The following is a 576716-nucleotide window of genomic DNA, read 5'->3' as shown; positions in this document are numbered from 1 at the left end:
ACAATGTGTATTCTACTTTTGTTGGGTAGACTGGTCTAAAAATCTTGACTAGTTCAATTTGGTTGATGGTATTGTTTAAGTTTTCTCTCTTTTTAATGATATTCTATCTAATATTTCTATCAATTATCAGAATGGTTGTCTTGAAGTCTCCAGTATAATGATAAATTTATCTCTCTATTTTGTTCTTATCTGTTTTGATTCATATTTTTGTGATGTCTTTTTGGAAAATTGACCACTTTATCATTATGAAATGATTCTATTTTTCCTAGTAATATTCTTCATTCTGAGATATTCTCCTATTTTAACAAAGCTCATCCAGCTTACTTTTCATTAGTTTTAGTATGGTGTATCTTCTTTTATTTAAGATATTTTTGTGAATTACAGTTGTAAATAATCAGTTTTGATATTAGTTCTTGTTATTTTTTTTCAGAGTGTAAACCTGTGTATATAATTCTCTTTGCCGATCTTTTATTGTAATCATGTTCTCTTTTGTTTTCTCCTTTATATTCTTTTTCCCTTAGCATTAAAATTCTTCAAATATATTAACATTCTTTTACTTCCTAAGTGACATTACTTAAGTATAATTCCAATAATATTAATTGCATCCACTTTAAGCATAAATTTTCTAATGTACTGACAAATATATACCTCCATGTAACCATAGCCAGTCAAGAAATAAACATTTCTATCACGAGAAAATGTCTCCTCATGCCATTTTATAGCCAATAACCCCACTCCCACTCCTGCCCCCAGGCAATAATTGACCTGTTTTCTGTCACCACACATTAGATTTGCCTGCTCAGGGATTTTGTATAAGTGGAATTATACAAAATGTTCTATCTTGTGTGCCTGGCTCTTTTTACTAAGCAAAATGATTTTGAGAATCATCCATGTTGCAGTACATATCAGTAATTGGTTTTTAGGCTAGGTAATATTTGATTGCATTAAATATGGTACAATTTCTTTATATGCTATTTTTTCGATGAACATTTAGCTTTGTTTCCAGTTTTGGATTTTGAGACTAAAGATGCCATAGGCATCTATACACAAATATTTGTGGGATACATGTTTTTGTTTCTGTTTAAACAATTAGAATAGAATTGGTGGCTTTGTTCTAAGTATGTGTAACAACATTCCCAGGGTGTTTTCCAAAGATTTTTACCATTTTACATCCCCTTCCATAATATAAGGCAGTTAGTTCTAAATGTTCCACAACCTTATCAACACATATGTCATCAGGCTTTCAATTTGAAACATTCTGATATGTTTTGATAACTATTTTAATTTGTACTTTTTTGATGAAAAATTATGCTGAACATATTTTATGTGTTTTCACTTCCTTCTTAGGTGTGGAAAGTGTGAGTTGCAATAATTTTGTCCTTTATTTTGGAGAGGTTTTCCTGACATGCCTCTAGACGCTAGATTCCTAAAAACTTCAGGCCCTTGAAACATTATAGGTTTTATCTCTAACTTCTGGAGCATATGTGTTATATCAAGGCCTCCAATATACTTGCCACATCTTGCTCATCTGGTTTAATTAACTTGATGTCATCAAAATAGTGGACCAACCTTATCTTGTGTGAAACATCCAGATGGTCCAGCCCCCTTCTGAGTTTATTAAGGAAAAACAATTAGCATGGCCTTACAGCATGATGTCAAATGTATTTTCTTGTTTGTCCCACATAAATGTGAACTGCTTTTGATCAAATCTCTTGAAAGGGGTGAAAAAAATTTTTGACCTTGCCATGGCTACATGCCTGAGACTGAGTTAATCTGTTCTCACAAAGATACTATATTTGGCACAGCAGCTACAACTGAGGCTACTACTTGTTTGAGTTTGTGGTAGTCAACTGTTAATCTGCCAGGATCTATCTTCTTTTGTAGGTGTTAGATTATGAATTAAATGGGAATATGATGGGGACTAGCCTCTTGTATTCTTTAGATAATTAAAGATGTAAATAATCTCTGCTATTTCCTCCAGAGTTGATATAGCTTTGTACCTTGGCCAGGGGGAGGGACAGTTTCAGGTGCTTCCTCTTGGTTTACCACACTATAACAGCTCTTAAAGATTAACAAACCGTTGAGGGGTTCTGTCACCTACCAAGTTTATTCATTGAATTATACATTTGAAGACCAGGAAAATGACCACCATTTGAGTTCACAGACCCAGTGCCTTTACTGAGAGTCAGGCCAGGGTCAAGACTCCAATTATTACTTACACACCATTCACCCCCCACTCTAATGGTGGTAGGAGAGGGTCATACAGGTGCTTCAAGTCCAGGTATTATCAACTTAGTTCTTTTGTACCTCAGTTCTTGACTCCTATTGTATAATTATCTGTGTAAATGGTCATAAGTCCTTTTGCAGAAGGCCTAGAATTATTACTATATACCTTGTTGTGGTATGGTAGAGCCATTTCTCAGTGAGACTCTGCCTTTTCTTCAAACAGTGGTTTCTGAGTCACAGAGCCATATCAGGTTAAGAAACTGAGAACTGTCTTATGAATTTCTATTGGAATGGCTGCCCTCAGAATCCTGATCATCCAATACCCTTCCTGATTATCTATCTATTTTGTTCTTAAGAATGGCATGTCCTATTTTAATCATATCCATATCCATGTATTCTTCAAATAAGCTACCCCCTCTCTTCTTCCTCACTTAATGTTATTTTGTCCCCCATTATAGTAACTGTATCCTAAGGAGAGAGAACAGAAAGCTACAAGTAGTTTGGGGCCAAGAGACCTTGTAGCTCTCATATATGTATATGTTTATAGGAGAAAACAAAAAATTATACTATTTAAGCAACTATATTTTGGGTCTCTGTTACTCAGCTAATCCTATTTCTAACTATTACACTCACTTGTGATTGTATTCCAGAATTTTTTAGTTATGAAGCATTATGTTTCTGAGGAATATTGTATCCTATGGAATTCCTGGGACAAAGGTAGTAGGATGGATTGTGAGAGGAAACTAATGTTGAGAATTCAAGTATCAAAAGAAGGCAGATATTTAGGTTCTAGATATTTGAAAAGGGCTATTATATTTGGTAGAGAAAGGGGATAGAATCACCACATGAAGGCAAGATATGGAATTCAGGTATGTCCATAACTGTATCTTTTCTGAATAGTTTATACTTCCTTTTTCCCTCTAGGAACAGACAACATTTTTATTTTCCTTTACAGCATAATTCCCTTTAGATGTTCCAAAAAAAATCCTGCTTTGTTTTCAGGGACTAAAGGACATAGAAGTGGTCTTTCTAAACATCACTGTTCTGCTGAGAAAAGCTTGGCAATTCAAGGTGGTACATCTTGACATGTAAAACAACAACCTTCAATTAGTAAGCAGAGATCCCATATGTTAGAGCAATATAGAGATTAGTTGAGATATGGATATATTTAAAAACAGACTCTTTGGGACACCTAGGGGGCTCAGTAGATTAAGTGTCCAACTTCAGATCAGGTCATGATCTCACAGTTCACGAGTTCGAGCTCCATGTAGGGCTCTGTGCTGACAGCTCAAAGCCTGGAGCCTACTTCAGATTCTGTGTCTCCCTCGCTCTCTGCCCTTCCCCCACTTGCTCATGTGCACTCTCGCTCTCCCAAAAATAAATAAACATTAAAAAAAAATTAATTAAAAAATAAAAACAGGCTTTTTATCCAAATATACTAGCAGTGATCCTTAATTCATGCTGAACATCAGAATCACCCGGGCTTGGGAGGGGGGGTAGGTAGGAGGTATATAAAAATACTGATATCAAAGCTCCATCGCAGGCCAATTAAGTCAGAATGTTTAGGGGTGGAGACAAGGTCTAGGCCTTTTTGTTTTGTTTTTAAACACCCAAGGAGTTTAAAATTATAAGTATATAATTATATACTGATTATAATCTGCAGTATTTAAGGAAGCTAACGCTTAATGGGTGTTTTGGAGGTATCACATGGGCAGTTATTTAAGTTCTATGGTCTAAGCAAAATAACCACAACTTGAAAATATATCCCTTGAAACAGCTCAGCTATTTGACTACCATATTTAATATAAACTTTGTAATCATTTTATTTATCTAAAGAATAAAATATTTTTTATCTAAAAATGCCCCTAAGTTTTTTCCATGTAAATAATAAAATATAAGAATAGTAAACATGAAAATAACCAAGAACATAAAAGGAATTAAAGTTGTGATAATTTGAAATTGCCTCTAAATTTTATTTTAGGCCTTAACCTGCAGCAACTAGAGTCAGCCTCGGCAGATTTTGTGATAGAATATCTCATTTCAAACACAAATGGTCTACTCATTCAGTTTCGAATGGGTTATGTTTTTACTCCCAATGTCATTTTTGCTTTGGCTAGTCTCATTTCAATGTCTGGCTTGAAGACAAAGTCTTTTGTTGTTTGGTTTTCTTCCATCAGCTCGCACTTAAGACAATTACAGCACAGCTGGGCAAATGCTGGCTTGCAAGTGCCTTTCTGTTTCAAAATTCCATTGTGAAGAAGCAGCCCAGAGAATCAACAGTAAAATTAATTACAATTGAAGAGAGCAATCTACATTGTATTCAAGCACTATTTTCAAACCTTGACATAAATAAGACATTCATGGTTAATTGTTTATTATTATTAGGTATATTTGAACATTTTTCCTAGAATAGAACTCTGGACCTGTTATTCTAAGCTAAATCCCTTCAGTCCTGGGTCTAATTAAATCTTGGATCAAGGAGAATTAAATGTCAACAAAATCACACTAGAAATGGTGCGCATGTGTGGTGTGTGTGTGTAAGTGGGTGTATGTGTGTTTAATCATATTGATTGCATGGGCCTTCTGGTTGGTGTTACAGATGATTGTTGCAAGTGAGAAATTTGGTAATACCTTTGCCAGTGCATGTAAAGAAATAGTATTCACAGAGGCAAGAAAGTACTTGGTAGTGGGATATGATGCAAGCTCCTTTTATTTGTGATGTGAAGTCTAGAACTGATCATTCCTGCTATGTAATGAATTGGACTCCACAGTGAATAGCAGGGCCACATAGGTATTGATAATATATGCTAAGTACAGGCTGACTTCTTAATTCATGACAAGGACTTCTGACTTATGGCTTCCAAAGCACTGACTAGAAGTACTCATAACGTCACCACCATCTGCAGTGAGGAAGTGAGTGCTAGGTAGGTAAGCAGGTGGGACAAAAGTAACAGAGAAAGATGAGAGTAAAGGACTTCCTGTGACTTATTCACAGAGGACTATTCTTATGATATACTTGGTTTTTGGTATATTACTGAATAGGGTTGTTTCGCAAAGTAAGACTCTTCAAAACAAAAGTGAGGGTGGTGAATGGTGAATTTTTGACCTGCATTGGAGAGAAAGAACTAGGAATGTTAAGGTCATCTAAGATGCTGTTTATTTTTTTACATTTATTTATTTTGAGAAAGAGACCAATCTCGATCAGGGCAGGGGAGAGAGAGAGGGAGACAGAATCCTAAGCAGGCTGTGCTGTCATTGCCGACACGGGACTCCATCTCACGAACTATGAGATGGTGACCTGAACGGAAATCAAGAGTCAGAGGCTCAATCAACTAAACCACTGAGATGCTGTTTAAATTCTGATTTCAACTTTTATGTGTAGCTGGAGGTCAGCTGTCTTTCAGGAACAATGAGTCAAGGGACAAAAATGCACCCATGTCTGTTAATATCTTACTTTATGGATATGTGTGAAACTTGTCAGTAATATGGATAACTTAAAACATTTGTTTTAAAATCATTTTCTACTGGTTCATCTTAAAATGTCTCCAACAGGCAACTTCTGAATAGGGTAATAAAAATGAAAACTGAAAAATTATATATATATATATATATATATATATATATATAAATTCATAGTTAACCGGTGATACAGTAACAAAAAAATACAAGAAATTTCAAATATGATTTTATAACAAATTAAAAAAAATTTTTTAACGTTTATTTATTTTTGAGACATAGAGAGACAGAGCATGAACGGGGGAGGGGCAGAGAGAGAGGGAGACACAGAATCGGAAGCAGGCTCCAGGCTCTGAGCCATCAGCCCAGAGCCCCACGCGGGGCTCGAACTCACGGACTCACGGACCATGAGATCGTGACCTGAGCTGAAGTCGGACGCTTAACCGACTGAGCCACCCAGGCGCCCCGATTTTATAACAAATTTGAAAATTTCATTAGCATGGAAGCCTTTCTGAAAATAAAAGTGAACTTAATTTATAAAAAAATAAAAAAAATATAATCAGGCAATAATTTCACTAAAAATACAGAAGTAGCTGGCAGAGAACTCTCATGAGTTTGTATCACCACTTCTACTCACTTATGATCAACTGAGCCTGTAATCTCTAACTTCTGTCCTATTATTAAGAATGTGCTTTCCACACTACTCACTGTGGTACCCTCTACTTGTGCCCAACACTGGGTTATTTGACTCCTACTCTTTGCTTTAGCAATTTCCCCTCTTTCTGCTACAATATGAATTTTTTTCTTACCCACTATCTCTTGAAACTGCTTCAACTCAAGATTTACCCTCACTTTTCCATACACCCTTGTCAGCAAGCTCAACAAAGCCCTCCATGTTGCTAGATTCATCATTCAGTTCTCCACTCTTGTATGACTCAGCAGCATTTAACACAACCGGTCACTCTCTCACTTAAAACATGTTCTTTCGGCTTCAAGCCTATTTTTCTCTCTGACCACTATCCCTCAGTCTTTTTGTGGCTCGTGTCTTTTTTCCCCTTGATTGCCAAATGTTTAAGGTTCTCAAGACTCAGTCCTTAGACCTCTTCTTTCATCTGAAATCTAACATATCCAAAACTCAGTTCCTGATATTCTCCCCAAACCTACTACACAGTCTTCTCCATCTCACTGAATTGCTACTCTTCTTAGAGACCTTGTGGTCATCCTTGAATCCTCTTCTTCTCTTACCTTGCATTTAATCCGTTGCCCCTACCTTCAAACTGTGCCTGAAATCCAATCATATGTTATCACTCTATTGCTAGCACTCCTGGTCTAAGCTATAATCTCTTTGAATTTAAGTTTTCAGTAGTTTATCTTGCTTCCACTCTTGTCTACCTACCATGCAATGTCTCAGAGAGGTCAATATCATCTTGTTAAATTAAAGTGACTAAAGTCAAGTCACTTCACTTTTCTGCTCAAAACTCCCAATGTTAACTCATCTCTCTCAGAGTAAAATATAATATCATCCCTATGACCTCAGGCTTCTAAATGAATAATACTCCCCGTTATTTGACTTTATCCCCTTCTATTACATCTGAGTACCTCTAATTAGAATGATCTCTGATTAGAATGATCTTCTCAGGATATTCTCATGCTCATTTCCTCAACCTCATTAGGGCTTTACTCAAATGTTATCTTTAAGGAAGCCTTCCCTAGTTATCCTGCCTAAATTAGAATCTCCTGTCACTTTTTAACTTAGTATCCTCTATTTTATTTTTATTTTTAGCAGCTACCACTACATAACACATATTTTCTTGCTGTTCTTATCTATTGTCTATTTACTTCAGCTCCATGAAGGTAAGGATTTTTATTTTTTTATTATTTTTTTTTTTTAATTTTTTTTTTTTTTCAACGTTTATTTATTTTTGGGACAGAGAGAGACACAGCATGAACGGGGGAGGGGCAGAGAGAGAGGGAGACACAGAATCGGAAACAGGCTCCAGGCTCTGAGCCATCAGCCCAGAGCCCGACGCGGGGCTCGAACTCACGGACCGCAAGATCGTGACCTGGCTGAAGTCGGACGCTTAACCGACTGCGCCACCCAGGCGCCCCGGTAAGGATTTTTATATACTGAATGCAACGGTGCCCAGACAACCAGTACATATATTTTTAAATAAGTGTCCATGCAGTGCTTTGAAAAACTTATCACCAACCCTAATCCATTGCAAAAGTCATTGGGCATACACCATATTATAGATGAGTTCTATCAGGTAAATTTAATCATGAAAAGATTAAAGCTACCATAATTAATGTCATCAATTAGTCTTTATACCAAAATCTGCTCGGCACAGAAAATAAAAGTACAAACTAAACTCATATATGAATATAAATTAAATACTTCTATGGTAGGCAGAATAATGGCTCCCACTAAAGGTTTCCACATCCTGATCCCCAGAATCTGTGACAATATTATCTCACATGGGAAAAGGAATTTTACAGATGTCATTAAGGACCTTGAAATGGGGAGATCATTATACATTTTCCAGGTTGGCCCAATCTAATAGCATGGGTACTTAAAAGTGGAAACCTTTCCAAAAAATGCAGGCTTTTCCAACTCACAATCATAAAGATGAAATGTTGCTGGATTTGAAGGTAGAGGAAGGTACCATAATCACTTGTAATAGCTATGTATCAGCTATATGGGTTTTAAAGTCTTTGGTCAAATAACTGTGGTTAATTTATTGCCTTCTAAGGAAATGCATGCATGTACATACATATAGTAAATAGTTGGCATACATAAAGGCTATATTCCTTATTAAAGCCCCAAATCTATGAAGACTATTTAAAAATTATATTACTTCCTCCACAACATGAAGCTTAAGTGAAAATATCAACTGATCCTTTTAGTCAATTAAGTATTCTATAAATATAGAACAAAATTCATTTAGAAATCTCATACAAATATCCAATTCTTTTCAAGTTTCAATAGCTTTTTTTTCCACCAGACTCAAAAACTGTGTGTTGTTTGAATTGAAAGATAATTTTACAAATATCATTCCCTTTCCCTCTATTCCTCTCTCTTTTGTTTGCATACAAAAGTTACGGCATATTTGCCATCTCTACATCAGAGCAACAGCAAAGCTAATATTCTTTTTATTTTTCCAAAACTTCTCTTATCTAAATTAAAGCTATCTATTTTTTTTCCCTCAAGATTTCTTCACTTTTAAGCGCAGAAAAGGTGATTGGTTTTCTTTGGGGGTACAATTTCACATAAAACCACAAGATTTTATTGTTACATATATTACTGTATACAGAACAAGTAGAATAAAATGAAGCCATGCTGAGCTGCAGATTCTAGACAGTGAGCCAGGATTGCTCACCAACACTCATTCTCACAAGCCAGCCCTCAGTGGATCAGATTAAGATTGTCTCAGGACTTTGACAAGCTATCACATATCATGGAAGTTCAGCATATATCTGCAGCATCTAATCAAAGCCTATTCAAAGCATCTACTCTATAATAAGGAGGAACAGAACTAACAGGGATGACTGAAAGACAAACACTCTACAGTTCAATTTAATAGTTGGTGGCCACCCTCTTTCCAGGCAAAGAGAAGAAAAGAAAGGTTCTACATAATATACCAACTTTGGAATCACCCTGACTCCTTTATTTTCATGCTTGTTCTCTAGTATCACAGTTTATATGATTTAAAAAAAATTAATATTTATTTTTGAGATAGAGAGAGACAGAGTGTGAGCAGGGGAGGGACACAGAGAGAGAGGGAGACACAGAATCCAAAGCAGACTCCAGGCTCTGAGCTGTCAGCACAGTGCCCAACATGGGGTTTGAACTCATGAACTGTGAGATCATGACCTGAATTGAAGTTGGAAGCTTAACGGACTGAGCCACCCAGGCACCACACAGTTTATATGATTTAAATTGTTTTTTTTCTGTAATGGTAGTTTTCACATAGCTTTTCAGAGTTAGGTTTGCAAAATACATACAAGTTTAAAAAAGTGAATCAAACAGAATTAATTGCTGATGAAATTTCCAAGTTATTATTCAGAAAGGATCAGGGAAAACAAGTCTTGATTAAAGTTCTTTTGTTTTCCTCAATATAGAAATATATTTCCTTCTTTCTCCTGACCCATTTCTAAGTATAGCATTTTAAAATTTCCTGTCTCAACATTACCCTAATCAGCCCACTGAAAACTACTCTCATAGACCTCCCAGAGTGCATCTGATTGTCAAGGTGAAACCAGAATCAGATTCCTTATCTTTAATTAATAAATAAATTCCCTCCTTCTGAAGAGGAGGGCCAGAAGAATTCTTGACATCTAGTCTACCAATCATATATGTAAGAAAACAAGGAAGGCTGGTAGGTCAGCAGCTGAATTTTGCAAACAAAGCAAAGCTAAAATGCATTCTTTTCCTTTCTCATTAAGCAAACAAAAAAGACTGGATTAAATCAGTCTAGGATTACTGAATATAAATAAGAGAAGAAACACTAGGAAAATGAAGATGCACGTGTAATCTAGAGCACTAATTTAGATATTTTTTCCTTAGTAACAGTTAAGAGAAATAAACTTTTGAAGATCTTTCTAATTGGAGCTGACTATAGAGTTTTCCAGTTTCTTTTTTTCCTTTTCTGTTTTTTTCTAAAAGTTTTGGACTAGGTCATTATTGCTTCTAAAGCAGAGTTCAAATCTCTAAATGTAGGCATCCCATTAACTGAGGCTGTTTCATGCAAAAAAATAAATAAATAAATAAAAAGAGTTCAGACGTAGCTTATGAGTCATTTCCTTTTTTCATCGAACACTCCTCTAGATCCTGAAGCGAAAAGGACACCCTGTGTTAATTGCTAGCAGAGCTTCTCTCTGTTCCTGTCTTGGTCTTTTTTCTCAGCATGGCCTTCCCTTCACTCCTTTCTTTCTGTTCCTTACCTCTCCAAACAGTTACCTGATTGCAACCACACTTGATTTAAGAAAAACGGAAAAAAACGTTAAAACCTTCAGGTCTAATCCTGTACAGAAGACACAACTTAACAAGAAGAAAGATGAAAGGAAATCAGAAAGGGCTAGAAAAAGAAAAGTAAAGCACAACACAGGAGCAGGCCGGGACTCTGACACAGAAAGGGAAGGCAATTCACATGAACTTTAAAAAAAAACCTCATACTTTCAAAAATAAATTTTCCTTTGAAAAAAAATTCTATAAAAAAGTTTGTCTATTTCTTTTATCTTGTAGTTCTTCAGTGAATCTGAAATATTCCCTCAAGTAAGAGGTGAAAAAAAAATGAACATTTCATCCCATATGAGGAGTTAAATTGAGAAATGTAATTCTTCATAACAAACAATCCAAGCTACACTATGACTGAAAATTATTTTCTTACTAAATCTCACTAGGAAGTCAGGAGTGCATTTGTGGTTTAATTGCACGTTTTAAGATTTTTAAACAATGTCAGACAGTAAAATTGTATATAGTATGTTGACTTTGGTGAAATTTTATATCATTAAACAATTTATTTAGATAAAGGCTTTTATATTTTCACAAAGGCAAAGCACTTGGAAACTGACATAAAGATACTGAAGTCAGTTTGTCTAATCAAAAGTAATTCTGTATGCAAGGTCATTTCTGATTTGGCCATTTGTTGTATTAGTGTTTTCCATGTCCCGCCCCCCTGGCTTCCAGCACAACCTTCCATTCTCTTTCTACCAGGTTGACTTACTTGTCTTAGTGCTAATAGGATGATTTGATCCCTTCCATTGTTACCGTGTTCCTTCATTATTCGTTCTCTCCTGAGTTACTGTATTAGTATACTTTTATTATGCTCACATTCTCCTCTATCCAGCTGAACAGAATTAAGAGCGGATGTCTGCTCAATAAATGATAGTTTGATGAGAAAGACATAAGAACTAAATTTACAATACAATAGAAATGGGAGTAGGGGCGCCTGGGTGGCGCAGTCGGTTAAGCGTCCGACTTCAGCCAGGTCACGATCTCGCGGTCCGTGAGTCCGTGAGTTCGAGCCCCGCGTCAGGCTCTGGGCTGATGGCTCAGAGCCTGGAGCCTGTTTCCGATTCTGTGTCTCCCTCTCTCTCTGCCCCTCCCCCGTTCATGCTCTGTCTTTCTCTGTCCCAAAAATAAATAAAAAACGTTGAAAAAAAATTTTTTTTTTAAAAAGAAATGGGAGTAAAATACCATCAGATTGGAAGAACAAGAAACAAATTATTCCTCAGTTGCTGGCTCATGGGAATAAGGTAAGACTCAAAGGAAGCAATGTTTGGATGGGTCCTGAAGATGAGGAATGGTATATTACACACAGCCTGTAACAAGGCTGAGACATGAACTAGGTACCAGCGAAAGAACATAGAACACAACCTTCACAGACTTCATCATTTTGCTGTTTTTCTTTATGCCACCCTGGAAGACCTATGGACTATATACTTGTCTCCAAATGTGGAACCTTGTAATGTGGTTCAGAGGCCATATAACTTTCAAATAGCTTAACCTAGTGCCTCTCAGGAAAATATATGAAAAAAAATGTTAAAAATTTATTTAACTCATGAATTCTATGAGAGTTTCAGTAAAATGGCAATATAACTGATTCAAGAAGAGTAGCTGAAAAGTTAGCCTATTTCTAGGATGATAGGGTCAGTGGGTAGGTTACATAATTGGTTACTACTATTAAAAAAAATTTACGTGAGGACATTTGAAAATCTAATTGGCTTTATTATTAAAACTATTCATAAATCCAACAGCATCCCATCTAACAAATAGAGGGGAGGTCCAAGAAGCTGTACAAGATCTAAGGTTTTTAAAGCAGAAAAGCTGTGAAAAGGGAATTTATTAAAAAGGAATTCATTGCTTTAGGCAAGGTCATCCTCCTAGGTGGAATAGAAAGGATCTGTTAGGTGCTTAACTCCCAGTGTTGATATGAAATTCCAGTTTGTTGGATAAAGTTTACATTGGGGGGGGGGCATTGAGAACTGCCATTAAATTAGATATTAAACCTTGGTTTAATGACATCATTTTGGGCCTGTGGTTTTCTATCTAACATTACTCACCAGGGCTTTGAAACACAATATCTAAGATTTATGTGTTCCCTATAACTTGCAACATGTCTGAAAGGTAAATGGTGAATCAAACTAAGTAAATTCCTTTATTTAAACAATGTTCAGTCCTCTTCCCCTTAGTACAGCACTGAAAAAAAAAAATATATCACCTACATGTTGCCTTATTTTCCAGTAAGTTTTGGATGAGTTTTCAGACACTGTACATATAATTCTGATTTACAGCCATTGTTGGAAAGATCTGAACTTGGAGTTTCTATGCCTATTAAAAGCCAATACTCCCTATTTCTCATCCTGTTATGTAATATACATGGCATCAGGAATGGCATGTGGAGGGGGGTTGATGCTGAGATTGGAGCAACGGAGGCAGTAAAATCGGGGGCTCCAGGACAGTGGCAGAGGTGAGAAAGAACTGCACCTTTTGTGAAAGGTACATCAATAGCTAATCTCACTCCTGACCATTTGTTTTACACAAAATGACAACATATTTTTTATGAACAAATCTTAGGATATTATTTTATTTTTCTTTTACATTTATTTTTGAGAGACACAGAGACAGAGCACAAGTGGGGAGGGGCAGAGAGAGAAGGAGACAGAATCCAAAGCAGGCTCCAGGCTCTGAGCTCTCAGCACAGAGCCCATCACGGGGCTCGAACTCACAAACCACGAGATCATGACCTGAGCCGAAGTTGGATGCTTAACCAATTGAGCCACCCACGTGCCCCGTTAAAGTATTATTTTAAATGGACTTAAAGTATTATCATTATATTCATCATCATTAATATTCATTAATGGAATTAATGAATTATCTAGAATGTCAAGCTTAAATAACCTCTTTTTCTTGAATTACTAAATTATTATATAAATGTATTTGATTTACTGATGTGATTGATTAGTATAATAAATTGTATGTATCCATCATGGCCACATATACATATGCCTGATATGGATATGGTATATATGACAAATTTGACCAAATGGTTATGGGAGTTAAAAAGTGACACAAAGGTCACGTACTTAGCAGTGTGAACCATGGGTATTTTAAATTGCTTGTAGAAAATAATCAAACAATTATTTCAAAGTTCCCAAGGTGACCTTGAATCCTTTGCATCTCTTTCCAAAAGTAACATCAGCAATTTGTAGGAAGCAATATCTATTTGAGATATTAAATAAGAAAAAAATGGGATTTAACCAAGTACGCCTCTCCAAATAGGAAATACTTCTTATGGCAAAGGTCAGGTTGAAGGGTAATATAAATTCAAATGTGAACTAATAATCAGAATCTTGAAAATAACTTGGAAGGCACCCAGAGTGAACTCTGAAATATGTTTATTAAGAAAACTGGGCAACTGATGACTATATCTTTTTAACTAATGTAAAGTACAGATTTCTGAAAATCATAGCAATGACTTATATTACAAAAATGTAATTATATGTTAAAGGAATAGGGAACAGTTTTAATATAATGATACAGTACATGAATATAGAATGTAACTGAATATATACTGACTCCATAAGCATTTGTGACATGGTGCTATATGTTAAATAAGACCACCAAAATGCTTTTCTTTCTTCACACCCTCTACCAGTCCAATCATTGCAGCTTTCCAACAAGAACATCATTAACAACAGCATTTCATCAAATTGAAAAATCAGATGTTTTTCAACCTATTTGCAGTAAAAATTATATTATAGAATGATATAGGGATCACTGAGAAAGGTTAGCTTTCTTGGTGTTTTAAGATACATTGTCTGCCCTCTTCCCCATCTTCCTCAATCAATAGAATAAGATACTCAATATGTATTATCTGATGATTTGAGTAAATCTATGGAAAAATTACAGAACTTGCCTTCACTCCCCATCCAGGGATTTTTTTTTTAAGCTTGACATTTTCCAAACTGCCCTTTGTTAACCATGAAAAGGCCATAGTACATTTTGCCTAGAAAGAAGATTATGGAGTCATCCTCCTAGCCCCAAAATGGGTATGTATAGGAACAACCAAATGGACCCTGTGGTTCTGCAAGAGGGAGTACGTGGTTGTTTGAGAAAGGAACCTTTGCTTTGTCTTGATATTTACTTAGCTCATCTCAAATACTGTACCTATGAAGGTGATGAGGTAAGGGGGAGAACGGGCAGGAAATGAAGGGAAATGAGTCTACTCATTTGGATCCTTTTGGACTGGTGAAGTAAAATGGGGTGCTGTCCAAGAAAACCACATGTGCCCTCTATGCTAGAATCACCAGTCAACTGTTATTTGTACGAATGAAGTAAAACTGTAGACAAGTCCCCTACTCCATGGCATCCAGTACCAGGGGTGGATAAAAGGTTTATATGAACAGTGGTTGAGAAAAAGGGGAAAACCAAATAATAAGTAGCTTCACAACTCTCCCTTTCTTTAGGCCATCACTGTTGAAAGCGGAAGCACTGTTAAGGTGTGAAATAGCAACAAAATAAAGGAAAGTACACATTAGGAGAAAAATTTCTGTGATTGAGATTATAAATTCGACAGCAACTCTAATTTTACTGAATGTATTAAAGCACACCATTGCTAGACTGAATTTACAGAAAAAGGACAGAATAATCCATTTTCGAAATGAGACAGCCTAAGCCGTAGTTAGGCTGAAGATGTAGAGGAAAAAAAAAGAATACTTTCATAAGACCAAGACAAACCTCATGATTTCATGCAAATATATATCTGACTCACATTCATTAAGTATTACTATCTTTAAGGTTAGTAAGGATAATCACTTCACTGTTCCTGGATTGCCACAAGCCATATGGTAGGTAAATACAAAAGGGAAAACAAAAGCACAAAGGGCATATACTCAATCTGTTACTTCCAGCAATATTAAGGATAACTTTGCATTGCCACTTATGACTAGGTTGATTGTCGTGTAATTAATAGTTGGTACCAAAAAGTGTTCAGCTTTTGCTTTTGCCCAATTGTGAACTCTGCCTTAAAATAAAACTGGAAGACAATAAAATAATATAAACAATTTATTTGTACATGTATTGGTGTGGTTAAGTGTTGGAAGTTTCTTCTATCATCATGGTTTATTCATTTTATGTAATTGAAAAATTACCTCCAGGGTATCATGTATTTCATTTTTATTCAATGATAAACTGCAGCAGGTGGGAGCAGCAGCTGCTTTACTAAGTAGGGAAAATTTTGTGTGGTTTTTTTTTTAGATGATTTTTTTTCTTCCTTTTTATCCTATAAGAAGTGTTAATCTTCTTCTTCAGGTATGTCTAAAACTTAACTTTGAGTGGAAGTAGAAGCAATCATAATAATAATTCAAATTTTACAAATGCAGTTGAGGAAATGTATTTGTTTTGACTAGATTTTTCAGTATACAATCCCCTACCCCATATTTCAAAACCTCTTAGTGTTTGCTAACAAATTACTGATTAAGGAAAAGGAATAAATATGAAATTAAAGGATTTTGTTTATCTTCATGCTAAAATACATATGCATATGTTTATACATATTATATTGGAAAACAGAAAATATGCTGCATCAAGATCCTGTCTTAATGTTTTCTACTCCTAGACTTTTAGAAATAACTCACTGCTTCAAAATAACTGTTAATATCACTTACCCTCATCCACTTGCCTTTAGTCTTGATGAGTTGATAATATAGAGGTTTTGATGGCGTGACATTTTTGTGATTAAAGTCATCATTTGTTACTGATGATAGATTTATTTATATCTGGCTCTTCCCTCTCTTGATAATATCATTTACTGAATCCTTTTCATTCAGATCCTGATTGATTCTCATACTGCTCCTTCCTATAAATTCTAAGTAGCACTATTGTAGTGCAAAGTCTTTCTTTCTCACCTGATTTACCATAATAGAATTCTACTGATCTCCTTAGCTATAGTCCAGCCAAACTAAAATACTGAAAAAATTATCTTACCTAAACTCACCTGACTTGCTGGATTAGGCAATGGACTCTATAACTCTAAATCTTAATGCCTGATGTCAATATCAGCTGAGTTGAATACTGACCACGAATCAATTGTGTTTATTCTCAAACTTGCTTATGCCATTTTTACCTATAAGTAAGAAATTAGGAGATATAGTAGATATACTTTGTTTTTGAGAAGAGCAATCAATGGTGGAAAACACCTACTTCTGAGAGCCAATCCTCAATCTAATCCAAATTCATACTGTGTGTTAGTTTCCAAAATCTTCAAAGTGTTAATATATTTTAATATGACCTCTGACTGGATGGGCCTAAAATAACTGGCAAAAGCAAGTTATTTTATTTATATAAAAGCAAAATAAATTCTCTCTGGATAAACCCATCATAATCCTAGGTCACAAAGAATTTCCCCAAATAATTTTACAATAAAATTGAGTAGCTAGTAGATAAAATCTTTTAGCCCCAAGAAAACTATTCACCATGAGTGAGAAGTAGCTACCTCGCCCCCAGGGGGACAGAATCAAGACCTCCAGAGATACAGACAAGCAATTTTAAAACCCATGCTTATTGTTTCAAGAAATTAAATACAAACTTGAAAATATGAGCAGAAAATAAGAACCTCTAAAATTTTATACAGAAGATTTCCAACTTAACCAAATGAAAATTCTAAATGTGAAATATAATGATAAATTAAAAACCCAATGAGGTGCAGAGCTGCACAGTAAAATGCATAAACACACATGCGTGCACACACGCACACACATATTAGTGAACTGGATTTTCAGTTTTTATAGATCAAAAGTTGTAGGAGAGGAAAGAAGAAGACCAGGGTATACATTACTTAGTTACTTATAAAATTAGCTCCTTTATAAAGCTGGAACCTATCACAAATTACCCTGATCCTCACCCAAGAACAGAAATGAAAATTGCCTGTCTTAAAGTTTGGTGTTGAATAAAGTTTGTGTAAGAGGTCCAATCATGACATTTCATAATAACAGGCTAATCCTACATGAATCTGTAGCCCTAATTCATAACAAACAGTCGTTTGTATACAAATATTTCTCTCTCCCCAACCAAACAGGAAATCTGTGCACCAAAATAGATTTTCCATGCATCCCTAATATATACCATTCTTATTACTATCAGATAAACACACATAGATGAATGACTAAGCAACACTAACAACAGTCCTAGAATAAATAGTGTTTATTGGGAGGAAACTCGGTGACAAAGGAGCAGGTGCATGCCTTCTTACTGCCTTTTGCATAATGTGGCAGTATACAGTGATTCAGCTAGGCTGAGTGCCAGAACCTTATAATTTACAATATGAGGAACTTATCATTTCCTTTCCTTCGCTGGAGAGAAATCCTCTTATGACAATTCAACACATTGGCCACCAATACTGTTCTACCAGTGCTTCATCATGGCTGGGCCAACAATCCTTTCTTTGGCTTGATCAGAGTCTTCAGTCAAGCTTTGTGATTGTGGCTACATGGCACAGCTTCAGACTGGTACCTAGCACTGATCAATATTTTATCAAGCTGAATGCTTACATATTTATTTGTATGGTTTTTATAGAGTGTTTTCAATTCATCAGAGATTCTTCACCATACGAGGACATCTTCCTATCTTTGGGAAGACATTCTATAAGACATTAATATTGGGCAAGTTAGCACTAACCCTTCCTATTCATATAATTTTGTGGAAGATGAACTTGCGCACAGAATGTGTCACCCACTGTTTCCAATTCACTTAAAACCTCTACAATGTTAAGTCAGTCCACTTCATTAAAACTTCTAAACCTTTCAATCTACCCAACTAGAAACCAAAGACAATGGTTTCCAATGATGGAATCCTGATGTATTTGTGTATAGAGAATCATAGGAGAGAGAAAAAGAGAGATGTATTACAGAAGATGTTCTGGAATTTCTATATGCTTTATACATGATGTAATCTGTTAAAAATCTTGTTCTACTCACAGAGGAAGCATATGAGAGAATTATCTTCCTTCAAGTGTGTGACAGAAAAAAGATGCAGGCTTTTACCTACACCATCCTATGACACTTTTGTCTGGACTATTTATTTTGGTACTTAACTTTTAACATCTTGAGCAGTTTCAATATATTTCTTGTTTTGAATCAGCTCAATTATATTATCTGAAGATAGATTACCTTTATGTTCTCCCAAGAAACTAGCAAATTGCTTGGATCTTAATACATTTTTATTAGGAACTCAGTGAGTTTCAAAGTACTACCTGTGACTTAAAAAGACGGGATACTATTTTTTATGAATAACCTATCCTTTCAGCGAATGTTGCTCACCAATAGTTAGTATTACAATATATTGGCTGATTTTATCAAGTTAAGATAGCTTTTTAAAAAAAAAATCAAATTAAGATAGCTCAAGTTAGGATTTGCTGTTCAAAATAGAGGAATAAATGATTTTACTTATCTAAAGGTAGACTAAAACCCAGTTATCAATCTATATCTATCAAATAATCAACTGATTGACCCTAGGTAATTGATATAACTTCTGAGTCACAACTTCCTCATTTAGAGTGATTGTAAAGACCTAGTTCAGGTACTCTATATACTGTAAAATTATGTGAATATGTCCTATTGGTAGTACAGCAATACTAATACTGTTTTATACTTGAAGGATATAGTGTTTCCCTGGCACCATTAATTAACTCCAAGAGACATATATATCTGCCATTAATACTGGATTTACAAACAATAGAGGAAAATGCTAAATAAATAATAGAAGGGAAAATAAAGCAGCGGATATTAAATGTTGGTTTTGTGTCACATAATATTTCATAGTGTTTGCATATTTACTCTTTTTCAATAAGTTGTAACAATGGAACTCTGAATTGTACATTTATATAAATAAATCAAATAACTCTATTAAATAAGTCCCTGTGTTCATAATGGTCTGCAGAGATCTAATTGGATTTCAATTTGTGAAAGAAAACTTGATTGTCAAAATACATCAAACAAATGTAATTTGAGTCTATACTTAGAAACGATCACAAAAATAATCCTTTAAATTCATACACGTTGCGATTTAAAGTTTGTTTATAAATACTATACTTTAAACTATGATATTTACAGAAATCATGTGAGGTAGGGCTGAAATTAGCATGGCAGTTTTTATAAAATTTAAATATCTTGGCCAAAATCACACAGACAGTAATGTTGGACACAGAAGAACCAAGGTGTTCTTAATCTAAATTGGGTAATCTTTCTATATTTTTCATGCTGCCAAGCCAAGTGAGATGAATATCATGCTCTTCTTTTTTTCTCGTGAATGTGTCAGAAACCTCACTCATGAGAATAATTAATTACCATTAATTTATCATTAATTTTAAATTTAGAATTCCTTTAAAATATTATTAAAATTGTTAATAAAACCAAACTGATTAAACATAATGGCATAGGTGAACTAACTGAATTTTTCTAAGTGTTAAGAATCCTATAGCTTAGGGGCGCCTGGGTGGCGCAGTCGGTTAAGCGTCCGACTTCAGCCAGGTCACGATCTCGCGGTCCGTGAGTTCGAGCCCCGCGTCAGGCTCTGGGCTGATGGCTCAGAGCCTGGAGCCTGTTTCCGATTCTGTGTCTCCCTCTCTCTCTGCCCCTCCCCCGTTCATGCTCTGTCTCTCTCTGTCCCCAAAATAAATAAACGTTGAAAAAAAAAAATTAAAAAAAAAAAAAAAAGAATCCTATAGCTTAAGTAAAGCAACTCAGTGATAGGTAGATGGATGAGATCTTTTTTTTTTTTTCTTTTTTAAAATTTTTTTAACGTTTATTTATTTTTGAGAGAGAGAGAGAGAGAGAGAGAGACAGACAGAGTGTGAACAAGGTAGGGGCAGAGAGAGAGGGAGACACAGAATCTGAGCAGGCTCCAGGCTTTGAGCTTTCAGCACAGAGCCCAATGTGGGGATCAAACTCAGGTACTATGAGATCATGACCTGAGCTAAAGTCAGATGCTTAACCAACTGAATCACCCAGGCGCCCCTGGATGAGTTCTGTTATAATTTGACTGTCTTGAGTGAGGACAAAAAAAAAAAAAAAAAAAAAAAAAAAGAACCAGACCTGGCATAATTATTGTCCTGTTCCAAAAGTAATGATTTAAAATAAAATAAAAAACTAATTTTAATTTAGAAAAAATAGTTCAACCAAACATTCTTTGTGGTCTTTTTGAAAATAAGAAATAGAATTAAACTGACAGTTATCTTTTATATCTTCTGTTCCTTGAAGGGTAAAACAAAACAAACAAACAAAAAAACAAACATAGAAGAATCTACACCTTTAGTGTTTATTTTGTGTTTGATGATAAAGAGTTCCTGATACACAGAAAATTATCTCTTGTGGGCTGCTAGTTTTAACAAGAATTATACTCCGAGGGTCAAATTGTACCACATTTGGAGATTCTTTGTTGTTCCTGATCCAATCTGCTCTCTACAAAACCTCCTAAGTTTAATAGAGGGATACAGACCTAGAAAGAAAGATAGAACCTAGAGAATTTGTTGTTTTAACTCAGCTGCCGGTTAAAACTTACAATATTGCAACTCAGTTTAAATGTTTACTAGCATCCTCAAATAACTCAGAAAGAACATTTAACAAAATAAAAGCATTTTCCAAAGACTTATTCTATCGATCCCAAAAGATAGGTGTAAGCAGAAATGGAAAAAAAGACAGCTCAGCCCTAAAATGCAGGGAGAACATGGGAGCAAGTTTACCCTGAACATGTAAGGCCAAGACCTTTATAAACCTGGAGTTTTAATAGTAAACCCCAATTTCAGTGCAGTTCCCTTAAGAACCTAACATACAAGGAGAAGACAAAGAACAGATATATCTGAAGAGCCTACTACATATCAGACTGTGTTAGGTTTATTTTATATTCAAACTATCAAGTGTCCATTAATAGCCCCAATACAAGAAGCTATCGTTCTTTTTCATATGGAAATGCTGAAAATTAAAAGACTTTTAACGCTTGCCCAGGATGATAGATGCAGCAGGTTACAGGACTCAGAAGTGCACGTTTAAACTGAGGCTTCAAAATAGGTAGGAGTCTCTGTATTCATTCCAGGATTAAAGCAGAGACTCAATCCTCTCTGAGAAAAGTAGCATGCATGTTAGAGTTTTTCACTTCATCAAAGGTTATATTGATGTTAACTGGAGCTACTGGACTTCTACCAGAAATTCTGGGGAAACACATGACTGAAAATTTCGAGGATGAAGAGTAGTAATATTCTGGAAGGTTCTAGCCATACCTCATCTTTTGCTACAAATTATTTCCAACTTTTGAGTTCAGATTGGTCCAGGTATTCAAGCAGTACAGTAATTATGTCATTCTTTTCTTTTACTTTCAATGAAAAGCTTCTTAAACCTTGGAGACATGAACACCCCTGGTTCAAATATATTATCCTTTAGTCTTTACATGATTTTGAGTATTATGTCTAGCATCTTAATACACTGTTAGGATTATATCCTCTTCCCTAGATTCCACTTTCATTTTCTGCAATGAATTTATATTACACTATTATATTGCCAAGTCATTTTAGAGGTTACCTATCCCTAACACGAAAGTATTTTGGCAGCTTGTCTATTGCAAAACACTACGTTTTATTGAATAATTGGAAGTCAGCTTTTCATTTCTTTGGTTTGATTCTCAATGTATTGCCTACTTTCAAAAAAACATAATTACATACATTTCTCTATCAGATTCTTAGTTGCTTCATTTTCTTCTGCATCCTAATGTTAGGTATTTATTCAACTCTTCTCTAAGCATCATATAATTGTGAAATGGAATTGCCAGCCCCTAATGTTATCAGCAAAATCCATTAGGTAATTTCTGTAGCTTGAATTGCCCCTATCTCATTAAAGCAGCCTACTGTCCCCAGTGATTCTTTTCTAGCTTAGATAATATTGTTTAAAAATATAAGCAATTATACACAGAATACTCATTTAAAATTTTGTTGTGCCTACAATTGTGCCAAACATTGACATTTTCGAACTATGGCAGGATAAATTCAGTTCAATTCAATTTAACACACATTTATGGGATGGCAGATATATGTCAAAGCACTAGCCTAGGTTCTGGGGACATAAAGATAAATAGTACCCAGTGCTTACTATCTGGGAACTCGCAATATAAAAGGAAACAAAACACAAAAACTGACCCTGACACAATATGATAAACCCTATAAGACAGGTATAGAGGAAATTTATGAACACACAAAAGATGAGCCAATTAAGTTGACCTTGAGGGGGTAGTGGGTGAGAGTGCTTTTATTGAGAGCATAGAGGTGGTTATTATATTTGGCTTCCAAGGATAAATGGTTGCTCTTCATGTTTTAAAAACTGTGAAGGCCATTCTAAGCAGATGGAAGAACATACGCAAGGAAATGGAAGTATAAATGTGCATGGGCTTTTCACAGGTGCTTGGATCAGTTGACCAACAGGAGAAGCTAGAAGGAAATGTTGGGTCAACTGTTTGGCAAGATGGATGTCACACTGAAGAGTTGGACAATTATTTTAAAGGTGATTGTGTTTAAAAAATTACTACAAACTAGTAGGTAAATGTAACATTTGTATATTATCTCACAAGTCAGAAACCTAGGCATGGTTTAGCTGGATCCTCTACTTGGAGTATCAACAGACCCCAATCAGCTTAATTAGTTACGCATCCGACTGTTGATTTCGGCTCAGGTCATGATCTCACAGTTTGTGGGTTCAAGCCCTGTGTCAGCTCCAAATTGACAGTACAGAGCCTGTTTCAGATTCTTTTCCCATCCCCCACTGCTCTCTCTCTTTCTCTCTCAGTAAATAAATAAATAAGTAAATAAATAAACAAACAAACTTTTTTTTTAAAAAGGGTGTATTAAAAAAAACAATGTATTAGCCAGTGTTAGGTTCTTATCTGGAGATTTGACTAGGGAAGCCAATGCTTCCCCATTTAGATGGTTATTGGCAACATTCAGTACTTTGACTGTTCCAAATGCACAATTTGAGAGAGAGAGAGAGAGAGAGAGAGAGAGAGAAAGAAAGCAGCCTGACTAGAACAAATGAGCTAGCAAGATGGAGTTTTATATAACATAAAAGTGATATCCCATCACTTCTGCCATATTAAAATTGTAAACAGTAGGAGGTGGTGATCGGTGACACCGTAAAATTTGTCCACAAGGAGATAGTTTTTAAGTGGTGATGATAATACATATGTATAACAAAGAAACAGGTATGCCAGGGTGAATAGTGGTTTCAAGGTGGAAAGGGATGGAAATACATAAATTTACCTTTTAAAATTTCTCTAAAATAATTTTCCTTTCAGAGATTAGTTTGTGTTATTTTCCTACCAAAGAAAAATGAAGATCATAAAGCTTCTTGGGATTTACTAAAAACATTCTCCCCTTAGGAAAGAAGAAAAGGACAGCACCTTGTAATACTAAAAGGTAGCTCTCCTTAGAAGAGGGAGGGCCAGGATAGGGGGCCCTCTGTTTCGATTAATGGGATATAATTAGATTCTTTTATGTTTCAAACACATTTTTTAATGTTGATTTATTTTTGAGAGACAGAGAGACAGGGAGAGAGACAGAGTGTGAGCTGGGGCAGAGGAGGGACAGAGAGAGGGAGACACAGAACTCAAAGAGGCTGACAGTACAGAGCCCAACGTGGGGTTTGAACTCACAGCCCCTGAGATCATGACCTGAGCTGACGTCGAATGCTTAACCGTCTGAGCCACCCAGGAGCTCCAGATTCTTTTATGTTTCAAAACTTTAAAATAGATTCTCTGGAAAGAAGCAAAGGAAGATGATGACAAGTAGTCTTTGAGGGAACCAGCACCAAACCTATTCTGACCTGGCAGCCCTTACTTAGCCTACAGTGTTCAGTTCACTAACTGAACAAAACACGATTGTAAAAGGGCATTATTCCTGGCTAGGGAGGAAACAGGGTGATGGGACAGTTGGTGGGAATCCTTGTTTTGTTTTGTTTTAAGCATGGCTTCTGGTCATTTCTAACCACCACTTGGTTCTACCCCATGCTTACTTTGTGGGAGGTGAAATACATTCTCTTTAAGCAACAAAAGATGACTCACTCCAGCAACACCCATGTTACTGGTAAGTTCTGATGTACTTTTTCAGCCTTGGCTTTACAACTACAATAACCTTGGGATTATATATATTCCAGTTCTTACTCGTAGATGATCTGAATCAAATGCTCTGATATATGCAAGAATTGGAAAAATTTTAATGCTCTTTAGGTGTTTCCAATGTATAGCCAAGGTTGAGAACCAATATGCCAGGAAACTCAGAATATATGGTAGGATGGTGCTAGAGGTTAGTCTAAACTTGCTGATGTTAGGGAAATGGGTGGGGAGAATGAACTTCTAATTTCTGAGGAAATCAGTCTGGGGTACTGGTCTACTCTAATTGGAGCAGGTAAGAACACACACACAGGGATACACTTTGTATTGCTATTTTATGAATGAGCAGTTATGTGCTGATAAATATTTAACAACCAGATTTCAGGGGAAAAATAGAGTTCTAATTTATAGATTTGATTATATTCATGATGCAAATGGTCCTAACTATTTTTTAACATCTATCAAATTTATCACTGAATGCAAAGTTGGAAAGAGATGAATGGTAAGTAGCACATCCCTGCATAGTGTTTCTACAATACAGATAAAATAAACAATAACTTCAAGAGCATAGAAAAGAGTAAAATATATTTTTAAAAAGCAAGGAGTTTTGAGTATTTATTTTCATTGTTTCATAAAACTTAATTGTAAGTTTCTATTATTCGCTTTTGAATAATGACTGCCTTTAACAACTGACTCAAATAATCCTTTAAAATGTAAAACGGGCCATTACAACATTTTATGAATGTGGTTCAGCAAAAGGCGACTTACCTGCAAGCAGGACTAATATTCAAAATACGTAACACCTATGTCTGCATGGGCACCACCTCATCAGAATTGTTACTAAGCCAGTATGCCATGGCTCTGCCTGAAAGGCTTTAAGGGTGTATCTAGAGGACGGATGCTATTTATCTTCACCTTTGTGTCCCTTAAGGTCCCTAGCACACTGACATTGACATAATGTCATAACAACATAGAATGTCATAAAGACATAAATGACATAAAGATATTGAACATAATGACTGAATAAATAAGTGATTGAATAAATTATGTATTAAAGGGCCTGACTCCATAGTAGTTCCTTTACTAAGGATTCATGTTATAACAAACCCCCTCCCTCCTTTTGTAGAAAGAGTTTGTGATTGGCTGAGGATCTTTATAGAGGAAAGTAAACAGTATTTCATTTATTCCTTTTCTTACTGATCTTCTTTGCCATATGTCGAGGTTCTACATTGAAGTAGATACCTACTCCCCCTTCTGTGCTCTAAGTAAATTGAAGTCCCTGCTATCCTCAGACATGTCTGGCTATCTCATGCTCCATCAGACTTGTTTACTTCTTCTCAGTACTCACTTTTCTCAACTTTTCCCTTGGATCATCTGTTTCCCTTTCCAGATTCAGGAAACTTTTTTCTATTCTTCTCTGCAGCTTCTAGGATATTTGTTACATTCTCCTCTGTGCTCCCACTATGATTGATACATAATGCAAACATAATATCTAATACTTTCTATGGTTTAATTGTTTATATATCTGTATTTGTTGACTTCTCTCTATCCTTGGGGAGAATGTTGCCCCTTGAAGGCATCATTTCTTCTGAAATCTTCTTGATGTCTCCTGTCTACCTTGAGATTTTCTACTGGGTATTACACATGTGTGACCATCCCTCCCCCTTTCCAGAGCTTAGGTTCTTTGAAAGCAGAGCTAGGATATCATCTATCACTATTCCTAAAAGAAAAGATATTGGGGACTTTGAAGACAGACTTCTGGGATTAGAATTTGGGCTTTACACTAACTATGTGTGTGATTTGAAACTAATTACTTCCTTCTGCCTCATCTTACTTATCTGAAAAACAAAAGTGTTAAAAAGTATACCAATTGCCCAGATTGTTCAGAGTACAGAATGAGTGAACTCATAAAAATAAATAAATAAACAAACAAACAATAAATAAATAAATAAGAGATTTAGAAGAATGCTTAGAACATAGTGAGCACAAAATGAATATTAGCTATTATTATTCTTACAGTAAACACTCAATAATTGCTGAATGAATGAAGAATAAAACATATAATAACAAACCAACAACACTTAACTCCATTACACCATACTTAGTATTATACTACCTTATTCCAGCAAAGATAAATAAATTGATTTACCATTTTAACACTATGCAATAACTGAAATTAATTTTCTTTTTTCTGTTACTCAAAGATTGTCTCTTTCTTTCTGAACTACCTTCAGGGTTTTTTTTTATTTATTTAATTGTTAATTAATATCTTTCTAAACCAGAGAGTGCTTAAAAAATTCATGCTGAAGGTAGGACCTTTACTTCTGTCAGACCATTTGCTTTCTAAGATGACTTTCACCCCATGCATCCCGAGATGGTAAGTCATTAGTTTTGATGTAGCCTGATACCAAAAAGAACATGCCATTTTCCTTTAAAGAGATAAGTTAAAATGCAAAAGGTAATAAGAAGCAAAAAGCAAGTATCCATTTTTAACTCTTTACCTAAGCAGAATTTTTATTTCTGATGACATATGAAACAGATCATTTAACCAGAAACTGGGAGTATAGGAGCTATGAAATCCCAGAATATAGTATCTTAGGATACTTAGGAGAACAAAATATGTGGATTTATTTGCCTTCTGAAAATATGCTTAGGATATTGAACCAAGACTAAATGGGTTCTTAACTTGAATTTACCATTATGGACATGTTTAATTCATCATTTAAAAAATCTTATCTGGGCATCTTTACTATTGATCCTTTTTTCTTTTTGTCTCTTAGTTACAAAACTTTCCTAAGAAACTCTTGATTTTTAGTTGCATAGATTTATTTTTTTAATGGGGGGGGGGCTATTTATTTTCCTTTGAAGCCATACAGATACTTGCACTGATAAACTGGAAGAGATTGCTCTTGGGCAGTTGTAATTTGCCTATAACTTATCAGTAAGTAAGTAAGTAAGTAAGTAAATAAATAAATAAAATCACTTCAAGAAATCCCATTAAATCCAAGGAATCAATTTTAATGTTTGTAATTAATCTTTCCTAATATCAAAATCACCACAAGAAAAAAATGTGAAATGAAGCAAATTATTGAAGATGAAAATCAAATATCTTCTCATAATAAAACAATGTAGATCTTAGAAGTCAAGAATTCAGAAGTGTCCTTCCTCATTTAAACTGTTTCTCTCCTACAGTATTAAACCAGAGCCAGTCTTTCTGATCTTTCATGTAAAAATTCTTTAGACTATATTACAACAGTTTCAAATTCCTTGAAACTCTTACTTTTAGAAACATATTATTCAGAAATATTTTATTTTGGTTCAGGTTGAACAAGGAATGATACAAGGAATTTTTCAGATAATCAATAGAAAACACACTGGATGAAGTATACACATTAGAAGTCTACATTTTTGTCATCAAACCTACTTTATATATTGTTTTACTTTTCTCTTAGCCAAATAACTGCTTTTGATAATAACTAATATATAAAAATGATAGGAAAACACAGAAGATAATAGTATATTCCTAGAGTGAACTTAGGAATTTTTTTTTCCAAATGCCAAATTTTCTCCTACTTGCTTTTGAGCCCAGGCTAAAGATACACAAAATTCTTGCTTCACCCTTAATATTCAGAAAGGGAAAATAGTGCAATTATTCTGATTTTTTTTGTATGCCATTTTCTTACATTCTCTCCTAGATGCTTTATTCTTGTCTTACTTCCAAACAATTTAGGCACAAATACTACCTCTGTACATGCTACAAATATTGAGGATTTGTCAGTAAAATGTAGTATCTCTGAGGGAGTCTATCTATCTGACACTACTTTCTCCTAGGACCTTACATCTATATTTCTGATTTTTGCAATATTTTATATCACTTCCCCTCTCCCATCACTAGTATTCTGGAAAGGCAATAAGCAGCAAAATTATTATTCACATTTAAAAGAGAGAAAATTGAGGCTGGAAAGACTTGTCCAAGGTCACAGAGGGAGACACTCCCTGGGGAGACACTGGAGAGTTATAGCAAATACTTTCTATAGAATATTTGCTTTTATAACATACTGCATCATATGAGGTAAATGCACTTTCTTTGAATGTGGAAAGCAAAGAGACTTGTTAGAAAACATGCAATTTCACAAGTAAGCCAGGAATATGTTTTGCCCAAAGAGACACCTGGAATTAATTGTTGCTCTCTTAAGAGATCAATGGGACTCATGTAGGGATTGCAATGTGTGGCACAGTCACTGAGGCGGAAGACTTTCATGTTGGCAAAGCAGTGCCTCCCAGATAGATCTTTTAATTGCTTAAACATTAGGAGCAAGCTGTCACCTTGTGGATGAAAGCTTTAGTTGATATCTTGATACTTGGCATTCCTACCTCCAGTGGACTTAAAATAAAGGTTTGAAAATATGAGGAAAATTTAGCTCTTAGCTAAACTCCTTAGATTGAAGCCTTCTTATCTAAAAAGTAACTCTAACTAGGAGTTATTTCTTCCCTACTCCCTCCCTCCCTTCCTTCCTTCCTTTTTTTTCTGCCAACAGATAATTTTTACAAATTATTAACAAAAGTTTCATGAACACTTATTAAGAGCAATTTTAGTTACTGTTTAAACATACATTGAAACTCCAGTGCTATGATCTATTATTAGTATCCATGAGAAAGAAAAATAAACCTCAGATCCTTCCCTTGACAAGGCTATAAGCTAGTGTGAGATGGAAGATGTATACAACTGACCACACCACAATATAAATATGATAAGTTGTAGTATAGAAGGGAAAAAACTAATTATCTTTGGAGTTCAGAGAGAAAGAGATGGACTTCATTAAGGATGGGAAAGTGAGGCAAGACTCAAAGAATTAATATCAGAGAACAGGTGACCTCTATCTTGTCTTCTCTCCTGTTTGATCAGAATTTATATCATACTGCACTGCTATCTTTTGGGAGTTTCCTAAAACAATATAATACTTATTGAATAACCAGGCCAGATGAAAGTCATCTGTCAACATTACTCCAGCTTCCATGTTACCTCATTCTGCCATTTGAAGGCTTTTCTTCACAGAAATGAAATGCTTCAAATTCAAATCCTCAAAAAACTGCCTCAGTTCAATTTTGGAATCTTAATGTGATGCTTCTACATGGATCATAACAGGTTTCTCTTTCCCCTGCCTTCCCTACATGAAATAGAATAAGAAAATTAATTATGCCACTTGACAACAACCACATTTGATAAGTGTGATTGTTGGGCAGGAGTCTTGTGGGGAGGGCACAACAAACTAAAGTATTTTGGCAAAGATGAGACTCTACCACAATCATTGCCAGAGCTGTCTCATTATATACCTCCTTGGAGGAGAGAATACAAGATATCCTTGAAGCCTAGTGATGTTGCAACCCTGACTGTACCTATTCTATTTGAGGTGACAAGTATAAATTATGGAAAATGAGATGGCATGTTAGCTATTTGATGGTGTTTGACTTAGGGCCACAATACAACTGTAAAGAACAAGTTAGCCACATTCAATGATGGATTTGAATTTCATATTGACATTTTGTAGAAGGATATAAGGCATCTCAGCTAATTTCACGCTTACTTGAGTAGAAATATATGAAAGTCTAGTTAGTTCACATATTTTAAGATAAGTTGAAGCCACTAGTCTTTAAACATATCTTGATAATTGGGGGAAAAATCACTCTGAAGAATTCTTGAATGTGTATTTTATAAATCAATGCTTATGTGTTAACCATTGATAAATGTATGCCACACACAGATTGTAGACACCTATTTCTATAAACTGACTTCTGTTTATTCTTAATTTTTCTGTTTAGAATGTTATACTCTTCAGCCTTTTTTTCATCATTCATGAATGAATATAACATCTCTTTATCCACCCATTTGTTTATCTAATAAATATTCATTGAGAACTAGTATGTATCACGCAGATCTAGGCACTTGGCAATATGGCTGGGAATAAGACATAAAAGATCCTGGTGTTTTAGGAAGAGGAGGGCCTGTGTGCGGCTCCTGCCCTTTCCGACCCATCTGGGCATATGCTTCGGGTTTCCAGTCTGAATTGGCGGTGAGAGCAGAGCCTGAGGAACTCGAGGTGCCTGAGGCTTGTGGGGCATTACTGGAGATGGACAGCTGGATTCCTTATTATGACTACCCTGTGGTTTTCCTGCCTGCCTACAAGTATCCCCAAGCATGGATTCCTCCTCATGAGAGGGTGCATCACTCAGGACCCAGTTTCTGCCTGGAACTGTCACACTGAAGAAGCCCACTGGAACTCAGTTGGCATTTAATATCCAAGGAGGAAAGGCCTCACAACTAGGGATCTTTATCTCCAAGGTGATTCCTGACTCTGATGCACATCAAGCAAGACTTCAGGAGGGGGACCAAATTGTAGCTGTGAATTATGTGGATTTCCAAGACATTGAGCACAATGTTGAGATCCTGAAAACAGCGCATGAAATCGGTAACCATACAATTATCATCACTGAAAAGAGAGGACTGTGCACCAGAGAATTGCAGCCCATAGCCCTCCACATGGAATCTTCTAGGACAAGCTAATTAGGCCTCAGGGAAGTCTCTGGAGAAACTCTATTCCTGGCCCCACCCTGGCAGAGTGGAGTGGGGAGGATGGGGACATAGTAAGGCCCTGCACCAAGCCAGCTAGCCAACTGCATTACCCAAACTGAACTGTACTTTTTGTTTCCTAGTTTTCTAGGTGATCTTCATTCCCTGAAAGAGGAAGAATGATGATATCTAGGTATAGCCTATGGAGAACCCTGCTAGAAAAGGTAACTGACATTTATTGAATACCCTGTGCTAGACAATTATGCATATGTCATATCATTTTCACTCGAGTATAGAGATTAATAGAGAAAAGAATTTGGGGGGCCATCTCATCTACCTGGACATCTCATCTCATCCTTGTACACCAGTCTCATACACTCTGGCAACAACCTGGGACTGTTCCTCCCTCTTCCTCCTATCCTTTTCTCCAAAAAGTAAAAGGCAATGCTGAGAGAAAAAAAAGACATAAAAGATCTTTGCTTTCATAAACTATATATTATTTTATACTCAAATACACACACACACACACACAAGTGAAAAATGGATAACCCAGTAGCAGTAAGTGTTATGAATGAGATAAAACAGGAAACTAATAGAAATGATCTCACATAAACCACACATTTGAGGATCTCATGAAGAAAGGACTCACTAAAGAGATAACTTGGGTTTGATATGTGCAGTGTAAGAGGAAACTTTGTTCTGTGAAGAGCTGGAAAGAACTGCTGGAAAGTGTTCAAGTTAAAAATAGTAGCAAACATTAAACTTTGAAGGCAGAAATGAGCTTGTCTATTCAAGAAATTCCCTGAAAAACAGTATGGCTGAAATATAACAAGGGGGGAAACTGGGCAGAAATCACATCAGCTAGAAATTGGTAGGGCAAGGTAAGAAGTCTGAATTTTTCTCCTGGCAATGGGAAGCCATCAGAGATCATGTACTTTATGTCTTCAAAAAGATCCTTCTGGCTCTTATGTAGAGCCAAAGGGTTACAAGTGTACAATCAGAAGGAACAGACCTGTCAGGAAGGTCAAAAAGATCCAAGATGATCAATTCCAATGATAACAGAAGTGGATACATGAAGTATAAATTTTGCCCATAGGCAAATTTTGTTGTTGGGTAGGATGTGTCAGATCATGAGTAATAGGAAGGAATCATGATGACTCTGAGGTTTTTGCCTGAACAAGTAGTTGAATGGAGGTATAATTTACTGAAGTTGACAAAGGCTGGGTAGGATTAGGTTACAGAACCAAAAATGAAGAGTTCTAGGTCAGATATATTTTTGATATATCGATTAGCCATTCAAATGGCAATTTCAAGTACGTAGCTGAATACCTGGAGTCTGGAACTCACAGAAATTATCTAGAAGTATATTTAAAGTTGTGAGACCATAGGAAAGATCAAATGCCCATGGAAAATACAGATTTTTAGAAGATAAGCAGAATAAACCCTGGGGCAGGTTAACATCTCAGAGGATTGTGATGAGATATTAATAAGAGATAATGTTCACAAAAGTATCTACTACATGATATATGCTTAATAATTTTGATTTATCTTTATAGATTCTTTGTACATGATAGACCCAGTGAAAAATAAGAATAAAATAAAATACGTATAAGAAATAAGAAAGGAATTCATCTGTACTGGCAGTAAATATCTGTTACATATGAACTTAAATAGTCATATTCACTAATACAAATTTATCAGGGTAATGTCATAATCCCATTTTATGTATCAGTAAAATGAGATCTATAGATTTTTCCTACTTGCCAGTAACTGACAGAATTAAATTGACACTCCAAATTTTAAAGTTCACACCTTTGGAATCCCAGGCTCCAAATCATTTAGGATCTTATAGCCCACTTGAGATGTCAGCATGTACAAAAAGTTAGATTTTAAGATGGTACATTATTAACTACATTAGGAATGAGGTAGTGTATTCTACAAGGAGTTAGGCTTTATAGCAAGGCACACATAGATTTGATAATAGGTTTACTTTTTAATAGCTTCATGATATTAGGCAAATCATGCACTCTTTCTGAATCTCAGATGTTTTCTTCTTATGTGTAAAATAATATGTACTTGGTGAAGTTGTTTGGAGGAGATGAAAAATAGGTGTGAGTGCCTTGCAAACAACACATATGCAATAAATATTAGTTTGCTTCCCTTATCCTGCAATCAAGAGCCATAGTTCTAATTAAATCCGTTAGCTATCTGTGTGCAGTGGGTAGGGGCAATTAAATTCAATAATGTTTAATATGATCTTATTTTTCCAAAATGGGTTGGACAGATTTAATAGCTGGCTTTGCATAAAGTGAAAAATTAGAATTTCAGGTGAATAACTATGTTTTAGTCTATTTGAATAATGATTCTTTTCAGAACACAGACCTGGTATCCTTCTTTTTCTTTTTTGAAATGAATTAGAAGGGATACACTTTCAATGCTAAATAACCTAAAAGCTTTTAAGCTTCATTCAAATTATCTTCAGTCATTTTTAATATTGATTAACCAAAAATGTCCTTTAAGAAATATTATGCAAAATAGATATTTGCTTTTCAATTATATTGTTTATTATAATGATTAAAATCAAATATAAATTATTAAAATTAATATTTAATTATTTAATATTAAATAAAATTAATAATTAACGTTGGTATCAAATATTAAAATATTATATATGCCTGTTGACTGAATGTATGTATATATTACATTTTGCATAAAATTAACCAGACACTAAATCTGTGTTTGATCAATAGCAGATTGATTTATTAAATGAAACTATACAATGGAAGAATATTAAGTTAAAGGGTACTGTTTTAGTTTATTAATTCATTTGTCCTTAGTTAGCTTTGCTTTTTTTAATATAATAACTAGTTACTTCCTAGTGTAACTCATATTGAAGTATAATTATAAAATTTTTAAATTGAATTTTATATGTAATTGGATCATTTTAAAATACTAAGGCCCACATTGCTTTTACAGGTCCATTTTGAATAGGTTGGAAGAAGAGTTATAACTAACAAAAGAAGTGCAAGGTACTGTGCTATATCACAGAGATAGGAATAAACCATGTCCAAGAAATTAAGTCTCAACCTGCTGATAGGATATAAGTGAAAATTATTCCCACATTTTCTCTCTGGATGTGTAGTAGATAGTTCCATGAAGGCATACCCAATGTGGTAAAGTAACTAAAGAAAGCCAACTCTTACTGAGGTTGTGGGCACTCTCCCCATAAGTGAAAAATGTTGCCTTATCTACTCAGAGAAGGAGCAGGAGGCGCCTGGATGGCTCAGTCAGTGGGTCATGACTGAAGTCATGATCTCGTGGTTTGTGGGTTCCAGCCCCATGTTGGGCTCTGTGTTGACAGCTCAGAGCGCCGAGCCCGCTTTGGATTCTATGTTTCCCTCTCTCTCTGTCCCGCCCCCACTCGCGCCAGCTCTCTCTCTCTCTCTCTCCTTCTCTCTCTCTCAAAAATAAATAATATTCAAAAAATTAGAAATAAAAAACAAGGGTGTGGCCTGTTGGTAATTAAATGTAGACAGGCTATAGAGTTACTCAGATGGTTGGGGGAGGCGGTAGCAAGCCATCTGCCACGGTATATTATACATGGCTCATCTTCGTTTTGTTTTTTTTTTTTCCTTTCTATCTAAATAAAACTATAAAATCCAGTTTTGATCCTGCAGAAAAACAAAGAAACTACACACCATATTTCAAATTTTTCTCATGTACTACAAAAGTTCATGTTCTATCATATTTCTGAGAGTTTGTTTCTCTTCCTTCTGAGATTCTGAGATTCTGTTATATAATGTGCACCTCTGATTGTTTGGGGTATGTTGTGGAAGGACGGAGAAGGAGGTTATATATTAGAAAGGGGGATACTTGTATTCTTTCCATTCTGCCTCCATCTACTTTTGAGCAGGGCAACAGAGGAAAAAAAATGTTGAATCTCATGGTTACTGTTTATAATAGTTAAAGGCAGGAGAAGAAGCATAGTTCGAGTAGATGACCCAGCAAGGAGAAAGAAAAGCCCCTATGTGGCCCCTCTTTTTATGCTGGGGCTCTATTTCTTTCATCAGAGATTTTACTGCAAATCAATAACCACAACCACAACAAAACACTGTGTACAGTTTTTTTTACAGTTAGTGATATTATTTAGAATTACATGTGTATGTCTAAATAATATTAGTATGTAACACATACCATGTATACAAACATTATGTGTATATATTATATACAATCTGTATTTCACATATAAATATGTAGTAAAGCAAGTAAATGAAAAATAAGCTTTTATTTTATTTTTTGAATTATTACTACTACTATTATTATTATTATCATTATTATTATCACAGCCTATCAGTAAAAAAATGAATTAGTAGAATTTAGGAGTAGAGAGCATTTGAAGGAGTCCTTAATCCCTTCAGCCTTTATAGTTCTTTTTAGGTTTATATCATCTTAGACGAACTATCAAATCCTCAGTAGATAATCAATTACTATTTTGGTGGCTAATTTGATTGATATGACTATGTGAAAAAATTGAAAATAGGATTTTTTTTCCTAAAATGAGGGGAGTAATCAGAGACGCTTCATATTACTTGAACCTAAAAATCATTCTAGCAGATCTATAAAACTACATATTGTTGTTATATTTTGTCTTTTGACCATTTATCCAGATCTTATCTTCAAAAACAACCAGTTTCTTCTGTTAACTCCAAGAAAAGAGCTTTTGATAATAAAACTCACTTGGCAAATCACTCACAACAGGTGTGTGCACTCTCTATCTTTCCCTTTTAATTATTCAGCCATTCCTGGCATGGTCGACTGTTCCTTTGGGCAAAATTAACAATATTGCTTCCTACCTGCAAAGGCATAGTCCTCTGTCACTCATTCATTTATTTCTGAGTTAGCACAGATTAAAAGTGTATTTTGTAAGAAAAACTCAATTATGGAAATTCATGGTAGATCTGTTATCAAGTAAATATGAAGCAAATATATAATAAAACTATTTAAGGGGTACCTGGGTGGCTCAGTTGGTTAAACACACAACTCTTCAGCTCAAGTCATGATCTCGTGGTTCATGAGCTTGAGCCCTGCATTGGGTTCTGTGCTGACAGTGCAGAGCCTGCTTGGGATTCTCTCTTTCCTCTCTCTGCCTCTCCCTCTCATTCTCAGAATAAATAAACTTAAAATAAAACAAAAATATTTAAGAATATTGTTGATGACATAAACATATCTAAAATCTTGCAGAAAACAGGATTTCTTTTATTAGAACTAAAAATATTTTGAAATATTTTCATGTTTGGTGGCTCAGGGGCGCCTGGGTGGCTCAGTCAGTTAAGCAGCCGACTTTGGCTCAGGTCATGATCTCGCGGTCCGTGAGTTCGAGCCCCGCGTCGGGCTCTGTGCTGACCGCTCAGAGCCTGGAGCCTGTTTCAGATTCTGTGTCTCCCTCTCTCTGACCCTCCCCTGTTCATGCTCTGTCTCTCCCTGTCTCAAAAATGAATAAAATGTTAAAAAAATTAAAAAAAATATTTTCATGTTAGCTGAATTCTTTACCAAAAAATTTAAATAAGACATAGAATTATTATTCTGTTGAATGAGTACTTATGAAATCTGTCTACACAATGCATTTGGCTTCTAAAATGATATATTTTATTTTAAATTTTAATGTTTATTTATTTGAGAGAGAGAGAGACAGAGCATGAATGGGGGAGGGGCAGAGAGAGAGAGAGAGGAGACATAGAATCCAAAGGAGGCTCCAGGATCTGAGCTGTCAACACAGAGCCTGACATGGGGCTCAAACTCAAAAACCGTAAGATCATGACCTGAGACGAAGTCAGTTGCTTAACCAACTGAGCCACCCAGGCACCCCCTGAAATGATATATTTTAGTATATATTATGCTGTATCCCAGTATTGTCTTTTCATTCAACTCTCTTATTTCAGTCTAGGAAGTTTGGATATTGAAAGGAGATCATTTGCATATTTTTCCTTAGAATCTTTTCCAAATGTTAACAATTCTGAAAAGTTTAAATGAATTTTTTGTCTTGATTTAGGAATATTGTTTTAAAATATCAAAATATTTTTATCAAATGTAGAGATAGAAGAGAAAAATCCTGCTGCTATTCTTATTAACTATTACTTCTAGAACCCAACAGGACCCAATTAGCATATTCAGCTTATCCAGTCAAGAACCGTTTAAGGAGAAAGAGAGTTATATACTGACCACCTGTAGTAAATTATCAGGATATCTTGAGCATAGGAAAATCTCATGTATTTAGATAAATCCAAAATTAAATTAAACACACATTTGAGAGATAACAACTTAAGGCTTATGTATTTTATTTTTGAGAGAGAGAGAGACCAGGGAAGGGGCAGAGAGAGGGCAGGCAGAGAGAATCTCAAGCAGGCTCCACGCTGTCAGCACACAGTCCAACACAAGACTCCATCCCAGGAACCTCGAGATCATGACCCCAGCGAAAATCAAGAGTGGGAGTTTCAACCAAGGGAGCCACCCAGATGCCACTAAAGGATAACAACTTAAAGCAGAGAGGTATTCAAGAAACTTAGCTGTACCCCATTGAGTCTAGAAAGTTATTTGTTTGTTTATTTAGCTGCTGCTGCTTCAACATGCTTACAATGCACCAAAAAACCACAACTTAACGCCACACATCTGCAGGAGAGAGCAGTCTTGCCTGTACATACTGCAGTGAGGTAGAGATTTCACATACAACTTCACAATACACACAGAGTAGCTGGGCTATGCAATGCCAGTCAGGTTAGCAGGAAGGAGAAAGTAGTTACGACACTGAGTCGGAACAGTACAGATTCCCAAAGAGTAGAATCAGGGAAGGAAGGAGAGAAGGGAGGGGGGGAGAGAGAGGGAAAGAAAAGAAAAGAAAAGAAAAGAAAAGAAAAGAAAAGAAAAGAAGGAAGGAAGGAAGGAGGGAGGGAGGGAGGGAGGAAGGAAGGGAGAGAAGGAAAGGGAAAGAGAAAGAAGGAAAAAGAAAGAAGCATAAATGCCAAGTATTCAAATTGCAGTAGCATTTCAGTGACTGAAACCGTAGCTTACGGCATTTTCTCAAATGAAAGAAATAAGGGAAGGGTACGTGTCTCCTCCAAGAGCAAGGGCTACTGTGAGCTTTCATCCACCTCACCAAAAAGCAGCCCTTTTTAGTTCAGTTACAAAATAAAAACGTGAAATACACATAAACCCAATTTTAAACTAAAAGTTAAGTCTCCAAAGGAATATTGGGAAGAGCACAGGCTTTTTTCCCCCACTAAGAAAACTAGACTGGAATTAGGCAACTCTCATAGACTATATGTGTGACAATCTGGGATCATTATTTAATATTTTTGCCCTCAGTTTCTTTATGTATAGAATGGGGATAATAATAGTTTTACCTCACAGTATTTTAATATATCAAATATAGTAATACATGTAAAAGAACACATACATATTATTATGTCTTGATTCTCTTTTTATCTCTAGTTGCATGTTGTAATGCAAATTAGGCTCTTCCCTGAAAATATTATAGACCATAATCTTTTCAAGTGAATATGAGCTCTCTTCTTTCTGCTCAGTGGCAGGGAAGACAGGTTGGTGGTGGCTTGCTCGCAAATAATTGTGACCGATAATTCTTATGTCTTCCCCAAATCTCTTCATTTGAATTCTAATTGTCATTTCTATTCTTGTCTTTTTCAGGTAAATTACTTTTTAAAATGCCAAGGCCTTCAGATTTGAGTCCAATCTTTCACCTACTACCACTTAGGTAACAACCATCAAAGTAATAAACATTCTAACAATTTGTACAGTGATTTAGCATTTATAAACCATTTTCACATGCATTGTTTTATTATATCCCCAGAAAACTCTTGTTATAAAGGCCTGCACCAATATATCCTTTAGGGCTGAAGACATAAATGGACTTTGGAAGATTATCCAAACAGTATAGCCAGAATGCAGTCCAGGTCTTCCTAATCTCAGAACTCTTTTGCTATTTCACATTGCCTTTCTGCAACAAAACTTTCCATGTTGATATCTGTTCATTTACTTGATCTCACATTTTATTTTTTATGCCTCTATATGCTTCATAGACACATTTTTTCCCGTTAGAATTTTTTAAAACTATACAGTTTTTCTATTGGAGTGCACACCATTTTCAGACATATTATAAAAACTCTGGGGGCTATAGGAATCTGGAAAAAACTGATTCTGAGATACTAACATGATTCCTTTAAGGGGACAGGGCCCTCTCTCTGCTGAGAATCAGAGCTTTTGACTTTATACCCTGCAACCTGGCACTCAACTCCTGAACTACCTATTTTCTCTCCCAGTTCATGAAGCAGCCAAGTTCGCTTTTCCTGAGACCTTCAAGTATTACTACCCTCCCCTCACAATATATCTGGCACACATACACTTGAATAAGAGGCTCCCCTCCTGGACACACAGATTGTCCTCTTTCTTCAGATTCCTGGGCCAATTTTCCTGTATTTGATCCATTCTAGTGGTATCCATTTGGCTTTTCTCAAACTTATTTGTGAGTCTTAAACCCCCAATCCTCTCCTGTAATGAAACTCTTTCTTTCCAACCAAATAAAAAATATTTCTAACTGAATATACTCTGTCCTCAACTTTCTTGAACTGTTACCTCACTCCACTGACCACTTCCTCTTTTTAAAATTGTATTTAAGGGCCACCTGGGTGGCTCAGTCAGTTAAGCCTCTGATTCTTGGTTTCAGCTCAGGTTATGATCTCCTGATTTCATGAGTTCAACCCCTGCACTGGGCTCTGGGCTAGCAGTGTGGACCCTGTTTGGAATTCTCTCTCTCTCTCTTTCTCTCTCTCTCTCTCTCTCTGCCCCTCCCCTACTCACACTGTCTCTGTCTCTCTCAAAATAAATAAACTTAAAAAAATTATTTAAGATTCCATTTCCTATTGGGGTACCTGGGTGGCTCAGTGTGTTGAGCCTCTGACTTTGGTGCAGGTAATGGTTTCACGGTTCACAAGTTCGAGCCCCATGTTGGGCTAGATGCTGCCAGCCTGTCAGTGCAGAGTCTGCTTTGAATCCTCTGTCCCTTCTCCTCCCCGACTTGGGCTCTCCCAAAAGTAAATAAAAAATGTTCCAGCTCTTGTTTTGTTACTGGTTTTGCCATTCTCAACATCCCTTCTTAATTTTTTAATGTTTATTTATTTTTGAGAATCATATAATATTTGTTCTTTTGTGAGTAATTCTTATTTAAATTTTTTAATGTTTATTTTTGAGACAGAGACAGAGCGCCAGCAGGGGAGGGGCAGAGAGAGAGACACAGAATCCAAAGCAGGCTCCAGGCTCTGAGCTGTCAGCACAGAGCCCCACTCGGGGCTTGAACCCACGAGCTGTGAGATCATGACCTGAGTCAAAGTCTGACACTCAACCGACTGAGCCACCCAGGTGTCCCTCTCAACATCCTTTCTTGCCTTCAATGTATTCTTCTTCCTCTGCCTTCAAAATCTGTGCATGGCCAGCCCACCCTGTTTCACAAACAAGCAATTTGTGTGAAATGAACTGCAGATCATCTTCACTTAGATGACCCACCAGCAACTATCAATATGTCCGAAACGGAGCACATCCTATTCAAAATTGAACTCCCCCATTTTCACCACACAAACTGCTTCTCTGTCCTACAACACACTTTTTTTCCCCCAATAGCAGCATTATTCTTCTGGAATTCTAAATAAAAAAAGCTAGTTTTGATGCTTTTCTCTCTCTTTTCAATTGGTAGTCCTACCAAACTGCAGTTAAAGAGACTGGCATAGCTTTGGACTGATGGACTTTGATGACCGTGGATCCTGAGCTACTGTGTGGCTGGGAGCTCTACTGGAGCAAAACCATGAAAGAACTGGAAAGAAACTAGAAATTATGTACCATGAAAACAAAGTTTCTTCAGAACCAAGCATTTCGTTTTCATGTCCCCATCACTGTCCAGGCTTTTATCAATTCATGCCTAGCTTTTTAATGTTTTTAACTGAAAGGTAAATAACTAATGCAGAAAAAATGCTATTACTTGATAAGGTATTTTAATATGAATTCTTTTATTTGGACATTGCACCAGAAGAAGGTCCTATTGTTATCATAACCCATTTTTTCACAGAAAAGACTGTTGAGACTTGGAGTAAATTTCTCATGATACACTAAAATACTGAAATTCAAAATTTTGTCTTGTGCCTACTCTACTATGTCAGATCTCAGCTTTTATATATAAATTCATTCAATCCACATTTCCTCTGGCAGATGAGGAAATTTATTTCCCTCATGGTAAAAATATTTTGACCATGGAATAGCAATGATAATGTAGTATTTATCTCATAAAATTAAACCTCAGCTTTGAAGACCCTCCAAAGACTAACACTGTTTCAGTTATGTAATTTTATTTCTTGTTTCTCCCCTAGGTACCCTTGCTCCTTCCAGGCCAGTCTTTCCATCATCCTCCATATTCAAGACAAAATCTCCTATTTCCAAACCTTCATTTGTATATTTCTTCTTCCTCAAATGTCCTATGTCCTTTCCTTCCTCCTTCAATCATCATAATTTAAAATGTACTTCAAATTTCACCTTCTCTATGAAATCATTTCTATATGAATATGTTCTTCTGTAACTATGGCTTTCTGCATGTGCATATGTGTGTAACCATGCTCTAAAATGGAGAAGCCAGGCACATATTCAGATTTTTAGCCCTGATTTTTGTAGAAAGCTCTGCAAAGACATAGACATTGAATTCTACACATAATATATCACTTTAAGAAGAGAATAAACTTTTATCAAGTGGGGATGATCTCAGAAAATGCATATATATTGTGAATGTGACATTGCCCACTGTGATTGTTTCCTTTTAGGCAATTCTTGGTTTTTATAATTTTTTATGTTTAACATCTTATCTCTCCAGCTATATTTTTAGCTCTTTGAAGGGACTATCATGTGCAACTTTGATTCCCTATAATGCTGAGATCACAGTTGAGCTAATAATACACTTGAGGCTAAAAACAATGCAGAAGGGTAGCAGATCATAAATTCCAAAGGATAAATGCCACCACATCCTGTATCGACCTTCTATGTTTCATTGCTAACCTGTTCTAGAAAAGAGGTCAGTTAAACCAGCAGTCCAGAAAAATATGAAAATATTTGCACTTAATAAAATCACACACTAAACTTTACATTTCATTCTCCAATATATTTGTGTATTTGTTACCAAGTTATCACATGCCCATCTGTTTCTTTCATCAAAGAACTTTATGTGGATCATATTATCCCTTTTTTGATAATTTTTATAAGTTAAAGGAAAAGAGATAAATTGAAGCAGATTCTCACTGGTTACTTAACAGGCCAACCCCTCACTGTATCTATGAACATTCATCTATGATTCTCCTAGGAAATTTCCTGGGATCAGACAGATGAAGCAGAGCCATCTGTCAACTTGGAAAAGATCCCACACCAGACAGACAGGTAACACTTTGCTCTACCCTGATTGAGCCATTTATGGCAAAGGAAACGTAATCTGACTTAGCAACTCGGGCTAGGTATTTAGAGGATCACGCAAAGAAGACTCTGACACACATAAAGACGTGTTGGCTTTTAAAAATATTTTACACCATAATATAGAAAAATATCAGTTAGGAAAGAGATAAGAGATATCCAATGACTTTAAACAGAGTAGAACTTTTGTGGGAAAGCCAAGGCAAAAATAGACCAACTAACCAAATACCTGCTCTCCTTTTAGATTACCTGGGCATAAAACATTTAAAAAAGATTCATTGCTAAATGTGAGAAACGATCAGAACAAGTAGTTACACAGAAGAGAAAGACAAAAATATGGATCATAGTAATAAATATAATTCTAAAATTCTGAACATTTCTGTTTTATTTATAAATACGACCATAAAATACTACAGAAAAAAATTCCCATAAAACATATTGATTTGAGATTGTAAGGGAAGGGAATGAAGATGATTATTTATTATATGATACCTTTCTTATTAAAAGGAAATAAATGAATTTTATTATTTTCAGAGTCATTCAATGAAATATAATTGGCATTGTTGGGGAGGATGAAATATGAGGCAGCTTAACTCATGGACTTATTCCTAGAGATTCAGGAAGGTGGAAACACAGCATAAAGGCTACTTATTCTTACTATAAAACTTATATCTAAAAAAAAAATAAAACTCCTCAATGGTTTCATTTTATTCAACATCCTGTTAGCTTTAAGCAAAATTCTCATTTGTAGAATGTAAGAAATGGTAATCACTTTAGAAACCATCAAATCCAATCCTCTGATTTTATGAAGAATTAGAGACAGAAATTTTACTTGAGGTATATTAAATACTAAACCCTAGCAATTTTAGCTTACATATCCTAACCACAGATGATAGAAGGATGATGTTAACCTAAGTCTTATGAATACCAGTGCAGAGTTCTTGTCACTCTATCACGTGGTCTTTCTCATCATAACACCACAAGAAAGAGAAAAACACATCTGGGAGCTAGCCTGGCACTGATGACTAGGGCTTGGTTTTCTTCCGTTGAACATAAACACTTTCATAGAACATCAACATCAGACAAGGTTACTCCGTGATACTGATCAATTAAGACAAAAACAAAATCATTTCATAATCATGCCTGAACACAGATAATATAATCACTGTCTACGCCACAAAAAACACCAACATCCTAATCCTGACTAATAGGAGTGACTGCTGCTTCCTTACTAATTATATCGTTAGCCTTAATTTATTCCTCCTGGCTTAAAGATAATATTTATTAGATACTTATCATAAAATTGCCTCAACTTCCCGAAAATATCTAATCTAGAGTAAACTTCACTTCCCAAATCTTCTGCAAGTCACCTAATGCAAGTTCAAATCGTACAAGTCCTTTCTAGTAGTCTCTTAGTGAGACACTTTCCCATTGTGTTTTCTCCCTTCTTTTAAGAAGAAAAGTAATTTGGGGCGCCTGGGTGGTGCAGTGGGTTAAGCGTCCGACTTCAGCCAGGTCACGATCTCGCGGTCCTTGAGTTCGAGCCCCGCGTCGGGCTCTGGGCTGATGGCTCAGAGCCTGGAGCCTGTTTCCGATTCTGTGTCTCCCTCTCTCTGCCCCTCCCCCATTCATGCTCTGTCTCTCTCTGTCCCAAAAATAAATAAACGTTGAAAAAAAAATTAAAAAAAAAAAAAGAAGAAGAAAAGTAATTTGCTCAAATACAGGTGTGTTCCCAATGGAGGGGACAAGGATAGTAAAGAACAAGCAAAAACAGTAACAACAAAAACCCCAAAACATTTATTAAAACAACATAATGATGATGTATTTTGGAATATATCTTAAAGATGGTTCCATTATTGTTAAAATTGCACATGTTAAACAATTTTGCTTATATAAAATCATCAATGCTAGCATCAGAGTCAAATATTCTTACATTTAATGAAACCAGCAAAGACTACTTGCATACAAGCACCCTCTTGTCTATCCAAATTATTAAATGTTATTATCTGACTTTCACATTGATTCTTTTATTAGAGAAAAAGAAATTAATTCTTGCACTTCCACTTAGGTAAGATCAAATAGCAGGAACTGAAGTACTGCCTTCATTTGCAACAACAGCGGAGGGGAGGGAAGGCAAACTACATAAATCAATGGCTCTCAGAATGTTAAACATCACTCAACAAAGGAGGGGATCCCTAAGAGATGGAGACATGATCTCTATGATTGCCCCAGCTTTCTGCCTGGAGAAAGATTATATGCCACAGAATTGGGAGGGGAAGACCTACCAGAGCCCCATGGTCATCTTGAGTTGAATAGACAGAAGTGGGCTTCCCAAGAAGCCATGGTGGACAGGATTTATATGACAAAATCCTGTACAGGAGAGAGCTGTGCAGAGAGAGAAGCCTAGAGATGCAGAGGGCCTCCCTCCAGAATTCAGTTCAATACTGAGTATCACAGAGGCCAGAAGAACAATTGTGAGTCTAGATAATACTTGTTCCCAAGAGATAGAGTGGAAACTTTATAAGTCAGGAGGCATCTATTAGGGTAGTAATTGGCATAATTTTTCTTAAAGAACCAGTCTCTGTGGGTCACATATTCTATATTATAACTACTCCTTTTTGCCATTGTAGCACAAAAACAGCTAGAGAAAACAGATAAATGAATAGACATGATTGTGTTTAAAACTTTATTTACAAAAACAGACCCTATCACTCAAGCTGTAGTTTGCCAATCCTGAATTAGAATACTAAGAGGTGTGTCTTGCCTCAGTTTTGGGAAAATTGAAATGACTAAATGCTGCTCTGGTTACAGCCACAAAGCATAAAATCAACACCTGAAATAATCAAACTGATTCCAATGAGCAACACTACGTTCCAGAATAAAGCTCAAGAATATTTTTAGAAATATAAAAATACTCTGCACACAAAAAACTTCACAATGTCTTTCATTATATCTAAAATTGTCAGGTATGCAAAGAAGCAGGGAAATATGGCCCATTAAAAGGAAAAACTTAGTTAATTGAAACTAACTCAGAATTGAGACAGATGATAAAATTTGGGGAAAAAAATGAACAGAATACTGATGAACTGTGGGACAACTTGGGTAGCAAACTATATATGTAATTAAAGTCCCTGAAGGAGAGGAAAAAGAGACAGAAGATACATCTACAAATATAATAACTAAAAATTTTCCAACTTTGTTAAAAACTATACACCCAGAAATTCCCCCCAAAACACAATGAAACTCAACAACAACAACAAAAACATGAAGAAAACTATACACAGGCATATAGGAATCAAACAGCTTTGAACTGATTGTAAAGAGAAAAAAAAATGTACAAGCAGCCAGAAGGGGAAGGCAGATTACACACAGAAGCACTAAATAAGAATGGCACCAGATCTCTTCTCAAACGAATACAACTTACAAGAGAGTAACATCATCTAAATACCGAAAGAAACAACATTCTTCTCCCAAAATATAAAAACGACCAATTTTTAACATAGAATTTGTTACCCACCAAAACAAAATCTGTCAAAAAATAAAGTAAAAAAAAAGGGTTTTTAAGATATTCAAATGCTGAAAGAATTCATCATTGGCAGGCATACACTATAAGAAATTATAAATATAGTCCTTTAAGTAGAAAGAAAATTATTGCATATGGGGACCTGGGTCTAAATCAAAACATGAAGACTATTAAAACTAGTTATTTTATGGGTCTATATAAAGACATAATTATTTATATCCCCTTAAGCATGATCAATTGTTTAAGGACAAAAACAAAAACAATGTGTTTGGGGTTTATCATACGCGTAGAAGCAGAATGTATGACAGCAGTAAAAAGCTGGTGGAGAGAAGTAGAAGCCTACTGTGAAAGGTGCTCACATTATACATGCAATGTCATATCTTCTGAAGGTAGACTTTGATGTGTTAAAGATGTAAACCATAAACTCTAGAGCAATCAACAGTAGTGAGGATGCAGAAAACCTGGATTGCTTATACAATGTTAGTGGGAAGGGAAATGGTACAGCTACTCTAAAACTGTTTGGCAGTATCTTCAAAAAAACTAAACAGAAACTTCCGGTTTCTGATTCCTCACAAGAGGAGCTTGACAGTCACCACTCCATACTAACAAGTAAAAAGCTGAACACACTGAAAAATTAATAAGTCTTCCTGCGTCTATAAAGAGAAGAGATGACGCAGAGCAAACTGCTGTCCCCAAGATCAAAGAGCCAGACAGGAGAACACAGGGAGGCGCGGCTTACCGGAGAAGAGACTGGCAAGGGGGAACCGCCACAGGAACCAGTGCCAGGGTAGAGAAACCTAAACCGTAATTGATGAATTTTTGGAGGCTCAATTAGGACAAATCTGACAGTTAGAAAATCCAAAAGGATGGAGTCATAGGCAGTCCTCACAATACTGTAAGAATTACCAGGAGCTTGACCACAGTATATATAAAAGAAAAAACCCTCATACTTCTGACAGAGGGGAAAAAAAAACAGCAACATTTTCAAAATATGTCAGCACACACTTCTTAATAAGCCCTGCATGCGGAAAAACTAGTTAAACAAAGCCTCACCTGCTAGGGTATTATCATGACCTGCACAAAGGGAAAAAGACAATTCCTGGCCACCCTAGGCACCTGACCCATTTAGGAGGGGGACAAAAGAACCAAGAAACTCTCTGAGGTTTAAATTCCAGAGGCATAAGCTCCCTAAAAAACTGAAACATAATCATGGGATAATAGAATGCTTTCTCTCCCTGAACACTCACCATATCACTAAAGGCCTTATTTACAGCAGTTGCTTTTGCCTAGTACATCATGCTATCAAAAAAAAAAAAAAAAAAGTGTAAGATGAAATCAAAGCAAGAAGGAAAGGAGAAAAAAGAGAAAGAGAAGGTGGGGGGAGAGGGGCAGGGCAAGAATCTGAACCAGATAAGAAAAGAATTTTGGAATTATCAAACTAGGAGTTTAAAACAATTATGATTAATATGCTAAGGGCTCTGATGGATAAATTAGATATCATGAAAGAACAGATGGGCAATGTAAGCAGAGAGATGAAAAACCTAGGAAAGAATCAAAAACAAATGGTAGAGAATATAAAAAACTATAGTAGAAATGAAGAATGCTTTGGGCACCTGGTGGCTCAGTCATTAAGCATCTGACTTCAGTTCAGGTCATCATCTCAGGGTTCATGAGCTTGAGTCCCACACTGAGTGAGCTCCAGCCCTGTTTCAGGTGAGCACGAGCCCCACTTTGGGCAAAAACATGAGCCCTGCTTTGGGTGAGACCTGCTTCTCTCTCCTTCTCTCCCTCTCTCCCTCCTTCTCTCTCTCTCTCTCTCTCTCTCTCTCTCTCTCTCCCCCTGTTAGTCACTCACTTGCACCCTCTCTCTTGAAAAGAAGAGAAAAGAAAAGAAAAGAAAAAAAGAAAAGAAAAGAAAAGAGAAAAGAAGAAAAGAAAAGAGGAATGCTTTGGATGGCCTTATTAGTAGACTGAACACAGCTGAGAAAAGAATCTATATGCTTGAGGATATATCAATAGAAATTTCAAAAGCTGAAAAGCAAAGAGAACAAAAACTGAAGAAAAATAAGAACAGAGTATCAAAGGACCATGAGACAACTACAAAAAGTGTAACATATATATAATAGGAATATCAAAAAAAGAAACAAAGGAATAGATGAAATATTTGAAGCATCAGTGACTGAGAATTTTCTCAAATTAATGTCAGACACAAACTACAGTCCAAGAAGCTCAGAGGCTCTTAACAAAATAAATGCCAAAAAAAAAAAAAAAAAAAAAAAAAAAAAAAAAAAAAAAAAAAAAAAAAAAAAAAAAATCTCCAACTAAGTATATCTTCAAAGTACAGAAAATCAAAGATAAAAAAAAAAAATCTTGAAAGAAGACAGTATAAAAAACTTCACCTTACCTATAAAGGAACAAAAAATTTATATCCAACTTTTCCTCAGAAATCATGCAAGAAAGAAGAGAGTGAGAGTGAAATACTTAGTGTTAAGTGAGAAAAAAATCTAAGAACCCAGAATTCTCTGTCCTGAAAAATTATTATTCAAAGTGGAAGAGAACTAAAGACCTTCTCAGACAAACAAAAATTAAGAGAATTTATTGTGGGCCGCCTGGGTGGCTCAGTCGGTTAAGTGTACAACTTCGGCCCAGGTCATGATCTCACGGTTCGTGAGTTCAAGCCCCGCGTCAGGCTCTGCTGACAGCTCAGAGCCTGGAGCCTGCTTTGGATTCTGTATCTCCCTCCCTAGCTCACACTTGTTTTCTCTCTCTGTCAAAAATAAATAGACTTAAAAAAAAAGAGAGAATTTGTTGCCACTAGATTTGCCTTGCAAGAAAGGTTAGTTTCTCAGAAAGAAGGAAAAGAATATAGGTAAGAAAGTCAGATAAAACTTAAGAGAGGAAGACAACTGAAGAAGGAATAAGTAAAATAAAGTAAAAATCTTTATTTTTTTTACTTTTAATGGATCAAAAAATGACAGCAACAATATATTTGATTATTCACATGCCTATGTATGCTTATGTATAAGTGAAATAAATGACAGCAATGATACAAGGAACAAAAGGGCTGAATTAGAAATACTTTGTTAATAAAGGTGCTCATACTACCCATGAAGTGGCACAGTGCTTGATAGTGGACTTGGATTAGTTGTAAATGAATATTGCAAACTCTAGGGCAACCACTAAGAAAAATGAAAAAACAAAGTACAAGTGAAAATGCTAAGAGAAGAGAGAAAATGGAATCACAAGAAAAGTTCAGTTAAAACCACCAAAGGGAGAAAAAGACTGAAAGACAAAAATATAGACAATGAATAGAAAACAGTAACAAACATGGAAGGTATTGATCCTATGAAATCAATAATCATTTTAAATCCTACTAACCTAAATGCGCCAATTAAAGGAAGAGATTATCAAAAATAAAACCCAATTAAATAGTGTCTATAAGAAATTCCCTTTAAATATAAAGACACATATAGATTACAAGGAAAAAGATGGAGAAAAATATACAATACTAACACTAATTTTAAAAATCAGGAGTGACTATTAATTTCAGAACACAATTCAAAGCAAGGAAACTTATCAGAGATAAAGAAGGGCATTACATAATGATAAAAGAGTCAGCTCTACAAGAAGACATAATTTTTTAAAATATGTACACAAAAAAACAGGGTGTCAAACTATGTGAGTCAAAAGCTGACAGAACTACAAGGAAGAATAGATGAATCAACAAACATAGTCAGAGACTTCAACACTCCTCTATCAGAAATAGATTCAGCAGGCAGAAAGTCACTAAGAACACAGTTTAACTGAACAATATCATCAATCAATTGGATATATTGGACATCCATAGACAACTTCATTCAGTAACAGCAAAGTACACATCCTTCTCAAGCTCACATGTAACATTGCCCCAGAAAAATCACATTCTGGGTCATAAAATACACCTGAACAAGTTTAAAAAATAGATATTATGCAATGTCTGCTCTTAGACCATATGGAAAGTTCACTTGAAAATTCCAAAATATGTGGAGATTAAATAACATACTTCTAAATAATATATAGGTCAAATAAGAAATATCATGGGAGATTAAATATTTTGAACTAAATAAAAATAAAAACACAATTTATCAAAATTTGTAGGATGTAGTGAAAGCAGTTCTTAGAGGGAAATTTATAGCATTGAGCACATATTTTAAAAAGATCTGAAATCAATAATCTAAGCCTCTACCTAAGGAAACTAGAAAGAGGAAAACAAATCCCAAATAACCAGAAGAAAAGAAGTAATAAGAATTAATGCATAAATCAAAGAAATTCAAAACAGGAAATCCATGGTGAAAATCAATAAAACTAACTCTAGCCAGGCTAACAAGAGAAAGGTGAAGAGAAGGAGGAGGATGAGGAGGGGAAGGGGGAAAGGGAGGGGGAAAAAGGGGGGAGGAGGAGGAGGAGGAGGAAGAGAAAGAAAATAATAAAGAGGGAGAGAGGACACACAAATTACTAACATCAGAAATGAAGGAAAGAGAAATCACGGTAGATCATATTGATATTAAAAAGATAATAAAATAATCTTATGAATAATTCTATACCCACAAATTTGGTAATCTAGTTGGAATGGACCAACTCCTCGAATGATACAATTTTCCAAAATGTACAGAAGAAAAGACATTCTGAATAGGCCTATGTCTATTAAAGAAATTCAGCCCATAATTAATAATCTTCTAAAACAAGAAGCATCAAATCCAGAAGAGTTCACTGGTGAATTCTACCAAATATTTAAGAAAGAAATTATACCTGTTTTCTATAATTTTTTTTTTATTTTTTTTTAACATTTATTTATTTTTGAGACAGAAAGAGACAGAGCATGAACAGGGGAGGGTCAGAGAGAGAGGGAGACACAGAATCTGAAACAGACTCCAGGCTCTGAGCGGTCAGCACAGAGCCTGACGCGGGGCTCAAACTAACGGACCGCGAGATCATGACCTGAGCCGAAGTCGGCCGCTCAACCAACTGAGCCACCCAGGCGCCCCTATAATCTTTTACAGAGAATAGAAGCAAGGAAATTTTTTCTAACTCATTCTATAAGGACAGGATTACCCAAATATCAAAACAAGACAAAGCCATTATAAAAGAAGGAAACTCTGACCAATATCTCTTATGAACATAGATGCAAAAATTTTCAGCAAAATAGTAGCAAATCAGATTAGTTTTTAAAAAGTATGAAACAAATTATACACCAAGACCAAGTGGGATTTATCCCCGGTATGCAAGCCTGATTCAATACTCAAAAATCAATTAAAATAATCCATTACAACAGGCTAAAAAGGAAAAAAAAACACTTGATCACATTAACAGATGCAGAAAAAGCAGTACTTTCAATACGGTACTGAAAATACTAGCTAATATAATAAGAAAAGAAAAGGAAACAAGAAGTATATGGATTGAGAAGGAAAAATAGAACTGTCTTTGTTCACAGATGACATAACCATCTATGCAGAAAATCCTAAAAATTGACCAACAAAACTTCTAATAAGGAATTATGTCAAAGGTGTAGAATTCAAAGTTGGTACACAAAAGTTAATTGTTTCCCTATATACCAACAATGAACAAGTAAAATTTGAAATTAAAACCACAACACCATTTATGCTAGCGCCCCCCCCAATGAAATACTTATGTATAAATCTAATGCAGTAATAATTTTACAAATTATGTAAAAGACTTATTTGACAAGAACCATAAAACTCTGATGAGTGAAATCAAATAATTAAAAAAATGAAGAGATATTCCATGTTCATGAATCAGAAGACTCAATATTGTCAAGATGTCAGTTCTTCCCAATTTGATCTGTAGTTTCAATGAAATCACAGTTAAAGTTTCAGCAAATTATTTATTTTATTGGTATTGACAAACTGGTTCTAAAATTTATGTGGATAGGCATGAGACCCAAAATACCCAAAAAAATATTGAAAGAGGAGAACACAAATTTGTAAGACTGGAACTACTTGACTTCAAGACTAAATATATGACTACAGGGATCAAGACAATGTAGAATGGGGAAAAGAATAGATAAGAAGATCAATAGAACAGAATAGAGAGTCCAAAAGTAGATTCCCATAAATACAGTCAACTGATCTTTGACCAAGAACCAAAGGCAATATAATGAAGCAAAGACAGTCTTTTCAACAAATGGTGCTAAAACATCTGAACATCCACTTACAAAATAATGAATCTAGACACAGACCTTATATCCTTCACAAAAATTACCTTGAATTGGATTATAGACCTAAATTTAAAATGCATAACTTTAAAACTACTAGAAAATAACATAGGAGAAAATCTAGATGACCTTACGTGTAGTGACACTTTCTTAGATACAACACCAAAGACATCATCCATGAAAGAAATAATTGATAAGCTAGACTTCATCATGAGAATGAGAAAACAAAACATAGGCTGGAAGAAATTGTTTGCAAAGACTGCATGTGATATAAATGAGCTATCCAAAATAAACAAAGGACATTTAAAACTCAACAATAAGAAAACAAACAACCTAATTTAAAAAACTCAGTAAACTTGGGGCACCTGGGTGGCTCAGTCAGCTAAGTATCCAGCTTCAGCTCAGGTCATAATCTTGTGGTTCATGAGTTTGAGCCCCACATGGGGCTCTGTGCTGACAGCTAGGAACCTGGAGCCTGCTTTGGATTCTCTGTCTCCCTCTGTCTCTGCCCCTCCCCCTCTCACACTGTGTCTCTCTCTCAAAAACAAATAAACATTAGATTTTTTAAAAAAATATATAACCAAAAAATCTCAGTAATCTTTGCTTTATTTCAAAAATTAAAAAGTTGATTTCTAAATTTAAATGGAAATTCATAGGATCTAGAATAGCCAGAACAAACATAAAAACAAAAGGAGAAATGTGGGAAGACTTACACTACCTGACTTTAGGTCTTATTATAAAGTTGCTGTAAGCATTAAATGTGATATTGGTGTAAATACTGACAGGTATATTAGTAGAAATAATAAGGTCCAGAAATAGATATGCACCTTTATGGTCAACTGGCTTTAAGAGGCCAAGGCCTAGTAAATTATTGAAGAGATAATAATCTATATAAAACCTCTAGCACTGTGTTTGTCACCTAAACGGAAGCTGCTATTGGTATTGTAATTCTATAATAATTAGTTTCTTTATGGTATTTAACAGTATAGTCTTGTGGTCCGGAGCTAGGAACCTGTATTTAAATCCTGGATCCACTTCTTACTAGTTATATGACCTGGTTAATAACCTTAACTTCTCCTAGCCTCAGTCTTCTCATCTGCTAAATGAGAGTAATTGTAGTAGTAAATATTTCACACCATTGTGTTTAAGATTAAATAAGTTTACACATACAAAGTGCTTAGGGAAAAAATCCTGGGTCATAGTAAGCATTCAGTAAATATCAGATATTATTATTAGTATGTCTTGTTCCATAGAAATCATGCCTGACGCCACAAATTTATATGTTGGCTGAAGGAGAGAACACATTCATAAATGATTGGGAAAAATACATACATATAAAATAAAATTTAGTTATATTTTAAAAGCTTTATAATAGAATTCATTACTTTTTAACAATAAAATCTTTGTGAGCATTGACAATAGCAATAACATTAAAAAAAATAAATTTTGAATTCAAAGTGAGTACAAAACATGAAATGCCTTTCAGATTCTTTTTATCCCTACACAGATAGACCTAAATGTACTAATTAAAGTGCATCTTGATTTTTTCATATAACTAAGCTATTCACAATTCATCTATAACCCAGAGTAATTGAAACAGAATATTTACATAAATGAAATTGTGCCTCTCAACTTTACAAGCCGCCAATTAATTAATGCTAGAGGCAAGATTACTGCTCTCGCTGATCTGAAGAACCGAACATTATTTATGCCTATTTAAAAATCATGTTATGAGCAAGAGGTGAAGTAGACATATAGTATTGTCTATCAATTATAGCAAACATGGAATTAGGACACAATTGTTTTATATTAAAGTAAAGCACTTTATTTTCAGTTAAGACATAGCTAGTGGCTTTGATTTATGTTTAAAGATAATATTAATGATCTTAAATCACAAAATATACAATTATATTCCTTGGGTAAATGTGAGAATATGCGTGTTCATTTTTCTTCTTAATTTCTACATTTTGTAAGTGGTATCATTAATTTGCATTCATTTTTCGTTCATCTATTATTTCCATCTTACTAGGTAATATTTCTTTTCCTGGTTTCCTTTTGGCATATATTTTCAACCTTTTAAAACCTTTCTTTTCAACACTCTACATAATACTATGATTTATCTCCTTATGAGTAAGAAAGACAAATTTCTTCTTTGAACAATGGCTTCCCAGGAATGTACGAAGTCCCACACGTACCATCTCATCTGTCACTAATAAAGATCTTGGAGCCAATAGGCATTGAATAATAATAGAATACCAAAAAGAATGCTCAAATACAAAATTAGGGGAGACACTTCCACTTTTCCACTGGGGATCCTGAGAAGGAGAAAACTTGAAGAAATTCCCTTCACCTCGCATAATATAGAGCAGAGATGGATGTTCAGATGCCAAGGGTCTGAACCAGGCCTGAAAGACAGCCCGGCCTAGCATTTCCTGCCTCTGAGAAGATCATAAAATACAAGTGAATGAGAAAAAGAATGAGAGTGTTCTGTGACTTTGACAAGGGGACAAGGCAGCAGAAGGCACTTGAACCATAAGGCAGAGACCAGGGAGGAGGACAGAACAAGAAGGCCATTGTGAAGGATGACAATGCAATGGCCCAGACAGATTTATATCCACTGTAGTGAATGCCAATATGGAACAATTGTGAGACTACCCTTTTATTTAACTCACTTGAAACTATAATGCCACATAAGTCCCCTCCTCCCCCATTCCCACTTCACCACAACTATTGCTCAGTTAAATCCTATGGAGAAAGAAGGGATGTTAGAGTGATTACAATATTTCATCGACTTAGCTTAAAACAGAAATCGCCATTATCCTTGTATTTATTAAGTTGTTTTCTGCCATCATTTGAAATATCAGCTCAAAATAGAGTTTAATGAGTTAGATGAAACAATTATTTGTATACCTAAGTTTATGGTCAGAAAACCGAAACTTACTATATGGTTTTTATAATACAGAGCCATGTTTGAACCTCAATTCCATTAATAATCGGATGGCTTTAGGACTCCTGTGTCATTCAGGGCTCTATTCAGTGTCATCTTCTCAGAGAGTCTCTCCTTTATTTGTCTATAATGATAGTTTTCCTGCCACTATGCATTTTTTTTCTTCACAGCATTTACTACTACACAGTGCTATAAATTTGTTTGTGTATTGTTGGTCTCCCCAAAGAAATAAACTCCAAATTGACATGGACTTTGTGTTGTTCACTGTGGTATTTATAGAGCAATTCCCTTGTACAGAAAAGACGTTCAAAATATGTAAAATCAAAATACATAGTGAATAGTATAGTAGAGGGTATTAGGTACTAAGTAAATGTGATTATTTGCTTCTCTTGTTCCCCTTATTCTTGTATCCCAGTTATTCCTCAGAAGATTGTGTGTATGTCTCAACAATCCTGAAGTAAAGAGTTTACTAAATTATGATATCTGGAAGGAGAAGCAGAATTGTTTGATAATAAAGTCATAGAAGTGAAGAAAAAACTCAGAGATGACCTAAGAAATAATATTTCCCTATTTTATAATTTTACCCACACTTGGTCTTGCACACAAGTCTATCTATTTGATGTTTTTTTTCATTTATTAATATACCATGTGTTTTAGAAAATGGAAAAAAGGAAAAAAAAAGTCTCAAATAATTTTCAGGGCCAATTCACAGTGGAATTTATTTTTAAACCTCACGGGAAGATGTATATGTTAATTATAATTTTTCAATAAAGCCCATCATCATCACTGGTCCACACAGGTCCTTCTGTTGTTTCGTCTATCTATCGATTCCCATTTATCTTTATCTGCATTCTGCTTTCCCATTACACACTTTCTTTTTTTTTTTTTTTTAATTTTTTTTTTCAACGTTTATTTATTTTTGGACAGAGAGAGACAGAGCATGAACGGGGGGAGGGGCAGAGAGAGAGGGAGACACAGAATCGGAAACAGGCTCCAGGCTCTGAGCCATCAGCCCAGAGCCTGACGCGGGGCTCGAACTCACGGACCGCGAGATCGTGACCTGGCTGAAGTCGGACGCTTAACCAACTGCGCCACCCAGGCGCCCCAGCCATTACACACTTTCAACCTTTACAATAATTGTAAAGTGTTTCACATATATTGTTTCTAAAATATATGTATTGCTGTCTTAAATAGATGCTTTTTAATTAAGTTGTATGATGTTTTGTTATACGTATAAATCTCTCTTCCCTTTTTCATTCAGTTACATATTATTAAGATCCAGCCATGTTGCCATGTGCACGTCACTTCCAAATACTGCATACTACTCCATTCATCTGTTTTGTGACTGCCACATCTTGCTTATCTATTTTCTGTAAATAATTATTTACATTATTAGAACAAATGACAGAGCAGAAAGTGTTCTATTTAAATACTTAGTGTACCTTTAATGAAATACATCTTTAAGAAAGTATAAGGGGGGCCTGAGTGGCTCAGTCGGATGAGTATCTGACTTTGGCTTGGGTCATGATCTTGCATTTCGTGAGTTTGAGCCCCGCATCAGGCTCTGTGCCGACAGCTCAGAGCCTGGAGCCTGCTTCAGATTCTGTGTCTCCCTCTCCCTACCCCTTCCTTGATCATGCTCTCTCTCTCTTTCTCTTTCTCTCTCTCTCTCTCTACCCCTCTCAAAAATAAATAAACATTAAAAAATAATTTAAAAAAAAAGAAAGTATGAAACAATCATGTTTATTGTTAAGTTCTGTCTTTTGCTGAATTTGTTTTAAGATACTTTCAATCACTTCAGATACCTGGTTTTCTGTCTTAAGTACGAAAGGTGAATAATCTGTTTTTCATATGGACAGGAAAAATTCTTATATTCATATGTCTATGTGTACATGCACTCAAAAGGACAAAAGGATCCAGAGAGGCTTTCTCCTGCTGTGAAGGACAAAAACTCAAGATGGTGTACTTTGACACAAAGTGCATTGCTTTGCCAATCTCTAAAATGTCACTTCGTGGACAGCCTGCTGGGCTCAGCTCTGAGCCATGGTGCCAAGACTGCTAATATAAAAGAATAAAGGTTAATGAAGGCATTGGGTTATTTATTATCTGGAATAAAATAGCCTCGGTTTTATCTGGATGGTTTGTTCAAGGCATAAGGTCTTGCCTTTGATTTTTAACACTGTATTATTCTTTTCTGCAGGCTGTGAATCTTAATGCTTTTGCTAGGATACAATCTTATCATGTTTATTAGATATGCAATTATATTACAAAAATAAATGGAGACATCAGAGATGTTGAAATATGATGGCTACCATACATGAAAAATAAAATAAATCCTTCAGAGAACTCACTTTGCAATTCAGTAAGTGAGAATCTTAAACATCAAACACATCTTTTGTTGCTCATGAACAATTTACTTAAAGAAAATAAATCTAAAGCTCTGTGGCATTATAACATACAAGGAAACTGACCTTTTATAAGTGGTATATCATGCTTCAGTTGCATACGCTAAGTTTAGACACTGCAATTTCATTAAAAAGGAAACAAACTCTGTCATAAAACTTATCTTTCTGTCAACTGACAGAATGTAAAATCAAGAAGTATGCCATGCTCCATAGCCAGGACCTCATCGTAAAGATTTCAAGTCATCTAAGAGTGAATACACACACTACTCAGCCCTCAACTGGTAATTTCAGAATATCAAATGCGTAAGATAAACAAAATGGTTTACTCCTGTGGTTTGGTTTTGTCTGTGCCCTCATTTAAAATACACACTTTATAACGGCATCTTTGCTGTGACAAAGCTTGTAGCTGTCTATAATCATCTCTAAAAACTTAGATTTGTTCTCAAATGAGTACTAAATATGAAGTCATCTTTAAAATGACTGCTAGTCATTCCTACATTTCCTACTCCATCCTAACATAGAAGAATAAACAAATCTTTGTGAAAAAAACTAACTTGTTTTCCATTTTTGTTACGTTTTATCTGTTCGAAGCAGTGTTCTGGCTTCCTAGATTGATTAATATTGTAATGAGACTCATAAGCTATGCCACCATTTCTTCCTGAGTAAAACAGGAAGTATTTCATTATCTTCTAAAAATAACTAGAGTTACTGACACTACTCATTCAACAAATATTTCTTGGGTGGCTAATATATGCCAGTCACTATTCTAATATTGGTGATATATTCATTAAGAAAATTCTTCTAGAGCTTTTGTTTTAACCCATATTAGGAAAATATCAAAGATAATTAAGAAAATATTTTATTAAACTGCATAGACAATCTATAGAACATTATATATTTATATATAAGGTAAAACTCAAAGATCAGAAATACTTATTTTTAACTTTTAGGTAAATAAACTCAAAGTTTAAGTAAGATAAACCCAAAGTTTATAATCTTTGGTGAAGATAAATGTTTCTTATTTTATTGGAAAATATCAGAAAATATAGTCATCATTAGATCTGTTTAAAATATTCTAGTTCAGGGGTACCTGGGTGGCCCAGTCTGCTAAGCATCCAACTCTTGATTTGGGCTCAGGTTGTGATCTCCTTGTTTGTGAGATCAAGCCCAGCATAGGGGTCTGTGCTAAGCATGGAACCTGCTTGGGATTCTCTCTCTCTCTCCCTCCCTCCCTCCCTCCCTCCCTTGCTTGTGTTCTCTCTCTCTCTCTCTCTTTCTCTTTCTCTCTCTCAAAATAAATAAATAAGCTTTAAAAAATAAATAAACATTCTGGTTCTATTTCTGAGTAGAACTATAGTTTCCAATCTCCTTAAAATTATGAGTAACCATCTGATTTTCTTGAGCTAATGAAACGTGAATAGAAGTAACTCATGAAAGTTTAAGTAATTCACTGTATTCACTATTACTCTGCAGTACCTGAGGTGGTGGCTTCCCCTCCAATAAGTTCCAGAATGAGGACTACCTGGAAGAAATCTTCCACCTGACCCATTATACATATATATCTTGAGTGAGATTTTAAAAATGTGTGCTTAATTTTAACTTACTTTAGTGAGCTATAGCTAGCATACAGCAAAATGCACCCTTTCAGGTCTACATTTCATGAGCTCTGATGAAAGTTACCATGATTGCAAATGAGATATAGAACATTTCTATTACTCCAGACAATGGACTAATAAAATAAATCCGAATCACAAAACTATATTGTATTTTTTTCTAAAGAAAAATTTTCCTTTATAATTAATACCTGTTTCTACAAAACTCAGAAAACAAGCCTCTTAAAAATTATTGGCATAAAAGTAAACTGATACAAAATATCTAGAGCAGACTTTGGAACTGTGCATCAAAATGCTTACACTTCTATAACCTTTATATAATTTTAAGTGACCAGTATTTTTAAATATGTAATTATGTAACATAACATATCAAACTCAGATACAACCATAGGAATTTAATAATCGTCTTGCATCCTTATGATGAAAGCATCTAATAACATGAGAAAAAAAAATCCAAATAATTTTTATGTGGGGAAAAATTATAAAATACTATGTGCAGAGGTGCCTGGGTGGCTCAGTGGGTTAAGTGTCCGACTTCTGCTCAGGTCATGATCTCACGGTTTGTGAGTTCGAGCCCCGCATCAGTCTCTGTGCTGACAGCTCAGAGCCTGGACCCTGCATCGGATTCTGTGTCTCCCTGTCTCTCTGCCCCTCCCCTGCTCATGCTCTCTCTCAAAAATAAACATTAAAAAAAGTTAAAAAAAATAATATTTTAAAAAACATACTATGTGTGGTAGGAGCCTATTTTGCAAAATGTATACATACATAGGACTTTGTCTACCAAATTCTTATAATAGTTGGCTTATAAGAAAGGATTCAAAGAGTACTTTACGGTATTTGAAATACCACTAGCACTCAAGTATATGTCCAGACCAGCCAGGTTGGGGATCAGAGAATAATGACATTTGCTCATCCTAATATGTATAATGTACTGAAAACATAATTCTGACTTTTCCACATCTAGTTTTGTGACCCTGTGACCCCAAATACCCCAATAATAACTTCTCTAAGCTTTCATTGACTGATTTCATTTTTAAAATGTTAAGTAGTTATAATAATAGTACTAGTAGTAGTGAAGATTATCTCATGAGGTTAAATGAAATAAAATAGCATGGTTTCTTGCATATTTTAGATGCTGAATAAACACTGGGATAAGACAGACTTTTCCACACACAGTATTGATTGGGTTGACAATTTTGACTGGTTGATGATCTCCCAAGAGAAAGATATATTTCTCTCACAAAGAAAATATGAAATAGATGATCTAACCATACAGAGTGTGGTATTTCAGTACTAGGTTATAAGGAACAGTTAGGCAGAGAAGAAAATAGGACTCTCTATCAGACTAGGCCTTTACCATCTGCCCAGAAAAATAATATCAACCTAGACAACACGATTTTAATTTAAACTGCAGTTCAACTTTACATTTTGTTCTCTTTTATTTTGTTAACATTTGGGATGGTGATGATCCCACATACAGAACTTTCTGTCTCCAAAACACACAAAATGACTAATCCAGATGCTGTTGCTGGTTACAGAATGTGTGTGATGAGTTATGGAATACACTACAGAATTTCATCTACAAGTGCCAGAAAAATCAGCACTGCATACAGAGGTGCCCGTCACAATGTTAAATTAGTCTCATTATATGCATCTAGATGTGCAATTATTTGCCTATTTTAACAATAATGTATATGCTGCATTAGCTTCTCTATTAAGGTGAGGAAAGTACAACACACAGTAAGTACATTCCTAAAAAAAAAAAAAAAGAAAAAGAAAAAAAGGGAATAACATACTGTCATTTTTCATACCACAGGCTAGAACTACAAACCAAAAAAACTACAAACCATTTTCATACCACAGGCTAGAACTACAAAACCACCTCAGAATTCTATGAAAGCCTAGAAGAAATCATCACAGAACCATATGATAAAATTTGTTCTAATCATAGCAGTAGTGTCTGGTTCACTCATTCTTATATCAAATATTTATTAAGCACTTTTGTGCCATGTTATAGACTCCAAGAATACTGTAGAGAATTTTGTAGATTATTTCTGTTCTCATGGAGCTTAAACAGTCTTTTGGGCATAGGAGTGTTGGCAAAGGACACTAGTGATATGAAATAAGCAAAGAAAATTTCAAATACTATACTCTAAGGATAATTAAAGGAAATTAAAATTGTATGCATTCTGCATGTCTTGTGAGCAGAGGTACTGACTGTCTTTGTTTCATACCACATCTTTAAAAATATATGCATAGCAAACTACGTATACCCAGGCCTCAGAGGGGCTTAGAAGGAAAACTGAGAAAGGCTTGGGTCCAAATACCCCAATATGCAGGGGCTCGTGGGCCATGAAAGAAAACTGGAGGGTAGCTAGCAGATGGTCTCAAATCTACGAGCCAGGTCTAGCTATGCCTGAATCTAAAATTATTAGGGGCACCTGGATGGCTCAGTCGGTTAAGCATCTGACTCAGCTCAGGTCATGATCTCACAGTTTGTGAGTTAAAGCCCTGCGTCAGGCTCTGTGATGACAGCTCAGAGCCTGGAGCCTGCTTCAGATTCTGTCTCTCCCTCTCTCTGCCCCTTACCCACTCATGCTCTGTCTCTCTCCATCTCTCAAAAATAAACAAACATTAAAATTTTTTAAATAAAATTATTACCAAACTGGTAAAAATTAACTGTTTTTATGCAATAAATAGTGCATTGTATTATGAAGAAGGAGGAGGAGGAGGAGGAGGAGGAGGAGGAGGAGGAGGAGGAAGGAGGAGATAGAATTCCAGAGTAAATGGCAGGGTTGTTTTCCATTCAGTAAAATACACATTATGCCACCCTGTGGAGCAAAGATCAGTAAGATTTGGCATTCATTATAAAGTTGTGCATCCCTAAACCTTGAGATTACTCTGGAACAACTAGCCACATGTGCAAGCGTCACTTGGATTTCTTTTTATGGAGACTTGGGAGTCGTTACTCAGGGAATCAGTACAAGTGCTGATACCCTGGTAAGTGATATTTCTGAGAGTAATCAAATCCTTGTACTCTAAATCAAGAATCTCTTACCTTCTGCCAGTATTCATAAAAGTGCAGCAGACTAACCTGTACAACCATAAGTCAGGTAAAGTCTCAGAGCCTTCACCATTCTTGATGAGGCCCTGATGAGTTTGTGTGTACTGAGGAAAGAGGAATAGAGGCAATTTCTGAGAATGATGAGTGAAGGAAGTAAAGACTAAAGAAAATTCAATGAGAAAGGCAGGTTCTAGATTTGTAGATCCTTGTAGACCATGTCTAGGATTTGGTTCTATTTGCGGAAAGAGAATAAACTGGAAGGTTTAATCAAGAAAGTGACGTGATCCTATTTATATATCATATGCTTATTAAATGTATAGACAAAAAAATACTAGACTGTGAGTCAGATTTAGACTTCCATTTTAGCTCTGCAACATAGTTATTTTTTCTTGATTAAATTGTAATTTTTCTCAGCTTCCATTTTCTCCAATGTAAAACAAAATCAGTGCATCAAAACAATGTGATATACCTCATATCTGTTAGAATATCTACTACTATCAAAAACAAAAAACAAAACAGAAAGCAACAAGTGTTGGCAAGAATATGGAGAAAAGGGAACACTTGTGCACTATCGATGGGAATATGAAATCATGCAGCCACTATGGGAAACAGAATGGTGTTTCCTCAAAAAATTAAAAATAAAATTACCATATGATCCAGCATTTCTACTTATGGATGTAAACCTAAAGAAAAAAATTGAAAACAGAGTCTCAAAATGTAATTTGTACATTGGAATTCACAGGAGCAATTTTTCACAATAGCCAAAAGGTAGCCCAAGTGTTCATCAAAGGATGAATGGATACACAAAATGTGATATGTACAAACAATGGAATATTATTCAACCTTAAAAAAGGATGAGAATTCTGACACATGTTACAACATGAATGAATATTGGTGAGATTAGGCCAAGTGAAATAAAGCAAATTACAAAAAGACAAATGATGTGCCCAAAAGACCTCGGGGCACCTGAGTGCCTCAGTTGGTTAAGTGTCTGACTCTTGGTTTCGACTCAGGTCATGATCTCACGGTTACTGAGTTCAAGCCCTGCGTCTTGCTCTTTGCTAACAGCTCAGAGCCTGGAGCCAGTTTCAGATTCTCTCTCTCTCTCTCTCTGCCCGCCCCTCCACTCGTGCTCTGTCTCTCTGTCTCTCTCTCTCAAAAATAAATAAACATTAAAAGGACAAGTTTATTGAGATGTACTTGAGATGCAATAAACTGTACATATTGAAATGTACAATTTGATAAATACACATATATATATACAAATTAAATTTACTATTATTGAGACAGTAAAAATAATCATTACTTCCCAAAGTTTCCTCATTTGTGACGCCTTTCCCTCTCTCCCCACCCCCACATATGTAGCAATACTGACCTTTCTTTCATTAGGTTGCATTTTCTAGAATTTTATATGAACGAAATTATACAACATACTTTTTTTTTTTTTTTTTTTTTTTTGCTGGGCCACTTTCACTCAACATAATTATTTTGAAATTCATCCATGTTGTTGTAATTATCAAAAGTTCATTTTTTAAAATTTCTGTATAGTATTTAATTATGTAGATATATCTCAGTTTGTTTCTTCCCAGTTTTAGGCTTCTACAAATACAATTATGATATTCATATATATATATATATATATATATATATATATATATATACACACCTTTGTATGGATACATGCTATAATTTCTCTGAGTATGTACCTAGGATTGGGATGACTGAGTTGTATAGTAGAGTGTGTATTTTTTTTAAAAAAATGCCAAATGCATTTCCAAAGTGGTGCAGTATTTTACATTCTCACTTACAGTGTGTGAGGGTTCCACTTGCTCAATTTTCTTGTCAACACTTTGAATGGTCAGACTTTAAATTGTAGCCATTTTAATAAGTTTGTAGTGGTATTTTGTGATGCTTTCAACTTGCATTTCTGAAAAAACTAAGATGTTTAACATTTTTTCCATGCCCTTATTTGCAATAGTATATTTTCTTTGGTGTAGTGTATGTTCAAATATTTTGTTTATTTTATTTTATTTGTATTTTATTATTGAGGTTTATTTATTATTTTATTTTATTTTATTTTATTTTATTATTATTGAGATCTGAATGTTGTGTATTTATTTTGCCATAATGTAGCAAGGTAAGACTTCGACTGATAAAAATTCAGAGCAAGTAAGGACACTGCATTTGTGATACTACGATAGCTGACTTCTTGTAGGAAGATGTACAAGAGGAGTTATGGCTACAGTTGCTCCTATGCTGTTGATACTTCTAACTAAAATTCAGAGCTCAGCTCAGTTTGTAACATTCCCGAGGACTGCGTGAGCTGAAATATTTAAAATCATTCCTTAAACTGTGAGAAATAAGCTACTATTTGTCACAGACCAAGTCAGAAATTGGGATGCTCAAACAGGTAGGGTTTTTGGGTTTTGGTGAAATCATATTTTTCATCAGAGATCCTGTTGGTCCAATTAACAAAGTCAACAAAAGGAATGTGAACCTGAATGACAGGATGCTTAGACTATTCCAAAGGGCCACAGCACAGGCAGTCTTACCTGACCCTTATTGTCTGAAGGCTCAGGCGGTACTACATATGTTGGAAAATAAAATATACACAGGCTAGATTTTTTGGCAGAAATCAAAGAAATTTTCTCAACAGAAACCTCCCAGGTTTTAGTCTAGAAATGTGCCTAATACAACTACTCAGTATAGTCCATTGAAAGTCAATGACTAACTTCTTATGGGGAATTGGTTGAAACTGCCCCCCACCATAGAAGGGTGTCTATCAGATGACTTCAAGGACAGGAGTATCGATTATGCTTATAAAATGTCAGAGTAGAATAGAAAAGGAAAGCCCAAAAAGTTTGCTCATAAGATAAAAGTTTAATATTCAAAATCATGCTGCAGGAAGGGTGGGAGATTCATGGGGAACATAGAGCATATACGACCAGATGGCTTCACTGACCTTAGGGACTACCACAGAGCCCTCCGGGGTACCACCTCCACTACTGTGTCGCTCAAACCTTATAATTTTCTCCTACCTAAAGCAAAGCAGTTTAATCTGGTTCACTAAAATAAATGGCCAATAATCTTAGGAAAAGATGTTTAGTTATAAGTAAATAGGAAAGTGCTAATTTAACAACAAAACATTTTAATAAGAAAATATCAAGTGAAAGAGAATATTTGTAGAAAAAGAATTCTTGTACATTGCTGCTAACAGTGTAGAATTTTTAAAGTACTTTGGAAAAGACTCTTGCATTATCTAACAACTATAGAATTTACATACTTTAAAATCCAGCACTTTGCGGGGCACCTGGGTGGCTCAGTCGGTTGAGAGTCTGACTTTGGCTCAGGTCATGATCTCATGGTCCATAAGTTAGAGCCCCACGCTGGGCTCTGTGCTGACAGTTCAGAGCCTGGAGCCTGCTCCCTCTCTCTGTCCCTTCCCCACTTGCACTCTGTCTCTCTTCTCAAAAATAAACAAACACTGCATGAAAGAAGAAAAGGAAGCACCTCCCTAAGAGCTCCCCATATTTGCAAAGCATCAAAAAAAATCACCTCTGATAAATGCTAAGATAACAACAGTATGCTTTTTAAAAATCTTCTCAGCCCCTCCACTAAACAAACAGACAAAGATGGAGCAACTAGCATAGCAGAGCAGAAAGCTAAAAATAAAGTTTTCAACAAGACTAGGTGGACCTGCATCTATGACTCCGGGTATGTGAGGATATTGGGGCAAGCCAGCTCAATAGCAGCTGTGTGGGAGCAAATGGAGAAAAGAGAAGAGGGTTTTAGCAGTCCTAAGAACTGGGAACCCAGCCAAGAAGTACTCCCCACTGCAAACAAGATCACTCCCCATGGAGTGAAGAACTGGTCAGTGGATCTGAGAACAACAGTCAGCCTTGGTAGGTGAGTTCACAGGATCTCTGGGAAGGACTGAGCATAAAGTGTGACGTTGGACTTTGCAGCTATTGAAATATTCAGTGAAAATACTGGCCCACGCTGAGATAAAACAACTGGGAGTAAGACACAAATTAATTAAGAAATAGATCAAATTGGAATGAAAGGAAGGAAAGGTTCTGATGCCATTTATGGAAAGAATGAGAGAATGCATGTGACAAATTCTAGAGAAATGACTATGACTAATTTTTCAATTCTCAGTTGTAAACCAATGGAAGCAGACTATAAGTGGGAAGTTAGCATATTAGCTACTTTTTCAGTGGCTTTGGGGCCAGTACATATGGAAAGTGGGGAGAGAGAGGGAAGAATTGAGGACTGAGCACAATAGTGGTCACACCCCCAGTGAAAGCACAACCATAGCCTCGGTTGACCACAAGGGGAGCTCTTGAGCCAGAACAGCCTTTTGGAACTCCTCTGAGCTAATCTTTAAAAATGCTGAGAGCTGAAGGTTTCTTCATACCAGGACCACTAGCAGTTGTAACAACATTTCATTGCTGGGCATCTGGGCTGCACATCACACCCCCAAAGGCAGCTTGGGAACTGTAAAACTAGAAACACCTTCCTGACTAAAACTTCTGAAAATATAAAACTCAACACACTTAGGAAGAACAGAATTGGATTGCATTCAAACCCATAGTAATATACTGTAGGAATAAAAGAGAATAATAAGAAACTACCAAAAATTGAGACACACAAGAAAAACGTGCCAAAATGCAGAGCAAACCTGTAAATGAATATTTTTGTAAGAATAAACAAAGATTATGGAAAAAATAGAATCTATGGTGGAATAAAATGAATCAAAACTGGACAGAAATGAGAGGACAGAAATGAGAGAATGAAATAGAAATAAAAGATCCCAGGATATAACTGGAAAAAAGTAATAATTAGAAAAAAAGACTAAATTAGAAAGAACCAAGAATAAACAGACATGATAAGACATACTATTGTTGAAATAGATACGGCCAAAGAAAAAACAGAAGAAATTAGACACTAAAAGAAGATACAAAAAAATCTTTATTATTTCTTTCATCTTATTTATTTTAGAGAGAGAACGAAAACATGAGCAGGCAAGTGGGCAGAGAGAGTGTGGGAGGGAGAGAGACAGAGAGACAGAGACAGAGAGAGAGAGAGAGACAGAGACAGAGAGAGAATCTTTATAAGGCTCCATGCTTAACACAGTGACATGGGGCTTGATCCCACAACTCTGGGATCATGGCCTGAGCCAAAATCAAGAGTCAGACATTCAACCGACTGAGTGACCCAGGAGGCTGGAAGATACAAAGATTCATAAATACTAACGATATAATTGGAAAATCACTATTATACAATATTTAAAACATAATGAAACTAGATGAGTTATCAAAATGTGGTCTGATAATCCCTGGTCATGAGACCTTTTCAGTGGCTCCATGACTTTCTCTGTTTTCCAACTGCATGTCTGTTTGAAGCCAGACTTTCTTCATATACTTCAACGAAAACAACATATTGCAACATATTGAATACAGAAACAAACATGAAAATTTAGTTATATTCTAAGAGACAGTAAAAAGTTTTACAAGAATGTCAAATGATACTACTTTTCTCACTTCCTTTGTTTTAAAAAATAGTTATTTTTTATAGAAATCTGTTTTTTTTGTTAGCAGATGTAACTAATAAAACTGAAGAAGTAAGTTTATATGGGAACATGGAACACAACATATTTAGGAAAATTTTCTTGTCAAGCAAGAAAGTATTATTCATAAAATTTCTGAAATTCTCATTCATAAAAAAACTATAATTTTTAAAGAATTGGCAAAATAAATAACATGTTCTCTGACCACAATACAATGTAACTGGACAACCATAATAAATGACAACTAGAAAAATGATGATGTTTTCCAAATAAGAAATAAATTTAACCTTAAATCAAAGAAGAAACAACAGTAGTGATTAGAAAAATATTTCACACTGAATGATAATGAAAATATTTTGTATAGTAACCTGAAAACACAGTTGAAACAGGAATAGAAGGAAGTTTATAGACTTAAAAGTATGTACTATGCAATATTGGAGGCTGGAAAGTTGAAGAGCCAAATAACTATCCCAAGAAGTTGGAAATAGAACAACAAAGATAAACAGCCAAATATGAAGAGGCATAGAATATAGATAAAAGCTGATAATAATAAATCGAAAACCTATAGTAGAGGTGCCAAATAGATTGAAATGTTAATTCTTTGAAAAGACCAACAGCAAATAATAGAAATCAAGCAAATAATTTTAAGAAGGGAGAGGGGTGGCCTAAGGGATACATAGCCCATAACAGAGATGAAAAAGTACATGTCAAAAAAAAAAAGAAAAAGAAAAAGAAAAGAAAAAGTATGTAAAAGTATGCTGTCATTAAGAATAATAAGTGTTAAAGATGTAATAAATGGTTATGAAAAATTATAATTTTTAAAATTTAGATGAAATGCATAACTTTTTAGAAAAACATAGTATTAAAAAATGTATACAGGAATAAACTCCTAAAAATAGCCTTTGACAATTAAAGAAATTAAATTCTTCATTTAAAATCTTCCTGTACAGAAAATTCCAGGTCAACATGACCTCACTGGCAAATTCTAACAAAGAAATAGAGAAATAATGCCAATTTTACACAAAATTTTGGTATACCAGAAAATGATATTACATTTTCAAACTCAATGTGACTAATATAACCTCAATACACTTGACAAGGGCAGTACAGGAAAGAAAACTTATAACCCAATCTCATTAACGAAACTAGATGTAAAAATTCTAAACAAAATATGAGGAAACAAAATCCAGCACCGCATAGCAAACTTAATATCTCAGACCAAGATGAATTTATTTCATGCAAGATTAAGTTAGCATTAGAATATCAATTATTTTAGTTTGATACCTTAATAGATGTAGAAGAAAGAAAACAAATTATATGATCAATATGATGATGAGAAATAGTGTTTGATATTAGCAATCTAGAAAAAGATAGGAACTTCCTTAATCTGATTAAGAATATCAAAAATTTACAACAAATATTATACTAAACGGTAAAATACTGAAAATGTACTCTGACGGGCACCAGATAATGATATTTCTGCTTCCATTTCTATTTAACAGTTTACTAGATGCACTAGTTAGTTCACAAAGCCTAGACAAACAAATAATACATTTAAGGACTGGAAAGAAAGAAACAAAATCCTAACTTTTCGTAGATGAGATGATTATGTATGTAGAAAATGCAAAGGAATCTACCCTTAGGTTATTATAATGAATGAATTAGCAAATTTGCCTGATACAGGATAATATAGACAACCAATATATAATATCAACAGAAATGTTTCAACAGAAATGTTTCAATAGAAAACATTTTTAATGATACTATCTATAATAGCATAAAATAGTAAATATCTTGGAATGAATCCAACAAAAGATGCACATGACTTCTCAACAGAAAATCAGAATTTTTTATGGAAGTAAAATAAAAAACCTAAATATATCAGGTTTATGGCTTAGATGATTAAATATTTTAAAGATATCAGTTCCTTCTAAACTGACCTAAAGATTGTGCAATCCAAATCTAAAACCCCTGGAGAGTCTGTGTGCATGTGTGTGTACTTGCATGTGTGTGTGTGTGTGTGTGTGCATTTGCATGTATTTGCAGCTTGTCAAACTGACTCTTATATTTCTATGGTGACACAAATGATCAAGAACAGGCAAGACATCCCTGGAGAAAAACAAAACTGAAATATTTGTTCTACCGAATAATAGGATCACACTAAAGCTAGAGTAATTAACACAATTATCATGTTGGTGTAAAAATGTACAAATATCTTTATCAAAGTGCCTAGAAACGGACTGACTCATGGATAGTGGAGTCATTGCAGAGTTGTCTCTCTCAAGTAATAATGTTGTAGTAGTAGCAATAACAAAAGTTTTAAATGATACTAAATAATATACATGTACTATCTACTTCAATCCTTACAAAATCTCTGCTAAAATTGCTCCCATTTTATTGTGGGGGTAAACATGAACAGGTCAATTAATTTTTTCACAAATGGAATGAAAATGGTGGAGTCAAAATGTACACTAGATAGTCAGGTCTAAATCTCACATTGATAGCTTCCTGTGCCAGCCATTGTGCTATGTACACTTATGCATATTATATTATTTACTTCCTGTGCCAGCCATTGTGCTATGTACACTTATGCATATTATATTATTTACTCATAATAACCCTGGATAGAAGTCTTTAAGTATAAAACACCTTGAGCTCCTGATGAAGCAGAAGAGTTCTTTGTCTTTATGTTTATATATAAAAAAGTAAATGACAATTATACCATTGGTGACATTTTATTGAGAAACAATTTTCCAGAATTGTGATACACTAAATTATTTGAATAAATTTATAAAGAGAACATACTTCATAATTTACTGTTTATTTATTTTTTAAGTTTACTTACTTATTTTTGAGAGAGAGAGAGAGAGAGAATACAAGGGGCAGAGAGAGAGAGAGGGAAAGAGAATCCAAAGCAGGCCTCACTGTCAGCACAGAGCCCCATGCAGGGCTCAAACTCATCAACTATGCGATCATGACCTGAGCCAATGTCAGACTCTTAACTGACTGAGCTGACTGTGCCCCTATTGTTTATTTTTATTACCTAACCTAGTAATTTCACAATAATGATTAAGACTATAAATAAATTTTGATTCATATTTATTGTATCCACTACAACTTCTGTTGTGAGTTTTCCTTGGCTACTATTTCTCTCGTCTATTTTTTCCCGGATAAAATTTTCCTGATCTGAATTTTTCTAAAAAACAAATGAATTTTTCAATAAATTTTCATTACAACCTGCATTTTAAGTTCCTGTGTTGTTTTGGGCTTATTTGTTCCATGAAATCTAATTTTATTCAGAACAACTTTTTCAGGTATCTGTTATATCAATAAGATGTATTTCTTCATTTAGCTTTCATCCATAATAAATTATATGTCGGACTTAGTCAAAATGTTGAGTTAAAACAGTTGGATCATAACATCCTGCTTTATAACTGTATCTATTTCACTTTATATAGATAGTGAAATTGATGCTCACACAGAAATTGCCATGACATATATTTGAATACAGGTCTAAAACAAGGTTTATGTTTTTCTCCTATATGCTAATGTCTCTGACACTATCACAAATTTAATCCTGAAACTGGAGATAACTTTGTCTTGCCTTTCTCACAGCTTATTATTTGAATAAAATGAGATCATGTATGTAAATTGTTTATAATCTCTAGACAGTGTACAAATATAGATATTATCAATACTTGTAATTATTAACATTTATTCTATTTTAATGTGTTAGATTGTTAAATCTAAATTTGTTAGATTTGACCTGCTTCTCCACAGTTGAAGATGTTTCCATTTTATATTTGTATTTCATTTTTTGACTATTCTCCCTTGATATATCTTATGACAGAGTTCTTTTATGCCTATTTCAGATGTTATGCAATGTTGCAAATTATAGGTGGTAACTTAGGAATCCTCTCATACTCTTGGACAATGATAAGGATTTTCTCATCTCAGAAGTCCTTATTCTAAGTGTACATTTAACTCTGTGTGAGTTATGAATACACAGGGACAGTATGTCTGTCAGTAGGGAAAACTCAATCTTTCTGTGTTCCTCCTCTACTCTCATCCTCCTACCATACTCGCATTACCGACTAGGTGGGTGGGGTTCTTCCCACACCAAGCAATTCTTGGTGATACTAGCTGGGCATCCTCTAACATAACTCAATTCTGACACTACCTACCTAGAGATAGTGTCAAGTCTCACTGGTCTAAGGCTCAGTCTTTTTTAGACTACCCTTCACTTCAGATGACAATCACAGGTAGTAGGTCCCAGGTTACCCAAAAATTTTTGTCAGACTTAGCTCCAAATTAGAGGCTTCCAAGACCTCTTCCCCTTTAGATTGAATTATTTGTAGAAGAGCTCACAGAACTCAGGGAAACACTTACTTGTGTTTATTAGTTTATTACATAATAACGGATATGATAAAGGATACAGTTGAACAGCTAGATAAAGAGATACATAGGGGAATCTGGGAGGGTCTCAAGCACTGGAGCTTCTGTCCCTGTGCAGTTAGAGTACCTCACCCTCCTGGTACATGAAGTATTCACCAACCTGGAAGCTCTCCAAACCCCATGCTTTTGGGATTTGTATGGAGATTTCATCATGTAGGCATGTAGCCCCTGTCCTCTGTCTAGAGAATGAGAAGTAGAACTGAAAATTCCAGGCTTCTAATCATGGCTTGGTTTTCCTGGTGACCTGCTCTCATACAGGAACCATCCAGGAGCCCACCCAGAGTCACCTCATTAGAACAAAGAATACTGCTATCACTCAGGCAATTCCAAGGGATTCAGGAACCAGGGTCAAAGACCAAATATTAGAACAAAATATGTTCCTAGCGCTCTTATGGACTTAGAAAGCTATGAGGGTTTTAGAAGCCCCATGCCAGGAATAGGGGGGCTATTATTATATTATATATTAATATACATTTATAATATAAATTATACTTTATAATATATAAATATATAATATAAATATTAAAATTTTATATAATATAAATATTTATAATATATAATGTAATATAAATATAAATTATATATTATATTATATATTAACATATATTCAAAAAAATTTTAATGTTTATTTATTTTTGAGAGAGACAGGGACAGAATGCGAATGGGTTAGGGGCAGAGATATTGGGAGACACAGAATCAGAAGCAGGCTCCAGGCTCTGAGCTGTCAGCACAGAGCCCGACACAGGGCTTGAACTCACGAGCCGCGAGATCGTGACCTGAGCCGAAGTTGGACACTCAACCTACTGAGCCACCCAGGCACCCTTATATTAACATATATTATATATTATTATTATACAGAGAGATAGATATTCTATTATCTCACACACTGCTAGATAATTTTTATCATTATCTTTATCTTCTTTTTCCTCTAAAATGCATTTAATGTGGTTTAGAAAAGAAAGCCAGACTTTAACCAAAACTATGTAAGGAAGAGTAGACTCATATTCTGAACATTGTTAATGGGAACTGGATGGACCCTCATGCTGTAAACTGGACAAAATGTATAATGATGGAGCCAATGGTTTCCCAAAGCATCCTACCTAGAAGCACATGCCAGGAAGGTTTATCAGTAAAGGAATGGAATGTCGAGAATAGGAAGGCTGCCACTGAGTTAAGGAACCAGAGTTCAGAGGTCAGGAAGGTTGAGACAGCTAGAAGCCCCAAATTAAAGCAAAGGCAAATAAGACACTGAGAAGAAAAAAATGAATATAACCTAACCAGACAGTATCAAGCGGTCAAATATATGGGTGTTTGGATTTCCTGAAAATGAGGACAAAAACTTTTGGAAAAATAATGACTAAATTTTTTTCCAACACTGATGAAAATTGTGAACTAGGGATCTAAGAAATTTGTAAAACCACAAGCAGGATACGTAAAAAGAAAACTAAACCAAAGCATATCATAATCAAACTGTTGAATAACAGTTATAAAAATATCATAAAAGCATCCACACAACAAAGACAAATTATGGGTATAAGAACAAAGATAAAGAATGACTCCTGGCTTCTCATCAGAATCTTTGCAAGCCAGGAGAAAATTCTATATCTAGCAAAAATGACCTTCACTAATGAAGGTAAATTAAAACTTATTCAGACAAACTAAAAAAGATTTATTATCATCAGACCTCTATTAGAAGATATGTTTAAACCACTTTAGGCTGAAGGAAAATAATACCAGCTAGAAACTTTGATTTGCACAAGTGAGTAAACTTCCCATAATATCTTAATATCTGAGCAAGAAGAAAAAAGCAATATTAGATAGCTGAGAAAGGCAAACTATTTCCTAGCATCAAAGTCTAAGGAAAAAGAGTCTTTGAATGAGAGATAAAGAACATTGAAACTGATATTCTTGATAATGTATATTTCAAATGCAAAGTTGATTTTTATGTGGCCGTTTTATCTTCTAAAAATGTCAAGTATATAGTCTTAAAGTATAGTTAACATGTAAATATCTTCATATCATCATTTCCACCTTCTTTTCCAGAATCCTCTCTTTTTATAAAAGCACCAAGTGACCCTGAAATCTGAATTCCCTAAACCTAGCAAGCTTGCTTATATTTGTTGAAATCTTTCTTATACCATTACTGACTTCAGCCCAAAATACTTGTTTTCCCCTTTTCCCTTGATGCATTACTTCTCTTCTATCTTCTCTAACTCACACAGACTCAGTCATTATATTCACTGTAGCTCTAAATCGTATTGTTAATATCTCTGTTGGAGTCATATGAATATACAAATATATAACATATCTGTCCTACATTTCTTGAAAGTGGTACTACATTACTACATTCTTTCTTCATCCTCAGTGCCCAGTAGAGTGCCAACACAGATATTTGTTAAATGAATGATTCTGTGAATATATTTCTGAATGTCTTTTACAGGTCCTTTGATATGGATACCTTTATACTAATGCCTGGATCAAAATTAATTTTTTTAATTTTAATACACCATACCTTATCATTATACAAAGAATAAATTTACATAGTAAAATTTTTATCTCTAGGTATTCTATTCCTTATAGTCAGGCTTCACACACATGGCAAATTGAGAAAGCTCAATATTTTTAAAGAGATTACAGATATTTTAAAGGCAATAAATGTTTTATTTTTGTTATATTTCCTTTGGAAAATAAATAACTTTGATCTAAATTTTCTAGATAATAACATGTTTTTGCTTTAGTCTTCTATTTGTATTTTTTAACATGGCAAAATATGTAAGAAGACTTAAGTTTACCACATTGAATTATTTAATAATACCACCACAAATAATTTAGTTTATTATTATGATGAGGCAATTGATTGCATAGATTAATCAGTTCAGGATTTCTGAGTTACAGAGTAGCTTCTTCCTTTAATGGCTTAAAAATCTAGAAATTCAGAGCAGAACAGATTTCATGTTTTACCTAGAATAAACTTTTCATTTCAAAGATCAAGAATGGTAGGCACAGAAAAACTGACATCTCACATTCTGTGGTTACTAAGAGGAGGGGCCATCTCTGCAATTGGTTCATTTGCAACTCAAGTCAATTCCAGTCTTTAGCAAGAGAAAAGAACTCAGTATGGAAATCCTCTCTATTCCATTCAAAACATTTGTGAAAGAGTATGATGTGTTTCTCTAAGGCTTAGTAAGTTTGTCCACCTTGGATGCACATTTGTTACTGGTGGGGGCATACAAAGTATCAATGCTTGAGCCCCAGTCCCCAGAAAATCTTTATTAATTGGCCTCTGAAGGCACCCACCCATGTACTAGCACTACAAGGTGTAGTTCAGGTTGAGAGATAAGGCAATATTCAGTTTTATTTTTCCAAGTCAGCAATATTTTCTTAAACTGTTATTAATATGCTTCTGAGTAGCCATTTTTAGTTGATAGACACTATAATGAGCTGTTAATAAAAAGAAATATTTCAATATTTCAGAATTCATATATTAAAAATTATCACAATGTTTCAGTTAATCAGTCATGGTAGTCTAGGACCGGGTATATGGCTAAAACTACCTAAAACATTTACTGTGTATTATATCATTATTTTCTGTTAATATTCCTGGTACCATGTATTCTTAGAAGCATGAAACAGAGCACATCTATATTATACTACATATTGTTATAACAGTGTTTTGGTATGGTGACTTTCAGCTAAAATCTATATTAATATGTGTTTCATTTAACTCAGCAGGCCAGCCATGACAATGTATTTTCAAATATTAAGTTGAAATATAGTTCACATTTAAAAAAAATAAATGTTTAAACTAAATATAATATTTCCAAAATGCTATTAAATAAAACTAGAATTTTTATTTTTCATGTAATTTTTATGCTCTCTTTTATTAAGTTTATAGAAAAATTAGAATGTTACATGAGTATTTCTCTTTCCAATAGTGATTTGAAATACCATCTTAAATGAAATTCCAGCAGTAAATCATTTATGTTATCAGCCTATGTTAGTCTGAAATTATGAACTATAATTGAATGATCCAATAACACTAAAAAGATTAATTCAAGTTTTAAAACTTAGATTTTTTTTGGCACATATATCTTTTCTTAACAGAATATATAATCAAACTAAGACTAGTAATAACACCTCTACCTCACTCACAAATATGGGAAATCTTGATGGTGTATACTAATCTCTAAGATAAACATAGGGTTCCTTCCTCATTCCAACTTTAAGAAATGTTTTGTCAGTGGAAAGATGGGGTTCTCGTGGCCACAGAGATGGCTGCCATTAAAGAAAATGAGCTTTCAGCAGGTTGAGGAAAAGAAAAAATCCTGAGGGCATGTTGTCTTGGAAATAATATTATGATGATCAGTTCCTTCTCGGACATTTAAAGATTAGTTGACAAAAGTTCTTGAAGGGTTCAATATCCTTTTGTATTGGCCTAATTGCAATTTGGGAATGATGGCAATGTTAGTGACAGTGGCCTCGTATAAAAGCACATGCAGGCCTGAGACAGGGGAAAAAAAAAAACAAAAACAAAAATAAAAACAAACAAAAACACCTGATTGGTCTTTAGTTTCACTTCAAAATATTGCTCTTTCCAAAATGTTCTGCTTGGAAATGGCCATGTGACTTTTCTCATGGTTTTCAGACAAAAGGAAATATCATGTAAAGATAAATGCTAAAAACCAGACAATCTTTCTTCCTCAAAAGAGATTTAATTCAATGTAAGTTGACTGGTTATCACAAGTGTCCCCTGTAGTGTGGGATGTTGATACTGGGGGAGGTTATGTGCAGGGGCAGGGAGTATTACGGACACTCTCTTACTTTACATTCAATTTTGCTCTAAACCTAATAGTTTACTTCCAAACAGAAGAAGAAGGAAGACAGAGCCATATATATAATCAGTGTTCTGTCCCAGAAGTCATGAAGAGAGACTGCAGTTTGAGTAGCCCTTTATCTGGTAATCTCAGTTAGTTGATAAGAAACAAAACTAAAATAGTGATTCTCAGTTTTCACTGTGCTTCAGAATCACCTGGGAAAGTTTTGAAAATACATATGCTAGGATCTTAAAGCAATGAATCAAATGCAGTTGTTCAGGGATACGGAGAAGACACCGGTATTTTTTAAAGCTCCCTAGGTTACTCTCTACAAAGTCATTCTGTAATAATTTTAGCCATAAGGTCTAAACACACTTACACTCAATTTTGTATCATAAGGAATAGTCCTGATGGCCTATAAATTATTGTGGTCTTTTCTCCACCACACCAAAGTCCAAAAAATGCCCATCAGTGAATGTCTCACCTAATGGAAAGATGAATAATCCCAAAGGAGTTTTTATTGAATTGATTCACAGATAGTACAAAAGAAAATAAGAAAACTAATGTTAGAAAAAGAACATTCAAAAGTGAATTATTGCCAAAAGTGATGAAAATTCTGAGCTTCTATATGATTCAATTTTTAGAAAACTCAATGAAGGAACTTAGTGAAGTTGTAGCAAGATTTGATTATAGAATCAAATAAATAATAACCATCACCCTTACCTGTACAATTATGCCACTCAAATCCTTTTTCTTTAAATCCCAAACTTCCTTGATTTCCAATATCTTTCTAATTTCAAGATAATTCCTGTTGATTTCAGTATTCTGCTGACCCTTTTACTGTATTTCTAATAAGCTAATGGTCAATGTTGTGATTTAAATTTGGGACAGCCATTCTCAGATGTGCTATTCAACAATAGTGTTTTGAACATTTTGAGTTTTCTCAAGTGAGAACAATTCCAAATTAATGACCCTTTCTTCCTCAAATTGAAAACAACTTTAAATGATATTATAATGTTCACATAACACTGTAACTGCAAAAACACTCACCAACTCTAATCACATACAAAAATTCGTTTTTAACTGAAGCCAATTTAAATATCTTGAAGAGATTCTTCATCTATCAAGCCAATAATAAATAATCTATTTGAAGAACTGCTCAATTCCCAATTGCATGTAGGGCATTGGTGTTGACATTTCTGAGGGAAAATTAGTATCTGAAAGACAATTAATCAAAAAATAGACAAACCTAGACAGGAGAGGCAAAGATAATTAAACATCCTATCACCTTGACCCACTAACACTCCTCAAACCAATACCAGATGGATCTTTTCTAGAAGCAATAAAAAAGTATTCAGTTTTCTATGGCTATTTCACATGCCTCAAGGCAAAATCCTCAGGTCACAGCTATTGACTGGACCTTCTCAGTTCTTGTGTTTTTATATGTGCATGCCTATTCCCTCTTTTTATCCATTTTCTTAGATAAAATATAAATGTAGATTAATTCAAAATTGATGTATAAGTGACCTTTTGGAAAATAAAATAAGTATCTATAGTCATTATACAATACACTAATAAACTTCTCATTCTTGATTTAATATTAATTATGGTAGTTATTTGAATGTGTTTAACAGTCCCATAAAGATATTTCTCTTATTAGCATTTTGGATGTTTGTTAGTTGTTTGTTTGTTTGTTTGTTTTAGACAGAGAGAGAGAAAGCGAGGAGGGTGTAGGGGGAGCGAGAACGAATCTCAAGCAGGCTCCATGCCTAGTGCAGAGCCTGACACAGGGCACAATCTTGCAACCCTGTGATCATGACCTGAGCTGAAATTTAAGAGTCAGATGCTTAACCTACCGAGCAACCCAGGTGCCCCAAGATATTTCTTTTTTATTGAAGGAATCCCCTTCCTTTGTGTTCAATATACATGGATGGGTAAAATCAATTATTTTATTTTGCTAGAAATTACGAATAGTTTTTTCAGTGAAGCCTGAAAATGATAGACAGATTTTTTTCTTTGTGCAGACATGATATAAAGGAGTGACATTTTGAAAGACACGATGATAAATAAACCGTAAAGTTGACAGCATAGTAGCAACATAACACTAAGATACCCTTTTATTCTTGCTTTATTCTCTTTTTAAATATGTTATAAACTTATATAAACTATTATTGGACAAAATTTGGTTGTATTTTAAATGACCTCTTATTTAAACATATGTGTAATCAACGAACTATTGTAAAATAGTAATAATTTTATTATTGGATGGTAGACAGAAAATCCCATTAATATTCATTGTTATAAGGGCCATATATTTTGATGATTACTTCAGTTAATAACACCTGACATTTTTATCACACCTTACACTATTTAGATGATTCTATGTATCAAATTCCATTTTCTCTTAAGATGTCCGACTCTACCCCAACTTCCTGGAGTCTTCTAATTTCTATTGTCATTGCTACCATTTTGGTTTAATCCCAGAAGTATGTCATCCCTTAATTTACCAACATAGATAGAGAGGGAATAAAAAAACAAGAAAATACTCTTCCCTTATTGAATTAGCTGAATAAAGACTGAAAACTTGCAAAGAATTTTACTTAAAAAATGAGGGAATATTTTAGGAAATTGTGCTCCCATCAAACACACAAAATTCATTTCCAGGTGTTTACTTCCACACCTTTCCATGCCCCCCATGACTTTATTAATAGAAGCTGCAAGAGCAAACTCAGTAATTTTATCAAATGAGACAGATGGTTGCTATATATTGTACTTCTTAGGTTTAGCAAAGTCATCTTTATTCTCTAGGCATAGATTTATTCAACTAATGGAATGCCCAAATATTAACTTAAAAAAAAAAAAGTGAGTGGTGGGAGCAGGTGGAGGAGCTAAGATGGTGGGGTAGGAGGAGGACTCTAGACTTGGCTCTTCCCTGGAGAACAGTTAGACAAATGTCAAATCATTCTGAACACTCAAGAAATCGATCTGAGGACTGACAGAATAAAGTGCACAACTAGAGGGAGAGAAAAGACCACATTGTGGAAGGTAAGAGGTTCAGAGATGTGATTTGGGGGGAGGAAAGGACCCCTAGTGCTGCAGAAGGGAGGGAACCCTGATCACAGAGAGAGGAGACAGAGAGGCAGAGAGAGACAGAGAGACAGAAGTGCACAGGGGATGGCAAAAGAAAAACACTTCACTAAAGCCACTGACTGGCAAACAAGAGGGGCTGATAATCATGAGTTTTTATAACCAGCAGAGCTTAAAGACTGGAGTTTTAGAGGTCCACAGTGTGGCTGATGTGGATCCCTAAGGGCCCTTACAGTGCATCTGTGGAGAAAAAGAGCACATAGCCAGGTAGCAGATGCTAGATCTGAGGATCCTCTGGGATGCATGAGGAGAGACATTTCCCCTTTCTTGGAGTGCAAGTGGAAGATGTGGCATTGCCTCTCAGGGGACAAAAGAGCCAGTAGGTGCCTTTGTGATCCCCTGCCCCTCAGCAAAGGCAGAGACACCTGCTGAGGGTGGCTAATGTGGGACACTGGCTTTTTGCTGTGCTTTACACCAAACATCAAGCTCCTGTGCATTGGTGCAACTGCTGTTCTGGGACAAACCTGTGCTAGCCCCGGCATGGCAAGACCCTCTCCCAGAGGACCGGTACAGGTCTGAGACATACCAGGTCCCTAAAATTTGGAGTTTTAAAGCTCAGCTGGCCTGACTGCGACAGAATACAGGTGCACTGCAGGCAGACAGACAGCATGGACACAGACTGGGTGGAAATAGGGATCTGAAGGATGCCTGGGACACATGAGGGGAGATTGTTTGCTCTTCTGTGAGGGCTTCCTGGGTAGCAGTGGGCCTGAACTCTCCTCTCTAGGGATGAGGGAGGCGGCTGGCACTATTTCTCTCCCTCGCCCCCCAGTATAAACTAATTTCAGGAAGCAGCATGGCACCAACAGTGGTGGCCTAAACCACTTACACCAAGCCATGCTCCCCTGCTCTTTGCAGGTGCTGTTTTACTAGGACAAGGGTGCCTGAGAACCACAGCAGCGGGCTCTCCCCCGGAGACCAGCACAACATGCAACCCCCCACATGCAACAAGTCTACTGGCCATAGAGTGCTGCAAAGCTTCGGCTCTAGGGGAACCAGCATCAGGTCTCTTTTAAAAAGAAGACCAGAGGACACCTACTTAAACTCACCACATTCTGGCCAAGATCCAAAATACTAAAACTGAAACAGGAAGACACAGAAAATCTGAACAGACCCATAACCAGCAAAGAATTTGAATTAATAATTTCCCAACAAACAAAAGTCCAGGATCAGATGGCATCTCAGGGGAATTCTACAAGACATTTAAAGGAAAGTTAATACCTATGTTTCTCAACCTGTTCCAAAAAACGGAAACGGAAAGAAAACTTCCAAACTCATTCTATGAGGCCAGCATTACCTTGATTGCAATCCAGACAAAGACCCCACTAAAAAAGGAGAAGTACAGGCCGATATCCCTGATGAACATGGATGCAAAACTTCTCAACAAGATACTAGCAAATCAAATCCATCAGAACATTAAAAAAAATTATTCACCACAATCAAATGGAATTTATTCCTGGGCTGCAGGGTTGTTTAAATATTTGCAAATCAATCAACATGATACACCACATTAACCAAAAAAGGGTAAGAATCATATGATCCTGTCAATAGATGCAGAGAAAGCATCTGACAAAATATAGCACCCATCCTTGATAGAAATCCTCAATGAAGTAGAGATAGAGGGAACATACCTCAACATCATACAGGCCGTATACAAAAGACCCACAGCTAATATCCTCCTCAATGGGGAAAATGGAGAGCTTTTCCTCTATGGTCAGGAAAAAGACAGGGTGTCTACTCTCACCATTGTTGTTTAACAAAAAGTAGTATGAAAAGTCCTAGGCTCAACAATCAGAAAACAAGAAGAAATAAAAGGCCATCCAACTTGGCAAGGTAGAGGTCAAACTTTCACTATTTGCAGACATGATACTCTATGTAGAAAACTCAAAAGACTCCACCTAAAAAAATGGTAGAACTGATACAAAAAGTCAGTAACGTTGCAGGATATAAAATCAACATACAGAAATCTGTTGCATTTCTGTACACCAATAATGAAACAGGAGAAAGGGAAATCTAAGAATCAGTCTCCTTTACAATTGCATTAAAAGATACCTAGAAATACACCTGACCAAAGAAGTAAAAGACTTTACTCTGAAAACTATAGAATACTTATGAAAGAAATTGCAGAGGACACAAAGAAATGGAAAATTATTTCATGCTCATGGATTGGAAGAGCAAACATGTTAAAATGTCTATACTACCCAAAGCAATCTACACATTTAATGCAATCCTTATGAAAATACCATCAGTATTTTTCACAGAGCTGGAACAAACAATCCTAAAAGTTTTATGGAAACACAAAGGACCTCAAATAGTCAAGCAATCTTGAAAAAGAAAAGCAAAGCTGGAGGCATCACAATTCCAGACTTCAAGCTACATTACAAAGCTATAGTCATCAAGACAGTATGGTACTACCAAAAAACAGACACATGGAACAGAATAAAGAAACCAGAAATGGGCCCATAAACATGGTCAATTACTCTTCAATGGAGCAGAGAAGAATATCCAATTGGAAAAAGACAATCTCTTCAACAAATGGTGTTGGGAAAACTGGACATTCAAAAGAAGGAAACTGAACCACTTTCTTACGCCATACACAAAAATAAATTCAAAATGGATGGAAGACCTAAATGTGAAACAGGAAACCATCAAAATCCTAGAGGACAACACAGGCATTAGCTTCTTTGACATTGACCATAGCAACTCCTTACTAGACACACCTCCAAAGCCACAGGAAACAAAAGCAAAATTGAACTACTGGGACTTCATCAAAATAAAAAGCTTCTGTACAGTGAAGGAAACAATCAACAAAATTAAAAGGCAGCCTACAGAATGGGAGAAGATATTTGCAAATAACATCTGATAAAGGTCTAGTATCCAAAACATATGAAGAACTTATCAAACTCAACAACTAAATAACAAATAATCCAGTTAAGATATGGAAAAAAGACATAAAAGACATTTTTCTAAAGCAAACATCCAGATGGATAACAGACACATGAAAAGATGCTCAACCTCACTCATTACCAGGAAACTACAGCTCAAAACTATAATGAAATATAACCTCGTACCTGTCAGAATGGCTAAAATTAACAACAGAGTAAACAACAGATGCTGGCAAGGATGGGGAGAAAGGGTAACCCTCACACTGTTAGCAAGAATGCAAACTGGTGCAGCTACTGTGGAAAACAGGATAGAGGTTTCTCAAAAAATTAAAAATAGAACTACCTTATGACCCAGCAATTGTACTACTAGGTATTTACCCGAATGATACAAAAACACTGATTCAAAGAGGTACATGCATCCCAATGCTTATAGCAGCATTGTCAACAATAGGAAAATTATGGAAAGAGCCCAAATGTCCACTAATGAATAAAGAGGTGGTATATATATATATACACAATGGAATATTGCCCAGCTATGGAAAGAATGAAATCTTGCCTTTTGCAATCATGTGAAGAGGGCTAGAGAGTGTAATGCTAAGAGAAATAAGTCAGAGAAAGACAAATACCATATGATTTCACTCATATGTGGAATTTAAGAAATGAAACAGATGAACATAGGGTGAAAAAAGGAGAGGCAAACCATAAAACAGACTCTTAACTGCAGAGAACAAACTGAGGGTTGATGCAGGGAGGTAGGTAGGGGATGAGCTGAATGGATGATGTGTATTAAGGAGGGCACCTGTGATGAGCACTGGGTGTTATGTGTAAGTGATGAATGTCTAAATTCTACTCTTGAAACTAATATTATAAACTGGAATTTAAATAACTTGAAACAAAAAAGAAACTAAAAAAAGTGAGTTAAAACGGAAAATTAAATTTCAAATTAAAATTACAAAATTAACATGGAGTAGTTAAGTTTTACTCGTGGAAGTGAATTGAATTCATATTTGTTGAAGATAATTCCTTTTTTTCATGGAAAACCTTCTTAATGGTCTTTTGGTTTTCCACTCATTATTCCAGAGGTAAAAATATGACACAACTTGAAAGGGAAAGTTTCAGGCTCTGAAAAAGTCTTGTATTATAATTTAGGTATACGTTTTTAAAGAGGTAAGTACAGCCTTTGTTGCTGCTTTGGGGAAAATGTTTCTCAATCCCATATATACTTAGAAATGGGAGTGCCTCAAATTGCTGTATGTTTTTGCAAAGAAATCTATGTTTTCCATGAGTTGGATTACCAGAAGATAGACTCGGAGAAAGAGTTTAGTGCTTAGGAGATTTACTGCGGAGTGCCTTTGGAATCAACACTTGCAGCACGAGGAGAAAAAAGAGGATTGTGAAGAGCAAGAAATCAAGTTGTGACAATAGCTTCAGCTTAACCATGGTGAAATCGGGAGCTAGAATAGCTCTTCAGAGTCATCCCAAGTTGGTCTCAATGGCCACTCCTAATTTAAGAAGTCACTGAATGTGGAATGTCCTGGGAAGGGAAGTGATTTTAGGCAAAGTGGCTTTCTTCATCTAAATCTAATCCCTGTAGGAGCTGACAGCTAAAGGGTATCTACCAATCTCAGAGGCTGGGGCAATACGTCCATACTGAGGAAATATCTAGGTGGCATATCAGAGTTTTTGCTGTCTTTAACCTCTTGCAAAACTCAATTCACCTCTGTATATACATCCTGATGGACCTCTCCTTTTGAGGGAAACTTAGCAGAAGAAGGTCAGTGAGACAAAAAACCACCTCTGCCACTGCCAATGGTTGCTTATTGTCTCCCCCTCTCCATTGCCCATTCTACAGTCCTATTAATATTATCTAGTACCTCTACTAGTCTCAGGGCTTACCTGGTGGCATAATTCTGTGGCTCTGAGCCCCTGGTCACCATGGCTTTCTCAGGTTAGGGCTGCTGGCAATCATCCATTTACAATTAAATTTGAGCAAGGAGATCCCCACAGGCATCTGAGTGCATTACCCTGTAATAAACATATTTCTTCTTGCCCCCATTATGTAGCATATGTAGCAGAAGCCATGGACCTTATTTTATTTCCACTAATTGGTTCAATAGAGATATACTCATTATATTAAAAATAAAACCAATGTTATCTAAGCACATACATTTGAACTAAACCATCTTAAGTATGAATTCTGTTTTCATTATTTGCTATTTAGGACTCTGGGCAAGTTACTTAAATTCTCATGCCTTAGTATCATCTCTGTAATGTACTGATAATAATATCTACCCTGAGGTTTTGTGGAAGGATTAGAGATAATATAAAATGTCTTGCAAAATACATTGACACAGAGCAGTGCACAAGAAATAGTAACCATTCTCACAAAAGTTAATTTTTCTATAGGGCTTTTGTTTGTATGCCTGATAGATAAGAAAAATAGGAATGGAGAGAGAGAGTTAAAAACTGCAATTACATTCACAATCTTTATAAAGAAACACTAGTTATGTAATGATGTCATTGGAGCAGTTCAGACAGATCTGTATGATTATTGCTGTTTACCTATTTATTCTGCTTGCCAATTCCTATGTGCCTACAGGAGAGTTCTCTAAAGACTTGCATTTAGTTATATTGCAGACAGATTGGTATGTGGAAACATTTGAGGAGTAGCTTAGAAGTTTCCCCTTTAGGGGCGCCTAGGTGGCTCAGTCGGTTAAGCCTCCGACTTCAGCTCAGGTCATGATCTCACGGTCCGTGAGTTCGAGCCCCGCATCGGGCTCTGGGCTGATGGCTCGGAGCCTGGAGCCTGCTTCCGATTCTGTATCTCCCTCTCTCTCTGCCCTTCCCCCGTTCATGCTCTGTCTCTCTCTGTCTCAAAAATAAATAAACGTTAAAAAAAAAAAAAAAGAAGTTTCTCCTTTAGGTTGACCCAAATTACTATTAAGTGGAATTAATTTCTATGTTCCATGGTTCATCTCACTTTTGTAAAAACCAAATAGTTTTTTAAGATATTAAAGCCTTTTATTTACTATAAACACTAAACTGATAAATTATAAATAGGTAAGTATAGATATAGATATAGATACAGATACAGATATTTTCACCCCTATAAATGGTGTGATAGATTGTAGTAATGGACTTAATTCTTCACTCCTCCCTGGATCAACTTCATTTGTCAAGTAACTTTGCAGTGGCTTTCACTTTAAGTGGGGCTTCTTTCCCACCCCTGAACTCTTGGGTTGGCCATATAGTTTGCTCTGTCAATAAAATTTCAGGAGCCAGGACACAAAAAGAGGCTTGTAAAATGCCTCCATTTCATGTATTTCTGCTGTCACCATGAGAAGGACGTGCCCCAATGGTGCCTGGTCCCAGGAGAATGAGAGGCCCGTGGAACTAAGTCAAATGTAGCCAAGCCAATCTAAATTAGCTGACCATTAGCTGTCCCAGTAGGTGTGAGTGAACTAAGCTGAAACCAAGAGAATTGCCAAATGGACCCTAGCCTAGATCAGCTGATCCTCAGATGACCTGATTGCTTATAAAAAATATAAGTGGCTGCTGTTTTAAGCCACTGAATTTTGGGTGATTTGTTACACAGCAAATTTTCCTGAAATTGGTTTATTTTCCAGAAAAAGGAAATTTCTTTCTGTTTTCCTCAGATGTGTCATCCATCCATAAAATATTGGTTTAAAATCTTACATTAGAAGCTCTAAGCATGATGCAAATCTGTGCATAGCAAGAATCAGAAAAACTCATTTTAATTCAGGGGGAAATTTGTTAAAATTAGGACAGTGTAAATCAAGTTATGCAGTAGATGAAACTTAGGCGGTTAGTTAAAAATTATATTAAATTCATTTTTAAAGTTTATTTATTTATTTGTGGTGGGGGGGTAGGGACAGAGAGAGAGAGAGAGAAAGATAGAGAGAGAGAATCCCAAGCAGGCTACATACCAACAGGATGGAGCCCAATGCAGGGCTTGAACCCATGAACTGTGAGATCATGACCTGAGCCAAAACCAAAAATCAGACACTTAACTGACTAAGCCACCCAGGAGCTCCCGAAAGTATATTAAATGTAAAAAGCACATTGCAGCTATAATTACAGAATGTACTCAGTGAGTTTCAAGTCTACTTCAGCTATTTCAGCCTTATTGAGGATGTGGCAGGAATTAGGAAGAATTTCATTCTTTTTATGTTTTATATTCTTAATTTCATAAACTTATGATACCCCTAATATAGTTTCTTGCATCATTTCACAATTTTACATAAAAATTCTTTTGCTAAGCAGTAAGAGGAAAATAACCCCCCAAATCTTGAGGAATTTATGATCTCATTCTAAGTTTTCATCAGGAAACTTTAATAGTCAATTCATGAAAATATGAAACTGTAATATACATGAAAGGGAAAGTTTAATTTCTATTTTTCCAATGGATTAATTATATTAAGGTTTGCTCTTGAGTAATGAAATTAGATGTTGTACATAGCCCTTAAGGACGACAAACAGGACAATCATTTGAGAATAATACTAGTGGTGTCACTACAAGTGAACAAGGTGGCTGGGCAGTCATATCTGGGACCAGAGCGGAAAATTAAGCTTAAAGGAAAACCTTAGTCCATTATCAAAGAGGCAATGACATTGGGAAAATAAAACTGAGAGTCAAACAGGAGAGAAGCAAACAGCTACTGTTTAGAGTTAGGAATTGGAAAACAGGAAAAGCAATCAAGAAAAAGGAGCAAGAAATGTCAAGGTCCATGACCATGGACATTTGGTCACCGCCCTGGAGCATCTAAGAGGCAGAAGAGGCAACGGACTCTTGGCATCTTGTACACAGATGACACACAACAAATAGTGGAGATGGTATGCATGAACAACTAGCACTAAATAAGGAGACCATGGGTCAAAATATTATGGATTGTTAAATAATTCAAAAGACTTATCTCTAAGAAAAAAAGGAAAAGCAGTCAAATTTGTGAAGCATCAAGCAAAAAGGTTATGTATTTATTGTAAAATGGAGATTTGGAGACTGGTAAAAATGTTTAGAAGAGAAAAAGCTTAATATTCTTTTTCTTATACAATTGCTCTATCCTGCATGGTTTTGGTTATTAATACAGCATACACATCAGGAGCTGAAGAGATTTATACACACCCCAGAGGAATTGTATAAGTTGTTCTCTGTTTCTCCAATACACTTGCAAACCCTGAAGCAGCTTAATGCACTGCATGTTAATGGGCTTTTGGATATTCTTCAGGAAGTTATCAGAAAAGGGTTGGCAATGAGCTCCAATTACTGAAATCTGAGAGTCTCCAGTGGAAAGCATAACAATATAGACTTTGGAAAGCTGAGGAATCTCTAAAGACCAAGAGAAACTTGATAGTCCAACACAAGGAAAATAATAACAATATGTTTTGTGATTTACTTTCTTTGTATTATGCTTTTGGAGGTCAGATATTTCAGAGGGGACTTTTCAAAGTTGAAAATTGAAAATCAGGTAGTTTTTTTAAAAAAAAGTAGACAAGACCTTGCATTGTTATAAAAATAGAAAGTGTTAAATAGGTAAGATAATTTATGCCAAAATATAGCATGATTAAACTACTGTTGAATATCAAAATTAAATGAGTTAAAACATGGCAAATATTAGGATAAATGGTAGAAATTAATTTAGTGTATAATTTACATATAAGTCAGATTTTAACTCACTTTTAATTTGTGGCTTTTTACTCTTCCTATTATATTTAAGGAGATGAAAAACTATAATAGAATGTCTGTCATTTTATCTGTTATCTAAAATCTGAAGATGATTCCTTTTGAAGGAATTTCATGTTTTATGAGGCTCAGTAGAAAGCAAGTTCCTGATTCCCACTGTTAAAGCCAAAGAATTTAGGTGTTTCTCTTGCCCCATATGAGATAGGAAAAAGACCTAGGTGAAAATTTTCCTGCTCCCTAGAATTTCAAATCTAGTAGCAGTGAAAACACAGCGAGAGTTAAGCAAATATTCACATATAGGGTAGCATGAATCTAACTACGAGGTCAGTGACAAAAATTCAGCAATGGTGGCATTGCTGTCAGTTGTCTTTCTACCCAAGCTATTCTCATGCTAGACTCTGTGTCTGCTGTCTGGTGTCACTTGTCTGCCTATGTTCTGAGGGAGGCTCTTTTCACCGATTTTCCATAGACTCTTTGAGATACTCAATATTCCCGCCATTTCTAAGTCTTTGTTCAATACGTCCTCTCAATGAGGTCTACCTAATATTTGAATCTGCTCCATCCCTCCCCACACACCCTGACACTTGTGCTTTAATCCACTCTTACCATGTACTATTTTTAGAGCAGTTACTAAACTCCAATATGAAATATAACATTTATAATTCTTATACTTTATTGTTTCCACCTTTGGAATTTAGTTGCAGGAGGGAAGAGACATTTGTGTCGTTTACTTTTGAATCCTAATACCTAAAACAGGGCCTAGAACACAGTAAGATCCATTAAGTATTTGTAGCATGGAACCATGAATGAATGAATGAGTGAATGCTCATTCCTTTTTAGGACCCTTGCACTAACTATTCCTTTGTCTGGAATGTTTTTTTTTTTTCTCATTACCACATAGTAGCTTCTTCTAGACATTCAGGCTTCAAAACCTCAAAGAAGCCTTTCCTAACAACACAATCTGAAAGTACTACCAGTCATTTGTCTTCCCATCTCCCTATTTTCATAGTTTTCATCACTATATAGTATTTTCTTATTTATCTATTTGTTTATTATATATCCTTTGCCCCATCCCACACAGAGTTATTCATCTCTCTCTTATTCTGTGAATCCCTAGGACCTAGGACAGTGACTGTCATACGTGAGGCACATATTTATTACATGAAAAATATCACAAAGCCAGCACATCAAATGAAAAGAATTACACAAATTATACATTAAAGGCAGAATCCAATGCAAACCTCTAATATGCCAAAGCCCCCTTAATAGATATTCTGCCAATTTAGTAACCAAAGAATTCTAAACAAGAGGAAAATATACAATATTACTATTTTTAGTAGGCTGCAACTATAACAGCTTCTCTAACTTAATCATTACATAGCTTTTACACATGGCTTAAACCCATAGAGCATTGAAAATCTTCAACTATATTACTCTTCCATTGCAGACTGGCTGGTACTGTGGGTACAGAAAAGCTAATGCCAGATCTAAGTTAGGAGTATGCCTGGTGAGTTTGAATAACAGAGAATATTTCAGTGTAGATAGATTGCATTGACTGAGAATGAGAATAGAAATATATGGGGCAACTTCTGTTAACAGAAATGTTGCATATGATATTTTGTAGAAATAGATTTTGTGCTAGTTGGATAAATCTGAAGAAAAAAAGTGGTAGACTGCATGAAGTCATATGAAAGCAATTGGGTAGTATGAAAGAGGAAGTATGAGGAATAAGGATAGAAACAGTATTATGTTTATCTTCTATAGACTCTGATTGACAAAATATTATTTTGAGATCTACTCATGGACTTTCACTTTATCTAAGGCTATCATCAGGTTGAAATACAGTTATACTTGAAGAAGGGCCAGGCTTGGGGCAGCTGGGTGGCTCAGTCGGTTAAGTAACTGACTCTTGATTTCAGCTCAGGTCATGATCTATAGTTCGTGAGTTCAAGCCCTGCACTGGGCTCTGTGCTGACAGTGTGGAGCCTGCCTTGGATTCGGTTTCCTTCTCTCTCTGCCCCTCCCTTGCCTGGTATCTGATTCTTTCTCAAAATAATTAAAAATAAATTTTAAAAAAAGGTCCAGGCTTGACCAATTTATTTTAAGTTATTACAACATTATGTGATAGTTGAAGCCATCCTGCAGTGTGATTTTCTTTTTTATAGAGTCTTCATTTGACTATAATTTCCCCTTTAAATGTAATCTTTATGAGAGCATTGCCCTATTCACCACCATGTGGCCATAACCTAGAACACTGTCTCAATGAGTATCTGTTAAATCAATCACTGTTTCCCTTTTAACTTGTTTGGTTTTGAATTGTACCCTTTACTTTAGTAAGTGTTCAGGGTCTCATGGCTTTCATTTGATATATTCATCTGGCCAATGAATTTCTCTATCCTGATTTTCCTATCTTTGGGATTTCTTCATATCCATCATTTTCAACACATTTTCTTACTATGCATATATATATATATAATCTTAAGTAAGTTTTGATTCAATATTAGGTAGAACTAAGTAAATCAAAATGATTCATTCATCCATGTACTTATTGAGCAGAACACTATATTTATGGCTTTTACTAAATGTGCTGGCTTCAATTCTCAGGGTATTAAATATTTGATGAATTCCAAGACACAGAAAGGATCCCCAAAAAGCTGCTTCTCCAATAAAGAATAGACAGAGTAATGCAGTAAATATCATTATTTGAAATATTTTAAAAATAGTTGCAATAATTCAAAATTTTCATAGTCAGTCTCCATTTAATATCATTGAGGGAACTGACTATACACAGAGTCTAAAAATGAATACTGGTTGTTATATAAGTAATAACAGCTTAACATGTATACATGTATATTTTATGTCTATGTATGTATTATACATTTATATCTGTGTGTGTATTCTAAAAATGAGGTACATGTATAGAGTTTGCCTAAGTATGGCAGAAATGTCTTGAAAAGGAGTGGGTGACAGTTGCAGCATGGTAGAACTGTCACAGTGATTTTACAAACATGGGTCACTGACCAATTGTTAGATTAATTACATATGATCGACTAAGGTGACTTTAAAGAGATTCTTAGGTTCTACCAACAAATATTCTGATTTGACAGGTTTAGGGTGAGGTACATAAATCTCTGTTTTTCTTAAATTATTTTCTTAAAGTTCCCCAGGTATTGTGGTAAGCACTCTGATTTGTGAAACATAGAGAAGTGTTACTAGAGATGAGCAGAACCAAGCTAGACCTCAATGGTTTGCCACATTCCAGATAGACCCCCCCCCCACCTTGACAGTCCAGGGAATTACTCTTGTTGGGTGCAAAATAACCAGGACCTAAAAGAGAGGGTCCTGTTATATAGATACCATCAGAATGCCAATATATTGTCAATGAGAAGTATAAATATCATGTGTATGTGAATACTTATCATAGCAAGGTATATGAGAAGCCAATCAACATCTGAAAGTTTGGGGCAAATATGAAATCAGGAAAATAGAGAGTTAGGTAAATTGAATTTTAATCTTAGAAGACTCACATTCATGGTAGTTCTGTTAATAGGATGGGAAATATTCAAAGTCTATTTGCTAATGCCTCCCTCTCTCTGAGAAGGGTTTATTTGGGCATTTACAGCATTTGTTTTATAATTCTTTCTTCGTTCTTTGCAGTCTTATATTGTGAGCCAACCTTTCGGATGACAGAGACTACATGTTTTTTAATAAATTCTCTTAGAATACATTCAAGGTACAAGAGCCTAGGAGCTAGTGTGTTTCTTTTATGTGAATTAAATTATGTAAGTTCTAGTCCATTATGTCTTGAATTCATAATTTAATTTTTAGGAAGTCTGGTTTTTCTAAGTCTTCTATACGAACTTAAAAATAGTGCCCAAATAATGACAAAAAGTCCTGTAGACACATGAAGTTTTTTCTACATTCTATCAAATATATGTGTCTATATATAAATATACTAATTTTTATATACTAATTTTTATCTTTTTTTATATAGACAAAGATTCAAGGAATTGTAAGGCAGGTGAACTTAAGCAAAAAAGATTCTGCACTAAGAATAGGAGGAACTGATTAGTGCACATAATCATGTGTAAATATATGAACATTATAGAAAGATAAATGAGCCCAAATTTCAATAGATGAGTTAGCTGCAAAACTATTTTCCCATCTCTGGGAGATAAATGACAATTAAAATGAGATGGCAATGAGTAATAATGAAGGATATATGAACTTAAAAAGCATTGCTAGTAGGGGGGCCCTGGGTGGCTCAGTCGGTTGAGCATCCAATTTCAGCCAGGTCATGATCTCACAGCTTGTGAGTTTGAGCCCCGCATTGGGCTCTGTGCTGACAGCTCAGAGCCTGGAGCCTGCTTCGGATTCTGTGTCTCCCTCTCTCTCTGCCCCTCCCCCACTCACATTCTGTCTGTCTGTCTCTCTCTCAAAAATAAAATTAAAAAAAAAAAAAAAAGCAGTGCTAGTAAAGAATGCACAGGTGTGAAAGGGGTAAAAATCAGGGACCTGTTCTGTAGAAAGGCCATAATTACCATTGGTCTATAAGTGTTAGACTTATACTGATTATAGGTTCCCTGAAGATACAAAGGCACTAAGATGTGACTATAGTAAAAGCATTTCTGGCTAAGTTGTTTCTCCCTTATTATAAGTAATCAAATGTTGGATGATTAAGTATCATTCTCACCAGATTTGATTAGTGCTATGATTTAGGGCTTTGTGATAACAAAATTCTCAGATCAAAGTAAATGGGCATGATTTAATTTAGAAATTCAACAAAGCATATATTTCATTCATAAAATGTTTACAATCCTGGACATGTCACTATACATCTTTGTCCTTTATTTTCAGTATTTCTAACTCTTTATATTCACTCATTCAGAGGATGAAGTGTATAATCCAATTCATTATGAGTTTGGATTACCAAAGATGGATTTTCTGTCAATGAAATATAAGATCCTTCATGTAGTGCGATTTCTTTTTTCCTCTTGACCTATTGACACCAATAATGGAGACTATGGACTTTCCCCTAATGTCTGTCCCCCCTTCTTTCTTATGAGAATAGAGCACCCCATGTGTTAGTTGAGAACATAGTCACTGAGCTCCACAGTATGGCCACAGGATCCTAACAGAAATATGTGTCACTTTCTAGTCATCTACTTAAACATGCCTGTCCTAGGTATCCTCTACCTGTCTTCTTGCTGGCTGAGAAGTGGTGACAACTCGAACAACTTTGGAAGCCTGTGTTAACCATGAAAGATCTGCTCCATCCTTCCTGGCCCCCTTGCCATTCTGCCATGCATTCCTTGACTATTACATGAGAGATAAATAAATATCAATCTTCTTGATGATACTATATTAATTAAGTGACTAAAACATAGAGACTTCAAATAACCTTTCCACTCTCATGTCCTCATTACATTAGCCACAAATAAGATCACATTTTTTTTTATTTTACTATATTTGTTTTAATTACCTCCAAGAGTCAGTTGCCCAAAATAGCAATAATCCAAGATCTCTGTAGGGTCTGCCTCCATTCCTTGAAATACATTATACTTTATGGGAATTATGCAGCCCAAAGGGGGCATTGAACTTTCAAATACCAAACCAACAGAAATTTACCATGTTTGATGTTGGGCCACCTTATGTATTTAAATTTACAGGTCACTAGAATTCATATATTTGAGGAAAAGATAGTCATTTCCCCCTTCTTGGTAGAAGTATAAATTGTGATATTTAACATTAAAAAATTAAAAATATATAAATTCTTTTCCCAGAAATTCTGATCTTAGAAATGCAGTATACAAATATTCATTTATCCCTGACCATAGAGTAAAAATTATCACTTTTTCCCCAGTGAGGATAATATTAGCTGTGGCTTTCTCATTTAAAGCTTTTATTATCTTAAGGTATGTTTCCTCTAAATTTACTTTGTTGAGGGTTTCTATCAAGAATAGATGCTGTACCCATTTAGCACTAAGGAATCTACTCCTGAAATCACTGTTGCACTATATGCTAACTAATTTGGATGTAAATTTTTAAAAATAAAAAATAAAATTTAAAAAAAGAATGGATGCTGTACCTTGTCAAATGCATTTTCTGCATCTATTGAGAGGATCATGTGGTTCTTATCCTTTCTTTTATTGATGTGGTGTATCAGGTTTATTGATTTGTGAATATTGAACTACGTTTGTAACCCAGGAATAAATCCCACTTGATTGTGGTGAGTGATTTTTCTAATGCATTGTTGGATTCAGTTTGCTAGTGTTTTATTGAGAATTTTTGCATCCATGTTCATCAGGGATATTGGCCTATAATTCTCTTTTCTGGTGGAGTCATTATCTGGATTTGGGATCAGGGTTAATGCTGGCCTCATAGAATGAATTTGAAAGTTTTCTTCCTTTTCTATTTTTCGGAATAGTTTGAGAAGAATAGGTATTAATTCTTCCTTAAATGTTTGTTAGAATTCACCTGTGAAGGCATCTGTCCCTGGACTTTTGTTTGTTGGGATTTTTTCGATTACTGATTCAATTTCTTTGCTGGTTATCTGTTCAAGTTTCTATTTCTTCCTGTTTCAGTGTTGATAATTTATATGTTTGTAGAAATTTATACATTTCTTCCAGGCTGTCCAATTTGTTGGCATATAGTTTTTCCATAGTATTCTCATATAATTGTTTCTATTTCTGTGGCACAGGTTGTTATTTCTCCTCTCTCCTTTGTAATTTTATTTATTGGGGTCCTTTCTCTTTTCTTTTTGGTAGGTCTGGCTAGAGATTTATCAATTTTGTTAATTTCTTCAAAGAACGAGTTCCTGGTGTCACTGATCTGTTCTTTGTTTGTTTGTTTCTATATCATTTATTTCTGCCCTAATCTTTATTTTTTCCATTCTTCTGTTGGCGTTAGGGTTCTTTTATTGTTCTCTTTCTAGATCCCTTATTTGTTTTTAATGTTTATTTACTTTTGAGAGAGAGAGCATGTGCATGAGCAGAGAAGGGTCAGAGAGAGAAGGGGACAGAGGATCTGAAGCAGGCTCTGCACTGACAGCAGATAGCCTGATGCGGGGCTCGAACTCATGAACTGTGAGATCATGACCTGAGCTGAAGTTGAACACTTAACTGACTGAGCCACTCAGGCACCCCTCTAGCTCTGTTAGATGTAAGGTTAATTTGGTTATTTGAGATTTTTTGTTCGTTTGTTTCTTGATATAGGGCTTTATTGCTATATACTTCCCTCTTAGGACTGCTTTTGCTATATACCAAAAGTTTTGGACCTCTGTGTTTCCATTTTCATTTGTCTCCATGTAATTTATTTAAATATCTTCTTTGACTTCTTGGTTGACCCATTCATTGTTTAGTAGCATTTGTTTAGCCTCTACTTATGTGTTCTTTTAAATTTTTTTCTTATGGTTTATTTCTAGCTTCATAACATTGCGGTCAGAAAAGATACATCACAGTTATTTAATATGGTAGTCCTAGCCTCAGTAATCAGACAACAAAAAGAACCAAAAGGCAGTCAAATTGGCAAGGAAGAAGTAAAACTTTCATTATTTGCAGATGACCAGAAACTCTACATAGAAAACCAAAAAGATGTACCAAAAAACTGCCAGGACTGATGAACGAATTCAGTAAGGTCATAGGATACAAAATCAATGTACAGAAATCTCTTGCATTTATATACACCAATAATGAAGCAGCAGAAAGAAAAATCAAGGAATCAATCCCACTTACAATTTCACCAAAAACAGTAAGATACCTAGGAATAAACCTAACCAAAGAGGTGAAAGACTTGTACTTTGAAAACTAAAACACTGATGAAAGAAATTGAATGTGACACATACAAAAAATGGAAAAATATTCTATTCTCATGCATTGGAAGAAGAACTATTGTTAAAATATCTACTGTACCCAAAATTACTTACAAATTTAATGTGATCCCTGTTGATATATTTTTCATCAACATTTTTCACAGAGCTGGAACAAACAATCCTAAAATTTGTATGCAATCACAAAAGATCCCAAATAGCCAAAGCAACCTTGAAAAAGAAAAACAAATCTGGAGATATCACAATTCCAGATTTCAAGCTATATTACAAAGCCGTAGTCATCAAGACATTATGGTACTGGCACAAAAATATACATATAGATCAATATAACAGAATAGAAAACTCAGAAATAAACCGACAACTATATCATCAATTAATCTTCAATGAAGAAGGGAAGAATATCCAACAGAAAAAATACAGTCTCTTCAACAAATGGTATGGGGAAATTGGACAGCAATGTACAAAAGAGTGAAACTGGACCACTTTCCTACATCATACATAAAAACAAATTCAAAATGGGTTAAAGACCTAAATGTGACACTTGAAACTATAAAAATCCTAGAGGAGAACACAGGCATTAGCCTCTTTGACATTGGCCTCAGAAACTTCTTTCTAGACATATCTCTGGAGGCCAGGGAGACAAAAGCAAAATAAACTATTTGGACTACATCAAAATAAAAAGCTTCTGCATAATGAAGGAACAATAAATAAAAGTAAAAGACTACCTTTGGAATGGGAGAAGATATTTGCAAGTGACATATCTGATAAAGGACTAGTATTCAAAATATATAAAAAATGTATAAAACTGAACACCCCAAGAAATGAATAATCCAATTAAAAAATGGGCAGAAAACACATAGACATTTCTCCAAAGAAGACATACAGATGGCCAACAGACCCATGAAAAGATGCTCAATGTCACTCATCATCAGGGAAATACAAATACAATGAGATATCTCTTCACACCTGTCAGAATGACTAAAAAACAATCCAAGAAAGAACAGGTGCTGGCAAGGATGTGGAGAAAGAGGAATCTTCCTGGACTGTTAGTGGGAATGCAAACTGGTGCAGCCACTCTGGAACTGTATAGTGTTTCCTCAAAAACTTAAAAATAGAAATATCCTATGATCCAGGAATTGCACTATTAGGTATTTACCCACAGAGAACAAAAGTACTAATTCATGCACTCCGATGTTTATAGCAGCATTATCTATTAAAGACAAACTAGGGAGGACGAGCCAAGATGGAGGAACAGCATGGAAGTTTTTTGTGTGTTTCGCATCCATGAAATACAGCTAGACCAACACTAAACCATCCTGTACACCTAGAAAACTGACAGGAGGATTAACACAACATTCTGCACAACCTGAACTACAGAATTCAGCAGGTAAGCGGAGCAGAGAAGTGAAATTGGGGAGCAAGAGGTGCAGGAAGGGAGGTGCTTTTGCAAGCAGAGGGAGGATGGAGACGAGGTGGGGGGGGGGGGAGAATACAGGAAAAACACCCCTCCCCAAAAGCAGCTGGAGAGAAAGTGGAAAATTGGAAACAGCTACAGGGACTAAACTAAAAAGGGAAAAAGGAGAGGGTTTAAATCCCATTAAGACTGTAAACAAGGGGAGTGCAGTCTGCAACTCCACAGCTCCATACCTGGCATTGCTCTGGTGGGAAGGGCGAATCCCCAGGAACAGAGTGGGGTCCGGGAGGTTCTCGGCCACACAGGGAAAAGCAGTTCCACTGCTTAGTAGAGACTGTTGAAGTGACTTGGTCCCAGCAGACCCGAGAAATCGGCCATATTCACTGGTGCTGGAGCAAGGTCGTTAAGGGTGAAGCCTGGTGCCGGATGTGTGTTGTGATCTTCCATAATCCCTGAAGCGCTGCTGCTACACTATTTTGCGAAATTTTTCTGGGGCGGGCTGGCACCTGGCCACAGTCTCGGGGCACCAGCAGCAGCAATGACCAACAAGCATTCCTGGGTGCAAACGGCATTCGGCCATTGCTCAGTGAGACCCTCCCGCAGAGGGGCAGGATGGGTCAAAGCCACAGTCCTTCAGAAGTAAGGGTCTGGGGAAATAGCCAAGACTGAGACAAAACTCGGGAGAGAGGTACTGCCTGGGGCTTGGTCACGGAGAGTGAAAAAGCAGAGAGTGGACAAAAGCTGAAGAGAGAGGACAGGTGCGCGATTGCTGATCCGGGAGAACAGACTGGGTTGCTGGGTGGCGCATTTTCACCACTCTCGCGCATGCGCATACGCACCTACTAGCACCACAACACTCCACCTCAGTAGGCTAGCAGCGCTGTCTAGTGGAAAGCGGAGCCGTTACACTGAGCCCCACTCAACGGTGCCAACCTTGCTCGTCAAGAACACAAGTCTCACCACCGGCTTAGTTTATGGACTATAAAGCGCTACATAGACTGACTTCTAGGTGTAAACGAAGTTATTTCAGACCTACTTCAATCTATAAGCAGGTCTATTCAATTTTCTTTCTTTTTTCTCTTTTTCACTTCTTTTCCTTGAATACAGAGAGAAAAATTCATTTTTTTTTAAATTTTTTTTTTCAACGTTTATTTATTTTTGGGACAGAGCGAGACAGAGCATGAACGGGGGAGGGGCAGAGAGAGAGGGAGACACAGAATCGGAAACAGGCTCCAGGCTCTGAGCCATCAGCCCAGAGCCCGACGCAGGGCTCGAACTCACGGACGGTGAGATCGTGACCTGGCTGAAGTCGGACGCTTAACCGACTATGCCACCCAGGCGCCCCATGAGAAAAATTCATTTTTTTTTTCAATTTTTATTAAAAATATTTTTCTTTAATTTTTATTACTATATTTTTTACTTTTGTGTAATTTTTTTCAAATTCTATTTTACTTCCATCATTTTATTTTAGTCTACTTCGGTGTATTCACCTTTTCAAATTTTCAAAAAATCGCCTTTTTTCTTTTTTCTTTTTCCTTTTTTTCTCTTTTTGTTTCTTTTCTTTTTCTTGAATGCAGAAAAAGAAAAATTCATTTTTACCTTCAATTTCTATTAAAAATATTTTTCTTTAATTTTTCACTATATTTTTTGCTTTTATGTAAAATTTTTCAAATTCTATTATACTTCCATCATTTTATTTTAGACTACTACAGTGTATTCACCTTTTCAAATTTTCAAACGATTTCCTTTTTTCCTTTTTGCTTTTTCCTATTTTCTCTTTTTTTCTTTTTCGTTTCTTTTCTTTTTCTTAATGTAGAAAAAAAAAATTCATTGTTATTGTTAATTTTAATAAAAATATTTTTCTTTAATTTTTTCTACTATATTCTTTACTTCTGTGTATATTTTTTCAAATTCTATTTTACCTCCATTTTCTCATTTTAGTTTACTGCAGTGTATTCATTCTTTCAAATTCTCAAACGATTTCCTTTTTTTTCTTTCCCCCTCTCCCATTTTTTTCTCTAATCTGTCAAACCACATTCAACACCCAGAAAAAAACACACCTAGGATGCAGCATCATTTATTCAATTTGTGTGTGTGTGTGTTTAATTTTTAAATTTTAATATTTTTTTAATTTTAATTTTTTAATTTTAATTTTTCTACCTCATTAATTCCTTTTCTCCCTTAAAAATGACAAAATGAAGGAATTCACCCCAACAGAAAGAGCATGAAGAAACAACAGCCAGGGATTTGACCAACACAGATACAAGCAAGATGTCTGAACCAGAATTCAGAATCACGATAATACGAATACTAGCTGGAGTAGAAAATAGATTAGAATCCCTTTCTGCAGAGATAAAAGAAGTAAAAAAGAGTCAGAATGAAATAAAAATGCTATAACTGAGCTGCAATCATGGATGGATGCCGCTGCGGCAAGGATGGATGAGGCAGAACAGAGAATCAGCGATATAGAGGACAAACTTATAGAGAATAATGAAGCAGAAAAAAAAGAGGGAGCTTAAGGCAAAAAAGCATGATTTAAGAATTAGAGACATCAGTGACTCATTAAAAAGGAACAACATCAGAATCATAGGGGTCCCAAAAGAGGAAGAGACAGAAATAGGGGTGGAGGGTTATGTGAGCAAATCATAGTGGAAAACTTTCCTAATGTGGGGAAAGACACAGATATCAAAATCCAGGAAGCACAGAGGACCCCCAGTAGATTCAACAAAAACCGATCATCAACAAGGCATATCATAGTCAAATTCACAAAGTACTCAGGCAAGGAGAGAATCATGAAGCAGCAAGGGAAAAAAGTCCCTAACCTACAAGGGAAGACAGATCAGATTTACAACAGACCTATCCACAGAAACTTGGCAGGCCAGAAAGGAGTGGGAGCATATATTCAGTGTGCTGAATCAGAAAAATATGCAGCCAAGAATTCTTCATACAGCAAGGCTGTCATTCAAAATAGACGCAGAGATTAAAAGTTCCCCAGACAAACAAAAATTAAAGGAGTTCGTGACCACTAAACTTGCCCTAAAGAAATTTTAAGGGGGACGCTCTGAGGGGAGAAAAGATGAAAAAAATATATATACATAGAAATGAATAAATAATAAATACCAAAAGCAACAAATATTAGAAAGGTCCAGAGAACACTACCAGAAACTCCAACTCTACAAGCATCATAATGGCAATAAATTCATACTTTCAGTACTCCCTCTAAATGTCAATGGACTCAATGCTCCAATCAAAAGACATAGGGTAACAGAATGGATATGAAAACAAGATCCATCTATATGCTGTTTATAAGAGACCCACTTAAGACCTAAAGACACCTTCAGACTGAAAATAAGGGGATGGAGAACCATCTATCATGCTAATGGTCAACAAAAGAAAGCTGTAGTAGGCATACTTATATCAGACAATCCAGACTTTAAAAAAAGACTCTAACAAGAGATGAAGAAGGGCATTATATCATAATCAAAGGATCTATCCACCAAGAAGACCTAACAATTGTCAAAATTTGTGCGCCAAATGTGAAATTACCCAAATATATAAATCAATTAATCACAAACATAAAGACACTCATTGAAAGTAATACCATAATAGTAGCAGACTTCAACACCACACTCACAGCAATGGACAGATCATCTTATCAAAAAATCAACAAGGAAACAATGGCTTTGAATGACACACTGGACCAGAAGGACTTATATATAATTAGAACATTTCATCCTAAAGCAGCATATACATTCTTCTCCAGTGCACATGGAACGTTCTCCAAAATAGACCATATACTGGGACACAAATCCACCCTCAGCAAGTACAAAAAGATCGAGATCATACCATGCATATTTTCATACCACAACACTGTGAAACTCAAAATCAACCACAAGAAAAAAATTTGTAAGGGTAACAAAAACTTGGAGACTTAAGAACTTCCTACTATAGAATGAATGAGCTAACCAAGCAGTTAAAGAGGAAATTAAAAACTATATGGAAGTCAATGAAAATGATATCACCACAACCCAAAACCTCTGGGATGCAGGAAAGGCAGTCATAAGAGGAAAGTATATAGCAATCCAGTTCTTCCTAAAGAAGAAAGAAAGATCTCAGATACACAACCTAACCTTACACCTTAAGGAGTTGGAAAAAGAACAGCAAATAAAACCCAAAACCAGAAGAAGACAGGAAATAATAAAGATTAGAGCAGAAATTAATGTTATTGAAACCAAAAAAATAGTAGAACAGATCAATGAAACCAGAAGCTGCTTCTTTGAAAGAATTAACAAAATTGATAAACCACTAGCCAGTCTTATCAAAAAGAAAAAGGAAAGGATCCAAATAAATAAAATAAAGAATGAAAGAGTAGAGATCACAACCAACACAGCAGAAATAAGAACAATAAAAAGAGATATTTTGAGCAATTATATGCCAATAAAATCGGCAGTCTGGAAGAAATGGACACATTCCTAGAAACATATACACTACCAAAACTGAAACAGAAAGAAATGGAAAATTTGAAAAGACCCATAACCAGTAAGGAAATCAAATTAGTAATCAAAAACCTGCCAAAAAACAAGAATCCAGGGCCAGATGGCTTTCCAGGGGAATTCTACCAAACATTTAAGGAAGAGTTAACATCTATTCTCTTGAAGCTGTTCCAAAAAATAGAAATAGAAGGAAAACTACTAAACTCTTTCTATGAAGCCAGCATTACCTTGATTCCAAAACCAGAAAGAGACCCCACTAAAATGAAAACTAAAGACCAATTTCCCTGATGAACATGGATGCAAAATTCCTCAACAAGATATTAGCCAACCGGCTCCAACAATACAATAAAAAAAATTATCCACCACGACCAAGAGGGATTTATACCTGGGATACAGGGCTGGTTCAATATCCACAACACAATTAACATAATTCATCACATCAATAAAAGAAAGGACAAGAACCATATGATCCTCTCAATAGATGCAGAGAAAGCATTTGACAAAATACACCACCCTTCTTGATAAAAACCCTCAAGAAAGTAGGGATAGAAGGAGCATACCTCGAGATCATAAAAGCCATATATGAATGACCCAACGCTAATATCATCCTCAATGGAGAAAAATTGAGAGCTTTCCCCTTAAGGTCAGGAACAAGACAGGGATGTCCACTCTCACCACTGTTATTCAACATAGTATGGAAATCTTAGCCTCTGCAATCAGACAACACAAAGAAATAAAAGGCATCCAAATCAGCCAGGAGGAGGTCAAACTTTCACTCTTTGCAGATGACTTGATACTCTATATGGAAAACCCAAAGGATTCCACCAAAAAACTGCTAGAAGTGATTCATGAATTCAGCAAAGTTGCAGGATATAAAATCAACGCACAGAAATTGGTTGCATTCCTATACACCAACAATGAAGTGACAGAAAGAGAAATCAAGGAAGCAATCCCATTTACAGTTGCACCAAAAACCATAAAATACCTCCCAAAGAGGTGAAAAATCTATATGCTGAAATTACACAAAGCTTATGAAAGAAATTGAAGATGACACAAAAAAATGGAAAAAGATTCCATGCTCCTGGATAGGAAGAACAAATATTGTTAATATGTCAATACTACCCAAAGCAATGTACATATTCAATGCAATTCCTATCAAAGTAACACTAGCATTCTTCACAGAGCTAGACAAATCATCCTAAAATTTGTATGGAACCAGAAAAGACCCTGAATTGCCAAAGCAATCTTGAAAAAGAAAACCAAAGCAGGAGGCATCACAATCCCAGACTTCAGGCTATACTACAAAGCTGTAATCATCAAGACAGTATGGTACTGGCACAAGAACAGACACTCAGATCAATGGAATAGAATAGAGAACCCAGAAATGGACCCACAAACGTATGGCCAACTAATCTTTGAAAAAGTAGGAAAGAATATCCAATGGAATAAAGACAGTCTCTTCAGCAAGTGGTGCTGGGAAAACTGGCCAGCAACATGCAGAAGAATGAACCTGGACCACTTTCTTACACCAGACACAAAAATAAACTCAAAATGGATGAAAGACCTCAATGTAAGACAGGAAGCCATCAAAATCCTCAAGGAGAAAGCAGGCAAAAACCTCTTTGATCCTGGCCGCAGCAACTTCTTACTCAGCACATCTCCCGAGGCAAGGGAAACAAAAGCAAAAATGAACTACTGGGACCTCATCAAAATAAAAAGCTTCTGCACAGCGAAGGAAACAATTTGCAAAACTAAAAGGCAACTGACAGAATGGGATAAGATATTTGCAAATGACATATCAGATAAAGGGTTAGTATCCAAAATCTATAAAGAACTTATCAAACTCAACACCCAAAAAACAAATAATCCAGTGAAGAAATGGGCACAAGACATTAATAGACACTTCTCCAAAGAAGACATCCAGATGGCCAACCAACAAATGAAAAAATGCTCAACATCGCTTATCAGGGAAATACAAATGAAAACCACAATGAGATACCACCTCACACCTGTCAGAATGGCTAACATTAATAGCTCAGGCAACAATAGATGTTGGTGAGGATGTGGAGAAAGAGGATCTCTTTTGCGTTTTTGGTGGGAATGCAAGCTGGTGCAGCCACTCTGGAAAACAGTATGGAGGTTCCTCCAAAAACTAAAAATAGAACTAGCCTACGACCCAGCAATGGCACTACTAGGCATTTATCCAAGGGATACAGGTGTGCTGTTTTGAAGGGACACATGCACCCCCATGTTTATAGCAGCACTATCAACAATAGCCAAAGTATGGAAAGAGCCCCAAATGTCCATCAGTGGATAAATGGATGAAGAAGATGTGGTGTATATATATATATATATATATATATATATATATATATATATATATACAATGGAGTATTACTCAGCAATCAAAAAGAATGAAATCTTGCATTTGCAACTACGTGGATGGAGCTGGAGGGTATTAGGCTGAGTGAAATTAGAGAATGACAAAAATCATATGACTTCACTCATATAAGGACTTTAAGAGACAAAACAGATGAACATAAGGGAAGGGAAACAAAAATAATATAAAAACAGGTAGGGGGACAAAACAGAGGAGACTCATAAATATGGAGAACAAACTGAGGGTTACTGCAGGGGTTGTGGGAGGGGGGATGGGCTAAATGGGTAAGGGGCACTAAGGAATCTACTCCTGAAATCGTTGTTGCACTATATGCTAACTAATTTGGATGTAATTTTTAATAAATAAATAAATAAATTAATTAATTAATAAAAGACAAAATATGGAAATAGTCCAGTGTCCATTGACAGATAATGAATAAAGAAGATCACACACACACACACACACACACACACACACACACACACTGGAATATTACTCAGCCATCAAAAAGAATGAAATCTTGCTGTTTGCAATGACATGGATGGAGCTAGAGAGCATTATGTTAAGAGAAACAGAGAGAAACAAATACCATATGATTTTACTCATATATGGAATTTAAGAAACAAAACAATTGAACAATAGGGGGGAAAAAGAAGGAATCAAACCAAGAAAGAGGTTCTTAACTATAGAGAACAAACTGAGGGTTGCTGGAGGGGAGGTTGGTGCGAGGATGGGTAAAATAAGTGATAGGGTTTAAGGAGTACATTTGTTGTGATGAGCACCAGGTGTTGTATGGAAGTGTTGAATCACTATATAATACACTTGAAAGTAATATTACATTGTATGTTACTAACTGGGATTTGAATAAAAACTTTAAAAAAATAAAATAAAATAAAAAAGACACCTCTAAAATAAGACAAAATAAAACAACAAAATTAAAATAAAATAAAATAAAATAAAATAAAATAAAATAAAATAAAATGCATTTAAAAATAAACCAAAAACAGGGTGCCTGGGTGGTTCAGTCAAGTCATAATCTCGTGCTCCATTAGTTCAAGCCCGCATCATGCTCTGTGCTGACAGCTCAGAGCCTGGAGCCTGCTTCAGATTCTGTGTCTCCCTCTCTCTCTGCCCCTTCCCTACTCGCACTCTGTCTCTCTCCTGTTCTCTCTCAAAAGTAAATATACCTTAACAAAAAATTAAGAAAACATATAAAACATTTTAGCTGTATCTTAAAATAAAAATACTCAACATGGAAAAAATGACAAATCCTTATATATTTATCCATATACATATTCATTAATATATGTATATATATATTCATATATGTATTTCTTGCAATGTTATTTTGAATAGAAAAGTAATTAAAACTGACATCATCTGGAAATAGGGGTCTTTTGTATGTGTTTGTGTGTGTTTCCCTTCAAAAAAATTATTGGTTAAATAAATTATAGCAAATCTCGGAAATTATATTTTACACAGTTATTTAAAAGTGAAACAGATTTAACTTACAGACTAGTGACTGATAAGTACATGTTACAAAATATTTATAACAACCATACTTTATTTTAATGCATATTTACAGAAACATAGACAATTTCTGGAAGAATACACAAATATCTCTTAAGAGGTAAATTTTGGAAGGTATGAATAGAATTGCAGGTGAGTGAAAGAAATTTTAACTTTTTGTCACTTCTAAAATAAATAACTGAATGTCTTTTAATGAAATATTATGAAATTATATATATATATATATATATATATATATATATATATATATAGCCATGGGAAAAATATTTGCAAAGCAAGTGAGAAAAACAAAAAAAAAAATTAGAATTAACCTAAACCCAATGATCAATTTTACTTTCAGCAAGTTTTTTCAGTGAAAAAAAAAGAGCCTGAACATAATTAAACCTTTGGCTCTACAAATCTGTAGGAAATATAGGGAATAGAGGCATAAAGGGAATAAGTTAACCCCACAAGTAATCAGCCAAATCCATAATATGCTGTTTTCTACAGTGAAAGTGACCTGAGTTTTTCAACAAATCAATGAAATAAAAAATAAAGTAAAATAAAAAACAAAAGTGATAAAGGACTGCAAAGTAAAAAAGTTCTGAGACATATAAGACCCAAATATAATATATTTGTTCCGATCCTTATATGAAAAGCTACAAAATGAATTCTTGCATTCTTGGGAAAACTGACAAAATCTGAAAATGAACAACAGTATATTCATTATTATGAAATTATTGCTAATTTTCTCAGTTGTGATAATGGTATTATAGTTACGGAAGAAAAAAAAAATTGGCAATGTATATAATGTTTGCTACCTACTTTCAAATGTTAAAATATGCATCCAAAATGTTTGGATAGAGAAGTTTGAACATGGTCTTGGTATTAGATGATATTCAGAAATTATTGTCAATTTTATTAGATGTGATTTCATTTTGGACAACCAGAACCCTAAGTTCACAGTAGACCACAGTGCTAATAAAAGATCATCATAGTGGTACCTGGGTGGCTCAGTCAGTTAAATATCTGACTCTTGATTTCGGCTCAGGTCATGATCTCACATTTCGTGAGATAGAGGCCCACATGGGGCTCTGCACTAATAGCACAGAACCTGCTTGGGATTCTCTTTTTCCCTCTCTCTCTTGCCCCTCCCCTGCTTGTACACTCTCTCTCAAAATAAATAAATACACACTTTTTAAAAAGTTAAGAGAAACAGTCAAGAGAAGATATAGCACATTGAAGAAAAGAAAATAAATTATAAGCCTGAATTCTCCCTGTATATTAAACTGAAACACAAGGATCACTCTTGGGGCACTTTCTTTATAATTTATCTTATTTTAAAATATGTTCCTAATATAAGAAAACAAGCTGTTGTTTTCAATGAGAATGACAAATTGTCCTCAGTTCCTTCCCTCCTAATTTAATTAAACTTCATATCAGTCAAGAAAGACCCTTAGAGTTCTTTCCACGACCAGATATCTTGCCCAATATTCAAGAATTAGACGGCCTTAAGAATAGGATCAAGGTAAAACGAATCCAAATTTCATGCAAAACAATATTTTAACCATTAAAAACTATAGAAGTGAAATCATCTTATAGATGCCTTCAACGATCCTATCAGGGATACACTTCTCTCTGCCTATCATGATGTTTTATTCCCTGTGTCACTTTTGCACATGGATCTAATCAACTTTGCAACCATATTACTCCAGTGAAACTGTCATTCATGAGGACATTGATGATCTCCATGTTATCAGAATGCAAAAGTCATTATTCTGGCCACGTTTTACTTGACATTTTAGAGATCGCCACACTTGCTGACAATACTCTACTTCTTTAAACACTTTTTGTCTCCCGGGAGAACCTGATGTCACTAGCCACTCCTTCTCAGTCTCCTTACTCTTTCTGTTGCAATGGACCTCTAAAACTGAAGTGTCCCAGGTTCAGTTTTCTTTCTTACCTTTTCTTGACATTTTCTCCTGATGATTTTTTCCAAACTCAAATTTACAATCTATCTTCACATTGTTGATTCTCATATTCATATCTCCAGATTTGACCTGTTCCTACAACAGTTTTAAATATTTTCCATACCATCTTTCCTTGGATTTATGAGAGATTTATGATTCCTTTCTTTCCTTTAATATCTTTATTTAATTCATCAGTGTGTCTTTTTATATTTTCCAAACATATCCCATATTCACCCACTTTTTCCCGTCTATTTCTACCATCCCAATCCAAATCACTTAAAATAATGTATGGTCCTATTATCACCCCAATTACAGTTTAGTGTTTTAAAATTTTTTTTAACGTTTTTAATGTTTATTTATTTTTGAGACAGAGAGAGACAGAGCATGAACAGGGGAGGGGCAGAGAGAGAGGGAGACACAGAATCTGAAACAGGCTCCAGGCTCTGAGCTGTCAGCACAGAGCCTGACGCGGGGCTTGAACTCACGGACCGTGAGATCATGACCTGAGCTGAAGTCCGACGCTTAACCGACCAAGCCACCCAGGCGCCCCCAGTTTAGTGATTTAAATTGTGCAATTTTCCAAAACTACACAATAGTCTGATATAAAAAATCATTTTATACCTATCATCCATATTCAATAATTATCAAAATATATCCATGCTTACCTAATTTTTCCCTTTGCTATTTCTTTTTCTTTTTCCTTTTTTAAATGAATATTCAAAATCAAATCATAGACTTTCTCTTATTTTACTCACAAATACTTGAGTATGCATGCAAAACAGATAAGCACTTTTGCACATGATCACCACACCATGATTACATTAATAAAAATAATTCCTATATATTACCTAATAATCCAGTTCATAGCAACATTCCTTAGATATTCTTAACTGTCTTTTCATGATTGCTTTCTTTGATTTCTTTGAGTCAGCATACAAAAAAGTTCTACACATGACATGCCACTGTTCTCTCTTACATCTCTACTCTACAACGATTCCCTTACCTTTTGCTAATGCAATTGTTTCTTTTCACAGAAAAGATAAACCAGAACACTTCTCTAGAATTTCCAATATTCTATATTGACTGCTTCTTCAATGTGTCCTTAGGTTATTTCTATAGCTGCTATACTTTCTAAAGCTGTTAGTTAAAACAAGAGGCTGGATGAAATTCAACTTCCATTTCATAGGTAAAAATCCATCAAAGACACGGCTGTAAACTTTCTATTGCATCACATGCTGAAATTTATTATGTCTGTTTATCCCTCTGTATGCTAAAATGGATTAATTGGATCAGGTTGGTTTTATACATCTTCCTTCCTTTATTTAGTTCCCTGTCAAAGTAAAATCTAATGTTTTATTTTTCTCAATATATCTCCCTGCATCTAATGGTAAATACATAGGCAATTTGGTTAGATTGTCAAATTTATCTCTGTAGAGCTTATGCCATTTTGTATTCCCACCAGCTAAGTATAAGAATGCCTGCTCCCTCACACCTTTACCAAGTCAAGCTTTTGAACTTTTGACTATCTAATGTATGAGAAATATATCAGGATTATAATTTTAACTTGTATATCCAGTATTCTAAGTGAAGCTGAACATCATTCCGTATGCTTATGAGTCTTACTTACTTTTGCCCAGTCCTTTGTTGATTTGTTTGTATTTTTTTTTAGTTTTAAGTTTTTATTTAAATTCCAGTTAAATAACATACAGGGTAATATTAGTTTCAGGTGTAGAATTTAGAGATTCATCACATACATACAACATCCAGTGCACATTACAAGTGCCCTCCTTTATCCCCATCACCCATTTAGCCCATCCACCTGTCCACTTCCCCTCCAGAAACTCTTAGTTTGTTCTTCATTGTTCAGAGTTTGTTTTTATGGTTTCCTTCTCTTTTTCCTCCTATGTTAATTTGTTTCCTTTCTTAAATTCCAGATATGAGTGAAATCATATGGTATTTATCAGTATTCATTACTGAGGTAATGATTTTCTTTTGTTTCTACAGGCTCTGAGTGCTGGTTATTTTTATACATATTTAATGAAAATAATTTGGAAATTTTCTTTATTTTGGATATTCTGGATAGTTTAATTAACAACAGGTTTTTTTGATCTATAACTTTTGTATTGTCATGTGAGCTCGTCTGAGCTTGGTGCATTTTATGAGGCAAACTTTTATAAATTTTTGTATATTTTTAAAAACAGAAACTGTCTTTTAAAATGAATTTATCTATTTTTTTCTTAAAGCTACCCATTTCATCTGGATTTTTAACTTTATTGACAATTTAACAAAGCAGTTTCATGATTTTTTTTGCAAACTTCTCTGTTCTAATGGTAATATTTTACTTAGTATTTCTTATGTGTATCAGTGCTTTCTCCCTCACACAGACTCTTCCATTATTAATGTTATCACCACGAAAATGATTTTCTACATTGTTGAAATCTTTGTATTCGCTCTGTACATGGTCAACACCCCCACCCCTTGGCCTGCACTCTCCAGTCCCGGGAATCAGCAAATGCCCTAAAAGTAATATGGGGAGAAATACTGGTTTATCTCAGTGCTTTTCCCTTTTATCTGGGATCATGTCCCAGGAAGTTCTGGTGGCTTTAGCTGTTCTCTGATTCTCTCAAAAATCATTGTTGCAGTAGAAGATGTTGTTTTGGTGTTTTATCAAGCATCAAGAGAGTGAGCTCATGCTCACACTCTCTCTCTCTATCTCTCTCTCTCAAAATAATAAATAAATATATTTTTAATTAAAAAAAAAAAGTATAATTTTAAACATAACATCTAGGATGTGAACAGCTTTCTACAATTTGTGTGATTTTGGTTGGGTGGTTTAATCTTGGAAAGCTCTTATTATTTTCATCTATAAAATGGAGAAAGGAAATTAGAACACCTAAAATTTCCTGACTTATCACAATATACTTTTATACTTTAACATGAAAATATACAGTATAATCTAGCTAATCTAAAACATTATCAGTATATTTGTTCCCCTAGGGATTTTATTGTACATATTAATTTTTACCAGGGAATTACATTCTTTTTATCTCAATTATTTTAATACATTTTTAACCTGTTACGTATAATAAACAATATTAGGAACAAAATAAAAATATAGTGGAGCAATTAAGATGGGAGAGTAGCAAAGGGATCCTGGGCTTGTCTCATCCCTCGAACACAGCTATAGCAAATCATTTTGAACACCTAGGAAATTGACCTGAGTATTAACAGAACAATCTGCATAATTTGATGGAGAGAACACAGCAGGCAAGTGGTACTGAGAGGTGAACTGGGGGAGAGAAGACCCACAGTGTTGCAGAGGAAGGGAGACATTTTCAGAGAGAGGAGAAAGACTGGGGGGGGCGGGGAGAGCAGTGCATCAGGTTTGTGCAAGAAAGCACTCCCCCCAAAAGCAGCTAGAGAGAAAGAGTGAAAACATGTACAGGGGACTACACAAGAAAACTGTTCCCCAAAACCACTGATGGGGAGGAAAGGAGAGGGTTTCAATATCGCCGGATTTTTTATAAAAAGCAGAACAGAGTCTGAAGTTTCAGAGGCCCTGCAAGAAAGTAGAGCCCAGGGAGTGGGCAGCCCAGTCTGAGGATCCCGTGGGTCACACTGGGAGACGTGGTTCCCCTGCTTAGAGTGCATTTGGTACAGGTGATATGACCTCTCCATGGGCAGAAGACCGGGCAGGCGACATCAAGCTGCCTCGTTCACCCAGCAAACCCTGGCACCAGCTATGTGTTGTATGATTTACCATAACCTCTGAGCCACTGCCACTGTACATTGATGCTACTCTTTTCTGGGACAACCTGGCCTTGGCCACAGCAAGAAGACCCTCCTCCAGAAGACTGCTGCAGTTCTGAACTGCAGGGTTCTCTCAAGTGTGGGGTTTTGAAACAGCCGCGCCTGAGATAAAAATCTGAAGAGAGCCAGCACCTAGTAGGCAGACAACTTGGACAGTCAAGGCAAAGGCAGGAAGCTGACAGAAGCAAGGGACACAGGAAGAATGACTGATCGCAGGTCTGTGAGTGTACAGACTTCCCACTCTGGAGACTAAAGAGCAGGGTGATGCCATTTTCACCATTAGCTCACCAACATTAATCAACAACAGTGAGCTAAACTGCACCACCAAGCTGAGAATGGAGCCATTACACCAAGCCCTGTCCCCCTGTGCCTGTAGGTATATATCCACCAGGGCAAGTCAGTCTGAGAATCTGAGCAGCAGTCTCCTCCCCCAGATCAGCACAAATCCCTCCCAGGTGGGACTGACCATAGACTGTGGCAAAGGTTCAGCTCTAGGGGAAACTAGATCTAACTTCATTTGGGTTTTTTTGATTGTTTGTTCATTTTTATTGTTGTTGTTGCTTCTGTTTTTGTTGTTGTTGTTTTCATTTGTTTCTTGGATACAGAAGAAGCAAATTTTTTTTTATTTTTTCATTTTATTTTTTCTATTATTTTTTTTAATTTCCATTTTTTAAATTTTTAACTTTTTTCTCTCTTCTTTTCTCTTTTCTCTTTTTTCTATCAAGCTTCTCCTAACAAGCAGACCAAAACACACCTATGATCTAGCTCCCTTTATTTGATTTCTTAAAAGTTTTTAATTTTGGGGATGCCTGGGTGGCTCAGTCAGTTAAGCATCTGACTCCTGGTTTTGGCTCAAGTCATAATCTCATGGTTCATGAGATCAAGGCTTGCATCAAGTTCCATGCTGATAGCTCAGAGCCTGCTTGAGATTCTCTCCCTCTCTCTCTGCCCCCCCCACTTGTGCTCTCTCTCTCTCTCTTTCTCTCTCTCTCTCAAAATAAATAAATAAACATTAGAAAAACTTTTTAAAGGCTTTTTAATTTTTATTTCATTCTATTATTATCACCATTAATAATAATTATTATTATTATTTCTTTTCTTCCTCCAAAATGACACAACAGAGGAATTTACCTAAAAGAAATGATGGCCAGGGATTTAGTCAATGCAGATATAAGTAATAATATCTGAACTAGAATTTAAAATGATTATAAAGATACCATCTGGGCTTGAAAAAAGCATAGAAGACACCAGATAATCCCTTTCTACAGAGATAAAAGAACTAAAATCAAGTCAGGTGGAAATTAAAAATGCTATAAGCAAGAGGCAAACCCAATGGAGACCATAAAAATGAGGGTGGATGAGTCAGAAGAATGAATTACCAATATAAAAGATAAAATTATGAAAAACAATGAAGCTGAAAAGAAGAGGAAAACAAAGGTCAGGGATCAGGAAGGCAGACTTCAGGAACCTAGTGATTACTAAAATGTAATAACATTCATATCATAGGAGTGTCAGAAAATGAAGAGAGAGAAAAGGAGGCAGAAATTTTAGGTGAAAAAGTTACAGCTGAAAACTTCCCTAATCTGGGGAAGGACACAGACATAAAAATCCAAGAAGCACAGAGAACTCCCACTAAATTCAACAAAAGCCAACTATCACCAAGACATACCACAGTCAAATTCACCAAACACACAGACAAGGAAAGTATCCTGAAACCAGCAAGGGAAAAAAAAAATCCTTACCCTACAAGAGAAGACATATCAGGTTTGCAGAAGATCTGTCCACAGAAAGTCAGCAGGCCAGAAAATAGTAGCAAGATGTATTCAATGTGCTAAATGAAAAAAAAAATATGCAGCCAAGAATACCTTATCCAGCAAGGCTGTCATTCAAAATAGGAGGAAAGATAAAGAGTTACCTAGACAAACAAAAACTAAAGGAGTTTGTGACCACTAAACCAGCCCTACAAGAAATTTTAAGGGGGACTCTGAAAACAGAAAGAAAAAAAAATATACCAAAAGCAACAAAGACTAGAAAGGAACAGAGATCATCACCAGAAACACCAACCCTACAGGTAACACAATGGCACTGAACTCATACCTTTCAATAATCGCTCTGAATGTAAATGGGCTAATGCTCCAATAAAAAGACATAGGATATCAGAATGGATAAAAAAAAGATCCATCTATATGCTGCCTATAGGAGACTCATTTTAGACCTAAAGACAACTGCAGATGAAAGTGAGAGTATGGAGAGCCATCTATCATGTTAACGGATGTCAAAAGAAAGCCCAAATAGCCATACTTCTAGCAGACAAGCTACATTTTACAACAAAAACTGTAAAAAGAGATGAAGGGCATTATATCATAATAAAGGTGTCTATTTAACAAGATCTAACAATTGTAAATATTTATGCCCCCAACTTATAAACAATCAAATATATAAATAAATTAATCACGAACATAAAGAAACTCATTGATAATAAAACTGTAATTGTAGGGGATTTTAATATTCCACTTACAGACATAAAGAAACTCATTGATAATAATACTGTAATTATAGGGGACTTTAATATTCCACTTACAACAATGGAAAGATTATCTAAGCAGAAAATCAACAAGGAAACAATGGCTTTGAATGACACACTGGACTGGATGGACTTAACAGATATATTCAGAACATTTCATCCTAAAGCAGCAGAATACACATTCTTCTCAAGTGCTCATGAAACATTTTTCAGAATACATCACAAATTAGGTCACCAATAAGCCTTTAATAAATACAAAAAGACTGAGATCATACCATGCATGTTTTCAGATTACAACACTGAAACTTGAAGTCAACCACAAGAAAAAATTTGGAAACCACTCAAATACATGGAGGTTAAGGAACCTTCTACTAAAGAATGAATCGGTTAACAAAAAAATTAAAGAAGAAATTAAAAATACATGGAAGCAAATGAAGATTAAAACATGACAGTCCAAAACCTTTGGGATGCATCAAAGGCAGTCCTATGAGGGTAGTATATTGCAATTCAGGCCAATCTCAAGAATCAAGAAAGGTCCCAAATACAATACCTAACCTTACACCTAAATGAGCTAGAAAATGAATATCAAATAAAGCCTAAAGCCAGAAGAAGGGAAATAATAAATATTAATTAATTAAAGGAGAAATAAATAACATAGAAACAAACAAAAACCACTAGAACACACCAATGAAACCAAGAGCTGGTTTTTTGAAAGAATTAACATAACTGATATACCCTTACCCAGACTTATCAAAAAGAAAAGAGAAAAAACCCAAATAGATAAAATCATGAACGAAATAGGAGAGATCACAACCAACACCACAGAAATACAAATACTTATAAGAGAATACTATGAAAAATTATATGCCAACAAACTGGGAAACCTGGGAGAAATGGAAAAATTCCTTGAAATTCACAAACTACCAAAATTGAAACAGGAAGAAATAGAAAATTTGAACAAAGAAATAGAATCAGTAATCAAAAATCACCCAATAAACAAGAATCCTGGTCCAGATGGCTTGTCAGGGGAATTCTACAAGACATTTAAAGAAGAGTTCATTCCCATTCTCCTAAAACTATTCCCAAAAAATAACAATGGAAGGAAAACTTCCAAATTCAATCTGTGAAGCCAGCATTACCTTGATTCCAAAACCAGACAAAGACTGCACCAAAAAGGAGAATTACAAGTCAATATCCCGGATGAACATGGAATATTCTCAACAAGATATTAGCAAATCTAATTCAATAGTACTTTGAAAGAATTATTCACCATGATCACAGGGGACTTATTCCTGTGCTGCAGGACTGGTTCAATATTTGCAAATCAATCAATGTGATACACCACATTAATAAAAGGAAGGATAAGAACCATATGAACCTCTCAATATGTGCAGAAAAAGCATGTGACAAAACACAGCATATGTTCTTGATAAAAACCCTTAACAAAGTAGGGAGATGGAACATACCTCAACATCATAAAGGCCACATATTAAAGACCCATAGCTAACATCATCCTCAATGGGGAAAAACTGAGAGCTATTCCCCTATAGTCAGGAACAAGACAAGGATGTTGACTCTCACCATTATTACTCAACATAGTACTGGAAGTCTCAGCCTGAGCACTCAGACAACAAAAAGAAAAAAAAAGGCATCCAATATGTGAGGAAGAAGTCAAATTTTCACTATTTGCAGATGACAAAATACCCTATGTAGAAAACCCAAAAGACTCCACCAAAAAATTGAATTCACAAAGTGGCAGGATATAAAACCAATGTACAGAAATCTGTTGCATTTCTATATACCCATAATGAAGCAGCAGAAAAAGAATTCAAAGAACCGACCCCTTTTGCAATTGCACCAAACACAATGAGATGCCTAGGAATAAACCTAACTAAAGGGGTAAAACATCTATACTCTGAACACTATAGAACACTTATGAAAGAAATTGAAGAGGACATAAAGAAATGGAAAATCATTTTATGTTCATTGACAGGAAGAACAATCATTGCTAAAATGTCTATTCTACCCAAAGCATCTATGCAATCCTTTAATCAAATACAACCAGCATTTTTCATGGAGCTAGAACAAACAATCCTAAAATTTGTGTGGAACCACAAAGACCATGAATAGCCAAAGAAATCCTGAAAAAGAAAAAGAAAAAGAAAACTGGAAGCATCACAATTCTGGATTTCAAGCTATATTACAAAGTTGTAGTTTTCAAGACAGTAGGGTATTGCCACAAAACAGACACATGGATCAGTAGAACAGAATAGAGAACTCAGAAATGGACTCATAACTATATAGTCAACAAATCATTGACAAAGCAGGAAAGAATATCCAATGGAAAAATGACAAATGGTCGTTTCAACAAATGATGTTGGTAATGCTGGGTGGCAACATGCAGAGAATGAAACTGGACCACTTTCTTATACCATACACAAAAATAAATCGCCAGTAAAATGGGCAATCTGGAAGAAATGGACAAATTCCTAGAAACATATAAACTACCAAAACTGTAACAAGAAGAAATAGAAAACTTGAACAGACCCATAACCGGTAGAGAAATCAAATTAGTAATAAAAAATGTCCCAAAAAACAAGAGTCCAGGGTGGGGTGGCTTTCCAGGGGAAGTCTGCCAAACATTTAAAGAGGAGTTAACGGTTATTATTTTGAAGCTGTTGCAAAAAAAATAGAAATGGAAGGAAAATTTCCAAACTCATTCTATGAAGCCAGCATTACCTTGATTCCAAAACCAGACAGAGACTCCACTAAAAAGGAGAACTACAGACCAATTTTCCTGATGAACATGGATGAAAAAATTCTCAGCAGGATACTAGCCAACTGGATCCAACAATACATTAAAATAATTATTCACCACGACCAAGTGGAATTTATACCTGGGATGCAGGGCTGTTTCAATATCCGCAAATTAATCACACATCAATAAAAGAAAGGACAAAAACCATATCATCCTCTCAATAGATGAAGAGAAAGCATTTGACAAAATATACCATCCTTTCTTGATAAAAACCATCAATAAATTAGGGATAGAAGGAGCATACCTCAAGATCATAAAAGCCATACATGAATGACCCAATGCTAATATCATCCTCAGTGGGGAAAAACTGAGAGCTCTCCCCCTAAGGTCAGGAAAAAGACAGGGATGTCCACTCTCATCACTGTTATTCAACATAGTATTGGAAATCTTAGCCTCAGCAATCAAACAACACAAAGAAATAAAAGGCATCCAAATCGGCCAGAAGGAGTCAAATTTTCACTCTTTGCAGATGACATGATACTCTGTATGGAAAACCCAAAAGATTCCACCAAAAAACTGTTAGAACTGATCCATGAATTCAGAAAAGTTGCAGGATATAAAATCAATGAACAGAAATCAGTGGTATTGCTATACACCAATAATGAAGCAACAGAAAGAGAAATCAAGGAATCAATCCCATTTACAACTGCACCGAACCCCATTAAATACCTAGGAGTAAACTTAACCAAAGAGGTGAAAAATCTATACACTGAAAATTATAGAAAGCTTATGGAAGAAATTGAAGAAAACACACAGAAAACAAATTGAAAAATATTCCATGCTCATAGAGTGGGAAAACAAATATTGTTAAAATGTCAATACTACTCAAAGAAATCTATATATTCAATGCAATCCCTAATAAAATAACACAGAACTAGAACAAACAATCCTAAAATTTTTACGAAACCAGAAAAGACCCCAAATAGCCAAAGCAATCCTAAAAAAAGAAAACCAAAGCTGGAGGCATCACAATCCCAGACTTCAAGATATATTACAAAGCTGTAATCATCAAGACAGTATGGTACTGGCACAAAAACATCAATGAAACAGAATAGAGAACCCAGAAATAGACCCACAATATGGCCAACTAATCTTTGACAAAGCAGGAAAGAATATCCAATGGAATAAAGACAGTCTCTTCAACAATTGGTGCTGGAAAAACTGGATGACAACATGCAGAGAATGAAACTGGACCACTTTCTTACACCGTACACAAAAATAAACTCAAAATGGATGAAAGACCTACACATAAGACAGGAACCCACCAAATCCTAGAGGAGGAAGCAGGCAAAAACCTCTTTGACATTGGCTGCAATTTCTCACTCAACACATCTCCAGAGGCAAGGGAAACAAAAGCAAAAATGAACTATTGGGACCTCATCAAGATAAAAAGCTTCTGCACAATGAAGGAAACAGTCAGCAAAATAAAAGGCAACTGACGGAATGGGAGAAGATATTTACAAACGACATATCAGATAAAGGATTAGTATCCAAAAGCTACAAAGAACTTATCAAACTCAACACCCAAAAAACAAATAATCCAGTGAAGAAATGGGCACAAGACATGAATAGACACTTCTCCAAAGAAGACATCCAGATGATTAACGGACACATGAAAAAATGCTCAACATCACTCATCATCAGGGAAATACAAATCAAAACCACAGTGAGATATCACTTTACACGAGTCAAAATGGCTAAAATAAACATCTCAGGCAACAACAGATATTGGCAAGGACACAGAGAAAGAGGATCTCTTTTGCACTGCTGGTAGGAATGCAAACTGGTACAGCCACTCCGGAAAACAATATGGAGGTTCCTCAAAAAATTAAAACTAGAACTACCTCAATTGTACTATTAGGTATTTATGTAAGGGATACAGGTATGCTGTTTTGAAGGGGCCCATGCACCCTAATGTTTATAGCAGCACTATTGACTATAGTCAAAGTATGGAAAGAGCCCAATGTCCCTCGATGGATGAACGGATAAAGAAGATGTGGTATATATATATACAATGGAGTATTACTCAGCGATCAAAAAGAATGAAATCTTGCCATTTGCAACTACGTGGATGGAACTGGAGGGTATTATGCTAAGCGAAATTAGCCAGTCAGAGAAAGACAAATATCATATGACTTCACTCATATCAGGAATTTAAGATACAAAACAGATGAACATAAGGGAAGGGAGGCAAAAATAATATAAACACAAGGAGGGGGACAAACATAAGAGACTTTAAATACAGAGAACAAACTGAGGGTTGCTGGAGGGGTTGTGAGTGGGGGCATGGGCTAAATTGGTAAGGGGCATTAGGGAGAACACTTGTTGGGATGAGCACTGGGTATTATACATAGGGGATGAATCACTGGAATCTACTGAAATCATTATAGCACTATATGCTAACTAACTCAAATGTAAATTAAAAAAAAGATAAAAATTTTACATAATGGATGAAAGACCTAAATGTGAGACAGGAAACCATAAAAATCAAAATCCTACAGGAGAAAATAGCAACCTCTCTGACCTCAGCAGGAATAAATTCTTACTAGACATATCACCGAAAGCAAGGGAAAAAAAGCAAACGTGAACTATTGGGACTTCATCAAGGTTAAAACCTTCTTTGCAGTGAAAGGAACAATCAACAAAACTAAAAGGCAGCCTACAGAATGGGAGAAGGTATTTGGAAATTACATATCTGATAAAGGGTTAGAATGGAAAATTTATAAAGAACTTATCAAACTCAAGACCCAAAAAACAGATAATCCAGTGAAGAAATGGGCAGAAGATATGGATAGACATTTTTCCAGAGAAAACATCCAGATGGCTAACAGACACATTAAAATATGCTCAACATTACTCATCATCAAGGCAATACAAATCAAAACCACGATGAGATACTACTTCACACCTGTCAGAATGGCTGAAATTAAGAACACAAGAAACAACAGTTGTTTGCAATGATGCAGATAAGAGGAACCCTCCTGCACTGTTGCTGGGAATGCAAACGGGTGCAGCCACTCTGAAGAACAGTATGAAGGTTCCTCAAAAAGTTAAAAATAGAACTACCCTATGATCCAGCAATTGCACTATTAGGTATTTACCCAAAGGATACAAAAATACTGATTCAAAGTGTATATATACCCCCAAAGTTTATAGCAACATTATCAACAATAGCCTAACTATAAAGAGAGCCCAAATGTCCATGAACCGATGAATGGATAAAGAAGTTGCAGTATATATATATATATATATATATATATATATATATATATATATGTATATATATATATGTATATGTATATATATATACACACATATATATGATGTAATATTACTCAGCCATAAAAAAGAATGAAATCTTTCCATTTGCAACAACGTGGATGGAGCTAGAATATATTATGCTAAGCGAAATAAGTCAATGAAAGAAAGACAAATACCATATGATTTCACTCATACGTGGAATTTAAGAAATAAAATTGGTGAACATATGGGAAGGGGGGGAAGATAAGTGAGGCAAACAAACCACAAGAGACTTTTAGTGATAGGGAACAAACTACGGGTTAATGGAGGTAGGTGGATGGGAGATGGGCTAGATGAGTGTTGGGTACTATGGACGGCACTGGGTGTCATATGTAAGTGAGGAATCACTGAATTCTCCTAAAACCAATATTGCACTGTATGTTAGCCAACTGAAATTGGAATTTAAAGAAAAAGGAAAGAAAAAAAAAGAATGGGTAAGGCAAAAGATAAATATGCAAATAATAAAAATATAAATATAATTCTTAATATGCATAGATCATAAAGGAGAATATGAGTAATAAACTTTCCTAGGCAATTTCTACTCTGCATTGAACTTGCTGTGTTCTTACATGAATAAGAGAATATACTAAAAATTGATGGCACAATCCTTTTGTTAGAGCGGTTATGAGATGAAAAGGCAAAAATACAAGGTAAATTTATTTAAAAAAAAAACAATACATCTCTAACAATAAAAAGATGAAGTTTGTATTTTCATGTATATCTTTAGTGTTATGAATATTAGATCAAAGTTTAAACTCATTCATAGGTTTGTAGGATTGCCCATTTTTTATAAGCTCTGGAAGTGCTACTTCTTTGTAAATATACAAAGATTTATGAGTTAATTTTTATATTGAAATCACAAAGTTGTCTAGTATAATTGAAGTTTCAGCCTCATAGTTAAACTGAATATTCCATTAGCATTCAAGATACCTGCCATGTTTTTGAATGTAGATTAATGTGAAATGTCTTCATCTGTGGGAAAGTACAATAAAATTACTTTAGAAATTGGACTTCTGGAATAAAATGGCCCCCTTTTAAGCCATTAAAAAAGTGATGAAATTCAAGATTTTTTTCTTCAAATCTTACCATTCACTTATATAATGCAGATTTTTAAATAAGAGTAATATAATGTTAATAGATTGAAAATATTATAAATACAGTAAAACTAAACCATTATATTCTACTGAAGTATCATGTGTTTGCAAAAAAAATAGGAATCAATCTGTATAGGTTTTAAGCAGTGTGTTCACAATTAAAAACTTATGAAAAGATCAAATACAAATAACTTGCTGATAGTTTAATAGCAAATCACTATTTTGCCACAATCATTTCAAACACATTAGGAACTAGGTGCCTTATTTTATGTTCAGTAGAACTGACTTTTTTAAGATCTTCTTCAAAAAAGAAGATATATTTGTTTCCCATAGTTACAAAAATGTTCATTAAGAATCAGTTTAGAAAAAATCAGATGTAAATCAGAAAAACTCAAGTCTTTTGTAGTCCTAATCTCTAGAAAAACAAAACAAAACAAACCTCTTTTTAACATTTGGAATATGTACAAATCCTTTTATAGACTGCAGATATAACATTCCTCAGCAAAGACAGAATGTCCATTAGTCACTACTGTTTTAAAACAAAATCACACGCCGAAAAAGAGAAATTTACTGAAGGCACTTAAGGTTCCTTTAAACTGTAGTGGAACAGATAGTGCCCAAACCAGTGTTCATTAGTTAGTTGATAAGTAATGGTGTTATTGTAGCACCAAAGAAAAATCCTATGTTATAAAGAGAAGCAAGGCGTGAAGGGAGTCAATGTTTCACAATTTTTATACAGGCAAACATAGGTTTATTAATGCATTATTGAAATCTTACTGTCTAGACAAATTTTATGATTTGAAGATGGCTTGATTGATTAATTGATTGAGTTTTGTTTTTTTTTTTTTTTTGTTTTTTGTTTTTTTCCTCTGGCTAACATGAAGCAATAACTTCTCTGGCTGATTAGTTTGATTACAGATGAACTCTCACAAATAGCTTGTTTGCAAGTAAAGAGCTCAACTAGGCTTTTAGATAAATCATCTATAATCAAGATGAAGAAAAATACCCCCTCTTTCTTTTGGAGAATAATATGCAACCATTTCCATGGTTTCTGTCTTTTTTGGATGTACGGATGGGAAAGAGATATGGTACACATAAATTTAAAACCTTCCTGCCAAACACCTAGTCTACAAGTTCGAATGCATTTTCCCATTAGTGAGTTTTAGACTGAAAAAAGGAAATGGTGAATTAATTTAAGAAAATAAATTATGACACTGGTAACAAAAATAAACGCAAGAACTTCTATTTTCGTTTACCATGCCTGACTTACTATTTCAAATGACTAAACTTTCCTCATGGCATCCATTAGATAAAAGGAAAGAGAAAAAATTCAAGGCATTCAAGGAACTCTTAGAGAAGTTTCCTTTATTACTTCCTGCCTTTTTCTCAGTTCTTTCAAAAACAGCCAATAGATTTCAGACTTCTCAAACCCATCTTATTACATTTGAGGATACATCAAATGTCTCCTCTCTTTACTCCACCTCTGTGTACGTTAAAAGGCAAAGCAGATGATAGCCCACAATCAGTCTACTTTATTTTTTATGAAATATTTCAGACATAAATGGTAGTAAGACTACTATATCAACAAAAAACAACATTTATTCCACTTTACTAAGTGAAGAAATAAAATTTACAAAAGTATTGGATCTCTTAAAAATCTTTTCTCTCTACCAGTGGTAAATACTCTCCTGTGTCTGATGTTTTTTTTTCATTTCTACATGCCTCACTTATTTTATATATCTATATATATATACTTATATTTATATTATATTTACATATATGTACTTTAGTAATATATAGTATTTTCATCCTACAAATTTTATTTGTATGTATTGTTGTATTTATATTTCATTTTTTTTGCTAAATATATCTGTGAGATTCATTCAGTTGCTATGCAGTTCATTCAGCATTGATGTAGTAGTGTTTCTTACATAAATAATTCAAAATTCACTTGTCCTTCTGCTCATACTTGTCTTATTGCCATGCTTTTTAATTTTCTTTTGAAACATAATTGTCAACATGATAAACTGCAATGCAAATAATCTATATGCATCACTGAACCTTCTAGGCATGTACATATGTAGGTTTCTTCCTGTGCTTCATCCCTGTATATAAGAGTTGTTTCCAATCTGGTGGAAGAACAGGAAAAAAAGTTACCTTGAGATCTTATTAAAAAGAATTTCAGATAATCAGGCTCCACTCTAGACCTTCAGAATCAGAATTTTCAGGATGTGGCTCATGAAGTTATACAAAAATAAAATTAAAATGTACAGATGATCGTAATATACAGATACATTTGAAACCATTGCATTAACAGTCAAGAATGCTAAAGGTTCCTGCACCCCAGTTCCAATGTGGGTGGGGGAGGGAGTTCCCCACCAACAAACAATTCTCCAATACCAGCTGGGTATCCTACAATTCAACTCAATTCAGATACTATCTACTTGGATAGATCTATGACACTGATTCCACCTCTACCTCCAGACACCAACAGCAAGCCCAGTTTATCATCTGTCAAACCAGCTATAGATTGGAGGTTCCAACAGCAACTTCCTTGAATTCATTTAATTTGAACTCAGAGAAGTCAGAGAACTCAGAGAACTATTTCACTTACCTAGGCCACTGGTTTGTTATGAAAGGATATTAACTCAGAAACAGCCAGCTGGAAGAGATGCACAGGACAAGGTATGGGGATAGGAGTGAAGGGCTTCCATGCTCTCTCCAAGCACTCCACCTTTCCAATCTCCACATGCTCCCTAACCCAGCAGCTCTCCAAACCCAGTCCTCTTGTGTTTTTATGGAAGCTTCATTACCTAGGCATGGATTGATTAAATTAGTGGCCATTGCTAATTAAACTCAACCTCCAGCCACTCTCCCCTCCATGGAGGTTAGGAACTGGCCTCAAAGTTCCAAACCTCTAATCGTATGGTTTGGTCTTTGGGCAATCAGACTCCATTCTTAGGTGCCTTCCAAGTCTCTCTTTATTAACATAGCATAAAAGACACCTTTACTGCTCTCATCGTTTAGGAAATTCCAAGGGTTTGAGGAGCCCTATGCCAGGTATAGTAGACGAAGAGCAAATATATATTTCTTATTATAAATCACAGTATGACAGGTGCATTTTTTAACCCCTTAATAAGTAAAATGTACATATGAAAAAGTGGACATAAGTGTGCAATTAAAGGAATAGGATATTTTATAGTTGTGTGCTTTCAAAAGTCAAGTGAAAATTATTTTTTTCCAGCTTCTAATTTGAACAAAGAGTTTAAAAAGAAAAAGAAAAATAGCCTGAGATATGTAAAATAATACGTTAAACTGACAAGAAGATAGTAACTAATTGAACATTGGCCTAGTTTTTGTGCAACTTATTAATGACTTTGAATTCATACAAATAAAAACATCCTCATCTTTCCAAAGGAATAGCATTGTATGATTATTAATGCCTTTAGCCCAGGACACAGTTACAAAATAGAAAAATTGGTTGTACTATAGAATTGCATTTCATAAACAGAATTGGTCAGCTATGGACATGGACACAAATGACTATTTATGAATGGTTTTGTGAAATGAACTGAAGTCACTGAACATTAAAATTGCTATAGTATGTCAATCATAATTTGTATCAGCTTTTATTCTTTGATCTTGGAGTGACTTACTCCTGCTCAATTGTATTATTTATGAGATTGTATTAATCATGTCCATTTAATTTGGAGAAGTGAATACAGAAGATTTTAAATGGATTTGTCTCTAGATTTTTTTTTCTTGCAACATGGTCATCTATCTTTAGAAAGTTATCTTGTGGCACCTGGGTGACTCATTCAGTTAACGCTCTGACTTTGGGTCATGTCATGATCTCACAGTTCATGGTTTTTTGGGCCCCACATCGGGCTGTGTGCTGACAGCTCAGAGCCTGGAGCCTGCTTTGGATTCTGTGTCTCCCTCTCTCTCCCCCCACCCCCACCCCAGCTCGCGCTCTGTCTCTCAAAAATAAATAAATGTTAAAAAAATTTTCTTAAGTTATCTTAAATGTTCAACATGCAACAGCTATTACTATTGTCAGAGTGAACACAAAAATGTACAAATAATTATTTTAATAGTTTGATCATCCATGCTATAATTATTACATGCCATCTTTTATTGTTCACCTAATACCCTTTAAACATTTCTCTTCCACATCTCATTCTATTATACTATGACTTCAGGATAATATTTTTATCCTTGTTAGAGTTTTACCTTTTTTAATGGATAAAAAAGTCACATTACATTTTGAGAGAAATACACTGTCATCATTGCTTAGTTTGATAAGTAAAATGAAGTTGCCTTATAACATTACAGTTAGATCATATTGCTTAAGATTCTAAATATATGAAACTAGAAAAGTAACTGATGCAAATTACAAATAAATGATTATACAAATATGCATAAATCTTGTAAACAAACAATAAAACAACAAATAATAAAACTATTTAGGTGCATCTTTTTTATATGCTGAACTAAATTCTCCCATCTAATATAACTTTCCAGATCTATGAATATTTGTGTTCTCAATGACAAAATAACGTCTAAAGCAACACAAATTTAGATGTTTCTTTAGATGGTGGAATTTAAGATAATTTCTAAAGTGTTTTTTTCCTTTTTCTTAAGCTACCAAGGGTAAGAAATGTTTTCACTAGCTGTTGTGACATAAAAACAAGACTCACGGTTTGTTATCATGGAAAAATACTGGAATAGAAATTGGGCACAGAACTGGAATAAACCCACGGAGGTAAAAACTGTTCTTTTCAGTTCTCTTTTATGCTCTACTAATAATCTGAAATTACCTGTTGGGTCAATAAAAAAAAAATGTTGGATCAATTCTGTTTTTGTTTCTTGTGCTTTATTTTTATATTGATTTGGGTCAGTACTGAAGACATTGTCTCATTACTTGTAGTTCCATTCAAGAGTGGAAAATATCATTTGAACAGAAAAACTCTCAAGATTTTTCTAGTTAGTGTATACTTTAAGCTTGAATACAGGGAAGTGAGATTTGGAATTGGACAGGATTATAACTTTTTTTCCTAATGCAGAGTTATTCAGGCAAGAACAATAAATATATAGGATGAAAGTAGGATATGCACAGCCCAAATTAGCCTCTTATAATCTCTGTATTTCTTTGAAATTTTACATTGCACGAACACTTCATAGATCAACCTTTTTTCTCGGTTTGTGCTACATGTCATCAGAAAGGCCTTGTTGGTCTGAGTTATAATATTTGTATATGTCTGTTGAAAGAAAGGGTCATGAGGATAACATAACGTGTAGGTAAGAATAAAAGAGACATTTCAACCCAATTTTACATCAGAAATAATTTTATGGTAGATTTTTTTTATAACATATTGTGAGTAAATTTCTTTTCTTTAAATTTTTTTAACATTTATTTATTTTTGAGAGACAGAGAGAGACAGAGCAGGAGCAGGGGAGGGGCAGAGAGACAGGGAGACATAGAATCCGAAGAAGGCTCCAGGCTCTGAGCTGTCAGCACAGAACCCAATGTGGGGCTTGAACTCACAAACCGTGAGATCATAACCTGAGCCGAAGTTGGACGCTTAACCAACTGAGCCACCCCGGCGCCCTACTGTGAGTAAATTTCAAGATGATTCAGAATTTTTAATAAAGCGCACATAGCCCACGCCTTCATTTCCTGACATGAATTTCAAGTAACAGTTCCTGTTATAAATTGAGTGAGGCAGGAAGATACCACCTACATAGTTTGTTGGATCAATCATAGGCTTCAGATTACACAGATTTTTTGGATTACATCATTTTTTCCTCTTATTAGCCATATGGCCACAGACCAAGCACTCAAAAAGTCATGAAACTCAATTTTCCAGTTGGTAAAATGAAGGTAAGAGAATCTTTTTTGAGTGTTGTCCTGAGAATGAAAGCATAAATATGCTTTCATTGCAAAATGCTGCAAAAATGAAGAATACAATGGATGGCACAAGGTGTTCTGAATTAAACTGTTGCTATTACTATCTGTATGATGTCAATATGTAACACTCCTTTAGCACTTGCTCTTTTGATGAGTGGCTTTATAATTTATCAGCTAAGAAAGTAATTTATGTTATGAAAATATCAAGAGGAGCCTTAAATAACATGAGGTACTCAATGACCAGTCAGCCGATGTCTGTTATAGTCTGTGGTCAATATTATTTTTAAGCCCAAGAGAATTATTAATTAAGTTACTACTATATTTGGAGTATTGGTTATAGTTTTCAAAGAGATCAAATTATTTGTGAGACAAGTGAAGTTTCAGAGTATCTCAAAGATGATTTTTGGTAAAATATTGTTTTTATTATCCTTGCTCCCACCCCCTTCATCAACTAAAATAATTCCCTACTGCAGGACTGCACTTGAAAGATTCAAGCAAGCATATTGGTACCTCGGATCAGCAAGGCAAAGCTTGTATTTGCCTCCGGTTTGAGCACAGCACTGAAAAAAATATAAGCAATCAAAGTATATCCATTGACACAGTATCCTCTATCAATTAGGAAACTAACTGATAGCTGCATTTGTAATACAAGTAACCATTTTGTTTTTCATACAAAAGTGCTATGTAAGGGTAAGATACTGAGAAATTATTTCTACTTCTACTATAAATAAACTAATGTTATAAAGTGCACCTGAATGATCAGTATTATAATATGAGGTAAGAAAAGTTATGGAACATGAAAGGAAAACATGCAAATCTAGGGCACGCTACTATAAATATACCTCTGCTTTGAATACTTTCTGGACCTGTATTTCAGTTATCAGCTTCAAGTTATATGGATTTATTTTCCTTTTGAAGGGTGAAACTGCTCCTATAGTCTGTGCTAAATGTCATTAACTTTAGGAATAAAAGTTATAATACATTTTGTTTATTAAATATAATTGAAGCATAAATTATATTTGCACAAAATACATATAAGCCATAACTTTTCACAACCTAGTAGTTGAAGTGTAACACTAAGTCATTATGAATTAGAACTAGCTAAAAATAGTTTCATACTCATACCTGTATGACAAGGGAATATTATTTTCATTTAATGCATGGATTTACTTGTACTAACTGCTTTGGGAAGCTTAATTTAAAACTTTATTTTATGAACAGTGATTCCTGTGTTGGGTTAACTTCACCCAGTAACCAGTAATTTGTCACATTTTTCATTGGTATGATGACTCTCTATTTTGTACCCTGTTCAAATATGCTCTAATTTTCACTGAAATATTATTACATAAATAGCAATTACTTACAACTTCAGTATTCTGGGCATTGTTGTATCAATCTGAAATTTCTTGCCCACATTTATAAAGAATAGATACTAATACAGAGCGATGCATGTGTACTCAAAAACATTTTATATCTTTTACCCGTAATAAGGCTTCGTGGAATTTTAGAGCTGGAAGGGTATTTAGAGATCCCCCAATTCAAATGTTCTATTTGCTTTGGTTTAAATTTTTTAATGTTTATTTTTTTTTTTTTTTGAGAAAGAGAGAGACAGAGTGTGAGCAGGGGAGGGCAGAAAGGGAGACACAGAATCCGAAGCAGGCTCCAGGCTCTGAGCTGTCAGCACAGAGCCCAATGCAGGGCTCGAACTCACGAACTGTGAGATCATGACCTGAGCTGAAGTTGGTCACCTAACCAACTGAGGCAGCCAGGGATCCCTCAAATGTTCTATTTGTAAAAAGAGGAACATAATGTCCCAAGACATTAGCTTCTTGTCTGAGGTCAGAGAGCACAGTGGAAAAGCTTGAATTTAACCAGGTATTTTGACTGCTGGCTCAGATATCCTTTCACCTAACTTCATAGTTTCTCCTATTATAAGCGTAAGTGATATAGTTAAAGAATAACAACAACAATAACTACAAAACCATTTCAAGGGGATTAAGCAAATTTGTTAAGTCATATTTACTTCAATATTAATTTTTTTTAAAAAGAGTGTTTATTCAAGCATCAGTTTTGATAATAATATTGGTCCAAAGAAGAAGGAACAGGCAAGTGTTTCAGCTCTATTTTGCTATTAATACCTCTTCATCAGTAGGAACAGAACTGGGGAATCCAACTTGCTATATCTACAACAAAGTGTATACAAGAGAGGCAGATGAGTAGAAGTGAGGGAGAGGCCACTGGTTACCATCATTAGGTCCCCTTTTTCTCCATGTTAGGTTAGCGAATGGCAAGCAGTTGGTGGCTTCTTAGAGAAGCTTTGCTCGCAGAAATAGAAATAAATTTTGGGATGAAAGTAGATTGAAATATGGAGAAAAAAATGTCCTTACTCATCTCTAAATAGATTGGGAAGACTTGGTAAAGTGAACCATACGACTTATTTTGACACGGTCACAGTCTTGTAGTGGTAGTTTTTACCTAATAAGTTGGCTCTGTTCAGATTTTCCATATGCTCTTGTAAATGAAGCAGAGTGAAAACTGTAAAGATATATTTAGTATAAAAACTTTTTCTAAAAAATTTTTTAATGTTTATTTTTGAGAAAGAGAGAGAAGGGGGGAGGGGCAGAGAGAGAGGGAAACACAGAATCTGAAGCAGGCTTCTGGTCCTGAGCTGTCAGCACAGAGCCCGATGCAGGGCTCGAACCCACAAGCCATGAGATCATGACCTGAGCTGAATTGGACGCTTAACTGACTGACCCACCCAGGTACCACATAAAAACTCTTTCTAATTAAACCTGAGAGAAAAATGATTTTCCTCAAATATCTTTCCCTAATATCTGTTGTTGAACAAATATCAAGAAACATTTTACTTAAGTTGTAAGCAATACAATAGGAAAATGAATGTCAGTGGTATAATTGTCTGATGAAATCTGTACTACCTAAAAAATTAAAATCAATTTATACTAAATCATTATCTTTTTATGGCAGGCAGATGTTGGGGTTATGGTATTAGTGAACTTTGGGTTCTTTTCATTCATAGATCAAGATCTGACTTTTAATAAATTGAGAAGCTAAGGTCTAACCCTTCTGGCAGCACGTTGACTTTCTAATTATCTTAGTAATAGTTCTAAATTATTATTCAATGTAGGTCTGCATCCTGCTGTTAGTGGGTCATGGTATCCCTCGGGATTCATACTTTTTTTACAGTTTTAGTAAATGACTTGCCACCTGAAGATAATTCAAGTTCATTGCCTGAATTTTTAAAATAATATTGATATAGTTGGGAAGATACTGATACATTTGAAAGGGTCTGTAAAGGAACTGGGGAACAGAGCAGCTGATTCCTTTTTAAGATTCATTCTTGCTAAAATAACATCAGTAATTTTGTATGAAAATACATTATGTTTTTCTTTTTGATTATACTTGCAGCCTGATATATACAATATTTCTACTGAATGAACCTTTATTTCTTATAATAATGAAGTCACATAAAATTGCCTCATTAATAAAGCACCAAATTATAGACCATTGCTCAGTGAAATATGCTTTAATGCCTCCTCTGACAAACACTAGATTTTGATTTCCAGCATCACCTACCCTCTCCAAGCCTCAGTTTATTATCTTTAAATGGAAGTAAAAATACTTTATCTTCTTGACACATCAAAAGCCTTTAAGAAGTTACTCATTTTAGGGGCGCCTGGGTGGTGCAGTCGGTTAAGCGTCCGACTTCAGCCAGGTCACAATCTCGCGGTCTGTGAGTTCGAGCCCCGCGTCAGGCTCTGGGCTGATGGCTCAGAGCCTGGAGCCTGTTTCCGATTCTGTGTCTCCCTCTCTCTCTGACCCTCCCCCATTCATGCTCTGTCTCTCTCTGTCCCAAAAATAAATAAACGTTGAAAAAAAAAAATTAAAAAAAAAAAAAAGAAGTTACTCATTTTGGTCAATAATTATAATTTTCTGTCACTATCTTAAGGAAACAATGTATCATTTAAAACACATATATTAACACTATTAACGTATATTAACTGAAATTAAAATCAAATAAAATAACTTAAAAAATGAAATACAAAGGGGCGCCTGCGTGGTTCAGTTGGTTGAGGTCTGATTCTTGATTTCAGCTCAGGTTGTGATGCCAAGGTCATGGTATCAAGCCCTGTGTCAGGCTCTGCACTGAGTGTGGAGACTGCTAAAGATTCTCTCCCTCTCTCTCTCTCTCTCTCTCTCTCCCCCCCTCCCCTGCTCGCATGCATGCACTGCTTTCACTCAAAAAAAACTATATACACACATGCTGACTGGAGAAAAATTTGACTAACAAAAAATGAAAACATTTATTTTTCTATGGATATGAGAACTGTTTTATAACTAAGGACACCACTGCATAACAGAATACTATGAAGTCATAAACAATCATATTTTTAAGTATTTAATAAGATGAGAAACACCATATTATAATGACTAATATGTTAAAACTAAAATAATCTAAAATTATAACACTAATATATGTTTTAACTATATACCAGTGAATATCATATGTTTAATATTAATTTTAATAGCCCCTCTGTTTAATCTTTTGGGTTTTGTACCTAAACAGAATGACTATTAAAATTAATCATTATAAAATTAATAATTATGTTTAGTTTATTAAACATAAAATATATATGATATAAAGCCAAAAAATAAAAATTATATCTCTTAATAATAATTAGATAAAAACTTTTAAATAATAGCTTTTAAAATCATACCAAAAATATAGGAATACTTCTAACAAATGATGCTCAAATTTCTATTCTGAAAACAATATAAATATTGGCAGAAATTAAAGAATATCAAAATAAATGGGTATTCTTAGATGGGAAGATGCAATAGCATTAAGGCATCAATTTTTTACAAACTGATGGATAGATTAAACATAAGAATAATCAAAATCAAAGGAATTTTCTGGGGGAAAACAAAAATGCAAATAGCCAAGCTAATATTGAAAAAATTGGGCCACCTGGGTCAAGCATCAAACTTCAGCTCAGGTCATGATCTCACAGTCTGTGAGTTCAAGCCCCATGTCAGATTCTGTGCTGACAGCTTGGAGCCTGGAGCCTGCTTCGAATTCTGTGTCTCCCTCTCTCTCCGCCCCTCTCCTGCTTGTGTTCTCTCTCTCTCTCTCTCTCTCTCTCTCTCTCATAAATAAACATTAAAAAGTTCTTAAATAATACTGAAAAAATTAACATAGACTTTTATTATTAAACATTACTACTTATTACAAAGCTCAATAAGTAAGACCATAGGGTAGTAGAACAAAGAATAGTGGCAAATAGAATAGAATAGCATATCCAGAAACAGATTCACACATCCGTGTTCAGGTCAAATCAACAGTGCAGTGTATTGGAAAACAATACTCTTTTTCAACAAATGATGCTAGAACAGTTGGATAAACATATAGAATAAGAATGAATGTGGTTGAGGTAAAACTCAACCTCACACCATCGTAAAAAGTAATTCCAGTTTGAATGTTGGTCTAAATGTGATAGGTAAAACAAAACTTTTAAAAAAAGGATAAAATTGTAATTACCTTGGGAAAAGATGAAGGTCTCTTAAACAGAATAATATAAAAAGCAGTACCTGAAGGGAGAAAATGTAATAAATAGAACTACATTAAAATTAAGAATGGGTGTTTATGAAGGGGTATAATTAAGAGGGTAAAAGAGCACACCATAGACCATATGCACATCTAACAAAGAACTTCTATACACAGAACTCCTAAAATTCAATCAGCTATGAAATAGCTGATACAGTAAAAAGAAAAAAAAAAAGAGTGGGCAAAAGACTTTAACAAGCCCTTCAAAAATAAAGAATCAAAATGGCTAATATACATCTTAATAGCTGAAAATCTCATTAGTTATCAAATTCAAATTAAAAACAAAATGAAGCACCACTAAAAACCAACCAAATGACTGAAAATAAAAATATTGACATGTGTTGGTGTGAGTATGGAGCAACTGGAAAACTTATATACTGCTGGTGTTAGTAAATATTAATACAATCACTACAGAAACTTTTATGGCAGGATCTACTAAATCTGAATGTTTACATACCTAAACTGGCTAAGACCACTCATAGACAAAAACTTAGAACAACTGTATACATATGTTCACTAAAATGCATGCAGTAGTTCACAGAAGCACTGTTCATAATAGACAAAACTTGAAATGACCCAAATGTGCAACAAATGAAAAATGGATAAATAAATCATGATAGAGGCGCCAAGGTGGTTCAGTGGGTTGAGCATCTGACTGTTGGTTTCAGCTCAGGTCATGATTTCAGGGTTCTTTTTTTTTTTTTTAATGTTTATTTATTTTTGAGAGAGAGAGAGAGAGAGAGGACAGAGCATGAGTCAGGGAGGGGCAGAGAGAGAGAAAGGGAGACACAGAATCCGAAGGAGGCTCCAGGCTCCGAGCTGTCAGCACACAGCCTGACGCAGGGCTTGAACTCAGGAACTGTGAGATCATGACCTGAGCCAAAGTCGACCGCTTAACCAACTGAGCCACCCAGGTGCCCCATGATTTCAGGGTTCTTAGGCTCGAGCCCCACACTGGGCTCTGTGCTGGCAGTGCAGAGCCTGCTTGGGATTCTCTCTCTCTCTGCCCTTCCCCTGCTCACTTTCTCTCTCTCTCTCAAGAAATAAATTAATGAACATTTAAATATAAATAAATAAATAATTAAATAAGTCATGATATATTTATACAACGGAATACTGATAATTAGAGTGGACTATACAGCTATATTCAAGAACATACATGAGTTTGGAGTGGAATAGTAAGATATAAAAGAGTCCAAATGGCATGATTCAACCTATATAAAAGTTAAAACCAGAAAAAACTCACCTGGGCTGTCAAAGTCAGACAGTCTTTATATTTGGGGAAGGAGAGTGACTAGGAAGGTCATGACAATGGCTTCCCTTGTATTGTCAGTGTTACTTGTCTCATCCTGAGTGACGGTTATATGGATATTTCCATGTTGTGAAACCCATAGCACTCTATACTTCCAATATGTGCATTTTATCTATGTAATTACACATCAATAAAAAGTTTATCTTTAAAATGATAATGAAATATGCCTATCTAACGGTTTTATTAGGTGGGCCAAATAAATCCACGTATGAGAAAGCACTCGGTGGTCTGCAAAGCTCCGGAAACATTACTATTGTTGCATAGGAAACTGTGATTGCTCAGCTATGAGAATATAGGGTCATCATATGAATTTTGACCCAATAAAATATCACCTTGCATACCCCTGACCTCTTTTCAAATTTTCTTTCTTGGCTGTGTTTAGAGAACAGCTTGATTCCCACTGAAATTCTGTTCCCAGCTTTGTGAATGCCAAGAAAACCATTTTAATACATTGTCCCCAGATTCACTTTTGGAAGTAAGTAACTCTTCTTTCCCAATATAAAATTTCAGGAAGAAAAACAGGTTAGGTACTGCATTGATTTTTAGGATCACTACTTACTCCTGGTCCTCCACTCTTAGGACAAATTAAATTCTAAAATATGTAATTACAGAAAAATTGTCTGGAATTATTATTTCGTTCTTTTTTTTCAATTAAGGTATAGTTGACATAGATTATCAGTTTCAGGTGTATAAAATAATAATTTGATATTTGTATATATTGCAAAATGATCACCACGATAATCTAGTGAGTATCCATTATCATACCTAGTTATAAATTTTTTCTTGTGTTATGAACTTTTAAGATTTACTCTCTTAGCAACCTTCAAACACGCAGCACACTATTATTATTACCTATAATAATATTAATATGCTTAAAATTATATCCCCTTGACTTAATTTTTTATAACTGAAAGTTTATGCTTTTTGACTCCCTTCACCCATTTTGCCACTCCCCCCCCATTCCTGCTGCTAGCAACCACCAATCTTTTTTATCTCTGAGCTTATTTTGTTTGCTTGTTTTTTTAATTCCACATGTAAGTTTTTTTTAATTCCACATGAAAGACATACAGTACATGTCTTTCTCTGTCTGACTTATTTCACTTAGCATAATGTTCTTAAGGTCCACCTATGCTGTCTCAGATAGCAAGACTTCATTCTTTTTTATGGCTAAATAATACTTCATTGTGTACATATATATATATATATATACACATATATATGTATGTGTATGTCTATATATATACACATATATATGTATGTATATGTCTATATATATATGTATATGTCTATATATATGTGCATATGCATTCACATATATATAGATAATTTTTATGCTTATCTGTCTTAAGCTTGTATCGAAGAAAAAGAACATAAAGAATTGAAGGTGGGCAGCTGTGGAGTGGCTTATATCACTTTTACAACATTCCTTTCTCTGGAACCCAGTCACGTCAACTCACCCAAGTGAAAGGGAGGGCAGGTGATGTAGTTTTGCTGTGTGCTCAGGAAGAAAAGAGAATTGGAGTTAGAAAAAACCTAGTTGGTTTCTGCCTTAGTCACCCTTTTGTTTCACTAATCCTCCCTTAGAGATGATTATAGGTCTGTAGCAGCTCAGGTGTGAAAAAGTTTATGTAGTCAAAGGTAGGCACTATGTATTTAATTAAGCAAAATCATGTTCTAATTACATTGGTAGGATGAGTGAAATGGCAGAAAGAAATGTGTGCATTAGAGTGTGGGGGAGTTAGGCACTAAGAGAGCTAATTTCTTATATTTTACCCTTGGGAGTCTGTAACAAATACATAAAAGAAAAAAATTCAGAAAATATTTGTATGAATGTGTCACTTAGACTAAAAATGAAATCCAGTAGGAACAGCTAGAAGGAGTTGAAAGTTATTGTCTTGATGTAGTAAGAATTATGGGTAGGGAAGGATGAGTCAATGTCTTGCTGGTGTACATTGTACATGAAACTGGGAGACACGTAGGTGATAAATATATAAATTCTTGTGACTATAACAGAGAGGAAGGAAAGGAAGTAGAGTGTGAGATATGTTCAGATACACAACAAGAACTGAGAGCATATGGGGGAATTTTTGTGTCTTTAGGGAATGCCCTAATCATGCAAGGTGGAGAACTAAGTGGGGATGGTAATGCCTTTATCTCTTCATGTGGTATGATTACATAGACTAAATAAAAAAAAGTTCAAATTCCAAGTTGTGTCAATTGTTCTTCCTATTTAAATTCTATATTGGAATGTTATGATGATTACTGTTCTGCTGACTTTTGTGAATTGTTTTAGGGACTAGCATTTGTAGCTGCCTTGACTGTTTCTTTTTTTTTTTTTTAATTTTTTTTTCAACGTTTATTTATTTTTGGGACAGAGAGAGACAGAGCATGAACGGGGGAGGGGCAGAGAGAGAGGGAGACACAGAATTGGAAACAGGCTCCAGGCTCTGAGCCATCGCCCAGAGCCCGACGCGGGGCTCGAACTCACGGACTGCGAGATCGTGACCTGGCTGAAGTCGGACGCCTAACCGACTGCGCCACCCAGGCGCCCCTGCCTTGACTGTTTCTTAACCATGACCTCACCAATGGGGAAAAAAGTGAAAGTAAACATTTCCTAAATTTACTGTTTTTATAATTAGGGGGGAAACATTCATTACATGAACATTTACTTGGAGCAATTTCAAGTGTGTTTAATGTAGCCTTAAAGAGTTAGTAAAATATTGAAATTAATTTAAAAAAAAGAAAACTTGGTACTTGGAGAAGCCAAACAAACTTTCTTGCCAAGCTCATGGTTTTCAACCCAGTTGATTCTTAGAGTTTTTGAATGAACTCAGACATTGTAACTACAGAGAGTCAGATAAGTAAGACTCGTGAGATGCCACAGAGCATACAAACATAGAGATTTAATAAAGACAAGGAATATAGGGGCACCTTGGTGCCTCAGTTGGTTAAGCGTCTGACTTCGACTCAGGTTATGATCTCATGGTTTGTGAGTTCGAGCCCTGAGTTGGGCTCTGTGCTGACAGCTCAGAGCCTGGAGCCTGCTTCAGATTCTGTGTCTCCCTCTCTCTCTCCTCCCCAACCCCTCACTCATGTTCTGTCTCTCTCTCCTTCAAAAATAAATAAACAAACAAAAATCTTAAATAAAAAAAAGACAAGGAATACAATACAGCTGCATCAGGCAGGTCCAAGGCATCCAAGTATACCTTCCAGAGTCCTTGCTCAGTCACACAGGTTAAGCGTCATCTCTAGACCACAAATCACCAAGATAAGTGCAAGAGGTCTCAGTCTCAGGGAAACCAAAGCACGTGCTGAGAGGTCACTGATATCACACTAACCAATGAGCCAGATAAGGCTAAATGACCACATAAATTAGGTTTAGATCATCACGTTATACATTTACAATAAACAATTTAGACAGTCTGCTACAGAACACCTCTAGCTGTTCCTAAAACTCCACCTCTAGGGGAGTTTTAGTCTTAACACATTACAAATCATTAGCTCAAATATTTCAATGCTATCTTGTCCAAGAGTCAATGTTATGGTTCCAGACACCTCTAGGGATAAGCATAGAGTTACCACAAATGATCTGTAAGTTAAATCTATACCTATGCATTCATAAATTAAGTCCCAAGCTACTCTTAAAGGACAAAGACCATAGTAAAGGCATTATAAGAAACCATTCTTTTAGATTTGTGGTATTTCCATACACAAATCCAAAGCTTCAATTTAACACGGTTTTTGTGTATTTTTATTTTTGTTTTACTCTTAAAATTTCCTCTATGAATTTAGAACATTACAGTATTAAACTAAGGGAAGAAAAAAAAGTTGCAAAATGTAGTTACAGATGGACATTAAGAAGGAAAGGAGGTCATGTAAACACATTAAAAAGCTTTCCTTTACCTTGAATAATATAATATATTCTCTGTCATTTTTAAAATATACCTTGTCATATTCTATATATTTAAAAATATGACCCAGAGAACTATTCATGAAATAGTTTCTGAGAACAAAAAACAATAGTCAGTGTTCCTAGAAAAATACAATTAAAACAACAGCTCTAAGATAACCCAACAGAAAAAAAGGAAGTTTTGTTTCTTTCAAATTTTGCTTTAATTATACAATATTTTTCTGTTACAGTTACATTGTAGTTATGTTTTAAAAACATAATTTTTTATCATCTGAAACACTGATATTATTTGGGCATTCTAAAAAGATGCACAGTGTGTCATCTAATTCAAAGCTAATAATACTAGACCTTTGTCCTGTAATCTAATGACTTGTAAGAGTATCCCAATTCCTTGAATGGCCAAGCAAGTGCTAGCACTTCCTTTTAATGAAAAATAATAAATGATAGCTCTTTGATCAACAGAGAGACAACCACTAAAATTTTTAAAGTAACTGTACTAGTTTTCCATTACCGCTGTAACAAGCTATAACAAAGTTGGCTGAAAACAACATAAATTTATTATCTTATAATTCTGCAAGTCAGGAGTCTGACATGAGGTCCACTGGGCTAAAATTAAGGTGTCTGTAAGACTGTGTTCCTTTCTGGAGTCTCAAGAGATTATCTGTTTCCTTGTGTTTTTCCAGCTTCAAGTGGCTGCCTGTATTCCTTTGCTCATGGCCCCTTCCTCTGTGTTCAAAGCCAGCAACTGTGGGCACAGTTCTTCTTACATCATGTCACTCTGACTGCCTCTTCTGCCTTCCTGTTCCACTTGTAAGGATCCTTGTGGTTACTTTAGACCGACCCCTAAAATCTCAATCTCCGTCTTTTAAGGTCAGATGATTTGCAACCTAACCTCATCCGCAAGTTTGCAAGTTTAACTTCTCCTTCACTATGTAAGGTAACATTCATAAGTTTCAGGAATTTGGAAGTGGATATTTTTGTGGGGTCGTTATTTTGCCTGCCACAGCAACTAATGTCATACCACTGTTTCCTTTTAATGTGTAAACATTTACGAGCATTTAAAAATTTTTCCTTTGTTCTTTTCATTACTATTTATTAATTTATACTGTTCTACTTCAATACAGTGTAACATGTAGGTACTTTTGCCAGTAAAGGATTACACTTTTGAGTGTTTATAATTAAGCAGACTCTTTCTAGGTGTGAGGATATAGAAGTGAAAAAGAAATGATAAACTATAATGAGGCTTATATTCTAATGGAAAAGACAAACAATAACATAAGTAAAATATATACTAAAGAAATTCTGGAAAGAGTATAGGAAGTATTTCACATGAATGTGGACAACGTGGATGGGGGATAGAAGGGAAGCTTCCACAGGTCTTTTATATTTACTCTTACAAGGCTATCTAGCCTATTGACTGTGGTATAGATCTCACTTTGGTTGAAATCACAATCAGATATAATCACGCTGAGTTGGGCACCTCATCAGTGCAGCAAAAGCAGGTGGAAAGCTAAGAGAAGTGATGTGTGATGCAGCAGAAACCAGTCAGCCAGGCCAGCCTTTATACAGTGCCTAATCAATAAGCTCAGACATCACCGGCAGTCAGTGGCACTCAAGAGCTGTGGCTATCCTAAAATGAGACAGACCTTTGTGGGTATAAGAGGCCTATCCCATTTCTACTCCCCAGACTTCATCCCCTATATTGGATTGCTTTTCTTACTGGGAAGTACAAAACTTCCACTCAGTATCCACTCTTCAACAATAGAGAGGCCAGTGAGCTGACGTTTTACTTTAAAACGTAATCCTGACAGAAACAGAGGGTTGCAAATGACCTTGAGGGTGTTGCTTTTAACAGCTAGAAGAAAATGAAAACAGATTCCATTTATTGGTTTAGGAAAGATTTAGAAAAGAGTAGATTTAGGGAAAACTTCAGGAGTTCACGTTGGCTTTGAGTTTCCTAACTGCCAGAGAAATGAAAGAGACATTATAATATATATGACTTAAGGCATGCAAACAAAATTTCTTCCAGGGAAGTGAAATCTTTCCATTAAAAGTGGCAACTTCTTTGCCACTGGTAATAGCCATGAGGAAGGATTTTGCAGATATCTGGTCTATGAATCTTTTCTGTTTCTTTTAGCATGTAGAGTGACTTGTTTTATTATCTTGGAAAAAAATTAGGTATGCATGTCTCCACTATGCTTCCTGGGGTGAATGTGGGAGTAGCATTTGGAAATCTTTTCCTTTTTCAAGAAAAGCCAGACCCTGGATCATTTTATGTGAAATCTTCCAGTTTTAAATAGGCTAGCTAATTAAAATTTAAAAAAATGTTCAAGCTAAACATAGAACAACTGTGTTCTGAATTAGGCCCATTCTCTGTCCACTTTTGTGACTTTCATTTTACACCTAAACTTAGACATCACAGTACAAATTATTGCTTACACAGCAGATGGTGTACTAAGCCAAATGAATTTAGCTACCAATATGTCAGCAGTATTTTTACTCATTAGGTGAAAGAAAATACTTGTAGCATTTTACAAAAATATTACTCATCTTAACTCAATAACAGACCAATTAAATCTCTGCAGTTGGTATTTCTGTTAATGAAAAATAAATTGTAGGAAAACCATATTGAATCTCTACGGACAGGAAACGGTGTATCTGTTTATATACCATACTCAACTAATCCACCCAAATGAAATGCAATAGCTAGAGGTAGATGTTTATTTCCTCTAACATTTATTTTTCATATTTATGTTATTGCTATGTTTCATTACATCAAAACTATGCAAAAATGCAGTGGCAGTATGTTTTATAAAAACACTTGCTTCATTCTCTTAAATTATTCCTTCTCTGTATATTATTGTCTAATAAAATTGAATTAATAAAAGAGAAATATCACTATAATCTCCGTATTCTAACAGCAATTTGTCAACTCTTGTTATTAGTATAAAAATTAGCATGCAAATTATAGCATATAAACTTGAAGAAACAGTAAGTGGCAAATAATTTTTAATTGTTGAAATGCTAATAAACATCCCATTATCATCCAATATTATGAATAGCTCTTATACACTAAGACAGATTTCTCCCTTTAATTAAACTGCACAAGCATTGCGGTGTTGGTGGGTCTGTGAATGTGCTGATACTGGTGAGTACCTGTAGTTGACAAACCTAAGCCAGGCCTTCCCTAGAAATGATGGCTTGAGCTGAGATTCTGAGGATTAGGTCATCTTGATTTGTGCTGGCAGTTACACCTTGTCTTTTAATTTGTTATGTGCTTAATTTAAAGTGCTTGAGGTAACTTATGGAACAGAAATATAAACTAAAAATAGAAAAACGGAAAGACTGAGAACTATGTGCAACATAATGAGTGATGTAAAAAGAACAAAAATAGTTGTTTTTTTTTTGTTTAATAATAAGAAAAATCCATGATGATGTAGAGAAATCATTTTCTCCAAAAGTTATATTTCCTAGCTTCTGATCAGCATTATTAATGGCACAGTCCCACCACTGGAGGAGTTTGTGGTTCCCATTAATTAGGAGTTCTGATACAGATCAAGAATATGCAAATTGAAAATACTAAAATTGAGCCTTAGTTTTAGAATGTGGAGTTTTATTAGAGGCAGTTTGAATGGGCAGAGATTGAAGCAAGTGCTCTGTTTTTTCGTGTGTCTTCTTGATAAAGGATGGTAAAATTCTAAGACTAGGATCAGGATGTGGAATTTATAAAGATCAAAGGGTCTAATTTCTCAACATTAAGTTTATATTATGGCTTTTAAGGCTCCACTCTGAACCAATTATATAAGAATCTTTAGAGTGGGATTTTGGCATCAATCTTTTTAAAACCTCACCCAAGTGATTCTGCTCTGATGCCATAAAAAATAACCACTGATCTAAGCTAGATGTGGTAACAACGCTCTAGCATAGTTCAATAGATAGATTATTGTATCACTACATAGAAGTTTACAACCAAAATACATTAGTATGGTGGCCGCCTTAAACCTTGCGGGTAAGGACAGAGCTTTCAAGGAATTAAGATCTTGACATAATTAACAAGAACACTAGAAAAATATATGAATGCAAAATTATGTGTATATGTATATGTGTATACATATATATACACACACACATGCATATATATGTGTATATATATATATTTAAGCTAAACATAGAACATATCTATAAATACACACACCTATATATATATGTATATACCTATATATATATAGTATGTGTACATATATAGGTGTGTGTGTGTGTGTGTGTGTGTGTGTATAAACAAGAAAGAGATGATGGGATGAAGAGTGCAAGAGGTTTATTGGGAGAGGAAATACCAAGGGGGAAAAAAAAAACTGTGAGAGGGAGTAGGAATAGGTAAGGAAAGTCTTCAGACCATGTTGTAGATCTGATACCTCCAAAAATAGGGGGAAGAAAGAAGGATTGGGCAGGGGACATCTCTATGCAGCCCTGACTAAATCTTGGCCAGTCTAGTTGGGAGCAGTCAAGATTGTCAGTTGGAGAGATGTCCTGCACTGGGTTGAATGAGCTGGCCCATTTACCACTATCATGCTCAGTTATTGGCTGTGGGCTGACCAGAAACACCTTAGCACCATCAGGAAGCTGAACTGCATCCTAAAGGTTCTATGAGCTGGAATGGTAGTAACTACTACACTCGTTACAGCCTGATGGCAAGTTCTCCTGAAAGGAGATCAAAGTGTTGGGTCTCTGATCACCACAAAATGTATATAGCACATTAACAATATTTTTAACTTCCTTAAATTAGCATCTTCAACTCATAAACCATTGGTGAGCAGTTATCTCCTGGCAAAGGCATTTAGCCACCAAATCCAGAGGAAGGGGTAAGACATATATTTCTGCAACCTAATGTTTGCCCACATCTCTGTCCCTTGGTTAACCATAAGGACTTTTTTGTGGGGAGGGCTTTCTATTTTAACACACACTTTATGAATGTTTCAATCTTGTAATAATCTAGTAAAAGAGAGCCTGGAAAGTAACTCCAGGTAGAACTGACGGGAAAACCTACCATTTTGGTGATCATAAAAACTTTCTGTACTCAATAAGTCCTCAGATATCCAGCCAATCTAGGGAATATTGTTGTGCAGTTAAAAAAAAAAATCAATATTTAGAATGAATATATTACCCTTTAAATGATTTTTTAATGTTTCTAGATTATATTACACATTCCTTGACTAAATAGTTTTAATGATTTTGATTTATCCTTTCTTTAGGAACATGGATTTTGACCAGATTCAATTATTGAACTATGCTATAGTTATAGATGAATCCAAACATTATGCTCAGTTTATTGGATCAATTTATATCATGGCATATACACACAAATTTCAAAGCACTTTTTATTCTATTATTTCATTGGTATGTTGTGTAATAGTCTGACCCCTTCAAATGGGTAGCAAATCTTCAAAAGGTTTGAGAACTGCATTCTCACAAGTTATATCACTGTCCTCAAAAATCATATCTTTTATAAAACATCAGTGCCTTTTAACTTTTAAATGACATTCAAAAGATTATTTAACACAACCACCCACTTTATTCCCAAAGGCATATTCAATCATCTATTTTAATCACATCAAGTTCTTAAGAAATCATCACCTTTTGTGAAATTCCAGGATTGATTTTTTTTTTTCAATACAAAAAGTTCTTGACTTACTGTTATTTTGCCTTACTCTAACAATCAAATACAAGTTACTATGAGCAACATGAAACACGGTACAAGGCAGTGTCTAGCACTCTGTCACTTTAGAAGTAAAGTAGCCAATCTGAGAAGCATCATTATGTTCAGTATGCAAATAAATAATTTTTAGGCACAATTATTTTTCAGGCAGAACAAGACAAAACATCATTCCAGAAATTTTTCCCCAAACTAAGGAGACCAAACACATTTGGAACTTATGTTTTAATCATAGCTAACCAAATGTATTCTTAGAATAAAACCATACATATTTTAAAATACTCATAATGAAAATTTTAAATAAATTTTAATAAATAAATGAATAAGAATAAAATATTTATATTTATAAATAATTTATAAAATATTTATGAAATTATTTCTCTATAACATATATTATATAAATTATATATTGTGATATACATATATATTATATGATATAATATATATTATATTTATAATATGTTATATTCATATATTAAATGTATATTTATATGTTATATATGTTATTATATGTTTATATATATTTAGATACACTATTATTTATAAAAATAAATTTTAATAAAATTTTTAATAAATTTAATAAAAATGAATTGTAGTTTTATGCTTCTTTTAAGTTATGGAATAACTTCTGCCCACATTTTCTGGTAAAATATTAGATAGATCTTTTTTTTTTTTTTTTAATATTTTTTTTCAATGTTTATTTATTTTTGGGACAGAGAGAGACAGAGCATGAATGGGGGAGGGGCAGAGAGAGAGGGAGACACAGAATCGGAAACAGGCTCCAGGCTCCGAGCCATCAGCCCAGAGCCTGACGCGGGGCTCGAACTCACGGACCGCGAGATCGTGACCTGGCTGAAGTCGGATGCTTAACCGACTGCGCCACCCAGGCGCCCCAGATAGATCTTAATATAATTGTCACCAGTAGGACAACACTAAAAGAAAAAAAAGGGGGGAAATTTCAAGTTTTCAATTCATTATTTTGGATTAATATTATAATATTTTTCTTTTATTCAACAAATACTTATTGAGTCAGTCATTAATACAGGTAGTATCCTTTGATATTAAAATACTACATTGAACAAAACAAAGCCCCTGAATTCATGTAACTAACTAATTCTGGGATCCCAGTAAACAGACAATAAAAAAATAAATAAACAGAAACAATGAATAAATCCAAGCTGTGATAAGTAGTATAGAGTATAAATAAGGTAAAGTTAAAAGGACAAAACTAAAAGTTCTGGATGGAGATGGAGATGGAATGTTATTTTGGCCAGATAGATGGTAACACTATCTTTGCAATTGCCTCCTGATTCCCGATAGTATAAAAAATTAGTGAGAGAAGGAAGAAGAAATAAAATATGATTTTTTTTCTAAAGTCCCAGGGGTTTCTTTTTGTATCTTATTGTGGTAGAAGAAAATTTTATTCATTTATATCTTTTATAACAATAATAATAATAATATAGGATCAAGAAAAAGAAATGATTAAGATGTAGAACTTTTAAGTAATATTGATCTATTGTATTTTAAGATAAAAATAAAGATATTTCGTTAAGATTTTAAATAATTTATGTATTTAAATATTTCAGTAAATAATAATTATTACTATTTATTTCAATGGTAATGATTTCTTTTTTTTTTTTTTTTTTCCAACGTTTATTTATTTTTTTTGGGACAGAGAGAGACAGAGCATGAACGGGGGAGGGGCAGAGAGAGAGGGAAACACAGAATCGGAAACAGGCTCCAGGCTCCAGGCTCTGAGCCATCAGCCCAGAGCCTGACGCGGGGCTCGAACTCACGGACCGCGAGATCATGACCTGGCTGAAGTCGGACGCTTAACCAACTGCGCCACCCAGGCGCCCCTCAATGGTAATGATTTCTTTGTTTGACTTAAATATTGAATTGTTATCAAATTTAAATTCAGAAGATTAACAGTAAGGTAAATGTTTCAGGATCTTTATCTTTTCTCCTGTTTTATTTTCAAAAAGAAACATTTTAAGTAACTCTTATTTTTATTTATTCTTTAAGTTATTTTTATTTTTTACTGAAAACTATGCATACTAATAAATTCACATACCACGCTCCTGATGTTGGTTACATTTCTGCAACTTACCTCATGTTCACAGCACCCACCCACACACTGAGCTCTCACACCGTCCTGACTTCTAACAGCTTAGATTGGTTTTCCTGTTTTTATTCTTAATGTAAATAGAATCATAGCATCTACACCCTTTGTGCCTGGCCTCTTGCAATCACGACTATATTTGTGAGATTTATACGTATTGTTTTTGCAAATTGCTCATTTTCATTATTATATGACTGTAGCCCATTTTATTTTTTCCATATCAGAATAATGGATATTGAGATAATTTTCCGCTTGGGCTATTTTAAATAACACTAATATGAACATTCAACTACACATATTGCTGTTGGACATTCACTGATAGATTAAAGAGTCTATACATGCTCAGCCTTAGTACTTACTGTCAAAATGTTTTCTAAAGGCTTCTTACCAATTTATACTATACCATATATACATTTATATGCTTTAGATCCTTGCTAACACTAGCTATGTTTTTGATTGTTTTTTATTTCGTTTTTTTTTTTTTTTTTTTTTTGCAGTTCAGCCATTCTGGGAATTATGTAGCAGCATCTAATTGTGGTTTTAATTTACATTTCCCTGATGACTAATGAAATTGAGCATCTCTTCACGTGGGTATCGGCCATTTGGCTATCACTTTTTAATAACTGTTTCTTCCTATTTTTTACCATGCTTTCTACTGTGTTGTCTTTTTCTCACTGATTAGTAGGAGTACTTCAGGTATTCTGAATATGAGTCATGTTTTGGGAAGATGTATTACAAGTATTTTCTCCCATTTGCATTGACTTTTCACACTCCTAAGGATGTCTCATTTAGATTACTCATATAGGTCACAAAAAGCATGAACCATCATAGTAAAAATGAGTTATCTGGAGTTAATAAAAATTTTTAAATTTCTCATTTTATGAAAGACTGTTAAGAAAATGAAAAGGCAGTCCACAGATGGGGGGGTGGGGCAATATTGCTCTATTTGCCGTATATTGTCTGATAAAGGAATAGTGCTCAGAATATATAAAATCCTACAACTCAACAATAAAAAGATACATAACCAAAAAATTACAATAGTTTAAAAAATACACTTCATAAAAGACATCTTAAAATGGCATATAACAGCATAACAACATACTCAACATCATTAATTATTAGAGAAATCCAAACTAAAACCACAAGGAGATTCCAAGATACACCTATGAGAATGAATAACACTGAAAAGACTGATAACATCAAGTTGTTACATGGATGAAGAAGAGCTAGAAATTTCATATATTACTAATATAAATGCAAAGTGGTATAGGTGCTTTGGAAAACAATTTGGAACTTCTTATTAACTTTGACACTTACTGAATGGCCCATCAGTCTCACTCCTAGACGTTTCTTCAAAAGTGAAAAATCATGTCCACACAAAGACACATCTGCAATTATTCATAGTAATTTAATTCACAGTTGCCAAAAACAGGAACCAACCCAGGTGTTATTTTCCTCTGTTAGTCACACTGGATAAGCATCTAGGAGTCAAACCCGGTAGGCTTCTGGTTCTTCCCTGTATCTCAGGCATTTCTTTCCCATGCTTTTAATAAGAAACTGGGTATTTTTAATTTCTTAAGACGATGTCTGGAAGAGATTTAATCTTTCCTTCCAAGGTTTTGAGCTTTGCTCTTTGGCTAACCTTACTGCTTTAAAGTGTGGTAAATATTCTGAAGATGTTACTAGCCATGTGTTTGAGACAGGCACCATTCCTAAAGTGGGACTTGGTTTCCTAATAATGGGAGACCATGCAAAATTTCAAGTCCATCTTCTAGAAGCCCCCTACATCCTCCATGACACAGATTTCAGGAAATATATCATGGGAAAAATTTGGTCTTGTTTAGGGATCCAAAATTGTGCATATGTGCTCAGCAAATAGCAGAAACAATGCCAGTTTCTTTTCCCCCAGGAACATTCCTCTGTATGGGCAAGCTCACTTGTCAACCCTACTGGAATCCAGAAATGACCCTAGAGAAGGAAAGGACTGGATTCTCCTTTCATTTAATCCTCTCTGCTTTCACAGATCTCCAATGCTTTAAAACCATATTTTGTTTGCAATAAACCTGGCTTTATTTTGTTTTAATGGTATTTTGTTTTTAATGTAATGGACATGACTTGTAGTAACCTAGCATTGCTTTTGTAGCATTAGACCTTTCTTGTATATATTTTTATGTCAGTGTTCAGTTTCCCAAGAAATATTTTCATATATTTTCCTAAATAAAAACACAGATTTTTAAAGTTTCAATAAGTTATTAAAATTATAAAAAGTAAGTTAAATATAAATATGTAGATATTTAATATAAAAATTAATCTGATGTTCTAATACTTATTCAACCTTTTGAAATTTGTCATTGGATTTACTTTCTTAAATACTTGTATAAACTGCCGCTATATTATTTTTCCAAAATAAAGGTTGAATCACAACATTCCACTTTGGATAAACTTTAATTTGTCTCTTTTATTAAAGAATAAACTTTCAATATTTTGATGGTGCTTAATACTTCCCGTGATTTTATCATAATTAATTTCCTGGTGGCTATCTCTCACTGCATCTAATCGTACTCATCTGGATCAGTGACCATTTACATCTAACTTATTCTCCAGATATGTCATGCACTCACATACCTCTGAGCTCTATTGTTTCTATGTGAAATACAACAGCCAGCCTCTGCCTATCAAAATCTTACTTTTCTTTAAAGGGTTAACTCACAGGAACCCCTCTTCCCTTGAGGCTTACTCTAATTAAAAGAATACTCATCTTCCTTTAAATTTCAATCATTACTTGTATCTCTTCTTAGCATTTAGTTTTTCCTGTCCTTTCTCTCTATAATCAGTGGTTTTCACATCTTTCTCATGTTAGTATAAAACCCTTGAAAGGGAACCAAACATCAGTATGTGTGCATTTCTGACATACTATCCATGAAGTTTATTTAAGAATATCTTTTAGTCAATATAACCTTTGATTTTTTTTATTACATTAATATGGTTCATTCATAGGAAAAAGCTCTAATATTTTATAGTTAGGATCCATTACCTTAAAATTGACATTTCTTCTGGTCAACTTTCTACATAATTATCTACCTTTAAAATATCTAAAAATATACATTGTAAGTTACTAAAACATGCTTATTTCTCCTTTAAAATTTAATTATTAACTCTCACCTATTGTAAAGTATTTTCCTTATTGCGTCATTTACAAGCAACTTTCTGCACAAAGCCAAGGTCAACATAGGGACAATCTGAATAATTTCTATATCTCAAACACACTGAGATTGTAGTTTAAGACAAAAAATCATTAATTAAACATAAGAATCTCCCAACTTGCAAAATATTTTCACAAATGCCTATTTTTATAAGTTCTATATTGCTAACTTTATTCAGACTACTTAGATACGAGACATGAATTGTTCAGTTTGGGCATCAATATTGTTCTCTAAGGGGGAAAATAGCAGCAGTTTTTGAGTGCAAGAAAATTATAGTCTTTCCTATATTGTAAATATCTAAGACATCCTAAGGCAGGCAGAGAGTTGTAAAATGTCTGTCTTTCAGTAGCTGGACAATAAAGAGAAAAATGAGCATCATCATGGGTGTTAATGTGCATAGAAAACAAAATGTTCAATAAAAATTATTAATTATGTCTAGTTTCTCATTTTTCTTATTATGTAGGCAATATATTTCAAATGACTTTTGTACCTTTGGAGATGAAAATATAAGAAAACATGATGAGGAAAGAGCCATATAGTAAATCAAGATACTTTTGCAGGGGTGTTCAGAGTAGGGAGATTAAAATAATGCCAACATTTTCTTGATTTCTTAGGGCTTAACAAGTCAGGTTCCCTGTTAGGAAATGTTACTGGAAATCGGTAATTCCAGCTGACTGAGGGATTTGAGGAAAAACCAACCTTTCTTTGAGATACAAAGTTGAGTATGTATGTAGAAATAAATCTCTATTTAAAAAAAAATGTTGCTCCTTGAATATTAGAATTATACACTTATGCTCCTAGAAGAGCCCTGGGAAGCAGACTAACACTAACTTTCATTTGAAGAATGAGAAAGCTGAGATAAAAGTAATGTGGCTTGTCCATAGTTATAAAACCTATTCTCTCAGAATACAGATTAGAAACTGCTTCTAAACAGAATTAGGACCCAAATCTTCTGTCAACATTACTACATAGCAATTTACTTTCATATGATTAGATCAATTGGAGCATTTTTGTTTATGAATATTTTAAAAACCAACAAAAATCTAAAGGAGTTGATTTAGCATCAAATATCCGAATAGTTTCATTTATTTTTTTATAGTTCCCATAGCCTGTGAGGTTGAATATAAACAAACCAAAGCTTCTAACTTTTAAAAAATTTATTTTCAATATTTCTGTTTCATCGAGAAAGACTAATTTGACTTCAAATTTCAATGGTTTGAAAGTAGAACAAGTTTGACCTTGTCTGCCTTTATTTGTAGGGATTCCTGATCTAAATGGCCACATTCTAAAAATGATGTCTGGAATCTGGCTTAGGTACTTAGTTCAGCCTGTCTTGGTAACTACATATTTTTGTCTATTTCACTGCTGACCATGCCCCCCTGCAAATGCCTACCTATAGAGACAAAACCTCTCCAGCTCTCTAGCCCTGATAAACACCACTTTGAGTCCTCCCATTTCAGGCAAGTTCCAGGGTAAGCTTGATTCTTATCTCATTTCAGATCTCCTGCCTTTCCAGTCTCTGTGCTCAAGCTGCTGATGGAGATGAGCAGCTTGGCTGTTGTCTGCCAAGGGAGAAAAGAATTCTAGACTAAACCATTCTCACCATTTCTCTCCAAGAACAACAGCTATTGGCAGCATTTGGAGCTGCCATCAATATAAGCATGCCATTCCACTCACAGAGAAGGACTGGCTTACATGACATTCCCTGCTGCTGCTGTCACTGACAGAGATTCTTAATGTAGGAAATCTTATGCGTTCTGACTTCGCAGCAAGCCCAGCAATGATACTCCTGGTAAAAGGGCATTAGGCAGCAGAATGACAGCAGCGGTTCATTTTCCACTCCCTCAGGACATACTCTTTTGTGTAGGTGTGTGGTCCCAGGGATGCCCACCTCTTACAACATGTTATGATGACTTACTGTGTTTTTTTCCTGGCCTCTAAGAATTTGCAGTGGAAACCAATGTTGTATTTTTTTTTTCTTGGAGGATAAGCTTTGGGAGAAGTAGTAGAAATAAAATGGGGGAGAAGTAATTTAGGTTGAGCATATTTAGCCACTCATGATAAACTTAGTCAGTATTGATTGAGGCATAATTGCCTGATTAATTCAAATAATTATCCCTCCATACTCTGTATCAGAAAATTTACATTTATAGACAACCCAGAAAGAGCATTGTAGTTGGAATGAGATCAGATTTATCACAATTCTACTCCCTGGCCTTTGGCCTGCATTAACTCCCAAAGATAATAGCTGTTCTTATAATGACAATAATTTGACCATTACCTTATGATTATCAATGATTATCTAAAGTTCAATTATAATTTTTGAAGATTTTATTTTATTTTATTTTATTTTATTTTATTTTATTTTATGTAGAAAGAGCTAGCATAGTTTCTGCGGTCACACAGATGTCTTGGATGACCCATTGAAGAAAGTTCACTTAGTAACTTAATGAAGCCTGTATTCTTCCAGTACTGATGGAAACACTAGGCACATATTGACGTTGCATTTCTTAATCAAATCATGCAGGTCTGAGCAGATGCATCAAGAGCAAGGACCCTGGCTGAATTTTCTCAGATAGCTGCAATACAGATGCTGGTTATAGATCACATAGATAGATATAGATATAGGTATAGATAGAGTAGTTAGGCCAACAGACAGACAGGATTACTAAGAAGACTTGTAATCCATTTATTTCCCTGGATATTCTAAACCCTATGATAGATCTAGTAGAGAAACCAACAAAGAAACAGAGCTCCAGGTATCCAAACATAAAATTCCTTGTTTTCTAGAAAATTGCTTTTACTGTTCTAGACTTTGGTGTTAAGACATTTACTATATCAAGAGGCAATGTATATAAAAACCTTGTGGGGATGCCTGGGTAGTTCAGTTGGTTGAGTGTCCAATCTGATTCCAGCTCAGGTCATGATCCCAGGGTTGAGATCGAGCCCCAGGTGAGGCTCCCCGCTGACCATGGAGTGTGCTTAAGACTGTCTATGTTTCTGTATCTGTCTCTGTCTCTCTCTTTCCTTCTGCCCCTCTCCCCCACTCACTCTTTCTCTCTCTCTCTCTCAAAGAATAAAAAATAAAATAAAATAAAACCCTATGAAATTTATCATTATATCTTTTATGAAAGTGTTCATTTCCACATTAGAAATGTGAAAATGAGTCCTTTTTCTAAGGGTGCAGAAGAATTCTAGCTGTATCTTTAAAAAAAGTTTTTTTTTCATCTTATCATCTTTATGAACCTAATAACTGTCCATGGTCTCATTGCCCAATGAGAATATCTGTACCAAATTTTTGGCTGTTTATAGTATGTTATGTTTTTTAAACTAGCCTCATTCTTTGTTTAATTTTATATTGTCAGTCTTGATTATTTTTCTTGTGGGTTTTTTCCAATTTTTTTTCATATTTAAGCTATATAGTTGCATTTGTGTATCGTGAAAAAATGTCTGAAATACTTTCTGAATCAAGTTGGGGCATAAATAAGGAAATAGATATATAACTCTGCAATTGACTTTCTATGAGTGATCTTGAGCAATTTAATTGAATAATAGTTCTTTATATGTAAAATTGGAATGCTAGCTACCTCATATACTGTGTGGAAAATTAAAGTGGGATAACATTTTCATTACCAAGTGCAGTGCCTGGTACGTAGCAAAGCTTAATAAAAGTTAATTACATCTGAATTTATATTTGGTCCTGAATGCAACATTTCAAGAGATTCACTGACAGATTAGAGTGTAACCAAAAGAGAGCCATGAGTGATGATGTTTTCATGGGGAAAAAAATGACACAGCAATTTTATAACAAGCTCTTTTTCTTTGAAATAAAACAAAAGTCTAAACTGTGTTCTGTGTGTTTGTGTGTCTGTGTCTGTGTGTGCATGCACACGGGTGTGTGCATATTTCAGCATGATGATATTATGGAAAAATCCAACTCAAATTGTCAACTATTAAATATCTGAAAGGTTGAGATTAGAGGCAGAAAATTTTCATTTTTGTAAACATAGTTTTAAATGGAAAAGAAATGCAGAAAGTGTATAACGACCATTGGAAATTTCACATTTTTTTCTATTTTCTATTTTTTTTCTTAAATCAATTGATTAATCACTGAAGAAAGAAGGTAGACAGGAAGATGAGGGGTCTAGAAGTCATTTTCTATAGTAGGAAAAAACCCTGAAGATGTTTAAAGAGGAGGTAAAGGAGGAATTATGGCTGTCTTCAAATATTTGAAGGACTCTTGAGTAAGGAATAGTTTAGACTCATTCTATATTATTCCAAAGGATAGAAAACAGTCTTGTTAAAAGAAATAAAGATCTAATCAGAGTAGAGTCAATTTTGAGTGAACTGCCACTCAATGTTAGCTTTAAGAAGAGGTCAGATGTTCACCTTTCAGAGATGTTATATGCTGGTGAAAGTTACTAAGGTAGATCTAAATAGACTCTGAAATAGCATCATCCCTTCTATTTTCTTTATGTATTAAATAATAACTATCTGCTTTGGCATGTCAAAATTTGCTAATGAACCAACAAGCATTTATTAAGTAAACAGTACATTGAAGTAATATACTACACATTGGGAATGACCAAGTAAATAAGATATATCCAATCCTTCAAAGAGCTCATGGTATTAGAAAGAAATTCAAAGTGAGAAATTTTAATAATATGATAATTTTTAGAAATGCATACAAGGCATTTTGGAAATATAGAATGACAAACTCAGGATTAAATAGTGATTTCCTATGAAGTATTGATAATATTTGTTTTGAAATGTCATTAGCTGATTTTTAAAACATAAACCAATAATAAAAGTGACATCTGCAGACATTATCTGGATATAGTTATACTTCTAAACTATCATGCAGAAAAGACTAGATTGCCAAGGTATTCAAATAAACTCATTAGAAGTGTAGAAATGCTTAAGAATCAAGAAAAAATGAAGACCTTTCAATGAGGTGATAGGCTTGACTACAGGGTAATTGCAAAGGAAGCAATGATGCTATTCCAATTTTAAAAGATATAAATTATGCAAGTGATTTCAACAGTAGGGGGTTATTTGTCCTGATGTGGAGATGTTACAAAGCTCATGAATTTCAAATCTATAAATTAAGAACAAAGGATTTACAGCTTAGTTAGAAGCAAATGAAAACCCAGGTTATGACAAAAGAGGTCAGTGTTGTGGCTCACTCTTACCTCCAGGGATTGTTCATTTAAACTCTCTTTCCCCATTACATTCTAAGGAGCAAAAGTACTGATGGGTCAAGTCTAAGGACATAGGTGACAGAGGTGATAGTGCTCTGAATATTTAGACGTGATATTTTTTAAAAGGTTGGCAACTCTTGCATCTGCCTGTTGCAATGTTAGATGTTGCCCAAAGGATTCCCTTTCCTGGTCATTTCTTTTTGGTTTGCTTTTGTCTTTTTTCCCAAGTAGCTAGTGAAGTAAGAGGTATCTGCTCTAAGTTTAGGACAGGTGAGGCCAATTATTTGTGCTAACAGGTAATACTATAGCTCTGCAAGGAATGTAAGCATATTTACCTGTTTATTCCCAATGTGTTTTCCATAACATAGCCTATTAGGATTTATTTAAATTTCATTCATTCACATTGTGCCAGAAAACGAAATAATTTATTTTGTTTTATTTTTTTAAGTTTGTTTGTTTATGTATGTATGTATGCATTTATGTAGGTGGTAGGGTTTTTTGGGTTTTTTTAATATAATTTATCATCAAGTTGGCTAGCATAAGGTGTATACAGTGTGCTCTTGGTTTTAGGAGTAGATGCCGTGATTCATTGCTTACATACAACACCCAGTGCTCATCCCAATAGGTGCCCTCCTCAATGCCCATCACCCATTTTCCCCTCTCTCCCACCCTCCCCCCATCAACCCTCAGTTTGTTCTCTGTATTTAAGAGTCTCTTATGGCTTGCCTCCCTGTTACAAACTGTTTTTTTCCCTTTCCCTTTCACATGGTCTTCTGTTAAGTTTCTCAAGTTCCACATATGAGTGAAAACATATGATATTTGTCTTTCTCTGACTTACTTATTTCACTTAGCATAATACCCTCCAGTTCCATCCACATTGCTGCAAATGGAAGGAGTTCATTCTTTCTCATTGCCAAGTAGTATTCCATTGTATATATAAACCACATCTTCTTTATCCATTCATCAGTTGATGGACATTTGGACTCTTTCCATAATTTGTCTATTGTTGATAGTGCTGCTATAAACATTGGGGTACATGTGCCTCTATGAATCAGCAATCCTATATCCTTTCAATAAATTCCTAGTAGTGCTATTGCTGAGTGGTAGGGTAGTTCTATTTTTAATTTTTTAAGGAATCTCCACACTGTTTTCCAGAGGGACTGTACCAGTTTGCATTCCTAACAACAGTGCAAGAGGGTTCCCATTTCTCCACATCCTCATTAGCATCTGTTGTTTCCTGGGTAGTTTATTTTAGCTACTCTGACTCGTGTGTGGTGGCATCTCAGTGCGGTTTTGATTTGTATGTCCCTGATGATAAGCGATGTTGAGCATCTTTTCATGTGTCCGTTAGCCATCTGGATGTCTTATTTGGAAAAGTATATATTCATGTCTTCTGCCCATTTCTTCACTGGATTATTTGTTTTTGGGTGTTGAGTCTGGTGAGTTATTTATAGATTTTGGATACCAACCCTTTATCTGATCTGTCATTTGCAAATATCTTCTCCCATTCCGCCAGGTGCCTTTTAGTTTTGTTGATTGTTTCCTTGGCAGTGCAGAAGCTTTTTATCTTGATGAGGTCCCAATAGTTCATTTTTGCTTTTTATTCCCTTGCCTTTGGAGACGTGTTGAGCAAGAAATTACTGCAGCTGAGGTCAAAGTTGCCTGTTTTCTCCTCTAGGGTTTTATTTATTTTGAGAGACAAAGAATAAGTGGGGGAGGGGCAGAGAGAGAGGGGGATAGAGGATCCAAAGCAAGATCTTTGCTGACAGCAGAGCCCAATGTGGGGCTGAAACCCACAAACTGTGAGATCACAACCAGAGCCGAACTTGGACGCTTAACCAACTGAGACATCCAGGCACCCCAATTTTGTTTTATTTTTAATAGAACTAAAAATAGCAGGTAAAATACAACTACTGTATTGGCCTCATTTCTTCCAGTTACTACACTATTATCAATTCTACCAATTGAATCAGCTACTTCAGACTGTCAAAGAAAAGAAAAAAGTATTGACCCAAAAGAAGGTCAATACAATATTCACATAGATATTATGTATATTCGATACCATATGGTTCTCTGCATTTGCATTTTCCCTCATATTTCATTTTAGCAGATCCTAATACACCACAGCCAGTAGATAGAACAAGAATGGTTCATCAGCAATTGCATTAGCAGAGCGGTATTTTAGACACTTGCCAAGTGGGCAAGTTCAGTAACAAAGTCAAAGTCCTGCAACAACTGGAATTTGATGCAGATGAATGTAAAATCAATAGGCTCTTAGAGCCCCCAAAAAAGTTTGGAAATGGCAGGTGAAATTGAAGTGGTTCTTTGTTTGAATTTTCTGTTACTTTATATTTTTCCTTAGCTAAAACCTTTCTGAAAATCACTTCACCACTGTGCTCTTGAAAAGAAAAAAAATTGCAAACATATGCATTTTAATTCGTCATGTTCTTAGGAAGTTTTGATTAAAATATTTTTTGGCAAATGTTAAGGTTCTGTAATCCTGTGTTGTTTTATTAGTTTGGCTTTAATAGATATTTTTTTAAAACTGTTATCACAAAAAGAAATGGAGTTATGTGTACCATGCCCATAATCATGGAATTGTTCATTTCAATCAGTGTTTTTTTCCCTAGGAGATGTTATTTACCATGGCCATGTTATTTGTCTTATCATCACTACATTACTTTTTATCAGTGCATTGCAGCAGACCAACTTTACTTAACTTTATCCCCTTGCTTGCAAATTCTGAGGACAATAAAAAAGTTACTGGAAGATCAAATACTTTTAGCCACAATTTATCTCTGTTGGGAAATGTGTGGTTTCAAATTTTAATATAATATTTTATGATACTAATGGTTAAAACTACTACCAATGGCATAAGCCAAAGAAAGGGTAGAACAGAGATATGCAAAGTCATCTTCAAAAATTTTGTGACCTTAGTTAAAATATTCACTAAGGTTCCCATCACGTTGACTTAACAATTAGAATTTTCTTTATTTTCTGCTGCAACAAGTTAAGTCATCTTTTCTGGCACATTTTCTACTGGATTCTTATTCAGTTCTTCTTCTTCTTTTTTTCTTTATTTATAGACTGAAGATTCAACTTGCTCTGCAAAACTTTTTAAATCCATGCTTAAATCTCTTATACATATAAAATATGAGAAGAATTGGGCAATATGTTAAATCTTCACAGGTTAACATCTCAGAAACTACTATGTCAGGCCACCAACCCCACGGTATGTGTTATGTTACTGCTCAAACTGGGGGGAGTTTCCTTTCTTTTATGTTAGAGTTCATTGATTTTTATAAATGCAGTGAGGTGTCCGGATATCAACAGAGATCAGTCAAAAGTTATTTACTGCTGTTTCCTTTTCCTTCGAGGCAAAGTATCATTAAGCAACAGAGACATATTGTCAGCACTGACTTTTTGTGTGTGTGCTTCAAATGTTTCTTTTTCTTAGAATCTGAAACCCATCAAATTGAAGGAACAGACCACAAAAATGTCATCCCATAATCCCAAGCCAAATGCAGTGAGCATGACTGTGTTAACTATTTCAAACAAGAGATGGATTCTGACCCTTTTTATAACCTTGCTGGTGTCTGAAGATGGACAGTGATGATATCCTATCACAAGGTTCCTTTCATTATTTGAAATTATCAAATAAGAACACATTTGGAAAAGAAACAATTTTTAACTTTTATGTTTTCACATTCTTAGTACCTCAATACATTTGACAAGAAGATATAGACTAACTACAAGCAATTTGAGGATATCATACCTTTGATCAAAAAGTGATATCCTCAAATAGGAATATAGTCTTAATCAGTTTAATTCTGACCTATTGAAAAAGAAAATAATGAAATGCTCTCTTTTAAATATAAGTGTGTATATAAAATAAACATTGTATGTATGGTGAACATTGCTAGTTTACAAAGAAAATAGTATCAAGATTTAAAAAACTTGGGACACCTGGGTGGCTCCATCAGTTGAGCATCTGACTCTTGATTTTGGCCAAGGTCATGATCTCACATGTCATGAGATTAAGTCCTGGATTGGCCTCTATGGAAGCCTGCTTGAGATTCTCTCTTTCCCTGTCTCTCTGCCCCCTCACCTCCCCGCTCATGCTCTCTCCCTCTCATTCTCTTTCTCTATAAATAAATAAATAAATAATTGAAAAACTTTGGATTTGTTATCAGAAGGCCTGGTTTTAATTCCTAGTCAATTATTAGCAATGTAACAGAGGACAAATCAAATACAATCTTTGAGCCTGTTTACACATCTGTAATAATAATATACATCTGTAATAATATTTAACATTATTGTTTAAAACAGCAGCTGAAAATAAAGGTAAAGATTTATTTATATGTTCTATATATTTTGTTCACACGTATTCAGCACCAAGTAGGAGCTAGGTACTAAATCAAGAATGTGAACAGGAGAGTGGATGAAGTCTGTATCCTTGAATTTTGAACCCTGGTTGAAAGAGACAGATGTATTAACGTCAATATAATATGGCAACACTATAATTAAGGAAAAAATCTAAATATGTTGGGACTGAGACTACAGAGAGATAAGTTCTGCCTTTGGATGTCAGAAAAAAATTTTATGTAGTTGAAAATATTTGAGCTGAGCCTTGGAAGAAAAGAGTTTTCCCTGAAGAGAGAGGATTCACCAGGGAATAAACACCACATGTACACATAAGGCATGGAGGGGTAACAAAGCAAATGGTGCTTAAGAAAGTTTGAGACACTTGAGTGGTTGCAACATAGAATCTATGGGAGAATGACAGCTGATGAGGCTTGAAAACTTAAACAGGGGCAGATTGTGAAGGTTCCTGAAACATAAAGACTTTCAGATTTGATGTGAAGGATACTAATGAGCTATGAAGCCATAGTGCTTTAGGAAAACTGGTCTAACTGTAGCATGAAGAATAGTTGGCTGTTCTCAAGACTAGAGTCTTGGCGACCAAGTAACACCCACTGAAGCAATTTAGGTATGGTTTGATGAGGTCAGGGATACAGGATAGAGTGTTTGGAATTAGATGATGTGTTTAGTTTGGGGCATGCTTAAGGTCAATGATTATATTAGGTGTGTTGAGGAGACAGCAGTTGGGGAAATGGTTGCTTGTTCCATTGAAACTATTTCACAGTAAAATTTTCAACATTTAATGTCTTCCTGTTGCTGTAGAAAACAATCAAAGCTCTGCATACAAGGAACACCATAACATCTATCTCAGCAGCAGCATCTCCAATTGATATCTAGGTTTCAATAACCTAGTAACAATTCCCCAAATGGATGATACCCTTTTTAGGCTCTGTACTTTGCATACTCTGCTTCTTACGCCTAAATTCTTGAATTTCTTTTTTCAAACACTCATTATTGGGTGATTCACGTGTAAAAAATGAATAAATACATAAATAATAATGATGTAAACTCTATTTGACTGTTTCTACATTTGTTTTTCCCTCTGACACGATAGGCACACAAGGAAATTTTAGTGAATAAATGAATGTATAAATGAGGTATGAGCATTATATTGGAGTAACTTTGCATGATGAAGGTCTGTTTTGTGACAAATTTTCTTCCAACAATTCTCAGAGTTAGTGGGACAGATTTTTGAGTGGAGTTGGTATACTAGACACTACTCATCTACATTGTGGGTGTCTTTTTCTAAGAATAATGGCAAGAGGGTGAACCAAATTTCATAATTATAAACCTGATTAAAATTTTAAAAGCAAATGTTTTATTAAAATGCTTGCTAATTTCTTATACTATTCTTTTACACATTATGCAACTTACATGCTTAGACTGACAGCTACTTATTCTCTATTAAATGCATTAAAAAGAAGCACCAATCTAGGTTTTGACAGTGTAAGATATAAAGATTTTGAATCCATCTTTTCTTGGCATCCCTGCCATCACCTTGACTCTCTTGCACAGGGGAGCATTGTTTGAGAATGATCAAGAAAATTAGGCACAGAAATACCAAAGTTAATGCCATTACAGTGTATTAAAAGAATTACCTCACCATCAAATGATTTTTTTGTTCTCTTTCTGACCACCTAAATGAATCAAGCAGGATAATGACATTCTCATTATTTTAGGAACACATTTGCATCCATAATGAAAGAGTCCCTAAAGGGCACAGACACCACAGAGGCGACTATCTGAATTAATTAAAATTGTTTGCCTGATTAGATAAAAAATGCAGGTATAAACTGCATATCGGGGAAAATGCCTCTCTTTTCATCAAAACACATGAATAATCTATTTTTAACACAAAGTCTAACAGGTTTAGTCTTTAGAAAACATAAAATATAGGTTTGCATATATTTCTCTCCTTAAAAGACACTGAATATCTTGGCCAATAAAAAATAATAATATCTATATACCACATTTTATATTTTCTTCTAAATCTTCAGTATTTGTATAATTTAGCCTAAATGTAATAAGATTATTAATAAAAGGTAAACACATATCTCAAAATAAAAAAAGAATTTAATATTTTTATTTAAAGTTTTGAAGGATAATCCTTATACATCCTTATACAATCCTTACTTTTTTTAATTTTATTTTTAATTTTTTAAAATTTACATCCAAATTAATTAGCATACAGTGAAACAATGATTTCAGGAGTAGAGTCCTTAATGCCCCTTACCCATTTAGCCCATCCCCCCTCCCACAACCCCTCCAGCAACTCTCAGTTTGTTCTCCATATTTATGAGTCTCTTCTGTTTTGTCTCCCTCCCTGGTTTTATATTATTTTTGTTTCCCTTTCCTTATGTTCATCTGTTTTGTGTCTTAAAGTCCTCATATGAGTGAAGTCATATGATTTTTGTCTTTCTCTGACTAATGTCACTTAGCACGATACCCTCCAGTTCCATCCATGTAGTTGCAAATGGCAAGATTTTATTCTTTTTGACTGCCAAGTAATACTCCATTGTATATATATACCACATTTTCTTTATCCATTCATCCATCGATATAAATTACTATTTTTTATCATTTCTTTAAAAAACGAATACACATTTATCAACATAAAGAATCATTTTCTCCTATGGCAAATATTCTTCTCAATGTCAGAAAGCAGTCAAACAGTTCTTTCTTATTTATAAATATGTATTCAAATATGCAGATAAATTTAAATAAGCTATTAACGTAGTGTTTAATAGAGTTATTAAAATGTGAATTATCTTGATTCATACCAAACACACTACTATGTAGTCAAGTGATACGTTGTAAAGACATTTCTTAGTAACTATAGAAAACAGTCACTATATACTTCAGTGGCTTAAAAAAAAACAACGTTTACTTTAACAGCCCATTATATGGGAGAATGGAATTCTATGGGGTATATGTACAATCTACCTTAAGCTAATATAGGAAATACACATATCTAATGAGTTTATCTTCTAAATCTCAGTAAAATAGTTTTATGATATTGAAATGACTTGTCTAAAATTGAAATTTTCAGCACTTTTTTTCTGTGTATAACAGCAGACAATTGACTAAAAATTTTCCCTTCTAAATTATTTCTTAATGTGCAATTTGGCACATTTTATAGATCCAGCATGGAAGTAGTTCCATTACCAATATTGAATAATCTTATCTCATTGCTGCCCAGGGTCTTCAATAGTAGATATGGATATGAGTGTGGGGGGGTGGGAGGGGATATAATGAAAAACAAGCTGTTTTGTAAAGGAGGTAATTGTCCAGGATGAAGGGGACTTCTGCAAGGAAATCAATAAATGTGAAACAGAAAGTGTCCTTTGTAGCTCAGTAAAGTGTTAAATGAGTTCATGCAGAGGAGGGAAAGTTTACTCCCAATAGGCATGCAAAGCGGTCTACTGGGATGATGTTTTTTGTTAATAATATTGGACAGGAAATGGTGGATTTCAGGTGAAGAAAACCTTATCTAACAGCAGTATAAACTTGGCACTTCTCAAAGGGATAATTAGTTCAGTGACTATCAGCATCAGATTCAGGAAAGGGAACTGGAGAAAGTCAAACTAGAAAGATAGAGAATAATAGAGGAGGGCAAAAATGCTACTGTAAAATGTAGAACATGTCCTGCAAGAAACTACAGGTAATTGACAGCATAATGATACAATAGAGCTATGCTCCAAAGACTATACTGTACCAACAATCTATGAGATCAGTTAGAAGCAGTGACGTCCGAGATGGACATAAGTTCAGTAAGTCATTGTAAAAATCAATGCAAGTTACAGCCAAGTACAGAGAATAAGGAGCAAGATAACATGTAAAACCTTAACATTGTACTGCACTAACATTAGCCATAGTAACTAACATTTATTGAACCTCTACTATGTGTCAGGCCCCAGGTCAACCACTATACAAAGATTATTTTATTCAATTATCACTAAACTGTAATTATTATAAATACTAATGTTATCTATATCTTACAGATGAGGAAACAGGGCTTCTGAGAAATTAAATAGCTTGCCTAACCTCTCATATCTAGTGATAAGTGGAAACAAGATTTAAATCTGAGCTTTCAGACTCCAATCCCATGCTATGAACAATTACAAGTTAGATAACCGATTTTCTGGAAAAGAAAAAAAAAAAGAAAAATCAAAGATGACTGAGCTTTAAGTCTGAGTGACTGGAAGGAGAGCTATGCCATTAATAAAAATTGGAACATTAAAAAATATTTATTTTCAGTGAGCCTTGGCCTTTGTGCAGGCCTGCTTTAGTAGAACTGATTTGGCTTTCTACCTAAGTATGTACCCAGGTATTGGGCCTTTAGGGAACAGGGGAGGCAGAGAGTAAGGACACCACACCAGCTCACCATCTTGATGTCATCAGTCAGAACTATAACATATTTCATTTTCATCCCTGCCAAAAAGATGGTATGATTCCAATTTACAGATGAAGAAATGGACTCACAGAGGTTAGGTAACCTACCCAAAGTTATCTGGCTAATAAGTGATAAAGACAAAATTCTTTTCTGCATCACCCTCTCATCAGAATCTGATTCCTTTTCAGAATACACTAGTTCAGATAAATTTGTGCATCTGCTAATTGAATCTTCAATCGCACCTCGCTTCCAAAGGAATCTTTAATGGGCAGCCCTTCAAAAACAGAAGCTTCTAAGTTCTACAAGGGAGTGTTCGACTACCATTCTTTCATAATTCTAGTAAGTATTGATAAATGTCTAAATACTTTCCTGTCATTAGGCAGCAATTTTCAGTCTTCATTCTTAGTAGACAGGAACTTCCACACCTACAGCTCACTTAATATACTCTCAGATATCCACAATGACCTGCTAAATGCTGAGACCACTCAGAATCTCCTCAGAGTTTACCCTCTGTAACGTCCCTCTTGGCTGCACCCTCCTTTGCAAGGTCTCTTTGGCTTTCATAACACTGCTGCCTCCTTTTCTTCCACCTCTTGTTATCTTTCTTTGCAGTGTTCTCCATATCCACTCCATTACCAACTACTCCTTTAGTATAACTCTTCCCCTGTAATCTTGTTCTTTTCCATTACTCTCCTCTTTCATGCTGGGACAACTCATTTAATTCAATAAATTTTCTCCCAAGAAAAGAATCCCCTAATTTTGTCTACTGGCCATATTTCTATTACTTCCAGATGTGTCTTCATGACTGTCTTTCCCTGAACTGTTGGTCCTCCTGGGTCCCTATCTTAGTTAACATTACCATTTTCCTCCTGGTGATGTAGTCCAAAAATTTAAAGCCATATTCTATGTGCCTTTCTCCATAACACTCTCCATTTAATAAGATGCCAAAGCCTTCCGTCTACACTCCCATATCTCTCATATGATAAGAAAAAGAGAATAATGATAAAGACACTATCAACTACCCCACCGGTACCACTGTTATTGATATATATATATATATATATATATATATATATATATATATATATACTGTACCAAGGATTTTCTGCATGCATGTCACTTACACCTCACAACGGCACTAGACAGACCATAGCTGAAGTACAGAAATTTAGAAGGCTCAGAGAGCACTTGCCCTTGGTCATGCAATTAGAGAAACAGACATATCCATTTCAAACTCAGGTGTGACTCCAGCCCTTGAAGCCCTCTGTTATCCTGCCTCATCCTTTCCATCCCCATTTCTACTTACTAAGTTTGTCTCTCATCACTTCTTAAAATAATGCAAGAGCCTCCCCACCTTTAACTGTGGCTCTCTCTTTGCCTGTTTTTTACAATGCATTTATCTTCATAAAAACGAGGATAATCACAATGCATGCTTATCAGAAATTCTTCCTTAAAGCCCTCAAATAAATGTACAGGCAAGGCTTCCTGGGCTGGGTACCCAAAACATACTCCTCGTAACTAAAAATTTTTATATACATTTATTTATTTTTGAAAGAGAGGGAGAGAGACAGAGAAAGCAGGAAGGGGCAGAGAGAGAGGGAGACAGAGAATCCCAAGCAGGATCCACACCTTCAGTGCAGAGCCTAACATGGGGCTTGAACTCACAAAATGTGAGATCATGACCTGAGCTGAAATCAACAGTCAGATGCTTAACAGACTGAGCCACCCAGGTGCCCTGTAACTCAAATTTCTTATTCAATAGACATTGATGCAATATTTCCTATATGCCAGATACTAAGTTCCTTACAAAGGTTGACACAATTTATCCTCAAAGAATCCATCAGAAAGATTTTTTTTTCTTCCATTTTACAGATTTAAGAATTGAACACAAAGGGGTCAGGTTAATTGTCCTTTCTCACAATACTAACAGTTGGTCCCACTGGGCATCAAATTCCTGCAATCTGGCTCAAGAAGTCTTTTTTTTTTTTTTTCAACGTTTTTATTTATTTTTGGGACAGAGAGAGACAGAGCATGAACGGGGGAGGGGCAGAGAGAGAGGGAGACACAGAATCGGAAACAGGCTCCAGGCTCTGAGCCATCAGCCCAGAGCCTGACGCGGGGCTCGAACTCACGGACTGCGAGATCGTGACCTGGCTGAAGTCGGATGCTTACCCGACTGCGCCACCCAGGCGCCCCCTGGCTCAAGAAGTCTTATCCCTCAGGCTATGTTGCCTCCCTATTACTGGCTTACTTAATTTAAAGATTGGCAAGCACGCATTTCTCCTCAGACAGACTTTAGATTCCTTGAGTTATCCATCCTCACATCTTCCTTCCCTACCTTACCACACTACTGTATCTGATTCGAGGCCTTGAAAGTAGTAATGTAAGATCATTCATTTAACCTTTTTTTCCTAAATATAGTTTGTCAAGTTAGCAAACATACAGTGTATACAGTGTGCTCTTGGTTTGGGGAGTAGATTCCCATGATTTATCGCTTGAATACGACACCCAGTGCTCATCTCAGCAAGTGCCCTCCTCAATGCCCACCACCCATTTTTCCTCTCCCCTCACCCTGCCTTCAACCCTCAGTTTGTTCTCTGTATTTAAGAGTCTCCTATGGCTTGCCTCCCTCTCTGTTTGAAACTGTTTTTTCCCATTCCCTTCCCCATGGGCTTCTGTTAAGTTTCTCAAGTTCCACATATGAGTGAAAACATATGATATCTATCTTTCTCTGACTGACTTATTTCACTTAGCATAATACCCTTCAGTTCTATCCATGTTGTTGCAAATGGCAGGAGTTCATTCTTTCTCATTGCCAAGTAGTATTCCATTGCATATTTATTTATTTATTTATTTATTTATTTTTAATTTTTTTTTTCAACGTTTATTTATTTTTGGGACGGAGAGAGACAGAGCATGAACGGGGGAGGGGCAGAGAGAGAGGGAGACACAGAATCGGAAATAGGCTCCAGGCTCTGAGCCATCCGCCCAGAGCCCCACGCAGGGCTCGAACTCACGGACCGGGAGATCGTGACCTGAGCTGAAGTCGGACACCCAACCGACTGCGCCACCCAGGCGCCCCTCCATTGCATATTTAAACCACATCTTCTTTATCCATTCATCAGTTGATGGACATTTGGGCTCTTTCCATGATGTGGCTATTGTTGAAAGCGCTGCTATAAACATCGGGGTTACAAGTGCCCCTATGAATCAGCATTCCTGTGTCCTTTGGATAAATTCCTAGTAGTGCTATTGCTGGGTCATAAGGTAGTTCTATTTTTAATTTTTTTGAGGAACCTCCACACTGTTTTCCAGAGCAGCTGCACCAGTTTGCATTCCCACCAACAGTGCAATTATTGAGCATCGGTACTTTTGCAGAAATTAGAGATACATACTATTTTAAATAAGACTGCTTACTTGCTTGAGCAAACTTAAATTCCAGTGTGTGTGTAAGACAATAATATAATGAAGGTAAATTTTACAATAAAAGAGGGTGACATGATAGAGATGGGGAGAGTTATTGGAATTTAGATAGATGGAACAGGTCACACTTATGCTGTGAACTGAATTACAGGAAGACATCTCTTGATCAATGAAATCAGATAAGTACTTTCTCGTCAGAGGAAGGAATGGGCAAAAGCACTGTAGAGAAAGTAAGTCTGACATTTTTCCATGTTTTAGAAATAGACATAAGATCAACGTGGCTAGACTTTGGTGGATGAGGGAAACGATAGTATGATAAAAGGCAATATCTCTAGGTATGCAAGATCACATCATGTAAGGCCTTATATGCCATGACAAGGAGTATTAAATTTGTTCTCATCTCAGTAGAAAGTCATTGGAGGATTTGAAACAGGGGAGTAAAACGACCTGATTTACATTTCTGAAAGATTACTTTCTTGACTATGTAAAGAATGCATTATCATGTTTAAATGTAGAACCCAAGAGACCAGTAAAGAGGATGTTTGAATGGTCTAGATAAAAGATAAGCAAACTCTTCTCTTGGAGGATAAATATTTTTCTTGTAGATGATAAATATTTTAGACTTCTTGGTCACACAATCCCTATTGTCAGGACTACTCAGGACTTCCATTATAGCAGACAAGCACCCATAGACAGTATGTATATAAATGTGCTTTCCTGGGTTGCAACAAAACTTTACGTGGAAATTTGAATTTCACATATTTTTTAAGTGTTGTGAATTATTACTTAAAATTTTTTCAACCTTTTAAAAATGTAAAAATAATCCTACCTGGAGAACTATATAAAAACAGGCAGCCTAGATGAGAGATGATGATGACTTAACTAGGTTCATAGAGATAAAGGTATATTTATTGATATGAGGAAGACTTGAAAGGGGAGTGGATTGAGTAGATAAGAAAGGAGAAGAATATCAAGAAGTTTAGTTGGGGTACATTATTTCCTCAACTTTAAAAAATAAAAATGTTTCTTGGGCACCTAGGTGGCTTAGTTGGTTAAGTGTCCAACTCTTGATTTTGGCTTAGGTTTTGATTTCACGGGTCTGTGAGTTCCAGCCCCATGTTGGGCTCTCTACTGACAGTGTGGAGCCTGCTTGGGATTCTCTCCCTTGCCCTGCTCTCTGCCCCTCCCCTGCTCTATTTCTCTCCCAAATAATAAACTTGAAATTAAATAAACTTAAACTTGTAGGATATGACCAAATGGAGGTCACTGGTGGGCTTAGCTAGAAAATAGGGGCACCTGGGTGGCTCAGTCAGTTAAGCGTCTGACTTGGGCTCAGGTCATAATCTCTCAGTTCATGAGTTCAAGCCCCACGTCCAGCTCTGTGCTGACAGTTCAGAGTCTGGAGCCTACTTCACAGGCTCTGTCATGCTCTCTCTCCCTCTCTCTTTCAAAAAGAAACATTAAAAAAATTAAAATAATAAATAAAAAATAAAAAGTGTTTCAGAAATTTTGCTCCCTGTTAAAATTTTGCAATGTTCAGAAACTAATTTTCCCACAAGACAAAGTATTTTATTAATGAATGCTTGTGCTTCAATTTATTAAGAAATTTGTTTTTACTTTAATTGGAAATGTATTGCTCTAAAACTTATGTTTTTTTTATTCTAACTCTTTCTTCTCAGACAACATAGAATAACTGGCATCTCTTCATGTGAGAATGTCTAAAGATAACTATTTTTTTTCTCTTTCTCCTATATCTCCAGGATAAACATGTCTAGCTTTTAAGTCATCATTTAAGACCTGGTTACTAGAGTATCTCTCAACTCAGTAGACCATTCCAAATTTACTTTTTCTTTTAATATATTCCTTGTAACTGAACATAACATGTCCAATTGTTTTAAATTAAATATTGACAAGACTGTATAATTTCACACTGACTTTTGATACAGGGATAATGGAAGACTTCAAACAATAAAACTACATAAAAATCTGTCTGTGTCACTATTTACAGAATTTACCTTAATCTGAATCAGCGACCAGAGGCATAGATTGCTGAGAGGTTATTTGTCACTTTAACAAAAGTCTTTCTCCACTTTTCTAAGTCACCTCCATAGCAGGCTTTGAGAACAGTTAGAATTACTTACAAGACAGGCCAAATTATTATAACTGTAAAATTCAAGTAAAATGTAACCAATGACATCTATGAAGTGGGTTCGAACCATAAATCTCACCTCTGCCTAGAGAAGAATCAAAGATTATCCTATTGGATAAAACATTACTTCATCCAAATGAATCAAACATAAGAGGCATCAAACTCTTTTATATCCTTCCTGCCTTTTTATTATTTCACACTTTATGGTTGGGGCTTCTACTTTCTATTTTTCTATTGTTTTGGATATGAAAACGTGTTCTAAAAATATTCACAAAATATAATGGGTTCCTGTTTCTGAACTTTATTCTAGAAAGAGAACTTGAAAATGAAAACCCAGAAAAAAAAAAAGTAGGGGTGCCTGGATGGCTCAGTCAGTCAAGCACTGACTCTTGATTTTGGTTCAGGTCATGATCTCATGTTCATGAATTTGAGCCCCAAATCGGGCTCCATGCTGACAGTGCAGGGTCTGCTTGGGATTCTCTCTCTCCCTCTCTCTCTTCCCTTCCCCACACATGCACATGTGTGTGCTCTCCCTCTCTCTCTCACAGAAATAAAATAAATAAATAAATGAACATTAAAAAACACAGGTAGAGCTATTTTTCTGAATGAACTCTATGAAGAGTCCTACTGAACAGTACACAATCAGTCTATTCCACCCAAAATGCCTGTCTGCCATTCAATAGACCATGAGTGAAATGGAACCTGGGGTAGTAATAACTGATGCCTACATTGTAACTTCTTTGTAAAGTCAACCCTGAAACTCTAGTCAAAATGAATTTTACCAATAATATCTTTTCCCCCCATAACATCTTACTTATTTCAGAATGGAATAAATGGAGAAACTATTATTAGAAGAATAAATTAATGAACTAATAAATCAGTTAATTACTAAATCAATATAAATATATTTAATGATATAAAAATACCTTATGGGGAAGCTTTAGTGATAAATAGAACTTTCATAATATAACAATGCATAAAGCCCTACTCTGAGGTGTTCTATGACATTATTTACCATATTAACAAGTAAAACAGTATTTACTATTTATTGAGAACCTACTATGTGCCGAGAACTATGGTAGTTACACATCCTGCATTAACACACTTAATCTTTATAACCAGTAAATGAGGTAATTAGTTTTATTATCTATCTATTTTACAGATAAGAAAATTGAACCCAAGATTACTCATCCAGAAGGTGAAAGAGCTGGAAACAAAATATAAACATTCTAATGCCACAGGAATACTCTTCATGTCCACCCTAAACTGTCTCTCATGGAGACTAGACAAAAAATCTAGGTCAGCATCTAGATAATACCTTATTCTTAAATTTTTTTTTTTCAACGTTTATTTATTTTTGGGACAGAGAGAGACAGAGCATGAACGGGGGAGGGGCAGAGAGAGAGGGAGACACAGAATCGGAAACAGGCTCCAGGCTCTGAGCCGTCAGCCCAGAGCCCGACGCGGGGCTCGAACTCACGGACAGCGAGATCGTGACCTGGCTGAAGTCGGACGCTTAACCGACTGCGCCACCCAGGCGCCCCGATAATACCTTATTCTTGAAAAAATCATCTGGGTGATATATCTTGTGGCCATACTGTCACCATCCCCAATTTCAGTCAAATACTTGAAATAATGTTTTTTCATAATTAGAAACGCTCTCTGTATCTATTATACTATAGTGTTGCTCATCTTGAAGTATCACATTAAAATTTAGTGTTTCTCTCACAGAATGAAGTATAAAGTGTACCCAACATATGCATAATCTGATCCCAATCTACCTGTTCAACTTTAACTCCCATCACCCCAATCACACACTCTGTATTTTGGCAGCACCTTCCATTAAATGAACGTTTTTCCATGGTGGTTTATACGTCTTTCAGCCAAATTCCAACTCTTCCACAAAACTTCCTTAATTCCTTGAGCTGAACCTAATACACTTAAAAAAATTTCTGAAACCCTATACCCATAACTGTCTTATAGCACTTTTTACCATACAATTCTTGTTGCTATTGAATATCATGGAATTCCCTGCTGAAATGCAGTTTCCTGGTTGGCCAAGACCATATTTTACTCAATTGTTTATACCAGTAGACATTAACACAGAACTCATTGCCTAATAGCTTTGTTAATGGAATTAAGAAAATTAAAAATAAAAAATGCCAAAAAAGTATTTTGTCTAATTGTTTTCAATGTCTGTATCTCAAGTCAAAGAAGGGAGTATAAAAACTTTTAAGATATCCTGTCATCAGTGGTACATACTTTTATAAAAGTAATTCATACATAATAGATAAGAAAGAACCTAAAGTACATGATGTATTAATGAAAAGTTCTGTGCTTTGTCCTCTCCAAGATTCAATTGCCATTATCAACATTTTTAAATTGATTCATACTTTTATTGCTTTTCACTTCCCTATATGCAGAAACATGAAGTTTGTAAAGAATTCTGCCTTTTCATGTGTTTGTACTTATTTCCTGAAGAATTATTATAATAAATAATATATTGATTTTCTTCTTATTTTGGAAAATATGATTCATGACTTTCTCAGACTTTGAAATTTTTTGTACTATTAAAAAAAAAAGACAAAAAATAACTGTGTTAACCTGTTTTATATCACCTATTGATAATTTTCTTTCTTTTCCTTTAAATGCTCATGTATTTATTTTGAGAGACAGAGTTCAAATGTGAGCAGGGAGGGGCAGAAAGAGAGGGAGAGAGAGAATCCCAAGCAGGCTCCATGCTGTCAGTACAGAGCCCAACACACGGCTTGATTTCACGAATTGTGAGATAATGACCTGAGCTAAAATCAAGAGTCAGATGCTGGAAGGGAGCCAAGATGGAGGAACAGCATGGAAGTTTTTTGTGTGTCTCACATCCATGAAACACAGCCAGACCAACACTAAACCATCCTGCACACCTAGAAAACTGATTGGAGGATTAACACAACAATCCGCACAACCTTAACCACAGAATTCAGCAGGTACGCAGCATGGCGAGGTGAACTTGGGGAGTGAGAAGCTGCAGCTGGCAGGGAGGTGCTTCTGCCAGGGGGAGAGGACGGAAACAGGGGTAGGGGGGAGAGAATACAGGAAAATCACCCTTCCCCAAAAACAGCTGGAAAGAAAGTGGAAAATTGGAAACATCTGCAGGGACTAAACTAAAAAGGGAGAAACTGCAACTCCACAGCTCCATACCTGGCAGTGCTCTGGTGGGAAGGGTGAATCCCCAGGAATAGAGTGGGGTCTGGGAGGTTCTCTGGCCACACGGGTAAAAGCGGTTCCACTGCTGGAAGGACATTTGGTGGAGACTGCTGAGGCCACCTGGTCCCAGCAGACCCCAGAAGGCGGCCACATTCGCTGGTGATGAAACAAGGGTGAAGCCTGGTGCCAGATGTGTGTTGTGATTTTCCACAGTCCCTGAAAAGCTGCTGCTACACTATCTTGCGAACTTTTTCTGGGGCGGGCTGGCACCTAGCCATAGTCTCGGGGCATTGGCAGCAGGAGGGTCCAGCAAGTGTTCCTGGTTACAGCCAACATTCAGCCATTGCTTGGTGAGACCCTCCTGCAGAGGGGCTGAATGGGTCAAAGCCGCAGTCCTTCCAAAGTAAAGGGCCGGGGAAAACAGCCACATCTGAGACAAAGCTCAGGAGAGAGGTACTGTCTGGGGCCTGGTCACAGAGAGTGAAAAAGTGGGGAATGGACGAAAGCTGAAGACAGAGTACGGGTGCCTGATTGCTGATCCAGGAGAACAGAGTTCAGACACTAGAGAGTGGGTAGCTGGGTGATGCCATTTTCACCGCTCCTGTGCATGCCCTTAAGCACATACGAGTACCACAATGCTCAACCCCAGTAGGCTAGCAGCGCCAACTAGTGGAGAATAGAGCTATTACACTGAGCCCCGCCCAACTGGGCCAACTTTGCTCTTCAAGAACACAAGCCTCACCACCTGCTTAGTTTATGGACTATAAAGCGCTTCCATAGTCTGACTTCTAGGGGAAAACGAAGTAATTTCAGTCCTATTTCAATCTGCTCGCAGGTCCATCTATTCAATTTTCTTTCTCTTTTTTCTCTTTTTAACTACTTTTATTTTTCTTGAATACAAAAAGAGAAAAAATTCATTTTTATTTTCAATTTTTATTAAAAATATTTTTCTTTCATTTTTTTACTATATTTTTATTTTTTGGTAATTTTTTTCAAATTCTATTTTACTTCCATCATTTTATTTTAGTCTACTTCAGTGTATTCACTTATTCAAATTTTCAAATGTTTTCCTTATTTTAGTTTTTTTCATTTTTTTTGTTTTTTTTCCTTTTTCTTGAATTCAGATGGAGAAAAACTTCATTTTTGCTTTCAATTTCTATGAAAAATATTTTTCTTTAATGTTTTATTACATTTTTTGCTTTTATGTAAATGTTTTCAAATTCTATTTTACTTCCATCATTTTATTTTAGTCTACTACAGTGTATTCACTTCTTCAAATTTTCAAACAATTTCCTTTTTTCCTCTTTTTTCTTTTTCATTTCTTTTCTTTTCTTGAATACAGAAAGATAAAAAATTCATTTTTATTTTTAATTTTTATTAAAAATATTTTTCGTTAATTTGTTTCTACTATATTATTTACTTTTGTGTAAAATTTTCAAATTCTATTTCACTCCCATCATCTCATTTTAGTCTACTTTGGTGTATTCGTTTTTTAAATTCTCAAACGATTTCCTCCCCACCCCCCTTTTTTTCTCTAATCTGTCAAGTCACTTTCAACATGTAGACCAAAACACACCTAGGATCTAGCATCATTTATTCGATTGTGTGTGTGTGTGTTTAATTTTTTTATTTTAATAGTTTTTATTTTAATAGTTTTTTAATTTTAATTTTCTGAGTGATTAATTCCTTTCTCCCTTCAAAATGACAAAATGAAGGAATTCACCCCAAAATAAAAGCATGAAGAAATGACAGCCAGGGATTTAACCAACACACATACAAGCAAGATGTCTGAACCAGAATTGTGAATCACGATAATAAGAATACTAGCTGGAGTCGAAAATAGATTAGAATCCCTTTCTGCAGAGATAAAAGAAGTAAAAAAGAGTCAGAATGAAATAAAAAATGCTATAACTGAGCTGTAATCACAGATGGATGCCACGGCACCAAGGATGGATGAGGCAGAACAGAGAATCAGTGATATAGAGGACAAACTTATAGAGAATAATGAAGCAGAAAAAAAGAGGGAGATTAAGATAAAAGAGCATGATTTAAGAATTAGAGAAATCAGTGACTCATTAAAGAGGAACAACATCAGAACCATAGAGGTCCCAGAAGAGGAAGAGAGAGAACTAGGGGTAAAAGGTTATGTGAGCAAATCATAGCGGAAAACTTTCCTAACGTGGGGAAAGACACAGACATCAAAATCCAGGAAGCACAGGGGATCCCCATTAGATTCAACAAAAACTGACCATCAAGAAGACATATCATAGTCAAATTTACAAAAATACTCAGGCAAGGAGAGAATCATGAAAGCAGCAAGGGAAAAAAAGTCCCTAACCTACAAGGGAAGATAGATCAGGCTTGCAGGAGGCCAGGCCAGAAAGGAGTGGCAGGATATATTCAATGTGCTTCATCAGAAAAACATGCAGCCAAGAATTCTTTATCCAGCAAGGCTGTCATTCAAAATAGAAGGAGAAATTAAAAGTTTCCCAGACAAACAAAAATTAAAGGAGTTCGTGACCACTAAACCAGCCCTGCAAGAAATTTTAGGGTGGACTCTCTGAGGTGACAAAACAAAAAACAAAACAAAACAAAACAAAACAAGACCAGAAGCAACAAAGACTAAATAAGATCAGAGAACACCATAGAAACTCCAACTCTACAAGCATCATAATATCTTTCATTATCACCCTAAACGTCAATGGACTCAGTGCTCCAATCAAAAGACATAGGGAAACAGAATGGGTAAAAAAAAAAAAAAAGAAATCTATCTATATGCTATTTACAAGAGACTGACTTTAGACCTAAAGACACCTTCAGATTGAAAATAAGGGGACGGACAACCATCTATCATGATAGTGGTCATCGAAAGAAAGCTGGAGTAGCCATACTTATACCAGACAATCCAGACTTAATTTATTTTTTTAAATTTTTTAATGTTTATTTCTGAGACAGAGAGAGTCAGAGCATGAGTGGGGGAGGGGCAGAGAGAGAGGGAGAAACAGAATCCAAAGCAGGCTCCAGGCTCTGAGCTGTCAGCACAGAGTCCAACGTGGGGCTCGAACTCACAGACCACGAGATCATGACCTGAACTGAAGGTGGACGCTCAATGGACTGAGCCACCCAGGTGCCCCAGGATAGACTTTAAAATAAAGGCTGTATCAAGAGATGCAGAAGGTCATTATGTCATAATCAAGGGGTCTATCCACCAAGGGGTCTATCCACCTAACAATTGTAAACATTTATGCGCCAAATGTGAGAGCATCCAACTATATAAATCAATTAATCACAAACATAAAGAAACTCATTGATAGTAATAGCATAATAGTAGGAGACTTCAACACCCCACTCACAGCAATGGACAGATCATCTAATCAAAAATCAACAAGGAAACAATGGCTTCGAATGACACACTGGACCAGATGGACTTAACAGATATATTCAGAACATTTCATCCTAAAGCAGCAGAATATACATTCTTCTCCAGTGCACATGGAAGGTTCTCCAGAATAGACCATATACTGGGACACAAATCAGCCCTCAGCAAGTACAAAAAGATCGAGATCATACCGTGCATATTTTCAGACCACAACGTTATGAAACATGAAATCAACTACAAGAAAAAATTTGGAAAGGTAACAAATACTTGGAGATTGAAAAACATCCTACTAAAGAATGAATGGGCTAACCAAGCAGTTAAAGAGGAAATTAAAAAGTATATGGAAGTCAATGAAAATGATAACACCACAACCAAAACCGCTGGGATGCAGCAAAGGCGGTCATAAGAAGAAAGTATATAGCAATCCAGGCCTTCCTAAAGAAGGAAGAAAGATCTCAGATACGCACCTAACCTTAGGCCTTAAGGAGTTGGAAAAAGAACAGCAAATAAAACCCAAAACCAGCAGAAGACAGGAAAAAATAAAGATTAGAGGAGAAATTAATGCTATCAAAATCAAAACAACAGTAGAACAGATCAATGAAACCAGAAGCTGGTTCTCTAAAAGAATTAACAAAATTGATAAAACACTAGCCAGTTTGACCAAAGAGAAAAAGAAAAGGACCCAAATAAATAAAATCAGGAATGAAAGAGGAGAGATCACAACCAATACAGCAGAAATAAAAACAAGAATAAGAGAATATTATGAGCAATTATATGCCAATAAAATGGGCAACCTGGAAGAAATGGACAAATTCGTAGAACCATATATACTACCAAAACTGATACAGGAAGAAATAGAAAATTTCAACAGACCATCACCAGTAAGGAAATCAAATTAGTAATCAAAAATCTGCCAAAAAAAAAAAAAGAGTCCAGGGCCAGAAGGCCTTCCAGGGGAATTCTACCAAACATTTAAGGAAGAGTTAACACCTATTCTCTTGAAGCTGTTCCAAAAAATAGAAATGGAAGGAAAACTTCCAAACTCTTTCTATGAAGCCAGCATTACCTTGATTCCAAAACCAGACAGAGACCCCACTAAAAAGGAGAACTATAGACCAATTTCCCTGATGAACATGGGTGCAAAAATCCTCAACAAGATATTAGCCAACTGGATCTAACAATACATTAAAAAAATTATTCACCATGACCAAGAGGGATTTATACCTGGGATGAAGGCCTGGTTCAATATCTGCAAAACAACGTGATTCATCACATCAATAAAAGAAAGGACAAGAACCATATGGTCCTCTCAATAAATGCAGAGAAAGCATTTGACAAAGTACAGCATCCTTACTTGATAAAAACCCTCAAGAAAGTAGGGATAAAAGGAGCATACCTCGAGATCATAAAAGCCATATATGAATGACCCAACACTAATATCATCCTCAATGGGGAAAAACTGAGAGCTTTCCCCCTAAGGTCAGGAACAAGACAGGGATGTCCACTCTCACCACTGTTATTCAACATAATATTGGAAATCTTAGCCTCTGCAATCAGAAAACACAAAGAAATAAAAGGCATCCAAATAGGCCAGGAGGAGGTAAAACTTTCACTCTTCAGAGATGACATGATACTCTATATGGAAAACCCAAAAGATTCCACCAAAAAACTGCTAGAATTGATTCATGAGTTCAGCAAAGTTGCAGGATATAAAATCAACGCACAGAAATCGGTTGCATTCCTATACACCAACAATGAAGCGACAGAAAGAGAAATCAAGGAATCAATCTCATTAACAGTTGCACCAAAAACCATAAAATACCTAGGAATAAATCTTACCAAAGAGGTGAAAAATCTATACAATGAAAATTATAGAAAGCTTTTGAAAGAAATTGAAGAAGATACCAAAAAATGGAAAAAGATTCCATGCTCCTGGACAGGAAGAACAAATATTGTTAAAGTGTCGATTACCCATAACAATCTACATATTCAATGCAATCCCTATCAAAGTAACATCAGCATTCTTCACAGAGCTAGAACAAATCATCCTAAAATTTGTATGGAACCAGAAAAGACTCTGAATTGCCAAAGCAATCTTGAAAAAGAAAACCAAAGCAGGAGGCATCACAATCCCAGACTTCAAGCTATACTACAAAGCTATAATCATCAAGACAGTATGGTACTGGCACATGAACAGACACTCAGATCAATGGAAGAGAATAGAGAACCCAGAAATGGACCCACAAATGTATGGCCAACTAATCTTTGACAAAGCAGGAAAGAATATCCAATGAAATAAAGACACTCTCTTCAGCAAGTGGTGCTGGGAAAACTGGACAGCCACATGCAGAAGAATGGACCTGGACCACTCTCTTACACCATACACAAAAATAAACTCAAAATGGATGAAAGACCTCAATGTAAGACAGGAAGCCATCAAAATCCCTGAGGAGAAAGCAGGCAAAAACCTGTTTGATCTAAGCTGCAGCAACTTCTTACTCAACATGTCTCTGGAGGCAAGGGAAACAAAAGCAAAAATGAACTACTGGGACCTCATCAAAATAAAAAGCTTCTGCACAGTGAAGGAAACCATCTGCAAAACTAAAAGGCAACTAATAGAATGGGAGAAGATATTTGCAAATGACATATCAGATAAAGGGTTAGTATTCAAAATCCATACAGAACTTATCAAACTCAACACCCAAAAAACAAATAATCCAGTGAAGAAATGGGCACAAGACATGAACAGACACTTCTCCAAAGAAGACATCCAGATGGCCAAACGACACATGAAAAAATGCTTAAGATTGCTCATCATCAGGGAAATACAAATGAAAACCACCTTACACCTGTCAGAATGGCTAAAATTAGTAACTCAGGCAACAACAGATGTTGGCGAGGATGTGGAGAAAGAGGATCTCTTTTGCATTGTCGGTGGGAATGCAAGCTGGTGCAGCCACTCTGGAAAACAGTATGGAGGCTCCTCAAAAAACTAAAAATAGAACTAGCCTATGACTTAGCAATTGCACTACTAGGCATTTGTCAAAGGGATACAGGTGTGCTGTTTTGAAGGGACACATGCACCCCCATGTTTATAGCAGCACTATCAACAATAGCCAAAGTATGGAAGGAGCCCAAATGTCCATCAATGGATAAATGGATAAAGAAGATGTGGTATATATATACTATGGAATATTACTTGGCAATCAAAAATAATGAAATCTTTCATTTGCAACAACGTGGATGGAACTGGAAGGTATGATGCTAAGTGAAATTAGTCAGAGAAAGACAAAAATCATATGACTTCACTTATGTGAGGACTTTAAGAGACAAAACAGATGAACTTAAGGGAAGGGAAACAAAAATAAGATAAAAACAGGGAGGGAGACAAAACAGAAGAGACTCATAAATATGGGGAACAAACTGAGGGTTGCTGGAGGGGTTGTGGGAGGGGAAATGGGAGGGGGGCACTAAGGAATTTACTCCTGAAATTATTGTTGCACTGTATGCTAACTAATTTGGATGCAAATTTAAAAAAATAAAAAATAAAAGAGTCAGATGCTTAACAGACTGAGCCACTGAGGCACCCCAGTAATTTTCTACAATAAAATTTAGTTAAGGGGCACCTGGGAGGCTGAGTCAGTTAAGTGTCCAACTTTAGCCCAGGTCATGATCTCACAATTCCTGAGTTTGAGTCCTGTGTCCAGCACTGTGCTGACAGCTCAGAGCCTGGATCCTGCTTCAGATCTGTCTGTGTCTCCTCCCTCTCCGCCTTTCCCCAGCTCACACTCTGTCTGTATCAAAAATAAATAAAAACATTAAAAATGTTTTTTAATTTAGTTACTGAGAATTACTACTCAATTTCTGTGTATAAGGGTTATACCAAGACTCTCCAGAAAGTCTAACGTTAAATCATTTAAATAGCTAAACATTTAAACACAAGTATACCTTTAGATAACATGTAAAGCAGAGAAATGCTGTATCAAGAAGTCAAGATAGAGGCCTGCTGAATTTTACTTGGGGATAAAAGAAGAATAAACACATTTCTAGATCAGTGCTCTACAATAAAACTTTGTGTGTAATTGGAAATGCCCATATTCGCATTGTCCAATACAGAAGCCACTTTCCACATATTGCTATTGAAAACTTATAGTGTGGCTAATGTTAATGAGGAAATTTACTTTTAATGTTATTTAATGTTAATTAATTTAAATTTTCAATGGCTACATGGGGCAAGTGTCTCTTATATTGGACAGTACAGGCCTAGAGTATATTATGTCCAGAATAGGTCCTGATAGGTAACTGGTATTGGGAGGCACCTTTCAGCCATGTGGCAACTGACATTATTGGGATCTGGGGTTAAAATGCAACAGATGCTTAAACAGAGAATAGGAGGATGCTAAACACAAGTTTGCACTACTTTGTAACTGTGTTGGATTTCTCTCCCTCATTTTCAGAGGTTATTTTAGCATGGAGAAATAGTCAGAAGTGTTACCAAGTTGGTTTATTTTTTCCCAAATACTCATTTTATACTTGGAAAATACTTGCTGAAAGTATATATATAACTAAGGAAATTAAATTATTTTTTATCTTATTTTTTTAACGTTTATTTATTTTTCAGACAGAGAGAGACAGAGCACGAATGGCGGGGGGGGGGGGGTCAGAGAAAGAGGGAGACACAGAATCTGAAACAGGCTCCAGGCTCTGAGCTGTCAGCACAGAGATGGATGCAGGGCTCGAACTCACGGATGGCGAGATCATGACCTGAGCCGAAGTCGGATGCTTAACTGACTGAGCCACTCAGGCGCCCCAGGAAATTAAATTATTGATGTAAATACCTAAAAGAAATTACCCACTGGAAAAACAAAAGTTATCACCATAAGTGAGAGTACAGGAAACTTCATGATCCATATATCAATCTGGTTTAGCAATGAGAAGACACATAATTGAAATAAATAAAAAAAGTACAACTAAGATAAAACATCTTTTTGTGTTTCAGCAAATAGCCATATCCTGGTGCATACTATTCTGGCAAGTTGGCATTGTTTTTAGATATATTCTCCATTCTTCTATTGTTGTTTTAACTATATATCAAGATGTTAACTTAATACTTTGTATATAATAATTTTTTTGTCTTAGTTACCAAAGTCACTGTGAACAAGGAATTTCTACATAAGGGAAGAACATTACTGTATTCTGTGTCTCTGTTCTATTAAGAACAAGTATCTTAGGATAAAGTAAATGTCAATTACTCATTACTATAGTATTCCCACTAGTTCAAAGGTATGGTAAGAATGCCACCAATTATTACCTTGTTTACATCTTTCATAATGAAAACCTGTTAAGCTAACGACAAGACAGGTGTTCATCATTTAAGGGACTCCTGAGAAGATGGTTCACCTAGCCATTAATAACATTTCTGAGACATTTTACATCTCTGGATTGCATAAAAACCTGGTTTCACAAACATCTGGATCATTAATGAGAAAAAGATTAACTAAATTAATGTTGGTATTTTGTAAAATAAATTTTAAAAGAAATCAAATTAGATTAAGATGGCTAGACTTTTGCATTTATTTTAATATACTAAATCCATAATAATAAGAATACAAGTATACTTTATATTTACAAAATGATCTTGAAAATATTTAGTAACTATCAAGAATTTTACTGAGGATGTACTAGCTGAAGGGCACTATCCAGGTGGAATCATATCACGGAAATCATTGCTAAGACCAATGTCATCAAGTTTTTCCCTATGTTGTTTTTAGGGGTTTAGGTCTTACCATTTAAATCTTTATTTCACTTTGAGTTAACTTTTGTACATGGTGTAAGATTGAGGTGCAATTTCATTATGCATGCAGATATAATAGTTTTCCCAGCCCTGTTTGTTGAAGAGACTATCCTTTCCCCATTGTGCATTCTTAACACCCTGTTGAAGATCAGTTGACCATATACCTGGAGATTAATTTCTGGACTCTCTATTCTGTCATACTAGTCCATATGTCTGTCATTTGCCAGAATATACTGTTTTAATTACTGTAGCTTTGTAGTTAATTTTGAAATTAGGAAATGTGATGCCTCCAGCTTTGTTCTTCTGTCTCAAGATTTCTTTGGTTATTTTGGGTCATTTGTAGTCCCATATGGATTTAGTATTGCTTTTACTATTTCTGTAAAAAATTCCATTGAGGTTTTGCTATGGATTACACTGAATCTGTAGATCACTTTGGGTAATATGGACATTTTAACAATATAAAGTCTTCGAAATCATGAACACAGAATTTCACCATAAAAGTCTTTCTCTTAGTTAAGTTTATTCCTAAGTATTTTATTCTTTTTTGGTGCTATTGTAAATGAGATTGTTTTCCTAATTCCCTTTTCAAATAGTTCATTTTTAGTGTATAGAAATGCAACTCATCTTTGTATTTCCATTATGATCTTACTCTGTTTCCTTGAAATGAGCCCACTGAAATGGATATTTTGCCAGTGAAAACTGCTCAAAGCCCCAGTTGCCTTTATTCACCCAATGATAAGCTTGTTCTTATACCTGCCCTATAAAAAAGAGAAGAGAGACTGTTAGGAGAGGTCAATGGGCAATGACCTGTCACAGAAAACAAATTCATTGGATCTGGGCATGTCTCTCTATGAGATTATTAAGCCTCAGAGATGATAAAGAGATTCAGGACCTCTGCATATCTTTACTTGCTGACTTCTGTCTCTTAGGTTTCAAAAAATGTTTTCCTCCTTTAGCTGATATGATGTGACATTTTCTCTTTTTCCATTGAATAATAGTTGGGCACCACAAATAAAAGTAAAAGTTTCCCTTACCCATTTTTATAAGAACCATATTTTTCTGGATGGGGGTTGGTTCCTGGCAGAGATAATTGCAATGGTAATATGTTTTTTATTTTAAATTTAATAAGGAAGAATAAACCACGCCACAGTGGAAAGCCTGCGCCTACTCAAGGGTTTGAGGTTTACCTCTTTGCCTTCTACTCTCATACAAATGTCTCTCCCTTCTGAAAGGAGATAAGGCTAAGGAGAAAAGCCACTGAAATTCATAACTTGAGGCAATAAAATTTTCAAGACTCAATAGGATATTGGGATTTCACTATTCTTTTAGGGAAGGGTGATCTGTCATAGGAAATTAGAAAAGTAAAAACTAACAAGGAGCAAAACAAAAGAAGTCATGAAGAGAAAAGGAGAGGAAGAACATCGTTAACTAAGGAAATTGTATGGATAAGACACCACAGGGGTGACTGTGAGATTTCCTTCAACTGCCTAGGCTGGAGACCATAGCCCTTATGGAGGAAGAAGGAGTAAAGCACAGCCAATCTCTAGTCCCAGTTCTGTAAAATTTTAATAATTGTACTCTTTGTATAAGAATTACTTAAACATTCTTTGGTGTAAACTATATAATTTCTTATGATAGTAAAGAAAATAGCTCTCAGAAGATGTAGAAAAGTATCATGCTCTTCCCTAACCACTGATGGTCAGTAGCAACATTGCGGTCTACTGGGAAAGAAGAAGCATGTATCAATCAATGATAACCCAGACAGGGGAAAAGCAATAGTGGTGCCATTTGTTCCTTACCTAGAAGTTACATCAGACATCTTGCGTGATAGACAGAAGAAACACCTGCCAAAGGAAGCTATCATTTCAGCCATGTAAGATTTTATTGTATGATAAAAGTTACTAAATCAAAGATGAAAAGCAAATTATTAAGCAAACAAACTAAGCATTTTGGAAATCAAAACCAAAACAAAACAAAGACCTAGCACACAAATATATTCAAATATATTCCAGGTGTTTAAATAATTAAACAAATGAAAATTTATGGGAAAAAACAGAAAAATATTCATAGTTCTATAAAAGTATTCATATATTTATAGTTATATAACATTTTGGAATGGAAATTCTTTCCTAAGGATGAAACTATAAGCAGATATAACAAAGAAGTGAGTTATATATAGAGTGTCTATTTCAAATCTTAAGATGTTTTCAGTAAAGCACATGCAAATAAAAGGAAAATAGACTTGGAAAAACAAAGGACAGATTAATACCTATGATGAAAACAAATCATATTAGAAGAATAGGGAAAATTATGGACAAGAAATTAAGGAAAAAATATAAACAGTCAGTAAACATGTAAAAAGAGAAAACAACATTCACCACAGTTAAATAAATGCAAATTAAAGTGATATTTGAAGCAAAAAAAAAAAATAGTGATATGAGTTTTTTGACCATTCAATTGGGCAAATGTATTGGGTGGGGCGGAGTAAAATGGAACTTGCAGTAAAGTAATAATATGCTTTTTAATGCTCTGATGCTCTGTGCTGGCATACTACTAAGACATTTACAGTGTTACCTATTTCAGCCTTACCACAATCCTTTGGGTAAGTAGTACAGCATTCCCCATGTTATAAGGAAGAAAATGGAGGCTCAGATCTTGTATCTTGTGCAACATCAAATACCTTTTAATTTGATCTAGAGCTCAAATTAGAACACAAGTTTATTAGATCCTACAATCCCTGTTCTTTCTACAGTGTTACAAAGTAGTCCTGCAGCACATGAGAAGAATTAGAGAGGTGTTTGATATAGGAAGTAACATGATAAAACCAATAACTGAAAAAACTGTGGCAGTATTAAGTAATAAGGTGTATGTGTAGCATTAAAAAAAAATGTTCATTGGTATTAACATTCATTGTATGACATGCTTTCATGTGTTGGTTCTCACATTTGTAATTTCTGCTAAACCTGGAGTGTCAAGGTTAAGTTTACTGTGGTGATATCAATATTAATGCCTTGTGCCTTCATGTCTGAATTTTTCAGTAGCAATGCTATCCCGCAGTAATCACATCCCTTTCCATTTCACTGTGTATCTTGTAAACAAGAAACTTTTAGGGTTAGTAGCTGAGAAAGCAGTCTGAGCCAAATATAGTTTGGAATTAAATTTCCATCCCCATGGGAGCAAAACTGTCCCTCTTCACAGTGCCCTAAGCAAGGATTTCAGTCACCCATCAAAGGCTGAGCCTGAGGTGAAAGTTCAGCAAGCAGGGATCTACTAAAAGCCTCATTAAACAATTCCCATGGTTTCCTGTCTCACATTTAAGTCTTTGATCTATTTAGAATTTATTTTTGTGTATGGTGTAAAAAAGTGGTCTAGTTTCATTCTTCTGCATGTTTCTGTCCAGTTTTCCCAACACCATTTGTTGAAGAGACTATCTTTTTCCCATTGGATATTCTTACCTGCTTTGTCAAAGACTAATTGACCATACTGATGTGGTTTTATTTCTGGGTTTTCTATTCTGTTCCATTGATCTATGTGCCTATTTTTGTGCCAGTACCATGATGTCTTGATAACTACAGCTTTGTAATATAAGTTGAAGTCCACAATTGTGATGACTCCAGCTTTGGATTTCTTTTTCCAGGTTGCTATTTTCTGGGGTCTTATGTGGTTCCATACAAAGTTTAGGGTTGTTGGTTCTAGTTCTGTAAAAAATACTATTGGTATTGTGATAGGGATTGTATTGAATGTGTATGAAATCATAAAAATCTGAGAGAACACAGGCAGTAGCCTCTTTGATATCAGACTTAGAAACTTCTTTCTAGATATATCTCTTGAGGAAAGGGAAACAAAGCAAAAATAAACTATTGGTACTTCACCAAAACAAAAAGCTTCTGCACAGTGAAGGAAACAATCAAAACTAAAAGGCTACCTACAGAATGGGAGAAGATATTTGCCAATAACATAGCTGAAAAAGGGTTAGTATCCAAGGTATTTAAAGAATTGATCAAACTCAATACCCAAAAAAATGAATAATCCAATTTAAAAAATGGGCAGAAGACATAGACATTTTTCCAAAGAAGACATCCAGATGGCCAACAGACACATGAAAAGATGTTAAAATAACTCATCATCAGGGAAATAAAATTCAAAACCATGATGAGATATCACCTCACACCTGTCAAAATGGCTGAACTTAAGAACACAAGAAACAACAGGCGTTGGTGAGGATGTGGAGATAGGGGAACCCTCTTGCACTATTGTTGGGAATACAAACTGGTACAGGCATTCTGGGAAACAGTATGGAATTTCCCCAAGAAGTTAAAAATAGAACTACCCTATGATCCAGCAATTGAAATATTAGATATTTTCCCAAAGGATACAAAAATACAAATTCAAAGGGATACGTGCAACCCGATATTATAGCAGCATTATCTACAAGTCAAACTATGGAAATAGCACAAGTGTCCACTGACTGGTTAATTTATAAGGAAGATGAGGTGTATATATACAATGGAATATTATCCAGCCATAAAAAAAGAATGAAATCTTGCCATTTGCAACAATGTTGATGGAGCTAGAGAGTATTATACTAAGTGAAATAAGTCACAGAAAGATAAAAGTGAAATAAGTCAGAGAAAGACAAATACCATACGATTTCACTCACATGTGGAATTTAAGAAACAAAACAAACCAGCAAAGGGGAGGGGAGAGAGAGAGAGAAAGAAAGAGAGAGAGAGAGAGAGAGAGAGAGAGAGAGAGAAGCGCAAACCAAGAAACAGCCTCTTAACTATAGAGAACAAACTGATGGTTGCCAGAAGGGAGGTGGGTGAGGGGATGGATGAAATAGTGATGGGGATTAAGGAGGGCACTTGCTGTGATGATCACTGGGTGTTGTACTGAAGTGCTGAATCACTATATTGTACACCTGAGACTAATACTACACTGACTGGAATGTTAACTAACTGGAATTTAAATAAAAACTTTAAAACAAAATAAACAATTACAATGAGTACTGGGAGACAGCATAGGCAGTAGTCTATTCCCTTGGAATAGCATAAACCCTGGAAAAGTCTATCTCCTCATTATAAAAGGCACAACTGGTTTTGTTTGTTTTCGTATTTGCTTTTCAATTACAAAAGTGATTCAGATTGAGACAGCAAAATAGTTCCTGGGTAGTTCTGGAAATACACTATTGTAATGCACTGTTGTCGCGGCTGTAAGATAATTTAGCTATACTTGAAATTGCAAGTTTCATGTTTAGACCCAAAACTGTATTTTATTCTTTTAACATTCAAAAAGATGGTATAGAATTTTAAATGCTGAGTAACATTAAAAACAAATCAATACGTTATTCATGCATGGTCTGCCAGGGAGTTTTTTTAGTAATTCCTATCTTTTCAGATCATTAATCTTAATCATTATATTACACAGGCTTTATATCACCCTCAAAATGACTAATACAGCAATCTTTATAATTCTGAAAACAGGGTAGAATACATACTTGAGTGACTCAACAAGGCAATTCTCAGGAGACAAAAGCATCTCTAATTTAGTCTTGTAGTTTTTTGATAATAAACAGAAGTAGAAGAGCGAAAAAATGATATCCCTTTACCTAGAGTTTATTTTGAAGGTTTTTATATTATTTTTTCATTGTATTGGATTTCATACGTTGAGTCACTACTTATCACCTCATTCTGCAGATAAAACCAAATAAATAACTTGATTTAAATTTTATTGTGTAACATTTTCACATCTTTAGAGCTTTCCATCAAAATATATCCCTATGGTATCAGATAAAGTTGAACATCGCATTGCAACAAATTTGGATTTCCATGAAAGAGGAAGGTAATTCACAGTGATAGCTCCTTTGCTTTCTGTTTATTGTGTGGTGAATATGTGGGCAGATGCAGATTTAAATAATACATTTATTAGCACATGTAAATATCCTGTAATACTTTAACATCTCCACCAAGCACACAAAGGATATGTCAATATAGCCTAAGTTAGATAAGCTCTTATCACTCCATTTCTTATATATGCAGAAGCGCATGCTAAAGTTTTGGAATTTTCTTCACACTTATATTACACTATAAGGATATCTTCATACTTCTAAAATTATGGAAAATTAGTTAAGCCATCTGGTAATTTCTTTTCTGAGTAAATTTCACCCAGGATTGTGAATCCAACACACAGACTGCTATAGTTATTTTGTCTAAAACATAAAGCCCTAATGTCTCAGTGGTTTTAGTAGCCTTCCTGATTTTATAATGAAAAAAATTCCTCAGTCATATTCTGTCTCTAAACTATATTGCCTGTTAAGTTAAGAGCATTCTAAGTCTTCACTGAAAAGCTATGGAAACCTCAAAATCAATTTCTCAATAGATGTGAGCAATTTGGTTTCTATTTTAGGATGCCTCATTTCCTGACTCTTGAAAACATTGACATATTGCAAGAAGTCTGGCTGGGAGATCTAAGTACTAGTTATTTGCAATTTATGGCACCAATCACCAAAGTTGGGTATAACCCATCTTCATTGAAATACAAGTAACAAATTATTGGGCACGTCTCCATTGGGCATGTTAGGTGGTTGATATGATGCAAGAAATGCAATGTCTATCTGGCCTTGAGAGTTTGAAGTTTAGTGAGAATTTAATCCAATTTTTCCCAACTCTGATCAATGATGCACAACCACACTCAACAGAATCTTATTTAAATCCAGAAGGAATTACAGGCAAAATGCATATTTTCAGACTTACATGAAGAAGCCACAACACTGCAAAGAGATCAGACCTGATTTATTCATCTAAACCACTTCTTTAAAAATGGCTAGAGGGGCGCCTGGGTGGCTCAGTCGGTTAAACGTCCGACTTCAACTCAGGTCATGATCTCGCGGTCCGTGAGTTCGAGCCTCGCGTCTGGCTCTGGGCTGATGGCTCAGAGCCTGGAGCCTGCTTCGGATTCTGTGTCTCCCTCTCTCTCTGCCCCTCCCCCGTTCATGCTCTGTCTCTCTCTGTCTCAAAAATAAATAAACGTTAAAAAAAAATTTTTTTAAATAAAAAAAGTGGCTAGAGAGTGTATAATATCAACGAGTTTTAATCGACTAAAGTTTCATTAGGGCTTAAAGGAGAGAATATAATTGCCTGTGTCTTTGATATAAAGCCAACTGTTTTTTTTTTCTAATTTTATAATAATGGGGGGGGGGGACATGAGAAGAAGCTCATTCTTATAACTCAGTCTTAGAAAGGCTAACAGAAATTTCCAGGGACTTTTCCCCTTCAAGATCTTTAACTGGATAGCAAAGTGGAAAAAAAATATTTAATTTAAACAGTTTCCTAATCGAATCATTATATAAGCATATTTAGGGGCACCTGGGTGGCTCAGTCGGGTAAGTGTCTGACTTCAGCTAAGGTCATGATCTCATGGATTCGTGGGTTTGAGACCCGCATCGGGCTCTGTGCTGACAACTTGGAGCCTGGGGCCTGTTTCGGATTCTGTGTTTCCCTGTCTCTGTTCCTCCCCTGCTTGTGCTCTCCCTCTCTCAAAATAAACATCAAACAATATTTTTAAAAATAAGTATATTGAGAAATGATGCATGCTAAGGCAACCAGGGGCATTTATAACTTAATGAGAAAGAGTCCTATTCATTAATGTTACAATCTTACATAGGAGGTCACTCAGTCACATGGTTACATTTCATGACCTATAGGAGAAGAAAGGAATCGGTATCAGTTCTCACTGGAAATTAGTATAGTTTTAAAAATCAAACATACAAAATATAGTCCTTAGGAAGCATTACATTTAAGGACTAAAGGCTAGTTTGTATATCTTTATTATATTTGGAACAAGAATGATGTTATTTAAATCTACATTTCTTGTTTAGTACGTCTCTATTTTATCTAGGCTATTTTTATTTAATATATACAAAAGGGCATTTTATTCATAATATATACTATGTGCATTTCACTGATAAAGTTTTTTTTTTTTTTTTTTTAATTTTTTTTTTTTTTTCAACGTTTATTTATTTTGGGGACAGAGAGAGACAGAGCATGAACGGGGGAGGGGCAGAGAGAGAGGGAGACACAGAATCGGAAACAGGCTCCAGGCTCTGAGCCATCAGCCCAGAGCACGACGCGGGGCTCGAACTCACGGACCGCGAGATCGTGACCTGGCTGAAGTCGGACACTTAACCGACTGCGCCACCCAGGCGCCCCACTGATAAAGTTTTTAATAGCTGACACTGTACAATGCAGACAAATCCTTTAATAGAGTTTCAAATTTTTCCATAAACTCATTTTATTCCTTCAGCAGAAGTGATCCCTAGTGTAGCTTTCTCCAGCAATGGGCTTTACATCAGAAAAATCTAATTCCCTGGACAAAATAATGAAGAACATTTGCAATAGTATGGTATAGACTTTCTTTTTCAGCATAATATCAGATTTCTGTGCCACTTTAGAGAAATCCATTTTATCCCTCTCTTGAAGTCAATAGAAAATACCTCTATAAAAATTCTACATTTAATCCACTTGATAACTAATATGTAGTTTTACAGAATTACATAGTTGTTCGTTCAAATGCATTGCCATTGTTATTATCATCATCATTTATTAGGAAATAGGTTGTAGGAAGGCAAAGAGTAAAGAGAGGGAAAACGAGAGAAGAAAGAAAGCAATACTAGTGTTTATTCTCAACATTTTCTTAGCATTTTTTACCCCTTTCCTTTATCTCTTATGTGCCATATACTTCACAATTATTTAAAAGAATCCTCATCCAGGCAGCTACCCACAATTTTGGCCCACATCAGTAGTTCTGGCCTTCACAAATGTGTATGAGGTATTTCAACAATGGGTAGCCAATACAAAGCTTTATGGGCTTAATGACTGAAAAAAAAAATAGCACCTGAAACCACCAAGGCTTTGGACACCTGTGCAATCAATCTGTTTTCTCTGACCAGCTCCTCAATCAACTGTATAGCATTCTCTTGGAGTTATTCTACAGCCAACAGATTAGTGCATAAAGACTACTGAAATGACCAGACCATCTTTTCTAAAATACAGCCATTTCAATCACACAGATAAGAGAGTGTCACTTAGAGAACTTTTCACTTAAATTTATTTTCCAAAACCTCAATACAATACAAGGAAAACAAACAAGTCTATCAAAATTCAAACTTAGCATTTCAAGAGGTTTTCACAGGTGGAAGCTATTCAGTGAAGAACAATCATTATTTAGCAAAAGTCAAGGAGAATTGTGACAATTGGAAACATTCAAGTGATAAAATATTTTAATTTTACTTTTCTTTTTGTTTTGAATGCCATTCAAAGCACACCTGACCTCATCAAAAGTTTTCTTTATAACTAAGTTTTCTATTAAAGCTGTGACTATTATATTCCTGGTAATCTTGGGAGCAGAGGGAAGAATTAAATTAGATCCTTCACCGATACATACAAATATATTATCACACAAACACCATGCAACAGTGACTACAAATCAGTAAATAGATAGGTAAATAAGCCCCAAATTTCATTTATAATAGTCATATCTACTGAATATTATCATGTACACAATGGTATTTTCAACAGAGAAGCACAAAGAATCATGGAAATCAGTCCCTGCTACTGAACCAGATAGGTCCTTTTATATAATTTTTTATATGTTGTCTTCACCCAGTTTTGAGGCCCTGGCTAGCGGCAGGTTCGATTCCCTTCTTGAGCAGCTGATTAAGTATATACCAAACCACTTCTTTTTTAAAACAATTAATTTGAGCACAGTTGACACACAATAATGTAATGTTACATTACTTTCAGGTGTACAACAGTGATTGACGACTTTATACATTATGCAATCAATGCGTATCAGAAGTGTAGCTACCATCTGTCACCATACAAAACATTTACAATATCACCGACTATATTCCTCATGCTGTTCCTTTTATTTCCATGACTTATTCATTCCAGCCACTTCTTTATCAGGCCCTCAAGCTCCAGGGCACTGTGCACCTGTCTGCCTTAATCATCCTAAGGCCAGGTATCAGACAAGTAGGGACCGTCCCTATGCCCCAGAGACCAAGAAATTATTCAGACCAGCCAATCAACAGGGAGCTCAGGAACCCCAGTTAACCCTATACCACTTGCTATCCATAGGCTGCCCTCAGAGCTCCGGCTTGCTGTTACCCTGTCCCTACACTATTCCCTGCTTGGCCCTGCCTGCTGGCTTTCTCTTGTTTGGAGCTGTAAGTAACAAAGTGTTCTGCCTTTCATCTCTCCAAGTGTCAGTGTTTTTTGTTCTGCCATCAACAACATATTTAGATTTTATAAAATGGTCCTTGGGCACTAAAATTTTAGTGACTACTTGTCATTAATGGAAGACATCACTCTTATTTGTGAAATTAATTTATTTCTCATGCTTAAGCACAAATGAACATATACCCTGGGTGTGGAAAGAATATGTAATTATTACTAATGTTTTACAAAAATACTTTTGAATAAACATCCATTGTTACAAAACACTACTTTGAAAAATCCAATTTCTATGTTGAAATATTAAGTTTTCCTCCCCCCCCCCCTCCACCAATCTACCGCAGTAGAAAGTTTAGACAAGAGAAACAACCACTGATAACTTTTGATCTGGCAAGTCCAGGGCTATCTATTTATGACCTAGTTATCATAATATACATAAAACTTTTAATCCTTTAAATTCCTGTCCTTTCTACTATATCACATATAACCGTCTTTGTGTCAAATGTACAAATATATTACAATTATAGGATTAATACTAAGTCATATCTTCCTATCTACTTAATAAAGTAGAAAGAGATTTTAGATAAACTGGATATTAAGCTGTTATAAGAAACAGCAGAAACTGAGGATGAAACGCAGAAACTAATAGAGAAAACAAAATCGAAATGTAGGGATCTTCCAGTGTAAGTGTGTTAAGGGTAACAAAATGATGGGGGGAAAAGGGAGATTTATTAACCTAAAACATGTACATATAAGAAAGTTACTTTTCATTTACTTACATTTATTTAATTAAGAGAGAGAGAGAGAGAGAGAGAGAGAGAAAAGAAAACTAACATTTGTATGGCCTCTAGTGTGTTGTAGGCACGGGCTCCCTGCTTTCACAAACAGTTTTCTTAACAAGATATAGTGTCATAATATTATTATTGGCATTTTACACGAGGCAAGGCTAAGAAAGACTAATGATTTGCTCAAGTTTATACAATCCAGGTTACAAGGAAGAATTCCAATTCCCAATCAGTTTGATTCTAAAGCCTATATCACCCTTTTTCTGTAGGAAAACAAAGATCTAAGGCAAGATGCTGGCTACAGATGCATAGAGGCCAGAGAAAGCAATAAACCAGAAATCTGTTCATTTAAATAACGAGCATTAAAAGACATAATTGTTAACAAAATGATGTGAAATTGAAAAAAAAGATATAAAAAATATCCTGAGAGGGAAGATATAATATGCATGAGAGAAATGCCACATATATATAAGGATAATTACCTTATCAAAAAAAATTTAGCAGAAGCTTTACACCATTATATAGCATAAACCTTAGTTTTTAGAATAAATTTTATTTTTGTTTGCTTGCTTTTCTATTTACATGTCTTGAGCAGGTGGCGCTGTTAAACAAAAATATTCAAAGTAGTCACATATACACTAATCATTAGTGTTAAGCTAACAACAAAGCATGTTTCTTTTAGTACATTTACTATTTTTGGCCTGTTCTGTAATAGGTCCCTGGAGTAACATGGATATACAAGAATATGACTTTTAAGACAATATTACAGAAGTACTTTTAGTTCCAAGAATATGGAGTAGTGGGTGGTTTTTTTTTATTCCTCTTTTTATTAAAACAATTAAAATACTGTAGACAATTAAAAAACATAAGCATTACATATAAAGCAGACATAATAGACCCTGAAAGGGGGAGAGAACATAGATTAATTAGGAACCTTGGGACCCAAGATATAACACAGTTATAATTGGTTTTCTTTTTGTCTCACATATCCCAGATTTAGAGCTAAGAAAACCAGTAACCACCAAATGCCAACAGATATAGGGGAAAAAAAAAGCCCAATCAAACCCTGTTCTCAAAGAATTGCATACCAATACAAATAATAGTTAAACTCTTGAGAACTATAAATGAAGGGTAAAAAAAAAAATCTTGAAAGTACTGAGAGAGAAATGACACCTTACGTGTAGGGGAAAAGAAATACAATTCAAATTATACTAGATTTCTCACTAGAAACTACTGAGACCAGAAGGAAATGGTATAAAATGTTTTAAGTGCTGACAGGGTGCCTGGGTGACTCAGTTGGTTAAGCATCCGCTTTTGGCTCAGGTCATGATCTCATGGCTGGCTCGTGAGTTCGAGCTCCACATTGGGCTCTCTGCTGTCAGCACAAAGCCCAATTCAGATCCTCCGTCCCTCTCTCTCTCTCTCAGCCTCTCCTGCTGGTTCTCTCTCTCTCTCTCTTTCTTTCTCTCTCTCTCTCTCCCAAAAAATAAATCAACTTAAAAAAAATATTAAAATGTTTTAAGTACTGAAAGAAAAGAACTTTCAACCCAGAATCCTATATCTAGTGAAAATATTCCTTAGGAATAAAGGGGAGATGATGACACTTTCAATTTCAGAAATATTCATAGCTTGGGTTGCCAGTATACCTACCCTAATAAATGGTTAGAGGAAGTTCTACAAACAGTGAGGAAGCTATAAAAGAAGAAACTTTAGAACATAAGAAGGAAAAAAGGTCAGGTAAAACAAAAATGTGAGAAGCAATAGATGAACCTTTTCATTTTAAGTGTTCTAAATAATGTTTATAGTTGAAAGCAAATATTATAGCAATGTTTGATGTATATCTAGATGTAGACAATTATATTCTAATTAGGGAGGGTAAACATATAAAAGGAGCTAAGGTTTCTATGTTTTGCTCTATTTGGTGAAATTAAATAAACAGCAGGCTTTGATAAGTTATATATATATATATATATATATATATATATATAAATATATATATATTGAATATATATATATATTCAATATATATATATTGAAACCTACATCAACCACTAAAAAACGATAAAAGGAAATATACTCAAAAACACTCAAGATAGATAAAAATAGAATTCTAAAAAATTGTTCAAGCAACCCATAAGAGAATTGGAAAAAGAAACAAACAAAAAAACCTGGTGAACAAACAGAAAAACAACAACAAATTAATAACATGACGAATTATAGGCCTAACATATCAAAATTATATTAAATGTAAATTGTCTAAATGTACTAAATAAAAGATATAAATTGGCAGAATGGATTAATAAACATGAACCAAGTATATGTTACCTATAAGAAACTCCCTTCAAATATAACACTTCAGGCCGGTTTAAAAGTAAAGGATGGTCATGGATATATAATATAAACAATCAAAGATAATAGAAATGACTATATCAATGTCTAATCAGGTAGGCTTCAAAGGAAAGAGATGGAGAGAAACATCACATAGATAAAATGGTCCATCTACCAGCAAGACACAGCAATCCTAAATGTGTGTGCACCAAACAAGAGAGCTACAAAAATATGAAGCAAATGTATAGAATGCATAGAAATAGACAAACACACAATTATTACTGGAAACTTCAACACCTGTCACCCAACAATTAAAAGAACAACTAAATACAAAATCATCTTAAAAGCACCATCAAGCAACAGTATCTAATTAACACTTACAGAGCAGTCTACCCAAAAAGTTCAGAATACACATTTTCTTCAAGTGCCCACAGAACATACACCAAACGAGGCTAAATCCTGGACTATAAAACACATCTCAAAAAGCTTAAAAGAACTGAAATCATATAGAGTATGTTCCTCTACCACAATGGAGTCAAAACAGAAATCTCTAACAGAACCAGAACAGGAAAATTTCTAAAAACTTAGAAACTAGACAACAAATTTCTAAAAATTCATTGTTAAAAAGCAAATGGGTTGAAAAACCCATTGAACTGAATTAATATGAAAATATAACAAATCAAAATTTGAGAGACACAGCTAAAGCAGTGCTGGGGGAAAATGTATAGCACTAAATATATGCACTAGACAAGAGGAAGTCTCAAATCAATAATCTAAACTCTCACTTCCAGAATATAGAAAAAGAAAACCAAAATACACCCAAAACAACCAGAAGAAAGGAAATCAAACAGAAATCAATGAAAATGAAAATGAAAAACAATAAGAAAATTAATGAAAATAAGAATTGGTACTTTGAAAAAGTCAATAATTGGTAAACTTTGAGCAAGACTGACAGAGAACAAAGGAAAAAAGATACAAATTACCAAAACTAGAAGTAAAATAGAATCACTGTACACTCTGTATACACAAATAAATTTGACAGCCTAGGTGAAATGGACCAATTCCTCAAAATACAAACTACAACATACCCATCATGAGATAATTTAAATAGTACTCTAACAATTAAGAAAATTGAAGTCATAATTTAAAAGCTCCCAGATAAAGAAATCTCCATGCTCAGAAGATTACACTGTAGAATTCTACCAAACATTTAAAGAATTATCACTAATTCTACACATTCACTTTCGGAAAATAGAATGGAGAGGACTTCAATATCCATCATGAGTACGTAAGAAAATTTTCTTAACTAAATATTAGTAAGTAAAATTCAGCACTGTAAAAAGGAATTATACACCATGACCAAGCAAAGTTTATTCCAAAGATGCAAAAACAGTTCAATATTTGAAAATTAATGATGGTGATTTGACAAATTATTTGACTAAAAAAGAAAAATCACATGATCTTATAAATCCATGCAAAAAAAGCGATTGACAAAATTCAAAACCCATTTACGATGACAATAGAGGAAAATTTCCTCAACTTAATAAAAAGAATACAAAAAAACCCCCACCAACATTACATTTAATGCAGAAAAAATTAATGGTTTCTCCCTAAAACTGAGAACACTTCATGGATTTTTGCTCTCACCACTCTCATCAAACATAAAGCCTGAAGTTCAGCCACAGAAGGCAAAAAAGAAAAGAACCTGTACCTGAGGAAGGAGGAGACAGGTGTCCCTTTTGCAGATGACTTAATTGTCATATTTTGTATAAAATTTTAAGAAGTCTGCAAAAAACAAAATCCTACAACTAATAAGTAGGTTAAGCAAGGTGGCAGAATATAAGATAAACATTTTAAAAAATAAATTGCATTTATGCATACCTCAAATGAACACAGACATAAAAACTAAAATTAAAAATGTAATTTATTTGTAATCACTCAAAAAATATGAAATACTGAGATGGATGGCTAACAAAACATGCAAAGATTCTGTATATTGATATCTACAAAACACTAATGAAAAAAATTTTTTAGAAAAGTGGACCAATACATCAAACTCATGAGTAGGAAAACTCAATATGGTTAAGATGTCAATTCTCACCATATTGCTATACAACTTTAATGTATTTACTTTCAAAATCCCATAAAAATTTTCGGTAAGTATAGAAAATATTATTCTAATATATATATGGAAAGGTGAATAAACTAAAACAACTACCACAATTTCGGAAAAAAAATAAAGTGGTAAGAATCATTCTACTCAATTTCAAGATTTATTATACAGCTATAAAAATCAAGACCATGTAGTATTGGTAGAGAGATAGACATATCAATCAGTACAACAGAAGAGGGAACCCAGAAAGAGAGTCACACAAATATAATTTTTGATGAATATGAAAAAGCAATTCAATGGAAAAAAATGGACATCTCATAGACATATATATTTGTAAAATACATACACACACAATCCAAATCTGAAATCTATACAAAACTTAACTCAAAATAAAGTACAAATTCAAATGCAAAATATAAAATTATAAAACTTTTAGAACAAACTGGAGAAAATCTTTGGGATATAGGGATAGGTGAAGAGTTCTTAGACTTGACACCAAACACACAATGTGTAAAAGAAAAATTGATGAATTGGGCACCTGGCTGGCTCAGTTGGTAGAGCACATGACTGTTGACCTTGAGGTTGTAAGTTCAAGTCCCATGTTGAATGTAGAGATTACTTAAACATGAAATCTAAGAAAGGAAGAAAGAAAGGAAGAAAGAATTGGGGCCCCTGAGTGGCTCAGTCGGTTTAAGCATACGACTTCAGCTCAGGTCACGATCTCACAGTTCAGGAGTTCGAGCCCTACACTAGGCTCTCCACTGTCAGCACAGAGCCTGCTTCAGATCCTGTTTCTCTCTGTCTCTGCCCCTCCCCAGCTCTTTCTCTCTCTCTCTCTCAAAAATAAACATTAAAAAAAAAAGAAAAAAAAACTGATGAGTTGTAATTGCACAAAATTGTGCAAGACTGTTAAGAAGAAGAAAAGAAAAACTGAGCAAGAATATTTGCAAAGCACATATCTCACAAAGGACTAGAATTTAGAATATATAATGAACTCTCAAAACTCAACAAAAAAAAAAAACCCACAAAGTACAGTTAGAAAAATTCAATTAGGAATACATGAATCCCTATTCATGTATTTATGTATTCATGGGTGGCTTAGTCGGTTCAGTGTCTGACTCTTGGTTTCAGCTCAGATCATGGTCTCATGCAGCCCCACGTGCTGCAACCCTCCTGGCGTTAACAGCATGACTCCTACCACTAATACTTACAGCCAGCTAATCACACTTATCAAAAGAAACCCTAGCCCCAAAAAACTATACATCACAATACTCACCCTTTTACAACTATTCCTAATTATAACCTTTACTGCCATCGAACTAATTATGTTCTATATTTTATTTGAAGCCACACTAGTGCCCACTCTGATTATTATCACCCAATGAGGTAATCAAACAGAACGACTAAACGCAGGCCTTTACTTTCTATTCTACACCCTAGTAGAGGGTAATGAACATTACCTCTACTAGTCGCTTTAGTATATCTCCAAAACACATCAGGGTCCCTAAATTTTCTAATCATACAATACTGAACTGAACCAATCTCAACCACTTGATCTAATATCTTCCTTTGATTAGCTTGTATAATAGTATTTATGGTAAAAATACCTCTATATGGATTACATCTCTGATTACCCAAAGCACATGTAGAAGCCTCTATTGCTGGATAAATAGTACTTGCCGCTGTGCTCCTGAAACTAGGTGGGTATGGAATAATACATATTACAATATTACTTAATCCACTAACAGACCAAATTGCATCCCTTTCCTAATATTATCCCTATAAGGAATAATTATAACAAGCTCTATGTGCCTACGCCAAACAGATCTAAAATCCCTAATCGCATACTCATCCATAAGCCATTGTGGCGGTTCTTATCAAACACCATGAAGCTATATGGCAGCAACAGCCCTAATAATTGCCCACGGATTAACATCATCAATACTATTCTGTCTCACAAACTCAAACTATGAACAAATCCATAGCTGAACGATAATGTGGATTCAAGCCCCACATAAAGCTCTGTGCTGGCATCATGGAGCCTGCTTGGGATTCTTTCTCTCTCTCCCTCTGCCCCAACCCTGTTCATGTGTGCTCGCTCTCTCTCTTGCTCTCTCTCTCTCCCTATCTCAAAAAAAATAAACAGTAAAAAAATTTTTAATAAAAAATAAAAAGAAATATGTGAATAGATATTTCACAAACGAGGATATACACATGTCAAGTAAGCAAATGAAAAAATGTTTATCATTAGCCATTTAGGGAAATGCTATTAAATCCCCAATGGATTTAATAACTACATATGTATCAAAATGGCTAAAATAAAAAATCCTGGCAATGCCAAATACTGACATGAATGCACAACTTGATGATTCATACACTGCAGTTGGGAATGTAAACTGGTACAGCCATTCTGGAAAATAGAAATTACTTACATAGCTAAACATGTCATTACAATATACTATACAACCACTGCACTCCTAGGCATTTATTTTAGAGAAATGAAAACCAACGTTGACAGAAAAAAACCTGTACACATGCATATTTATAGCAGCTTTATTCATACCAGTAAAAAACTAGAAACAACCCAGATGTCCATCAATGGATGTGTGGTTAAAAAAACTGTGGCACATTCATACTCTGTAAAATTATTCAGCAATACAAAGTAATAATCCATAGATACAAACAACAACCTAACAAATATTGAGGAAATCATGCTAAGTTATAAAAAAAAAACAACACAAAAAGAGAGAGGGTATATGCTATACATTTGTGCCAATAAAATACTCTTTGAAATGAAAAGAATATAGAAATGGAGGAAAGATTAGGGGTTGCCAGTATATGAGGAGAAGTGTGATTGTCAGGGGTAAAGTGGATATGATGATAAAAAGGCAGCAGGAGAGGCCTTGTAGTGTTGAAAATGTTCTGTGTCTTGATTGTATTGTTGCCAATATCCTGGTTGTGACATTGTGCTATATAGTTTTACAAGATATCACCATTGGGGAAAACTAGGTAACAAGTCCATAGGAACTCTCTGTATTATTTTCACACAACTAAGATCCTTATTAAAGAAAAGAGAAGTTACAAAGCATTTGGGGAACCAAATGTGTTACAAGGTAGTTGCACTGAGTATTGCTTTCCTTCACAGGAAAATAAGTTTAAGAATTTGCATTTCATTAAATTATTTTTCAATAGATTATTTCAATAGATTATTCGTATTCAAAACTTAATCAACAATTGTATATTGAACACCTATTATGTACCAGGAACTATAGAATGTGACCAGATAGAATGTAACCATAATGTACAACATTACAACTAGTATAGAATAAAGAAGTTTGAGTTTGGTAGAATTCAGCCTCTGACTACCCTACCATCATTTTTTTTTAGTTTCTGATTTTCTGATGGAGTTTATTTCATTACCACGTTTGTTGCTATTCATCTACATAAACCGAGTTTTTTTTTCAAAATTAATAACTTAACAAGAGTTCCTACGATTCTCCATGTGTTAAAAGTTCTATTTGTACAAAAACCAAAGTATAAGCTAATGGCTTTCAAAAAGAAAAATATATTTAAACTTACGTACAATGCATAGGCAGTTCTAGGTTACATTTTATTATGAAATCAGTTTTGTGGATTTCTGCCTTTTAAACAAAAGAAATTCAGTAAATACCAGAATGGAAGCTATGTATTACTTCTCATTTAGCAAATAGCATCTACAGTCACTGAGAGGAATACATATCTAAGGGAATATTGCTAAGTATATTTTCCATATTGTCAATATTATACCTTTAAATGAAATGCCCACCATATTAAATTCTTTCATTCTTCAGAAGGTTTTAAAATAAATGGGTAAACATTTGCTTAGAGAAATGAAACATAGTATATAGTCCCATAAGCCAGAATAGCCCATAAAATGAAAAGGCAGAGGACGCACAGTAACTGTTTGATGGATTAGCTAGTATGTATGCAACTTTTATGCAGAGAAAATTGTTCCAGAAAAAAATTGCCTTCTATTCCCAAGTCACACAATACTCTGTACTTGAATTACAGAATATAATATTTTTATAGAATTTGTTTGGATGTATAGAATTTAAACTCAGTGGAACACAGTCCTCTCATTTGATATTTTGGTGACAAAAATATGTTCTTATTTTGTCTAGGTCTTCAAATGTTCCTCATTATTTTATATACAACACCTATTGCTATTAAAGTTAATATTTACTTTCCTATGAATAATCTTTTTTATTTTTTATTTATTTTTTTAAACATGTGTTTATTTTTTTTTTAATTTTTTTTCAACGTTTATTTATTTTTGGGACAGAGAGAGACAGAGCATGAACGGGGGAGGGGCAGAGAGAGAGGGAGACACAGAATCAGAAACAGGCTCCAGGCTCTGAGCCATCAGCCCAGAGCCTGACGCCGGGCTCGAACTCACGGACCGTGAGATCGTGACCTGGCTGAAGTCGGATGCTTAACTGACTGCGCCACCCAGGCGCCCCTGAATAATCTTTTTTAAATGACATAAAAAATTGAAATATTTTATGAGAAGCCTTTCTCAGTTGTTCTTTGAGCTTCACTATTAAAAACTTTTTTTTTCTAGAACTGAAAGGCATCAATAACTTAATTATTTAATTGCTACTATGAGCAATAGATATTTCAACATCTGTTCCTCTATTCTTGAACTCTGTCTAAAAACAAGCCAACATCAGATTTGGATTAAGGATTTCAAAGTCAAATAACATATAAGGACAGGTAAAATGTCTTTAAAATTCTTTTTTCATTTTACACACACACACACACACACACACACACACACACAACATATTCTTCATCCATTCAACTATAGATGGATACTTGGTTTGCTTCCATATCTGGGCTATTGTAAATAATGCTGCAATAAACATCAAGATGCACATATCTTCTTAAATTAGTATTTTTGTATTCTTTGGGTAAACATTCAGTAGTGGAATTACTGAATTGTATAGTAATTCTATTTTTAATGTTTTGAGGAACCCCCATATTGTTTTCCACAGTGGCAGCACCAGTTTATATGCCAACCGACAGTGCACAACAGCTTCTTTTTCCCTATCCTCACAAGCACTTACTAGTTCTTATGTTTTTTGATTTTTAGCCATTTGTTATATTAGTTTCATGTATACAATACAGTACTTTAACACTTCCATACATCACCTTGTGTTCATCACAAGTGCACTCTTTAATCCCCATCACCTATTTAACCTATCCCCACACCCACCTACCCTCTGGTAATCATCAGTTTCTTCTCTGTTTCTTGTTGTGCCTTTTCTGTTTTTGGTGTGCCTTTTCTGTTTTTACTTCCATTTCCTCATTTGTTTGCTTTCTTAAATTCCACATATGAGTGAAATCATATGGTATTTTTCTCTCACTTATTTTGCTTAGCATAATACTCTCTACCTCTATCCACATTGTTGCAAATGGCAAGATTTCATTCTTTTTTTAAGGCTGAGTAACATTCCATTGTATATATACACGATTTCTTTTTATCCGTTTATCAGTTGCTGGACACTTGGGCTGTTTTCATAATTTGAGTACTGTAGATAATGCTCCTGTAAACACTGGGGTGTATGTATCCCTTTGATTTAGTATTTTTGTATTCTTTGTATAAATCATGAAAGTGTTACTCCTTTGCCTATTAGGATGCATTTTATTTCTTTTTGTAGTCTGATTGCTGTGGCTAGGACATCCAGTACTGATGTTAGATAACAGTGGTGAGAGTGAACATCCCTTATTCCTGACTGTAGAGGAAAAGCTTTAAAGTTTTCCTCATTGAGAATGATTTTAAGTGTGGGTTTTTAATATATCCCCTTTATTATGCTGAGGTATGTTCCCTTTAAAATGTACTTTACTGAGGGTTTTTATTGTGAATGGATGTTGTACTTTGTCAAATGCATTTTCTGTGTCTATTGAAATGATCACATGGTTCTTATCCTTTCTTTTATTAATGTGGTGTATCACATTGATAGATTTGCAAATATTGAACCATCCTTGAAACCCAGAAATATGTGCCACTTGATCACAGTGAATAATTTTTTGATGTATTACTGGACTCAGTTTGTTGGTATTTTATTGACCATTTTTGCATCTGTATTCAGCAGGAATACTGGCCTACAGTTCTCTGTTTCAGTGGAATCTTCATCTGGTTTTGGTATCAAGATAATACTGGCCTCATCAGATGAATTTGAAAGTTTTCCTTCCTTTACTATTTTTGGAATAGTTTGAGAAGAACAGGTATTACCTCTTCTTTAAACTTTTGGTAGAATACACCTGGCCATGTATTTCAGCCATCAGGCCATGTACTTTTGTTTGATAGGAGTTCTTTGATTGCTAATTCAGTGTCTTTACGGGTTACTTATCTGTTCTATCTGTTCAAGTTTTCAAATTCTTCCTGTTTCAGTTTTGATAGCCAAATGTGTGCAGGAATTTATGCATTTCTTCCAGGTTATCCAATTTGCTGTCATATAGTTATTCATAATATTCTCTTATAATTGTTTCTATTTCTGTGCTGTTGGTTGCTATTTCTTCTAATTTGTGATTTTATTAATTTGGGTCCTTTTTTTTCTTTTTGATAAGTCTGACTAAAGGTTTATCAATTTTATTAAATTTTTCAAAGAACCCGCTCCCATTTTTTGTTTGTTTTTTAGTTTCTATATCATTGATTTCTGCTCTTTTATTCTTTCTTTCTTTCTGCTGGCTTAGGCTTCTTTTATTGTTCTTTTTCTAACTCCTTTAGGTGTAAGGTTAGGTGGTTGTTTGAGATTTTTCTTGCTTCTTGACGTAGTCCTTTATTGCTATATACTTACCTTTTAAGACAGCATCTGCTGCATCCCAAAGGTTTTGGACCTTTATGTTTTCATTTTCATTTGTTTTCATGTATCTGTTTTATTTATTTGATTTCCTGGTTGACCCATTCATTGTTTAGTGGCATGTTGTTTAACCCCCATGTATTTGCATGGATTTGCAGTCTTTCAAAATCTTTTCCAGTGGTTGACGTCGAGTTTCATAGCGTTGTGGTCAGAAAAGGTGCATGGTATGATATCAATCTTTTTGTATTTGTTGAGGCCTGTTTTGTGACCTAATATGTGATCTATTCTGGAGAATGTTCTATGTACACTTGACAAGAATGTGTACTCTGCTGTTTTAGGATGAAATGTTCTGAATATATCTTTTAAGTTGTCTGGTCTATTGTGTCATTCAAAGCCATTGTTTCTTTATTTTCTGTTTAGATGATCTCTCCATTGTGTGAGTGGGGTGTTAAAAGTCCCCTACTATTATTGTATTATTATCATTTAGTTCCTTTATGTTTGCTATTGTTTCATATATTTGGGTGATCCCCTGTTGTGTGCATCAATATTTACAATTGCTATATCTTCTTATTGGATTGTCCCCTTTAGGATTATATAACGCCCTTCTTTGTCTCTTTTTACAGTATTTGTTTGTCTGATGTAAGTGTTGTTACTCCAGCTTTGTTTTGACATCCATTTGTGAGATGAATGTTCCTTCACCCCCTCACTTTCAATCTACAGGTGTCTTTAGGTCTAAAATGAATCTCTTATAGGCAGAATATAGCCTGGGTCATGGGTCATGTTTCTTAACCCATTCTGACACAACCTATATCTTTTGATTAGAGTATTTATTCCACTTACATTCAAATTAGTTACTTATGGAAATGTATTTATTGGCATTTTATTACTTGTTTCATCATTGTTTCTGGAGAATTTCTCTGATCCTTTCTTATCTTTGTCATTTTTGGTCTCTCCTTTGCATTCAAAGACTCGCCTTTAATATTCTTTCAGGGCTGATTTAGTGGTCATGAACTCCTTTAATTTTTGTTTGTCTGGGAAACTCTTTATCTCTCCTATACTGAATGATAGTCTTTCTGGATAGAATATTCTTTGCTGCAGATTTTTCCTATTCAGCAATTTGCATATATCATGCCACTCTCTTCTGGCTAGCCAAGTTTTTGTGGAAAAATTTCCAGTTAGCCTTTTGGGTTTTCCTTTGTAAGTTAAGGACTTATTTTGTCTTGCTGCTTTTAAGATGTTTTTTTATCACTATATTTTGCAAATTTAATTACAATATATGTCTTGGCATTGGCATGCTTTTGTTGATTTTGATGGGAGATCTTTGTGCCTCCTGAATCTGGATATCTGTTTGCTTCCTCAGATTAGGGAACTTTTCAGGTATTATTTCTTCACATAAATTTTCTGTCTCCTTTCTCTCTTCTTCTTGTGGGACTCCTAGAATATGAATGTTATTACATTTGATGGAGTCACTGAGTTCCCTAAGTCTATTCTTATGTTGCATAATTCTTCTTTCTTTCTTTTGTTCAGCTTCATTATTTTCTATTGTTTTGTATTCTACTTCACTAATTCATTCTTCAGCTTCTTCCAACCTGTTGTTTATTGCCGGTTTCCAATCTTGTTTATTGCACTCTTCACCTCTGGTTCTTTTTTAACTCCTTTATCTCTGTGGTAAGGGTCTCACTGATGTCTTCCATTCTTCTCTCCAGCCCGCTGAGTACATTTATGATTATTGCTTTCAATTCTCCATTAGGCATATTACTTAAATGTGTTTCACTTAGATCTCTAGTTGTGTTCTTATTTTGTTCTTTCATTTGGGATGAATTCCTCCATCCTGGCATTCTATCTAAGTCTCTGCCTACTTATGTGTGTTAGAAAAGCCAGTTATGTCTCCTGCTCCTAAAAGTAATAGCCTTATGAAGAAATGGTTAAATAGTGCCCAAGGCCTGACACTTCAGTAAGTATCTGTCGTGTGTGCTGCATACCTTCTCCTGTTGTGTTTTGGCTGCTCTATCTTTCATGTCAGTCATCTGTAGAGCCTCTCCTTGCTTTTTGGGGGGCTCTCATCCCTCTCCATGACCATTGCTCCCTCCCCTCCACAGCACCCATTATCTGTTTCTCTCCTAAACCACATCTCTGCACTTCTATCTTCTTTGATGTGCTCTTTTCTCCCTCTTTCTTTGTAGAATTTTCTCTGTCTTCAGGTTGGCTTCTGAGGTATTTAGCATCATTTGATAGTTAGTTAGTTAGTTGTTTTTATGGGATGAGATGAGCCTAAGGTCTTCCTACTCCACAGCTATCCTTCTCTCCCCTCTGGATTATTTGGGGGGGGGGGTTGGTGTTGAGTTGTGTAAGTTTTTTTATATATTTTGGATATTAACCTCTTGTTGAATATATCATTTGCCAATATATTCTCCCACTCAGTAGGTTGCCTTATAGTTTTATTGATGGTTTCTTTTGCTGTGAAAAACCTTTTTATATTGATGTAGTCCTAACAGTTTAACTTTACTTTTGTTTCCCTTGTCAGAGGAGACACAGGGATAAAAATGCTTCCATGGCCAATGTCAAAGAAATTAGTTTCCTTCTAGGAGTTTTATGGCTTCAGGTCTCTCAGCTCTTTAATCCATTTCGAGGTTATTTTTCTGTATGGTGTAAGAAAGTGGTCTAGTTTTATTCTGTTGCATGAATGAGTTCTGAATTCTGTCCAGTTTTCCCAGCACCATTTACTGAAGAGACTGTCTTTTCCCCATCATACATTCTTGCCTCCTTTGTTGTGGATTAATTGACCATGTAAATGTGGGTTTATTTACGGACTTCCTATTCTGTTCCACCGATCTGTGTGTCTATTTTTGTGCCAGCACCATTCTTCAGCTTTTCAGTACATCTTGAAATCTGGGATTGTGATACCTCCAGCTTTGTTCTTCTTTTCCATGGTTGCTTTGACTATTCAAGTCTTTTGTGGTTCCATGCAAATTTTATGATTATTTTTCCTAGTTCTGTGAAAAACGTTGTTGGGATTTGATAGGCATTGCATAAAACCTGTGTGTGAACATTTTAACAGTATTGGTTCCATGAGCATGGAATATCTTTCCATTTGTTTGCGTTATCTTCAATTTCTTTTGTCAATGTTTTACAGTTTTTGGAGTACAGACCTTTCACCTCGTTAGGTTTTTGCTTAGACATTTTATTCTTTTTGGTGCAACTGTAAATGGGATTGCTTTCTTAATTTCTTTTTCTGCTACTTCATTATTAGTATATTCCTATACACTACACAATACCTTTCTGTATATTAATTTTGCGCCCTGTGGCTTTACTGAATTCATTTTCTAGTTCTAGAAGTATTTTTTATGGAATCTTTAGGGTTTTCTATATACAGTATCATGTCATCTTCAAATAGTGAAAATTTTACCTCTTTTTTCCCACTTTATATGTCTTTTATTTCCTTTTCTAGTCTGACTGCTGTGGCTAGGACTTCCAGTACTATGTTGAATAAAAAAGGTGAAAGTAGACATCCTTGTCTTGTTCCAGATCTTAGAAAAAAAAACTCTCAGTTTTTCACCACTGAGTATGAACTTAGCTAGGATATCACTGTACACTTGTCAAAATGGCTAAAATAAAAAACACAAGAAACAACAAATCTTGATGAGGATGTGGAGAAAAAAAACACCTTGTGTACTGTTTGTGGAAATACAAACTTGTGCCGTCACTGTGGAAAGCAGTATGGAAGTTCCTCAAAAATTTAAAAATAGAATTACTACATGATCCGTAATTCCACAACTGGATGTTTACACAAAGAAAACAAAAACACTATTTTGGAAAGATGTATGTACCCTTGTGTTTATTGCAGCATTATGTACAATAGCCAAGCTTTGGAAATGGCCCAGTGTCCATCCATAGATGACTGGATAAAGAAGATGCAGTATATATACACAATAGGATATTATTCAGCCATAAAAAGAGAATGGAATCTTGCTACTGGCAACAACATGAATGGACCCAGAGGGTATAATGCTAAATGAAATAAGTCGATGAAAGAAAGACAAATGCTGTATGATTTCACTGATGGGTGGAATTTAAGAAACGAAACAAATGAACAAAGAAAAAAAGACAAACAAACAAACAATAACAACAACAAAAACCCAGACTCTTAAATACAGAGAACTAACAGGTGGTTGCCAGAGGTGAGGTGGGAACACAGAATGGGTGAAATAGATAAAGGGATTAAGGGTGCACTTATTTTAATGAGCACTGAGAAATGTAAAGAATTGTTGAATCATAAAGAGGAAAAAAAGGTTTACTTTTTTTTTTAATCTCAACGTTTATGATGCCATCTCCACCATCCAGCCAGAGGCAAATCCTGGTTGAGACAAGCACTTCCAGTTGTTCCAAGCTATTTTGTCCACAGGTGGACATGGTGCATAGAAAGTTGAAGACATGGGATAAATAATTTACAGCAAATTATTATCTTTGGGACCAGAAGGTTCTTTTCTCCCTTTTACCACCATGGGGTTCATAAAAGCATGATAGCATAGTATTTGCTAGCTTAAATATTAATTTCAAATCCACTACATCTAATCTTTCACAATAAACCTTTTAAATTGATACAATCACTGTCTCACGCTTCTGAAGGGGAAATCGAGAATCAGAAGATTTAAAGAGATCACATAGTTGGGTGGAATTTTTACTTGACCTGAATCAGATACTGTAGTCTATAAACGTGAAAAGAATTCATTGGTTTTTTGAAGTTAACACTAATGAAAACTCACTTTTTAAAAGCAAAATACTTCATACAAACATTTTCATTTATTTATTTTCAACATTATTTAGAAATGATTAGGTACCAAATATTCAAATAGACACTGATAGAAGTTTTTTAAAAAATTATAAAATAGGTATTTTTGCCATGAAGGAATTCATGACTTCATAATAGCTAATAAAACTAACGATTTATACAACTTACTGAGCACTGTCTACATTATAGGCACACATATATTTGCATGTATTAATTTGTTTGCTCTCATAGCATTACTATGAGAAAGGTACTGCTATTATCTACATTTTTCAGATGAAAAAGTGAAGAACAGGGAACGTAACTTACAAAAGTTCAAACATTTTGTAATATTTTAGAAATCATAGCAACTGGTAGTTATAAATTCTAAAGGTACAATTAATAATTATTCCTCTTTTCCTGAAACTGAGATATGGGTTCCAAAGTCTTCAGAATGCTGTAAAGATTCTTTTGCAATCATTATGATTTACTGCAAAAGAAATGTCTTAGAATTCAAACAGAAGCACTACCGTCTTAGCATCTTCCTCTCTTCACTCTGTCCTTCCCCTGTAGTACTATAGTCTCTCAGTAGAAGCTTTTCTATCCAAACAGTATACTTACCCCAGGGTTCCTGATGCTCAGACATGGTTCTGGTGTTAAAGCCTTTGATTCAATTCATTTAGATAAGAAATAAGTATCATAAATAGTATTCAAACTCTTCCAGAGATTTAAAAAAGTAGAAAGAATTCCTAACTTTCTTATGAACCTAAGAATGATATCATAGGAAAGGAAAATTATAGACCAATAACTCTCATATACATAAATGCAGCAATCATTTATAATGTATTAAAAAATCGAATCTGTGACACACAGAAATAATTACACATTTTAAGCAAGTAGGGTTCATTCCAGGTATAAAATGTTATATTAACATTTATAAATCAATTAATGCATTTTAGTACATTAACATAAATATAAGAAAGATCATAAGATTATCTTATTAGGTACAAAAAATGACAGAATTCAATATCCATTCATTGTTTTAAAAAAACATTTTAGGAAACTAGGGATAGAAGAAAACTTTCCTAATCTGATCAAAAATATCCCAAAATAAATAATTAAATAAAAGCCAATAGCAAGCCTCTTATTCAACAATAAAATTTTGAACACTTTCTCTAGAAATAAGAAACAAGAAAAAGTTGTCCACCATCACTATTAAAACTGTAAGAGTAACTAGTCAGTTCAATGAAGGGTGAATTATTACATAAAATATGATAAAAAATCCAAAATGATTTGTAGACAAGTATTAAAGTAAAGAAATGAATTTAGCAAGGTATTTGGATATGAGGACAGTACATAAAAATTAAATCTAATTTTACATACAAGCAAGAGAGAGAAATGATACATTGTAAAAATAGTCTACAATAATATTTTTTAAATCAAATACCCAGAAATAAAGCTACCAAAAATAGGCAACTGAAACAAGTGAAGATTAAAAATAATAATAATAAATGACAAGATAGACCAAGTTCATAATTGTGGAACTCAATAATTTAAAGATATAAATGTCAAGTTAATCTGTACATTCAGTGTTAATTTCAATTAAAAAAAAATCCACCTGGTTTTTTTTGCAGAAATTTACTAGGTGATTTAAAAATTTATATGTATGTACAAAGGGTCAAGAATACCCAAAAAATCTTTAAGATGAGGAATAAAACTAAAGGTCTTACACTATCTGATATCAAGATCTATTGTTGGGACACCTGGGTGGCTCAGTCAGTTAAGCATTGGACTCTTGGCTTTGGCTCAGGTCATGATCCCACAGTTGGTGAGATCAAGTCCCGCCTCTGGCTCTGCACTGACAGTGTGAAACCTGTTTGGGATTCTCTCTCTCCTTCTCTCTCCCTCTCTCTCTGCCCCTTCCCTGCTCATGCTTGTTCTCTCACTCTCTTTCTGAAAACAAATAAATAAAAACTAAAGAAAGAAACAAAAGATCTATTGTAAAGCTAAAATAATTAAGACTGTGCTGTTTGTGTATAAATAGAGAGCATCACCAGGGAACAGAACAGATTGTCCAGAAATGCAATAGGAAAGTAAAGCACACAGTTGGGGTGGGGGGGGGGGGAAGTATGGTATTTTCAATATTCAATAAAACGTATCAGGTCACTTGGACAGCCTGGATAGCCACATGGAAAATACTATGTCGTCATACTCACATTACACTACACAAAAATAAATAAGTACACAAACAAGCAAACAAATACATAGGAAGGAAGGAAGGAAGGAAGGAAGGAAGGAAGGAAGGAAGGAAGGAGGAAGGAGGGAGGGAGGAAGGAGGGAAGAAGGAAAAGCATTTGTAGAAAAAATTAGGACAACATAGGTTAGGCAAAACTATCTTAAACAAGACACAAAACATGCTAATCATAAAAGAAAAATAATAAACTAGAATATATTAAAATTTAAAACTTCTTTTTAACTGAGATAATTAAAAGAGTAAAAAGGCAAGCCACAAAATGGAAGAAAATATTTGTCTACATACACAAATGACTTTTATCTAGAATATATATGGAAAAATACACCAAGGTATAAATGAGAAACGGCAAACACATATACACAAAAGGGGCTTTCCAGATGGCCAGTAAGCATATGAAAAGATGTGCAATTTCATTAGTCATCAGGCAAAAGCAAATTTAAACCTTAGCAACCACCATATATATGCCAATATGGCTAAAATCAAAGGAGCAAAAATTTTCAGAATTCTCTTAGAAAGCTACAGACCAACCACAATTCTCATATGATAGTTACAGGATATATGAATTGGTACAATACTTATATTGATATAATATCTTTAGAGAAATATTTGGTGTTATCTACTAAAGCTGAAGATATGTATAAGCTATGACCCAACCATTCTACTTATAGGTATATAACCAACAGAAATGCATGTTTTCCTAAAGATAGATACTAGTGTTTACAGCAGCACAAATTAAAATAGCCCTGACCTTAAACCTACTCAAATATCCATCAATAGTAGAATGGGTAAAATAAATTGTATATACCACACAATGAATACTTGAAAGCACTGAGAGTAAATAATCTACAACTACATGCAACAAAAAGAAAGAATGCACACACATAATATTGAGATAAAGAGGCCAGGCACAAAAGAATACACATTATACAATTTTGTTTATATAAAGCATAAAAATAAGCAATATTAATCTATGCTGTTGGAAACCAATATGGTGATTCTGTTTGGGCAAGTCAGAAATGCCTGGAAGTGGCATGGAGGGTGGGAAAAGGTGGTTCTCGGGTGATAGGAATGTTCTTGGCTGGGCTCTGGTTACACAGGTGTGTGCAGTTAGTAAAAACTCGGTCAGCTCTAAGGAGTTCAGTATATGCACCTTCTACACACATGTGTTATGCTATAATGTAGAAACTCTAAAAATAATTTAAAAATAAAAACCATCACCTGCATGGTGCTTAAAAATCTCTAGATTCTGAGGCAATTAAAAATTGCAAGTTTGAGTTTGCAAGTCAAAGAGATTTAAAGAAAATTAAAACTTTTAATTTAAAACATAATTCTCTTTTATGAACCTAATTTTACTTTCTACATGTTAACAGAATGAATGGTTTTATTAAAAAATCATTTTTAATTAAACCTTTGCACATCTATGCAGTTCCATCAGTGAATTTGCAAACAGGTTGCAATGAATATTTGCCACCTGGCATTGATTTTGTAAAAATAGGAAAAGTGTGGGGCGCCTGGGTGGCGCAGTCGGTTAAGCGTCCGACTTCAGCCAGGTCACGATCCTCGCGGTCCGTGAGTTCGAGCCCCGCGTCGGGCTCTGGGCTGATGGCTCAGAGCCTGGAGCCTGTTTCCGATTCTGTGTCTCCCTCTCTCTCTGCCCCTCCCCCGTTCATGCTCTGTCTCTCTCTGTCCCAAAAATAAATAAATGTTGAAAAAAAAAATTAAAAAAAAAAAAAAATAGGAAAAGTGTGTAACAAAATTCAACTCAGTACTTATAGGTGATTTTTACTACAATGAAAAAAGCCAAATATTACTATTCCAGCTATTTTGTGTCTCTATGAGAAATTTAAAACCTAAATACCTAATTTAATTGAATGCTTCTATTTTAAAAATGCATTTGGGGTCACTGTGATATCCCTTTCACCCCACTTCTTAGACAATACTTTTGGGTCCATTTATGCCATTCAGGCCTCTATTCTCATTGCTCTAAGGACTAGACTGAAGTAAATATTTCATTTTTCTTTGAAAATATTTAGTGAAATCCAGTGTCAATCCAAGGACAAACTGTGATGTAGGAAAATGCATCATCAGTGCTTTCAAGCTCTTATTTCTGCCATGCTCTCTGGTGCCTCCTTCCACACACATGCCCGCCCCCCCCCCCACATGTTCTCCTCTACTACATGTGTTCTCCAGACCTGTGTCCATTAAGGAACAGTGCTGAGCCAGTCCTCCAGGAGCCAGACACCATGTCAAACTCTACCTGCCTCTCCTGCCAATAAAGGTTGCCAATTTTGTATTCCATTATCTCAGGACCAAGTCTACTTTCCAAAGGAGGAAATACAATTAATCTGACCTATAATGATATGTAGAAATGTACAATGTATCTCCCACAGCAGTCATCTTGAGACTAAGCTTTTACTTTAAAGCAGCATGCTAACAGTTGGCTCATTAGACTTCATGAAACATCTGCAGGAGAGATTTTGTGGGCAGAAAGGGACTCTCGGCACCCTTCTAAGAGTTTTCCGTCTATGGTAGATCTTGTGCAATCTACTCAGATCATAATACTTCAGTGTTTACAATACTCTTTCAAGAAACAGTCAAAATGGGGCGCCTGGGTGGCTCAGTCGGTTAAGCGTCTGACTTTGGCTCAGGTCATGATCTCATGGCTTGTGATTTTGAGCCCCATGTTGGGCTCTGTGCTGACAGCTCAGAGCCTGGAGCCTCTTTGCATTCTGTGTCTTTCTCTCTCTCTTTCTGCCCCTCTTCGCGCTCACACTCTGTATCCCTCTGTCTCTCAAAAATAAATAAGCATTAAAAAAATTTTTTTAAAAAGAGTCAAAATGGATCACAAAAATAAACAATGCTAAATGTTTATTAAAGATAAATAAGCAAGTTTGAATAACATTTGTTCAAAACTGCAGACAGTGAGATATTGGCCACTGTGTTTTAATTTTCTGTACAAAAATTTACCTATATCCTTTTAATTTTATAGGATCTATCTTTTGAGAAGCTGATTATTTCAAATTCTATTCTACTGGATTTTACTTTTCACATTTTAGTTTTCTAATATAGTCTAGAAATGCCAAGCTTATTGGAATATTCTGATCTTTGAAATTAATAACTCAGTTTTAAATAATTGATCAGAGTGGTCTAAGTTCTAAAAGAATGTCTGATAGAAGTTTTATCCAAAATATTTGGGATAGCAAAGTACCATAATATTTTTTTACCTTTCTTCCTTAAAAATATGATCAAAACTAAAAAAAAAAAAAAGTTGTCTATCTTAAGATCTTCCTATAGGAAGTCATAACTGTCCATTTAAACTCCATTCTTATTGTGACATTTTCTCAGCACCCAAATGAATACGGTATCTAAGAAAACCAGTTTCTTTGAAAAGTTCATCTATTTTATAAAGTTACTTAAGATTTCATGGGAATTTCCAGTTGGATTTAATCAAAGGGAGAAAAATGGTATAGCAAAATACTAAAACAACATGACTCAGCAGTTGTTTTAGTACATGAATGCTCTAAAGGTCTTGACATTTATTTCCTTAAAAAAGGTATTTATTTTCTCATTATATATTTATAATACAAGAGAAGAAGGTAAAGCCTATACCCTGCAAAACATTTTGTATTATTTCAAAAGGCATGGGAAGTCTACTGGTGGGGTAATGAAGACAGGAAATAAATCAAAGTCACTAGGCACTAGGGTCATGACCCTGAGTAAAGTCTGAGACAGGAACTGTATCTGGAAACTAAGAGAGGTAATGGGAATCAGTCAGTGAGAGCCAAGTTGTGGAAAAAGCCAGATGTGGCGGAACTAACACAGACATGAGTGAGAGAATTCCTAAAATCCTGTTAAGTGGAAACAGCAACTTGCAGCAAAATATATTAAATATTAGAATTCCAAAAAAATAATGAAGCAAAAATACTCAAAGCATTATTATTTATGAGAGTATCTACTATATGTTCTAATGTTTTGCTTCCCCTGTTCTCTCTCTGTATCTCTCTCATCTATCCCTAAATAAATGCATCTGTAAAGTACTCTAAAAGGATATACATGGGGGCGCCTGGGTGGCGCAGTCGGTTAAGCATCCGACTTCAGCCAGGTCACGATCTCGCGGTCGGGGAGTTCGAGCCCCGCGTCAGGCTCTGGGCTGATGGCTCAGAGCCTGGAGCCTGTTTCTGATTCTGTGTCTCCCTCTCTCTCTGCCCCTCCCCCGTTCATGCTCTGTCTCTCTCTGTCCCAAAAATAAATAAACGTTGAAAAAAAATTTTTTTAAAGGATATATATGAAGCAAATAATAGCTTTACTCTTACTGGCGGACATCCAGAGAAAGAATAAGAGGATTTTGGTGGTGGAGGGGGGGAATGTTGTTGAAAGAATACTTCAGGTTTAGAGATCTATTATTATTATCATTCATCAAGTTTTTTAGGGAGAAAGTATTCACATACTAATTTTTCAAAACGTAATAATTTAAAAGCACAAATAAAAAAAAAATGACTAACTCAAACAGCAAATCAGAAATGAAAAGACACAAACTTTACCCAAGAGTCAGTGGCCAAGGTAGAGTAACAAGTATACAGAAAGAGTTTCAGTGTCCAGATCCCAGAGTGTACCTCTCCGTCCTCTACAGGCCCTCCCAGTCATTTATTCAACAAGTACTAACTGACCTACTGTGTGCCTGGGACCACACAGCTGTTGGCCCTGTGATGACTCCTGATTGTGAGGAAGACAGGCAATTATAATACAACATAATATGAGCTTCTTGGTGATCTGTACTCTAGAGGCCTGCATGCAATAAATATTTTATTGTGTCCTACAAGGTGAGGAAATAATGTAGGAAAAACCTTTGAAGGAAAGACTTAGTGAAGTGCAGAGGAATTTAGAGAACAAGCTACTTCAATTTGGGTGTTAGAAATGTTTACCTGTACCAGATCACCTTGTTGTATAGAATGTAACCTCTAGAAAGGCCTTGAAATATTGCCAGGTTCTTTAAAGTTGATCGTGACAGAAGATGAACATAGTGAACCTTCAGGGAATAGATCTTCCACAAACATACTTTCCTTCAAATGGCATCCATGGAATTGCCAGAAGAAACCACAGGACTCAGCAATGTGAACAAAAACTCCCCACAGTCTGTGTGTGTCCACAGGAATTTTCACCAACTTGCAGTGCCTTGACAACATTTCACATGATCATCAAAACTGATGAGCAATTGCAAAGCCCCTGGAGATGAGAAATGGGTATGCTTCTAAAATAAACATACTGATATTGATAGATTTAAGAGGGTGTTTTATGAGATAACCAGTGTGTGCATTCTCATGGAATTGCTTTCTTACTAAAATTTAGCATTTTTTAGCTTAGTGTCTGTTTCTTAGTTTCCTAGCTGGCTCGAATACAGGCACTGAAGATTTTTCCCTAAAGGTGAAGCCTATTCTGACTCCCAGCCAATCCTGGCCAAATCAAAGAAAATATTTGGAAAGTAACTTGGAATAGCAGCTGAGATCAAGAATTAATGTGCAGTGGGTTTGAGGAAGTGCCCACTAAATTACAATATATAAAACTTGGCTTATGGCTCTGTTTCCAGCTTGATATGTTATCAGAACCTGCCAAAATCTGAAATGGTTTCCCTCTCCTGGACCTCCATAACTTGATTACTTTAATTGGAACAAGATAACAATTTTCAGTACTTGGGGGCAGATGATAATTTTAAGTAAACAAGAGGTGGAAGATGGTCAAATAATTTCCATATCAAAGTCTCCCAATCAAATGTAATGCTAGGATATTATGTTAGCTATTTACTCTGTCTTTCTGAACGTGAGATTCTTTAACTGTAATAATGGCTGTCAAATAAAAGCAAATACGCAGATAAGGAGAGACTTTATGAAAGAGACTATTGCAAGAGAGAGAATTCCCTAATCATAAATCTGCAAGTGTCTCAAAATAAAACAGAAAAAGGCCCGTGAGATAGAAAAGGTAGTTTTCTCAATTTTAACATCTTCCAAACAAAAGCAGATGATATCAATCAGGATATTGACATTGATCCACAAAAATAGGGGACATTTCTACAAGGATCCCTTTTATAACCACACCCACTTCTCTCCCACTTTCCCTGCCTGCTTAGCCCTGGCAACCACTGATATCTTTTTCATCTCTATAATTTTGTCATTTCAAGGTTATTAGAAAATGGGATCATAGGTAGGTTTTTGAGGTAGGCTTTTTTCACTCACAAAAATTCTCTGGGAATTCATTCACGTTGTTGCACATATCAATAAGTTCATTCATTTTTACTGTTGAGTAGCATTCCATTGTAAGAATGTACCAGTTTTAACATTCGTCGATTGAAGGGAAATCAGGTTATATCCAATTTTGGGTTACTATGAAAAAAGCTCCTACAAACTTTGCATACAGGCTTTTTGTGTGAACATAATTATTTCTCTGGAATAAATGCTCAGAAGTGCGTTGCTGGGTTTTATGGTAATTAGATGTTTAGTTTATTAAGAAAGTGAACAATAGTTTCCCACAATGGCATCCAAGTCAGCATTTGACATTGTCAGTATTTTTTATTTCAGCCATCCTAATAAGATGTATTGCAACACCTCACTGTTTTAATTAGTATTTCCCCAGTGGCTTATGATATTAAACATTTGTTCATGGGCTTACTTGCAATCTGTGTATCTTCTTTAGTGAAAAGTCTATTTATCTGTGTTGACCATGTTACAATTGGATTGTTTGTTTGTTACTATTGAGTTTCGAGTTTTGTATTAGATTGCAAGGGCTGTCCTAGAAACATACTTTATAGACTGGGTGGCTTAAACAACAGAAATTTATTTTCTCCTATTTCTGGAGGCTAGCAGTACAAGATCAAGGTGTCAGCAGGGTTGATTTCTTGAGAGGCCTGTCTTCTGTGTACCTGATCATCTTCTCCTTGTGCCTTCATTGGTCTTCCCTCCGGTGTGTATCTGTGTCCTCATTTCCTCTTGTAAGGATACCAGTTGTATTGGATTAGGGCCCATCCTAGCTACTTCATTTTAATTAAATTACTGCTATAATTATGCCATTTCACAGTCCTTGTAGAAGAGAGAATGCCCCATTGGAAGGACTGAAAGATGGTAGTCAGCCTGGCTGGAAAACATAAGAGGAGTCCTACAGATCTGCTAACGCCAGGCCGAATCAGCCACATTAAGCAGTTTGAACTTTACCCTGAGAGCAAGGGGAATGGCATCATGCTGAGACCCCTCCAACCTCCAAGTGCCTTCACATTTCTTTATCAAGATGAGGGAGTCCACCTCTGCATTTAGTGCACTGATAGTTGTTATCATGAATCAGTATTAAATTTGGCAAATGTTTTTCTGCATAAATTGATATGTTTATGTGATATTTGTTCTTTAGTAAGTTAAAAGGTAAATTATATTATTGATTTTTGAATATTGAACCATCCTTGCATCCTTGGAATAAATCCCACTTGGGCATGCTATAAAATTCTTTTTTACATTGTTGAATGCTATTTGCTTTTCTGTTAAGGAATTTTGCACCTACTCTTGAGGAATATCACTTGGTGGTATTCCTTTTTTGTATTGTTTTTGTCTGCTTTTGCTGTCAGACAATACTTCATAAAATAATTGGGGAGAATTCCATTCTCTTTTGTTTTTCAGAAGAGATTGTGTAGAACTGGTGTTAATTCTTTTAAAGCTTGGTAGAGTTCCCTATTGAAATCACGTGCATATTGCAGTTTTGTTTGTTTGTGAAGTTTTAAGTCATATAATTAATCTCCTAAATGGTTACAGAGATAGTCAAGTTACCTATTTCATACTATGTAAATTGTGGTAGTTTGTGTTTCTTGACAATATGGTCCATTTCAACCAACTTGTCAAATATAGGGTGTATAACTGTTCATAGTATTCCCTTACTAGTTCTTTGATGTCTGCAGGACCTGTAGGGCATCCTTTATTTCCTTTAAAATATTGTTTTTTTTTAGAGTACCAACTCATATTGATATTCTCCAGTTTTTATGATACATCTGTTTCTATCCTTTTACTTTTAAACTGCTTATTTGTTATATTTGAAGTCAATTTCTTGGAGACAGCACATAGTTGTTCAAGTTTGCAGAGTTATTATTTTTTTTTAATTTCCTGTTAATTCAGTATGTTTTTGTTTCTCTGTTTTATTTTTTCTATCCTACCTTGGTTTGTTTAAACATATATTTAAAGTTCCATTTTCATTTATCTTGGGTGCTTTGGGGAGAATCTCTTTATATACGATTTTTAGTGGTTACTCTAAGTATTACACTATATACATATAATTTACCAGTCTATAATCATTATCATTTTACTAGTTAGACATAATATACAAAGTTTACTTCCTTTTACATCTATTCACTCCCATCAATTTGGAATATAATTTTCTTAAATATTTCTTCTAGATACATATAGAACCACATCAGTGCTACAAATTTTCTTCAGTTGTCAAACACTAGAACATTCCAGATGAGAAGGATCATCTATTACATTTACCCATATTTTTTTAACATGCTCTTTCTTCCTTCTTGATATTCCAAGCTTCCTTCTTTTATAGTTGTCTTTATAAATGAAACTATAAGTCTTTCTAAAAATCTTTGTTAAAATGTCTTTTGTAAGACTTTGTTACAAAATCTTTATAGAACTTTGTTAGCCTTTTTTTAATGGGGAGTCTGTGGGAAATAAACTCTCAGTTTTCTTTCATCTGAAAGTGTTTTCATTTCCTCTTCATTGCTAAGAGAAATTTTCTCTGGCTATTGGATTCTGTATTGGTAGTTCTTTTTTTTTTTTTTTCTTTTTTTCAGTATTTGAAATATTTTGTATCAATTTGTTCTGACCTCAGTGGTTTCAGATGAGAAATTCAGTGTGTTTTGTATTGTTTTCCACTATAGGTAAAATGTCATTTTTTTTCTGGCTGCTTTTTAGATTTTTTTTCTTTGTTTTTAAGTTTTCAGAACTTTAACTATAATTTGTCTTGATTTGTTTGGATTTATTCTGTTGGGTGTTTCCTCAGCTTCTTAAATTTATAAAGTTTTATCTTTTCACAAATTTGGAAAGATTTTAACCATTATTTTATTTTTTTGACATATTACTTTTCAGCCTGTACTCTTTATCCACCTCTTTCGGGACTCTCATGACATCAATGTTAATTCTGTTGTTAGAGCCCATCAGGTCTTTGAAACTGCTCATTTATTTTCATCTACTTCCTCTCTGTTTTTAAGATTGAGTAATTTCTATTGTTCTATCTCAGATTTTACTGATTCTTTCCTCCATCATCTCCATTCTGCTGTTGAGATCATTTACTGAGCTTTTTATTTTGGTCATTATAGTTTTCAGTTCTCAACTCTCCTTTTGGTTATTCCTTACATCTTATACTTCTTTGTCAGGTTTAGTATTTTTTATTAATTTGTTTTAAGCATTTAGTAATTGCTTGTTGATACAATTTTATCATGGCTACTTTAAGATGCTTGTTAAATAATTCCAACATCTCTGCCACCTGGGTTTTGGCATCTGTTAATTGCCTTTTTCTCATTCCATTAGAGATTCACATTTTCTTGGTATGACAAGTGATTTTTTATTAAAACCTGGACATTTTTGGACTAAGCTGCAGGATAGTGGATTTTATTTAAACCTTCTGTTCTAGTTGGCTTTTCCTGACACTGTTCTGGCATACAAAAAGGGGCGCTGCCTCATTACTGCTAGGTGGAAATAGAAGTCCAGATTCCCCTTCTTGGGGAGGGAGCTCCTTGTTACCGCTGGAATGAGTGGAAGTTCTGGCTTCCTAAGTGGTTTCCACTGAAGCCACAGTTGGGTAGCCTCATTACTGCTGGGTAAGGATGAAAGTCCTGACTCCTCTCAGCCTCCTCTGATATCAGCACAACAGGGGGAGTAGAGGTGCTTCGTTACTACCAAATGGAAGTTGAAGTCAAAGCTCCCCAAGAGTTTTCATTTACTTTACCAGGGAGGGCTAGGAGCGCTCCTTAGGGGTCAGTTCCTTACCTGGCCTTCTCTACCACATGCCTCGTAGGAGTATCAGAGCACCTGGGTACAGCCTGGCAAGTATGGACGTTTATGGCAAGGCTTCACTTGCCTTTGTTGGTGGGAGTAGAAACATAGTAACATTTTTTTTTCTATGTTGTTTGTCTGGAGTAGAGCAGTTTTGCTTAAATTTTTTCTGTCTAGTGAGATTGTCCCTTTCTTGACCCTTGGGCTGAATAGAACAGGCTTGTTGGAGGACATTTTTATCCATACCTATTGATATTTCCAGGTTGCCAGTTTCTTCATCTCCAAGTATATGTGAGGAAACCACGAACAAACAGAGAAATCAACATAGGGTCCTTTCTCAGGCCTCAAAGTCCCTAGCCAGTCTGCTTTCCATTACCCACCTTTCAGAGTCTTCTGATGTTGGTTTCATACATAAAATACAGGTATCTTAATTGTACTTAGTATATCTATTCTATCTTCCCAGAATCAGAAGTCTAACCTTAAGCTTTTAAATTTAATTTACAAATTATGGTACTCTTTTATTCTCATAAGTTCTAAAAATTACTTTTAAGATTTTTAGCTTAGAAATTGAATTTCTTAAATATTGAAAACTGTATTTATAAATTTAATACATTCAGGGTTTTGTTTTGTTTTTCATTTTACCAAATTCAAATACTTCTAGTTAGCAAAATGTTGGCTAATAATTTAAACTATTCTGACTAATACCAAATTACTTTAATTTTCCTATGTTTACAAACATATCCAAATCATATTTTACATTTCAAATTAAAACTTCTAACTATAAAATCACTTACTTGTGTATTTTAACTGGCATCATAAGATGATTCCGTTGTATAATATATTAAAGTATCTTATACTTAAAATATTTAAGTAAAAATTATAGCCATATTTTTCTAAACTTAACAAAAGATTTGTAGTAAATGGGCTTAATATACTTTATTATCTCTAAGCATAAGTCTGAACCTTTGCAGGGTGAAAAAAGAACTCACTAAGAAACAATTTGATTATCCCAAACATGTTGGAATCACCATTTCAGCAGCCAAGTTTACACACTGAACATTTGAACCGGGGCATAATACTCAAAGCTCTAGCTATTGGCTGACTTTTCTCACTGCAAAAACTGACACAGTGAGGTCCTTACAGATGATTGGTCTTTCCTGGATTCACAACACACCATTGCTTAATTCTTCTAACTGACTGGAAATGGTACCCCACGCAAGCTACAGCTAACTTTCCTTACTTCTGAGCTTGATTTCCAACTTTCCCATATTTTTATTATTTACATTTTATTTCCTTCCTATGTGGCAGAAAAGGCATATTAACATCATTTCACTATATATTATACCCTTATACTTATGTTTCTTACCCCTGCTAATTTTATCACTTAATTGGAGATGATGTTTTTCCAGTATCTCTTTTTTAATGTTTATTTATTTGTTTTGAGAGAAAGAGTGTTTACGAGTGGATGAGGGGCAGAGAGAGAGAGAGGGAGAGAGAGAACCCTAAGGGGCTTGATCCCATGACCTGTGAGATCATGACCTCAGTCGAAATCAAGGGTCAGAGGCTTAAGTGACTGGGCCACCCACGTGCCCCAATTTCTGATATCTGCCCGACAGGAAAAATACAACATTACACATGTACAGTCCCCAACTTACAATAGTTCAACTTACAATTTTTCAATTTTATGATGGTGTAAAAGTGATTTGCATTAAAAAAAACTGTACTTCAAATTTTATATTTTGATCTTTCCTGGGAAAGGGATATGTGGTACAATGTTCTGTCATGACTCTGGGCAGTGGCAATGAGCCATAGCTCCCAGTCAGCTGCTCAATCACAAGAATAAACAAGTGATATACTTACAACCATTTTGTATCCATATAAACATTCCATTTTTCACTTTCTGTACGGTATTCAATAAATTACATGAGATAATCAACACTTTATTATAAAACAGTCTTTATGTTAGATGATTTTGCCCAACCATAGGCTAATGTATGTGTTCTGAGCACATTTAAGGAAGGCAAGGCTAAGCTACCATGTTCGGTAGGTTAGGTGTTTTAATGCATTTTCAGCTTATGAAATTTTCAACTTATGATGGGTTTATCAGGACATAACCCTACTGTAAGTCAAGCAGGATCTGTGCATTAAGGAAGTATACAGTGTGGTGATCCATGTCCCCAGTTGCTAGTTGGACAAGTGTTTTATAGACTAGTCACTAACAATTATGAATCCACTCCCTGAGTAGCTGAGTATTCATACTACGGAGAGCCCAAAAATGATGATATCTTACACACTAAATTGGATTATCTTTGTTCAGTTTGAGTTCACTGCAACCTACTTAGAAATTATAGTAAATACAAACTGGCATGGCTTCCAGACTCATCATAACTCCCCAGCAGCCAGGTCTATGCTATTCTCCCTTTCTTTTTAACTTTTTTATCAAATTTTTTTAAAGTTTATTTATTTTTGAAAGAGAGAGAGAGTGCACAAGCAGGGAAGGGCCAGAGAGAAAGGGAGACACAGAATATGAGGCAGGCTCCAGGCTCTGAGCTGTCAGCACAGAGCCCTACATGAGGCTCGAGCTCACAAACCATGAGATCGTGACCTGAGCCAAAGTCAGACGCTTAACTGACTGAGCCACCCAGGTGTGCCTACTATCCTCCCTTTGTAAGGGAAATGACTTCACTCACACATTAATTATTGTTTGTAATAGGGGCTTACAATAATGATACTTGGAATTACCCACAACCTAGAAACAAGCACATGACCCAGTCTGGATAAACATAGTATCTCTACCCCAACACTGTGCCCCCAAAATTGGAATAACCACTATGTACCCAGAGTTCTTTCTCTGAATTTTTCTCTAAGTGTTGCTGAGGACAAAAGCCTCTTCTCTTCTGGTAATTGAGCTGCAAAAAGCTAAGCCTAGAGCTTCCAGTGGTCCCTCCACAATCATGTGGAAAAGTGGTCAATGGGAAGGGAGCATTAGGTAATACACAGAAACACCAGAAATGGAAGGAAAACGAGAAAAGTCCTAATGACATGAGGGTTCTGCTTCTATTCCATTCCACTTATATTTCTGCAATTTCTGGTTACATAAGCCAACATATATCCTCAATTTACCTAAGAGGTTTCAGGTGGTTTGTCACCAGCATCAAGTGTGTCCTAATCAGGACAGCCTGAAGCCTCCCTCAATTGACAGGTTAGCTTTATACTCATGTTTCCTTCCACCTATCCTCACACCCACTTGCAATATAAATACATGAGATTTACCTTAGGTACTGTACCAGGCTTTAAGCATTCATAATCAGAAAAAAAATATCTAATACTCAGAAGAAAGACACCAACATGGCTTGATGTCCTATTTGTAAATAGAAAATAGTTGGCCTTCTTGTGTAATTATCATATTGACAGGTTATGGTTAGTTTTTCCTGGTTTGTGTGGTTTCTAGTAGTATTATAATGATGTAAATTAATATGATTTTATTCCCTAGAGGATATAATCTATGCTATTCATTCATTCTAAACCAAAACAAGTCAGAGAAAAAGAAGAGTAATTTGTCATTGTGACTTTCCAGAATTTGCTTAGCATCCCAATTTTTTTACATTAGCTTTTTCTCTTCAGTTCCATTTATAGTATTCCAAAACTGCTGAGAAATTATCCCCTCAAAGAAAATAAGTTCATATTCTTAATAGCTGTGCTCAGATAAGGATACTAATCTATGCCTTACAGAATTATTCTAAAGATAAAATGAGTTGTCTTATCTCTCCAATTACCCTGAAAAGCTCCTGGAGAATAAAAATTCTGTCTTCTACTTCTTTTTCCCTTAAACTGTGCCAGCAGAGAACTTTCTTGTCTTAAAAGGCCCACAGAATTCTCATTGACCAATTAAAAATATAGTATAGGTATCTTCCTGTCCTGAGCATTTCAATCCTAAAGCTATCCTGTGGATGAATAGTCTATAGTGGGGGGACGTGAGGGGTTGCCTCAATGGTCCAGACCAGGGTGTCAGAGTCTAAACAGAGTGAAGATCCTGTCACTGAAGAAGGGACAGCAAGATTTAGGGAGTCAGAATTCAAACAATGTTGGAGTCCAAGTAGTGTGAGGAATGATCCCATTGAATTGGGAAGGTTAGTATCCAGGAATATAAAATCAGAACCTGAGTAGGATAGCATCCACCCAGGGGAAGAAGTAAAAATAGTGATGGGAGATTGGATACATACAAGGAGATTGATTAATAAAAGAATCAGAACTCCTTGGACAATGGCTTATTCTGGGTTTGGACAGGGAAAGTACTAGGACATCAGCCTAGGACATGTTTTTATTTTAGAAAGTAAGGAAGTACTCAAAGAACAATGAGAACATGTCAAAAGGACAGAGTAGCCAGCTTGAATGAGCTCAAATTGGCCAAATCTAGGAACAATCTAAACATCAAAATAAATGATAATAGCAGAGAATTACAGTCCTTTGAACAAAAAACCATAAATGGTTTTGAAATGTTATGAAAACATAAATAATTAAAAGTTTGAAAAGTAAAGGATATTTTTTTATAGATTCAGAGTAACCTTCTAAATAGTACTTACTAATTTCAAAGATTAAAAAGAGTAACTTTAAAATTGAGTCGTCTGACAGATATCACTTTAAACAAGTGATCCCAGTGAACATCATCAGTAATGGGACAAACTGAAACCGTGCATCACCAGATAAGATACGATGAAAGAAACACAGCATCATTTCTGTAACACTTCTGCCAAAGAGGAATAGCTTGAATCATATATCAAATATAAGGAAACATCAGACAGCTGCAAAATGAAAGCTATTCCACAAGACAACGAGATTTTAATCCTCCAATATGTAAAGGTCATGAAATCAAGGTAACATAAGGGAACTGTTGCAGATTAAAGAAAACTAACAACTAAATGCATGAGTGATTCTGAACTAGACCCCTTCATCATTTATAAATTGCATGACTAGGGAAATAGGCAAATTAGAATAGAACCTGAATTTTAGATGGTAAAATATATCTGTGTTAACGTTCTAGTTTTGATGGTTACATTATGGTTATTTAGGAGCATGTCCTTGTTTGTAGGACAAAATACTATATGTAGCATATATACGTACACACACACAGACACACAGACACACACACACATAAACACAGACTATATACTATGTAATACTATATACACTACTTTTAAATAATACTAAGTACTAGTAAATACTGGTCTTGTTTGTGCGACTAAAGTATTGGAGTGTAATAGGGCATTAGGTTGTCAAGTTAATCTCAAATGGGACAGAAAAAAATGTTCTTTGTTATGTAAATCCAACTTTTCTGCATGTTGATTTGCTACAAAATCAATAAAAATACTATTTACTAACATTATAAGACATTAAAATACCCTATAATTAAAAAGCTTTACACATACATACAATAAGAACTACAAGCATTGTTTATTTCATATACTACTCATCTACACAGTTAAGAATTACGTTTTTAGACGGAAATCAAACATTATCTCTTTAGACAAAAATCAAGCCAGATTCTGTAAAACAAAAATATAAAACAGCTTATTTGTGTTAAGTAATTGTATTACATAGCTTTATAAAAGATGCCTAAGTAATTGGTTCCACTTTTTACTTTTCCCCTTTGCTTTGCTATTTTATTAGGTAAGGAGCACTTGAAATTAAGAACACAGTTGTTTCAATTCCCTTTACACATCACATTGCAACTGTGATTTTCCTTGTCTGTCCACCACCTGGTGAGCACCTCAAGGACAGTATTCTTGCTTATTTAGTTTTGCACTTCTTTCGTGCAAACATAATAATTACATAGGAGGCTTTTTTCATGGGTTTGAGAGCAGTTTGTTGAGGAATGGGAATGATCATTATCACTTGAAATAAATGAGCTCTGCTAATGAAAGATGCCCTGAGTGCACATCAATACACTGAGGCAGGTGTGAAGTCAAGAGTGGATAAGAGAATCTATGTATTGACACAATGGTCAACACAGAAAATTTAGAACACCACAGACATCGATTTTTAATCTATAGGTAATATATGTGTCTTCTCCTGCTTATTCTCTTCTATAAGAATTGCCTTTGCCTCACGGGTAGGACCTGGACATCTTTGTTCTATATGACCCTTCCTGGCCATAGCTTATTAGGCAGATAGTGGACACCTCACCACTAGAAACTATCTTCAGAGGCTCGGCTGGGCCAATAAAATTCTCTCTTCCGGGAATTCAGAAATGGAACAAGCAAAGTATAGACACTGGGCTATACAGAAGCTAAAACTGGGCTGAGGAAAGAGGAAAAAAGGGGAACGATGCAAAAAGACCAATCAATTCCATAAATAAACTGAAAGTGCCGTCTTGCCCAAACCTTCTGGGACTGGTTCTAGTCCCTAATTTACTTCCTGTCCTTGGCTTTTATGTGATACATTGAAGGAAGAAAATATCTTGAGGAACCTCAACAAAGTAAGTTTGGCTGGAGCACTCTGTGAATTGGAGAGGGATAACAAGTCACAGGGGCAACCACAAACCGTATTTTGTAGGACTTTGTGGGACCTATTAAAACTTTTTGGATTATTCTGAGTAAAATAGAAAGCCACTGGAGGTTTTGTTTTTGTTTTATTTGTTTGTTTTTGGTCTTTAACTGTGATATAAGACACAAAAGGTGAGTGAAGTATGCCTGTAGCTTAATAAATTGTACATATACCTCTCCCTAATATATATATGCAAGCACCATATAACTAATAACTAACACATTGATCAAGTATATAACACTTCTAGAAACCCAAGAGTCTTTTCCCATTTAACATCCTGTCTCCCTTGAGGTAACTACTAATCTGATTTCTATTAAGGAGACCAGTTTATCCTGTTTTTGAACTTCGTAGAGAAGATAAAATAAATAGTTTTTGCTTCAATTTTCTTTTGTCAATATATCTTTGGTATTTTCAATGCTTTGCACGTACCAGATTTTTTTTGAGATTGCCAAGATTATATGAATATATCACAATTTATCCATTCTTCAGTTGTTGGGCATTTGGGTGGCTTCTAATTTGAGACTATTGTGAATAAAACTGCCAGGAATATTCTTGTACATGTCTTCTTTTGTATATATGCACTCATTTTTATTGAGCACATAACTAGAAGTAGAATTGTTGGATCACAGGGTAAGTATATTTGGATTCAGTAAAAACTGCTAAAGAGTTTTCCAAAGTAAATTTACCAATTTATACGCCAACCAGAATGTATCACATATAACATATAATGTGTAAATATATAATGTCCTGGCTAACACTCAATATTATCAGGCTCTCTAATTTGGGCTATTATTTTGAGAGTGTATTAGTATTGCATCATAGTTTTAATTTGTATTTTCTTGACGACTAACAAAGTTGAGCACCTTTTCTTACGTGACAAAGCCATTTGAATATCCTGTTTTGAAGTATCTATTCAAGGATTTTTGCTCCCTTTTATTTATGAGGTTGGTTTTCTTATTTGTTTCGTTGGTTGTTTTTAAAAGTTGACTTGTAGAAGCTCTTCATTTATTCTATATATAAATCTTTTGGGGGGTATACATTGCCAATATCTTCTCTCCGTATGTGGCTTGCACTTTCACTTTCTTAAAGGTGTCTTTCAATATATAGAAATTTCTACTTTTAATTAAGTCCAATTTATCCATCCTTTTGTTCTTATGGTTAGTGCTTTTGGGTCCTATTTGAAGAAGTGATGCCTACTCTGGAGCTTCAAAGGTATTCTGTTATTTTTACAAAAGCTTTATTATTTACTTTAAATATGTACAGAAGCAATCCACTTGTGATTGAGTTTTGTTTATGGGTTTAGTAGAAGTTTAGGTTCACTTGTTTCCATATGGATATCCAATTGATCTGGCATTGGTGAAAATCATTCTTTCCAACTGAACAATAGTACTTAGTTGTATATCAAATGAATATGTGTATGGAATTTCTGTTCTTTTTCATTATGTATTCATCCTTGTACCAACATCACAACATATTAATTTCATTCCTTTATGGTAAGTCTCAATAATTTACCAACACGAATCCATTGATTTGTCTTTAAGATTGCTTTGGCTGGTCTATGTCCTTTTCATTTCCACATAAATTTTAAAATCCACTTGTAACATCTTATATACACACATTAACACAAACTCTCTCAAAGAAAGAATACCTGCTGGAATTTTTACAAGGTTATAGTAAGAGTCTGCAGCTTAGTTTGGGAAGCATTGACACCTGTATAATATTAGATCATTCAACTCGTAAGTGTGGTAAGCCTGTACATTTACTTAAAGAATCATTTTAATTTCTCTCAACAATATTTTGCAGTTTTCAGTGTATAAGTCTTGTGTATCTTTAATAGGATGTTTTGGTACTATGGTACATAGTATATTCTAATTTTCTTTAATAATCCTTTGCTTTTGTATTGAAAAACTATTTACTTTTGTACACAGACTTTTTATCTTTTGTATATTAGCCTTGTATATATGAGTACACTCAACCTGGATTCTTTTATATTGATCTTGCTAATTCATTTCATAATTCGAATAGCTTTTTGGTCAAGTCCAAATCCTTTGGATTTTCTATATATATGATCATATAATTTACAAATAGTTACAGTTTTACTTCTTCCTTTCAAAATTTTTATCTCTTGTTTATTATCTTGCCTCATTGCTCATGTCTAGGCCTTACAAAATGTTTTAAGTAGGGGAGACATAGGATAACATATCTTTGCTACTTGAAGTAAATAGTCCATGAGTAACAAGACTGGAAAAGGACCCCCAATTAAGTTTATACCAGTGATGATGGTGGCTTTGACTAGGGAGGCTGCTGTATAGGTGGGAGAAATAATCATATTCTAAATATCCTTAGAAGGTAAAATTACCAGGAGTTTCCTAAATGAGGTGTGATCCTAAGGGGAGCCCTGAAGGGCTCCAGCTTTTGGTGTTGTTTGAGTAACTACATAAAGGAGTTGAAATTTACTAAGATGAAAAGATTGGGAAAATAAAGTTGTAGAACTTGGAACAGAAATTGCATATTCATTTTTGAGCATTTTAATTTGGAGTTACCTGTTAGATTTCTTAGTACATAGGTTGAGTTCATTGCTATATATAACAATCTACAGTTTAGGAGAAAGATTTTTGAGTCCTTTAAATATATATTTGGTAATCATCAGCATATAAATGATATTTAAAACTACAGAGTGTTTGAAATAAATGTAGCTAAAGAAGAGGAAAATGATGAAGACTTAACTGTAGGACACTCCAACATTTATGAAATAGAAGGATTAAAGAAAAATAGTAGAGATGGGGCACCCAGCTGGTTGTCAGTAGAGCATGTGAATCAATCCCTGGGTTGTGAGTTTGAGCTCCATGTTGGGTGTAGAGATTATTTAAAAATTAAATCTTGGGGCGCCTGGGTGGCGCAGTCGGTTGAGCGTCCGACTTCAGCCAGGTCACGATCTCGCGGTCCGTGAGTTCGAGCCCCGCGTCGGGCTCTGGGCTGATGGCTCAGAGCCTGGAGCCTGTTTCCGATTCTGTGTCTCCCTCTCTCTCTGCCCCTCCCCCGTTCATGCTCTGTCTCTCTCTGCCCCAAAAAATAAATAAACGTTGAAAAAAAAATTAAATCTTAAAAAAAAAAGAAAAATAGTAAAGACTAATGAAAAGGAACAGCCACTAAGGTAAGAGAAAAACCATGGCAGTATGTTTATCTCAGTAGCCAAGAGATTAGTGTTTGAAAGGTAGAAAGAATGATCAATTATGTCTAATATTTCTGATAGTTCAAGTAGGGTGAGAATTGAGAACTGATCATTGGATTTAACTACTCGGAGATTATTAAGTAATGGGAATTGAAATCCAGATTGGTGAATCTCCCACAAAAGTAATTCTACTTAAGTAAAAAGACCATCTACTACACATAGAGTATATAACAGAATCAATGAACTCAGTGTCATCTGACAAAATAAATAGATAATTTTTAGGTTAGAAAAAAAGGCAAATGTCTAAATCAGCAAAAGTTTCCAAATGGAAGCTGTATTTTCTTTTCCACCATTATCTTCAAGTTTGGGCAAAGTCTGTTTTAATTCCTTAGTCTTTTCTATCTGCATTTTCCCCATTTTGAGTTCCTTTTCTTCACCCAAAGCAAGGAACACGCTAATAACCAAATGGAATTGCCTTATGCCTATTCACTCTGAAATGTGAAGAGCTTATTGTATTCATCTTCCCAAAAGCACTTACATTTTAAAATAGACCTATTAGTTGAAAGTTAGTTTAACACGCAGGAGTTCACCACTAATAGTGGACTTTTAATTACCTTGGTTGATTTTATGGGCATTTCATATCATGCCACATGGTAGCCAGTGGTTAAAATATAGGCAAACATTCATGAAGAACTGAGGCACAAACTGCCAATATTCTAATACTATTATATATCTTTTAAAATTAATAAGGAGAGTTATCGTTTAGAAAAATCCCAAGCCTAGATCTAATTCCCACAGTAAAGAAAAAAAATTATTCTTGTAATGTCCTATAATAATATGATTCTGTAAGATTCTTTTGACCCCTGATTTATTTCTTACACATTGTTTCCAGATATGTTTCCCATTATAAAAATACATCTGTAATTGGACTTATTATTTAGGTCTCTTATTAGAACTGTTTCCTTTGATTAGGACATGCCTGTCTTTAAATAGCAATGTATCCCCCTTTGTGAATATAGCCTCCAAATACTTATCAGGTGCACTGCCACTAGTTTTTGTTAATGATTCGTAAAGAATTTGCACATAATCCTCAAATGTTCTCTTTTATAAAATTTGCTGATGCAAAAGTGAAGGTCAGTTCAATTCAGCTCAATACATTCCTTTCTTCTTTGGCCAAGTCTTCCTTTTTAACCCACTGCCAAAGGCTGACATCGTTTACCTTAATACAAATACTCTAATTCAAACAAAATAACTTGTAAAGTGTAATCAAAGAAGAAGTTTGGGGTGTATGATTCAGATAATTGACTTCAAACATTTGAGGACCAAATTTACCTGCTTGAAATAATGTAAGTAAATCCATTCTCCGTTGCAGAGTGGGTTAATTATTAAGTATAAGACTATTATATAAAGCAACAGATATGATATTTTTTCTGCATATATCACCACAGCTCCTGGTCAGACCTTTAGAGATAAGACATTTAGAGGATTCTCTAAGAAGCCTAATTTTTCTACACATTTTACAGTGACCTATTAGATTATCTATTAATTAAAACCCTTAAGTATTCTGTTTACTTTAGGAAATATGAAATTCAACAAATCAAGCAAAATTTACCATAGCTCAGCTACAGCAGACTTACATAAAACACTTCCAAAAGTTAGATCATGAAATACCGTCTAATCTCCATTTGTATTCCTCTGAAGGTGTATTTCCGTTAACCAATACTAAGGTTATATTATGAAAGAATATGTTTTTAAAATGCAGATTTGTCTTGCTTTGCTATAAATGTAGGAGCCTTTGAATCTTTTTCCTAAGGAAATAATATAAGGCAAATAAAACAGCAGAAAGTTCTATTAAAGGTAGAGAGGGTGTTCAATTTATTTGTCAACTAAAATAAGATTTTTTACCAGATTCAGGGATTATTTACTCTCCTGAAATACTATTAAAAAGCCTATTACAGAGATATTTGCAAATAGACCCAGATAAGGATGTTCATACTCTAAACTATTTTTCAGGATAATTTAATTGACCTTCCACAGAAGAAACAAGCAACCTTTAGTAGTGAATTCAATCATAACCTAATTTTCCCAACTTCCTTTGGGATAACAACTTCCCGGAAATTGCTGTGTTAAGTCAAACTCAAAAATTTGGTTCTCAATATTGTAGTTAAATTTTGTAAAATCTAGAAACAGCAAAACAGCAGGGTGATTTATTTTAAATATTTTAACACCTGCTTTGGAAATTAGTAAGCAAATCAATACGGAACATTTTGTGAAGGTATTATGATCTATATCAACTAAACCATTTTTTTAGGGAATTATAATTGATTATATAACTGGAAGAGATAACAGCAGAACTGAATTACTGGTCCTGGAAGTGTGAGGTGAAAAGGATTAGGACCTGTACAGGGAGAGAGGGAAATCATCTCAAAGTTTTGTGCAAGAATCTCTAATTCTCTATTAGAAAAATAATAAATGGGCCTTCATTCCTACGACCCAAGTGATTCACAAAACCTCAAGATAAAAACTTAATTTTAAGTAGTCCCTGATTGTGCACCAACCATATGGTTAGAAACATTAGAATCTCTTTGGAGAAACACACTTTCAACGGCCTCAAAGAATAAAGTTCCAAGACTCATGAGCTCAGAGTCACAAAGAAACAAACCACCAAGGGCAGGGATCAGCAGGAATGACAAAATCAGACATGCAAAATAAGACTTGAAAAATTCCAGATATTTTATCAGCTACAGAATATAAGGTGAAGATGTTTAATCAAAGAAAAGACAATCTTTAGTATATGACTATAGGGCAAGAGACTACAAAAATTGGCCAAATATGCTTCAAAAATAGTGAAGAGTTTAAAAATAAAAATATACTAAATGAAGTTGAAATTCATCAAATATTTTTAAACATAAAATTTTAAGAACCAAGGACAGAATTAGTGAATTAGAATATAGTAATAAAGAAATTACTCATGAAGAAGCACAATAACATGAAAAAAAAAACAGGAAAACAGTAAATAGATCTTAGAAGATATGGAAGAGAGAAGTTCGAACATTCTTCTAATTGGGTGTACAAAAGAGGAAAAAGCATAGAATGAGGTGATACAAAAGTTTAAAAATCCCATAATTGCTGTACTTCCAATCATCAGATTCTGGATTCTTAAAGTGTCTCTGGCATAAATAATAAAAGGAAATTGATACTAACACACATAATGCAGAAACTTCTGAACACTAAAACCAAAAGATATTTTAAACACGGCCAGAATGGAAAGAATAAAATACATGATTTTGCAAATATTCCCCCTCACGTCTATGGGAGCAATACTTCCCTTCTGTATTGACACTGGGGTATACTCTGTGTATCTTCCTTTGGTCTCATGATGAGCAGAATATTTTATTTGGGGTCAACCTTATCACTTGTTTTGGCTAATGGGTATATACAGACATGTCCACAAAGAGAGACTTAAAATATAATTGAAAAGTTGGGTGTGACTTCTCACTGCTGCCTTTTCCCATGAAAAGACATGTCCTGCCTCACCCACCTACACAAGGAGAATACAAGATGGTGGACTTGTACCCAACATGTCTTGGACTAAACCCAGTCGGTACAGACTTTATCAGCAGACCTCCCCAGACATTAAGACATTAAGCTTTGTGGTTGTTTGTTATACAACATTACGGAGGCAAAATCTAACTGAGAAACACATTGACTAGAAGTGGGTTTGCTGTAACAGAAACCTAAATAAAATATGTGGCAATGGATTTGACACCAGGTAGCAGTCAACAAGGGAACCATCATAGAAGGCTGGAAACATGGTGACAGCTGTGGGGAAAAGCTAGAGAAGTGACCACCTATGTCATGTAGGGGGAAAACACTTGCTAAAAACATTGTGTGAGATTATATCAAAGGTAGAATGTGTATATAATAAACGTGTAGAATTGGGAAGAGCCTCAGACAAAATGAAAACATGGATTTTGTTTGTTTTGTTTTACCAGCTGCATTTGATTTAAAAACATACCAAAAAATAAAAACAAAAAAGAGAGAGAGATAGCCGCAGGGAAGGGTGTGGGAGGGAGTGATAAGGAAACTAGCCAGATTGTAAGCAAAATTTAGTGAGCATATATAAAGCTAATTAATTTCAGGGTTGAAACATGGAGTTATTTCCTACCAAATCAAAGGTGCGACCATTATACTATGACCCCTTGAAAGAAGACTAAATTCAATGTTTCTCCACCGAAATAAAGCTTCAAGGTAAAGACCAATGGTGGGGCTGTAATACCCTTTGCTTTTCACAGGCTCGTAAGCTTGTCAAGATTCTTAGGTTGGTGGTGTGCCTCACAACCTTACTCATGAAATTCCTGTGTTATCCATGGCCTCTCTTTAAGCTTTTCATGAATGGCTCTCATTGGCCATTAACTTTCACAAAAGACATTGGAGTTGCATTAGTTTCTTAGATTGGCTATTAACAATTTACCACAGGCTGGTTAGTTTAAAACAACAAAAATTTATTTTCTCACAGTTCTGGATGCCAGAAGTATAAAATGAAGGTGTTAGCAGAGCCATGTTCCCCCTCTTCCTAGCTTGTGGTGGCTCCTGATCATTTTTGGCATTCCTTGGCTAATCGCAATATCACACCAAGGCACAGAACTGATGAACAGGTAGGTATGTGCAAACAGTTTGGCACTTTTGTATCATAAAGCTCATTGGAGGGATTGATGAGAGGTGATATTAGAAGGTTGGGCAGTGGCAAAAGAATGGAGGGCCTTGAATGCCAAATTAGCAGTGTGGATGTTCTCTTTTAAACAAAGTAGAGTTATAGAAGGATTTTCAGCAGAAAAGTATAACACAATCTGATCTATATAGCAAATAAAATGTACCTGCAAACATGATGGGAGCCCTTATACATCTCAACTTGATTTATTTCTCTTCATCTCTATAAAGTAAGCATGTTCCTTAGACTTGTACAATTCAAACCACACTCTCCTTTTGATTAATGAATGTATCAAATGGGATGGTTTCACAGTTCTGATGAAAAGGTACTGTAGCTTACTCTATCCTACACAGCCAGATAGATAAATAAATAAATAAACAAACAAACCTTACGTAATAATCTAAATAAGATTACATAATTTTATATATAATACTTTCCCTAGTATGAAAATTATGCTTTTTATTCTACAAGCTCCTCCTTTCTTATATGTACACCAATTGCTTTATTCTTGTTGTTTCATTATTTTTCCAAGTATTTAAAGTCAAACTTGCACATCAATGAATTTGCATTACCAACCTAGAGAAGTCTTTTGATAGTGCCTTTTAAGTTCAAAGAACAAATTCACTGAGTTGCTGAAGAGTCAAATCACCTTGTATTTTGAAACAAGATTTAAATTACATATACAAGCAAAATAATCACAAATATATTGCTACACACTGCAATGTGACAATGTCACTTTTTTACTTCTGTGAGAAAGGATGAGTCACACACCAAAATAGAATTGTTAAAATATTCCTTTTCTGAATCTCCATCAGGCTCATTGCAGGTGCAATTGGTCTCTTGTGTTCTCAGAAAAGAGAAGCAAGTGTCCAATTAAAGTGGGAATGAGCCCACTGAATGGTAAATTTTGGCAAGCATTAAGTTGCAGATGTAAGAAATTGGCTCTAACCTACTTAGAAAACCGTGACATGCACAGAGAAGTAAACAGAAGACACCTTGATATTGGCTTGATCTTTTGTAACTACCAAGAGAGAAAATAAAACCAGCAGATTTCTCACTCACAGATTTCTTTGTATAAAACCACGGCTTTCAGAACAGTTTCATTTTCTTCAATATTATTGGTATGTGTGACCATCTCTTCTGGCTATGCATACACTTTACCAATAAAATCACTAAACAGTGAGAAGAAAACAGGAATATAAACTAATATTTGGTCTACTGAGCAGCAAAGCCTCCATTTGACAGAGTTTTATTTTTTAAAAGTTTAATTATTTATTTTGAGAGAGAGCGAGAGCCAGTGGGGAAGGGGCAGAGAGAGAATCCCAAGCAGGCTCCACACTGTCAACATGGAGCCCATTGTAAGGCTTGAACTCAGAAACCTTGAGATCACGACCTGAGCCGAAGTCAAGAGTAGGATGCTTAACCTACTGGGCCACCCAGGATCCCCTGATAGAGTTCTTTTTGAATTCCGGTGTGTTGGGAGTCATAACTCAGTATGTCTTTTGATGGGAGACAACATTAACCCTTCCTTTTTTAGCAATAACTGTATTCAAACACTTTTCTTGCTTTCAGGCTGTAGTTGAATATTCATCCTGGTAATAAAAAGATTGTGTGTTTGTGGGCTTATGTGTATGTGCATGTGTGTTTGGGAATTTGGGAGGGGCAGATAACTGGAGAGACATATTGACATCCATAGCAAGACTAGACAAAGAAATCCTACTTCCTGGCATATTTTAAATACTGTCTTCATCAAGAAAGCTATAAAAAGCTTTTGTTTAATGCTATAGATTGAAAACTAGAAGTCCTGCAAAACCTTACTTGGAGCTTCTAAGAATTAAGAAACAACCAGATATTAATGGAAAAGATTCAAGCACTTAGGGAAAAATCCTGAGATCAAATAATTATAATTCATAGATGAGCAAGCTCACACACACATACACACACACACACACACACACACACACACACACACACACACAGAGTGAGTCAGGGTGAAATCTGTTTTACTGTGATTTAATACTTGTAGTTGCTTGTAGCATTCCATCAGGGAGCACACATCCTTTTCAACTCTTACAGTAAAAAGAGCTAACTGGCAATCTGAAACCCTGCCCTACCATTAATTCAATGAACTTTGCCAGTCACATGACTTCTTTAAGTCTGAGTTTCCTCAATTTGTAAAATTATCAGGTTGGACTCCATGATTTCAGAAGTTCTACCCACTTGGCATAAAGTGACAGGTGTATCTTCTATATCACCACACTATCCTCCTTGTTAATTTCTTTTGCAGCAAATGAACTAAAGTATCCAAGAAAATCATTGGGTAGTGTTTATTTTGAAAGAAACCCTGACTCAAATTTTGATCAAACTCACAATGCCAATGTTGACTAAAGAAATATTTTACTTAATGAAAAACCCTCAATCATACCAACTTCTTGTTCAATACTCCATGTCATTGTAGCACACCCCTTGCAAGTGACTGCAGATAGCACTTACAGACTTCCACTGGTCCAGAATTCATACCCTGCACAGGCAGTCTGTTCTTCCCTCAGAATACCTGGACTCAATATTTCCCTTCTGTTGAGCTTAAACATAACTCTCTATGGCTTCTCCTTATTTTTCTTAGCTCTAATCTTTTGGAGGGCTACACATAACAAGTTTAATCCCTCTTCTCCATGACAACTCTTAAAATATTTGAAGATAGCAATCATATCTTCTCTAATTTATCTTACCTTCTTTCCACTACTCTGAATAAGAGAGCTTTATATCCCCTTATCATTATCCTCTAAATGTGTTTATATCCCACTTAACATTTGGATCCAAGCACAAAGAGTAGAGTCTGATAAGTGCCAAGAAAAGCAATTCTTCTGCCCTCCGTTGTGGACAAAGTCTTGGTAAAAGATTAAGAATAACTACATCACACCATTAACTCATATCGGATATACAATGAACTAGGCTAAAATCTTCTTCAGTGTATTGTTGATAAGCCAAATGTCTTCCTTCCCATATTTGTACAGTTGGTTAAGATGGGAAAAGAAAAGATGCATACACCAGAAGAGTCCCAACAATAGAACTCTGATTCACGCTAAGTGACATCTAGGGGATTTAAAAATGAAAATGTTTTGATATCATCTTGGATGTGTGGTCTTCTGTTTGGGGTTCCTTCCCATTTTTTTTTTTTAATTTTTTTTCAACGTTTATTTATTTTTGGGACAGAGAGAGACAGAGCATGAACGGGGGAGGGGCAGAGAGAGAGGGAGACACAGAATCAGAAACAGGCTCCAGGCTCTGAGCCATCAGCCCAGAGCCTGACGCGGGGCTCGAACTCACGCACCGCGAGATCGTGACCTGGCTGAAGTCGGACGCTTAACCGACTGCGCCACCCAGGCGCCCCTCCTTCCCATTTTTTTAAACTGAAAAACTAAGAATTCTTCAGTGCATACTTTTAACATAGATTACTTTCCCTTTCATCTCTGTGCATGTGTGTTTCTAACAGAATAAACAGAGTAGAAACAAATGCCCAGTTTTAGCTAGGTATCACATACACCTCAGCTCTCATGGAAAATAATGGACATTACATAATAATACATACAAAAGATTTTGATGCTTCAGTCTCTAGGAATAAAACACAGTAGCACTGTCTCTTTGAAATGCATAAAAACATGGTGGGCTTCGTGTTAATGAAACATGAAAACCTTTTTCCTTTACAGAAATATACTGAGAAAGCTAGCATGGCTGATTATGAGTCCTTCGACAGTGCAATCCCTGGGTCTTTGATGTGATAGAGTGGTTGTACCCCCATGACATGGAAGAAAGGATGCATTACTGTTCGGCAATTTACTATAAAATAAACAGTAGTATATAAATAACACCAACGAAGTGGTGTTGATCAAATTCTCTTGTATGGTCACAAATCTAAAAAATCAATGTGTTTTGAACTATTTCTTTAAGAGACTGAAATAATGCTTACCTGAAAAGAAAGTGACGTAACTTTTGAATCTGACGCTTAGGAAAGACAGGTCTGACTTTTTAAACTCAAATGAGAAGCATTTAGTATTCGGCATATATTATAATCACAAGGAGGCAGCTAGAACAAAGTTTATCTCATATAATTTGCAAACTGTTGTGATAGCAAGAAAATCAGAATCAGGGCAGTTGCTTTTTTCCAATAGGTCTACCCAGTGATTTGTTTAATTCACATAAGTCACCTTAATTATAACAATGATCCTGGGCGTATGTACTCTCCAAACACACACAGTTCTCCAGCTGCTGACCTTGGCAAAATTCACCCTTGAACTCCTTTCATTGATGAAGTTTGCTATAACCTTGGTCAGCAAGACAGACTATTAATCCTTCCCATTAGAGAGTTGTAAAAATCCCTTCTAGAAATTGTCTTTTCCCCACCCTCTGCTTCAGAACAAGGGAGGAACTTACTTCAAAGAGATAAACTTCTTAAACCACTGGAGGTGAGTATGACCATATCTCAGATTTGAAGAGACTCTGGAGTCATCACCTGTGGTGAATACTCTTAGAGGTGGTCAGCCTGGAGTACCAAAGTTGGCATCTTGTAACCTCATCTGTTTCTCTTACTTTAATTCTCTTTTTTATCCAGCAATTTGATAGAGGTAACAAAATTCCTAAACTATCTCAAGATTTCTCGGGGGTGCCTGGGTGGCGCAGTCGGTTAAGCGTCCGACTTCAGCCAGGTCATGATCTCGCAGTCCATGAGTTCGAGCCCCGCGTCAGGCTCTGGGCTGATGGCTCAGAGCCTGGAGCCTGTTTCTGATTCAGTGTCTCCCTCTCTCTCTGCCCCTCCCCCGTTCATGCTCTGTCTCTCTCTGTCCCAAAAATAAAAATAAACGTTGAAAAAAAAATTTAAAAAAAAAGATTTCTCGTATCCCAGACAATCTCCACAAAGAAAATTCTTCCTTGCTCTAGCAAGCCCCTTAATCCCACAACTGCAGGGACCCAATCCTCCAAGGTTTCCAAAGCATCCTGAGAACTGGTCCCAGTCTCCTAAGGTTTACATGCAAACAACCCCAGGACACTTCATTTAGTTACCAATGTAATGATTACCAACGAATCATTGTTCAGTGGTCCTGATCACCTCTGAGTTACCAAATCAAAACTCAGGACATACTCACACAAATTGCTAATGCCTATCAGGACAAGCAGTCTTGTTCTTACATTTTATAATGATCACTTCAAATAAGATTTAGGTTGGAAGCAATGTCATCACTAACTCATTTCTATCAAGCAGAACACATGATGCGAAGCACTGTTAGAGATCTTTTGGTGATTAATAAGATAATTGTTCAGCTGATTTAGGGCCTATACAAAAAATGCTTGAGATTCAATTTGTAGTACAAGGTAGCTCAACAGTTTTACATGAACTAGCTCTCCAAAGCTTTTTTGTAGGGGCAAACGGCTATAAGTCAGGGTGAGTATTTGTACACAGAGGGCTAGAATTAATGCCTTGCAGGGGTGCCTGGGTGGCTTAGTTGGTTACGCATCTGACTCTTGGTTTTGGCTCAGGTCACGATCTCAGGGTTCTTGGGTTTGAGCCTCACATCAGGTTCTGTGCTGACAGTGCAGAGCCTGCATGGTATTCTTTCTCCTCTCTCTGCCCCTCTCCCACTCACTCTCTCTGTCTCTCTCTCTCAAAATAAATAAATAAACTTTAAAAAAAAATTTAAATGCCTTGCATATTGCATGAGTAGACTAGGTATTTGTTTGTTTTAGGGAGAGCATATAATTAATAAATGTCTTGGTAAACAAGAAAGGTTACAATGCTTATGTTTCAGAACACAGACTTTAAAGCCATAACACGTGCATTTGAATACCAGCTACACCTCTCTCCTAGCTCTTTGACTTTGGGCAATTTAAGTTTGCTGTGCCACAATTCCATCACCTAAAAAATGAGGATAATACTTGTATAAGTATCATAATGAAAAAGATAAAATGCTCCAACAAAGTACTGGTTACCACTTGTTAAAGAGTTATCTTACATGTTTATGAAGAAATGAGCAGAAAGATAAAATAGCTATGAAAGAATGTTGAAGTAAAATTGCAAATTGCATGTGTCTGCTAGGTTCACTTTCAACAGAGGTATAAAACCATATCATCTTTGGAGTTGATATATCTCTGGGACTATCAAACTATAGGAACTTATTAATATCTGAAGGTCAACCTCTAACCTCAAAAGGACAAAAAAACCTATGCACATTTGTTAGTCATTGATTATTAGCCAAAGTTACATCCTCTTCATCAGATGATGCTCAGATGGGCTTATTGGAAATGATCTAGCATGAAATTTTTAAAATCAGGAAAATCATTTTGCCTATCTCCAAGTATGGAATAAATAATTTTTAGCAGCTCTGCCATGACTTTTATGTAAGTTCATATTTGCAAAGTACTTAGAAAAGTGTCTGGCACAGTGTTCAATAAAATACCCAGTACCTGTGTAGTGGCAAAAATATATGGCCTATGGAATCTTTGTGATATTCTAAAAGGCCTTACATCATTTGCCTGCAATAATTCTTTATGGATACTGTGGGGATGGTTTGGTTGCGGATCCACTCTATAAGAAGACTTTTGATTCAGAGTGGACACTTTTATGCTGCAAGAAATTTATACAGCAGCTTAGGTGTATGCTTGTGCTTAAGCTCTTATTACAACTATTGCATATATATAATTTAATTCTTAAAGGGTTACTAAAACAGAATTTTTATACTTTTCCAGAAGTATTAGCCTTTCCTAATGGAGTTTCCCAGAGGGAAAAGTCAAGCAGCAAAATAGAGGAGAGAAATGTTCAAACCAATTTGAATGCCTTAATATGACAATCATTCATACTTGGGGACAAAAGTGTTGAGTATCTTATCTTACTATTTTTTCCAAAATATCTGCATACTATCATACAGGCGCATTTTCCTATTATTTTTCTACCCACTGTGTGAACAGAAAAAATACAGTTATTTACAAAGTCATACGAGATTCATAATCCATTAAAATAACATATATTTTCTTAGAGAGACTTTTGCAAAATTCCAAAACCCACTTTACCTCAAACAATGTTAAAGATGGTATTTGTTTAATATTGGGAAAGGATTATGCCACAACCACTTATTCAAAGTCTTGTTTAGTGTCAGTATCTATTCAATTTTGCATGTTCCTAGCTTGATGGAAACTAACTACCTCACAGCACTCCATAAATATTTATATTGTAATCCATTATTGATATCTTCCAAACATTTTTGATATAGCTTGCTAATGGCTGCAACATGACATTTCTGGGTGGAGCTGAGCCATTATTTTAATTTTGTTTCTAAAAGAGATGCTTTACACACATTAAAAAAAAAATGCCAGCGCTAGCATTTAATCGGGGCAACCACTACGAACACACAAAAAAGGCAGAGTATCTAAATCAAGATCTGAAAATGAATCAAAAAATGTTTACAAGAATATTTTAACATAAAAATTCAATTTCCCTATTATGTCAAAATCTTTCCAATTCATTGGTACTGTGACCCCTTATACTCAGATGAGCTAATTTAGCTCACAATATCACTACAATACAGGAAACATACCTAAATCTTTACATTATAAATGAACCAAATAAGCATTCCGAGAGGTTAAATGACTTATGCGAAGCCACGCAACTTTTGCTGGTATTCAAACCCAGGGGTTCTTCCTCTGATGCCCCTAGTGCCCATAACGAAGTCTTTGCCATAAGCACATGCTCTTTTATTGATATCCCTGTGTTGCCTTAAAAACACAAATCATATAAACTTATCCTTGTTTACCACCTGAAATGAGGCCATCCTAATATGTCCATAGTGTTTGAGTTTAGTTTAGTCTTTACTGCAGCTATTTTCTGTTTTTAGACTGTCAGTTCACTAAACCGGTGTTAAAGGGAGGGTCAGTAGTTTTCAGCATCAAGACAGCAACTAATGGATAAACATGGGGTCAAATCAGGAAGCAGCATGCTGCAGGACATGAAAATAACACAGAAACCAGATCTATAACACCTGCCATCTACTAGTTGTGTGACACTCAAAAAATTAGCCTAAGCATCAGTATTTAATGAGATGATGTAAAAAAAGATATTTTTTTACAAGCACAGCACAGAATAATTTTTCAAATTAAATGATGATTAATTCTTGTATCAAAAAATAAGTCCCCTTTTCAAATGTGCACACACATAAAAAAAGAAAAAAAAAGAAATCCCTTTTTATATTTAGTGTTTGTAGTAAAGATAGAATTTTGTATTATTATTTATTATTGACAGGTATACCACCTCCTGCACACATGTATGGTAACAGCTGATCATAATGGTGAAAGTCTTCCATATACATGTAGCACATTTCCCTCCATTTTCTTGTTTGATGCACTCAAAACCACTGTGGTTTACTTTATTATTTATCGTTATCATCCTCATCATTTCCATACTGGAAATGAACAAACTGAATTTACAAGGGGTAAAGTATTAGGCTAAAATTCTCATGCCCAATAAAATGTAGATCCAGGAACTCATATTTCTTCTTCCCACTAAATCAGCTGCCAACATGTTTCTTACCTTCTTTATTTTTGAGGATGCTAGATGTGAAATTTGACATGAGTTGTAAAATAACAAAGAATCGCAGCAAAATCATCAGCCAGCCTTTTTTAAAAAGCTTCCATACTCCCATCATTCTCATTGATTTTAACAGAATTCACCTCAAACAGAATTTCATAAGGAGAGGGGGAGAAATAAACAGGAGGACACTGACCAGTACACCTTTTGCCAGCCTCTGACAAAACAGTTTAATGCCATTAAATGTATTCATCTGTTCCTCTGGCAACCTCAGTACCACATTTCCAGTTGTTTTTTTAAGACCACCAAAATGGAGTTGCCGACATCTGTTTGACGGGTAGGATTCTCAATTCACAATAGCATAATTAAGATGCAATTGTATTGAAAAGAAATGAAAACTGTTCCCTTTAGCTAGTTGACAAGAAGCAATGTAGAAATATGATTATGCAGAACCATAAACCTGTTCTACTCCATCCATCCTCTCTTAGTTGGTATCTATTCAGTGAGACTTCCTTGCACCATTGAAAACGTTAATGGAGTGTACAGTTATATGTAACTTCTCTACAGATTCTTAATCTGCAGCAATCATCTGCTAACATCCCTAAATCCTCACAAGCCTTTGTTTTTCCTTTAATGTGTAGCCCGAGTCATGCATTAAAAAGACCATAAAACCAATTACATCCTTTGTTTCTTTTAGAGAAATATGGTACTTGGGACTCTCTGCTCACTCCTGTGTCTATATCTTAAATTCATGACGTTTTAGAAATCTAACCCCTTCAACTTACAAATGAGGTAACTGAGGCCCAGAGAGGTAATGTAACATATGTAAACCAGCAACAACTTACACAGCAGAGTCCAAACACGGGCTCAGATCTCCTGATTTCAAGAGCAATGTTCTTTCTGTTACCATGTTTCCTCAAATTAAAGAAATGAGTACCTAGAACCTTTCACCGGTGGTGCTATTGAATACTATGTGACTACTTTGACAGGTTTGGTCTTGGGCATAATAGAGGTGCCTTACTTAATTATTCCCTTTAGATAGGCTTTATTCTTTCTTTGTCCTATCTAAGCCTCCCAGAAATAAAGACCAAAAAGAGGTCACAACCAAAAGGGGAAAGAAAAATAGGGAATAAAAGAAAATATATCCCTAGTGTGTATCTTACACAGCACTAGGCAAATGATTTAGCAGAGCAAAACAATAAAATGACAATTATGAAGAAAGTGTAAAAATATTTTAAAAATGTTTTCTTTCTGGTAATATGGAAATGGTCAAAAGCAGCACAAAACAGCAAAGAAATGGCATGGGCATGAATGTTTTCACTGTGTGTGTGTGTGTGTGTGTGTGTGTGTGTGTGTGTGAGTGTGAGTGCGTATGGATGGATGTAGAGCAGAAGAGGGAGAGAGAACATGACAAGAACTAAAACAGAATAAGCCAAAATAAAATAAAGGTATTGTAATGTATTAAATCTCAAAATGTTGTTTATTGGTACTACAACTTATGCTAACTAAAATTAACATTTGCTCTTTCAGAAATATTTCTTAAATTTTCTTTGGAGGGAGGCCTTCTACACAAGGAGATTTCTTTTTTTTTTTTTTTAATATATGAAATTTATTGTCAAACTGGTTTCCATACAACACCCAGTACTCATCCCAAAAGGTGCCCTCCTCAATACCCATCACCCACCCTCCCCTCCCTCCCACCCCCCATCAACCCTCAGTTTATTCTCAGTTTTTAACAGTCTCTTATGTTTTGGCTCTCTGCCACTCTAACCTCTTTTTTTTTTTTTTTTCCTTCCTTTCCCCCATGGGTTTCTGTTAAGTTTCTTAGGATCCATATAAGAGTGAAACCATATGGTATCTGTCTTTTTCTGTATGGCTTATTTCACTTAGCATCACACTCTCCAGTTCCATCCACATTGCTACAAAAGGCCATATTTCATTTTTTCTCATTGCCACGTAGTATTCCATTGTGTATATAAACCACAATTTCTTTATCCATTCATCAGTTGATGGACATTTAGGCTCTTTCCATAATTTGGCTATTGTTGAGAGTGCTGCTATAAACATTGGGGTACAAGTGCCCCTATGCATCAGTACTCCTGTATCCCTTGGATAAATTCCTAGCAGTGCTATTGCTGGGTCCTAGGGTAGGTCTATTTTTAATTTTCTGAGGAACCTCCACACTGTTTTCCAGAGCGGCTGCACCAATTTGCATTCCCACCAACAGTGCAAGAGGGTTCCCGTTTCTCCACATCCTCTCCAGCATCTATAGTCTCCTGATTTGTTCATTTTGGCCACTCTTGACTGGCGTGAGGTGATATCTGAGTGTGGCTTTGATTTGTATTTCCCTGATAAGGAGCGACGTTGAACATCTTTTCATGTGCCTGTTGGCCATCCGGATGTCTTCTTTAGAGAAGTGTCTATTCATGTTTTCTGCCCATTTCTTCACTGGGTTACTTGTTTTTCGGGTGTGGCGTTTGGTGAGCTCTTTATAGATTTTGGATACTAGCCCTTTGTCCGATATGTCATTTGCAAATATCTTTTCCCATTCCGTTGGTTGCCTTTTAGTTTTGTTGGTTGTTTCCTTTGCTACACAAGGAGATTTCTTGATGGCTCAAATAATTATCTACAAAAGTATTACTTTTCTGTGTTTATCATTATCAAAAGTCTATAACATTTACATAGCAGGCAATAAAATAACAAAGATAAATAATTATTTTGAATCTTTTGGCAGATGTTTTAAAATCACTAAGTAATGACAAAAGAAAAATTGTCCAGAAAAAGTAAACAAATAACTTACGTCAAAATTTCTGAGATCTAAACCTGAGAAGAATGACTCACTGGAGGATCCATTCAAAAGTTTTGTCTTGTTTTGTTTTGTTTTTGTTTTTGTTTTTAATTGCCAAGGAGGATTACCAAAGATAAAGGCTGCTATGGCATACAACAGAACTAGAAAGTATGTATGGCTCATTTCTTTTCTTGTACCTAATTGAAAATCTCCACTCTTTTTTTATCTTTCAAATGTTACCTTTCCCTCAAGGTCCAATTCAAGGCCCACCTCTCTGATCACACACATATACACACACACACATACACATCTCCTTTAAACTTCTGTTGCCTTTGTGTCTTTACACATAATGAGTACTTTCTCCAACTGTTAATTATAAGTGTGCAGCTCCAACCCATAACATGCTGGGGCCTCTTTATTAGGCCTATACAACAACTTCCACATCTTTGCTTTTCTCCTTGGACAAAGTAGGCACTTAGTCTATAGGAGAATATAAAGAAGTTTGAAGCCAAGACTTTAAGCTGAAATCTGAATATCTGAACTTGAAAAAGGCATTTACATAAACTCTTTGGTTCTCAAAATAGAATTTTCGTGTTGGCTTAGCTGGCAAACTTTGCCTACAATGTTATTGTGAAGATAAATTAGGTAACATGTATACATCGTGAATTCACTTTCAAACTGTAAGAAAAGTACATTTTACATAGGAAACAGAATTCTCATGTAGAGAAAAACAAAACTAAACAAAACAAAACCCAGGCTACAGAGACAAATAGACAGATGTTCCAATGCTGGCTTCTGCCACTAGATTGGTCTTCTTACAATACAAAATCATCTGTAAAAATGTGATAATTCATACCTAGCAAAATACTCTGAGGACTAACATCTCGCAGAATTTAGAAAACCATAAATAAATAATAGACTTATCATTACTCTCCCAACATAAGATATTATCATACTTATTATTACTATAGATGCAGATATTTTACAAAGAGATATGATACAGAAAACTACTAATATAATCTAAAAGAGCACCAGGAATTTGTTGATAATGGGTCTTTATGCCACATTTGTTGCTCCATAATATTAAAATACAAATAAATAGGGCAATTCAATTAATGCTCAGAAACTGGCCAGCAGTTGGTAAAAAGAAATAAACTCTGATTTTGCATTACTTTTAGTTTATATAAATATATCTAAACTATATATCAGAAATACCTATAGAAGTTCATAAAATGCTGAATTATATGCCCCATAACAAACACATTGAACCAATTATCACCTACAATTATAACAGTTGGTAAAAAGTCAGAAAGTTCTTGCCACTTCTGAGTCTGATAATATCTAACTAAGTAAGCTATCCTTAAAGGTTTAGTCTGAATTTAATGATAAGTCAAGGCCTCTATTTTACAATGAAAATCAAATAAGAAAGTATATACAGTATAGTGGTTTAGTAAGAGTTGGATTAGAATAAAGGTCTGTTAAAACCTCCACACTGTTGTCATTCTTACTATTGTTATTATCATTATTGCTATTATCATTGTTATTACACTGTATTGTATCCCCATGAGTTCCTCTCATAGAATCAACAATGAATATTTTCTTTCCATTTGCTATTTCGCTGTGTCACTTAACTTGAAGTTAAGTAACTAACATCCTGCCCTACCAACCAAGACTGGAACCCAAGCTCTTTCTGTGAGAATTCTAAAAACATTTATCCAAGTTACCTAATCTCAGAGAAAGAGAAGGTAGGCCACTTGTTTTATCTAAACTAATTGTGGCAGTACTTAGGTTAATTTCGTATATCACTCTTGAGCTTTTTAAGGAAAGATGTGTGTCAGATATGTAAGGTGAGTCAAAAGACTGATGGTATGGTAGCTAGCAACTTAAAATGGACTCTAATGCCTTGATTTTAGTGATCAAAAAAAGATTCATGATTATTTTGATTTGGCTTAATAATAAATTCTATCCAAATGTACATGCACAACATGAAATACACAGAACATTCAAGATACTTTGAACAAGCTTCACTCACTGAAGTAAAATCTTGACTAACTGCAGGGGGAAAAAAGGAAATTATTGCATATATTAATCAAATGACAGCTCATTTTCTGTATTTTTTATGGTATGAACTTCAATAGAGTATTTGAAGTACTGCTTGATGCTTTAAAAATAGACAGCCGCCATATGGAATTTATTAATCTTGATTTAAGTGCTGAAGGTCAAATTATTTTCCTCTTTCCTGCTAAGTGCTCCCTTCTACAAAGCCGATATAATTTGTTCATGTTGTCATACTTTCACATCCTCCAAAACATATAGATTATTTGCATAAAATAGTATCAACATACTATATACAGTTGACATTTAATTTACTCATTTGAAATGCACAAGTATTATTTTGTGGAAAACCTGCATTTTTAATAATTTTCCTTTCTTCAACTTAACTTGGAGTCCTATTAAAGTTATTGCAAAGAGAGACACTCTTTCTGTTGGAAGGATAAAAGTCACATCAAGCAACTAACTCATTTTACAATAGACCCATAAAGATTTGTGTAATATAAAACTTGCCGCCTACCTATCTCAAAAGAGTACTTTGAAGAGTAACTAATAAATTAATTTAAAGAGCTTCTGACACAATGTGCTACACATATGCACAATAAAAGTCAGAAAAGAATGCTGGAATTACTTCAGATTGAAATGGTATCATATACAACTGACAATGTACACAATCCAAATGCTTCTACTTACTAAAGATAGTAGATTCTTAGGAAAAAAGATGTTTTAAGACATACAAACACCAATGTCCTTTATAACATTTCCAATGATTAATTGTATAAGTAAATAAAACCTTGATAAGAATTCAGTGCTTTCGTCTCAGACAAGAAAGAAAAAAAGAAAAAAAAAAACAGTTTTTACCACTAGTGCATAATCTTCTCCAATTTCATGTTCTCATGTCCATGATTATTCCTAGACTAAGGGATCGTAATGAATGGAACATCTCCCACCCTTCCACAAAACAATGCATAGAGACAGCTGTCTGGCTCCATACGCCAGATAAGGAAGCATTCAGAATCCCTGCACCCCATTTTAACTCTGATACAGCAGTGTGTCCAGAACTTTCAGAAACTCCTAAGTCTCACCTCTGCTCAATTCCACTAATGTAACCCACGCTCTTTGCTTGAGTTCATGGTAGAAATACTGGAACAATGCTTCTGTATTTTAGCTCTAGAATGTATGGTAGAAAAAAAAACATAGGAAGAAAAACTGTACAGTCATCCTCTGCCCTATAGCTCATCTTCAATGAACTTTGAGGTCCCATCAGTACCACACCTGAAATTGCTCTCAAATTCTTTCATTTGCATTTTTATCATCTCTGACCTGGATTTGCAAACAGCTTCTAAAAATCAGAAAACTTCCTGCCTCTATTCTTTTTCTCCTTCAAACAGCCTCACACTCTACCCCAGAGATTATTAGCTTGACGCCCTGGTCAGTGCACAAAAGGGGAAAATGGGGTAGCACATAGCACTCCTCTCTCCCAAACAGGCAGAGAAGTTTAGGTGATCACCTTTGGAAATGCAAAGGAATGAAAATCAAAAGATGACAGATGGCCATTTTTATAGTAACTCATCCTAAGAAATGTTTCCTTAAATATTTCACAGATTAAACCAGATTGTTTCCTAATTATCCATCAAAAGAACAAGGTATATTCTCAGAGTGAAAAAAACTGGAAAAGAGTGATTTAAAGCAAGCCAAACAAAAAGCAATCAATTCTGCTACTTCTTCTGTTCTATTATAATCTGGCTGAAGACATATTTATATTTTTAGCCCATAGCTCTTTTCTCAGTCTCAGACCTACATATCCATCTGCCAACTTGACATCTAAACTTGAACAACTTACAAGTATCCCAAATTTAACATGGACAAATATTAACTTTTGAAATTCCTCTTCAAACATTCTCCAAAGAATGGCCAACCGACATTTTAGGAGATGGTCCTTCCGTCCTCCCACCCGAATTATCTTTGATAACTTCACCTCCTAGATGCCACTCATCCAAGTCTTCCTGATTGTATTTCCAGGAAATATTTAGATTCAAACCACTTTACTGCATCCCTACAGCCACCATCTTAGGCCAAGACACTTCCTTTTCTAAACAACTCTGTTAACAACCATGTGACTGTCTCTTTGCTTCTTATTCTTGCACCTCTAGTTCACTCCTCACAGAGCAGCAGAGTAAAATTTTTAAAGCATAAATTATATCATCTCTCTCACCTGTTCAGTTAATTTTCCTTAAATGAGAATGAAACACATAAATGTTCTATGAACAGTCTGCAAGCTCCGGCTTCAGCTGGCTGCTCTCTTCTCCAGTATCAGCTTATGCCTAGGTTTTCAGATAAGCAGTGTGTCTCACCCTTACACTGAAAAAAAAAAGAAAAAAGAAAAAAGAAAAAAAAATCCATTGTTTATTTGAAATTCAAATATACTGGGTGTCCTACATTTTATCTGACAACCCTAGCCATGCCACTATCTGATTTTTTCCAGCATGCCAGCCACAACAGCTATACAACATTTTCCTTCTGAGCCACACCCTTTCCTGCTGTAACACCTACTATTTCTATTAACAGGAACGTTCCTCTGCCTGACAAGTCTTCTTTCCAGACTTACCTTAAATGCCACTTTATAAGAGACTCGTCTAATATGCCTCCCCAAGTGAGGTCACACCATTAATTTCTCATAACACCTTATATATGGGTTTCTTCTTGCTCTTATCATCATTTATACATTTATTTATGTGGACATAAATAAGTGAATATGTGTTTGACATACCACTATATCCTCAATGCTAGCAGAAAATCATGGACATAGTAGAGCCACAATATATATTTTTGAAAGGCAGAAAGGGAGGGAGGAAGGGAGGAAGGAAGGAACGAAGGAATGAAGGAAGGAAGGAAAAAAGTAACATGTAATTCCATCTAAAGCAACCCCATTATTCTAAGTCTATACTGCCTATGCAAACTTCTATCCTATAGTTCAATTTCATGAAAGCATTTACTCTCTTTGGACCAATGCATCTGACCTTAACCATAAAATATTGCTCAGTCATTCTTACAGATCTACTGGTCACTGGACATGAAGATACTGGCACACTGGTTTATGAATTTAGTTTTTATTTTTAAATGCCAAGGATTCTATCATTTTATTATAAGGTCCAGCCTGATTTCTGGTCACCTCAATTTCCTCTCATCACAGTGCCAAGGACACTTGATTTCCTGAGGCAGTTTTCCTACTCAAATCCTAATCAGCTATAGCATCACATGTAAGGATCAGCTTTTATTCACTATTCACTTTATTTATTAGTTTGATTTTAATCTGATAAATAATCTTCAGTCTCATTGCAGAGAACAGTGTTAGTCAAGATAGCACGGTAAAGGTTATGTGTTTTGATATCAGAAACCCATATCTCTAATCTGGTCTCAGTAGCCCAATGAACTTGGAAAAGATTCTGCAACCCTCTGAATGTCAATATTCTCATCTACAAAATAAGGATAAGCTATCTACTTCATGTAATACTATGCTGATTACATGAGCGTGCTTTCCCCTCCTCAAAAACACCAATTGAGGGGTGTCTGGGTGGCTCAGTCAGTTAAGGGTCCAGCTATTGATTTTGGCTCAGGTCATGATCTCAGAGTTTATAAGTTCAAGTCCCACTGTTAGCACAGAACCTCCTTGGGATTCTCTCTCTCCCTCTCCCTCTGTCTCTGCCCCTCCCCAGCTCGCGTTCTGTCTCTCTCAAAGGTAAATAAACATTAAAACAAACAAACACTGATCCAAAATCTCAAATTGAAGCCCATTCGTGATCTGGATACTACTAAACTCACCAGCCTCATTTGATGCCCCTTTCCTGTCTTATATCAAGCAATATAAATTCCAAAACTTGCAGTGGCCAAATAGGTAGAGCAAAAATCAAATCTTATGAGATGTAACAGAAAACAGGAAGTAGTGTCAGTATGGTATAGCAGCTAACACAGGCTCCATCCGAAGAAATCAGCTCACTCAGTCCAGGTAATTGTTACCACGTGAGAACAAAGCTCAGTGTTTTGTTTTTTTTTTTTTAAGTTTATGTATTTATTTTGAAGGAGAGAGAAAGAAAGGGGGAGGGGGGTAGGCAGAGAGAGAGGGAGACAGAGAATCCCAAGCAGGCTCTATGCTGCCAGAGCAGAGCCCAGTGTGGGACCCAAACCCACGAAACCCTGAGATCGTAACCTGAGTCAAAATCAGGAGCTGGATGCTTAAACGACTGAGACATCCAGGCACTCTCCTCCCCTTTTTAAAGTTTATTTACTTATTTTGAGAGAGAGAGAGAGAGCAGGGGGTAGGGCAGAGAGAGAGAGGGAGAGAGAGAAACAATGTTTTTAGATCATTTGATTTTTCTTTAACAGAGGCCAGAAGTTCAAATTTTTATATAAACATTTTAAATTTAATATTGAGTACTGAATAAAATATTTTAGAACATTATAAACTTTATTATAGTTAGTGTTTCCATATCTAGAATGACACTGTTCTAAAAATCTGTATCTGTAATGGGAAATGTTTAAACTCTCGGCCATCGCAATATCATTTTCATATATGAAGGTTTTTTTAATGCTTCCAGCTTGATTTATTTCTCTGAATGAAAATTCTCTAGTTATTTGCCCTTAAGTTAAATAGGAAAGGAAAAAAAAACAGAAAAAAAGCTTACTCTGTCAAATCCTCCTTACACATTTTGTCATTTCCCCTCTATTAACTCTGTCCTAGGGTTGAGAAGAAGTTGGCTTCCTGAACTTTCATTTACATACTGCGCTGAAGCTTGGCCTTGGTTGCAGCTTGTTAAATTTATTGACTAAAAGTCCCTTGAGCTATTGAAGACTGGCTTACTATGTTTTAAAGATGCCACTTGTAGCCAATTGAAGCTTTTTACTTGCAACCATTTTCCTCATGAACAATTTTCTTTCTTTCTTTCTTTCTTTCTTTCTTTCTTTCTTTCTTTCTTTCTTTTCTTTTCTTTTCTTCTTTCTTTTCCTTTTCTTTTCTATTTCTTTCTCTCTTTCTTTCTTTCCTTCCTTCATCCTTCCTTCCTTCCTATTAAAAAAAAAACCCCACTTATTCCAATATACTGGTTGTTCATTTGCTTAAAATATACAAACATAAAGGAAAAATGACCCAGGAAAAAGCTCCAGGGATGCATCTATTACAAAGCCATCTGAGAGAATTAATCAAATGCAATAAATTTGGACAGATTTTTCTTTGGCTGCAGCAAGCTCTGTACTGGGGCTAGTGAGTCAGCATGAGATTTGTTTTCTAACAACCTTAATACTTCTTTTCTAAAAGAAAGTCCTGAAATTTAGAGGGTCAATCTATTTCTGAACCTGGATGTAAAATAAACAAGAAAGCAAAGGAATAACAGCAACAACAATGAAGCTTCCCCAGAATCCTGATTTATTTTCCACAATGCTCAGGAATATATATCTGTTGCTGATTCTGCTACTGTTAAAATGTGCACTCCTAAATTCCCCAGAAGTAGGTGGGGAACTCAGTGTTCTCCATTCACGATAGAGCTGCCCCTGCACTCTGTACTCTCAGGGACAAAGGGATGGTTGAGTTAGCCTCTGCTCGGTGGCCTGGGAGTGGTAGAGGAAGGTCAGTGGCTGAGATAAGTACATGTAACTTAGCTTCTTCTCTAGGCATTTTTTTTCACATTAGTATCCACAGAAGGAACTTCGTGCATAATTACCTACAAAGTTGGCCAGGGGAAGTCAGGATTTGATGTACTTTTTCTTTTGCACACACATGTCATGGTCAGAAATCATAACTAGAATATAAAAAAGAAAAAATACAACTAAGATAAAGAAAAAACAAATAATGTCTCTGAGGAAGACAGAGTACAAAAACAAGGTGAAAAATCTGTTTTTCCATGTATGAAGCCTGGCCTTAAATGTTTGTTATTCATTAAAATGTTTATTTATTTATTTATTTATTTATTTTGAGAGAGATAGAGAGTGAACAGTAGAGGGGCAGAGGGAGAAGGAGACAGTGAATCCAAAACAGGCTCCACACTGTCAGCACAGGGCCCAACATGTATCTTGTTTCTACGACCTTGTGATCATGACCTGAGCCTAAATCAAGAGTCCAATGCTCAACAGAATGAGTCACCCAGGCATCCTGGCCAAGAGACTTTTTTGTTTGTTTGTTTTGTTTTGTTGGTGAATGTTTTATTTATTCATTCATTCATTCATTCATTTTTACTTTCTATACTTTATTTTTTTATAATTTACATCCAAGCTAGTTAGCACATGGTGCAACAATGATTTCAGGAGTAGATTCCTCAAGCGCCAAGGCAGATCTTGCAAGACATTCAGAGAATGGTTGGCATTGGGCAAGGTTTACAACAAAAGAGGTTTGGATTGGAGGGTACAGCAAAGCTGGGATCTTAAAATAAGGCTTGATGGTCAAACTGTAGGCTTTTTAAGCTGGTTCACAGTTTTATCTTCCAGGAGCAAGTATTTCCTGGAACAAGTAACTAAGTTATTTTTTCCTAGCTCCAGTATTATTTTGCAGACAGTAGAAGGTATGTTTGGTCCCAGAATTTTTTAGCATACAGACGCAAAACTAAGTTGGCTGCAGTTTTCACTCCCAAACATGCATATACTTCGTTTGTACAAAATCCCTCTAGCAATAGTAAGAACTATTTTGACCTGAGATGTCGCTGACTTCTGCTACATTGATGGAATGCCTCAGATATCCCTAAAAAGCAGCCTGCCTTCTTATTCGATGTTCTTGCTATTTTAGTCTTTAAGACTTAAATCATTGAAAATAAAACAGAACCCTTAATTCTTAGAATACCACTTCCTTATGAATCATCTAAACAATTATATATTTAGTCTAGCAAGCAGTACTCAGTAACAAAACTAGTTTACTGAAGCAAAGAATTTTTGTATTATAAATTACATGAAGATCAGATACATGATATAGTTAGAGTCTGAGCCAGTCTAGCAGATTAATTTGGTTTCTCTTCTAGGATTAAAATATGTAACTGAAAAGAAATTTGAAGAATACCTAATTCAAACTCATTCATTTTAAATATAAACAAACAAACAAATAAATGGAAACACTGTCTTCTGCCTAAAGTCATATAGCTACCTAGCTTCTTTTAGATGCCATATTTTAGGAGGTTTTAATATCTGAGAATTCATTCTCTTTTCCTCATGCTCTCACTCTGTCTCAGTTTTTCTTTCTCTCCCACAGACTCTGGTTTTAAGGGAAGGAGATCTCTACTTGCTGGCACTATACCCCATCAGCATTGTTTTTCCAGCAACCCTGGATTAGATCATGTCTCATGCCTTTCTCCCCAGGTATGTCCCCTGAAATCTCATGAATGAGCTTTTACCCAGGCACCCTTTCAGGGAAGAATCCTCCATTTTTTTTTCAACGTTTATTTATTTTTGGGACAGAGAGAGACAGAGCATGAACGGGGGAGGGGCAGAGAGAGAGGGAGACACAGAATCAGAAACAGGCTCCAGGCTCTGAGCCATCAGCCCAGAGCCCGATGCGGGGCTCGAACTCACGGAGCGCGAGATCGTGACCTGGCTGAAGTCGGACGCTTAACCGACTGCGCCACCTAGGCGCCCCAAGAATCCTCCACTCTTAACTGAACACTCAAGTCTCTGCTTAAGTTATTGGTTCATCATTGGGATTCAGATATATTTCAGCATGGTTAGTTAGGCACACGTAGGGCACCCTGCCAGGTGTCCATCTGCTTGAGGGGCTGAAGATAATTCTGGAAAACAACACATCTTAAAAAGGAAAATGAAGTAGCAAATATGGCCCAACAACAAGCCTGCAGTCAATAAAGAAATTCATGATCAGCGTTGGATTCGTCCCAGCCACGATCACCATGGACACATGTGAAACCCAGAAAGAATAAAAGCTAAAATGACTGTGGTTAACCAGAAAATACAATGCGAAGTCCCATGGGCTAAGAGGAACATACAGGCTGGGTGATGAAAGAACTTTGTATATCAGTTACACAACCTGCAAGTGTCCCTGACAAGAAGCTATAGTTCTAATGGTTTCAGTGGGGGGCCGGGGTCAGCATGATGTGGCGATGTGGCCTGTCCTGCTGGTGAGGGCACTCATGTTGGGTGTCAACAGGAAGAGCAGTAATGCCTCATTAGTAGGCATCAACAACAGGATCTGTGAGAGCAGAGGGTTACACTGCCTAATAGCCAAGAGAATTTGGCTTACAGACCAACAAAAAACTTACTGTACTAGGTGTTAGGGGTCCTGGAGACTCCACAAGAGCAAGTAAGAAAGGACACCTAGAACAGTGCTATGGATTCACTTCCCTGGGGCTCTGGGCCTGAGGAAATGTCAGTTACAGTCCGATTTCTTTCTCATTGTTCTAGCTTGAATCCAAATCAATGTTTTTTAAACTTTACAACACATGTACTCAGCATTTTCTCTGTCCGTCTGCTTTCTCTTCTTCATTCTATTTATTGCTATTTATTTATTTTATTAGCAATCACAAAATTAACTTGTATAGTATTACAGAGTTAATATTTTTTGAATATATTTAAGATACAACCCCTCCCCGATGGATACAAAGATACTAAAGAGGATATGCAATTATGATACATGTTATTTATGGGGAATGGTTACTCCCTAAACAATTTATCATTGGTTAATACTCTCTGCTTCTCTTGAAAGGACTGCTCAATTTCACAGATATTGGGTATATGACTCAGTTCTATACTCAAATGCCTGATTGGACAGATTAGTGAGGAAGATTATGCTATTAGAAAAAAACAAATAGCTTTACTTTTTACTTCAAAAAATTCTTGAATTAATTCGTCCGAGCAAGAAGTTTGTTAATCTGGGCAAAATCTCTCCTATCAGGACAACACATTTTCACTTGGGAAAATGGCTTACCCAAGAGTTTACTGAACAAAACTTGACTCGGAACCTCCCCTCACTCAAATGATCCTAAATTATCCTGTGACAATCCCAATCAGTTCTTGTCCTTGAAAATCCCACCATCAATTCCTTGAGCACAGACCTTAAAGCTAGCTAAGCATTATTCTTTGATGTCTCCTTTTTGAGAAACTACTAGGACTGTCAAGGTAGTACTCTCCTGTACTGCAGTACATCTAAAAAAATTAGTTCTGTCTGACTCTAGCAGCCGTTTGGGGAGTCTAAGAAATGCCCCCTGAGATCCAGGTGAGACTACTACAAACCACTGCTAACATTGCAGCTCAAGGGCTTGGACTTGGAAACAGCATGCTCCCCTTCCCGCTATGAAGGGGAAATAAGCAGAACTCTTACTTCTTTTCTTTGAGTCTTCAACTTCTGAGTTCATTTTATCTCTTAGAAATGAGGAACCCTGTACAGAAATCCTTTTATTGTCTTCTCAAATTTTAAACTATTTATCTTTGGTAGAAATCTTCCTTTTATTGATAACACTACTGTCTTTATCTGTCATCATTTTTGTGTGAAGTCTATTTGGGGACATTCATAGGTAAGAGAACAGGTAAGTCCATCCCTCAAGCATCCCCCAAAGATTCACTACATCAGAAGAACTCATCGCACTGGCATCCTTGTAAGACAAAAATTGCCTTGGTTCGGCTATCAATACCTTATAAAAACTTTCCTCTATCTTTTCTTGTTTTGGTCATTAGAGTATTGTTCTGAAAGGGATGACTTCAGTCCATCTACAAAGAAATGGCCACTTGTCAATCTTGATTGGAAAGAGCCAACTTTAAGTTGGGGATCCAAACACAAAGTGCAAAAGCAACTTACTCTGCCAACCATTAACAGACACCCAGGCATTTATCTCAATGTAAGTTGATACCCACTCTGAGCCAGATTCCTGTTTCTTACATGGTTTTGCCCTATAAATCTAATTCCAGTGCTTCTCTTCATAAATGACATAATTACACAAAAGATAAGTAAGAACTTTAGTGGATGTTTGGGGGAATTAAAAAAAATTAACGTTTATTCATTTTTGAGAGATGAGAGACAGAGCGTTGAGTGGGGGAGGGGCAGAGAGAGAGGGAGACAGAATCCCAAGCAGCCTCCAGGCTCTGAGCTGTCAGCACAGAGCCTGATGAGGGGCTCGAACCCATGAACTGTGAGATCATGACCTGAGTCACCCAGGTGCACACGGGGAGTTTTTAATATTAACAAGCTTGTTCATACCAGAGGCACCTTAAACAAAAAGAGAGTAACACTGAAAATATCCATTGAGCATGTTCTTTTTTTTTTTGAAGAAACATCCCCAAATAAATTCAGATTCCATAACTGTTTCTTGAAAAGAGCTCTTAGTCAAGACACATGGAAAATGTAAAAAAACTCAAATGCCTCTATTGGAGACCTCCTAAATCATAACTTGCCCATAACAGCCTTTATCCCACTTGTCCTCTCCTCCCCTCTGTGCTTTTCCAGGACCCTCGGCTCTTTCCTCTCTTTATGATCCAATTCCTTTACGTTCTGGACAGCCATAAATCCCCAAAGCGCCACTGCCACTAAAAATTAAATTCACTGTAAAACAGGGTAAATTCCTGTTCCAGGATTAGCACTCTTGTTAGACATCAATGTGAACTGCTATACATTTGTCACTAGCACTTCTATTATATTTTATAAATAAGGAAATATTTTTAAAGAAAATTCTTTATGGTTTTAGTATGCTTCATTGCACTTTTTTCTAGATTTCTGAACAAGGAGTGTCCCATTTTCATTTTCTCCCAGGTCCCACAAATTATGTAGTCAGCCCCTAAACTATTATTTCAAAGTACAGCAGGATAAGATGTTAATAAATCCATAGAATTCCTCCCTTGGGATTTTCATAAAATTGTACAAAAAAAGTGGATTAAAATAGGCCGCCTTAAAGAAAATATTAGGAAATGTTATTTTTTTTTAATTAGGAATATGTGCTATCATAGGGGAAGAATATTATACTTCTATCACTATAGACCTCTGTGTATATAAATAAGAAAGCAAACAAATACAAAAATAAATGGGGAACTAGGTCATTTGCTTTATATCCCCATAGATCCTCCTCTCAGCAATTCAGATTGGGGATGAGTTTTGTTTTCTTGATCTACTTGAATACTCTTGGCATCTGGCTTAGAGGAAAACTACTAACTCTCATTATATGTATCCTGTTAGTATTTGTCTGTATATAGTTCTCAAAGCTGAGGTCTCTAGAAGGTTAAATGTCATTGTGTCACACTGTACCATCCCATTAAATGATTCTGAAAATAATTATGCAATAAAAAGAACAGAAAAACTTGATAGTTACAGACACTGAAATCACCAACGCCAGAAAAATAGTACATGATCACCGTACCTTAAACAGGGCTGCAGATCTGTATTGATTACTTCCTCAACTCATGTTGACATATAATCCTGGGGAGCAGGGAAAATTGAGACCACCTATAACCACCTAAATTAACTATTAGGACCGAGAACTGAGGCTCACCGGTGTCAACATGACTTAACTCTATGTTCTAGGAAATTCTTGTCCAGGAACACTAGCCAGTAGGCCAGTAAATAATGTAACTGTTTGCTTCAGAAATTCCTGCAACCAATTTGTCTGGGAAAAATAGTTTGCTCATCTGGGATAACAGCTCTCCTTTCAACAATATATTGCTCACCTGGCAAACGGCTTGCATATTAAAATAGTTCACTCATGTCTCACTCACCTTGGCACTCTCACCCCACTGCATCCACCAACCTTAAATTATTACACCACAAAACTTAGTCCTGATCAGTTTTCTGCCCAGAAAAACCCTAAACCACTCAAAGTAGACCTCATAATTTTACAAATATCTTTTTCTTACATTCCTGTTTAAGACACTACTGAGACTTTATTAGGGAGGTGTTTATTCTCACTTTAGTAGAACTAATAAACTGAGTTTGCTTAACTAGTGGATTCTGGGGGAACTTTCGAAGGGGTGCTAATCAACAGGCACATTCGTATCAATAAAAATAAGTGAAAACAGAGAGAAACAAGCAATAATCAACCAGGATCACTAGAAAATGACAAAATAAAAGATCTTCTCTATCATCCTAAATTTATTGTTGGTCACACTACCCCCAAATTTTATTTCTCAAATATATTTCCCAAATATTTTAATATTCAATATATTAAATGAGTTTGGGTGGTAGCGCTATAATAAAATAGAAAATGTCACCTGGCATGTCCAAACATAGAATTAAAATTAAGATTTATTTCCTGGACTTTGAGTCAGAAAATCTGTGATCAATATCTAGTGCTACAAATGATCTCTGTAATCTTGTAAAAGTCACTGATTCTTTGTTTAGTTCTTCCCTTCTAAAATAAGCCAAAAGCATTTACCATTTAGTATAATTTTGACTTCTCATTGTGTATCCAGTGTTCTAGGAAATGGAAATATATTTTAATGACCACACAATATTTAAATCAAATAATGTATGTAAGATAAATTTGTAAAGTTTAAAAATTAACCCAAATATGTAAAGTCTTCTTGTTTCCATGATCATCAGTAATAATATCTAGACTCTCTAACATGCAGAGTCAAAGTGTTTTTAAAAGATGAGATTATTAAAGTCTCTAGATGAGAACTTCTTCAAAGCCAGAGTCCATCAATATTTGAATATTTGGTCATTCTGAATTTATCAGGCTTATTTTCATGTGGATGCCATAAAATCTGAGATCATAAAAAATACTAGTGAAAGTATATTACTGTCCTCTTCCAAGACTCCTTAAACAAAGTACAGAGCAACAAGGGTTGTTTTGCAAATATAACAGTTATATTTCATGGTTATTTAATATTGTTGTTGTATAACCATCACCACTATCCATATCCAGAACTTTTTCATCTCCCCAAGTGAAGCTCTGTACCCATTAAACACTAATTCCTCATTCTGCTTCGTCTCCAGCCTCTGACAATCACCATTTTATTTTTGTTTCTATGAATTTGACCATTCTAATTACTTTATGTAAGTGCAATCATTCAATATGTGTCCTGGCATATTTCACTCATCATAATGTCATCAAGGTTTATCTATTTTGTAACATATATCAGAATTTCCATTCTTTTTCAAGACTTAATAATATTCCAATGTATGTATATACCGCATTTTGCTTATCCATTCTTCTGTCAATGGACACTTAGGTGGCTTTTACATTGTAGCTTTTGTACATAATGCTGCTATATAAACATAGGTGTTCAAATATCTCTATGGCACTCTGCTTTCTTTTTTTTAAATGTTTGTTTATTTTTGAGAAAGAGAGAGTGTGCACATGAGCAGAGTGGGGAGGAAGGCAGAGACACAGGGAGATAGAGGTTTCAAAGCAAGCTCTGTGCTGACAGCAGCAAGCCCAATACGAAACTCGAACCCACGAACCATAACCTGAGCCAAAGTCCAAAGCTTTGCCAACTGAGCCACCCAAGCACCTGAGACCCTGCTTTCAATTTTTTTGGGCATATACGCAGATGTGGAATCGGTGGACCATCTGGTAATTTTATTATTTTTCTGAAGAACAACCATGTCATTTTCCACAGAAGCTGCACCTTTTTACATTCCTTCCAGGAAAGCACAAAGGTTTCAATTTCTCTACATTCTCTCCAACACTTGTTATTTTCTGTTTCTTTCTTTCTTTTCTTTTTTTTTTTTTTTGATAATAAGAATACTAGTGTATAAGAAGTTGATTTAAATGTGATTTTGATTTGCATTTCCCTGATGATTAGTGATGTTGAACATCTTTGCACATGCTTATTGGCCATTGGGGGGGGGGGATGTTTATTCAAGCCCTTTGCCTTTTTTAAAAATCAGGATTGTTTGTTTGTTGTTGAGTTGTAAGAGTTCTCTACATATTCTGAATATCAATCTCTTATCAGGTTATTATTTGTAAATAGTTTCTCCCATTCTGTGGGCTGACTTTTAATTTTTTTAAGTTTATTCATTTTTGAGAGACAGAGACAGAGAGAGACAGAGCGTGAGTGGGAGAGGGGCAGAGGGAGAGGGAGACACAGAATCCGAAGCAGGCTCCATCCAGGCTCTGAGCTTTCAGCACAGAGCCCAACGCGGGCTCCAGCTCACAGACCATGAGATCATGACCTGAGCCGAAGTCAGATGCTCAACCCACTGAGCCACCCAGGTGCCTCAGGGGCTGCCTTTACTCTGTTGATAGTGTCCTTTGATACATAGAAGCTTCTAATTTTCCTACTTTAATTACCTACTTTTGGATGCAATTGCATTTCTTTTTTTTTAATGTTTATTTATTTTTGAAAGAGAGAGAGTGTGTGTGAACGTCAATGGGGGAGGCGCAGAGAGAGGGGGGACACAGGATCCAAAGTGGGCTCCATGATGACAGCAGAAAGCCCAATGTGGAGCTCGAACTCAAGAACTGTGAGATCATGACCTGAGCCAAAGTCAGATACTCAACCAACTGAGCTACCCAGGTGCCCCAGCAATTGCATTTCTTAATTGCTACCTGTGAAACACACAGGTATGGCTCACACACTCAAAAATTTACTATGAAAATTTTGTTGGAATTATACTTTTTATGAAACCCAGAATTTAATTGAGAAAGTGAGAATGTGTTCATTTGCCACCAGGAAAGAGAATACAGATGGAGAATTCTGTTAAAATAAATACAGGGAAGAAGAATCCGCGGAACACTTCACTTAAAGATGAAGAAAAAGAAATATACTGAGGTACCTCATATCGAATAGGAAACAGAGCTAAAAATAAAAAGCAGATAAATCCTTCCAAGTTGGGGCTGCGACAGACTCACAGGTGGAAACAAAGAAGTACCACAGAGCCAGCTCTTGTTTTGCCCACCAGCATGAAGGGCCTCCTGCTGCACTCTGCCAAGAGCCATTATTTTCTATGCAAATAAAGGACATTTCCATAGTAAGATAAGTAGCTTTATTTTTGAGAGTGAAGGAAGAAAAAACTAAGTAAAATATGTTGGTTGTATGCTATCAAGTATTATCCAATATCTAGAAACTACAAAAGACATATACACTCAGCAGCAAGGAGAGCTCTTAAAATGCCATGTAGTAAAAATAATAGACAAGATAAGGTTTTTTTTAAACAATGCCATTTATGCACATTTAAAACATACATAAAAATTAGATATTTTGCAAAGACAAAAATTCAAAGATATCTATCAAACCCAATAGAAGTGGTTGTTTTTAAGAGGGAGAAATATAAGGGTGCCAGGGGTAAAATTTTAAAATATATATACAATTAGATGAGGGGGACTGTGCATAAACTGATAGGAACAGTGTGACACATATGAAGTAAGGATTAGAATGAAGTAAACTCTGTGCATCTATAATCCCATTTTTTAAAAAGTAGGTATTATGAAGAACATCCATGACCATAGCAGCCAGGAAGTCAAGTTGGGACCACTTAGAGATGCCAGTAATTTGAGGTTTGTTCTTAGAAAACAGGCAACACTTCACTATGCGGCCTTCATGCAACAGCAAATGAAAATAAGGGCAGAAAGGCAGACTGAAAGAGAAATAAATGCAGCAAAATGGAGTCTGATTTATGAGCAAAAAGAATAAGGCCAGAAAGAATTCAGAAAGAAGTAGCAATAACGATAACGTAAAAAGCACTGGAAGGAGAAGTGGATTGAGAAAAAATGTGCAAAAATAAAAAAGTAAAAAGAATGTAGGAGCAAGTTAAAATAGTCCCAGTTAGAATGAGCAAACCATAATTCTCATAAGCTGGTAAAGGCATTTAGGGACCCTCTAAGAGTTCTTCCAAAGATAACAATATAATTACAAAAATTTTGAAGGAACTATGTATTTTGTTTCATTGTTTGGATTTTGATCATAATTTTTTAACTTTATTTACTTATTTTCAGAGAAAAAGAAGGAGAGAGAGCACAGGAGGAGCAGAGAGAGAGGGAGAGAGAGGGAGGGGAAATCCCAAGCAGGCTCTGCATTCTCAGCGCAGAGTCTGATGCGGGGCTTAAACTCATGAACCATGCAATCGTGACCTGAGCAGAAATTAAGAGTCTGATATGTAACTGACTGAGCCACCCAGGTGCCCCTCTGATCACAATTTTAAAGAGGATGCGTGAGCCAATGGTTTTCAACTTTTAGTGTAACTCATCATCACCTAGAAAGTTTGTTAAAGCACCAAGTGCTGAGACCCATACCCATACCCAGATTGCTGAGAATTTCTGATTCAGTAGGTCTGGGCTATGATCTGATAATTTGCATTTCTAACAAGTTCCCAGAGATTGATGACATGTATGTTGCTGGTCTGGGGCCCCGTCTTTGAAAACCACTGGTCTCAAAGACATTAAGAACAACTAGTCTCAGAAGGTATTTGTAAAATAACTAGCTCATTGCACTGTGTTTTGCCTGGTAAAGCTTTTTCAGAGAAAACGCCTTTGCTTGGCAAATAATCAGAAGCCCAATTTCTTCAAGAAGAGGAATCTTCATGGCCGCCTTATTTCTAAGAAACAGGTCAGGCCATCGCAAACAAAACAAAACACTAAATAAAACAAAACAGTAAAAAAAAACAGACAGGATTTAGGGAAGCCTTAGTTTCAAGGATAAGAAGGGTTCTGAAGAGTGATCCAGAATTTGAAGTGAGAACCTGACATAAAATGTAAGTAGTAACAAGGCTGCTGGAGTATATATGTCATAAGTAATCTACCCAGAAAGTCAGTATCATGGAATGTTTTGGTATAATGTGGTGGTTAGGAGCATATTCTTAGGGATTGGTGGACCAGGATTCAGGCGCTGGTTCTTCCATTTTCTAACTGTTGTTCTGTGAGCAGGTTGTCTTGTATTTTAGCTTGGTTTCCTTATTTAAAAATGGGATCACAATACACAACTGCTTTAATAAGGATAGGTAATCAGCTGTAACAAAAAACCTCAAAATGTCAGTGGCTTGACACAATATGTAGACTTTTTGCTGACACAAATTTCAATATAACTGTCTGTGACTGAAAGAATCTTTAAAGCAACCTCCTACCAGTGATTCAGACACAGGCTGATTTCATCTTGTGATTCCACAATCCCATGACTTTGTTGTCCTGATGCCATTCCAACAGCAGGTGAAGGGAGGCAGGTGGAAAGAAGAGAAAATATGCAGCACTGGACAATATTATTTAACATTCTAAGCCAAAGTGATATCACTCTCACTGAAATTCCAATGGTGAGAACTAGGCATACAGCCACACATAGACGCAAAAAGCCAGAAAATGTAATTCTAAACATGCAGCAAATTCCTAGCAAAAATCTACACTATGAAACGGAAGCATGAATTTTCTTGCCAACTAGCCATCTCCACCACACTAGCTTCCAGCATTTCAATATTAAACTACTAAATGTAAAGGGCTTAGGACACAGTGTTGATCGCCATTATCTTGACTTCCTGGTTTTTACTTTTTTTTCTGTTTTTTTTTTATCAATTTTTATTTACATTCTAGTTAACATATAGTGTATTATTGGTTTCAGGAGTACATTTTAGTGATTCAATATAATATCCAGTGTGCATCACAACAAGTGTCCTCCTTAATACCTATCACCCATTCAGCCCATCCCCTGCCACCTCCCCTTCATCAACCCTCAGATTGTTCTCTGTAGTTAAGAGACTCTTATGGATTGCCTACCTCTCTTTTTTTTCCCCTTCCCCCTATGTTCATCTGTTTTGCTTCTTAAATTCCACGAATGACTGACTTGCTGGTTTCAAAAGGGCTAATGGCTGACAGTCTTGTGAGACATGATACCATCGAAACCCTAGAGAAGAACACAGGCAGCAAGCTCTTTGACCTCAACTGCAGCAACGTCTTACTAGACATGTCCCTGAAGGCAAGGGAAAGAAAGTAAATATGAACTACTGGGACCTCAAAATTAAAACTTCTGCACAGCAAAGGAAATAATCAATAAAACTAAAAGGCAGCCTACAGAATGGGAGAAGATATTTGCAAATGACATATCTAATAAAGGGTTAGTATCCAAAATCTATAAAAAACTCATCAAACTCAACACCCAAGAAACAAATAACCCAATTAAGAAATGGGCAGAAGACATGAATAGACACTTCTCCAAAGAAGACATCCAGATAGCTAACAGACACATGAAAAGATGCTCAACATCATTCATAATCAGGGAAATATAAATTAAAACCACAATGAGATGCCACCTCACACCTGTCTGAATGCCTCAAATTAAGAACACAAGAAACAACAGATGTTGGCAAGGATGTGGAGAAAGGAGAAACTTCTTGCACTGTCGGTGGGAATGCAAACTGGTGCAGCCACTCTGGAGAATAGTATGGAGGTCCCTGAACAAACTACAAATAGAAATCCTATAATCCAGCAGTTGCACTATTGGGTACTTATGCAAAGGATACAAACATACAGATTGGAAGGAGTACATGCACCCCAATGTTTATAGCAGCATTATCAATAATAGCCAAATTATGGAGAGATCCCAAACATCCGTCGACTGATGAATGGATAAAGAAGATGTGATGTGTGTATATATATATAAATACACACACACACACACACACACACACACACACACATTGGTTATTACTCAACCATCAAAACAAAAAAAAAAGAAAGAAATCTTGCCATTTGTAATGATGTGGATGGAGCTAGAATGTATGCTAAGCAAAATAAGTTAACTAGAGAAATACAAATACCATGTTTTCACTCATATGTGGAATTTAAGAAATAAAACAGATAGACATATGGGAAGGGGGAAAAAGTGAATAAAGGGAAATAAACCACAAGAAATGCTTTAGGATAGAGAGTAAACTATGAGCTGATGGAGGTGGTGGGTGAGAGACAAGCTAGATGGGGGATGGGTACTAGGAAGGGTACTTGTTATGATGAGTACTTGGTGTTGGATGCAAGTGATGAATCACTGAATTCTACTCCTGAAACCAATATTTAACTGCATGGTAACTAACTAAAATTTAAATAAAAAAAATAAATAACTTTCACGCAGTGACCATCCAGCTTCAACAATTATCAACATTTTTTATATGTAACAACCACTTTTTATTTTAGAGCAAATCTTTGTTACCTCATCATTTTACTTGTACATACCTCAGTATTATCAGTCCTGAATAATAGTATACACACAAAAAAAATTACACTAATTCCTTAGCAATGTCTAATACTCAGACTGTGGACTTATTTTTCTCATTACCTCAAAAATATTCTTTTAGTTTTTAGTTTGGTTAATTTGCAATCAGTATTCAAACAAGTTCCCTACATTTAATTTGGTTGATATAACTCTTGGATCTCTTTTAAAGGAAAACATTTTCTCCTATTATCTAGTTTTTATTTTAATGTCATTTATTTGTTGAAGAAAATGGAACATTTGCCCCCAAAGAAATTCCTTTATTCTGGATTTGGACTATTTTATCCATGTCGTGTCATTTTTTAAAAACTTATTTATTTATAGAAGCAGGGAGGGGTAGAGAGAGAGGCAGAGAGAATCCCAAGCAGGCTCCGCGCCAGCAGCACAGACCCCAATGTGGGGCTCGGACCCACAGTCCCTGAGATCATGACTGGAGCTGAAACCAAGAGTGGACACCTAACCAGCTGAGCTACCAACACATCATACCATGTTGTCATTTAATATGAAAGTTCGTTTCTTGTATTTCATGTAAACCAGTTGGTAGATTCTAAAGTTTTGATTAGATTTAAGTTTAATTCTTCTGGCAAGAATACTACATAGGGTGGTTGTCCTGTGTCATTCCTAGCAGGTCAGTTCAGAAGGTATATATGGTTTTATCCCTTTAATGATGTTAAGATTGATCAGTGTGTGTGTGTGGCGGGGGGGGGGGGGGGGGGGGGGGAGGCGGGTTTACCTGGGTGGCTTAGTCAGTTAAGCGTCAGACTTTGGCTCAGGTCATGATCTCACAGTTCATGAGTTTGACCCCTGTGTTGGGTTCTGTGCTGATAGCTCAGAGCCTGGAGCCTGCTTCAGATTCTGTGTCCCCCTTGCTCTCTGCCCATCCCCCACTCATGCTCTCACTCCCTCTCTCTCTCTTCCTCTCAAAAATAAATAGACATTAAAAAAATAAGACTGATCAATCAGTTCGTTGATACCAGCCCAATCTTGTAACCAGTTTCTCATCAACCTGTCATTTAATAATTTTAGTAGTCATTCACAATCAATGCCTAAACCCACTTGATAATGTTAATTTTATGATACTGTCTCCATTTGGAGTTGGAATTATTCTATAAAGAACTTATTAACTTTTTATTTATTCTAAAGTATCATTCAAACAGATATCATATTTTGGAATAATGAATTGGTGCCTTAAATATCTTCAAAAATCCCATTAAGTTTTCTTTTTGCATTATTATAAACTCATGGATTTTATATAAGTGACATGTGTTAATCCATTTTTAGCATTATTATTATTCTGATGCCAAAATTCTCCTACTGTTGGTCAACATGAGCCCCATCAAGATGCCTCCTGTGTCCATTTGTATAGTTCCAGCCTTCTTTGATAGGTTCCTTGTTTTCTGACATAACATAATACTCCTAGGCTGATCTTGAATATTTTCTGCTCCAGACCCAGAATCAATTATTTCTCTGATGTGACTTCATATCTTTTAGTGGAAAAACTGAATTGAGGAGGTACAATATAGAGTCTAGAGATCTGTCATTATTTCTAGGAATTTTATGTGGTCAAAGGTAGAAAAAAAATGTGTACGCACACAGACACACACACACACATTTATATATTCACATATATACCCATTTATATATTCATATACATACATACAAAAAAAGTAAAATAAATCATAGATACAGTACACACACACACACACACACACACACTGGTATTTCCTATTCAAATTTACAGTTTTTATTTAAATGTTCAAATTTTATCTTGGATTTCTTTTCCTTATGCTGATAATCTTGGTTCCTAATGGCATGAATTTACTTATTATTTTTATTCTGTTATAGGATAGTTATATAATTCATAAAAATAACCTCAAAATAACCATACTAATGTTACTACAAAAAACAAGTCTGCTGAATGCAGTCTATTTTTTTTCTGTTTTTTTTTTCTTTGAACATAATCCAGTAAGGATGTACAGTTAATATACTGTGCTACAAAAATCACTTGAAATATTTTTCTCTGTGTGTTTATGCCACTAACTTAGGCTAATTTTTGTCTGTTCTATATTTTAAGAACTGCTCTTTTTTTGATACAAGTTTTTTAAAACATCTACATTCATATGGTTCAAATATCAAACAAACATCGTCCAAAATCAAAATCCTAGACATTAGAAATTAGACATTTAGGGAATCTAATTACGAACTCTTTCCCTCTATACAGTCTATTTCTTCCCTTTCCATACAATCCTTTTTATTAGCTTTTGGTTTATCCTATACTGGACATTTTTGATAATATAAGCAAATGCCTATAAATACTATACTTTCCCCCGTTCTATGCAACAAATCTTGCTGGTCCCTAATCATCATGACCCTTGGTGATGGTTTCACGATCCTTACCCCACTGCCTTTCTTCTCGGAGGAGTAGTAGCACTAATCAAGGACATTCAGAGTAATAGTAAACTCTGTAAGCAGAATTTCCCCCATACTGGTAAAATCAAGGGACCACTGTTGATGTGTGCCCTCATAGTTCCAAGGTGCCATGTAGCCTCAGAATTGAATGTGGCTCTGGCATTGTGGCATGTACCAGGAATTTATCCTCAGAGGTTCATATTATGAAGCAGACCCACAAAATCACAGTTAAATTTTGAGAAATATATCTGATATTTTGGTTTACCATATTGGCAGTTTTCATATAACCAATCATAAAAAAAATCACACCTTTAATTTGTTATGGAAACCTAAATAAGATGACATTTTCAGGAATCATTAAATAAGTCTTGGAAGAGATACCTCGGAGTCCCAAATCATACAAAAATTATATCAAATGTTATAAAGTGTAAAAACAGAAGACTGTCTTTCAGTTTGACATCCTGCCTCTTTCCTAGCTCCATTATTTAAGTGTTATCAATTCATAATGAATTCATTGGTAAGAAATATAATGAATGACTTTATGGGGCACCTGAGTGGCTTAGTCGGTTGAGCGTCTGACTTCAGCTAAGGTCTTGATCTCACAGCTCATGAGTTCGAGCCCTGCGCCAGGCTCTGTGTTGACAGCTCGGAGCCTGCAGCTTGCTTCAGATTCTGTGTCTCCTTCTCTCTCTGCCCCTAACTCACTCACATGCTGTCTCTGTCTCTCTCAAAAATAAATATTAAAAAAATTTAAAGAAAAGAGATATAATGAATGACTTTATTAGTTGCTCATATTACATATGTACACCTGATTCAGCTTCAGAAGCATGTATTGAACCTGTGTATTCTACAAAATTCACTATATTAGGCACAAAAGACAGAAAGATAAATGATGTTTCGTTCTGTTCCTGTTGTTGGAAATAAAGAATAACATATATAAATGATTTCAAACTAACATGAAAAATGTGATGATAAGAATGGTCCGGGTCCATCCATGTGTTTGTAGAGGGGGAAGTGATAGTGGCCTGTAAGCAGGTCAGGTCTAAACGGTGGCTGTATCAGAGGATCCTGGAGTGTCAGGTAGGTGATGGTCGAGAAAGACCCAGAATCTATGATTCTACTAACATGGGGTGTCTACTGTTCACTAGAAGTTGTTAAATTACAGGAAAAATTCACTGCCTTCACAGAGCATACATTCTAGTGGAACACACACACATAACAAACACATAAAAAATAAACACACAATATGATGTCAATAGTGACAACTGCTATGAAGAAACATTAGCCAAAGGGAAAAAAAAAGTAAGAAGGGTGTTGTATTTTTGTCTGGGGGCTAGCAAGGCCTCTCTGAGGAAATGGCTTGTGAACAGGGACTTGATTTAGATTATGTGGAAAGTTATGTGAGTATTGGGGAGAAAATCTTTACAAGCCAAGAGAACAGAAAACTTGGATTATTCACAAAAAACTACAAGGAGATGGGGGAGCTGGATAAGTGCATGCTATTTATGACAGGGAGATACCATGTTTAAGCTCCACTCCCGAACAGGAGTCAGCCAACTATGGCATGCAGGCCACCTCCTGCATGCCACATGTTTATGTAAATAGGTTTTTCGGAATACAGCCAAACATGTTTGTTTATGTATTGTCTATGGTTATGTTCTTTTTACAGCAGCAGAGTTTAGTCTTGCTTGCAAAGTCTAAATATTTGAGGTCTTGCCCTTTACAGAAAAGGTTTACTGACCCCTCCCCTAGAGGCAGCCAGTTGCCTTAACGAGGAAAGTACAGGACATGAGTGATCAGCCAGCACTTAATTAGCAAAGACACACTCCAGAGCTGTCCACCACAAGTGCTTCAGGCAAGAGCAAGAGGCCTTGCTCATTACTCAAATGAACCTACAAAACAGGTTTTCATTCGTGACCTTAGAGTCATTTTTAAATTCTTTACTTTTCTCATTCCAAATCCCAGTGTGTTATATTTTTTGGTTTTCCTTCACTACACTGTATACGTGGAATTCACCCATCTCTCACTACTTCCAGCCCTCACCCCCAATCTAAGCCACCATCACGTCTTGCAAGGACAATCCCAGTAGACTTCAAATGGACCTTTCTGCTACTATTCTTGGCCTCCTACATTGTATTCTCATCACATCGGCCAGAATCTTCTATTAACTATTGAAAGTTAGATGATGTGATTACTCTGTTCAAATTCCATCCTCACACGTCTCACTCGGTAAAGCAAAGTTCTTATCACACAATCTAGCCTCCTTACCTCTCTGACTTCATCTTCTGCCACCCCCTCGTTCACTCTTCTCCAGGTACAATGGCCTTCCTGCTCTTCTACCAACACCGGAAGCCCACTTCCATCCGAGAGGCTTTGCACTTACTCTTTTGTCTACCTGGAGTGCTCTTTCTCCAATATTTACATGGCTCATTCGTCCAAGTTTTTGCTCACATATCACCTTCTGAACAAGGACTTTCGGACTTTAAATTCACAACCCTACCTCACCATCCCAGCATTAGTTACATTCATACCCTGTTTAATATATCCCCATAATATTTAATGCTTATTAAATTTACTTATTTATTTTCTTTTAGCTTCCTCCTTTATTAAGTGAAGAAAGAGATTTTTTTGGAACTTTTTTCTTCTTCACTACTGTATCCTCAACAACAAAAACAGTGCTTGGAACATAGGAAGCAGTCAGGAGGTATTTTATGACTGAATCAATTAGATCAATCCCTCTTTTCACAAGCTGGATATTAAAGGTAGAATTAACAGTATTCTACCTCAGTGGCAGTTTACATATTTTAGAGATACTCGTCACCATGCATATATAAGGTACAGATGAACAAGGTGTAAAACCTAGTGAACTCTATTGTGTACACTTTGCAATGATGCTGAGGACTTGATTCATTTCTAATTTAATTCCATTGCATTCAGAGAAAAGAATTGGTATGATTTTATCCTTTTAGCTTCATTGAAATTTGTTTTATAACCTAACATATTATCTATGCTGAAGCACTATGGTGCTTGAAAAGAATTCAACTGTTTGTTGGCTGAAGTGTATTATAAATGTCAATTAGGTCAAGGCAGTAGATAGTGTTGTTCAAGTTTTCCATATCATTGCTGACTTTCTGTCTAGTTTGTGTATCAATTTTTGAGAGTGAGGTGTGGAAGTCTCTATTATTATTCATGTATCTATTTCTCCTTTCACTTTTGTTATTTTTTGCTTTACATATTTGAGGAGTACTGTCATTAGTTGTGTGTATATATGTATTCTTGCTGTAACTACCTGAAAAAATGACCCTTTCATCACTTTCATCCCTATGAAATATCTTCCTTGTTTCTACTAATATGTTTGTCTTAAAGTCAATTTTGTCTGCTAGTAATGCCATTATTCCATATCCGTGATGGTTACCATTTGCATGGTGTATCTTTTTTTTCACCTCTTTGCTCTCTCAGTCCATTGAGTCTGAATCTACAGTGTGTCTTGAGGAGAGCATAGGGTAAGATCTCCCTTATTTTTATTTCAGTCTGACAATGGCTGCATTTGATTTGGATGCCTAATTCATTCTTATTCTATGTAATTATTCACGTTTGGATTTATGTTTGCCATTTTGCTATTTATTATCAAAATGGATGCAGCTATAGGTAAGAGTGCCTTGGATTCAAACTTTCCTTATCTGAATATTAGTCACTTTTCACTAACAGTGTTTCACATTTTGTTTTATTTTTTTATTTTTTTAAGTGTATTTATTTATTTTGAGAGAGACAGAGAGAAAGAGAGAGAGAGAGAGAGAGAGAGAGAGAGATGAGTGAGATATATATAAAGAGCGTGCACACAAGCATGAGCAGGGGAGGGGCAGAGAGAAAGGGAGACAGAGAATCTCAAGCAGGCTCTGCACTGTCCAGCACAAAGCTCGATGCTGGGTTCAAACTCACAAACCATGAGATCATGACCTGAGCCGAAATCTAGTCAGGCACTTAACTGACTGAGCCACTCAGGTGGCCCTCAGTTTGTTTTAAATCATTGTCAATCTCCAGGGCTCTGAATGTTTGTTTTTGATAATATTCTCTAGTTTTATCATTGCCCTTTGAGGATAGAATATGGTGATCTCTTCATTCTACCATGCTAGGAATCCATCCTCACCAATTATGAGGATTTTGCAATAGTTCAGGAATAATATGAAGACAGAACTAGGAATGAATAGTGACAAACACAATAGAAGAGATTTAATAAACATTTAAAAGTACACAAAATTTGGGGCGCCTGGGTGGCGCAGTCGGTTAAGCGTCCGACTTCAGCCAGGTCACGATCTCGCGGTCCAGGAGTTCGAGCCCGGCGTCAGGCTCTGGGCTGATGGCTGGGAGCCTGGAGCCTGTTTCCGATTCTGTGTCTCCCTCTCTCTCTGCCCCTCCCCCGTTCATGCTCTGTCTCTCTCTGTCCCAAAAATAAATAAACGTTGAAAAAAAAAATTAAAAAAAAAAGTACACAAAATTTGAAGAATAATTGTATTCAAGAAGGATAAATTCCAAGCCAATAAAACATAATGGTTAAAATTGCAGGTTTATTAGCACCACGCTCTAACCTACTGAGCTAACCGGCCAGGACTAAAATTGTAGGTTTAAATCTTAACTCTGGCACTTTAGATTGGATGATCATTTTAGGCCTCAGTTTCCTCATCTGAAAAATAGTTATAATCATTCTGGTGTAAGGACTTAATACAAACAATGCATATAAGATTGTTTACACACTACCTGGCGTCTTGCAATTTCCTAAAAATTGTAGCTATGACTTTTACCATTATTAGGTCATCCTCTGCTCCCATCAGCTCTTTGTTAAAGGCATTAATAGCATCACTGGAAACAGATCACAGCCACCTAGGGCATACTCCATAAGAGCTCTGTAAATTAAGGTACTCCTAATTCTTGCTAATCACAAATAAGAGAAATTTAAGCAACATTCTTAAAATAATTAAGAAACATACTATTTTCTATACTAAAATCTCTAAATATGTTATGGCATAATTGTCACATTAATAAGAAATATGATATTTTTAAGAGAAGTTGTCAACTACCTTTAAAATAGCTGTCAAATTTTTGTCCCTATTTAATATATTCCAAAGGGGTTTTAAAAATAACGTTTATTTCCTCTCCATTTTTCCTCATTCCTTCAGCAAACACTGATTATTTTCCCTAGTGTTCTGAATACAGATTGAAATCAATGTGGATTTGGGGTTTATTATTTGATTAGTGCACCTGAATCATTAATGACATGAGCTCAACTCTTAAAATAGTTTGAATAAAGAGCTTCTGTCACAGATCACGCACAGGGAGACCAACAACGCAAGCCTTCATTTCTACACATTAATATTAACTACTACCTCATGCCCTAGACCTTATTTCAGTAGAAAAATCAAATGAATTCTAACATACAGCATGATGGTCATGTTTTTATTTATTTTTAGTTATTTATAATTTATACTTCCCATCCTTTCAAAATATGTTTGAAGTTCCTTTTAATAAACAGATAAAGGCAAAGGAGACCAGAAAGAGATAGCAAAAGGGGTACAGATTATTCTGTCCAGACTCTGGGCCCAGAAGGTCACTATGATTGAGCATTTCTTTTAGCCCTGACCTTCCTGGCAGCCAAGAGAAAAAGTGAAATAATGGATTACATATTCTCAGTGTCTGATTAAAGGAAATGTAATAGTATCGCAGATGACAGAAACTTTGCTTGCAGTGAAATTCCTGGAGGAATTCAATTTCACAAAACCTATGCAAGACACGTTGTGTAACATATAAAACAAAAAAAGATTTCCTCAGCAGTTTGCAATAAATGAAAATATATACCTCATGTGGTCATTGGAAATTCCATGACTTCTTAATAAAAACCAAGGAAACAATACTAAATATTAGCACAGAGAATGCTTTTAATGATGACGTCACCAGTCATCTGAATTTCCACATCTAATAGACTCTGCAGAGCCATCCACTGATTATTTTGTGGCAAAGTCTGCTCCTCTAACTCTTCTCTGTGGCTTCCTAGAGACTGCTTTCTCCAGGTTACCTCCTTCTCTGATCACTCCTGTCCTGATGGACCCCCAAAGCTCTACCCTTGGCTTTTTTTACTCCACACGTTTATCCTGAGCAATTTAATTGATAAGCATGCTAACCACATACCAATGACTCACACATCCAAATAACTATCCCAGGGCTCTTTCCCGAGGTCTAGTCCTTCACGTCAACTCCTGAATGTTTGAAAGACATTTAAAACTTATTAGGTTCCTATCAGAACCTGTTTTCCTTTGTATCCTCTATCTTGGAAATTCACACCATTTCCCAAACATTACTAAAGCACATCGATCAGCTCCTCCTCATTTCTACCTCCTTACTGGTTTTCCATATCTATCTGATCTTTCTCATCCTCACTGTGACTGTTTTATTTCAAGCCCTTTGCATTTTTATTTGTGTGCAAGTCTGCCTTGCTCAGCAGTGAGCTCTTTGCAGGCAGGGGCCTGATTCACCTTTAAATTCTGTACCAAATACAGATGGAAACTAGAAAGCTATTGGTTAAGTAAATACATATTTAATAAACAAAAGGAAAAATAATCACATGAAGAGCTAATGAAAAGTACTGAGTTACATTCTTCACATCATATTTCATTGAATCTATGAGGCTCAATTGTAAGATATATCATTATTTTATGAGCCATTAAACAGGAGAAAATAGTACTGATTGTTGTAAGATGCTATTGATTGTCAAACACATTCTAGTTTCAGATGTGAGAAAATATGACTAAAATAAATGTGTCTGAAGATTGATGAAATTATGATACATTATATCTAAGTTGAATTATATCATTTTACATTGATTTCAAAAGAAACTAAAGAGCTTTGATGCCTCAAAACAGCTGCCTGATAGCAAGGACCCCTGAGAACCTCTTTCTTCGGTTACTTTGTACAGCCCTGTTTAGCTTAGTTTGGGTCATAATGATATCATATATTTTGCCTTGTTAATTAAAGCAAGAACTACATACTCCATCCAGGTGCTCTTTCTTCTTTCACTTTCTCCTGATTCAACCATGCCTCTCACCACACCCAAAGAGTATTTTTTAATTGAAGTTCAGTTGACATACAATAATATATTAGTTTCAGGTGTATAACATAGTGACCCAACAATTATATACTTTGAGAAATGCACACCTCAATAAGTATAGTTACCATCTGTCACCATAAAAAGTTATTAAAGTATTATTGACTACATTCCCTATGCTGTACTTTTTATTCCTGTAACTTATTTATTTTATGACTGGAAGTTTGTACTTCTTTTTTTTTTTTTTAACGTTTATTATTTTTGAGACAGAGAGACAGAGCATGAACGGGGGAGGGTCACAGAGAGAGGGAGACACAGAATCTGAAACAGGCTCCAGGCTCTGAGCCGTCAGCACAGAGCCCGACGCGGGGCTCGAACCCACGGACCGCGAGATCATGACCTGAGCCGAAGTCGGACGCTTAACCAACTGAGCCACCCAGGCGCCCCTGGAAGTTTGTACTTCTTAATCCCCTTTACCTATTTCACTCTACCCTCTCACACTCCTCTCCGACAACTATCAGTTTTTTCTCCATATTTATGAGTCTGTTTCTGGTTTTGTTTGTTTGTTTGTTTGTTTTGTATTTTAGATTCCAGATACAAGTGAAATTATATGTCTTTCTCCATCTGACTTCTTTCACTAAGCATAAATACTTCCAGGCCCATCCACTTGTTGTGAATGGCAAGATTTCATTCTTTTTCTATTGCTGAGTAATATTCCTTTGTATATATAAATGACAATTTCTTTATCCATTTATTCATTCATGGACACTTAGTTTGCTTCCATATTTGGCTTTTATACCACAATAAACAAAGTAGCATATACTTTTTGAATTAGTGTTTTTGTTTTGTTCAAGTAAATGCCCAGAAGTGGAATTACTGGATTATATGGTATTTCTACTTTTTACTTTTTGAGGCACCTCCATACTGTTTTCCACAAAGGTTGCACCAATTTACCTTCCCACCAACAGTGCAGGAGGGTTCCCTTGTTCTCACATTCCAACCAACACTTGTTATATCTTACCTTTTTGATACTAGCTATTCTGACTGGTATGAGGTGATATCTCATTGTGGTTTTTGATTTGCATTTCCCTGATGATCAGTGATATTGAGCACCTCTTCATGTATCTATTGGCCATTTGCATGTCCTCTCTGAAAAATTTTCACTCAGATGTTCTGCATATATTTTAAATCAGATTGTTTGGGTTTTTTCCAGTGTTGAGTTGTATGAATATTTTATATATTTTACATATTAGCCCCTGTTGGATGTATCATTTGCAAATACCTCCTCCCATTCAGTAGGCTGCCTTTTCATTTTGTTGATGGTTTCCTCTCCTGTGAAAAAGCTTTGTAGTTTGGTGTAGTCACAATGGTTTAATTTTGTTTTTGTTTCTCTTGCCAGGAAAGACATATCTAGAAAAGTGTTTCTACAGCTGATGTCAGAGAAATTACTGCCTGTGTTTTCTTCTAGAAGTTTTATGGCTTCAGGTCTTATATTTAGGTCTTTAATCCATTGTGCGTTTATTTTGTGTATGGTGTAAGAAAGTGGTCTGCTTTCATTCTTTTCCATGTATCTGTACAGTTTTACAGCACCATTTATTGAAGAGACTTTTTCCCCCATGGTATATTCTTGCCTCCTTTGTCATAGATTAACTAACCATGTAAGTGTGAGTTTATTTGTGCACTCATAGAAAGTCTGTCTTAATCTGCCCAGCTACCATAACAAAATACCATAGAATGTGGACAGGTAGCTTACACAACAGAAATCTATTTTCTCAGAGGTCTTGAGGCTGGAAGTCCAAGATCAAGATGCCAGCATGGTCAGGATCTGGTGAGAGTTCTCTTCCTGGCCTACAGATGGCTACCTTCTTCCTGTGTCCTTAGAAGTGTACAGGAGGAGTGAGAGCTAGCTCTGATTTCCCTTCATCTTCTTATAAGAGCTCTAATCTGTTTCTGGGGACCCACTGTCATGACCTCATCTAAACTTAACTATCTCTAAGAACCCATCTTCAAATACTATCATATTGGAGGGTTAGGGCTTCAACATGAATTTGGCGGGGGGGGGGGGGGGGGGGGGGAGGTGGTGGAGTACAAAAACATTCAGTCCATAACAGAGTTCCCATCACACAAAGCACCTGGCTCAATTTTGTTTCCTTCCTGGGCTCCACTTTTATTTAAAAAAATTCAGAAAGTTAGAGAAAATAATCTCCTTTCTTTGGTCTAGAAAAGAGAGAAGATAGCCCGAACCTTCTGCCTGTCCTCTTAGGGACTGTGTTTTGAGACCACACATACATGAAGTAATTAAGTGGTAATTCACTGATGCTTTCAAAACTTGGCTAGTTGTCAGACTTTGCAGAGAAGTGATCAAACAGCAGTTGTTTCTAGAGGCATAGCTGGAAAAGCAATGCTGTTGTGATGGGAATTGAAAGTCATTCATTCATTCATTCATCCATTCAATAATGATAGTGCACTTACGATTTGCCAGGCATTGTGGTATAGCCTTCATCCATGTATCAAAGTGGGTTTCAGTGGTGCACTACTCTAGAAACTTCAGATATTAGGAATTCTCTCTTAAGCATTTGAAATGTCTTGGAAATTTAATTCTATTTTGTAATTACTGTGAGAACTCCAAACTACCAGTCACACTTATGATATGGGGAAGCGGCAAGATGGGGAGGATTTTCTAGTAGTTTCTGCTTTGAAATCCCAGATGATAATATTCTCACATGAACTTTGCCTCACCTCCACAACATTAGGTTCAAGCAGGAAAAAGGGCCTTTTTGGCTCCAAATCTAGTCTAGAGCTCTCTGTTTATAACTCACTTCCCCCTTTAAAGTAATAGCTCTGTGTTTTTTGTTTGTTTGTTTGTTCATTTTGTTTTTGTTTTTTCCCCCTGACTTTATCTACATAAAAATACTGAATGAAAGAAGAAAGATGAAGAATAATATGATCCCAAACTTGTGTCAATGATGGCTAGTCTTGCACCATTTCTTTGTAAAAACTCATTCACTGCTTTTGGTAACTGGGCTCTTCCATGGACTTCCACTTCTTCCACAGACATCCCCAGATCATTAATTTACTTATTTCCACTGGTACAGATGATGGTGACGATGAAGATGATGATGATAATGAAGATGAAGATGATGATGATAGTGAAGAAGAAGATGATTAGAGGAGAGAACTGTATACTGACTACTATGATACAGGTTTTAGGCTAAGAATTTTATTTATTCCCAATAATAGTTCCATGAAGTAGAACTATTATTAAGTTATTTTGAGAATGAGATTAAGTTTTACAGAGGTAAGTAATTTTCCTAGGCTTACCTAACTGGAAAATGGCAGAGCTGGATGTGAAGCAAGGTCTGCTCATTCCAGATCCAAGTACATAACTATGGTAGGTATAGCCAGCTTTGGAATTTGCCATCAGAAGGAACCTAGCTCCAGCAGTTCTTATTGGTGTGTTCTTAGGCAACTTGAAGAACATTTAAGATTTGGTGCCTTTATTTGTACACATCAGACTAATATGCTTTTCTTCTCAAGATCTGTTGTGGGGACACCTGGGTGGCTCAGTCAGTTAAGCGTCCGACTCTTGATTTTGGCTCAGGTCATGATCTCACAGTTCGTGATTTCAAGCCTCACACAGCCTGCTTCGGATTCTCTGCCTCCCTCTCTCTCTGCCCCTTCTCCTCTTGTTCTCTCTCTGTTTCTCTCTCAAAATAAATAAACTTAAAAAAAAGAATAGTTGTGAATACTTGTAAATATAATGAAGGAACATGGCTTTAAGGTGGTCATTGTTGGTTTCTTTCCTTTTAGAACGACCTGTTAACAATTTCTGGTGCTACATACACTAAATTGGTGTTCTAACATTTAAAATTAAGATTTTAAAATTAATAAACTCCTTTTTTATATAACAGTTTAAGATTAACATAAAAATGAATAGGTAATATAGAGAGTTCCCATATACCCTCCTCCCCCATATACAATCTCCATTATTATTAATATTTTGCATTAGTGTGTGAGATAGGTTGTAATTATTGAGCCAATATTGATACACTATTATCAACTAAAGTCCCTAGTTTGCGTTAAGTTTTATTCTCTGTGTCATACAGTTCTATGGGTGTTGATAAATGCATAATGTCACGTATCCAACATTGTTGTATACACAATAGTTTCACAGCCCCCCAAATCCCTTGTGCTCTATGTATTCATCCATTTACCTCACTTCTCTGAGTCCCTGCCAACCACATGTCTTTTTTACTGTTCTTATAGTTTTGCTTTTTGCAAAATGGCATATAATTGGAATCAAGCAGGATGTAGACCTTTAGTTTAGCTTCTTTCAGTTAGCAATATGCATTTAAGCTTCCCTTATATCTTTCCATGGCTTGATAACTCATTTCTTTTTATTATTGAATAATATTCCATTGTATGTATGTGCCACAGCTTGTTTTTCCATTTACTTATTGATGAACATCTTGGTTGATTCCAGTTTGAGACATTATGAGTAAAGCTGTTGGAAACATTTATGTACCCATTTTTGTGTGGACATGTTTTCAAATCAAGTGGGTAAATACCTAGGAACACAATTGCTGGATCATATGGTAAGACTGTGTTTACTACCAAACACTCTTCCAATATGGATGTATCATTTTGCATTCCCAACACCAATGATTAGGAGTTCCTAATGTTCCACATCCTTTGCAGCATATGCTATGGCGAATTATTTGGACTTTAGCCATTCTAATAAGTAGCATTGATATCCCATTGTATTAATTTGTAATCCCCTTATGGAACATACTGAATATATTTTAATATGTTTATTTGGCATTTGTAGATACATATCTGGTGAAGCAGTGTTTCATGTTTTTTACCCATTTCTTATTAGAATATTCATTTTCTTAGTGTTGAGTTTAAAAGTTCTTTGTAGGGGCGCCTGGGTGGCCCAGTCGGTTAAGCGTCCGACTTCGGCTCAGGTCATGACCTCGCGGTCCGGGGGTTCGAGCCCCGCATTGGGCTCTGTGCTGACAGCTCAGAGCCTGGAGCCTGTTTCAGATTCTGTGTCTCCCTCTCTCTGACCCTCCCTGTTCATGCTCTGTCTCTCTCTGTCTCAAAAATAAATAAATGTTAAAATAAATAAATAAATAAATAAATAAATAAATAAATAAATAAAGTTCTTTGTATATTTTGTATACGAGTTCTCTATTATATGTCTCACAAATATGTTCTCTCAGCCTGTGGCTTATCTTTTCTTTTTCTTCACAGTGTCTTTTGCAGAGCAGAAGCTTTAATATTATAAAGTCCAACTTATCAATATTTTCTTTCATGGATCATGCTTTTGGTGTTATAGTTAAAAATTCACCATCACATCCCAGGTCACCTAACTTTTTTTCTCTGTTATCTTTCTGAATTTTTATAGTTTTGTATTTCATATTTATGTTGATAATCCCTTTTGAGTTGACTTTTGTGAAAGATATAAAACCGATGTGTGGATTCACTTGTTTGCATGTAATGTCCAATTATTCTCACATTGCTTGTTGAAAATATACCATTTACCAGTATCTTTTGAGGAACTTTTTTTTAGTTCAGACCTCATAAGTTTGTTCGGATTGAGCTTTCTTTAGCAGTTTTCCACATACTTTTACTGCTGAGGAATAGCCTATTTTAATCTACGACAAAAAGTGGGTTCTACTTTGGGCCTAAGCCATTGGTGATGTTTTTTGTTTGTTTGTTAGTGACCTTTGGAGTATGCTTAAAAATGCTGCTAAAATAAAACTGAATTTAAAAAAAGAAAATGATATCCAAGAAAGGTCCACGCCTCAAGGTCTTTAAAAAAATATGTGAGATAATTGCTTGTCAACTATTTGCTTAAAGGGTATTCTCTCCAGCTCAAGAAAAAAACAGGCTAGCTTTTTTATCTTATTCCCTATGTTACCTTTTGGCACATCTCTTGAAAACAGTCTGACTAGGTAGTAGAATTCAGTCTTGTCCAGTGGATGTTTTAGCCATTTTTTTAAGGCTCCTTCTTCAACTCTTTTCTTCTCCCTGTTAAACATAAATTCACAAAGGGAGCCAAAAGCTTTTCATATTTTCTCATAATACTGCTAATGAAAAAAGATGCTGAAAGATTTCACCTGATGAAAACTCAAATGTTTGCATTTTTTATAGAATGCTACTCTTTCACCCAAAGAATATTCCATTGCTTGCAGAATGTTAAAATGCGTTGACTGGATAAACTTAAGAGATAACATATCACCAATCTCCTCCTGAATCTGTTTCTTTTGAGGTTATTTTTTGGGGAAGGTGATACAATCATAACAAGAAATCAGGATGCATTGAATTATATGTAATAAAAACATAATTAAATGTTTTAACCAGGAAAGGGACTTATTTTCTTAGATAGCAAGAGGACTGAGATTGGCAACTCAGTGCTGATTCAGGTGTTCAAGCAAACGGCATCTTTCAGTCTCCCTACTTTACCATTCTTGGTGTGCCATCACAAAATGGCTTCTTGCCTGTCTGACCATGGCAGGTGGATTTTAGGCAGGAAAACAATGGGGCAGATTTATCAAGATAACAAAATCTTCCCCCAAATCCCAATAGGCTCCCACTTACATCTCATTAGACAGATTTATGTCACATGGCCACCTGTAACTACAAGAAGTACTGGGAAATGAAATGTTTTGTTTTTAGCTGTGGGTACTGCTGCCTCATTCTTTTAGTAATGAAGAAGGCAACAAGAAATATATATAATATTGGTTACTTAGACTGTCGGCAACACAAACTGTCTGTCGAACTACTCTGAAGTTTGACAGCACATAGGTTAAGCAACCAAACTCAAAAAAAAAAAAAAAAAAGACAAACTTCAATAAGGTTTTAGTTACAATTTATAGGTAATAAGGTACATCCATAATTCCTTTAATAGTGAGGAGGATGACTATGTTGATTTCCCCATAGCTCAATGTTTTTAATCATACTGTACAGCAATACGTTTTCAAAATATTTTTAAAATTCATTCGTTCTCCTCCATTTCTTCCATCACTCTCCTAAGATAGGCCTAAATTCAATAGTTTCCCACCCTTACAACTCCTACTCATTTCAAATTCACCTTCCAAATATCTTCTAGGAAGTTGAAAAACACAAATCTATGTGTTAGTCAAAGTTATGCTACCCATTTTTTTGTATAACTCCTCCGTCAGAAAACAAGCCCTAGCTTATTCACTATCTGAACCAGGCTCTCCCTACCACTCCAGCCTGGATTCTTGTCTCCTCCTCCCACATATTTGACATTCACAAAATATCTTTAATAGTCATTCTACTCCATGGGATTTTTGCTGGGATTAAATAAGGTACACAGTCCAATATCTGGCATGCATTGTTACAATGATCCATGTCTTCCCAGTCTCTTCCCATGTAATGTTCCTGTGATCAAATCTCCCTTTCATATTTTCTCATGTTCATCAGATGAACTCTTTCATTAAGCAATAACAAACAAAACTAAGAGGAAACAAAATTGACTTTGTCCGATACCAGCACTTCAAAGATGCCTTTCCTGCCTCTTGTCTGTGCTTTCATAAGATTGTGTAACTATGTCCATCATAGAATCCAGTTCCTCCTACTGAAAGTGTCTGTATGGATGTTTGTGCATTAAGCTAGCCTGTTGCTTGTGTTTCTTTGAAGGACTGTATTATCAGTGTTAGTAGACTGACTGGCACATAGTAGGTGCTTCATAAATGTTGACAAAAGTAATTAAATTATATATACAAGCTCTTTAATTACAGAGAAGGCTATCTCGTTTTTGTATTGTCAAAACCATTTCCTCTGTTAAACGTTTAAATTCACATGGAAATTAAATTTACCAATGAAGCAAGTTACACACTAAAGAAATTGCAAACCAAGAAAAACCAATTATTCAGAACTTCTTTAAAAATGCAATATATAATAATTTGAGGGAGAAATGACATTGGGAAGTAAATGTTTAAAAAAAACTAAAAAGTGCTAGACTGGACTGAAATGGAATAGTGTTTTGTTTCGTGTTTTTTCTTCCTTAAGCTTGCCCTCAGGCTTACAGAATATGATGTCTCCTCAGTTCTTATTTTGGTCTTGCAGGAGCTAACGAATGTTTCCAGACTTATATCTAGTTTTTATCACACTCCTATGATATGAGTATATAGTCCTTATTATGCTTCTACAAAATATAATCTAATGTATTGTATGCATGGGGTGAGCTGAGGATTCCCATAATTCTCTTCAAATCTTAAAACTGAGAGAGAGCCTATGTGCCCTCCCACCCCATTTAGCAAATACAGAAATTGGAGCTAAAAATGTTAAGTCACTTGCCCAAGATCACAAAGTACTAATGGCAGAGCTAGTACTAGAACTGTGACATAAGACACAAATAACACTTTTTTGACAGGAACTCAGAAATAGATCCCAAATCCCATAGTGGAAGCTTTATTCTGTCAATTTGCCTATGCTGGAACTACATTTCCCACCATCCGCTTCTCTGTTATTTTCTAATCTGAGTTGGCAAAAACAGAAGTGCACAGAGATTTGGAAGGCAGAAGCAAAGAAGCATTAAACTTTGAAAGTCACCATGATTTGATGTATGGAAAGGAGATCCACGGGGAGAGCAGATCGCAACTTGTCCTCACTCGCTATTGCTTTCTCTCCAACTCCCCTTTCCACTGGCTAATCCTGCTGACCAACCCTGACCCCAGACCATAAAAAACAGTCTTCCACAAACCTGTCAACTCTTCCTTGTAGTCCCACTCTAGCAGCTGCTGTCCTTGGGTTTAGAAGGACTGCTAGTGACTTTTCTCTGATCCTCTAACTCATTACAGACCTTCATTTCCCAGTGACTCCTCTACCACTGTGGGTGCCAGTGTCCTACAATAAATTCCTTATTCCATGATGCTCATAGAACTTCTGCTTTCCTGGCTGAACTCTGCTATACACAGTTAACCCATTAATGCGCATATCTTGCATATCACCATTTTAAGAGAGAGAGAAAACAAAACAATATTGCTAAGTTGACATTTAGAAAGTATTAATTACAAAGCAAGAAACTGATCACATAAGTTATTATATAGATTTACATATAAAGATCAAGCTTTAGTTCTCAAATAGAAGTTTTTGTACAATGATCACCTATGATAAGATTTAATTTTTTTAAACTTTAATTTTTTTATGTTTATTTATTTATTTTGAGAGAGAGAGAGAGAGAGAGAGAGAGAGCACAAGCAAGGAAGGGGTAAAGAGAGAGCAAAAGAAAGAATCCCAAGGAGGCTCCATGCTGTCAGCGCAGAACCTGATGCGAGGTTCTATCCCACAAACTTGTGAGAACATAACCTGAGCCTAAATCAAGAGCTGGATGCTTAACCAACAGAGCCACCCAGGTGCCCCTAAAAAAGGTGTTTTTTTAAATGCTTATTTACTTTGAAAGAGCACACATGTGAATAAGGGAGAAGCAGAGAGACAGGGAGACAGAGAATCTCAAGCAGGTTCTGCACTGTCAGCCCAGAGCCCAACCCAGGGCTTGAAACCATGAACTGGTCAGATCATGACCTGAGCTGAAACCAAGAGTCAGATGCTGAAACCAAGAGTCAGATGCTCAACCAACTGAGCCAACCAGGAGCCACTGATGAGTAAAGCACACAAAGATTAGACCTGTTATTACATAAACACATTGATATAGTAAAATATCTAAGAAGGACTACAACAAAGAAGCCTCTTTAACCTGGTATTTTCCAACCTTATTTGTCAACAAAAAGACGTGTTTTTTTGTTTTGTTTTGTTTTGTTTTTTTATCAAGTGTGGACTATTAGTATTAATCAAACCAGTTTCCCAAACCACACTTTACTAGTTCAGGGAAAATAGCATTTTTTAAAATAGTAAGATTTTAAATTATAACTTAAAGAAAGTATGTATTCTATCCCTTAGCATGAATAATACAAAGGAATTCCACCGGATTTTAATTGTAAAATTACTAGTAAGAAAGGCCTTGAAGGCCTTGCCCAGTTCTCGTCCACATAAACATGTTTTTTAATGGACTCAATGAATAATGACCCATTGGTTGGCTGAATAAGTGGAAGAATGAATAAAGAACATCTCTATCCTGCAATTATTAGTACACAGCAGGATTACTGCTATTGAAAATGAGTCTGGTTCTCCTACCTCTTTCTATTATGTGCTGCCAATCCACACTCAGCCAGGCTGTTTCTGAAAAATGTTGGTATGAATACACCCTTCAATATTTCTTCCACACTGACTGTAAATATAATCTAGGCATAAATCATCAAAAGTAAATACCAGTGAACACTTTAATCCTTTATAATAAATCAGGGAAATGGGGAGTCTATGCCTGATGATGAAGTTTTAGTGTAGGTCAAACCTGTGGTTTGCTGAGGAGGCAGCATTTGAGAAAACAGGGAGCATTTAGTTAAAGAATCAGAGTTTGACTATTGGGTAGGAATTGTTTCATCTATCTCTCTTGGTTATTCAGTAGCTCTGTTGTTTGATTTAAGTAAGCCAAATCAAATAGGAGCAAGTATTTTTTTCTGAATGCCTACCATCCCAAGGAGCTGAGCTAGATGCTAAATAAGATAGAAAACTGAATCAGAAAAATCTTTGGCCCCCAAATAATTTCTATACAATAAGGTAGAAAAGATACATATGTCAACAATTTTAACACAAGGTAGAATTTTGTAAATATCACAGGTGAAGTATAGATTAAAGTTCTACCAAAGTTAAGAAGAGAAAGCAATTACTTCCAGATGGAGAGAACAGGAAAACCTTCTTAAAGTTGGTGGCACTTGAGCCAAATCTTGAAGAAAAGATCAGACTGAAAATTCTGAAAGATAGATTAATGAAACTAAGGAAGGCAAAGACATGGACATAGTATTACCAGATAAATCCAGAATGCTTAGATAAATTGAGATTTCAAATAAAAAAAATCAATATAAGAATGCATCACACACTATTTAGGACATACCTATACCAAAAATTATTTGTTGTTTATCTACAATTCAAATTTAACTGAGGTTCCTTGAATTTCTATCTGTTACATTTAGCAACTCTACCTGGAGAGAAAAATACATAGGATATGCTGGGAAAAGAGTGTGGTTTTGCTGGTGGATTGAATTGTGCCCATCAAGTTGATACGTTGAAATCCTAGCCTCCAACAGCTCAGATTGTAACCCTATTTGAAAATAGTCTTTACAGGATATCAGGTTAAAATAAGGCCATTAGAGTGGGTCTCTAATCCAATATGACTGATGTCCTTTTAAAAGGGGAAATTTAGACATAGCAATGGACACACATTAAGGGAAGATAATGTGAAGATGGAAAAAGAGATTGAAATTATGTTTCCACACCTAAGGAATGTCTTGGGCTACCAGAAGCTGGAAAAGCAAGTCAGAGTTTCTCCCATGGGTTTTAAAGTAATCATGGCCCTGTTACCTGCTTGATTTTGGAATTCTAGCTTCCAGAACTATGAGACAATAATTTCTGTTGTTCTAAGCCACTTTGTCTGTGGTACTTTGTTACAGAAGCCTTAGGAAATTAATGCAGTTGGCTATAGCCAAAGGTAATTTCCAAAGGGTAAAGGTAGGAATTCTGTCGGCTGAGGTAAGACTATAGGGGGCCTGGAATCCCCAGGAAAAAGAGTCTAATCTCCGTCTGCTTCCTGTGCATTCTAAAATGGGTGGCTCAGTCAGTTAAGCATCTGACTCTTGGTTTTGGCTCAGGTCATGATCTCAGGGTTCATGATTTCAAGCCCTGCATTAGTCTTCGTGTTGCCTGTGCAGAGCCTGCTTGGCAGTCTCTCTCTCTCTCTCTCTCTCTCTCTCTCTCTCTCTGTCTGTCTCTCTCCCTCTCTCTGCCCCTCCTCTGCTTGTGCACATGTGAGTTTAAATAAACTTTAAAAAATAAATAAATAAGCAAATAAATAAAATGTAAAAAACAAAAGAAACAAAACTTAGACTGGTTTCTGTAGCATGACCATTAAGGAAAGTTAAGCAATGGCTCAAACATATCTTATCTCCTAGAATATTCATTTTACTTTTTTCTGGAAACAAACAACACAAAAGGATATATTATGAAGCAAAACACAAAATTTATACAAATTTTTAGGTCAGAATAAGACTATAAACTCTTTGAAATAAATTTCAAGTTCTTTGCCCCTGCTTCTGTTTAGGGCCTCAAATCCTCAGAAATAACATTTTTATTCCTTTTTCACCAGAAACACATTGGTGAAAAAGTTTGAAAACAATATTTAATAGTGAAGAGCCACAGAAATTTTAAAACAGATAATCTGAAAAAAATTTTAGGTAAGACAAAACAGTACAAAATAATATATCTCTGTACTCAAGGTGTTTGCAATCAAATTGTATAAAAAGGTCACAAAAAGGAAACGTAGAGTTAAGCAATTATCAATTTGAGGTAATAAAAGAAATGTTAAACTAATTCACTATAAATTAACCAGATAATTTTTTTCTCTAGGATATTCAGTAATACTATAATGATCAGAGAAAGAATGAAAAGGCATATTTTTTAGCTGGGTCCAGAAAGAAAGAATAGATTTGGAAATGTGTAAATTCATTCCATTATTATTTTGAATTAAGCTACATAAAATTTCACTCAATAGTTTTTTAAATCTGCAACTACCTATTAGTGCTTCAAAACAAGAAAACATATTTAATAATGGTTTCTGTAATTTTGATAGTTCTGATAATGTGCTCTCACCAAAGGATGATGTTCAAAACCAGCTCAGTATATTCTTCAGCTCTGTATTCAAAACATTCTTAGTTATAGGGAAAACACCCCTTAAGAAACAGTTTTCAAGTAATAATGATGGCAGGTTGCTTAGATGAGCATCTTTGCCATGAAGACTGAGAGTTTTCTAGCGTAGGTGTATGAAATCATCCAGTTTCCAAGACCCTGGACAGGTGACACTTAAATGAATCTCTTCACTCCCACTCCCAAAACTGAAAAAAATTAGTAACACCTCAAAGAAAATTTGGTTAATGGATCTACTGTGACTGAATAGCATTTAATCACACACACAACAAAAATATTTCTTTGAAGAATTTACATTCTATTTTGTACCAAAACTTAGGTATGGAAGCAGCCTAACTGTCCTTGGATTGATGAATGGATAAATATGTAACACACACACGTGCACACACATACACACACACACACACACACACACACACACACACACTGAAATATTATTTGGCCACTAAAAGGAATGAAATCTTGCCATTGTAATGACATGGATGGAGTTAGAGAGTACAATGCTGACCAAAATAAGGCAGTCAGAGAAAGACAAATACTATATGATTTCACTCACATGTGGAATTTAAGAAACAAGACAAAGGAGCAAAGTGGGGGTGGGGGGAAGGAGAGAGCAATATAAATCAAGAAACAGACTCTTAATGACAGAGAACAAACTGATGATTACCAGTGGGGAGGTGGGTGGGGGGATGGGTGGAATAAGTGATGGGGATTAAGGAATATACTTGTGATGAGCACTGTGTGATGCATGGAATTATTGAATCACTATATTGTACGCCTGAATCTAATATAACACTGTATGTTAAGTAACTGGAATTAAAATAAAAACTTAAAAGCCAAAGAAAAAAAGGAGGAAAGAAAGACAATAGAAAAAATAAAACTAAGAGCTAGCTCTTTGAAAAAACAAAAAAATTGACAAAACTTTATCTAGACTCATCAAGAAAAATAGAGAGAGGGGTGCCTCGGTGGCTCAGTTGGTTAAGTGTCTGACTTCAGCTCAGGTCTTGATCTCATGATTCGTGAGTCAAGCCCTGCTTTAGGCTCTGTACTGACATCTCAGAACCTGGAGCCTGAGTCAGAATCTGTCTCCCTCTCTCTCTGCCCCTCCCCTGCTCACATTCTCTCTCTCTCTGTCTCTCTCTCTCTCTCTGTCTCTCTCTCTCCCTCTCAAAAATAAACGTTAATTATTTTTTTTAATGAGAAGAAAGAAAGAGAGGACTCAAGTAAAATCAGAAATGAGAGAGAAGTTACAACTGATACCACAGAAATACAAATGATCATAAGAGACTACTATGAACAATTATACACCAACAAATTGAACAATCTAGAAGAAATTGATAAATTCCCAGAAATTTACAATCTTCTAAGATCAAATCATGAAGAAATAGAAAATCTGAATAGTCCTATTATTAAAAAGGACATTAAGTCAGTAATCAAAAAACTCCCAACAAACAAAAGCCCAGGACCAGTAGGCTTCACGAATAAATTCTACCAAACATTTAAAGAAGATTTAATACCTATTCTTCCCAAACTATTCCAAAAAACTGAAGAGGAGGGAAAGCTTCCAAACTTATTCTAAGAGTCCAGCATTACCCTGGTTTTAAAACCAGACAAGGATGGTACAAAAAGAGAAAATTACAAGCTACTATTTCTGATAAACATAGATGGAAAAATCTTCAACAAAATATTAGCAAACTGAATTCAACCAAACATTAAAAGGATCATACACCATGATCAAGTGGGTTTTATTCCAGGGATGCAAGAATGGTCTAATATCCACAAATCAATCAACATGATACACCACATTAACAAAATGAAAAATTAAAATCATATAATCATTTCAATAGTACAGAAAAAGCATCTGACAAAATTCAACATCCATATAATAAAAACTCTCAATAAAGTGGGTGCGGAGGGAACATGCCTCAACATAATAAAGACCACATATGACAAACCCAATATTATACTCAAAGGTGAAAAGCTGATCAAGAGCAAGACTTTTATTCAACATAGTATTGGAAATAGTAGCCACAGCAATTAGGCAAGAAAAAGGACAAAAGGCATACAAATTAGAAAGGAAGAGGTAAAACTATTTGGATAACATACTACATATGGAAAACACTTTAAGACTCCACCAAAAACCTTTTAGAACTAGTATACAAATTCAGTTATAGCTGAAGTTATAGCATAAAAAATTAATATAAAAGTCTGTTTATTTTATTTTTATTAGAAAAATCTTCATTTGTATACATTAATAACAAACTATCAGAAAGAGAAATCAAGAAAACAATCCCAATTACAATTTCATCAAAAAGAATAAAATATCTAGAAATAACCTTAAGCCAGGATGTGAAAGAGCTACACACTAAAACCTATAAGGCACTGACAAAAGAAATTAATGATGACACAAATAAATGGAAAGATACAACATGCTCATGGATTGAAAGAATCAATATTGTTAAAATGTCCAAAAAACCCAAAGCAATCTACAGATTCAGTGCAATTCCTATCAACATTCCAATAGCATTTTTCATACAAATAGAACAAATTATACTAAAATTTGTATGGAAACACAAAATACCCCAAATAGCCAAAATAATCCTGAGAAAGAACAAAGCTATAAACATCACACTCCCTGATTTCAAACTATTGTTGATCTTTGAACAGGTAAGTGTTCTGGTCAACAGTAGGCTAACAGTAAAATTTTAAAGGGGTCAAAAGTTATACATGGAGTTTCTACTGCACAGGAGGTCAGAACCCCTAACACTCACATTGTTCATGAGTCAACTGTATACTACAAAGCCATAGCAATCAAAACAGTATGCTATTATAAAAAAATATACGTATAGATCAATGGAACAGATTAGAAAGTCCAGAAATAAAAGCCATGGTCAACTAATTTATGACAAAGGAGATGAGAATATACAATGGGGAAAGGAGAGTACCTTCAATAATTGGTGTTGGAAAAACTGCACAGTTACATACAAAAGAATGAAATTGGACCACTGTCTTACACCATATACAAAAATTAACTAAAAATAGATTTAAGACTTGAATATAACACCTGAAACCATAAAACTCCTAGAAGAAAACATTTGTGGGAAGCTCCTTGACATTGGTCTGACTGGTATTTTCTTGAATCTGTCACTAAAGGCAAGGGAAACAAAAGCAAAAATAAACATATGGGAAGTGAAGGAAACAATCAGCAAAACATAAAGTCAACCTACTGAACAGGAGCAGATATTTGCAAATTATATACCCAATAGGGCAATAAGGGGTTGCAATAGGGCAATAAGGGGTTGGTTAACATCCAAAATATATAAAGAATACATACAACTAAGCAACAACAACAACAACAACCAATCTGATTGAGAAATGGGCAGAGCACCTGAATAGGCTTTTTTCCAAAGAAGATATACAGATGGTCAACAGGCACATGAAAGGATGCTCAACATCACTAATCATCAAGGCAATCAAAACTACAATGAGGTGTTATCCTACACTTGTCAGGCTGGCTATTATCAAAATGACAAGGAACAAGTGGTGGTAATGGCGTGGAGATGTTTCTTTCACTGTGTTCCACAAAACACTGGTCTCCTGTGATGCTTCGATGCAAAATGGGTTCAGAGATCAAATATTTTTTATTCATATTTTCAAGTTTCTCTACAAGGAAGGAACTTCCCAATCAATATCAAAAGAAATTCTTCAGCTTGCAGATAGAGGAATAGGTTAGGAAGTAGCTGTCATTGAATGTTGGGCAAATGTAACCAAACATCTCAGAACTGATCATAGGCGTTTCAAAGCTAGGAAGAATTGGTGTGACTGATTCACAAGTTCTGAAGGGTATCTGTAAGGTTAGATATCAAAAGGTACTAGCTGCCTTTGAAGAGAAGCTATTTAACTTCCAGCAATATGTAATTAAATTAAGGAGGAGAATGAAAGCAAAAGTGTACTGAAATAAAAAATGCAGAACCAAATCCAAGAATTCTTTAGTGTAAGCCTGGATTATATTGTTAGTTCTACGGATGGTACAAATACAAGTTAAAATAATGAAGAACAGCATGTCATCATGATGTTATACATTAACTAGAGACCAGAAGTGTTTCAGAAGAAACTTCAGATGCTGTGTGTGAAAAAAATCTTAGCCTCAAACCAACAAAAAAATGAGGCATGCAGTGATAAATGTATGCTATAGTCATTTAGTTTTTAAAAAACTATGTGTACATTGAATGGAACAGAATTTTTGTCTTTCTGTTTTTCTTTTAAATCTCTTCTCCCAAAGCTGTTTTTAAATTGATGATGTCTTAAAATGTACTGGCCTCCTGAATACTATCATTCTCTATGTTCCTCAAGACTCCCAGCCATGCTCTGCTCAGAGGCTTAGCAGTTGCTGTAAGTAATATCCATGTGGAACACTGGAGTGTCTGACAGGCACAGGACTTGCCCCTTTTGCTCTATGGAGTGTTCCTTAACCATACTGTTTAAAAGTGCAATTCTTCACCTTTGCCTCAGCACTCCCTAGCCGTATTCCCTGCTTTACTATTTTTCATAGCACTTCACTATCTGACTGTTACCTACTTATTTGTTGACTATCTCCTCCTACTACAAATTAGGCAGATTTTTTTTTCTGCTCACTTTACTCTTGTATTTCCAATCCTTATAATAGTGTCTAATATATGCTTCTTGAGGTCAACAAATATTTGTTGAATAAATAAATAAATAAATAAATAAATAAATAAGTGAATCTTGAAGTCAATGATATCTATAAGATGAGGTAATAAAATAGATTAGTCACCTAGAAATTCACAAGGCTCATCAGCAAATTAAATTCTCTGAAGCAATGCTATTTCTAAAAAGCTATTTAGGGGCACCTGTGTGGCTCAGTTGGTCAAGCGTCTGACTTCAGTTCAGGTCATGATCTCACGGTTTGTGAGTTCGAGCCACCCAGCAGGCTCTGTGCTGACAGCTCAGAGCCTGGAGCCTGCTTCGGATTCTGTCTCCCTCTCTCTATGCCCCGCCCCCACTCACGCTCTGTCTCTCTCAAAAATGAGTAAACATTAAAAAAAATTTAAAGCTGCTTCGTTTTCATGAAACATTTTCATGTTTCATTTTCATGTTTCCCTAAGTTCATGGATAGTGGTACCTTTTTCCACATGTAACACTAAAGTATAATAGAATTAATATTCTTTATAAAAACATTTTGGGAAGGAGGAGACACTTTAAAAGCTGATCAAATTCTGTAAATCATTTTTTAGAAATATTGTACCCTTCGGTTCCTTTTACTTTTTTTCCCTTTCCCTCTTTCTCTTGTTACTTTCTTCTTTACATGCTTCTTTGCGTTTCTAATATAATAGAGTATTACTCAAAAACATAGGAGTCATAGAATCTGGCACTCAGTATACAAGATGCAAATCGTAAATAAATTTAAGCTGATTCTGAAAATATGTTAAAAAAAACTTACAATAACACTGATACACACAGAAAATTTCCATGCTAAGCATATTTTATGCTAAATCTTATAATTCAGTCAAGCTTTACCAGGAAAATAGAAACCATTTCAGGTTTTTATAATGGAGAACACTTAATGTAAGAAATTGGTTACACAGGTGGAAATGGAAAAGGCTGAGAAAGCAAACAAGAGACAGCGAGGCAGCCCAGAGCTGAGTGACACCAAGAAGTCCTTGCAACACGGTGGCTTAGGAGTCCAGAAGGAGGTAAACCCCCAGAGCCCAGTAGTCAAGAATGCTAGCAGAAGAGGGGACCACACAGAGGAGATTTAGCCAGTGGCAGATACACTGCCCAGAGAGGAGGTAGGGGAATACTCCAGGTTCTTCCTCCTTCCCACACTTTGAATTCCTCCAAGTGTGTCCCATTAGCTGAGTCTGTTGACATGGGAGCCTGGGAAATTCAGCCTGTAGGAGTCCGTCCCTCCATGACACAGAAAAGAATATGAAGAGTGGTGAGAGGCAAATAGTCCCAGCACTGGCTCAGCTTACACAGGCCATTTAGTATAACCAACACATGAGCACTTGCCTTGATTTTCTGTTATGACAGCAAGTCTAACCAAACACTAAAAACAAAAGGAAAATCACGTTAAATTCAACTCACTCCCGAAGTCATATGATTAGTCTTAATATTCAGTTATGAGTATGTCAGCATACCCTTGCAATCAAGTAGATATAAATTATCAATTGCATTAATGGAAACAATTATTGGGAAAACTGTTTTAATCACATATGACAACACAACTAATTTTCTACCACAGATATTAAATTTAATGTTCCATACCTGTTTTTTAAAAAGCTAGGATCCAATACTGTCATAATAGCTACCACCTCAATAAATTTTAGTTTCTTTCTATAACAGATTATTACTTTCAATCACTGTGGCAATACAATATATTAAATAATGTTTTTCTTTACTTTGAACTGGCTAAAAGTGCTTCACGTGGAATCCTCAAGAACCACATGTAACCCACTGCAACAGACCATGCAATAGACCATGAGCTTGTAATAGACTGGAGCAAAATTACTCAAATATAGCAATTGAAAAAATCTGCTAAGAGCAGCAAACTGAAAACCATTTTATTTAAAAACATTCTAGATGTAGATATTTTACTTAGAAAAAAGAAAATGCCCTCTCTGAAAGATAGCAAGCAGTCATCTTGAACATAGCAATAAAAGATTAAGGTGGCCTTCATGCTGTGGCTGTTGCTTTCAAAAAAATTATTATGTAGTCTATGGGTAGAACTACAAACCATCATAGCAAAGAATGGTTATAATTATTATCTAGAGTGATCACAGCTTCGTTGCATTCATGAAAGTAAAGCACATGTATTTCCAAAAGAGATTCAACATGGATTGAAATGCATGTACACTATAATAAAATTGAACCATTAGTCCAGAGTAAAGATAGGTTAATAATAAAAGGATGAAAAAGAAAACTATTTCATAAAACTCTTGCTGAAGACAATAATACTTGAGCTTCCTAGGAGCTGAAACAAAGAAGAAAATGTTGGGTTTTGTAGCTCTCAATGTCAAATAAAAGGAAATGTATATAACGCAGATGGAAAGTACTATATAGGTTCAGTCTTTCCCAGGTAAAACAGTGACAGCATCACAATGAACTCTAATGAAAAGTTGGCCTGATCTCAATCAAAGTGCTAAAAGGCTTATCCAATAAATTCAAGGGATATTGATCTGATTTCTTACTTAAAGATTCAGTGATTCTTGTCTAAGCATTAATCATCATAATCTTGGGGCGCCTGGGTGGTGCAGTCGGTTAAGCGTCTGACTTCAGCCAGGTCACGATCTCGCGGTCCGTGAGTTCGAGCCCCGCGTCGGGCTCTGGGCTGATGGCTCAGAGCCTGGAGCCTGCTTCCAATTCTGTGTCTCCCTCTCTCTCTGCCCCTCCCCCGTTCATGCTCTGTCTCTCTCTGTCTCAAAAATGAATAAAACATTAAAAAAAATTAAAAAAAAATCATCATAATCTTATCAAATTCCCATTTTAATTCATTCCCTGTGGCTTTTGTTAAATTTCTGATTGTATGCGTAGATTTTTTTTCCCAAAATTATGTTATTGCTTCTAGGAGAACAAAATGATTATTTGGGGGTCTTCAGAAAGCTGTCATGACAACGCCTTTGGTAAAAAATCTGGCTGTACATGATTAGAAACAACTTTATAATTCAAGAATTTTAAATGGATAACTTTGCATTGGAAAACAGAATTGGAATTCCCCATCATTTTGGTACCTAGTTTAATTTTGGTGGAATGAGCCTTTGTAAGACTAAACATGGAAACAGACCACTATTGCCATCTCCTGGCAAGTAAACCACATGACCACAGTTTAACTCTTTTTGAAGAGCCATATATTGTGGGAAGGCAAGAAGATTATCCCCATAAATAGGCAATAAAGTATCGAGTATTTATTGTAAGACCATCATTGGGTTTTTATTCTTTATTCCTATAAGACCTTTACAAAATCCATTAAAGTTGATAAATAGTAGCATTTGTTTTATGAGCTCTTTATGTTGAACAAAAATTCTGCTTGTTATGACTTTTTAAATTAAATGCATATGATGGATCTACCTGTGATTGAAACAAATATTAAAGCTGCTTCAAAAAGGAAACCAAGAAAATGTTTGCGATGCACTGGGGAAAAGGAGCCAGGATTGTACCACTGCATGCAGCCAAGAAAGTGACAGGTAGCTTTCTACCATATAATAAAGCTGATGGAATGGATAACAGCTCTGACAGCATTAATCCATCTTTCTGCTGTGGGGGCTTTCACAAGAGATGAATGATACTCCCCCTCCAACTAGCCCTGTCATCTCGCTGTGTTTCTCTTTAATTTCTCTCCCTTGCTATTGTTCTCTTTTATAATCAGCTGTTGCCGTTGCTTTGAACCCCCTTCTCTCCTCACATCTGGACATCAAATCATCAGCTGCATCTGAGCCTGGTTCATATACTCCCTGCCTGAGATGCCAGCTGAGCCATTTATGAGCTCAATGGCACTGAAGTCTGCAAGCTGTACTCCAGGGTGCCGTCCTGCCCTATAGATTCCAAACTCATGCTGCAGCTGAGTGAAAAAGGAGAATGAGATATGGCTTCAAGTCATTACCCTACAGATCAGAATGTTACATTCCACATGATTCTGAGGGCTTGACACCTTGTCTTCTAAAACTAATCATTTCTTCAAGGATAAACATGAGAACCAACTTTCCCAAGATGGGTACAAAGCACTGAGACAACTGACATTGTTTTTGTTTTGTTTTGTTTTGTTTTGTTTTGTTTTAAAAAAGCTCCTATCACGTCATTCTTTGAAAAATGAAAACAAATCCATTGTTGTTTTATCACATTTTTTTATAAATTTTATGCAATGTAAATTCCATTCCCTACTTACCAGCTCAAGATCACTAAGCTTTTACACTATGGTGAAAGAGGAATGGATGTTTGAGAAATCAGCTTGGATGTGAGTTCTGAAGCATGAAATCACTCCAGTTAAGTAGCTTGGTGGTCCTCTGTTAAAGTTTCACATGGCCTGCCTGTCAAGTCCCTAGCTAAGCTAATTTCCTGAAGAACTAAGCTGAGAGAACAAGAGGGGTTGATCTTCTATACCTATACTTGGATCATCTGATGAAGCCAGAGTACAGAGGGCTGATCACAGGGAACAACCTTTGAGAAATGCTTCTATTCCAATTGACCACTAGCTCAGGGAACCTTCTCTTTTAAAGTGAATCTCAGGTAAATCTATAAGAAAACCCTCACAGATTAAAAAAAAAAAGAATCTGGAAAGGAGCAAAGGAAGTCAATGTAAAGTTCAGAGTAAAAATAAGTCAAAAATCATAAAACGAGAAAATCCAGATAGGTATTTAAATAAATATATTTGAAGTAACAATAGCATTAAAAGTTCACATATATGGCGCTATGTGACAGAAATGGCTCTAGTCACTTTACATCATTCATGTACATAAAATTAATTAATTCATTCAGTCCTCACCATAATCCTCTTATCTCCAAGTAACAGGTAAGGAAACTGAGCACAGAGATTTGGAAACAAACAAGGTCAAGGAACTTAGGAAGTGTGGACTGGAGTCCAACAGGGGTGGTCTAGCTCTTTTTTTTTTTTTTTAATATTTATTTATTTTTGAGAGAGAGAGAGTGAGACAGAGCGTGAGTGGGGAAGGTCCAGAGAGAGGCAGACACAGAATCCACAGAATCGGAAGCAAGCTCGAGGCTCTGAGCTGTCATCACAGAACCCGACGCAGGGCTCGAACCACAAACTGTGAGAACGTGACCTGAGCTGAAGTTGGATGCTAACCGACTGAGCCACCCAGGCGCCCCTAGGGTGGTCTAGCTCTTAACCACTGTGTTCTCCTACCGTTCCTAAATTTATTTATATCTATGTCCATCTCTTAGCAACTGCAAAATTCTCTCTCCCCCTCCCTCCTTTTATCGTATGTTTAACTATTACAATAAATGGAGTATAAACTAATTTTCCCATTTTACAGAATGGTTATCAAAAACTGTCAAAGTCAGGGAACTGCTAAGTGACACAGCTAGAATGTAAAGCTAAATCCCACCTTCTTCCCTCCAAATCCCACTGTGTCCCAGGGTGTGATGGCTATGAAAATGCACTGCCCACCCTGCTGCTGCAGGGACATGGCTTTCTGACAGCCTCAGCTATCTGTCCTCTGGACCCACCACCATGTTTGCAGGATGGTCAGGTGCCCTGAAATAAGACTATTCTATTGTGACACATGGGTTGAAAGCCCATGACCCTGGTTGCAATTTTCTTTTTTTTTTTTAATTTTTATTATTTTTTTTTTATTTTTTATATGTAATTTATTGTCAAATTGAATTCCATACAACACCCAGTGCTCATCCCAACAGGTGCCCTCCTCAATGCCCATCACCCACTTTCCCCTCTCCCCCACCCCTCATTCACCCTCAGTTTGTTCTCTGTATTTAAGAGTCTCTTATGGTTTGCCTCCTGCTCTCTCTATTTGTAACTATTTTCTCCCCTTCCCCTCCCCTCTGGTCTTCTGTTGAGTTTCTCAGGATCCACATATGAGTGAAAACATATGGTATCTGTCTTTCTCTGCCTGACTTATTTCACTTACCTTAACACTCTCCAGTTCCATCTACATTGCTAAAAAAGGCCAGATTTCATTCTTTCTCATTTCCAAGTAGTATTCCATTGTATATATAAACCACGTATTCTTTATCCATTCATCAGTTGATGGATTTTTAGGCTTTTTCCATAATTTGGCTATTGTTGAAAGTGCTACTATAAACATTGGGGTACATGTGCCCCTACGCATCAGCACTCCTGTATCCCTTGGGTAAATTCCTAGCAGTGCTATTGCTGGGTCATAGGGTAAATCTATTTTTAATTTTTTGAGGAACCTGCACACTGTTTTCCAGAGTGGCTGCACCAGTTTGCATTCCCACTAACAGTGTAAGAGGGTTCCAATTTCTCCACATCCTCGCCAGCATCTATAGTTTCCTGTTTTGCTCATTTTAGCCACTCTGACCGGCGTGAGATGGTATCTCAGTGTGGTTTTGGTTTGTATTTCCCTGATGAGAAGTGATGTTGAGCATCGTTTCATGTGTCTGCTGGCCATCTGGATGTCTTCTTTGGAAAAATGTCTATTCATGCCTTCTTCCCATTTCTTCACTGGATTGTTTTTCGTGTGTGGAGTTTGGTGAGTTCTCTATAGATTTTGGATACTAGCTGTTTATCTGATATGTCATTGGCAACTATCTTTTCCCATTCCGTCGGTTGCCTTTTAGTTTTGTTGATTGTTTCCTTTGCAGTGCAGAAGGTTTTTACCTTGATGAGGTCCCAATAGTTAATTTTTGCTTTTAATTCCCTTACTTTTGGAGATGTGTCAAGTAAGAAATTGCTGCGGCTGAGGTCAGAGAGGTCTTTTCCTGCTTTCTCCTCTAGGGTTTTGATGGTTTCCTGTCTCATTCAGGTCCTTTATCCATTTTGAGTTTATTTTTGTGAACGGTGTAAGAAAGTGGTCTAGTTTCATTCTTCTGCATGTTGCTGTCCAGTTCTCGCAGCACCATTTGTTAAAGAGACTGTCTTTTTTTCCATTGGATATTCTTTCCTGCTTTGTTGAAGATTAGTTAGCCATACTTTTGTGGGTCCAATTCTGGAGTCTCTCTTCTATTCCATTGGTCTATGTGTCTGTTTTTGTGCCAATACCATGCTATCTTGATGATTACAGCTTTGTAGTAGAGGCTAAAGTCTGGGATTGTGATGCCTCCCGCTTTGGTTTTCTTCTTCAATATTACTTTGGCTATTCAGAGTCTTTTGTGGTTCCATACAAATTTTAGGATTGTTCTAGCTTTGAGAAGAATGCTGGTGCAATTTTGATTGGGATTGCATAGAATGTGTAGATTGCTTTGGGTAGTACTGACATTTCAACAATATTTATTCTTCCAATCCATAAGCATAGATGTTTTTCCATTTCTTTGTGTCTTCTTCAATTTCCTTCATAAGCTTTCTATAGTTTTCAGCATACAGATCTTGTACATCTTTGGTTAGGTTTATTCCTAGGTATTTTATGATTCTTGATGCAATTGTGAATGGGATCAGTTTCTTTATTTGTTTTTCTGTTGCTTCATTATTAGTGTATAAAAATGCAACTGACTTCTGTACATTAATTTTGTATCCTGCGACTTTGCTGAATTCATGTATCAGTTCTAGCAGACTTTTGGTGGAGTCTATCGGGTTTTCTATGTATAGTACCATGTCATCTGCAAAAAGTGAAAGCTTAACTTCATCTTTGCCAATTTTGATGCCTTTGGTTTCCTTTTGTTGTCTGATTGCTGATGCTAGAACTTCCAACACTATGTCAAACAACAGCGGTGAGAGTGGACATCCCTGTCGTGTTCCTGATCTCAGGGGGAAAGCTCTCAGTTTTTCCCCATTGAGGATGATATTAGCTGTGGGCTTTTCATAAATGGCTTTTATGATGTTTAAGTATTTTCCTTCTATCCCGACTTTCTTGAGGGTTTTTATTAAGAAAGGATGCTGAATTTTGTCAAATGCTTTTTCTGCATAGATTGACAGGATCATATGGTTCTTATCTTTTCTTTTATTAATGTGATGTATCACACTGATTGATTTGCAAATATTGAGCCAGCCCTGCAGCCCAGGAATGAATCCCACTTGATCATGGTGAATAATTCTTTTTATATGCTGTTAAATTCGATTTGCTAGTATCTTGTTGAGAATTTTTGCATCCATATTCATCAGGGATATTGGCCTCTAGGTCTCTTTTTTTGCTGGGTCTCTGTTTTTTTAATTTTTAAAGTTTATTTGCCTATTTTGAGAAAGAGAGAGAGAGAGAGAATAGGTAGGGGAGGGGCAGACAGAGAGGGAGACAGAGAATCCAAGGCAGGCTCCCCATTGTCAGTGCAGAGCCTGATGAGGGGCTCAAACTCCGAAACGATGAGGTCATGACCTGAGCCCAAATCAGATGCTTAACTGACTGAGCAACTCAGGCGCTCCCAGGTTGCAAATTTCATAGAATAGTCTTAGCACTTTCCTAGCCAGTATTCCTTCCGTTACAAGGGTTAGATCCACATTGTGGTCTGTTTCTGTCTTCCTACCCCCCTTTATCTTTCCTAAGCATTTTACCTAATAAATCTCTGGCATATCTAATCCCATCTTGAGCTCTGTGTCTTCCAATAATGCAAATTAACACACAGGCCAAAATCATATCTTTAGAAACTCATTTAACTAGATATACAAAAAATATATATCTATGTTTTTAGTTTATATGTAACTATTTTGTTATTTTACTTATATTGGATTCAATAAATCACAGGGAGAAAGTAAAAATGATAAAATGGAGCAAACACAAATAACAAAGCACCAGAAATAACTAAGCCCTGTCCTATTATACGTCACTAGACCTAAAACATACATGACAGAGTTTCTCTGGGATAAAAATAAACAAGAGGCCATAATACAAGGGCTCACTACCATAACAACTGTCTCAAAATGGAATTGATCAGGAGTCTCCAGGAGAACTTTGTATGTTCCTATCAATCTTTAAGTGATATCTTAAGACTTCAAAGGCTACTAAAATCCTTTCTCAGATGAAAAAAAAAAAGTTCCCTGACTTTATACATCTCAGTATCCTATAAGCTGGTTTAAATTGTAACTAGAAACATTTTTTCTCATGTATTCTCACATTTATTCTATGATTTATGATGACTCTGAGCTCTTTAGTTGTTCCTATTTATATCTCTCAAAACCTGTTCTCTTTTTGATGATCTATTCTCCTAATAGCCAAAGATCTCATCTTGAATTTCCTTTCAGAATTACATGATCTTGTAACCCTAGTGGCAATTTCAGCTCCCAACACCCAGATATTTAGCACATGGGGTAATGCCAAGGCTATAAATATGTGCTTTGTGAAGTGGTAACATTGAGCTGATGAGTCACACTGGGAGTCATGGAATGTAAGAGGCTCTTGTGAGGCTTCGACAGCCTTGATCATGACCAATATACAAAGTATTTAAAATCAATATGACATGTTTATTAATCAACACAATTATACGTGAGTAGGATTCAACTTTGACTAAACTGTCATTAAGATGTGACTACATCATTATTCCAGTTAGGAACTGGGCCCCTGTAACAATGGAATGGAATGCTCTAATACATCTGCACTCTGTTTCAATGACCTAAATGGCAATAAATCATTGGCTAAGTAATTGCAAAACCAAATTACATAGTACTGAAGAAAAATACATATACAAGGAAATAAACAAAATCTTATTTTGTTAAAAAAAATTACCCTGTCTAATTCAGACTGCTAATGAATTCATCTCATACTTGTGTAATGATACTACAGATAATGGAAAACTAATACACAATGATAAAGCATGGAAATGGTAGGATATGACCTGGGATAAGGTAGGACTCTAAAGTAAAGCACGGTATAGTGTAGAGTAGTATTTCTAGACTGTCATACATCATAACAATATGTCCAGAGAGTCCCTTAGAGAGAACTTTGCTGTTTTATAAGTTTTTAGCCAACAAGACTCAAAACTCTTTGTCAGAATCAGCAAAGACAAAGAGATTCATCCAAGATAGAGGTCAATAAGCAGTTTTCTATGTGGCCATGTTTTTACAGTGTGGACGTCTTGTCCAAAACCTACAAAGTAGATGAGAATGTTTGCTTAATAGTTCAGCGAAAATTTAATTTTATAATTAAATTTTCTACTAGAAAATCTGAAATTTAGTTCAAATACAACTTGCTTTTAAATTAGCAATGTAAAGAAGAAATATAAAAGACCTATTTACATGTAGTTTTTTAAAGTGAGGAGTTACTCAACCTGGATGCACAAATATACATGTGTATAAATGATAAAGTCACTACCTATCAAGTCTCAAGATTTCAATGGATAAAGAGTTACACACTCATTTGTACTCTTACTGCAACTCAATTAATTCAAAAGAACAAGTATTCACTGCTGACAAACTAACAAAACCTTTTCTGTAAACCTAAAGCTGCTCCAAAAAATTGTCTTTTTTTAACTGGTAAGCGGAAAAATAAGCCAATAAAAGGCAGAAACATAATGGAAGCCATCTATTTATCCATATCTTTGATAATGTAATTACCAATTTGTACAAAAACATTAAAAAATGCAACTGATTAATTAAAACTCCATCAAAATTTTCTGAAAGACTGTAAAATATCCATAACACTGTACATAAATATACATTTTTCTAGGAGAGTTCCTGTGCCTGGATTCTCATTTATCCTCAACAACAACCCTATGAGATACCCATTTTAGGGGCTGTGTATAACTGCAACATAACAGAGGTTCCCCCAGAGTTATTCAGATAGCATCTGGGGAAACAGGGATTCAAGTCCAGCTCTGTCTGAGTCAGAGTCTCACCTCTGAACTGCTGTGCTCTACCACTGTCCCAAACCACTAAATGCTTAAGTAAATCTCAAAGAGATTCCATCTATGTTGCTTCATTCCCTAAATGGAGTTAAATACGGCAGGGAAGACTTACCCTTCTAACAGTAAGGCTGTGTTGCAATGTGCAAGGCGACTTCTAAAGAGGATGCAGGAAAACTCCACATGTTAACCTCGGTTGTCTAATGCTTAGAAACTTACATCATTCTAGGCGACTCAAATAGATAATTGAAAATTATTTCTAGTGTGTCCCACTGCTGATTAGAATCTGAACAGTGTGTAATTATCACGGTCATCCTCCCCCTCCACACACTTCCCACCCCTTTTCAAGAAAAGCATTCTATTTTCTCTTTATAGCAATCTGAGCCTTTCTCTTTTTCCTAACGTTCTTAAAAATAATGGACACTGATCTACTATATTTTTTTAATTCCTTAGAAGTTCTATAAGTATCCTTACTCTGAGCCTTATCTGAATGCATACAGCTTTTGAAACTATATATCAACTACATTGTCAACTTCTCTAGTTTGCTTCTACCCTCTTGTCATGAACGAAGTTCCTCTGCATGATTACAGTTGAACTTTTTTAAAAAGACAGGGATTTCACAAAAGCATAAAAAGCTCCACTGCTTCAGGTGTTTTTCCCTTTGGGTCCCACCTACTGGTGACCTATATGTTGTGTGTGTGTACAAGTTTTTAAATAAAATTCTGTGTCTTTATCATGCTGATATTATTTTTTTTCTATTGACTACTAAGAACTGCCATCTTAAAGTTATCCCCATCAGGGCTATCCTTGAACTTCTTTCTTATTTATGGAAATCAAAGTAAGGACATCTGCTTTATTAATATTTCTTATTTTGCATAGATATTCTTCTCCTAACAACCTCTTAGGTGTGGTCCAGAAGTAATGTCAGTCACCAGGAGGAGCTTGGAGAGAGAAGAGTTCCTACAGAGAAAACCTTAAGGGTAGAATTTCAAGAGTTTATGGGCTAAATTTAAAAACATGTCATGCCTCCAGCTGTCCTTAATATTTCTGTCGGGCTTGTGGTTGTGGGTTTGTGTGATGACAATGCCAAAACTTCTTTTTTTTCCTCCTCAATGTCATACTTCATTGTTATTTCCTATACAAGTAGTTCTCAAATAAGAGATGTGGAGGGTGAAGGTGCGTAAATGTATTATGTTTCTAATAATAACATTATCATTATTGAATCATCACCTGTAAATGTGCATCAATCTTTTTCAGATTACATACCATATGCTAAGATTGTGGGTTGTCATTTGTTTCTCCCACTGGGGTGGAATCTTTAGCAGACCAGTTGTGTGACTTTCTCTCTCCACCCCCACTGGTGTTTGCTTGTTTGTTAATGTCCTTTTCTGGCTCAAAATACAATGTTTGCGTCAAGACTGGTGCTTACTGCACTTAGTTTTAGGGAAGGAAGTTCAAGCTTTGAATGAATTTCAACACTTTCAGTGGGTCCCTATTGACCAAAAAGAAACTCCAAACTCCTTACCATGACATGCAAAACCTCTGAGGCTCTTGATGGTTTTTAGCTTTATAGTCTCACTCACTTGGTCATTACACCAGGGCTATAGAACCACACACAAACAACTCAGCTGCTCAAGAATACTTATTAGTTCCTTTCACTTCACATCTTTTGTTTATGCCAAAAATGCCTTCTTTGATCTTTCTACTTGATTAATACCTAATCCACTTGTCCTTCCCAACTTATATTATAAATTACCTCCCTTCTGAGGGTTCCCTGACACATTCCCAAAGTAATATTTGCTACCAATCTTGCGATGCTATGCATTTTGAATTTATTATCACATTTAGCTTTTATCACATTATATTGTTACTGCTTGTACATTTCTCTCTCTTTCCTCTCACTTGCACATGCTCTTTTCCAAACACATATCCTTGGCTGTAGTGCCACCAAGGTAAATATTGTCTCGTACTCTGTTCTGCTATCTCTTTGCTTTGCACAATGCCTAAAAATGGTTTGAAAGAAAGAAAGAAAGAAAGAAAGAAAGAAAGAAAGAAAGAAAGAAAAACGCTGTTGAATAAAATTATAGAACAATCATTTTCAAGTTAGAACTTACTCTGCCCCGTACAACTGTATATAATTTGGGGAAATCACCTCTCTGAACTTCAGTTTCCTCACCTGTAAAAAGAGAAAAGCACTTTATTTCATATGATTGCTGTGAATATCTAATTAAGTGTTTTGTATGGAACACATGGAGTCCTTTAAAATTTATGTGAACTCTTCATATTATTAGGATAGAGCCTAATAAAAAGATGCTGTATTTTATGTCGTCTTTCAAATACTAGAGTCAATGAAAATAAAGGAGTCAGGTTAGTCTTAATAACTAAGTTATATAGGACAATCAAATTTTCTCCCAATAGACTTTTTACTTTAGAAAGAGCAGCAAAAAGAAAAATTCTTAAATATATTTAAAAAGTCAAATTATTTCAATACACAATTGTATTTTTTCCCAAATACTGCAATGAAAAACATACTAAGTGTTATGGTTATACTTTATCAGAAGAATTTGTTTATTCTCATCAACTTTAAAATCTGACTACACTAATTTCATTAGCATTTTATTTTTGCTTGGTTCACTTAATGTTATTCAAACACTCTATGTGAGATGAATCTCCTGAGATATATTTTTTCCCTTGAAGATGAACTTACTTTAATGTTAGCACAGGGGCTCAAGTGCGGGCAGAGTAGATAGTTAATGGGCATGAAAAACTGCAATACAGCATGAAGCAGAGAATGAGCCTCTGTTTATGTAAATGCCTCCATTCCATACTCAGAAGTTGTCTGTCTGTAATGTGACCGTTTATGAGGTACCTGCCCATATTCATCATTGCATGGAATAGCCATAACAAATGGGGGGTGTGGGAAGGCTCCCTAGTCAGGAAGCCAAACGCCTCTATGAGCCCATTTACTAATCAATTTACTGATTATATCTAAGGAGAGAAGCTGTAATTTAGAAATTCACTTTGCTTGCTGAAAACTCTACATGTGAGCCATTCTATCTCGGACTTACATGAGCTAAGAATCACACAGTAATTTGCCCTATACCTCTAAACACCAATCAGGGGTATGACTGAGACTAACTAGCTAGATGGCTCTGGGTCAGCCCAACTCTGTATATCTGGTTATTAGCACACTCAATATGCCCTGAGACAAAAAGCTCTTGACTCAAGCCCACTTTGGTAAAATAATGTGGAAGAAACTATAATTTGAAAGAAAACTTCATTCATTTCATTATTTGGGGCAATAGTTAATCTTCCAAGGGCCTTTAAGTTCCAAGAAAGGAATGGTTTAATATTGTGTTTGGCTATGATAATTTACAGTTCATTGGGAGAGTGGGAAAACTTCTCAGAAGAATTGGCTTCACTTTCTTACAAGACTCTTCTATAGAGGAGGGTAGTCTATGACTTACACCATATTGATCTGTGTGTACTCCTCAGAGACTCTGTAGTCATTTTAATATCGATCTTTGTTTCCTTACATTACTGTATCATGCACTCATCAAGTCAGCATTACCACGATGTAAGCTAACTGTTGTCCTCTGAAATCAAGGTAACGAGACGGTTTACAGGATTGGCAGTCTAATCTCCACTACATATAAAAATGTCTATTTACCTACATCTTTCTCTATAAAAGTAGTCTATGTGCTTTTGTGCTTCTGTTGCCTTTACCCAAAATTGGATAATATTAGTTCTTTTCTTCATGAGTTTCATCCTTTTCTATACAGAAAAAAAAAAACATTGATTTTTTTTCCGTCTCTATGGTTTTAATATAGTACAAGACAAGCTGGTTTTATTTATGCTGTGTTTTAACCCAAATGCCATCAAATATATGTCAACTGCCTATGGGAACATTGGTCTTCAGGGCTGCCTCTACTGTGTAAGTAGTCAAAGAGTAGCAAACAATAAATAGTGTAAGTGCAACCCAGACATGAATCAAATCTCTTACATCAATTCTACACTCCTCTGCCCAAATTACAAAAGGAAGTTAGATATATGTGATCTGGATTTTGACCTGGTTTATTGAGGATTTTCTGCTTGAGACAAAGCTTACCTATGCTGCTCCTCAGTCTCCACTAGTTTTTAATCAGACAGACCAGACAGTAAACAGTCTGATGTCTTGGGATACGGTGCACACAGGCAGATGAGGTAGTGTGATTTGTGGCTAATGTCCTTTTTCAGTGGCCAAGAATTATGACTGATACAGATTAAATGATTTCTCAATGCAGTACTTCAGATTCTTGAATAGGCTGAGTATTGGGCAATATTTTTAAAAAGGAAACTATTCAGATAATTTATTTATAATCCATTAAAAAAGAAAAATGTTAATAAAGCTTGTATAGCTGAGTAGTAAATACAGTTTCAATAAGTACATTAACTATCACTAGCGTTTTTAATAAAAGTGTCAGGTAGTGACACTATTTGAAGTGATTTCTTGATGAGAGCATCTTTACTGATAGTACAGTTTCCACCATACAGATAATGAGACTGAACAAAACAAGCCTTCACGCATTCATGACACTCAAAGTTGTAGTCAGATGTATGTTGAATGATGTTTCTTTGAGAAGAAATGTAAACATGTTTTATTTCAAGTAGTAAAAAGATAGAAAATGGAATGATCTTCATTTGGAGAAAGTAAGTCTACAGCATTAATATAATCAGCAATGTCTACACTTCCACTGTTGTTAGTGTTGCATTGATGTTTCCATTATAAACTGGTGTAACTATTAAATTAAAATTCCTGCACAAATATTGCTCTCAGTTGACTCTTAGCAAGCATGTTGCCTTTGGTAAAAAATGAAAGACTTCCAAAATTCAGTAGGAGGGGTTCACTAAATTTCAAAGGGAAAAATACATTTAAAGTAAAATAGGGAAAATAAAAGTTACCTTGAAGTTTTCCAAGTGTCTCCTTTAAAGAACCACTCATAGAAATTCTTGACTGTTTATAAGTGTTAAATACAAAAAGACTGAAACAAAGTCTTAAATTTTTTAATGTTTTATTTATTTTTGAAAGAGACAGACAGAGTGTGAGCAGGGGAGGGGCAGAGAGAGAGAGGGAGGCACAGAATCCGAAGCAGGCTCCAGGCTCTGAGCTGTCAGCACAGAGCCCAATGTGGGGCTTGAACTCACGAACCAAGAGATCGTGACCTGAGCCACAGTGGCACCCTTAACCAAGAGAGCCATCCAGGCACCCCAAAACAAATTTTTAAATAGGCACCAATAATCTTTTAGAGAGGTATCATAGATATGTAAAAACAGTGATATTTAAAGCAATGTTTAGTTTAATGTAATTCACCTCCAATACATTTATGCTTTTCATTTAACTAATTTTAGAAAATTTACTTGTCATTTCACCTTTCTTTTTGCAGTTGGTATTTTTTCCTGGATCTGTTGCATGTTTTTTAATTTGCTGGCCATTAGATGTGTCAATTTATAGGCTAAGACCAACAAAAATAATTCCCAACTCATTGAAATTTTACAAAAAGTCTCTTTGTTAGGTTTTATAAACTTCTAAAACAAATGTAAAATATAGGATGGAAAAATAAATACAAAGTCTCTGCAAAGCAGGTTATATTTTGTGGTTTTCAAATGTCATTATAATTTCGTTTCTTACAAGAGCAAAGTGAATGATCATCGCCCATTTATGGAAAAAAACTGAGATTACTACTTCAAATGAACTATTGACTGTTTGTTACCTATCTCTCCATTCAAGGATAATTTTCTTTTTTTTTTTTCCTTTTTCTTAAGCTTTTATTTTTTTAATGTTGATTTATTATTATTTTTTTTCAATATATGAAATTTATTGTCAAATTGGTTTCCATACAACACTCAGTGCTCATCCCAAAAGGTGCCCTCCTCAATACCCATCACCCACCCTCCCCTCCCTCCTACCCCCCATCAACCCTCAGTTTGTTCTCAGTTTTTAACAGTCTCTTATGCTTTGGCTCTCTCCCACTCTAACCTCTTTTTTTTTTTTTTTCAAGGATAATTTTCAAAAGAGTTGACCAGTATTAGACAAATACAGTTTAGTTAGGATAATTAAAGTTGTTTTTTTCTTCAAATATGTTGCATGAGTTTCAATAATGTATTGTATGTCAAGTGTAAATACCAGTAAATTCTTTTCTCACAAATATGGGCCTTTAATAGTAACTGTGCCACTATATAATAATAAGACCTGATAATTATTCAGTAATGTGATGTTTCTGGGACTGTTAGAAGTATTTGGAATACATTAACTCATTCATCTCTACAATAATCCATGGGGTAGGGATGGTTATCTTCAATTTCCAGATGAGGAAACTCAGACAAAGAGAATTTAATCAATTTGACAAAAAGTCACAATGTGACAGAGTAAGATGAAATCTGGAAGGTCTAGCTCCAGAGACATAGGTCTTAATCACTCCTTTTATAAAACTTCCCCTTTATACACAACATTTCTAGTCTTTTATGATAGGATTTAGCTTTTCACAATTCTCCTAATGACAAATAAATTACAAGTAAAACTTGGAAATGTCTTAGTAATTAGCAAAACACTAGCGGAGATTCTGTTAAAAGGGAAAATATCAGGTTCATGAGCTAAGAATCTGCCTAACAGGAACTATTGTGCCAATAGGCAACAGTAAAGTACCATGAAACATTGGCAAAATTCTAAAACAATCTGGACACTGCACAATAACATGACAGCAGGTTAAAATGCCAGGCAATAATGAGTTCTTTCTAGTTATTATTTTCTACCTATTATTTTACTATAAATAGCAGGCAGTGACAACCCAATTATTACCACTAGGAGCAAAAACATACTAAGCACCAGGGAAACAGAAGGCATGCTCCTCTGTCTATGTAATCCACAATCATGAAGATAAAACATGTGCTTTAAAAATGGTACTAATATTAGAACAAACAAGGAAGAAAATGAAGGCAACAACCATAAGGGAAGACTTCAAGGAGGAAAAAAAAAAAAAACGTATTCAAAATGTCTTTACTGAGTACCATCCATGTACCAGACACTATCTATGCCCTGGAGTTACACTGAGGTTGAAATAAAACCCATAGCTAACATTGTAGTTGGGGAGGGAGGGAGGGAAGTAGATAGGCAGATAGACAGACAGACAGATAGATAACAAGATATGGTACAACCTCATAATAAAAGAATCAAGAATGACAAAGTGATCTATTTTTGTAGAGAGGTCAGGGACAGCCTGTCTGAAGTTGTGACACTTGAAATAGGACTTAAATAAAGGTGGGAACAAACTGTTACATGTCTTCAGTTAACGATTTCCAGGCAGAAGGAATAGGAAAAAACAAAGACTCAGAGGCAAGAAAGGTCTGCAACAAAGTCAAAGAGGTGGCCAAGGTCAGATGATGCAGGGACCTGTAGGACATGGAGAGCTCTTTCATTCTCATCTAAGGAGACAGGAAGCTAGTAGAGACCTTGGAGCAAGGGGCTGCCCTGTGTGACATTGTTGGAGGCTCCCCGTGGCTTCTTGGTAAAGAACAGACAATCAGAGCAAGAATGGAAACAAGAAGCACAAATGGAAGCTACTGTTTGCATCCTGGGAGGGATGATGATGGCTTTGACCAGGGTGTTAGCAGCCAAAATTGTGGGGAAGCTAAAATATTCAAAATTAAATCTAGAGCCAGCAGGATGTGCTGATAAACTGGTAGGTTTGAGCTAAAAAGAAAAAGAAAGAAAACAGATACAGAGGTGATTTTAAAAAACCCACAGTTGGTACAAAACAAGAACAACATCTTCATGAAATGAAGATGGCACAGTAAACCAGTCGGAGAACATCCATTGCTGTAGTCTGGCCAAGGGGTGCTGGGACATCTAGATGTCTTTCATCACAGAACTGCTCTTGCCACATGCTAACCGAGACATAAATTGTGAGTATATTTATATATTTTATAAATATATACAATAATTTTATAAATATATACAATAATATATACAATAATTGCATAGATTTAGTTACCAACTACATCATACCTATTTTTTAAATATTAATATTCCCTTTACTTAATGTTAAAAAGCAATTAAAAATAGTATCATTTATCCTGAAATGTTGTTAGCCCCAAAAGCATAAGAAGGAATAAAAAAAATGAGCATCGTTCCTGATACACTAAATTTCAAGTTTGCTATTTCTTAATGATTCATCTTGAATCTTGTTCTAAAGACAAGTTACTTGGCACTGTCAGAAGAGGCAAGAAACAGAGTAACACAGACACATTAAACATGCATCACTACATTTATATTCTTCATTTATTCCACAAATGTTTACTGTGTGCCTAATACGCATTATTATATAAGGTGGTAGGTTTATAGAAATGGATAAGCAGACCTAGGCCATGATCTAGTGATCTCAGTGTCTGGAAAGAAAGTGACCTTGAGTATGTAATTACAAGCAATGAGCTGTAAAGACAGTGTATTAAGGAAATGCAAGGTTCCACACAGTCCCTACCACCAAATGATCTGGGCATTGTATGACAATGACATTTTAACATGATACAGGGTTTTGTTTGTTCAGTTAGCTGATTGTTTATTCTTGAGAGGAAGCCTTCCCAGTGATTTAAAATCTCTACGTGGACATTAAACATTAACTACTTCAATATGTCTCTGGGCATGAAGAAGCAATAAATTACCTTGAATAGAGTTTGGGTTTGTTTTTTTGGTTATCTTAATCCCTAGCCCAGAACCTATGACATACTAGTACTCAAAAATATTTATTGAAGAATACATGAATGAATGAATGAGTCTGTTTAGAGAAAAAAAATTGAAACAGGGACAGGATTAAAAAAAAAAACAAAAACAAAACCAAAAAAACAACAGAAGGAAAACCCCGAGAAATACCTTCAAAAGTAAGAAAACTTATTATCTCCTTTTTCACCTTTCCACCTTTTATACACATACCTTATGTCTACAGCCTCCATAAATTATCCAGCAGTGGTTACTATGATAGAACTATATACTGAAAAACCGGAGATGATATCTTCTCGCTTCTTAACATTTGATAAGTGTGTTTGGCTACAACCTACAACAATGTTTTCAGATATTTACTTAAATACTACATTTATTTGCTTTTCAAAGACTCCATTTTGCTTTATATCCACTAGTTTTAGAGCCTGGAAATAGGAAACATTAAAAAATTAAGAGTAAGAGAGGACTGCCGAGGTGGCTCAGTCACTGGTGTTGAGGCCTTAGCTCAAAAATCATCTTCCCTGATCTCCCTATGATAAATCCTTTTTCCTAAGTTCATACCCACATGTCCCAGTTTGTACCACTTTTGCATGTAATTATTTGATGTTGTTTACCTCTATCACTATCGGCAAGTTCTATGAGGATATTTTTGCTTACTATCATTTCTCCAAAACCTAGAAAAGTGCCCAAGACATAGGCACTCAAGTAGTATTTCTTAGAGGGGCCTGGGTGGCTCAGTCCATCAAGTGTCTGACTCTTTGATTTTGGCTCAGGTCATGATCTCAAGGTTCGCAGGTTCAAGTCCCTCGTTGGGCTCTGAGCCGCTTGGGATTTTCTCTTCCTCTCTCTCTGCTCCTCCCTCACTCATGTGCCCACACGCTCTCTTTCTCTCTCTCAAAATAAACAAATAAACTTCAAAAAAATTAACAGTAAGAGAAAGCTAATTTTCTTACAATACACTTGTTTTACCATACTCCCACCATAATCCCAAATCTCTATCTTTCTTACAGATACAACAGATTCAAGGAGCGTTTGCTGCATGGTGCAATGGTTACCATGGAATTTTTTTTTAAGGTTTAGTGAACACTGTGCTTTCAAAACAGTGTCAAGGCCTTTGGCAAAGTAAATTGTACAATAATTCTGAAGTACTGAATTCTGAAGTTCTGAATAATTACACAGTACTTCTGAAGTTTATAAAGAGTTTTAATGTTTTTTCCCATTAAATACAGAAAATCATAGGGTTTCAAAGACCCTAACTACCATTCAGCTAAACAAAATTTCATATTTTACCATGTTTGCCTCAAATATTTTGATTAAAAAGAATATTAACATATGAAATGGAAACTTCTGGATCTTTTCTTCTACAGCCTTTATAATCCCAGTCCCACCTCCCTCCATCCTTTCCAAAAGAAAGAATTCATTGTATTTCATTACATTGTATATTTCTGGACTTTTACTGCATATACTATAGCCACAGTCTTTCTAAAATGCTACGGTTGGCCTCTTGCTGTAAATATCAGTAAGTAATTTGGTCTTCAATTCAATAAAATATTTTTGAAATATATTCAGGTCAATTCCTATAATAAATTCCTCCTAATTTATACTGCTAATTATAAGGTATATCAACTTGTATGCTTACCTCTTTTTTTGTTGTTACTTTAATCCCTAGCACAGAACTTGTAACATTCCGGTACTCAAAAATATTTACTGAAGAACACGTGAATGAATGAATCTGTTTAGAGAAAAAAAAAAATCTCTACTCTGTTAGAGAAAAAAAACACTTATTCTGGTCCATGAGTATACTTTTCCTTTTCTGCAATTTTTTCAAGAAAAAAAAATGTGAATTGTGTGCAGGTTCTCTACTGCAATATCTTAGTTTTTTCTTTCCATCATTTTGTAAAATTTCTCTCCAACACTAATAATGTTTTTCTCTCTTAAATTTTATTTTGTCTCATATTAATATCACTATACCAGCGGCACTTGGTTAGAATTTCATACTATATTTCTTTCATTTACAACTTTTCCACACTACTTTCTCAGTAGCTTAGAAGGTGTGTTTGTCTAAATTTTATTTCAATATAGTATCCAGTAGCCTTCATCTGTACATGTAAGTTTAGTGCATTAACGTGTCTTATAATTACTAGTTAGATATAGACTTATTTATTCCACTTCATTTATTTACTTCTTTCACATTCTTTTTCATATTTTTCTGTTTCCATTTTTTGCCATCTGTTGGATTGAATTTTATTTAGATAACTCTATCTCACATATATATAGCTTTCCCAAAAATGCTAAGAAAAAATGGGTTTTCATAATATTTTAGTGTCTGCTCTTAAATGTTAGCAATAACATTTACTTTACATAGTCTCAACAAAGTCTAAAGCTATTCAGTGCATCTTTTTCTTCCCAAATACAAGAATTAATACGCTTTGGCTACTGAAATAATAATCCTCTAAGGCTTAGAGTTGTATTTTTTTTCCTTATAATTTAAGGAAGTTAATAGCCTTACCAATATCATTTACCACTATTTTGGTTCATGAGTACTTATAACATCACATTCCTTTCCTTGATTGATTGATTGATTGACTGATTGATTTAGATGAAGCGCGTCTTCTAGTAATGTGTCAGCAAGAATGCTTCAATTATAAACTCTCAGCTCTTGTATTTTGGTAATACCTTCTTTCTTTCTCGCTCTTGAATAATAATCTAGCTGGCTGTATGATTTCCTCCTCAATAAATGCAAATAATTAAAACAATCCTTTGGGGGAAAACACATTTAAATGGCTCTGAAAATCCTCAAAATGTTAAAAGAAGAAAAAATATCCATAAAGTACAGAAATTATGAAGCAAAAGCAGACAAATATGGATCAAAACCTTATGAAGATTACTTTAAAATGTCACTTATTAATTTTGGAAATGAAAATAACATTAAAATTAAATTATGGCTGTATACTAATTTGGGCAAAGCCAGAGAAAAAATGAAGTAATTAGAACATTTGACTAAGGAATTGACCCAATAGACTACAAAGCGGTATAAATAGATGAAAATATGAAAGAAAAGGGAAAAAATGCCAGGGAAAGTTTGAGAAGCTCCAACATACACCTCATATAAGTTCAAGAAGTGGAGGGTATAGGGAATGAGAAAGATACTATTTGAGGTGAGAAAGTCCAATCATTTTGAATTCAAGAAAAAAAAAAAACATGTATGTTGACTTTGTGATTATCTGTCATGGAGCTGACCTTCTCTTGTGCTTTGGAATTTTAATTTTCAGGTCCACATTGACTGGGAATTTCTTGAAAAGTTTCATGTTGTTGTTGCCATTTTTGTTCTTTATTTGTGCCTTTATCTGTTTCTCTCCCCTGAGTTCCAACCTGAGTCTGTGGATTTTACAGTTGTCTCTCCAGCAGCTCATGGGTATGTACTTCAGAAACAAGTCTTCTAAGAAATCTTGAGCCTTTGTTTCCTGAGGTTACCGCAACTGTAGTTTCTGAGTCAATAGGTACTTTGGCCTGGGTCCTGCTATGCCTCCCTTTCTCTTCCATCCCTCGCTCCAAGCAGCAGCTCAATACCAGGTACCAAAAGAGGTAGCCCTCAAAACTTTTAAAATCTCTACTTGTAAGTGTATCTTGTCTCAGTGTAATGCCATTAATATGCCTCCAGGCCCTGTGTGAGCCAATCTGGTCCTTGTTACAACACAGAGTTAAACCCAGCCACTTCTTGCTTCCTGGTTCTAGAGCCTGGTCCTAGAGGTCTGTAGAGTTTGCCTCTAGATGCTGCATTGTGTTTCTGGCCTGTTTGTGAATCACAAAATTATCTTGAAGCAATGTTGATTTTTATGTTTGGAAGGTTTTCTATCACTCTAGACTATTCTCTTTCTGTTTTCCTAAGAAATGGGTAATTAAAGCCAAAGAAACAGATCTTATATCTGGGATAACCAATGCAGAAGACTGAGAAGTAATTAAAAACCTAGAAGATTTCTTTGCAAGTGTCTTTAAAATCATGTTCTAAAAAAGAAAAAAAAATCATGTTCTGCTCTAGAGAAGAAAACATTTAAATTATAGGTTAAATTCTGCATTGGTTTATGCTATAAAAAATAAACAAAAATCTAGTCAATCAATCTATGCTCTAAGGAAAAAAACCTTAACTCTACTTAACAATATTGCAAATGAATGTACATTTATATGTTTTAAGCCAAGTAAAACATTTACCATGGGCTTGTGTTGCTTTCATGATTCTCTACTTTAGCCAATTTTTTTTTATTATTATCGCTAGATACCAATTCCAATAGCTTTCATTTTATTTCCACTACCATCAGAACAGTATTAGGAGAAAAATAAACTTGTGGACTTTGCTTCTTTATGAAGACAAATATGAGATGAAAATAATCTAATTTGGCAACAAAGCCTTTTGAAAACTTTTAATAAAATTCTTATTCCATTTCTACATTCAACTGGACCTATTGGGAGATGACAGGCTGTCAGCAGTGGTTCTTGTGACAAAGTGTGTTTTTGGATTAGTCTTTGTTTGGAATTGTGTGATGTGGGTCCAGGCAACATGAACTCAGGGAGGAACAAATCACCCCACTGTTTGGGAATCAGTACAGAAGAGCAAGTGTCAGAAACCTGTAGAGGATTTGTGGTTTATTGACCAGATAGGGTGAAAATCCAGGGATCTGGGCCCTCTAGAAAAGTACTGCAATGTAGGCACTGGCTCACTGTCTCACACACTAGCCTTTGCAGGACATTTTGGGAAATGTCTTTATAACTATTATCTTAAATATAAGCTACACAGGATTTGGTAACATATGTAGTCCCTTGGAGATAGATGATAGACAGATGTATAGATAGATAGATAGATAGATAGATAGATTGACTGATTGATAGAGGGATGGAGCTTTCAATAATTTTTTTAGGTAGGTCTATTATCTATATAAGTAAAACAAACTTGTTAATTTTTGTTGTAACTAGTTGCATTATATAAGACCACTACTTTCAGAGATTTGCTTATTTCTGCAAAGTGACTGACTCTAATAAAGGTATAGAATAGAATTTAAAACTCTAAAATTACGAGGCTAGTTCAACAATTTCATTGATACATAAAGAAATAAGACCTGTAATGAAAACTCTGACATGCTTTCCCTGTGTGAAAACTAATGCAGCATATTTTTTAGCTTGCAAACACAGATGCGGAAACACAGATGATGATTAATGCTTCAAGGAGCCTTTTTCACTGTCTACTGTGACTTACAGGATGAAACTAGGGGGAAAGAGGAAGGAGTGAGCAGGATAAACAACCTCTAGTTTTGATTCCCTTTTAGGCTGTGTAGACTGCCCAAAATTTAGGAGCTTTGATTCATCAAATCTTCTAAACAATAGATACACAGTCCTTGAGACTATAAGACTAAAGTAGCAAAACATTTCTGGAGCTGGTTTTGACTTAATTTTATGACCTCTCCAGGCAATGCACAAAAATATCATATACAAGAATAAGCAATGATGTAGAGAAACAGTTTCTACTTTGTTGCTGGTGGGAATGTAAATTAGTACAACTACTAATACAAAGTCAAGTTGAAAATATAAATGCCCTATTTCCAGCAGTCCCCCTCCTAGGCACCTGTCTTGAAGAAATTCTTCCACGTGACCTCAAGTCATTCACAAGAATGTCAATTGCAACATTTACACATTCATTAAAAAAAATGGAATCAACTTAAAATGTATTATCAAAAGAATGGTTAAGTAAATTCTGAACTATAGACAGGAAGGAATCATATATAGCAGCTAAAATGACTGAACTAGAAGTTGAAAAAGACTATTTCCAACATGTATAGTTTTTAAGGATGCTAAAAACATGCAACATACACATAAATATTGCTTGCAGATATACATATATGCATATTACATAGAATATATGTTTTAAATGTACAGTATATAAATATATATACATTTTTTCTTATTTAATTTTTTTAATGTTTTTATTTATTTGTGAGAGACAGAGAGAGACACACCACAAGTGAGGAAAGGGCAGAGAGAGAGGGGAAACACAGAATCTGAAGCAGGCTCCAGGCTCCAAGCTGTCAGACAGAGCCCAATGTGGGGCTTGAACTCAAGAACCGCGAGATCATGACCTAAGCCAAAGTTGGACGCTTAATTGACTGAGCCACCCAGGCGCCCCTAAATGTATATACATTTCTATGTACATATAGACTTACATAAAATATTACATACCACATTTAGGAGAGCAATTATTCCAACAGAGAAAAAGGGTTCAGGAATGAGTACTCAAAAGGTTGAAACTACATCTACAATGTTATCCTGCTTCAAAAGTGTAAAAGAAATACTAAAATAAATTTGGTACACTTAATATGATTTAGCAAATTTATAATGGGTTCCCACATCTTTACAATATCATTTCTTCACTTTTTTGTAGAGATGAAATACTTCATAACTATGGAAGACAAAATATTACATATTTGTCCTAAATTCACAATTTGGCAAACTATTTAAGATACCTAAAGATATGCAGAAACAATAAAACTAAATGACCAAGAGTCATTGTCTTAAGTCCCCATTTCTACATAGCTCAAATGGATTCTACTCCAAGAAGTAAGATCCACACTAGAATCTTTTAACAGTGCATTTTAAATTTAATATTGTTTTTGGCATTCTAATCAATATCAGGTGCATACTTCCAAGATTGACTGTTTGCTGAATATTTTGATGAATGAAAGCATTCCAGGGTTAGTGCAAAGAAATTTAGGTTTTTTTTTTTTGTAGGGACACAAAAAATAACTGAAGGTCTTCCATTCCTGACTGCCCTTGTCGTAAGGTAGATAGCTTCAAGACAACCAGAAAATAAAAATTTTCCATTTTAGAAGTCAGTAAAGGTAAAGATAGTAAAACCAGACTGTAAGTCTCCCCCAGCTGCTTCTTTCGGAAGAACAGAGAAAAGGTACACACACAACTGACATTTTTCCAGAGTCTACTGGGAATATCTCAGATTGTTTGGGTCATCTAGATTTATGACTAAAAAAAAAATTAAATTCAACACAGACTTTCATCTGCTCTGGATCATCATGAAGAGCAAATAATATTTCACAGGCATTAGTTGTTTTTCTCCTTGTCTTCTCTAATACTATTTCTTATTTGGGAAATTTTTAATATCAACATTTTGATTAAAATTTAATAGTATCTGCATTAAACTAAATTGAGAAGATCTTGACTATGCTACTCAATGTTTTATCTCCTTACTTTGGTGTAGAATAGACTTACATTTTTTTTTTCCTATTGATGCCTCAAATGTAACTATAATCCACAAAGGCAGAGATACAAATAACTCCATAATACTTTATTTCTCATATACATGATTTTAAGTCTTTTTAAAATGCTATATTTACATAATGCCTGAGATTATTTTCACAAGAACAAAACCCATTTTTAAAGCCCTGAAAATCCTGCTTTAATAGCTCAGGGGAAGCATCAACATAGAGGAGTTAATGGTAAATTATATAAAGGGAATAAAACTGATTCCAGGTATAAGACGAATATCAAGCCTTCATCTCCTAGATGTAACATTTATCTGCTGTGTAGTCTGATGGGTAAGAACTAAGTCTATTTAGATGACAGCCTTGACCCGTACTCAGGTCTTTGGGACTTTCCATCAAGTCTGTCTTTCTGAGGTTGTAATGTCTCCTTGCTGGATCAAAAGAAGCTGAACTCAGCTATGTGAAGGCAACTGTCCTGAGCATTTCCCCCTTTTGACACAGCAGTTTGATTCAAGAAGAGAAAATGATACTGTGCACAGGCTTAAGTTAGTTTTTGAACTTCACTTCTGTTCTCATAAGGCTAAATTCCTTGCTAACTCTGAGGCATAAAGGAAACTGACTCCTCCCTTTCTGTTGGGTTGTGCTTTTAGGTTTATTCTTGATTTCCTGGAGTGTATCAGTAAAACTGAAGCAACATTGGAAGGTTCCATAGAAGTACCAGCCCTCTATCACATGCGTCACTGTTATCCCTAAATCTGTAAAACTAAAACTTTGTACAAGTACCTAAGAATGTCATTCTTGTTCTTCTTTGGAAAAATAAGTGCTGACTTGTTTGGGGTGCCTGGGTGGCTCAGTTGGTTAAGTATCAGACTTGATTTCAGCTCAGGTCATGATCTCATGGTTTATGAGCTCAAGTCCTGCATCAGGCTCTGTGCTGAGAAGCTGCTTGGGATTCTCTGTCTCCCTCTCTCTCTGCTCATCCCTGTTTGCTCTGTGCTCTCTCTCTCTCAAAAACAAACAAACATTTAAATGCTGACTTGGTCACTATAGTCAAAATGTGTGTTACTAAGCTGGATGGAGGGTCAAAGAAATCAACTGAATATGTAAGAGCACTTACTATGTGTTCTATCAGTCAATCTCCATGCAAATACTGGGAAATGCCATCATCTTTTTGTTCAAAGTCATGTTAAATAACTTGGCTAAGTGACACACTTTGTGTTTAAAACTTGGATTAAGCATCCAACTATTTCCAACTATGAAACATTAATTATTTCCATTCCGTTATCCTTCCTGTAGCATTGGAGTTTTAGTGACTGAAAAGCAAAAGAATTATATTCCCTTTTATACATTGATAAAATATGTAATATGCTTACCAATGTACTAACCTAAGTTTTTATGACAGCATTCCATTCACCCTCAAAAGGCTTACAGTCAAGTTGAAATAAATAAAGTATAGCAACTATGACGTAGTACTGATACCAGACGTACCCTTTAATTGAAAACAACTCTAACAGTTGGGTTCATTAAAACCTGTGATATTGAAGAAATTGAGAGCATTTTAGGCACCCAACACTTGGAGAGCTGAGATCCCAAGAGCCTCTGAGAAATGAACCAATGTTCTACATGCAATTTCCCCTAGAGACATTTGTCAGTTTCTAGCTGTGTGTATGCAATATAAAATGCCAAGACCAACCAGAAAGCAATGGCTAAGGGGTTATAAAAATAATCAGAGATTTCTGTAATTTCACAATTCTTAGAAGACAAACATTGCTGTTCAAGGATTCCCAAGGAGGAGGGCAATTGACTCCACTCCTGGCTGTCTATTTAAGATCCCTGTAAGATTCTGCCATAGGAGAAGGCATAAACTGAAAATACACAGCAAGAAAGAAAGAAAGAAAGAAAGAAAGAAAGAAAGAAAGAAAGAAAGAAAGAAAGGAGAGAGAGAGAGAAAGAAAGAAAGGAAGGAAGGAAGGAAGGAAGGAAGGAAGGAAGGAAGGAAGGAAGGGCAAAGAAAATACACAGCTTAACAGAAACCGATAAAATTAAAGGTAAAATAGAAAATGCAATTCAATCTAGATTGAATGTTTCAGCAGCCCCCTCTTTGTAATTGACTGAAAAAGTAGAAAACAATATACATAAAGTATGTTTTCTGACCATGATGAAATTGATCAAGAAATAAATAACAAAAGGATAACCAGCTCATTTAAAATGAATAAAATATAAGTATCACTTGGGCCAAAACAAATTTAAATTGATAATTAGAAAGTATTTTGAGGGGCACCTGGGTGGTTCATTGGTTAAGCATCTGACTTCAGCTCAGGTCATGATTCCACAGTTTGTGGTTGGAGCCCCACATCAGGTTCTGTTTTGACAGCTCAGAGCCCAGAGCCTGCTTTCGATTTTGTGTCTCCCCCTCCCTCTGCCCCTTCTCCCCTCTCTCGAAAATAAATAAACATTAAAAAAAGAAATTTTTTCAAAAATATGACTAATTTCTACTCATAGAATGCAATGCTTATATAGCTTAGCTATATAAAGTTTCAAAAAGGCTGAAAATCAGTTATCTATGCTTCCATCTCAAGAAGCAAGAAAATATTTTTTTTAAAGAGCAGAGATCAGTGGAACAAAAACCTCACATACTATGGGAAAAGCAAACAAATGCAAAAATCGGTTGCTAAAAAATAGTAACAGGAGTAAATTCTTGGCAAACTGATGAAGAAAAAAAGAAAGAACACAAATTACCAACATCAAGAATGAAGAAGGGCATTTTACCACAGGTTCTCCAAAAATTAAAAAGGTAATAAAAATATTTTATAACTTTATGCCCAAAATATGATAGTGAGTTTAAATAGACAAATTTCTTAAAAAAAAAAAAAAAAAAAAAAAAAAAAAAAAAGAACCACAACTTGCCAAACCTGACACAAGGAAACATAGAAAATCTGATTTGTTCCTTAGCTTATAATGGAAATTAATCAGTATTTTAGAAACTTCTTATGAAGATAATTTCATGTAATATTACTGGCAAATTCCTCCAAGTATTTAAGGAAAAAATGAGACCAATTTGATACAAAACTTTCTAGAGATTAAACAGAAAATGTTTCCAATTTATCCCAGGAGGCTATGTCATCCTTAATATACAATGAGAAGAATACAAAAGAAAATAAAATTACAGAGTAATGACATGAACTTAGATGCAAAATTGTCAAACATAATACCAAATTAAATTCTAATTTATGTAAAAGAAATAAACCAAATTAAGTTTATTCTAAGAGTCCAAATTTGGTTTAAAATTTGAAAATCAAGTTATTTTTTCACATTAACAGAACAAAGGTTAAAATATACAATAATCTTGGGGCACCTGGATGGCTCAGTTGGTTGAGCATCCAACTCTCCATTTTGGCTCAAGTCATGATTTTGTGGTTCGTGAGATCAAGCCTCACATCAGGCTCTGTGCTGACAGTGCAGAGACTGCTTGGAATTCTCTCTCTCTCCCTCTCTCTCTGCCTGTCCCCCACTCACTCTCAACATATATCTCTCTTATCCTCAAAATAAATGAATAAAACACTTTAAAAAAATATAGAGAGAGATAATCTCAATAAATAAAAAAAGATAAATACTAACACTTCGAAGTTACAAATTTTTATCATATTAGTAATAGACAGGAGCTTGTTTTCTATTAAAGAATATTCATAAGCATATATAATAAAATTACACTTAATATGAAATATTTTTAAATATCTTTTTAAGTTCTGGAATCAAACATAGAAGCCTATGCTATCTCTATTCCTATTCAGCACTGTATTTGAAGTCCTAGCCAATACATTAAGGCAAAAAATAAAAATAAAAATAATAAATAAAGGCACAGGGATTTTCACAAAATCATAATGTTGTCATTATATATAGATAATAAGATTGTGGAAGACAATTCAAGAGAATCTATAATTCAATATCTACGAGAATTAAGATATTCTTAATATCTTAAGATACTAAGAATAGATATTAAGAATGTGTTCATATTCTAAAATCAAGCTTATTTTGGTATGTTAATAACAATAATAAATTTAAAAAACATTTTAACATTTATTTTTGAGAGAGAGACACACACACACACACAAAGAGAGAGACAGAGAGAGAGAGAGCCTGAGTGGGGGAGGGACAGAGACAGAGGGAGGCACAGAATCTGAAGTAGGATCCAGGCTCTGAGCTGTCAGCACAGAGCCCGACACTAGGCTTGAACTCACATACCATGAGATCATGACCTGAGCCGAAGTCGGATACTTAAGCAACTGAGCCACCCAGGTGCCCCATGAAATACTTTTTAATGGATACTATTTTCAATCTTCAGAAAATACTAAATAAATAGAAGTAGTAACACAGATGTCATGACCTTGCTCCTGATCGTGGGAACCCACATAGTATGCTATTAGCTGCAGGTTTGTCTTTGATGTCTTTTATAATGTGGAGGAGGTTTCCTCTATAACTTAATTTACTGGGAGATTTTATCAGCATTGAATGGTGAATACCAAATGTTTCCTTCCTTTTGCATCTATTAAGATGATCATACGGATTTTCATATTTAGTCTGTTAATGTAGTAAATTACATTTATTGACTTATGAATACAAAAGCAATATTATATTTCTAGGATAAAACCTATTTGGTCATAGGGGAGCCTAGTTTGCTCAGTTGGTTGAGCATCCAACTCTTGATTTCAACTCAGGTAATGATATAAGGGTCATGGGAATGAACCGTGCATCAGGCTCCATGCTGAGCATGGAACCTACTTAAAATTCTCTCTCTCTGTCTCTCTGCCCCTCTCCCCCACTCACACTCTCTCTCTAAAAAGAAACAAATAAACCAACAAACCATTTGGTCATGATGCATTATCCTTTCTATATATTGTTGGATTCTATTTGCTAAAATTTTGTTAAAAATCTTTGCATCTATTTGTTTGGAGATAATTCTCATGGCTGTTCTGTATGTCTCTAGAGTTCCTCTCTCCCATTCTCTCCTCCCATGAACTTTACCTTGAAATCCCTGGCATCTCTGGCTTCCCCAGATTCCTAGCTCTGTCTCTTCAGTTTAGGAATATTATCAGGTTTTTCCTGGGTTTCCTCTCCCTGTGTAGAAACCTGGAAACTCTCCAAGGCAGTAAGCTGTGGCAAGCATAAGGCTCACCTCATTTATTTCCAGTCTTTCAGGAATGGATGAATCTTTTATTGATTTATGGCCAATGCTCTGACAGTTATTGTTTCATGTATTTTGTCCAGTTTTTAGTTGTTTCAGGTGGGAGGGTAAATCCAGTTCCTGTCACCTCAGGATTAAATTAGAATTAGACTTTTTTACTACATTTAATTTTATCCTACAATAGACCTCCCATGCTCCCAATCTCAGGAACAGGCATCACCATCTAAACAGTTGCTCATACCTGAAACTTGATGTCATCCTTGATTCTTCCCATTTCCTCACTTGTATAATACAATTTATCAAATCTTACTAAGTCTACTCCAAAAGCTACCAATACATGGACATTTTTCCACTAATACTGCCACCACCCCTAGTTCAAGTTATAAGAAATCTTCTAAAACACAAGGTAAATGTAGGTGTTTCCACATTTATGCTGGTCCATATGGCAGTGAAAACAAACTTCATGAAATGTAGAAATAGTAAGAAATCCAAATTTTGACAGAAAGAGGGCAAGAGGAAAATTTCCCATTCTTCTCAATATATTTTAATCTGAACAGAATTCTTTGCAAGTATCTAGCTACCAAGAATATTAGCTCAAAAATTCTCCCTCCCACTCCATCCTCACTCCCATTCAATTAGGGAAAAAACAAGTTGGGAAACAGGGGCAAGAATGTACCTTCATATTTGTCTTAGGTATGGAAAAATCTTTCTGCCATCCAAGGAATTACTGCTTACACTTGTAAGGTCAAAGGCACATGCCAGTTACTCAACATGCTATTCATTCATTCATAAAAATGTCTTTGGGTTTCCTCTATGTGCCAGTATTTTGAGTTCTAGGATTATAATATTGAATAAGACACTATTCTCAACTATTTCATCTTCTAATAATGAAAGTAGGCTTATGAACATAAAAACAAAAAAATATCTGGAAAGTTAATTTTTAAAGGATAATGGTTAAAAAAATTTTATACGCAGTCTCAAATTTCAAAACTTGAGGGTGCAGGACATGAGCAAATATTTCCACCAAGATCATCTTCTACCACAAAAGAACTCTTATCTAAGAACAACAGTTTGGCTACTTTACAACCAAAATGATTAAAGTACCACTTATTACTGCTTTAGATGAAAAAACAATCAGTAGAATACCTAACATCTCCTTAAACTCGTAGGGGAAAAGTTGCATAACTGAAAGATAAGAGGTGATCAACCGCAGACATTTATATGCTTTTCAACTTCAAATTAATATACATACATATATTAATGCACATGTAGATTAGTCTCTGTACATGGCAAACATGTTTAGAAATGGTGTATAAATTCATATAAAGGTGTATCATATTCTACTACTAGAAAAAGACATTTAGCATAGTAGAAAAGACATTTAGTTGCATAGTGATTCCAATTAAATAAAAATTAAATGCTTAAAAGTAATTACAAAAGGTTTTATAGTCTCCACAAAGAAAATCATGTACTTTTTATTGAACTATATACATTTTAGTTTGACTAATATAATCAGATAATAAATTATATTTAAGTACTCAAGGAAAGGCAAAGCCTCACTTGACCCTTTTTTGTCAACTATGTATCTAGTTCACGGAATAGTTCTATTTAAAAGTATATTAAAACATTTATTTTTGTTAAATTAATATAAAGTATTCTAAAATTAATGTCTTTGTACTTTGTGTCAATATTATAAGTACTATATGACCACTTTCACTATATAGACAATAGAACAAAAGCTGAAAATACAAATATATATTAATATATTAAAATATATATAACTATATACATTTGCATATGTATATAAAATATATAACTATATATGACTCTATATATATAGGATGACTTAATTTTGGTACCATCTTTTTAAAGCTTATTTTTGTAATTTTATTTATTTATTTTGATAGAGGAAAAGAGAGAGAGGAAGAATCCCAAGCAGGCTCCACATTGACAGTGCAGAGCCTGCTGTGGGGCTCGAACTCACAAACCATGAGATCATGAACCTGAGCTGAAAACCAAGAGTCGGATGCTTAACCAACCGAGCCACCCAGGTGCCCCTTGTACCATACTGAACTGATTAAGAGTACCACTTCTGGTATCAAACAGACCTGGGGACTCACCTGGTTCTGTTACTTACCAGGTCTCAGTTTCTCATCTATTAGCTATAACAAGAGTATCCAAACAATTGGGCTGTTGTGAGGACTGAATGAGATAAATCCTGTAAACTGTCAGGCTTACAGTCTCATCTGTGTGCCTGTACTTGACAACTGCACTTCCCTTCACAAGTATATCCGGGTCACATTTCTTTACTATGTTAAACGAAAGGGTCTTGCTTATCGTCAAACTTGCATTACTTAGCACATTTACCAGGGCAGAGCCTGATGCTCAATCCTGTAGAAGGGAACTGGCACCAGGCACCCAGCTCCAAGCCTGCTGTAGGATTGTCATGTAAATATGGCAGGCTTTTCCTTCCAAGAGTTTTAGAGCAGCAGAAGGCTCACACCTCTCGGGCAGAAACCTGGAGAAGCCTGGAGAAGGACAGACTCAAATCTAAGATAAAGCAAGTATGTGGATCAGCAAGGAGAGAAGCCATCAGTAGTACCAAATCCCCTAGTGGCTTCTTTACAATCAATTCCATCTTGGAACATCTGTTCTAAATTTTTAACTTTGCTCCACATCTCAGTAGGCAATTCAGATTTGCACAGAAGTAACTGTGATTCTAGCCAAACAGTCTGGCAGATTTAGTGCTCTGAGGCTAAGGCTATCTACCCACTGTGTAGTCAGACACATGAATTCCAATGCTTCAGCAATATTCTTGGAAACTTTATGGTCAAGATTTCTCATTTACCAAAAAAAAAAAAAAAAAAAAAAAGGAAAAATTTCTACAAAATTTGGTCATCTTAAAGACTAAAAGAGATTAATGTAAAGTCTGCATCTCATACTTGGGAAATCAATCAATCAATCAATAGCTATTAGAACAATCATCAGCAAACTGTAGCAAAAATGGGAAAGACAGGTAGAAAGGGAATAGGTAACAGAAGATTTCTGAGAAGAAAATTTCAAGTAGCTGACACCTCCAGCAAGGGAGCAGAAGTGCTGGGTACCCTGGAAGAAGGGCAGATGACTGTGAGTTATCAGAGTGTGTGATTGGAGGAGAGAGAGGAGAAAGCTAGTTGGAGTTAAGTTTGGAAAGAAAGGGTCAAGAGCCAAACCATAAACCTTATTTAAGTTAAGCCCCATAAGCCCATGGGGGGTGTCATCATTTCAAATACCAGGGATTCTACAATAGAAGAAGATACAACCATAGCTGAATGTATATTGAGTATGCGATAAAAATTTGGCTTTTTTTTTTTTTTTTTTGCTTTCACTTGTGTAGTTTGCATTTTAATCCTCTAAGGTTTCCTTCTAGTGTGATAAAAATATTCAAAAATTAGATGATGGTAATGGTTGGGCAACTCTATGCTAAAATCATTGAAATACATACACACTTTCAATGGGTGAACCTTTGGTATGTAAATTGTATCTCAATAAAGCTGTTAAAACAGAATGAAGAAAATAACTTTTTGTTAATTTATATTTCTGGGAAGCAAGATAGAATAGTGGAAAATAAGAACTTTATAATCTGAGAAACCAGGGCACACATTCTTGCTAGCCATCTACACCTGAGTGACACTAATAGCTGCTTGTCACTTAGAAGCTTAGAGACTTGACAATGGCAAGTTATTTGACCATTCTGGTATCATTTTCTTCATCACTACAGTGAGGTGTAATACTCTCCTTGCAGTAGTGTTAGGATTACATGAGAAAATAGATGTAAATTCCCAGCCCAGTCCCATGACAGCTACTCAGCAAATGACAACTATAATTTCAACATTATTATTTGTAAATTGCAGCACTCTTATATATTAAGGCTAATGCAAAGCAGCATGACAAACTTTCATGGTTCTGAGTGTGTGAACCAAAACCCAGAGCAAGTCAGTTTATGGTCAGGCCAGAGTTGGCGGGTGGACCCTTGGGCCATTTTCTAAGTTCTCCCTACCAGCTCTTGTCAGGCCTACTCAGACCTACATATACAGAAGCATTAAAAAATCCTTTCTTGACTATTTCAGCAAGGGGATGTGACACTGGACAAAACATAGTTGATTTTCACTTTCCTCTACCACAAAACCTGATATTTCTCACAGAAAATGTACCGGACAGACTTGCTTTCCAGTCAGCAGAGACTTCCACACTCACGCAGACTATGCTGCCCTGCATTATTTATTTAAGGAAGGTGAGGCAAATGAAAAGAAGCTAAATATGGAAACTGAAATTTCCCATAAAAAGCAAAAGCTACCTTCTAAATTCATAGAACCTACATGCAACAGAAAACAAAGCCATTACCAATGAAACTTGAAGCAACTTCCAATATTCTTTGAAAATAGAGACTGAGATTTTGGTTAATTGCCACATCTCATTTTATTTGATAGGTTCACCTTCTTTTTATAATAAGCACACAAAAAATGCCATAATGTACCAAAATTATTTCAAATTTAATTCTAACCACTCCTAAAAGCATGTGTTGATATTTAGTATTGCTCCAGTGATATGTTGAAAGGCATTCAATCCCTAAATACTGAGTATTTCTTGTATAGTTGCCACTGATTCATATGTTCTCTACTATATCCTACATAACAACCCAGGAAAGATGTTGTTATTATCACTCATGTTTCACTAGTAATAAAGAATCAGGTTCAAAGAGGAAAAGTGACTTACCTAAGGTCACACAGCTACCAAGGGACAGAGACAAGACTCCAACTCAAATCTGATTTGGGCTAATTTTTCAGTAAAATCACTAGAGTATGGTACTTACTGAGATTTCACATAACTTGAACTCCATGTCTCAATATATGGGAACACAGAATTTAAATATGAGGTAAAATATATGTTAAAATAGCCGAATAACCTGAATAAGCTATCTCCCTTTCTCAGAACTAACAACAACAAATCCAAAAAGAAAACAATTACCTGGCAACAACCAAAGACGGGAGCGTTGTTCATACCCAAAACCTTCCAAACTCATGATCAAAGTAGGAAAGAAAGATTTTGAACAGAGGGAAGAGGTAACATATAATACAGTGTGGCAAAATTCCTAAGAACTTTCAGTAAAAGTCTTCAATAAAAGGAAGGCAAACTGAGTAAGTAGCATTGTCATTCCAATTCCAACTAATGAAAATACATGTTGGGGAAAATAGATAAATGAGGGAAGTAAACAACGGGGCTGACTGACAGAAATAAAGCTTCTAGGGCTCCACTCTGACCTGGAACAATGGGCTGAAATCTAAGTGTCCCCTGTGGAAATGTAAATCCCATCTCCCCACCAAAAGGAGTGAAACAGTATACAATACATTTCATAGACTCTCAGAAGAGCATACCCCAAGTATATCTGTGTACCTCCACAGCTGAGCTCTCACCCTGCCCCTGACAATTCCCAGGGCTACAGAAAAATAGAAAGTACATGAAAGACTCTGTCTTCAAACTGCCATTGGAGGAGAAAAGGCACAATTCTCAAATACAGTGCGACACTGTATCAGACTGAATAGACAACTCGGACAGGACCACCCAAGCCTAAACAAGATGACAGAATTCACATGGCAACTAGGCAAAAGCACTGCAGTGAAAAGAAAAGGAAAGTCCTTTGCAAGGTAAATACCTAACCTAGAAGAAAACATATCCCCCCAACAAAAAGAAAAGTCACCATGCTATAGAACATTTTATTGTGAATATGTATCGTACCAGCAGGAACTCAAAGATGAGATGATAAAGCAATAGAATGAGATGTTTAAAAAGGGGGAAGCGACTGCCGACCTATATCTATATGTATGATATTGTTGAGGATAATACTCATGTAACAACTAATGAATATAGTGAAAAGTTATGGGACAAAATAGACACATCTGGAAATCAATATCACAGAAGAAGAGTTTGAGAAAAATTCAGTGAAAGCGGAAACAAAACACAAAAGATTAACTTAATGGAAGGAAGTTAGTAGACACAAAGGACACACAAGTGCAAGCCCACCTCATATCCAGTATCCCTGAACTCAAGAATTAACAAATGGAACGGAAAAAAATACAATATACAATACAAAAAAAAAAAAAAAAGCAACAATAATGAAATCCATGAGGTTTCAGGGAAATTTGGTAAAAGATGCTCAACATGGAGATATATCTTGGAGAAGAGTTTTAAGGGCGAGTAAGACCACTCCATGTATCTAGGGAGAACAAGCAAGTCACATGCAAAGGGAGAAAATAACAGAGTGGCCTCACGCTGTCTGCTGTTATATATAACAACAGACTCTGTGTACAATAATATGAGTAAAAGAAACTATTATCCAATGATATTATGTGAAACAGAGTTACTGTAAAAATACAAAGCAAACAGGGAAGAATCCAGAGAACAGATGCCCATGAACCTTTCCTTGAAACACTACTTATAAATGAAATACAGCCAAAATAAAGAACAAGAAATGCTGGTGGGCACCAAATACAGTTAAATATAGAAATAACAGGAAACTGTTGTGTGGATATGCTTACAGGTCACAATATTATGTTTGTATACCTGGAGCAGGTAAAAGTAAAAACAAATAAAACTGGAAATGTGAAGAGGATAGAAGAATTGTGAGGGTCTTTCATAACAGAGAGTCAAGTGATACAGAGTTAAATTGAGTCTAAACTCTGAACGGCTTTCATAACTATCTTTTTCATATGAGAAGAATCTTTAGGCAATAATATCTCTTTTTTATGTTTATTTTATTTTTGAGAGAGAGACAGAGCATGAGCAAGGGAGGGACAGAGAGAGAGGGAAACAGAGGATCGGAAGCAGGCTCTGCGCAGAGCCCAACACAGTACCTGAACCCACAAGCCGTGAGATCATGACCTGAGCTGAAGTCAGACACCTTAACCAACTCAGCCACAGAGGCCCCAGTAATATCTCTTATAAGAAAAGTATATGAATCTGCAATGGCTCCAATCACTGAGGTTTTCCCTCTGAAATATTCTAATACAATTAAATTAAGTATCTTCATTAAAAATTGTATGGTTGTATTTAATAAAAGTCTTCATATTAGTTCTCCTCACGGTATATATGTGTTAAAAGATTCCTAGAACAATGTAGAACAAATGAAAACAGAGATTATGTCTGGGTCATAAGGATTTCTCTCTTTTTTTCCTCTTTCCTCATTCCCATAACAATCTTGCATCATGCTTACCAAAAAGAAAAAAAAAGTTGATTTTTGGTAATTAAAAAAAAATAAAACACAAGGAATAAAACTAAGGAATTTTAAGTCAAATGCTTTTAAATATACTAACACACAGCAATACCTGAGGGAATTTGGACAGAGGGGATATCATATGGGGAAAAAGGTGACCTGAATAAATTAATGCTAATTGGAAGATATTTCTTGAAGATAAATACTAATTTTCTGAAGGAAGAAATTAGAAAAGATGGATATACAGAAGTGAAAGTTTCCATGAAAAGATCAGGGAAAGTGAAAAATACATCCAATAACATAGTGAATACATTTACCTAGACCAATGGTCCTATATTTCAAAAAGTAAGAAAAAGGAAAAGGGAGGAAGGAAGGATAGAAGTGGGAAAAGGGGCAGAAGGAAGAGGGGAGTATGGGGGGAAAGAGAGAGAATGGAAAACAATGGAGGAGGAGGAAGAAAAGGGAGGGAGCGCAGGGGATGAGTTGAGCCCTTTCTAGATTTTCTTGTGTACTAATTATTACAATAGTGTGAGGTCTTGAAAGAACAATACAATGATAAAGAAAAAGAAAAGATACAGAGGTTTACAGAGATTAAGTACCATATCCACCTGTGTGTAGCTAATAAATATCACAGCCAGGGTACCCCCCCCCCAGAAAGTGGTAGGATCTTTCTAGAATGGCTTCCAAACTAATGGGTGAATTTAAAGACTAAGTGCATCTACACACCCCTTATATAAGCATCCCTCATGATGGGTTAGACTAGCTACTCAATTCCAAGAACTTAAAAAAGGAAGTAGGATCCATTGAATGGGTTTGGCAAATGAAGAAAAAAATAAAGAGACATTGATACAAATTGTCCATATTTAGTTTTCTCTGCCAGGTCACACAGAAAGATGCTTTTCTTCTCCAGGTATACACTCTGAAGTTTGAAGTAGCTGGCCAAAGAAGGGTATAACACTGACCCTCATGAACCCTGACTTGGCAGCTGTTGGCCTCCTTTTTCTGTCTACTCTGTTTTTACAGGAGATATAACTGGACTCATGTTGGATTTTGACACATCATCTTAACAACCAAGAGGTATAATCCTAACCCCTGGCCAGGGTTCAGCCTCCTGCAGTCCTCTGCCTACACCAAGCAGTTCTGCTTCAATCTGTTCAGTATTCTCTGAGGCATTTGCTAGGATAGATTAGTCCGTGCTGTGATAATTTTTAAAGAGTCACTCTCATTATATGTCCTCTGGCACTGGTGGGTATTTCTGACCTCTGCCATCCTAACTTTGCCAGATTGATGAAATCTTTCCATCTGGAAAATCACAACAGCAGCAGCAAAAGACTGAAGTGGATAGCACCTCAAAACAGTTAAATTCTTCCACTGACATGTGACACATGTGATGGTGCCTTGATCAGAGCAAGTCAATTCAGCAGGCCTAATTTCAAGGGAAGGAGAAGCATAAGAACCCATATGTCAAATACCAGAGCAGAACCAAGTATCGGCTATTAGCTAAGATCTCATACGATCAAAATCATTGACTGATTTCTACTTAAGTCCTAAGTAGAGATATTGGGTTATATTATATAACATTAACTTAGTTATCTTAAGTAAAAATTAAAAATGTATACAGTCAAGTATTGCTAAGCTAGTCAGTTATCTTTAATTTACCGTCAGTGTTTAACTAAAACATGTATTATCCTGAACATAATCAGCCTAACGTTTATGTCTTTATCAAGAGGAGAAAATTGCAATGACATTGTGCTATTCTGCACATACAGGCTGACACCCTGATTCCGTTTTTTCTTGGTCTCTCCCAGGTGACATCATCACAAACAGATTTTTTTTAATAGAAAAGAAAAAAAGTACAGCTATCCTGAGACTCAGCTAGTGAAAATAAATAAGGTAAGGAGAGCTACTACAAGTTGTTAAAGAGGTGAACTTTGTGAGAAGATGCGTTTGACTTAAAATGTTTTAGACATTTAGGATAATATACAGTTTTAAGATAAATTAAAGAGACAGAAGAATTATTTTTCTAGATTTACTGAAAAACTATAGTAGACAATACCAGAGTGAAACAAAAAATATTAATTCTCGAAAAGTCAGAATCATTAAGAGATGAAAACAGAGAAGTAGTTCATGACTAGGCCTACATCAGCCAAACCCTAAATACCGTGTCAACATAGTAAAATAATCTCTAATTTATAGTAATAGGCCTAGAATGACGCACACTTTATAAATAACATAAACCAACTGGAGAAGTGAATTGCCATAGTTGATGATGAATATACAAATGTAATAAAAATTATATAGCCTTTGCTAAAATGTCTCCAAATAGAGAAAATATGATGAGGGCAGAAAAGTTGATACTGGAGATACCTGCCATAGCAATGGTCAAGGATGCACACTGCTTCATGTGTGACTTTTCTTTAGGGTTTTGCTTTCTCTGATCGTGCTATTATCCATGCAGTGGGAGGTTGCTGAGATGGGTGGCGGTGATAGAGAAAAGAAACATTTTTTAGAGATGAGAAACATTTTAGAGATGAGAAACATCTCAGCAACCTCCCACCGTCTCAGATTTTTGAGCACAGTATTCTGTTGTAGCTATGGTGCTTCCAGGGACCTGGACCAGTAACCAAAACTGGCCAAAAAAATACACAAAATTGGCCAGGAAAATGTTTCTTTCAAAGTACTTTATCCGTGACAGTTGGTGTGATAGTTAATTTTATGTTCAACTTGACTGGGCCATGGGTACACAGATATTTTTCAACAACATTCTGGGCATGTCTAGGAAGGTGTTTCTGGATGAGATTAACATTGGTAGACTGAGTAAAGCAGACTGCCTTCCCTAATGTAGGGGGCTCTTAAAAACAACCCACTGAAGGGCTGAGTAGAACAAAAAGTCTGGCCTCCCACAAGAAAGGAGGGGATTACTCCTCCAGCAGGACTGAGCTGAGACCTGAGTCTTTTCATGTCTTCGTACCTGAACTGAAACATCAGCTTTTCCTGAGTCATGAGCCTGCCAGCTCTTAGACTGGAACTTGCACCGTCAGCTCTCCTGGTTCTTAGGCCTTTGGACTTGGACTGGACTTACATCATTGGCTCTCCGAGATCTCTAGCTTGCCAACTGCAGAGTCGGGCAGTTTCTTAGCCTCCATAATCTTGTGAGCCCACTCTTTATAATAGATCGCTTTCTATGCATCCTATTGATTCTGTTTCTCTGGAGAACGCTGACTAATATAGTTGTTAAACTGGCTAACGTTTCCAGTGACTGTATTATCCAACATAAGAACCAAGTAAAACTGATGCACCACTGTTTAGAACAGTGTTCTCAAACATTACTTTGCATAAGCATTCCTGGGGATCTACACATATTCTGACTCACAGGTCTGAGGTGGGGCCTGAGACTCTGCATTTCAGGCAAGATGCCAGGAGACGCCAATGCTAATGCCAATGCTTCTTTCTGATCCAGGTACATATTTTGAGCATCAAAGATGTAGAGACTCCATCTTTACTTCAAAACAAAGGGACTGAAGACTTCTACAGGCCTAGCAGACTCCACTGCCCCATATCCAGTCTTGGGTCTCTTCCCACATCAAGTATGAAAGCTGTAGTTAAAAGTACAAATCAGAGGTCATCTGTGAGGGAAATGAATGTCACTCACAGTGGCTGGTCTCTGTTTCTGCTATCAGCAAGCCACAAATTGGTGCCTGTCTGTGCATGAAGAAGAAAAATAGAAATGGGTAAAAACAAAAGCATCTCCCTTTGGGCAGAAACAATCCACTGTTCCAAGTATTATTTTCTGGCTACATAAGCGTGGCAGACAGAACCCTGTCCTCTAAGTGGAACTAAGTCTGTCCTGCAAACCTTTGCTTTCTCAGAACATCCCCGTATCAATGCATTCTCTTGACAAGTACCTGAGCTTGCCTGCCTATCTCGCCGGAACAGAGAAATGTGCATTTCTGAGTTACTTCTCATGGTATCAAGCCTATCGATGAAAAAGATTATGCCATACGTTAAAATGTCATTTTGCCAATTTTGGAAAGAAAAGCCTTCATTTGTGACAATCCAAATACTCTTTTCAATACCCATGTTAGAGTTCATAGAAAATGAAATGCCAGCTTCATTTCCCATTTAGTTTTAGGTTAAAATTTTGCAATAACTTGCCCTGACTTGACCAAAGCACTTGTTTAAGCAGTAAATGCTGCTACACATTTACCTAGTAGACACCAGGTTAATGAAACATGAAAATATTTCGCCATGAATGACAAGAGGCAGCTGCGACTTTTATAAGAAAAAAACATGTTCTGTTTTATCCAGACTTCTAAACAGTCAGCCTCATGATTGGAAATAGCAGCCCAGGTTAGAAGACCTGGCGTTTCATCAGATGTATTACCTATTCTTTGGACCGCACAGTATTTTAAACTGTTTTGTGACAGGAAATATCATGCAGGTGTGAAACAAGGTAGTTGAAAGGTGCTTTCACTCACTTTACATTATGAATTCCATCCAGTGAAACCATTCACTTCTGCTCTTTCCTTTTAACATCATCCTGAGTTTCTCATTTCCTCAGCTGCTTTGGTAGATACTTTGACACTTGACACTTTTAAAAGGAGCAAAAAAGCAAAAGGTTTTTCTACAGAGACCTCTCTTTGTCTTCGAATACTGTGAAAGAACTCTTCCAGAAAATCAGATGTTCTGATTAGAGAATCTTCACATATGTGATTGCAACGCATTTAAATAGGGGTACCACTAAATCTAGACTGTGTGCAATGTAACATTTCTTTGATGATCCAAAGGCTTTAAAGGTTGCATGACAGATGTGTGGAAATACTGGTTAATAGTGCAGTCTAGCTGATTAAATGCAATGCGACATTTTTACTGAGTGCCAAGACAATAATGGTACCCAGTTGCTAGATTGCTAAAATAAAGTGAGTTACTGGCTCACATAGGTATTATCTAACATCTGGATCATGCTGTTTCTCAAACATAGAAAAATCATTAGTCTAATGAGTTAAGGTTGCTTGACACCTTATATATATGGGCTCATACATTTAGGTAAATTGCTTCAAAAGATCTGGAGAGGGTTTTCAGTCTGTTTAAGTTTCTAAGCAGAACCAGAAAATGCATTTGCATCCAAAATATTCAAGAAGTTCTGGTGCCATGAACTGAGAAATTTGAAACATTTGAACCCCAGAATTACATGCTACTCTCTGTCCTACATTCTCACACGACCCACTCTCTCCCCTGTCCCTCTCCTCCCTGGCATCCCTGCTTTGCACTGCAGTAAGGAATTTCGGTAACAGTATACTTGGTTTTTAAAATCAGGTTTTTGTAACTATTTAATTAAAATAGAATTTTATACTTTTTATTAATAAAAACGTATGAGTTCATAAAGGTGAACTAATTAAACGAAGTGAACATTTATAGAATGGCTACTATCTCCATTTGTGTACACATCTTATATGCATTAAATGCACGATCTCACTTAATCTCTACCAAAAATCTGTAGTGTGGTTCTTAATTCCACTTTCCAGATAAGAAAATGGAACTTCCGAGAGCGCAAAGGTATCCCTGGTCACACAACCAGTTATCAACAGAGCTAAAATACAAGCCCATATCCATGTGATTCCAACACATATTTTGATCATATCATATTCTCACAAATGATAAATTAACTACAATAAAGCATAATTTAACCTACCCTAAGCAGTTTATTTTCCTGGTTTTACATCTATTCATTTATCTAATTAACAAAGTTATAGTAATATAACTCATGATGAGAAAACTAGGAGCATAGAGAAAATTGCAAAGAGCATAAATATCTCCTGCTGCCCAGATGATAATAACTGCTAATATTGAGTGATTTTATGTAAATTTAAATTTTACAAATTTAGGTTCATAATGTATCTTTTATAACCATATTTGCACTTAATATGTCAGGACCACTTTCCATGTTATTAAAAATGTTTTTAACCAGGATTTCCTACATGTTATTTTACATTACAGAGAAACCATAATTCAATCTGTTCTCCTCTGTTGAATGGTCCTGTTGTTTCAAAGTACAATTATTCTTTAAAAATAAGAAAAAATAAGAATGCAATATGATACTGTGAAAACTTGGCACTGGAAATACTGAAAATTGAATCCTAGATTTGTTATTTGCTGGCTCTGAAACTTTAAGAAAGTCATTTAACCTTTCTGGTATTGATTTTTATCTGCAAAATAAAAGAACTGGAGTAAATAACACTTTTTTCACATATCTTAGGTTCTATGATTCTAGGAATACCATATAAATTATTCTAAAACTCTGATGCTCAAAAGTAGGATATCTGTGTACTCTTCAGGCAATTGTTGACAGAGGGGAGGTTACAAACATACAGACATTGGATCAGTGAGGCAGGCTTCACTTCCTGGTTTATCCAATCTACTCAAATGAAATTGAAATATTACTTGACAATTACTAATGTGTTACGAAATAAAATGTGGTATTTTCATGGATTTTACTCCTTAAACAGAAAACTGCAATATCAAACTGCAATACCCTAAGACATATAATATCCTACTATGCTATTAAATCCATTTTGTGGAGTGTTTTGAGTATTTAAGCCACACTGCCTAAAGCAACTGATACTGATCCTAAAACACTGCAGTTACGTTAGTAACGAATAAGGTATTCCTGTGTAAATGACGCAGCTTATTGGCACAGATTTTCCTTGCAAATGTCTTCCTCCACATCCTAGAGACAGCCTAACATGCTCTATATTGAAATGACAATAGTAATACCTTTCTTTTGTTCCCTCAGATGGATTCTTCCAAAAGAATGGAATCTAAAATAATAATAATAGGGGCACCCGGGTGGGTCTGTCGGTTAAGAGTCCGACTTCGGCCCGGGTCATGATCTCATGGTTCGTGAGCTCGAGCCCTGCACTGGGCTCTGTGCTGACAGCTCAGAGCCTGGAGCCTGCTTCAGATTCTGTGTCTCCCTCTCCCTCTGCCCCTCCCTGCTCATACTCTCTATCCTCCTGTCTCTCAAAAGTAAATAAACGTTAAATTTTTTTTTAAATAATAATAATGGTAATGATTATAATGTTTCCTGAGCTCCTGTTAAAAATATGAATCGTAGGGGCACCTGGGTGGCTCAGTCAGTTAAGCGTCCGACTCTCAGTTTCATCTTAGGTCACAGTCTCAAGGTGTTGAGATTGAGCCCCACACAAGGCTCTGCACTGAGCATGGAGCCTGCTTAAGATTTTCTCTTACTCTCCTCCTGCCTCTCTCTCACTTGCACTCTCCTGTCTCTCTCCCCTAAAAAAAATGAAAGAAAAAATTAATTTTAATACCATTAGCAAAAAGTGGCTTTGAGAAGGAACTTAGTCTTTGTGGCTCCTAAGCATGTTTCTTCCTTATTCTTTTCCTGTTGTTATTTGATATTCTTTAGTTTGGTTCCCTTGCCCCATCTCAGGAGTTACTTTCTCCTTTGGTTGCTATATTAGAGACAGTTTTTCACTAATTATTCCTTTAATAAATAAATCTGATATTTATGAAATGTACATGATGAATCTCTTTTCAAACTACCTCTTCCGAATAAAAGTTAAAAACGTGTATGTGTACAACATGCACATGCAGACTGTTATACATGGAAATCCTTGAGATTTCTCTTTGAATGGTTTGCAAAGCAACCTATAATACTCTTGTTGAAATGAGAATCACCATCTGCACCAGTGAAGACAAGGTGAATCAGTTGGAATTATTCATTTAGATAGTCCATGAAAACTAGCAATTTCATACAGTGTAAAGAAACAAGAACTGGCCTTACTTCTGAAGAAATAAGAGTGGTCTGAAGAAATAAGTCAGGCATAAGACATAATGAAATTTAAACGGGGTCTTCAATAAAGGGATTTAATATGCTCTGCCCATCCTCCACGCAGAGCTTGCTTTGGGGGGAACCTATGATAATGGGGAAACGGTGCATTTTCACACATATACCTGTGTTTTCTCTTACCTGAGCATCTAGTGAGACTGAGATACTCCATTCAGTAATGAGAATATAAATACGCATGGCATACAACTTTTATCCTGAATGTGCTCAAAATATTTTGCTCAAAAGTGAAAGGTCCTAAACACAGGGAGATAGTGCTTCTGAGGGGATTTTTCTTGTTTTGCTTTGTATTGTTTTTTAGAACTAGCCCAACTCATAAAGCTATCTGTCAGTTTTCCAGCATCATGCAGATACCAAGGCTAATATTTCAGCATTGATGATATGTTATGTTTGCGTAGAGATTTACAGTTCCTTTCCACAGACGATGCCCCCATTTGATCTCACAGCAGGTATGGGAAGTAAGGAAAGCAGCAGTCATCCACATCTGAGAGCCAAGCCAGAAAAACGAAGTAACTTCTTCAAGGTCACACAAGTAGACAGTGAAAGTCAGGACTCAAACGGACTGTTTCAGATTACCAGTCTAATGTTGTTTGCACTCTTCTTTTTGATACAATTTGATACCAAATTGTTTGGAATTTTTGGTCAATTTTACATTAGAATCAAGAATTAGATCCAAGAATCTAATACTTAGATTTAAGAATTAGATTAATGTAGAAAACAACCATGTATAGACAACACAATCCCCTATATTCCACCTTTGCTGGCCTCAGTTTTGCTAATCACTCTGAGAGGAGTAGAAAGATAGGGCAGAATTGGATGCCACGCAATGGTAACTTGAAGAAGAAATGCGTTTATTGAATTAGAAATAGAAAATCAGTAGTAAAATGTTTTACATTTAGTAAGAAAGACTTGACAATTTGGAAATAAATCACTGGAGGTGTTAACGGGTATGCTGAAATTATCCTGGCCAAACGATAAGGGAGAGGAGGCTATGAAATGTTCACAAGAGTGAAGTAAGTGGAGGAGCCAGACTAAGTGAGATGTGGGATTTTCCTTGCCAGAACCTGGACTCCACAGGCTCCCCTCAGCACCGCCATGATTAAAGACTCCTCCTCCCACTAAATACATTATAATAATAAAACTTACCTATAAAATAAATAGTAAATAGGGCAGAGCAATATTTAGCCTTGCTAGTTCCACTTTGGGGGAGGATTAAGGAGAAATCTGTGCAAAAGACAAAAGAATGATGTCATGAAAGTTGTGAGTAAAAGAGATTTCTATTTTTCTGTGCCAGCATGTCTGTTAACTTCTCAGATGCAGAGGTCAGCTGGATGTGCTTTTGGCTTTTTCAGTTAATGTATTCAGCTCCGTGTTGTTGGCATCTACGCTATGCCTCTACTTCTTCTACACGACGATCAATGGGAGGAATCTCAAGACCAGAAGGCTGAATACCTTGATGGGTTTGTCATAGGTTGTGTGTGGTTGTGATAGTGCTACCTGCAGGTATCTTCCTGGATCTACTGCTCCCAAGTGCACTGGAATAGCTAAGTGGGTTAGAGAGAACTGACGGGGACATCTCAAGTTCTACATCGCTGCTGCACTATACAAATGTGCCCCCACAGCCATTCCAAACCACTTCTGTGTTTAGTCATTGGTCCATACTCTGTAAGGGGAACCACCACAGAGATGTTTAAATTATCCACAGAAATTCCTGTGACATTGATTTTACCCTTTCTGTGAGCCAGAGTTCAGCAACAAAAACCTTTGTATGAAAAGAGTAGAAAAAAACGCCAGAACTCAAAATGTCTCCTGGTCAATGCCCTATTTCCTTTAGCACACAGAGGGACAGCTTTGCCTTTGTCTATTACCAGATACGTCCTTCAAACTGAAGCCATCTGTTCCATGAACTTCTAAGACTTGGGCCAAGGGAACTTTAAACCAAGGAACCATTTCGCCAAATGTCAGTCAGAGTGTCTGGCATCTGGCTGAAACCTAAAAGCTCAGAATGTGATGTTTCAGAAGACTGCAGCCTTTTCTGGAATTTCACAAAGTGTAGTATGAACTTAAAAACAGTTCTTTATGTTTCTCATTAGAAAATGATTTGATATTCATTAGAAAAAGTTTAAAATATAAAAAATGAAAGAAAATAAAAATGATTCATGATCATACCACACAGATATAACCACTATTATTACGTTGTTATATTTCCCCATTGTCTTTTATATATTGTTTGTTTTACAAACTTAACAACATCCTCTATGTACTGCTGTGTATATCTACTCCTCCCTATATATTTTCCATGTAATTTAATAGTGTATTAAAACGTTAATCTATTATAAGCCAGTGCCATTATTGATCAGTTCTAAACTGATGTACATGTAGATTTCTTCCAGTTTTAAAAGAATATTTTAGAGAATGTCTTTGTTCACATAACATTATGTGTATCTTTGATTTCTGCCCTTTTATTTTCTAGAATTGTAATTACTATGACAAAGATCAGTGAATATTTATAGAGTTCTGACACATTTTGCAATATTGACTTCTGGAAAGCTAGTACTCTCTCACAAGCAGGGTGTCTAGACAGAGCTCTGTCTCACTCTTACCCTGTCAAGAGAAGAACTGCCCTGGAAGGATATCTGAAAAACATCCAAATATTGGTATTTTTAATTTTCACTAGTGAGAATAATTATCCATGTTTCTCTCTCTCTCTCTCTCTCTCTCTCATAAATGCTGCTTCCTACCACAGAAAAATGATCTAAATTCTGTGATGCATCCTGTTCCACAGCCTGCCCTAACCTGGCCATCGAGGACTCATTGGAGGAGTTCTGTCTAGATCTCCTCTACCCACCACCTGATCTTTTGGCATTTCTCAGAAGGGAGAGGTGCCTGGCAGTGCTCAGTGACACTATTCAATCTGATTACACCTACAGCATATACAGCAGAAATTCCTCAACATTTGCACCTTACAATTTTCAATTATTGCAGGTTTCCTGCTATTTTTTAAAAAAATTCTGTATAGGGGCGCCTGGGTGGCGCAGTCGGTTAAGCGTCCGACTTCAGCCAGGTCACGATCTCGCGGTCTGCAAGTTCGAGCCCCGCGTCGGGCTCTGGGCTGATGGCTCAGAGCCTGGAGCCTGTTTCCGATTCTGTGTCTCCCTCTCTCTCTGCCCCTCCCCCGTTCATGCTCTGTCTCTCTCTGTCCCCAAAATAAATAAACGTTAAAAAAAAAATTAAAAAAAAAATTCTGCATATATTTTTATTTGCATTTCTTTTAGTATGTTTACACTTTTCATTTGTACTTCATTCCACCTTTGAGTCTTCAATGTTCTGTGGTTTTGTTTTGAATGGTCTGTACTTTCTCTTCTCCCAAATGCAGATTCAGCTTCTTTAGGGCCTCCTCCATCAGCATCTTTTCCTTCCTGCTGGAGACCTGTTCTTCACAGTGGAATCCTCTCTTCCGAACATCTACTAGAAGCCAGGTTTATTCTCAGCCAGCATGAATTAATCCCAAATAGTGTTAGATGATAATCAATATATTAGCTCAATGACTAATTCTGTGCTTTATTTTAAATATTTTAAGAGAAATTAAAGAAACATAATAGCCTTCCAAGATGCAAGAAATAAGAGTTAATTACAGATATGGGGAAAACACTTTGGATCTGAGAGCCTCATTTGGTGTTCTCTGAGAACCTCATGTTGCTGCCTTTTGAAAGACTGGTACTTTGCCTTAAAATGTAAATCTAATTTTAAAAATACATAAATCTGAATCCCAAGTATATCTTTTATTTTCTTAGACTCAAGTCCATATTTATTTCTGTTTTTAGCAAAATAAAAATCTTGTTTTCTGCAAAATGGCTAGCATTCACCGTTTTGTTTCCTCTAATGGGCTTCAGTCTGTAAGTTCACTGACAACAGAACAGGGCCTACTCTGTGAACTTTATCATAAGCTCAAGCTCAAAGCATTTTAAAAGGAGATAGTTTTCACAGAACTAGAACAAATAGTCCTAAAATCTGTATGGAACCACAAAAGACCCCAAGCAGCCAAAGTAATCTTGAAAAAGAAGAACAAAACTGTAGGTATCACCCAGATTTCAAGATATACTGCAAAGCTGTAGTAATCAAAACAGCATGGTATTGAAACAAAAATAGGTACATAGATCAAAAGAATAGAATAGAGAGCCCAGAAATAAACCCACGATTGTAGAGTCAATTAATCTATGACAAAGGAGGAGAGACTATACAACGGGAGAAAGACAGTTGCTTCAACAAATGGTGGTGGGAAAACAACAGCTACAGCCAAGAGAAACTGGACCACTTTCTTACACCACACACAAAAATAAACTTGAGATGAATTAAGGACTTAAATGTGAGATCTGAAACCATAAAATTCCTAGAAGGAAATATAGGCAGCAATCTCTTTGACAAAAGCCCAAATCAACTATTGTGACTATGCCAAAATGAAAAGCTTTTGCATAGCAAAGGAAACCATCAGCAAAATGAAAAGACAATCTATGGAATGGGCAAAGATATTTGCAAATTATGTATCTGAGAAGAGGTTAGTATCAAAATATATAAAGAAGCTATACAGCTCAATACCAAAAACCCCCAAATAATCCAATTTAAAAGTGTTCAGAGGACATGAATACAGATTTTCCCAAAGCAGACATACAGATGGACAACAGATACATTAAAAGATGCTCAACAACACTCATCATCAGGGAAATGCAAATCAAAACCCAATGAATCAAACACAAGAAATAATAAGTGTTGGCAAGGATGTGGAGAAAAAGGAACCCTCGTGCACTGTTGGTGGGAATGCAAGCTAAAGGAGCCATTGTGGAAAACAATACGGAGATTCCTCTAAAAATTAAAAATAGAACTACTGTATGATTGAGTAATTCCACTACCTGGTATTTACCCAAAGAAAATTTGAGAAGATATATGCAACCTTATGTTTATTAAAGCATTATTTACAATAGCCAAGATATGGAACACACACACACACACACACACACACACACACACAATGGAATATTACTCAGGCATTAAAAAAAGAATGAAATCTTGCCATTTGTACCAACATGGGTGGATCTAGAAATCTAGAAGATATTATGCTAAATGAAAATAAATCAGTCAGAGAAAGACAAGAACTATATGATTTCACTTATGTGTGGAAGTTAATAAGTGAAACAAACAAACAAAGAAAAAAGAAAAAAAAAACTCCCCCTTAAATACAGAGAACAAACTGGTGGTTGCTGGGGCAAAGGGTGCAGATGAGTGAAAATAGGGGAAAAAAAGGAGGAGACCTTAATGTTATCTGAAGAACCTCAGAAAAACAAGATCCTGAGAAATCACGCAATTTGCAAAGTGATGCAGATGATTAATATCTTCCAACACTCAAACCAACTCTTTTTAAAATTTTTTATGTTTATTTTTGAGAGAGAAAGAGAGAGACAGAGAGACTGAGCAGAGGTGGGACAGAGAGACACACACTGAATCTGAGGCAGGCTCCAGGCTCTGAGCTGTCAGCACAGAGCCCAGTGCGGGGCTCAAACCCATGGACCGTGAGATCATGACCTGAGCTGAAGTCAGATGCTCAATTGACTGAGCCACCCAGGAGCCCCCAAACCAGCTCTTTCTAATACAATTATGTCATCCTCTATGTTTTTATTGTTAAAAACTTCATGTGAGATATTTTCTAAAAGAACTCTTCAAGTGAATTTTCTCTTATGTTATTGTCACAACCCCAGGATAACCTATTTCTTTGTTACCAACCCCTCCTAAAAACACATCCTGTTCCTATGAAAAGAAGTAGTTCCTAGTTAAAAATAAAAGTTGTAAATACACAGGTGCAACCTCAGATGAGTCAAAAAGCTAGTGTGCCATTGCTACCGTTGTGCTCCTCACAATTACATTTTCTCTTAATCATGTGCTATGCACCTGCTTCTAAGGGATAGGCTTCCAGGAACTCAAACGATTCTTCGTCTGAATCCACATTTATTCAGCTTAATGAGCTTTATGCATATGCTAATCTTTGAAATATCATACCTTAAAGAGATGTAAGAAAAGCAAAATATATGTATATATATAAATATAAATATATATATTTCTGTTCTTTATTGGGATATATATTTTTTACTTATTATGTAAATATATGTATTATTTATGTTTAAATATATATATCCCAATATAGAGCCCAGATTTTCAAAGGCAACAAAAGTTCTAATAGTTCAGCAGTGTGGTATAAAATATGATGGCACAGTTGTTTCTCCAGTAAGCAGAGAGAATAGAGACATTCAAAATCAAGAATAGCTTTCCTCTTGGGTTAAGTTTTTTTTTCTTCATATAATGCACAGGCTTTCAGTTTTGGCAGGTTTACTAGAGACTAAAAATGAAACATGATCATTGTCTTTCAGGACAAATAATTCTTGTCCTGTTTGACTAACCAAGGAAATGACATCGTAGGTACTGCCATTGAATTTGGAAGAGAGCTAAGCTGCTTAAGAGGGAGGGCTTTGCAGCAACAAGCCAGAGCGTGTGATCTGGGCAGATCCAATCCCCACACACTCACCTAAGTGAGAACGGGACTGTCTTAGTCTTCAGAATGTGTGCTTGGCAAGAGGATGTCCCAGATCCAAGGGGGACTAAAAGGTAAAATGACTTCCACTCTTTCAAGGCATGTGAGGTTGCCTGCTCCCTATTGTCATGACTCCTGCCCTTCAGGAGATGAAGTCAGGACAGTCTTGGTCTAATTTCATTCCATCTTTCACCAGTCCTTCCATAGGTCACTATATTTACACATAAGTCAGTTCATTTAACTTGAGAGATTAGCTTGACAGGGCTGATTAAGTTAACACATACGTAAATCAGTAATTTGACTATATTTGCCTATGTTAGAATAAGGTTAAGTCTGACACAGTATGTCCATATCTTGAACCAGGACTAATTTTTTTTTCTTCCGACCTTTATTAAGCAGATTGAAGCTGGTTATTCGGAAGGTAAGTTCTGAACTTCGATGAACAGAACATAGACAAACTGGGCCCATTTTACTAAATTATGTATTTTACACCATTAAGGAAAACATCAAGAAATGCAACAGGTAAAGTAGAATGGAGGGAGTCTAGAAGAGTGAGCATTTTCAATTTACCAGGAAGAGACTCGTTTAAAGACAGGCAGAATGGGCTCTGGATTTCCCTTGGTTAGGAGTTTAGTCTTCATACCATGAAGAGCACTTACATCTATAGACTTTAGACATTTAAGAACTGGTTCACCTACTTTATTTTCTTTGGTTCTTTCAAATAACTTATAAATTATTTGGAGAAGGGATTTTTATTTCAATTTTAAAGCCATGAAAACGAAAGCTGGGGTGGGGGGTAAGGTTCTGTGCACTCCAGAAGGAAAGCCCATTGACAGTGGCTTTAACTTACAATTGAAGCTTATTACTTCTATAGGGAATTCAAGTCAAAACAATCCATCTTACCCCATTTACAATTACAATTAACAACTACTTGTTAAAGTACTTTCACATGTACATTATCTCCTTTATTTGATCTAAAAGTCTTTAGAAGCAGGAAATATGTCTTACCCATCTTTATATCTTCTATACTGTTCAGCCTGGTAACTTGCACACCTTAACCTATCTTGACAAACTGGACTGTACTTTTAACAGATATTCATTATGTAATAATTAATAATAAATATATAATACTCACCATTAATATTTACCACTGAGAAAATATTGCTTTCTCCATGTGAAGTCCATTTTAGAGGTAAAGCAAACAATTATCCAGCTCTGTTTTCTTTTTTTTTTCTGCATTTCTCCACGTTGGATTTTCCAAAAGATGGATTTAGACTGTCTTTTGGCTATTTCATCCCAAATCCCTTGTCCTACACATGAAAGTTGGGGTCCCTAGTGGATATTTAGCCTTCTACCCTCACTCAGAATGGGGTAACATTCCTTAGCATTTAATAAAAGTCTTCATTTTGGGGCACCTGGTGGCTCACTCAGTTAAGCATCCAACTCTTGATATCAGCTCAGGTGGTGATCTTGTAGTTGTGAGATCTAGCCCCATGACGGGCTCTGCACTGAGTGCGGAGCCTGCTTCAGATTCTGTCTCTCCCTTGCTCTCTCTCTCTGCCCCTCCTCCACTCACTCTCTCTCTCTCTCTCTTTCAAAATAAATAAATAAACTTTAAAAAAAAGTTTTAAATTTGTTTTGGTGTTTATGTCCTATAGTCTTGTCTTTGTTTAGGCTGTTACATCAGAATACCATAGACTGGGTGGCTCAAATACCAGAAATTTATGTCTTACAATTCTGGAGGCTAGAAAGCCCAAGATCAAGTAGCCAATAGATCTGGTGTCTAGTGAGGCCTGCTCCCTGATTCTCAGATGGAAATCATCTCAGAGCCTTCGCATGACATATAGCAGTGAGAAAGAAAATCAACCTTCTTGTGACTTTTTTTAAGGCACTAATCTCATTTATAAAGGCTCTGCTCTCAAAATCTAATCACAGCCAAAAGCCCTCACCTCCTAATACCATCACATTGGAGGTTAGAATTTCAACACATGAATTCTGGGGTGACACAAACATTCAGTATTAAGCCTACAAGTGCAATATTTTTGACACACTTAAAATTCCAAATCAGTTAAGAAACTACATATTATTCAGATTTTATACATTTCTCATTTGAAATGAAAATTTATATAATTTTAACTAAATTTTCTTAAAAGAGATATATTTCTTCTGCCAAGAAGACCTGATCAAGAAAATGTAAGAACGCTCATGTTGGCCCCAAACGTGGCAAATGCTATGATTTTGCCATAGGAAAAGGAGAAACAAATTTTGAATGATTCGTATGATTTTATGAGGCATTCCCTATCCAACCCCCAGAGGGTAACTGCAGATCAAAGTGACCTTGGGCAAAAAGGTTATCATGCATGGTTGCCAGCTTTGGGGGACCTCTTCTATCCTAAGTTAACCACCATAAGTTCTAGGCTTCTTGCCAACACCACTGACCCCAAATATGTTCTCTAATTTCCCTTACACACGTGTTGATGCCAGGGATAATGAGAAACAGGGTGGGTATAATAATCTGAGGAGCAGTTGTGAGTGTTCGTAAACGAAGACCCCAATTTGTGGCACACATCTAGAACTAGTATATCTTGTCCCTTCATCCTACTCCTTGTTTCAAAGCCCATTCTCAAAATACAAGCATTATGGTCAAAGTTAGCAATTCTATATTGAAATGTGAAAAGGCATTTTGTTAAGACTTACAGCGTTGGCAAAAAGTCAAATGAAACCATGGTGATACAAAAGTAGCAATAAAAAACATAAAGCCTTGTGTTGTTTTAAATTTCAGAAGCTCAATTTAGCTCAACCAAAGCAGAAAGAATGTAAAATAATAATAATGAAACAGAAACCACAAATAACTTTTGAAAATCTATTTTGTACCACTAAGAAGTATTTTTCTGTTCTCAAAAACTCTTAATGCTTTAGTTTAAGAGCAAGCTCTCTATCGACGTTTGGGGCTAGATAATTCTTTGTTGTGAAGGTTGTTACGTGTATTGTCAGATGTGTACCAGCATCTCTTGTTTCTATCCACCCAATGCCATAGCATACCTCTCCTGCTCCTACATTTGTGAAAAACGAAATGTCTCCAGACATTGGCAATTACCACTTGAGGGACAAATCTCTCCCTGTTGAGAATCACTGGCTAAGAGTAACGATAGAGATATGCACAAAAACGAATATGAATTCAAGTGTTACAAGTAAAATTTTGTGTGATGGAGACTATGGTGTTTATAGGAAAAGCTGGACCATTTCCTCATGAACTCTTCCAAGCATTAACTGTGCACTGGCTTATACTTGCTCACTTTCACATTAACTGACTTCAGGAAGGCAGTCAGGCCCTCTCATAACACAGTCCTCAGAGACACCTCTGAAAAAGGAACACCAGTTTGGTGGAACATGGGTCTGAAAGATTATTAAGCATAACGAGCTTGCTGGAGCAGAAAGACTCTGAGAAAGGAAGAGCACTGGCTGTGTTACCACAGCTGCGTTACGAGGTATAATCTTGAGGAAGTCACTTGATGTTCCAAGCCTCTGTTTTCTCTATTTATTGATGAAAACACTAAGACATAGTGTGTTGAGATTTAAAGATAACATAAGTGCAATACCTGGCATATGGAAGGCATTACTTTCCATTACCATTACTTTCCATTAGTCATTTGCCAGGCACCTGGGTAGCTCAGTCGGGTAAGCGTCCGGCTTCAGCTCAGGTCATGATCTCACGGTCTGTGAGTTCGAGCCATGCATCCGGTTCTGTGCTGACAGGTCAGAGCCTGGAGCCTGCTTCGGATTCTGTGTCTCCCTCTCTCTCTGCCCCTGCCCAGCTCACACTCTGTCTCTCTCTCTCTCTCTCAAAAATAAATAAATATTTTTAAAAAATCGTTTGCCTACTATTAATCATGTCCATTATTATATTATTATTATTTTCTCCACAACTATTACAGTTGTGCCAGGGAATTTGTGATGTTATCCTGTATCCTGAGTTCAAAGCCATATCAACTGACGGAAAATACTATTTATAGTGGTATACACTTTATTTGAGTCACATGAACAAGGTCATTTTATTCCTTCAAAACTAAGAGTTGAGAGTTCACCTGAACATGAAGGAATTGGGTTTGAGGGCCCTATTATTATCCTCTGTACATTCCTGGGCTGTAAATTCAATTCTTTTGTTTCTATCTACTAACATATCTCTATTAGTACCTTTAATTACTTGGTTTCTCACTTTGATACAACCCAACTAAAATTCTATTTAGCCATCTTTTGATGGAAACTATTTGTAGCTGTCTTATCTTGAGGGAAAAAGATCCTCCATCATCATCATTGTGGTCTGGCATCCTTAGACTAGATTCATGCATCATCAAACTCTGTGGAACACCTTTATAACAATTTCAGGTTTTTCCTCCTCCTTAAAAATCCATATATGTTCAGGGTATCTAATTTTACAAATACAAATATATGAGGGGCACCTGGGTGGCTCAGTCAGTTGAGCGTCTGACTTCGGCTCAGGTCATGATCTCACGGTTCGTGAGTTCGAGCCCCGTGTCAGGCTCTGTACTGACGGCTCAGAGCCTGGAGCCTGCTTCAGATTCTGTGCCCCACTCTGTCTCTGCCCCACCTCTGCTTGTGCTCTGTCTCTCCCTGTCTTTCAAAAATGAATAAACATAAAAAATACAAATGTATGAAAGGAATACAATTTAAACCTTAATAACCCCTCCCTGAGGCATCCCACTACTAACACACACATACATACACGCAAATGTATCCATACTGACAAATCAGACAGAACTATGAGATCCATATAACATGATTTCTAATTTTACAGGTATGCACAGAATGCTGTGAGCACACGGAAGGTTTCTTATCCATTTTTGGTTGATCATGAAGGATTCCTGGAGGTGAGCCCCAAAGGATGAGAAGCTAGCTAATCAAAGGGAATAAGGATATTGGAATGAGGAGTCCAGAGGGTAATGGTAACGGCAGAGGAAGGCAATGGTGTGAGCAAAAGCCTGCCATGGAAAGAGTGTGAGAGGTCCTGAGATGTTCAGTGCACAGTATGTGGCTGGGGTGTGAAGGTGCTAGAAATGTGTAAGTGATAAGCCTGGTGACATAAACAGGAGATAATATGCAAGACATGACAAACCATGTCAAGCAATCTGGTATTTCTCTTGAGAGTAATGAGAACCACTGAGAACTTTTTAAACAGGAGAAAGATATATGCAGATTTTTGTTTCATAAAAACCATTTATTGTGGAAAATGGATTGGAGAGAGCCACACTAAAGCAGGCAGTGTCAAAGGGCTGTTTGGTCACGGGGGGATGAGGAGAGCTAGGTTCTCATAATAGCTGTGAAGCTAGAGAAAAATGCATGGATTTAAGAGATATTTAAGAAGTAAAACTGTTTCCTTGTTTGTTTGTTTGTTAGTTTGTTTTTGAGAGAGAGAATGAGCAGAGGAGGGGCAGAGACAGAGGGACAGACTCTTAAGCAGGATCCCCACCCAGCATGAAGCCCAACGTAGGGCTTAATCTCACAACTGTGAGATCATGACCTGAGCCCAAATCAGGAGTCAGAGGCTTAACCCACCGAGATACCAAAGTGCCTTCTTTATGTTTTAGAATAATTGCTTTGATAAGAGTGCTGAGAAAAAGAGGTAAATCAAAAATAATGCCCATAAATACTTCTGGTTTAAATGGTTAAATCAAATTACCTCACAGAATCTCCAGTTCCAAATACCTAACTGAGCCAGATCAGCAAAACCTCATATTCTCTCCTTCTCTCTCTCCTTAAATGCACATATAGCATCATTATATATTGTGTATGTACAAAGTATATTTGTGAAAGTATAGAAATACATATACAGAAAATAAACAGCAAATAAAGAAAGGAAGGGGCCCAGCCCAATGCCATAAAATTCAAAAAGTGGCTACCAGTTGGAGAAACCAAACTTCCTGAAGCAGAACAAACTGCAGGAACTCTCCTATCCCATCCCCAAACTCTGATACTTTTCAATCGGAGAGAAAAATTATATAATGATAATTCTCACTGCCACTCCCCAATCTGGGTATCCTGAAGCTTTCGAGGAAGAACTCCTGGCTGTTTACAGAAGGGAAGTTTCCGGAATGGAAGAATGATATGAACACAAAGGTACCTCCACAGGTGCGGAACATCCTTCCCCACAAGGTAGCATGGAGTCCTAAAGAGTACATGTAACTCAGGCACAATCACAGATCTGGTTATTTTTACTAAGTACAGTTCTGCAGCATCCCCCAAGACCCCACTCCTATTGTCATGCCCTCAGAGCTGGGTAGAAAACCGAACACTCAGAACTCAAACACTGTCCCTGTTTGGGTAGGTGGTGATGGCCACATGTTTTATACACAGTGAGATGGTTAGTCAAAAGTTCCCTACGCTGTGATGCAGCAAAGGACAGACCTGAAGAGCCGCCATGGTGTGCAAAAAAAAATGGCACAGCGTACTAGCAAATGAGCTGAAGCAAGGAAACAAACAAAAATACATCATTTTTTAGAGTCTAGAAACTTAACCCTCAGAACAAGAGATTTCCTGCAAGGACTTCGAGCTATAATATGATTTAGTAAGAACATTTATATAAGAGCTTTCAATGTAAAGATGTTAAAACAACAGAATGACACGCGTGGAGAGACTGTCGTTCTTAGGAAATAAAATTATTTATCTACAGAAAAAAAGTAAATTCAAAACATCAAGGAATGGAAAACTCGGTTAACTGACATAGAGAAATGGCTTGCTGTAAACAGTGTCAATGCAGATATGAAGGATAGAATTTAAAACAATCAAATCTAAACTAATAAATCTGAAGAAAAAAGACAATCCAGCATGGGTATTGTTAGTAGCTCTAAACAGAAAACTCCACAAATAGTATGGAAAAGACATTTTAAAATGTAACACAAGAAAGTTTCCCACAAAGGAAGGAAGGAGGAAGAAGAGAAGAGAAGATGAAGAAACACACACACATGCGCATGTGCACACACATACACACACAAAGTATTTACGCAGAACTAGCTCTCTCAGGCATTGTTCTAGATACTTTAAATATGGTAACTCAGTATGAAATAAATACTATTACTAAACCTATTTTTGATGCCAAAACTGAAGCACAAAGAGTAAGTAACTTGCCTCAGGTCACAAAGAAAATGGCAGAGCCAGAATTTAAACCTAGGTAGACTAATATTAGAGAATAAAGCAAGACATGTTCCAGGAAGATAGGAAACAAAAATAAGTGAATCATTATTTGAACACTTGAGGCAAGAAAAGAAAATTTTAAATTATCCCTATTGTCAGAATTACCCTAGTGATTCTTCAAAAAGGAATTCATTTCTTCTATAATCTATGATTTCAAACTTGTCAAGACAGCAGGATACCAACTCTCCACCCCACCCCCAGGCTCTCTCTCAGCTCCTTCACCTAGAACATCAGAGGCAGTTTTCTCTATGTGAAAAGAAGTTTTTTATGTGATGGCCTGATTTTATAAATTATTTTCTAACCTACCCCCAAGCAGTGACTAGAGATAAAACATCACCCTAAAATGAAGCCCAAAGGCCACTAGTCTCAGAAACATGTTTGTGAGCATGTGAGCAGATATTTAATCTTAACCTTTAAACATAAACAGACAACCAACAGTTAACACATAGCTAAAGAAAGCTACTTCTGTGAAAGAAAAATAGCAGGCAAACAAACAAGCAAAACCAAGAGGAGACAGACTATGCAAAGAAGAAATGTTCAAAACCTTCCATTAAAATTGTAAGAGAAATTTGATGCATTAAACAAGAAGAGTTCCGGGTTTCAAAATTAACACGGAGCTACAGAAATCCACATAGTGTTATATTGACATAGGATAGATAAAACCCATTACCTGTCTAACCTTGAGAAAAAAGATTGGATTTCAACTGAAGAACACTCTATAAAATATCTGTTCAATAATCCTCAAAACTGTTAAGGTCAAAAGAATACAAAGATATTCTGAGAAACTGTCACAGACCAGAGAAGGCTAGGGCACATGACAAGTAAATAAATATAAAGGGATGAGACCCATGAACAGAAAAAGGACATTAGGGGAAAATAATGAATTCTGAATAAATTACAGAATCTAGTTATTAGTAATATACTACTGTTGGTCCTTAGTTTTGACAAATATACATAGTGATGTAAGTTTTTAATAGAGGAAATTGAATGAGAGGTATTTAGGAACTCTTTGTGTGACATGTCTTTACATGTTTTCTGAAATCTAAAACTATTCTAAAATAAAAAGATTATGTGAAAAATAATGGATGTCTGCAATGATGTTCACCTAATGTTAAAAATGGTTTTCTCAGGGGGTAGGAGGTTGGCATCTTAAACTTCTCTTTCTTTCCTCTTTCTTTTGCTTTTCTTTTCTTTTTTCTTTTGTTTTCTTTCCTTCTGTTCTTTATTGCATACATTCTATTTATTTATTTATTTGTTTGTTTGTTTGTTTGTTTGTTTATAGAAAACTGTAACCTAGTTTTCCCTAAAAACAAATCAAAACTCAACAGTCATTATGCCCAGGATTCCAGTTTGGAGTACTAGATGAATAGTACTAGATGAATAGTGGTTATGTTAGCTAACTATTACTACAATGATACAAACCACTCCAAATTCAATGGCCTATATTGAACATTTATTTTTTTTTGTTTTCATGAGTTGGCTCTGATTGGGTAGGCTGAGCTCCAGGCAACTGGTTAGGTTTAAGTGAACTAACTCCCTATGTCTCTCGTTCTCCTTGGGCCAGTATCTACCTATTAGTTTTTCTCACGGTGACTGGTAAGACCACAAGAGAATGAGAAGAAATACATGATGTTTCCAAGGCCTGTACCCCAAACTGGCCACTTTCACCTCACCAACATTCCACTAGTTTGCAAGTCATATGCCCAATGTCATCATTAATAAGCTACAAAAAAATATATATTCTACCTTCTCCAGGGAGTAGCACAGCAAAGTAATATGGCAAAGAACACAGATGCACAATTATAATAAGAAAAGGCCATGGTAAATTAAGTGTGATGGATCATTCTATGTTAGTAGTACAATTTATTGAGAGGAGAACAAAAGTCATCCCTTACCTATGTTTTCATACAAAACAAGCATCAAGCAATCAATTTTGTCCTTTTGGGGATCAGGGGTATGAACCCCAGTAGTCAGCACCCGAAGAAGTACTAGCCTACTCCCAGAGCCAGATCACCTGATCTCTTTCTTTGGGAGGAGTGATAACTCCCCTTACAGTAGAGTTTAATGAAGAGTAGAACCAATATTGACACTGCCCCACTATGAATCTTCTCATCAACAAGCATCTTTGAATATTTAAATAACTGTGGCTTTCTCCCCATAAACCCTGATCATTTATTCCCCTTCCTATACAAACACCACTATTCTTTTCACGTTCCAAAAATATTTGGCTAGGATTTTCATCTTAAGATAATAACTAAACTCTTGAGTGTTAACAGACCAATCAAAATCCATACCCCATGGAAATACCAGTAAAAGTCTTTGACTCTATTTCCCATTCTGTAAAATGGAACAATTAGCACATGCCCTTCCTTCCTTGAGTGATTATTTTGAGAATCAATAACTTCATTCACCTGCAAATACTTTAGAATTTCTAAATTGATGTACAAATAAAATACTTTCTTATTGAATTAAAAATAAATTTGAGGGGCACCTGGATGGCTCAGTCGGTTAAGCATCCTACTTCAGCTCAAGTCATGATCTGCGGTTCCTGAGTTTGAGCCCCGCATCAGGCTCTGTGCTGACAGTTCAGAGCCTGGACCCTTCTTCAGATTCTGTGTTTCCCTCTCTCTCTGCCTCTGCCTCTCTCTCTCTCTCTCTCTCTCTCTCTCTCTTTTTCTTTCTCAAAAATAAATACACATTTTTAAAAATTGATGAATTTGAGTCAGTCTGTATATCCCAGGAATTATTAAAAAAACCTGATTTGATCAAAGGGTTAAAAGGAGGTAGTTTTGTTTTCTCCTCTCTTGTCAAACATATTGAACTGCAGAATTCAGTCTCATCAATTTCTTCTGCCTTTTTCTGACAGCTAATGCCGTTGGCAGACATCCAGTAAGAACAAGTTTTCAGGCTTTGCCCAAAGGTAGTCTATGATGTTATTCCTCGGGTAAATAATTCAGCTTCTTCTTGGCTGCTATGGAAATTAATATATAGCAGTATATTGCTAACAACTTAAGTTAATGTTTTATTGCTTTACACCTAATCTTATGTTTTTATTTATTAATAGGCATTTTGCATTTTAAATAAAGAAATTTCTTTCACTTCATTATTCACTACTCATTTAGTGTTAAACTGAAGGTTAGATGTGACAGGAATAGCATTTTCTAAATAAGAGTTTGGGTAAAATATTCCATTATATCACCCACATTAAACCTTCTAGAAACTCCACAATTGGATATTAGTTACGGTCCAGTTATGGGCTACACTATGGATGGTTTTTGTGTGCAAAATTGTAACTTTAATTAAATGAAAGAAGTTTCTACTTATGCTTTATTTATGGATTTTTCATGCCAGAAAAAAAAAACAAAACTCAGTTTCAATACTAATAAAATACAACAAAATACAGTTCTTTCATCTATGATTTATATATTGGTAACTGTAATAAGAATGCATTAGTATTTTTCAATGCCCAGACAATGATGGATAGCTACTTAATTTTCCTTAAAAAAAACCCTCTAAAATAAAAAAAGTAAATAAAAATATTAATGGCAAATGTGATACCAGACGATTTGCATAATATACATCTTGCTAAATAGAACTTGTACAATTTACTTGTTAGTGGAAGGTTAGGAATTCTATTTGATACTTTCATAGCCAAAAAAAAGACAAAAAAAAAAAATTCTTCTTCCCAAAGTATGTTAATTCTCTGTTATAAATTCTGAGTCCTAAAACTAACAACCTCCATAGCCCAAACACAGCAAAGAAGGGGATAAGCAGCGATTAAACCAAGGCAGAATAAAAGATCCAAACGGAGGAGGGAGAGCCAAGTGGGACAACAGAGGGCCCCCACAGGCTTTTCACAACTCTCTCCACTATTACAATAGCCACAAACAGGAAGCTACAGAACATAACCACTAAGCCATTATTGAGGTGTATATATACATTGACATTTCCCTTCCAGTTGTCTGCTTCACAAACATTCCATCTACCAGAACAAAGCAGAGAGGAAATGTAACTGCAATATAAGGTAGAGAGGTTGAGAGCTTAGGCCAGAGAGCCAGACTACCTGGCTCAACACTTACTCTATCAACCTATTAGTTCTGTGTATGGCCTTGCACAAGCTACATAGAACTTGTGACTCAACCTCAACAGGTAAGCACGTGCCCATTAGTAATAGTGGCACTCTGTGGGTTGTTACAAGGATCCATGGAACACACTGAAGCACTTTTTGGTACAGGGCCAAAATATGATCCTAAATATGTTACCTTTAGTGTTTGATTTATTTGAGAATCATTATCTCCAGATAATTTAAATTCCAAAGTGTTTTGGAGGCACATACATATCACTGGTCAAAAATATGTTTCGACAATGTCTTTCACTCTGGCCATTTACAATCCAGTGAAATGGTCCAAGAGCCAAAAGAGCCACAAAAAAATAACACCTAAGTGCAACATCTTATGTGTCTGTTAAAACCCCTGGTTTGGCCAAAAATCAGCAGTGTTAGGTGACCTATCTGGGGGAACGTTTAATTGCAACGCAAATCTGAAATGTGGAAAATAGTATTAGCTCACAAGAAAAGGTATTATTGCTACTTCTGTTCTTTTCGGTTTAGATTATTCAGAAGATCTCAGTCAATTCCTGTTTGGCAAATGGAGTTGAGACAATTAAACACTGAAATATCCCAGAATCTTTCTGATATATTACATATGGATCCATCTCCATGGGCTTTTCCTCAGAAGTCAGTGGGATTACTGCCTGGATTTCAAAATTGCAATTTGATTTATGCTATCCAATTCATTGAATCCCCACTTGTATGTGTGCACTGTAATTCCCATCTGGGTACACACAACCCACCAGCCTGGAGTTTGGAGCAGACAAGTAATTTCATTTAACAGCTGTTAAATAGGGGAATCCACAGGTAGCTTTCATTCAAATGTTAATTGCTCTCAGCGCTTTGCTCATAAACCCACCCTGAAGTCAGGTACTTTAAGCCCTTATTGCAGAGATATATAAAAGTAAGATGAGTTACAGGCATCCTGACAGAAAAGGAAGACGGATTCAGTCATAGGACTGTCAGAGCCTAGGCTCCTGGAACCAGTACCAGCATGGAAATTGATGGATGTTTGTTGGGCAATAGTTGTTTCCCAGATGGTAAGAGTGTGAAAAAAGACTCCTAGGGCCCAATGGTGAGTCAGTCAGAAAACATTTGCAAATTCAGATTGTTAAAAGAAGCTGGACGGAGTAAATTGGTAAATTACCGAAGTATAAAACTATGCTGAGCCAGGACAGGGGTATCCTGTTGTCAGTTGTTTTGGAACACACCAAGTAAATTAAGCGTGGATTTGGAACTAAATAAATAAACGTGGTGATTTTATTGTAGCCAGTCGTTTTGAATGATGCATAGACAATCACTTTCTACATATTTTTTCAGCAAAGTGCCCGGAAGGGATGTTGGATTATCTTTTACTAGCAACTGTTCAGAGGAAACGAGTAGCCTAAGGGGGAAAAAATCAATAGCATGATTTGGAGTAAGTCAGTTTGCCACTCTGAACCTCAGTTTATTTCTGTCTAAAATGAGATGATTAAGCTAAATGGGTCCCTGAGGTCCTATCATGGTTCAGCTCTTGGGTTTCCAGTACTTGACCATCTCTGGGGTCACTAAAAAAAAGAAATCAAATAATATTTTTTTATTATATTTTAGATTGAGAGAGAGAGAGAGAGAGAGAGAGTATGAGTGGGGGAGTACTAAGGGGGAGAGAAAGACAGAGAGACAGGGAATCTCAAGCAGGCTCCACACTTAGGGCAGAGTCCAATGTGGGGCTGAATCCCACAACCCTGTGATCACGACCTGAGCCAAAATCAAGAGTCAGACACTCAACCAGCTGAGCCACCCAGGTGCCTCAGGAATCAAATACTCTTATTCAGATACTATAAAATGCTAATCTCTAACTGAATGGGCCAGAGAAATAGCCATGATCATCTGTAGGGACATTAAGTCTCAGAAAATAAAGGTGCAATTAGGGTCAAACTGGGTGATCCAGGAAAAGTGAGGACTTTCTGAGACTAATGCCTCGTAATTCTTAATCCGTTTTGTCCATTTTACTCAACCATCAAAATGTATTTGTTCATTTAGTTACATTTATTATTATATGCCAGATATTCTTAAGGTGCAAGGGTATACACAAAACCTAATGGCTAGTAATACAGATTTAAATCTTTTTAAATTTTTTTTATATAAATGCACAATATTTCATTCACATTTCCACTTTAATTTTAGGTTGTGTGCACTTCTAAGGACAGAATGCATTCAAACAATTTATTTTTACAATCACTTTGTTGATGATGGAGATGACATTGATGATAAGAAAGTATTTCATCTTGAGCATTTTCCAGTCTTGCTGGTAATTGAGTATGTATGCTATTGGCCACAATCAGAGATTTGGGAAATTCAGTTACTCTTTTGAAAGCTGTCTTGAAGCTAGAGACAGAGGATGTGTGTGTGAGTGGAGAAGGGAAAAGGGGGAGTATTCTTCGTCAATTCAGAGATAATTTCTCAGTAATGGCAATTGATTTTTATATATTGTGTGAGTTTATAAAAATATCATTTCATTCATAACATTCATGATCATAGATTATTAATCCTCATGAAACTTCCAGACTCTGTTTTTTAAATGATTGAGTGCACATGAAAATAGCAAATATATATGCATACAGAAAATGTGGGCTTGCCTCATTAAAAAAATACAGACACTACAGAAGATAGAAAAATGATAGACAGAATATCTCATGATTTTCTAATTCTTCTAATATTTTTTTTCTTTCTCAATGTGCTTCCCTTCCATTCATTTGCTTTATTAGCCATTCTTATTTACTGCTTCTCTGTTTACCTGTATTTTCTGTCTTCACCATATTCTAAAAAAAAATTCCCTCTATTTCTACAAGTTCATCTTCTGGGCCTTTCTTGGTGCTACACAGCCAGGATAAAATGAGATGTCCAAATTTGGAGATGTCAATCTTAGGAGCTCTGCCACCTATGGTTACAAGAATCCAAACAGCTAAACACACATCCACTGATTTTTGCCCCATCTCCTCATATGTAACTATACTCTTACAAATTACTCCTCAGTACATTAGAGAGTCCCCAAGAGATATTTCACACATGCTTACAAACCAGTCCCAATTCACTTGATGCTACTCCACTGGGTACCACAGTTCTCACTGGGAACCACCACGCTCATTCCTCTAATGTAAATCCCTGATTAGCACAGCTACTACTACCAATATATTCTGCCACCATAATTGGTGCTCGGGGACCCAGAAGATATCAAAGCAATATGGCTCTGTATTATAGAGTTTCTCAAAGTAGCAAGTTCACAAGAGTAAGAAGGTCCTGCACTCTCTCCTTCAAGAACACCTTGCTATAATAAAAAGAAAAATATTAGCTGAACTAAACATTATGCTCAACAATATGGTTTATTATTTATGTTCTGACTCAAGCTCCTTTTTTCAACATAGACCAACTGATAGACTGGCACCAGTCCATGGTCCACACTTTGCATAGCTCTGCTCTATTGTGCAGTGAGGAAGAACAATGCCTCTCTCCGTTATGATCTTCAAAGCTTTATAGGGTATCTGGAAAGTAATGCCGATGCCCGGTGCCTGAAGTTTTCAGGGAGAAAGTTTTCATGTTTATTCAAGTGCAAGGACTCATGCTTGAGTCCAGTGGGAAGGGCCCTGGGATAGTGTCAAATCCCAATATCTCCTCATAGTCAGCCCACTCTTACAAATCACAAAGATCTCCTTCTTGGCAAGCTTATTATGCCAGATTCTTTCCTCCCTTATGATAACATCTCTTCCAAGAGGCTCCTTGATCTTCATGTAAACGAGCCTTTGGAAAATCTGTCCCACCAGACCACCAGACGTGTCTTAATCCCACTTGGGACACAAGCTTGTAAGCAAACGGAACTCAAGCTGGATTCATTCTCAATGTCCTTACTCATTTATTCACCACTGATCGAACAGTACGTGCTAAGTCATACATGGGGTAGAGTAGAGATGTGGATCAGGTATGGCATTCACAGTAAGAAACCTGAAGAATAAGTGGGGATAAGATACACATACAAATGCACAAACTATTACATTAACTCTAATGAGTATAATGAGACAAATATAAAATGTTTGTTTATAGGAAGCAGATGTGACGATTAAAAGAACAGAAAAAATATTTGAGTAAGAAGCTACATTTGATCTAAGTTTTAAAGCATGTTTAGGATTTATGATTGGGCAGAAGGGTTAATGCAGAAATCACAGTAAGAGGACCGTGAAACTCTTGGACATTTTTGTTTGTGCTATTCTGTACCCACTCTGTGCCATGTGAAACCTGAGTTGATTGTTGATAATTGCTCATGCTTTGGTCTTAAATGACTATATAAAATAAAAACGCCAAGTGGTTCAAGGCTAATACTGTATCCACTAAATTTTTGTCATAATCTTAGTTTATACCACATAAGCATTAAAAAAAGGAAAGAACATGATTTATTTCTGGTGTTTTGTCAGACCAACGCTTTGAGGATGTGAATAAAAGGACAATGATTGATCTAAATGATTCAAAAGTTAATTTCATAGCAGCTATATTTGTGCAAGACAGTGATTATTATCTTGGGAGGCCTTATCATTATTTAAAAGCATTTCTCCTTAAGTCAGAGAAAACTTTTATACCATCAGTAATTTCCTTGCATCCTTTCCCTACTAAACTTTAATTGCTTCCTGTGCTTCCAGTTAGATTGATTTGGATCTCATTAATGTACTGTCTAAAAGCTTTAGTTTATAAAAATGAATAATTTGATGAAGAATGGCAATTAGGACTTGTTTCTTTAACAGCAATTTCAGTCAATTTAATGCAAACCACTATGGTGTATTTGGTTCAATTTTGAGACTTCTGCTTCCGATTATATTTTGTGTGAACTAAATTTTTCATTGATCCCTGAAAAATAAACATTAGTAATAACTCACAAGGAAACAACCTCCCATTTCCTGTGGTAGTATAACAACTTAAGATGTTTACATATATGATCACATGAAAAGCAACTTCCCTCCCGTCATATAATAAAAGATAATGGTTTCTCAGGGGCAGCTAAGAGATTCCACAGACTAACACCAGAGAATATTTTGTTCTAAGTTTACCTCTTAAAAGAAATTCTATGGTCCTTAATAAAAGAAAGTTAATAGATAAGATCCTTCATGATCAGTACCTGAAAGGAAAATCATTGGAGAGGACAACTTGGACTCCTTGGATCTCTCTATCCCCAAGATCCCCTTTTCTCTCAGAGACTCATTAATTTCCACTGTTGTCATCCTCAGCGGGGGGCGGGGGGATGATTTCTCTTAACAGTGCCCCACACCTGTTCCTTTTGCACTGCTAAGGCAGTCTGGAACATTTAAATAAGACTTATGAAATGTTGGGGAATAACAAAAGGCATGTCAATGTGGATACTGTTGGCTTTAGATAAACTGACTAGCTTTTTCTCTATATTCTCAGGTCACATGTGTCCTTGTATGACCTCAATAAAAGGGGAATCTCTCTAAATTCCTCTCTTTCTAGTACAATGGTGAACATATAGAAAGACCCCATCATCTTTCACTGATCAGTAAAAAGATATAATCATCATATGCCTTAGGGTGAGAGAGTGAGTTTAATCCCTGTCTCCCACCTACCAGTTCCTCAACTTTAGTGCCCACAAGAATCACTAGAGAGATGAAAGAAATGAGAATCTACAAACCCACTTCCAGATTCAGTAGGACCAGGGTAGTGCCCAGAAATTTGTATTTTAACAGATACCTCAGGAGGTTTTAATGTAAGTTCTTTGAGCCACACATTGATAAACTCTATACTAGAGACTTTGCTATGACTTTTCCAGATATTTTCTGGTTATTGTCTTGGAATGATCTCCAGCCAAACCTCATCACAAAATCTCAGCATGGTCTTACCATTTCAATAGGTTAAATTGAGCATAATGATCTTTTCAGAATTGAACTCAATTACATTTATATGAGACAGATACAGAATAATGAAGTTCCTTCTATATAGGACCTACCACCATCTTGCACCACAACCTTAGGAAAGTCATTTATCTATGTCCCTGAAATGAAAAGGTTTGGCTAGATCCAGAGTGAAGTTATTTACTCCATCATTCAACACATATCTGTTGAATGTCAATGACATTGCTAGGCACTAAAGTTTCCAACTATTAAAATAGAACCTTTTAAGTTTTCAAACTATCACATACCATATTCTCCAAAAGATTGCCAACAAATTTTTAGATTCCACTGATTAGGAAAGCATTGTCAAAACACCACTGCAACTTCAGAAACACTTTAAAATAACTCCATTTGATACTATTCAAAATAATACCTAAATTGGTTTCAAAACTACTGACAAACAGTTCATATAAATATGAGACTTCTTACTTCAGCTAAAGACAAGGATTGGTGTCCATATGGAATTATAGATTCCACACCACAACCCTGAGATCCTTTGTAGACCACAGGCCTTACAAGGAAATCACAGGACTAGATGCTCTTCAAGACTCTCTTCAAGGATCCTTAAATTTCAGTTTGTTGAGACTCTAAGACTGGGATTATCAATAGAAAATATATTGATAAACTGGAAGAAAATCTTAAAGTATACAACTTGATTTTTTTCTTATTTCTTCTTTCAAAATGTCAAAACCTGGTTGAGAATGGAATGGAGTTCTCAAGATGCAAACTACTCTAGGAAGAGGCCTTTATGATGGGAGTAAACAGAACTATGAAATTAGCTTAATCAGGTTTATTTAAATCCATTTTAGGACACACCAATTGATGGTTTTGATCGGCTTGTGCCTATAAAACCAAGCCTAATTGTATTAAAAATATTAGAGTGGATCCTAAGTAGCCCTCAATTTTTCATGATCATTTCTGGGAACCACAAAGAGTCAAGTGGCCTAATATCATCTTCATTACAATTTGGTTAATCTCAGCCTCAGGGAGGCATTTTTGTGTATAAATGCCTTTATAAGTATGGAGGTTAACAATCTGCACAAGTTAGTCAATTCAGTTTGGAGTCTGTTAAACTATACTTAAGTTTATTTTTATGATAATGTAAGCAAACACCTGGATGGAACTGCTTGGTTTTTAAGTCTGTTCATTGGGCATAAATCTGACTCCTATGCTATAGGGTCCTCAAGAGCAGTGGCCATGTGTTATTCAATGTGCTGATCCTTGCACCTCAAGATCATAAAGGCCATACAAAAGACCCACAACTAATATCATCCTCAAAGGAGAAAAACAGAGCTTTTGCCCTCAGGTGGGGGAATAACACCAGCATTCTTCACAGAGCCAGAACAATGTGCTGATCCTGGCTCCCATCAGAGCATTCACACATAGTAAATGCTTCACAAATTTGCGCTGAAAGAATAAACCAATAAAGGTACACAAAGGCCTTTTCTCTCAGCTTTCTTTGTATCATATGACAGATAGTTATGTACACTTGCTTTTTTTAAACCTTTATCCTTCCTGTGCTTTTGTGATAAATATTATCTAGTAACCAGGAAATTTTAACATTGATTCTTGAAGTGCCTATCTCGTTATCAGTGACAATCTTACCTGCTAAAAGAATTCAGCTCAAAAAAAAAAAAAAAAAAAAAAGAAAAGAAAAGAAGAATTCAGCTGAATGTTCTTTACATACAAATGCAGGTCTTGAATTTTACTCCCATGAAACTGAACAGAATGTCAATTTATTTAACAATAATCCACTGAATACTAACAATTAAAGGTGAAATGAAGGACAAAAAGAGCATTCAGGCTAAAGCCCTACCCGCAAGATTTTAAAATATACTGGGAGACAAAAGGCTGATACACAAATACCTAACTAACTGTTAATAACTACTATAAAGTGCAGGCAAGTATGAGAAGTAATTAAATCAGCTATAATTACACTTAACTGGATTTACATAGACTCAAAGAAAATGCCTAAAAGATTCAAGCCAATTTCTATAGTCCTATTTCATCTGTTCTTTATAAGCAAAAGTTCCCATTGCCTTTAATGTGCAACAGTTGATTCACATTTTATTCTCCTATCTCTACTATTTAATTATAATACTTAAGTATATAATCAAATGTTCATACCCAAATCCAGAATTCAAACTGAAAGGGCGTGTCTACGCCGGCCGACTCCATCTTGTTCTGTGTCCTTCACCTTGACCACGCCTCCTCCCCTTAGGTAACCTCCTGCTCACTTGCCTAACAGGACTCCGACCCTTCCCCAGCCAACCGGCTGAGGCCACAGCCATTACCTCACCAACTGCCCCTAGGCCCCAATAAAACCTTTGTCCTTTTGAAACTCGCTCTCTCTCCCGGGTATCTCACCGCTGCGTTGGTGCTGGTAGGGGATTGAGCTCGAGCTAGCTCCAATAAAGGCTCTTTTGCTTTTGCATCGGACTCGGCTCCCTGGTGGTCTTTGGGGATCATGAATTCTGGGCATAACGAAACAAGTTTCTTTGCTTGAAATTGCAAGCCCTTAATTTTATATTCACCTGTCTACCTACCAAGATTCCTAATAAAACAATTTGGATTAAACAACAACTGATATTCAAATGTTTTATGTGGTCTGGGAAGTCCAATGTGGTATGGTATTGACTACTTCTCAATAGTGTGCCTGAAACCCACATTGTTTGCATTAGTAACCCTTAATTATAGATGATGTTATCTGAAGACCTTCCTTTATTCCTAAATTTGCAACTTAGTTTGTAGCATTTAGGAGCAGACGAATTACCTTCTATAGCTTTGCTTTTCCACTGTACTTTTAAAGTTTCAATCTCTATGTTATGTTTGGAGGATACAGAATAATTTATTTTCCTAAGCATCACCAGCATTTTGTAGAGTTAGATAGATTCTTAGGGGGAGGAATTTGGGGGAAGGGAAGGAGGTAAGTACGACATAAAATCCACTAAAATCCACCTGTTACCTCTCAAGTTGAAGTATTAAAGAATGTAGATAAATGTGGAGATGTAAGAATAATATCAGAATATAACACTAGTGTCATCTTTGTAAAAAAGCGATTGATAGCAATTTACATCTCATATTGGATAAACAAAATGTTGTCAAGCCTGATTAATATTAGAAATGACAATATATTTTTCAGTTTAATAACATATACTCCAATTACTTTACCTGCTATGATTAAGGAGAAACCACAAAACATTTGATAATTATAGACGAGATTGTGACAAATTTATTTACCAAGCTGAATTTTTCCTAATTGCTAAGATAGGTGCGTACCATTTAGTAATTCCTGGAATGCAAACAATATACATACCTTACCCAGAGATGGATTCAGGTTTTAGGGACTTGAAGTTTGCACAAATTTAGGAGATCCTTTTAGGGTAAAAAAAACAAAAAGAAAAACCAAACACAAAATCACGAATACAAAATCAAGTACAGAGCCTTGGAAGGGTCCAGACCAAGTGAGAGACTATGAAGAAGAGCATCCTCAGCTTCATGGTAATCCCCTCTGACCAAAATTTATATGTTTATTTTCCTGCAATATATTTGGTCTGAAAAGGCACACCATGCACAGACAGGTTGGCTTAGTCCTCCTTGATAATTTGCCCTTCTAAAATTATGAAATGCTATTTCTACTGGCTGGTTGAGCTGGACTAGTTCAACCTAGTATATGGAGTCATCTCCAGTCTTCTCCCAAGCAGCAGTAGCTAAGAGCTGTGTCTACAGTCAGATTGCTGGGATGTGAACCCTCACTCTACCCCTACTTGTGCAACAATGAGCAAATCACCAACCATTCCTCAGGCTGCTTCCTCAAATGTAAAATGAGAATAACAATAAGAACACCTATTTCACAGGGTTGTCAGAGCATCAAAGCATTTAAAGCATGTGAACTATCTGATACAGCATCTTAACACCTACCAAACAGGTACTAATTCTCACTAAAAAAATATACTTGTGGGCTTTAAGTACAGTGATAACATGATTATTCCTATGCGCTATTCCTAATACTTTCTACAGAGACTCCTTTGCCAGACAGTGCAATAATATAATACGCCTGGCAGTTTATGTAGAGTTTATCCTGTTGATGGATACCAGACATAAACCTCAGAAGAGATGCATCAAATTGTTAAACTATTTTATCCTTTCATTCTATGTGAAAAAGTTTTTACAAAATTGCACAGGTGACTGCATACATCAGACAAGCCTTAGATATTATTGAAATTAATAAATATCAGATTCAAGCTTTGATCTCCAGATACATTCATCAATGAAAGTAAAACAAAAAATCATAATTATTCATACATTTGACCTTCCTTTAAATCTAGTTGACCTCAGTCTCCAAAATATTTTTGATAGATTGGGACCACAGCTCCTTATGTGGGTTGATTACTTCAAGGAAATTAAAACAGTGTAGAAAAGAAGAAAACTGTTGAATGAATTGCCCTGACTTTTTGATCACAGATAAATAGGTAACTGTTTTTCCATTTTTAGTTCTAGGGAATATGGATGAGGGCCTTGCAATAAAAGACTTTCTTAATTCTTAATATTGGAAAAGAAGTGATTGAACACTGTTCTCTCCTTTAAAATTTCCTTTCAAAGATTTTCTTCAGAGGCTATAGGGTTTTGATAGATTTTTTTTTCACTTAGCTAGTTCACAAAGTTTCAAATCCTTTTGCCTTCACAAATTTAAGTACATTAATCCACATTTTATTAAATTTGAATCGATATGTTTCTGAGAAGCTGATAAAGAACAGGTGTGTGCAGAAAGTCTGTATGTGTGTTCATACATATACATTATATATGATATTCTCTCTCTTTCAATATATATATCGGGAGAGAGAGAGAGAGAGAGAGAGAGAGAGAGAGAGAGAGAAAGGCATCTATTGGTTTTAAGCAACAAAAGTAAATCAGATTTATTTTCTTATTTGAGAAGTTTGGATATGGCAGGTCACTAGTGTTAATATAATTGGTTAATAATACCATAAAAGACTCAGATTCTGCTCTGCTGCTTTGCATACTTTGGATTGTATCACTATGTGCCGACTGCATCTGTCCCTTTTATCAGAAAAGCCAAAGCCTTCCCAGAATCTTCCTTAGCAGATGCCTGCTTAAACCTCTTGGCCAGAAATGTGTCACTTTTCTTCCATAGCTGAGAGGCTGAGGAAGTGAGTACCTGTCCTACAATCCATAGGGGAAGCAAGCCAGGATCAAGGGAATGGGGACGAATGTTATATTTGTCACCAAAGCAAACACAACATTAAAAATAACACCATACAATTATTATACAATATATACATCTCAAAGCATCTTCATATCTATCATATTAATTAGGGGAAGTAAGGTTCCTTGCTGGATAGTAACTGAGATTCTCTATTTGGGGCTAATTATTTAAAAACTTAACTCTTCATTCATTATTTTAACACGTTTTGAATGACAACTGATGACCAGACACTATACTATTTTTTTTTTAATTTTTTTTTCAACGTTTATTTATTTTTGGGACAGAGAGAGACAGAGCATGAACGGGGGAGGGGCAGAGACAGAGGGAAACACAGAATCGGAAACAGGCTCCAGGCTCTGAGCCATCAGCCCAGAGCCCGACGCTCGCTTGAACTCACGGACCGCGAGATCGTGACCTGGCTGAAGTCGGACGCTCAACCGACTGCGCCACCCAGGCGACCCCAGACACTATACTATTAAGCACTGCAGTTACACAGGTAAACTGTTCATAGTTCCCTTCCTCAGGAATAAGCAAACCCATTAAAAAATCAATTAACAGTGTGTGGTAGGTAAAAATAAAATACCCCCTGTACCCAAAAATGGCCACATCCCAATCCTACAAACATATTGCTTTGCCTGCCAGAAGAAAATTAAGGCTGTAGATGGGATTGGAGCTGGGGAGAGTGTGATGCATTGTTTATATGGGTCCAATCTAATCGTGAGTCCTTAAACATGGAAGAAGAGCAGAAAGATGAGATGTGACTTGCTTGCTGACTTCAAAGATGAAGGAAAGGGGCCAAGAATGACAAAACGTGGTGAGCTCTAGAAGATGGCAATAGCTCTGTTTACAGCCAACAAGAAAACATGAATCTTGCTCTGATAACTGCAAAGAACTGAATTCTGCCAACAACCTGATCAGCCTGGAAGGTGATTCTCCCCTGGAAGAGCCTCTGGAAAGAGATGCAGCCTGCCAATATCTTGATTTTAGCCCGATGAGACTTATCTATAAAGTTACAAGATCATCAATTTGTGTTATTTTAAGCCACTAAACTCATCGCCATTTGTTATAGAAACAATAACAATTAATACATAATAATATGGTTAATGGCTACATAAAACAAAAGATTATGGTGTAGCATGGTAAGAGTTTAAGAAATGTCTGGGATGTAATATTAAGAATTTTAGATTCTATAAGTAGTAAGTCACAAGAAACCTACAGTAACTTCACTATGGCTAAAGCCACAGGAGAGAAAAGTTGTAGAACTTCTACACAGCACTTTCCCAAATGATTACTTCCCTAAGTCCTACAATTCCTGGAACTTAAAATGAGTAACACCTATGGTTTGGATCTTTAACTTGTTACGGAGAGCTCCATTTAGTAAATCTCTTTACTAATAAACATCTGATACGGGCATCTTCTGGAAAATAGACACACTATTTCTGTGAATTTGTTTTCAGAATTGTTTGTAGGATAATTCATGCTCCTATGAAAAGAATGTGTGTAATCACTAAACTAAATACAAAATATTATCTTTCTATTTGAGGTCTCTGGTTAGAATAAAGCAGTGCACATAGCAACTTATTTTCCTGTTTTTAGTACTGTGAAAACCCTTGTTTACCTATGGCAAGCATGCCTCAGGCACTAGTTTCTATTAAAGCTTATATACCAATGCAAGTTTGAAATTTAAAAAGGGCCTCTACAGTGACCTAAATAGAAAGAATACATTTGTCTTTAGTTTAATTAGTAAATAGATCATTCTTCCTGCCATACACCATTGAAAATATTAGAGCGAGAAAAGGCAATCCCAGCTCTTCCAGTTGAGGCAAGAAAAAGGCAACTCAGAATACATGGTTTAATTTAAGCAACAGAATTAAAGTTTTTAATATAGCAACATCAGTATCATCAGAAGAAATTTGAAAAAAAAAAATGCCTGCTGTATCTTTCAGTGTGATTTTCAAACTTTATATGTTTACTTTTTTTGAAGATGGCTGGAAACAGAGTTTACTACCAAGTGTACATGGCATGGCCAAATTCACTGGCTAAGCAGATTTGCAATTTTCTGTTGTCTTAGTAACTGGCTGTGAGGCTAACCATCAGCCCGCCTGTGTGGTAAGCCAATTTGTTCATCAAGGAGATATAAAATCCTGGTTCAACTGTGCCTCAGTACATTTTTTGCAGTTGCCTAGCTGTTAGGAATTCATGTCCAGTTTATGACTGGAGGGAAGGATTTGGGTTTTACATTGCAATTACTATCCTGCATCAGGATGCTTTAGTTGTTTACAGCAAGACAGTCCAGGAGCTGGCAGTAGACCCAGCCAATAAAGAAGGACAAATATTTGAGAGATGACAAAGGCAGAGGCTTGCAACAAAAGTTCAGTCTGGGGAGTAATTACTTCCTTTAAAGACCCAACAGTCTCCAGTTAAAATTGAGGCAAAGTATGTAATTGGTTAAAATATGTAATTCTATCTTAACAGCCTCCTAACTGGCCTGCTTGAATTCACTCTGACCCCCTCCAGTTCTCTACAAGGCTGTGTGAGAGATTTTCCCTAAGATATAAAGCTCAGCAAGGCACAACAATGCCCACCCTTCCACCTAAAATCCTCCAATGGCTCCCCATCCCCTTAGGATAAACACAACCCTCAGCAGAGGATATGTGGCTGCCACCTGCCTACTACCCATCTGATATCACTGGCCTTCCTTTCTGTTCCCCAGTTACACAGGTCTTTGTGTTCCTTGTACCTGCTGTGCTGTCTGCTGCCACAGGGTCTTTACATGCACTGTTTTCTCTAAATGGAAGGGGTCTTTACATGCACTGTTTTCTCTAAATGGAAGATTGTTTCCTCCCTATTGCCTAAATAATCTCTACTTTCCCTTCAGGCCTTAGCTCAAAGATCCTTTTCTCAGTGACATCTTCCCTGATCGTTGTAAGATAAATCCTTTTTTCCAAGTTCATACCCCCATGCACCAGTTTGTATAACTTTTACATATAATTATTTGACATTGTTTACCTCTGCCACTAATGGTAAGTTCCATGAGTGCGTTTTTGCTCGTTATCGTTTCTCTAAAACCTGGTAGTGGCCAAGACATAGGCACTCAAGAAGTGTTTCTTAAACATACCAACAAATAAAGTAAGAATATTTTCAGGGATTCCTGATTACATAACCTCTATCACACATTGTTAAGCCATTATCCTCCACAAAGAAAATGAACCACCATATTGTCCAGCATAATCCTTTCAACTATCAATTGCATAATGCATGTTTAAGAACTAAAATTAAAGTGATATGGACATAAATGTGTTTTACAGACAAAATTCTTTATGCATAGCCCAGGGAAAGGTTCACAATGGTTCTTTTTGACCTATATAAGGTAAGAGCAGAGAGAAAGAGCACCAGTTTTCCTACCTAGAGTAGGTGGTTCTGGAAAACACAGCATATAATATCTTTACAAAGTCACTGAGAGGTAGCAGATACTCTTGGGTTGTACCTTATGTAGATCAGCCAATACTAAAAAATCAACTTAACCCTAAAGCAGGAGTTATAACTGAACAAACAGGTTAGGGATCCATGAACCCAAGAGTTAGAATATACTTCATAGATATACATCTTCATTCTCTTCATTCTGTAGTAGATAGACTAAGCCCAAAGAAATATGTCCAGGTTCACATCTCTTGGGTCAACATCAAGGCTAGAAGCTGGATGGCATAGTCAGACATTCTTGAGTGGTTTCTATGTCTAATAAAAACTGATTCTTTAGAGAACTGAATTTTTAAAAACTCACCCATCCATTTGTGCATATGGAAAACATTATTAATAGATATTTTTTAAATATAAACATATAAATAAAATATAAATAAAAATATAAATAGATGTTCTGATTTCCAAAATCATAATCAAGGCAATTATTACTTCAAAAATAAAATTTGAAAAAAAATCATACAAGAATGAAACTATAATTATAGAACATTACTTGGTTGAATGGCAAACAATATTTCTATAGTCATAATAATGTAAGGAGTAACTATATTAATTTAACCAAATATGATATTACTATGGGGAAGACTGGAGAAATATAAGAATGGATAATGTCTAAAATTGATAAACCCAGAAGTAGAGTGTAAATAAACTAAGTATATATGTATGAAATATGGAAGTATGTGAGACTATTAAAGTATTACTTCTGGGGAGTGGGGACAGGTGGTGTGGGGAATAAGCTTAGGAATTCCCTGAGCCTGCACTGATGGGTTAACAAGGCATAAAGAATTACAAAGCCACAGGATGTTCACACCCAAGTTTGGGTAAACAAGATTAGATAAATAGGGATAGAGTGGGGGTGGGGGGCAAAGGCCCCCAGGATAGAGTGGGGGGGGACAAAGACCCCCAGGATAGAGACAGTGGGGCAAAGACCCCAATACAAAGGTATATAAGGTAAGCAAGATCAGGTATTCAGGACAAAAGCTCCTCCCAATTTAGTACTGTAGCAGAATGCTACTTTCACAGGAAGGAAGGACCAAATTAGTTAAACAGGTAAATAGGGCCATTTAGTTGCCTAGAGCAGAGCTGATTAACAAAAGAAAGGTGCCTTGTTAACCCTGAGGTTGCCTGCTCTGTTTTATCCCCTAGGCTAGCTAAGATAAACAGACACAGCGCCTCCTGTCTGCCGTTAACAACCATCTGCCCATCTGCCTGGCGCCAGGATTTTGTTTTATATTAACCCAAACTCCTAAACCCGAATATCTTCAAGACCCCCCTTTCCCTCAGATCCATGAGTTAATGTTCACAGTTTCATTGTCTCTTTGTGCATGTCCATCACCATGTTTGTAAGCCTTCTGATCCTAATAAAAATGGAGCAAGGACCCTTAATCGGGGCTCTTGTCTTTTCCCAGACATTAGCCTTCTCTTGCTTTAAATCCTGCGTCCATTCTCTTGCTGGACAAGAGAGAACTTTAGACTTAGAGTCTACAACAAGGTGGTACAACACAGTCGTAGAGTCAGGTACTGCTGCTTTTCTTCAGCCTTTCAGCACTTGTTTCAGTTAGGGTCCGCTTAGGAGAAAGTAACTACCTAGTTATTTGAACAAGAAAACTTTAATATAAAAGAATTATTAACTATAACAAGAGATTGGAGTACTGAGATATTAGCTACTAAAGGATAAAGAGGACTCCAAAGAACGTAAAAACAGATATGTAGAGAAGCCACTACTCCTTGGATGGTGGCAGAAGATGCAAGGAAGGAAGATATCTAGAAGGTGCCCACACACACACACACACACACACTCCAGGGCTAAACTCCAGATCTTGCTTCAGAGAGTCCAGCTGTGGCCTACTGCATGGCATAAAAGTTCTTTGAGGTACTACATTGGCAAGATTCACTGGGAAGTCATCCTCCCAGGTGCCAAAGTAAACCATCCATAAAAGAGATGCCACAAAAGGGGCTCTCACCAGGAAACTGGGTCTGGAGTGCCAGAGGCTGTACCCATGAGGAGGTGTCTCAGAATGCCCTTGGAAGCCACTTGAGTGGTAATTCTGAGGAAAGCTCTACAGTGAGGTGCCAGACCTCATGACTCACTATGGGTGGTGCATGGCAGCTGTCCATGGGGAGATACTGTTCCTTGGGGCTTGCTACCAAAGTTCCAAGACTTTGGCACAAAGAGGTGCCAAGGGAAGCCATCCACCAGAAGGAGCAACGCTAGGATAATGGGACGCTGGGATACTGTTCTCAGAATGCTATGAGAAGCTGCCCATAGAGACATACATGATCTCCAGAAACCTACTAAAAGGAGCAGGTCAGAACCAGGAAGAGAAACACCTTTCTCTTCCAGTGTCTTTTTAAAAAGTATTATTATTTTAGAGAGAAAGAGAGAGTGCTAATGGGGGGGGGGGGAAGAGAGAGAGAGAGAGAGAGAGAGAGAGAGAGAGAGAGAGAGAGAGAATCTTAAGCAGGTTTCATGCTCAGTGCAGAGCCTGACACAAGATTCTATCATATGACCTTGGGATCTTGACCTGAGCCAAAATCAAGAGTTGGATGCTCAACCTACTGAGCCACCCAGGCTCCCCTCCTCCAGTGTCTTTCTAAAGCACTCTACAAACAAAGTTTAATTCCATGATTGCTAGCAAAGGAGTGATATTTAGTTCAGCTCTGGTTTTGCACAGCAGGCAATGAAGAACAGACTTGGAGCTGAGGTACTACTGTCTATAACTTGCTAAGTAATGTGCACTGATATAAGTCAAAATTAACCTTTTAAGAAAAATTGCTAAGAAAAGTACAGCTTGTCTGAGGAAATAGTATGTTTTTTTTCTCTTTGATGGTAAGAAGTATATTACTCACCTTGCTCCCTTCCAATTTGGCACCTATAAAGAATCATGTTTTCATTCTTAAGGTGTGCATATTTATGTCACTCCCCTTACCATTATCCTCATTTATTAGGTCACTGTTCTTTGCTCTGAGATGTATTTACAACTGTTTTATAATACGCATTTTTGAAGGTGGTATCAACAGCTTCTAATAAGTAAGAGTTAGTCTCTGACTTCCAGAAGTGCATTGTCTGACTGAGGCCATAAGACAAACTCCCTTAAAACAATTAGGAAAAAAAAAAGTACAGAATCTTATTAAGTGATAAATTTTACAGGACAAAAATCGATGCTCTGGGAGTTCCTTGAAGGGAAAATATCCAAATTGTAACAGTCAGTAAAAGCTTCCTGAAGACTTAAAGTGACTTTTAAAACAAGAAAACAATTTGTTTCCCCCAAGTAGAAGCAGAGGAGAAGCAGAGAGAATACATTGCTTCATCCTCAGGGAGTTCCCAGGCCTGGGGAAGGTCAAAGTTTGATAAACTAGAATCCACTGTTGGCCACAATCTGGCCCCACCTGACCCTCACACATCAATCATCTTTGACCCCTGTTTGACAAAAGTTCTTTACTTCTTTTGCTTTGGCGTATCTATTCTATTGCCCCCAAAACATCTATTCATATTTCTTTTTTGTGTGTGAGAGAGAGAGAGAACAAGAGAGAATGAGAGTGAGCATGAGAGGGACAAAGAGAGGGAGAAAGAGAATCCCAAGCAGTCTCTGTGCTGTCAGCACACACCCCACGATTGTGAGATCATCACCTGAGCAGAAATCAAGAGTCAGACGCTCAACAGACTGAGCCACCCGGGTGCCCCTCTTATTCATATTTCTATTAGACATTCTCATCTCTCCTCCTTGGAAGTCACCTTGCTCCCTCCTCTTCATCTGTCTGAGTCTTGCCCATCACTCAAGACCAAGTATTCTGGCTTACAGGGAGTTTTTATCTTTTCTGAATTTCTATAGTACTTAATTCTGTATCACTTGAAGGTCATAATATTGCGTGGCAAAGTGGAATAGTGAAAAGCACATGGGCCTATCGTCAGAAAACTTGGGTTTTAAGTTCCTGGCTCTCTAAAACCCTTGCTGTATTCTCTACCCTTTCTCAGCCTGTGTTTTTGCAAACTTAGGGCTGGTGATATAGGCTTCATTGAGCTGTTATAAGGGCTGAATGGTATTATAGCTGTATATGTACCCTGAAATTTTTGCTGAATAAAACATGAGCTATGGCTTTGTGTGTGTGTGTGTGTGTGTGTGTGTGTGTGTGTGTGTGTGTGTCTATGGTGTGTTTCCCCCCTACCTCAGACATAAATTTACAGATGAAAGAATGTCTAATAATTGTTTGCATTCCCCTTAGACCTATGACAGTGCTCAGGCACTAAACAAACTCTAAATAAATGTTTTAAAAGAAACCAGTTTCCATAAAAATAAAATAAAATAAAATGATACATCTGCACTGATTTGCTTGTTTGTATGCATTAGATGCATCTAAGTTACAAAATTAGTCACTGCAGAAATTACTGGTGAAAAACAATTTGAACTGGTAATAACCGTCTTTGCTGTATCAAACCCTGGGCTTATAAAAGCAGTCTGGAACTCATGAGCTGTCATAGCAATAACGCTCACTTGATACATTTTACAGATAGCAATTGCTGGTAAGTGTTCTTGCAATGAAGTACTCAAATAACTGGTATGACTAGGAATGTCAGTCACAGATCAGTCAAGTGGGAAATCTTAGGAAATCAATTTCACCAGCCCTTGTGGAATTCCTAATATTTTTTTTTCTTTCAAAATATAAGTCATGTCCAGGAAAGTCCAAACAAACTGTATTGACAGTGCAGTTCGGAGGCAGGGTGGAAAGGGGCAGAGCTAAAAGGAGTTGGTTCCGTGTCATAACATAAACAGAGCACACTTTGGAGCCAGTCACATCAAGGGGCAAATCCCAACTCCATCATTTACTACCATCTAGGCATCAGGTCTTCTTTGAGTCTCGATAGTTTTGTATATAAAATGACAATAATGCAGTTGTCCTGAAAATTAGAAATAAGATTCTAAAGGACCTAGCACAGGGCCCTGTGTGAAACCTGGGTGATAAGCACCGTGTAACTCAACAAGATGAGATAATATTTTAAGGCTTGCACAAACCTGTTCCAGGACGTTTCCAACATTCAGGTCCAGCAAGTTGGCCACCTCAACACATACTCATGGCCCACACCATCCCAAGTGTCTTGCCCAGGGTCATAGACTCAGTTAATAGTTCACTTGGGCCCAGACTTGCCGTGTTCAAGACAAACTCTGTGACAGCTGTATTTACCAACATATTCTCCCCGACCCCCTTACCCCCATGAACAACTCCTTGGGAAAATCATTTGGTACCCATGGAGTAAATAGCAGTCCACCTGATACCGTCTAATGAATTCACTTGTGATTAGTAAGGACCTCTGCTTTAAAGGAAAGGATGATCCCTCCATTGTCCTCACTGGGACACTACAGGAAAGGCTGTGACTGAATTTGATGAGATCTGACATTGCATCTCTTGAAGAACTTAGCTTCTGTGAGATTCCTGTAATATGCTTGGGAAGGTTAAATAAAATGAGATCTATGAAGCACTCAGCATAGCGTCAAGCATACAGTGACCAATAGCAGCAGCAACAACAGTGTTATTATGACAAATCCTTCCTTTAAGGACAGCTCCAAGAACCCCCAGAAACATCAACCTTAGAAGCTGCTATAAAGGGTTATGCATTCTTTGTAAATTAGATCACTTTTCAAATGTTAAAGTGAAAGAGGGAAACATGTAGGAAACAGCTGTGGGAAGGTAACAGTGTGACCTTTTACTGTGGGTGGCTGTTTAAGGGAGCTGAGTTCTACCCCTGACTGTGCTGCTGCTTTGTGGTCGAGGCAGCACCTTGGGCAAATCACTTCATGTCACTGCGACTCAGTTTCTCTGGGTAGGCTAAGGCTGTTGGAATGGAAGTGTTTGGGTTGCTTTCAGCTCTACTACACTATGATTCTTATTTTAAATTTTTTAAGTTTACTTATTTATTTGGGGGGGGGGGGCAGACAGAAAGAGAGGGAGAGAGAATCCCAAGCAGGCTCTGCACTGTCAGTGCAAAGCTCCACTCGGGGCTCAAACTCACGACCGTGAGACCATGACCTGAGCTGAAATCAAAAGTCAGGCGCTTAACCAACTGAGCCACTCAGGTGCCCCTACTACACTATGATTCTTAAACATGGAATCTGTTCTGGTGGTGGTAGAAGAAAGCCCTGTGGTAAGAGAGAACAGGAGCAAATTTAGTGATAGAAGATCTTGGAGTTGAGATTAAAAATGAAAATGCTTTAAGAGAGTAACCAAGCAATATATTTGCTTAGAGCTATGACTTTTTAAATGTCTGCCACTGAGTGCATGACATATTTGCTTGAACACAGCTCCTAGAGTAAGTTGACAAGAATTTGATTTTCTCTGTTGCCTGACACTCTAAATTCTTATTTCCTAGGTTACCAAAGAGCTCTCTCCAGCCAATGTCACTCAGTAAGTTTTGACTGTGCAAGCTTAATGGATGGCAATTTTGTGCAATGCTATTTACTCTCTATCCCTTCAAATTAGATATTCTTCTATTCCTGAAAATAAAATATCCACAGAGCTACTAGACAAGTCTTCAACTTAGTAACCTCTCAAAAAATATAGCCCTTCTATTTCCGTCTGCTGAGAACATGAGGATTTTTTTTTTTCTCTTATTTTGGAGCATTGTGTGCAACGGGGCAGGGAGAAATGTGCTGGATGGAATGAGTTGGAATCTTAAGCTAGAGTAGAGGCAGGTTTCCTCAGGGGAGCCTCTAAAAAGAAAGAAATACAGTATGTGAAGAAAGCAAAATCTTTCATCTCAGAGCAGGTCAAAGAAAGCAGACACTGAAGTGTGTATGTGAGAACAACAATGAACATAGAAAAAGGTCCACTCCTCTCTAGCTCTTTCTCCAGCACAAGGAATACCCTCCAAAATCTTCTCAAGATTCTCGTTTCTCTTGCAAGCCCCACATGGGTCTTGCTAGATGAAATGCAATTGCTAGGAGGGCATATTTATTCGCCACTCCTCTGGTTTCACTTCCCTCGAAACCCCAGGCCTCTTGCTCTGCCTTTCACTCATTTCCAAAGAGGAGGAGCATGGGACCTGTTGGGTGAAGTGGAGAGAGGAACACCGCATGCCTCCCTCAGCCTCTTGCACCTGCTGCCCTCTGGGAAGCAGCTTCCTGCACAGGAAGGGCATCTGCTTCTGCTGAAGGGCCCCTGCCCTGAGGGGAGGCTGTCTCACTTCGTGTCCCAGCATTAGGAAGCCTGCACGCAGGCACAATTAGATGTGCAATTGATGTGAGTCCTTTTTGATTTCTCATCTTCCCTGCTCTTTCACCTTACTTCACCATTTTGTTCAGAAAGCAGGTGGGAGGAGAAAGTTACTGCGGCTTCTTCCCAATCATAATTACAAGACTATATGTTGTAGGAGGAAATCTGCTATAACTTCTTCAGCCATTTCCTTCATTTCTGTTGGTTCCTTCCCTTTCCAGTACCTCTTTTTTTCTTGACGTCATGTGCCTGCTGACTCATGGATTGATTATCAAGTGAGCCATCTGTGTGAGCCATTGATTAATAAAACAGAATAGTCTAGACCAAGAAAAGATTAGCTTCATATTTAATGTGTTTCAGCCATCAGTTTAACTAGAATATTAACTGCTTAGAATTGAACCCTGTTGTAGTGGAAATGTGGGCTGGAAATAACTCTGTGTCTATCTAAATGGGCTGTCTAAATCATGGAATTAAACTAGAAGGAAGCATATATGGTCTGAATCCTCTCTTTTTTGCATCTGAAGTACAGTGACAGGCATAGTATAGGGTTAAAAGTAGCATGGTTTACTCTCTAGGTTTTGTCACTGATCTGCCATCTGTAAAATTTTCCATCTGTCACTGATCTGTAATAAACACTTCTGAACCTTGGTGTTTTGTTTTGTTTTGTTTTGTTTCTATAAAATGGGGACAGTTAAATCTGCCTTGCAAAATTCTAGAAAGATTAAATTAGATAATTCATGGGAACAATATTTATATTGTATAAAATATATATGTATGTGTGAATTGCTAATCCCATAGACAGAGAAACTGAAAAGAAAACATTACATGTCCAAGGCCACATAGCTATTTGGTGCCCTGTCAAGAGTAGAGCCCTTCTTCTTGTTGTCCAACTTCTATTAGAGTTTCTCAAAGTGAGGTCCAGGGACTACTTTAAAAGAAACACATATTTTTGAAAGCACCCAAGCTGTAAACCAGAATATCTATAGGAAAACCCTTGAATTTTTATTTTAACAGTGAACACAAAGTTTGGGAGCCACTGTATCTGGTCCACATTTTTTAAAACTTATACAATATTGCATTCCCATCAATTATAGATGTGACTCCCCTCCCCCTTTACTTGAAACCATCTTAAAAGAATCAGTTCAGTCAAAATATTCATACTTCACTCTATTTTAAACCAATTGGATCACTCTAAGTTGGAAGTACATCTCTGCGCAGTTTAAAAAACAGCCTTCAAATTCTGATAGCCAAACATTTCCAGCTCAAATTTTCCACTCTCCTAATGATTAATTCTAATATTTATTTTCTCTTTCATTAAGGTCAGTTTGCAACTCTCAACCCTTGGGCAGTGATAGGCCTGGATAAAAATCATTCAACCATAGTGTGACCTATAATAAGTTTAGCAGGTGAAACCCAATTATGAAAAACTTCATGATACTGACAAACAGCTATATTCTAATACAATTAGGTTATAGTGGACACAGTGCCAGAAATTAGGTCCAGCTTTGTGGAACTTGGAAAGCAAAATGGTTTGACTTCCAGAATCTTTGAAGTGAATTAGAAACTGCTTTGAATACAATACAGATACAAAGACTGCATTATGTAGGCTGGGAGCTGCAGAGCTTCTGTTTTTTTCTGCAGGGTGGTCTTCCTGTAAGTGCTGACCATGCATGGATTAGGACTGTGGGTGAGCTGGAGAGCCTTTAGATTGTGAGCAGAGGGGTAGCATGACATGGCCTTCATTTTCATGGCATCTCTCTGGCTGTCATGTTGGGGCTGAGGTAGGAACAGGGAGACAAGTTAGAAGGCTATGGCCACAATCTACTGAAAGACAGTGGGTAGCAGCAAGGGAGAAGATGAGAAGCAATTAGCCTCTGGGTATATTTGAAAGGTAGAGCTGACAAGATTTGACCCTCAGAGTTAATTTAACTGAGCATTATCCATATGAAAATGGCTCTGCTCTATAAAACACTTTTCAATGACATATTTTTCAAGGAAATAACCTTAATCTTAAAGAAAAATGGACACCAGAACAAAACTAAACAATTATATATACACATAGTATAACATATAACATACATATGTATCATATATGATACATAGTATAACATGTATCATATGAAACATAAAATAACATAAGAAATAACATACATAAATACAAAAAATAAATATAATCTATTCACACATGCAACAAAATATATATAGCCTGCATATGTTTCAGTGCAAGCATTTTATAAGCTAGGTAGGTACACTCTCAAATATACTCAACCAAATTCAGTTTTGTTTTGTTTAAAACATGGTATTTTGAAAAGCTCCACAATATAGCTGTTAACAATAGCTATATTGTTATTGCCACGTTCCCTTTTTTCATCTATGAATTTTATTTTAATATCCAGTTTGAATTTTTCTCCCTTAAACCAGCTGTTCACTCATAGTATAGCAGTTTCCTCCCTTTCTATTTTTCTTCTGTAGGCTCAGCTTATTATCTTGCCCTTCCATTGTCCTCCAAGTTCTTAGTTTTTGAAACTGATCTTCCACTCACACACATTTCCCCCGGGAAACTTCTGTTCCACCTTTCACATTGCTGACTAGTTTTCTTCATCTTCTCTCTTTGTTTCCTTGAGCTTGCTTCCTATTGGTGGACCAATCAGGGAGGACTATTTCCCTTCACCCAGGAGGCTTATAAAACCATCTCTGCAAACTAACTAGAGGTTCTGTGATTGAAGTCAAGATATCAGTTGAAGCTATAAATAAAATGTAGCACTCAAAGCTGAAGCAGTGTTTTTTTTTTTCTTTAAGTTATTCAGCAGGACACCATCATTTCATCTCTTCTACACATCTTTTTATTACATTGCATTTTAATGTTCAATATGACACCCCAAATGAAATGCTGAAGCCCCCTGTGGACACTTTATTGTGTATTCCATCTCTTTTCTGCTTGGAATCAGGATATTAGTTTATAAAATGATTTTCTCAAATGAAATTAGAGAGTAAAGCAGTGTGATTCAGGCATTCACAATTGTATATCAGCCTCCTATTGTGGAAGGATTAAATGTGATTTCAAACAATAGAAGGCAATCCTAGGAAAAAAAAATTATGCAGGTGAATGTGTTGATTATGATGTCACAAGTGGGCTTTGGGTTAATATCCTTCAGCAAAGATCTACTGATAACAGCTTTATTAGAGTCATGATCATTCTAGGATGATCAACTTTGATCACTGGGCTATCCAAAGTTTGCTTTACCTTTGAGGCTCCTCCATGTATATTTTCATGTCAAATCTCTTTTCTTGTTTTAGTGGGATAAATTTGCTTTATGATTGTCAATAGATTACAATACGCTTGGTTATTACCATTTTGTGTTAATCATACAAGTCTTGAATTCTCAGTCAGTATTGTTTCATAATTACACTTGTCATGAAAACACAGCTTAATTACTATCCTCACAATATTTTCAAAGCACAGAGATTTAATCAGCCTGTATGTAAATAATTCTTTTCTATTGTGGTTTATGACTGCATCATCTTCATTTATAAAAATGTATACATTATGCCCACCATGTTGTCAAATACCTGGACAGAAAATAAAATCTCTATTAAATGCCTAGGTAGAAAAAATTTGATCATATTTTCTAAAGAATGTTTCTGTTTCCATCCTATCTACCATCATATTTGTTGACCATTAGAAGTAGTCAAATTCCTCTCTCTATCTTCCATTCATCTCCTTTCAAGTATGAATCACAATTTATAATAATTATTACCCTACAAACATAATTACTATGAAGTAGTTACTGTTATTACTCCCATTTTACAGATGAGATAACTTAACCTATGTCATAACACTTAAAAGTGGTAGAGCTGTTAATTGAAAACAGACAAATCTGATTTGCTGCCCTGTCCCCTATGTGACATCAGTACCATACCACCACCCCATCGCTGCCAAGGAAGAGGATTGGCTCCCATTTGAGAAGCAGTGCTTTAGCTATGTTTTTAGGAGTGCCATTTTGAATTTTTTTTTTCAACGTTTATTTATTTTTGGGACAGAGAGAGACAGAGCATGAACGGGGGAGGGGCAGAGAGAGAGGGAGACACAGAATCGGAAACAGGCTCCAGGCTCTGAGCCATCAGCCCAGAGCCTGACGCGGGGCTCGAACTCACAGACCGCAAGATCGTGACCTGGCTGAAGTCGGACGCTTAACCGACTGCGCCACCCAGGCGCCCCATGGAGTGCCATTTTGGAAAAAGGTAAATATCATCAAGCACATGGATCTGAATACTCTTCTTTCCATTCAGAGTGGTTACTTTCGGTCCAGCTCAGAATCCCCGCATCCTTGCCCATACACTATCATATTAATAGCACCCAATACAACAATGAGCTCTAACAGTACTAGCAATGACTAAACAAATTTGAAAATGTAGGCAGTTATATAGAAAACATCTCCCCAAAAGGGCAAAGTGAAAACATTCAAATTATCAAGACAAAATGAATTGGTACCTAACTTCCACAGAAAAATTCTAAACCTCATTTTGCTTATATTGAGCTCTTGTGGACTCAAGGACACAATCTATATCTATATTGTGAAAAAAAAAACAATCATTCTTTTATCCAATAGATATTAGATGAAACTCACTAGGCACCAATTGTATGTACAAACTAGTACAGACCATGAGTGACTGTACTACAGTGTACCTGGTTAAAAAAACAAAATTGTTTTCCCAATCCCAGAAAGTACAGACAAGCTAAATATTTAACATGATATTTCTATTTAAAAAAATTTTTTTTATTAGTTTTCTTTATTTTTGAGAGGCAGAGAGAGACAGAGTGCATGTGGGGGAGGGGCAGAGAGAGGGAAACAGAATCGGAAGCAGGCTCCAGGCTCTAGGCTATGAGCCCAATTCGGGGCCTGAACTCACCAACCACAAGATCATGACCTGAGCCGAAGTCGGATGCTCAACCAACTGAGCCACCCAAGCGCCCCTAACATGATATTTTTATATTTTAAATTTGTATTAGGAATTTTCTATTCATACACATGCAACAAACAATGACAATAAGACCCCTTCTTAGATCATAGATAATTTGTTTTAATCCTTCATCTCCCCCTCCCCTAGAGCTTTGAGGCCATGGAAACATAATTACAAGCAACACAATCTCTGCTGTCAAGTTCAACATCCGGAGGGGACTACCTCCCTGGCTGGCAGGAATTTCACATGACCCTTTCTACGTGTATGCACACCTTCTTATTCACTGCCTTCAACGTGTGTCCTCTGACTGACCCAGTTCTAACTGCCCCTTCATAATTCTGGTAGGTCATCTTTGTTCTTATTCTCATCCACCCCAGCTTGATCGAGGACTGCTCCCAGGTTGTGGGCATGGACTTGCCCAGCACCTGTACTCCTGTGAGCCCCATCTGACCCACCGTGGGCTCCCAGGCTCTGCTCCCGGGCATGCTTCCTGCTGGGCAGGCACCTGGCTCACCATTTGCTTGGCTTCTCTTGCAGCCTGGCTGCTCTCCTCATACCCACCTCACCTCCCTTTCCCACCTCCCTGGGCTATAAGAGCAAGCACATAAATCAGTCAGTATTTACTTGTTGACATCCAAGAACATTTCACACAAAAACATTCCATTTTCTAAGCCAGGAAATAAAGTGAAATCAAAGATGCTTACAGGGTAATACATTCTTAAAGTCTTTACTAGCTGAAGTTTAGAGGTTTAGTAAGAGTTAGGTTTGCTCTTTTATCTTTATTTGAGATATTAAAGAACTAAATGAATAACATGCTATTCAGATCACCACAGGCAATGGAAAAGGACACGGTGTAAAACCCAGTTTGTAAATCTCCAAACAGTCAATTAGCATACCAATATGAGCAATGAGTAGACCTTACAGCCTTTCCCAAGCAAACACGGTAATTAAAAACAAATTACTATGTAGCCTGGATGTGGTGCTTTACAATATACCCCACCTGCCAACCAGCAGCTAGATTCATTCCAAGACTGTCTGGCCAATTAGCTGCTTCCCATTGGGTGACTCAGGCTTCCTGTGTGAACACCATTTGCAAGAATCCACATCAGATCGGGCCTTTTGTTCTCAGAAGGCAGATTTTGCCGGAGACTCAAGAGTGGGTCTCTTTCTGGATAAATTCTGCCTCAGCCAGAGAATGTATTCTTTGTACTTCACTTCACAAGAGGTTGGAGATATTCCAGTTCCAACACCAGAATAGAATCCCCAGGTTCTAACAAGAAAAGAATAATATCACATATTTTTCCTACAGGTAATTGTAATTAGTAAAAGAAAAATCAAACATTGGATTTTGACAACTTCATCAAAGGCTCTTGGCAAAAAAATTCAAGTAAAATGTCTAATTTTTTCTATTAAATAAAAATAAATCCAGGAAACCAGGTCAAGTGAAATGTACTGGCTTATTTTTGTGACTTATTTTGCACATGTGTGTCGAGATACAGATGATTAGAATTAAAAGAAAAAAAAACCAGAGCTTAAATCTTACAGCTGAAAAAATGGAGACCCAAGGTCATATAAAGGGGGAAACACAAGCAAGGCCTAGCACCCTCCACTTCACTATACTCTGAGTGAATTTATATTTATGTATATACTCATAATATATGTATATATTTCATGTGCATAAACTAAATAGTTCTTCACATGCATTTTTATGTGAAGGTGAAGGTGTGATCCTCACCTTCCGTATTCAGGAGGGTCCAGTAGCAAAAGACTTTGCTGACAGAATCACTCTTACTTTATGTCGTAGGAGAAATGAGATCCTGACTATGCAAATAGAGAATTTTTTTTTTCCTTTTTGGAAATCTGGAACATTTCATCATCCATTCAATGAACATTTATTTAACACCACCATGTGCCAGGCATAGAGACAGTGAAACTTACAGCAGGAACCATAAATAGGGTTCAATTCTTGAAATAAAACCAATCAGCAGCAGCTCACTTCTAGTGCTGTGTTAAGAAAGATGCTAAGGAGCTATCTGAATTCTGGACAAAAGAGGGATTATGTATGATTTTCACTGACCATAATAAGTGTAAGGATGGTAGCAAGTGTTTTATTTAAATGATACTCCTATTGTAGGACTCTTCTTTCAGCTCCAGTATTCCCTATAGGTTCTATCTCCCCTATTTCTGTTTAAATGTTTGCCTGAAGTTGTAAAAAAAGAAGAGTTGCTTGTGGATATTTGCTTCTCTCCTTATTCTAACATGAAAAGACAAAAAAAAAAGGGGGGGGGAAGAATCCAAAGAGTTAGGATTGGGGTGACAGAAATGCAGGGCAATTAAAAACAACTAGGGAGTGTTCACTAGGGAGGGATTTCCTGAATCTGAGTTTCACAGCTGTAGCAATAGACCATGTTAAAAATTACGGCTTTGCTTTAGCGACTGGGACAAAACACAAGAAGTATTTTGGAAAGGTTCTTTATTGTAAAACTTTGTTTTTCTCTTATGACTTATAATAGTGATTTATTGAGAAAATTCACTCTTTCCTCAATGATAAATGCAGTCCAATCTTCAAGTTAAAACACTTTCTGAGTAACTTTATCAAATCAATGAGTCTTTCTTCATCAAAATGAAATCACAGATATACATTAAGTATGTGTTTAAGCTGGAAAGGAAAGAAAATCGAAATAGTTCTATTATTTCCCTGTTGAAAAGCCTTTTTGTAATCAGTACAAGTCTTTCAGTGGTGGTTTCTTTAATCATTTGGTTGGTATAAAACCATAAGTGACATGCCCTCAAAATCATGAAGAGAAGCCAGGAAGTCAATATTAAGTTCACTGTAAGAATATGATGAATTTGCACTATTGTCTGGTCTCATTATATTCTTTGTCACAAAAATGAGTTATCACAGAATTATAATGTCTAGTATGTTCTTCTTTATAATACATTCTTATTCACATGACAAGAATTACGACAAGAGGAGAAAATGGACAAAATTAATCCACCCTCATGACAGAAAATACTGCATCAAATTAACTTGTGACAGGCTAGTATTTTTGTGAAGGCATTTATTGATGGCATCTGTCTTATCAGTCTACCTACATCAGTTCTTTATGTGCCTCATCAAAGATCTATCACGAGTAGAACCCTGGAAAAAAACATCTTCTGAAAATAGTTTAGATGTAAAGGAAAGAAACAAGGGTCATTTTGTACATGATCTTTGGAGGAAATCTCTAACTAAATCAATAACTTGGATTTTACAGCCCTCCTCTTAAACAAACTCCATCCTATTTTATCCCCTTTTTTGAGAACTTCCTACCACTGGGTTTGGCAGCAGAAATTTACTTGCAGACTATATTTTAGGATTAAAAAAAGAGAGATAGTAACATTTCAAACACTAAATTAATTCACACCTTAAGGTATATTTGCTTTCTACTTTGGATCTAGGTAGTAATCAATATAAAAAATTCTTACAATAATAGATACATTGCAAATCGTTTAGCCAACACAAATTAGCTAAATATGAAAATATAATGTAGTTATTCTAAGCAAGAGGGAAATGATGTCGAGGATGAACGACGATAAATGACTATAATTCATATGTAGATAACTCTGACAAAGGTAGGCTGGAATAAACGATGTAGAGATTTTTTAAAAGAAAAACGTGCAAAGCAGTGTGATGAAGCAGAGAGGTCCCCAGCCTCGGCCAAATAGTTATCTTCAAAAAATTAGGTCTTGGGAAGTATTTTCTCTGGGAATTTACCAAAATCCAGGGTATGGCCCACAGTACTGTAAATTCTGAAACTTACGCATGCTTACTGAATAAGAAAGTTCTTTGATACACGTCCTACCGAAAGACAAGTATTTTTTGTTTATTTTGCTTAAAATGACTACTTTAATGATTGAATTCATTTTCAATGACCCATAATAGTTATGGGTTTTTTTTTAATGTACCCAGAAAACTACGTGGAAAAATGTTCTTCTTGTCATTAAACAAAAACAAAAATAAAACTATCACTTCAGGGGCGCCTGGGTGGCTCAGTCAGTTGAGCGGCTGACTTTGGCTCAGGTCATGATCTCGCAGTCCGTGAGTTTGAGCCCCTCGTCGGGCTCTGTGCTGACAGCTCAGAGCCTGGAGCCTGTTTCGGATTCTGTGTCTCCCTCTCTCTCTCTGACCCTCCCCCGTTCATGCTCTGTCTCTCTCTGTCTCAAAAATAAATAAATGTTAAAAAAAAAACAACTATCACTTCATTTCTGTGTAAGGGAGGTAAGGAAATATGACAAAATATGACAACTTCCACACCATGCCTCCGTTAACTCTCATTTGGATATGGATGTAAGCTAGATGATAAATGAGAAAAGACATACACGGAGCTAATCAGATCCCCAGTGATTATTCAACTGCACACATAGCAGAACACAACAAGCTCCTCAAGCAGGGTTCTCATTGATGCCTAAAATATCTTTGCTGGTCCTCCACAGTCAGAAAATGTGATTTAGCATGGTATTGTATTTTATGCCAGATCATATGCCCATTTAATTTTCTTCCAAGGTAAACACAAGTAGCATTTAGCTCAAGTGCCATTTCTGTAGGAAGGTATGAAATTTATACAAGTAAACGCCAGACTTGAAAGTACCACAAGTTGCAAGTCAATCTTGGTTTGAAGAGTTATTCTAACGTCGTTAAAACACACAAATAAGACATCTACTCTTCCAGGTAGATTTAACCAATGGGTATTTGCCATTGTAATTACCTATTTCTTATGGGAAACACACACTAATTACCTGACCTAAATTTAGAATGAAAGTATGGGGGCTAGAATCATTATTCTGAAGACTCTTGTCTGTGCTTAAATGAAAAACAGTAATGAACTAGTCAAACCAAATTGAATTCAAGTGCTTTGGGAATTGCTTAATATTTTTAACCAGTAGAACAATGTATCTTCTAAAGAAACTGTCATATGCATTATAAACAATTAAATTGTGGAGACTGACATATTATAGACGTATATGCTCTGTTAAAATAATTTAGGATTACCTTTCACATTAAAACAAAAGAACAACATCTTGTAAATATGTGATTCACTTGTCCAAAACATTGTCTTCAGTGTGTTATGAGAAATTTAGCAATGTTTCATCGCCAAAAATAATAAAGCAGGCCACAGTAGTTATTTCAAATATAATGAATGTAACAAAGCTCATTTCATCAATTTTACACTGAGAAAAATTAATTTCAAGTTAGAAAATTAGGTGAATTCAATTGAAAACACACACACACATGCAATCTCATAAGCCTACCATGGTGAAATACTATGTCTAAGAGGAAAAAGAAGTGATCTAATGAAATCCTTGAACTTTAAATCTTTTATAATCATACAAATGTTGACCTCCATCATTCTCACCTCAGCACCTCTGTGTAAGGAAATAATATAGGATGTCACCAGTACTTACTACACTTCTAAACTTTTCTATTTTAATAATCCTTTATGTATCTTGAAATATTCTGGGCTATTCTGCCATTGGCAATTACTTTTTAATAGAGTATAAGTAAATGATTTTCATGATGCTGTTGTCTTTAAAATTATCCAGTCTCATATTTTTCACTAAGGATAGTGGGGCATATCCTATTCATTCTGGGATAACACATGTCGGCTACTGACTGTTCCTTCTCCCACCCTCACTTGCAGCCCTGCAGACATCTCTTCAAATTTATCCTGAACCCAATTCCATGCTTTGAGCTGTGGGAATTTGGCTGATTTCTTCTTTATGCATCCCTACACCATAGAGTCTCCTTCATACAACTCGAGTTGTGCTGGGACTCTCTAGATGAAGAACCAAGATTCTTCACTAGTTTCCACATGAAATTCACTTTTCTTACATATTCAGGACTTGTTAGCTTGACTGGGTTTGAGGGAGGTCATGGTCTCTGCTCTCTCCAGGCTGTACCCAGTCTCTCTCATCATCTCTAATCTCCCCCTCCCCCTCAGAAATAACAAGCAAAAGCTCCCTCTTACCCAGAAGTATAGCTCCACCCAGATCTCAGCCCCTTCCTTCTCAGATCTCAGCTTCTATTCTGAGCAATGATCAAATCATGTTACCAAAAACCTTTACGTTCTCCCCTCTTAAGACAAATCCTGATTAACTTAATCTCATTCCATTTCTATAACCCATGACTCTATGCACACAAATTATTTTTCGTAAATGTTTATGAACACACACTTCATTTACCACTTAGGGGGCTCACACAAAACTAATGAGGTTGGAGTGGAAGAGTCCTGATATCAATCTTCTATTACACTTGCTGTGAAACCTAGGAAAATTACAAAGCTCTCAGACTCTTACTTTCTTCTTCTAGAAAATGTGAACAATACAATGTGGTTGCTTAAATCAGAAATCAGTTATGACAAAGTGAGAGTATGAGACAGAAATAACATTTCGCATAAAGCAGTAATTCTGTCCACTATTTCACTCTTTGAAGTCATGCCCACCGGCAATGGTAAGAAACCTGTGCTAAATCCATTGATGATCCTGTTGGTTAAAATTATGAAAAGAATGGGTAAATTATTTTAAAGGTCTCCTGGCCTTTGACAAGTGCAACATTGTTCAGGTGGCTAGCAAGCTCATGCAAAGACATCTTAAACATTCCAAGAAAAACACTAAGGAATTAATAGTCACTGAGAAACACTGACTGAAGGAAAGTTGTAAGAACCGACAAAAATCTTCTCTAGATAATGATGACAGCCAGGGAGAGCCTAGTCTGCTGGGTGAAATCTTTCTTTTTCATTTGTTGAAGTATCTCCAGGAGGGAAACATTGAATGGTTTGATTTCTGAATGGGATCTCTACTGAATTATATACAAACTGTATTACATTACTATATGCATCATATAGATTTGCATTACTAGAGGATTCATTGTAGAATTTGTTTAACTATACTGAGTCTACTTACATAACATCTTATTAATATACAAATTTTCAGGAGTACATCTAAAGACTTGTAGAGCTAGAAAAATCCATAAGATCTTCTAGTCTCATTTCTTCATTTACAACTAAGGAAATAGCTATATAAAATAGTTGTACTGTACTGCCTGTCCGAATAATAATTCAAGACTCTTGATTGCTAGACTAGAAGATTTGTGGGTTTTTTTCTTCTCTTCCATCAGTGACTCTCAACATAAGCTGCACATTAGGATCAACCAGGGAGCATTTTAAAAAAAGCCATGCCCATGTGTGACCCTAGAGATTCTAATTGAATTGGTTTAGGGTGGGATCTGTCATCTACATTTGTTTTAAAGCTTCCCAAGTAATTCTAAGATGTAGCCAGAGTTGAGAACCCACTATCTTCTTTTGTGTGTGATGCTGGGCTATTTACCCTTAACTCCACATAACTGATGGCAGAAGGCAGGGTGCAAGGAATACACATGGTGATGAAGTTTACACCACTGCCCCCTGGAGGGCATCCTCAATGTCTGACCCCCTAATTCTCTAGTTCTTAGATCATGCTGTTAATGAGCTTTGTCAAAATGTGTAGTCCTGAAACTAATACAACATTGTATGTTAACTATAGTGGAATTAAAAGTTTTTTTAAAAAGTGCAATCACTAAAATCAAATACTCAAGTTCTTCTCTTAATTCACAGAACAATATTAAGCTAATGAAATAGCATGTCCCCGGTGTAAAGATTTTCCCCTATAATTATTTCTAAATCTTTGACAGATGTTAGAGATTATGCTAAAATCTAACGCAAGATGGTATCTGATTTGTTTCCTTTAAGTTTAGGATAGCAATATTTTATTATTTTGCCTATTGCCCAGTAAGCATCCTGAATGTCAGATGTATTGCCATCTAAACAAAGTAAGAACAACTAGCCAAATTCCTTAATCTGTATCCCACTTGATTTCAGTTTCCAAATCCAGAAATTTTACCTTTGTTTTGTCTAAAACAATCTTGAAAACAGTAGATAATAAAAGAAATATTCACTGGATTGGATTTTATTTTTCTCTTCTAGTTTTCTAATAATCTGTTGTTTAAGACATTTCCTTTTTTCCTAAAAAAATAAAAGTCTAAAAAAAAGATATTTCCTTTTTTCTATTCACAATTTTTTTCAGCTTTGTCTCACTCACTAAAGGTTCTAGTTTAAGATTCAAAGAATAAGCCTAAGTCACTAGATAAACAGAAAATCATGCAAAATCTCTGAAGTTAAGACTAAAAACTGGTTTGGTGAACAAAAAGCAGAAATTCAGTATAGTACGTGGAGGGAGAAAGAGCATATGAATGCTAAGAAATAAGGCCAAAAGGCAACCAGCTGACCATCAGCCTATCATCAAGACTGAATGACTTCCTATATCCCCTGGGTCTTCACTCTTATCTGATTAGATCTTCCTGTGCTAAAGCAGTGCCCTGATCATCTTCACAACCACTGACTATGGCTATAAATTTCCTGATCCACACCAGCTGCCAAATTACAATTCCTAATATACTACTTGGCACTTCTTGTTCAAAAAATTATACAAACTTTCCTTAGCTAGATGAGTTTTAAAGTTCTACAGTCTAGTCCCAATTTACTTTCCATCCCTTCATTGTCACTGGTGAGGAAAATGAGGCCAAGGTCACAGAGTAGTAAGTAGCAGTAAGTAAATGCTCTGTCTGGGATTTTAACTTAAATCAGTTTAAAGTATATCCCTCTCACACATCTAGGAAGCATTATTAAAGGGTTAATATTGTGGTTATAGTGGTATTTTGAGCTGGACTTGGAAGTCAGTAGGGGTGGGAAAAGGGAGTAAAAAATGAGCTAAAAAGGGCATGTTGGGGGGCACCTAAGTGGCTCAGTCAGTTAAGCATCTGAATCTTGATTTTGGCTCAGGTCATGATCTCATGGTTCATAGGATGGAGCCCCATATCAGGCTCTGTACTGACACCACGGAGCCTGCTTGGGATTCTCTCTCTCCCTCCCTCTCTGCCTTTCTCTCTCTCTCAAAATAAATAAATATGAATTTAATTAAAAGGGGGACATTTACCACCTAGTAACCCTGGTATTTTGGAAAATATGCCCCTGCCCCACCTCCAACAGGCCTATAATTGCTATGAAGATAGCATATTATCAGACATGACCCTGCCTTCTTGGCTACAGCTGAATGATCTAGAGATGGGTGGACCCATGTTAGACAAACCAGAGTCCTTCCAAGGTGGGTGGTTGTTGGCCATATTTCCCACAGTGGAAAATACATCTAGGCAGTAATTAAGAATGACACCACAATGGCAGAGAGATTTCTAAAGGCAGTTAAGTCCAGGGATTCATTTGTTAATGCAGCCTAACTGCTTTGTGATGCTTCCTCCTGTAACATTATAGCTCTATACAACAGTCCAGTATATTTTGAATAAATCTCATCTTTTCCTTAAACTGAGTCCATCTGAGATGTTGTCACCAGAAATCCAAATAATCCTAATTCAGGGATGAGTTGTTGCAAGTGACAGACCTGACTGAGTCTGGTCAAGTGGGAGAAGAGTGAAAATTCCAAGATCCTGAGCAGAGCAGATGGCAGTCCTTGCTCCATAACAGCAAAACAGTTGGTTAAACTATCACTGCTTGTCTTTTGAGTGCAGATTAAATGCTCTCAAATCTAGAGCAACTGAGGACAAGAGATCAAAATTTAAGGAAACTAGAGAATGTTGGCTAACTCTTATAACGTAAGTACAGTATTAATGGGGGAAAATGCTGCAAGCTGGTCCCCTTGAAAGCAGTAGAGAACAAATGGAAGAATATAAATTTGTTATGGAAAATGCTTTCTATCTAGATATTTGAAACCAGATATTGAGACCAATGAAGATCAGACAGTCAAATGTTTTTGTGAATAAGAGAAGAAAACACATTATCATACTCCAAAAGAGGAGGCCAATTAATAAACTGTAAATACTAGAAACAGGAGTGGAAAAAGATGAGAAGAGTCAGGGACTCTGTGAAACCTGATCATCCTAGTGTCTCCATGTGCATTATACTTTCTAACTCCTGTCTGTCAAGGAAAATAATGCTTCTAATTGGAAAGCAGTTTTTGAGCAGCAGTAAACTTTCTAGTGGGCTTTAAACCTGTACAGCCTCCTCCCTTTTGGGTCCATTCATGTTTTATTAGGTTGTTAGCTGCAGAGAAAGAACTCCCAGGCAGAGTGTTTAAGAAGCAGAAGCCAAGGGTCCAAATACAAAGAGCATGGGCTTGACTTTCAAAGGTAGATGAGATTTCAGCAGACAGAGAAAGAAGCAAAGAGAAAGACAATCAAGTCAAAGAGCAGGATGGAAAACTCCACTTTTTGTAACAGGAAAGGTGTAGTCTAGTGAGACTGAGCGAGGTGCACATGTGTAAAAGAACATAGGAAATTAAAGTTGTCGGCAACATCTGCACCACACAGTACTTTCCAGAGGCCACTCAGAAGCCTATTTCATTATTTCTGACTTCTTAGCTTCCCTTCTTATAAGCGAAGTTAACGGAACACTGTCTGCTGGATAAGTAGAGTGTTACTTTAAGTCCTCTTAGTTCTAAAGTAGCACATCACCTGGCTTCCTTTAAAACAAATCCCCAAATTCTTAATAGTAAAATATATTTCCTGTAAAAGAGCTTGAGCTTTTTCTGATTATAATATAAATAAACATAAAAATGTAATTGTCTCTATCTCCGCTTCTACTACCCACTTCTCCCAACACCAACAAACACAAATGTACCGTGTTGAGATTACTCAATAAGACATGGCGTCTTAAGTAGAAAAATATTTTGAAATGAATATCGTTGAACTTGCTCGAGAAACGAGTGTCAACTACTGCATATATGCATATAACTGCACTGTTTCAACCTGGTAGCCAGTAAGCATATACGAGTCTTTAAATTTAAATTAAAAATGAGTTTCACAGGCACTCTGACCACATGTCAAGTGCCTAACTGCAACACATGGTTAGTGGTTACTGCATCAGACAGCACAGTAAAGAATATTTCCATCACCAAAAAGGTTCTGTTGAACAGCACTGGTTTACATATCAATTATTTGGAATGATCTAACTGTAAGGCTCAGTAAAGTGGCTTTAAATCTTGTGTAACAAGCAGTTAGGCTCCCCATTTATGAGGGGCACAGGAAAAAAGGTTTGTAAAGGGGAATTAAGCTTTGGGGAAAAATTATAAAAGAACAGAAAGATGGACACTAAAAGTAACTAAACAAGGTCAAGACGAGCTTGATGCTGGTTTGATAATATTTCAGTGGTATTTCTAACCCCCTGCCCCCCATGGGTCTTTTCCCAGCTAGAGTCTTTTCAGATCCGGCCATTATTCTGAAACCTCCTTTAGAATCCCTTTCTTATGTTTTCTAGTCACTGAAAAGGAATAAAAGCAACAGGATAGTGTGTCCAATAATCACAAGATTTGAACTGAGAGTCAGAGCCAACAACAAACAATCATTTCCTCTTTTCAATATCTAAACAAAACAAAACCCAACACGACAACAAAAGCCCACAAGCATCCACGTGTGGGGTGGCAGAGGAGAGGGGATGAGGCACCCTCCTGCAAGCAGGTGTTTAGAACAAGTGCACGCATGAGCACCTCCACATACAAATTGCGAGCTTCATCTCTGCCGTTGAAATAGTCATTCCTCCATGAACAGGAAACTTCCTCAGATTTTCTGGGAGATTTTGAAAGTACATCAGAGATAGAAATTGAAAACACCCGAGTAGACGATATTTGATTCCCCTGTTTATTTCCTTCCCAACTATTGTACAACTCATGCTTCTCGACCTGTTGTAGCTGGGACCTGAACATTACAATGAGTCAAAATCTTCCTTTTCAACGTATTTAGAGATTTGAAATAAAAGGCAAAATCAAACAACTTCCCAGAGGCATAGTGTCTACCTACACATCCACAACCACTGCTCGCCCCAAAAGCCGGGCCTTTAGTTTTGCTTAACCTCGACTTTTTAATGTGACAGTGCAACCAAGAGATTGCAACATCACCATGTACTTGATTAAAGATGCAGCCCCTTTATAGCACATTTCCAGTGAGATAAAATATTCAGTAGCATGATTTCTAGACAATAAATTTTCCACAGTATGACTTATAGCTGGCTCATCAGCCACAAAAGCTGAATAATAATCAAAGTTAACCTCCATATTTCTAAAAGGAAGACACTGGTGTTTCCGATCTTAATTCTTGCCTGACATTGGTTAAAGAGGTGCTAATATCCCACATTTTACAGTGCCATCAATATTGCAAATAAATGCACAACACAATGAAAATATTTATGTGTGGTACTATCCAGAAAGATATAGTTAGGAAAAATATGGTAAAGTAGAAGTAACCTTGACAAATTAGGCCTCATTGAAATACTTCCCAGGCCTTGCCCAGAAACATAAATAATTCACAGAGCCCAGCACCAAATACAGATGAAGAGCATTTGTTATTAATCCATCCCTCTTTTATTTTGGCCAGAGCATTATTCTTTCATAATGAAACTCATTGTGAACCACTTTCTGTGCTCCCTTGTATCATAACCTGCAAGTTATGAAATGTCAAATTCATCTTTATGCAACTAGTTATGCCCAAATATGGGGTGTTTGTGTGTATGTGTGTTTGTAAGCAGTCACAGGACACTTGCAACACTAAATCATCATCAGATCATATATGATAAATTAATGTATGGAAAGTTAATGTCACCTAGGAACTCAATATAGACTGACCAATCCATCAGTAAAACATGTGGCTATATGACAGATGTCCTTTACCTGAGAGTGGGAATTATTTAACCAGCAAAAATTTAAATTCAATTTTGAAAGTTAAAGAGACACAGTTTATTCTTCAAGAAAGTTAGTGAGAAAATGTATGGATAGAACAGGAATTGGTGAACTTGGACCTTGTCCTAAAGCCCTCTCATTAAAAACCAGAACACTTTATTCAGCTGAGTCCACTTTAAAAAAGAAGGAAACGAATTGTTTGACCTGGCTGACATCTGAAAAGGCAGTTGATCTGTTCTGTTTTAAATAGTAGCTGATGTTCCAATCTCTTTAATTTGTAACTATTATTTGGTACAACTGAATTTTTCTTATCCTTTAATCTGAGGGAGATATATATATATATATATATATATATATATATATATATACACACACACACTAACGTTGAAGATCTTCAGTAAAATGAAAAAAAAAGCATAGATTATAAAGAACGGGGGGGGGGATGATGGAATGAAAGAGAGATAATATGTAAAAATAGAAGAAAAGATGACAGGGAGACAAAGTTGATAGAGTATATCAAAGATGATAGAGTATATGAACTCATCCGTACAATAATCTATGGGGGAAACAAAAGAGATATCATTAACCTTTTCAGACTCTGCATGAGATACTGGAATGGAGTGAAACTTACACCTGAGTTTGAATCCCAACTTTGCCCATTATTAGCACAGTATCCTCGCCAGGTTATAGAACCTCACTGAGAATGATTTCTCCCAATTGTTAGACAGATAAAATAATTTTGTTAAGGATGCCTTGAGGATTGAATGAAACAACCTATGTAGAGTGTCTGGCACATGGTAGAAACTCCATTAATGTTAGTTTCCATCCCTACTTAATTGAAGACACTTGTCCTTTGGTGCTGGGTAAGCATCTCTCTGGGCTCTATTCCTAGGAATGGAATCACTAAGTTATTGTGTGTGTGTGTGTGTGTGTGTGTGTGTGTGTGTGTGTGTGTCCCCTCCTTGTGCACGGGCCATGCTAGTCTTCTCTGTATTGTTCCAATTTTAGTATATGTGCTGCTGAATCGAGCACTCCGTATGTGTGCTTTTATTACTTAATCCGGTTAAGTACCGCCAGTTTTCTCTCTGAGCTGGTTCTCGCCAGACTTCACACCCACAAACAGTGCACGATCATCCCTGGTCCCCACATCCTACAGAATGCTGTGCTTGACTTACCTCATTTAATCTGCATGACAACTCTGATTAAAAAAAATAGTGTTCTTCTCTCCAGCTTGCGCATAAGAAAATTAGGACATGGAGAACTAAATAACCTGCCCAATTTCACAGCTGACAGTGGTACAGACAGGGTCAAACCCAGGTGGTCTGTTTCCAAACTTTCTTTTTGTTGTTATATTCAATGTGAAACCTTTGCCCTCCTTGGCCCTGGGCAAGAAAGGTAGCCCAAACCAGTGTTCTGATTCACAGTCTCTATTCCAAATCTGTCTACTTTACACTTTGTTAACAGAAACTAGTACACTAGATGTGCAGGAGACTACCTAAGAAAATTTGAGACAAAACTCAGTAGCACACTCTTTGAGCACCCCATTTTGGCCAGATGCTTTCTAGACGGAACACTGCACAGACATTCAGTTGAATAAGAGTTTTCGTCTTGAAGGAACAAAACATATGTTCCTAGAAATCAGGAACATATATAAGCAAATATTTAGTCATTCCCTTTTACCCCCAAAATGCTGCCAGCACTTTCTCTGGTGATTCTATAGATGGAACCTGGTTCTTTAAGCTATTAAACAAAAGAGAGTTGCCATTTGGGGAGATTCCAAAAAGTGGCAGGGAGGGGGCAGTAAGGGGAATAGTCCCCCCACTTGCCATCCCACTATTCTCCCTGTGCAGGCAATAAGAGGGTGTATTGTCTGTAGAATATTTAAAAACAGTAATCAAATCAATTTAAAGAAAGTCTGCTTTTTAAATTATCACCATGCAGTGGCAATTCTAAACAATGTCAGTGATAAAATATTCAGTTTCCACCCATTGGGGTAAACCTACCTTTATGACACTTATTCTAAGAAACTGCTATATTTCAAAAGCAAAAGCTAAAATTTGACTTTGGAGAGCCTGTTAGATCCTTGTTTACCATCTTAATGTAGTTTTATTCGTTAGTAACACAAGCAGTGACCCATTATTCTAGGGCAATCCCTCACTTGAGAAAGAAATGTTAACGCATTCCATCTCATAATGTAAAAACTCACTTCACTGGGAGAAGTATACAATTCTATAGAGGTTATTCTGCCAACTGTTTTTTTTTTTTTTTTTTTTTTTGCTACCTTTGTTTGAGATGGGATATAGAAAGAAAAGAGAAAGAAGGTTCCCCAGTACAGGATGGATAAGCTGTTGGCAGGCCCAGGTAAAACGCTGGTTTTAGAAAGGGGCATAGAAAACAGACTCCAAGAACCATGGTGTCAGATATCTGTATTTAGAGTTTCCTACTCCATACTACAGGAAAGCTTTGTCAAAACACTGCAGTCTAATGTTATTTGCACTTTGGGGAATCACAGGAAGGATCCATGTCCACACAGAGGATGAGAGGAATACACAAATACCTTCAGGAACATGGGGTAGCATTTATGAGATGATAAAAGGATACCAGCAGAGAAATCCAGAGAAATTCGGAGGACAGTGTGTCTAGGAATAAGAAGAATGAATGTGGGAAATGCATAAGCCTGAAAATCACAACTGTATGCCTAGAGGCACCATGACCATGAAGGGTTGAGTGGATCCTTGAAGAGTTCACATCTCTCTAAAAGTTCAGCTAATACCCACCACTAGCCAGTTGTTTTCCTGTGTATAAAAGTGTCTAGATCTACTACTATGCTAAGGGAATTCCAAACTTTGAATTTAAATAGGAAATCTCATTTCTTAAAGGCTGAAAAATAATGGAAAAATAGTATCCTCCCTTATTGTAGCTGCTGATACTCATGACTTAGAAATTTTCATAATTTCCCAAGGCTCACATGAGGGGGATTTGAAAGGCACATGAAGAGAACATGGACTCTTATTGTATGATAGAGAAAGGGATGACCCATTAAAAGCAGAGCTTGAATGTGTTTCTTTTATAACTATGATACAAGGCAGATCATGCTACGTATGTATAACTATGATACAAGGCAGATCATGCTACTATAAGGATATCGTAACAGGTTATTATAGAAGATTCCACAGAAAAAGGGAACTTGAACTGGTCATTACTAATAGGTAAATTATCAACAGGGAGAGTGGATGGGGAGAAGCACAAAAAGAAGGAAGGGAAATATAGAATAAATAAACGCATTAAGAGATGCAGTTAGAGATTTTAAACAACCTAATGTGTTTGGAGAATTACAGTGGTACAGATTCACTGGATAGGAAAGGATAAGAAGGAGGGGGACATAATGCTAGAAAGGTAAGTACAGTCACACCATAGAACCTTGGAGGACAAGTTGAGTGATTTGCACAATGTCTGGTGTGCATGTGGAACCCTTAAAGAATTTTAACGGTCAGTTACTATAAATTTGTTCATTCATTATGCAACTAGATTTCCAAAAACGTTATCAATAATGGAAAATCCATAGAATAATTTTCCAAACCATGCCATAGTACTAGCATCTTCTGTTAAACTTTAAGCAACAAAAGAAAGTTGTGATTAACTAAAATCACCATACCTGCTGCAATGAATGATGATCATGGTTCCAGCAAATACAGCAAATACACAAGATAATGTGAATATACTTTTGCTAAAGCAAAGGATAAAAACCTACATTCAAATTTAAGGGGGGAAACAGTGTTGCCCTATGGCTACTGGGCATATTTTGTCACAAACACAAAACATTTATGGACCCCGAATGCTTAGCATTGTTTTTCAGAGTCCCCAACGTCCAATGTTTTTCCTGCAGTGCAACATATGTAAGCTGCTTAAATCAGCTTCTGACATCGTTGCAACTTCAAACTGGAGGCTATGTGAGGCTTAGCAGATGGCAAAACCCATCCAGTTCTCTAAGTGTGTGTTCAGCATAAGGTGCTCGTATGTTCTCTTGGACCCAGCTAGGCAGAAATCTTCCCTTGGAGAAAAAAATACACGGTGTTCAGTTTTATAGTGAAGAGTCAGAACTCCAGCCACCTGAGCTGTATCTTGCTTTTTTTTTCTTTCACAAAGGTTAAGAGTGTAGTCACACTGGCTTACCTGCCTCTTAACCAGGCTTACGAAAACTGAAAGTTGATTAATTGCCTCGTGACTGTGGTTAAATTTAAATCTGGATAATTCAAGATTCTCTAATCATTCCAGAAATTTAAAATTTCCTTCCTTAAAACTCAAGTCTTCATTTTTAGAATCCTCCTCATGAAGTCCAGACTCAGAAAAAAAAATCAACAGTAAAGACAGATTCAATAATAAGAAGGTACTGATACCTTCCAGATAAAAAAAGAAAAACAAGCAAACAGAACAAAAGCATGAAAAAGCCAAGCATCTCAATTTACTGTAAAACAATCCTAAAGTCCCCAATCTGGCATTTGGTGCTTTCCACAGTCTGACCCCATCTTGTCTTTCCAGACCCATTACTGTAAGCATCTACAACCATTCAAACTGGACTGGTCCCTATTTTCTCACATCCTATGTTGCCTTCACCTTGGTCCCTTTGCATAAGCCAGTCCCTTTTCCAGAAAGGACTTTTCTCCCCGCCAACTCCAACCTGTCCTTGTGAGTCTGGCACGGTTAGAAAATAGAGTCCACAATGGAGGTGAACTGGGGGAAGGGAGAAGGGAGTTGTCAGAAGGGAAATGGAGATTGAAGCCAGAGGCAAAAGGCCATGAATCTTTTACTGGGGAACTTGAACTTCGTCCTGTAGGCCACTGTTTCATAAACTGTCAATAGGCCATTTGCAACTGAACCATCTGGGGGCCTTTTTAAAAAAAAACATATTCTTAGATCCAAACATCCTAATTAGTATCTCTGGGTATGAGGCCCAGGACTGGATTTTCAATAAGCCAGTTTAGGCTTATGTGATGATTTAGACTTAGGTAATTCTTTTATATATGAAAGTCTGAATGCTATAGACATCCGATAACTACAAGTCTAAGAAAGCAAAAAGATTTGTGTGCTAGGAGAGAGACTTAGGACAGCAGAATGAGGTTAGTGAGCGTGGGGGAAGGGACTAGAGGCAGAGAGACCAGTTAGGAAACTATAGCAGTGGTCACTATTAACCTCTCTCTCCTGAAACCTTCTTCCTTCCTGACTTTCGCGGCACAACTGCCTCTTGATTATCTTGCTACCTCTGCATCCGCTCTTCTGAATCTTTCACATTTGTCCTTTTATTCAGGCATCTCCTTCAATGTTAATGTTCTTCCAGGTTCTGTCTGAAGTTCCCTTCCATGCACAGTCTCCTTAATATCTTATCTACTCCCTGAGCTTTGAATACCACATTTACACTGGTACCCCAAACATTTATATCTCAATAGATCTCTACCTAATGAGATAGTCTACCTATTTCATGGGTGTGTCCAAAATTTATACTCTTCACTATCTCTATACCTACTTCCCTTTCATTGGTACCTAACAATGAAATACCAGAAAAATAGAGGGACAGAAAAATTCACCCAGTACCCCAATTCAGACAACTGAGTATCTCACTTAAAATCTGCCCTGTCCTTCATGCCACTCCCACATTGTTTGGTTTTTGCCCTACTTCCTACTAAGAGTTATCTCTTCAAACCATACCTTCCTATACATCTCCACCCCCATATCTTTGGTAAAGACCTCAAATCCTGAAAACTCAACCTTTCTGCAGCAAAAAAAAAAAGCCAAATATCACATGCATGACAGAAAAACATGGGGAAAATCTCCCTAACCAAAGGTAATTATGAGTGTGACGTGTCCTTATTGAAGAAGAAAATCTTTAATTTAAGGATTTATATAAGCAGAATTGATTTGCCAAAATGTAAATACCTTTCTATTATATAATTCTAATTGTACCTTGCTAAAATTATAGCATTGGTAAAGTGGCCTCAACTTGTCGCTAACAGGACATAGTGTGATCTCATAGCTACCATGCTGATGGCATGGGGGCAGAGAAACACTGAGGGAAATTAGAACTGACTCTTTCAGACCAGCTTCTTCTCTTACCATTATACATCAAAATAGTAGCTTGCAGAGAGAGGGGAAAAAAGTGTGTGTGTGTGTGTGTGTGTGTGTGTGTGTGTGTGTGTGTGTGTGTATGTGTGTGTGTGTGTGTAAACAATTATGGTCTCTTCCATCTGCCTGTTAATTGGGACCAAAGTGAGTAATGATGGTGGATTTAATGTGATTCAGTGTTCCAAAAACTCAACTGAAAATGTTCCAGAGTTGCTAGATTAACTGAAGGCTCTTGAAAGAATGGAAGTTTCCCTCACGTGCATTTTCAGTGACTGCTAGAGAACACTGGGCATGGGCAAAGCACACATCCACACAACAGAGCCCTCAGTAGCAGAGGATTTTGAAGATGGGATCCTTAACTCAGCAAAGGAGGTGGAAGACATTCTCATACCCTGGGCCCGTACAGAATCTCAGCCTTCTTGTGGCCCTGAATGCAACCATGACCTTGACTATGACCATATTCGCCACCACTGCCCCCATAACAATTGTTCTTTCTTTAGCACTTTGTACAAGATATACCATTTAGTTTTCTCCTAGAACCATATGAAGTAAGTGTTATTTCCAATTCAAAGGCAAGGAAATAGTTTCAGAGAGTTAGGAAATTTCCTAAAAGCTGTACAGCTGGTGGGTGTTAGATCTGAATTACATAAATTCAAAGTCATCTCTTTCTATTTAGCTATGCTACCTTTACTGCTCTGTGTCCTGTTAATTGTTTTCTTCTGATAACCCTGCGATAAAAATGCTAACAAGTATCAACAGCGCTTGTCACATATTTCAAATAGTCCCAGGAGAACAGGTGGGGAGAGGGTAGATATGTCATCAAAGGCAATATTCCCTGAAATTAATTTCCTGTATGATTCACAGAAGGGTATACTGACATAAGGGTTGTGTCTTTAATGGTTTTGCATCTTATAATTATCAGTAATTAAAAACCCAGTAGGAATTAGTTTATTAGAGCACTTTCTAAAGTGGTGGTAACTGAGCTCTAAGATGGAATTTAAGTTGGAAATTGTCACCATTTGAAGACCTTCTTAGTCCAAATATAGAAAGAAGGTGGAAATCATGAATTCTGGCGAAGTGTAGCTTTTTTTTTTTAATGTTTGTTTATTTTTGAGAGAGACAGAGAGACAGAGATAGAGCATAAGCAGGGGAAGGGCATAGAGAGAGGGAGACACAGAATCGGAAGCAGGCTCCAGGCTCTAAGCTGTCACCACAGAACCGGATGCAGGGCTTGAACTCACAGACCGGGAGATCATGACCTGAGCCAAAGTCAGATGCTTAACTGACTGAGCCACCCAGGCGCCCCTGGCAAAGTCCAGATTTTAAGGGTATTTCCCTCCCCTAAAATGTTGTCCTGAAGCCATAGCTTTGAATTCAATTTGTTTCATTTGCTTAGATTTTAACATATGAAGTGTAGCTTATACTTGGTCAATATTTTTATTTGGATTGTTTATTCTTCCCTAAAAACAAAACTGGAAAAGAAAGAAAGAAAAGGCTTGACTGCATTTACTTTTCACACACTTGACACATGCTGTTAAAGGAAGATTTGCACTGCAAGTATGAATCTTCTAAAGATTCATAAAATACTCCATTTGTATTTTTTAGCATCCCTTTAGGCATACATCCATAAAAGAGTGTGTACTCAGTCTCCTCTGTAAACAAATTATGCACACATTTTTCTTCTTTCAGATTTCCCAGATAAGCCCTTTCCCTTCTCCCTGTTTTGTTTTTTCCTTTTCTCTATTTTCCTACATGCAGGACTTAATTTCTTGGAAATTAGAAAACAAGTTTGGGATGATGTCAATGAGAATGGTGGAATAAGGACCTCCAAAAATCTACTCTCATAAAAAGCAACTAAAACACTAGCAAAAAAAAGCCAAAGTCATCTCCTACCTGAACCCTTTATTCTAATTATACTTCTATCACCAGTCTTACATCATTTAACTGTCCCTATTCTATGCTCAACTGGTACCCTGTAAGTGCCTTTATCATAGCTACTAACATGCTGTATTTTAAAAATGTATTCACTTAACTGTGTTATCTAGCATAATAAAAGTTTCCTCAGTATAAAAATTACATGATTATTTGGCCAAGTATGTTCACAAACTGTATAGTACTTTGTTTTATGGTTACATTTGTTAAACGGATGCTTCTGCATTAAAAAAATGTTTTAAAGCCAGAAAAAATAAAAATTGTCAAAACCAACTTCTCTGAACTCTGGAAATTAACTAAAGCCTTGTAATAATGTGGAAAAGCTTTATTCAAGAAAATTTCTGATTTTTGGTATGAACAGTGAGTTTTGTGGCATTTTAACTTGCCCTATTCCTGTCCCCCTCTCCCGAGTTCTCTGATAGTCACAAAAATCAACAGCCCATAATTACAGTGTAAACCAGCAGTTGAATATCCACAGGAAGAGTCAGAATGGGGCTGCAGCTCTTTCAAAGCCTCATCTCAAAAAACTGTAGTTATTTGACTGGTCTGGTAGTTCCTGGGAACCCTAATCACAAGGTACGTCTTCATTTTTTACTTAAAGTTCACCCAGTGAAAATAGCCTTTTTCCTGGCCAGGTTTGTCAAAAACAATTAGTGGCAGTATTTTACTATCACAGCTGGTGAGGTGTTGATAACAGTTGAAGCAAAGAGCAAGCTAATCCAAAAAAAAGAAGAAACTTAAAAGAAAAATAATGGGAAAAATACGGCAAGAATGTGGAAAAATTGGAACCTAAATACGTTGCTAGTGGGAGTATAAAATGGTATAGCCACTTTGGTTTTTTTTATAAAGTTTATTTATTTTGAGACAGAGAGAGTGGGGGAGGGGCAGAGAGAGAGGGAAAGAGAGTATCCCAAGCAAGCTGCATACTGTGAGTGCAGAGCCCTAAGTGGGGCTCAACCCCACAAACTGTGAGATCATAACCTGAGCCAAAACCAAGAGTCAGACACTTAACCTACTGAGCTACCCAGGTGCCCTGGTATAGCCACTTTGGAAAACATTCTAGCAATTCCTCAAATGGTTAAACATAGAGTTACCACATGACCAGAAATTCTAGTCCTAGGAGCACCTGGGTGGTTCAGTCATTTGTGCGTCTGACTCTTGATTTTGGCTCAGGTCATAATCCCAGGGTCATGGGATTGAGCCCTGTGTTGGGCTCTGCAGTGAGCATGGAGCCTGTTTAAGATTCTCTCTCTCTCTCCCTATGCCCCTCTCCCCCACTTGTGTGTGCTCTCTCTCTAAAAAGAGAGAGAGAGAGAGAGAGAGAGAGAGAATTCTGGTCCTATATGTATATATCAAAAAGAACTAAAGCATATGACTACACAAAAACTTGTGCATAAATATTCATAGCAACATTATTCATAATAGTCAAAAAGTGGAAACAACCCAGATGCCCATCAGTTAATGAACAGATAAACAAAATGTGGTATATTTATACACTGGAATATTATCCAGACCTAAAGAGAAATGAAGTGCTGATACATACTACAATACGGATGAACCTTGAAAACATGATAAAGTGATAGGAGTCAGACCTAAAATGCCACATATTTTATGATTCCACTTATAAGAAATGCTCAGAATAGGAAAAGAAATAGAGACAGAAAGTAGATTAAAGGTAGTCAGTGGTTGGCAGTTGTGGGGAATGGAGAACAATTGCTAATGGATGTGGGATTTTATTTTGGGATGACGAAATATTCTGGAATTTAATAGTAAAGATGGTTGCCCAGAATTTCAAATATAGTAAAAACCACTAAGTGATAGGCTATAAGAGTGGATTGCATAATATATGAGTTGTCTCTCCAAACAAATAAATAAATACAGAATCTGTGATTAAATTCTATGTTCTGAGGAAACAAAAATGATAACACAACATGTGGGACAGGCACTGACTGGGGAGTTAGTAGTAGTCTTGAGTTCTAGTACTAGTTCTGTCACTAACTATTTAAGTTACCTGTACCAAGCTACTAACCATTCTGGGCTTTATTTTCCTTTAACACAAAATAAAAATATTTCAGTATATGATCTTTTCCCATCACATCCTATGTAGCCTTGAAATTCTATGACTCTATATATTGAATCATTGCTCTTATGATTAGAATCCTCATGCATGAACCCAAGATAAAAAAATGCCATCCTGGTTTCTGATAAAAACAATAACAATGATCCATGATGTACTCACACTATCCTGAGTAATTGAGATACATCATTGAATAAAATATGCAAAGATCCTTGTCCTCATGAAGCCAATATCCTCACTAAATGTATTCTTCCTGTCTGACCCTACCAAAATTACTATCAAAGTATAGTAATTTTGAAATTTTGATACCAAGTAAGTTAGTTATATTTGTCTTCTTAAAAATTACACCATGGAAGTATACCAAGATCAAAGTTCTATTGGCCACATTTCTTATAAAAAAGAGACATAACCATCTAAGGAGAAGATTATTACCTGGAGGAAAAGTTAATGCCAGGGTCTACACTTAGTAAGTCAATGGCAGAAGACCCTCACATTGGACCCAGAGTAATAATAATTTTATTGTAACATTGAAGACTTCAGAATCCTATGAGCCTGGTAAATAATTCGCAGCATATCACCTATTCATCATATTTATTAACACATATTAGATTTTAGAATCCAAGGCTAAACTAGTTGGTCATAACTCTCATGCCCTATATTTTATAATCTTCTGCTTCTATTTTAATTAGAATGAATTTCACAGCATTGTCTCATCACTTACGTTTTCTATATTTCATCCATAAGGCAGAATCAACAACCTCCATTTTCCACTCCTCCACATTCCTTAAAAAGTAGGTCAACGAAAAAGTCCATATAATATTCTCCTGTGGAAGAAAAAGAAAGCATGAGCCTTTACGTATTTAACTTTGTTTTTAAAATGTATGTTTAAAAAAATGAACCATTAGGACTTTCTCAAGATAAAAACTTCTGCACTACAAAGGAAACTATCAACAAAACTAAGAAGCAACATACCAAATGGAAGAAGATATTTGCAAATGACATATCTGATAAAGGGTTAGTATACAAAATATATAAAGAACTTATCGAACTTAACAGCCAAAAAACAAATAATTCAGTTAAGAAATGAACAGAAGACATGAATAGACATTTTTCCGAAGAAGACATACAGATGGTTCACAGACACATGAAAAGATGCTTAACATCAGTCATCATCAGGGAAATACAAATCAAACTAGGATGAGATAAGACCTCACACCTGTTAGAATGGCTAAAATTAACAACACAGGAAACAGAAGATGTTGACGAGGATGCAGAGAAAGGGAAATCCTCTTACATTGTTGGTGAGAATCCAAATTGGTGCAGCCACTCTGGAAAACAGTATGGAGGCTCCTCAAAAAGTTAAAAACAGAGCTACCCTATGACCCAGCAAATGCACTACTAGGTATCTACCCAAAGGATAGAAACATGCTATCCGAAGGGGCACATGCATGCATTCTGATATTTATAGCAGCATTATCAACAATAGGCAAATTATGGAAATAGCCCAAAAGTCCATTGACTGATGAAAAAATAAAAAATAAATGTTCATCAACTGATGAAAAAAATGGAATCTTACTCACACACACAATGGAATATTACTCACCATTAAAAAAGAATATAATCTTGCCATTGGCAACAAGGTGGTTGGAGCTAGTGTATTATGTTAAGTGAAATAAGTCAATCAGAGAAAGACAAATACCATACGATTTCACCCCTATGTGGAATTTAAGAAACAAAACAAATGAGCATAGGGGGAAGGGAAAAAAAGAGAGGGAGGCAAACTGTAAGAGACTCTTAACTACAGAGAACAAACTGAGGGTTGATGGAGGGTAGGTGGATAGAGGATGAGCTAAGTGGATGATGGGCATTAAGAAGGGCACAGTGATGAGCACTGGGTGTAATGTGCACATGATGAATCACTAAATTCTCCCGAAACTAATATTACACTATATGTTAACTAACTAGAATGCCAATAAATATTTGATATAAACAAAAACAAAACAACAACAAAAAATAAAATAAAATATGTGTTTAAGTTTGTTTCTGTGTATTGGTCTACTTGTGTCTTGTGTGTCTATGAGGTAAAGAATGTTCAAGATCTAACGTCTATAAAGACAACTATCAGTATTTAATTATGCAGAGCTTTTGTTTTGTTTTGTTTTATCAATTCAAACCATAAAATAAGAGGAAAAATTGAACCATTTTTGAGGGATTTTTTTAAGATACTAAAATCCTTTGAGTTCCAAAAGCTCCATCAAGGACATTTTCATTCTATATTCTTCACTATGTACCCATTTTTCTTCTGATTCCACTGTTCTAGAAAGCTTTCCTGAAGAGAGTAATTATGAATTGGCATCTAAACTTTTTGTAAAAGAATAAAACTGTATCAAATATATTGACTCTTAACTGTCTGAATCACATTTCAAGAGCTTAATGAAAATTATAGATACAGATCATCTGAAAATATATATTGCTACCGCACATTTTTGCACACAGATTCAGGGAACATATAAATACCTAAAGCCCATCCACCCAAAGAACCACCAGACACAAAACACCAGCTCCAAAAGATAAATGATTTAAAATTTTAAATAATACTTTATTCCCCCCTTTCCTTTCTCTCCTTTTATTGCATTTTTCCTAGCTGGAAAAACAGAAGAATAGCAAATTTATAGAAAATAAAAACCAATGGCCCCCGACCATATAAAAAATATGATCTTCATAAAAATAATAAAAGAAGCACACATTAAAACAAATATGAATGGTTGCATTGTTTTATTAATCCGAGCAAAATTTATCAAGGGTGCAAGATATTAGGCACTAAATATTGCTGACAGGATTGCAAATTTGCCCCTCATTTTGGGAGGTGGGGGAGGCAGGAATTTTGAAAATGACCAGGCTACATATCCTTTGATCTGGAAGTTTCATTTTAAAACTATCCTCAAGAATTCACTTTCAGATACTTTTTTATTTTATTTTATTTATATTGTTTTAATTTATTGTCAAATTAGCTAACATACAGTGTATACAGTATGCTCTTGGTTTTGGGGGTAGATTCCAGTGATCATTGCTTACATACAACACCCAGTGCTCATCCCAAGTGCCCTTCCCGATGCCCATCACCCATTTCTCCCCTCCCCAACTCCTCCCCCCATCAACCCTTAGTTTGTTCTCTGCATTCAAGAGTCTCTTTATGGTTTGCCTCCCTCTCTGTTTGAAACTAGTTTTTCCCCTTCTTTCCCCCATGGTCCTCTGTTAAGTTTCTCAAGTTCCACACATGAGTGAAAACATATGATATTTCTCTTTCTCTGACTGACTTATTTCACTTAGCATAATACCCTCCAGTTCCACCCACATTGCTGCAAATGGCAGGAATTCATTCTTTTTCATTGCCAAGTAGTATTCCATTGTATATATAAACCACATCTTCTTTATCCATTCAGCAGTTGATGGACATTTGGGTGCTTTCCATAATTTGGCGATGGTTGATAGTATTGCTATAAATACCCATGGGTACATGGGCCTCTATGAATTATCACCCCTGTATCCTTTGGATAAATTACTAGTAGCACTGTTGCTGGGTCATAGGGTAGTTCTATTTTTAATTTTTTGAGGAAGCTCCACACTATTTTCCAGAGTGGCTGCACCAGTTTTCATTCCCACCAACAGGGCAAGAGGGTTCCCCTCTCTCCACATCCTCACCAACATCTGTTGTTTCCTGAGTTGTTAGTTTAGGTCACTCTGACTGGTGTAAGGTGGTATCTCAATGTGGTTTTGATTTGTATTTCCCTGATGATGAGTGATGTTGAGCATCTTTTCATTTGTCTGCTGGCCATCTGGATGTCTTCTTTGGAGAAGTGTCTACTCATGTATTCTGTCCATTTCTTCACCGATTATTTGTTTTTCATGTGTTGAGTTTGGTAAGTTCTTTATAAATTTAGGATACTTAACCCTTTATCTGATATGTCATTTGCAAATATCTTCTCCCATTCTGTCAGTTGCCTTTTAGTTTTGTTGATTGTTTCCTTTGCAGTGCAGAAGCTTTTTATCTTAGTGAGGTCCTAATAGTTCATTTTTGTTTTTATTTCCCTTATCTTTGGAGATGTGTTGAGCAAGAAATCGCTGCAGTTGAGGTCAAAGAGGTTGTTGCCTGTTTTCTACTCTAGGGTTTTGATGGTAACCTGCCTCACATTTAGGTCTTTCATCCATTTTGAGTTTGGTTTTGTGTATGGTATAATAAAGTGGTCCAGTTTCATTCTTCTGCATGTTGCTGTCCAGTTCTCCAAGCACCATTTGCTAAAGAGACCGTCTTTTTTTGCATTGGATACTCCTTCCTGCCTTATCAAAGATTAGTTGGCCATACATTTGTGGGTCCAGTATCAGGTTCTCTATTTTATTCCATTGGTCTATGTGTCTGTTCTTGTGCCAGTACCATACTGACTTGATGATTACAGCTTTGTAGTAGACACTAAAGTCAAAAGACCTCAAATAGTCAAAGTTATGTTGAAAAAGAAAACCAAAGTGGGAGGATCTCAGAAACTTATTGTTAGGGGGGGTGGTGAGCCAGATAGCCTGATAAAACTGGTACATGATGATAAATATCCTTCAAACACATACATAGATTTGCCGGAAAATAAGGGAAATTCTCAAGGGCCAAAAACAAATGGAGAATGGGAAACCAGGGTAATAAACTAATGTTGAAACAATAATTGCTGTGGGAACATTTGACAATCTTAGCAATCAAGATGCTTAGGTTTTGATGGCCATGCAAAGCACAGAGCACAAGGTCCACATGTGAGTTAGAAGTGTGACCAGTACATAAATTCAGATTATTTTACAGAATATACTCTTGATTTTAAAATAAATTAGCTTCCACCAAAAGAAGATGATGTGGAATTTCTCTCTTATGAACCTGAATTCTAGATAGGGAAAAGTCTCCCCTAAAATGCATAACCACAATTCTTGTTTCCCATGAGGTTAAGATATGGATTTACGCAATCTGAATGGTCTTGAGAACCTCAAATTAAGAAATCAATTTAAAGTAGGGTTGGGCTGTTAATACTTCTTGATGCCTAGTAGGAACAGATGCAAAGCTTCTCTCAAAGGATGAATCCTCAAACCAGGCCTTATAGGATTTTCACAAATAAAGCCACCAAACAAACATGATAAGGAAATAAAACATATACAAATATCGAGATAAGACGAGATCGGGCGCCTTCAGGGTGGTATGTCCGTAGACTAAACATATACAAATACCTAAGGCAAAATTCACCAACAAGAATAAGTAGAACAACAGAAATCTCAGATATTGAGTATTAAATAAGAACAATTAAAGTAATAAAGAGATTAGAAACATAAGAATGCTAGAACGCACTATTCAAACATACCAGTAAATCTTAAAAAGAAAAGGAAACAGATTTCTATAATGAAAAATTAAATCAATGCAATTAAAATCCGATATACGAGTTAAAATATTTAACATGAATAAAAATAAAAGGTTGACAAGGCAGAAAATAGATCAATTTTATGAACATTCTACATGTGCTCAGGAAGAATAAAATCTCCAATTGTTAGAATAAGGTGCAACATTCTTTGGGTGAACTTTTATGTTAAAACCTGTACACACGTTATAATGTATCTACTTCATTCATCAATTACTGAGAAAAGTATGTTGTTATGGAGGTAAAAGAATTTCATTTCTTTATGCTCATTTAGAAAATGTGGTTTTAGGGGTGTCTGGGTGGTTCAGTTGGTTGAGTTTCCAACTTTGGCTCAGGTCATGATCTCGTGGTTTGTGGGTTCAAGCCCCGCGTCAGGCTCTGTGCTGACAGTTCAGAGCGTGGAGCCTGCTTTGGATTCTGTGTCTCCCTCTCTCTCTGCCCTTCCTTGCTTGCACTCTGTCTCTGTCTCTCTCTCTGTCTCTCTCTCAAAAATAAATAAACATTAAAAAAAATTTCTAGAAAATATAATTTTAGAATTATACACACACACACACACATATATATATATAAAATTTACGATAATAACCAAAATATGTATGTAACCAAGAATAAATCTAATAAAACATTTCTAAGACCCTTTTAAGAGAAACTATAAAATCTAACTGAAATACATGATCAATTATCTAAAATAGTGTATTTAACTATTAACTATGGTATATTAAATACACCATATTCATGGATAAGATATTATTAAATCATTAAGATAAAAGTTACACAAAAATGAAGATTAATCAATTCAATACAATTACCATCAAAATCTGAAGAAGGTTTTCCATAGCACTTGATAAACTGATTAAACAATGCATATGGACAACTAATAACCAGCACTAGCTAGGACTCTAATTAAAAAAAAAAAAAAACAAGGAGAACAATTAGACCTACTAGATCTCATAACTGATTGTCAAACTCTATTATTAATTGTGACTAAACACTGACACAAGCAGAAAGGAATAAGGATAATAAGGAAGGCCCTTGTGAGGAGCACTGGGTGTTATATATAAGTGATGAATCACTAAATTCTACACTGAAACCAATTTTACCATGTATGTTAACTAAGTAGAATGTAAACAAAACTTGAAATAAAAAAAAAAAAGAGAGAGAGAGAGAGAGAGAGTGAGCTAGGAATAAGGAGCTCAGAAGAGTATAAAGAACCCAGAAAGAGACACTGGAAATTTTATACATGATAGATCAGTGGAGAATGGGTGGAATTTTCTATAAATCATGAAAAACAATTGGTTTTCCCTTGAAAAATAATACACCAGATCCCTATCTCACACTGTACATGAACTTCAAATCCAGGTGTACTGAAGGTACAAACATAATAGAAGCAAAACTTTAAAACTCTTAGTATAAAATATGGGAACCTAAGTATTTGGTATAAACAAGATGTAAAAACAATCCCATAAAGGAAACTAATGATAAATTTACATTGATTACACTGAAAACTTCTACTCAACAACAATAACAACAACAAAAACAAAAAACAAAAATAAAAGACAAAGCTCAGAATGGAAGAAGATGCAGTATTAAGTGTAGATTACATATAAAATTTTGAAGACTTAATACCTTAGAAAATAAACCTTGGAGTTGATATCATTGTCATCAACTTTTATTTATGTTCTTCCCACATAAGCATTATTTTTTACTGTTTGTCTTAGCTCAAGCTACTATAACAAATTACCATAAACTTGGTAGCCTATAAAGAACGGAAATTTATGTCTCACAGTTCTGGAGGCTAAGAAGTCCAAAATCAAGTCCCTGGCACATATGGTGTCTGCTGAGAGCTCACTTCCTCACTCATAGACTTGCCATCTTTTTGCTGTGTCCTCACATGGCAGAATGAGCAAGGAAGCTCTCTAAGGTCTTTTATAAGGACATGAATCCCATTGATGGGGGCTTTACCCTCATCACCTAATCACTTCCAAAAGGCCCATCTCCTAATTCCATCACATTGGGGATTATGTTTCCACAATGAATTTTGGGGGACACAAGCATTCAGCCTATGACACTGCTTTTTCCCACTTTGTTTTCATCTTTGGTTGTCCTAGGTGCCAAAGGTACATGTAGTAGGCATTCAAAAAGCATACCCAAGTCAGTACATGTTTTTTTCTTATTTCTCATATGGAATTTTTAAAGAAAGTATTGTTGCTTTTAGTAAACATTAAATCCATACAAACATTTTTAGGGAGTTGAAATATTTAATCCTCATTTCAAAATATAATATGAAATATCTGAGACACAGAGGTTAGGTATTATAAACTAAACTTGCTTCCAAATTTTAAGCTGTATTTCTGGTTTATAGACAATCATGGCATAAATACATATACAATTTTAAATTTTAATACAGGGGCACCTGGGTGGCTCAGTCAGTTAAGCGTCCAACTCTTGATTTCGGCTCAGGTCATGATCTCATGGTTTCATGAGTTTGAGCCCCATGTGGGGCTCTGCAATGACTCCTGCAGAGCCTGCTTGGGATTTTCTCTCTCTCTCTCTGCTCCTCCACAGTTAATGCTGTCTCTGCTCCCTCAAAATAAATATATAAACTTAAAAAATATTTTAAAAATAAATAAGAAAAATAAATAAATGGTAATGCAATTTGCATCCATTAATTAACAAATGTGAGTCACAACAGGGACAACATTGCTCTGTTATTTCCATACATATTTAAATACTTCTTGAGAAACAGAACACCTGCAGACCCAATACACAGGTTACATTCTAAACTTATTGGTGAAGAGAAAGTGAATAGATATTCAATATGTACCATAATCACTAATCCAATCAACTAATGTCAACACCCTTGGTAAACAAATGTTCCCACAGTGCCCACTGAATCCTGCTGGCATAGCAGAGGGTGCTGCAGAACACTGAGCCTGTTCCAAAACCCTGCGGTAACGTTCTAAATAAACATGTCCAGATTTCTGAGATGCATTTCATACAGCATCCTCACACTCATAAAAGAAGATGCCATGTTTATCTCTGCAGAGAACAAACTGAAGGAAATCATAGTTGTCTGGTGACTCAGCCTATAAATGAGCCAGAAAGACAATGTAACTTGTACTGGTCTTGCCATCTGTGTGACACTAGGTAATCTCTAAACTTACTGAACCTCAAGAAACACAAAGTTCAGTATTCCACAAGGTATATTCTTAATCAGTTATAAGATTTTGCTACAATCTAGGACAAGCAATTCTTAATAATATATTCTTACTTATTCTGATTGATAAAGCACAGTATGTGTGTTATTATAACCATGTAGACCTGTATCATTGACCAAAAGAATACAAAAAGCAGTTAATAGGCATATTTACATCTGGGAATGGGTAATGAAGTTATTTCCATGTGGGGAGTAATTTAACAGTTAACAGAAAAGATAATGATGTTAAGAGAATGACAGGTAGAATTATATTAATGTCAATGAAATTGCAATACTTCATAAATTCACTGTTCTATACCAGAGATCAGCAAACTTTTCCTGTAAAGGGTGAGATAATAAATATGTTGACTTTGTGTGCCATACAGTTTGCCACTACTCAACTTTGCCATTGTGGCATAACAGCCACAGACAATACATAAGTGAATGAATGTGGCTGTGTTCCAACAAGATTCTATTTACAAAAACAAGCATTGAGCCAGATTGGTCCATTCAAGGTAGATTGGCAATTCCTGCCCATACTAGTCAGTGGTTTACAAATTGGACCCAGCAATAGCACTGCTAGGAATTTACCCAAGGGATACAGGAGTGCTGATGCATAGGGCACTTGTACCCCAATGTTTATAGTAGCACTCTCAACAATAGCCAAATTATGGAAAGAGCCTAAATGTCCATCAACTGATGAATGGATAAAGAAATTGTGGTTTATATACACAATGGAATACTACGTGGCAATGATAAAGAATGAAATATGGCCTTTTGTAGCAACATGGATGGAACTGGAGTGTTATGCTAAGTGAAATAAGTCATAAAGAGAAAGACAGATACCATATGTTTTCACTCTTATGTGGATCCTGAGAAACTTAACAGAAGACCATGGGGGAGGGGAAGGAAAAAAAAAAGGGAGCCAAACCATAAGAGACTCTTAAAAACTGAGAATAAACTGAGGGTTGATGGGGGGTGGGAGGGAGGGAAGGGTGGGTGATGGGTATTGAGGAGAGCACCTGTTGGGATGAGCACTGGGTGTTGTATGGAAACCAAATTGACCATAAGTTTCATATTTAAAAAATTGGTGATTGTAATTTCCCCATTCACAATGACATGGATGGAACTAGAGAGTATAATGCTAAGTGGAATAAGTCAGTCAGAGAAAGACAAATACCATAAGATTTCACTCATATGTGTAATTGAAGAAACAAAACAAATGAGCAAAGGGGAAAAGAGAGAGAGAGAGAAAGAGAGAGACCAAGAAAGAGATTCTTAACTATAGAGAACAAACTGATGGGTCCCAGAAGGAAGGTGGGTGGGGGGTGGGTTAAATAGGTGATGGGAATTAAGGAGTGCACTTGCCATGATAAGACTATATGGAATCGGTGAATCACTATATTGTACACCTGAAACTAATATAACATTGCATGTTAATCACATAGGAATTAAAATTTAAAAAGATAAAATAAGAACTATCTAGAATGACTACTTTTTAACTCTTGAATTGTTTAAGTAGCATTGGTTTTTCAATCAGTTCATCACTGATAGAATTTTTCTGGAATATATGAAATGGGTACCTTTACGTGAGACAAATTCTTTGTCTTTTTTTTAATGTTTATTTAGTTTTGAGAGAGAGCACGAGAGGGGGAGAGGCAGAGAGAGAGAGGGAGACACAGAATCCAAAGCAGGCTCCAGGCTCTGAGATGTCAGCACAGAGCCTGATGCAGGGTTCAAACTCACAAACAATAAGATCATGACCTGAGCCAAAGTTGGACGTTCAGCCAAATGAGCCATCCAGGCACCCCAACACAAATTCTTTATATAAATGTCTCTTGGGGCGCCTGGGTGGCGCAGTCGGTTAAGCGTCCGACTTCAGCCAGGTCACGATCTCGCGGTCTGCGGGTTCGAGCCCCGCATCAGGCTCTGGGCTGATGGCTCAGAGCCTGGAGCCTGTTTCCGATTCTGTGTCTCCCTCTCTCTCTGCCCCTCCCCCGTTCATGCTCTGTCTCTCTCTGTCCCAAAAATAAATAAACGTTGGAAAAAAAAAAAAATTTAAAAAAAAAAAATGAAAAAAAGATAAATGTCTCTGTTTCTTCTATGGATACTGTTCTTTAGAATCAGTATCACTATGTAGGTAAATATTGATAAAATACACATTCCTGGAACATATATCATCTACATTTGCTCATGAATTTGCATTGAATTGAATAAATTTGTGCCTATTTTCCACATAAAAAACAAATTTGTGATTGTATAGAAGACTGTACTCATTTTTCAAACAGATAATACAGTTTTAAATCTTGTTGCACTCATCAGATATTTAAGCTAAAATAATCTTGTCTTTTATAAAATATTTTTTTTTTTACTAAGCTAGACATGGGAAGAAAAAAAAGCCAGTTATATTTGTTCTTTATTATACTGTTATATACCATAGTAGCTTTTTCTTTACTTTTTAAAGGCAAACTTATGGTCAAAATCAGTATTGCCAAAGCATTATGATAAAATTGGTCAGAAGGTAAAATGAGAACAATTCACAGAATGAATTTCCAGAGCTATACCATTTATGAGACGGGGAATATTGATTATTAAGAAAACTCAGCAGGCTGTACTGATCAGATTTCTCATGCCAGGGCTTGTTTGTTTCACCACAAAGAAGCCGTCCTTTCTTTTATTTCCTTTGTGAAATTTCAAAGACAAATATATTTTGTTCCATATTCAGAGAGGTAGTGCACTCTTGAATGAACAGCTGCTGATCACTTTAGGAGCTTTTGAGCTGAAAATCAAGGTAGATAAATATTTCGGCTCAATCAAAACACAAAACAAAATTATCTCTTCATTGTGGATTCTCTGCAACACTTCTCTATTTCAAAAACTAAAAATCCTCACTGAAACTGAACAATAAACATAATAAACCAGATGCTTTCTGTCATTTTCCTGTTTTATGACTCACATATCCTGAAAGTATAATTTATGTCTATATGTTAAATAAATTGTGTTGCCAGCAGCCATGGCTTTGTTTGCTGTGGAGAGATCTGTGGACTGACAGAGAGCTAGATTCTAGTTCTTATTCTGCTAATAGCCAGCTGTGTCCTTGAGTAGTCTGATGAGGAGCAAATATTATTCCACAGAACTGGAAGCAGGGTAAAGACATACAGGCTGTATAGGCTCCTACGGACATAGCTTTACCTGAAACCTGACAAATAACAGTATTTGCCAATGAACATCCAGCGATTCATGAAAATAAATTGGTGTGCCTTGTCAGACTCTGAAGAATATAGATGCCCCATTGGAGAAAAAATGCCCCAACATACTTTTGAGAAACAAGAAGTGGGCCAGGTCAGGAGAAATTTCTAACGCTAATGAGAATGGGCATCTCGCTGAATGAGGGGCTACAAAGCTCTCAGGCAACTTCTGTGTAATCACAGGCAACTGAACTTCCAGAAGAATTTCCTGATCCTGAAGTGTAAGAGTGTAATTCACAGTTTTGTGAGCAATGCTGCAAATAAAACAAAACTAAACAAAAACTCCAGGACAGATCAGAATTGGGCTTTAAAGCTTTTCCAGCAGAGGGCAGCAGAGGCAGGAGCAAAGAAGGCAAACCCATAATGGTGAGAAACCATAGGAAATGAAGGCAGTGTGTAGATACAAAGGACAGAAGGCAAAGCTTCAGATGGTTCCCATCCGCAAAAATGTTAGAGGTTGCCACTAGTCAAGTTATATATCTTACGGAATTCGGAAAGACAGCGGACAATGAAGTGATGTCTGGCCTTAAAACCAATTACAATGATCATTCATCCTCTTAGTTACTTTAGGTTATAAGCAGTGTGCTCACCTTACATACACAACCATACAAGAATTCATACATGCAAACTGGACATATGAACACAAAAGAGTTCAATAAGCCACTATATATCTGTTTAAGCTACAGTCCTAAGAACAACATTGTCCTTTCTTCTCCAAAGGTTCAGTGGTGAGAGACAGGGAAGTATCAATTGAGGCAAAGATTCAGTCAGTATTTGAGCAAGGAGAAAAAGCCATCTAGGGAGTACTAAGACCAGAAGATACCCATGTATCTTCTAAAGCCATGGCCAACTATGAAATGTTTCCCCATGCATCTGTGGACAGCTCCCAGAAGCCATATTGATGTTGCTATACAGCCACACCAGAATCCTGCTTCACCCCAATTCTTCCATATCAAAAGGAAAATGAGTTCAAATTGTAAATGGCGTAATGAAAACATCATATTGCTACCGGTCCAAGCATTTTTAGGTTAAGAAAAACAGAAATCAGGGTGCCTGGCTGGCTCAGTCATTACAGCATGAGACACTTGATCTTGGGGTTGTAAGTCCAAGCCCCATCTTGACGATAGAGATTACTTAAAAATAAAATCTTGGAAAAGTAAAGTAAAATTTTTAAAAAAGAAAAGAAATCACAGCAATTGACCCAGAGTGAGTAAAACTAGGAAGGTTTCAGTGTGTTCCAAACCTCAAGACAGTTACAATGCAGGTCAGGTAAGATAGGACAATGTAGAATCCAGAATGCACTGAAAGAAAAGGATCCACAGTACTGCCCTGATCATTTGTGGCTAATATCTTTACCCTTCTCCTGAGGGAGTAGGGACTTTGAATTAAGAGAACAATACTATATAGTTCTTCACAATGTGATACTATACCCAGATCAGTTCAACAAATCTATACATATGAGAAAAACCTATGCTAAGATGCCATTGTCATTCCTAAATATTTGTTCCTAATATTCTTGCATTAGCTTCAAGTATCCCCAATAGGATTGTGAACGAGTTGCTCCTTAGGTATGTAGTGTATGCAATAAATAAATAAACAAATAAATAAATAAAAGACTTTTTCATCAGTTATGTGTTAAGTGTTTATACTATAATTTTAGGATATATTTATTTATTCAACAACTTCTTCCATTTATTGAGTAACTTCCTTTGCCAGACACTGTGCTAGGGGCTGGCAATTTAGTCATGATTCATGCCTAGATATGCTACCAGTAATTAGAAGCTGTTTATCCAGGAAAGAAATTGAACAATTTTTAGTTATGTAGCAAGGACAACATAGCTTATATGAGGAGTAAGGTACATATGATTTGCATTCTGTGTGGGTTCTATTGAGGTCAACCAGTTACCTTTAGGCATAGTTATCTACAGAATCCTCTATGAAATGGACCCTACATATTAAATATTTTGATGCTCAGAATAATCAAAACAAATGTCAATCTTACCCTTGACCCCTTATGGAACTTGGTCTTACCAAGACTTATTTATGATCAAGTAGACAATATCTTAAATTACACTACAAGGATGGAGATTAGTCTTCCTAGACAAGAGGATGGAGAACATGTCCATTAGACCAAGGTTCGTCAAACAGCACCTACATCAGCCGGTCCTAGCAGGACCTAAATAGCAGTTGGAGCATATTTAAACCCACTGGTGAAGTACAAATGCCCTTTGTTTCTGAATGAAGGGGAAAAAAATCCATAGGTTCAAATACCCATAATATAAGGAGCAAGGAGGGAGTTCTATATTGACAGATGAAAATCCCAGCTTGTATATTCACCCAGAAGAGAAGCCATCTTAGTACCTCAAAGAGATAAGCTATAAGAGTGCCTTCAGGCAGACCAGTATTTTCCTCAAATTGGATTTCTCTAATCCCTGAACTGTGACCAGCAAAGACTTCAGCCTGGAAAATTGATTTTTCAACTACACTTCCTGAGGACTCACCAGAGCCACAAAGTAAAAGAAACAATAATTCTTCTTTGTCCACTGCATCGATGAAATGAAATCACATGGTATTTTTATACCCACTGGTATAACTGAGAAATGGTCCTGCAATTGGTTACCTCTTCATAGTTAAAATATTACATTCACTATGGGGGGCAGGTTGTTTATGTGCCATGTGGGGTGATACCATCTATAAGTATTTTGTTTATTTGATTTCTTTTAGTTCTGTTCAATAAATATTGAACTGCCTGGCCAGAGCTTCTTCAAATGCTTCTAGGAAAGAAGATGACTGAAAATACAGTGTGGCCTCCACCTGAGGCTTTAGTAGGAACATAAAGACAAATAAAACACGGTCTAGCCCCCCAAGGAGTTATAATCCATAGGTTGTTGCATCCTACAAGGATGACATAAATAATCAAAATAAAGAAGTGTTTTGGTAAAAGTCTGCCATACATTATTATTTTAATAGTTTTGAGTTCATGTCACTGCATGTCACCACGTGTGGGCTGATAGACTAGACATATTTCACAGCCCATCAAAAAGGACAGTATTGTCACAGGGCCGAGTGTTCCACTGGATGCATATCCAACCACCAGCAGGAAAGCAATCCCTTGAGCATCTTAAAAGGAATAACAACTCCACCACGGAAAACAGATTGTGAATCATCTTCCTTTGACACCTCCAGAGGCAAAAGAAGAGTTGTATTTTCTCTTATCCCTTCAGTCTCTTTTGGAGTACTTTCTAGTTCTTCCTGGTTTTTTACCCATAAATAATTCAACAGGTAAGTTCCAATAATGACATGGGTACATGTCATTTGGAGTCATTTATTAAGATTCATTTACATTTTAAAATGTCTCTTACCTATTTTTATTAACAGAAATTTTTCATTCGTTATTTTTAACTTCCAGCATTAGATTTTCTTTCTTGTCAAAAAAAAATTAACTCAGCAGCTTAGTCATATTTTAGCACTATTATTAATTTTCAAGCCATGGTGAGTTTTAAAAGATTATTTTCTCTGTCATTTCCATCTTGAGGTAGTTCTATATAACACCAAATACTCAGTAATTATTTAGGTTTTATCTCAAAAATTTGCAAGTTTCTTAGGGACAGGATTTATTCAGAATGGACCTATTTTGTTCATAAATAATGATGTTATAGTTATTGTTTATTCAGCATCTCAAGACGTTGTCAATTGGTCTCAGACATAGATTATTCATGTACTCTACCTTTTAACATCTATAGTGGGCTCTTCAACTGTTACATGAGACGCAAGGAGATGTGAATTTCAGGCAGTAGTGGTCTTGACTTTTTAATGAAATTTAACTTATATGGACTTCAATATCCTCCTATATAAAATAAAGGTGATAGGCTGGGTATATATGTATAAAATTCCTTTTAGCATTTACATTTTATAATAGAATAGACATTTTATAATGGAATTTCCTATGACTAGCTTCAGAATATATGCCTTTCTTGCCAAAACATTTCAAAATATTCAGTTAAAATTATATGAAAAGTCAACATAGCATTTACTCATCCATTTAATATAGCATTTAAGTATAGATAGCTCCTTAGAAAATGTGTAAGCATAAATGCTTTCTTTAGAATATAAACTGTTGTTTTTATAAGGATAACATTATTCTACAAAACGGATTTTCCAAAAGTAGAGCTGATATCAACTGTCATAGTTTGCAAAGAGATAAATCCAAGCTCAATATAGCAAGACCTTTTTAACAGTCATATTTCTCCAACAAATAAATTGGCTGCTCATAGGGATTTGGGTTACCCCTCTAGGGAATTAAGGCAGGCTACAACTAACCACTTGCCATTAATGAGAAATTAGACTAAAATATCTATACAGTTCCTTCAAATCCTAAGATGTAGGGTGTTAAGACACAAGCAGGACTCTGAATTTATTTTTAAAAAATCAGTCTCTTTCCAACAATCAGATGTGTTAGCAGATTTAAAAGCCTTTCATCAATTTTTTATACTGCTAAGCCATTAAGATACAGCCATTTTAAAGATCAAGATTTACAGAGGGCTTACAGAGATATACTTGCTTCTTCCAAAAAAGGGATAAGTATCTGGCAGAGTTCATATAATAAGCTGAATTTATGATGTTTTGCTCTATAGGAAAACAATCAGTTGCAATGGGTAGAAACTACAGCCCCCTGTCTGGTGGATTTGATGAACATATGACAGTCGTATGAATTTCAAATAGACATCATCATCCATATACAAAATCATTCCTAAATAAGTGCATTAAAGACATGGAGAAACCATAGCTCTGGCAGATTAAATTTTTATTATCCAGAGAAGCATTTGCTTTATGGATCACAGATTCATTTGAAAATCCAACAAAGCAATGGGCATGGGATTATGAAAACAGGACACCATGACAATGGCTCCTTTCTCACCTCCTCCCAACTCTACATCATGTAGAGTAGACTTAATTTTATAGCCTTACAGTATATGGAGAAATTAGTTTATGTTCCACAAATAATAATGTTATATTTATTGTTTTTTCAGAAATTCCAAATCATGTTTAAGCGGGTCTCTGGCCTATTGAGACTTAGAGACAGCTTTGCTTAAATAAGATCTGGACTCTATTGTGTTCCAAGCTGAAAGAATTGTTGAGAAACGTTATTCCCTATGCCTGCACAAGCATCTGAGAAATAACTTCAGAGCTCAGAACCAAGGAGAAAAGTTGCTGTCTTGGGAAGATACTGGTTCCCAGAAATCACAAGCCTCTACTAAAAAAAAAAAGAGTCTACATATGCTCACTCAAGTGTGCTGGCTTTCTTTGACTGCAGAAGGCAGGAGATGAAAAGGCTAACCCCTAAAACAAGAAGAGAGCAGAGAGACTGGAGAGACCAGAGATCAGAGAAATTTCCACCAGCAATTCAACAGGGCCTGACAACCTCCCAATTATGCACTAATAATGCAACTGCTCTAGTAAGATTCCTGCTATTCAAAATAGTATGAGTAATAGACCTGAGCCCAAAAAAAATTTCAAGCAAAATGTCAACTCAGCTAAGAGTGCTAAAAAGCTATAGTTAACAATCAGTCAAAACAGTCAGAATAGATATTTTGTGACACAGAACTGCTAGAGAAGATAAACTAAGATTTGAACAAAAATACATGCATCTTAGAGTTTTTCAAGCATAGAAACTTTGTGGAGCCAAAAGATACAATTTCCCAACTTTAAAATTCGGTAGATGAATTGAGGATTAAGGTACTATTGAGATCCAAATTAGTGACTTGGAAGATCAAGTATGAGAAATCTCAAATTATCTTAAAGTACAGGGCAAACTACAGAGATGAAAATCATGGAAGGAAAATAAAACAAGAGAATTAAAGGACAGATTCCGAAAACTTCACATGAAAATATTAATTCCATAGGAAGAATAGAAACAGATGAAGGAAAATCAAACAGATAAAAATTAGAAGAAAAATTTCCCCATGAAAGGGAGAGACCTGTATCTGTCAATTCAAGGGGCTCACGAAGGGCTGGATTAAGGAGAAAACATACACAACTAAGCACACTCTGGTAAACTTCTTGAACTCTTAAGATATTTTTTAATGTACTACAAAGTTTTCAGCAGAAAGAATAACTTACCTAACGTGAAAATCAAAGTTAGACTGATACCAAAAATCTTAAATCTGGGATAACTAATAGCCAGTGCAACAGCATCCACAAGACTACTAAAAGAAAAGGACTGTAATCTCAGAATTCTACACCCAAGCAATATAACAATTACTGGTGGAGGTTAAAGAAAAACAGTTTAGGATATACAGGACATCAGATATGTCTTATATCTGAGGAAAATACTGGAGAGAATATCTTAATCAAGGAAAAGATCAACAAAGGATAGTTATTAGCAGTATTGTTCCTAAACTATCTTATGCAAAACAAAGTAATCAGGTAGGAGAATGAATGGTAAAATCAATCCAAACATAATAATAAACGGGATGGAAAAGAACTTCCAAATTAATAAGGGGGAGGGTGAGCAGACTGAATGGAAACGTGATCAAAGCAATAAAGAAAAAAAACAAAATTTGAAAAGAAAAACAGAATCTGAGAAATAAAAATATTCTAACATTGGTTGGGGGAGGGAAGCCTAGCTATATTTAAAGGAAGTGATTTTTTAAAAATTTAATGAAAGAATAGACAAAGAAATATCATGTAAGAGAAACAAAATAAAAAATGGGAGTGGGGAGGAGAGGAGAGCAAAGGAGAATTTAACATTAAATACACTAACAGATAAAAATGCACGTAACATAAATAGCAAATATAATCAGTTACTATTCAATATTGACAAAAAAAGTGTGTTGGTATTGTCATAAATTTTTATATAACAATCAAAACTGCTGTTAACTTACAAATCCAAAACTTTTTAAATTGTGTGGCTAGCTTAGGAAAAAAGTACAATTATTTTGGGAGTTTTCAAAATGTTTCTTTTAAAATTAGATCTAGTGAACATAAGCATGGGTCATGTTAAAATTGAACATCATTGGGGCACCTGGGTGGCTCAGTCAGTTAAGTGTCTGACTCTTGGTTTCAGCTCAGGTCATGATCTCTCAGTTTCACGAGTTCAAGCCCCACGTTGGGCTCGTGCTGGCAGCCCTGATCTTGCTTGGGATTCTCTCTCTCTCTCCCTTGCTCTCTGCCCATTCCCCACCCACACTCTCTCTGTCTCTTTCAAAATAAATAAATAAACTTAAAAAAATTAAAGTGAATATTACTGTTTCATTTAGTGTGAATTAATATATACATGGAAATTATACATCCCTCAAAAGAAATAGAATTTCACTAAGTGTATATACAGAGAATATTTACAATAATTAGTAATCTTGTTCACAAAGACAATCAACAAAATATTTTTAAAGACCAGGTCACATTCTCTAAGCATAATGCAACACAATTAATTTTTAATTTAATTTTTAATATTGAATTAAAATTATTTTTAATTTTTAACCAATATTTTAAATTAATAAATGTAGAAAAATATAATTCAGGCACAGACTAACCATTCATATTTATGATATAAAAAGAGCTCTTAAAAACTGACATCAAAAAGACAAACAACCACGGGGCGCCTGGGTGGCGCAGTCGGTTAAGCGTCCGACTTCAGCCAGGTCACGATCTCGTGGTCCGTGAGTTCGAGCCCCGCGTCAGGTTCTGGGCTGATGGCTCAGAGCCTGGAGCCTGTTTCCGATTCTGTGTCTCCCTCTCTCTCTGCCCCTCCCCCGTTCATGCTCTGTCTCTCTCTGTCCCAAAAATAAATAAACGTTGAAAAAAAAAATTAAAAAAAAAAAAAAAAAGACAAACAACCTGACAGAAAAAAATGGCAAACTATATGAATGACCACTCACAGAAAAGACATCAAGAGCCTAAAAACATGGGAAACATGTTCAAATTCACTGATTATCACCAATAGGAAAAGGACTGAATATTGTTATAGGTATTATATGCAATATGTATTATATTCCATGTACATAGAAACATATACATAAATTCAACACAATGAATTCAAGACTCATCATTTGACTTGGAAGAATTTCCATTGAACAATATCAAAAAAACAAGGTAGTCAAATTTGCTTAAAGACAGAAAATAGATTAGTGATCACCTAAGGCTGGAGTAGGAATTGATATAACTGCAAATCACAGGACAGATCACACTGGGGTGATGAAAATATTCTAAACCAATTATGTGATGATTGCATAACTCAATAAAGTTACCAAAAATCATTGAGCTGTGCATTTGAACTTAGTAAGTTTTATGGTATATAAATTATATCTCAATAAATTTAAAAAAATTTAAATAGCCACCTGCGGTTACTTGCTACCATAAAATTCTATTTAAAAAAAAAAGGAAGAGGGGCGCCTAGGTGGCTTAGTCGGTTAAGCCTCTGACTTTGGCTCAGGTCATGATCTTGCAGTCCATGGGTTTGAGCCTGGCGTCAGGCTCTGTGCTGACAGCTCAGAGCCTGGAGCCTGCTTCAGATTATGTCTCCCTCTCTCTCTCTCTGCCCCTCTCCACCTATTCTCTGTCTCTCAAAAATAAATAAATGTTAAAAAAATTAAAAAATAAATAAAATTTTAAAAAGAAGAGGCAGGCTTAACATGATACCGTTTTTACTTTTTATACAAAATACTAACTGATGGAAATAAAAAGGAAGAGCAACCAAGAACTAAAATAAAAGAAAAACAGAATATTACACTAAAAATAGAATATATATAACATGTCTGCATTTATATAAAATGATATATGTGTGGTATATGCATAAATGTTAAGACACATGTAATTAACTTTAAAATACTTCAGCATAGAGAGTATGTCATTATTAATATATAAATAAGTTTATGATTCCACTCTAGGGATAGTCAATTGCCCTAATTATGCATCCATACTCTAGTTGAAAGTAATATAGATTTTTATCAGAAGTCCATAAACCAAAAGTGGCCATTACAAGTGCTTCTATTTTCATTATCTTGATCATTACCTGAATATAAAGAATATCAGAAAAAGATTTTTTTAGTGCAATTATTGGCCTGTTAATCACCATGGCAAATGTTAGAATTGGGCTCTCAATGGTTAATTAAAAGTATTCAAAAAATGAATATTGGTTAAAATACTTTAAGAAGTATTTCCCTCTTCTCTCAAATTCCCTACATGAACAAGACATAAAAATATAGCTATGTATGGCCTGAATTCTTAGGAAGGTATCAAAGCCTGATCAATAAGCAGCCTTCTATCCAGCCATTGTAAATAAGCGTGACTAGGAGAATATCAAAACCATGCCTCCAGAAAAGCTGTCATGCCACCCTCAAGTGAACCTTTCATCCAATATAGAGATTGAAACTTAAAAGTATAGAAAACTGGACTTTGTCAAGCTGACAGAAAAGGATATGTAAGTTATTTCCTGCCTGTTTATTTATGTTTGATTATTTAGTAAATTTACATGTGGAGGAATTTGGTCTGATATTCCTTTCATTATAACTTACTAGTTTAGATTTGGGGTACTTCTAACCCTCACATCAAACTGCATTGTCTACTACTTTTCCCAACCGAAAGAACCTACAAGTTGTATATAGCCAGGTTAGTTTATGTCGGTTCACAACAATAAAAAAATAAAGATACTTTTAAAAAATAAATGTACTGTTATCTCTTCATGAAAAAAAAAGAAAAACTCCATAAGTACATATAAACAAAATGTTCATATGCAATTTTGAAGAGGCCACAGGTTTGCCCAGATCTATTCATAGATTTCTAGCTGGATGGCTAACAGGTAAGCACTTGAAATGTAGATCTAGACATGTATATTCAAACCTGACCTCAGTAGTCAAATGTGAAAATTAAAGGACACGGGTAGGATCCCTGATTAAGTTCAATTTATTCCAGCATACCTTTGGGAGTGAACTTATAACCATGTACTGCAAGACAGAGTAGTTATCTGGTCATAGGGATTTACAGTTCTTACTCTGCTAGCACAGACTAGTGTGTATGCATCTCTTTGGCTGATTGCTAACCATAGTCTATTAGAGAACACCTGAGATTTCACCATGGGAAAGTCACTGTAGAAGTTTCCTTTATTATGTGGGAATTTGGAAAACAGACGCATTAATGAAAGGATGGCCAGAAACTTTATCTCACTGGAAAACACACAGTAGAGGAGGCTTCCTAGGAAATTAAAGAAATTAAATTAGGCAGGGGAAGGACAAGAGAACCTTGAACACATAATTGGAGATTTTGATTTAATTGAAATAAGAACACCAAGAGAGGCTTTTGAGTAGCTCAATGGGTGACCTTTATCAACAAAAGTTACTAAGAAGAAAAAATAACTGGCATTTTAGAACTAATAGAAGGCAAGCTGGGGCAGGGGGCCGAGGGCAGAAGGGAAGGTGGTCTGAAAGCACATAAGAGAAAAACAGAAGGGATAGTGGCTAAATATGAAACTGAAAAACAGAAGAAAATAGCAATATATTTAAAACCTATTTTAAAAGAAGCTACAAGATTTGTTGATAATGAAGCTATGAAGGACACAGGATCATTTCCCATTGATGTAAGGTGATGTAAGTATAAAATCCATCCACACATTAACACCAGATGAACCTTCCAAAAATGCTGTTTCCAACATGCTGCCTTTCTGTCCCTGAGGGAAAGAATCTTATTCTAGAGTCTTAGAATAAGGTCTAAATTCTTTATCTTGAAATTCAAGATTATTTTTTTATAGCGTGGTCCCAAACTATCTTTTTCAAAAGTACCCTTAAAAATAATTCTGATTACAAAGGTTTTGTGAGTTTCTGTTTTCCAGAACTCAGAAGAAAATTTTAAATTAATTTGTTAGACTAACTAGGTAATTTAATTAATTAGAGCAAGATATTCCCTTCACTCCACCATCACCTTTCTGGGCCTTCCACCCATATTCCAGGGTGGGGAGATGTGCAAGGGTGACATATATGCCCTCGCATCTTGGTGGGATACTGTCAAGTGGGATGGATGGATCCTCAGGGGACCAGGTCTGGGCAGTCATAAGCACAGATGAGTTAAGCAAAGGACCATGGCACTGTGCTGGCCTCACCAGAGGCCATCTCCCTCTTGAAGAGCTTTTTATTTCTTCATTTCACGCTCTCCTGCCAATGGGAACCCAACTCCCTTTCCCCCAACTTCTGGATACTTTTTAACTCATTCCTGTCTTTGAAACTGAATCCTTAGCATCACATTTACTTTGCCTAATGATTACATATTTGCAATCATCCTGGCTCCTCAATGGATCACTCCACACTTGCATCAAGTTCTGGCACAGTTCAAACTATAGGAAAGAAGAGGCCTTTGGGGTACAAGTAAAAGGAGGAAGGCCTTTGGGGTACAAGTAAAAGGAAGTCACAAAAATAACTTTGAAATAGTAGACTAGCTTGCCATGATGTTACTTCATATGTCCTAATTCATGACTGATTCATTCTCAAGTAAGAAATCCTTCAGTTTCCTTAGTATCTTCATTTACTTTAGGTGTCAATGTGCTTGCTTCGGCAGCACATATACTTTAGGTGTCAAAGCCATGTTCTCCAACTCGGCTTTTTCATGGTCTCATTTCCAGTTACTTTTATTACTATTCTGTTTCAAACTCCATGACTGATGGCCACACTCCAAACACTTGCATCACTAGAAAAGTCTTATACCTATACTATTAAGTGTAACTACCCTGACCACAGTGTCTTACCTCTTTAGAGTGTTGCTAAGTTCCTCTCATCATACGTGCATTTCCACTTTTCAGGGACTTCTTGGTCCTTAATCTCATCTCACTTTGCTTCCTACTTTTTTGTCCCTCCTAACTACTTTCCTATTCAGCCTAGTTTCTAGAACACATTATTCAGCCACTCTCTTGCCAAAGTCACTTTCCTTACCCTATTTTCCTTCTTTCATACCTGTATGAAAAAGTCAATTCCAACTCTACCACATCCCAAAGCCAGCTTTTTCCATGTTTATCCCTAGACTGCTAATATATCACTCCTATAGAAAAATCACACAACTACTTAGGTTTGATACCATTAAACATTCATGACCTTAAACTTTAACTGTCCAACAATCCTACAGTTCTTCTCTAGGCAAATCTCTCTCTTCTTTTCCACAGTGACTATTTTTAAACTTCTCCACCTTCCTTAAACCTCTGAGCTCAATGCTACTTACTTCCCTCTCAGCAAATGGCCTGACTTTCTATTCACAAAGAAAATAAAAAATTCCAGTGTGGAATTACCTCAGTTCCTTCCCCAAACCCACAAACTTATCTGCTTCTAAATACATACTGAATTCTAATAATTGCAGAAATTACATTTTTTTCTCACTCCATTATGCTCTGTTTCATGTATCATTTTGGGGAAATGAGCAAGAATGTCCATTCTATGACGTTACGGCCCCCTATTGTTGCCTGGCAAGAAGCTAGCTGAGATTTGTGGCTCCTCATTCTCAGTGGGAGGGGTTTCTATGGTTTTCAACTTCACACAAGGTGTCTGGGTTCTATCAGACCAGTAATCTGACATCCATGATAGTCAATATCCAGCTGCAAGATACCTGATTCTGATTCCCTGGAGTAGCTGGTACCCAAGCCCAAACTGTATATCATTCACTTCTTTGTTAATGCCAAGGGTAACAACAGGGGGATTAGAGCCCATTCTCAAGAGTATTTCCTCACTGTGGGGCCAACAGTGTCCATCTGAGGACACCCCTCTGCAGAAAGTTGGAGAACAAGGTGTCTGCTCACCTCATGATCTGCTCTCTATGAGTTCCAACTGGCATGCCATGATACTTGCCCTAGAATTTCTAATCTGCCCCCACCAGACACACTACCTTCTTCCCAATAATATCTAAACATTTTCCAATCAGGAAAATAAGATTCTATAATTCCACCTCCAAACACCTCTCAAGTCAGTCTTCCTTCCCCTGTCTGCATGCCACTCTTCTAGCCAAAGTTTCTCATATTGCTAGAGTCTCCCCTCCAGTCCAAATGGACCCACCCCTCAATTTATTCTCAAGCTATAGTCAGAGTGACCATAAAATCACAAATGTGATTATGTCAAGCTCCTTCTCAAACACTTTTAGTGATGTTCCAATGGTTTTAACATAAAGTTCAGGCTTCCTTGGAAAGTCTATTACTATCAACAACAATTACAATAACTAATATTTACTGAACATGTACTGTATGTTAGGCATTAAGCCAGGTGCCTCATGTATCTCAGCTTTCCAATCTTTACTAAAATGTGACAACATTGGTAGCATTATGCTCAATCTACAAATAATAAAATGCATACTAGATGAAATAACAAGGTTTTACAGCTATCAGGAAGTTGACCCAGTATTCAAACCCAACTCCACTTGTTTCTTCTGCCTGAGATCTTTCCTTTATACCGTAATTCCAGTCATTGTTAGGGCCTCCTATCTCTCTTCATGGCTCAACAAAAGCTGACATTTAAAAAATATGTGGTCTGCACATAGTTTTTTTCAAATACTTTACATATTTCTCCAAATTAAAGAAAAGAAAGGTAAATTAATTTGCCCAAGATCACCCATTTAATAATGGGCAGAGTCCTAACATCAGTCAATCCAGTCTTGATCTGCATGATAGAAATACTGCCCTCCTTCCTTTATTGAATATAAATTGCCAAAGGGGCATGATTTCTGGATGCTACTTGAAATCCCCATGAAACCATGCAGAAGACTTCAGATAGTAGGTTAGGCATATGGCTGGAGCCAACCAGACAGGTAGCTATCATCTTACTTGCCAACCATCACTATTATCTTCATGGCCTCATTTCCCTTCCATAGGAAGGCATAGCACTTGAGCTTACAGCACTGAAGCCAGTTTAATAATAACAGACAAAGTTTGGCCAAAAATTGTTTGGTCTTTAGCAAAACCATAAACATTACCATCCATTCCAGATTGATATTAGAAGTACAGAGCTGGATGCCAGGCTTGACTTGAATTCCAGAGGCAGCCACCTGGAAAGGCAGCAGGATCCGCTAAGAACAATCAGATAACAAGGGGCTAAAGCCATTATTTAGTTGAGACAGAAATCTGAAGTCAATTGTCAAAGCCAATCTGAGGGCCAGAGGAGTCAGTAATCATTCCTAGATCAGAGACTAGCATACAGCCAAAGAGAGGTTAAGAGTGAGAAAGTGAAACGAAACACAGTAATCAAGAATGGAGTGTAGGGGTAGAAGGCAGAGGAATAAGGCATAGATGGTTCTAATGCATTTCAACACATGATCCCTTTAATCATTATGACAGAACAAATGAGACATTCTTGCTCCAGAAATATAACAAGGTTACCTTAATACTTCCTCCCTTTGATGCTATCAATCTCATTCTGTCCATATGGGCACATATTTATTAATCAGCACAGCTGAGAGTTCTGCCACTTAGCATATTCAGGGAAGGGACAGTCAAAGAAGTCCTGGGACCCACCTCATTAGACACCATCTCCCTGGCTATGGTGTAAAGTAGGGATTCAGTGTGACTTCTAGAACTTTAGGAGATTATAATACTTTTTTTTTCTTTTGAACTAAATAATACAATATCTCAAATCATTTATCTGTAAAATGGGAATGATATTAACCTCATGGAGTTCATAAGAAAATTAGATGAGTTCTTGTATATAAAGTTAGTACTTGGCACAGGACTCAGGAGAAAATAAAAGAAAAAAAATATCTAAAGCACACCATCCACACTTTTAAATATCTCCTATAGCCTTCACAACTGACAACTCATTCTAAAGAGCACAGGCATCATCATGAGAGGTAAGAATCAACATCTGTGACCTTCGCCTCAATTTTAAGACATTTTTCCAATGGTGTGGTGGATCTCATCCTGTATCTTACCTCCTTGAGAGCTCTTGGTGTCTTGTGTCAGAGTCCTGGCCCATTAGCAGTGAGAAAATCCCCAATATAGAGCCAGATACCCTGCTCATCCAGACACGGGGGTACCATCTCCCTAGCATGCAGCTTTGATAAACACCAAAGTGACATGAATCATAAAAGTCACAGTCCAAACGGTATCATAATCACAAAATCAGCCCAAAGTGAAAGAGAACACAAGGTGTTAAAGAGTGATAAAATCCCAGAAGAACAAATAGGACAACACAGGCCACCCCGAGATAACTGAAGACTTGAATGGGTTAGGGATGATTCTATTTTTTTTAAAAATCACTTTTTAACTCTCCCCAGGGTAGGATATTGAATGAATGAGCCTAGCAAGCACTTTGAGCACTCCATCAGCACTGACTCAAGGTGACTGGCATCCAATTTGACTTCGCCTTTACCTACAAGGCAGCAGATGGTTCCAAAAGAGGCTTTCTAGGAAACTGCCGGCAGGACCTAACTGCATAGTAGTTTAAGAGCTTAACAAGCCAATTCTAGCTGGTGTTGTTTAATGTATCAATACGCTCAATGATAAATGACTAGTATCCATCTTCCAGCAATTTAGGGGATGTAATTTCTTCCTTAAGTTTCTGTGGATTTTAGTTCCTGCTCCATTGTCATTTGGGTTTTAGTTTACTTCTATACGGGTGGTTTTTCTTTGGTTTTACATTTTTCTCACGTGTGCTGTGAACACATACAATGGGCTTCAAACGAGAGCATTTGATCTCCCCCTGTGTTTAACTTTCCAGGAAGATGTCACAATTGCCCCTTCACAGTAATCAAAGGGCATTTCTATCTCTTCCTCAGAAAAATCACAGCTCTCGGGTGGGGAGGCAAAGGGAAATGGCACATCTTTCACATCCTTAGTTCAGTTTTGAGAGTGAGAAGAGATAAAAGAAGATGAAAACAGGCTTCAAAACACGCAGAAAACTCCTGTATTTACAAAGGAAGAAAATGGTGGCATTCAAAACACTACAGACCAATGCAAGCAATACTTCTAACTCCCAAACAAATAAAAGACCTTTCACAAAAGAGATCTTATGTGACCTGAGACAATAAACCCCTATACAGTTCAGCAGTCGATTTTATAGCTTAAATAATCAAGCTTTGTCGTCATATACCCACAAATCTGGTACTTAGAACTTTTCAATACCTATTGTGCTCAAATTATTGCTACGCCATAATTTTCTTGATCCCGTACAACTGAAAATAGAAGGTAAAGATACCCTATGTTAAGCAACCTAACTTTCCTTCATAGCAGCCATTTAAATCAAGAGAGGCTGAAGGTTACATATATGGTCTGTTAAGAACTTCCTAGATTTAAATGAGAAATTTTATACTCTGGGCAAGTAGAAACCAATGATAAACTTATGGTATGTTTTATTTGTTTTTGTGTTTGTTTGTTTGTTTATGTATTTTAGAGAGAGAGAGAGAGAGGGCGTGAGTGCAAGTGGGGGAGAGAAGGAGAGGGGCAGAGGGAGAGAGAGATAGAATCTCCATGCACAGCTTGGAGCCCAATACGGGGCTCAATTCCACAACCATGAGATCATGATCTGACTCGATACCAAAAGTCAGACACTCAACTGACTAAGCCACCCAGGCACCCTTGTTTATTTCTTTTTAATTAAAAAGTTTTGAGGAAGAACTGACAACCTAAAAGGTTCAGAAAGAGGCAAAACAAGTGTACTGGAGACAGTTTCAGAACTGGAGTGTGGAGGTCAAGCAACCCTGGAAGAAGCTATGACCTGGGTATCAGTTGTCAGCACTAACTTGGAGGGAAGACCACGGCAAAGCAGGTAGTGGGGAGCGTCAGACTGAGCAGGTGGAGTTTAGTGTTTAATATGGTATCTGGTGGCAGGACTGGTGATCATTGTCATCAGAGAGGTAATTGATAGGGTGAAGTCCCTGCAAGTACACACTGTGATGGGTATCTGAGACAGTAGTCAATAGCAGGCAAGACTGGCAGTAAGGAAAGAACTTTGGCTCCTGTTGTGTATCAACGTGGTTTTCGTTACTGAAGGAAATTGGAAGGGGCAAGTCACAGTTCCAAAAAAATTTTTTAACCATTATCAACCACGACCACCAACAGAGATTTGCTGAAAGACTACAGAGGGTCAGTCCTCATATTTAACACATTAAGAGAATCATCTCATTCATGAAGTACTAGCCTCAATTTACAGGTGAGGAAACTTAATTACTCAGTCTTCCCAAACTCTCTCAGTTAGCAAGTGTCATGGACAGATTTATCCCAAGGAGGACGTACTTGGCTCCAAAATTCTTGAGTACCATGTTTTACTCTGCCATGCTAGAAAAAAAAAAAAACAGAGGCACACAGGGAACTCAAGGAATGGTGAACTAGGTTGTGGTCATAAGATATTTGCATACCATGTTGTGCTTTCACAGTTTTATACATAAGGAATTGGAACCCAATTAATTGACCTGTGGAAGATCACACAGCTGAAGAGCCTACAGCATTCTAGAATTTATAAAGTAATGTCACCTGGAGGCATGGTCTCAGACTCAAGATACAAAACTAGATATTCAAGAATCTAAGAGCAGCAAAGCGAGTTGAACATTAAGTCACCCTAAGACACACCTATAAGAACACATTAAGGGAGTATTTTTGAGACCCTGGATTAGGAAAAGTGTTCTTAATTATAACACCAAAAGCATAAACCATAAAATATATAGTTAAATTTTTTTAAAAAAAGGTTTTAATATGTGAAAGACACTGTTAATAATATGAAAAACCAAGCCATATTAGAAGAATTTATTTACAAATCACATCTCTGAACAAAGGCTCGTGTCCATAATATGTAAAGCATTCCCAAAAATTCAACATTAAAAAAAAACAATTTAAAAAATGGGGAAAAGATTTCAGTAGACACGTCACCAAAGAAGTTCTACAAGTGGAAAAGAAGTTCAATATCATTAGTCATTAGAAAAGCCAATGTAAGTCCCAATGAGATTCATACCTAATTGACTAGCAAAAAGCAAAAGGACTGACAATATCAAGTCTGGCAAAGATATGGAGCAAGTGGAATGCTCACACATTGCTGGTGAGAATGCAAACTGGCAGAGGCACTTTGAAAGACAGTTTGTTTCTTGTACAGTTAAACATACACTTGCCACATGACTCAGCTATCCCACTCCACAATATTTATGCAAGATAAATGAAAACTTAAGTTCACAAAAACAGCTGTAAGCTAATGTTTACAAGCCTTTTATTCATAATTGCTAAAAAACTGGAAACAATCAAAATGTTCCTCCTGGCAAAACTGTTGTGCATACAGTCAATGCAATACTAGTCAGCAGTAGAAAGGGTCAAACTACTGATAATGTGCAACATGAATGAATTCCAAATGCATTATACTAAATGAAAGAAGTCAGACTCAAAGACCACACCCTATACATTTATATGACATTCTGGAAAAGTCAATGACCATCAGCCAGAGAACAGATCAACAATTGCCAGAGATTGGAGTGTGAATGGGGGTGATCACAAAGAGTTAGCACAAGGACATTTTTTTTCTTTTATAATGAAACTCTGTATCTTGATTATGGTGGTAGACACAAGATTCCACATATTTGCAAAATTTATAGCACTAGACACCAAAAAAACAAGTTTCCTGTAAATTAGATACATTTCTTAAAAAGACAAAAATTGTTAAAAACTGTGTGTGTGTGTGTGTGTGTGTGTGTGTATGTGTGTGTGTAAAGGGAAAGGAGAGGAATATTTTGCCAACAGACAGAAATTAACATGGAAGTTGGAAAGCATGGGCCTTTCTCACACGGTGTGCCTTGTGCAGAGCATTCAATAAACATTTGTTAAGTCAAAATAAAAAACCGAAAGAAGAGCAGAGCATACAAGCTACCTCAAATTAACTTCATTTGCAAAATATAAATACCAAAATTAAATAATCAGTGCCATTCATAATTGTCTCAGTAGTGATTCAGAGCAAGATCTTTGAAATTTTACCACTGTCTACTCACCAAACTTGGAAAGTTACATAAAAGCAAAAAAATCCATTCAATTAATATATTAGTATATTTAAAATTCAGGATGGCTAATGGTAATTTTTATTGTCACTTAAAGTTACAAAGTAGCAATTTGAAAAGCATCACAGTGAAAAGGAAGAATAAGACTTGTACATGTTATGTGTAATTATGATTGGACATATTAAAATTCATCTTTATTATAATTGATGAAATATAATATAGAACATTACTTTAGAACAATGTGGGCACAATGAAAGTGCATCAAATGAATAATATTTAATATGCTGAGTGCTTTTATATTTTATTTTTAAACCCAAATTTTTTAGAATGATTCAATGCTACTTTAAAAAGTAAACTACCTGTAAAGAAAACGAATTACAGTCATTATCGTGATTTGTTTTAAAAACAGGTCATTACAGCTTAAGTAAGTTTCCTGAGAAGAAATCAACTGTAATTCAAAAAGCTAAAGAAAGTATTGAGAAAACAATGTAAGTGTGATATTTGTGGATGTATTTCACTTCTGAATATAGATAAATGTCAAAAGAAATTATCTTTTTAAAGTATAAACTTTTATGAGATTATTTCAATTTAACAAAATAGCTACAACTGTTAGTACAAAAGTCTAATAGTATTCACTGACATGCACTGAATTGCAAAAATAAGGTATCATAGTGAAATAAAAAGTGAACACATTTCATTCAATTTAAACCACTTGTATATTGTCTAAGCTTCCACTTTTTAAGTAGGAAGCAAGAATCAGATTAATAATGGAACTATCCTCAATCTTAGAAACTAAAGCAGAAAATATTTTTAATTGTCTTACTTTGCAATTATCTACTCCAATTTTAATTTCACTTTGCAACTGGAAGCATTATTTTCAAGATAAACAATGCAATCTCGCTTATTAATACTTGTGTTGCATTTGCTTTGGTAGCAACTTGACATGTGAAGGGACAAAGATGTGGAACTGAAGTCCAACACATGTTTTGTCCAGAACAACTGGTTCAATGTCTGCCACTGAACCAGTAATGCATTTTACGGTGATTACTAATACTTTCCTAGAAGCTCAATATATACTTTTGGTAAGCATGGATCAGACAAAAGTAGTATTTACTTCTCTCAAATATAAGCCTTAAATATTTGGAGAAAATGTTAATCTTTGTGTCACACACCCAAGATGATGGTAAATTATTTTCCATGGATTGATTGTAGTAATAATCACAAAATAATTTTTTGTGGTGCCACAAAATAATTTTTTTTTTATTTTTTTAATGTTTACTTGTTTTTGAGAAAGAGAGAGACAGAACACGAGCAGCAGAGGGGCAGAGAGAGAGGGAGACACAGAATCCGAAGCAGACTCACAGTAGAGGCAATATAGTGAAGCAGAAACAAAGTATATTAAGAGTCAGGAGCTACAGATGGAGTCTTGGTTTTACCTCTAGTTTACTTTGTTACCTTAAACTAATTACTCTGCCTCTCAGGACCTCCTTTAATTCATCTACAAAATGAAGGAGTTTACTCAATTAACTCCCAAAGTAACTTCTCACGTTATGTAGCTTTGTGTGTCTGTCTCTTTGTTTCAAGTTATCAGAGTCAAGGCCTAGATGGAATCAAAAAACAGTAGTCTAGGGGTCCACTGCCTGTTTTTGTAAATAAAACCTTACTGGAACTTAGCCACATTTGTTTACATAGTGTCTACAGCGACTTTCACATTATAATGACAGCTGAGTGGTTGCAACACAAACTGCCTGGTCCACAAAGCCTAAAATATTTATCATTGGTTCTTTACAGAAGTTTGCGGACACCTGGTCTACAGTCTAGGATTATGTTAAACAGGAGTTTGACATGTTTAAGACATACCTTATTAGCAGAAAGTATGCTTCACAAAGTAGAGATTTTGGTTTATTCTGTTCATTAGTGTACCCTAAGCACCTATGATAGTGCCTAGTAGATGCTGAATAAATATTCATTAAATAAATGAATGCATGAGAATGAATGAAATGAGTGAATGAATTGTAGCCTGTGTATGCCTGATATTTACTCATCAGTATCCTTCCTGCCATGGCATGGTTTCTACTTGCTGTGGAATTTAAAATATATTCCGATGGAAGGAAGTCTACATAAAATGCCCCTCTATGGCATTGTATATAGCTTGCCAACTATATATAATTCCAACTGCATAACAGAGCTTAGCCTGAAGTGAATTTCAGCATGAATTTCAAATACAGTGGTAGCATACAATATCTGATCCCACTTAGAAGACAAGCATGGATTAGTAACAGTAGACTCTCATATTTCTATAAAAGCATTCTTTTTTGATTCAAAAGATAATAGAAGCTAATAAAAACAAAAAAATAGCTATCAAATATTATAATCCTAGTACTAGTATCCATTGTTTTCAGAATCCTAGTACTAGTATCCATTGTTTTCAGATCAAAAAAAGTTTTTTTTACATTTATTTATTTTTGAGAGACAGAGATCTCTGAGACAGAGCACAAGTGGGGGAGGGGCAGAGAGGGAGGGAGACACAGAATCTGAAGCAGGCTCCAGGCTCCCAGCTATCAGGACAGAGCCCGACGCGGGGCTCAAACTCACAAACCGTGAGATCATGACCTGAGCCAAAGTCGGATGCACAACCAACTGAGCCAACCAGGCGCCCCATTGTTTTCAGATTTTTAAAAGTAAGGTTTGCTGCTTATGGAACAAAAGTCACCAGTAACGGACCCAAAGTCAAAAACTAGGTTTATCAATATACATACTGGCACATTCAGCAAACTTTTACTTTTAGAAAAATGTGTTTTGTTTTTTACTTGATAAAAATATTTCCATCATGCTGCATATAGGCTTCATGTTTTACATTATTTATTTTTATTTATTTATTTTCCAAGTCGTCAAAGGTGATGGTGATGATAAATAGCTACTAACTAAAAGGTACAGCCACCGGAATCACAGATCTGGCTCAAATTTCCAGCCCTATAAACATACTAGCTCTATTGCTGTAGCTATATTATTTAACCTCACTATGTCTCAGCCTTCTCATCTTTTAAATGTGGATAATAAAATTTACTTTATGCAGTTGTTCAGGGCAATAAATAAAATGACACCTATAAGAGCCCAATACTTTTTCCTACACACAGTCTGTGCTCAAAAATTGACAGTGATTATTGTATCTGTATCTCAATTGTATTATATATTTAAATTATATTATTGCCATATATTACATAATCGTAGGGTAGTACTTATGACATGTCTATGAGAAAACTTATTGCAAATGGAAGGACCTAAAGGTTTTAAAGTACTGTCTTCCAGGGTCACGTTTACTTTGGAGCTTAATTTTTTTTTTTATCTTTTGTAGGGTCAGCATCACCCAAAACATTTTTCCAATTATGAGTCTATTTTGTCTTTGAATAGAAAGTCCGTTGCATTGTTTCACCAGTATTCTTCCCCAATAATAATACCAGGGAGATTTGCTGTTTCTCTCTCTCAAAGAGGTCATAAAGGTCCAGCATTGCTTCAGGAACTTTCCTAAATAAAGTCACTCATTCCCAGCTGGGCATACAGTGAATGCTACAAAAGTGCTTACATGAAGACACAGCAAATATGCATTGATTGCTGGTATCATTAAGGAGTACAGAAAATGTTCCTTTATTTTATTAAAAAGCATGCTGTAAAATTCTGAGTATTTACCCAGTGCTATTCAGAACTCTCCATATAGTATAAAAACCACTAGAATGGTCATGAAATCATGAACCATTTTTTGTTTTGTTTTAAAATTCCATTCCAAAAATATCCGAGTGCTAATTTGAGTATAAGATTATATTAAGTGAAGTACTAGATGTCTGTTTCTACTCTGTTTCATACTGGATCCAGCTTGATTACCACATATTACACAGGGTTTACATATTGTTTTATATTTGTGTTTTAAATGCATCTATTAAATACCCTTGGATATGCCTCAGCAACTATCTCAAAGAAATTTGATAACGTGAACTTTTTGATCTGAGTTTCTTAGAAGACCAGAAACACTGTCCAAAAAATGAATAAATAAATAAGTTCTGTGAATTCAGAAGTATGCTCAATATTTATTCCAGTGCCTAAGTTAATTACATTCTTTCTGACCACTCTCTATGGCCAAATTTGTTAAGGAATAAAAGGCAATGCAGAAAAAAAAATTGTGGATGGAAAGAAACTTTAAGAATATTACAAAATCAATAAAAATAGTAAGAAGAATATTATAGAATCATGGAATTTAAAAAAAAAATTTTTAACGTTTATTTACTTTTTGAGAGAGAGAGACAGAGCATGAACGGGGGAGGGTCAGAGAGAGAGAGGGAGACACAGAATCTGAAACAGGCTCCAGGCTCTGAGCTGTCAGCACAGAGCCCGATGCGGGGCTTGAACTCACGAGCCGTGAGATCATGACCTGAGCTGAAGTCGGACGCTTAACCGACTGAGCCACCCAGGCGCCCCTAGAATCATGGAATTTTTAAGAAAGCAGATGATACATACTGGGTTTTCTAGGCATGAAAAATTTACTTTGGATGCTGTCAGGAATGCACATCACCTTTCTCCTAACCCTCCTGAACCCACCAATAAACTCTGAACCTGAAAGAAACATTAATGGTGATCAAGATGAAAACAATGGCATTTTGGAGAAAATATGCTAATGTCAAGAGTTTAAACTTTTCTTTTTTGGAGAGAGGACATTTAAATCATTTTAACTCAAGTAGCTTGATCCCCTGGGGTTTGTCCTCATTTAGGGGGTCACCTTATTTTGATTCTTTCTTCCCCAATTTTAGATGGGCCTAGGTCTACTCTCTGCTCGGAAGAGGCTTTATCTTTAGAAGATGTTGAGAGAGACCAGCAACTAGGGAAGAAACATCCCATGTTACCCTAAAGAGATTTTCCTTAGAGTTTTCATCTTGTTTGTTGTCATCATTTATTAGAGCAGCATGAACTAAGCCTCCCCCAATGATCTATCATTTATAATTCATCCTTTTGCCCTTTCTAGTTTCCTGATTCACTCATCACTCTGATGGGTATGAAAGGTCTGAGCCTGGCTGACATATATAGGAGAAGGCAAGGGAATGCTGGGAGGTTGTTAAACCTAAAATGTTAACTATTTTTAAAGACTTTATTATATCAAAAATTTTTAATTGCTAATACTAGTGTTATGTCTGTGAGTCTTACAGGTATGTATCTTTTTTCCACAGGCACATACCTTTCAAATTCTATCCAAACCCACCCACCCCATCACCAGACCTCAACTTCAACTTTCATCTGCTTCTCTTCAGTTTATGAACTTCTTATAATCCCTGAACACACTATGTATTTCTATGCTCTTACATGCTGTTTCTTTGATTTTAGTAAGCTCTCTTCTCTAATTTGCCTTGGTGACTACTCACACAAATTTAACACTCAGCTCAACTATCACTCTCTGAAATCTTCACACACCCACTAAGACAAGTTTCTTTCTCCTGTCTGGTTCCATTACCCTGTGTACATACTTCTTACGGTGCTTTTCATGTTACATTGGAACTGTTGCTTTATAAGTCTATCAAACCAGGTGGAATCATTTAAGGGCTGGAAGCACATTTTATATATGGCTGCATCCACAATTTATTCATCTGGACTTTTAACTACAAAAGATGGAAATCCAGTCCTAACAGAGAAAGTAGTGAGGAAACTGCAGTTTGCTCCTCATACACCCTGGATTATGTGATCCCAGGTCAGCAATGCCAAAGAAATGCAAACCTTTCTTCCCATACACCCCCAGATTAATCCCACAGAGTCACAGGCTCATCTATGAATTTATCATCATGCCAAGTACTCAGAGGACATCACCATCATGACCATTCCCTATCAGGACCAAAAGGTGACGGAGGAATTATGCAAAGAGAGAGCAAGGGAGAGAGGGGAGATGGCTAAGTGACAGAGAGCTGAGAACCAGAGAAGCTTCAGCTCGCCACTCTGGAACCTAACATGGAATTTGGCACTTGATAGGTGCTAAATAAATGTGGACTTAATAAATAAACACTGGTTGCAATGAGAAAGAATGAAATATGGCCTTTTGTAGCAACGTGGATGGAACTGGAGAGTGTGATGCTAAGTGAAATAAGCCATACAGAGAAAGACAGATACCATATGGTTTCACTCTTATGTGGATCCTGAGAAACTTAACAGAAACCCATGGGGCAGGGGAAGGAAAAAAAAAAAAAAGAGGTTAGAGTGGGAGAGAGCCAAAACATAGGAGACTGTTAAAAACTGAGAACAAACTGAGGGTTGATGGGGGGTGGGAGGGAGGGAAGGGTGGGTGATGGGTATTGAGGAGGGCACCTTTTGGGATGAGCACTGGGTGTTGTATGGAAACCAATTTGACAATAAATTTCATATATTGAAAAATAAATAAATAAATAAACACTGGTTGTTCTCCTACATTTTAATAATGTTCTCAGGATCTATCACCAGATTTAACACATTACATTTCCAAAGTCAATTGCCCAGAATAATTCACCTCAAATTTCACAATAGTAAATTCTGGTACTTCGTGGACCAGCCAGTTTCTCCAACACTTGCCACTGATGACTTGGGAAATCTGATAGTAATGCCGCCTAAAAAGATAATTTTGAAATCCTACAAAAAAAATCAGTAAGCTTTTTCAAGATTTAAACACACATATGCTAACATTAACATATATATTTGTATTTATGTGCACACACACATTCACATGTATGCACACACATACATATATAAAAAGAGGTCATTTTCATATTGGAGAAATAAGTCTTAATGTAGAGTCACCAAGCTATAAACTTGATGAAATTTGTTTTGCAACCTTCCCTACAACTACATACTAGAAATGTTCTTTTAGTTTATTCAGTACACATAACAAACAGCGTTTTTATCAGGTGAGATTTAGGTTTAAAGAATAATTCCTCCTGTTTGGGATAGTTTAGGCACTGTTTTGTCTCAAGAGAAAGTAGCAAGTGAAATGAACACAAAAGAACAATTGAATAATAGATAATGCAGCAAAGGTAAGCTTTCATGGCCCTTTTTTCAGATGTCGTATTTAGACCACTGTTACATTATTGAAGGACACCATCTTTAGCGATTAAGTTACAAAAACATCTCTAAAGGTTCAATCTTTATGTTTTGAGAAACTGTAATTAAAATAAGTCATTTTCTTTAACTTTGTTTTTATAAAAGAGGCCATTAGCCTTAAAATACCCTCTCACTTTGATAAAAACTCAGGATTGACACATAACCAGTGCGAATAAAAGCATAATCCCTCACAGTAACATTTTAGTCTTTTATTCTCCTTGCACTACCTCTTATCCTTGCAGTTATTCTCAGCAGCATCAGAAACCCAGAAATTGTGTGGAACAGATATTTTGTCCCAACTTGTCAAAAATAAGCAACAGACACAGTTACATACAAATAAAGCCATTACTGAATCTGCAGGAGCCAAATGAACTATACAAGGTGTTAATTAATTTTGCATTTCTAACATTTCAGTCATCATTTCCTTGGAAGTGGACACCTACGCGAAGAAAAGAAATGTAGCCACATGTAGCTATTAGGTTCAAAACTATTCTTAATATACAAATGTAAAACTTTTCTTGGATAACATTTATATTTTCCATTAGCATCTGGCTCCTTTTCCAATAAAGTTCAGTATTTGTGACAGCCTTTCTTTCAGAAATGTGAAGGCTTTCTTGCCGTGAGCATTTCAAATGTTCAGAAATACCAACTGTGATTCAAATGATTTATAAGGTCATCACCCAAGAAAAGTCATGTATACTGAATTTCCAAGTAGCCAAATGGAGGGAAAATATAAAGAGAGATACATACATGTGAATGTTGTGTGTGTTGGTGTGAGGGTGCAGGCCCATACTTGGGGAAGTAGCTTCTAAAATGGATAGTGAGACAACCCAGTAATAAATAACAGAAGTAAAATGTAGAATAAAAAAAAAGAGATCTTAGTTCCTAAATATTTCTTTAGCCTTCCACAGAATCCAGCACACTGCCTTACACATATTGGGTGCCCAATAATAATTTGTCTGAATTGATTTGACAGAGTATAAGAAAAGTAAATTTGTGTCCATAGAGTAAAATACCTAACTAAAGTCTCCCTTCCTAAAAGAACTATGTGTTCTACTTTATTCTTAATATCATTACTAAAAAATATTTGTTTAGTGCTTACTACCAACCAGATGGTAGGAGAGATGCTTTATATGGTTGATCTGATTCAAGCTATAAAGCCCTCCTATGTGACAGCTACTATTCCCGTCTGAACTCACATGTGAGTGAAGGGAAGCACAAAGTTCTGAGGAACTCTCATTTACTGTACCTTCCTCCTGAAACGCTCTCTCCCTATTTCTTCCTTAGCTGGCTCCTTCTCCTCTGTCCAATCTTAGCTTAAATGTTGGTTCCTCACAAAGGTACCCTTGTCCCACATAGTTATACTCCATTTCCTTTCCCTCACAGCACTTTCTTAACATGTTAACATATATATACATACATATATATACATATATATACACACACATATGTATGTATATGTATGTATGTGTGTGTGTGTGTGTGTGTGTGTGTGTGTGTATATATATATATATATATATATATATATATATATGATATGAACTCTGACCACTCCATGTCGCCATAATTGGTCACCTGCCTCTCATGTACTCCCCTGGCTATAGCACTTACCTCTCAGTAACTGCTTTTTCATTTGTCTTTTGCACCCTTTATAGTGTGTTGTCCAAGTTCTTTTCTCACCTTGCTCACCTTGCTTTCTCACCACTCAGAAATTGATTGGAATGTGATAGGCACTCAACAAGAATGAACACAAGGAATAAATTAATAGACAGCATTGCTGGGAATCCAGCACACACACACACACACATACACACCAGATATATACATATGTATATATACATATATAAATATATGTATATATGTATAAATATATGTGTGTGTGTGTGTGTATATATATATGTATATGTATATATATATATATAATTTAACAAACAGAAAGAATAAACTGGGCTGAGTCTTTCCTTGCCAAGGAAAGCAATAGGAGGAAAAAAGGCCAGTAGGAAGTGCCAGCTCATGAAGATGGATGTGGAAGAATTAAGCAATCAGGAATTTAGGCTAAGAAAAATGAGATGCTACTGAAAGATGGTGACATCTTTTATTATAATGGCTTTCTGGAGTAGAGAAGCTGACATGAGATGGAGGCTAAAGGCAGCGAGAGCTACTACAGCAAGAGCAGTAGTCTTATTAAGAAACAGAAGGACGGGGAAAAATAAGCACATTTGAGAAATATTGGAGATATTTAGAAGGGAGAATCAACAGGAGCTGATTGACTTTATATAGGATAGATGAGGAGGAAAGGAAAAAGCAAAGATAACTTCCAGCTTTATAGCTTAAGCAACGAGACACCAATACTGAGATAGAAAAATAGAAAACTACGTTCCCCAGGGGTGCCTGAGTGGCTCAGTTGGTTGAGTGTCTGACTTCGGCTCAGGTCATGATCTCACAGCTCATGAGTTTGAGCCCCATGTCGGGCTCTGTGCTGACAGCCCGGAGCCTGGAGTCTGCTTTGGATTCTGTGTCTCCCTCTCTCTCTGCCCATAACCCACTCACATTCTGTCTCTGTCTCTCTCAAAAATAAATAAACATTAAAAAAGAAAAGAAAACAAAAAAAGAAAAGAAAAGAAAAGAAAACTACATTCCCCAGAGCAGTGGAATGGGAAATAGGGACATGTGTGGTAGAGAAGGCACTGAATGCATGGGGAACATGTTGAATTTGAGACCTCTCTCAGATCTCCAAATTGACAGACCCAGTACCAAATCTTACACAGGCCTAGGGTTCAAGAATGAGTTCTGAACTTGAACTGTAGATTTTGTCTTCATGAGTATCTAGATGCTCCCATGTCAGGCATGGGGGGGTGCAAGGAAGGTATGTAGAATGAGATGGCCCCAGGAACAAAATTCAGGGGAAGTATGGAGAATTGAGAGCTTTCAAAAGAGACCTATAAGAACCATTCAGAGGACAGGGAGAAAAGGTGGAGGTGTCACAGGTACCAAGGAGCAAAGACTCTAGAATTACAGGAGCCCAATAGGCCCAATTGTGGATGTATGTAAAGCACATGTGGACTGAATGTAGCCCCAACCCAGACAGAAATAAGGAAGAGGTAAACATTACTGATATTCCAGGACTGAATGGTCAGTGAGTTGGAGCCAGAATGGTGACAGGACATGGAATGGCAATAACTGTGAGGCTAGTGCTTAAGACTTTAACAAATGGTATCTGGGTGTTCATGGACAACAACGATACAGAGATGATAGAGTAGGACCAGAGGCATGAGCCTTGCAGGGCAGGAGCTGTTCACTTGGGTAGAGGAGTAATGGTGTGCACAGCGATGCACAGTAAAGATTAACAAAACTGCCTCCCAACCTAGAAACTCGCCGTTGGCCTTGACACATGGAACTATCTATGCAAGGTCTTGTTCCATCACACACAAGACATAATTGATTCAACTTCAAAACTTATGTAATGTTCTCAAAAATTTTTATATCGTTTTTATATCAGGAAAAAAATATATATGCTTACTGCTTAAAATATTTCATAAAAACTCCCACACACCTCAATGCTCCAAATAAGAATAGCTAGGATTGGATGTCCTCATGGTTAATCATGTAGATTTTGAAAGAGAATGTCATATGAGTCTCAATTTATGCAAGTAATTATCAAAAACCTAGATGGTAAACAAATCTCTCTGCGTTCACTGATTTCTATCTCTTGGAGTTCTGAATGTGTATCTCACTGCTTTCTAAAACACCCAATTCACTCATTAAATCTCAGCAAATAAAAGAGCATTTCCTTTATCTTGCAGGTTTTCTTAAAAATGTTCTGATACTGAGGATGGAGATTCATAACAGCATTTTTATCCACTAGAAGGAATGCATCTTAGAAATGATAAAGATCTCAAATTTCTAAACTTTCACACAGATTTATTCTTCTATTCTGGGACTAGTACTCATTCATCTTTCAATCAAAAAGTTTAAAATAGAATCTTATGTTTTAACCTTAGATGCTCCATGTTATTAAGAGTTTTAAATAATCTGTGTAGAATTTGCTTTTCCACACGACCCTTTTTAACCTTGATCTCTATAAACACAATTTTTAACTAAAGTAGCTTCTTTTATGTTGCTTAAGGTAAAAAATCCAAGGTCACAGATTTTTCTCTAGAGTCTGAAATAAAAACAGAAAAGTTAACTCATATACATTAAAACAAAGTTTATAGTTACAATTGAAATCATAGAGTCAGTTAACTTTTTCCACCATACCTCCATGGCAAGAGGAGACAGGCATTTGGATTGGGTGGTGCTTTGAGCGGGGAAAAAAAAGATGTCTCTAACACCTCACATCAGCTTTCTCCACAGTTTCTAGGACAAGAACCCCACAGTTCAATACAAGAGAATTTGTTTGAAAGAAGAATTTGCTCTCTCCACATGTCTAAAACTGTCATTGTCAAATAATCTTAGGCACATGTAAAAAACCAATGGTGGTACCACACTTTAGTCTGAGCCTAATTTAGAATCTTTTAAAATAAGCAGTAAGAGTAGACACTATAGGACTCCAAGAGGCCTAGAGACCGTTCAATTATTCTGCTATCCTTCATGGTTGCCTACCCCTAATTCTGCACCACCACCCCCCACCCGCATTCCTTTGTTGGCCCTTGCTGCTAGATCCTTCTTTTGCGTGCCCAGGACCAATGTGTCCAGGACCAGAAGAGACCATGACTACTCCATGATTTCCAGCTTCTATTGCATCTAAAGGTGCCCACAGGATGCAGCTGGAGCCAATGAGGCATAAATAAGTTTCCTTGAGAAACCTGATAAATTTTTGCCTTCCTGGTGAGAGGGGATAGATGTCATTGGCTGCCTCTGTCAAGATGGACATAATACCTTGCATACAAGCAGCCATCTTGTGGTCAAGAGGGTAGCAAGTACAAAAAGAAGGACCAGCAGAATCAGACGGCAGAGCAGAAGAGGGGAAAGCATCCTGGCTCTGATAATAACTTGAACAACTGAACCAATACCAGAAAAATCCCACCTCTGGATGTTTTGTTTTATAAGAATAAACACCTACTGATGCAGGTCTTTTAGGTGGATTTTCTATTATCTGAATCTAAATGTATTCACAAGTGATGCACCCTTTTGTTATTTTCTCACATGAGTCACCTTGATTCTAGCATTTTGCTTGTCATTTTTTCCCCTATTTTTTTCTTCTTTTCAACTGCCTGAGCAGATTCAGACTTTTCCCCCACCCAACACTTTATGGAGTGTGACACCAAGGATGAGTTCCTTCAGGTTTAAGGCTGTTCTAGCTCTTTCCTCTCTCAGGGCATAAGTTATTGAGTGTGGTGAGGGGGGTCACAGCCCCCTACTTCATTTAAGTGAGTTTATTGGTCAGGTCCCACATTAAATGGCCAGCTAGAACAATTTGGGGATAGAAAATTCTTGTAGGAACTTTGAAAACATCTATTTCATTCTTTGCCAGAATGCAAAATATATCATTCAGGAAATGGTACACACAAGTATTTTCATAGCTTATTAAAAACAATAACTAACAGAACGATTATAAAACTATATTTTTCCAAGAAAGAAAAAAAATTATTACCTATAAATGCAGAGTTTGAAGGAGCCTCAGACCACTGAGTGGGAAGTTGATCAAAAAAGTAAGACTGGTCTCTCCATTAATTGGGCAAAAGGGAGAGCCCTATCATTGGAGAAATTAACTTACTTAAGACAAGAGGTAAAAAGCAATGTTCAGAGTTTCCAGAGGCTCTGCGGAAAGTGTAGAGCAAACGGGAAAGTGCAGGAGAAAACTGTAATAGACAGCATCATGGAACAGGAATGCCTTCAACTTAGATTAGGACGCAAGGCAGCTGATTCACAGGCTTCCAGGAAGCTATTTGAGGTCTCAGGGCTTGAAGAGCCTGTAGGTGGTATGCTCCAGGGCATGAGTGGAGGCCATTCTCATACTCTGAAAGATTGATGAAAGCCCTGCAGGAAATCTTAAAATGGAATATATTTTCTCTTGTGTCCCCCAGTGCCTAGTAAACATGCAATCAATGTGGTAAACTGAAATGAACTTTTTGAAAGACAATGCCTTTAAAATATAATTGCTTATAGTGCACATTTATGCCACTTTTTCCAGGGTAAAACAGCTTTATGAGTGCTGTGCTCTAGTTTTGATTTTTCTCCTCCAGGTTGCTGATTATGTTAGCATGTCTACTATGGCCAATGAGAAGCATCTCCATCAAAGTAAGTGTCTGGAATATCTTCACTACTTAATCTAACCTAATTTAATTTAATGTAATTTATTGATTTTTTCATTTTAGCATTTACTAGGTTTTTTTTTTTCAACGTTTATTTATTTTTGGGACAGAGAGAGACAGAGCATGAACGGGGGAGGGGCAGAGAGAGAGGGAGACACAGAATCGGAAACAGGCTCAGGCTCTGAGCCATCAGCCCAGAGCCTGACGCGGGGCTCGAACTCACGGACCGCAAGATCGTGACCTGGCTGAAGTCGGACGCTTAACCGACTGCGCCACCCAGGCGCCCCACTAGGTTTTTAACTATAGAAAAACAAAGAAGAAGTAGATCCCCCCATCTAGACAGCAATGTAGAAAATTCAAACAGTAGACAACTGCTTCCAACTCTCTTTCACCAATGGTAACCATTGTTAGCATCTTACTGTGCCTATATCCAGATTGTCCTCACCCTCCCGCCTAATAAAACCCAAAAACTTGTTGGAAATCTAGCCAGATTCTTTAGTTTTATCTAAGGAATACCAACTTGCTTATCAGCTTTTGAAAGTAAGCACATGTACCCTCAACTAATAACTTCAAATACAAGCATTCCAAGTCCTTGTTAGACAATACAGTAATCTTACCCACGTCCTTGAAAGTTTAGTTGAACAAAGTGATATTCATTTGGAGGAGATAATATATTTTATCATTTTGCCTAATCTTAATTTCATTTTTTAATTTATTTTAATGTTTATTCATCTTTTAGAGAGAGAGAGAGAGAGAGCGAGCAAAGCATGAGTGCGGGGCAGAGTGAGGGAGACACAGAATCCAAAGCAGGCTCCAGGTTCTGAGCTGTCAGCACAGAGCCTGACGCAGGGCTCGAACTCACAAGCAGTGAGATCACGACCTGAGCTGAAGTCAGATGCTTAACTGACTGAGCCACCCAGGTGCCCTGCATAATCTTAATTTCTATGCTTACATCAAATGATATAAATTTCAACATATTTACTGCCTTAACTATTCACTAAATCATCTTCATTTGGTTGCTTCATAATCTCATGAGGCAAACATTTATCTTAGAATTAAAGGAAACAGTTATTTTATTTTACTCATCTTATTTTTATTAAAATATTGTTTTGGACAATATTACCCATCAAATCACTCAGCACTCCCTATGTAAAAAATTAAGTGAAAACATATTTTCTAACTTATTGCTGGGAGAAGAATGACTTCCCCTAAACAAATGAAGGCATCCTCTTCTCTGATAACAAAAATTGTATCACTGACTCTACTTTTCCAAATTTATTTCAAGAAAATTAAGAGCTAAATTTAAATGTAATTTATAATAACTTGATAAATCCTTGTTACTTGCAAATATATGTTCTTTTTTCTCTTGACTTTCTAATTTTCCATGTTCTCTGGACTTGCCTTTTATATTTCTGCACTAACATTTATTTTATTTATATTCTTATTGCAAATGTCTTTAATTCTCTTCACAAAATATGTAAATAAAAAATAAAGCTATAGAATTCTATACACGGACACAGATAAATGAGTGATAAAACCATTGTATTCCCCACTGAAATCTACTCTGAGTTTTCTATTTTCTCCTTTCCATCTGCCAATTCCCTACCTTGCAAATGAAATGGAAACCAACTAAAAATCCCCACACTAAGAAAACATGATTTTTTTCCTCATGTAAGTATCCCTCCTCATATTTATCCCTCTTGATAAAGCCAATGTGAAACTTTTGACCAATTCAGCCAAGGTAATTAGATCAGGCCAAAGGAGATAACAAAATGAAATTTATGGGTAGGGTTCTGGGACTGGGCCAGGTGGCTGAGTAAGCCACAGCTCAGCTCCTGCCAGATGTACAGAGATCAAGAAAATGGTAGAAGATCCAGTGGATCAGGTCAGGACAGAGATGGACCGTCAGGGAAAAGAGGAGCTCAGGCAGTGGGCTGGGTGACAGAAGAACCAGAACTAGTCAAATCTATCCAGGAAACAGTTATGAGCAGTGACTGTATGATCACAGTCAAAATTAACTTACTTACAAACTTTATGTTAGAAGCCAATTCCTAATTTTGTGAAGTAGCATAGCATAGTGAAAAGGCTGACCTGAGTTTCTTTCCCTACTCTGCCACTTACTAAGTGAGTGACATAGAGTCTTTCTCAACATCACTTTCATTTCTTTATTTGTAAAAAATACAAATAATAATAACACATGTATTAATAACAACACATAGGTTATATAAGGATTATATATATATATATATATACATTACATATATATATATTACATATATAATCATATACATGTATATATTGTGTAGGTATACATACTTATTAACTTATTTATTTAACACAGCCAAGGATAATTTATGTTGTTTCTTCTTATCTTTAGTAGTATTGCTGGCCTTGGGTTTTCAGTGGAAAAATTAGAAGTGCTTGCTTTGAACTAGGGTAAGAGAAGTAGAAATGAGAACACAGCTGGATACAGTTGAATCCACTATCTGTCCTTTACAGTTCAAAACTGGTTACGGTATTACACTGTTTTTTTTTTTTCAAAGTAGAGCTTTAGGAATACATATTGAAATATTCATATAAAATGATATGTCCAGAATTTTTTTTCAAATGCCCCAGGGGGAAGAAGGAAGTGGATGGAGTGTAGATAGAAGAAGATTGGTCATGAGTTCAAAATGGCTGAAACTGAATGATGGCTACATGAGAGTTAATAACACTACACTACTCTTACAAATGTTTCAATGAAAAATTACAATAATAAAGAACATACATGAAATCTTGTATCAGAGTAATCATATATCAAATAAAAATTTTAACTTAAAATAATTGAAATAATTGTTTTGAAATAATTGTCTTGAAAATAATTGTTTTGCTGTGATATGCTATCTGTGTAATTATTTTTTACTCAAAAGTTACCTTTAAAATTCAGACCAACAAAACTGGATAAAGTATATTTTTAATTAAATAAAAATATAAATCTTTGTAGCATTTATGCTCATTTCCTACACATTCCTTTTTTTTTTTCACTTTCAGTTCACATTAGTGGGATATTTATTAGAAAGAGACAATCAAAAGAATTCAGAGTGGCACTGTGATCTGAGCAAATTGGCCCCTCGGTGAAAAGAATTAAATTAAGTGAAAGTAACATTAAAAAAAAATTATTTTCTTGCCAGGTCATTACTAGAAAAAAGAGATGTGAGACTAATCAGGGATAATGGCAAGAAACCAAGAACTCTGAAGAGTGGGTGTTAAAGGAGGTCTGAGATAAAGCTGAAATAACTTTAGTAATTTATGTAGATGATACAATGAAGCTAAGAATAGGGAATATGTGTGTAATAGAATCAGGTTAATTAGAAGGAGGGAAATGACTTCAGAAGAGCACACTGAGTTCAAAATTGGAAGCAAAACTAAAGTAGAAATGTAGACATTTTAGGAGAATATTCCAAGAAAAAATCAAATGTTAAGGGCATCGGAAATTTTTAAAGGTGAGGAAAAGAAAAATGCCAAGCTGTCCCACGAATACAAAGATTTGAAGGATTGATCATGGACACATGGCACCTATTTGTGAACTCTTTGGGCTGGGTTGGGTGAAAAGACCAAAGTGCCATTGTATCAAAGACTAAATGACCTCTCTGCAGTAAAGACACATTTCAAAAACTCTTTGGTACCTCTACAGCAGCATAGACTCCAGCAATGGAGGATAATAATTCTACAAAACATAATCCAATCACCTCCTGAACCTTCAAATTGCATGTTACAGTTAATAGAAGTATCGATTCAATTGTCAGTTACTATGCAATTTTTCATTGAACCTAATCCTGGATGGTGAGAAGTCTAAAGCTGAGCAAAAATGAATAATGCACATTTTTCTTGATTTTGCAATGATACAAGGAAAACCTCACCCTGCTCCTCCCAGACACACACACACACACGCGCGCACACACACACACACACACACATACACACTTACCCACAGACATTCAATACCAACTTAGCCCTGTTCTCATCAAGTCAGTTGTTGATACGAAGGCAACGTAGATTAGTGACAAAGGTTATAGACTTTGAATTCAAGTAGATCTCAGTTCCTGTCTTAACTCTTCCATCCCCTAGCTATATTATTGCAGTTATTATCCTTAATCTATTACCTACTAGATAGGATGGTTATAGGAATTAAATGAGATAATAATTACAAATCACTTAGCTTGAATTCTGGCACATAATAATTTTCAGTGTTGGTAGTTCTTCTCAGGCTGCTATTAGAAAGAAGGAGCCACTGATAAGACTCAGAAATGTGGTAAAGTGTTCCTGGGAAATCCTGAGGAAGAACAGCTACCAAAGCCATGAATGTAATATATCTCAGCAACTTCCAATGCTGCTATCTTGGTGACATCAAGCATGTTGCATGCACAGATCTCACTAAAGATATTAACCACATGTTCAAAAGAAGTAGAGATTTGCTTATATGGTATGATTTGGGGACCAATTCATATTATTCTCCTGTCAGTCTGCCATAGTGCCTGAAATTCTCTCATCGGAGACAACTCCTCTGGGGGAAAAATCATGAACTTCTCTAAAATACGAATTACGCTGTAACTTATTTTTAATCCCTAGCACCTAGCATAATGTCACACAAAGAGTAGGTGGTTAAAAAATTATTCTTAAAATTTCATTGGATAAATATATATTATGTATATATTATGCCTCAGACATTGTGTATGGTTTTGGGGAGACAACAGTGAACAAAACAGATGGAGTTATTACCCTTACAAAGCTTATGATCTAACGAGTAAAAGAATTAACTCATTAGTGAAGTAATAATAAAACTGTTTAGAAGTTTGAATCATAATGTCTTCAAGTTCTGTTTATGTTTCATGATATATAATTGATAAACCTATTATTGTTCAGGATAATTATATTAACTACCATAAAAAATAACAAATAAACATGCTAAGCAAAAGAACCTCAAATTCATTTTTCTTAAAATGCATTTTAAGGGGCGCCTGGGTGGCGCAGTCGGTTAAGCGTCCGACTTCAGCCAGGTCACGATCTCGCGGTCCGTGGGTTCGAGCCCCGCGTCGGGCTCTGGGCTGATGGCTCAGAGCCTGGAGCCTGTTTCCGATTCTGTGTCTCCCTCTCTGTCTCTGCCCCTCCCCCGTTCATGCTCTGTCTCTCTCTGTCCCCAAAATAAATAAACGTTGAAAAAAAAATTAAAAAAAAATGCATTTTAAAATGTCTACCACTCCCCTTCCCCTTATTCTGTTCACACAACAGCTTCACCAAATCAGCCAAATGTGATCATTTTCAGATGCTTTTCAGGATCATTTTCCAATTTTAAGATATGGTCTTCTCCAGTACACATATATGACTGAGTTCCTAAGAAGATGGAGAAAAGGAATGGTGGGCTTAAGCAAAGATAATAAAAACAATTTTGAAACACAAATTGGAGTATTACCTCCTCAAAGACCATTAAAAGGCTTAGTGTCAAAAGAAGAACACACTTGGGGCACCTGGGTGTCTCAGTTAGTTAAACATCTGATTCTTGATTTCTGTTCAGGGCGTGATCTCACAATCTTGCGATCTAGCCCTGTGTTGGGTTCTGCGCTGACAGTGCACAGAAGAGCCTGAATAGAATTCTCTCTCCCTCTCTCTGTCCCTTCCTCACTTGCACTCACCCTCTCTCTCGCTCAAAAATAAATAAATAAACTTAAAAAAAAAAAAAAGAAAGCACTCTGTAGGGAAAAACTGTGAAAGCTAATAATGTGGACCAAAAGATGAAAGAGTGTCTTCAACAAAAAAAATGCATTGTTTAGAATATACTCAGGGCTAAATTTTATGGAGTCTGTACCTTTCGTTGTCTTTAGGTATTCTATAATTCTGTAGAGATAGACATTAATTGGCAAAAAAAAACTTATATTAATCCAAAGAATTCTTCATTACAGGCATGTAAATAAATTCTGTCCAGTTCAGAGGCTGAACTGACTCCCCTCTCCATTGTTGAAGAGACAGCTTTGTTTCTATTAAGCAAATTTAAATCAGCCTTTCTGATGAGCTTATATATTAGGTGACTCTTTAGATTCTCTTTTGTACTTATGAGTTTTAATATCTTTTCCAGTTCCTTCATCAGTTAATGAGTGAAGCAAAATGTCTGACATGTATTCATTCTACATTTGTGTAAGTCATGATTATATTCTCTTTCAACATGCATCCTTTACCAACAGTGTGCAAACCAAGTGAAAAATCTCTACTGTAGTCTTTACAACTCCTTTCTCTTAAGATAAGTGAAGACTGAGACAAGCTGATGCATAGAAAGTGTTATTTGATCTAATAAAAGAAAACAGTTCCTTCAGACATGGATTTGACAAAGCAATCACTTTACCTCAAAAAGGGCATTTCAAAAGTCCTAAAGGAACTATGACTTGCCTGTAGTGGAAAAATAATAATTATATTACCTGAAAACCATTACCATGGGCTAATTTCAGATGACTATGAGGAACTACAGATATATAATCCAGCAGGTATTTATTATTGTATAACTCTATTTAGAGATGTTCATCTAGAGAAATGAATCAAATTTTATTAGTTTACTAACAGAGACTTCACCTCACCAAAGTTATGCCCATATCTACGTGCACTTCCCTTACTTCTAGAAGTTACAGAGCCCACATTATTTTCAGCTCTTTTTTTGTCACATAATAAAGTCATTCCAAAAGTGGAACAGCATTACTTTCTTTAATGTGTTCATAACGTGATTTGTTAAATCTAAGATAATTTATGTTGCTGCTAAATTCCCATTATCGTGTCATTATTCTTAGGCTGATTATTATAAAAATTGAACCTGGCTAATTATTTGAGACTGGCCACATGACAGGTTTCAGACAGTGACTCTACCCACAGGAAACAAAGTATGAAGAGGTCCAAAGAAATACACCCCAGGCCCCTGGATGAAATATATCCTTGACTCAGATAAAACTAAGATCAGACTTTTAAACATGGACTTTTACAAATATAAAGCATATAATTCCCAGACATAACTGTTGTTAAGTCTGAAGATTTGAAATGTTATGAATAAAGAAATGGAGGTGTACACACCTAGAGAGATGTGAATATGTAGTTAACAACCATACTTTTCTCATTATATTTAGTAGAAGAATAGGCTCACTATAGGCTTGGAAACCCAGTTCACTCTTGTCTGCATCTGATTCTTAGTCTATGTAATAAATAATTATACTAAGTGACCTTCAGTATTCTTTAAGGCACTTTTAAAGTGTATATTTTGAAGTAACTGGCAGTTCTTCATAAAAGTTCAAAGCAATTACAAATTTTTAAACAGTGAATTTTGAAAAACAAAACAAAATAAACCCTTGAGCTCAAATCCACCCAGGAAGAAAATAAAATAAAATAAGGTTTTCGTATAATTTCAATCATTTTCTAAAAATCTAGCACAAGTCAATAAATCATAGAAAGCTTAACAAAGCTCTCTAGAGCTTGAGTACATAGGGTAACAACTTTGGTACAAAAGTATCAAAGGACAGAACAGGAAATCCATAAGCTCAGTATTAGATAGGTTGGGTCTAAGGTAGAAACTCCATCAGGTATGTGAAAATATAGACCTGGAGCTCAAGAGAGATGTCAGGGAAGGAGACATAAAGTTGAGCTCTGAAGCCATAAAAACAGGTACATTCAAAATTGATGGCATATTGGAAAGGGAAGCCCGTGAGAGTGAACACTGAAGAAAACATAAAATAAGAAAGTGAACAGAAGTGTAAAAGCCATCCAAGAAAACGGAAAAGGACTGAGAAGTAGGAGGAAAACTACTCCACAATTCTCCAGAGCCAAGTAAGACGGAAGAGATTCCAGGACCATGGACAGTGAAGGCAGGAGTCCATCCAAGTGCTACTGAAATCTGGTGAACTGTGTTCCAGAAAGTAGGTGTTAATGAAGAGCTTCTATTTGCAAATAAAATGTGTCACTTCAGTTCTCTCTTCCTAAAGTTAAAGAGAGTAATTCTGCATTTCCATTCAAAAACAAGAGTATGTAACAAATTTTTTTTCTAATTTGGGCAAATATGTGTGCACACCTGTGCTTTCCTGCTGTACAATATCAACCTGGGATCACCAAAAAAGAAGTTTCCCATCTCACTTTTCTTGTTTGTTTGGTTTTTTGTTTGTTTGTTTCTTTGTTTTGGAGAATATTTCAATTAACATAGGAGACTAAGATTGAATTCAAATGCTGCAAAAACTAAGTAGCTAGAGTCATATGAATTTAAAAAAGAGGGAGATTTGTCTATGAAACAAACCTAAGGTAGTCATCTACACTTATATAATGTATATAAACATATAAAAGACTCTAGATTCATTTATGGCTAGCAAATAATGAAAGAAAACTAATCACATAACATGTTAAAAGAGCGAGATATAATACAAATTAGGGGCGCCTGGGTGGCTCAGTTGGTTGAGCATCCAACTTCAGCTCAGGTCATGATCTTTTGGTTCATGGATTTGAACCCCACATCAGGCTCTATGCTTACAGCTCAGAGTCTGTCTACCTCTCTCTCTCTACCCCTCCCCCACTCATGCTTTGTTTGTCTCTCAAAAATAAATAAACATTTAAAATTTTTAATTAAAATAAACAAAAATTTTTAAATATATATATGGTCGTGGTTATGGTTGGGAGGGATGAGAAGCAGTTTTCTTTTTAAGGTGAAACCCAAAGGCTTCTCCACAGCTTGGTAATACAAAAAGGTAGTTAGCAATCCTGAATAAAATAAACCCCAGAGTTTAGTCAGGGTACCCATAGACATTTACAGAGCATTATTTAAACAGATAGCTGACTTTTATGCTACTTGGTTGCTGTTTATTCCTAGAATCTTCTTCCCCTGGCCAGACCACCATCAGACCCAAACAGTGCTTGCTCATAATTATTCTCAAGGCAACTCCACAGCAAAGAGCTGGAAACGAGAGTCTCGGTGGAATAGTGCTCACTTGATTTGACAAATGCCCCCTTGCGTCTATCTGTACATCATCCTGTAACATTTACAGACACTGAATTGTACCAAAGAGTCTTGACAAAGCTTCAGGTGCACACAAGTGCTTTCTATTTTCTTTCTTTTTAAGTCAGGGTGGAGGGAAGTGTATAAGGTGGGGAGATGTGATGGGGGGCCACAAGTACCACTCTGAGACTTAGAATCTTTCCCAACTAGAAAAGAATAGACATCACTAGAGAAAGGATTTGTAAAGCCATTGTGCTTGTTAAAAAAACATAAAAAAAACCATAGGGAAAAATAACAAACAAGTATTCAATTCAAATCCCTCCAAGGGATTAACATAGTTAAAATAAAGCCCCATCACATCCTTACTACATCCATATCTAGTTTTTACAACCCATCACACAATTCTTATCATAATCAGAACCCTGGTTGTCTGATTTTCCCTAAATTTGGGCCACACAGGAGCCTGAGTCTCCTGAGGCCCTCAAAGTCCCGGTCGTGGGAATGCAGGAAGGTGAGACTCATAATAAGGCCTGGCCGCCAGTGGAAGCCCTTTGATCAAGACCAGTGTAGGAAGTGGATTGTGCAGAATTCCACCTTATCTTGATATCCCTGTGTGTGATTCTTAGCAACGGGATTTCATTAGTAGGAATATTAAATGGTATGCTATTTTAAAACACTAATATCATATTTGAATTTAAGACAATATGGTGCCATAACACTGATAGGAAAAAGCAAACCTATATGATACTCACTTAGGGCAAATGTGGAATATCATCAGCACAGTGTCATTTAAAGGCAAATTGGGGCTCCTGGGTGGCTCAGTCAATTAAGCGTCCGACTTTGGCTCAGGTCATGATCTCGTGGTTCATGAGTTCGAGCCCCACGTTGGGCTCTGTGCTGACAGCTCAGAGCCTAGAGCCTGCTTCAAATTCTCTCTCTCTTTCTCTCTGTCTCCCTCCCTCCCTCTCAAAAATAAACATTAAAAAAATAAAAAAATAAATGCAAATAGAAAGCAGAGTTCCACCAACAGTCAAGCATCTTACAAACTATTTCACACTAACAATGCTTACGGCGTGTCTAAGTACATGGCAGTACCACTAAGAAACACAATCCCTGTTCTCCACCCTTGCTGCTCTAGACAACACATGACACCCCACACCCATGTTCACATCTCCTCTCTTCCCAATTCTTACTAAGACCACTTGACCATCATATTTCTTGTACCAGTCACTTTTCTGTGTGCTCACTGGATCCTTGTTCCATTGGGAACACTCTCTGATTATAGAGGAAAAAACAAACAAACAAAAAAAACCTGGGTTTTAAAGTCAAAAAGCCATAGGTTCAAATCTCAACTCTACTACTTAGGAGGTCTGATCTTTCCAGATAAGTCAAAACCATTATCTGTTCTCTTGTAAAGCCAAAGCCTAGGGATTTTTCTGGGATGAGCAAGGGCTAGACTCCCTGGCAGCTCAGACAACACCTCCACTCTCCCAGGTGTTGATCTGAAACCCAACCTTCCATGACCTTCCATTTTGGTCCTTACTAAGGGTCCCCTCTCTCTGTGCTGCAAAGGACTCTGACAGGCAAGTGCACTGGAAAAGTGAAACCAACAAAGCTATTATTAATAGCTTTTCTATTTGGCCTTAAATTATCAACTGAAGGGCTGGCCTCTGTTCTGCTGTCAACCAATAATGACATGGTTCATGTGGTATGTGTCGTATACCAACTACGTTACACATACTGTCTTGTGAGGATGAGTGCTATTATCATCTCTACTTTGTAGATGAGGAAAATGTGGACACTGAATGTTTTACCTACTGCTAAAAGGCTATCCAGTGGCCAGATCAGGATTCAAATGAAGGTAATGTGACTCCAGAGCCTGTATTATTAACTACCACCCTCTACTATGTCAAAATAACAGTACTGGACTAACCAAGAAGAAATACCTTCTTCCTGTGCACAGTAAGGAGCTGGAAAAATAGGGTAAAATAAGAGAAGAGCAAAGGAAAAGAAAGAGTTTTATCAAGAAGACTTAACTAAGGATAGGCGTTATGTGCACATCAGTGCACTAAATACCGGGAGACAAAGCGTCAAGCACTACAGGGGTTTATATAATAGTTAAAGAAAGAACAACACTGTGTAATTTATATAATTGTCAATATGTAATAGACTCCTCCAAGTTCTACTACAGTGCTATCATAGTGTACTATAATTATCTATTTTCACTTGTTTCCCTGTTAGATTGAGGATATAGTCAGAGTTCTATTCACCAATGTATCTGCAGATCCTAGCACTCAGACTGGCACACAGCAGATATTCAAACCATGCTGAATGAATTATGGCTGAGTGAATGAATGGATGAAGGCTTGAGACTCAAGTTAGCAATTATAGATGCCAAATACTTTGAGATATTCAGAGAAGGAATCAAACTACAGAAGGATGAAGTAATACAATATCTTAAGGAAGTTGGTCTTAACCTAGATCATGAAGAATGAGTGGAATTTTACCTCGAAATGAGAGCTGATTGAAAGACAACAAGCTGTCACTTTCAGTGGCATGCCATCTTGTCTCACCTAAACTTGTCAATTCTGGGAGCAAATGCTTAGAACAGCAATATGGTTTTGTTTAGAAACAATCCTGGGAACTAAAAGCTATGAATAAAAGATACAGGAAATTTTGGCAAACTAAAAGAAAGGTGCTGAAGTGAAGCTAATTAAAAAGTATAATCGAAGAAAAATTCCAAGATCTGTTTTTCAAGAATTATCTCCTCACATAACTGTCTATGGACTTTCTCCTACCTGATAGGAATATTGGAATATTCCAGCAGCTTTATAATTTAGATCTCTACCACTCCCTAATTCTAATGGGTGTTTAAAGAGTTTCATGCTCCTCTGATTATTGCTTTAAAAAATGCATTCTCATAAAGAATACACAGTAATGCTGCTTTAGCACCAACATATATTTTCAAGGGATATTGAGATTATAACAAAATGTAATTTATTCCAACCTCAGAAGCATACTCAGAAAAAACCATTACTCTTCTGTATTTCTAATACATCATTTTTCCTCATTAGATTTTGCTGGCACAATTTTCCCACTCATATGTATTCTTCAATGATGTAAGTTTATATTCAATTTGATTGTTCATGGCAATCAATTCCTTAAAAGCTCTTCCTAGAATAGATTCCTGAGTTTACATATACAGCGTAATATCCGAGGGAAAAGCTAAATTGTCCTAATCAGCCATGGACCTGCAGTTTGAAAACAAAGGAACCAGATTGGAAGGGATAAGGTTAGTACAATTGTTTTGCCATTCTTAGTGTAGATGGAATCATTTGCAGTGCCACCATTTAGGATATCCTAATGCTCATCAGTTATTTCATGCCACGATTTTTATCTTTCCAAAGATTTGGAGACTGTAGTATTGAGTTAAACTACAGAACAGTTCTTAGCCTTTTTGTGTCATGGAATTTTGATGAACCATGGGGATCCCTTCTGTATTAGTCTCCTAATGCCATTATAACAAATTTAATGACTTAAACCAATATATATTTTATTACAATTATTTAGGTCAGAATGGGTCTTATCAGACTAAAATCACAATGTAGGCACACTGCATCCATTTCTGGAGGTTCTAGGAGATAATCTGTTTCCTACTTATTTGGATTATTGGTAGATTTCAGTTCCTTGCAGCTGTAGGATTAAGATCCCCATTTTCTTGCCGTCTGTAGCTGAAGGTCTTTCCTCACTATATTCTTTGACTCATGGATACTTTCACCCATTTTCAATGCCAGTAACTATAGTTCCAGCACTCATGTCTCAGCTGTCTGAGCAATATCCTTCCTTTCTCTTCTACTTCCAGGGATTAATATGATTAGATGTGACCCAACTGAATAATCTGGGATAATGTCCCCACTTAAGATATCTGCAAAGTTACTTTTGTCATATTATATAATAAATTCACAAGTATTAGTGTGTGGACATCTTTGGGGGCCATTGTTCTACCTGCCATACTTCCTCAGAATAAGTTTTGTTTTATAAAATAAAAAGATAAAATTAAAAAGGAAACCAATTATATCTAAATGTAGTTAGTAAAAAAATGTTTCAAAACAATTTGTGATGGTCTCACATATATGCTTCTTCACTGGTGCAATAAAGAGTAAATCAAGTGATAAGTCTACCAACTAATGTATTTTTCAGTGTTGAGCATAAATGATATTGTGATTATTGGCAAAAAATGTAAATGTGATATAAGAATATGGGTGAGTTCTATGTAACAATGCCACAGGTACTTCCATTCTGTTGTGGTTTGTTGCTTAAATTTATAATTGAAAAAACTGCTAAATTTCAATTTGACATTAGCAAAAATAAGTATATATGTGTGTACCCCTCCTACAAAATTCACAGAACCCCTTGATCTTAACCTCTGATTTCTTGGTACAAAGTTCCTGAAGTTCAGGTTTGACCATTCTCTGCCCCCACGTAAAGTATATTTTAGTTTGGACTTCTATGGCAGAGATTTCTAGTTGCACCAATAAAAACACACAGATTATCAGAGTGAATCAGAAAACAAGACTCAACTACATATTATGTAGAAGAAACTCACTTTAAATATTAAAACACATATACATTAAAATAAATGAATGGTGCATATACCATGCTAACACTAATTAAAAGAAAACAAGAGTAGCTATATCAATTTCAGACAGAACAAACTTCAAAGCAAAGAAAGTTATCAAGGATAAAAAAAGGAATTATATAATGCAAAAAGGGTTAGTGCCACAAGAAAACATAACAGTCCTTACCATGTATACACCTAACAACAGAGCATCAAATTACATGTGGTAAAAACTGACAGATGTTCAAGGAGAAATAAATAAAACCACTATCATCATTGGAGACGTCAACACTCCTCTATCAGAAATAGATCCAGCAGGCAGAAAATCAGTAAGGACATAGCTGAATTCAACAACACCATCAATCAACGGTATATAATGAACATCTATGTGCTGGTTCACCCAACAACAGCAGAATACACATTCTTCTCAAACTCACATGGGACATTCACTGAGATAAACCACAATCTGGGCCACAAAACACACCTTAACAAATTTAAAAGGAAAGAAACCATACAATGGCTGTTCTTCAAACCACAATGGAATTAAACTAGAAATCAATAACAAATAAATAACCAGAAAAATCCCAAAATGCATAGAGATATTCCTAAATAATGTATGAGTCAAAGGATCATAATGATTACATTGGACCCATCCACGTAATCCAGGAAAATTTCCCCACCTCAAGATCCTTAACTTAACCACATCTTCAAAGTCGATTTTGCAGTGCAAGGTTAAACATTCACGGGTCTGAAGATTAGAACATAGATATCTTTAGGGAGTCATTATTTTGTCTAACCACAATCAGCAGTAAATATTTGGAATTTTAAATTTAACATTTTAATAAAAAGGTATCATTTACAATACCACCAAAAAAAGTAAAGTCAGGTGGAAATCTAATGAAATATTACAAGAACTATATGTACAAAACTACAAAACTCTAATGAAAACAATTCAATAAGATCTAAATAATGGAAAGGTATTCCGTGTTTATGGATTAGAAGGGCCAATATTATAAAGATGTCAATTAATCCCAACTTGATCTGTATATTTCAATGCAATCCCAATAAAAAATGTAGCAAGCAAGTAATATATAGAATTGTTGGATCGCTATTGTACACCTGAAACTAATATAATACTGTGTGTTAGTTATACTGGAATTTTTAAAAATAAAAAATTGGTTAACATTCCTCCCCCGAGAAAAACAGAAGGCTATTTTGTAGAAACTAACAAATTGATTCTAAAGTTTTTTTGGAAAAGCAAAATACCTAAAATAGCCAACACAATCATGAAGAAGAACAAGCCTAGACAACTCACACTATCAAATTTCAAGGTTTACTAAGACTAAGGTAATCAAGATAGTGTGACATTGGCAAAAGAATAGATACATAGTTCAATGGAGCAGAATAGAGAGCCCAGAAATAGGCCCATACAAATATAGTTAGCTGATTTTTTTTACAAGGGAGTCAAGACAAGTCAATGGAGAAAGGGTAGTCTTAAAAAAAAAAAAAATGGTGCTGGAACAACTGAACATTCACATGCCAGAAATAAATTCAGACACAGACCTTATACCTTTCACAAAAATTAAGTCAAAATGGATCATACCTTTTACACCTTAGTGTAAAAATCAAAGCTATAAAATTTATTGAAGGAAACGTAACAGAAAAATCTACATGACCTTGACTTTGGTAATGAGATATTAAATAAAATACCACTAGCATCATCCATGAAAGGAAATACTGGTAATTTGGAGTATATTGAAATCAAAAATGTCTCTGTGAAAGGTATTGTCAAGAGAAACCACAGACTTGGAGAAAAACTTATTTATAAGCTTTTATAAGTTTATAGGGCTTATATTCCTAACAAGAAAACAAACAAGAAGAAAAAAGAGAGGCAAACCAAGAAGCAGGCACTTAACTATAAAGAACAAACTGATGGTTACCAGAGGGGAGGTGTGGGGGGGGAGTGAGTTAAGCAGTTGTTGGGTACTAAGGAGGGCACTTGTCATGAGCACCAGGTGTTGTATGTAAGTGATGAAATCACTAAGTTCTACCGCTGAAACTAATATTTCACTGTATGTTAACTAATTGGAATTTAAATAAAAAGGTGGAGAAAGGAAAAAAGAAAGAAAGCAAACAACTCAATTTTAAAAAATGGGAATGAGATCTGAATAAAAACCTAACCAAAGAAGATATACATACAGGAAATAAGCATATGATAATTTTCATTAGAAAACAGTAAGTTAAAACAAAATATGATATTACCCTACACCTATAAGAATGACTAAAATCTGATGATTGATAGTACCAATTGCTGGCAAGGATGTAGAGTAACAGGGACTAAGATTCATCGTTGGTAGGGAATGCAAAATGTTGTAGCTGCTTTGGAAGACAGTTTGGTAATTTCTTATAAAACTCAATATAGTCTTACCATATGAGCTAGCAATTTCACTGCTCAGTAATTTACCCAACTGATTTGAAATCCTATGTCCACACAAAAATCTGCACGTAAAAGATAACAGCAGATTTATTAAAAATCACCAAAACCTGAAAGCAACCAAGATGCCCTGTACTAGGTGAATGGATAAACTGTAGTGTATCTATAAAATGTAAAATTACTCAGCAATAAAAAGAAATGAGCTATCAATTCATAAAAAGACATAGGTAAATCTTCAGCTCATATTGCTAAGTGAAACAAGTTAGTATTATATGATTTAAATTTTAAGACATTCCAGAAAATGCAAAACTATAGAGAGAGTAAACAGATCAATTTCTGCCAGGTGTTTGGGGGTGGTAGGGTGGTTTGAATAGGTGAAGTCTGAATAGGTGAAGCACAAGGTTTTTCGTACAGTGGCATGATTATGTGTGTGACACTATAATGTTCAATATAAGACATTAAGCATTTGTCCAAACCCAGAGAGCTTTTCACCACAAAGAGTCAACCTTAACGTATACAAAGTTTTTAAAAATTCTTTTAGGAAAACAGGGATCACAAATGGAACCAACCTCACTGAAGAGGGCAGAGGAATAAAGTGCCAACCTATACAATGGTAGTAAGAGTAAAGGCAAATAGCATTGTGGCTGGCATTGCACTCAAGTTGATAAAGTTATTTCCTATGGAGATACAGGTTAACAATTCCAAAATGACTAGAAAATTATATTGGATTATATAGTTATGCAAATGGTGGATGGTGAGAGCCTGGTGGATGATGTAGCGGGAGTTTACAGATAAGCGAGGGGAAGAGGCTGGAATGATCCATGTGGTAATGAATTAGAGTTTAGGGCATCAGTATGAACTAATGTTTAGCTAAATATAAAGATGACTACATGGAGAAATATTTCTAGATATACATGCATTAGTATACATGCATAGATCTCCTTGTTCTGTTAGCTGAAAGGGCCCAAAAGCAATAAGACCCCGATAGCAAAGAACAGACCTAGCACCCAAATCTTGGTTTCTAATTTCATTCTCAAGTAAAAGAAATGAGGGATCCTTAGAGAAATGGCTATTTCTAGGACTAGGACAGAAATTACACAAGATGAGCCTAAAGCATCTTGCAGTGCCAGCAAGTAAGAAAGTGCTCAAAGAAACAAAAACACATCACTGGGGTAATTCACTTTTTAACAAGTTATAAGTTTATGTATTTGAGAGAAACAAGTTTTAAGTTTGTATTTATTTGTTTTGAGAGAGAATGAGAGAGAGAGAGAGAGAGAGAGAGAGAGCACAGGAGGGGCAGAGAGAGATGGAGAGACAGAGAATCCTAAGCAGGCTCTGCAATGTCAGCACAGAGCCCGATGTGGGGCTCAAACTCATGAACCATGAGATCATGACCTGAGCTGAAATCAAGTCAGGTGCTTAATCGACTGAGCCACCCAGGAGCCCCTGGGGTAATTCAAAGGGATATAGGAACCAACTGAAAGAGCTCCCAATAGCCAAAGGTGGAACAAGTCGAGCCAAGAAATAAATTAATAAATAAAGTAGTATTGAGTTACAGTCCAAAATATAAAATACTATATGAGTTCATATAAATCAATGAAATAAACAATCTCCTGTGCAGAAGAATTCCAAATAATGTATATAGATACTATATCTTTAAGGAGTTGGAGCATAATTCTTTACCCTTTGTGGGCTGTGGCCCATAGTAGCTTTCTTCCAAAGAATATAGTTTAGCATACAATACAGTTCAATATATAAATTATGTTATAGGATAAAAACCTGAAAGAAATTACTTACTGCAAGCCAGGTGACCAAGGTTAACATCGACAGCGATAAGGCATATTGATAAAATGTGATGGGAATGACACTTTACATCTGTGGTTTCCCATGAAAACATGTAACTTTAGTCTAACAATGTCAATATTTGTCATAAAAATGTCAGACAAATCCCAGTTGTGCAACATTCTACAAAAGACCTTACCAAAAAATTTCTCAAACTCACAAGGTCATCAAAATAAAGGAAATTCTGAATAACTGTCATAGCCAAGAGGAGTTAAAGATTCCTGACAACTAAATGTAATGTGGTACCACGGGGAGGATCTTGGAACAGAAAAAGAACAGTAGGGGAAAACTGAGGAAATCTGAATGAAGTATGGACTTTAGTTAATAAACTTCCTATACTATTTTCACATGTAGTTCTACAGTTCTAAAATTGGTCTAAAATAATAAATTTATTAAAAAAAATTCTGTAACAGCCCCAAAATTACACATTCCAATGAACAGATTTCATGTTTGTTTTTTTTTCTCACAAAGAAGACACCAATCCCTAGGAGATACTCCTGCCTCAGTGGGTCTAGTCTAGAGAATTGGGCCACAGAGTCTATGTCATCATGAGCCATGGTGGATTCTTCCCTCTTTTTCTCAGATAATAAATTTAGTTAGAATTCTCTTTCTCTCTCAAAAATATTTGAGATTATCTACAACTACCTCTAGTTTACAAATTCTTCAACTAGAAGACACAGAGTAAGGCTTAGAAAGCCCTGAGCCTTACTTAAGAAGAACCCAATTTTTTCTTTTACTTGATCTGATTTTCCTTGGATACATATTTCTTCATTAACCGAATGATAAAACACAATAGGGTAAGACTGAATGTGAACCTCAAAACTTTTTTAAACCCTGCATCAGGACTGCTTGTTCTGAGAGAAAAAAAAAAAGTCTTCAAGAAAGGCCCTTCTAAATGTGGACTATTTGTTTAATTTTTATTTTACAGAGAGACAGAGAGCATGAGTGGGGAAAAGGGGTAGAGGGGGAAAGAGAGAGAGAGACAGGGGAGAATCTTAAATTTTTTTTTCAATGTTTATTTATTTTTGGGACAGAGAGAGACAGAGCATGAACGGGGGAGGGACAGAGAGACAGGGAGACACAGAATCGGAAACAGGCTCCAGGCTCCGAGCCATCAGCCCAGAGCCGGACGCGGGGCTCGAACTCCCGGACCGCGAGATCATGACCTGGCTGAAGTCAGACGCTTAACCGACTGTGCCACCCAGGCGCCCTGACAGAGAGAGAATCTTAAGCAGGCTCCACGCTCAGTCTGATGCAGGGCTTGATCCCACACCCTGGGATCATGACCTGAGCTGAAATCAAGAGTCATATACTCAACCAACTGAGCCACCCAGGCATCCCACACAAACTCCTAAATTAGAGTCCTATGTCTCAGTGTGAGGCTAATACACTGCCTGGAAATAAAAATTTTATTTGGGCTTGGTATGACCAGGCCTTGCCTTTCACAGTTATTCTTCCAGAATTTCTTGAGGCTGTTCCAAGCACAGAAGAACCCAACTTGCTCAAAAGCCATTGTCCTGACTGAATATCCCTTGTAAAATGACTAACAGAACTTCCTGTAATACTTGACCACACAAAGCATGATCTTTGGGGTTCTCTGTTCTCCTGATGACCAATTTTCTTAAATTTTAAGAACTAGTGCCAAAGTGTCTTTTTTCTGACTCCTCTGTGCCTGCCTTCTGTTTTCTTCTGTAGCTCTTCTTCCACCTACCCTTTAAATTGGTGTTTAGGAGACTCTTGGACTCCTATCTCGTTACCATAATTTTTCAGTCTTTGGGAAGTCTCACCCACTCACATAGTTTCAGTTGAAATGTAAATACCCCCAATTCTCAAATGTATATTTTCTGCATAAAGAACTCCCTAAAAGTACAGACTTACAAAACTACTTCTCGGCTAACCTATCCCATTGGTTTATCCTAAATGCCGCTTGAAAGGAGCATGTGCGCATCTCAATTTAATATTATCTTTAAACTGCCCTCTTTTTAGTTAACTCAGTTGGTGACATCAGGGTCTACCCTGAAACATGGATATATTAGCTTTTGCTCCCTTCTCATTCTCACTCTCAGTCACCATCTTTCATACGACCTCCTAAGTATGCACTAGAAGCCATCATCAATCATCTATCCCTACTCCTATGTCCCTATGTTAGAGTATGTCTGAAGCTGCACAGCCACATCAGCTTCCTGACCACAATGCAGCCACCATTCTCCTCTTGGTTATGTTTCCACAATACTGTCAGACTGCTACTCTAAAATGCAAAGGTTCTCACCCTGCTTCAATCATATTCTTACCCTTCAATGAGTCCCTGAAATCTATTTTAAAAAATCCTTATTTCATTAGCATGAATTATAAGCCTCTTACATCATCATCCCACCTCATTCTTTACCACATCTTACCTTGTGCTTTACACTCCAGAGACATCAGACAATCTGTTACTCCTCTCGTGGGCTCTGCAATCTCTGTAGCCTCAGCTCTTGTTCTTGCTATCTTCTTTGCCTGGAATGATCTTCCAGCCGTACTTCTAACCTGTATCTCCTATTTCCTCCTCCAAATACCCCAAACATCTTTCTATCTCTGAACTAGCCATACCACTTTGTAACTATACATTTATATTTCTGGCTGTCTCGGAAGGTAGCACTCAGTATTAGACCACAATATTTGTCTTTATTTATCTTCAAATGTCCATAAGCAGCAGTGCATGATACATATCAATCATTCAGTGAATGTGTGTGGAGGAAAGGAGAGAGAAAGTGAAGGGAAAATGGGAAGGTGGGAAGAAGAGAGAGAAGGAGGTGTGAGAGAAAGGAATGAAATCCTAAAGAGGATTGCTACCCCCCCCCAAAAAAAAAGCATTATTAATGATGGACCTAGAGATGTAATACTTGAGTAGGAAATCTGGCTTGAAATATCATAATTTCACCAGATCCTCTCAAATAGGACAACATACATGACTGCACGCCTTCTCCATGCCTCCAAGTGAAACAGTATTTGAAAAGTTGCAGGCAATTTATAGACTGGGTTGATGATACCACTACTGCAAATTATGCTGTTATTGGGTGCCCCTTTTTTCACAGTCATTCTGAGAAAGATGCTTGGGGAATTCTTGACTAACAGCAGAGCTAAGTACTATTAACTCCCAATTTTCCAAAAACCGATTACCTGGTGTGTGGATTTTTCAGACCTTTTGATTGTTCTGCTTCAGGCTATTTAATTGCTCATTAGAGAGTCGAAAGAGGAAGAAAACGAGTCAGCCACATCTGTCACTTGTTAGTGTCTGTACTAAAAATATATTAGTAAAGAGGCTGAAACCATAGATTAAAACATGAATTTTATTTTTATATTATACTAAATCCTCATTATCACAGGTAATGGAAAGTGGTCTCTATGCAGCTCACATTTTCCTAAAAGTAATTTTGGAAATTCCCATATTGCCATCACTCAGGATTTTTCTGAATACATTTAATATATTTAATGTACATTAGACATCCTAACTGCCCCTAATATAGGCAAATATATAAACTGCTGTGCTGCCGACCAATGACAGGACTGAGCATGTAACTTCCAGTTAAGGGTCATGTAGTTGAAACAACAATCATCAACATAATAGTTCCAACATTTTAACTTAAATTGAACAGAGAATTTTTTAAAGAAATACTATAACACGATTCTTGTATATTTAATATAATACTCTGTGTAGAAGTCTGAATCCATAATTGTAAATTTTGTGTCTCTCTTCAGAAACTACTCTAATGCTAAGTATTTCTAACTCACATCCCTTGGCAATATTTATCTGGTCATGTTGTCAGATTTTTATTCTGTTTGGTGTTATAATAGTTGGAAACATTTATGACTCCTGCCTATCAAGCCGGTTCTAAACAGTACTAAATTCTTTCTTTTACTTTTGAAGCCCAAAGTACACCAAGCATTTGAAACTTGTTGGCTATCCAGTTTAACAGAGGTGATTAAATGTGCTTAAATGACCTTCTAAAATTAAACCGTGCAAAATGGAACATCTCAAAGTCCAAGCTAAGCTGCAAAGATTGTATTGTCATTTTTTACACTGCCACTTTCATGATTTCCCCTAACTGCCTTTTTTGTTTTCTTTGTCAGAAGTTGATGTTCAAATCTTCACATAGTTAGAAGCCACCTAAGTTCCTGTCAAAACTTCATACTCTGGATCGCTCCTAATCGTTCTATATTAGTGTTTTCTGCCTTATTTCACACTTGGCTGACAAATAGACTAATGAAAGAACTTCTTTCCTTGGACTCTGACAAACAAGTAACAGATTTATTACCTTTCTCTTTTTTGTAGCTAATAAATACAAATGTTATAAATTTATCTACAGGTGGTCAGACTTCTACAACTTTGTTTTCTTAGCTACTTGTCCATAACACGTAAACACAGAAATCTGACTTTCAGGAAAAATAACATTTGGCTCCATTTAACTAGAAATGATTTCCTTTTTACTTTTTAAAAAAAATTTTAATTTTTTATTATTTATTTTTGAGAGAGAGAGAGAGAGAGAGAGAGCGAGCATGGGAGGGGCAGAGAGAGAAGGGGACACAGAATCCAAAGCAGGCTCCAGGCTCTGAGGGGTCAGCACAGAGCCTGGTGTGGGGCTAAAACTCACAAGCTGTGAGACTGACCTGAGACGAAGTTGGACACTTAACCAACTAAGCCACCCAGGAGCCCCCAGATATTATTTCCTTTTAAAAAAAAGAAAGAAATGCTATAAATAATATGTACATTATAAAAAAATACAAATCAATTTAAAAGTACACAAAGCTCAGTGGGCTTTTCATGTTAAAGTGTCATCACTAATCGAGCCATTTTATTAGCATTGCCTGAACAGTAGATCACTTGTGTAATAGCTTGAAGATTTTCTGAAGAAATGATGGGTCAAAAACATCACAAATTATCTGGTAATCCAATTAAGATACATGCCTACTTTTTATTTAAGTGGTTTTCTTTTCTTTTCTTTTCTTTTCTTTTCTTTTCTTTTCTTTTCTTTTCTTTTCTCTTTTCTTTTCTTTTCTTTTCTGTGTGTGTGTGTGTGTGTGTGTGTGTGTGTGTGTGTGTGTGACAGCAAAGAGGAACTTTATCATTACTGTTAAAAAACAAAATTCAGCTGTGTAAGTTTTAAAGATCTTAATTGGTTTTATTCAATGACTCATGTGTAAAGAGGCATCCAATCTAGCAAATAAAAAGGATCTCTACGGGCTGTACAAAATGAACTTTTATAGGCAGGAGGGAGCAGAAACAAGGAAGTTATCCTAGGCAACAAAGCAGGTTGGTTATTGCAAGATTACTTTACTTTAGGGAATGTCAAGGGTTTATCTGGCAGATTACTAACTGGCACTGATCAGGTGATTCCTGATCCACTGGTTTAAGATTCCATTTCTAGGAGAGCTGTGACTAATTCACTGGGACTTAGTAGCACAAGTGACCCGTCTGGGGCCTGTCGTCCTGTTTTTAGTACTACTGTCAAGGAGTTTTGTATGAGCCTGTTTGCTGGTCAATAGAATGGCAATAATAAAGCTTAAAGGTTCAGGAAAACTTGGCTACATTAATTTAGACAAATTCTACACATGTAATAAAAGAATGGTAGATCATGATATTTTTAAGACAAAGTCTCCATTTAGAATATCTACCGATTGCTAAATCATGAGTTTGACTTTTTATCCTGACTTTATGTAATTTTTCAGTTTTTAGTGACATGTAAGAAACATACAGAAAAGTGCGCAGATCATAGTTGTATCCATGTAAGTGGAGAGCCACCACTCAGATTATGAAACAGAACAATGGCAACTCCCTAAAAGCTCCGCTCATGCCCCCCTTTTTATCAATATCTTCTTCTCCCTCCCAAGTTCTCCTGGCTTTTACCACCATAGATTTATTTTGTCAGTGTTTGAAATTATTAAGGTGGAATCATATAATATGTGTTATTTTGGTTCTTCATTCTTTCTTTTTTTTATTTTTAATATATGAAATTTATTGTTAAATTGGTTTCCATACAACACCCAGTGCTCATCCCAAAAGATGCCCTCTTCAATGCCCATCACCTACCCTTCCCTCCCTCCCACCCCCCATCAACCCTCAGTTTGTTCTCAGTTTTTAAGAGTTTCTTATGCTTTGGCTCTCTCCCACTCTAATGCATTCTTTCATCCAACATTATTATTGTTGTGTGTGCATGATTCATCCATATAATTGCATGTAGTTGCATTTCATTCATTTTATTTGTTGTATAGGCACTTCAGTGTACTTACATACAACGATCATCCACTCTACTGTTGAGGACATTTGTATTATTTCTAACTTAGGGCTATTACAAATAGGGCTGCTATAACATTCTTATGTATATATTTTGATGAGTATATGTATTCTTCTCAATGTGTCATGCACCTAGCAGTGGCACTGCTGGATCATAGGGCGTGTATATATTTAGCTTTACAGATACTAGCAAACAAGTTTCCAAAACATTTCATAGCAATTTACACTTCTATCAACAGTGCCTAAGTGTTCCACTTGTTCCATATCCTCAATAACACTTGGCATTTTCTATCTTTTTATCTAGCTCAATCGATTGTACAGTTCTTATCTAAAGCCTCAGTGGAAACAGAAAAGTGAAAAAAAAATAATAAATATTACTACCACTCAAATATTTGGTCCTACAAAAAGTAAAATGGATGTAGAAATTGGCATCCAATGACTTTTCAACAATGACAATAAACTTGCAAAGTATCTTGCCTATGATCCTAAGAAATACATTCATAATCAAAAAGAGATTATCAAATAAATTGTCTTTTAGAGCAATTATACAGATATGTTACACCATGTGACATTATACCTTGTAGGAGTTTATAGAAGGTACAAAAATGAAACCAAAAAAACTAAAACACTACATTCATTCAACTTTGTTATTACCAGGAACTGTGCTGGATGCTAGAGATACAAAAACAAGTGAATGATGATCCCTACTCTTAAGCCGCTTAAGACTAGCCACAGGTATGAGCAAGTAATTTAACAATAACAATGGAGAGTAACATGTGCTGTGATAGAGACAAGCACGTGTGATATTGAAGCACAGAGATATTACTATGAGTGGGAGAGGAGCCATTCCAAGAAAAATCCCCAGTGGGGATGAAATTCAAGCTGATCTATGAAGAAAACAGGAATTAGCTATAACATGAATTTGGAAGAAGTCTTCTAGACATAGGAGTACAATGTTCAATGCCACCAGTCTGATACTTGAGTTCCCTTTACTACATTCTCCCAGAGGCTAGAAATGCCAAGATGGTCAAGTCCAAAATCTTTTCTTACAAAGAACCAATGATCCCCTGAAGCTTTTGACCCATCTATTCTGCTTCTTTTTTTCTTAAAGTTTTCAATTATTTTTGAGAGAGAGAGAGAAAGAGAGACAAAGCGAGCAGAGAGAGGAACAGAGAGAGAGAGAGAGAGGGAGGGAGACACAGAATCTGAAGCAGGCTCCATGCTCTGAGGTGTCAGCACAGTGATGAGAGCATGGGGTCATAATATCATGACCTGAGCTCAAGTCGGACGTTCAACTGACTGACCACCTAGGTGCCCCCCAGGTATTCTGCTTCTGTACATTGAGGCAATAAGAGACAATTCTGAATACTTTTTTCCATAATTTCACACCCCCTCTCCATAAGATAAAGAAAATAATAAAGAAAGAAAGTAATTGGGAAATTTCCAAATGTACCAGAAGAAATAAATACATATTAAAGATAAAAGAATATTGCCCTAAGTAAAGATAATAAAAACCACACAACAAGGATGTTCTAGACAATATATTCAGAGATAATGGCATCATTTTGCTCTGTTTTCTCTTTTCAGGACATTTCTGGCACTTAAGAGAGGAAGAAGTAACTGGGGGCCGGGGGATTGGAGGATGTCACAATCCAACAAAAGCATAATATCCTCTTCAAGAAAAGGAAAACTGTTCCAAGTCATTACACAAAGTAGGCATTCCATAAAAGTGTAAGAATTTGATTGAAAAAGATTATTTCATTCACATGTGTTCCTGCAGTTATCAATATAATTTTTAAAATAAAGATGTCAAATTACCTTCTCAATAGTTTCCAAAATGTAAACTAAAGCTATAGTCTAGTCAAAAGAGCTGTATTGAATTTTTCCAGGTATATTAACTTTCTGTAGATGTGGCAAGGTCAGAGTTTTTGTTCTGACAAGAAGAAAAGACACAAGGCATTTTCATGTTCCATTCTATTTACTGACATTGAAATTATTTGATGGGGAGATGTTGATTGGAAGACACACAGACATAGCACAATTCATGTTTAGGGAGATGGATTTCTTGCAATTCTAAAAGTCAATGGCATTTCACAAATGCTCTCAGCACTCTATTGACTTTCTGGATAGATATTTCTACTAATGAAATGAGTCAGAGTCTCATGAAGCATTGATGACACAGATAAATACCAACTTATTTCAAACATCGCCCAATGTCAGAATACTTTTAGAACTGGTTTCTGTTGTACCATTTGGAACTATCTTGTTTTGCGTATTTGTAACTTTTTCTAAACAATGTACACTTATATAATTTGATCCACTAGGAAATCACTATCTTTAGATAAGTAAATGGAAAATAATAACTGAATCATAGGAATTCAGAATGATAATTGATTGAAAGGCAAAAAGATGTGCCCCTTATCTCACACATAATTGTAGAAAAAACAGACCTGCATACTATTGTAAAAATGTCACATTTTCTATAACTTACGTGAGAAAATGCAAATTTTAATTAAGCAAAACATGTAGGTTGCCCCCTTGAGTTGTGGATACATTTTTCTCAAGAGAGAGAACATTTAACAGAATGAATCATAGTCTTCACAATCCAGAAAGAACAAAAAATACTCAATCTCTCTTCCTTTTATCATGATTTTAGAATGTTTTTAGGATTAATATATCTAGTTAATGCTTATTCTGTCCAAGCATTCATTATCACCTATGCAGTTGTAAACAAATATCAATCAAAATCTTAATAAACCTTAAAAAATATTTGTTTTTATTTCAAAGTCTGGTTTGTGGAAGGTCATCTTTTTTTAAATTTATTTAAATTCAAGTTAGCTAACATACAGGGTAGTATTAGCTTCAGGAGTAGAACTCAGTGATTCATCATTTACATATGACACCCAGTGCTCATCCCATCACCCATTTAGCCTGTCCCCCCACCCACCTCCCCACCAGCAACCCTCAGTTTGTTCTCTGTATTTAAGGGTCTCTTACAGTTTGCCTCCCTTTCTGTTTTTATCTTATTTTTCCTTATCTTTGTGGAAGGTCATTTTATAGCCAAAATATCCATGCATCAAAAACAAAAAATAGCAAAAAATTAGTTGTCAGTCATAAACTGGAATTTCATTATGTTGTTTACTGATGAAAATTCCACCTACATGTGCTGGAAAAACAAATGTTTTTTTAATATTTCTTATATGTCTTATAATGTTTCTTTCTATATGTATTTCTTGCTCACCTCTTTTAAACTCTGTTCATTTCCATAAAGGATTTGGGGCAATTTGGAATAAAAGCATATGAATAAACTCAAGACAATTAGCTCATGATAAAAGATTATATATTTTTTAATCTTTATTTATTTTTGAGAGAATGAGGGAGAGACAGAGTGAGAGCAGGGGAGGAACAGAGAGAGAGGGAGACACAGAATCCGAAGCAGGCTCCAGGCTCCGAGCTGTCAGCACAGAGCCCGATGCAGGGCTTGAACCCACGAACCATGAGATCATGACCTGAGCCGAAGTCGGACACTTAACCGACTGAACCACCCAGGTGCCCCTCATGATGAAAGATTTTAAAAGAGCTATAGCAGGAGAACTAAGAAGAAAACTTACATGAAGTCTTGACTGAGGAGAAATATAACCAGTCATTTCAAACCTTAATTCTATGTTCCTGGTAATCCAGGTCAAAGGACAACACAAAAAATTGCATACTCTCATCATCCAGCATATAGTGAACTCACTAGGAAAGTTCCCAGTTCTTGGAGGAATTTGTCGCAAGGATTTTTTACAAGTGATTCTAAATAAGGTAACAAATAAAGACCTCAACAGCAGTTGTTGTTTTTTATGCCACAGAAAAATTCTCTATTATATCATAGACGACCTATGAAAACAGCATATGATATTTAAACAGAGTATAAATATAATATACAACAATATAAATATAATATACATATATATAAATAAAAACAATATAAATATAATACACAATAATATAAAAACTTCTAAGGAGAACTAGAGAAATATAGCTAAGCTATGTTACTTCTTAGTCTTCAAGCTTATATTAAGATAGAGAATTAGATGAGAACTTTTTAAATTACAAGTGTTTTTCAATTATTTCCTCTGGAAATAATTTCATGCTACACACATTTGCAATATTCTAATAATAATAATGTTGTGTCCCACTATAGCAAAGTAAAATGATTCATTCTAGAGGTATGTTATATTAATTCCATGTCATAATATAACCTCTGAAGAAACATAATATGTCCCAGACTAAGGAACACAGAACCAGAGGGATATAAGAAATATACCCAGAGAGACACACATACCCTAGACTAAGACTGGAATTCCTCTGCTTCTCTTCAAGAGTCTTTCTCAGCTAGAGTTTTGACAAGAGTGCCACATAAAGGCACTTGCTAGAAAGGCAGGATGGTTTAGCGTTTAAGAGTGCAGCCTTTAGACTATGACTATGGCCAGACTACCTGGGCCCATGGCCCAACCATATCTCTTCCTGACTGGAAAGAGTAGACTACTCTTTTAACCTCTCCAGCAGTCTATTCCTCTTTAAAATAAGGTTGATGACAACAGTATTTACCTTGCAGGATGAAGTAACCATGGAAAGATCAACCATGTAAGTTGTTTAATATAATACCAGATATCTGGTAAGTATTCTCTCAATGTTAAGAGACACTCGATATTCTTTATTGATAGAAATTAATGTATTCTAGATATTAGGCATGTACATGAGACAGTGTTTTATATCAAAAGTAAAATTCCTGCTTTCTGTTTTTGCCTGAAAAGCAAGCCATCCAAATGCATTACTCTTTATTGGCAGACCATTTCACAAAATACATTGAACCCAGGAAAATAAGAGGAGTTTATATCTGGAATCCAATTTTTAATCACAGACTTCTCAGCTGGGCCATGAGTTTTATAGGATTAGATTTATTTGTGATCATTAGCTGAAGCATTCAGTTCATAGTAAAAACTAATTTACAAAGATTTGCATCCTCTGAAATCTTATTAAACCCAGACGTTTAGCTTTGGGATACTTTAGCAGTGTTTTCTATGTGTTCTGTAAAGCTCTCTAAACTTAGTATATAAAACAGAACCCCAGTAGCCTCTTTGCTTTAAAATGAAAACATACACATCCATACAATAAGCAGACTGACAAATAATTAACGTTTCTTTTGATATTAAGCTTGAGATCTCTTTTTCCAGGTCATGATACAAAAGTTAGAATGGATTCCCAGTCATAAACTGAAGAGCTCAGAGCCCAGTACAAACTTCGTTAGAAATTCTCCTCAATAGGAAAAATTCTATGATTATACTTGTCATGTCGTAATAAATATTTAAATATATTGATGTTCTTTTGCTTTGCTTCTTCTCTTTTGTATGACTTAACCACAGACCTCTGAGACATGGTTACTCTTTGTCTTACACTTGAGTCTAGAGAGACAAGTTGGAGAAAATTTTCTGACTTGAATGTCACTGAACAAACTTTCTTCAATAATTAATTAATTCACTCCTTTAAGCTACTCATTTTAACAAATATTTATTGAAGAGTTACAATGTAATTTTTCTTTCCCTGAAAGGAGAAAAGTGATGAGAGAAAATCTCGGTTCTCAGAGGGGAAAAAAAAACTGTAAAAGCTACCATTTATTGAATACTTATAAGCCAAAGTACTTAAGAGATGGGTGCAGGTATTTTTACTATTTCACCAATTAAAATTAAAGGTCATCACCATCAAGTGACTTCCAGCAAGTCATAGGAGATGGGCACAGTCAGGCGGCACCTCAGGGCTGTCCCACCTGCCCACCTGTGCTCTGCGCAGTTCTTCATCTCTTGCTGTCAAAGAATTTGTAAAAGGAGAGAAGCCAGAGCATAAATACACACTGAAATGGAATATGACGAGAAGCTTCTAACACCTAAAATTAATATTCAGTAACCAAAAGCGTGTTTTAGGGAAAGAAAAAAATAAGGCTAAGCATATATTCTAATCCCAAGAAAGATCATTCCCATTCAGTCTGATACTACCTAAAGTTTTAAATCACACTTTCAAATTCTTTCCACCATCCCTGGGCATTTTTGTTGTCCCATTCTTACCAAAGAGCCTAAGATTGGTTCTTTGTCCGGATAAAATTTACCAAGAAATTTTTGTTCTAAGCAATAAAAATAATGGTAGGGATTTCGTGGTTAAGGAGGAAAATGAGCCAGAACAAAAGCATGATTGTTTCTTCATGTGCCTCCATTCTATCATCAGGACAAAAGGTAGCTTTAGGTCCAAATATCAAGATATTAAATTTCTAAACTTGATTAATTTCAATTTTTACTATCAACATACATCCTGATGTATGATTGCAGCAGACCTTTATATACATCTGCATTTTTCATCTCAATTTAAAAGCAAGTGATTTGGCATATCTGCCTGATTGAGGCTTTATATTTTAAATAAAACTATCTCATATCGCTCTCTTGGCTGCTTCTGAAATCTAATCTGCTGAAAGAGTAACAAAGTGAGTGGCTTGAGGAAGCACCCCCTTCCCTCAATCCCTGAAGCCTCAGGGCTCAAACCCAGAGAAAGCAATAATGCCCCTGGACACCAATGAGAAAGCCAAAGTGTGTTGTCTTCCTCATTCTGTGGTGGATCACTAAATGATGTGAACTTTTAAAATCTGTAGGTTTTAGTAATGACAGTGTTCATCTTTCAACAATGTGAAAGTAACTCTAAGTATGAGGCCTGAAATAACACATTATTAAAAGAAAAATGAAACCACTTAGAGGAAAGTTCACAGTTAAAACATTCTCTAAAACCATGCACAATTTTAAATGTAAATGCTGGCACTTATGGATATTTACCTATTCCATATGTATCTACATCTGAAATGTATTTTCCAAACAGTGTACCCTGAATTGGCATTAAAGCTCTTGTTCACTGATTATTAAGCAATCCTGCATCTGAGAAACAGACTTTCTTTACGCATTTATCTGTTTATTTTTCAAGTGCAACATTGCCATCTACAGGATATGATATGACAAAATTCTACCACTCCTTTAAAGTTCTGTTTACAATCAAAACTAGAAATCACTTAGGTTGAAAATATATGTGTCCAAACTCAGTCCTATTTGATTATCCTGTCAGGCACTGCTATTTAGCAAATTATCTCATAATCTCACAGCTCACCACCCTCCCCGCAAAAAATGCATTATATCGACTTTGCCACAGTTTCTTTATATTTGAGAACTGTATTAGGGATTTACTCAAAGTCTGTACCATGATAATGTTAAGGAGCTGGAAGAAAAGCTAATATCAGTAGGAGGTTTTTAGTTGGTTACATTAAGGATCAAGCTTTGCACCTAATACCAAATTCTCTTGAAGTTAGCTGGATGTGTGTTGCATAAAACTTCCTCACAAAATTCAAATAACAAATACGCAAATTCTCTTTCTTTCACAGATTTCAAATACCAAAAGAGCAAAATGTCTTTCTCCTAGTACAAGAAGGCAAACGCCACCAAGTTTACTTAATGAGTCTAATAATCTAATCAGACTTCAAAACATTCAGGAGACATGACAAAGGGGAAATTCTCTGCCTATTTTGCAAATGAAGAAACAGAGGCACATAATGTGCTGACCTTGAAAAGTTTGGTTCATTGTCAGACTGCCTTATTTTGGGGCGGGGGGGGGGGGAATGAGACAGAGAAAATGAGAAACAACATAACTCATTTTCCCCATTTTGACACACAGACTAAAATATGAGCTAGGAAAAAATATAGAATATACAAATGGTATTAAGAAGCTATTTTTGACTGCTCAGTGTGACCTCAGTTCAGTTGAAATTGGAATTACAATATTTATTAGAAAAAGCTTGAATGTTTCAGGAAAAGCTATTACAATTTCCTCGTACATTTCTAATCTCCTTTCTTGGAGATATTTAATATTAGGATGTATAATTAGCTCACTCTAATTCCTTAATTGTGGCTTGTCTAGAGACTAGGGGATGGACATGATAGCATCCATATTATCCTATCTTCTTGCAATTTTTAAAATCAACTCCCAGAATAAGGAATGAGAATAATACAAAAAATCATATAGTACATAAAATTAAGCTTACTTTGTTACCTCAATTCTAACTAGAAAGTAGCCAAGGAAGAAACAGTGATATTTTGGTGCCAAAGAAAAAGCCTCAATAAATGAGACAACATTTTTTTAAAAAAATTCAGTATTGGGGTTTTAATTCAAATGTTTACCTTAGAGTTTTTCATCACATATCCAGCATATCCTCTGGGTATATGAACCAAGTTTAAATCAAAAGATTAAAGAAAAAAAATCCTAGCCACAAAAAAACCCTCATTTTCTCTCTAGTCCGTCTACATACAGATACCAAATAAGGAACAAAATGTTTACATGGACTAAACACATAGCTTTTGATCCAAAGCCAATTATAAGAAATAAGGGTCCAATCTTTGGAAAGCAATTTATATGATATCATCCACTGCTAGTAATATACAGAAGGTACCTCCCTTATAGAAACTGATTTCTTCAGGTCCTCAATGACCCCAACATTGCCAAATCCACTGGAAAGTACTCAGACCTCTCGCTACTTGACTCCAGAGCTCCTGACATGTTTTTTCCGTCCTTCGTGAAATACTGTCTCCATTTGGCTTCCAGAACAGAGCAGACTCAATTCTTCCATCCAAGACCGTGGCCGCTTCTCTCCACCCCTTTTGCCATATCCATTTCCTCCGTCTGATCTCTGAATGCTGGTATGCCCTCGGAGATCAGTCCTTAAACCTCTTCTCTTTCCTAACTACACTACATATCTAGATTAATTCATCCATCCCATTTTAAACATCATCTTTATGCTGATGGTTCCCAAATGTAAATGACCAGCCCCGAATTTTATTTCAACTCTGGACTCCTCTGTCCAACTGACTCCTCAACACCTCCACTGTAATATCTAAGGGAGCATCTCATGCTTGATATGTTTAGAGCAGAATTTTTTTTATTCTTCTGCACATCTGTGCTTGCTTCTTTTTTAAAAGTTTCCCATCCCAGTAAACAGTACCTCTTAGGCATGCAATACATATTTATTAAATGAAGCTTTAATTAATTAATTAACATAAGAGAGTACTAGTGAGATACTGACACTGTGATGAGAGAAATCTTCTCACGGAAAATGTAATCAGAATTTTCTTATAGAACAGTAGGGCTTGTATGAAGAAGACAAAAGACCACCAGCCATCCACACGTTGACTTACTTCATAGTATCTACACAGCACTTAACACTTGACAGATGCTTAGTTAAGTTAACATGTTTTTAGGAAAGTCTTTGTTCCACAAAGACCCCTGTCCTCTATATTCCACTCTCCTGAATGCTACTCTAGTAAGAAAACCTCTCCTGATAGTGCTAACAATGCCCAATGTTGTAAGAGATTGATTTCTTCCCCAATGTTGACTAAGAAATGAAGTCAGCAACAAATCACTGGGAATTTGATTTAGAACCTCTGCGAGGCTCAGCTAAGTGAGCTGTCCATGACTATTCGTGAGGAGTATGTATGAGTTATCAAATCTGATCTTCAAAAGGTTAAAACTCGTTTTGTCCATCTCTATTTTTTGCCCTATACCAATTCTAAAACACGACTTAGAGGATGGAAGTCCACAAAATTGCTCTGTGGGGAGAAAGGGGTTCCTTGAGGTAAAATACCTAAAAAAAGCTATGAACTTTATGCCACTCTTAGAGAAATGTAGAGCACAGAGGTATGGTTTCTGAGACTTCCTTAAGTAAGGAAGCTCATTTAAGATCTTTTAGCCTAAAGTTTATTTGACCACAGTCATGTCTTTGTATAGCACTATGAACATTCCTCAAAACTGCTATTCCTTGGAACATATTATGGGAAACCTTGAGCAACAAAGCACCAATTAGGGATTCTTGGGATTATGTGGTACATTGGTGGAAATTTCAGATTCTCTCCTGATTAAATTGGTAAACGATTTTTTTAAAACCTACTAAGCAAAATCTCTGTCCCATATCCAGATATTTGAAAATATGCAGAAATAGCCTCTGAGCCTCCTTCATTTCTACAAATATTTAGGAAATTTGTACTTGCTTATAATATATTTTGAGAGTACACTTAATAAATGTTTCTTATGGTATAAGCATTCAAAGAATTTCATTTGTGAAACAAATATGCAACTGACAAATAGAGAATCAGTGAAGTGTTCCCAGTATACCTTAAAATCATCAAAATGCAATTCTAGTGTTAAAAGAAAGACTACTTTAAAAGTTATTAGCTCTAAGATATATTTAGAGAAAAATAAATTAGAGAAATCAATATTTGTAGAAAAATAGAGATGTACTGGCTGATAATTCTAGTGAAATAATCAGATCGAAAGTCTGACCTTTCAGTTAAGAAAAACAATGTGCTGAGTTTAATTCAAAAAAGACGCAGTAGAAAATTGTGGAGATAAATGGTCATTCCATAGGGCTAAGAAAAAGCTTTAGAAAGATCACATCCAATTATCCTAAAGGAATGCTTTCATGAATGCCAAGAAACTAGGACAATTTCTAATTTTTAAGACAATGAGAATATAGGTATGTCTACATAATTTTATTTGCTGCCTTCTAAACATTCCTGTCTATTTCCAGCTCTGTCTACATAAAACAAAAATAAAGCAACTGAAATTCAGAAAAAGACAATTTTCACAACAGAACACACACATCATTAAGCCTAGTTCAGGATACAGTGAGCCATATTTTATATCAGGCATATACATTTGATGGCGGAGAAGAAATTTCACCCTGGTAGAGTAGCATGTATCATTGACATGTCTTTATGTATCCATTTTTTCAAGTTATTCAATATAACTTGTTTTGAGAGACAGATATCAGCATATTGCTAGGTTCTTGGGAGTGAACCTTGTCAGAGCCTGGCAAGAAAGATAGAGAACTCGTAAAAGTTAGCAAGTTATGCATACAATTAACTATCAAGGGGAAGACTATCAGACTACTACTCTAGAAGCAACTGATGCAAGCAGAGCTTTAACAGAGTTGATTTGTGATGTCCTGAAATGATTATCCCTCTTCTTTCCCTATGTGTTCACTCCCAGCTGGCCAAGGCTAGACCCAGCCAAAAATGTAAACTTGGCCCAAAAGTTCTCTTCATTGTATCATTATTCTTCCTTCACACCAGCTATACAAGTTGCTCCAGACCCTTAATTGAGGGACTTGAGGGCTTCCAATCTGAGGTACCTACACAGGGCATCAGCAAAGCAGGGGCTCAAAAAAGAGAAAGGTTAAGAATTTGATCTCTGATATGCTTTTTGAAGCATCAGAGTAGTCAGCATGGAAGGAGAAAGGCAAAAATTTTTAGAGATAGCTACTTATATGTCTATCTATCCATTTAGAAATATATACATATAGTTATATACATACACACATGTATGTTCAGAGAGAGAGGTGGACAGATGATTGATGATAGATAGATAGATAGATAGATAGATAGATAGATAGATAGATATAATAAATAAATAGATGATAGATGTCTAAAGAAGGTGGGAGGATGAGGCACCTGGGTGGCTCAGTTGGTTAGGCATCTGACTGGCTCAGGTCATGATCTCGTAGTTCACGAGTCTGAGCCCTGCATGGAGCTCTGTGCTGACAGCTCAGAGCTGGGAGCCTGCTTCAGATTCTGTGTTTCTCTCTCTCTCTCTCTGCCCCTCCCCTGCTCATGCTCTGTCTCTCTCTTTCTCTCCAAAATAAATAAACATTTAAAAAACTTTAAGAAAGTGGGAGAAGATACCATCCTACTTTCAATGCCTAAGGATGCTAAACGTTTCAACTGGCCCCAGTCAGAATACTACTTAGCAACCCACTTCCCTGTGGTCCATCATTTACCTCCCTTACTATCCTCCTCCATCAAAATAAAATGATCTCAAGTCTCATACAAAGTTGCTGCAATTATTCAATTCTAAAACCCTCCTAGAGATTAATTTAGGAAATTATGAATACATATGGAATATATATATATATATATATATATATATATATATATATATGCCTTACATTGTACATGCTTTTTTTAACCAGAAATGTATCTTAAAGGCCAGGTATAAAATTTCTACTATAAACTGAAATGTTTAACAATAAGAAATAGTTCTCACAGCATAGTTTATAAATGTGTGAACTAAAAATGTATAAACCTTATAATTAACTTACATGTTCATAGAGAACCACTTCAGTATAACTTGCTGTACACAAAAACTGAACACTAGAAAATAGTATCATTTAAGATTAAATTTATTTTTTTTCAATATATGAAGTTTATTGTCAAATTGGTTTCCATACAACACTCAGTGCTCATCCCAAAAGGTGCCCTCCTCAATACCCATCACCCACCCTCCCCTGCCTCCCAACCCCCATCAACCCTCAGTTTGTTCTCAGTTTTTTTTTTTTTAATTTTTTTTTTCAACGTTTATTTATTTTTGGGACAGAGAGAGACAGAGCATGAACGGGGGAGGGGCAGAGAGAGAGGGAGACACAGAATCGCAAACAGGCTCCAGGCTCTGAGCCATCAGCCCAGAGCCTGACGCGGGGCTCAAACTCACGGACCGCGAGATCGTGACCTGGCTGAAGTCGGACGCTTAACCGACTGCGCCACCCAGGCGCCCCTGTTCTCAGTTTTTAAGAGTCTCTTATGCTTTGGCTCTCTTCCACTCTAACCTCTCTTTTTTTTTTCCTTCCCCTCCCCCATGGGTTTCTGTTAAGTTTCTCAGGATCCACAAAGGAGTGAAACCATATGGTATCTGTCTTTCTCTGTATGGCTTATTTCACTTAGCATCACACTCTCCAGTTCCATCCACGTTGCTACAAAGGGCCATATTTCATTCTTTCTCATTGCCACGTAGTACTCCATTGTGTATATAAACCACAATTTTTTTATCCATTCATCAGTTGATGGACATTTAGGCTCTTTCCATAATTTGGCTATTGTTGAGAGTGCTGCTATAAACATTGGGGTACAAGTGCCCCTATGCATTAAGATTCAATTTAGATACCACAACCTTTCTAAGTATCTCAAAGGGGTATAATATAGACATTTGATGCCTACAAATTGTGGTAAGGAGCAGAGACATCACAGAGTCACCTCTAGACCACTAGTTCCAAGGTGGGATCACCCTGGATACAAACCAGGGATGAGAAAAACATCGTTGCTTCTGCGGGTGCTGTTGCCTCTACACCCATAAAGATGGTAACCACCCACTGGCACATGGAGTTTGGCTACAGTAAACAAAACTATCTGACTTGCTGCCAGCCACCACAGTGGTAAGAGGATGGTCTCTGACTCCCTTCTGTCCCATAAATTTCATGTGAGTACATTTTATTGGTAGAATCTAAATCATATCCAGAACCCTAATCAGAAGAGAGTCTGGGAGATGCAGCATTTAATTTACCAGCCCCTGCAGCACAGAGAAGACAGAAGACAATGGAAATGGATGCTGAGTACTGACAGACAACTCCCAAAACTGAAGTTTTTCAAAATTATTGTGTAGAATACCCATCGCTGACAGTAAAAAAAAATTTCAGAAGACAAAACTATGGAAACAATAAAAGATCAGTGGTTGCAGCAATGATGGGGGCAATAGGGGAGATGAATAGGCAGAGCACAGAGAATTTTTAGGGCATTGAAAATAACCTCTATGGTGTTGTAAGGATCATATATGTCATTACACTTTTGTCCAAACTCATAGAATGTACAACACCAAGAGAAAACCCTGAGGTAAATGTGGACCTTGAGTGATTATAAGATGTCAGTGTAGGTTCATCCTACCACTCTGGTGAGTGATGTTAATCATGGGGGGAGGCTATGCATGTGTGGGGGTAGGGAGTGTGTGGAAAATCTCTGTAACTTCCTCTCAATTCTGCTGTAAACTAAAACTGCTCTAAAAAAAATAATAAATCTTTAAAGAGAGAGAAAGAAAGGCAAAAAAAAAAACCCTGAAAACTACAAAATTAAAAAAATCAAATTCAGGTTATAGTGACCTACCAGAACCATATTTCAAAACAGAATGTAATAGTATATCCATTTTTAATCCTATTGTTAGAGGAAACCCAAAAATCCACTACTTTTGATAGTCTTCAGACTTACTTACCATATACTTATTTTGATTCAAGTTAATGGCCAATCAGACAAGAGTTAACCTACTATTCTACCATTTTAAGAACTAAAACACTATAATTTGGCTCACTCATTTATTTGTTCATTCAACACTTACTGCTACAAGTGTTTTTTAAAATATATTTTTGTACAAGGTTTTTTCAAGTATGTTTGAAAATTGTGCTTCCATTAAATTGACTTTGTTTTTTACTGCAAGGACATAATCTCTTTTTACCACAAGAATATAATCCATCAGTTATGTGAAATAAGGTAACAGATATTTAAAATGTACATTAATTTGTATATATTTTTAGTCAAGGGCTTTAGTGAAACTCAGATTAGTCAATGTAAAGTAACTATAAATAAATTCCATAAATTATATACTAAATAATTGTTTTTAGAGAGAGAGAACATGTGAGCAATGGAGGGGCAGAGGGTAAGGGAGAGATAATCCCAAGCAGGTTCCACACCCAGAACAGAGCTTGATCTCACAACTGTGATATCATGACCTGAGCCAAAATCAAGAGTCAGGCGCTTAACCAACTGAGACACCCAGACACCCCTAAATAGAAAATAATAAGGGAGAAAAACCTTGGAAATGAAAAATATTAGAATGGGGCACCGGGGAGGCTCAGAAGGTTAAGCATCCAACTGTTTTTTTTTTTTATGCATATTTATTCATTTTGAAAGAAAGAGAGAGGGGAGCCTGGGTGGCTCAGTCGGTTAAGCATCCAACTTCAGCTCAGGTCATGATCTCGCGGTCCGGTCTGTGAGTTTGAGCCCCGTGTTGGGCTCTGTGCTGACCGCTCAGAGCCTGGAGCCTGTTTCAGATTCTGTGTCTCCCTCTCTCTCTGACCCTCCCCCATTCATGCTCTGTCTCTCTCTGTCTCAAAAATAAATAAACGTTAAAAAAAATTAAAAAAGAAAGAAAAGAAAGAAAGAAAGAAAGAAAGAAAGAAAGAAAGAAAGAAAGAAAGAAAGAGATTCTGCACATGCACGCAAGTGGGGCAGAGAGAGAGGGAGAGACAGAGAATCCCAAGCAGGCTCCACGCTGTCAGCTCAGAGCCCAATATGGGGCTTGATCCCACAAACTGTGAGATCATGACCTGAACTTAAATCAAGAGGGGTATATTTAACTGACTGAGCCACCCAGGCTCCCCAAGCATCCAGCTCGTGATTTCAGCTCAAGTCATGATTTCATGGTTCATGGGAATGAGTCCTGCTTCAGGCTCTGCACTGTCACCTTAAGCCTGCTTAAGATTTTCTCTCTCCTTCTCTCTCTGCCCCTCCCCTGCCTCAAAATAAATAAACAAACATCTAAAAACATTAGAAAAAGTAAGGTATGGCTAGAAACCACTTAACAGTACTTAAAATTTTGAAAAACTGTGGTTATATTCATTTTATTCTATGACTTCTTGAAAACTATATGGAGAGGTATCCTGGGGGGTTTTATTCTTGCTTTGTTAAGTAGCTTCGGTTATAAAGGAAGGAGTAAGAGCAGAAGCAAAAATAAAGGGAGAGGGGAATTTACCCATAGATAGGGTGACCATACAAACTGACTTGCCTGGAACAGGCCATTTTATACCTCTAGTTCTGTGTAACTATTAATGATGCTCCTTTTACTTTACTAAGTGTTCCAATTTGAGAGATAAATTATATGGTCATTCTAATTGGTGAGAGGAGTAAAGAACTAGGATTATAAATAACATTAAATTAATGGCATATTTAATGGGACATGCAGGGAGTGAAAATTTTTAAAGAGGAGAGGAATCACTGAAATTGGATCAGTTGCCAGAAGAAAAGCATTATAAAACTACCAAATGGAATGATAAAGTGCAAGTCAATAGGCAACGGTCAACTTACAGTCCTCCACTAAATAATGTTGAATTTTATCTCCTTTCATCTTTAACTCTTTACCAAACCAAATGGGATATGAGTACTCATAGTTTATCATGAATCATTAATCTGAAGGACTATCAGTAAATCATGATGTTCAACCTCTACCAAATAGCCCTATACCCAACTTTTCTGTGACAAAGTAGAACAGTGGAAGGCCGTTAGTATTTACAGATTCAACATCCTTGAAATCACTTTTCTTTTGGCCTCCATGATACCAGGCTTTCCTGCCTTACCTTCGGTGGAGACCTGTACTTCCCTCTCCCCTTTCATAGCTCCTGCTGTTCCACCTGATCTTTTTAAATGTTGATGATATTTAATACATAAAAGATATCTGGGGAGATATTGAGTAAATGTAAATAAAAATTAGGTATTACATTGGTGAATAACTGCCAATTTTCTTACACAGGCTTACCTCGTTTTATTGCACTGCACTTTCTTGTGCTTTGTAGATACTGTGTTTTTTTTAACAAACTGAAAGTTTGTGGCAACACCGAATGGAGCCTGTCTGCTGGCACCATTTTTCAGTAGCATTTGCTTATTTCATGTCTCTGTGCCACATTTTGATAATTCTCATAATATTTCAAATAATTTTGATTGGTATTGTATTTGTTATGGTGATCCATAATCAGTGATTACTACTCACTAAAAGCTCAAAGATGGCTAGCATTTTGTTAACAACAAACTATTTTTAAATTAAGGTATGTACATTGTTTTTTTCTTGATATAATGCCACTGCACACTTACCAGACTACGGTATAGTATAGAAATGTTTTCAGATGCACTGGAAAATCAAAAAATTTATTTGACTTGCCTTACTGCAATTATTTGCTTTATTGTGGTGGTCTGGAACCAAATATGCAATATCTCCAAGTTATGCCTGTATATGTTAACAGTATTGTGATTACACAGAAAAATATTTTTAGTTTTGGGAGATTCTTACTGATATATTTAGGAGTAAATTGTCATAATATCTACAGCCTATTTTGAAATAGTTTGGAGAGATGTGTAGATAGACAGAAATATGTGTAGATGTAGATGCGGATACAGAGATAGGTAGACATGATGAACAAAATATGGCAAAATGTTAACAATTGTTGAATCCGGGTAGTGGGTGTATGGCTGTTCACTGTACCATGTATCCTTGCTCAAACTTTTGTATGTTTTAATTTTTTATGATAAATAGAAAAAAATAAAAAGAAAAAATTAAGTGACAATCTTTTGAAGTCCTAACTCCCGCCCCATATTCCTTCCACCCAAACCCTTCAAACTCTTCCAGCATTTTTTTTCTTATACTCTTTCTAGGTGACCTCATTCATTATTTAACTTTAAATATCATTCAAATAAAGTTCATTCCCACAAATAATCTCTCACTCTGACCTCACCTCCAAATTCCTATATAAAAAACATAACCAATTAACTATTCCACATAGATAATTCCTATGTATCTCAAACTTGACAGATCTAAAAGTGAAGTCTTAACTCCCACTCTCCAATTAACTATCCATCTCCAGTGTTCTTCAACTAAGCATTTAATACCTTTATACAGCCAAGAGCTTAAGTCATAAATCTGGGTAGCATCTTTGATTCTCACATCTCCCTCTTCCTCCACCCAATCAATTAGTAAGTCCTATCCATCTAACCTCCAAACCTCAAGACCAAATTTCTCCCTGGCTTGTCACCACCACTCTGTTCCAGCCAACATAAAAATCCTTGCTTGGGCTAGAACAATAGCCTTTAATCAGTATCTATAATTCCATTCTTTCCCCTTTACAATCTATTCTCTACAGATCATCTGAACTACTTTTAAAACATAAATCTAATCTTCAAAACCTCTGATTAAAATAAAAGGACTTTGGGGCACCTGGTTGGCTCAGTCGGTTAAGCGTCCGACTTCGGCTCAGCATGATCTTGCAGTTCGTGACTTAGAGCCCCGCATTGGGCTCTGTGCTGACAGCTCAGAGCCTAGAGACTGCTTCTGATTCTGTGTCTCCCTCTCTCTCTGCCCCTCCCCTCCTCATGCTCTGTCTCTCTCTCAAAAATAAATAGACATTTAAAAAAAGATTTGAAAAATAAATAAATAAAATAAAATAAAATGGCTTTCCAGTGCATTTAGAACAAAACCCATGTTCCTTACTAGAATCTTAAGGTCCAAGTACATCTAGCCCTAGCCACCTCTTCCATTTCATCTCATGCTTCTTTCCACCCTTACTCACTTTTCTCCTCATTCATACTAGCTTCCTTTCTGTGCTCATGAATTGTCGAGCTATTGTCTCCTAAGAAGTTATGTCCATACTCTTTCATCTGTTTGTTATGCACTTCATTTTTATTTATTTAACATATTCTCAAATAGCACTATTTCTGGACTCTTTTTAAAAGAGTCTTAAGAATACTGATTCATTTAGGGGTGCCTGGGTGGCTCGATCAGTTAATCATCTGACTCTTGATTTCAGATCAGGTCATGATCTCATGGTTCTTAGGTTCAAGCTCCAAGTTAAGCTCTGTGCTGGCAGTGTGGAGCCTGCTTGGGATTCTCTCTTCTGTCCCTCTCTTTCTGCTCCTTCCCCACTCACATTCCCTCTCTCAAAATAAACTTAAAAAAAAAGAAAACAATCTTCTCAATATTTAAAAAAAAAGAATATGGATTCATTTAATATATCAATCCTATGAAGTAAGTTCTATTATTACTCTCCTTTTATAGACGAACAAAATGAAGTGTACTGAAGTGGAATGATTTGAACAATTTTATATAGATCATGCTATATACTGAATTGTGTCCCCCACAAATTAATATGTTGAAGCCCTAACCCCCAAGGTGAGGTATTTGAAAATAGGGCCTTTGAGAGGTTAAGATGTAGTCAGAAAGGTAGGCCCTCGTGATGGTCTGAATGGTTTTATAAAAAGAGGGAGGATGGGAGAGAGAGGAAGAGAGAGAAAAAAAGAGAAAGAGAGAGAAAGTGATGTCTCTCTTTCCCTCTCTTCCGTTTGAGGCTATAACCAGAAAGAGGACATCTGCAAGCCAAGAATAGGGCCCACTCCAGAAGCTGAATCAGCTGGCACCTTGATCTTGGACTTTCCAGCCTCCAGAACTATGAGACATATGTTTGTTGTTTCAGCCACTCAGTTGAAAGTATTTCCTTATAGTAGGCTGAGCAGACTAATACATATTATAAGTGAGAACCAGGTTTTAAACCCAAACTGAACTTTAAGCAACTGTCCCATAACACCTTAGATTCTGATCATCTTCAGGCCCTTTGTATCTTAACTTAAACATTACTTCTTTAGGCAAAGTCTTCTGTGAGTCCCCTTTCTACTGCATCATAACATTGTAGTGTTCTCTTCATTGTGCTTTTCTCAAAGTTTAGTGCATATCTTTTCACTGTTATTTGTTTATCTTTGTGCTTACCTGCTATATAACGGGCACAACTAGGTAATGAATATACAATAATGCATAAGACAGACCTTGTTCCTACTCACCATAAAGTTTAGAGTCTAGATTAATTTATTTTTTGCAATTTCATTTCAACACCAGGATCATATGCACCAGTGGAGAATGAATACAAGATGGAGTTAAGACCAGACAAAATTGGAATAAACCAGGTGACAAGCATATAGAGGAATATAAGCAAAGGAATGAGAATTGCTGATCTAGGTTGAGTCATGGTGAATCTGAAGAGGCAACAGTAGGGAAAGCAGGGGAGCTGCTAATAGAGAGTATCTGATAAGAACTTTCCACTCTCCTATGAAAAAAGTTCTCATTCCTTTAGGATCTATAAATTTGAGGCAAGCCCTGAGGTGGACCTCAAACAGGAATAGCATGATCTGATTGCTAAAAAGGTGGATGTCCCCAGAAGACCAAAGAAACTAGGATGGAAATAGAGATGTTGCCTCCATCTTTCAAAGACATAACATCAGTATTCTGCAATACAGTGGGCTACTAGTTAGTCCCCTAATTTAATTACATATCCCAGACAAATGGAATTTGTCCAGCAATCTAGATGTTTGCCATGGAAGTCAGCTAACAAACATGCCCAGTTCAAGATGGAAGTCTATCATTTCTAAGAAGGTAAGAACTTAATTAAGTGCAGTTCTAGCATAAAATCTCAAATTCAGACCCCTGACTGCCCTCATGTATAAGCCTCTCAGCAGATGTAAAAAAAGGAGGCACCACTTATGAAAATATAGCCTTCATCTTGAGCAAATTGTTCACCCAATCTCAGAGGCCTCAAACCCTTGTGAATATCCTCTATTTGTGAAGCACTGTTGTATGCACTAAAGATGCAGATGTAAGGAAAGAGAACATAGTTCTGCTATTATAGATCTTATATTCCAATGAGAGATTTAGTAAACACAAAAAGTATTAATTTATAATTAAAAATATGTTAATATTTTAATAATATTTTACAAAGTATAATTATGCTGTTGTGAAAAAAAAGAGTCACATGATAACAGAGCGACTTAGTATTATAAAGACTGCTAACATTCAATGCAATCCCAATCAAAATTGCACCAGCATTCTTCTCGAAGCTAGAACAAGCAATCCTTAAATTCATATGGAACCACAAAAGGCCCCGAATAGCCAAAGTAACCTTGAAGAAGAAGACCAAAGCAGGAGGCATCACAATCCCAGACTTTATCCTCTACTAAAAGCTGTAATCACCAAGACAGCATGGTATTGGCACAAAAACAGACACATAGACCAATGGAATAGAATAGAAACCCCAGAACTAGACCCACAAACGTATGGCCAACTCATCTTTGACAAAGCAGGAAAGAACATCCAATGGAAAAAAGACAGTCTCTTTAACAAATGGTGCTGGGAGAACTGGACAGCAACATGCAGAAGATTGAAACTAGACCACTTTCTCACACCATTCACAAAAATAAACTCAAAATGGATAAAGGACCTGAATGTGAGACAGGAAACCATCAAAACCCTAGAGGAGAAAGCAGGAAAAGACCTCTCTGACCTCAGTCGTAGCAATTTCTTACTTGACACATCCCCAAAGGCAAGGGAATTAAAAGCAAAAATGAACTACTGGGACCTTATGAAGATAAAAAGCTTCTGCACAGCAAAAGAAACAACCAACAAAAATAAAAGGCAACCAACAGAATGGGAAAAGATATTTGCAAATGACATATCGGACAAAGGGCTAGTATCCAAAATCTACAAAGAGCTCACCAAATTCCACAACCAAAAAACAAATAACCCAGTGAAGAAATGGGCAGAAAACATGAATAGACACTTCCCTAAAGAAGACATCCAGATGGCCAACAGGCACATGAAAAGATGCTCAACGTTGCTCCTCATCAAGGAAATACAAATCAAAACCACACTCAGATATCACCTCATGCCAGTCAGAGTGGCCAAAATGAACAAATCAGGAGACTATAGATGCTGGAGAGGATGTGGAGATACGGGAACCCTCTTGCACTGTTGGTGGGAATGCAAATTGGTGCAGCTACTCTGGAAAACAGTGTGGAGGTTCCTCAAAAAATTAAAAATAAACCTACCCTATGACCCAGCAATAGCACTGCTAGGAATTTACCCAAGGGATCCAGAAGTACTGATGCATAGGGGCACTTGTACCCCAATGTTTATAGCAGAGCTTTCAGCAATAGCCAAATTATGGAAAGAGCCTAAATGTCCATCAACTGATGAATGGATAAAGAAATTGTGGTTTTATACACAATGGAGTACTATGTGGCAATGAGAAAGAATGAAATATGGCCCTTTGTAGCAATGTGGATGGAACTGGAGAGTGTGATGCTAAGTGAAATAAGCCAAACAGAGAAAGACAGATACCATATGGTTTCACTCTTATGTGGATCCTGAGAAACTTAACAGAAATCCATGAGAAGAAGGAAAAAAAAAAGAGGTTAGAGTGGGAGAGAGCCAAAGCATAAGAGACTCTTAAAAACTGAGAACAGGGTGCCTGGGTGGCGCAGTCAGTTAAGCGTCCGGCTTCAGCCAGGTCACGATCTCGCGGTCCGTGAGTTCGAGCCCCTCGTCAGGCTCTGGGCTGATGGCTCAGAGCCTGGAGCCTGTTTCCGATTCTGTGTCTCCCTCTCTCTCTGCCCCTCCCCCGTTCATGCTCTGTCTCTCTCTGTCCCAAAAATAAATAAACGTTGAAAAAAAAATTAAAAAAAAAAAAAACTGAGAACAAACTGAGGGTTGATGGGGGTTGGGAGGGAGGGGTGGGTGGGTGATGGGTATTGAGTAGGGCACCTTTTGGGATGAGCACTGGGTGTTGTATGGAAACCAATTTGACAATAAATTTCATATATTGAAAAAATAAATAAATAAACATTAAAAAATTAAAAAAAAAATAAAGACTGCTAGCCATCTAAAAACTCCATCCACCTATAAAAGTAGGGTGGAATTCAGCACACGGCTGCTCAGCTAACTACATTTTCCAGCCTCTCTTGCACCAAATGTGTCCATATAATTATATCCTCACCATGAAACAGGAAGGAGATGATGTGTGCCACTTTTGGTTCTAGGCCTTAACATTCCAGGTATGCCTACTCCATGCACTCTTTTCCCTTCCCATTGGCTAAAAACTGAATGTAGCAACAACACAGCTTTAGTCACTCAGATGATAGAAACACTTTGGGTATATGGCAAAACAACAAGATGGGAGGATCCTGTATACATAAATGACCTCATGGAGAAGACGTTTCTTATAATCTGGACTAATCAGATCAATACTAATATGTGAAATATAAACAAACATCCTCATGGGTCCCTTTTAAGTAGCGGCTAAGTTTCCCTAAACCAGGTTGTTCACTGGAAATGGCATTTAGGAGATGAGGCTTCACTAAGGGGAAGGAGTTAGCCATGTGAATATGTGAAGGTGAAGAAAGAGCATTAAGAGCATGCCAGGAACACATGCCATTACTGGAAAATTCAGGACCTTGGGAAAATTCAGCTGCTACATTAACACAAGAACCATAGGTACCAGTAAACCTTTGGCAGAGGGTTGGGAACTAGATCACAAAGTCTGAAAGGTTGAGGGTGAAAATAAAATAAGCCCAAGCATAGCCCAGACATAAGTCAAGAACCAGATCTGATGATCTCAGTCTTCTTCTGTGGGAAATATATAGCTTCTATTAACCAAAAGGTCAAAAGCCAAGTGGACAGCTAATGATAGGTAAATAAAAGTAGCAGGAAACATGGCAAGCATCTGGCCAGACAGTGAGTGTTTAAATAAACCAGAAAAGTCTAGCAATTTACTCATTCAACATAAGCCTTTTTTCTTAATTAAGATATTCTATTTGTGTGTATGTGATGGTTTCTGCCAGAATTCTGAATCCAGACCTTTTCTTGTTCCCCAGAGTGATAATATATCGCTATTTTTGCCTTAACAAGTTGAGAACTATTTCTTTGTTTTGTCATTCAAGTAACATCTATTGACCTATGCATAGTGATCTGTATGTGCCTGAAATTTCAAGCAGATTCACAAAACCATGTGCAGAAAGATAGGAGAAGGGAAAGAACATTTCACTACAAAAGGAGAATGTTGGCTTCTAATGATTTTTAAGCACCCTTAAGATACACATGAAAATCATTTTCTGAAAGGTTCTAAGACCCTCAAAGAATGATGAAGGAAGGCAAAAATGCAAAGGCCTGTGAGAATAATTAAGAACCAAGTGATCCAGAAGAGTAGACTAGACAGAATTAAGCAAACAGGAGGCCCTATCAGGGACACCAGAAGTTGGGAAAGATTGTACATAAGTCTAATTTTATATGTATCCCTTTGGGGCATAAGTCTAGGATGACTAATACAGAACCTGCAGGCAGAAATAAGTAGAAACACTAGGCAGGCATGTATAACAAAAAGAGCTTACCATATAAGCTAATTTCTTTTTATTCCACCTTCAGTGAAAATGGAGAAAATATTTGTTAATCACAGTGCCATTTTTTAAGTAAATGTCAACGGGCTTATTGCTCTCCATCTGTCATGCAGGACTATAAATATTCTTGCTATTTTTCATCTTCCCAGCTACCATTTTTCATCTTCTATCAGAGTGAAGGAAAAAGAAACAATGTTCTCTAGGTAGTCAGAAAGATTTATAAAATGCTAAGAGATCTAATTGCAAGTGTTGTTGTGATTGCTGTTCTGCCTATAGCAACAAAGTCTCCAGGTCTAGCAGACACCATGTCTGATCCTTCCCTTTAGCCTGTCAGGAGAATGCCTCTGAAAGACGTGGAGGGAACCATACCACTGCTCTGTTCTCTCCAGCAGAGTGAAAAGGGAAAGGTGGCTCCAGTGCTGCTGCAAAGCACCAGTACTTGCTAGAAGTTAACCATCATCCTGCTCCTCTAATGAAAAGCCTTCAACTTCCCTATTCTACTCAGGATTTAATAAGAACTCCAGAACATGGTTTAGAAAACCCTTTATCTCTACCCTTCTCTCCCAGCCACATTTTTCCATATACTCACCTCACATTCTTGAGTTCTGGTCATACGGAACTACTCAGAAATTCTCAGAAAGAAGCATTCTCTCTCTCTCTCTCTCTCTCTCTCTCTCTCTCTCTCTCTCTCTCCCCTCTCTCTCCATCCCCCCTCCTCCTACCTTCCATTCCTCCTTTGTTTCTTTAGACCTTGTGTTCAGCTTCTCTTGCCCCAGTGAACTTTCCTACTCATTCTTCAGTTCTCAACATAAATCCCACTCTTTCTGAGAGTCAGCCCTCCACACTTCCCAATCTGAGGGGATGTTCCATAGCATTCGTAATGCTCTGCCTCACCCCTACTGTGATATCGCAAATGTCTGTTCCAGAGCTACCTTTTACTTGTCTGTTTCCTCTCCAGCATCATGAGGATGGTTTTACATCTTGTTTACCATTGACCCATTAACATCTAGCTTAATGTCTGATATATATTAGACAATCAATAAGTATTTGTTCAGAGAATATGTTTAATTAAAAACAAATAAAGGCAATAAAGATAATTTTTAGGTAGCAAGAAATAAACTAAAGAATCTCAAATCAAATTTCTAAGTGCCATTTCTCAGTATGCCCAGATACTTTGGCTTCTGAATCATGCCTCATTTATCCTTCCTATATATTTTTACACTAGTATGTTTTTTTTGTTTTTGTTTTTGCTTTTGTTTTTGTTTTTTGAGAGAGAGAGAGAATGAGCAAGTGTGGGGCAGAGACAGGGGGAGAGAGAGACTCTTAAGCCTAATGCAGGGCTCAATCCCATGACCCTGGGATCATGACTTGAGTAGAAATCAAGAATCACACGTTTATCTGACTGAACCACCCACGTGCCCTACACTAGTTTTTTAAAAGGGAACCCTGTCAAAATAACACCAGCATTCTTCACAGAGCTAGAACAAATCATCCTAAAATTTGTATGGAACCAGAAAAGACCCTGAATTGCCAAAGCAATCTTGAAAAAGAAAACCAAAGCTGGAGGCATCACAATCCGAGACTTCAAGCTATACTACAAAGCTGTAATCATGAAGACAGTATGGTACTGGCACAAGAACAGACACTCAGATCAATGGAATAGAATAGAGAACCCAGAAATGGACCCACAAATGTATGGCCAACTAATCTCTGACAAAGCAGGAAGGAATATCCAATGGAATAAAGACAGTCTCTTCAGCAAGTGGTGCTGGGAAAACTGGACAGCGACATGCACAAGAATGAACCTGGACCACTTTCTTACACCACACACAAAAATAAACTCTAAGTGGATGAAAGACCTCAATGTAAGACAGGAAGCCATCAAAATCCTCAAGGAGAAAGCAGGCAAATACCTCTTTGATCTTGCCCTCAGCAGCTTCTTACTCAACACATCTCCAGAGGCAAGGGAAACAAAAGCAAAAATGAACTACTGGGACCTGATCAAAATAAAAAGCTTCTGCACAGCGAAGGAAACAATCAGCAAAACTAAAAGGCAACCGACAGAATGGGAGAAGATATTTGCAAATGACATATCAGATAAATGGTTAGTATCCAAAATCTATAAAGAACTTATCAAACTCAACACCCAAAAACCAAATAATCCAGTGAAGAAATGAGCAAAAGACATGAATTGACACTTCTCCAAGGAAGACATCCAGATGGCCAACCAACATATGAAAAAATGCTCAACATCACTCATCATCAGGGAAATACAAACCAAAACCACAATGAGATACCACCTCACACCTATCAGAATAGCTAACATCAACAACTCAAGCAACAACAGATGTTGGCGAGGATACGGAGAAAGAGGATCTCTTTTGCGTTGTTGGTGGGAATGCAGACTGGTGCAGCCACTCTGGAAAACAGTATGGAGGTTCCTCAAAAAACTAAAACTAGAACTACCCTACGACCCAGTAATTGCACTACGAGGCATTTATCCAAGGGATACAGGTGTGCTGTTTCGAAGGGACACATGCACCCCCATGTTTATAGCAGCACTATCAACAATAGCCAAAGTATGGAAAGAGCCCAAATGTCCATCGATGGATGAATGGATAAAGAAGATGTGGTATATATATATACAATGCAGTATTAACTTGGCAATCAAAAAGAATGAAATCTTGCCATTTGCAACTACGTGGATGGAGCTGGAGGGTATTATGCTAAGTGAAGTTAGTCAGTCAGAGAAAGACAAAAATGATATGACTTCACTCATATGAGGACTTTAAGAGACAAAAAAGATGAACATAAGGGAAGGGAAACAGAATATAAAAACAGGGAGAGGGACAAAGCAAAATAGACTCATAAATATGGAGAACAAACTGCAGGGGTTGTGGGAAGGGGGATGGGCTAAATGGGTAAGGGGAATTAAGGAATCTACTCCTGAAATCATTGTTGCACTATATGCTAACTAATTTGGATGTAAATTAAAAAAAATAAAATTAATAAAAAGTAAAAATTAAAAAAATAAAAGGCAACCCCGTGACCAGTAAAAAAGTAAAATTTGAATTATTTCTTTATGCAACTTGGTTAAATCATTCACTTGACACAAGTTTAAACAGCAAATATTAAAGTGTTAACTGCATAAGACATTTTCTGGGAAGATCATGAGAAGTTTACCACACACCTTTATATAACTCTGTTAAAGAAGAAAGAAATAGACATTAAAAGCAGGGGAGGGGGGGAGGCTTTTGACTCAAGTTGAGGCTTTAGCTCGACTTTTAATTTAATACCAGCGTTTGACACAAAGCTTCTAGGTTAAGTAACTAAGATACCAAAGAAAATGTATTCAACACATTTTCTCTTAGGTAAACTTGGTCCAATTCATTTATAAGTACTTTTTCTATTATATCCTTGGAGAAGCTTACAGAAGGGGACTCCAGCTGAGTCAAAATAGACAAGGAGCCACCATGACAATTCCCATCTTACACGCTTCCTTGGAAAATTTCTGTGGCTTATTCAAGTTCTTTCACATATAGCAGAATATGATTCATTTTTAAAAGAAATAAATAGCCATAAAATAAAAGAGCTGGTTATAAGTTTCACGAAACTCAAGATGCGCTATTCTAAAATAATGCTCTTTACTTAGGAGGCTACTTGTCCTCATTCCTCCCTTCATCCATTCAATAGTCCTCATGAAGAACCTTCTGTACTCAAGGCATTGAGGATTCTAAATAACAAGGCATGTGTCCTTATCCTTAAGATGTTCAAATAGTGTCACATATACTCTTAAAAATAATAATCACCGAAGATGGTAGGTACAGGAAGAGACTTTAATATTACCCACATAAGTATATTTTGGCTTTGAATAATCTACTGATGTGCATTTTGCTGATATTCATTAATATAAACATATTTTCCCTTCCCACCAGGATCTAAGTATCCTGACAGTACCTAACTTATACTGTTTTTATATCATTCATTGCATGGTTTCTCTAAATTTACCATGACTTACAGTAATAAATACAGTAATAGATTCAATGACACATATACATATATACATAACAAATGTTTCACAGAAATATACTTACCATTACTGCATCAATTTATTCTGGTGTTTTCTATTTTGAAATATTGTATATAGTCCATTTCATTTAGAAACAAACAAACAAACATATGATGATCATAATTCACTAATGATCTACAACCATGGTTTGGAAAAAAAACTATTTCCAAAAAAAAAAAAAAAAAAAGTTCTGTGAGAGTGACATCGCGAAGATGGCAAAATAGGCTATTCCTGACTTCATTCCCCCTCACAAGAAAAACAAATAACCATTCAAGAACAAGACACCATTGAGAGAATCCTGGAACACGGAGGTGAAACTGAAGAACACCACCCCCATCCCTCTCCCAGCACTACAGAGACCAAGACAGACTGCATTAGAAGGGTAGGAGAAGCAGCTATATGTTGAGCACATTGTCTCTCCCCAGCCCAGCACAGCACCAGGAGAAGAGACCCCTTTGAGCCTCTGGTTCCTCCAGTAGAAAAAAAAAGAATACAGAGAGGACGACCAGCCCCACCCCACTCGGCAATGTGGGTTGTTTTCTGGGAACCTCTTCTCTGATCTCACATAATGGAGACGGCAGGGGCATCTGCAGGGCTTGACTACCAGGAATCTGACTGGGACAGAAAAGTAGGGAGGGGCTTGCAACAACCAGCACATGGATCTTGGCAGACCAAATTTATACCTGCAGTACTCAAGTAGTAACCCCAACCAGCATCTTTGCTCATCCACAGAACCAAATCAGGGGCACACACTAACATGGGAACTCCTTGGAGTGCAAATCTGCCTGATGTGGATTCTCAAGCAAGGAGTCTTGCCCTAGGACCCTGTTTGCCCACACCAAGGTATGGAGCAATGTCACAACCCCATCTACTGTGGAGAGTGCCTTCCAGCCACATCTGACAAGGAGAACTGGCAACAACTCCTCAAAGCTGTGTGGCCCAGTAATGTTGGAGCCAAGAAGTGGGAAGGCAGAATTGATCACCCCAGAGCATAGCCAGTTCAGTGTGTGGAGGGTTTTCATGCTACACACAGGCAGGGGAATTAATTTCTAGCCAAGGCTGAGAGTAGCTCTATCCCAGACCCCACCTGGAAAGCTTGTTTGAGACATGAAAGTTGCCTGGAGTAGCCCCTCCCCTTCCTTCCAAGGCAAGGGAGTTGAGACACAGCCCCACCTACTGGAGAGGGTGTCTTCCAGTCCCATGTGACCCAAAGGGCTGGTGACAAATCCTGGAAGCTGTGTGGCCCAGCAATGCTCAACTCCGGAGAAGGGCAGGCAAAGCTAACAGTTTGTAAAGCAAAGCCAGTGGTCTTGTTTAGCCAGAGAACTTGAGGTACAGGGCAGCTTGAGTTAAGATAATAAACAGTTTTACCAGTCTTAGAGCTGCTTCCCCCACTGCACCCAGGAAAGAAATTCACATCCCTATGCATTGATGAACATAGCCTTCAACCTATCTGACTAAGGAACCTAACCAGAGCACACGGGAAACTGCATAGCCCATCTAACAATCCCTGCTTATTGTGGTGCTTGAACAAGACCACAGCTCATGGCTTCTCCCATCTGCAGAGCAAAACCAATGGCTTCACCTGACCAGAGAATTCAGTGCACACTCTGGTCTGAGTTGAATTTTCAAATGACAAGCTATGGTAATCACAAGGGAAAATCCTGTAGTAATCAAGCAAAAGAACATAATAAAGAAGTCAAAGCATAGTGATACCAAAAGATACCCAAACACATACACAAAAAGACAGAAGGATAAGAAACAAGAACAATGGACCTACAAAACTAGGAAACAGTAAATAAAATGGCAATTGTAAGTCTTTATCTATCAATAATTACTTTAAATATAAATGGATTAAATTCTCCAGGCCATGGGTCTTATTCTGCTGCCCTTCCAGGTAAGTTAATTCATAGCCCCATATACTACTGAGTATTGTGCCCATTCATGACCCATCTAGTAAGCCTGATCTGAAAATCCCAGCAACCATGAACCCATCTCACAGTACCACTCAGGTAGGAAACCGAACCATCAGTCATATCCAACTGTTCTCAACCAGTGGCACATCTTCCCTATCCCAATCAAAAACAGTTCCCAGGCTCAAACAGTTCCCTTGCCCCAAAACAGACCATAATAGCAGGTCCTACTGCCCAAGGCCATTACCAGCAGACACGACCAGAAATCCAAACTGAGCTGACTGATGAGAAATGGTCTCTGCCAAAGCAAACCTGTAAAGTCTGGAAAAATATTGACATTATAATTAAATTGTCAAAAGTCAAAGACAAAGAAAGAATTTTAAGAGTAGCAACAGAGAAGAAAGAAGTTACATACAAGAGAACACCCATAATACTATTGGTGGATTTCTCAACAAAAACTTCAGGCCAGGAGAAAATAGGATGACATACTCAAAATACTGAAAGAAAATAACTGTCAAGAGCAAAGATATCCTTCAGAAACAAAGGTTGAATCATTTTCCTGAACATACAAAAGCTAAGAGAGTTCATTACCACCAGACCCTGCCTTAGAAGAAATGCCACAGGTGTTTTTTTAAGTGGAAGTAAAAAAATGCTAATTAACATCATAAAAAAGGTTAAAAGGTAGCATAAATCTCACTCATAATGGTAAATATATAGTCATAGTTAGATTGTGCAATATGGTAATAGTGTTGCATAACTTACTTACAATTCTAAAAGTTAAAAAAAATAAGTGTAGCAAACATAACCATGACTACAATAATCTGTTATTAGTTACACAATATAAAAAGGATGTAAATTATAATAACAATAACCTAAAATGTGAGGTGGAGGAGAAGTAAAAGTGTAAAGATTAAAATTCTATTGAACTTTGGTAGTTATAAGTTTAAAATATGGTACTATAGGTTTAAAACATTTTATGTAAGCCTCATGGTAACCACAAGGGAAAGTCCTGTAATAATCATGCAAAAGAACAAAATAAAGAAGTCAAAGCATACTGATACCAAAAAGTACCAAAACTCACACACAAAAAGACAGCAGGATAAGAAACAAGGAACAATGCATCTACAAAACCGGAAAACAATAAATAAAATGGCAAGTAGTCCTTATCTATCAATAATTACTTCGAATATAAATGGATTAAATTCTCCAATTAAAAGACATATAATGATGAATGGATTTTAAAAAATCCAACAGGATGTAAATAAACATTAAAAAAAAAAAAAGGGGGCGCCTGGGTGGCTCAGTCGGTTAAGCGGCCGACTTCGGCTCAGGTCATGATCTCGCGGTCCGAGAGTTCGAGCCCCGCATCGGGCTCTGTGCTGACAGCTCAGAGCCTGGAGCCCGTTTCAGATTCTGTGTCTCCCTCTCTCTGACCCTCCCCCATTCATGCTCTGTCTCTCTCTGTCTCAAAAATAAATAAACATTAAAAAAAAAATCCAACAGGATGTTACCTATAAGAGACTCACTTTAGCCTTAAAGACATATATAGATTGAGAGTGAATGGACAGAAAAAGACATTTTGATACCTTTTGCAATGCAAAGCAATTGCAATGCAAATGGTAACCAAAACAAAGCAGGGGTAGCTATACTTATACCAAACAAAATAGACTTTAAACTAAAAATGGTAAAAAGATACAAGAAAGGTCATTATGTAATGATAAAGAGGGCAATACATCAAGATGAAACAACTGTAAATTATGCATCCAAAAACAGAACACCTAAATATATAAAGCAAAAACTACTAGAGATAAAAGGAGAAATGGCAGTAATGCAATAATTGGGGACTTGAATACTCCACTCTCCACAATGGATAGATCATCCTGAGAATCAATAAGGAAACAATGGTTTGAACAATACTGTAGACCAAATGGACCTAACAAATATATACAGAACATTCTATATGACAATAGCAGAATACACATTCTTGTCAAGAGCATATGGAATGTTTTCTAGACCATACATTAGGTCACAAAACAAATCTTAGCAAATTAAAAAAAAAAAAAAAACACTGAAATCATATCAATTTTCTTCTCTGACCACAATGGCATGAAACTAGAAATCAACAGAAGGAAAAATGGAAAACTCACAAACACATGGAACTTAAACAATACTTTCCTGAAAAATCAATAGGTGAAGAGAGGAAATTTAAAAGAAAAATAAAAAAGTTTTTTGAGACAAACGAAAATGGAAACACAACATACTGTAATTTACAGGATATAGCAAAATCAGTTCCACAAGGAACCCTTACATTAAAAGCAGGAAAGAAGCCAAACAAATACTTAACTCTATACTTAAGGAACTAGAAAAAGAAGAAATGGAGCCCTAATTTGGCAGGAGAAAGTAAATTATAAAGATTAGAGCAGGAAAAAATGAAATACAGACTAGGAAAACAATGGAAAAGATTAACCAAATTAAGACTTGATTCTTTGAAAAGATAGACAAAATTGACAAATTTTGTTTTAGCTAGACTAAGGAAAAAAGAGAAAAAACTCAAATCAACAAAATTATAATGAAAAAGGAAACATTACAACTGATACAACAGTAATTTAGAGAATCATAAGAAGTTACTATGAGCAACTATATGCAAACCAACTGGACAACATAGAGGAAATGGAAAAAACCTTAGAAATACACAACTTACTACAACTGAAGCAGGAGGAAATAAAATATCTGACTAGACCAATTACTAGCAAGGGAACTGAATCAGTAATCAAAAATCTCCAAATAAAGAGAAGCCTAGGGTGAGATAGCTTCACTAGTGAATTTTAGCAAACATTTAAAGAATTAACACCAATCCTCCTCAAACTCTTCCAAAAAATCAAAGAGGAGGGAACACTCCCAGGTTCATTTTATGAGGCCAAAATTATCCTGATACCAAAACCAGAAAAGTACACTACTAGAAAAGAACACTACAGGCCAATAACCCTACAATGAATACAGATGTAAAAATAAAATACTAGCAATAAAATACTATAAAAATAAATTACTAGCAAACTGAATTCAGCAGTACATTAAAAGGATCATTTATCAAGATCAAGTGGGATTTATCCCGAGGATGCAAGGATGGTTCAATATATGCAAATAAATCAATGAGATACATTACATCATTATAATGAAATAAAAGAATCATATGATTGTGTCAGTAGATATATAGAAAGCATTTGAAAAAATTCAACATCCATTTATTATAAAAACTCTTAACAAATTAGGCATAGGAGAAACATATCTTAACATAATAAAAGCCATATATGACAAGCCCACAGCTAACATCATAGTCAATGGTGAAAGGCTGAAAGCTTTTCCTCTAAGATTAGGAATAAGACAAGAGTGAGTGAGGGTGCCCACTTTCACCACTCCTACTCAACATAGTGCTGGAAGTCCTAGCTAGAATAATCAAGCAAGGAAAAGAAACAAAAGTTATTAAAATTGGAAAGGACAGAGTAAAATTGTCTCTATTTGCAGATGACAGGATTTTATATACAGAAAATCCTAAAGACCAAAAACCTGCTAGATATAACCAATGAATTCAGTAGAGTTGCAAGATACAAAATTAACATGCAAAAGTCAGTAACATTTCTATACACTAACAATACATTTTCTGAAAAATAAATAAATAAATTGACCCCATTTACAATAGCATCAAAAACAACACAATACTTAGAGATAAATTTAACTGAGGAGGTAAAAGATTTCTACTCTAAAAATCATAAGACATTGATGAAAAAAATTAAAGGAGATACAAATAAATGGAAAGATAACATGGCCAATGATTGGAAGAATTAGTATTATTAAAATGTCAATACTACCAAAATCCATTTATAGATTCAGTGCAATCCCTATCAAGATTCTAATGGCATTTTTTTACAGATTTTTTTTTTACAAAAATCACTCCAAAGATAAAGCAAGAATTCTGAAAGCCTCTAGGGACCAAAGGTCCTTAACCTACAAGGATAGACACATAAGTAGCAGCCCTGTCCACTGAGACTTGGCAGGCCAGAAGGAAAAGGCAGGAAATATGCAATGTACTAAATAGGAAAAGTATGCAGCCAAGAATCCTTTATCCAGCAAAGCTGTCATTTAGAATAGAAGGAGAGATAAAGACTTTCCCAAACAAAATCTAAAGGAGTTTGTGACCACTAAACCAGCCCTGCAAGAAATTCTTAGGGGGACTCTCTGAGTGGAAAGAAGCAAAGACTACAAAGGACCACAAAACATCACCAGAAACACAGTGACACTAAATTCATATCTTTCAATAATCACTCTGAATGTAAATGGACTAAATCCCCAATAAAAAGACACAGGGTATCAGAATGAGCAAAAAAACAAGATCCATATATATGCCACCTACAAGAGACCCATTTTAGACCTGAGAACACCTGCAGATTGAAAGTGAGGGGAAGGAGAACCATATATCATGCTAATGGACATCAAAAGAAAGTCGGAGTAGCCATACTTATCTCAGACAGACAGACTTTAAAACAGACTGTAATAAGGGATGAAGAAAGGCATTATATAATAATTAAGGGGTGTATCCATCAAGAAGAGCTAACAACTGTAAACATTCATGCCACCAACATGGGAGCACCCAAATATATAAGTCGATTAATCACAAACATAAACAAACTGATTGATAATAATACCATTATTGTAGAAGACTTTAATACTCCACTTAAAACAATGGAAAGATCATCTAAGCAGAAAATCAACAAAGGAACAATATCTCTGAATGACACACTGGACCAGATGGACTTGACAGATATATTCAGAACACTTCATCCTAAAGCAGCAGGGTATACACTCTTCTCAAGCGCACATTGAACATTCTCCATATCACATATTGGGTCACATATCAGCCTTCAACAGGTACAAAAAGATAATAAACATACCATTCATATTTTCAGATCACAACACTATGAAACTTGAAGTCAACACTAGGAAAAATCTGGAAACCCCTCAAATACACAGAAGTTAAACAACATCCTACTAAAGAATGAATGGGTTAACCAGAAAATTAAAGAATAGATTTAAAAAATACATGGAAGCAAATGAAAACATGACAGTTCAGACCCTTGCAGATGTAGCAAAGGCAGGCCTAAAAGGAAAATACATTGCAATCCAGGCCTATCTAAAGAAGCAAGAAATGTCCCAAATACACAACATAACCTTACACCTAAAGGAGCCAGAAAAGGAGTAGCAAATAAAGCCCAAAGCCAGCAGATGAAGGCAAATAATAAAGATTAGAGCAGAAATAAATGATATAGAATAAAAAAAAACAGTAGAACAGATCAATGAAACTAAGAGCTAGTTTTTTGAAAGAATAAACAAAATTGATAAATACCTAGCCAGACTTCTCAAGAAGAAAACAGAGTGGACCCAAATAGAAAAAAATCACAAATGAAATAAGAGAGGTCACAACCAACACCATAGAAATACAAGCAATTATAAGAGAATAAGATGAAAAATTATATGCCAACAAAATGGACAATCTGGAAGAAATGGACAAATTCCTAGACACTCAAACAATACCAAAACTTAAACAGGAAGATGTAGAAAATCTGAACAGGATCATAACCAGCAAAGAAATTGAATTGGTTACCAAAAATCTCCCAACAAATAAGAGTCCTAGGTCAGATGGCTTCCCAGGGGAATTCTAACCAGACATTTAAAGAAGAGTTAATACACATTCTTCTCAAACTCTTCCAAAAAATATAAATGGAATGAAAGCTTCCAAACTCATTCTATGACACCAGCATTACTTTGATTCCAAAACCAGACGAAGACTGCACTGAAAAGGAGAATATCAGGCCAATATCCCTCATAAATATGGATATAAAAATTCTCAAGAAGAACTAGCAAATCAAATTCAACAGTGCATTAAAAGAATTACTCACCATGATCAAGTGGGATTCATTCCTGGGCTGCAGGGCTGGTTCAATATTCACAAATCCATCAATATGATATACCATATTAATAAAAGAAAGGATAAGAACCATATGATCCTTTCAATAGATGCAGAAAAAACATCTGGCAAAATACCACATCCTTTCTTGATGAAAACCCTCAAGAAAGTAGGGATAGAAGGAATATACCTCAAACATCATAAAAGCCACACATGAAAGACCCACCCCTAATATCATACTCAATGGGGAAAAACTGAGAGCTTTTCCCCTGATATCAGGAACCAACAGGGATGTCCACTCTCACCACTGTTGTGAGGCTAGAAGTCCTAGCCTCTAGCCTCAGCAATAAGACAAGAAAGAAAGAAAGAAAGAAAGAAAGAAAGAAAGAAAGAAAGGGCATACAAGTCAGAAACAAAGGAGTCAAACTTTCACTCTTCACAGATGACATGACACTCTACATGGAAAACCCAAAAGATGCCACCAAAAAAACTGCTAGAACGGATACATGAATTCATCAAAGTTGCAGGATAGAAAATCAATGTACAGAAATCATTTGCATTTCTATACACCAAAAATGAAGAAGCAAAAAGAGATACCAAGGAATTGATCCCATTTACAATTGTACTGAAAACCGTAAGATACTTAGGAATAAACCTAACCAAAGGGGTAAAAGAAAACTATAGAAAGCTTATGAAAGAAATTGAGGAAGACACAAAGAAATGGAAAAACATTCCCTGCTCATGGAATAGAAGAACAAATATTGTTAAAATGTTAATCATACCCAATATTCAATGCAATCCCTATCAAAATAACATCAGCTTCTTCACAGAGCTAGAACAAACAATCCTAAAATTTGTATGGAACCAGAAAAACCCTGAATAACCGAAGTAAAGTTGAAAAATAAAACCAAAGCTGGAGGCTTCACAATTCTGGACTTTAAGCTGTATTACAAAGCTCTAATCACCAAAACAGTATGGTACTGGCATAAAAACAGACACATAGATGAATGGAGTAGAGTAGAGAACCCAGAAATGGACCCACAAATGTATGGTCAACTAATCTTCGACAAAGCAGAAAAGAATATCCAATGGAAAAAAAGACAGTCTCTTTAGCAAACAGTTCTGGGAAAACTGGACAGTGACATGCAGATGAATGAAACTGGACCACTTTTTTAGACCATACACAAAAATAAATTCAAAACGGATGAAAGACCTAAATGTGAGACAGGAAACCATCAAAATCCTGGAGGAGAAAATAGGCAGCAACCTCTTTGACCTTGGCCTCAGCAACTTCTTACTAGACATGTCTCTGGAAGGCATGGGAAACAAAAACAAAAATGAACTACTGGGACTACATCCAGATAAAATGCTTCTGCCCAGCTAATGAAACAATCAATAAAACTAAAAGGTAACCAACCGAATGGGAGAAGATATTTGCAAATGACATATTGGATAAAGGGTTAGTATCCAAAATCTATACATAACTTATCAAATTCAACACCCAGAAAACAATCCAGTGAAGAATGCCAAAAGACATGAGCAGACACTCTTCCAAAAGAAGAAATCCAGATGGATAACAGATGCATGAAAAGATACTCAACATCACTCATCATCAGGGAAATACAAATCAAAATCACAGTGAGGTACCACCTCACACGTCAGAATGACTAAAATTAACAACTCAGGAAACAATAGACGTTGGTGAGGATGCAGAGAAAGGGGAACACTTTTGTACTACTGGTGGGAATATAAACTGGTGTAGCTATTCTGGAATATAGTAAGAAGGATCCTCAGAAAATTAAAAATAGAACTACCCTATGACTCAGCAATTGCACTACTAGGTATTTATCCAAAGGATACAAAAATGCTGACTCAGAGGGGCACATGCATGCCAATATTTATAGCAGCACTATCAACAATAGCCAAATTATGGAAAGAGCCCATTCATCGACTAATAAGTGGATAAAAAAGATGTGGTGTATATACATATATACAATGGAATACTACTCGGGGATGAAAAACAATGAAATCTTTCCATTTGCAACAACGTGGAAATAAGCAAAATAAGTCAGCCAGAGAACGACAGATATCATACGATTTCCCTCATATGTGGAATTTTGAGAAACACAACAGATGAACATAGGGGAAGGGAAGGAAAAATAAGATAAAAACATAGAGGGAAGCAAACCATAAGAGACCGTTAAATACAGAGAACAAACTGAGGGTTGTTAGAGGGGAGGTCTGGGGGGATGGGTTAAATGGGTAATGGGCATTAAGTAGCACACTTTTTTGGGTGAGCACTGGGTGTCATATGTAAGAGATGAATCATACTCTGAGCAGTTCATGAGAGCACAATTCTGTGCTGCCAGCTCAGAGCCTGGAGCCTGCTTGGGATTCTGTGTCTCCCTCTCTCTCTGCCCCTCCCCATTCATTCTCATTCTCTCTCTCTCTCTCGATAAATAACCATTGAAAAAAATTTAAAAAAAAAAAGAAAGAACTCCTAGAATTTACATGGAACAACAAAGACCCAAAGTAACCAAAGAAATCCTGCAAAAAAAGAACAAAGCAGGGGCATTACACTTCCTGATTTCAAGCTATCCTAAACAACCATAGTCATCAAAACAGTGTGATACTGACGTAAAAACAGACAAATAAGCTAATGGAACAGAATTGAGAGCCAAGAAATAAACGTAAGCATATGCAGTCAACTAATATTTGACAAGGGAGCCAATAATACTCAATGGAGAAAAAACAATCTCTTCAATAAGTGGTTCTTGGATAATTGCATATTCACATGTAAAAGAATGAAACTAGATCCATATCTTACACTACTCACAAAAATTAACTTGAAACTGATTAAAGGCTTAAATGTAAGACTTGAATTCCCTAACTCCTAAAATAAAACACAGAAATAAAACTTTTGACATAGATTTTGGTAATGATTTTTCTTCTTTTCTTTAACTTTATTTTTGAGTGAGTGAGAGAGAGAGAGAAAGAGAGAGAGAGAGCATAAGCATGGAAGGGGCAGAAAAAGAGAGGGAGGGAGAGAGACAGAGAATCTCAAGAAGGCTCCACATTGTCCATGCAGAGCCCAACACGGGGCTCAATCCCACAAACTATTAGAACATGACATGAGCTGAAATCAAGAGTCAGATGCTTAACTGACTGAGTCACCCAGGAGCACTTGGTTTTTCTTAACATGACACCTAAAGTACAAGCAACAAAAGGAAAAATAAACAGGTAGGACTACACCAAACTAAAAAGTCAGTGCACAGCAAAAGAAATCATCCACAAAATAAGACAACCTAAGAAATTGGGGGAAAAAATGTTTGCAAACCATATATCTGATAAAAGGTTAATATACAAACTATAATGGGCAAAGGACCTGAAAAGACATTTCTCCAAAGAAGATATACAAAAAGCCAACAGGTACATGAAAAGATACTCAACATCACCAGTTCTTAGGGAAATGTAAATTAAAACCACAATGAGATAACACCTCAAGCCTGTTAGAATGGCCATCATCAAAAGACAAGATAACAAATGCTGACATGGATGTAGAGATGAGGGAATACTTGTGCACTGTGGGTGAAACTATACACTGGTACAGTCGTTATGGAAAACAGTATGGAAGATCCTCAAAAAATTTAAAATAAACCTATTATATATAACCCAGCAATTCTACTTCTGGGAACATATGAGAAGGAAATTAAAACACTATGTTCTTAACAGCTTTACATACAATAGCCAAGATACGGAAACAACCAAAATGTCCATCAATGGATGAATGGATGAAGAAGTTGTGGCATGTACACACAATAGAATATTACTCAGCCATAAAAAAGAAAAAAAAATCTTACCAGTTGTTACAACGATGGATGGAACTTGAAGGCATTATATTAAGTGAAATAAGTCAGAGATAGACAAATACTGTATAATTTCACTTAAGTTTGGAATCTAAAACCGAACTCATAGAAAAAGAAATCAGACTTGTGGTTACCAGATATGGAGGGTGGAGGGAGGAGGAATTGGAAGGTGGTCAAAAAGTACAAACTTCCAGTTATAAGATAAACAGTTACCAGGGATGTAATGTACACCATGATGACTATAGCTAACACTGCTGTATAACATAAAGGAAAATTGTTAAGAGAGTAAATCCTAAGAGTTCTCAATCACAAGGAGATTTCTTTTCTTTTCTTTTTTTCTTTTCTTCTTTTTTCCTTTATTGTATCTATGTGAGAAGATGGACACGGCTGCACCTATGGTGGTAATCATTTCACAATATACGCAATTAAAAACCATCATGCTTATACCTTAAACTTATACAGTGACGTATGTCAATTATTATCAATAAAACTTGGGGCAAAAAGATCTGCAAAGTATTAACAGAACATGTATAAAATACTTGGTGAGTGATCACATGGCTGAAGGTAGTAGAGCATAAAGATTACAATTCAGGATCTGCAATGAGACAGATCTGAATTTAAATCCACGCTCCACCAATGATTGGCTATATAACCCTGAACAAGTTACTCAACCTCTTTAAGCTTCAATGTCTTCATACCAAAAATGAAAATGGTGAAAATAATAGTATCTACCTGTTGAGAGAGTACAAGAGATCATGCATATTAAATTATTTACTATAATGCAAAGTATATGGTAAGTATCAAGCAAATGTTAAATTTTAAAAACCTATCCAAAGAAATGGAAGTAAGACTTGAGACGAAAATTAAAAGTAATTTGACCTTAGCCAATTTCAACAAGATAATATTGGGGGATGGAGGCTTCAAGTGGATATTTTACAAACTATCTAAGTAAACATATATATTTCATAAAGTAAGGAGATATGAGAATGAGTTGCCAAGGTAGACAGATCCTTTTGTGTTGAGATGCCGAAGAGAATAGCATTTCATTTATTTAATGTGGCTTCTTAAATATGGTCAAAAGAGGAACGTGGAGAAAAAAAATGGGAGAGATAACATTGTTGAGGTTTCTCCATGTCTTATGATCCTGCAGATGATGTTTGACAAACCAAGAATGGACAAAATTCCTCCCAATACTGCACTCAAATAGCTGAACCGGGTCCTGACCCCTGTAGCCTGACCATAGGGCTAATTTGTATAGCATCACAGTGGCATTTTGCCTGGATTATGCCCACTGTTTACTCCATCATCTATAACAACTTGGCTGCAAAGACTCACCTAAAACATAACGTAAAGCAGCCTCTTTACCATGACCCCTTACTTTGGGATCTGCCACACAGAGCATTCTAGGGCTTTGAGACAGAGCAAATTTAAGAGGTTCACTCCTAAACTTTCCTAAAGAAGCCAGGCCAATCAATTTTATATTATCATTTCCCTCACCCAAAAGTGTTCCACTACCCTAGAATTAGCTCGTGTAGAGACACGGTCCACAGGACTAAGAAACTTGACTTCTGCAGGACATTTTTAACACAGCCTCCAGGAAAATTAACTAAATAGTCTTGTGCTCTCCAAGCAGGGGATGTGCAGATGAGGCACAGTTGTAGCTTGCATCCCCCAAATCCTAAGGCAGCTAAGTGGTGAGGAAATAAAACTCACTCTTGGAATACATGTAGCAACTTGGTACTGGAGTTGGTTACACAGAGAAGCTCTGACAAAGATGATTCCAGTGAAGTGTGACCCACTTACCCACAAGACTTTGATATGCATGCACTGGCCTTTTGGACCTGCCTACCCTACCAGTTGGAGAATAAATAAATGAACAGGAAGATTATAGTTCCACTGCAGTCCCAGAATTAAACAGGCAAATGGCAAGGATTCAGCATAGAGCTATATGATGCATAAGTAATCAGACAGAGACTATATGTCCATTCAGCTGGAAGCAGAGTCTGGCTGCTACTTAAAATATCAGCGGGAGTGTCGATCTACCATGTTTCCAACATTTTTTGAAAAATGTTCAAGCAGCCAGATAAATCACTCTGTGGCTCACCCCTGCTACTTGTGGATTGATAATGTTTATAAACAGCTGTGTTAACATCCTCAAGAATCCAAGGAAACATCCTTACTGCACTGAAGAGCTTTTATGGTTTATACATCTAGCAATGGACAGGCAGGTCTTTTCATTCAGACGGCTGTGTTTCTAGCATCTGGGTTATGACAAGAGCCAACGATTCTTTTTGGGTAGTCAGTGGTAGCCAGTGGTTGTCACTCTAACCCTGCCGTAACACAAAGGATCTCCAAACAGATTTTAACTTCCTCTATCTGGGTATTTGCAATGGTAGAACAAAGAATACATATATTTGTCTTAAGACACTTTACATCTGAGCCCTGGCTACCTTTCACCTACCTCTTCACCAGCACTCCATTCTAAGCACACACTGAATCAGTACTATGCCCTGGATGGGCTATGTTCTGCAGCGTCTCTGAGTCCATGCATGAGCTACTAAGTGCCTTGCTAGAATGTTGTACATCCCTCTCTTATCCACCTGGAGGACACCCACTTATTTTCATCCCCCAGCTCTAAAACTACATACATATCTTACCCTTTTCCCACTAGGAAAGAATTTCCCAGTAGGAAGAATTTAAAGACTTTAATACACATTCTAGACTATGAGCCTCTTGAGAACAGGGAACACATCTCAAGAGATTTGTATCTCCATTTGTAGCTAGTACTGTTTCTGGCATGTGGTATGTAGGTAATAAAGGACTGTTACAGGAAGAATTTTTAGGTGAATGTTACTATCTCTTCTTGCCTAAAAATAAGGTAGGGAAGACTGGGGAGTGTCCACGAAGGAATGTGAAAGTAGAGGACCATCTATCGGATTGGACACCATGGGAATCTCAGGGAAGGTGAGGTTTTTTTCCTTTCCTTTGTTGCAGCTGTTATGCTTGGAAGTGGCCACTCTCCAGCAACACAACATTATTTTTTCTATCAGAGTCTCTAATTATGGCCCAAGAAGGGCTTCCATGGATCTCTTTACCCATCCTGGATTTTCCCACAAACACATAATTTTCATAATATTCTCAGAGATGTTCAAAGCCCAAAAAAGATTACAGGCCACTATCCAGAAGAGTTGTTTTTCTTGTTTGTTTTTTTTTTAATTTGGACATGTCAGGAAATGTATTCCATCATGCTTATGTTGTTTAGGAGAATCTAAGTGACAGGGGAAAAGTGTAAAAAGCACTGTAATAGACCACTTTACTCAATGTAAAGGTTATACTCCGTATGTTTTCACTAGAATAAGGAAGTGACTGTAAAGAGAAGGAAGGGTTCCTCCTCTCTATAAAGTTTCTATAGGGCAGTAGTGTTTCAACTAAGAGGCAATGTGATACATGAATATTGGACTTAAGTCAGAAAGTCTATGTTGCCTCTTACTAGCCACGTAACTTTGGACCACTCATTTAGTTAGTTCTGTGCCTCAGTCTCCCCATATGTCCTATGAAGATATGGCCTTTCTCTGTGGCATGTTTGGAAGATTCAGTCAAGATACAGTGGATGAAAGCATTTTCCCAAATCATAAGGCACTACACTATTGGATATAAAAACAGTATTGGAAATCGTGAGTCAGGTACACATAACAGTCTGTGGTGCGATCCATTATTTCCCTCAGTCTGTTTTGTTTTATTTTCCTGGCTCTTAGTAATCCAATCCAAGGTCTTTTATGTTCATTTAATAACATTTCTTGTCAAATTTATCATACATAAAGTTTCATATGCAACCAGCACGAGAACTGCAGCTGGCAGCTAGTGTTCTTTTCAGAAAGGGGCAGGCATAGAATGGTAACTTCATTCTAGCCCAAAGCAGGCAGGCTTTCTTGTTAAAGTCTCTCCTGGAGGTGGAACATTTCCACATTCACATCATTTTTTTCTTTCAAAGCCTCTCCCCTGAGCCCTCTGCAGCTTGTCCATGGTACGCAATTCTGAATCACCCTACCACTTAGGACACTGGGATCTGGAGGCAGTAGCAAATGTATTTCACATTCAAGAGGAGAAACATTAGCGAGCACAGCATTTAATATGCTGTATGCCGCCAGGATCAGGGGCTTAGACTTTCCATTTCGGCTTCACCGGTTAGACTGCAATCTGAACAAGAGTGTGCAGTGATGCAGTGTGTTGGCGCTCGTCTGTGCCAAGCAGCAGTTTTATCATCAGTAAGGAAGTATTAAGTGAACCCCAGGGATAGCATATGTATTGTATTTAGAGGAAGGGGTGAAAATCCATCAACGCTGTGTAATTTAAAAGGTTTTCATGCTGTTTGCAGGAAGCTATAAGCTTAGATTCCTTTGTCCCAGTTAAAGAGAAAATGGTTCTAGTAAAGAAAGATGGATTTAAAATAGTGGTTACCATGGAGTGAACTTAAGTGATAAAGGAAGACAGATAGCATAATGGACATTGCCCAGCACATTAAAGGAACCACACATTTCGTATTTGCAGAAGAACACAAGTTGGGAATTCTGAGCTCGACACCCATTCAAATGAATCTTTTTATTGCCTTTGATTACACAATCTTTTAGTCCCTCCTTGTCAGTTCCCAGTTGTCTCCTATTAGAGGAGAATTACAATCAGTCTTTATGCCAGGAAAGCATAAACTTGAGGGAAGAGAAAGGACAAACAGAATGGGGCAAATGATAAGAAGAAAGAGATATATGAGTCAAGATTTCATTATGCAAGTTAGATTTGCACTCTAGTGCCAGGAATAAATAAGCATAAACAAGATCCCAGACTCTCTTCATATACAAATGATTATAAATTCATTCGACTCTATAGTCTTATTGCCTGATTCACCCTGTTTTCTTTGAATCTGTTCAGTTCTCTGCCACCAGGCTTTGATATCACCATCCCTTCTATCTGTAATATCCTGCTGTCAAGATAGCACCCACTGAAACCCTCTCCTTCCTCATGAAATGAGGGTGAAATCAAGTGCCATCTTCTCAGAGGCTTTCCCATATCCCACCACTTGGAATTAATCTCCCCAGCAAACTGTTTTTACCTATAGTTTAGCACAGTATAGCACAATGTAAGTGGTTTAAAGAATTGGTGTTCATGGAGATGTTAAGGTGCCTCCCACCAAATTACATGCTTGGAGGGCAGATGCCATGCCTTAATCATCTGGAGCGTCTAGAGGTTGGCACACTGTTGGTGCACAGTATGCATATGCTATACCGGGATGCAGGCAGCGGCCAACCTGGAGCCATCCCATTGTGACTAATCAACACATCAGACGAGCTCATGAATCCCCAAACCTCTTTGCCTTTTCCGAGAAGGGTTACTATTCCCTCAACTCCTACTTAATCCCCACCCCCAGTGCTACCACTTCTAACCTTGAGACACTTAAGCTCAATCTTGTGAGGTATGTCAGTAACTTCTTTTGAAGAACCACCTAAACTGAAATTCATTTAAATATTACAAATATAATGAACACTTATTCTAGCCTTTGGTGATTGTGAGGATGTCCACAACCTTTAAAATTGAAAAAAGCTTTTAATCACTTAAATATATATATATATATATATATATATATATATATACACATACACACACACACACACATATATATATGTGTGTGTGTGTGTATGTATATATATATACATATATATATATACATATATATATATATACATACACACACACACACATATATATATGTGTGTGTGTGTATATATATATATATATATGCATATAGTTTATTTAGTGCATGGTTTGTTGTAAGAAATTTACATACATTAATTTATCCTCATAACAACTGTATATGGTAATATTATTTCCATAACTATTATATATGGTAATACTATTGTTTCCACTTTAAAGATAATGCAAACTGAGGCACAGAGAGTTTAAGTGCCTTTCCTAGTTCCTGCCACTCATAAGTAGTGGAGGCAGGCTTTCCATTTTGGAAATCTGGCTTCAGAGTGTAAAACATACACTTAATCACTGCACAGACGGAGAAATAAAGTTCTATGAAATTCAGACACCAATACAGAAAAAGTAGGTTTTTTTTTAAATTGTGTATGATATCAAAGCTGAGATCAGGACCTGGGGGCTAAAGACTAGATATGGTAGATCCTGCTTTTTGCCATATATTCAGAACAAGCTTAGTGGACCGAGATTGACACAGTTTCCAATTACTTACAGGATTAGAGAGATAATTCATTATGACAAATGATACAAATTTGTTTACTTGCACACCAACATGTATTTTTAATAAAAACAAAACTTCACTTATACAGAAGAAATACATCCAGACCCTTTTCTAACACTCAGGAATTAACAGAATTGTAGTTCAAGCTCTTCCTAGAATTTTCAGTCCTTTAAAAACATCCGTTTTCCTGGAAAGATATGGAGTTCTCCTCAAGAATGATACAGTAGATCAATATGGGATGGGGACATCATTCTGTTAGGAATACAGTCCCCTGCATGCAGTCTTTTGATCCCACAGGGCCACATAAGAATGGGCCATGGGCTGAGAACACATCCTCACCAAGAGATGAGGAGTCCAAACGGCCTATGCTGGATGCACACAGGCCAACTGCCCTGCATTGGTTGCTAGCACGGACCTGCTGGCCACAGGGGACCAGTGCACACTACCAAAGCTGATTTTGCTCTCTCTCTTCTCTATGTGAGTAAAACATGTTCCATGCAGTGCTTGACCACAGTGTGTTTTCCTTAGAGACTCTGATGCTAAGATGCAATAGGCATAAGAGTTCAGACTTCTACTCCTGATGACAGGCAATAGATGCCTCTTGCTCAACACCTGCACTCTCTGGGACCTAATTTGCACAGGTTTCTTTGTTCTTCCTTCTATGGGGCCTGCTTCTCACCCACCTCCAACCCCCTTCCAAGGCCTTTTCCTCAATGAATCCTCCTGGTTCTTCAAAACTCATCTCAAGCACCTTCTCCTTGACCATCATTGCATCTGGATGTACCTCCTCAGAGTTCCTACAGGACCTGGTTCATACCTCAGTCATAGCAATCAGCATGTTCAACTAGAATAGCCCATTAACTTATAGCCTTTCTCTCTAGACTATGAGCTCACGGGAGTAGGTACCAGATCATATTCAGGTTTCATTACCAGGATCTTATACTGTGCCTGGCACACAGTAGGCATTTTTTCCTTCAGCCAAAACATAGGTATTAAATACCTAATGTGTTGCAGGCCATATGCTAGATTGGATATATCATAATGAACAAAAATATACATGATCCTTGCCTTCAAGGAACTTACAAACTAGCAGTTTGTAAGATCAACCAAATAATCACAGCAAAATGAGCCAGTGTCAAAATACAACTGACATGACTGTTGGATAAGGTGTACTCAGGATACACAATAGAGGAAAATGAAATAAAACAAAGAGAAAATGTTTTACAAAAAAAGATCGGGGCGAGGCGGTGGGAGGGTTCCCCCAGGGAAGTAGCCACTGAACTAAGTTCTGAAAGAAGAACTAGCCAGAGTGTTCCAGGCTAAAGAACACCACAGGCAAAGGTCCTTGAGACAGAAGAGAGGACAGCATATGTATTCTGAGAAGGCTGGTGCAAACAGAGCAGAGAAAGCAAGGGGAGCACATGATGAACAAAGGACAGAGATGGCAGAGATCAGATCCTACATGGGGCCTTGTAGTACCAAGACTTTTTCTTTATCCTAAGAGCACTAGGAAACATATAATCAAACAATCACCTTTATGTTTCAAGATGATTCCTCTGCTGCACTACAGACGGAGAAGGAATGGATGGGTGAGGAAGTGGTACATGTGGATAGAAGAGTCACTTAGGAGACTACCAACAATATTTAGTAGAAGACTTGGACTGGAATGGCTACCAGGGAATGGAAAGGAACGGATGGATCCAAAAGACATTTAAAAGGTAAATATCTGCATATTGGTGACAGATATGATTCAATAAAAATGCGTTGAATTAGTAAAGGGTTGGGATAGGAAGAGTAATTTGTTAAGCTTAATGGAAGTTGACCCTCTTCCAGAAAGAAAGAGACAGAGAGAGAGAAAGAGAGAGAGCAGTGAACTCAGTAATGAAGCATCCTTAATCCATCACAAGTTTTGTTCTCTCAGGGGAGCTTCCCATCCATTTTTTCTCTCAGTAATCTTTCTGAGGCCTGCCTGAAGGGGAGTGTTCCCATCAGCAATGGGATTGGACCAGGTAGTTCCTGGCTAAGGGTTTTGTTTTGGTTTGGTTTTTGTTTGTTTGTTTGTTTGTTTTACTTTACAGGTAAAATCTCAGCTATAGCTCAAGTAAAATGTGTCTAGCTTCCCTTAGCTGTTGTCCCCAAAAACCCCTTGTATCCTCATCCCTTGGTAGCTGGTTCAACACCCGCCTATGGGGCCTTCTTGAACCCAGCTATGATGCTTAGGGTTTTCTCTCTTTAAAAAATAAAAATAATTTATTAGAAATCATCACCACCCTTGCCTTTATACACACTGTTTCCCATTATAAACACAATATATGTTAATTGACCTGGAAACACAGAATAAGATAAAGAACAAAATAAAAACAATCTGATTTCCCCACTAGAGAAAAATAGAAAACAACACTATTATCTGGAAATGCTGTGAACAGTTGTAGTTAAAAGCTTAGGCTATAGAGTTAGACAAGCATTTTGGTCTTTATCCTCACAGCACTGAAAAATCAAATAATCAGATTTATGTTTCAGGGTGATTTGTCTGTTGCAGTATAGACAGAAAAAATAGATGGGTGAGGTGGTAATATGCTTGGATGTTGAAAGATCAATTAGCAGCCCAAAGTCCAGCTCCAATGGTAGTAATTAAGAATCTGTGGGGAAATTATTAATAAGGCAAAGTCTCAAGTTCCTCACATGTATAGGTGAATGGTGCTAGTACCTGTTTGGGGGCCAGTGTGTGCAAATTCCTTAACATAATACCCAGCACATAAGTCTTCACTAAATGCCTAGACATTCTTAATATTTAGTATGCTACCTTGCATTTTTATAACAAAAGCACTTTTTTTTAACATTATTGTCACCTTTTCACATTTTCTTAACAATTCCTTGAAAGCATTATTTGTAGTGGTTGCATAACAGTTTATCCTGCAGATACACCACACATTATAAAATCATTTCCTTACTGCTGGAAATTTAAATTGTTTCCAACTTATACTTGCAATAATGTGGCAATGAATATCAAATACAATTTTTTCTATACCTTTAATTAAAATTAAGATGGATCCTCAGAAACATAACCGTAAGGATCAACGGTATGAAAAATTTTCAGTTTCTTAGTATACATTACCAAATTGCTATCCACAGAGGTGGTTGTGTGATTTTCACCATCGAGGTCCACGTTTATACCAACATGGAAGTATTTGTTATCTTACCCTTTCAAGAAACAGCTCTTTGAAGGAATTTGCCAGGGTAACCTTCTGAAGGAAGTTAGATTTTGGCTGAGCACCTATTAAGTGCCATGGTTGAAACATCTTCCCCAATTATGCTCCCAATTATACTCTTACCCTTGTGAGACAAGCTAGCACTGGTCCTATTTCACACCAGGCAGCCTGGGAGCTGAGTTAGGAGAGCAGGGTAGTACCATACTCACTACCACACTCCTGTAGGCCCACTGCCCTCCTTATCCTGTGTCCTAAGTACCTTGAGATGCCTTCCTATGCTTCCCAAAAGTGACCGCCCAGGGTTTGAACTCCCCAAAGAGCATATGACCACACACACAAATTTCTTCTGAAATAAGAAAAATCATACAAATATATATGTGTTGATTAGTTCTATAAGGAAAATTAAGATAGTGCTAAAGAGAGACTAATTCTGATTGGGAACAGGGAGATACTTTCTGAAAAAATGATACTTGTCCTAAACCTGCTTTTTGTCCAAGAGGTTCAAAGACTGTGAGACCATTCAAGGAGTGGGGAAAAGGCCAGTACAGAAAGCAGTAAATGAGCAGTTAGAAATGGGTAAGTGTAAGGTTGTAAAATAAGAAAATTCCAGTTCATATTGGGTCTTACAGGCCATATTACAGACTCTGGATTTTACCTTAATTGTAGAAGAATGATAATACCAGCTCCAATATATCTAAAGTCTCCTGTCTTATATCTGTAGATTAACAAGGGGGAGAAACAAAAAATTGTGCAAGAAAATACCTGCCTGAGAATAATGCTTCCCCTTGCCCTTACTCAATATGCCACTTCTTAACCTTGAAAAAAGGAAAAGAGAATTCAGTGTTTTACTGGTAAAACTTATTATCGACATCTTGCCAGCAACTATTTAAAATTAGTTCATCTATGCATTCTCTAAAAGAAAACTTTTTCTCTACCCACTGTTAATATGATGTCCCAAGTGGCTTAGTTTCCTGGAATTACTATTAACACCTGCAATAATTTTTAAGTAGCACATCTCTGCTAACAAAACTCCCTTCAAAACTTGGCCTCAGAAACAAACTATATCATTAGTTAAGAAACATTTCCAGAATGCCCACTGTGTATAGAGCACTGAATTTATCTCTTTGAGGAAGGTAAATAAGCACTTTGCTACAAATTGCTAAAATGCAAGGCCATACATGCAATGAGAGCAACAAGAGAATTTCCCTGCCTTTACCCATACCTATCTTGAGGGAAAATAATATTAAGTTGCCATAGCGGATCTACTTTTCATTCAGAGAAACACCCTATGGGTCACTGAAAGTATCTCACCACAAAATCAAGTCCCCAAGATCTGTCAGTGGTTCTGACTACAATAGTTCTCCTTGAACTATTGTAATTTCATGAGCCTTCCCTTAGGAATATCCCTCACAGCAGCCACTGGCTCTCTTAGGGTCTCAAAAAGAATTTTGCTGATGTTTTTCATGGTCACAAAAACTTGACATAACCTTCCTACCTCACCTATACTCCAACATGTTGACAGATTCATTGGCTGGACATGCCAAATTATCATAACTCAGGAAGCACGAAATATATGATTAAATGAAGGCAAAGCATACCAAAAATAGCATTCTAATCAGCTTTTAGAGGGGGTGCAGGTCAAAAGATCAGCAAACCTGCTAATGATTCACGTTTCAACATCTTGCCAACAAGACACTTTAATTGACCAATCTCCAGCTGCTCTGCCCAGGAAACACTCCACTCCTAAAGAGCAGAACTGAATCTCAGCCACAGTCCTGCATATGTAGGATTAGGAAAGAGCTCTGCATGTGCCTCCTCTTGGTGTAAAACAAATTTAGACCCCCTACAGAATCCTATATGGTTGGAAGAATTGGAAATAAAAATGTACTCACAGCCCAACAAGTGGGTAGCAAAATATTGATTCTAGCTTCTTAAAACGAGTAAAATATGTGAACTGGGAAAGAACCATGTGTGGGAGGGAATCATATCTCATAAGATGAAAGAAAATAGGGGCGCCTGGGTGGCGCAGTCGGTTAAGCATCCGACTTCAGCCAGGTCACGATCTCGCGGTCCCTGAGTTCGAGCCCCGCGTCGGGCTCTGGGCTGATGGCTCAGAGCCTGGAGCCTGTTTCCGGTTCTGTGTCTCCCTCTCTCTCTGCCCCTCCCCCGTTCATGCTCTGTCTCTCTCTGTCCCAAAAATAAATAAACGTTGAAAAAAAAAATTTAAAAAAAAAAAAAGATGAAAGAAAATAAAAGAAAAGCAAGTTGAGAGGGAAAAAGCCAGCAGTTCCCTCACCACCAGTTCCCAGGCTGTCAGGTGTCCTGGTGTAGCTCAGCTGGCTGGGAAGCCCAGAAAGCACACTCAGAGATCCTGCTGCACTGAACAGTCTCACGCCACAGGTGCGTATTAGATTTAAACAGAGGTCATGTTGTCCAGTGGTGCTGTGCAGGTGCCTGGGATTTCCAGGAGCCTGTGTTCTAAAGCCTGTGGCTTTATATTTCAGGTATCTCAGATCTTATAGAATAGGCACGAAACCTATCTATGTTCTAAGAAAAAGGGTTTTATAAGCCCTGAAAAGGAAATGCAGCCCTAATGGAAGTATGTGCTCTTTGTAAAAGGTGTCGCAGCCTAGAGATGGGAAAAGCCCAGGAGTTGGAGGATGAGACCTTGGGACCTCTAGTCAATTATTCATCTGCTCTGACCCTCAGAGACTCTTAGCTGTTAGCTCAGTGGAGGGCAATGTTGTCTGCCCTGCCTCCTGCTCTGGGCTACTGTGAAAAACAGAAGGTATAAAAGTGCTTCATCAATGTGATATACCACAGAGGGAAGACGTGATGAACCTGAGCCTACATACTTGTGCTACTCTGAGAAAGAGAAATGAACCAAGTAACTAGATCCCAGTCTCTGAATGCTGTCACGGAGGCGGCAGATGAACATAAAACATAACAGCCTTCCCACAGGGCGTAGGCTTGGAGGACAAACGGTTCTTGACACACTGGGTATTTATGGGCACTCAAACTTTTTCCCACGGTCCAAAGATCCTACAATACAGAAAAGACCTAACAACAGGTGAATCTCTAAGATCTTTTATTTGGTTGGTTGCTTGGTTGCTGTTTTTCCTTCTTTGGTTTTAACCTAAAACAAGATCATTACAGTCTTCCCAGAGAGTAGCTTCTATAATTGCAGTAGGCACATGGATTGGCCAGCAAACTTGCTGAAACATAAATCCTGATTCTATACATCTGGAGTGGGCCTGACATTCTATCTTTCTGACAAGTTCCAGGGTCCACAAGTGACACTGGAGGTAGCCAGGTTGGAAAGAACATTGACAGACACCTTGGGAAGATTTAAGACATCATATACTTTTACTAGAGTAGAAAAAAAAAATTTTTAACTCTAAATCTTGTGGGGATAGTGAAGCCAAGGTTTAGCTCACTTGTCCAGCATCACCACAAGGCAAATCCTTCACCGCCCACAGAATCCACCACATGCCCTCCCTCATATTCTTCCCTCCACCAATCTGGCTATCCCACACTTGGTGCTTTCACCCTTGGGTTTCTTTTCTTGTCTCTGCACACCTTTTGGAAGTAAGGGATGGAGGGAGGTAAGAATATGACTATGGTACATGAAATATATCCTAGCTCTGAATCATGGAATCTCTTACTTAAAAAAGATAGGGAAAGCAATGAGGATGAGTTTCTAGCATGAAAAAAGCTAACCGCATTCTAGCTCTTAACGTACCACAATGGCATTTAACTCAAAGTGATTAGCTCTTTATTTCCAAGGGTGGTCCCTGGTGCCTAGGCATGCACCAATAGACAAGGCTAGGCCCCATCTCTGCCTGCATTACATCTGAGGGTGAGGGGGACATATTCACTGAAGCACTAGATATCTAACTCACTCATCTCATTAGGACCCTCAGAAGAAAAATCTCTAGATCCAAGGAGGGGAAAAGAGTTTAACTAAAAATTTTGAAACTGAAGGTAATCATCAACATGCCTTCCACTTGTGGGCTATGTTCCAAAGAAAAAAGGGGGAGAGATACAATTTGCATTGAATCAATTTCAGCTCTGCCCCCAATCACACAGATTTATAAAAGCCACGCTCTAAAAAGCTGCACTAAGAGACACATGGGTGGCTCAGTCAGTTAAGCATCCAACTTTGACTCAGGTCATGATCTCATGGTTCGAGAGTTTGAGCCCCACATCAGGCTCTCTGCTACCAACACAGAGCCTATTTTAGATCCTCTGTCCTCCCACCTGTCTCTCTCTCTCTGCCTCCCCGCTGCCTCCTCCTCTACATGTGCACATTTTCTCTGTCCCTCTCTCAAAAATAAACATTTAAAAATAAATAAATAAAATAATTAAAAAAATAAAAAGCTGTGAAGTTTCAGTTCTTTTTGATTCCACTTATCCAACCAAAAGCATGAGACTGGGAACAGTTTCTTCACTCCAGCTTTTCTGTCTTACAGAAGTACCTCGAGGGCCATGAACTAAACAGAGGGGAAGAGGACTGAAAAAGTAAAAATAATTGCTCTTTTAAAAATGTACTGAAACAGGGTGCTTGGGTGGCTCAGTATGTCAAGCATCAGACTGTTGATTTTTGGCTCAGGTCATGATCCAAGTGTCATAGGATCAAGCCCTGTGTCAGGCTTGGTACTGAGCATGCAGCCTGCTTAAGATTCTCTCTCTTGCTCTCTCTCTCTCTCTCTCTCTCTCTCTCTCTCTCCTCTCTCTTTCCTCTCTCTCTCTCCCTCTGCGTGTCTCCCCCAGTTGCACACACACTCTCTCTCTAAAAATAAATCTAAAAAAAAGCTATTGAAACAGCAAATACTCCTAAATATACACAGAATTTGCCCTTTTAGAGAACTGCTGCGTTTCCACCTACAATTTGATCACGAATGGAGTAGTTGAAGAAATTTTGGCTGTAAATGAGGCTTAACACATACAAGGGAATATTTGTTCCCAAGTGCTTCTATTATGCCAGTAAATACTGAAAAGCAACAGAGAGCTTTCCCCTTCAGTCAGCACTATACTCAATGCCTTTCCTAGTACAAGCATTAAAGTTTCACAAGGAAATCTGCCCACAATGCTGCTAGAACTCCACAGGACTCTCCCGAGGTTATTTGGATTTCATTATTAAAATTTATTTTCAAATACCCTTGCTAAGATCAGAGCTCTTGCAAAATTAAGATTAAAATACCCTAGCTTTGGCCAGTGTCACAGAGCTACCAATGGATCAGAGAGGGCAGAGGTGGAGGAGACACTGAAGTGACTTAGGACCAGAAGTGGGTACAGAGAATCATTGTGGTAAACACTGAAGGCATTCCCATCAAGAGCATCATGGACAATCCCTAGGGGTGCCTGGGTGGCTTAGTCAGTTGAGTGTCCGATTTCGGCTCAGGTCATGATCTCACAGTTCGTGCGTTCGAGCCCCGCATCAGGCTCTGTGCTGACCGCTTGCTCAGAGCCTGGAGCCTGCTTCAGATTCTGTGTCTCCTTCTCTCTCTTGCCCCTCCCCCGCTCATGCTTTGTCTCACTCTGTTTCTCAAAAATATAAAATATAAAATAAAAAATGTAAAAAAATTAGAAAAAAAAAGAGCATCATGGACAATTTCACCACCACACAGTATGCCAAGCTCATGCAGAACTTCATCTTGAAGACCCAGAGCACCATGTGTGAAATCAAACCCCAGAATGACCTCACCTCCCTTTGAATTTGCAAGAAAAATTAAATTACGGTTGTACCAGGTAAAGACTATTTCCTGATTGTGATTCAGAATCCAAACGAATAAGCTACTCTCTTGGCTCCCCACATCATTTCTTCATTTAATAGCCCCAAGAATAATAATGCTAATGGTGTCAAACAATTGGCAGGTGGAAATCACCTTAGAGCCTACTTAGACCAATCCAGTGACCAATCATGGGCTGTAGCTCCACCCACCCCACCCAGAACCATCCCTCTGCTGACCAATCACCCTTGAGTTCTTGGGAGGGCCTTCTTTCCTCACCTCCAGGTTTTAAAGAAAGAGCTTTGACACCCTGTGTCCTTCTGACCTTCACTTCACTTTGTCACCTTTGGAAAAGGCTGTTTTGTCTTTAACTAAAAATAACTGAAGGGGAGCCTAGGTGGCTCAGTCAGTTAAGCATCTGACTTTGGCTCAGGTCATGATCTCACCATTGCCGAGTTCAAGCCTCGTGTCAGGCTCTGGGCTGACAGCTCAGAGCCTGGAGCCTACTTCAGATTCTATGTCTCCCTCTCTCTCTCTGCCCCTCCCTGCTCACTCTCTCTCTCTCTCTCTCTCTCTCTCTCTCTCTCTCTCTCAAAACTAAACATTTTAAAAAATTAAAAAAAAAAAAACAACAAAATGCTAAATAAAATAAAATAATTAAATACCCTAGTCTTGTATGTATGGTGACCCCTTTCATTGAGGACTTCTTATATATGGTAAATAATGAGACGGATTTAGGGTCCAGGAAGTTTGCTGAGATCTAAACAGCTTCTTTCAGTTCACTGAAGTGCTATTATAGGGACTTGTATGGTACCTAAGAGCTTACAGCATTAATGTCACCTTAAGAATCTAGTCCCCAATCCTGGAAAGCTGCATTCCTTATTTATTAAATCCTATAATAAATAAGAAATTGCACTGGCCATATTCAGGCAACAGTTTAAGGAACAATGTTAAGTCATTTGCATAACATGAAACCAAAAGAAACGTGCTTTCACATTGCAAAACACGTATGTGGTCAATGAGTCTTGTTTCTCCGTGGGTTACCAGGCATTCTAGAATACAAACTAATTTGGATATAAATTTTAAAAAATAAAAAAATAAAAATAAAAAAATAATAAAAAAAATAGAGTCATGAGATGCGGAATGGGACTATGTCCAGTATGAGCTCCAAAGATAAAGCATTCAGGCTCTACACTCACATGAACCCTCCTGGCAGCAGTCACTGGTCTAGGGAACATTAGCCAAATAGCTTTTGTTACCTCCTCACCCATATGTTCAACCTTCTCAACATACCTCTCCTTTCCCCTAACCTCTAGCCTGTCCTGTTCTTCCTCCTGGCAGGTCTAACAAAACATATTTAGAATCTCCAGGAATCTGGAGAGGGGAGAAGGTGCCCTGGGGTTGGTATTCAATAAGCAGGAAGTTCAAGTGATCTCAGGGTATTCTACGGATATAAAGGGCTGTAAAAGTAGAAAAGTAAGAATGACAGCAATTTCCCAAGAACTATAGATTACCATGACAAAGTACAAAGAGAGCAATACTTCTTTTTAAATTAGGGAACTTTTTTTTTTTAATTTAAATTTTAGGTCATTAACATACAGTGTAAAACTGGTTTCAGGAGTACAATTCAGTGATTCATCACTTACATAAAATACCCAATGCTCATCACAGCAAGTGCCTTCTTTAATACCCAACACCCATCTAGCCCATCTCTAAATTAGGAAACTTAAAGCAAGCAAAAGACTAAAGTGCCAAACAAAAAAAACAAGATTAAGTGAGTGCCACACATATAAAAAAGCCAAATTAGCCAATGACTGTCCCAGTAGAACTCACAAAAAAGCATCCAGATCTGTGAAACGATAGGACAGGTCAACGGATCTACAGTAAAACCTTGGATGGCAAGTAAGTTGTTCTGCGAAGTTTTCTGTAAAACAAACATTTCTAATTTTTTTTAACATTTATTTCTTTTTTAGAGCAGAGACAGAAAGACCACGAGCCAGGGAAGGTTAGAGACAGAGGAACACAGAATTCGAAGCAGGCTCCAGATTCTGAGCTGTCAGCACAGAGCCTGACTCAGGGCTCAAACCCACAAACCGTGAGATCATGACCTGAGCCGAAGTCGGACACTTAACCGACTGAGCCACCCAGGTGCCCCACGAGCAAACATTTCTAATAAATTTTAACTTGATTAACAAGTGATGTCTTGCAGTATGAGTAGTATATGATGCCAAACATCACATGATCACAACTGAGCCAATGGTTGTCTCTCTCGTTGCGGGACTGTGGGTGATCATCTCCCATTTCCAGGATGCTCAGTCTCAGGCTGCGGCATTTAGCAGAAATCAGTGATTTTTCAGAACACTGGAAGGTGCCCACACTGGCACTGGTGTATTTTTTGTCACCTCAAAGCACCTTTGGACCTTTGCTTTTCCATACAAGAGTAAGCTTATGAATGTTTTGCTTCATTCTAGGTCAGGCTGCCTGCAGATATAGACCCTTTTCTCTGCTGCCTTATTGCCAGTTACATTAAATACAGTATGTGACAAGAATTTATTAATACTGTACTGTATTCAACATCCTTGCAAGCAAATACAATGGCTCCCATGCAGAAAAAGCTTCCATTGAGCCAACAGACAGAAGTGATTCCATTAGTGATAGTAAAAGTCATCCTACACAGTAACCCTCCTCTCTCTTGTCTCCCTCACACCAGGCACAAAGGTTTTCAAAGGTTTATTTTTCCTTATATTTTGCATTTTATTTATTATTTTGTAATATATTACATTATTGTAATCATTTTTATATGAATATTTTTGGGTTGTGGAATGAATCATGTGAGTTTGCATTATTTCTTTTTTTTAATTTTTTAATGTTTATTTATTAGGAGGACACAGAGAGACAGAGCGCAAGTGGGGGAGGGGCAGAGTGAGAGGGAGACACAGAATCTGAAGCAGGCTCCAGGCTCCGAGCTGTCAGCACAGAACCCTACATGGGGCTCAAACCCACGAAGTGCAGTATCATGACCTAGGCTTAAGTCGGATGCTTAACCAACTGAGCTACCCAGGCGCCCCTCCATTATTTCTTAAGGGGAAATTCACTTTGATATATAAGTGCTTTAGATTACAAGCATGTTCCCAGAATGAATTATGTTCACAAACCAAGGTTTTAGTGTATACACCATATTCAAGAATCAAATGTTTGAGAAAAGGATAAAAAACATCTTAAAGACATCAATTCTTCCCAAGTTGATCTATAAGTTCAGTGTAATTCCAATCAAAGCACCAACAAGGTTCTTCATGGAATATTATAGACTATTCTAAAATGTTTGTAGGAGTACAGTGATCCGTGAATAGCTAAGGATCTTATAAAGAAGAAGAATGAAGTTAAGGAATCATCCCAGATATATAAAGTTATAAAGCTATAATAACAAAAATGTGTCTTACCACTGCTATAGGGATGACAAATAGACCAATAAAATAGAATAAAGAGCTCATAAATCCCCAGTATATATGGAAACAATATCTAATAATGATAGCCAATATTAAAGTATAATTTACCTAACATCATGATGCTTAAGAGTATGAACTCTGGAGCCAAAATGCTTGCATTCAAATCTCAGTTCTACCACTTACTATTGTGCCACAGTTTACTCATCTATGAAATGGGATGATAATTTATATCTCAGAGATATAAATACCTCCTGGCATTGATACCCTTGTATAGTGACTTCCCCCATGAAATCATGGCTAGGCCTGTGTAACCAATAAAATACTGAGAAAGTGATGATGTGTGCCTTTCAATGTTAGGCATACTGAACATTGTAGCTTCTGTCTTGACCTCCTGGATCACCATCTCTGGAGGTAGCCAACTAACAAATTGTAAGACCACTCAAGTAGCCCTGAGGAGAGGGCCAGCAGAGATGAAAAGAAGCCCCTATCCAACAGCCAGCAAAACTTGTCAGACAAGCGAGTTAACCAACTTGAAAGCAGAATCCCCAATGTCCAATCTTGGCTTCGGATAACTATAGCAATAATGTCAGCAAAGGTCTGAACGAGCTGCTGGTGCACTGCAGGCACTGAATAAATTAGAAATTCCATTAGTATTATCATTATACAATACTACAGATCCAGCAGAAAGTCATGGTACAGGGAGTTCTATTCTCTGCCCACAAAGATAGTGTCTGAATTATCTTTGCATTCCCCAGGCCAAGTAAAGGCTCAATAAAATGGTTTATAGGATGCCAACTATGGGCCAAGCACTGCTGTAGGCAATGAATGAATGAATGAATAAATGCCTAGAAACCACTGCAGCTGTTGCATCGCAGCACTGCATAGCACAGCAAATAAGATCCATATGTAGAAAAAAAACAGAAACTCAGGGACTTAGGCAAATGATCTTTCAGGCTAAATTCCCCTTCCTTCAGAGAGTCTAACTCACCTAGTCTGGCTAAGCAACTTATTATATTTACAACCACTGAAATACTCGTGGGGAAGAAACATCACAGGAAAAAGATGAGAGTAGCAAAAAACTTAAATAATCAAATCTTAGCATAGTCCTTGTATATTCCATCCAACTTTCAAGTGATCTCTACAGGTTGATTGAAGTTATATTGGATTTTAAAACAAACAGGAATTTATAGATCTCTCCCCTCTGTCACTGATACATTATATATTTAAATGATATGTGTGTCAGTTCCCTTAATTTAATCTGTCCATCTTAGGACAAAAGAAAAGTTGTTTCCTTAAACAACTCAGAAAATGTTTGGGGAGTGCTATTTGACAGTGGATGTATTTGAAATTACACACATAGTTTTCACCTCATATGCAGATAAACTTCTACTTTAGGCAGTCCTCACATTGCATGGCTCCAAGACACACAACATGTATTTACCACAGTTTAGTTAAATAATGTTAATCTCTCAACAATGTGCTTCAGATCTCACATGCAGTATGTTCACTGTGAGTATAGCAATTGCATGAAGTACAAACTTCACCGGTAGCTCTTCAGTCCACGAATCACTACACAGAAACCAAGACACATCAGGATCAATGACTACCCCATCATTTCTTTCACGGTCTGTCAGTTGTCCACTGAGCCTCATCTGTCATGTAGTTCACACACAGACAGTAGAGCGTGTGCTTGTGTTGCCTCCTTTCAACAAGTGATAAGACCACATACCACTTTTACAAAAATGGGACAATCAAAAGAATGGACAAAGATGAAAATGCAGCAAATGCCAAAAAGTGAAGTACAACTGTTATTGATTAGAAAATGCTCATCACTGGGGCACCTGGGTGGCGCAGTCGGTTAAGCGTCCGACTTCAGCCAGGTCACGATCTCGCGGTCCATGAGTTCGAGCCCCGCGTCAGGCTCTGGGCTGATGGCTCAGAGCCTGGAGCCTGTTTCCGATTCTGTGTCTCCCTCTCTCTCTGCCCCTCCCCCGTTCACCCGTTCATGCTCTATCTCTCTCTGTCCCAAAAATAAATAAACGTTGAAAAAAAAAATGCTCATCAAGATAGAATAAGATCTAGGCCCGCAAGAAGGTCACAGTATAACCCGTATTGGAAAAAGTCCAGTGAATATAAGAAAGAGGGTAAAACCAATTCACTATCTTTTTAGTTAAATTGAATTAGGAACAGAAAGCCCCTTTGGTTGAAATAAGGCCTTTGCCTTTTGTTTGGATTGAAGATGGTAATCAAACACAAATCTCAATCAGTTTCACTAGCCCTCAAGCCAAAGCAGTGAAGTCGGTTGCCACGTTGAAAGAAAACTATAATTGGTACTAGAGACTGGAAAAGGACCTTCCAGTGCCAATACAGGCTGATTTTACTGTTTCATAAGTCAGCATGAATTGATGAATGTTATCTGGTGAAGCGGTAACTCAGTTAAGATGCTTTTGTGAAATTTACACCCAGATTCCAAGGAGATATGGAAGAAATAGCTGACCATGGGAATGTTGTCACTGCCACTGTACAAGAGACTAGCTATGCAGCCAGAAAACTTAATGAAGGAGAATTTATCAATATAAATGAGGGAAGTGGTTGAGATGAAAAGGATGAAGACGTCCCAGAGGAAGTGACGCCAGCAGAAATCTTCACATTAAAAGAACTCTCAGAAATATTTTACAATGTTGAAAGTATGAGGGATAAAATGTTGGAAATTGATCCAAACTTTAAAAAGGAGTAGGACGGTTTTTCAAGGCATAAAACAGATGCTCACTCCATGTCTCACTCCATGTTATATGATGAGAAAACAAGCAATTATACAAACAATGCTTAATAAGTTATTTACAAAGAAATAAAAAGTATAATTCTCAATACTTCTAATGTTCTAAGGTTGCAGTGTATTAAGTGAATATTAGACTTATTAAACTTTTCCTTTCCCTATACATTTATAGTGGACAGTAAGAGAATCTTTAATGTTTGGACCAAACACAAAAATCATGCAACTTTCCCCATTGGTTATTAAAATCACTTATTATGGTTTCAGCTTGTACAGTCATTTTACTATCCTGAACTACTCTGCAAAGTGAGGACTGCCTGCATTTTTGAAGTAGTCATGATGGAAGAGGAAAGAATAAATGTGTAAGACTGACTGATCTGTTATATTTCAGTGGTTAACAGTATAGCTCAAAACAAATAGTAATCATCTTGGCTAGCTAGGCTTTGGAACCCAGAATTTCAGGACACAACAGAAAAACTACTGCCTTTTCCCAAGTATGAGAGAAAATTTGCTTTTGTTGTAGACCCAAAGCAGAAATGCAGGAGACTAAGATTTAAGGAGTCCAGGTCCAAAACTGGGCTCTACTACAAACTCCCTGTGTGACTCAGGGCAAATCCTGCTATTCATTCTACAAACATTTATTGCCAGACCCCTGCTATGTGTTGAGGATGTAAAACTGAATACTGTATAGAATCTGGCCTCAAAGAGCTCACAGCCTATTAAGAAAGAAAACCCAAAATGGTTATAGTACAGTTTTCATCAATAAATCAGATCTAATAATGCTTACCTCCCAGGGCTCCTGGGAAGATAAAATGAAACTATATGAGAAAGCATTTTGCTATCAGGAATTATGAGTACTAGCTAGTACTAATATAATTGTACCACTAAACAAAAACTATACTGGATTACTCTTATCCAGTGGGTCTCACAGTGTGGTCTCCAAACAAGCAGCATTAGCATCACCTGGAAACATACTCAAAATGCATATTACCTGGCCCCACCCCAATCTAGTGAATCAGAAACTCAGGAGGCTGCAGCCCAAAAATCTGTTTTAACAAAACCCTCCAGATTATTCTAATGCAGTTGAAGTTTGAGAACCACTGCTGAGTATCATCTATATAAGATTAAAATACAGGTAACACTGATTTTAGTAGGCACAAGACATTCACTTCCCTATAATCAATAAGGAAAGTAAAGCAGAATATAACTAAGTTTTCTGGTTGGCCAGGATAATTAGCAAAATTCCCAAGGCACCAGTAATCATCACGTTTGTATTTAGACCACAGTCATCCTGCTTCTCAAGTCTTTCCATTAAGATCAGAATCAAAATAGAGCCATGCCCATAGTAATTGCACTGATGGTGTGAGTTATGTCTTGGGTCTAAGTTTTAAATAGACAACACAGATCAGAGAAATCCAAATAAGCTTTTTGCTCAAAAAAAGCAAGTAGAAGACTCTATTACATTAATGAGATGGTCATGACTAACCCAATCTGAGAATTCACCTTGGAAAATTCCTTCAGAATCCATAGCACATTCAGGTCAATATCTTCAATGTTAATAAAGGTTTATTCTTTGATGATGAAAGTCATGTTTGGCCCTTCGAGGAGCCATTTGGGATAGTGAATTAGAAGAGCTCCCAAACATGGCAGCTCCCAAAATTTTACCATATTTTGAAAAATTTCCCTAGTTCCAGTGGTTCCATAAAATACGTATCTCCATGTATTGTTAAAAATGGACAGCCATCTCATTTTCACATGTTCATTGATTATCACCTAGAGGATAAGGCAGGTAGTACAGATGTTTGTGACAAAGCCACCCAGAACCTACAGAGCCTAGCATAGATGGAGCACTCAAAAAACATTTGTTGACTGAATGAATCCCCAAGGTTGGACAACATGAATAATAATGGATACAATTTTTTACTACCCACCATCTATCATAACCAATCTTCACAACAGCTCTGTGAAATGAGCATTATTATTTCCACCATTCAGATGAAGACACTGAAGATTATGTAAGTTTAAAAGAAGAGTCAGAATCATTCATTTAGTGAGTGACAAATTAAAAATCTGAACAGATGTTCTTCTGACACAAGTCTTTTCAAAGAGACTATTGCTAAAGTGATAGGACACTGTCACCTTCTTTATCCACTAAAGACTGTACATTATACGTACCATATGAATTCTTTAACAAGCCAAAAATCTTTAACAAACCAAAAATTTTGGTGTTTAACAAACAAAAATTCTTTAACACTTCAAGTTAATCTCATAGAATACCTGCTATTAGTTTAAATGATTACCCAGAAATCTGGCAGCTTCCTTTCCCTTTTGAGCCCTTTATCTTTGTAATTTTGGCTGAGGTATTCATTGCTTTGTTAACAGGATTTGCCCTTGTTATTGATTAGTTTATTTAGAATAGCAGGATTCCTAGAATACGTGAAGGCTTTTTGCCATCGAAAATTACCTGGCCCAGGATCATATATTGGTTCCTTTATTTTATTTTTAACAGAACCACAGGTGCTAATTAGGTGTTCTTTCAAGCTGGCAGAATAAGATTCTGAGGCCCCAAACTGCTGTCAGTCTCATCATCATTAGCCCTGAAGTGCTCCTCTATGAGGAACTTTTCACACTTGACATGTCCCTGCTCTTTGCAAATTATTTTAAACGACTTCTTAATTAGAAGTACTACTTGCCCAGTGTTAATGAAGCAGGCAGGAGCTGCCTAGTGGTCAGGAAATAGAGACAGTTCTGATTCCCCTTGTTCCTCTTTGAAGACCCCCATTTCTAACTGAAATTAGAAATTAACTGTGTCTTGTCTTTAATCAGTGTTGTCTTCTTTACAATAAAATGTGAATTCTTTATCTCTGGGTTGCAGATTTTTGCAGGCATCAAAAACTCAAATCTAGTTAACCTTATTTTCATGTTTTCCCACTTCTACCATGACCTCTGAAATATATAGAGAAGAGATTATTTGTTTCAGAAAGAATTATCTACTTAGTCTATGTCTCTAACCCAGGTAGTCATTCCTGGATGTTTTGCAAAGGTATTGAGCAGCCTGTCAAAGGAAGTGTTCTCTCATTAGGAAGACCTGCCAGAGAGAACTCGACAAGAAAGCACTGTCAAATTCAAAGAATTATTTTTCCCCACACCAGTTAGGAAAACATGTTACACTGTCCGCCTGGGTTAAGACTTTTTGTTTTGTTTTGTCTCGATTCCCACTGATTATTCACAATTTTATTTAATAAATTACTTAAGTAAAAAGAGATGGCTCATGCCTCAATTTTATTTTATTTTATTTTAAAAACATTTCCATGGTTATAAAACCATGTGACAGGGAAAATCGTAACAAACATTTTCTTGGTTATAAAACCACGGGACAGGGAAAATCAGATTGGGATATACATATGTGAAAATTTTATTATAAGAGAACTACTAACAGGTCCCTGGCAGCCCATTCTCACAACTCTGGACCAAGGCTTATTCAGATCTGAGGGGGTACATCAGCCTTACTTTGAAATTGAGTCTAGATATGTCTGGAATCAAGCCATGCTGAATTCTTCCCTCCTCTTGCCATAGTTCCCATGCCCCTATCTTAGCTGATATTGCCTACCAAGCTGGCCTGCACATCCCTTTGAGGACATCTTCATATTTACCTCCTCTTTTCATGGAACCCAACCCCACCACATCAGAGTGCTTTGTTCGTGGCAAATAGATAATTAATAAATGCTTAAAGAACAAATTGAATATGTAAAGGTAAATTATACTAAAAATTGATTACTAAATCCAAGTGTCTCCCCTCTGACCTTCAACAATAATAGTAACATGCATTCAGCACTACTACATTCCAGGCACTCTGCTCATTGCTCTGCATGCATTACCTTACGTATTTATTGTAACAACACCATGAAAAATGTATTATACCACCTCTGCTTTAGAGACACGAAAAAGAGGCTTCCATTGGAAGATAGCTTGCCTCACATCACATGGAAAGAATGGACAGAGCCAGGCTTCTAGAATGAAATCACCAGACCATGCTCCCTTAACCAGCATTAGATGATACAACATAGCTCCTCTGGCTGTACCCTCTGCCTGGAGCTAAACTTCATCCAAAAGCACACCCAGCAAAAATTCAACAGATTAATAACTAAGCTCCAAATCTGCTGAGCTTCTAAAAACTTATGAGAAAACATCTTATTAACTGGTAGCTTCTGGGTACTTATCTGTTTCACCCATAGCCATGTAGCCTTCAAGGCAGTGAGTGTCTCCCAAAGGGTGTCCCAGGGTCATCTGTATTAGACTCCTGTAGGTACTTGTTGAATATGCAGATTACTAAACCTCAACCCAGACCTCACAGGTGAACACCCTTATAATGGGTCCCAGGAGTATGTAATTTTTAATAAGTTTCTTAGAGAACAGATTCTTGGGCACACTAAAGTCTCAGAATTATTAGTCTAGGGCCTCAAAGCTAAGGTTTCTCTTAAATATAGTCATTCTGTCCCTTTGTTTTAAGTGCAGGTGGTTAGGCATGGATCACATCTCCAATATTGCTTTCCCCATCCACACTTTGAGCAAGTTTGGCTTGCTCCAATTATATTCAAGTCCTTATTTTATAAGTGAGGAAACAAAAGTTGAGAGCCATTAAATGATTTCCCCAAAATCAGATTTGAAGGCAAGCTTCCTGATTCTCAATCTTGTCTTTCTCTCAAGCTTAATTAGAATCATTAGAAATAAATAGTGCACTACTGTTAGATAGCCCTTTGCAAAAGGAATGAAGAGATTTGTAATAGATCAGCTGATCAGACAGGACAAGTCCTAAGAAATAAAGGGGAAAAAAATCACTGAACTAAATTTAAAAAGATGTGCAATAATTCTGTAATATTTTCCACTCTCTTCCCATAAATTTACTAAAACAATAAAAGGTAGAATTATATCACCTTTTATTGCAAAGCCCTATATTTATGATTTTATGGTGCAGTATAGAGACAGTACAAGTTATTTCTGGGTTTCTTTTGTTTTAATAACAACACATAAAAATTCTTGATGATATTTTGTTTTTGTTTTTGTTTGTAAGAAAGAGCCCTCTACAAGTAACCCTTAATGTGTACTACCACTCAAGTCATGCTTTTCACTCAGATTCACTTTTACTGATGAAATATTAGGTTTTAACTTTCTAAATGTCTTTAAATCTTTTTATTCGCAGTATAGGGAAAAAAGTCTTAAAATAGTTAACTATGAAGAAAAAAGACTTCCAATAATAATTTCTTTCTCTCATTTCACAAATTATCTAGAAATTATATTCATTGCAGTAATAGAGTTGCTCTTCTCTGTCAAATTCAGAACAAAGCTAGCAAATTGAATCCTCAGAAAAAATAAACATGTTTTAAAATATCCACATATACTTAAATATACAAAAACTAAACAATATAACTACAATACTACTCCCATTCCTAGTCTATGACTTGAATCCATGGTCAGTCTGTAACAGGTAGTTTAAGGAAGAGACAAAAGTTCCCAGATACCCTGAGATCTTTCGTCTTTGCTTATACAGTGATGTTTAATGTTTTTACAATGAAAGCCTTACTAGAGATGCCAATTCCAAAAATTTACCTTTTGCCTGGGAAGCCTCCTTGTGAGCCAAGCTCAGATAGTCAAGTATCTCTTTTTGAAAAGCAGAGAGCGAACACTGACTGCTATCCCAAAGGTTGATGAGTGAGGTCACCAGCAAATTCACAGGGAGTTTCAGGGGACCAGGCACCTTCACTGGGGAAACAATGAGATGACCAGTTAGATCTTTATAAGAGACTAAAAACCTTCCATGAAGACTCAATTCCAGATAGCAACAACCCCTCAGGTAGTGTAAGACCTATAGTATTCTGTAGCTGGGAAGTTCTTAGCCTACAGAAATGGAAAACTGGTTTTGTCCTCTAATCTTTGTTTGAAAAGACGTGAGCATGGAGAAGAGGGTACACAGAGAGCACAGAAGACTAGTGATATGGTCCAAGGTTACTAAAACTTAATAAATAGTTCTTACTTCTCAAGTCTTATAGGATGGTAGCAAACCAAACTGAAAGAGTCTTGAGATATCACACAAGAATATGTAAAGGAAAGTCAAAGTCCATATACTCTTTTGTCTTGCAAAATCTCAGAAAAAAAATGTTAGTTTCAGTAACAATCACTGAAGCCAAAATATAAGCAAATTAATCCTCAGATGTTTGAAATTGGCTTTTGTCACCTCCAATGATCTGGCTAAGCTTGACCTCTTGAGAGGTCAAAATAAATGGACTCAAAAGAAAAATGAAAATTTCTTTGCATCACAAGGGGAAAATCTTGTATTGACCACATGCCCACAAAGACCATGGCCTTCCAATGAAAAATAGTAGTCAACCAGGCATCCAAATGTCTGTCTGTGCCTATATATGTGTCTATGTCTCTCTATATCTATATTGACATCTATATGTCCTGACAGTGGGCAGGCTTTTGAGGAGAAAATAGGATGGCAAAATAGGGTGCTTAAATCAGGAAGATCACAAGGACAAAGTGCTACAACAAGAAATATCAGGATAGCAGGGGCTCTGGGCACAGTAAAAGATGTTGATAGAAAGAAAGGGCAGAAACACAAAACTTAGCACAAATACTCCAGCCTCCCAGAGTTAAAATTCTCTAAAATTCACATATTAAAAAAAAAGAGAACTCACATATAGACTGAAAGCATAGCTGTGTAAAGCATTCAACTACTAGACTGGTCATTGTTTCCATTTCCATGGACACAGTTATGGGATGACTCCAACTTTGCTACCTGGCCATCCATCCCAGAAATACACATTTGTATACACAAAACACATTGCCTCCAAAAGGCAAACATTAAACTCACAGTCAAATGTGATTCTCCTTTTTCCTACTTTTACCAAAAACAAAACAAAACAAAACAAAAAAAAAACCCAGCAAATCTCACAATAATCCCTTTTATGACTGATTTCCTTATCTGTACAAATGGAAATTATTACTCTTCTCTCATCTATCCCACTGGGTTGCTTTTCACATGAAGTTACATCTCATAAAGGAAAGCACTTTATAAGGCATAAAGCACAGATACATAGGAAATGTTGTTATTGGTACTGATGAACATTTACACAAGACACTCAGGCAAGACCAAACAAGAGATGCTTCAGTGAATGGAAGCATATGATAGTAGAGAACTGAGAGTAGTAGCTGGAACAATTAGTCTCTGTCCCAGTTCACGTTTTGTTTTTGCTCACTGCCTGCACAATCTATTGTCTATTCAACCACTCCTTCGGGGGAGCAGCTTTGCACCAAGTTGATGATGTGTCACAATAAATTTAATTTTTTTCTTAACCAGTGTGCTCACAAAGCATAGGTCTTTAAAGAATCAGAATTAAATTGTGAATTGGCCCATGGGCTGAACACATAAACATTTTCATACCCAAGAATGATTTCAATTTTCTATTGCCTTCCAAAAATTGCATAGCAGTGTGAGGCTATAGATTATTAGGCTATGATGCACCGTATTTTTTAATTAAAATTAAATTCCAATGATCTGTCAGGCAATCCAAGTGAAATGCACAGTGTAATAAATTCCAGAACTTATTCTCTCTCTCTGTCCATTAGAAAATTGCACTAAAATCCTACACAATACAGTCCTAGAGCTATGCAGAAATGCTTTTTAAAGCCCGTTTTCAAACCATCTTCATTCAAATAAGGACAAACATATACAAATATTTATGCATTTTTCAAATTAACTCATAGAAGAAGAGTACAAAGCATCTTTGGGATTCTTTGGGAATGTTTTGTGCTAATGAACATAATTCGGACACTAATGGTCCAATTTGGTCAGCATTGTTTTTTTTCACCAGCAGCGGTGAAGCTGCAGAACCAGTTTGCTATGGTAGAAAAGAATAGGCCTAGATGTCAGGGAACTGCTTTCTAGCCTGTGTGTTACCAACTTCTATATAACCTTGGCTAACTTCCATAGCTTCTCTGGAACCTAAACTCTTCACAAACATGATACAGGTAGACTCCCTGATATGAAAAGGCCCTATCATAGTCCCTAATTTACCTCCAAAAACTGTTCTTCCCTTTTTTCCATAATAATAAAACCTCCTAGCTTTACCTAGTCTCTTGACTATTCACAATAAAACTCCACTTTCCATCTCCCTTCACAACTAGGCATGGCTATATGGGTACGTTCAAATCAGTGGCACAGGAGTAAAAGTGATTGTGCCCTTAAAGGGAAGCAGCATGCCCTCCCTCCCCTCTTCCATTCCCCTGCCCCACTCCATGGGCTGAAGCAGACATGGTCATGAGTCCTCTTGGGCCACACAGACTAAGACAACATACCCTACTGATGGCACAGCAACTTGATAGAAAGAGCCTGAGTCCCCAACACCATGGAGCTGCCATGCAGACCCTGGCATGCAAATCTGCACTATGACAAAAGGGAGAAATAAACCTTAAGTCATTATTGTTTGGGATGTTTTGGAATTGCTGAACTTAACTATTATGGGTTTGTTTGTTTGTTTTCTGTTTGGAAGGCAATATGATGTAGTGAAATATGACATTTTGAAAACTGTAGATATGAGTTCAATCCTGACTCTACTTCATAACTATGGGCAAATTTCTAAAAACCTCTGAGCCTCTGTTTTCTCATCTCTAGACAATGTAAAGAAACTGAGCCCACTGGACTGCCTAGTAGTTGGTAACTGATCAGTAAATGGTAATGTGATAAGTTTCTATTAACTGGTATAAAATGATAATTGTTCTGAGAACCAACTTGGGAGCATTCGGTTTTGTTGTCTAGGGATAATTTATAGCTCTCCAGATACCAAACTATAGCCACATAATAAGCAGCACATTTAATCGGCTTAACATTCTGAGACCCCTGAGCATGTTTTAATTACAAATCCCATTGCCCTAATCTTATGATCAGAGAAAAGTGTTGTGGTCCAGTATGGAATGGGAGAGCAAAGTCCTCTCTAAGTCCTAGGGTCCTTGTCAGCTCAGAGCATTCTGAGTGGCCATCAAGTCTGCATATCTCTTGTGATTATGTAAAGAGGCTAGGTATTTTTGCAAAAATGGGTATTTGAATAATATAATTTGATGAACAACATCATAACAGATAAATAAATATTTTCTTCCTTTGTGGAGAGTTTTTTTTTAATATCAATCCTGAAATAGTAATATTAAACAAAAAGTTGAAGCCATCTCACTTTTCCATATGCCATTCTCTATTGTCACAAACTCAGCCAAGTCAGGTGGTAAGAAGGGTAATGTAAACTTTCCCTCAGGGGAATGTGTCTTTCATCCCCCACAGGCAAATTTTAAAGCCAATTTGCTGAACACCACAGAGATTTTTTTCACCTTCCCCAAGAAATTCCAGACATTGGTTTAGAATTAAATTACAGAACTGGTCACCTTTACCTGGGAAGAAAACTTTTACATTTGTTCCGAAATGCTTTCCTTCCCTGGTAGGAATAGAGGTCTATCATCATTACCAGCCTTCATCAAAAAGAGTCATGGCACAAAAACATTTCCCCAGAAAGTCTCCAACTATACATCTCTTCTATATTATGACTTGTGTTGAAAATATGTAATCCTTTTTCATTTTAAAATAAATACCTGCCTTACCCTTCAGAGGATTGATACCGAGCTTTGAATTACACTTCAAACAGAAAAAAATTAATGGATAAATGTTAAAATCATTAAATAGATTTTACCTAGGAAATAAAAAGAAAATGACTCATCCCAGGCCATTGTTATATGATGTATCATTTTTTTTGTAGTTTTTTCCTTCAACTAGCATGCATAAGTCTTTTCAGTCTACCTGCTTGTCATCTTTATGTCAAAAGATTTCTCACATCATATTCTTTTTACCACTCAAAACACTTCACTTTAAAATTTTATCACAGGATTTTCTAAGTTTTTTTTTAGGTTATGTCACATAGCACAAAATATAAAAAGCTCCTATTTTTAAAAAGTCGGCTTTAAAAAGAAGAAAAAAAGATTTAACTGACTATCCAGAGTGTATTTTCTGAATTGAATGTATAATCATTCTTCTTAAAATTTCTCATATAGTTCTAAAGCTTGATAGACATTTTGCCTCATTAAAGTTAATGTGACATAACTATAAAAACAAAGAGAAGAAAATGGCATATGAGGGCTTCTTTTTCAGTCCTAAATCCTTTCCCTGAGGCTCTCTTGCTTCGTTCCAGGAGAATTTCTGCTGGAAGAATCCATTTATACTGGAGTTAAAGTTCATTCGCTTTGACACACCTGTGCCATTGCAGAAAGGATTCTTGCCTTCACAGTTTCATCCTGCTCTCTGAATGCTCTTTACTTCCCACTATTGCTTTTGTTTTTACAACTTAAATAAAGAGTTAAATGCATTTCACATGTCACCAAAAATCCTCTACAGACTTTTCTGGTCCTTGTGTAGGTCCTCCTGCCTGTCCAAAAACACTCCATAATCAGATGGGGAAGAGCAGGATGACCACGTTACCTGCTTGTCTCTCTGGAGCTAGCAGGGATGGGAGTCAACACAGATATGGCTTCCTAGAACCCACGCTACAGTCTGGGGAAGGGGGATAAGAAAAGAGAAAGTAAAGCATCCGATACAGGTTTTAGTCTCATGATCTGCAATAACTAGAAATTAGCTATGGACACGAGATTTGCATCTCATCCTACAAAACTTGACAGGAAAAGAATCCTTTGTCTCTTTCATCTGTGAGGATTCCTTCCCAGATCTTTTACTATGGGAGGATTTTCTCCTTCAAATCACACATACTTTACCATATCCCTGAATGCTTTCTCTGGAGCTCAATGTTCAGTAGAAATGGAATGGGTAATAAAGTTTACATTTAAAAGCACTTATCTCAGATTGAAAACAGAATTGTTTTTCTGAATGTAAATAACTAAAATGTGTGTATGTGTGCATCTATGCATACGCGTATGTGTACACCCGTGTGTATATCTGTGTGTGTGTGTGTTAGCAAATTTCTCTGACAGAGTTGGTATTAAATCACTATATCACATTTCTGTATCTTATAGTTTTGTCAGGTTAAAGGTGGAGCAGATTATATATCCAGCTCAGTTGAAATCATCAAGCACTTGAAAACTCATTTTTTTAAAAAATGCCATTTAACTACTTGAGTCTAAAGAGGCCAAAAACAGTGATGTGCAAGACTTGGTTGTCTGAGAAAGTTACTAATGAGTTAGTATGTCTGTGTTTAATTCTCAACAACTGACTTGAATCTGACCACAGCACCCCAGGGGCAGAGCCTAGAACTGTAATTAAGGTATATAGATGGTCCAGCTCAGTGCAGTTATACTAACAGGTCTATACTAATTCTAGGCTTTGGATGTTCATTACTTCATTCACAACCAGTGATTTATTTTATTTATTCCAGTTTATATGACCTGAACATGAGGAAACTAAAAATAATGGAGAATAAGGGAGGAACTCTAATGTGTTTTCAATGTCTGGTACATATACTTCACTTTTGTTAATCCATAATACTTCTATTAACCCAAATTCACAAATAAGGAAATTGAGGTTCGGCGAGGCTATGTAACCAACCAAGACTGCATAATTAGTAAGTGGCAGGGGAAAGATGAGAACACAGATCTGCCTCATACTAAATCTCATGCTGTTCATGATACTGGGTTCTTCCCAGAAGGTTGCCTTTGTATTTGACTGCTATCTAACTTAAGACATAACACCAACTGTCCTAACTGGCTCTGAACACAAGTAAGTGATGACCATCCTCAATGTCCTCCACTAAAACCTTGAAGTAAGCTTAGCTTTTCCATAAGAATCACAAAATTCACTTTATGGATCTGACAAATGGGTTAAGGTACAGGGCACAGTCTCTCTATGAAATGACCTAGGATGAGAAAAAAAGCAACCTGAAAAACTATCAACCCATACTATGATGTACTGGCTACTAGACAATCGAGAATGCAGTCCCAAAGACCTGGATGAGGACCTTAATGGGCTACCACTTCTTTCTAGTATCATTCAAAACAGTATCTACATTGAAAAGTTCATACTTGTCAGATCAAAACATTTTGAGCCAGCACGACATTCGATAGGTAAGAAACTATTAGGTAAATAATATAATTCATATTTTGTTAACACCTTACCAAAAATGGCTCTTCTTTCTTTTTCCTCACCTCTAAAAGATTCTAATATTTACAATATTTATTCAGTGTTTGCCAAATAGAAAGGAATTCGCCTGAAGAGACAGGTCCTTCTTGATTATTTCCCCCAAACCCATAGTATCTATGTTTTTACAACATGTTCAGAATGGACATACCATTCACGGCAGTATGTAAGAACTCAAGGAAGACTGACCTAGGGGCAGCATCACATTTCAAGGAATTACAGAATCCTACTTTACTCTCTGCACCCACTCTTCAAAACTGATTCCTATCCATACCACTCACTCAACTTTCCAATTAACACCCTATTCATGTTTCAGATTCTATCAAAAACTAAGAAAGTGTCAATAAAACCCAACCTTCAGCAATTTGGGCTACCTCATCATTAGAATATAAATATTAAACCACTTGTTTCTGATTCCTTAACTGGCAGCTCTGTACTCATTAAAATGTACACAAACAAGCAGGAATTATATAATTATTAGGTTTACCCTAATAATAACCCGAACTATTTCAGTGTCAAACAATACCCATTCAGTTAGGATTAAATGGTAGCTGGGGAATATCTTTTCAAATCATCATTGATAGCTACATGAAGCAGGGACAACTGGGATCAGTGGATTATTTATTTCATATGGTCAGCTAGCTGATTAACAGTGACATTTTTATCTCATCTCCAGCTTGTTTTCTCTTGCTTCTTTATTTCTTAGATGTCTGTTCTTCTCCAAATTTTGATATAAGGTATATAAACATCATAAATGCTAGCCTAAGGAAAACATTAGGAAAATAAATGGACTACGACCATAAAAAAATTTTATTGTATATTTCAAAGCCAAATTTAATCAACTTTGGCGTAATCTCTAATTTGGGAGTATGATACTCATTTACTTATCTAGGCTATTTTTTATCCGGCAAACAAATATCTCTTTTCTATGCTAGGTATGGGTAAAGAAGAAGGTTGAATCGTACACAATCCTTACTCTCAGAAAATTCCCAGTCTAATGGAGGAAACAGAAAGGATATCAGTTATTTATTTCCACAAAATAGTCTTCTGACATCTAACCACAAAACCCAGTTGCATAAAGCAATAAGCATGCATTTATTAAAATGACAAGTCTGTGGGTCAGTGATACAGTCTAGACTGTAAATAATACAGTTACTCTGTACTCAGCTAGGCTTGCTCACATGTCGGGAGGTCAACTGACTGTTGGCTGATCTAGACTGTCTTTGGCTGTTAGAATTGGGACAAATTGGTACACTCCACATGTATATCATCCTCCAAGAAGCTAACCCAGCATATTCTCAAGGCAATGAAAGAAGTAGGAAAGTACAACCAGAAATACTCAAGTACTTTTTCTAGACTCTGTGTCATGACTGATAACATTCCCTTGGCCAAAGCAAGTCACATAGCCAAACTCAGAATCAAAGAGCAAGGACATAAATTCTGCCTCTTGTTCAGAAGACCCTTAAAGTCACATGCCAAAGGGCACAGATATGGGGAAAGGTAAAGAATCAACACCATCATTACAATGCACTGAAGAAGAATGAACAAACAAGAAGATATCCTCTTATTCTAAATCAAGGGGATGAGTATTACAATGGAGGTAGAAAAGAATACTATATATGGGAGCTCAGTGGAAGGTCTAAATATCTCTTTCCAGAAAACCAACAAAGTTTTAACTAAAGAAGTGATAGTCAAACTGGCTTTTAAAGGCTGACTATCTAAGAAGGCAGAAAGAAGGGCCATTTCTGAAAGAAAACACACATATTAAGTCACAGGGATATGATTAAACATAGTGTGCTGGGATAGAACTAAGAACGAAAATTAGAAATAGCGTGGGTAATTTAGGTAGAACCAGAGAGAGAGCTTTGGTATGGTAATATACCATTCCGTTTCACCCAGTTTACTTGGTTGTAAACCTCTGAGGGACAAAAGTTACATCTTCTGTCATCTCTGTACTATCCATAGTGCCTTACACATAGAGAGTAGTCAATAAATGTTAGCTAGACTGATTTCTACATTACTAGTGGAAAAAATCATAAACTGACTGTATCATGGAGATGAAGTGGTAATGAACAAACACATTTTGACAAGCAAGTACAAATCTCGAAGTTACCTTGTTCCATATCTAGTTCAAAACTTTCAAATCTTACCTACTAAAATCCTTAAGCAGATTTTTGGACTTCATTAATTTGAACTTTATTAAAAGGATATGAAAATTGGATTTTTGTGCTTTACTGCTCCTTGGGAATTTAGTAGTTAAGAATTGGGTTATATCCAAATTGGGGGTATCTCCATGATATCAACTTTGGCTATTTGGGTTTATTTCACAAGCCCCAATGTTGGACAATATGAGAGAATGCAATTTAAGAAGAGATATAATATAGGAAGTAGATTTTAGGCTAAGGTACTATTCTAAATCTTTTCAAAGGCCATCTAAGAACCAAAACTAAACTTCCCATCAGTGGTCCCAGGAAGATACCCAGAATGAAATGAATAGTAACACTGAGTGAGTTGCATCACAAAGACTACAGCTGGGCTTCCCTGCTCTGCTGATGATCTCTCCTTCAGAGAGGGATAAACACACTGCCATTTTATCATGAATTTAGAGATTAAGCCCACAGGTTAGGAGGGAAAAATGGAGAATGTTTAGGTAGAGACCTTTAGTCCCCTTACTTCAAAAATTCCATGAGGTTACTTCCACTGATATAACACTCCAGGTCTCCCTTCATGTTGCTCCTTACTGATTTTTCCCAATGAAAGGAGAAATAACTTACCTGCTTAGTAGGTGCTACACATCTTATGATGTAGAGCTAATCAATTTAAAAGCTACTAGTTTGGGCTCAAAAGGCAAGATAAGTTGGACAATAATGATTCTAAGGGTGTCTATTCTGCCATCCCAAACTTCATAGAGTATTTAAACATCTAGACTTAGAAAGGGTGTTGTTAGCAAGTCCATTTGTCCAAGTTCTCCAATCAACTTTATCAATAATAAAGCTACTATGTTGATCACCAGCTAACCTAGTATCTGATTTTCAGTTGGTTCCAAAGATATAAAGGGAAGAAGGGGGTATTACTTTTTGTTCTTCTAACTCTAAAAGCATATGTTCTGTCTTATCTACCTTATTGTTCCCCACAGTGCTAGAATGGTGTCACACATAGTGGATGCTCAAAAAAATTGTTCAGTTGATGACAACAGGAATTTAACATCAAAGTACAATCCATTCCTTGATGTAAGATCTCTTGGGTTCCTTTTAAGAAAGGTAGAGTTCCTCTTAGTGTCACCGGTCAACATTTTCTTCCCTACATATTGGTTCAATTTCTCAAGTGCTAATGGTACATGCAACTCCTTTACCTATCCATGGGACACTCTGTAACATGGTGACCACAAAGACTTATTCAAGGCTTTGTCACCTTTTGTAATAAAAAGGTCTTTATGAAAAAACTGCTAGAATTGACTCCTGAATTCAGCAAAGTTGCAGGATATAAAATCAATGCACAGAAATCGGTTGCATTCCTATACACCAACAATGAAGTGACAGAAAGAGAAATCAAGAATTGATACCATTTACAGTTGCACCAAAAACCATAAAATACCTAGGAATAAATCTAACCAAAGAGGTGAAAAATCTATATGATGAAAACTATGCACTAAAAGAAATTGAAGACAACACAAAGAAATGGAAAAAGATTCCATGCTCCTGGATAGGAAGAACAAATATTGTTAAAATGTCGATACTACCCAAAGCAATCTACATATTCAATGCAATGCCTGTCAAAGTAATACCAGCATTCTTCACAGAGCTAGAACAAATCATCCTAAAATTTGTATGGACCCAGAAAAGACCCCGAATAGCCAAAGCAATCTTGAAAAAGAAAACCAAAGCAGGAGGCATCACAATCCCAGACTTCAAGCTATACCACAAAGCTGTAATCATCAAGACAGTATGGTACTAGCACAAGAACAGACACTCAGATCCATGGAACAGAATAGAGAACCCAGAAATGGACCCACAAATGTATGGCCAACTAATCTTTGACAAAGCAAGAAAGAATATCCAATGCAATAAAGACAGTCTCTTCAGCAAGTGGTGCTGGGAAAACTGGACAGCGACATGCACAAGAATGAACCTGGACCACTTTCTTACACCACACACAAAAATAAACTCTAAATGGATGAAAGACCTCAATGTAAGACAGGAAACCATCAAAAGCCTCGAGGAGAAAGCAGGCAAATACCTCTTTGATCTTGCCCGCAGCAACTTCTTACTCAACATGTCTCCAGAGGCAAGGGAAACAAAAGCAAAAATGAACTACTGGGACCTGATCAAAATAAAAAGCTTCTTCACAGCGAAGGAAACAATCAGCAAAACTAAAAGGCAACCGACAGAATGGGAGAAGATATTTGCAAATGACATATCAGATAAACGGTTAGTATCCAAAATCTATAAAGAACTTATCAAACTCAACACCCAAAAACCAAATAATCCAGTGAAGAAATGAGCAAAAGACATGAATTGACACTTCTCCAAGGAAGACATCCAGATGGCCAACCAACATATGAAAAAATGCTCAACATCACTCATCATCAGAGAAATACAAACCAAAACCACAATGAGATACCACCTCACACCTATCAGAATGGCCAACATTAAAACTCAAGCAACAACAGATGTTGGAGAGGATACAAAGAAAGAGGATCTCTTTTGCGTTGTTGGTGGGAATGCAGACTGGTGCAGCCACTCTGGAAAACAGTATGGAGGTTCCTCAAAAAACTAAAACTAGAACTACCCTACAACCCAGCAATTGCACTACTAGGCATTTATCCACAGGATACAGATGTGCTGTTTCAAAGGGACATAGGCACCCCCATGTTTATAGCAGCATTCTCAACAATAGCCAAAGTATGGAAAGAGCCCAAATGTCCATTGATGGATGAATGGATAAAGAAGATGTGGTACATATATATACAATGGAGTATTACTCGGCAATCAAAAAGAATGAAATCTTGCATTTGCAACTATGTGGATGGAACTGGAGGATATTATGCTAAGTGAAATTAGTCAGTCAGAGAAAGACAAAAGTCATATGACTTCACTCATATGAGGACTTTAAGAGACAAAACAGATGAACAGAAGGGAAGGGAAACAATAATATAAAAACAGGGAGGGGGACAAAACAGAAGAGACTCATATATGGAGAACAAACTGAGGGTTGCTGGAGGGGTTGTGGGAGGGAGGATGGGATAAATGGGCAAGGGACCTTAAGGAATCTACTCCTGAAATCATTGTTTTACTATATGCTAACTAATTTGGATGTAAATTTTAAAAAATAAAAAATTAAATTAAGGGGCGCCTGGGTGGCGCAGTTGGTTAAGCGTCTGACTTCACCCAGGTCACGATCTCGCGGTCCATGAGTTCGAGCCCCGCATCAGGCTCTGGGCTGATGGCTCAGAGCCTGGAGCCTGTTTCCGATTCTGTGTCTCCCTCTCTCTCTGCCTCTCCCCCGTTCATGCTCTGTCTCTCTCTGTCCCAAAAATAAATAAACGTTGAAAAAAAAATTAAATTAAAAAAAACAAGATATTTATGGATTTAAAATACCACCATTTGAAAAAATAAATAAATAATATACCACCATCTGTGCTCAATACAGGAATTTCACAGAAACAACCAGAGCCAATTTCAATAAAACACTAAACCTTTATCACTCTGTTGTCTCTAGTAGCTCATTGAAAGCTTGCCAAATGCTACTCTTTTTTTCCAAAAAGAAAAGAAAAGAAAAGAAAGGAAAGGAAAGGAGGAAGGAAGGAAGGAAGGAAGGAAGGAAGGAAGGAAGGAAGGGAGGGAGGGAGGAAGGAAAGGAGGGAGGAATAAAAGAAAGAAAAAGAGAAAGAGGGAAAGAGAGAGAAAGAAAGAAAGATATGCATGCCTGTAATTTTTCCAATTCTCTGTAGAATTTCAGGTAGTTCTCAATTATTGAAATAACCTCTGAATAACCAAAAAGTTCTCAAGTCTTTGCCAAGAGAAAATGTAGTATGTTGCAAAGAGCTCTTTGCAATAAAGTTTAAGTCCAGCTCCATATAAAATAGAGATTTATCAAAGCCAGGTGACAGATTGGATAAAATAGTAAAAAGGAAACTATTGAAGTAATTTGAGCAAGAAGAGGATAGGTGGAAGGGCAGGTAGACATATAAGCATGATACCCATGGCTTACCTTCAAAGTATGGACTGAAGCTTGGCCCTTGCTGAGAAATGCTGCATGAGAAGGGTATGTTCTGTGTGGCCCATTCACTGCTACTAGCCCAGTGTACAGCTTGGTAAATTAACCCAAAACACATACATTGGAGTTAACAGAACTATAAATATTAGGAAAGCGCCCCAAATTGCTTCCTTTTATTAGTCCAAGCAAGTCTATAGGTCTGATAACTCTACACATAAAAGACTTTAAAGCCAATCAGTAAAGGGATGCCTGGATGGCTCGGTCAGTTAAGGATCTGACTCTTGATTTCAGTTCAGTCATGATCTCACTGTTGTTTATGGGATGGAGCCCTGCATCAAGCCCTGCACTGACAGTGTGGAGTCTGCTTGGGATTCTCTCTCCCTCTCTCTCTACCCCTCCCCACTAGTGCACACGTTCTCTCTCTCTCTCCCCCTCTCTCTCTCTCTCTCTCAAAATAAATAAATACATTTTAAAAAGCCAATTAATTAATTGGTATTGGGTAACTGCTGGGTGTTATGAATTCTGTCATGAAGATGAAGGAGACAACCTGCCCTCAAGTTGCATAGTCAAGTGGTGAGATAGACACATGTTTCAAGCAAGTTCTCTGAAATACCCAGATCCTATATTGAAGGTATCCTTTCATGTTTTACCTGCATAGGACCCATATTTCTCAATCGAACATTCTCAGGAAAATGTCAGAGTCATTTAAAAGTGTTCCCCCTTTGAAGTACCTCAAGCAGGAACCACAAAAATTTTTGTGGTTGTAGAGCTGAAAGTAATCAGTTATAGATACGTAGAATGTTTGAGCTGGAAGGAACTTCAGAGAAATGCTTACCCAAGCTTTTTCTTCTTTCCAATTAAGAAACAAAGAGCTTGAGAAATAAAGTGACTTGCCCAAGGTCACACACCAATTTGTGAAACTAAAGCTATAGTCATCTGTCCACAGATCTAGGGAAATTGACAGCTTACTCAGCTTACTATGAGTCAATCAACAGACTAAAAGAATATTTTCTTTGAATTCTTATTATACCCTTCAGGGTATACATATGCCACGTATAAATTATGTGGCCTTGGAAAAAGTGAACTAACCTTTCTGAAACCAGTGTCCTCATCTATAATATAGAGATTATAATAATGCCTATTACAAGGTGTGGAAACAGGTTCAGAGAGGTTAGTTCACTTTTCCAAGGTCACACAGCATGTGAGTGGCATAGCCAGGATGGGAACCCAAGTCTTTCCAACTTTTCACATCACCAGGCAACCCGCTGTGTGCAATGCAGTAAGGTGACTCGACAGTATGCAGTTTTATCTCCAGGCAGGATTCCAATATACATCTATTTCCTCTCCCTGGCATCTGAAAGGACAAACAATTCTCAAAATTTAAATCGAATCATAAAAGCTACTTTTCCTACCCATGGGACCAAGGAGCCAGATTTCCTTTCAGGTGTCTCATTTGATCTTCTTAAAAGGTTCTTTCCTTCAGGCCATTAAAACAAGTGCTGTGTATAAGGCCAGAGCACTCAAAGGCTGCAGCAGCAAAATGATCAAGCAGAGTATCTTTGTAAACACTGCACTTCGATTTATTTCACAAGGGGTATAAAAGGGAGGCTTTCATGCCAAGAGCCTGTGATAAAACAATGGAAAACCACAGTCGTGATCTGCAGTGGTGAATCAAAATGTCCAGAGCGTGGACCTGACTGGGCCTCGGCACTGCAGCAGCAACACAGCGTCTCTGTCTGGGCCGTCATGCCAGCCATTCACGAACGCGCTAGTTTCTTGTGGGAGAATAAGGCCGCAGGCCTGCCAATGGCAAATGGGACCCCCGGGGTCTTCTGAGAGGTGGGACAGTGGGCTGCTCCAGAACTGGGATCTAGGAGTCAGAATAAATTGGATTCAAATTTCAGCTCTTTTTCTTATCAGGGAGCCTTGTGGCCCAATTGCATAACCTGATCTTCAAATTCTGTCTGCAAAATTGACATAATGACATTTACTTCATACGGTTATTGTAAGAATCACATGCAATTGCACACAACTATATATGTGTGTAAAGCACCTTAGCACAGAGCCTTGAACTTGGAAGAGAAGCTAGGGGGTAAGAAGTCCTTCCTAGCCAGCTTATTTCTTTTTCATTCACCCTCATAAACAATATTATGGAATTCCTGAATCATCATCTATGAATAATCATAATAACTTATTGAAACTATTGTTCACAAGGCCCTTTCCTATGCATTATAACATAAAACATAATAGACACTCTTCCAATGACCTTGTAAGGTGGGCAGGGCAACTATGGCAGCACCCCACGTGTCAGGGAAGAGAGGCCTTTGGATGGACAGCAAACAGCTTGCCTGAAGTCACAGAAGTATAGGTGACACACCAGGATTTGACCCCAGATCTTTCGTCTCCTAGTTTGGTGCTCTCTTCTCTGAAGTGTCCCAGTGTGGCATGTGCTGGGATAAAGCCCAAACCAACACTCCATTTTACTATGTAAATCAATCAAAAATTAGCTCCCTCAGCCTGCTGATCTGAAAAGACCACACTTCCTCTTCAGGGTGTCCTATTGTCACAGCCGTTGTTAGCAAAGCAAGGAGCTGTGTAGTTGTCTCTGGTTTATAAATAATTATCAGCTTACTGTAAAAATCTCCCAGTTGCTGAGGAGTACCAGACTTCCTCACAGACCCCTCTCAGCAGTGTTGTCCTGTGGTGTTATTATTGATTATTGTTAGTAACAAACTTGATCTGTCATGTGCTACCTCATCAATGGTGGGAGACTCCCTCGTGATATGGGAGGGTCCTGATGTGGGAGACAATGTGTTTGGGCTCCAGAGCTGGTTCTGTCTTGAACCAGCCTTATGGCCTTCACCAGGTCACTTCATCCTCCCTGTCTCCACTTCCCCTATCTCCCACATGAGGAAGTTGCAGGTGATCTCTGTGGTTGCTCTCAAATTCAACATCCTTAGATCACAACTATGTTTTAGAGATCCTGTGACATGTCCCCTTGAAGGGTGATGACTCTGATAAAGCACAGAAGCTACAAACACAAAGACTATTTTTCGCTCACATTTAAAGCACTGTATTTTATTGCAACATGCTATGTTGTAGCATCGGCCCCATGTGGTAGAGGAAAAAAAAGGTGGATTTAGAGTGAAACATCCTGGGTCTCAGGCCTCAGTTTGTATTTACTGGCTGTGTGGCTCTGGAAAAGTCACTTGACTTCTCTGAGTTTCTCTGTGTTCAATCTTCAGATGGGGCTAATGCCCTCCTGGTTGTTTATGAGTCATGGTTGCATCAAACACATGAATGCCCTTGGTAAATTGCTGTACGGTACACGTATACTAGCAGTATGTATGGGTTCCATAAATTTGGATGTAATAAATGCCCCCATTCCTTTAGGTTCCTAAATCAGATTTAATCTCTAGTCTCTGACCTGCAAAGCAGAGAGGAAACTTGATGACTGAAGTCATCACTGGAGCTCTATCATTTCCACACTACCTTCCAGAACCCTACAAAAACATCAAGGGTCACAGAGGGTTTGGAATATTCATAGAGGGGATTATTGGACACCACAAGTTACTTCTGAAATGACCATGCCCCAGTCCTACATGGTCTCCAGACGGCAGGCAGACCCTCCTCTCCTTACAAGTTCAGGTATGAGGTGCCCATGGGCCTACCAGCCCCTCCCACTACCTGTATCCGGAGGCAAGCAAGTTCCTGCCACATGTGCTTTTATATGCAAAGTGGCTTTTGTCTACAGACAAGTGCCTAAAAGCACCCCTGGGAATATACCTGCCCTTCATGAACTCCCTACTTTTCAGCCTCTTTCTTACTTCGATTACCCAGCAGTGATGCCTCCCTGACACCTAGGTTTCATAGGCAATAGCCATGAGGGAATGGCAGATTCTGCCACTCCACACAAAGGCTCTGATATCCAGGAAGACAACTGGCAAGGGATGAGTTCTTGAGACGGGGAGGGGAAAATATCCATAACCAGAACAAATCACAAATTTACTTTATAAATGTAAGTATGATACATGGGATATAAGTATGAATACATTATTACTATACCTATTTTCTTATTTATTTATTTCTCTTATTGATTTATTTTGTTTATTTATTCCAAATAACATTTGGAATTTTATTTTATTTTATTTTTTTATTTTTTATTTTTTTTATTTATTTTTTTTGGGACAGAGAGAGACAGAGCATGAACGGGGGAGGGGCAGAGAGAGAGGGAGACACAGAATCAGAAACAGGCTCCAGGCTCTGAGCCATCAGCCCAGAGCCCGACACGGGGCTTGAACTCACGGACCGCGAGATTGTGACCTGGCTGAAGTCGGGTGCTTAACCGACTGCGCCACCCAGGCGCCCCAACATTTGGAATTTTAAATCAGAAAAAAAAGCCACTCTCAACATTAATGGCTTTGCAAATGTGAAAAAGCATTCTGAAAAGTTTGGGCATATCATTGGAGATTATATATGCCCCAAATGCCTCATATTTTGCTTTTAAATTGATATATTTCTACCACAGGAATTGTAAAATGAGCCTTTTTTTTTCCTGAGAGTGATTTGACAGAAGTGCTTCTAGGCCACACCCAGAGCCCAACTTCCCACCTTCACAGAGGCCTGCTGGTTGGCAAACATGTCCCTTGTCATGGCCACATCAGGACCGTAATGAGGGACAAAATGTTTACAATTACATTCAATGCACAATTATCCATGTAGATTACCTTGGCACACTTTAACACCCACCCCTGCCCCACTCCTGGGAAGCCCTCGGCAGCTCCTTACAATTTTCTTTGGAATGTGCTTAGGGGATGTGCACACTCTTTGTGAGTCCTGGAACCAACCCTCATTAGAAAGTAAGGGCACACAGAGAGACTCATGGTGTATTGGGCCCATAAAGGTACCATTTTACTTTAGTAAGAAGGCACCGGGGGCGCCTGGGTGGAGCAGTCGGTTAAGCGTCCGACTTCAGCCAGGTCACGATCTCGCGGTCCGTGAGTTCGAGCCCCGCGTCGGGCTCTGGGCTGATGGCTCAGAGCCTGGAGCCTGTTTCCGATTCTGTGTCTCCCTCTCTCTCTGCCCCTCCCCCGTCATGCTCTGTCTCTCTCTGTCCCAAAAATAAATAAACGTTGAAAAAAAAAAAATTTAAAAAAAAGAAGGCACCGTATGGCCAGTCCAGGATATATATGTAGCCAACTTGTCAAAAGAAGTCTAAGAACTGGCCATCAGTTGTGCTGTGTGAAAGTTAATGGACACTTACTCTTTTTTTTCTGTTTTAGGGGAGCAGGGGGTAATGTAACAGAGAATGGAATTGTTAAAAAACTTTTAGTGGCCCAATGGCTTACTCTGAAGACTAACTTCTTCCGATGAGACTCCAATGGGCTGAGAGGTCCTAAGTTACTTTCTCAGCCCACAGCCGACTTAAGAGTTCTGCAGAATTAATGTTGCTTTTTAGGCTGTGCAGAGATTAAGCCTCATGTGGTTGAAATGTGGAAAGATGCACAGCTGGCCTAACTGCATCCACTCCAGGATAGAAACCCTGGTACTCAGGCTGCGGAACTACCTTCCCGGACCTGCAAGGCAGAATCACTCCTTGGCATATTGGAAGTACGATACAAGCCCTTTCTGCCAAAGGTAAGGAACATTCCCCAGATAGGAGTGTGGGGACCAGGATGAGGGTGCTGTGGTAATCGCTCCAGCATTCAGATAACAAGGGAGGCCATTAAGTCACTTTTTCAATGACCTGTATTTTTTTTATTGTTTTAATGTTTATTTTTATTTTTATTTTGAGAGAAAGAGAGAAAGACAGAGCATGAGCAGGGGAGGGGCAGAGAGAGAGGGAGACACAAAATCTGAAGCAGGCTCCAGGCTCTGAGCTGTCAGCACAGAGCCGGATGAAGTGCTCAGACTCGTGAACCATGAGATCATGACCTGAGCCAAAGTCAGATGCTTACCCAACTGAGCCACCCAGGTGCCCACACTTTTTCAATGACCTTTAAAAGGAACGTGATGCACAGGTCACAGAGGAAGATAATGTTTACAAACCATTTCAAGGATTCTCGCTTCCCTATCTCAAAGCTAAAAACAGCTGAAGTCCCAGATTCAAGACTGGCAGCATAACATGTGCTCTCTCCCATACCGAGCGCAGGTCACAGGCTCACAGAGCCACACTGTGAGGCCACGTGGGTTCCTCTACCGACTTGCAGGCCAGTTTGCTCTGGCCGCCATCTCTACCTGATGTCTTAGACAACTGAAAATTACCTCCCCAAATTTATAAATTAATAAAACTTATATTTAGTAAATATGTTGAATAGTTAAAACTGCGATTATTATATAAACAAATAAGCTCTACAATATGTTTATTAGCAACACCCGAAATAACAACTGGCAAATGTAAGACAGAGGAGTTTGATTATCTTCAAAACGCTTTCTAAAAATGTGTATGTATATTTGTAGGAGGAAAAAAAAAGCAATAAATTAACAATTGTGTATTATGTATCTACTGTTGGAAAGGCATGGTGGTAACTTTGGAAACTTCTTGGGTATTCTCATATGTGATGTTTTATATACTTTACTCACCTACTTAGAAAATTTTAATGGCTCCCCATTACCTGAGGAACAAAGGTGATACATTTCAAGACCCTCTGTGATGTGGCACCAAATGCTCTTTAATTTTATCTCACAACTCCTGCTACACTGCAAATAAACAAGGCACTGTCTATTGCCAGAAACACCTTTCCCCTTGCTATCGTTCCGCACCTCAGTCTCATGCACACCTTCAGCTTGAACTACGCCAAACTACTCTTCATTCTCCAAAGGAGCCACATCACTTTACCCTGGCATCGATAATCTTCAGCCACCTTTATCAAGCTCAGAAACATGATTAAAAGGCAAATTCTGAATTCCATGCAAAGAGATTATAACTCAGTAGATCTGGGGTAGAATCAGGAATCTGTATATATATAAGCATACCTGTTGATACTGATAAAGGAGGTTCAAGAATCACGTTATGAGAAACACTGGCTTGGACAATTTGCATATGATCTTTCTTCTCTCTGAAATGCCATTTTCTCTCTCTCTCCTTGACTCTAAAATTCCTATTTATTCTCTAAGGCCCCAATCAAATGTAATCTTCTTCTCCTTCTAGTTAGAATAAATTACTTCTTTCTCTGAGCTCCCAGTATACTCAGCACATACCACTTTTACCAAATTTATCACATTTCATGGCATTTATTAGGTAGGTGTCTATCTTCTCAGATAGAGTACAAGTTACTCGCAGACTGCAACTATGCACTATCGGTGCTCAATACATGTTTGATTAATGTTGGTGGTGAGGTTTACCTTGCCTCAAACTGCCTCCACTTTCATTTCTAACTGAATAGACCCTAAAGAGTCTCAATTTAAGGTCAGTGTTTCTTCTTTCATAAATCCTTCTCTTATAAGCCCAGGAATGTGTCTCCTTTCCTTTGTGTGACAGGTCTTGTTCTGTCCGTCCCCACCACACTGTCTTGTACTATGGGTATCTGTATACACCTTATTTCCTTATTTCCTCTATTTGACTGTGCTTCCTGTCTTGTTCATTTTTGTATCTCCAGACAACATACTAGAGCACCTTGCCCATAAGAGATTCTCAAAAAATATTTGAAAATTGGGTTGTACGCAGTCAATAAAAGCCTGATAAAAGCATAAACTCCTTCGGCAACTGAAAACATCACCTCTTCCTCCTAGTTACTCTAGAACAAAATCAGAATATAAAAATCATAAGGACATCAAGAGCAATGCTTTGCTCTTTGGACATATCCTAAGTAAGAACCTGAAATCTGCAGGAGAGAGACAACTAACAACCTCAACTTTCTAAATGCAGGAGTCTGAAGCACTGAAAAAAAAGTGCTTACTTGTACATGTCTCTGTCTTGCAAAACTGTTTCTACCATTTATTACTGCTGGTAGTGGTGGTATTATTATTATTGTTATTGTTATTATTATTTCTAATTATGTGGCTGGATAAATTCAGATGGACATATAATGTAGAAATTGCTACCATCTTATGCAGAATCTCTGATCTGCCTATCCTAAAGAAATATCCAACATTTCTCCTCTCCCAATAACCAAAACAGCAATTACCAGAAAGATAAAAGAGTTATTCATTCATTCACCCATCCATTTATTCCATGAACAATGAAGTCTGCTTAAATGCAAACATCATGTCTTCATCCTACAGACAGGATGAGACCAGAAGAATTCCTGCCTACTACATTTCCACTTAGAACTTATTGCTTTGATGAATGAATGAATAAGTGAATGAATGCATGAATAAATGAATGAAAAATGAACAAGAAGATTTTATCCTTTCTTTAACCAAAAAGAATAACTGGCACAGTCCTTCTAAACTGTTAGGATGAATTTAAATTGATTAATTATTATTAATTAATTATTATTATTTATTTTGAACTTATTATTAATTATTGATTATTATTTATTTTGAACTTATTATTAATTTGTGAACTAAGGAGGCCATTTCTTTAAACTCCTAAATAGTCTTCATTTCTGCCATATGTTTAACTTGTAGAATGAAACAGTAGAGTTGTCTAAGAACCCGTCTTTTATGCAAAGGATACATTTACTGTCACATTGGTTGTTTTTACTGTATTTCAAAAGAACCACTTACTTTACCTCTATGTATGAACTTAAATTTAAAAAATGACTCCTATGTTTCATGTGCCTTCAAGCAACTGTGAGATTTTCAAATAAAGTGGCAGTGGGTAAATAGATAACAATGTATCTGAAATTAACAGTCATCTTCGGTCAGCAGCATTCAATTAGTTGGCAAGGAAGTGTAGTCAAACTTTTAGTAGAAAGAAAGGCAGAAAACTAAGAGCATAACCAAGAAGTCACTTACTGTCAAAATAGTGTTGGGGTTACTCTACTGAGTGTATGGCAGGCAGATGCCAGTCTGCATGGCAGCTACTGGAAACAGCAGCAGAAGCAGCCACACCATCGTGCAGTGTTCAGTGATGACTGCAGATGGCTTGGATTAAAGGCTTCACACAGCTCCCTAAATGCCTGGGCTCCAAAGAGTGAAACTGTGTTAACTACAGGCACCACGACCACTGCAGCTAAGCAGAGGGCTGTGTCACCTCAGGGAGCCTGGGTACACTGTTTCAAAAGACTTCCTGTTCCACCAGAGCCTGTTAGCTATTCTCACCCATAGGAAGGGGAACTTCCCCAGTCACAGGTCTATCCTGTGACAAAGCACACTCCAGGAACTAGCTAAACCAGGGCTAGTAAGCGGTTTTCTCTGGGGTTTTTATTCTAATGCCGTAACTACTATAACTGTAGATAGAGATAGACATTTATAAGAACTGTCCAGAGCCTTTTGATATGCTATATAAAAAGTTTGCGTTATTGCCCCATTCTTAAAAGCACAGGAAAGTAGAGAAGAGCTAAATCAGTAATTGTCAGGCCCAAGCAACTGTCAGGAATGAAATAGTGGTACAGAATACAAATCGTAATTGAAATGCACAAACCCCTCTAAAGCAATGTGAAAAACTTCATGACATTGCAGAGTTTCCCTGTGTCCCCTACATGGCAGCAGGATTGAAGAGAATGCACTAGTAAAAATGTCTACTATAGAGTATGCCTTGTACCTCATTATCTGAATATGCCATTGGGGTTTTTACACTCTTCTGGATAACTATTTACAGCTCACACCCTGACCTTGAGCGTTACTGTTGCATTAGTACAAACCTTCAAGGAAACAGGAATAACAAAATATGATATTAAAATAAGCATGAACTGCATTGGAATATCAAGGAAGAAAGATATGTGGGAAACTGCTGGTATGTTTAAAACTGAAAAGGAGCTATGTGTTCACATTAAAACAGGCAATCTAATTCCAGAGACAGCAGTAATAGTTTTGCTTTTTGGAGCGTCATCCCATGATTACCTAATCTTCCTTAAGACCCCTAGGACCTTAAGAATACATTTCATACCTTGTCATACCTTGTCAAGTTCTAGCAAGCACAGTGTACTTTATAACTTTTAAGTGTAATAAAGTACACTTTGTACTTTAAGTAATGCACCAAAATACTAAAAATGCAAAGTCACTACTGAATAATATTGGAATTAAACAGAAAACAACACTCTGCAGAGCTAACTAATGAAGAAATATAAGCTGAGCAGACCAAGAAAGGAATATAAACAAAACAAGGTCAAAAGACTAAGTATGTTCTTGAAACGTCTGGGACTGGCGAAACAACAAGAAAGTTTTTTCTGAAACTAAACCACTTGACTGAAAAAACATGGGCTTTAGACTCATGTATTTCAGTTTACATCCTAACTTTAGTCCTTATAACTTTTGCAAGTCTTTAACCTGCCTGAACTTCACCCTCCTCATCTGCATGTGGGGGTAGGGATAAAATATTTTGATTTTTCTGCAGAGTTAGAGATGTGTGAGCAAATATTATTGAACTTGGAGCCTTGGCTAAAAGCAAACATGAAGGTAATTTGTGACTTGTTAGCTAGAGAAATCTCCAGAGAGATTTACCTCTCAGAGGTATGTATGTACATTTCAAACGAGGCTGAGACCTGGAACCAGGAAGACAACCTAGGTTACAAAAGTGGAAACAGTTATTTGCGTTCCAAAAGGTAATCCAAGAACAAAGGTTTTTCTGCCTGCTTTCAGGAAGGGAGACAGCAGGTATATAAGCACCCAGATCCATTTCTGGTGGATTCCTCACCAACAAAACAGACAAAACAGGTTTGTCCACCCAGCCCTCATCATGTTGCTCCAGGAGTAATGACAGGAGCACAGAGGGATGACATGGTTGTTACTTGCTGTAAAGTACAGAACCAATCTTCTCTGTTCCAGAAACCTCACATGTGCACTTAGGATCTATATTAATAAAGATAAATATTGAAAACAGCATGGCTCTCATTGTTGGCATGGGTAGTTACAGACAGGCCAGGGGAATGGACTGCAGTGGCAAGCTATGTGGTATTAAATTAGTCATGGGGTTAACTTAATATGGATACAAATGGTTACAAAGAAAAAAAAACTTACAGATATATGTGTAGATACACTGGTTAGGATATACACAAACATTTTTATGCTCTGTCATCTGAGAGGGCCTAAAAGAAATAAAACTCTAGTAGTGATAAGCACATCTAACACCCAGATCTTGGTTTCTAATACCACTCTCCATTAAATAGGACCAGGGCTCCTTGGAGAATTGGCTGATTTTAGAACTGGAGAAAGAGTTATACAAGATGAGCTTACAGCATCTTCATCTTGTAGTGCCATATGATAAATGAGGAAGTGTTTAAACACACACACACACACACATACAGACACACACACACACACACACACACACACACTGATGAAATTACAACAAAGGGGCCTAGAAGCTAACTGAAAGACCTCTCTCTCAATGGCCAAAGCTTGGACAATTTAAACATCAAAATAAATAAAGTAGTATTGAATTATAACCCAACATGCAAAATAAATATCCATGAGTCCATATTGATTATAAGTAAATGATTTAATAAGTAAATGGAGAAGAGACAAACCTCCCATGCAGAAAAATTCCAAATGAATAATCTAAATACTCTAGCATAAAGGAAGAGGATCATAACTCTCCTCTTCTTAACTACAGGCTATACATAGTGTACTCCAAAAAGTACACAATGGAAAGAGGGGGAAAAGTAGTGATCAAGGTCAACATCAACAGTGATAAATCTTGAGTATTTGTACGTACTCTGGATATGATATAATTAAAGTATACTTTACCTCAGTGGTCTCTTCCCCAGAAATCCAAAACTTTGTCCTTATCACAAAAAATTGGCAGATTCTAATAGAGGGGCAGTCTAGAATATACCTAAACAGCATTACTCAAAGGCTCTAATTCAAATATCTAGGAAAATAAATAGGAGAAGAATCTTTATGAGGTGGTGGCAGGCAAAAACAAAAATTTAGCTGGAACATAAAAAGTGTAAGCCATAAAAGAAAAGATGTATAAACTGAACTCTATGAAAAAGAAAAGTTATGTTCTTCCAAAGATGATGTGAAGAAAATGAAAAGGCAAGCCACAGATTTGGAGAAATCATACACAATACATACATCAGACAAAGGACTTGCTTCCAGAGACCTCTTATAATTCAGTAAACATAAGAAAAATGGACCATTTTTTTAAATGTCAGAATTGTGCTCACAATTTACAAATCATTGATCATAAGGGAAATAGAAATGAAAGCTGAAAAGAAATACCAATACATACACATACTAGGATGGCTAAAATAATAAGGCTATCAGTGTCTAGTTTCGGCAAGGATATGGAACAACTGGAACTCTCAAACGTCACTGGCAAGACTGAAACAGTATTGTGCTACGGAAATCAATGTGGATACATCATGTAAAACTAAACTTACCATACAACACAAAAAATATATTCCTGGGGGCGCCTGGGTGGCGCAGTCGGTTGGGCGTCCGACTTCAGCCAGGTCACGATCTCGCGGTCCGTGGGTTCGGGCCCCGCGTCGGGCTCTGGGCTGATGGCTCACAGCCTGGAGCCTGTTTCCGATTCTGTGTCTCCCTCTCTCTCTGACCCTCCCCCGTTCATGCTCTGTCTCTCTCTGTCCCAAAAATAAATAAACGTTGAAAAAAAAAATTTAAAAATATATATATATATATATATTCCTGGGTGTTCACTGCAGAAAAATGAAAACATTTGAATCACCGTATTGTACACCTGAAACTAACACTGTATGTTAATTATACTGGAATTAATTTTTTTTTGAAAATATATTAAAAAAAAGAAAAATGTAACCCTATGTCTATGTCTATATAAATGTGTGTACACAAATGTTCAAAGTAGCTTTATGCATAATAGTCAAAAACTGGAAACCACCCAAAGGTGAATAAGTAAACAAATTATGGTACAGTCACTGAGTGGAATACTATTCAGCAATAAAAAGTAATAAATTAGTTAAACATGCAAAAAATAATGAACCTCAAAAACATTACGTAAAGCAAAAGAAAGAGACACAAAAGAGAAAAATATGATTCCAACTATAGAAACTCCAGAAAATTTTATTTATTTTATTTTATTCTGCAATTTATTTTATTGCAGAATAAAATTTTAAAAAGAGAGAAATGAAAAAAAGAAAAATATTTTCTGTACAAGGGCCTGACTAGGGACAAATCTCAACTCAGAAGAGCAAGCACCAGGGTGGCATGGAGACACTGAGAACATAGGATAAAAAAGAGACCAAGAGACACTGATTACAAGACATCATGGCAACACCCTAGAGTAAAACATCTTTATTTCAAATGGTGCCTACATTGGACTCTTCTAAATGTTAAATAAATAATTATTGTTTTCAAACATAAAAATGTAGAGGGTGACTATCATCCTCCATTACCCAACCCCACTATGCTTCAACTGGTTTCTCTCCAAATACCTGAATACCAAAATAGTGTTAGTGATCATGGGTTGTAAACAAAAACAGGTCGATTTCATGTTTTCAGTGTGCTAAGCAACTTTTGTATTCAGACACATATACTCACATATACAGGCACATGCATGCACGTATTCTTTTTTCTTTTAAGTTTATTTATTTATTTTGAGAAAGAGAGAGAGACAGTGGGGGAATGGCAGAGAAAAAGGGAGAGACAGAATCCCAAGTAATCTCTGTGCTGTCAGTGCAGAGCCCAACAAGGGGCTCGATCTCACAAATCATGAGATCATGACCTGAGCTGAAATCAAGAATCAGATGCTTAACTGACTGAGCCACCCAGGTGCCTGCATGCATGCATTCTGAATCATCTGAAGGCTCGTCTTACAACTGAGAGCTTTCTGTCTTGTGATTTCCCTATCCACATTTACATTTGTTCTGACAACAACATCAATGTGAAGTAATGCTACTATAATTGCCTTAGGCAAATATGAAACAAATCAACGATGCAATTTGCCAAATGAAAGTCAAATGACTTCACAACTCACCACATAAACAAATATAATTCTATATTTAGAATAGAAATGTGAAATAACTAAATCACTAAATAATATTAGCATGCCAAATTCAAAAGAACCTATTCTTGAATGGTCAGTACCATATGCTTATTAGGAGAGAAGAATAAGTTTCAGCCAACTTTATCTGTCATATTAAATTAGTGGAGCTTTGAACTTAGTCTTGCAATTTGTATTTATTTTGTCAATATATTACGGTTTTTTAGTTTAACAAGAGCTATAAGTATAAAAAAGTACACATCTAGTTTTAGTCTATAATGTATTTTAATAACATGAATGCAAATCAAAACTACAAGATATCATCTCACACCTGTCAGAATGGCTAAAATTAAGAACACAGAAAATAGGGGCGCCTAGGTGGCTCAGTCGGTTAAGCGTCTGACTTCGGATCGGGTCATGATCTCACGGTTCGTGGGTTCGAGCCCTGCATGGGCTCTGTGCTGACAGCTCAGAGCTTTGAGCCTGCTTCAGATTTTGTGTCTCCCTCTCTCTCTCTGCCCCTCTGCTATTCACACTCTGTCTCTGTCTCTCAAAAATAAATAAATGTAAAAAAAAAATTAAAAAAAAAGAACACAGAAAACAACAGATGTTAGCAAGCATGTGGAGAAAGCGGAACCCTGTTACACTGTTGGTGGGAATGCAAACTGGTGTAGCCACTCTGAAAAAAAGTATGGAGGTTCTTTAAAAAGTTAAAAATAGAACAACCCCACAACCCAGCAATTGCACTACTAGGCATTTATCCAAAGAAGACAAAAATTCTAATTTGAAGGGACACATGCATCCCGATGTTAATAGCAGCATTATCAACAATAGCCAAACCATGGAAGGAGTACAAATTAAGAATGGATAAAGAAGATGAGGTATATATACACGATGGAATGTTACTTAACCATCAAAAAGAATGAAATCTTGCCATTTACAATGATGTGGATGGAGCTACAGTGTATTATGCTAAGCAAAATCAGTCAGAGAAAGACAAATACCATATGAATTCACTCATACGTGGAATTTAAGAAACAAAACGGATGAACGTAGGTGAAAGAAAAAAAGAGAGAGAGACAGGGAGAGAGGGAAACCATAAGAGAATCTTAACTATAGAGAACAAACTGACAGTTGCTAGAGGCGAGGTGGGAGTGGGATGGGCTGAATGGGTGATGGGAATTAAGAAGAGCACTTGTTTTGATGAGTGCTGGGTGTTACATGTAAGTGATGAATCACTAAATTCTACTCCTGAAACTAATATTACACTATATGTGAACTAACTAAAATTTAAATAAAAACTTGAAACATTAAAAAGCCATAGTAGGGGCACCTGGGTGGCTCAGTTGGTTGGGCACCCAACTTCAGTGCTCAGGTCATGATCTCACAGTCCGTGAGTTCAAGCCCCGCATCAGGCTCTGTGCTGACAGCTCAGAGCCTGGAGCCTGCTTCCGATTCTATGTCTCCCTCTCTCTCTGCTCCTCCCCTGCTCATGCTCTGTCTCTCTCTGTCTCAAAAATTAATAAAAACATTTAAAAAATAAATAAATAAAAAATAAAAAGCCATAGTAAATACATACATACATACGTACAAAAACAAACAAATAAATAAATAAATAAAATTTAAATCTGCAGTGGTAGAGGGACACAAATACTAATTTTTACATTATTTCAAATTTTATTTTCTAAATTTACATACATTAAATGGACTTGTTTTGTGTAAATTTCTATAAATTTACCATATATATATCTTTTTTCAACCATGAACACGATCAAGACACAACTCTTCCATCATTGCAGATAATTCCCTTATGCTACCCTTTTGTAGTCCCACTCTCCCAAACTTTTAACCCCCAGCAACCATGGAGGTTTTTTTAATCAGTACAGCTTTGTCTTTTTGAGAATGCCATATTAATGGAATTGTACAATACCTTATGAGACTGGCTTCTTTCCCTCAGAAAAATGTCAAGTCGGGGAGGAGCCAAGATGGTGGAATAGCACAGAAGGTTCTTTTGCATCTCACATCCATGAAATACAGCCAGATCAACACTAAACCATCCTGCACACCTAGAAAACTGATCTGAGGATTAACACAACAATCTGCACAACCTGAACCACAGAACTCAGCAGGTATGTGGCACAGATAGGTAAACTGGGGGAAAGATAAGCTGCAGAGGGCAGGGAGCTGTATTTGCTTGTAGAGAGAGGACAGACACAGGGGGGTGGGGAGGAGGGCATGGGAAAAGCACCCCCACCCCAAAAGCAGCTGGAGAGAAAGTGGAAAAGTGGAAACAGTTGCAGGGACTGAACTAAAAAGGGAGAAAGGAGGAAGCAGGAGAAAGGTTTAAATTCCACTAAGACTCTATAAACAGGGGGATCACAGTCTGAAACTTCGCAGCTCAATACCTGGCAGTGCTCTGGTGGGAAGAGTGAATCCCCAGGAGCAGAGTGAAGTCTGAGCGGTCCTCAGACCACATGGGGAGAGGCATTTCCCCTGCTGGGAGTACATTTGGTAGAGGCTGTGCGGTCCCCCCACAGGCAAAGGCCCCAGTGGATCCCAGAGAACAACCACATTGGCTGGTGCTGGAACAGGTGGTTAAGGATGAAGTCTGGTGCCAGATGTGTGCTGTGATTTTCCATAATCCCTGAAATGCTGCTGCTACATGATCACATGAACTTTTTCTGGGGTGGGCTGGCACCCAACCACAGTCTCTGGGCAACGGCAGCAGCACAGTCCTGAGAAACTTCCTGGGTGTGGCCAGCACCCGGCCATTGCTCAGTGAGATCCACAGAGGGTCAGAACAGGTCAAAGCCTCAGTCCCTCAGAAGTGAGGGGTCAGAAAAAACAGCTGCATCTGAGATAAAACTCAGGAGAGAGGTGCTGCCTGGAAACCTAATGGTTTGGTCACAGACAGTATAAAAGCAGCCAGAGGACAGAAGCTGGAGACAAAGAACGGTGCATAATTGCTGGTCGGGGACAGCACAGAGTTCCAATACTAGAGACTGGGTAGCTGGGTGACGCCATTTACACCCCTCCTGCACATGCACATACACACATAAATATGCCACAACAATCCACCTCAGTAAGCTAAGCAGCGCCACTTAGTGGAGAACAGAGTCATTACACTAAGCCCTGCCCAACTGGGACAACCTCGCTCTTCAGGAACACAAGACTCTAGCCTGCTTAGTTTATGGACTATAAATTGCTTCATTGTTTGACTTCTAGGGGAAAATGATGTAATTTCAAATGTATTTCAGTCCATTTGCTGGTCCATCTATTCAATTTTCTTTTTTTCATTTTTTCGATTTTTCTCTTTTTCATTTCTTTTCTTTTACTTGAATACAGTAAGAGAAAAAAATTTATTCTTATTTTCAATTTTTATTAAAAATATTTTTCTTTAATTTTTTCTACTATATTTTTTACCTTTGTGTAAATTTCTCAAATTCTATTTTACTTCCATCATTTCACTTTATTCTATTTCACTATATTCATTTTTTCAAATTTCAAATGTTGTGTTTATTTTTTTTCCTTCTCCTTTTTCTCTAATCTCTCAAACTCGTTTCATCAACCAAGCCAAAACACACACAGAAAATAAATGATCTAGCATCTTTATTTGATTTGTGTGTCTGTGTATTATTTTTAATTTTTTAATTTTATTTTTTTCCTTATGAATTCCTTTTCTCCCTTCAAAATGATGAAATGAAGGAATTCACCCCAAATGAAAGAGCAGGAAGAAGTGACAGGCAGTGACTTAATCAACACAGATACAAGCAAGGTGTCTGAACCAGAATTTAGAATGACAATAATAAGAATACTAGCTGGGGTCGAAAATAAGTTAGAATCCCTCTCTGTGGAGATAAAGCAAGTAAAAGCTTGTCAGGATGAAATAAAAAATGCTATAACTGAGCTGCAATCTAGAATGGATGCCATGGTGGAAAGGATGGATGAGGCACAGCAGCAAATCCACGATATAGAGGACAAACTTATGGAGAATAATGAAGCAGGAAAAAAAGATAGAGACTAAGGCAAAGAGCATGATTTAAGAATTAGAGAAATCAGTGACTCATTAAAAAGGAACAACATCAGAATCACAGGGGTCCCAGAAGATGAAGAGAGAGAAAAAGGGGTAGAGTGTTATGTGAGCAAACCATAGCAGAAAACTTTCCTAACCTGGGGAAAGACACAGACAACAAAATCCAGGAATCACAGAGGACTCCCATTAGATTCAACAACACAAACCGACCATCAACAAGGCATACCATAGTAAAATTCACAAAATATTCAGGCAAGGCAAGAATCATGAAAGCAGCAAGGGAAAAACAGTCCTTAACCTACAAGGGAAGACAGATCAGGTTTGCAGCAGACCTATCCACAGAAACTTGGCAGGCCAAAAAGGCATGGCGGGATATATTCAATGTGCTGAATTGGAAAAATATGCAACCAAGGATCCTTTATCCAGCAAGGCTGTCATTCAAAATACAAAGAGAGATTAAACTGTTCCCAGACAAACAAAAATTAAAGGAGTTCGTGATGACTTAACCAACCCTGCAAGAAATTATAAGGGGGACTCTCTGAGGGGAGAAAAGATGTAAAAAAAAGACCAAAAGCAGCAAAGACTAGAAAGGACCAGAGAACACCACCAGAAACTCCAACTCTACAAGCAACATAATGGCAATAAATTCATATCTTTCAGTACTCACTCTAAACATCAATGGACTAAATGTTCCAATAAAAAGACATAAGGTAAAAGAATGAATAAGAAAACAAGATCCATCTATATGCTGTTTACAAGAGACCCACTTGAGACCTAAAGACACCTTCAGATTGAAAGTAAGGGGATGGACAATCTATCATGCTAATGATCAACAAAAGAAAGCTGGA

The 576716-nt window shown here is 36.3% G+C and overlaps 1 long non-coding RNA gene, 1 other non-coding gene and 1 pseudogene across 3 annotated transcripts; 1 reads left to right on the top strand and 2 right to left on the bottom strand.

Moving 5' to 3' along the window:
- Window positions 1-30951: 30951 nt before the first annotated feature.
- LOC123610357 lies at window positions 30952-31375 on the top strand (annotated as a pseudogene).
- A 252260-nt stretch (window positions 31376-283635) lies between these two features.
- LOC123611233 lies at window positions 283636-545186 on the bottom strand. 2 transcript variants are annotated; one of them, XR_006718498.1, is made up of 4 exons: window positions 502933-503167; window positions 410717-410819; window positions 308232-308293; window positions 283636-283926 (listed from the first exon to the last, which is right to left on the bottom strand). It is a non-coding gene; the product is annotated as an uncharacterized LOC123611233 (long non-coding RNA). The 2 variants fall into 2 exon arrangements; XR_006718497.1 differs by lacking the exon at window positions 502933-503167 and adding an exon at window positions 545038-545186 and having other exon boundaries at window positions 283637-283926.
- On the bottom strand, window positions 400794-400901 carry LOC123576248. The gene has a single exon (XR_006701267.1). It is a non-coding gene; the product is annotated as a U6 spliceosomal RNA (small nuclear RNA).
- Window positions 545187-576716: the final 31530 nt, after the last annotated feature.

Source organism: Leopardus geoffroyi, chromosome C2 (genome assembly GCF_018350155.1).
Source record: "Leopardus geoffroyi isolate Oge1 chromosome C2, O.geoffroyi_Oge1_pat1.0, whole genome shotgun sequence".
NCBI classification, from domain to species: domain Eukaryota; kingdom Metazoa; phylum Chordata; class Mammalia; order Carnivora; family Felidae; genus Leopardus; species Leopardus geoffroyi.
The sequence above is the reverse complement of the archived record's forward strand: the minus strand, read 5'-3'. Positions and strand labels throughout refer to the sequence as shown.